The 531,080-nt window shown below is 33.0% G+C and overlaps 66 protein-coding genes, 9 long non-coding RNA genes, 2 other non-coding genes and 1 pseudogene across 170 annotated transcripts; 37 read left to right on the forward strand and 41 right to left on the reverse strand.

Moving 5' to 3' along the window:
• Positions 1-2,531: 2,531 nt before the first annotated feature.
• Positions 2,532-9,999, forward strand: LOC117243210 (sodium-dependent nutrient amino acid transporter 1-like). Its single transcript, XM_033510489.1, has 10 exons — positions 2,532-2,666; positions 2,993-3,079; positions 4,087-4,336; positions 5,292-5,529; positions 5,876-6,250; positions 7,212-7,401; positions 8,462-8,638; positions 8,724-9,000; positions 9,403-9,497; positions 9,825-9,999. The coding sequence occupies exons 1-10, from the start codon at positions 2,568-2,570 to the stop codon at positions 9,996-9,998; spliced, it is 1,962 nt and encodes a 653-aa protein (XP_033366380.1). The 5' UTR covers positions 2,532-2,567; the 3' UTR covers position 9,999.
• Positions 10,000-14,652: 4,653 nt separating this feature from the next.
• On the forward strand, positions 14,653-18,131 carry LOC117242501 (endoplasmic reticulum mannosyl-oligosaccharide 1,2-alpha-mannosidase). Of its 2 annotated transcripts, XM_033509227.1 has the most exons (12): positions 14,653-14,775; positions 14,863-15,048; positions 15,156-15,323; positions 15,399-15,555; positions 15,627-15,812; positions 15,892-16,040; positions 16,127-16,315; positions 16,396-16,583; positions 16,686-16,812; positions 16,885-17,049; positions 17,118-17,267; positions 17,346-17,655. In XM_033509227.1, exons 2-12 carry the CDS (start codon positions 14,950-14,952, stop codon positions 17,562-17,564), a joined length of 1,797 nt encoding a protein of 598 aa, XP_033365118.1. In that variant the 5' UTR covers positions 14,653-14,775; positions 14,863-14,949; the 3' UTR covers positions 17,565-17,655. The 2 variants fall into 2 exon arrangements, with proteins under 2 accessions (XP_033365118.1, XP_033365124.1); XM_033509233.1 differs by having other exon boundaries at positions 14,686-15,048; positions 17,346-18,131.
• A 127-nt stretch (positions 18,132-18,258) lies between these two features.
• On the reverse strand, positions 18,259-30,034 carry LOC117242511. Of its 9 annotated transcripts, none has more exons than XM_033509294.1 (3): positions 29,419-29,548; positions 22,421-22,633; positions 18,259-21,464 (listed from the first exon to the last, which is right to left on the reverse strand). In XM_033509294.1, exons 2-3 carry the CDS (start codon positions 22,498-22,500, stop codon positions 21,125-21,127), a joined length of 420 nt encoding a protein of 139 aa, XP_033365185.1. In that variant the 5' UTR covers positions 22,501-22,633; positions 29,419-29,548; the 3' UTR covers positions 18,259-21,124. The 9 variants fall into 9 exon arrangements, with proteins under 9 accessions (XP_033365185.1, XP_033365179.1, XP_033365160.1 ...); XM_033509288.1 differs by lacking the exon at positions 29,419-29,548 and adding an exon at positions 26,052-26,327; XM_033509269.1 differs by lacking the exon at positions 29,419-29,548 and adding an exon at positions 26,052-26,327 and having other exon boundaries at positions 22,421-22,731.
• Positions 30,035-30,570: 536 nt separating this feature from the next.
• LOC117243030 (probable ATP-dependent RNA helicase DDX17) lies at positions 30,571-36,961 on the forward strand. 2 transcript variants are annotated; one of them, XM_033510175.1, is made up of 8 exons: positions 30,571-30,737; positions 31,214-31,564; positions 31,965-32,618; positions 32,696-32,868; positions 32,942-33,001; positions 36,006-36,248; positions 36,452-36,626; positions 36,727-36,961. In XM_033510175.1, the coding sequence occupies exons 1-7, from the start codon at positions 30,721-30,723 to the stop codon at positions 36,622-36,624; spliced, it is 1,671 nt and encodes a 556-aa protein (XP_033366066.1). In that variant the 5' UTR covers positions 30,571-30,720; the 3' UTR covers positions 36,625-36,626; positions 36,727-36,961. The 2 variants fall into 2 exon arrangements, with proteins under 2 accessions (XP_033366066.1, XP_033366065.1); XM_033510174.1 differs by having other exon boundaries at positions 36,452-36,616; positions 36,727-36,778.
• A 1,644-nt stretch (positions 36,962-38,605) lies between these two features.
• Positions 38,606-40,331, reverse strand: LOC117243424. The gene is made up of 3 exons (XR_004495460.1): positions 39,989-40,331; positions 38,960-39,019; positions 38,606-38,892 (listed from the first exon to the last, which is right to left on the reverse strand). It is a non-coding gene; the product is annotated as an uncharacterized LOC117243424 (long non-coding RNA).
• LOC117243422 lies at positions 39,929-45,762 on the forward strand. 2 transcript variants are annotated; one of them, XM_033510899.1, is made up of 6 exons: positions 40,005-40,032; positions 40,280-40,335; positions 42,726-43,029; positions 44,232-44,518; positions 44,900-45,094; positions 45,628-45,762. In XM_033510899.1, the coding sequence occupies exons 2-6, from the start codon at positions 40,327-40,329 to the stop codon at positions 45,664-45,666; spliced, it is 834 nt and encodes a 277-aa protein (XP_033366790.1). In that variant the 5' UTR covers positions 40,005-40,032; positions 40,280-40,326; the 3' UTR covers positions 45,667-45,762. The 2 variants fall into 2 exon arrangements, with proteins under 2 accessions (XP_033366791.1, XP_033366790.1); XM_033510900.1 differs by lacking the exon at positions 40,280-40,335 and having other exon boundaries at positions 39,929-40,032.
• Positions 45,763-48,920: 3,158 nt separating this feature from the next.
• On the forward strand, positions 48,921-50,831 carry LOC117243421 (rRNA methyltransferase 3, mitochondrial). The gene is made up of 4 exons (XM_033510897.1): positions 48,921-49,494; positions 49,636-49,874; positions 49,966-50,121; positions 50,216-50,831. Exons 1-4 carry the CDS (start codon positions 49,187-49,189, stop codon positions 50,767-50,769), a joined length of 1,257 nt encoding a protein of 418 aa, XP_033366788.1. The 5' UTR covers positions 48,921-49,186; the 3' UTR covers positions 50,770-50,831.
• Positions 50,832-50,840: 9 nt separating this feature from the next.
• LOC117243423 (MAM and LDL-receptor class A domain-containing protein 1-like) lies at positions 50,841-56,607 on the reverse strand. Its single transcript, XM_033510901.1, has 16 exons — positions 56,325-56,607; positions 56,176-56,266; positions 55,851-56,018; positions 55,583-55,743; positions 55,330-55,486; positions 55,042-55,236; positions 53,928-54,334; positions 53,656-53,853; positions 53,233-53,590; positions 52,946-53,122; positions 52,463-52,889; positions 52,017-52,361; positions 51,729-51,950; positions 51,271-51,659; positions 51,041-51,206; positions 50,841-50,972 (listed from the first exon to the last, which is right to left on the reverse strand). The coding sequence occupies exons 1-16, from the start codon at positions 56,381-56,383 to the stop codon at positions 50,932-50,934; spliced, it is 3,561 nt and encodes a 1,186-aa protein (XP_033366792.1). The 5' UTR covers positions 56,384-56,607; the 3' UTR covers positions 50,841-50,931.
• Positions 56,608-56,806: 199 nt separating this feature from the next.
• Positions 56,807-62,124, reverse strand: LOC117243419 (OTU domain-containing protein 5-B). 4 transcript variants are annotated; one of them, XM_033510890.1, is made up of 13 exons: positions 62,016-62,124; positions 61,592-61,934; positions 61,392-61,484; positions 60,532-60,623; positions 60,256-60,389; positions 59,922-60,070; positions 59,686-59,841; positions 59,452-59,608; positions 59,166-59,377; positions 58,952-59,092; positions 58,724-58,879; positions 58,444-58,630; positions 56,807-58,105 (listed from the first exon to the last, which is right to left on the reverse strand). In XM_033510890.1, exons 2-13 carry the CDS (start codon positions 61,727-61,729, stop codon positions 57,960-57,962), a joined length of 1,761 nt encoding a protein of 586 aa, XP_033366781.1. In that variant the 5' UTR covers positions 61,730-61,934; positions 62,016-62,124; the 3' UTR covers positions 56,807-57,959. The 4 variants fall into 4 exon arrangements, with proteins under 4 accessions (XP_033366781.1, XP_033366782.1, XP_033366783.1 ...); XM_033510891.1 differs by lacking the exon at positions 62,016-62,124 and having other exon boundaries at positions 58,952-59,071; positions 61,592-61,729; XM_033510892.1 differs by lacking the exon at positions 58,724-58,879 and having other exon boundaries at positions 61,592-62,082.
• Positions 62,125-62,222: 98 nt separating this feature from the next.
• Positions 62,223-66,558, forward strand: LOC117243418. 3 transcript variants are annotated; one of them, XM_033510887.1, is made up of 6 exons: positions 62,223-62,306; positions 62,410-62,597; positions 62,779-63,072; positions 63,262-65,918; positions 66,001-66,074; positions 66,240-66,361. In XM_033510887.1, exons 3-6 carry the CDS (start codon positions 62,988-62,990, stop codon positions 66,355-66,357), a joined length of 2,934 nt encoding a protein of 977 aa, XP_033366778.1. In that variant the 5' UTR covers positions 62,223-62,306; positions 62,410-62,597; positions 62,779-62,987; the 3' UTR covers positions 66,358-66,361. The 3 variants fall into 3 exon arrangements, with proteins under 3 accessions (XP_033366778.1, XP_033366779.1, XP_033366777.1); XM_033510888.1 differs by having other exon boundaries at positions 62,410-62,479; XM_033510886.1 differs by having other exon boundaries at positions 62,233-62,597; positions 66,240-66,558.
• Positions 64,612-68,922, reverse strand: LOC117243420. Of its 3 annotated transcripts, none has more exons than XM_033510896.1 (5): positions 68,441-68,922; positions 67,813-68,292; positions 67,072-67,744; positions 66,831-66,980; positions 64,612-64,749 (listed from the first exon to the last, which is right to left on the reverse strand). In XM_033510896.1, the coding sequence occupies exons 2-5, from the start codon at positions 68,276-68,278 to the stop codon at positions 64,701-64,703; spliced, it is 1,338 nt and encodes a 445-aa protein (XP_033366787.1). In that variant the 5' UTR covers positions 68,279-68,292; positions 68,441-68,922; the 3' UTR covers positions 64,612-64,700. The 3 variants fall into 3 exon arrangements, with proteins under 3 accessions (XP_033366787.1, XP_033366786.1, XP_033366785.1); XM_033510895.1 differs by having other exon boundaries at positions 64,624-64,749; positions 66,743-66,980; XM_033510894.1 differs by lacking the exon at positions 64,612-64,749 and having other exon boundaries at positions 66,594-66,980.
• Positions 68,923-69,016: 94 nt separating this feature from the next.
• LOC117243083 (glutamate receptor ionotropic, delta-2) lies at positions 69,017-76,191 on the reverse strand. 4 transcript variants are annotated; one of them, XM_033510266.1, is made up of 10 exons: positions 75,970-76,191; positions 71,605-71,975; positions 71,239-71,303; positions 70,983-71,159; positions 70,679-70,905; positions 70,485-70,594; positions 70,222-70,421; positions 70,003-70,108; positions 69,752-69,941; positions 69,017-69,597 (listed from the first exon to the last, which is right to left on the reverse strand). In XM_033510266.1, exons 2-10 carry the CDS (start codon positions 71,678-71,680, stop codon positions 69,105-69,107), a joined length of 1,644 nt encoding a protein of 547 aa, XP_033366157.1. In that variant the 5' UTR covers positions 71,681-71,975; positions 75,970-76,191; the 3' UTR covers positions 69,017-69,104. The 4 variants fall into 4 exon arrangements, with proteins under 4 accessions (XP_033366157.1, XP_033366160.1, XP_033366159.1 ...); XM_033510269.1 differs by having other exon boundaries at positions 69,105-69,597; positions 71,802-71,975; XM_033510268.1 differs by having other exon boundaries at positions 69,105-69,597; positions 70,222-70,337.
• On the forward strand, positions 73,005-76,884 carry LOC117243084 (zinc finger protein GLI4-like). 2 transcript variants are annotated; one of them, XM_033510270.1, is made up of 6 exons: positions 73,005-73,142; positions 73,207-73,408; positions 73,957-74,057; positions 74,138-75,118; positions 75,350-75,478; positions 75,611-76,884. In XM_033510270.1, the coding sequence occupies exons 2-6, from the start codon at positions 73,307-73,309 to the stop codon at positions 75,897-75,899; spliced, it is 1,602 nt and encodes a 533-aa protein (XP_033366161.1). In that variant the 5' UTR covers positions 73,005-73,142; positions 73,207-73,306; the 3' UTR covers positions 75,900-76,884. The 2 variants fall into 2 exon arrangements, with proteins under 2 accessions (XP_033366161.1, XP_033366162.1); XM_033510271.1 differs by having other exon boundaries at positions 73,250-73,408.
• A 737-nt stretch (positions 76,885-77,621) lies between these two features.
• On the forward strand, positions 77,622-80,026 carry LOC117243015 (iduronate 2-sulfatase). 3 transcript variants are annotated; one of them, XM_033510151.1, is made up of 9 exons: positions 77,622-77,867; positions 77,957-78,134; positions 78,212-78,342; positions 78,446-78,617; positions 78,702-78,851; positions 78,934-79,071; positions 79,162-79,469; positions 79,593-79,702; positions 79,795-79,895. In XM_033510151.1, the coding sequence occupies exons 1-9, from the start codon at positions 77,682-77,684 to the stop codon at positions 79,805-79,807; spliced, it is 1,386 nt and encodes a 461-aa protein (XP_033366042.1). In that variant the 5' UTR covers positions 77,622-77,681; the 3' UTR covers positions 79,808-79,895. The 3 variants fall into 3 exon arrangements, with proteins under 3 accessions (XP_033366042.1, XP_033366041.1, XP_033366044.1); XM_033510150.1 differs by having other exon boundaries at positions 79,593-80,026; XM_033510153.1 differs by having other exon boundaries at positions 77,728-77,867; positions 77,943-78,342; positions 79,593-80,026.
• Positions 80,027-80,232: 206 nt separating this feature from the next.
• LOC117243008 (transcriptional regulator ATRX homolog) lies at positions 80,233-88,664 on the reverse strand. Of its 2 annotated transcripts, XM_033510136.1 has the most exons (21): positions 88,579-88,663; positions 88,379-88,509; positions 88,065-88,207; positions 86,733-87,956; positions 85,943-86,687; positions 85,555-85,862; positions 85,332-85,450; positions 85,121-85,266; positions 84,829-85,044; positions 83,860-84,079; positions 83,369-83,778; positions 82,984-83,282; positions 82,604-82,898; positions 82,265-82,545; positions 82,042-82,195; positions 81,617-81,964; positions 81,241-81,538; positions 80,968-81,165; positions 80,772-80,888; positions 80,538-80,678; positions 80,233-80,463 (listed from the first exon to the last, which is right to left on the reverse strand). In XM_033510136.1, the coding sequence occupies exons 2-21, from the start codon at positions 88,393-88,395 to the stop codon at positions 80,416-80,418; spliced, it is 5,727 nt and encodes a 1,908-aa protein (XP_033366027.1). In that variant the 5' UTR covers positions 88,396-88,509; positions 88,579-88,663; the 3' UTR covers positions 80,233-80,415. The 2 variants fall into 2 exon arrangements, with proteins under 2 accessions (XP_033366027.1, XP_033366026.1); XM_033510135.1 differs by having other exon boundaries at positions 85,943-87,956; positions 88,579-88,664.
• A 1,459-nt stretch (positions 88,665-90,123) lies between these two features.
• LOC117243012 lies at positions 90,124-93,153 on the reverse strand. Of its 3 annotated transcripts, XM_033510145.1 has the most exons (5): positions 92,922-93,153; positions 92,730-92,742; positions 92,454-92,624; positions 91,458-92,379; positions 90,124-91,382 (listed from the first exon to the last, which is right to left on the reverse strand). In XM_033510145.1, the coding sequence occupies exons 3-5, from the start codon at positions 92,571-92,573 to the stop codon at positions 90,310-90,312; spliced, it is 2,115 nt and encodes a 704-aa protein (XP_033366036.1). In that variant the 5' UTR covers positions 92,574-92,624; positions 92,730-92,742; positions 92,922-93,153; the 3' UTR covers positions 90,124-90,309. The 3 variants fall into 3 exon arrangements, with proteins under 3 accessions (XP_033366036.1, XP_033366035.1, XP_033366037.1); XM_033510144.1 differs by lacking the exon at positions 92,730-92,742; XM_033510146.1 differs by lacking the exons at positions 92,730-92,742; positions 92,922-93,153 and having other exon boundaries at positions 92,454-92,716.
• On the reverse strand, positions 92,455-96,382 carry LOC117243020 (LIRP-like). Of its 2 annotated transcripts, none has more exons than XM_033510160.1 (6): positions 95,500-96,382; positions 95,243-95,366; positions 94,327-94,985; positions 93,966-94,248; positions 93,160-93,777; positions 92,455-92,512 (listed from the first exon to the last, which is right to left on the reverse strand). In XM_033510160.1, exons 3-5 carry the CDS (start codon positions 94,330-94,332, stop codon positions 93,605-93,607), a joined length of 462 nt encoding a protein of 153 aa, XP_033366051.1. In that variant the 5' UTR covers positions 94,333-94,985; positions 95,243-95,366; positions 95,500-96,382; the 3' UTR covers positions 92,455-92,512; positions 93,160-93,604. The 2 variants fall into 2 exon arrangements, with proteins under 2 accessions (XP_033366051.1, XP_033366053.1); XM_033510162.1 differs by having other exon boundaries at positions 94,767-94,985; positions 95,500-95,968.
• An 11-nt stretch (positions 96,383-96,393) lies between these two features.
• LOC117243021 lies at positions 96,394-98,361 on the forward strand. The gene is made up of 3 exons (XR_004495377.1): positions 96,394-96,857; positions 96,928-96,994; positions 97,112-98,361. It is a non-coding gene; the product is annotated as an uncharacterized LOC117243021 (long non-coding RNA).
• Positions 98,362-98,503: 142 nt separating this feature from the next.
• On the reverse strand, positions 98,504-103,427 carry LOC117243009 (protein O-mannosyl-transferase Tmtc3-like). Of its 2 annotated transcripts, XM_033510137.1 has the most exons (13): positions 103,236-103,427; positions 102,622-102,758; positions 102,328-102,409; positions 102,009-102,108; positions 101,788-101,903; positions 101,541-101,713; positions 101,183-101,438; positions 100,945-101,093; positions 100,546-100,858; positions 100,177-100,467; positions 99,908-100,090; positions 99,536-99,820; positions 98,504-99,448 (listed from the first exon to the last, which is right to left on the reverse strand). In XM_033510137.1, exons 1-13 carry the CDS (start codon positions 103,425-103,427, stop codon positions 98,702-98,704), a joined length of 3,024 nt encoding a protein of 1,007 aa, XP_033366028.1. In that variant the 3' UTR covers positions 98,504-98,701. The 2 variants fall into 2 exon arrangements, with proteins under 2 accessions (XP_033366028.1, XP_033366029.1); XM_033510138.1 differs by lacking the exons at positions 102,622-102,758; positions 103,236-103,427 and having other exon boundaries at positions 102,009-102,237; positions 102,328-102,415.
• A 1,243-nt stretch (positions 103,428-104,670) lies between these two features.
• Positions 104,671-110,923, forward strand: LOC117243011 (neurotactin). Of its 3 annotated transcripts, none has more exons than XM_033510142.1 (7): positions 104,672-104,918; positions 106,930-107,167; positions 108,146-108,340; positions 108,683-108,896; positions 109,022-109,517; positions 109,603-110,271; positions 110,361-110,923. In XM_033510142.1, exons 2-7 carry the CDS (start codon positions 106,955-106,957, stop codon positions 110,746-110,748), a joined length of 2,175 nt encoding a protein of 724 aa, XP_033366033.1. In that variant the 5' UTR covers positions 104,672-104,918; positions 106,930-106,954; the 3' UTR covers positions 110,749-110,923. The 3 variants fall into 3 exon arrangements, with proteins under 3 accessions (XP_033366034.1, XP_033366033.1, XP_033366032.1); XM_033510141.1 differs by having other exon boundaries at positions 104,672-104,916; positions 106,946-107,167; XM_033510143.1 differs by lacking the exon at positions 108,146-108,340 and having other exon boundaries at positions 104,671-104,916; positions 106,946-107,167.
• Positions 110,924-113,160: 2,237 nt separating this feature from the next.
• LOC117243010 lies at positions 113,161-117,616 on the forward strand. Its single transcript, XM_033510140.1, has 10 exons — positions 113,161-113,495; positions 114,008-114,017; positions 114,051-114,365; positions 114,435-114,638; positions 114,715-115,269; positions 115,357-115,532; positions 115,624-115,702; positions 115,777-116,603; positions 116,679-116,899; positions 116,981-117,616. The coding sequence occupies exons 3-10, from the start codon at positions 114,159-114,161 to the stop codon at positions 117,250-117,252; spliced, it is 2,541 nt and encodes an 846-aa protein (XP_033366031.1). The 5' UTR covers positions 113,161-113,495; positions 114,008-114,017; positions 114,051-114,158; the 3' UTR covers positions 117,253-117,616.
• Positions 117,617-117,985: 369 nt separating this feature from the next.
• LOC117243017 (mannose-1-phosphate guanyltransferase alpha-A) lies at positions 117,986-120,052 on the reverse strand. The gene is made up of 5 exons (XM_033510155.1): positions 119,911-120,052; positions 119,171-119,747; positions 118,820-119,096; positions 118,470-118,734; positions 117,986-118,397 (listed from the first exon to the last, which is right to left on the reverse strand). Exons 1-5 carry the CDS (start codon positions 119,951-119,953, stop codon positions 118,297-118,299), a joined length of 1,263 nt encoding a protein of 420 aa, XP_033366046.1. The 5' UTR covers positions 119,954-120,052; the 3' UTR covers positions 117,986-118,296.
• A 399-nt stretch (positions 120,053-120,451) lies between these two features.
• On the reverse strand, positions 120,452-125,772 carry LOC117243018 (congested-like trachea protein). 2 transcript variants are annotated; one of them, XM_033510157.1, is made up of 6 exons: positions 125,545-125,757; positions 125,085-125,173; positions 124,516-124,630; positions 124,093-124,407; positions 120,989-121,162; positions 120,452-120,875 (listed from the first exon to the last, which is right to left on the reverse strand). In XM_033510157.1, exons 3-6 carry the CDS (start codon positions 124,613-124,615, stop codon positions 120,688-120,690), a joined length of 777 nt encoding a protein of 258 aa, XP_033366048.1. In that variant the 5' UTR covers positions 124,616-124,630; positions 125,085-125,173; positions 125,545-125,757; the 3' UTR covers positions 120,452-120,687. The 2 variants fall into 2 exon arrangements, with proteins under 2 accessions (XP_033366048.1, XP_033366047.1); XM_033510156.1 differs by lacking the exon at positions 125,085-125,173 and having other exon boundaries at positions 125,545-125,772.
• LOC117243013 (insulin-like growth factor-binding protein complex acid labile subunit) lies at positions 120,721-124,023 on the forward strand. Of its 3 annotated transcripts, none has more exons than XM_033510148.1 (6): positions 120,721-120,858; positions 121,745-121,876; positions 121,932-122,069; positions 122,135-122,958; positions 123,029-123,578; positions 123,651-124,023. In XM_033510148.1, the coding sequence occupies exons 3-6, from the start codon at positions 121,971-121,973 to the stop codon at positions 123,822-123,824; spliced, it is 1,647 nt and encodes a 548-aa protein (XP_033366039.1). In that variant the 5' UTR covers positions 120,721-120,858; positions 121,745-121,876; positions 121,932-121,970; the 3' UTR covers positions 123,825-124,023. The 3 variants fall into 3 exon arrangements, with proteins under 3 accessions (XP_033366039.1, XP_033366040.1, XP_033366038.1); XM_033510147.1 differs by lacking the exon at positions 120,721-120,858 and adding an exon at positions 121,215-121,574; XM_033510149.1 differs by having other exon boundaries at positions 121,745-122,069.
• A 407-nt stretch (positions 125,773-126,179) lies between the features above and the next one.
• LOC117243016 (5'-AMP-activated protein kinase catalytic subunit alpha-2) lies at positions 126,180-129,236 on the forward strand. The gene is made up of 10 exons (XM_033510154.1): positions 126,180-126,374; positions 126,768-126,881; positions 126,992-127,133; positions 127,205-127,443; positions 127,531-127,737; positions 127,807-127,912; positions 128,018-128,352; positions 128,460-128,623; positions 128,697-128,856; positions 128,938-129,236. The coding sequence occupies exons 2-10, from the start codon at positions 126,779-126,781 to the stop codon at positions 129,027-129,029; spliced, it is 1,548 nt and encodes a 515-aa protein (XP_033366045.1). The 5' UTR covers positions 126,180-126,374; positions 126,768-126,778; the 3' UTR covers positions 129,030-129,236.
• Positions 129,237-129,433: 197 nt separating this feature from the next.
• LOC117243019 (adapter molecule Crk) lies at positions 129,434-132,319 on the forward strand. Of its 2 annotated transcripts, none has more exons than XM_033510158.1 (4): positions 129,434-129,720; positions 129,992-130,172; positions 130,554-130,909; positions 131,087-132,319. In XM_033510158.1, exons 2-4 carry the CDS (start codon positions 130,138-130,140, stop codon positions 131,551-131,553), a joined length of 858 nt encoding a protein of 285 aa, XP_033366049.1. In that variant the 5' UTR covers positions 129,434-129,720; positions 129,992-130,137; the 3' UTR covers positions 131,554-132,319. The 2 variants fall into 2 exon arrangements, with proteins under 2 accessions (XP_033366049.1, XP_033366050.1); XM_033510159.1 differs by lacking the exon at positions 129,434-129,720 and adding an exon at positions 129,758-129,875.
• A 1,396-nt stretch (positions 132,320-133,715) lies between these two features.
• LOC117243127 (E3 ubiquitin-protein ligase UHRF1-like) lies at positions 133,716-137,142 on the forward strand. Its single transcript, XM_033510363.1, has 8 exons — positions 133,716-133,997; positions 134,336-134,937; positions 135,015-135,369; positions 135,439-135,618; positions 135,697-135,853; positions 135,915-136,113; positions 136,187-136,615; positions 136,688-137,142. The coding sequence occupies exons 1-8, from the start codon at positions 133,914-133,916 to the stop codon at positions 136,905-136,907; spliced, it is 2,226 nt and encodes a 741-aa protein (XP_033366254.1). The 5' UTR covers positions 133,716-133,913; the 3' UTR covers positions 136,908-137,142.
• Positions 137,143-137,333: 191 nt separating this feature from the next.
• LOC117243128 (protein CutA homolog) lies at positions 137,334-138,512 on the reverse strand. The gene is made up of 6 exons (XM_033510364.1): positions 138,294-138,512; positions 138,151-138,210; positions 138,021-138,066; positions 137,903-137,952; positions 137,785-137,827; positions 137,334-137,701 (listed from the first exon to the last, which is right to left on the reverse strand). The coding sequence occupies exons 1-6, from the start codon at positions 138,455-138,457 to the stop codon at positions 137,627-137,629; spliced, it is 438 nt and encodes a 145-aa protein (XP_033366255.1). The 5' UTR covers positions 138,458-138,512; the 3' UTR covers positions 137,334-137,626.
• Positions 138,513-139,718: 1,206 nt separating this feature from the next.
• Positions 139,719-142,089, reverse strand: LOC117243280 (protein Fer3-like). Of its 2 annotated transcripts, none has more exons than XM_033510638.1 (4): positions 141,657-142,089; positions 141,138-141,282; positions 140,803-140,962; positions 139,719-140,449 (listed from the first exon to the last, which is right to left on the reverse strand). In XM_033510638.1, exons 2-4 carry the CDS (start codon positions 141,275-141,277, stop codon positions 140,297-140,299), a joined length of 453 nt encoding a protein of 150 aa, XP_033366529.1. In that variant the 5' UTR covers positions 141,278-141,282; positions 141,657-142,089; the 3' UTR covers positions 139,719-140,296. The 2 variants fall into 2 exon arrangements, with proteins under 2 accessions (XP_033366529.1, XP_033366528.1); XM_033510637.1 differs by having other exon boundaries at positions 141,138-141,292; positions 141,657-142,085.
• Positions 142,090-146,622: 4,533 nt separating this feature from the next.
• On the reverse strand, positions 146,623-163,956 carry LOC117243275 (inositol hexakisphosphate and diphosphoinositol-pentakisphosphate kinase 2). Of its 6 annotated transcripts, XM_033510619.1 has the most exons (31): positions 163,793-163,954; positions 163,339-163,437; positions 162,932-163,039; positions 160,355-160,555; positions 160,153-160,293; positions 159,983-160,073; positions 159,758-159,912; positions 159,394-159,686; positions 159,120-159,314; positions 158,944-159,030; positions 158,693-158,881; positions 158,525-158,610; positions 158,330-158,452; positions 157,542-157,571; positions 156,575-156,809; positions 156,297-156,505; positions 156,012-156,238; positions 155,815-155,951; positions 154,539-154,653; positions 154,237-154,476; positions 154,030-154,146; positions 153,806-153,963; positions 153,570-153,718; positions 153,212-153,259; positions 150,879-151,232; positions 149,718-149,939; positions 149,300-149,573; positions 149,049-149,140; positions 148,869-148,980; positions 148,435-148,800; positions 147,904-148,360 (listed from the first exon to the last, which is right to left on the reverse strand). In XM_033510619.1, exons 2-31 carry the CDS (start codon positions 163,369-163,371, stop codon positions 147,904-147,906), a joined length of 5,244 nt encoding a protein of 1,747 aa, XP_033366510.1. In that variant the 5' UTR covers positions 163,372-163,437; positions 163,793-163,954. The 6 variants fall into 6 exon arrangements, with proteins under 6 accessions (XP_033366507.1, XP_033366510.1, XP_033366508.1 ...); XM_033510616.1 differs by having other exon boundaries at positions 146,623-148,360; positions 149,718-151,232; positions 158,315-158,452; positions 163,793-163,956; XM_033510617.1 differs by having other exon boundaries at positions 149,330-149,573; positions 149,718-151,232; positions 158,315-158,452; positions 163,793-163,956.
• A 319-nt stretch (positions 163,957-164,275) lies between these two features.
• Positions 164,276-166,686, reverse strand: LOC117243279 (dolichyldiphosphatase 1-like). The gene is made up of 5 exons (XM_033510636.1): positions 166,450-166,686; positions 165,980-166,080; positions 165,731-165,909; positions 165,425-165,652; positions 164,276-165,357 (listed from the first exon to the last, which is right to left on the reverse strand). The coding sequence occupies exons 1-5, from the start codon at positions 166,559-166,561 to the stop codon at positions 165,228-165,230; spliced, it is 750 nt and encodes a 249-aa protein (XP_033366527.1). The 5' UTR covers positions 166,562-166,686; the 3' UTR covers positions 164,276-165,227.
• A 423-nt stretch (positions 166,687-167,109) lies between these two features.
• LOC117243276 (meiosis regulator and mRNA stability factor 1) lies at positions 167,110-178,316 on the forward strand. Of its 12 annotated transcripts, XM_033510623.1 has the most exons (26): positions 167,110-167,225; positions 167,298-167,408; positions 167,690-168,013; positions 168,115-168,258; positions 168,359-168,640; positions 168,947-169,113; positions 169,866-169,960; positions 170,032-170,227; positions 170,495-170,666; positions 170,743-170,947; positions 171,019-171,098; positions 171,189-171,314; positions 171,398-171,550; positions 171,624-172,022; positions 172,266-172,441; positions 172,529-172,701; positions 172,778-172,989; positions 173,059-173,209; positions 173,281-173,456; positions 173,532-173,915; positions 173,982-174,185; positions 175,196-175,466; positions 175,544-175,917; positions 176,008-176,100; positions 176,179-176,551; positions 176,639-178,316. In XM_033510623.1, exons 3-26 carry the CDS (start codon positions 167,729-167,731, stop codon positions 176,692-176,694), a joined length of 4,947 nt encoding a protein of 1,648 aa, XP_033366514.1. In that variant the 5' UTR covers positions 167,110-167,225; positions 167,298-167,408; positions 167,690-167,728; the 3' UTR covers positions 176,695-178,316. The 12 variants fall into 12 exon arrangements, with proteins under 12 accessions (XP_033366514.1, XP_033366523.1, XP_033366515.1 ...); XM_033510632.1 differs by lacking the exon at positions 167,690-168,013; XM_033510624.1 differs by having other exon boundaries at positions 167,141-167,413.
• Positions 178,317-179,085: 769 nt separating this feature from the next.
• On the reverse strand, positions 179,086-180,111 carry LOC117243281 (NADH dehydrogenase [ubiquinone] 1 beta subcomplex subunit 10). The gene is made up of 4 exons (XM_033510640.1): positions 179,907-180,111; positions 179,606-179,741; positions 179,378-179,517; positions 179,086-179,298 (listed from the first exon to the last, which is right to left on the reverse strand). The coding sequence occupies exons 1-4, from the start codon at positions 179,986-179,988 to the stop codon at positions 179,174-179,176; spliced, it is 483 nt and encodes a 160-aa protein (XP_033366531.1). The 5' UTR covers positions 179,989-180,111; the 3' UTR covers positions 179,086-179,173.
• Positions 180,112-180,495: 384 nt separating this feature from the next.
• LOC117243278 (60S ribosomal protein L3) lies at positions 180,496-184,483 on the forward strand. Its single transcript, XM_033510635.1, has 8 exons — positions 180,496-180,581; positions 180,941-181,133; positions 181,988-182,156; positions 182,417-182,552; positions 182,642-182,828; positions 183,455-183,657; positions 183,890-184,045; positions 184,228-184,483. The coding sequence occupies exons 1-8, from the start codon at positions 180,579-180,581 to the stop codon at positions 184,423-184,425; spliced, it is 1,245 nt and encodes a 414-aa protein (XP_033366526.1). The 5' UTR covers positions 180,496-180,578; the 3' UTR covers positions 184,426-184,483.
• LOC117243457 lies at positions 180,793-180,871 on the forward strand. The gene has a single exon (XR_004495466.1). It is a non-coding gene; the product is annotated as a small nucleolar RNA U43 (small nucleolar RNA).
• Positions 184,484-185,676: 1,193 nt separating the features above from the next.
• Positions 185,677-187,306, reverse strand: LOC117243283 (60S ribosomal protein L23). The gene is made up of 4 exons (XM_033510644.1): positions 187,201-187,306; positions 186,882-186,965; positions 186,239-186,367; positions 185,677-185,929 (listed from the first exon to the last, which is right to left on the reverse strand). Exons 1-4 carry the CDS (start codon positions 187,211-187,213, stop codon positions 185,733-185,735), a joined length of 423 nt encoding a protein of 140 aa, XP_033366535.1. The 5' UTR covers positions 187,214-187,306; the 3' UTR covers positions 185,677-185,732.
• Positions 187,307-187,884: 578 nt separating this feature from the next.
• LOC117243282 (meiosis regulator and mRNA stability factor 1-like) lies at positions 187,885-190,023 on the forward strand. 3 transcript variants are annotated; one of them, XM_033510641.1, is made up of 4 exons: positions 187,885-188,077; positions 189,004-189,327; positions 189,429-189,860; positions 189,932-190,023. In XM_033510641.1, the coding sequence occupies exons 2-3, from the start codon at positions 189,043-189,045 to the stop codon at positions 189,579-189,581; spliced, it is 438 nt and encodes a 145-aa protein (XP_033366532.1). In that variant the 5' UTR covers positions 187,885-188,077; positions 189,004-189,042; the 3' UTR covers positions 189,582-189,860; positions 189,932-190,023. The 3 variants fall into 3 exon arrangements, with proteins under 3 accessions (XP_033366532.1, XP_033366534.1, XP_033366533.1); XM_033510643.1 differs by lacking the exon at positions 187,885-188,077 and adding an exon at positions 188,349-188,484; XM_033510642.1 differs by lacking the exon at positions 187,885-188,077 and adding an exon at positions 188,487-188,569.
• A 43-nt stretch (positions 190,024-190,066) lies between these two features.
• LOC117243284 (60S ribosomal protein L23) lies at positions 190,067-191,636 on the reverse strand. The gene is made up of 4 exons (XM_033510645.1): positions 191,579-191,636; positions 191,260-191,343; positions 190,618-190,746; positions 190,067-190,312 (listed from the first exon to the last, which is right to left on the reverse strand). Exons 1-4 carry the CDS (start codon positions 191,589-191,591, stop codon positions 190,116-190,118), a joined length of 423 nt encoding a protein of 140 aa, XP_033366536.1. The 5' UTR covers positions 191,592-191,636; the 3' UTR covers positions 190,067-190,115.
• Positions 191,637-192,277: 641 nt separating this feature from the next.
• Positions 192,278-195,546, forward strand: LOC117243313 (metaxin-2-like). Its single transcript, XM_033510676.1, has 4 exons — positions 192,278-192,455; positions 192,725-193,304; positions 193,850-193,987; positions 194,488-195,546. Exons 1-4 carry the CDS (start codon positions 192,410-192,412, stop codon positions 194,519-194,521), a joined length of 798 nt encoding a protein of 265 aa, XP_033366567.1. The 5' UTR covers positions 192,278-192,409; the 3' UTR covers positions 194,522-195,546.
• A 2,297-nt stretch (positions 195,547-197,843) lies between these two features.
• Positions 197,844-202,657, reverse strand: LOC117243310 (CTD small phosphatase-like protein 2). Of its 3 annotated transcripts, none has more exons than XM_033510673.1 (8): positions 202,042-202,657; positions 200,110-200,344; positions 199,637-199,777; positions 199,328-199,574; positions 198,686-199,242; positions 198,195-198,551; positions 198,012-198,107; positions 197,844-197,933 (listed from the first exon to the last, which is right to left on the reverse strand). In XM_033510673.1, the coding sequence occupies exons 2-8, from the start codon at positions 200,320-200,322 to the stop codon at positions 197,868-197,870; spliced, it is 1,677 nt and encodes a 558-aa protein (XP_033366564.1). In that variant the 5' UTR covers positions 200,323-200,344; positions 202,042-202,657; the 3' UTR covers positions 197,844-197,867. The 3 variants fall into 3 exon arrangements, with proteins under 3 accessions (XP_033366564.1, XP_033366563.1, XP_033366565.1); XM_033510672.1 differs by lacking the exon at positions 202,042-202,657 and adding an exon at positions 201,763-202,035; XM_033510674.1 differs by lacking the exon at positions 202,042-202,657 and having other exon boundaries at positions 199,637-199,965; positions 200,110-200,250.
• Positions 202,658-203,698: 1,041 nt separating this feature from the next.
• On the reverse strand, positions 203,699-211,594 carry LOC117243308 (protein MON2 homolog). 2 transcript variants are annotated; one of them, XM_033510670.1, is made up of 25 exons: positions 211,475-211,594; positions 211,178-211,309; positions 210,893-211,075; positions 210,573-210,809; positions 210,380-210,505; positions 210,117-210,314; positions 209,792-210,044; positions 209,570-209,723; positions 209,246-209,488; positions 208,866-209,152; positions 208,416-208,786; positions 208,091-208,303; positions 207,842-208,017; positions 207,596-207,758; positions 206,671-206,818; positions 206,339-206,592; positions 206,118-206,252; positions 205,798-206,048; positions 205,549-205,711; positions 205,334-205,477; positions 204,942-205,255; positions 204,668-204,852; positions 204,338-204,581; positions 204,101-204,177; positions 203,699-203,978 (listed from the first exon to the last, which is right to left on the reverse strand). In XM_033510670.1, the coding sequence occupies exons 1-25, from the start codon at positions 211,592-211,594 to the stop codon at positions 203,809-203,811; spliced, it is 4,941 nt and encodes a 1,646-aa protein (XP_033366561.1). In that variant the 3' UTR covers positions 203,699-203,808. The 2 variants fall into 2 exon arrangements, with proteins under 2 accessions (XP_033366561.1, XP_033366560.1); XM_033510669.1 differs by having other exon boundaries at positions 203,809-203,978; positions 204,101-204,183.
• A 652-nt stretch (positions 211,595-212,246) lies between these two features.
• Positions 212,247-215,239, forward strand: LOC117243312 (T-complex protein 1 subunit delta). Its single transcript, XM_033510675.1, has 9 exons — positions 212,247-212,641; positions 212,970-213,022; positions 213,103-213,192; positions 213,275-213,526; positions 213,613-213,708; positions 213,789-213,950; positions 214,036-214,380; positions 214,462-214,713; positions 214,808-215,239. Exons 1-9 carry the CDS (start codon positions 212,533-212,535, stop codon positions 215,051-215,053), a joined length of 1,605 nt encoding a protein of 534 aa, XP_033366566.1. The 5' UTR covers positions 212,247-212,532; the 3' UTR covers positions 215,054-215,239.
• A 130-nt stretch (positions 215,240-215,369) lies between these two features.
• On the reverse strand, positions 215,370-221,490 carry LOC117243309 (folliculin-interacting protein 1). The gene is made up of 12 exons (XM_033510671.1): positions 221,036-221,490; positions 219,865-220,036; positions 219,662-219,751; positions 219,496-219,578; positions 219,329-219,399; positions 219,104-219,223; positions 218,772-219,003; positions 218,358-218,687; positions 218,212-218,296; positions 216,843-218,143; positions 216,308-216,764; positions 215,370-216,189 (listed from the first exon to the last, which is right to left on the reverse strand). Exons 1-12 carry the CDS (start codon positions 221,134-221,136, stop codon positions 215,977-215,979), a joined length of 3,255 nt encoding a protein of 1,084 aa, XP_033366562.1. The 5' UTR covers positions 221,137-221,490; the 3' UTR covers positions 215,370-215,976.
• A 738-nt stretch (positions 221,491-222,228) lies between these two features.
• LOC117241904 (dnaJ homolog subfamily B member 13-like) lies at positions 222,229-225,819 on the reverse strand. The gene is made up of 6 exons (XM_033508179.1): positions 225,183-225,819; positions 224,730-224,951; positions 224,026-224,170; positions 223,571-223,748; positions 223,081-223,252; positions 222,229-222,728 (listed from the first exon to the last, which is right to left on the reverse strand). The coding sequence occupies exons 1-6, from the start codon at positions 225,281-225,283 to the stop codon at positions 222,458-222,460; spliced, it is 1,089 nt and encodes a 362-aa protein (XP_033364070.1). The 5' UTR covers positions 225,284-225,819; the 3' UTR covers positions 222,229-222,457.
• On the forward strand, positions 225,616-226,571 carry LOC117242334. The gene is made up of 2 exons (XM_033508900.1): positions 225,616-225,655; positions 225,917-226,571. Exons 1-2 carry the CDS (start codon positions 225,616-225,618, stop codon positions 226,507-226,509), a joined length of 633 nt encoding a protein of 210 aa, XP_033364791.1. The 3' UTR covers positions 226,510-226,571.
• Positions 226,572-231,951: 5,380 nt separating this feature from the next.
• On the forward strand, positions 231,952-236,912 carry LOC117241887. The gene is made up of 6 exons (XM_033508138.1): positions 231,952-232,132; positions 232,979-233,526; positions 233,864-233,999; positions 234,076-234,254; positions 234,507-234,650; positions 234,868-236,912. Exons 1-6 carry the CDS (start codon positions 231,952-231,954, stop codon positions 235,330-235,332), a joined length of 1,653 nt encoding a protein of 550 aa, XP_033364029.1. The 3' UTR covers positions 235,333-236,912.
• A 3,070-nt stretch (positions 236,913-239,982) lies between these two features.
• Positions 239,983-241,065, forward strand: LOC117241900. Its single transcript, XM_033508166.1, has 2 exons — positions 239,983-240,110; positions 240,606-241,065. Exons 1-2 carry the CDS (start codon positions 240,045-240,047, stop codon positions 240,915-240,917), a joined length of 378 nt encoding a protein of 125 aa, XP_033364057.1. The 5' UTR covers positions 239,983-240,044; the 3' UTR covers positions 240,918-241,065.
• Positions 241,066-244,854: 3,789 nt separating this feature from the next.
• On the forward strand, positions 244,855-249,664 carry LOC117241876 (T-box transcription factor T). Of its 2 annotated transcripts, none has more exons than XM_033508117.1 (6): positions 244,855-245,321; positions 247,144-247,239; positions 247,482-247,725; positions 247,858-248,011; positions 248,130-248,327; positions 248,422-249,664. In XM_033508117.1, the coding sequence occupies exons 1-6, from the start codon at positions 245,014-245,016 to the stop codon at positions 249,243-249,245; spliced, it is 1,824 nt and encodes a 607-aa protein (XP_033364008.1). In that variant the 5' UTR covers positions 244,855-245,013; the 3' UTR covers positions 249,246-249,664. The 2 variants fall into 2 exon arrangements, with proteins under 2 accessions (XP_033364008.1, XP_033364017.1); XM_033508126.1 differs by having other exon boundaries at positions 248,265-248,327.
• A 92-nt stretch (positions 249,665-249,756) lies between these two features.
• On the reverse strand, positions 249,757-252,475 carry LOC117241895 (E3 ubiquitin-protein ligase parkin). The gene is made up of 8 exons (XM_033508151.1): positions 252,034-252,475; positions 251,723-251,924; positions 251,228-251,588; positions 250,955-251,156; positions 250,731-250,886; positions 250,525-250,647; positions 250,367-250,451; positions 249,757-250,290 (listed from the first exon to the last, which is right to left on the reverse strand). The coding sequence occupies exons 1-8, from the start codon at positions 252,289-252,291 to the stop codon at positions 250,181-250,183; spliced, it is 1,497 nt and encodes a 498-aa protein (XP_033364042.1). The 5' UTR covers positions 252,292-252,475; the 3' UTR covers positions 249,757-250,180.
• Positions 252,476-252,898: 423 nt separating this feature from the next.
• LOC117243239 lies at positions 252,899-256,586 on the reverse strand. Of its 5 annotated transcripts, none has more exons than XM_033510540.1 (6): positions 256,382-256,586; positions 256,151-256,250; positions 255,864-256,043; positions 254,678-255,779; positions 254,005-254,253; positions 252,899-253,934 (listed from the first exon to the last, which is right to left on the reverse strand). In XM_033510540.1, exons 4-6 carry the CDS (start codon positions 255,330-255,332, stop codon positions 253,207-253,209), a joined length of 1,632 nt encoding a protein of 543 aa, XP_033366431.1. In that variant the 5' UTR covers positions 255,333-255,779; positions 255,864-256,043; positions 256,151-256,250; positions 256,382-256,586; the 3' UTR covers positions 252,899-253,206. The 5 variants fall into 5 exon arrangements, with proteins under 5 accessions (XP_033366431.1, XP_033366428.1, XP_033366430.1 ...); XM_033510537.1 differs by having other exon boundaries at positions 256,146-256,250; XM_033510539.1 differs by having other exon boundaries at positions 256,130-256,250.
• A 603-nt stretch (positions 256,587-257,189) lies between these two features.
• LOC117243056 (EF-hand domain-containing protein D2 homolog) lies at positions 257,190-280,756 on the forward strand. The gene is made up of 4 exons (XM_033510219.1): positions 257,190-257,655; positions 274,673-274,820; positions 278,256-278,390; positions 278,854-280,756. The coding sequence occupies exons 1-4, from the start codon at positions 257,486-257,488 to the stop codon at positions 278,986-278,988; spliced, it is 588 nt and encodes a 195-aa protein (XP_033366110.1). The 5' UTR covers positions 257,190-257,485; the 3' UTR covers positions 278,989-280,756.
• Positions 280,757-281,219: 463 nt separating this feature from the next.
• LOC117242890 (acylamino-acid-releasing enzyme-like) lies at positions 281,220-284,751 on the forward strand. 2 transcript variants are annotated; one of them, XM_033509949.1, is made up of 14 exons: positions 281,220-281,370; positions 281,460-281,677; positions 281,761-281,924; positions 282,022-282,161; positions 282,234-282,498; positions 282,582-282,730; positions 282,803-282,971; positions 283,052-283,306; positions 283,371-283,508; positions 283,604-283,824; positions 283,898-283,977; positions 284,053-284,085; positions 284,206-284,427; positions 284,497-284,751. In XM_033509949.1, exons 1-14 carry the CDS (start codon positions 281,260-281,262, stop codon positions 284,597-284,599), a joined length of 2,268 nt encoding a protein of 755 aa, XP_033365840.1. In that variant the 5' UTR covers positions 281,220-281,259; the 3' UTR covers positions 284,600-284,751. The 2 variants fall into 2 exon arrangements, with proteins under 2 accessions (XP_033365840.1, XP_033365846.1); XM_033509955.1 differs by lacking the exon at positions 284,053-284,085.
• On the reverse strand, positions 284,684-286,630 carry LOC117242909. 2 transcript variants are annotated; one of them, XM_033509971.1, is made up of 4 exons: positions 286,271-286,630; positions 285,953-286,182; positions 285,645-285,774; positions 284,684-285,575 (listed from the first exon to the last, which is right to left on the reverse strand). In XM_033509971.1, exons 1-4 carry the CDS (start codon positions 286,371-286,373, stop codon positions 285,127-285,129), a joined length of 912 nt encoding a protein of 303 aa, XP_033365862.1. In that variant the 5' UTR covers positions 286,374-286,630; the 3' UTR covers positions 284,684-285,126. The 2 variants fall into 2 exon arrangements, with proteins under 2 accessions (XP_033365862.1, XP_033365851.1); XM_033509960.1 differs by having other exon boundaries at positions 285,645-285,891; positions 286,271-286,373.
• A 95-nt stretch (positions 286,631-286,725) lies between these two features.
• Positions 286,726-293,523, forward strand: LOC117242871 (cilia- and flagella-associated protein 65-like). Of its 4 annotated transcripts, none has more exons than XM_033509920.1 (19): positions 286,726-286,855; positions 288,126-288,345; positions 288,472-288,737; positions 288,844-289,123; positions 289,183-289,371; positions 289,484-289,688; positions 289,770-290,015; positions 290,083-290,314; positions 290,392-290,748; positions 290,824-290,912; positions 290,982-291,255; positions 291,349-291,564; positions 291,658-291,846; positions 291,900-292,153; positions 292,223-292,475; positions 292,536-292,759; positions 292,850-293,015; positions 293,089-293,230; positions 293,321-293,403. In XM_033509920.1, exons 1-19 carry the CDS (start codon positions 286,772-286,774, stop codon positions 293,401-293,403), a joined length of 3,969 nt encoding a protein of 1,322 aa, XP_033365811.1. In that variant the 5' UTR covers positions 286,726-286,771. The 4 variants fall into 4 exon arrangements, with proteins under 4 accessions (XP_033365811.1, XP_033365820.1, XP_033365802.1 ...); XM_033509911.1 differs by lacking the exon at positions 286,726-286,855 and adding an exon at positions 287,088-288,029 and having other exon boundaries at positions 293,321-293,523; XM_033509929.1 differs by lacking the exons at positions 286,726-286,855; positions 293,321-293,403 and adding an exon at positions 287,087-288,029 and having other exon boundaries at positions 292,850-293,011; positions 293,089-293,229.
• On the reverse strand, positions 293,407-294,742 carry LOC117242919 (tRNA (guanine-N(7)-)-methyltransferase). Its single transcript, XM_033509980.1, has 6 exons — positions 294,517-294,742; positions 294,280-294,422; positions 294,027-294,211; positions 293,839-293,952; positions 293,657-293,758; positions 293,407-293,588 (listed from the first exon to the last, which is right to left on the reverse strand). The coding sequence occupies exons 1-6, from the start codon at positions 294,600-294,602 to the stop codon at positions 293,457-293,459; spliced, it is 762 nt and encodes a 253-aa protein (XP_033365871.1). The 5' UTR covers positions 294,603-294,742; the 3' UTR covers positions 293,407-293,456.
• A 1,943-nt stretch (positions 294,743-296,685) lies between these two features.
• LOC117243400 (kinase D-interacting substrate of 220 kDa) lies at positions 296,686-341,048 on the forward strand. 10 transcript variants are annotated; one of them, XM_033510856.1, is made up of 23 exons: positions 296,686-296,893; positions 297,472-297,539; positions 331,208-331,339; positions 331,942-332,040; positions 332,124-332,222; positions 332,915-333,112; positions 333,239-333,337; positions 333,525-333,821; positions 334,000-334,375; positions 334,497-334,661; positions 334,745-334,952; positions 335,027-335,449; positions 335,530-335,752; positions 335,843-336,022; positions 336,109-336,568; positions 336,649-336,814; positions 336,892-337,366; positions 337,450-337,623; positions 337,691-337,844; positions 337,935-338,053; positions 338,163-338,168; positions 338,284-338,398; positions 339,755-341,048. In XM_033510856.1, the coding sequence occupies exons 3-23, from the start codon at positions 331,229-331,231 to the stop codon at positions 340,516-340,518; spliced, it is 4,911 nt and encodes a 1,636-aa protein (XP_033366747.1). In that variant the 5' UTR covers positions 296,686-296,893; positions 297,472-297,539; positions 331,208-331,228; the 3' UTR covers positions 340,519-341,048. The 10 variants fall into 10 exon arrangements, with proteins under 10 accessions (XP_033366747.1, XP_033366745.1, XP_033366739.1 ...); XM_033510854.1 differs by lacking the exons at positions 296,686-296,893; positions 297,472-297,539 and adding exons at positions 306,507-306,660; positions 310,308-310,651; XM_033510848.1 differs by lacking the exons at positions 296,686-296,893; positions 297,472-297,539 and adding exons at positions 310,519-310,651; positions 325,104-326,945.
• Positions 313,389-323,584, reverse strand: LOC117243401. 2 transcript variants are annotated; one of them, XR_004495454.1, is made up of 5 exons: positions 323,150-323,584; positions 320,865-321,035; positions 318,622-318,767; positions 314,290-314,535; positions 313,389-314,195 (listed from the first exon to the last, which is right to left on the reverse strand). It is a non-coding gene; the product is annotated as an uncharacterized LOC117243401 (long non-coding RNA). The 2 variants fall into 2 exon arrangements; XR_004495453.1 differs by having other exon boundaries at positions 313,389-314,535.
• Positions 316,855-317,283, forward strand: LOC117243404. Its single transcript, XR_004495457.1, has 2 exons — positions 316,855-316,902; positions 317,002-317,283. It is a non-coding gene; the product is annotated as an uncharacterized LOC117243404 (long non-coding RNA).
• Positions 338,168-340,457, reverse strand: LOC117243403. Of its 2 annotated transcripts, XR_004495456.1 has the most exons (3): positions 340,232-340,457; positions 339,695-340,139; positions 338,168-338,728 (listed from the first exon to the last, which is right to left on the reverse strand). It is a non-coding gene; the product is annotated as an uncharacterized LOC117243403 (long non-coding RNA). The 2 variants fall into 2 exon arrangements; XR_004495455.1 differs by lacking the exons at positions 338,168-338,728; positions 340,232-340,457 and adding an exon at positions 338,745-338,899 and having other exon boundaries at positions 339,695-339,830.
• Positions 341,049-343,254: 2,206 nt separating the features above from the next.
• Positions 343,255-347,274, reverse strand: LOC117243116 (band 4.1-like protein 4). Of its 2 annotated transcripts, XM_033510325.1 has the most exons (8): positions 347,165-347,274; positions 346,778-347,095; positions 346,232-346,379; positions 345,934-346,110; positions 345,146-345,850; positions 344,619-345,052; positions 343,789-344,211; positions 343,255-343,563 (listed from the first exon to the last, which is right to left on the reverse strand). In XM_033510325.1, the coding sequence occupies exons 2-8, from the start codon at positions 346,940-346,942 to the stop codon at positions 343,432-343,434; spliced, it is 2,184 nt and encodes a 727-aa protein (XP_033366216.1). In that variant the 5' UTR covers positions 346,943-347,095; positions 347,165-347,274; the 3' UTR covers positions 343,255-343,431. The 2 variants fall into 2 exon arrangements, with proteins under 2 accessions (XP_033366216.1, XP_033366217.1); XM_033510326.1 differs by lacking the exon at positions 347,165-347,274 and having other exon boundaries at positions 346,748-346,918.
• A 346-nt stretch (positions 347,275-347,620) lies between these two features.
• On the forward strand, positions 347,621-347,734 carry LOC117243458 (annotated as a pseudogene).
• A 2,065-nt stretch (positions 347,735-349,799) lies between these two features.
• Positions 349,800-352,026, reverse strand: LOC117243134 (40S ribosomal protein SA). Its single transcript, XM_033510370.1, has 6 exons — positions 351,915-352,026; positions 351,302-351,463; positions 351,022-351,227; positions 350,495-350,782; positions 350,044-350,268; positions 349,800-349,956 (listed from the first exon to the last, which is right to left on the reverse strand). Exons 2-6 carry the CDS (start codon positions 351,432-351,434, stop codon positions 349,879-349,881), a joined length of 930 nt encoding a protein of 309 aa, XP_033366261.1. The 5' UTR covers positions 351,435-351,463; positions 351,915-352,026; the 3' UTR covers positions 349,800-349,878.
• A 469-nt stretch (positions 352,027-352,495) lies between these two features.
• Positions 352,496-355,428, forward strand: LOC117243133 (integrator complex subunit 13). The gene is made up of 9 exons (XM_033510368.1): positions 352,496-352,835; positions 352,904-352,978; positions 353,052-353,338; positions 353,417-353,507; positions 353,588-353,795; positions 353,873-354,252; positions 354,342-354,503; positions 354,581-354,912; positions 354,997-355,428. The coding sequence occupies exons 1-9, from the start codon at positions 352,620-352,622 to the stop codon at positions 355,280-355,282; spliced, it is 2,037 nt and encodes a 678-aa protein (XP_033366259.1). The 5' UTR covers positions 352,496-352,619; the 3' UTR covers positions 355,283-355,428.
• Positions 355,429-373,542: 18,114 nt separating this feature from the next.
• Positions 373,543-396,607, reverse strand: LOC117243290. The gene is made up of 4 exons (XM_033510650.1): positions 394,521-396,607; positions 379,327-379,423; positions 377,373-377,688; positions 373,543-375,540 (listed from the first exon to the last, which is right to left on the reverse strand). Exons 1-4 carry the CDS (start codon positions 394,667-394,669, stop codon positions 375,101-375,103), a joined length of 1,002 nt encoding a protein of 333 aa, XP_033366541.1. The 5' UTR covers positions 394,670-396,607; the 3' UTR covers positions 373,543-375,100.
• Positions 396,608-398,697: 2,090 nt separating this feature from the next.
• Positions 398,698-405,929, reverse strand: LOC117243294. Its single transcript, XR_004495429.1, has 4 exons — positions 405,231-405,929; positions 402,195-405,154; positions 401,399-401,769; positions 398,698-401,283 (listed from the first exon to the last, which is right to left on the reverse strand). It is a non-coding gene; the product is annotated as an uncharacterized LOC117243294 (long non-coding RNA).
• A 1,333-nt stretch (positions 405,930-407,262) lies between these two features.
• LOC117243293 lies at positions 407,263-411,261 on the reverse strand. Of its 2 annotated transcripts, none has more exons than XR_004495428.1 (5): positions 410,337-411,261; positions 409,936-410,141; positions 408,612-408,810; positions 408,152-408,428; positions 407,263-408,086 (listed from the first exon to the last, which is right to left on the reverse strand). It is a non-coding gene; the product is annotated as an uncharacterized LOC117243293 (long non-coding RNA). The 2 variants fall into 2 exon arrangements; XR_004495427.1 differs by having other exon boundaries at positions 410,649-411,036.
• Positions 411,262-414,907: 3,646 nt separating this feature from the next.
• LOC117243292 (DNA-directed RNA polymerases I, II, and III subunit RPABC1) lies at positions 414,908-424,714 on the reverse strand. 2 transcript variants are annotated; one of them, XM_033510653.1, is made up of 3 exons: positions 424,251-424,714; positions 423,845-424,175; positions 414,908-414,918 (listed from the first exon to the last, which is right to left on the reverse strand). In XM_033510653.1, the coding sequence occupies exons 1-2, from the start codon at positions 424,550-424,552 to the stop codon at positions 423,845-423,847; spliced, it is 633 nt and encodes a 210-aa protein (XP_033366544.1). In that variant the 5' UTR covers positions 424,553-424,714; the 3' UTR covers positions 414,908-414,918. The 2 variants fall into 2 exon arrangements, with proteins under 2 accessions (XP_033366544.1, XP_033366543.1); XM_033510652.1 differs by lacking the exon at positions 414,908-414,918 and having other exon boundaries at positions 423,135-424,175.
• LOC117243291 (protein enhancer of sevenless 2B) lies at positions 418,235-422,543 on the forward strand. Its single transcript, XM_033510651.1, has 6 exons — positions 418,235-419,017; positions 419,997-420,094; positions 420,185-420,304; positions 420,387-420,552; positions 420,636-420,809; positions 420,890-422,543. Exons 1-5 carry the CDS (start codon positions 418,940-418,942, stop codon positions 420,807-420,809), a joined length of 636 nt encoding a protein of 211 aa, XP_033366542.1. The 5' UTR covers positions 418,235-418,939; the 3' UTR covers positions 420,890-422,543.
• A 5,517-nt stretch (positions 424,715-430,231) lies between the features above and the next one.
• On the reverse strand, positions 430,232-468,594 carry LOC117243437 (glutamate-gated chloride channel). Of its 12 annotated transcripts, none has more exons than XM_033510928.1 (12): positions 468,403-468,594; positions 465,148-465,215; positions 463,892-464,013; positions 447,941-448,008; positions 437,246-437,315; positions 437,012-437,165; positions 436,850-436,932; positions 436,198-436,332; positions 435,935-436,087; positions 434,860-435,140; positions 433,900-433,935; positions 430,232-432,244 (listed from the first exon to the last, which is right to left on the reverse strand). In XM_033510928.1, exons 2-12 carry the CDS (start codon positions 465,204-465,206, stop codon positions 432,011-432,013), a joined length of 1,395 nt encoding a protein of 464 aa, XP_033366819.1. In that variant the 5' UTR covers positions 465,207-465,215; positions 468,403-468,594; the 3' UTR covers positions 430,232-432,010. The 12 variants fall into 12 exon arrangements, with proteins under 12 accessions (XP_033366819.1, XP_033366818.1, XP_033366817.1 ...); XM_033510927.1 differs by lacking the exon at positions 447,941-448,008 and adding an exon at positions 453,418-453,485; XM_033510926.1 differs by lacking the exon at positions 447,941-448,008 and adding an exon at positions 457,943-458,010 and having other exon boundaries at positions 468,403-468,593.
• An 801-nt stretch (positions 468,595-469,395) lies between these two features.
• LOC117243230 (pentatricopeptide repeat-containing protein 2, mitochondrial-like) lies at positions 469,396-471,401 on the reverse strand. Its single transcript, XM_033510516.1, has 5 exons — positions 471,179-471,401; positions 470,472-470,995; positions 470,100-470,396; positions 469,824-469,928; positions 469,396-469,751 (listed from the first exon to the last, which is right to left on the reverse strand). The coding sequence occupies exons 1-5, from the start codon at positions 471,258-471,260 to the stop codon at positions 469,605-469,607; spliced, it is 1,155 nt and encodes a 384-aa protein (XP_033366407.1). The 5' UTR covers positions 471,261-471,401; the 3' UTR covers positions 469,396-469,604.
• Positions 471,402-471,994: 593 nt separating this feature from the next.
• Positions 471,995-472,959, reverse strand: LOC117243145 (protein POLR1D-like). The gene is made up of 2 exons (XM_033510385.1): positions 472,843-472,959; positions 471,995-472,600 (listed from the first exon to the last, which is right to left on the reverse strand). The coding sequence occupies exons 1-2, from the start codon at positions 472,863-472,865 to the stop codon at positions 472,393-472,395; spliced, it is 231 nt and encodes a 76-aa protein (XP_033366276.1). The 5' UTR covers positions 472,866-472,959; the 3' UTR covers positions 471,995-472,392.
• LOC117243144 lies at positions 472,959-474,761 on the forward strand. Of its 2 annotated transcripts, none has more exons than XM_033510384.1 (5): positions 472,959-473,294; positions 473,542-473,664; positions 473,750-473,960; positions 474,037-474,166; positions 474,242-474,761. In XM_033510384.1, exons 2-5 carry the CDS (start codon positions 473,543-473,545, stop codon positions 474,661-474,663), a joined length of 885 nt encoding a protein of 294 aa, XP_033366275.1. In that variant the 5' UTR covers positions 472,959-473,294; position 473,542; the 3' UTR covers positions 474,664-474,761. The 2 variants fall into 2 exon arrangements, with proteins under 2 accessions (XP_033366275.1, XP_033366274.1); XM_033510383.1 differs by having other exon boundaries at positions 472,959-473,300; positions 474,242-474,713.
• A 204-nt stretch (positions 474,762-474,965) lies between these two features.
• Positions 474,966-475,059, forward strand: Trnai-uau. The gene is made up of 2 exons: positions 474,966-475,003; positions 475,024-475,059. It is a non-coding gene; the product is annotated as a tRNA-Ile (tRNA).
• A 217-nt stretch (positions 475,060-475,276) lies between these two features.
• Positions 475,277-476,365, reverse strand: LOC117243240 (probable 28S ribosomal protein S16, mitochondrial). The gene is made up of 2 exons (XM_033510542.1): positions 476,030-476,365; positions 475,277-475,657 (listed from the first exon to the last, which is right to left on the reverse strand). The coding sequence occupies exons 1-2, from the start codon at positions 476,153-476,155 to the stop codon at positions 475,361-475,363; spliced, it is 423 nt and encodes a 140-aa protein (XP_033366433.1). The 5' UTR covers positions 476,156-476,365; the 3' UTR covers positions 475,277-475,360.
• Positions 476,366-477,018: 653 nt separating this feature from the next.
• LOC117243117 lies at positions 477,019-510,798 on the forward strand. The gene is made up of 5 exons (XM_033510327.1): positions 477,019-477,843; positions 478,196-478,243; positions 508,101-508,235; positions 508,860-509,305; positions 509,446-510,798. The coding sequence occupies exons 1-5, from the start codon at positions 477,568-477,570 to the stop codon at positions 510,221-510,223; spliced, it is 1,683 nt and encodes a 560-aa protein (XP_033366218.1). The 5' UTR covers positions 477,019-477,567; the 3' UTR covers positions 510,224-510,798.
• On the reverse strand, positions 508,111-509,012 carry LOC117243118. The gene is made up of 3 exons (XR_004495399.1): positions 508,884-509,012; positions 508,274-508,391; positions 508,111-508,193 (listed from the first exon to the last, which is right to left on the reverse strand). It is a non-coding gene; the product is annotated as an uncharacterized LOC117243118 (long non-coding RNA).
• A 3,338-nt stretch (positions 510,799-514,136) lies between the features above and the next one.
• LOC117243125 lies at positions 514,137-515,815 on the forward strand. Its single transcript, XR_004495401.1, has 3 exons — positions 514,137-514,444; positions 514,532-514,671; positions 515,220-515,815. It is a non-coding gene; the product is annotated as an uncharacterized LOC117243125 (long non-coding RNA).
• Positions 515,816-528,026: 12,211 nt separating this feature from the next.
• LOC117243123 lies at positions 528,027-530,753 on the reverse strand. Its single transcript, XM_033510361.1, has 3 exons — positions 530,479-530,753; positions 529,441-529,885; positions 528,027-528,196 (listed from the first exon to the last, which is right to left on the reverse strand). The coding sequence occupies exons 1-2, from the start codon at positions 530,679-530,681 to the stop codon at positions 529,516-529,518; spliced, it is 573 nt and encodes a 190-aa protein (XP_033366252.1). The 5' UTR covers positions 530,682-530,753; the 3' UTR covers positions 528,027-528,196; positions 529,441-529,515.
• Positions 530,754-531,080: the final 327 nt, after the last annotated feature.

Below are 531,080 nucleotides of genomic sequence, written 5' to 3' on the forward strand. Positions count from 1 at the left end.
AACACAAAAAAGTGGAACCTGGCTAAGAACGAATTTTCCTCTTGAAAGCAACGATTTCACGGCTTGCTATAGCGAAGCAGGAAAATAGTAAAATAATATCTGATAAATTACATTTTTAATCTCTATGAGATTTTGTGGATAAAAAAAATGTATGCATGTTAGAATTGTGTTCGAGAAACGTGTTTTTGACGTTTTAAATTTCGTTGATTTCCATCAGGATGTCTAATTAATTATATTAAATATCATTACAGCTAAAGAATTCTACCAAATGTCCAAATTGGACAAATTGTGAATGTGAAATATTAAATAAAAAAAAGTATATTAAATATCATTATATCGGTAGATTATTGTCGGACTGCGAATATCTATGCAAATTTGTATTTTTATGAAAATGATGAAAAAGGTGGGACTTTAGATGGCAGAGTATTTTTGCATTTTCAAATTTCCCATAAGTGCATAATATATAAATAAATAGCTTTTGGACCTGTTCTATCTATCTCATTTTGTTCAATGAAAAATCCGTGGAATTAATATAATTATTATAATTATATAATTAATATGGTTAATACGGTTTACACTTGCTTTTAAAACTACTCGTCCCAGTTGATAAACATTATTAGAAATTGCTACTTGCAATTTACGGCAATCTCTCTCACTGAACAATTATATTCGTGTAAAAACAAATTTGTTCAATGGATCGATAAATGACGGATGAAAAATAAGATTGTATTTATAAACAACAATTAATTTCATCATTTTAAATAACGTATTTAGGCTTGTTCAAATACTACATAATTTACTTCTCTTTTCTGTCACGAGTTCTAAATAACAAATTCCTCTCTACTTAAATAATTATTTAAATGAAAATCATGAAAATCAAAATCATTTTAAATGACGTACTCAAGCTTGTTCAAATACTAAATAATTTACATCTCTTTTCTGTCACGAGTTCTAAATAACAAATTCCTCTCTACTTAAATAATTATTTAAATGAAAATCATGAAAATCAAAATCATTTTAAATAACGTACTCAAGCTTGTTCAAATACTAAATAATTTACATCTCTTTTCTGTCACGAGTTTTAAATAACTAATTCCTCTCTACTTAAATAATTATTTAAATGAAAATCATGAAAATCAAAATCATTTTAAATAACGTACTCAAGCTTGTTCAAATACTAAATAATTTACATCTCTTTTCTGTCACGAGTTTTAAATAACTAATTCCTCTCTACTTAAATAATTATTTAAATGAAAATTTAGCCAATAAAGACAAACGTTGTTAAATAGAGTAATAGAATTTTTCAATAATTAATTATTATTCATAATTCTCTCAGCACATATTCCTTTGATAGACAAGCGTGTGGCAACACCCCGTTAGAAATCAGTTCGTCATATTATATCGCGATATTTTTTTTTTAACTTTATTAAATAGATCACAACGCGTGATACACTTTATATGCAATATATGATCGTAACTGCACCGTTTGATCGCATACGTTGTCTCCTTCGAAGGATGATTTCTATTCTATAGTTTCGCAGCTGGGTAATGTTTCAAAATACTGTTGGATGATTTCCGAAGTGCATAAAACGTATAGAACGTGGCGTATTACACGTTGATCGAGCGTTGTAGAGGTATGCAGTTCCGACCACAATTATGTTTATCGGTATGATGTCGTGGTATTGCGTGCGCACAATGCCGAGTGGCAATTATGGGAGTAATTGTACGATGTTATGCGTCGCATTCAAAGCTTTTCACTTTCGACGATTCTCTTTGTAGTGGACGACCTGAAGCGGCAAACGATCTAATTTAAAGTTGACACTTACGCTTTTAATTTTATCTTTCGATAATAAAAGCAAAAAGAAGCCCTTCTTTTATCATTGGCCTTGTGTCTATTCGGCATAAAATGTATCGCTAATAGAACTGTTTTTTAAATTCTTTTTTTAAATTGATGTTCGTTTCAAATATAAATGTATTATTATTATTAATATATGAATATCACTTATACTCGGCTTTGTCGACGTGTTTTACAATATCTCATTACAATTTTTTACGTTCTCCTATTTGTTAACAAAAATGCGAAACAAACAAGAAGCTAACTATGTTATTTAGCTAAAACTATGTCTTAAAAATATTCACAGCATATAATGATGCTGAACAAATTGTTTCATTGAAGAGACGACAATTTTTTCTATATTATACTATAAATATTATATTATACTATTATTATATTTATTATCATTATTCTTGTAAAATAACAACAATTTACTAGGCTCTATACAAGTTGAAAGATATTTAAATTGCAACTTGCGTCGCGTGTAGTATTTCAGATTGTGGAAAGTGTCCTTGCGAGGTAGATGGAAATGTCTATACAGGGATATTACATAGTTCTTTTGTGTCATGGTTCTCTCAAGTTACTTTTAACTCTATCGTATGCAGTTCGTTTAAAAAATAATCAATCAAATGCTTTGCGAGTATTTTTTGGGATTGTGAATCTTGGAAATATTTTTCGACCGATACTAGAGATTTAAGTGAACCTTTCAAAGAGTAAGTGTAATCATTTAATAATGTTTTCGTACCAGGGACGACAGAATGTTGCTTTCATTGGAGATGATGGACACACAACTACCAATTTTCAGCGTGCCACGACAGGTGGCAATGGAAAGGTAAATTAATAATTTTAATATTTCTAATAATTATACTCTTACTAAATCACAACTTAATTATTACACAATATGAAAATAAGAAAGTTATTAAGCATTGATAATAATTTTCCAATAGCCCAGTCTTAGATAGTCTTTCTGAAACTGTACAAAGTTCTAGATAATCACAGAATAACAATTGCATAATTCTGATTTTAGTTTCCAACTTTAACTTGACATTTCTGTAGTAGACATAGAAAAAATTGAAATACCAAGGATGACGATCTACAGAGACGAAGGAGAGAAAAATAAAGAGTATCAAAATGCATAGAATCTCATTCTGATTTCAGTTTCAAGATAACAGTTCCTACAGCTTCGCCTATGAATTACAGGAAGATCGTAAATTGCCACTCTCTTTGATGCTTTCTGATGAAACAGTACGTTGATTAAAGCCTTTAGAAATTTAGCCTAGTAAATTAAAAATACTAATTTTTCTAACATTAATATTAACACTATATTCCTTTACTGTATAAAGGCTTATACCTGTTACAATGTCTCTGTACATGTGCACACTTGACACATTTTTTCTCTCTTTTAGTTTATTCTTTAAAGCTAAATCTTAATTCATTACCTGTTTAACTATATCTCTATCTTATTTACTATGCAGATTACTATATGTACATCTTCTGTGTCAGTCTTTGCTATTACTCTATTAGTTCATGCAGAAAGCTCTAAACTTCATGCTTCCTTTTATGAAGTTTGCCAGTTCTCAGATTTGTTTTTCTGTTATTATTGTTACTATTTCTGTCCATTTCTTACTTCCTAGTGTGACTGATCTGATTTATATATATTGTGCAGTCACTTGGTATGTGTTTTCTATTTTTTATTCCTTTGGTGTTGTATAGTTAACATATAATACAGTGATATATTTAAATACAGAGAGTTTATTGCTTCCATTGCTGCTACATATCCTTAATTCTTTTATGTCTCACTGCATATGGAGATTGTTGCTCTGTTTTTGTCATTTTTCCATAGCTTTTGTATATATTTTCTACTATGATTTGTTATGTCTTCTATGTCCTACAATCCTTATTATCATAATTTAATGTAATAATAATAATATACATAATATATACAGACATACATATATATATATACATTTTCTAAAATCCTTGAGTATAGTCTTCAGATATGGCGTTTGTAAGCTCTGTGCTGGATACAGCTGAGCAGAAAATCTTCCCCAATTTCCAACTCCAGATCATTGCAAATCAAACATTGGTTTCGCTGATCCTAAAGAATAATTTAATAAAATTGTAATATATAACATGATTAATCTAATATTATTATCGTAATTTGATACTTAATATAAACATTAATCAGAATGTTTTACAAATACCGAGTCTCTTCTATTTTTTTTAAATCCCCTTTTTTCAAATTTTCATAGATTACAACGGAAAACGAAATGAAGAGAGATACCTGGGGCAATGGATTGGAATTTCTAATGTCCTGCATCGCCATGTCCATAGGTCTGGGCAACGTTTGGCGATTTCCATTCACAGCTTACGAGAATGGCGGTGGGGTATTTCTAATACCTTACATCATCGTCTTGTTCCTCGTTGGGAAACCGTTTTACTATTTGGAGATGATCATGGGACAATTCAGCAGTAGGTCTTCGGTGAAAATGTGGTCAGCAGGTGTGATATGAAACCAATATTTTCTAAATATTTCATCTATTATTATTATTATTTGATACATTCATTCAAATTAATATTCAATTTATTCTTTGATAAATAATATTAAAAGTATAGTTATACGTATAAAAAGAAGCTATTTTTTTATAATACTTGTGGAAACAACTATTCAAAGTGTTTTAGATTACTCATAATTTAACGCTTTCACACCCTTTGTATTTTAACAGATTCTTTACCAACTAAATGGTACATGTGCTTTTATCAAACTGGTGTTCAATTTTGATACATTATACCTTCTTTACAAAATCAGCAGAAGAATTCGTGTTTCGGTTGTTAATAATTTATACGTAAAACGAGAGTTTCCCGCGCAATATTAACAAAATTCTGAAAGAGTTAATTAAATCTTGCAAACTCTCGATCCCATTTCACGACGGGAATTGATACATGATGAACGAAGAATGTAAAAATTTTAGCAGGAAGTGCAACATTGAGGACCGGTTTCGCAAGTTAAAGTCGTTTGTTATATGGATCGTATACCGGTGTATGCTTCGTGTAACAGGTTTAAATTATGGGTTAAATTACGCCCCATAAGTCATTATTGTTTCCACTCGAGTATACTGATCCAGAATTCTCGCATTCTTACCACACGTCAATTGTTATCGAAAGATAAAGAAATCAGTCCTTATTTGAAATATAGATAAACTTTGGAATATGGGTCACTTTAAGAATTTAAATAGCAGAATTCGTATAATTTCAAAAGAAAAGATGTTCGTTAATTTTAATATTTTTACTTGAAATTAGTCTTTTTCGATATTGGGTCTAATTAGAGATCGACTCTGAAATTCGATAGTTATTTCCAAAGAATTGAATTCTTGGAATCTAAACTTGGTTACAATGATAGCAATTAATTTTGAAACATTGCCCACTTTAATTTTATAATTTCGACATTTAATTGCAGTGCCTGGATTTCGAGGTGTTGGCTGGGCGCAAATGTTCTCGATGCTCGCTGTAGGAACATACTATTGTTTTCTGATGTCGATAACCCTTTTTTACCTCATTGCAAGCTTCCAGTCCTCACTGCCTTGGTCCACGTGTTTGGAAGAATGGGGAAATTCTTGCGCCGATTCGGGAAGCTCCTATAACGTCACCAAACGAAACAGTACAAATATGACCAGTTCCGCTGAATTTTTCTTCAGGTAAAACCTTTTTAATCCCAACAACTCGAAAGCAATTAGATTTATCGAATATTTGGAATACTTAGAGTTTGATATATTTGGAAATTGCGATGTTTCGAAATTGGAATATTCTAATATCGCAAATAGAACTTGTTTGAATTTGAAATTTTGAATATATCAAGCACTTGGAATATTTGGAACAAGTATATGGAACGTTTAAAATTCGTAAACAGACATAATTCCATTAAACGAACAATCTACTGCTCCATAAAATTATAAAATAACATTAAAAGATAATAATTCCATTAAGATGACATCATTTCGTATTATAATAACAAATCATTCTTTCTTTCTCTCTTACGATCAGAAAAACTGTACTGAAAGAAAAACATACTATTCAGGATGGCATCGGATTGCCAGATTGGAGTCTGACGATTTGCTTGTTTATTGCGTGGGGCTGCATATTTGCTGTCTTGGCACGTGGCGTGAAGAGCTCAGGGAAAGCGGCCTATTTCCTCGCGATCTTTCCTTACATCATCATGATAAGCTTGCTGGTCAGAGCGGTTACCTTAGACGGTGCTGTGAACGGGATCATTTTCTTTATAAAACCGAACTGGGAGAAGCTGTTCGATGCACACGTCTGGTACGCGGCTGTTACACAGTGTTTCTTTTCACTGTCGGTCTGCTTCGGCGGTGTCGTCATGTACTCGTCGTACAATGACTTCAGGCATAACATATACAGGTTACTTATTACTTTTATTTTTTTCAATTATTTCACTCTTTTCTAGAAAATTCAGGTGTTTAGCGAAACAGGTAGTTCAACAGAATAACTAACAATTCATGCATTGATTGCTTCAGATATGTAGTACAGGTTTTATTTATTGGATAATTCATTGGAACAACTAAAATCTTTTCTATTTTATCCGTATTTTATTATTCTTTCAATTAATGGTCTGCAATTTTGATCTGCTTTTAGTTCCTTTCATTATTTTTATTTTTATCGTCCTTTGTTAAATCGAATGGAAGGAAATTACAGATTACACGTGTCTTAGAAAATATCGACAAGTTCTTAGAATAATTGATATTGATATTATAGTATTTTCTTAATGAACAATTCTAATTTAATGGAAACTTTTGTTCGATAAAATTAAGGAGATAATACTCGTCCAGCTCTAAGATATCGTTCTACTTAAAGGATGACAGGTTACAAATCCGTATTTCATCTGTAAAAATTTTCTTAATACTTTTTAAAAACAATATATCGTAAATAACCATTTGTTTTAATATTAAATATTATAACGAATATTTTACTTTTAGATATATCATATCCTGTGCACTTTTGCTCGTTCAAATTTCTTAAACATGCATCTATTATTCTAAAAAGATAAAAAAACAGCAGTAAAATAGCGTATACATATATGTAAACCAATTTGAAAAAAGTAGTCTTGAATCAAGATTTGCTTTTCAATTACAGTGATATTTTTAAAGTTCTTCCATTGAAACTATGAACTTTAGTAATTTCATTGAAAAAGGACATCATCGCGTAGATTTCTTTTCAAATCATTCTTTCAAAATCAACGATTCTTTCTTATGAACGCTACTACATCTTTTATCAGAGTAACTCGATCTAACTCTCACGTTTGAGGTTCATCGTAGAAACTCAGAGTGAATGACATTTTTTTCTTTTCCTCTTTTTGCTCCAGAGATGTCTTAGTTGTAACGACGTTGGATACGTTCACAAGTTTAATAGCTGGCTTCACCATTTTTGGTATCCTTGGAAATTTAGCTCACGAACTAGGTACCGAAGACATCAGCAACGTTGTTCGTGGTGGAACCGGTCTTGCTTTCGTCTCTTATCCAGATGCCATTGCAAAGTTTAATGTTCTACCGCAAGTAAGGAATCTAGTACACGTTTAGTTGCTATATAACCACTATTTTTCCCTTTGCGCGATAAACGTGATTTCAAGTAAAGAGATAAAAGGATGTGTTCAAACGTAAAAGAGTTCTCCTATTTCATTATCTCTGTTTCCTCTGTAGATGGTTTATATTCCTTTTTTTATTTCTGTTAGGTTGTGATTCACTGAAAAAAGTGAAATATTTCATTATTACTTAGCTATTACCTGTTATGTGTATTTTATTATATTTACGATAACAATAACTTATTTGTACTTTTGTTACGATAAAAAGTTGCTGAGTTCTTATTCTTTGTTTCTTACACTATATTAGATCCCTGCATTGGGTTCTTAGTTGCTATATTGTACAACTGTTTTGTTCTATTATATTACATTACTCTTAACTCTTAATTCTTTCTTAATAATTACCATGTCGTTATATGCATTATATTAGGCTAATATGGTATATCAACATAGTTTAATGTAGCATATATATATATATATATAGATATACAGGGTGGTTGGTACAAGCGGAAAGAATAAACATTTTTTTTTAATTTTCTTAAAAATTTACAGTGAGATCCGTTATAACGAGACATGATAAAGTGCACGCGTACCGAGCGAAAATTCAAAGTCGATTTTCTCGAAAACAAGGCCTCGAACGAAAAATTCTTATTCTATATTTTCGACTTCTTTTTTCGCGTAGAATCGCCCCCTTTCCGCTTGTACCGCCAATTACCAACCACCCTGTATATACACACATATCTCTATAATCCGCTTACAATGACATACAATGATGAGATCAATGATGAGGGTGAATTTGAAGACAGAGTGTTTATTTATATATTTCTATGTTGATATATATATATCAAATAAGCCTCTTATAGTATATTGGATTGTATTATTATTAACTTGCTGTTATTATTGTTATGTTGAAATCTTATTATTTACTTCTCTGTCAGCAAATGAAATTACATAGAAATTAAATTAGATTAAAAGAAAAACGAAACAAAATTTCAAACCAAGTTTTACACATAACTTTTACTTTTCACAATTTTCAGCTCTTCTCGGTACTCTTTTTCTTGATGCTGTACGTCCTCGGGATCGGAAGTGCCATCGCATTGGCCGGTGCTCTTATCACAATTATCAGCGATCAATTTCCAAATTGGAGGTACATATACATAGTGACCGGTACATGCATCATTGGATTTTGCGCTGGAATCATTTATTGCACGCCTGTAAGCAATACGTCAATGATCATTTACATTATCGTCAAAATGAACATAATGAATGTGCATAGTTTTTTTTTTTTAATACGCACAGGGTGGCCAGTTTATACTGGAATTGGTCGATTACTATGCTGGATCCTTTATCGTGTTTATTTTGGCTACTCTTGAGATAACTGGAATTTTCTGGGTATATGGCTTGGAGAATTTTTTGGACGACGTGGAGTACATGTTAAAAAGAAGGCCATCGGTTTACTGGAGACTTTGCTGGACTCTTGTTGTTCCAATATTACTGGCTGTGATCCTAGTGTATACCATAATCAATCTGAAACCTTTGACTTATAGTGGTATCTCTTATCCTGACAGTGCTCATGGTTTGTATTTGCTTTATTATTATTATTAGTTATTATTAACATTTAATTTTAATTAGTACATGGTCAGTAACGTGGTTAACAAACCATTTGAAAAGCTGTTTTAAATTGAAACGTGTCTTTATATTGTCTAATATGACTAATGTTATTTGCATAATACAAAATATATTTTATGAACTAAGTTACGGGAATAAATTAATTCAATTAATTCAATGATCTCTATTATGAATCGTTGAGGCCCAGTTTTTCTGCAGAGGATTAATACGAGTTTGTTATCATTACCTTTTTGCCATTATTATCACTGATGAAACCTTACAATGTTCTGCAAACAAACATAACTCATCATTTTCTATTACATTGCAATTTTCTATTTTCTAACTGTTATATTTACAATTCCAATTACAGCAGCAGGCTGGACAATTTGCACGTTTGGTATTCTGCAAGTTCCTTTCTGGATGATTTACGCTATAATCTCGAAAAGAAATTTATCTCCACTCGAGGTTTGTATGAAAAGAAGATGATTACGTCTAAGTAGAAACTCAAATCCCATAGAAAATTATTTCTATCAGAATTCCATAGAAGATTGTTATATTTGAATCAAAATTTTATAACATAGAAAGTTATCATATTTATATTTCAATTAAAATTACACAACAGGAGATTATAATATTTCAATTAACAACTTTATAATATAGAAAATTATTATATTTAAATTTAAATTTCATCGGAACGCGCCAGGAAATTATTTGGTTTAATTTAAAGTTTCATAAGAAAGCCATTTAAATGACAGTTTCACTAAATAATTACCAAATTTCTAAATCTCACAGATGATCAAGTCGGCGTTTAAACCTTCGTCAGATTGGGGACCGAAGGATTCCAAAGAACTGGATTCTTGGATCGAATTTAAGGAGACCAAAAAGAAAATTCGAGAGAAACGTGAATGTTCTAGAATTAAACAGTTCGTTTATGTAATACTCTGCTGGGAGGATAAGCTCGTGTAAAGATGAAGGAAAACCTTTCACGATAATTAACAATCTTCCTTCCGTCGACTGTTAAAACATTTGTCACGAAAGAGCAACTTCGAAAATGAAATTGTCTGACATAAACTTGGCACACGATAGATTTTGTTGAGAAACGAAGAAGATAATATACAATTACAAAAGTCATACACATATATTATATAAATCGATCTCGAGAAACCGTTTAATACGAAAAACATAACGAAATCACTAAGCACAATAGATACGTTCATTTTCGGAGAATTTCTTTCCATTCAACCTTGCCGTCTTAGAAATAATTCGTATCTGCGTATTTTTTCACTGTAATTAGGTTGTAGACTTGTAGAACAAAACACGATTGAGTTCTTTCTTTTTGTAAAGTAACGACACTCTTTGTTAGTAAGAAAGCTTATTTTTATCACAGATGAACGAGAATTGACGAATATTTAACACTTTCACTGCTGCCAAAGCGACAAGTATTATTTCATAGTATTTCCTTGAATCTGTTAATATGTGTTGTAAATTTTGTTAAAGAAATACGTATGTATTACATTAGATTTCTTCTTCTTTTTTTAACACGGTTTGCTTTAACAATTGACACGATTAACAGTGGACCTGAAACTGAAGAAAAACTGAATTTTTCTCGTAGAAAGTATTTGCGGGTGAAAGGGTTAAAACAACGGTCAAGTAAACATAGAATTATAAAATGACAATTTAATAAATTAAATATACACCTACAAATAATTTGAGTAATAAAACGTTCGTCGTTCTCGAGCGAAACATAGTTCCCTACTGGTGTCATATACATAAATACAGTATTAATTATTATACAAGAGATATAGGACTCGTGCTATAAACTGCATCTAGGAAATATTTAAGCGAACGTAGTTTTATTTATTAACATTCGAATAGGTTTTAATCACAATGTATTTTAAAAATAAATAGAGATTAGCAACAATAAAATCTGTAATTAATAAAATACCATGGCTCTCCTAGGTGTGCATTTAGATGTTTCGTAAAAATACTTATTAATTTAAAACAAATTACTGGTGAAAATTATTACTAGTAAAAGCTGTTTGTGATATAATCTGAGGTGTAGGTGATAGTGATAGTGATAGAAAGAAACACTCGAGTGTATATTTTTTTTTTATATTTATTAAAATTTACAATCAATTCTCGCATTGAGAATTTTCAGTAATTTTTCTGGCGTGGCGCAGTGGCAAGGCTTATTATTTATAATAAGTTAATACTTATTATAGATAAGTATAACTTGTAAGTAAGTATTATAAATAAGTAAATATTACTTAATTTAAACAACTAATTGAATCTAGCGTTTAGGTCCAGCGGGTAGTGTCTCTTCAGCCTGCGGATCTGGTCCGACGTATCAAGTAGTCCAGTGATTAGGGGGTTCCGGTGTTCGTTGACTCCTCTGTTATATCTGTCGCTATATTTTGCTATTTCTGTTGAGATTATTCGATGTGTAAACAAAGAAAACACGTGGATAAATTGTAAGGCAGAAAATATATTTAAATAGAAGTGTAATAAGTAAGAATACAATTTAAGCTGGTCCAGATCCGCACGCTAGCTGCGTTACCCAATAACTGAAAAACCCCGAAGCCAACGTCGCCTGTCTACTGTTTATGACCTGACTTCGTCGCAGTCTTTTGTCTACACACTGTCGATGGCTTCAGTGCTTGAGAAAACTAAAAAGACCAGATGTAGAGTTTTCTTAGAAGTGGTAACCACTTCAACAATTTCCTCTTTGACTGTGGGTATCTTGAGGCCGCGATGTATTGTTTCGTTGGTAACATACCAAGGTGCATCAATTAAGGATCTTAGAGTTTTTAGAGAATACAAAAAAAGAAGTAAAATATTCTATATCATATTTTTCTTTTTCTTTCTATTGAGCATTTGTTTGGAAAATAGTGCTATTTTGAAACTACAGCTTTTTTCTTTTTCGTGGAGGAAACCTTCATAGGCGCCCCGCGCCCTCCGGGGAGAGGGTGCTGGGTAGTGCCGGATTCGTACCGGCTAAAACCTCCACAGTGATCGTCCTGACGATTGGTAGGAAGGCCCCGTCTTTTCGTATTACTGCTGGGGCACTCCTTCGTCTTCTCCCTGATGGTGTAATCGGGAGTCACCCTTGGTTGATTGGGCCGTTAGGAGGGATCACTCCTAACACTAAGCTGCCTGGGCCGTCGTGCAAGTCCGAAGGGGAGACCAGACCCTCTCAGACTCCAAGGTTCGGTAGGGCCGCTCTAACAGCCGCTCTGAGGCCACACCGTATCCTCGGCGGCGAGCTGAATGCGCCACCGTTCCCAAGTCTCGAGCCTTGCCTCTCCCGGACGTCGCGGATCGACGTGCCGGCAGAGGGCGTATTCCCGACCGAGCACAGGCTCTGCAGTTGATGGTACACCCGTCGGAGCGCTAGGGCCTGGAGCTCGAACGGAGGAGACACCGCCATGACAGTCGCCGACGCATACGATATCGTCCGGTATCCCCTTACGATCCTGGTGGCGGTCGTCCTATGTAGCCTCCTCAGCAAGAGTAGACTGCGTCGACTTTTCATCAAATCCTCTGCCCACACCGGAGCCCCGTACACGACCCGAGAACGGATGACTCCCTCATACAGTCGGCGCACTCCGACTTCTGCCCCACCGATATTCTGCAGCAGTCCACATAGAGCGTTGGCTGTCGTCGTCACTTTGGGAACCAGGAGCTTGAAGTGTGGTCCGGAAGTCCATTGACTGTCGATGGTGAGGTCCAAGTATTTCATCTGAGGTCCTACCTCAATCTCCTCTCCGCTTATGTCCAAACACAGGTCGGGCGGAGGAGTCCCCCTACGTCGATAGTCATAAAACCATATGGCATGCGACTTGTTCAAAACTACAACTAACAATTATTTACTTGTCACAGGTAAAAAATATGACATTAATAATAATGAAATATGAAAATATTTATGAATATTTTGTAATAAAACTAATTTCTAAAATTGATATTTTGGATGCCCGTCATTACAATTTCAAGTATATTTTCGTGTTAATACGACATGGCTATTTTTGTCAGTTAAACAAGGCTGCATAATGTTTTAATAATGCGATGCGCAGAACTATCCAAACAAGTCTCTAATTGCGACGTTTATTAGAAAAAGATAAACGACATTATCTTAAGGGCTTCAATATTTAAAAAAAATACATTTTATTTTGCGACTATAACGAATACCTCGAAAACTAAGGCCAGCTGACGGTTACATGTATAGGGAAAAATAGTTCGAAATGTTAGGCTTTATGATATATTGCAAAATCATCGAAATCGAAGAAGACGGAACAATTCTACAAGTTCTTCCAAACTTGTTTCCTATTCGACTTTATTCAACTGTTACACAGAGAATCACACAAAGTGAAGGAAAAAAGTCAAGGGGAGCAAAAGAAGCAAAAAAGAAAAGAATTTCATTCTAATAATATGTGATTTGTACTTCTCGATGTAGATAACTTTCATTGAAAACTAGTAATCGCGTCTATTCATATTGAAAAACGACAAATTGCTACTAAATTGTATTAGATTATGAATATAAAATAAACCGAATTGAGATGTTTACTATTTCGAAGCAATAACTCTGTATTGTATGTAAAATTTTTCACATTTATGACGGGTTCTCTGCAGTTCCTGTCAACTTTCAATTGACACCACGTGAAATGGTCTAATTTCAAATTTGAATTCCTATTTCCGCCACCAGGGCGCAGATGGCTCAGCTACGTATCATCAAAGCACTAAACCACTGAATATAGATAGAATATATATCAGTACATCAGAGACGAATAGACGAATATTTCCCAGAAAAAAGTAATTAGTAATTAACGAATATTCAATAAATTAGATGGAAAAGTATGTCTATCCTTGCCACACACTATTACTCTCCTTATCTAACACCGTCTGAGATATCTTCTTGCTCATTCTATATTCTTGTTAACATTTCTCGATTTTTAGCCAAAGAACACTATATATCAAATAGGAACACTTATTCTGATAATGATTGATAACAAATAAAATACTTACCTTGAATTAAATCTGCGATTGCACTATAAAGGAATGCTCGGGTACCAATGTAATATTAACTGTTATCAATAAGTTATTCCTTACTTTATTAATAATTTATTAGAATCTATCGTTTTAGAAAATCTCAGAAGTTTAGGTAAAAAAAGCACAATTTGCAATCAGTTTTATTAAAATCTTTTATTCAACTTTTTAAATCCAAATACAAATTCATATTTAAATCAGAAACTAAATTCTACACTAAAAATTAAAATCAAGTGGGGATATCAATCTGGCAAGGACATTAACAATGATTAATCAATATTAAGTATAGACTTTCTTTTACTTTATTTTGTATCATTTACAATATACACTCCTTTATCTTAAAAAATAGAACACTGTTTGCAAACATATAGCTATAATTACTTAATATTAAACATTCGTAAATTCTTATTAAGCTATAAATCATTCATAAATCATTAATATTTAATATTATTTAATATTACAATGTAATGTCAATCATTCATTACTCGTATAACTAAGTATCACATTAGTAATTTATTAAATCTACTGATTAGATTATAATGCAATAAAATTTGATTAAACCAACGTACACGCATAAAATACGATAATGTGTATATAATACTCTTTGCTAAAATTATAGCTTACAGTTATCAATATTTGTAATCGTAATCGTAATATAACAGAGTTTGACATCACGGCATCAATGATTCGCGGTATTCGCACGGTGAGTTTATCTTGCTACGGTTTACCGGAAGAATAATTACCAACTATGTTTAACACGAACAATATAAATGAAGACCTTTATAATTAGTGAACAGTCGTGGGATCATTATTTTTTAAAGTGTTCTGGCTCTTATTATCATTGCGTTCGCCAGAACAACATAACCTCTAACAAAATATGTTTCCGTCGAAGGATCTAGGAAAATCGGATTATATCAGTTTAAATATCCAGGATAGTGCAACATTCTCGCGAGGATCATCACGTAGTCTCTGGAGGGTAAGTCATTAAAGTATTCGTTACCTATACAAATACTATAGATTTCTTTAAAATTTTTATTAAAAAATTGCTCTCAGTGTAAAATTAAAAATCTTTTGTTTTTTCAGCAATGGAATCAATTGTCAAGGTTTCAGAGAAATATTCTTTACTTTATAGTCATTACGATCATATTAGTTATATTTTATCTGTTACCTGGCGATAACAAAAATGGAGTTTTAGATGAAAGTGATTACAATAACATAGAGGTAGTGCAAGATACTCCTAAATATGAAAAGGTATGTTTATTTCAATAAACACTATTGTTGTTTAAAAGAATGTCTTTTTATATTCTCAAAAAATATAATTTCTAGCCAGTAGAAGATATTGTAGTAGATAATGTAAATCAGGAACATAAGGGAGGTGGAGAGGTCATTGAGGAACCTGAATTCCAACCAGAAATAAATCAGGTGGATGATGATCAAATTGGAGAACCACCTCAACCTAAGCCGAACACACTCAAATTTAATGGTAACTTTATATCTTTATAACATAATTGTTAAGCTGATTTTGTTAATAACATTATATTTATTTATTTTTAGGGCCACAAAATAATAGACAAAAAGCTGTAGTTGCAGCATTTAAACATTCATGGAATGGATATAAAGAATATGCTTGGGGATATGATAATGTGAAACCAATATCAAGAAAGTACTATGAATGGTTTGGCTTAGGGCTTACTATAGTTGATTCTCTTGATACTATGTACATAATGGGCTTAAATAATGGTAATATTCATGTTCTATATATTCTATATAGAATTGAGAAACATCCATAAAGTTAATAATACTTACCTTTTATCTACAGAATTTTTAGAAGCCAAACTATGGGTTGAGAAAAATTTAGTGTTTACTTCAAACAGAGATGTTAATTTATTTGAAGTTACGATTAGAGTATTAGGAGGTCTATTATCTGCATATCATCTTTCAGGTGACAAGATTTTCTTAAGTAAGGCTGTAAGTTGTCTCTGATTTTTTAAAGTTAAAATGATATATTACTGAAAGAAATTTGGCTATAAAAATTTACATACTATAAATCGTAGACAGCGTTAGGAGAACGTATGATGCCAGCGTTTTCTACTTCATCTGGTGTTCCTTATTCCGACGTAAATCTTGGTACTAAAACTGCACATGGTCCTAAATGGGGTCCTGATAGTAGTACAAGTGAAGTTACTTCCATTCAATTGGAATTTCGTGATTTAAGTCGTAGTACAGGAGACCCTAAATTCGAGGTAATTACGGATAAATATTAGCTTTGAATGCGTTATTATTTGCATTATACGTAAGAAAGTATGCGATTGTTATCCTTCAGGAAGCAGTAGCAAAAGTTTCGGAACATGTACACCAGTTAGAAAAATACGATGGTTTAGTACCCATTTTCATTAACGCTAATACTGGACAATTTAGAGATCATGCAACAATTACGCTTGGCGCTCGTGGTGATAGTTATTACGAGTATTTATTGAAACAGTGGCTTCAAACTGGGAAGACTATTAATTAGTTAGTATTTCATCATCATTATTCATTGGGAATTTGTTTTTCTTGTTCTTGAACTTGTCTCATGAATTTATGATAATCATTTAAATTTGTAAATGCTTTTAGCCTACGAGATGATTATCTGTTAGGTATTGCTGGAACTCAAAAACACTTAGTAAAACGTACAGCAATTAATAAGTATCTTTTCATAGCAGAACTAGTTGGAGCACACAAAGAAATAACACCAAAAATGGTAAAATTTTAAATAATAGCATTTTTAACAGTTTAATATATCATATGTTATTGACAATGGCTGTATTTATAGGATCACCTTACATGTTACTTGGGAGGTACATTAGCTTTAGGAGTACATCATGGTTTATCGTCTGATCATATGGATTTAGCTAATGAAATTGTAAAAACTTGTTATCAAACGTACGCGATTCAACCCACGTTTCTTGCTCCAGAAATCACATACTTCAATACTGAGGTAATTATAATAGTTGTCTACTTGGATAAAGGTTATCATAAAAGGATACGAGGATATTATAATTTTAGAACTCAAATGAAGAAAAATCAATGGATATGTATGTGAAGATGAATGATGCACATAATTTACTCAGACCAGAGTTTATTGAAAGTCTTTTCTACATGTGGTATTTTACTGGTAATAAAACATTTCAAGACTGGGGGTGGCAAATATTCCAAGTAAGTAATTATGTAAAAACTGAAATGTGAAACTTTTATTGTGCTCTCAGTCATACATATATATGTATAATTTAATAGGCTTTTGAAAATTATACGAAAGTGGAAAAGGGGTACACCAGCATTGGTAATGTAAGGATCGTTTATAATACACCACAAAAAGATATGACAGAAAGTTTTTGGTTTGCTGAAACTTTGAAATACTTATACTTGTTGTTCGATGATACAAGGCAATTAATAGATTTGGATAGATGGGTATTCAATTCTGAAGGACATCCATTACCCATATACGAATCATAACCAAGTTTGGTCACAAAATTTCATGTATAAATTTGCACCATTAGAGAAATCTTAAATACCTTTTGAGGCCAGTGAATAGATATCCTGATGTCATACACAGATAAGAAATTAGTCGAATTAATGTACTTTAAAATACGAAATAGATCTTCACTTTAGGCTACAGAATCTTCTAGGAATAGTTCTTAAACATTACATTTTCATAAAAGCATTTTTTGTCCGTTAGTCACAGAACTTATGCATCTGCTAGTGATTAACTGTTTCTACTCAATTTTTTACTGATTTCCCAATTCAAAGGTGTATTTTCGAATTGATCGTTATAATCTATTTCATGACAAGTAACTTAATAAAAACAATACAGAACATATTCCAGATCACACTTTTGATAGTGTATAAGAATTGTTGAGTACAATATTTAAAAAAAAAAGTTGAAAATAATTGTTCTCTTACCTAGCCTGATATACCAAATCCTTCTCTTTTTAAGACAAGTAGAATTACTTCATATATTTACAGAATCATTTAACTACAACATAATAATACAAATCATCTACATTATTTAGTTAAAAAAAAGACAGAAAACTCTGTAATTGAACTCTCTAATTGAACACAAATTTTTAAAGTGATACAACCTTCACATAAGAAAAGTTACTTATACTTTACTCTTAAAAATCCTAGTCAAATTTTTTCTTTCTCCTTCCCTTTTTTTCTTCTTGTTAACAAATGTGCAATATTCTATTTTTTGCATAATCTAATATTTAGTTCTTCTAGTTAAAGTAATTCATTCATAAATATGTATGATACTTGAAAACAAAGATTAATTTATTACTAAGTGATATAAATTGATGATTAGGGTGTTCTATTACTTTTTAGAATTTATTATAGAAATATCTTTATAATAAAATATTCTATACGACATACATGTATATTGTGTACTGAGCAATTTGAATTGTAACTAAAGATTTATAGTAATCTCAACTCATTATTTTTCATCATAATTTAAGTCTTATTTATTGCACATTTTTTGTATAAAATATTAACAAAAAATTTTACATCACTATTACAGATATTATTGAAATAAACAAGAGCAATCAATAAATTAAGATACTAAGAGATATATCATGAAAATATATCACAAAAATATATAACTGCTTCATTTATAAAAAAGTTATTGAGATAGTACTGAACTATCAACATTTAGTGAAGATATTAATGTAGATTTAATTGCATATTATCAGAATAATTATTTTACATTAAAGAGATGAAACTTTCAATTCTGCTTCTAAATTACAAAAAATTACAAAACATTATGGGATAAAAATTTAAACTATTCACATGTATACATCTCACATGATCTTTGAATTTATGTAAATTATGTAAACTAAACTGGATTTGTTAATGATTCATTTTTACTTGTATATAGAATGTTATACAAAATGTGGTATCCTCAAGAAGAAATCTTTTTAAGAAAAATAAAGTTTTCAATTTTTCCATTTAAAAACTTGATTCAATTTTCAGAACCAAGTTAGAATATTATTTTTAGACATGCATACTTGTCCATGCGGTATAAAAATTTAGATAACTTCAATGTTACTAAGCATTTGATAAAATTATCAAAAAGTAGTAATGAACATAAATTTTATCCTTCTAATACATATATATATATATTTGTTTGACGGTCTCATTCTTCAAGTGTACATACTTTCGATTATGCTGTACAATTCAATGTTTGTTCCACTTTACAACAAGCATAATTCATTTCACAGAGAAAATATAAATAGTAGTAACAGTAGTAGTAGTAGTAGTGGTAGTAGTAGTAGTAGTAGTAGTAATAGTAATAAAACTAATTAAGTCAGCTACATATGTTACACTATTGTGGATTATTAAATTGCACTTTGTGTTACTTTTTATTATTTAAATATGTTCTACTTGCAAGACAATCGACGATATGTATTCATATTTTTAGTAATGTTTAAAAAATTTTAATGCCATTGAGAAGTAAACTGTATGAATATACATTTCTTATTTAAAATACAATTATATATAATTTGTTAAATAATTTTACGATTGCGCTATAATCTTTACAATGAAATAATTTCATTATATCTATGTATCTTAATGTTATATATTAATGAAATATAATTTGTTATTATAAAAAGTAGAATTTGGAAATTTTATAATAGTTAAATTTCTTACATTTACTTTTTGTCAATTACTTATACAAATAGCAAGTTTGTATAAATGTGAGTTTTGTAAAGCCTTTTGAACTGATATTAATTGTGAGGCCACAGCAGTGCTTTTCATCTATACAATATCATTTTGGAATATATTTACAAGATATATTATTTTTATTACTTTTTGTTCAAAATAGTTTGATCATATTGTTTTGGTTTATACGATTATTTTCAAAGTATAACAGGTGTTATTATAAGAATGTATCAAATTTGTTCATACTCTCTCTTATTTGTATAAATTGCAACTTTTATGTACAATTTTCTCCTTATGTGATACCTTAAGACTTTATACTATTTATAAATGTAGAATATTATTTTGTAGAATATTGACTTTATTCAAGTAAATTTGTGCTTTTAATCAAATCTCCTACACAATGAAGTTTTAATATTTAAATAAGTTTACGGCACTTAAGCAGTCTTTAAGGATAATTAGCATTATGTCTCTTCATTTTCTTTAATTTTATAATGGAACAATATGTATGGGTAACGAACTTGTACATATTCCAATATTATTTATATATACATATGTATATATATATATAAAATTAGTGGCATTGCATGATTTTTAAGAAGAAAATACTATAAGTTAATAATCTATTTTTGATACAAACTATTATCTTTTAATGCTTTGTTTGGAATAATGTATGAAGCACTTAAAGACTAATATGATATCACTATGTAAAAATAGGAATGCATGGATAACTATCATGCAGAATTTTTCTATAAGATTAAATTAATTGCTTTCAGTTAAGACTTACAGCCAAATAATTTTTCTTTAACATTTACATGACTACGTTTAATTAAAAATATAAATTTTATAAATTGGAATGAAATTTAACAGTCTATGAAATATCAGTGATTAAATTCTTATAATTATAAGATACTTGATCAATTTGTTATATTAAAAATGATGCACATACTTTCTAGATATAATATATACCTTAACTATAAGATTCCAACTTTTTCCGTTTCATGTACTTCATAAATTTTACAGAATAAATAATTATTTTATAAAAATATTGGATTCTTCAAGTATCATATCAAAATTTTATCATTCCCAAAATATGTTCCTAACATATATTTCAGATCTTTCTCTTTTTTTAGTAATATGTAGAAAATTCGAGATGAGCATACATTTCTTAAATGCAATATAGATATTTAATAATATTTAGGAATTAATCATTCGATTGGCAGCCTGAATTATTGGAATTCTATCAAAGCTCAATAATTCGATGGGAAAAGAATTCCATATAATTGACATTCTTTTCGTAACCATGTTAAATCGTGAAATGAATATAAAATGTTTGCTCAACGCGAGAAGAATTCTGGCTGTTAAAGTATTACACACTCGCAACACTGCTGCGTGAAATATATACAATCTACAACGCAGGAGTCGTTTTCGGGTTGAGTGACTGGTTTTGTCGCCTCCGAGTCCATTCCATTCCTCTCAATTTTCGGCTGTGGCTCGGGAACGGGCAATACGGTCTGCGTGATCGGTACTGCATTCTCAATCATCTCCGTATCGATGCCGGCATTCGATAATTTACTCGTTACCGGAGTAGTAGGTGTGGTCGGTGTGATCTTACCAGGACGCGCTTCATCTGGTACATCGTAATCTACCAAAGGTATAGAAGTCTGCAGAGGTGGGGGTGAATCATTGGACATGATGACACTGAAACAAAACTTTCTTTAGATATTTTTTTTTCAATCTCTACTTTAATCTAAATGTTTCATTTTAACTCAGAAATGACACTGATTTTACGTCTACAACAGATATATTTTGGTCATTTAGAGGTGTACATTTAAAATATGTAAACAATTTTGCAAAGATCATAAAAGACCTCAGTGTGCCATTCCAGGGTTAATTCTACTTAAAATCAAACATTTTTCGATGTTTCAAAGAAAAAATGTTTCAAATGGAAAAGTATAAAATTATTTTGCTTATATCTTCATTTTAATAAAATGATTACGATGTAAGAGAATATGGTATAAATTTTAATTTTGATCAAGCTCGTTTTAGTTTGAGAAACGACGCTTCCTTAACGTATGAGGCATGAAGACCTAGGACTGATACTCGTGAAAAGTTCTATAGGAAAACTTAAAAGGTGTATACATTAAAGATTTCTGTAAATTAAATTCAAGTTATACATCGCCCCATTGATGTGGTCAACTGGTGCTCTGTTATTCAGGCTCGTCACGCAGTTGACCCTGGTCTCTTTACTATTCAACTCAAGTTAGTCTTACTCGTGCTTATCGCAATGCACCTAAAAAATCATTATTTAATTCGAAGTACACTGAATACTTGTTTTCTTGAATGAATTGCATCACGATTACTACGTATCTTGCGATTTATTGCGTGACAATAGAATTACTACTACATAGATCTTTACGTATTACTACTACTATACAATCAGCAATTATACAATCAATAGAGAGAAACTCTAGTTTGGGAAATAACCAAAATAAATAATTAAATATTCGGTACAAAAGTATGTAATAATGATGATAATATGGATGAATACACTAAAGGCGTTCTTTCATTTACGTTACAAAGGGTTTCTGTCTTTTTCTCTCCCCCTCTCTTCTCTTTAAGTACTGCATAGAAAGTGTAAAGAAGAGGACACATACCACCTAGCTTTCAAACACGGTTGCATTCTATTCTTTTCTTCAGACGTCAGAGTGGAATAAAAAGATATTTGCTTGGCCATTTTGTGGATATCTCAGATTTCAACTGATTAGAATCATGCCATCTCACGTAAAAATTTGCTGCCTCGAGATTTGTCTTTCGAATCGTTTATCCTTTTCCATCAACGCTGCGAATAGAGCGTCACACCTCTCCTCCTGTTTTATTCCAAGTTCACACATCACTGATCACAGTTTGCGTTATCGATTTTTCGTATATATCAATCGAGCAAAACGACGAAATTTAAATTTTCCTCCTTTTGGCGTTTAAACATGCAGTATTACGGTGGAGAAAACAAATTAGTATGAAAACATATTAAATTTATTGTCCTATATCGAAAATATTTATGAGATTTTGGATTTAACCTCAAAATAGTATCATTGGATTATAGTTGACCATAGCAATTTATAATAGATTACAAAAATTAAATAATCCAACCCTAAATTGTTATAGTCCTCAATGGTCCAACGACAATAGTTAAGAAATATTAATAAATTATATCTTACTTTTATTATTACTATAAATTAAAAAATAGAAGAAAATTATTGTTAAGAGAATAAAAGTAAATAAATTCCTTGATTCTGCTGCAAATAAATTCCTGCAGCTAATCAAGACTAATTATATGACAGTAGCTTTTATTGATTAACTACATGCATTGTCCATTGAAATATATTTGCTTAAAATAAAACGGCTGAGCTCCGGTTTATGCATTCACGTTTATGTGAAACACGGTGGCTTTCACATGCAAAGTATGAAATTGGAAATTTTATAATCGAAATTGTTGAACTATTCGACAATAAATTTTCATTTACTATTAAAATTTCATTGAACAAAAAAATAAAAAATCACGTCCATATACGATAACATTACACACCTGATTTGCAAAATATAACATTTACTCGCGTTTGAAGGTTTACAAGAACAAAGTTCAAAGTTACAAAGAACATTTTCACAAGAAAAAAGCAGGCATAAAAAGACGTTACATCACGAAAAAAACTGATTGTAATGAATAAATAACAGAAATAGCATGTTTTATTAGCATGTTCAAGACAGACAATCTTACTTCACTTTATAAATTATGTATGTATATATTACTTTTTGAGTCATATAGAAATAATCGATAAAAAGATCGACAGAAAATCGCCGTATCATTTTAATTCTACTTACGATAATTCGATAACATCGATAGTTATCTCGATATTCGAATCACTATTGTTCGTTAAACGGAAAGAGAGTTCATTATAAATATAATTTCTGTATTACTGTATAAATTAATTAATCATTTTAATACATTATTTCATCAAACTCTAACAATAAAGCTGAAGAGTAAGGAATAAGGAAAAGGCAAAATTTAATTAAAACCACTTCATTTATGTAAGTGACAAAAATAACTAGGGAAAACAACTATTTTTCAATCCTACACAATTGAATTGTTAGAATATTTAAAAGAACACCAAATAATGTACATAGCAAACTGTGAACCTTTTTCCTCTTTCTCCTTATGTCATTAATAGCCTGTGCAATGGTGATGTAACCATAACAATCAAAGAAGAAATCTATCTTATCTTTATAAAAAATCCAGCATCATAAAAACCACAAAACTTCACATTTATGTCAAAATTCGTCTATACATCCACCAGTCACTAGCGCAAACATTGTTTAATAATTGCATTTACTATTTGCATTAGTACAGTTACTAAAATTTCATTAATATATATTTAGAAAATTATTTGTTGCAAATAAGAAAGATTTTTTTATAGAAATATCCTGTATGCCGCGTAATACGAAGAGCTCCTGCTACGATCGAGAATCCACGTTGAACTATTTGATCTTACTTCTAATGCTCTCCCATCCCGCGTGTATAACAGTAGTGTCTCGTTAAGTGGATAGAATTTTGCTTCGTTAGGTGGCCATTTCTATTCCTACCACTTCTTGAGATATCTGGTGTTACGTCTGTCATATGTGAGTACAATAAACAAATGTGTCAGGTGTCGGTATGTCAGTGTCATTCACTGAAGAAGAGAGATACTCGATATTTGCTAGAAACATACATCCCTCGATAACTAGCTAGTTAGCTTTAGCGAAACACTATTGTGTATATACAGTCAGGTATAAAAGTCTACATTCCATTTTGTATATGTATCCCATTTATTAAAAGAAATTAAAAACGTACCTTTTTTACAGAGTTTACATCTACATATGATACAAAATGACATAGAATTTATTCGATATTATAATTTTCGTTAATTTGTAAATAAAACTCAATTAATCCAAAGAATTGCTGAAGGTGAAATCTATGTTATAATATTCAAAATTTAAGGAATGTAGGAGGACTTTCGTGACTGACTGTACTTTTCACGTGGGCCACAGGGACGTATCCTCCAACGAAAACCACCCCTACTTTTTAATCTAAGATCGGAAGAATGGTTCAGGTATAAAAACTCGAGAGGAACTTTCAGAACATCGTCACAGAATATATGACTGCTCTCTGATAATAAATTATTATAAAATATACGAATTATTGAAAACAAATGCAATTGTAAGAAATTTGGTTACGATAACATTGGTTTGCGATATAAGAAATGTAATGATAAATACTTTATGGATATATTATGTTTGACGAAGTATTTCAAATGAAATCTTCTGATATGCGATACGACATAACAATATCTGTAAAGTAAAAGGATCTTATTGGGGACAACTTAAAAAGAATATTCATCGAATGAAAGTTTCATAAAACCGCAGGCGGGATTAGTATCACTTTTCAGAAATTACATAAGCGAAAAATCTATTATTAGAATTACGAATATAAGGAATAAACAAGTCTTACGAAATTATTCATATACAGGTTTCATCGCATAGTCACATTGAAACTAGTTATCTTTGTAATTTATGTTTACATACAAAATTACCGTAGTACTCCGTCAATAAAAAAGAATTATTTAAATCAAATTAAATCGATTTATATTTAGTATTATTATTATGCTCAAATATTCTCTAGTAGATTAAATACTTGTTATAATCCCTCAAATTTTCGTAATTGCAATTGGAAGTCACTTATCTCATTGCTAACATGAAGGGCAATTCACTTACTGGATTAGTTTTCTCTACAGTTAGCTACAAACGGATGCTAAAATCTCTAATTTTCAATTGAAATTATCTCAGAAACTATAGAATAAAACTAATCAAAATTATCAGTCTTAAAAGAATAAAATTTTTCGAGATGAATAGTATTATGTTCTTAAATTTTGCAAAAGAAAACATATAAGATAACGAGATCGTAATATCATATATAAATATTCTGTACAAATGTTTTTAATAAAATGGGACAATGTAAAGATATTACATATAAATATTCTGTATGAATTATTCTAATAAGTGAGAAAATATAAAAATACATGTAAATGTTCTGTACGCATTTTTCTAACTAAATATAGGGAAGTTTCAAGTAAAATCAATCGAACGGCGAACAAAGAAAGAAACGAGAACCAGAGAATCGAAATTGACCGGGAGGACGAGGGTGAGAAAAGAATGCTTAACCTCGAAATCTGGGAAATCGGCTTTTGCTGAACTTACTCGTAGGAGCCACGCTGTGGCAAAGGATTCTTAAAACGCATAACTTCGTGATCAGTAAGATAATTATTGAAACAAACTGGCTCGATTACGCCTGTTTACGTTCACAAATGACCGTACACGGAACCGAAATTATATAGCATCTCGATTTCAACGAGCGGCGAGCACGCAGACACACGAAAGACTGGCAAGAGACAAGCGAAGTATACACTAAAGGGGGAGCAGGTGAGGTAGAGACGAAGCTTGCCGGGTGAACGGCGCACAGTGGGGTATATATTTTGTAAAATCACGTTTAATTTAAATAAATTATTATTTTGATATAAAATAATTATAGAGGGCTAGTTTTTAATAAGAAATATAGTTTAACAATCGACCTTGCTAATTTTTGTTAGAAAACTATTTTTGCAGTTCTCCAAAGCTAACATTTCCATTTTCTTTTATTCTGGAAATCATACAGGCGTCATATAGTTTAAATTGTAACTTTACATAAAATATTTTATAGCTAAACGCTTAACAAAATGATTTTAAGATTCTGCAACTCTTTTTTTACTGATATTTCACTCTACAATTCCTGTATCAATTTAATTTCAGATGACGCTAGTGGTAAACGAAAAAAAGACGCAAGCAGTTATGGTAAAAAATAGCTGATACAAAAGTAAAAAGCTCGAATAAATATGACACAAACGTACTTCTCAAGATTCATAATCAAAACTTGGCAGTATCATCTAAAAGTTCTCGAGAGTCATTTCAAACTTATGTCATTTCGTAGAAACTGTTGACTTCAAAGTATTGCATTACTTCAAAAAGTCGTTAATTTGTGATTTTGCAAAAAATGTCAATGAAGCAGAATTAGAAAAGTCGATCGCTAACAAGTCACGCAATAATAGCAAACGCGCGGTTAGCAAAACTTTTAATTCTCTCGAACTTTCTTCTCGAACGTGACATAGATCTTTTATAATTTGTCCATAATTGCTAAAAAAATTATCTGGTTTTATTTTCATTTATCTATTCCATTAATATACAACTAAGAAAGATTTATTAGTGATGTTAATCTATTATGATCGAAGCACTAGAGACGAGTATCGTCTAATTATTATGTAATAGGAACATAATAGTTTTATTAAACAAGGTTGTTTACAACGCGGTATACTACTAATGAGATGCGCGCACAGTAGACTTTTGAATCTATCACTTATCTATCATCTATCTATCACAATATACATAATTTCTTTGTTTGTTTGTTTTTTTAATAAATATACATTTTTCATTTCTTTTTACACATTACACGACAGTATAGATTTTCTTTTAGATAATATACTGGTATAATTTAATGATTGAAGATATTTGATTTATGTAGATACAATTTAAAATACAAACGATTGGATACATATTGGTCGAGACCAATGCACCCTTCTTCTTGTTACTATATCCCATTGCTTAATATATTCAAAGGACCGGATGTATTTTTACCATGGCCAACCTTTTCTCTCAGTGTGTGGTTATGAAGTTCCTTTTAACGGTCTATGAAACTTATTAAACAAATATTAAAAGTACTGGAGATAATTATTTAATAAACACAGTAAAAAATAACCTAATCATTTTCTTTTTTTCTTTCTACAACGCATTAATTGTACATAAATTTAAAGTATTCAACGTGTGAATAGTATTTGTGGATTTTTATAAAAGTCAATTTCATCACACTTGTTTGCAAATGTATTGTTCTGCATAAAATATCATTAACCTTTTTAAATCGGTACACATTGAGATTTCGCCGAAGCATATTCTCTTCAGTTTGATTATTCCATCTTTTAATGTACATATAAGCAAGGCAACATAAAACCGGTTTTAAAGCAAGATGGGCACAGAAGAAAAAATGAAACCTTTTGTGTCAATAGCTTTCGAAAAAATTTACTAGACATATTATTAGATAAAACTTAGATAAAATTTCGATCTTGTACAACATGAGTACATACGAATAAATGGTATAATTATTAAATATATCATATGATTAAGAAATTTTCAATCAATTTTTTCTGAAAGTACACTTTTTTAATATACATTGCAAGATGAACATAAAATGTTTATGATTAAATATATTAGTTTTAATCTTTTTTTTCTTTATTAAGTTTGCATCTCTATTAGTAGATTATTCTGCAGTGTTCAGTCTATACATATATCTGTATATGCACAAAATCTAGTTTTTCTTTGTTTTCATAAAAGATAGAAATTATAGAGACGAAAACGAATGTTTATTTTTGAAAGTAGTTTTAACACGTATTACTGGTGCATAAATTGCTCTACATGCTTATTCCGCTTACCTTCAAAGATAACAGATTAAATTACTCCTTTACCTTCGTGGAAGTTACTGGACACCACAAAGAGTCTGACACGAAAAATTAAGATTTGATGAAATGGACAGAAGGTCAAACACAAACATTCCATACAAACATTTTCATAGTTATTATCCATATTAATTACTACAACTATATGACATTAATAAATTATGATTACACTAAAGCAGATATGCAAATCATTCTAAATATACACATGAACATAAAAACTCCTCATTTTCCTATGTTGCTCGATTCGTAACACTCGCACGACCGCCGATCAATCGAATTTGATTAAAAATTCACTAGACACTGAATGTTTATGCAAATTCTCTAAAATATTATACAGGTGCCATGCTTTGAATAATTTAAATTTGGAACATTATACTGGACATTGAACATTAATATTGAACATTATATTGAACATCTTTTTATTTCATATGCATTCTGTGCATTTTGCAAGTTTAAATTTTCCCTAGGCCCAAGCACATCCGCAGTCTATTGATCATATCCCATTAATATTTTCAAAATACGTTAGTCATACGTTAATATCTAATATAGATTAATATGTACAATTACATATTTATATATTAGCTTTGATCTTAGTTTTATATACAAGTGCCAGAAAGAATTCTTAGATTTATTTCTTATAACTAATCAATTAGAATCCAAAAATTATTCCAAGAATTAATCCAAAAACTAAGAAATATCTGTCAGACATATCTCTGAATCCAACAGTAGTATGAACAATAAAAAGATATAAATAAGTATTTATAAACAGTATCTTTTGATAAAAATTCAAAATATTTAAAATTATTTAAAATATTCAAAATTATTGTATAAGATAATTACGTAAATATTCTAATATACAACGTGTGGGTATACAGAGACAGCAGTAACATGAACGGCTGTCCACGTTACTATTTCAATGAAGGTGATACGAATGTTAATGACATGATAAAGTTATAATACCACAAGGCAAAATTAAAAACTGACATACTATTCCCTTAATCACTTTTTTGTAACAATAAAATGTTTACCTGTCAGATGTGCAAGGAATTTCTTCCGCGTAAACATCAGCACGCGTGGTTATCGTCCCGTTTCTCATCGTACTCTAGTTGTCGCATGACAGAAAAAGGAAGTCGATGTTGATCTTGCAAGTCAGTTGTCGTTGACGCCTCAATGATTCCTCATTGCATTCGTTTCATGAAATCATCTCTTTGCTTTGGCTTATTGGATCATGCATAGATATTCGGTTCTGATTACGTGTTCGATATTCAAGGCTCTCGCATGCATTCATTATCACTTTCCCGTCTTACAATTTTTCAATTGTCACAACATTTTCATATATTTCTTTTTTCACTTCAGTTATGTTTCATCGTAATGTATTTTGATTCAAACATCAAGTCACGTACAAAGATGCTAATTTATAAATTGTACTTAATTATCGTTATTACATTTAATTATATAACATAGATCGTTCTAAAAATGTGGAAGATATATTTTAAAATTAAAAAAAAAAAGATAAAAGAATCTTATCGTTATGAAAGCTATAATTCAAAGTTATTTCACTGTTGTATTCTAAAATATTAATGCACAATGACAATGCACGAAGCGAACCCAACCCCACCTATCACTTCGATGGCTCGAAACCGACTAATGCCCAATGGCAAATGTTCTATCCTGTAGTCTTATAGAAGGACCACCATAATCAGTTTAAGAGAGTAGAAACTTGATAGGTTATTTTGTATCACGCAAGAAATAATTCAGACATTAACCAATAATATTCGCTTTTACCTTGCGAAACAAAACTTTGAAAGAAAAGCTAAATAATAATATAAAAGAGGAGAATGAAATCTTGTAAAGTGAAAATAGAAATCCAAATATAGAAAATATACTGAATAAAAATGAGGATCCTTTCGCTAATAACAATTTTTATGCATAGATATTTTTTAATTCTAAAAGTAGTGATTTTACTACACAATTTTCAACGATAAATTTAAGAATGATAATATTTATGTTTTTGCGACAATATTAGTAAATTAGTGGAGTCTTTTTAGTATTCAAATTTTACCCTTTAAAGGGTAAAAGTAAAAATACTAGAATCATTAAAATGAAGATTTTATCGATTGCTGCGCATGCGTAAGAAGCATTACAGTATCGTTACTTCTTGTGATTACGTTGTTTGTGGCTAAAGAACCGCTTTCATTTACTTTACGTCTTTTGATTAGAGTCAAATTTTACAACTTGCTGACATCTTGTGTTTTTTGTATTTAGACAATTATTATTGTTAGTAGAGCTTCGTAGTAAAAAAGAAGAAGGAAACTAAGAAAAAGTTAATCATGGGCCGCTATAGGAGGTAAAGTATACATGCATGTAGATATGTGGAAATATATGTTATCAATATGCTCAATGTTCAGCATTAATAATCGCATATTCGAAATGAATGCACTTGAACTGTAACTGTTTATGCATTAAAGTAGAATAGAATTACATTCAAAATAAGAAGTAGGAAGCAAAAAATAACTATTAAAAAATCCTATGACATTTATGATATTTTTGCGACAATTATAACCTTCTACGTACTTTCAGGGTAAGCTTGGAAGAAATTTGAATTTCTAAGATGCATCGTAAAATTAAGATTTTCTGTCCTGGATTTTATATATTTCAAAAGCAGTATATAGCTTACAAGATAATTAAAAAATAATACAAATATTTTTATTTTTATTTTTATAAATCGAAATAAGTTTTTTGCTTGAAAAATGAATTTTATAACATAGAAATAGTAAGATTTATACTTGAGCATTAATAATACTTGTGTATTTCATTTTTTAGTCGTAGTCGTGACAGAGATAGGAGACGTAGATCTCGCAGTAGATCTCGTAGCAGATCACCAAGAGATAGAAGAAATTGGGGCAGTAGTGGAGGTAGAGATCGGGGTGGTGGCAGAAACAGCCGTGGTCAACCTGGAGCAAATTTAAGAAAACCTAGATGGGATTTAAGTCGATTGGAACCTTTCAAAAAAGATTTTTATGTACCACATGAGGCAGTTCAAAATCGTGATTTACGTATAGTTGAACAGTACAGAAGCGAAAAAGAAATCACTTTAAAGGGGAAAAATATACCTAATCCTGTATTCACATTTGAAGAAACAGGTTTTCCAGACTATGTTCTAAAGGAGATAAAGTAAGCATTTTTTTCAGGTAATAATTTTGTTCAAGACAAAAATGCTCCAAATGTATTAGTAGCTATGAAGTGCAAATATTTTACAATGGTGATATTAGAATTTGTTTCTTAAGTTTAGAACAAGTATCCAGTATGTGATGATATGTTGTACATTGTCAAGAATACTATCAGAACTTAAAACTTGCTTATTCTGGAAACTTTACTTTCATCAAATCAAGTAAGAATGGAGCTGAAATTGTTAGGACTTTAAGATAATAAGAAAAAAATACTAAAGAACTAAAATTAGTTAAAACGATTAAAATAGCTACTGAAAATTTTGAATTAAGATATCACGTGTTACAGAATGTGAGCCATTGATATAACAGATTATAACAGAGATGTTGTTATTTATAATTTTCAGGCGACAAGGTTTTACTGAACCCACATCAATACAAGCACAGGGATGGCCAATTGCTTTAAGTGGAAGAGACATGGTAGGAATTGCATCAACAGGTTCTGGGAAAACATTATCTTATATACTCCCTGCAATTGTTCACATTAATAGTCAACCTAAGTTAGGACGAAAGGATGGACCTATTGCTTTAGTGCTAGCTCCAACGAGAGAACTTGCACAACAAATTCAGCAAGTTGCTGATGATTTTGGTCATTCCTCTGGTATTAGAAACACTTGTCTATATGGTGGAGCACCGAAAGGTGCACAGGCCAGAGATTTAGATGGTGGGGTAGAGATTGTCATAGCTACACCTGGTAGATTATTAGACTTTCTTGAATCAGGGCGTACAAATTTAAAAAGGTGTACCTATTTAGTATTAGATGAAGCAGATAGAATGTTAGATATGGGATTTGAACCTCAAATTAGAAAGATCATAGAACAAATTAGGCCAGATAGACAGACATTAATGTGGTCAGCTACATGGCCCAAGGAAGTAAAAAATTTAGCTGAAGATTTTTTAAAAGATTATGCTCAAATTAATGTTGGATCCCTACAGTTAGCTGCAAATCATAATATATTACAAATTATTGATGTATGTCAAGACTACGAAAAAGAAAATAAGTAAGAAATTAAACATATCTATAAAGCTGTTGGAAAGCTCAATGAGATTTTACTATTAATTTTATTTTCAATTATAGATTAAGCACACTTTTAAAAGAAATAATGGCAGAAAGTGAGAACAAAACTATAGTATTTATTGAGACAAAACGCAGAGTGGATGAAATAACGAGAAAAATGAAGAGAGATGGGTGGCCAGCTGTTTGTATACATGGTGACAAGACACAGCAAGAAAGGGATTGGGTTTTACAAGGTGAACATTGTTAATTGGATACTTACAATGTTTTGAAGTATAGTTGAAACTAAATTTTATGTTTAATTTTTAGATTTTAGATCAGGGAAAGCGCCAATTCTTGTCGCAACAGATGTTGCTGCTCGTGGTCTTGGTAAGTAAACAATTGTTATTATAATATAATAAAATATCAAGTGTCATTGATCATTTTCCTTTGACACGGAGAATGAATTGCTCTAAATCACATTTCTACCAGTGAGCTTAATAATTACTGCAGTATATGAGATATCTTGTTCTGACGTGATATTAAAAATATAATTACTGAACGGAGAATATTATAAACTTGTTAACTGGAATTAAGAAAATTATCCTAAATAAAATGAGGATGTACTTTTTATCATTTTTCATTTTTTTGATATTAATACAGATAACTTTTCATATAATCAGAACAAGGTTTCGTTGATCTTTTGAACCACTTTATGACTGAAAAGAAAATAATTATAAATTTTTTCATTAAAGTATTGATAAGTAAAAGTTAATGAAAATTGTAGGAATTTTTCAAAATTTTAGATATTAAAAAATTTTATTCTTTGAAAATAAATTAAAATTATAGATAATAGATAAGTAGTGTTTTAAATGCATAACGTGGTTCATTCAGCATTTCTAATATTTGTGTTTATTTTGCTTCCTCACTTTTTGCTAAAGGTAATAATTTTTAAATAATACATGAGAGAAAGGTAGTAAAAACAAGTTGCAATTGATTTATAAAGGCAAGCTCTTGATTTATAAAGGTACAGAAGCAATTGATCTAGTTAAAGAGAAAGCAAATGAATTCTAAAATCAGAAACAAGTACTTGTACAGTTCATAGTGGAGATGTAAGGCGTTACTTTCTTAAAGAATTGAATAACTTCATAAAGTGCTGATGCACCATTTTATATTACTATATTTGTAACGTAATTATAACTTGAACTTAAGGTCAATCTAATAAAAATGTTCTATGCTTGCCGTAAGTCACAGATGATCAAATAGAAGTTTAGAGATATTCTTTCCCATAAAATCGCCTTCATTGAGATTATCAGAATTCTGTTAATAATAGTTGATAAAAAGAGATAAGACAAAAAATTCAAAAATAAAATGAAATACTGTAATACAAAATTCATATTGAACACAGGAAGATAATAAGATAAACATGTACCTAACGCGGTTGGATCTTTGTTTGTATTGCAGAGGCACATTGCGCGCAGACCTACGCCGGGTAATGCAAAGCAAATTGGGGGTGCCCGCCGCCTGTTTGTTCGGTGGTGCACTAGTTTGCATTGTCTGCGCTGGCTGCGACGCGTGCCTCTATACGTCAATTCCGTGAAAGGCCAGTCCGGGCCAAATCGGGGTCTACTTTACCTCCTACATACTGGATATCAGTTCTACGCTACGCTGTACGCCATCTGGGCTGGCCAAGTCGTTGTTGCCAGAATAGAATCCCCTGCGCTGGCCGCTCAAGCTAATCAGACCCAACAACGGTCCAATGAGGCGGTGGCATGGTAGCTGATGCCAGAGCCTCTAAGTGTGCCCTGTAGCAACAGAATGGCGGAGGCTGTAGCTGGAGCGAGCGCAAACAGCCAGGCCCTGCCCGTACGTTGCTAGCGACACTCACCCATTGCCTAATTTTAGTATAACAGTAATCTTAAATTAATTGCTATATATATATAGCTGTATAAGCCACCCAGAAAAAAGGTAATTTGACTGTATTAACATTCCCATTCAATGAAATCTCAGATAATTTTTTATTAAAGAGAAACTTCGCTCGATATCTAAATGTTGTGTGATTGTTTATTTGGAAGATATAATTGCCTAATTGTGTAGCTCAATTAAAAATTGTAATTGTATTTGAATTATGTGTATATCTGAAAATTTATCAAAAAAATTCCATTAAGTGTCTTCTAAATTAAGAATTGCCCAACATTTCATTTAATCAAAAATATCTTAGATTTCCTCAAAAAGATGTAGTACAGTTCAAATGCATTTATCTGGGGGTCTCAATATGTACACTTTTTGCATATACATATGTAACAAAATGTTTTGTAAAATCTGACATACTGAAATGTATGAGAAGTTCTTGAATAAAAAACAAGATAATTCTTGATATCTTCTTGTGATCATCATTTACCAACTTTATATAATACAATAAAATTCTCAAAGATTATTTTATACATAAAATTATCTCCTATATATACATTATGTGAGAATTCAAAAAGTTGTTGATTAATGGTCACACAATACTGCCAGGAACTACCTTGTTTTTTTTCAGTTCAAGAATTTTGAATATTTTATAAAACATTCTATATGTGTATGTATATATATTTATGTATATTTCTATATACATACACACATGTATCACTTTTATATCCATTTGAATTTACATTTCCTTTATCTTCCTGAATCCTTCATGATAACTATATCATTACATATTCACATTATACTAACTATCATATCAAATAAGGTTCTATGTATATCAATTCTGGTTTCTTTTTATTTAAATATTCATATTGTTTTTCAATTATGTATACAAATTAAGAATATTTGTATGTATTTCAAATTAAATATATCTTTATGAAATTGAAATATTACTTTTTTAATAGAAATGTATATTAAAATAAATATTATTTTTGTTAGAGAAGGGAACCAGAATTGTTTTCGCGCGGAAATTTATTTCAGCACTTTATACTTTAGTTAAAACGCTCTCTAAAGACATAGTATTCTTTTTTGTTCCTTTGATCTTTATTTCATTTTATTATTTGAACGAAGTTAAGAACAAAAGCAAATATTTGTTCTTAAGAAATCTTGAAATGATACGTTTTACAAGATTTTTTATATGCGTGTGTTTCCTTTTCTTTATATATGTACATATTAAAACTTGCTTACAATACATATAGTCAGATAAATTTATAAGACACTCTTAGTTGAGGTGACATAGGAGAATGACTGTAGTACTACCTTTTGGAGAGCGTATTTTAATCTAAATATTACTTTAAAATAAGTGATTGAGATATTTAATACGATATTTTATATACGTCTTGCCATACTACTATCTTAACTGACGTCTGTCTGGGAGGCGGATGCTTTTGGTGATTAACAGCTAATACATAATGCTTTATTTCAGACGTTGAAGACGTCAAGTTTGTCATCAATTTTGACTATCCCTCCTGTTCGGAAGATTACGTTCATCGAATCGGTCGAACAGGTCGTCGACAGAAAACTGGTACAGCATATACCTTTTTTACACCTAATAATTCGAATAAGGCTAACGACCTAATCCAGGTATTAAAAGAAGCGAACCAAGTTATCAATCCAAAATTACTTGAACTTGCCGATAGTAAGAGTGGTGGATATGGCAGGCATAGAGGTACTCTTATATATCTTTTACCTATTAAAATAATCTCTTCTAACTATCATTTACACTAACTTTTTGTACTTCAAAAATCTCCTATTACCTTGAATATGATGAAATACTTAATTTTTTTCACTTAATATTTCCAGTTTCTTAGTATATTTGTAGTAGTTTCTACGTATTCAGAAAATATTAATTAATTGAGTGGATATTTTTAGGCGGAAGAAATAGATGGCGGTCTCGAGGTGGCCGAAACGGAAAAGATCGTAGTTATTCAAGAAGTAGAAGTCGAAGTCACAGTAGGGAACACAACGGTCGTGGTAATCGTCGTAGTTACAGTCGGAGTTATTCTCGAAGTCGTAGCCCTGTTAGCAATCGTACAGGTAAGTAACGGTATGTTCACACCATGCTAAAGCATTTAATTATACTTCAGTGATATCTGTGAAACATTTTCTCCATTTTATATTGTGTAAAATGACTTGTACGTTTACAGAAGTTATTGGTAAGAGCTACTGGAGTAGCGAGAGATGATCTTCCACGGGCAGTTAAAGACAAAATCAATTGCGTATAATTAATGTTTTTTTACGTCTCTTTTGAAGTACCCACTTGATACATGTCATATAAACCGTAATATTGGTGTTCCACTAACGTAAACATCTAACTTTTTACGGATAATGCTTGTGCATTACAATAGATTATTTTAGAAATATAAGATAAGTGTTTTCAACGAACGAAATAATAAAATAATAAAATGATGCGATTAATTGAACACATTATAAAATATGTTGATTTTAAAAAGCTTCGTGATAAACCATCCAATCTATTGAAGTCAAAAGAACTCTCGAGTAAGGTTATCGTTTCAAAATGCAAATATCGATGTCGATCTTTGTTTATGTTCTAAATTTCAACTGTAATAAATAAACATAGACTAAGAATGTGAAGTTATATCCACATACGTATTGTATTACGTACATATTTTATAATGATCGTTGCAATATTCGACAACATTAGTTAAATTAAGTAAGCGACAATGTGAGTTTAGCTAAATGAAAGATTCTATAAAGCTAATAGCTGGATGATTAATTGTAGATGCATCTAATGTTTATCATCAATTAATTTGTAACCCGTACTCGTGCATTTAAAACTGATGAAATAATGTACAGTATTTAATAAAAATGTAATAAACACATTTTATTAACTATTTGAAAATTTATTTGTTAACTTTCTCTCATTCTTCCCTACTCTTCAAAAGGAAAGATATAAAAATGAACAAAATATTGTATTAGATTAGTTCTTTGAATATTACAAATTCCTGTCTAAAAGGAAATCCTAAATATTTCATTTCAATCATCGCCAAACAAATGTCTATTGAAGGATCTCTTCATCATTCCGACTGTGAACTGATTGGATCCTATATGGGTGAAGCTTATCTATAACACCATTATATTGGCTAGCACCCCACATTTCTTATATCATCAAACAGAAAGTCAAAAAAAGTTGCCTTCGCCAAGCAATCTTCATTCAAATATTGACATAAAACCGCACGATATTAAAACAGAAGTCATTTATCAATTTATTACCACGGAAAGAATATACACGGTATTCTGATATTCCTCGTAACTCAAGCACACGTGTCTTTTTTTCGTTACAGATTTTAATGTTTATAAATCCTACGATAAACAACAACCAGACGTAGAAATATGAAAATATATGCAATAATATACTTTAGACGACCAATAGAGGAAGAAACAAGCTGCAATCCCGAGTGAAAAGCAGCAAAGATTTATGAATGAACTGTAATACAGGTGGATGGGTCGATAGAGCGGCCCCCCGCAAGATCGCACGGCAAGGGCGTAGTAATCGATAGAGTGAGGGTGAAAAGGGATAGAAGCCGGTTCGAAGCAGACGAAGAGCAGCGGAGGCCGTGGAGGGCAGAGTCCATTCAGTAGAAGCAGCAAGGCTGCTATTGATTGCGTGGGTAGTTAGAGGAGAGATGAGTTACCCCCACTTTCGGTCATTCAGCAGCCGCACTGCTGTGACACGGGGTTAGCAGAGGGGAAGGGCCTTGAAAGATCGAGGGGAAAGGTAGAGTGAAGAAGAGGGAACGGTAGCCCGATTACTGGAATGCCGTGGGTGGCTAACAAGAGAGGGGGTTTCACCCCTGTCTTCGATTATACGCACGAATGTAGGCACAACCACTTTGCCCTAAAATTGACATTTACCCCTGTGCTTTTCCAAAAATTCATGCTTTACACGTTTTACGTAAGCTCGTGTCTTTCTGCCACCTCCTTCTCGTAATCGTTATTTCGAAAGATTGATGAATCACGCTAACAACATAAGTACCTACAAAGTTTGAAATTTACTGCTCTGAAAGAAATCGCGGAAATTTCGAAGTTTAATTGTGCCAGCCAAGAAGCCTGTTAATTTGACGTTCGATACCTGTATCAGAGAGTACTGTTGACGTCGTTAGAAGACTAAAAAGGCATTGTTTTGCGTTGATTATTCCATCCCGATAAGACTAGCTCTTCTGGGACAATAATGGTTCTTCATCGAGATATGAAGAAATGAGCGGTGTCGGTGGAGAAATATCGCTAAGTTTCTTTGTCTTCTAGCTTCATTCAATTCTAGATCTTGTTATGTCGTGTAATGAAAAATATATCTATGTGAAAGATAGCGAGGTGTTCATTTCAGTGGAATAGGTATGCATGTTATATGTATACGCATACCTAGTACTGAAGCATTAAGGAGTTTTATCGTACACTAGTCAGCCACGAAGGTCTCCAAGCCTAAAATCATTTTAATTAGTTTCACAAATCTTATAAATAATATTTTTGATCTTAATTAAAATATCTCTGTTTTACATAAATTTAGATATATTTATGAATTTATTGATAAAATCAGAATTTCAAAAGTGAAAAAATTATAAATGAAAGAAATAGAAAAATGAGATATTGATCTTTCATTTAGTTTATCCGAAAGAACATTGGAAAGAGTTCAATGTTAATTTTTTTGTAAATCCGATAGTTCAGTGACGCAACTACTTCTCATTTAGATTGAGGGTACGGGCTACAACGATTTTAAGTCCCAGGGAGAAACTTGTTGCGCAGGCGGACCGGAACTTAGCGTAAGCTTATTCGTGATCTGCCACCCTAGCCGTACGACATCATAACCCTCAGGTCTGGAATACTTACTGGCTCTAACAGAAACATAAGAAATTCAAAGACAATATATATAATGTACCGAAATTAATTTTACCTAGTTGTGATATTGAACAATATAATATTCATGGTATTCAATGAATCATGGAGTGAAAGAAAAAAGAATGAAGTCAAGAAGATACTATACAAAAGTAATCTCCAAAAAACAAAAAAATGGTATAGCTCTTCTATAACCATTAGCATAAATACAGTTCATTTTATATTATTAATCTTATTATGTTCAACAAATATAATGTCAAAAGATTAACTTCAAGAAATTGTAGTCTATAGGAAGGAGGATAAAATTATGCATATCTAAAATAGAGAAATATAGGAGATACTAAGGGAATTCTTAGAAAGGAACTTTTAGAAACAGCCAAACGTCCTGACGAAAAGCTCCTTTTGGAGTATGAAGAAGAGAATAGAGAGAAGAAGGAAGAGAGAAAAGAGAGAGGGGGCTCGACAGAGCCCACGTAGAGGGGGTTGAAACGAACGAAGGGGTGTGCTGTGGAAGAGGGGGCAGCAAAGGAAGGCGAATAGTTGCCTCGATGATACCACCTCTCTCAGTTGTTCCTCGGTTTCCGGACTGCGTGGACTAGCAGGTTAGTGAATCCGACTCTCGTTCATTCACCAGTTTCTCTTCGTTCCACTCTTGACCTCCTTCCTTCCTTGGCACTCTCTCTCTCTTTCTCTCTCTCTCTCTCTCTCTTCCTCTCCCTCCCTCACCCTCGTTTTCCACCCCGTGTGTCCGCTGGTTCCATTCATGCGACTCGTTCTTTGCTCGCTCTCTCGTTCGCTGCTCTCCTTGATTTATCGAAGTTGCCAGTGAAAAACGTTCTTCCTTCGTAGCTCAGCTACTCGACCACCGATATCCTGTCAACGTGTATTAACGATCAATGTTACAGGTATATTTTCACAGTCTTCTTTCTTCATTTTTCACTTGATTTTTTACTGAGAACAAATTATATTTTAAGGGATGAAAAAACAGCTTCTATCGAATTTTCAATAAGCAGTAGGTGAAACTTATTACTTTACACGTATTTTCCTCTTTAATTAGGCACTTTGTAAATTCATTGGCTTCTGGTTTATTTTAAGTTTCTCTGAAGCAAAGAGTTTTTGCCAGAGTGGAATTAGATTTTTCGGACTTTCCATGTTAATTGCAGAATGAGACGGAGGAGGTAATTTTTCATATTTTGCTCAGCCACGTTTGAAATATAATTTGTCATGGGAGAAACGATGAGCAGGGAGGATATATTCGAGAAACAGCTGTTAGAGTTGGTAACGAAAAGCAGCTACGCGATCAGTAATCCTTTTCCTGAGAAAAGAAAAAAATATGTACATAATATACTAATAGTTTCAATGAAAATATATTTTTTGTTACGTACGTACTTTTTAAAATTTGTGAGAAAAATATAGCCACGAAATATGTAAGAGGTAATCAGTTTCTATTTGTTTAAGTTAGTTCCTTTTTTAGTTTACTTTTCTTCCAGCTTTTTACCGTGTAGTTATTAATGTTTCACTTGAATGATTCAATTGTCATATCCTTTAGTTTGAGTTTTTCATAGCATTTATGATGTGTATACCGAAAATGTAAGAAAGAAAGAGCTGAGTGTGTGAAAAACGATCAAAACTGGTTAAAAATAACTCAAATTCTTCTTTTCCTCATATTAAGAATGGGTATTAAATCTAAATATTCTGTTGAATTTCTTCATCTAATCGAGGAGTCATTGTTCTAGATAGCAATTAATTTCATATATTTTTATATTTTATACAAATTATATCTTTATATATATTTTGTACCTCACAACCGAAGCCGAGAAACAGAATGCGAGAAGAAACAGCTATTCTGAATTATAGAATAATGTCGTTCAGATTGTTGCCACTATATATTAAATTGTACAACTGATTAAAGACACAGAGGTAAGATTTATGTTAAAGAAAGAGGGAGCAGCCATAATAATCAGATGACGTAAAGTACCCAATTCCATCAAGAAACAGTCACTGGCTTCATGAAGTAATGATTAATAATAGTAATAATAATAATAATAACAATAATAATAATAATAATAATAACAGCAATGTAAAGAACGAAATAAATTGACAATATATAATAAAAATAATAGTAAAGAATACCAGTGTATAACGAGTTATCCACTTCATAAAGAATTATAGAAAACCCCACGTAAATATGATAAAAAAAGATATACATATAGGTACATATATTTAATCTTTTGACTAATATTAATCTTGCATCTATGTATATTAAAATTAAATTTTACGGTTCTCAATAAATGTTTTAGTATTCATTGTGACTTTTTCCGAGGATTATCTTTTGAAGTCGAAATTGTTAGTTTTTAAAAGAAATCCTAGAGTATTGTTTCAATAGTCAAGCGAGATTAAATTCGGAGAAATAAAGACTGATCCGAGCAGTTGATCTCTCTCCAGTATTCAATTAACAAGTTAAAGCAAGAATACACCATTCTTCATAGAAATTTCATAGCACGAGTGCTGGGAATGATTAAATTTTATGTAGCGCCATACATAAAAAGGAACTCGTAATTGGATAACTATTATCCATTAATCGGAGAAAGTTTAGTAATTCAGTTACTAATGGAAATTAAATTAATTTCGGGAATCCAATACATTCTGGTTGGATGCTATTTCAACATCAATATTAAAATAAATCAATTTCCTCTCATGATTAAATAATATATCAAAAATTACTTTAAACAAATCTATTGCAAAATTTCTTCACTTCACTTCAAGAGATTTCTTCAATTTCTTTAAATCTATTACAAAGTTTGTTCACAAATATACATATTTAATACAGGACTTATTCTTTTGAAAGAAAAGGGATTTGTTTAATACTATATTATATAATTTTTCTGTTTCCATTAATTTTTAAATTTTCCTTTTGCATCATAAATAAATCTTAATCGCTATCGCGCTAATTATCTAATTCAACTAAATTAATTTGTTTCCATCTAAAATTTGATAATCTGTTCAATCAGTTGGAATACTTGATAATAAAAAGAATAGAACAAATAAAAAGAAATATTGTTTAAAATGAGCATCTTAATGTTTTTCAAACACCTCATATGAAAAAGAAACCAGAAGATTATATTCTTCTCATATACTAATTTACAATTTACTCGTAATCCTGATAAGAATTATAATCTTTCTCGATACCAATAAGAAGTTTTTTTTGTATAGATAATAGTACATAAAAAGAAATCACCTTTTCTGTTATTTTGAATTGAATTTTGGATCTTAATTTGGACATTTTATTCCCTAGAAAATGCGTACTGTGGCTGTATGGACCGCTTTTGTATTAACGTTCTCAAGCAGCCCGTTCGTGGCCGGTATACGATACATCGATCCGATCTCGCCGCAATCAGGGAACACCGGCGACATCGCCGAGAAGCGCGTTGACCTGACTGAGCCAACATGCGAGGAATTGAGGGCAATGTGGAGGTACACCAAGCGACAAAGCAGGGCTGCTAAAACCACTACCGGATACTCTCTTTATCCTGATCCATTTTCGTACAACGTCTGGAAGTCTTATCCTGAACGCCCCAAGTCCCTTCACACCCACCGTGGTAAGACGATCTTACAGGAGTTGCGTATAGCATTATGTCCACTCATTCTACTGTTTACATTATCTAAAAAAAGGTATAACGAAATTTTGTTAATAAGAGAATTACAGAAAAACGATTATAAACAAAAAAGAATGCAAAATATTTACTACAGAAAATTTTATATACAAATATCTTTAAATAAACGCATTGTAAAGGTAAGCATAAAATGAGATAGATTGAATAGGGTATACTTAAACTTTAAAAAGAGAGGTATTTTGGGTTTTTATTTTAATTAAGACAGTTTGCAGTGGATGAATTGAATTTGATATATTTGCTTAGCTTTTTCTATGCGGAACAGGGTTGTAAAAAAGTTAATTTTATTGTAAACCGAATGAGAAAATTTAAATTGACAAATACTTGCTTTTTATTTTTTTCTTGTTTTCATTAAACTATTGTAATATTATGTTTTATTTTATTTGCTGTTATATTCATTCTAAGACGGGGAAATTAAATGATTTTGAAGTTACATGTTAATTTGTTACCGTATGGTTTGTTCGCTTAATTAAGGCCTAGCTCTGTGTAGTTCACAATAGAGGCCAAACATAAGCAAAGAAGTAAAATAATCGAATTATTGATGCCTGCCTATACATTACCTTGAGTGCTCTTTGACTTAAACTTGCTGCAGAAAATTCATAATAAAATACGAAGACCTAACTTTATAAAGAACTAAAATAAGTGATACCACTTATTATACAAGAAATATTCGAACGATTTAAAATTAGACTATTTAGAAAGGTAATAGAGTTATTTCCTCCTAATACTTATAACATTTACAAAAATTATTTTCAAATGTTTGTTTACAATTTAAATAATTCGATAGATAAATAAAATCAGTTTTATGTTATAATACCAAGTAATACAGAATAATGTCTGACTTGTCCTCTACTGAGACTACTACAATTCAAAGTGATCAAAGGGGCGCCTATGTTGAAGCAACAATTACAAAGAAAGCGTACAATATATGAAAATAAATTAATAAGGAAGTATACAATATTTAGAACTTCTAATCCCATTACAGAGGTTTAGTTTTAATAAAGGTACTTTGAATTTATGAAACATTTTTCTCATTTTAGTAAAATTATATCTAGAACGAAATTCTTTTATTACTGAATATTATAATCTTTTATTAAATATTGTTCATTCTACCTGGCAATAATGTGCAGGAAGGTATACGGGAAGAGCACGTAACCGTGCAGGAAGTAGTGCCCCAATTTATGGGAGGATGGTACATAAAGCACCAGCAAGCAGCAGATTAAGAAATGGAATGCGACCTCCGGCACGGCCTTTCGACAAACTCCCGCGACTTTTCGGAACAATCAATTCGTATCCGTCGAATCGACATCCAAATATGAAATACCGTACGATTGTTGGTTCCCCTCAGGTTCCTCAGGCGGGCAGTTTTCGGCATTTGAAGGAATTACTCCGCGCTGAACGAGCTCGTGAACTACAGGTTAATAACCAAGTTGAGTCAAATATACTTAAATGTTTGCTAATCGAGTGAATTGCAAAATTAACGAATTCCATTTTAGAAAAATTAATAACATGAAATTGGGAAATAAAATTTGTATCTTTCTAACAATTTTCTAGGAAAAGATTTCTTAAAAATAATATAATATTATCAAACGATTGGCAATATACTAATTATTCATAACATATTGTTTAAACTGATACTTCAAACTTAGAGACAATGAAAATATCTCATAAATTAGCCAAGTTTCTTACTCGTCTCCAGATAATTTCAAACATTAAAGTAGTACAAATTATTATTTTTTTAAATAAGGAATATTTTTCTATGATTTTTCTTTTTCTTTGACTAAATTAAACATTTTAGGAACAACATAAAGCTGAACAACTCGCAGAGAAGACATTTACCTTCAAGGATACCGTTGACAACGAGCACCCTTTTCATATGCAATCTCGGAAGCAATTTCCGAAGCCGACACTACGAATGCCGACGAAAATTAATTATGAATTCGGTCAAGGTCGACATACATCGAACGTGCCAAATATTGGTCAGGCTTGGACGGTGAGTAACAAATGGCAATGGAATCATTCCATTCATTAAAATTAATAGAGAAACGGAAAAAATAATGTTTCTCTAATATTCATAATTAATAATGTGTTAATGAACATATTTAGTTCATATTTTTCCTTTTCCTCCGTTAATTTTATGTCTCCTCCTTAATTGTATGCATAGTACACTCTAAACGCTTTAAATTACTAAACGCTCTAATAGCTTCGTTTCAAACCTATAACAACTCAATGAAATTCCGGCTTCAAATAAATGAAATCTCGCTCCACATTTTTATATCGATAATGATGTCCTTATACTGCGGATCTTTATGTAATTTCATATTTTTATGAATATAAATAAAAAAATAGAGCTTAAATGAGGATTTATTTCAAATATTAGAACGAATACTTAAGATATTTTCTATGATTTTGTATATTATATGAATTCTGTACATTTTTGCATCTCTTAATTTTTTAATAGTATAAATATCCTCAGTCTAGCTATCATATTGTATGTAAATGGATTATAACAACTACCTTTTGCAGAGGAGCGGTCCTCAGTCTCGTGAATACTTGTTGCGTTAGTATCTCGACGGACTGCCGACATCTCCAATACGAAGAAGCTATCCTAATGATCAACGTATGAATTCCTTGAATACGTTCGCACGCGACAAGATGGAAAAGATTCGCATTTGCTTTCTTGGCAATCTCCGATACCCCGAAATTTTCGTAAGCCAAATCCTTGCGTTGATAGCAGTGAGTATCGTCCCACGAAAGGGCTTTTCATTTTCGTTCTTCTTCCTCCGTCGTTATCGAAAATTGTTCTTAAGGATTTCATTGTCCTTCATTGAAATCTCGGACCTCGATCTCTGCGTTATCTCGATTCAATCAACGTGTGTTACCTATGCCCGAATAAATGTAAGTCAATAAATGGAACGAATCGATAGAAAGTCGTAACCGGAAGGAAAGAAGTTTCGATATGTGGCAACGCTACAAAATGTATATTTTCTTAATTCGTTTAAACTCGCACAGATTTAATTACGCGGCCGTACCCGCTGCCTGTGTAGAATCTTCCAGATATATAAATTTAATACTATTTCTGAAAATATGGCTGAGGCGGCAACGTAATCATACCTTTGTGCCGCTGAGCGGAGAAAACACGAGCAAAATGTTGCATTTTCCTTTTTTTTCAATTATACTAATATTAGTTATTAGTATTTTTAATTATGCTAGTATTAGTGATGCCATAATATATAAATACTATACTAATATTATTTCTCCCAAATTGATTGAAGATTTCAAACGAGAAAGAATAATGTTATAGCTTATTTAGTAATTATTGTTTTATCTGGCTATATGATTTTATGACAATACTCTTATTGGCAGCCTCCTGGTTCCTATGGTAGACTCTATTCTTAACGTGGTTAGTCTAAAAAATATTTAGACACTTTTAGATAAGAAAATTCTCTTTTATTTTATTTACAGACATCAATATAGTATCGTTTACAATTATTTGAACAAATATTGGAGATAAGTCGAAGTTGAGGATTATTCGAATTATAAACGATACTTTATGTCTATTACAATTTTATTTATTAACTATATTATTAATTTAAATTTCAATAGAATTAAATAATGATGGTAGTCGTACCTATTCGATGGTTATCTATTATGATATCTATTTCTTCTGTCAGGATCTTGGTTTATGTTCTTCGAATGTGAAACCGTTTAATAATGGCTGCAACGGTAATCGATATAATACTATAATCGATATTCCAATTCAAGATAGAAATTAAACTATTATGCTCTGGTTTTCTCCGCCTTATTTGAACTTGACAATAAAATAGAAAGACTAATATTTTGAAAATTTTGACAATATATATATATATGTATAAATATATATATATATATACATACTTAAGATAAGAGATAAATAAAGCATAATCAACGGAACTATACCGAAGACAATAATTACTGTTAAGAGATATTCTTGTAATCTGTACGTGCAATCGACATGGATGCGATTTCAATTTTGCGATATATGAGATGTAAAGTGTTATTGTGTATTAAAAATTATAATAATTAAATACTTACATATGAAAATGAAATTTTTGAAAAAACAAAAGGAATGAAAACGCATCAGTGGACATCTTGTTCAACATACCTATTTAAACTATATGTGTATCGATTACACGTACAATCAATTTGACTTTCGACCCTTAAGCGCTCGGCCGATTGCCCGCAAAATTTGAAAGTTAGACTATAACTCACGATTGAAATATTTTGATTACTTTTTCAACATAAAGGTTTTTGTTAGACAAACATATCAAGAACAACAGTAATTATGTGAATAGAAAGAAATTTCTTGTTCATGCGAACCAAGAAGACAAAATATTTCAAAAATTAGTTGTTTTTATCGCGTTAATTTATTAGGAATTATGAGACAATAAGTAATAAGGGCTTAAGGGTTCTAATTATATAAAGACAATAAATATAAACGTTTCTTGTAATCGTATAACAGAAAAATAATGAAGTAGGTTAAAGATATTTACGTGGCTTAATCCATATCTCATGCTGAGATTTTAATGACTTTCAGCTCCTATGACAGCGTACAAAAACCAAAAAAAAAAAAAAAAAAAGAAAAGAACTTCTGAATAATTATATGGAACGGTTTGATACCAATCGCGGTTCTAATATTTGACTATAAATACTTTATACTTATATACATCTCTTTGAATACGACATGTGCGTACACTGCATATAATAACACAACAGAAAAATAACACATACACAAATATTACATCTATGGACACACATAAAACTACGCGTACATTACATGCATATCAGAGTACACAAATATATAATAATATATATTTGTTATGCTACTATGACTATTACTATGTTGACTGTATTGATTAAGTTTTAAAGAATGGATCTTTCTGGCCAAGATTCTTCAATAGTGGAATCAGTGCCTGATATCCAAAACTAGAGACTGGTTGAAATCTCTTTGGATACAGATTATGAGCTATATATATTATATATTTTTACCTTATTTTAAACTATTTTAATGTAAGAGATTCTGTTCTTCAAGTGTGTACAGCGATATATAAACATGTATACATGTGAAATTACTAAAAAGAAGAACTATATCTTGGATGATGTTAGAAATAGTATATTTATGTAAACTGAAACGAAATTAATTTAAGATAAAGACATTATTTGGGTCAGAGTATCAAATCTTTTCTAACGTAAATTAATAGGGATCATGTACTATAATAATTTATTTTGTTTACTCTGAATTTTAATGCATGTATTTTGAATTAACATTTGATACTTAGACCCTAAAATTGTCTTTGGCAATTCCAATTAATAAATTAGAGAAAATATGCTTCGAATTTCCTGCCCTATAATTGTTTAATTTGCTCTATATTTTTTCTTATGTTTGAAATATAACTATGATAATATTAGCTATAGCAAATTGAATCCGTGACTTTTTACATTAAATATGTTATCCCAATCATCATACTTATCCTATTCAATTATTTAATCATCATAGAAATAAATGTTAGTAAAAAATTTACGAACAAAAATTGATATTTTTTGGCGGGAATATTTCACTTAAATATTTTATATGATTTGAATCAATTAGCGGATAAATAGAGGACAATTCTTAAAACATTTAGAAATAACTTTTATAATTTCATTGCAGTGTTAATAATTTCATCAATTGTGAATGACACAAATTAATAATTATTCGGTGACCATAACATTTATAAGTTCCAAAGCACAGAACAATGTTTCATTGACACGTGTCGACATCTAGTAGTTTAAATTTTTATAGCAGGAGTTTAACGAGTCTCGTAAGGCCCCGAACTTTCTAACTCACGTTATTGCTGTTTTTAAACTCTGAATAAAACACGCGTGTACATTTTTTTAAAGTTAATTATTAAGTTAATTTGTGTGAATAGTATAATATTTTAGAGAAATGTTTTCATCAAAATATACGTGTTCGGTGCTCTGCACAATTAATAAAGAACTATGCGATGTTTAGAACAAAGGTTATAAGTAATAAAAATAAATATTTTGTATTAAAACGTGGGCAACGATGGTATTTCTAAATATTGCACGTAATACTATTCAACCAATTCGATATGCTAAACAATTAAATACAGTTAATTTGTGTATAATACGGACGTATGCAAGGTGGGTTAGTCGAAGACCGATTGCAATTGTTAACGAAGATGAACTTTTCGAAAGTGAAGATACTACTCAGCCGCAGATTCGCCGAGAAAGGATTTCTGCGAGAAAATCGAGTAAAAAGAAACCCACCCAAGAAAAGAAAAGTGAAAAAACTGAAAACGCTGCAAAAAAGAATTTATTTACAAAACTTAAAGAAAATGAAAAAATTGTATCGTAAGTTGCTTATTTTTGATCTTATTATAATCTTGAATAGAAAGTTATATGTATAAAATATTGAATCTTGAATAGAAAGTTATATGTCAAAGTTATATGTATAAAATAAAAAGAATTATTTGGGAATTTTTATGCTTATAGATCCTTGATGAGTAATTTAAAGTCACGAAAGAGGAGGGAAAAAAATGATGAGATAGTTTTGGAAGGAAAAAGACTAATCATAGATGCTATAAAATCTGGTGCAATACCGCATTCAATAATTTTCAATGATTCATCTGACATAGCTGCATTAAAACTTCCCAATGAAGTTAAATTATACAAAGTTCCATATACTACAATACAGTTGTGGTCTGCTTTAACCACTTCTCCTGGTTTGTTAGGTAATAATATTGTATATTTTAAACATGCAGCTTTTGTATTAAGAAGTTTAATACTTTGATGGTTTTGTCTATATTTCTTTTTGTAATGTAGGAATTTTTAAAACTCCAAATGTACATAAGAATGAACCAGCTGATAATGCATTACCACTTACTATTGTTTGCGATAATATAAGAGAACCAGGGAATTTAGGATCTATTATGAGGGCTGCTGCAGCAGTAGGTTGTGAAAAATTAATCCTAATGAAAGGTATTAGACCATGAATTTATGACATATATATAAATGACATTAGTAATTTTTTAAATAAAGGAATAATCATTAAATTAAGATTCAATATCTTCAGGATGTGTAGATTTGTGGGATCCAAAAGTTCTCAGAAGTGCAGCTGGTACACATTTCCAACTACCTATTCATGCATTTCCAACATGGGATGAGATCCCATTGCTAATTAGTGAAGACAGTAACATTTTTGTAGCAGATAGCACTTTTGGTGATGAGTTTTTGCACAATTATTCAACTGAAATACTTCAAACAAGTTTGCAAATATTTGATATTGATCCAGAAGATTTGAAGTCAAAACTTACAGTGGATACTAATAAGCAATCAAAAGAAGATATGGTACCAAAAAATAAACACCTGATGAGAGATTTCATGTTAAAACTACCTATTCTTCCATACTATTCTGTAGATTATACAAAAAAAGAATCTGTAATTGTTGTAAGTGGAGAAACTGAAGGTTTGAATTTTAATTCCTATAAATTCTTGAAAGAAAAGAACGGTATTCGTATCAATATACCTTTAGTAAAAGGAGTGGATAGTTTGAATGCGGCTGTAGCACTTGGTGTTGTTATCTTTGAAATTAGGAGACAATTTTTCAAGAAAAAGAGCCTCCTTTGATACAGATTTTTTGATAGATGTTACACAATTGTATAAATAAATCCTTGGCTTTTATTTCTGAATGAATTGTGCATTTATTATTTACAGAAACTTACTTCATATAAGTTTTGTAAGAGATGACATAAAAACAATGTAATATAGATCATAATGAATTCTAATAGTTTAATTTCCATTATTAACGGGTTGAGCAGCAGCTGGTCGAACTACAAAATTAGAATATCAAAGTACGGTATGTCTCTTTATTTTATTCATTTGATAAAAAGAATCTTACTTGTACAACTTTGAGGTTGAAACTTTATGTCGTCGATCGCAAAACCTCCATTACTAGCACTTCCTCTTAAGATGAGACGATAAGATGCACGTGCATCTACTGTTACCTGTGCTGCAGTCCATACAGGTCTAGGATTGTTAAATCCTTTTGCTGTTAATGACCATAACTAAAACAAATAAAATATTGATTTTTTAGGATATCCTAGATCTCAAAGAATTATAAATACCTACAGGTTGTTGTTTTCCATCATTCTCTTCATTGTTGCCTACTTCTTCGTCGATATTCATTTTAATAACTTGCAACGTTGTAGATTCTTCAACACCAAAGGCAGCGAACCAAAAAGTGAAACAAACCGATTCTTCGTCGGGTGATGTTTGAATTATGGGAGATCGTAAACGTACATCTGTGGATTGTTTATTTATAGTAAAAATATCAAAGAAAACAAAGTCTCCGGTTGCCCCAAAAGTTTTATCCAATAGCTGAGCTGGACGATGAGCAAGAAACGCACGCTGCCAAGTGACTGTACGTTCGTTCTCAGAAGAAGTAATATTTTCCCAACCACATAACCCTTTCTCAAAGCTACAATCTTCTGATCTCACAGATGCACCGGGTGGTTTCACTACAAACCAGTAATAACATAATTAGTTTGAGGTAGAATTAGAAAAAACAGGATTTATTGAAAGCTTACCAGAACAATTTCCAGTATAGAAAGCAATATCGTCAATGCCAATGCTGCCACTAGCACGATTGGGACCCCAAGTACCCTCAAAAACTACGTTGAAGTTCTTCCTTTCGTTTATATTGATTTGTGCATACCTCCATGTGGGTCCTTGGTTACTATACAGTTGCCAGATTGATCTTGATTCAGTTGATGATTCTTCTGTTGTTTGTATAAATACACGGAGTACACCTTTGAATTTGCATCATTATTATAGGCACATTAGAATAATTAAAGAAAAAAATATAAAATATCTACCTAAGCTTGGTCCGATAGAATCAATGAAAGACTCAAACATAAAGTACCAGAAGGTAACACATAATGGCTCATCACTGCCTTTCATTTCCCGACTAACGAGTTGCGCTGTTCCACCTCCGGATGATCGAGGTCCTCCTCTTGGACGTCCCAGGTTAAGGAAATACTCATTTCTTCGATTAACTGTATATCCATTGCTGTACGATTTTCGTTGGTTCCTGGGATTCAGCACTTGTATAGATACTCTTTCCCACTCCACTCGATCAGGATCTCGAGAATTGATCCAGTCACATTCGTCGACTTCGAAGGTGCAGTCTCGTGGTGTAGGTACGGCAACTTGAGGTAAAGCTGAAAGTGTACATGAATGAATATTCGAAAATCAACAGTGATCTCTATTTCGTTTTCAATCAGATCTCTGTATGTATTAACTATTTTTTATAAATCTTTACCTGGACAAGCACCTTGTGTAAAAGAGATGTCGTCAATGGCAATATCTCCCATCTCAGTGTTACCTACAGATGCTTCGAAAAGGAGTTGAAAATCATCCAGAGAGCTAATTGTAATTTGAGCAACGAACCACGTATTTCCAGCGTTTCCGTTCAGACTCCAAATTTCTCGGAGAGCTGCATCCAAATTACGAAAATGACGAATGAACAGTTTTAAAGAACCGATGCCAGAGCCAAACATGTGGAACCAAAAGTGCATACACATAGGTGTATCGGCACTTGATGCGGGAAAGCTGGTGCTAACGAGCCTGGCTCTGTCTCCTGGTCGACGAGGAAAAGAAGAATCTATATACGCATATCCTCCAGCTGTTGATTGGTCTATTGAACTATCCATTGCGGGTCCAGTTGTGGGATTCCCACTTCCACGACTCTATACACGTATTTATATATATTATAGCGTAATAGTGAAATTGATGATAAACTTACAATTGTCCAATCGAAATCATCCTCTGCGTCATTAGCCCAATCACAAAATCCACCAGCAAAATTGCAGAAACCGATACATGAAGTACCTGGCTGTAAATCTATGTCATCTATGGCTATGTAGCCCCTATATAGACGGGCTGGATCGGTAGAATCCACAGGAATTCCTTCGATGATCAACTAAAAATAAATACCATGTTTCTATATGATAATCATAATGTTCTGAATATGAAAACCATGATGCTTTTCTCAAGGAAAATATTAATTTGGGAAGAAAGTTATCCAATTACCGAATGTAACTCAGGATACGTGTATAGCATTTGAGTTTGCTGCCAAACACCCAGGGTATAATACTGAGCATTCCAAATGACACGTTCGTCAAAAATTTCCAGTGGCTTGCAAGACGGTATAGTCGCATTTTCTGGAGTGATTTCTTCAGTTTGTTCTTTCTTAATAGAATATTCATCTACACCTACATGAAGTAGAACTCTCAGACCAGCGACACTGAGGCCATCCATGCTATACTTAAACATAATACAAGTTCCAACAACTCCTGTACTTCCTAGTTGAGCACTATGCAGCAGTCCTCCTGGAGTTTTTGTTTTACCATCCTTTTGTGGCAGTTGTGATGTTTCAAGGAAGGCATATCTAATTCAAACTTGAGTTACTATACAGACATAGAATTGGAAATAAATATGTATATTGAAGCATACCCTCCTTCCATAGTACCAGTGGTATAATCACTTGGGGGACCACCCATCCAATTGGTACCCATGCCAGTTCCAGCTACCCAGTTTATTACACTATCACCATTTTGCCACTCACAAAGTGTCTGTGCTGGAAATGTTCCAAAGTCACAAAAAACTTCATCTATTGATGCTGTAGATAGTGGTGGTGTGATTGGTGGGTACCTTAAAATGAAAGATACATTTTAAAGTGATTGAACTTTAACAGGTCAATTTTTTTATATCTATAAATTTCTTACCTCTGCGTTGATGAATTTCTTTGGGCAAGAGTAGGCGGATTAAGTGGCTTTCGTGGCAACGGCATCTCTGTGGTTGGAGGAATAATTGTCCGAGTATATACAATATCTGGTCTAACTGGCCAATGCCTGGGTTCGATATGTTCTACCTCGTCCATAAGATCATGATCTCGATCAATGGAATTGAATGGAAATTGCGTCGAGTTGAAAGCATCGTTGGTGACAAAAGTATCAAAGACATCCTTCGTCTCGTCATTTTCCATACTTTTGGTCCAATTGGGAATGAAACTTTCGTTTTCGCCGCCGACGAGATCTATTTGTTCTCCAAGCATCGGATTTAAAGGAATCCATGAAGAAGCACATGTTAGCCAGTAAAGGCAATTACATACTAATAAAATCAACCACATTTTCTTAATATTTTAGACAATTTTTATTTCATGAAAAAAATAAGATCTTAATATTGAGGTATTATATAAAGCATGTTAAGCAGATACACAATCATATGTTTCATCATGGAAACAACTGAGGATCTTTTTCTACCTTATGTATTTTATTATAAATTTTTCTGGAATTTAAAGTATTTTAAATACAAAAATAGGAAATTTTACACTTTAAATTACATAGCAAGAATCTAACACTTAACTTCCAACACGGTTTCCTGATAAACAGAAGTTAGAAGTTATTGCGACGTTTATACACGCAGAAGAATGATAACTAAACTAAATACGAACTGAACGGTTTTCAAAAGGTATGCACGTGATGAAATAAAACGAACATTCCGCAGTTCCGGTCTTCGCTTCCTGTCGTTACGCTTTTGATCCTAGTACAGAGAGTCCGAGTTCGATAACCGTTCCCTGTACAATTTCATTAAACTGACTATCTGCAATAATTATCAGTAATTATTATAAAGTACATTATACTATAATACTTATTATGTACAGAACTATATAATAATTATATGAATATAAATATAAAAAGTGACTACTCTATGAAGAAAATCTATATTTAAATATATAACTTTTAGTGTCTAATTTTTAAACGTTACTTACGATTTTAAAAATTTCAGAAATATTTCCGGATTAAAATTTCCATTATTCTTGTTAGTAATACTCATAACTCGTCCTAAATTTAAATATATCCGAATAATGAAAGATACAAGGTAAGGACAGAGGATCAATTGATCTATTTTCGGCCGACAAAATGGATCTTTTCTCAACATTTTTGATATCAAGCTAACAACAGACGTTGATGTCCCTCGGGGAAGAGGCCGTGGTTTTTCTTCGCAAATCATTTTTATGATTTCTGTTAGACTCTGAAAATTGGGATACATACCATACGTATAAAAAATAGAATAAAGTCAAAAATTACATTGATTAAAATCCGGATTAAATTAATCTAACTTTACCATAGCGGGAAAAGGATGTCTTTTTGAAACCATTTCATAGAGAATGACGCCCATGCTCCATATATCGCATTTGAAATCATAAGATTGGTCCGTTAGCATTTCTGGAGCCATGTAACAAAATGATCCAGCGCGACATATAATTGATGGTTTCGTTAATCTGTACAATAATGATAATACTCCATAAAATTATATAAAAATATTGAACATAAACTATTAATATTTCATAAAGTAACTTTTTCACAATGAATAATACTCTTTAAAATTTTTCGAGACGCCGAAATCTCCGATCTTTACGATGTCACCGCGGCTTCCGGTTAGCATGATGTTTTCCGGTTTCAAATCACGGTGAAGAATCTTTTTGAAATGGATGTGGTGAACTCCAAGAACGACTTGGGAGAATAAATACAGCGCATCCTAAATTAACATATGTATTCATTAGTATTAACATATTAATATTATATCAAATGTTTAAAATATCGTAGACGAAAAATAATGAGATGTAATGTTTCCCAAGTTCTTACTTCCTCTTTAAGTGGTGTCTCATTGTTTTCTAACAAATCTTTCAAAGTGCCTCGCGTTGCATATTCCATAAGAATGTAACTGTGATTGTCTTCTATCCAAGCTCCATAGTAAGCAACTATATTAGTATGTCTCAAAGTGTGCAAACATTTCACTTCTTCTGATATGTTCTGAGCACATTAAATATACATGCAATTAGTTATAGTATATAAAATTAAGCATAGAGACAATCTTTTATGTACAAAAAAAGTTAATTAATAGGTACATCTCCTTGATATGGTGACACAACAATTAATTTGGCCTATTTCAATTAAGAAATTTCCTCACCTTAAAAGGTAGTGCGTTTACATTATCGAGAATTTGTTCCTTAACTACGAATGGTTTAGAGTCTTTCTTTCGTCGTACTAAGTAAACTGATCTAGAAACAATAGACGATGAGGAAAAATAGGAAAATTTAATTTAGCACGAATACATACCCGAAAGACCCCTGTCCTAACAATGTTTCGAATATATAATCATTTATATGCATGGACATTTTTGACAAAAATGATAAAAAACGCGAATAAAATCGAATTATTAATTCACAAAATTAATTTAGCTAAGAGTACTGAACATCAATCGATTTGTTATGGTAGATCAATATAAACAGTTAGTCCAATAAAGTTTGAATTTTTTTCTGGTATGTCAGAAATGTCTATTTCCAATCAGATATTTGAAATTGAATAATATAATTAAATATAATAATTAATTAAATACATTTACTTTTTAAGAAGAGCTATTTTTTCACAAAAAAAAATACAATGATTTTTGATTCGATTAGTTTCGTATTTAATGGCGTACTGTTACAAATTAACAAATAAGATCATATGAAAATCATAAGGAATTCGTTGTTTCTTCATTTATGCTTATAACTTGGAATGCACAAATGAAATCTAATTATATTTCGAGAATATGCATATGACGTGCATAGATTGTGGATTTATTATTATTCATAAAAAGTGTTTACAAAAACGCATTCTTGTTTGCTCACAATTTATAAAGTATTGTTTTAATACTATTTAAAGTCTCTAAGATTCGTTAGCAAACATTCTCTATACATATGTATTAACGAAAGCACATATGCAAAGGTAGGGAAAATTCGGGCATTAAATTACATGTAGTAGTTTTATTCTTCTTTTTTTACAAATAACGCAATAAAGATTTTTTTCCTAAAGCGTTTAGATGTATTATATCATACCACAAAAAAGGATGTAGTGACGCAGTTGACCTGATTGAATTGCATAATTCACAATAGTAAATGCTGCATTCAAGAACACGCAGACAATTTAATATAGATGAACAACGACAAAAATGGGTTATTTTTTAAGACTTGATTGTAAAAAAGTTCCTGTCCATAAGGTGAAACACTGCTGGCAAAACAATATGGCTACTCTAGTTTTTCAAAAAGTGTGCACGTTAACGCGATGTATGTACTCTTTTAGAGTACTCGTGCACACATCAACAATTCTTGAATTGAACGATGCTCACCAAACATTTATTTCCAATGAAAAAAGCAAACCACCTTATACCTTAGTGCAATGCAGAATTAGATGATACTGCAGTATGTACAGAGTATCCCATAAGATGCATTATCAAACTCATACATCAAACCAAACAAACTGAAGAAAACAATTCTTGATGCTTTTACGTGATCATTTCTTTGTTGATTAAATTTCTTGTTATTAATAGAGAAAAGCAGATGCATCCTTAATAAACTTAAACACTTAAACACTTGTGCTAATATTTGGTAAAGTTATAATCCAACCACTTCTTTGGAAACTCGCTATATGCTTCAATTCATATCTGATTTAAAATACACAATAACTTCAGCAGAAATTAATGCGATACGATTTGCAGCCGGTAATTAAGTTTATTAGGCATGCATTCAACATAACTGTCGATGACTCTTAGTGACTAATGACCATGTGATAACACTAAGAATTGCTTCATTTTTTTGATTTAGAACTATCTTATTTTTCGGATATATCACATCCTATGAAAAACGCTGCATACAAATGCATATACTTTTGCTTCAGTATTCTTTTGAACTTTATCAATAACGATTTTAAAAATTAACTATTACTAGAATCTAGTATATTGTTAGTATCATTTCCAGAAGAGGCAGAACTCCGTGATTGTTTCAAGCTGTCTAAATATTCCTGCTGTGATGTAGCCAAAACTTGCGAGAGTATGTCACTGTCTTCCCAATCAGTCAAACCTAGTAAATTACGAACATATTTTTGCATAGCAAAAATTATTCTTCTTGATCAAAATATTTAAAATTAATTATATAGTGTTTCATTTAACTGAAAACAGTAGAATATCTCATGAGAGATTAACGTAACCTAAAAAGTTTGAATAGAAGTTGTTTGGTAAGAGGTATGATGTGATATCCTCCTTCAAATTAAACAACTTTTGTTAAGATATAGCTTTAATCCCTCGTGAAATATCCTACTGTTTTCAGTTAAATGGAACATCCTGTACCTATATTATAATTATATATCATAAGGTAACTTAGTTACTGACATTTAATTTAACTGCTAATACTTGACTTACCAAATACTTCAGGAGGAAGACGATTGAATAACGAGATATCCGGTGAAGCATGAGCCTCTTTACTACTACCTGGTACAGGTTCCTGCGAGATTTTAGATTCAAAATCTGAGGCAAGGTGAGACATGGTAGATCCTTGTGTTGACTGGTGTTGCGGAGACCTTTTATTGTATCTTACCGAATCATTTACCTGAAATTATAAATTAAAACATACAAAACATAATATACAACATAATATATATAGGCTATACTGTCTTAGTAACATTAATAACTAGAAACGGACTTTTGGAGAATTACGCAAATTATCTTGGCTAGTTTGAGTCGTGGTCGGAGAAGAAGTGTGGCTTCGTTGTTGACCACGACCTCCATGAGGGTGAAAATGTGCGTGACTGTGTTGCGCACTTGTTACTGTACTTGTACTGCTGCTGCTCGCTGATCTCTTTATTAAATCACGAGACAATGTTTTACTTTACTCGTCTAAAATAATAGACAAAAATTGCATGGAACTTACAGCTTTTCGCATTTCATTATCCCTTAACCATTGCAAATAACTTTCCCTAGCAACTTGTTCTTCTATGGCTTCGTTTGTTGCTTCCCAGTCAGTTGCTTTTATTTTATCTTCTAGCATCGTCTGTGCACAAAAATAATTGTTCTTTTCATTTATTGTAGAAGTTTAAAGTTTAAAACGATATTAAATAGAACAACTAACTATAGTAATTCTTCACCTGCTCAATGTGTAATTCTTCGCTTTGACGAACTGCATCTGATATAAGTTGTCGATCCGCAGCACCAGGATTGTATGAAGGTAAGCCAAGACCAACACCAATTGTAGCTTTATATGGATCTACTATGCTATTATAATGGCTACCACGTTGATAAGACAATCGTATCGGTTCATTATCACTTTCGACCATTGTATGGAAAATATTAATTGGTTCTGTGTAAAATTACAAAAGCTAATATTAAAAGTACAAAAAGATTAACTTTACCAAAGCGCATATTGACACGGACCAGTACTGTAGCAATATAATTGAATGCTACGATTATACATTTCAGACATAGCTTGCATCTCTATATGATTTCCATGTACATATTCTTGTCGTTTTCTATCTACATATGTGCTAAAATCTTCCGCTACAAAGTGAGAAAAAAATTCTTGATTGGAAGCCTAGAAAATCACACCATATAATTAATAAATTTATTTTTAAATAATGGATTTCTATCAGTTTTGTGTTCAATACTTACAATATAATCCATGCAATGCTTCCGAACTACACCATGCATTTCTTGATCACCATAAACTTGATCTGCAACAGCTCTAAATAGACATGCTCCATCCTCACCCATCTTTTTGACGATAAATCCCATTTTTCGCATTCGTTTCTCAAACCATCTATCTCGCTGTAAAAAAAAAATATAATCAAAAAATTTGACAATAAAAATTATCCATTGTCATAACTATCTATCATTTCATAACTAACCTCTTGCCATTCAGCCAGTGTAAGATTATTTCCAGTTCTGCCAGTATATTCATCACCACTATTATATCCATTAGCTAATTCATGTTCTATATTTGCAGCAGCCCCGACAATAGCCATTCGATTATTGGCTATGACACTACCATCTGTAGCTAAGTAAAGTGTATTATTTATTATTTATTTTACTAAGAAATGTTTTCTTATTTTATATAAAAAAATTTTAATATCACAGAAAAATGTCTTTTTCCAATATAATTTAAGTTGATCTATGCTTGTTTTAATATTAAGTGATAAATTTAATATATGTATGCATAGAAGAAGCATTACAAATATGAACCTTGTAAGCCACTGCTAGATGCAGTGGGAGGTGTAGCTTGTCTTTCACGTTCTCTTTCTCTCTCCCTGTCTCTTTCTCGGCCCCTATCTCTTTCTCTATCACGTTTTGAACGTGAATTTCTTCCAATACAGCCACTGTAAAATAAACACTCGATATAAAATACAAAACAGAACATAAAATTCTGAATACAATATGCTAGACTGAATATATCTAAAATGATAGATAATACAATGATATAAAACAAATTTAGGAATTCTTTGGTCTTTCATACACTACCTATGTGGACTTGCTCGTTGTCTGTGGCGTTTACCATGACTGGGACCACTTCCTTCTTCAAAATGTTTATCTTCTCGACGATCTACACTTGACTTTAATAGAAGAACACATATAAGTGTTGAATACATTATAATATATTTTTATTAACTATAGAGAGTTATTATATACATAGCAAATGACAAATGATATTCCATAAAAAAAGGATAATTTGAAATTAAGAGTATTTATATAAAAATTTAATAATAAAAAAGGAAAGAAAAATACCTAATGTAATGTTAATTCCTTAATTCCCATAGGCACCTATAAATATTACTTTCTTATTTGTTCTATAACATAAGCAAATCAATAGTTTATAGGTTCTAATGCATTCCAGTAAATCTAGTAAGGCTAATAGTCAGTTTAGTATCTATTCCAATATATTAATTCATAATATTGTTGACAGAATTTTGGTTTCATTCATTTTTAACAGTATCTTGAAAAAAAGTATGTTTTGTGTTATTTGGTTTGTTTACTATCATTTGAGATTTTATGTGCATCTGAAATATATGAATATATTCCATACTAATATAATACTCATGTCCAAATTATAACACATTTTTTTTTGTGTAGTAAAATAATGAAATGTATACACCAACAAAAGATGTGCAATTTATAATAAAAATAAAAAAGTAAAGTAAAATATATTTTACATGTATCTCAGAGTAAACTCATAAAACATGTTTTATATCAATAGAGATAGAAATGACAACTGATGACAATGAAAGGACAATGAGCAACTGATGAAATATTTCCAATATTTTCTCATAATGTGACCTATGGGAATTGGGGGTTAAAAAAAAATTAGTTTTTATGTTTCCTACCTCGTACGAGCTCCCTGTAAGAACGATAGAACCAGATCCGTGATCAGTTTGAACCCCGTGTAGATCGACCGCGAAACCGTTCGCTGCACGTACCTGTCACGGTTCGCAAAAGGTTGTTCTAAGGTTCGCTCTTGCAACTATTTACAACTAGAAGTATTTGTGCGAGTAGTATAGTTGCAATAAAGGGATTATTCATTCACCTGATATGGGCTATTAGGTAGTGTGATGGATCCGGAGGTATGCTCGTTTTGCACTCCGTGAACATCGACTTCGGAAGTGCTGCCTCCTTCTCGTCTATCTTTCGAGGCGTTCGTCTTCTTCTTCGACAGAATGGTCATCTTGCGTAATCGATCGTCGGTGGTCGTTCAGACGCGACGCTCGTTTTAACAAGATTTCAAAAGAGAATCTCGCAGGCTTACGCTCACCGCGCCTTCAACCTCGTAACTTCCTTCCTGATCCACAATTGCTCTATCCACTTATTTATTATTATTCCCAATGATGATCTACCAAGTACACCTCGACGTACGTGGATGCGAATCGATCCTTTAGTAATATGTCACTAATTAACTCTTCGGAATTTAAATCAGGACAATATAGCGCTTTGTAAGAAATACAGCATGATACCTTTGATAACCAACTACTACATTAATTCGTGTTATTTCGAATGTTTTGTCAGACAGCCATGACTACACTTGCACACACTACGAGGCTACCTATTGCCAATCTGTCGCGTGGTATTTCCCCTATACCCTACCGTAAAAGTCCCTACGCTAGATATTTATCAGTTGTTTTAAAGAATATGAACTCTATATTGCCTAGGTATATTCGAGGTTTTTTTTCGAATTTTTAATATTAATGAATAAATGTTACATACTTCGATCAGTCAAGTAGAAATTGATAGGGTTAATTTTTCAGGTAAAAGTTTGAAGCGACATTCTCGATAGATTTCTATTATATACAATAGGCAAAATGGAAAACACTGACAAAATTTAACAAATTTCCTTTGCTACACTTTTAGGGAAATAATAATAAAGTTGATTGAATATTTTTACTACAAAGCACACCTGTTGTTACTAAGCTAACTTTACGTATGTATACATATAATACAATACTAATAACATACTTCACATGTGTTGTCACGCTTTCTTGAAAATTTCTACGGTATCATGAGATAACATATGGACAATATAGAAACTGAACTATGATGTATGTATGTGTATATATATATATATATATATATCTGTCACTATGATATCAGATTTGTAATAATGTATGTAAGATAATTGTTGTAAAATGTGCGATAAATTTTCTGTTGTCGATATAATCAGCATCATTGACTGAAATAAAATATTTCGTGGAAAATATAACCTCCATCGTTTGTTTATAGAAAGTTGCATCAACACTTCGAATTTCAACCCTCTGTTCAAAGGGTGGTTTAAAAGAAGTACAAAGCACATGGTCGTCATTTAAATTACAAGTACTATAAGAAGAAACTGATATTAACGATAAAACAGTTTTTTTATTACATATAAAATACAAAAAGTAGGTTTTAAATATTTTACCACTTAATTATACGTTCGAAAACAACTATGGTAAATGAGTGCCTTAAAAGATCAAGATCCCGATTACGGGCCATCCGATGCAAGTGATGAAAAACATCAACGAATTTACGAAGAAAATGGTATATATGAAATTTTTTATCAAATTTACGCGATGTTTCTATTGTATCTAACCTGTTTATACTCCATTTATCTTAATATTAAGAACTATCTTTTTGTAACATCACTAAAAATTGAATGTGTACAATGAATAAAATATACAGAATTAATTGTATTTATTTGCATTCGCTTTTATTGTTATTTCATTTTAGCACGAAGCAGTACAGCAAGAAAAATAACTGCTATTATTGAAAGGGAATTTTCCCAGGAAATTAATACAAAAGAGAAAGAAGTTTTAGAGTTACAAGAAAGATTGCATAGAGCATCAAAAATCCTTCATCTTTTGCGTTATGTTATTGTTGCTGACTTTTATAATCGCAAACAGTGTCAAAATTCACAAAATGGAGAAGCAAAACAAACTCAAATTCATCCTGCAATAAAACAGCTAATTGGTAAATCACCAAAGTTATCCGACAGTTCCATTATTTCTACGTCAACAACATCTAACAAAGACAGTTATTTTACCACATCAGAATCAATTTCGATATACTCATCAAGTACCACTGGTGATGCTGCAGTAAAAATAGAAGAAGCTTCTGAACATTATCGATTAGAGAAAAGAAGGAATGAAACGGACGAAGATCCACGGCCAAAGAAAATTCCACGATATATTCCTCCAAAAAGTGGAGTCCCAGAGTCTCAATGTCCATCGAGAGGTATTAGACACAAAGTGAGGAAACGTATAATTATTGGAAACATTTCAAAATGGATTCCTCCAGAATGGAGAGAAGATGCAGCTAGTCACAAGTGGACAATGTATGTTAGAGGAAATAAAGAAAATCCTGATATTAATGATTTTGTTAGCAAAGTTCGATTCTTTTTACATCCTAGTTATAGACCTAATGATGTTGTTGAAGTTACATCAGCACCATTTTGTCTTTCAAGACGCGGTTGGGGTGAATTCCCGCTAAGAGTACAATTGCATTTTAAAAGTGCTCTCAATAAGCCAATGGACGTAATTCATTATTTGAAATTAGACCGTACTTATACTGGTCTACAAACTTTAGGATCCGAGACACTTGTCGATATATGGATCTATGCAGACTCCCGAAATTCTAAACGAAATACGGGTAAAGTAATTGACGAAGATTTTAATGAGAACGAGCATAATTACGATGTGAAGCTAGAAAATGATAAAGATTCTAATCTCATGTCTGATTTTATAAGTAACAACATAAATAAAACATTAGAATTAGCAGATAAGAGCAGTGAAGTGGTAGTTAAGAAAGAATCCTCAGAAAATATAGAAATTAATGAAGATTTAATAAATGTGAAAAAACTGTTATTTTATGTAGAACTTGATCATGATTATTGTGGTTCCAAGTATTTAAACAATTCTGAAAGAAATTTAACTATTGATCATTCAACAACATTAACTAATTCATTTTTACATAAGATTGTCACAGTAGATAATCAGCAGAAAGAAGATAGAGAAGAGGACACTGAAACTAATAACACAATAACAAGTGAACTTTTAATAAATGGATATTTAACAGACTTAAAGGTACAAGAGGAATTAACAAGCACAAGCATACCTTTGTTAGATGAAGTTAATCGGAAAGTACTTCCTCTAAGTTGCTCCAGAGTTCACTCAAACCTTCGTCCTTTGAAAATTTCTATTCCTCCATTGTTTGAACCATCTGGAAATAGACATGTCTTAGTTCTTCAGAACAATAAAACGATTCCTGTAGATATTGCAGGTATGAATTATGCCCGTAATAATGATTCAACAAAATCGAAGATAAATTTAACTACTTCTCGTGGTATTAGTTTGTTGAAGAAACCTTTAGGTACAGAAACTAAAATCCAAGAACAAGATCCTAATAGAACAAAGGTACAACAAGGATTAAAGCTTCAAGTTTCTAAAAGTATTCTCTTAAATGTAAATTCCAATATACCAGTACTAAAGATAGCTGAGAGAAGAAATTCACCAAATGATCTTTCTTTTAATTTTGAAAAAGAATCAGCTACTGAACAGATGTTAAAAGTGAACAATCAAGAATCGAAGGAATTCAAGTTATCACGCCAGAAAATCACTTTAGGCAAGGATAAGTACAAGCTCCAAAGTAAAAAGGAGTTTTATGACGAAATTATCCGAACAATTGAGGTAGCAAATATTCTGAACGTTCAAGGCCTATTGCGATTCATTGTTAGAAGAATGCCCTTGATAACTCAAAATGCTTCCGACTCCGATTACAGACGACTCCATCCTTATGCCTGCACGAGCGAAGAAGAATTTTTTAGCTATAGTATAGCGAAGCGAAATGCCTGTGAATGGAATCGAGCAAGGATGATACGATATTTTATGAAGAAAAAGCCATTCACGGAGGAAGAATTATGGACCATTAAGGAAATAATGATTTGGGCGAGATTGCACGGTTATACGCCTCTTTGTCCGAATTTGACTATTCGGTCAATAAAACAGCAGAAGAGTTTACCTGTTTCCACAATCGCCAAAAGCATTTCTACATGTACACAGCCTGATACTTTCTGCAAGTGGCTTCAAATTTATCCAGATCAATCGAATGATAATTTGCTTAACTCTAATTTACATCAATCCAACGAATTGGACATTGAGGTTGATGTTGTAAATACTGATGTTGCACTAGAAAGCAAAAAGGGACTAAAAGAAACAAAAGAGCATAAGGAATTTGTAAACACGAAAATTACAGTATTGGAACTTGAAAAGAAATTAGTGCCGTTTTATAATTTTATTTGTGAAACTGCCAGAGAAATTGGTATTAAGCTAATTTCTGAAGAAATTGTACCTACTGTCGTACATGGCGCAGCTGGTCGAATGATAATGCGGGTATGTTTTACATATATATATTTTTACATAATTTACAAATCAATGAAAAATTAAATTTCCTACATATTTTATATTTTACTAGGCTGTTGAATGCCTTGCAGAGGATTTAGTCAGAATGTCTTTGGCGAAAGCTTGGGAAAGATGCAGTGATAATGGGTAAATATACTTTTTCAATCAGGCTACTTGTATGTATATACATATATTTCGTATAAAATTCACAATTTTTTATGATGCAGATGTCAAATATACCTATTACATACATATATGTATGTATATTATTATCGCGGAATTGTGACAGACTTTTTTTTATTTTATTTGTAGATATCCGAAGGTGATCGTTTTGGACGATGTACGTGGAGCCCTTCTAAGTCGTGAAGAATTTGATATTTTTACAAATCACGGATTAGGCTCAAAATATCGGTTAACGGCTACAGATTAGCTTAGAAAAATATAAAATCTAGAGAATTTAATGACTGAAGGAATATTTAATATTAAGGAAATTTAAAAAATTCTGCCGTATTTAACACTTAAATAACATAGGTCTGCTGCAACAATGCGCTCCAATACAGTTCCGATAACGGAAGCCTCGCACATGTACAAATTTATAATTTTGAATAAAGTATATGAAATTTTGTACGAATCAGTAGGTTCAATAAAATTTAAACTAGTTCCTGACCTCTTCTCTGTTATATCTACGTATAATTGAATTAACTTCAATCATGACTCATCTTTTATATTTTCTTCCGAACATGTATATATGTATTTAAAAAAAAATTTAAAAACGAAATCAAATATTAGGTAGCAAATATTAACAGATTTCTCACGAGAATTTGTTTACTGCACAATTGATGTCCTGTCTATCGCATAATAACGTAATCATTTTCTTGTAGAGCCGCTTGCATTTCTACTAACGTGATATCTTTTAATCGAGGTGACATGGGAACGTAATTAGACTCATCTGTTATTCTTTGGAATCCTAAATTATTTTTCTCGATCAGTACAGAGTTTTTGTGAGATGTTAAAGGCAAACTACTAGGTCCAGACGCCCGAATATCTTGCAACCTTAAAAAGACATATATATGTATATAATAAAAATAAATGTAATATTAAACAAGCATAATATTGAATGAAGAAAAACTAAATGAATACAAACCTGCTTCCTTTCATGGACTCCGAAGCGCACCTCTGACGTGGAGGCAAAGGTGGTGGCTCTTCCGACAGTCGATTACAAAAGAGATTCTCCATATAAAAATTTGAGGCAGCCACTGCACTCATGTCGGATTCATCTGGAATTTCTTCATAAATCCCAGAAGTTGCCGAAATATCAGAGTATCTTCTAACATGATAATGGTCATATGGTTCTGGTTGATAAACATCCTCATTTATTTTACCAGACATTCTATAGCTTATTTCTTCATATCTTTCATTAGATTCTCTTCTCTTAGATAATATTTTTAACTCCATTCTTTCAGTTGTTACTGAATAACTTCGCAAACGTTCATCATGGGATATTGCTCTAATATCACCTTCACTTAAGCTTAAAGGTCGTCCATTAGTTTGCTTGTGTCTTGGACCACGGCCCTGAGTTACCAAATCTTGCAACAATTTACCAGCTTCTAAACAAAACAAATGTAGTTCACCAATTCCAGCACGGAATTTTTTTGATGTATGAATCACACAAATACATTTAACGTCATCTGGTCGTCCTGCCGTGATCAAGTGAAACTGATTTAGTTCATCCCACTCAAAATTCTCTAATGTTTCACCAGAATGAATATCCTTTATTATTACTCCTAATGTGCTTGTTATCAAATCACCATACAGCCCTGAAAGAAGTTCTGGTAATTAAACTTCAAAAAGCACAGATTCTTTCTATGAATAATGACTTAAATACCTGTCAATCCTGATGCTTTGGAATGTGGATTGTCAACCATAGATATTTTATAAGATCCTGGTGCAAATTTAAGCTTTCTAGGTCTTAATAGCTGTCTAATATTTGCCATCCACCGCTGTGACTCTGTCTCTGAATTACCAGCTAAATAGAGCAATGGTTTTCTATCTTTGATAGGAAATATACCAAAAGCAAATTGCTTAGATCTAGATTGGGTACGGCAAATAATGGCATCCAATGGTATTACTATGAAATTCTCTTTGTCATTTGATGATGAACTATTATCGTTGCCAATACAATAATCAAGATTTACTCTGACTCCTAATTCAGAATCTAACTTTTGAAAGGAACACCAATGCCTTTTCCAAACTTTCCAAGGGCCCAATGTTCTCTTTTTTACCTTATGAACTTTGGACTTGTTACCACAAAACTTGACATCTAGAAATCCACAGATTTCTTCCTCAGCCATTTCTCTCTCCTTTTCTAGAAGATATTTCATTGTTAATATTTAAAAAACAATGATCATTTTTATTTTGCATGAAAGGAAAATATTTATATAATTTGGAAACTACCTAGTACAAGAATAAGTGATAGAAGATATGGTTAACATATTATTTTGTGAATTAATTACCTTAAGCTTATTATCAGATGCGAAAGAGAAATATTTTTCATAAAACAAAATATAATACAATAAGAAATGTCTTTAATTTTCCACAGAAGAGCCAAATCAAGTAATTGGCTACTTTTGATTTCCAATACTAACTATAAAATTTTATAAATACAGAAGAACATAGATATTTACAAAAACGCCCGGGCAATTCAATCAACAGTATTATTTGTATTGTTTACTAACTTGCTCACTCCCCAATCTTAAACTCAGTACTGCCAACAATGTGAGAAATTGATCAGTCAGTTGTTACGAAAATCAGAATTCCCTAAATAAAATTTCTGCTATAATATGTTCAAATATAAATATTATTAAGCTGTTAATAGTGTAATTTAATATAATATAATAAAAGTTTCCACCAGAAAAAACAGATCGCGAAAGCTTTGTTTAGAAATACAAAACATCATAAAGATTACATTTTTCTTTTTTTGCCATATTCCACAAGGTTCATATAAAAAGGTTCAGTATAAAAAAATTTTGATCTATGTAATCTCACATAAAAAAATTTACATCCAACGTATATTTTATTAATTTTATAAAATTACAATTTTTAAATAATTTTAGCATTTCAATATGTAATGCTACATACAAAAAATATTTTTGTATTTCTTACATATTTTTAATGTGATCAGGCTGCATATTGAAATAAAAAAGCAGAAGGAGTTCTAATAGGAATTAATTTTCGATCACCGTATGGATTAGTAACCACATAATAACTTCTTCCATTAATAAATTGTTGTTTTCTTTTTATCAAAACATTGCCAGGATATTGATAAATCGCTGGAGGACTTCTTTTTAACATCATCATATAATTTTGTGCTGGAAGATTGTTATTTAAAGGATTTTGTGGTTTTTCGTTTGGACCACAACAAGGCAGATAGCAGCATACTTTTCTTTTACCATTTTGTACTCGGTACAATATAAACGCGTAAATAAATTCAAATAAAAAGATAATTGCAGCAATTGTATATCCACCCACGACAACTTTGTATGTTAAAAGAAGATCAGTATTTCGCAATTGTCTCTCGCTTGAACGAAGATCAACTGGACAGATTTCAGCTAATGGCAGATCTTCTTTCTTCGTACGATGTATGATACCAGTCTCTATTAATCTTAACAGCCTGTAATTTAAAACAATAAAACCTATATTCAAAAAGTTTCTATTAAGAACTCATTTCTATTACAATATTCCATTAAAAAAAGATGGGAATGTAAATAACCATCTTTATTTTTAGTAAAACTTAAGTTAGTAGATTGAATCCAATTAAAACTTACAATCTATTGATACGTTTTTCAAAGGTTGAACCATGGGGAAAACCAAAGGCACGGCTGGTTATTAAAATGCTACCAGGCATTATAACATACGTACATCGCGAGTTATGTTGTAAATGATGACGCGTTTTATTCATATAGTCTTTGAATATTAAAGTTTGCAAGTAATGTGCCTCTGCTAGAAAAAGTCTTTCTAAAAGGAGAAAGTATTACGATCATTTCTTTCTATGTATATTAGGATATTTAATACATACTGGTAGTAACTGATTCTAAAATAGCTCTTGAATGCTCATAGTACTTAAAAACGCCTTTTCCTTGCAATTTGCTTACGTTCAATAAACTCAAATCGTTCTCCTGATTCTGAAAACGTAACAAGATTTAATGTATTATTTTTATACGTTAAAATGTTTAATATTATCAAAAAATAATTCAGTTTAGCATTAAAACATTAGGAAGATCGCTTTACATCTTACTTGAGAAAGAAGAAAATCAATCGTTCGTCCCTTATAGGTGATCCAGCTGTATCCCTTGTGAACAATATCTTGTAGGGAACTAATAGAGAGCGTAAATTGAGGCTTTGTAAGAAACGCTGTGAGATTTGCCGTGTAAAAGGATGTCAAAATCAATATAAAAATCCACCATGTAGCGAAAAGCATTCGTGTTGAATCTGCAACTCCAATTACAATTTTTAGAAATTGTAATAACAATGTATTTAAAATTAATCAATATATTTTACCTGTTGTGGCAACAATATTCGTTCCTTGTTTCAACAGAGAACTATAAACGAACCAGAAGCAAGAGGACAAACTGAAGTTTTCAGAACTTGGATCGTGCCATAATTTTGCTCTATATATCAAAAGATTAAATTAAAATTTATATTAATTACTGATTATATTAGTTATAATAATTATTAAAAAGTTTTTCAGAAACCTCATACTGGCGAAAAAATAAATAATTGGCCCCACAAAAATTAATGACATTAATACTAATAGCCAGACAGTTCTTTCGAATGGTGCCAGAAGACCGGAACCTGTAGCTGATTCCTGAGGTCTCTTCATCACAGCAGTTAATTTCGTTTCATCTAGTGGAGCGCTGAACGTACAATATTGTCCGATTTCCGGTAATACGGGAAGGAACGCAACAGCTACGTCTACTTTCTATAAAATGAAATAGATTTCTTTAACAATTAAATCATTGTATTACAATTAAATCAATTATAAAATCTAAATAATACCTTCTCGTAAAGTAAACCAAGAATACCGCTACTTTTATCACCCAAAATATGTTCTTTTGGTGGAATAATGGTATAGGTGAAATTTAATTTTGTACTGAGTAAATCAAAAATGTAAAATGCATATCCTTTACCAACCCACTTTCCATTTTCTTTTACAATTCCTGAGAAAGGCATGTCCTACAAAATAATAAACATGTTGTGCATCTTTATAATTAAAAAAGGTAAAAAATACGCTGAATTTTTGGACCTAACTTACATTCCAAGATGTTACTGTTAGTTGCGACGGTATTTCTTCATTATTTTTATTATTTGCCACATTATCTATTAATAGAAAATAATGTAAAGAATAATTAGAAATATTTTAAAACATTTTTATTTTATGAAGATAATGACGGCTAACATATTAATCGATTCATTTACGTTTCTAACTCAAACATAGAGAATAATTAAATCAATATGCTTTTTGAATTAGTATACTTCATCAATAACATTTAAAAAATAACGTATAAGCTGTTTGATTAAAAGATAAAGAAAAAAATTCTGAAAAAGATGAGAATATAATTTAAAAATTAACATAATTTATTGTATTATTATTAAAAAAGAGTTGGACATATTTACGCACCTTCACCATGAACATACCGAGTATATTCTTGAATGAAAAAAGATGCTATAAGAAGTAACAAATAAACAGTGTGCATCCTTTAATCTAAACTGGAATTACATTGATCTTAATCGATTCTAATTTAATGATCGTATATTATGTTATAGACAATTATCGCTTCCACAATAAAACTAACACCTGTGTAAATCGATACCGACGTGCAGGTCACATCCTAGCTAATAGTGACCCGACCAACGTTTACGTAGTGACTGGTATACGCATTAACGCCTTCGAGTAGTATAAACATGAAAATCGACCCGCTTCTAATAACCTTGCAATCTGCTCATAGTAATCAGTCATTCTTCCGATAAGTTCAATTGTTTCGTACTTTCCTAAAAAGTAATAATGAATTATAAATTATATGTCATATTTTAAAATGAATAGAAAGAAAGAAATATCTATGATCGATAGCGGCATAATTATTTGGAATTGATAACATAAATCATTTTTGTCTTCAAGTTTTTCAAGTCCAAAAAAATTAATTCTAGAGTGGAACGCCGAAATTTTTCACGAACTCAGCAAAATACTTTATTGAAATAAATAAATAGTAATTTAATTTATCCAGTCATATCTACTCTCCAAAAAAATTGTTCGCGTTGAATACATGGTATCTACGAAAACATATATGTACATTTGCTCTATATTTGATTTGAATGTTTTACATAATTTAGATTTTTACAATGGACGAGTAATTACAAGGCAATTTTTAAAATGATTAGCCATGGTTCTCATAACTTCAAAAATGATTAATTGACTATTCTGTACAACTCTTTGAAGTTCAATGAAAATTACCATGGATGCAGATTTTTAATATTCAAGAATTTGAAAAATTACATGCAGCTAAATTACAAAAAAGAAACAAATGCGTACTTTGCTCGTGTATTAGAGATGAAAAAACATACTATTGTATAGAATGCAGTAAATCTATTTGTGAAAATTTTCGGAGCTATATTATTAAAGATTGCCGCCACATATAAGAATTCATCTAAACCACATAGATATTTGAAAGGATATATGTACAATATAGAGTGAAAGTACACTGGAAGTATGTATTTCAATAGATTCTTTTACGTGATTTACGTACATAAGTTACGAAACAGTGCAGCATTTGAAAATCCACAGTAAGATTAAAAAGAATATGTATACGTTTCAAGGATGAATTCAAATAAACCATTGTTTCCTATCAATAACGTTCTATTTATAATTTCACAATCAAAAACTTGCAAGTATCTACTAAAAATCATATTTAAAAAATCGACAAATGTTTACATCGAGTGTAGTCATTATCGATGTGATTATCGATATGTTAATCTTAAACCTATATGAAGGTAGGCGCAATAAAAGTCGAAAGGTGGGCAGAAAGACTATGGTGAATACGTATTCGCGATAGTAGCTTGAGTATATTGAAATGACAACAAATGATTGATATTATTGGGAATGGTATAATATGAGGTGAAAAAGGGAATATATTCCGGCGCGAACGGGAGCGCACTTTGTTGGTAAGTAGCCCGACAAAGCGTCCCGTTCGTGGAAATGATTGTGTATTTGGGACTTTCATTCAAGGTGCTAGAAAAATTCCCTTCTGAATTCCTGTTGGTGAATGCAGGTTATGTGAGCATCGAAACGCGTCGTTATTCACCGTTTTTATTGCATATTGGCCAGGATGGGCCAAGGTACGGATACATGCACAGATAGGCCTGCTGAAGTTAGCGTCATCAGATTCGTATCTAGGAATCGTACTATCGAGGAAATAGCCCCCAAAAAGGTAAAATCACCGGAGGCATTTAATGGGTTCAATGACCCCTAACTCAAAACAAGTCACTCACCATTTACCTTTATTTGTTAACTTACTACTTTATATAGTTAAAGGAATCTTTTTTATTGATGAGATGTAATAATTAGACTGTGGATTTTATGAAAACTAATATTTTTGAGAATATAATTTAAAAAATAGGACTTCTGTGGAACCTCTTTTTCATACTTAAGCATTATAGAAAGAATTATACATTGGATATTTTCTATATTTTCTCATGTTAGGTGCATTTTGTGCAATTTCACATTTCCAAATTTCCTACAAATACATAAAAATCTGCAGTCTAGTTATAATTTAAATGAATGAGATTAGTAAAACAATTTGATTTTGTATTATAATTTGGATATGAAATGTTTGATGATTACGGTTGAGCTATTATCATCAATATTTTAGGAAGTTTTTGCAAAAATTATTATCTTTTTGTTTATTATATAAATGAAATGAAAAGATTATGTATATTCTTAAGTTATTTGTAATAGATACTTAAATTATGTTTTTAGGAAGTATACACTTGTAAACAACGGGGCTGTGGCAAGACATTTACCAATCAAGATGAATACAAAACACATGAAGCTCTCGAGGCTTTAAAAATTAGGTTTATGTAAGCTGGCTTCATTTGTTATAAAAATTGATTATGAAATATTAGGTAATAGTATAGCATATTAATAATTATATTTATAGCTGTCGAGAACCAGGATGTGGAGAAGAACTGTCTGATCCTGGAAGCATGTGGCGCCATTATCAAGAATGGCATAATAATGAAACAAATGTATTTATATGTCCATACACAAATTGTGGATCTTTACATACAACCAGTATCAATCTAGAAGAACATATCGAAAACTGCCATAGACAACCATCAACGTTGCCCACTGAACCAGAAGTAATATGTTTTGAAGATCCTGAAAATGCAATGGATGAGGAAATTGTACAAAGCACAGAGGAATGTTATGAGAAGAGAACAAATGAATCTTTTGGGATAAAAGTATGTCAGTATGATGATAATAATGAGCAAAATCTTCTCAGAAGTGATACTGCACAGCAACAAAAAAATGAGGTTTCTCATGATCAAAATACTGCAAATGATAGTTCAAAAGAAGATTATTCTTCCATTAGTGAATCTTTAAATGAAGCAGGCACATTTTCTATGAATGAAAATTTAATTCTAAATGCAGAGAATTTTCTATCTAAATACGAGAATAACACAAACAAATGTCTAGAACTGCAAAGTGAACATTCCCAAGAAAAAATAAATGTAGTTTATGTAAATGGTGATATTACCATTACGAAAAATACGAAAAATGAAATGTGCAGTATAAATTCTAGAAATCAAGACCATAGAATTGAACTAGATAATCTAGAAAAGATTTTCAGAAATGAACTTGATCGTGATATTTCAAAATCCGAGGAGAATACTATGGAAACAAACAGTAATTGTTCGGATGATGAAGAATACACTCCAAAGAAGCAACGTATGTCTAGGTACAAGCAAGAAATTTATAAATGTGCGGTTAATGGCTGTGGGAGAAAATACAAATACATATCCCATTATCGTCATCACCAAGATAGTCATAAATTAGCTGCCAATACAATTAGTTCAAATTCTAGCAAATCAATACTGAAATTAAAACAAGGGAAAGCCTCAACGGTCAGTTTTTTCTTGTAAGTTTGAAGCTATTAACATCTACAAGTAAAAGCAGTATCTTTTTTAATTCTTTATATGTAAAGACAGATACGTGTTATTCATAATTTTAAATGCTTTGTCAAATTTATCACATGTGATTTTAAATTCTAGTTTTTATATTGTATCTTTTGCATCTCAGGTAATTACTATTAGTATAAATGTTATCAAAAAATTAATTTCTCCATTTAATTTTATTTTATATTAATTAGATGCAAGATCCCTGGCTGTGGAGCTCAGGTGAGCAATGTAACTGGTTTATGGAAACATTACCAGGACAATCATGCTAATTCAAAACTGCCAATAGTACAAGAAACTGCTAAAAGCAATGAAGTATTTCGGTAAGTTATATTGTCACTTGTTTATGCTTCACATATTATAGAACTGTACTTATTTACATTTTTGATTGAGTATTCTTGAATTTACTGCTAGAAATCTGTTTTGATAGATTATTAAAAGAAAACATGTTTCAGTTGTAAAATACCTGGATGTGAATCGGAGTTTAGTACAACACTAATGCTGTACAAACACTTCACTGAAGTGCATTCAAATGGCATTGGCAATAATGCTAGCACAAATACAAAGACTGGGAATGGGAGTAGTTTTCATTATACTGAAATATTTAAAGATGATACTACTAACCCACAAGCAAATTTTAAGACTGACTTTAAAGCAAAGAATAATATTAATGTAAATGACTGTACGATAAGTACTAATGATCAAAGATCATCATCAGTTGTTAAGAAGGAAACACGGGATTGACTTCAGATAAGTTGGTATTACACATAAACGTGAAGATAAATAATTGTAGCGGTGAATTAGAGTACTTTACCGGGGCCGCAGACATTCGAATTATAAAGTAAATTATTTTTCCTCCTTCTTTACAAACAGAGATGCGTCTGTCCTTTATTATCCATCTGTTTAACTAGTCACTTTTTATTACGCTTTTATTACTGATTTTATGGGGGACGGCCCTCGTTAACTACTCAAATCTTCGTAATTATAACTTTGAATTATAGGAATGCTAAATAGAGAGATAACTCTAGGGTTATCAGAGTTGTTTTTCTATGAATTTTAATTATTTCAGTGAAGATATTATATGATAACAATTTCATAGCTTTCGATGTTGAATTAAATTTCCAGATTTGCTTTTATGTAAATATCTAAAAATTACTAAGAACTTTGTAATACCTAAAATTTACTTCTTGTTTACGAAACGGCATTATATTACAAATTTACAATGAAAAAAATTGAAAAGAAGTACATTTTCAATGTTTTCAAATATATTTTACTGTTATTATTGTAATGAAAAACAACATTACAGCTATTATATACAAAGTAAATATTAAATCAACTCATTTGTAATCTCTACATTTTAAAAAAAGATATGAAAAACAACTCGAACAAATTTAAAAAGTTAAAACTTAATATTCAATCAATACAACAGTAAATGCAAAGTAAAGATACAATTCCGTAGATTGATAAGCCTAGTGTGGCAAATTTAAAAATAAAATTCTTGAAACAAAAGACCGTTTATTGCAGTAATTTGTGCGCGTGTTAATATAAAACTCTTGACTTTCCATACTAATTTTTACTATTTTATATTATTGTATCATTTTAATGTAATTTATGTTAGGTCATGTCGTAGTTATTGTAGTAGATATTGTAGGTAAATAAGCATTACGTAGCATTTTCATTTATATGTCTGTACATTGAAAAATAAAGTGCAATAGTAAGTTAAAAAGGAGGTTCCATTAACTATAAAATACTTTATTATTTCGTTAATTGAAATATTTTATTTCTTACACACAAAAGACTGTATATGATATATACATGTCGGAGAAGGAAAGACAGCGGGATTCCCCGTCCGGAATGTTGGAACAAACCCCAATACACTAGTCCAGACTTTTACTATAGCCGCCCTTAAATAATAAAAATAAGAAATAGTCTTAATGTTCCAATCTGACTTTATGACGATGGGTTTGGGCTCGAAGTGACATGGCAGGTCACTGGACGTAGCCACGGTCACGGGAGGGACATGTACCAACGTGCTACTCGATTCGGGTAACTTCCCGATAACTCAATCGGCAATTCGTCCAACGACTCACTAACAAACTAACTAACTCTAACTCTCTCTCTAACTCTGTCAATCCAAAAAAGGCTGCCCTTATATACTCCTGTCCCCGCTTCTCGGGTTAATCTTTGTTTTAAGGAGAGACCTATAATCATTTCATACCTCTATCAGGTACATGTCCCTCCCGTGACCGTGGCTACGTCCGGTAACCTGCCATGTCACTTCGAGCCCAAACCCATCGTCATAAAGTCAGATTGGAACATTAAGACTATTTCTTATTTTTATTACTTAAGGGCAGCTATAGTAAAAGTCTGGACTAGTGTATTGGGGTTTGTCCCAACATTCCGGACGGGAAATCCCGCTGTCTTTCCTTCTCCGACATACATATATTGTATATATATAATCTAATCTCAATTTGAACAAAATTACTCTCCATACTGCTATCATTGTATCTTTTAGTGTGATTTATTATGCTTTTTACGTTATGGTTTATAAATTTAATCGTTTGGTGTACAGCTCAGAAACAAAATTTTCTTTTAATAATCGTCGATGATTTAAGAACTGCTTTAGGATGTTATGGTGACGCTAAAGCGTATACGCCAAATATAGATCGCTTAGCGACAGAAGCTGCCATTTTTTCTCAAGCATTTGCTCAGGTTAGTATTAAGCTAATAGTAAAAAATTAATACCGAAGCTTATACATTAATTAAAAAATGTATATATAGATATAGTAACGTCTTTTTAGCAAGCATTGTGTGCACCAAGTAGGAATTCATTTTTAACAAGCCGAAGACCAGATACACTTCATCTTTATGATTTCTATAACTACTGGCGAAAAGATATTGGCAACTTTACAACATTGCCCCAACACCTAAAAAATAATGGTTATATTACTAAATCAGTGGGAAAAGTTTTTCATCCAGGTTTTTACTTTTTAAGATGCGATATGTGGATATAAATTGTTTTACATCATTTGATATGATTATGGTATGTTTCACAGGAATTAGTTCAAATAATTCTGATGATAGCCCTTATTCATGGTCAGAAACTCCCTTTCATCCATTTACAGAAAGATATAAAGATGCTCCAATGTGTCAAACGAACATGCAGATGTTGCCTGCACAAAATCTTGTAATATTTGTAATATAATGAGCTATTACTTAAAGAGTATTGAGAAGATTGAAAGAGATGATGATATCTAATAACATTATAAATTTTATTTTTCATATTTTAGTTATGTCCAGTTAAAGTTTCATCAATGCCAAATAAAACATTACCAGATATAGAAATATTGAGGGAAGCTAAAACTTTTCTATCTAATCAAGCAGGAAATAGTAGTCCTTTTTTTTTAGCAGTTGGATTTCAGAAACCACACATACCATTTAAATATCCAAAAAAATATTTAAGTATATTTAATTATTATTATTAATTATTATAATCATAAAGATTTCTAATTAAAGAAGTCTTTTTTATAAAAAAATATTTTGCAGAAAACCACCCCTTGCACAAATTTGAAGTACCTAAACCTTACAAATGGTCAAATAATGTTAGTAGTATTGCTTATAATCCTTGGAATGATTTAAGAAAAAGGGAAGATGTTGCTGCTTTGAATCTTAAATTTCCATGGGAAAAAATACCAAGTATAGTTAAAGTGATATGTGAAAATTTATTTTCTTGTGTGTAATGCACAAGGATATATGTTTATTTCTTTTTAATTTTTAGAAAGTTTTGCTCGGTTAATTATTCAATCATATTATGCATCTGTAACATATATTGATGATTTAATTGGTACATTAATAAATCATTTGGAAAGGTTGTCAATTCGAGGAGATACTACTATTATATTAATGTCTGACCATGGTGAGTTGAAAAATCTTCCAATTAACTATTATCTAAATTTTTCTATCTTTTAAATTATTATTCAATTTTTTACAATTAATATTTATGTAGGCTGGTCACTAGGAGAGCATGCGGTATGGGCAAAATATAGCAACTATGATGTTGCTTTAAAAGTACCATTGATAGTATCAATACCTGGGCTTACATATGAAAAACTAAAAGAAAATACGAACGTAAATAATTCGTCAAAAGGGAATCAGATATTTATAGATTCAATAGTAGAATTAGTTGATATTTTTCCAACAATTGCAGATTTAGCAAATATCTCAATACCTATTTGTTCAAATGAAAGTATGCAAATTACCTGCAGCGAAGGAATTACTTTTATACCACTTATAAGAGCTGCTTTAAAAGACGAGGTATTATTAATTTACAAATTTAAGTTTTATAGCTTTAATAATATATAATTGTTGAAACTGTTTATCTTAGACATTTGTAATAATTTATAGTATATAATATTTATAATATAGTATAATTTATAGGTAATATTATGGAAAAAGGCGGCATTTGCACAATATCCAAGACCAAGCATTGAACCTTCGATACATCCAAATAGTGATGAACCACGTTTAAAAGAGATTGAAGCAATGGGGTATACTCTAAGGACAAATACATATCGTTATATAGCATGGTTATCATTTAATCCTGAAACTATGTCACCAAATTGGAACAATATCATTGCAGAGGAATTGTATGATTATAGTTATGACAAGGGTGAAAACCAAAATGTAGCATTTCTTGAAGAATATGCCAAATTAAAGGAAAAATTAAAAATTTTATTGCAACATGGTTGGAGAAATATTTTATCAGCTAAATCTAATTTTTAAATTATAATTATACTTGTTTAATTAATTTATTATCACTTTACATACATTTGCAACTTTCAATCAAATAAACTTCGTATTTTTATACATAATTGCAAGCAATATGAAATTTACTTATTTGTTTAATATAAATTTATCATTAAATTAATGTTAAATAAATTATATAATTCATTAATACTCTATTTAAGTAATCTAAGTCAGTATAAAAGTTTTATGGTTAGTATAAATATACAGTTTATAAACACATATTTGTCTGTATATATATAGTGAAAAGTTTATCAAATAAAAAATGCCAATGTTCAAGTAATAATTTTATGCTAATTACTTATAGCAACAATATTATTCAGTTTCATCAATACTGATACTACCATAATACAAGTATAACATACTAAAAATGTAGATGAAAGTATAAGCGCTTAATATATTGAAGCATTTTTACATTATATAAAACAATATAAAACTTTACATTGTATAATTTTATTCATTCCTCTTGATTTTTATTTTTGTTATTTACTGTGGTTGATATTACCTGAAATTGTATCAAGTAAATTTTACATTTAATAAATATTTAACTTTAATTTCTTGTTAATGTATCCACGTTACCTCTATAACATCATCATCAACATCTCCAGATCTAATATCAGTAATCCTATAATCTTTCTGTTGATTGGTCAAATTTTTAATTCTATTCGGTACTGAATAAGATGTTTGAGCCATATTGGGTACTGAAGTTAAGTTTGGATTCTAGTATTCATAAATCCTCAGTTAAATTTTATACAAAAAACATGTTTTATATTCGAACGTTATCAATGGAAAAATTTTAAGTTATTGAAATACCTGATCGATTATTGAATTTGCGGTATTGTAGAAAGAATGTTGTTCCATGTAATTGTACATATTTGTTAATACATTAGCAGTCATCATTTGTTGGGTTTGTGGTGTTGCATTAGGATACTATAAAATGTAAATTATTATAAGCTAATAAATATGAGCAAACTATTTGAGTTATTGACGAAAAACATCATATTCTTACATCCTTTTGAAGAAGTATTCGAAGTTTTTCATAATCCGTACCAATACCCAATGGTGGCGGTATCTTATATTGATTTAACATCATATTATTTGGGAACGCCATTGAATATGATGGCATTATTGGCGGTTTTCCTTTCTTTTCCTCTTCATATTCTAACCAAGCTTGCTTCCTTTCTTCTTCATTCAGTTCTTCCTCTGCCTATTATTAAACAAGATTATTAAGAATATTTATTTTGAGACAAGCAGATTACTGTATTATGTAGCTACAAGTTACTTTATTTTCCAAAAGAGAATCATGTTCATGATAGTTCTCCACAAAATTTTTATATTTTAAAAATATTTCTGCTAATAATCTATCTTTAGGCAAATTCAGAGTCGGTTTCTCTCTGTTGTTTCGTTCAAATGTGTACAATTCATTTAAATTTTGATTGCTATAATGACGTTCTATTTGTTGCTCATCGACGACTCTACAAGAAAGTGATAGTTTCGTCACTTGTCGATTGTAGATCTTTTCTTCCATCGTTCCAGCTGCTAGAAATCGATAAACGTAACATGGTTTCTTTTGACCAAATCTGTAAATTATATATATTTCAGTAATTATGAAATCTTATTATTATTGATCACGATGACTTAGAATCACAGGCACGAACCTGTATACACGAAATATACTTTGGACATCATGAGAAGGATTCCAACTTGCGTCAAAAATAATAACACGATTGGCAGCGGTTAAATTAATTCCCAGTCCACCTGCTCTGGTTGAGATTAGGAACAATCTTGCTCTTGTATTTGATGGTTCATTAAATATTCTGCACCATGCGTTTCTATTTTCAGCGGATGTTTGACCATCCATCCGAAAGTAGTCCAACCCCAATGACCAACTTCCAGTATGTCCATCTATATATTCCAAATTTTCACCGTTTTGTGTTGTATTATCGATTTTTTCAAGAAACTGCTCGATTAGAGATAATGAATACAACGATTGTGAAAATACCAAGCTAAAATAATTAAGCAATTTTTAAAGATAGTATGTAAATTATTGTAGACTTTTCTAAAAGTAATATAAAAAGCATACACTTTGTCTCCAATTTGTTCACATTCCTTCAGGATTCCAAAAAGAAGTATCAATTTGGAAGAAACTCTCATATCTTCAAAGTGTTCAAGTTTAACAAACTGTAACCACCATTCCTCTTCTTTCTTTTCAGATTCTTCAGGAATTATTTCAGCTTCTACATATAAAATAAGAACAATATATATATATTTTATAACATATTAGTTTAACGTAAATATAATCTTACCTGGTCTATTATTTTTTGAATTAGTTCTTATATTTTTTGTAACATTTGTATCAATGGTTACAATATCATCATCTTCTTCAGTACTCATACTGGTCGTAGTCTCTATTTCGGCATCGTCAATAAAGTCTTTTAAAGAACCCTCCGAATCACTGATTTCGAATTTTTTTTCATTTATCTTTTCTATCTTTTCTGCATTCATTCGCAAAACCAAAGGATGTGTCCATATTCTTTGTAATGATTGAAAATCTGCGAAAAGAGATCCATTGGCATTGCGTATTCGCCTGAAATAGAAAATACATATTAAATTTTGAAATTTCATTAAAAAGTCATTTCACATACCTTGCAAAATTATCCAAATAATATTGATACATATTAATTTGCATTTCAGTTAGACTGACAAAAATTACATATTCCTGTTTCGGTGGTAAAAATGGTGTTAGTACAGAATAATCAAACCTTTGTACACAACCCTTTAACATCTTATGTAAAACGTATGCTCGTTTTTTCATTAATGTAACATCATATTCGGTAGAATCATCAAATTGACCATTAGTTATTGGATTCCCAAATCTGTTTGAAAATTCTTTCTTCGTTCCTAAAAGATTTGGCTTTACAAACTGTACCATACAGTGATCTGTAATATATCAGTTATAAATGTTTAATCAAACGAATACTGAATTATTTATATATATACTTATTTAATATTGTTCAAGTTTTACATTCTATTAAATTATTTTGGAGTGGTGTTCCTGTAAGTACAATTCTCCGTAATGTTTTAATCTGTTTCATTGATTTACTGAGAGCAGTATCCTCATTTTTTAGTAAATGTCCTTCATCGCAAACTACGACATCTGGACCAGGATTTATTAAGTACTGTAAAACTGCTTCTTTGATATTTTTTCTCATTTTATTATTTGTGCCACTTAGATTCCTAAACATTTCATAACCAATAATGAGTACACCACCAGTTCTTTGCCAGCTTTCCAATTGAAACTTTCGTTCTATATTTTTCCTTAATCTTTAACAAATTTATCAACAATTATTATATGACCATTTGTTCATCATTATCTTAAATGTATTTGTAAATATATTTATGGAACTTACTTAGTCATTTCGTAAATCTCGATGTCATGTTCTATATCCTTTAACCAATTCGTAAATTCATTTACCCAATTAAGTACCGTGCTCAAGGGACAAACGATCATAATTGTTTTAACACCAGTTTTTTCATGTGTTAAAAGTGTATGACCCAAGGCAATTACTTGAAGAGTTTTACCTAGACCCATACAATGTGCAATTATACATCCAGACCCGCTAGAAGAATTTACTCTTTCCAATGATTCAAAGCATGCGTCCCACATGAATTTTATTCCTTCAGCTTGATGGGGTTTTAAACGCTTTACTAAATTTTCATGGACAGTCACCAATTCCTCTTTTGTTTCAGGATCAAAATCCAATACCAACTTATCTACTTTTTCTTCGCCAGCCAATCTTGCTTCATACATCTCATTGTACTATAATACAAAATAAAGAAATGCTTTTTCTTCGTTCTTATGGAACAGAAAATTAGTTAAGAATTAATTAAAAATATGTACCAATTTTTGTCTCTCAGCAATACGTTTAAGTCTTTCTTCCTCTTCTTTGGCAGCTTGCTTAGTATCACTTGTAACTTGCTTATCTTTCATTACTTTTCGGATATTTTTACGACCTTTTTTTCCAGGTGTTCCTTGAGAATTCGTAATATCAAGGTCCTTATCGCTATTTTCATCACTATTACTGGACATATTTTTAATGCGTCTTCTCTTTGGTTTGGTTCTAGGAATTTATAAGGAATATATATGTATAGGAATGTAAAAACCAACATAGAAAATTACTATAAATTTTTTTATACGATTTTTTATAGAAATTGATAGCTTCATATAAAAGGAAAGCATTAAAATAAATTATAGAAAAATATACAATAACTTGCGAAAATTTTAAACCACTTATCAGACGAAAATGTTATTTGTTTAAATGTTATTTTATAAATGAATGTAAGAATATATTAAGAATATTATTTTATCTTTGTTGTTATTTCTAAGAAAATATGTAATTGTAGAATTGGCAATTAGTTTAAAAAATATATAAAAATAGTCTTAAATAATTAATATTTGCTCAGCATAATCTTTTGCTCAGTAGCAGTAGTTCTTTTGGATTAATTAATAAAATAAAAAATAATTTTTAATACATTCAGCACTATACTACTTTAGTAGAATAGTACCTCAAAAATTTTTCTTTTTGAATGTTCTTTTTCTCCTTGGGCTGTTCTACATAATCTCATATACATTGTAAAAAATATCTAGACTAGAACATTGAACAATTTTCAAACATTTCTAAATCATGTAAAACTATAAGTGAATAACACAATGAAAGAAATATTTAAAAATTAATTTTCATATAGTAATCTGTGAGCAACCTCTACACATATGTATTTAATTGCTGTTATGAAATCAGTAACACTGATGGTATAAAGCTTTGTATAGTATTGTATATATATATATAAAAGTAGCTATTATAAAAAATACCTTTTCTCTATAATCGAAGAGTCAGAATCAGATGATTTATGTGTCTTGCGTTTACGCAGCTTTTTTGGTTTTCCTACTGAAGAATCACTATCTTCTGACATGGCAGATTTATTTGATTTTGTATCAGAATTTATCACCTGCAGATCTGAATCAGAATCTATAATCTGTCTACGATTTCTTCTTTCACGTTTTGCAACTTTGATAGCTGAATGTTTGCTATTTCAAAAAATACCATGATTTATTTAATATATTACATAGTTTATTTATTAATTAACCATGTTATATAACTCACATATGACTTTCTTCTGCCTTTTCTGTCCCTTTTTGTTTCTTATTCCATTTTTCTCTTGCAACATCAGAATCTGAGTCAGAGGAGAACTTCATTGTTAATAGTTTATTTCGCCTCCATTTATTTTTCTTCCATTTGTCATCATTTTCCTAAGTATAATTGAATTAATCAATATCTTAATCTAAAACAAATTAATTGTCATCTTAATTGTTACCTTATCACTACTCTTTTTTTCAACTTTTTGAGTTGATCGTTTTGAAAGATCCTTTGATTTAGTTTTACTTTTGTCCTCCTCACTGTTACTGTTTTCAGAGGTAGATTCTTTTCGTTCACCTAAAATAAGATATATAAAATTTAATTTTATAAATAAATTTAATATGTAATGCTAATAAATAAGAAATGACATTAAATTTAGAAGAAGCTAGTCTAATATTTACCAATATCTGAGTCGGAAGAATATAAAAGAGCTTTCTTAGTAACTGCATCTGCTTCCAACATTAATTCTCTATTAGTTTGGAAATTAGCTTGTATTTTTGCGATTGAAATATCATTGTTTATATCAGAATCTTCCCCTATATTTTCAATTATATCAGAATTTTCCTCTGCATTTTCGTTTTTCAAATGATTCAATAGGGAATCTTCAATTTCCTTTACTTTAGTCTTTTTTGCTTTTCTAGATAAAGAACTTCGTGTCGAGCCAAAAGTATTTTTACGATTGTTTTGTAACCTATCCAAATCAATTAGACTGCAAAAATAAGTATATATATAAGTAAATATATAAAAATTTTATCCCAAGTAATGAAAAATAATTTTTTTGTTTTGTACCTTCTAAGCTCTTTATTCTCTAAATATTGTCGAGATTTTTCTAACGCATTCTTATACTTTTTAAGAGCATTTTCTGATAATTTTTCAACAACAACTTTACAAAACATTTTTAATTTTTTATCTGACCCAGTATAACTTATTTTAGGTAAACGTGCTGGTTCTCTAGAATCCAATGCTTTTTTGTTTTTTGTAAGATTTTTATCTTCATCTTTATTTTTCTTTGAAGAAGTATTTATTATTAGTGGTTTCAATGTAATCATTTTATCATTATCAGAACTTGAATTTTCACTACTGTCACTGGAATAATGTTTCTTACTTAAACTTTCTTTTTTATCACAAGGACTGATAGAATCATCTGAATTTGACTCAAGAAGTGCACGTTTAGCACAAACTTCTTCATTAATGAGTTCATCAGGTTTGTCTAATAAATTATTTTCTTGAATAGAATTACTTTGTGTCTTATCTTTTTCTTCTTTTTTACCACATTTTATCTTTTTCGATTGCGATACGTCTTTCTCTTCGAAACTATCATTTGTGCTGAAACTTTCAATAAATTTTTCATTCAGAGATTCATCATTTGTGGGTGTTTCTGAGTCCGATTCTAACATTGCCCTCTTAGCTTGTTCTTCGGCATCAATATCATTTAAAACGTCATTTTTCTTTTCTTCAGTTGATTCTACAATTTCATCAGAAAGAACTGATTTAGATTTTGCATTTTCAATTTTCGTAGGGCACGAGTTTTTATCTGTAAGTTTTGTATCTAATTTTTCATTTGTGAAAGAGTTTTTATCTTTATTATCATTATTTTTTTCAAGTTCTTTTAATTGTAAACCATTTTCATTCCTACATTCATCTCTGACTTCTATCAAATCATTAATGTCTATATCTTCAGGTGTATCTTCAAATATATCTTCTATGGATTCGTTCATAGCATGTTCATTTGTAGATGTCTGATATTCTTCAGATGCCTTCTCATTTGCATCAATTACTTTCAAATCATCTCTTGTATAAGTTTTATCTTCCTTTTTGTTGTCTAAGATGGAAGAGATAATTTGATCACTCTTTTCATTGCCACCTATTAATTTTTTTGAAACTTTAGTTAATGTATTGTTTGTTTTGTTTTTATCAACGTTTATTTTCGTATTACTTGTTCCTTCATCAGAAAATATTTCTTCATTATCACATTCAGAAACTGCGCTTGCTGCATTCGAGCTGTTCTCGGATTTATTGGATTCTTCTGTATCCTCTCTCTCTTTTGCTATTTCGTTATCGCTTAAAGAACGAGCTATGTTTTGTACTTTATGACTTTTACTCCATTTTTCATAAAAATTTGTTAATTCTTCTTTTTGTGCATTAAGTTCCATTTTAAGATTGTTGATCACATTTTTTGATTTTTCTATAACATTAAATGCTGATTCTTGGTATGTTAATTCTTTCTTAAAATATTTCCATTTTACATGTTCCATCTGTATTTCATATTCTGAACAAATTACCTTAAATTGATTAAAAATTTTCACAACATGAGACTTGAACTGTAAGCTTTGTTCTTTACTGATTCTAGTCTTTTTTATTAACTGTGATGTGGATTCTTGATTTGACTCAGTGGATATTACTCGATCCTTCCCAGTTTTTTTCATGACACTCAAACCACTAAGAGAAATTTTTGATTTTTGGAATTCTTTGTCAGAACTAGAGTCTGTTTCTTTTTGTTTTGACTTTAATGATGAATGTCTTTTTGTCTTCTTTTCAGCAGATTTCTCATAAATTGCATCATCTGAATCACTAGAAACTGAATTTCTGGTTTTATTCTTTTCTTTTCTTATATTATTAGAATCAACTTTCTTATTTCTCATAATCTTTTTGTGCCCATCATTTTTTAAATGTTTCTTGCCTTTCTTTTGTTTATGATGAGCAGTTTCACTTTCCTCCTCAGAGGATTCTCTTCTAGACCTTCTTGTTTGTTTTGGTCTGTTAATGCCATCTTCATCAGATGACCTTTCAATTGAATTATCACCTAGGAAATAATTAAAGATAATTTTTCTGAATCAGAATTACAATTTTAACTTATTGTAATAAACATTTCTAATTTCCTTCTACAATAGACTTCTTCTATTCATCTTACGTGAATTTCCAAATTTATAAAAGAAAGGTCGTACATCTTCAGGAGTACTGGAATCATTGTCACATAATGACTGTATTGATTTTTTCATTTCTTCCACTCTTGCAAGCCGTTCTTTCATATATACTCTGTTTTTAGTGTCTCTTCTGAAATCAAATATGTGCTTTTAAATTATTATATTATTATTACATTCTGAATATGTTACACAAAAACAGAAATTATATTAATTATACTACATAATTAATTTCACATAATTTCCCACTAAAACTATGCAGAATTAACATATAAGAATTTATTTTTTCTTTGTATATACTTACTTGAACAAAGAAGACATAGTGATTGACAAAATAGTTCTCTATTTCCAAAAGGTCCTTGAATTAAGTATAAAACATTTTTATTTTCCAATTTCAGAACCCAAAATGTCAGATTAAACTTGTTATATATGTTTCTGGAAACATAAATTTCTATTTTAACACTTGTGAATTAAAAGAATTTTTATTAATGTCATATCACCTACACTATTATGTCATATTATCTTATCTATTCTGGTTTTATTAACCATTCAGATTACTTTAACAAATTCACAATCTCCCGCCCATGTATGGGTCATTGTATTTTCCACTCACAAGTCCGTTGACCCATCCATGGGTTAGGAATGTTTAACATTAGAAGTCATATAACTCTTGATAGAGGAATACCTTGTGTTTGAATTTCTGTGTAGATAATTAAATTGTAAATGTTTTACATGCAAGGAATAATTCAAATGAATATTCTAACAAAAATTATTGGGGAAACAAAAATTATTATAACTAATTAATTGTTTTGAAGCAGTTAATGCAAAATGCATGCATATCGCTTTCTTAGATATATGGAGAGGAAGTATATCTTTTAGCATGAGCTGTGAATGTGTTAATCTTTAAACATTCAGAGACATTATCTAATTGCATATTATAGCAATAACAAACAAAGAAGATAAAGTACTTATAACATGTACTTTTTATTTGGTCCTTCTCAAAATTGTATCTGTAAAAAATAGTCATAGAATTAAAATAATAGAAAAATATTAAAAATGCACATTACAAGATCTTTTATTTTATTAATTCATGTATTTTCTCTCTATGTATTCTACTTCTATTCTAAATTCTAACCAATATTACTCTTTAATTAAATATTCAATAATTTTAAAATCAATTAAAGTCATCATACAAATGTTTAGCATATTATCTATAACAAAAATATCGAGCAATCACTTATAAATAAAAGTTGATGTAATTTGCAAGTCTGTTTTTCCACTATGCATATATTAGGTATGTAAAATTGTTTTAATCTCAAAAACGAAAAATTGTTACTGTTTTATTTTTATAACATCGAAAGTAATTACATTTACGACAATATGACTTTTTTGCTCTGCAAATGAATGCATAATCGCTATTGTCATTTTTACACGTTGATTCTTTAAGATTAAAATAAAGTTAAAAATTTGTATATATTAACTATTTATTATTATTTACTTATTAACTATTTCACAGGTTCATATTTACATATGTATAAATTTAAATCATAACAAACTGGTTAAACAACATGGAGAGACCTTTTTCACCTGACATTCTTTTATAAATCATCTCAAACTTTCACATATTATTATATTTAAATTAATAAAAAGTACAATATTTAAATGAAAAAATACACGTAGGAATGTAACAACTCTGACTGAATAAACTCTGACTGAATGGTCTTACTGAATAAACTGCCCTCTGGCAGTAGGACATCAAACTATATTTAAGTATGTCAAATATAAATTAGTTAATTGTTAATTTTTATACATATGTTTTTTATAACAAATATGAAAATACTATTACTTACATATTACAAATAAATAGGATATGAACATATAAGCATGTGGAAAATGGGTTGGAGAATTTCACAACAAAATTCTTTAAAATATCACTTTTATTTACTCATTATTGAAAACATATTATTTAACAATAAATAAATACATAGAATTATATATTTATTTATATATACATATATACACTTATATATATATATATATATATATATATATATATATATATACACATGCAGATAATTTATAATTTAAGTAATTTATTACAGAATAAATCACCTAAGAAGTTAATATTTTTCCTGATGGAGGCCTAATAAATTTTCTGTTGATCCAGGAAATATTATTTTAAATCTTGAACGACCTATATCATTTATTACTAGATATATTTTTATATTTACATGCTTAAGATTCATCAGCAACTGTATCCATTTCTCGATCTTCTGACATCTGTAGAGTATGACTTTGTAAACTGGACAAACTTTTTTCTTTCGGAATATAACATTTTGTATTCAGCACTCGGTTTTCTTCAAGTGCAGGAACATCACAAAAAAGACATCTTGTTTCTTCAAACTCTTTTTCCAAGCATGGATGAAAAATTAAACTGCATATTGGACATGTTCGGTACTGCATGGTAGTTATTTGCAAGAGGGTAATAGGACACCTAGGTAATATATGGCCTTTTGAGCATTTGATAACTTTCCAAGGAAGTTCATTTATAATTTCACCACACAGATTGCAAGTCTCAATATTACTTAAATTGAGTTTGCATGTTTCTTTTAAAACGTCTTTAATATGTTTGTAAAATGGTGTTACTTTTTTATTTTCTTCTCCAGTCAAATATGCTTCTAAATGCATCTTTAATAAACATATGGAAAGCTTTTGCTGTTCTGACAAAGAAGATCTGCTTTCAAGACGCATAAGATAATTGCATGCAGAGTGAACAAAAATTAAGGGTTGTGCTTCTGATATTTCTCCAGCAATACTACCTATTCCCTGAATGACCTTTTTCTTTTCACAAACTTGTATCATAACAGATGTCCACATTACTACTCGTAATTCATGCAAAGATAAAGATTCTAAATTGGATGGTACTTTTGATAAAAGAATCGTCGGATTTAATGCTCTTGTTGCTTTCATCCTAATCGCTTCTAAACAATCCCATAATTGCTCTAATCTCTCATGTTTGTTCTCATTTAAAACAGTTAATGGGTCCCAGTTTTTATGTTTTAAGCAGAACATATGTATTTTGGTCGGTTCCTTCATTACTAAATGGTCGTATATAGTGTTCGGACTAGTTACGTTTATAAAAATTACAACGCTTGGAGAATGTGCGCAACCTAAATATCGAACATGACTTTGCGATAATTTATTGTTTACCTTCTTTTTTAAAAATTGATTTCTTTCCGTATTAACTGAAAACATTAAGCCATTTTCTGTAGTAACTAATGCATAATTTGTGCTTATACAAGTCATTCCTAAAAATTATTAATTTACTTATATTAATATTGTACGTTTTCCTGTAAATTGTATAGTAACACAATTTTATTTACCCGAGATCGTGAAGCCTTCTAATTGCAAATGTTCCATAGTTTTTAGTGTACCATTTTTCTCAATGCAGAATAAAAATAAAAAGGGACCTTTTGCAACCAAGATTTTTATGTTCAAGTCATTTTGAGGAAATATTCTTATAGCGCTAATAGAAATACGATCTTTATAATCGTAATATTTCTCAATAAATTTTAGCTCCATATTCTGATCATGATCTTCAATATTAAGACCATGAATACGTCCATCAATATATCCAACAATAATTAAATGCTTTTTTATGTCAATTGTAACCCAATTTAAAGCACTTATTTTTATATATTCATTTAATCTTATTGTTCCTATAATCTCAGGATTTGATATTTCATTATAGTCGGATATTTTTGGAATTTTATAGATAATTATATCTCCATTGAAATATGCAACAGCAAAATATGCAAAATTTACAAAAAGCTTGCTCCAAGTAAAACAAGAAGCTTGTAATGCTTTTAAACAATTTTTAAATGTTTCAAATAAAGTTGAATTATTTTTAGATTCTTTCAGTTTTGTATTAATTTCTTGCTCTATAAAATTATAGCGTATAGAAGATAAATCATATGCAGGATACCAGTCTTTAGAAATTTTATATGCTATTGTAACAGCACCTGCTGAAGTTAAAATTGCAATAAGACACTTGCTGGGATGTATTAAGTTCTGTGGTGACCAAGTTAAGTCAATTATTTTTGGTACCATTTCTTTTAAATTAGATAATTTTGGAGTTAAACTCTCCTCCATTATAAATGAATAAACTGCTTCACGTTGCATGCCCCAAATTTTAGATTCTATTTTGTTAGATATATTCTCTGTTGGAAGTGTTGAAGGTGCATAAATGAAAGATCTAATAAATTTTATAGTTGAACAAGGAGACATTGGAGAAGGTATGAATTCCTGCAAAAGATAACGTCATTAGGTATATTATATTAATTCCACATATAATATTGATACTATTAGATTAAACTTACGAATATGTGAATTCCTCTTTCAGTAAGAATTGATATATGATTATCTGTAGACCATTGAACTGAAAATTTGGACGTAACTAATGGAAAAATAGTAAGATTATAAATTTCTTCCATCTCCATTGTTTGCTAAATATTTATTCACATAATATGAAGGTTCCGAAAATCTTTCGCCTGAAGAAGTTTCATATTTGATATGAAGAATCTTTTTTAACATTTATACAATTATACGCATACATTTCGTTTCTTTATTTTTTAAATTATTTTGTATGTACTTACATGCATATGTAACCTAAATACAAGGATATATATAAAGTGAATACATAAATTATTATAATTCAATTTACAATTTAAAACAATATATTAAAATTTATAAATATGTATTCATATATTTTATAAATAATTTGTACGTATATATATATGTATATATATACATATATCTTTTAAAAAATTAAATCTATAAAAACTAACCTATTGATTGTTATTATCGTTTTTCTTAATGATTGTGTATTTTTAAATAACGACACATTGGTACATGAAAACATATTTAATAATTAACATTGAATTTAGTCTTACACAATATATGGTTAAGTACAAATGAGATCAGATCTTTCAGTAAATTTTTAAACATTTGAGTCAGTTGAGTCAACGCGATTAAAGCTGACAACAACTCTTAGTAAGTTTTCATCACATATATATAAGTACTTACTAGCTCTTAATTTTTAAAAATGATCATACAACAATTACAATCTCTTATACAATTGATTACAAGCATGTATTATATATCACATATATACTATTCGTTATCACGAATAAGGTATTCACTTTGTTTAAAGCAACATCGTTCGATATTAAAGTCTTTGTATATTTCATATAGTACAATAAGGAATGAATAAGAATTAAGAATAATTGTATAAATTATATTATCACATAAAATTGAGATGAGTAGATCATTTCTGAATAAACTGTTTGAGCTAACAGTTTTAAATAGATCTAAGATTATACAGAATATCATGTTGCTTTTGCTGAATTATTACATTGATTGAAACATAAAAAATGGCTATCGAAAATATGGTATGTTAGTAAATAGGGAAAACATTACATTTAAGCATTTCCTCAATCTTTTGCTTATGTTTTAAAAAATGATTCTCTCATCAACGAGCACCGCAATAGGAGCGCAGCTCTTCGGTCGTACAAGATTTTAAACAACATTCCTCGTGAATTCCCCGTCCATTTCTTCGAAATCTAATCATTTTTTTCGCATTCTTGATAGACTTATAAGGATGCAGATCGTAACTATAGGCCATATAATCATCCATCTCCATTTCTAAAAGAAAAAGAAAGAATATATAATATTTAAATGAAAATATTGAAATTCCTATAATTTTCCTCCATTTGATATCGGTCAGTAGTAGCAACGTTTTTAACTATATTTACATACTTCCCTTTCCTATCTTTTTCTTGCAACAAATGATTTAGGAGCAATATGCTTTTTGCAATGTATGATCTACTTACCTTGATTGCTTTTTTTAAATCGGCTATTGTAAACACTACCGCATATTATCTGTAAAGTACTTGACAAAATTCGGCCACAATATTGGTGCATTTCTGTCATAGATTGATCTCGAGATTGATCTCGAGATTGATCCCTAGATTGTCCCTTTTGACCATACTGAAATACATCCGATCCATGTATGTTCCGCTGCTTGTATGTATCCGATGCATGTTCCGCTACCGGTATTAGGATCACTATCACGAGTATTAAACTCATGAGCGCGTATAATCGATTTGCGTACATCTAGAAGCAAAGAAATATTTTTGCAAATTTTTACATTTAGTAAGATTCTGTAATAATAATAATACTATAGTAGCTTACTCTCATTGAAGAAAATCATTAATCATATTCTATTATTATAATACAGATATTTATGCAAATTTATACTTTCATGAATGCAATTAATGAAATAGCACCTAATATGTTTGTTTTACTTTATATATTTTTGTATATTCAAGTTCTCTATAAATTCATAAACATCTGCAGCTTATACATTATAACAGTATTAGTATCATATAGTACGATACTATTAATATAATATACAGTACTATATAATATAATTAGTATGATATTCAACTACTGATAAATTAAAGGTGTCAAAGAACTGTAACATCTATTCGTAATAGAAAGAATGTCGATTGAATTTTTGTAAATCCAAATGAGCTAAACTTAAAAGCGAACACTTGTACTGGGTGAACTCGAAATTCAAGTATCATAAGTGGATCCTCTCAAGTATGTCTATTTAAATCGCTTTTATTAACTTTTATCAGGACTTATCAATAATGAAGCCCCATGCTGTTGCTGTCGCGTACCAGTCGTCGAGTAACGACCTATTTTTAGATATCATTCGTGCAAATGTGAATCTTGTACTGTAAATGTTTCCGTGTTAAAATCCTGGATCGAATGCTTTTCAAATATCTCAAGAATTCCCCTTATTCATCCACGCGCGAATATTTGAAAAAGATTATCAGGAAGGAAACCTGTGTAAAAGATCGAGCAACATTATATCATCAAAGAATTATTCCTTCACCTTTTCCGTATTATCTACTTTAAAAATTTATTTCAAAAGTTGAAATAATAGCAGTAACATTTTTTTGAGATAAACAATACTAATGGTATTTTATAAAAAGTTGATAAATAATTAAATTTAGATAGAAATAATGGTCATAGGAAATACTGACGATTGTTTTTAAGATATTAATTATCATACTGGAGAATGATTCACGATTCAACGTACCGTGCTGATATAACTTCCTTCAGCAACATAGATATTATTTAACTATTATTTCCCACAGTGTAACATTCTATTCACTCTCACAAATTGTTGCGGTTTTTCTTCTTTTTAATTGGTTAAGAATGAACTATATAACAAAATCGTTTTTAAACCTCCAATCGATGTAAGATAATAATTTGTACATTATCGAAAAATAAATAATGAAAAGATCAAGCTCTATAATAAAAGGGAATATATTTTATTGTAATAGAGTTACTTACTCATACATCGACAAGATAGAGATCAATAAAGTATGTATATATACATATATGTATACATGTATAGGAATATTATATGTGTATATCACGATGTATCACAGGTTGGTAGATTTCTTTTTCTTCACAATCAATTACATTAGTCGAAGGATAGCATTTTGAATAGTCTAAATATATTCTTCGCGGTTGAATTGTGCAGGTTGATAAAGAGCATGAAACATAAATAAAAATTCAATAAGCAGGAATGTATTTTTCTTTGCACGTAATCATACAAGCAAAATACATACATTTCGAGAAGCAACGCGAAATGAAAAATAATACGCGTGATAATTATTGAATGCAAAAATATTCGTTATTGTAAGAGTTCACTTTTTTTCTATTTCGATAAAATTTTAAGTTGTATGTACGTAATGAAAACAAATGTAGATAATATTGTCGCTGAACACACTGATAAGAAATAAACTTAAGGCTTCAATTTAAAAATATCTGTTTCTCCTGCATATTTTTAAATTGCAATATTCTAAATCTAAACTATATATTATAGATTACCGTTTCGTATAAATTATATTCATTACTAATAGGTATAAATAGATTATATCAATTCATATAGATTTTATTGATTGTCTTGCTAATTGACCAATTATTTAGATAATCTGGTCAGTTAATAAGAGAAGATCTATGGCATTAATTCTGTCTCGATGTGAAGTGAATAGAGAAATAGAATAAGACAGTGATATCCGATACTTAACCCAAGTAATACTGAAATTACTCTGAGATACTGAAATTCGAAAATTGATAGTTTATAGTTTATATTACATCGTCAAATCGCTATATAGAAGAGTTACACATTTAAAAAAAAACAGTAAATTTACAAAATTATTTGAATAGGATTTAAGCCTTCATCGTCACATCACATTTCGTATATGATATCATATATTATATATGTTGCATTATTGTGTTATTAAAATATTGATGTAGCAGAAAACTACAAAATATTGTCTTAACAATAATAACTGACGAAATCAGCGTGAATCGATTGCAACGAAAGTTTGAAAATACCATAGACTGTAAAAGGTTAATACTAGAATTAATATTAGAGCTAGAAAATTAGTGATTATTCAACTATTTAACAACGAAGGTATTTTTTATAGTGATCGTCAGTTTGCAAGGCAATACTATGTATCGAATATATCGAATCGATTAATATCGAATATCTCAAGCATGAATCGATAATTTCAATTTTATTTTGCATGCCGTTATATATATGAATGAAAGGAATTAGTTTATATAATTTTGGACAGTTACCTTTCGATTAACTCTAAGGATAAAAAATTTCTTCACAATCTTGAACATTGACATATACAGTAAGTATTTTATTCATATTCTCCTTCCCTTTTCTTAATTGTCTTTTTCTGTAATATCGTAAATTTTCAGAGCGTAGAAATGGAACTGTCTTAATGGTTCTGACAATTGCTTATTAATCTATTGAATTATGTAATCGGTAAGAGATAATCGATTATATTAATTTATCAACATCTTCCAACCACTCTGGTAAGATCGAATTTTCAGCAACGATTTCAAATTAAATTAAAACAAATATTGTAATCGCTTCGTTTAGGTACTTCTCTCATGAAAATGTTCATACTTCCATAATCCGTAACCAAAGATGACACAAATATCCTTTGACCAGATGTCGACGCTTAAAACGAACAGAAATGATCGACGCAAAAGGGTAATTCGTAATAATGCATTGTTCTTTTTTTCCGTTTATTTGTCTTCATTTCATTCGGTTCATCGAAACAATTAAACACCACCGTTTCCGTTCAACAATACCCTTCCATCTTTAAAATTTAAATACACGTTTAAATACTGAACAATTACTATGTACACCTGGCGCGTCTACTTTTTCAGAGAACATCTTTAATACACTGAAGATTTTCCAGATCCACTTGAACACCTTATTTTTCTCTTTGATTTTCTTTAAGCAAGAGTAAGGAAAAAAGGTCTATAAATGGAAGAAGAGAAAAAAGAGAAATATAACATTGAGGATAGAAAGAAGTGAAAGAAGAAGAGGAAAGAGAGGAGGTCGTATTCGATTCTTGATCCACCGATTACTAGTTATTTTACTCTGTTTAAAATCGGCAATCCCAGCAATATGCATATAAGCTCAGTTCCTACTAACACAAGTTGGTGATAGAGATGGTAAACGCGCGAGCAGCCACATATTTCTACTTTGTTCTTGTTTCTTTTTTCATTTTTTAGCCAAGCGTTGTAGTTGTATTCCTGGCTGATTATCGCATTACTTTATTATCTATCACTACTACTTATTACTACTATCGTTATCCACGTTATTGACAAGAAATCCGCTTACAGTGATAGGGACCTAAGTTTAGTTTTAAATCTTGAGAAGAGGTGAACATGAAACTCACTGATCTCAAATTATCTTCTTCTTTGGTTTCTTTTTAAAATTTACCTTTGAAATTAACCTTCTTACTTTTTTAGCGCTAAATATATATTCCGTGTATTATATTTATTTCTCATTTAAATGTAAGTTAATAAAAATACAATATACATATGAAAATGCAAAGTATACGTTAAGGGATGCACTTACCGGCTCGTGAAGAAGCTCGTGATTCACTAAGGAAAAGCAGAAAAAATATGTTAGCAAAAAAGGTTGCTGAGTTCTTTATAAAATTGTAGAAACATCTCTAGTAATATTGAACACATTATCTTTTGTTACATTAAATGAGATAATATGGTATTTTGCTGCATATCAATTTCTCATTTCTCTTTCGAGCACAATCAAACAAAATTTATAAAATGATCTTTAAAAAGAAGATATTGGTATCAAAATATATTTTACAGGAATAAAAAAGATGATATTCAAATACTTCTTTAATTGAAGTTGATAAAAAAAAATAATGTATATAATAAAAAATATATGAATGTTTAAAATATAGAATGAGGAATCATAATTTATGAGCAGAGGTAAAAGCTCTATTCGTATTCGATTATAAAGACAAAACCAAAGGAATGCACATTTTTTAATATATTTTACAAAACGTTCTATTCGTACAGCATATAAAACAATACTCTGTATTTATTTTATATTCACACATTAGCTCTATACGACTGTACCACCATATTCTTTCGTTATATGTAGAATATAACTTTATACAATATTCGGCGCGATTTTCAAATGTCAGTACTATGAAAGTGCGGTATCTTTTTGTCGCGTGGTTCCAGCATGCTTTTCGCCAGTTGAAAATGCCGGTGTAGCGCTATCAAACTTCTCCGAATTACTCATTTTAGTCGTACGTTCCCGATCGATTGTCAATTCCGTTGCATCTGAGCTCACGCTTTTACCAAAAACCTTTCCAGGCGAAAATTCTTGCTGCTCGTTCGAACTTGCACTCGTTTTCAACGATCTGTCGTGATTGATGTGCGTATCTTTCACTTCCTGCTTCACTTCGTTCAATGGAACTCTTGCAGGTTTCGATGAACTCTTCAGATGCACAATATGATTATTCATTGAGTCCGTGCTGCTCTTTTTATGGCCTATATGATTATGGTGATTCGAGAATACAGAATCCGTTTTGCCTAGAAATTGGCTACCGCTATTTTCCATATTGCCGAGACCATTTGCACCACTAGTACTTCCAACACTACTGCTGCTGGAAATATCTCCCATGTTGAAATTTCTTTCCTTGGGACCAGTTTGCCAAAAGGAATCGTCGAACACCTCTGTGTCGTGCTGCTCTGGAGGTAGTCTGCTGATACGAGCCTTGACAATAGCCAGGTGTCTATGCACGTAATCCTGATGAGGTGCCAGGGCTGCAGCTCTTTCCAAACATTGAGCAGCCAAGCCTAACTTACCACGCTCAACCATTACGACACATAAATTGTGAAGGCCTTGAATATTTGTTGGATCCAGTTGCAGTATTCTACGGTAACACTGTAACAATTAAAAAATCCCCATTAGTGTTTCTATGGTGCATAAAATATTTGAAAGAATTTTATGACTTCTATCTCTCTAACTTACATTTTCAGCAGCATCCAAATCCTTTATATTATTTATATAAATATCACCTAGAAGAATTAATCCTTTAACGTGGTCCGGATGAAATCTAACTAGTTGGTTTAAAAATGGAGCAGCTTCAAGGGGGCGTTGTTCATCTGCTAGCAAAAGAGCCAAATTGAATAATGCTGAACGGAAATCCTCTTTAAGAGCAACAGCATTACGAAACCATCGTTCTGCGCTTCCGCTATCATGGTCATCCATAGCCAGCATTCCAAGATTAAAATGAACTCGTTCATTGTTAGAATCCTGAAAGTATCAATACATTTATGATGTGAAGAACTATTTTGAAATATTATCTTTACATTGTGTATGAATAAATGTAGAGCAAAATACTTTTCGTAAAAGTTTCAGAAGTCTTTCTCTAGCTACTTTTCGTAATTCAGCACGTCCTAGCTCTTGGAGTAAAATAGCTGAATTGAGTAACGCTTGTTCGTGTTCTGGATCAAATTCGAGAGCCTTATCAAGATATGCTAGAGCTTGAGATGCTTTCCCTTGTTCAAGAAATACGACCCCAAGCTTTAAAAATTAAAGCATTATTATATTAATAGTTTATTTTTTTAATAAACATTGGTAACATTAATGATTTCATTTTTGATATTTACGTTGTAATAAATGTCTGGATTGTTACTATCGTAAAAAAGGGCCCGTTCATAAACTTCTTGGGCTTCTTTGGTACGATTAAGTTTGATTAAAATATCGCCTCGATTAATATACGCTTGCGTGTAATCGGCGCGCATACTAATGGCTTGTCTATAAAGCAGATCGGCTTCCTCTAACCTAGTTGCATTCTTCGCTATTAGGTTTGCTAAATTTACGAAAACGTTCAAATGATTCGGAGCTATTCGCGCTTGGTACGACTCTCCGGGTTTTGGTTTTGGTAGTAAAGATTTTGCCTGAAAGAAAGTTATCAGATAAACTTAATACTTTATCATTACATTCTAATAAATACATCACTTTAACTATGCATTTACCTTCAGATATGCATCTTCAGCTTCCTTAAACATTTTCAGGTGATTATAGGTTCTACCCACGTTAATGTGTGCACCAATGTCATCGCCTTGAACTTGCACAGCCATATTAAAAAAATTTAATGCTTCCTTGAATCTTCCTTGACTTTCCAAAGCATGCCCCACATTATTGAACAATTTAGCATTGCGAACATTCACTTTTAATCCCGACATGAATATAGAATATTCGTCCAACCAATCGTAATTCCTGATAAAAGTCTTCGTTGTGTGCGCAGCCAAAAGAGTTATTAATAAAAATAGTGTTACTTTCTTAAATCTGCAAATATAAGAAATGAAAATTAGAAATATGTTTTTGAGAAAATTTTGAATACTCAACGATATTTTCTTTTTAGCGAAATTTACTTTTTATCGGATAAAATGCTCCATCCATATCCAATGAGCATACAAAATCCCATAGACGGAGCATACAATACTCTTTCCGCAATGACGAATCCAACTGGGAAGAAGAGATTTGAGGCAGGTAAAAATGGGAGTATCATCATAGCCAAGCTCTATACAAAACATTCGGTTCATATTACTTCTTGGAAATAATACATTTACTTTAAGCGAAAAACGCAGTTAGTCTACATTTGATACTAACCATTATGAGAATAATGGAAGTTTGTCTATTAGGTGTTAAAATTGCTGTTACCAACAATCCTAATATGGTCGTATGAGTTGCTATAGTGGCCAGATTACGAGGATCTGTAAAATTTTCTATTAACGGTATCGTTCCCATAGTCCAATCACAGCATAAATCGCTTGGAAGAAATAGCAGTCTTAGATTAACTGCTGCGAGGTAATTATAGGTAAGCTGCCTTATTGGCGTTGGGGCCACAGATGCGGGATTGTCAAATCTAAAGTGTCATTAAAGAATTATTTTTCTTTGTTTTACTATTAGAACTATTATTTGCAAGAATAAAATTCTTTGATATCTTTTAATTATTATTTATAGATACCTGGTAAATACAGGTAACTTTGAGCCCATTACATGTAGCCGAAGGATAAGTAAACTAAACGTGACAAGCGTAAGGACTGTCAATCGTTTTGTACCTTCACTGGACCAAGCAAGTGATATTTTCTTCCCACCAAAAGCTGCCTTTAACGTTAGGAAAATATCCATTGCTCTTACCTAAGCAGATAATGAAATATACAAGTTGAAATAAATATTTAATATTAATAAATATGGTTTACATATAAATTTACCTTTTGCACAACAAAAATTTCATAGAATACACAAACTGCAGTGGCTGTTATTCCTTGTTCTTTGCACAACATGGCAGTGAAAACAAAAGACATAGATAATATCAAAGATTTCCATCCTAAGAAAAATATAAAAACATTAATATCTACTTGAATGAATAGTAAGTTGTAGTAGTAAATCTATTAGGAAATAAGGATAAAAAGAAACTTTTAAACATTTTTACCTGTAGATCTTCTACTTCTACAGCATTTAGTGTACATGATTAGAGCCGCTAAATAAAATAAAGAGGACAATGTTTCTGCTCTTCCGACCACTCCTGTAACCTTAATACACGATTATCCACTGACAATGCATCTAAACACGAACTAGGAACTACGACGCGATCGATCGCTCGACGTCGACCCTTTGAATCTGGACACATGATAGATTGTCGCCGAAGGGAAGAACAAGGACTAGAAATAATTATCAAATAATATTCTCATATAATTTCAAGGTAACGTCGATCGATTCGATCGATATGGAAAGCAGTCTGAACAACTTACTGCCTCTGTATGTATAGGATGAACCGCAAACAGAAGAGAAGATACAAAAGTTGCAGAATCAGATAGAAACATCAAGCATGTCCTGCAATGGTGATTAAGACACACTTTATACTGATTTGTAACTACTTTATAAAATGAATGAAAACAATTTCAATGATATATAAATAAGTTATTAATGTTGTGTTACATTCCTTCAGTATCTAATTTTTAATTTGCCTACTATTTGTGGAACTAAATCAATTAATTATATAGCAAAGTTAAAAAGGAGAAGTCTTAGTTTAAAAAAACACACACCTGAAATATAATAAGCATACTCCAACATGTAGGATAACATTAAGCAGGTGATATCCCATAGGATCCAACTGGTGAATCAAGTAATTCCATCGGAATGTGAGAACGCACAAAGGTCTATATGATTTGTGCGACTGCTCCTATTTGCAAGAACAGAATTCTTTCAATATTTTGTACATAAGATAATCTTATACAACTACATAAACAATAAAATATTTTAATTATACATTTCATAGGATCATACATAGTGGAACATAGCAAAATAAACAGAAAGTTACTCTAACGTTTTGCGTTTATTATACAATTTTATTTAAGAGCAAAATAAACGAAAAACATTATCTTCGTTGAAACGATCGGCAAGCAACAAAAAAAGCAAACTTCTCTGACCAGAAATAAGGTCGACTGAAAAAAAATATTGATTCTATCCATGTAAGAAACTTAAATAATTCGAAATGAAACTAAAAAATTGACTTGGATAAAACTGATTCGAATCGAACCAAATCGAAAGGGAAGGGAAAGGAGGAGAAGAGTTGAACGGATCAATACACAAGAAGGTAAAGACAAGAGTAAAAGGGGGAAGGGGGAATCAAAACCACCTCTCTATCGTATTCACCCACCTTATGCATCGGAGTACCCCAGAAATCATTGTAAAAAACGTTTTTTAGAGGTGTATGAGGCCTTAAGTCGCGATTATCTTTTATCGCAGAAATGTCATCGAAAACGAAGCCGCAATTAAGGCTATTTAGATAGACAGCGAACGCGCTTATGGCGACAATCGCCGCGAGTGCTCCCCGCGCAGGCACTCCCATCACAAATAAGACATTGATCGGCCGTATTTTTCTCACGATTTTCGACTTAGAAACCCTAATCGGGAACCTCTTTCGATTTCGCTACCGACGTTATCTTTTGTTCGTTATATTTTTCCCCGTTTTCTTTGCTAACTATTTATGTTATCTATCTAACTAGCTATCCTGTCTGTCGAGCCGAGAGTTTAACCCCGCGATGTCCAGAAGAGACGCAGGAATCTTATCTCTAGGCACGTAGACGTTGGTACGTTCCTCTTCGAACACATTATGGACGCTTATGTATCCAGTACTGTGGAATACAAGCGGGTTTCCTCACAGGCCGATCTCCGGAATTCGATGAAAGACATGTCAATGGCAAGCAGGTTCAAACGTTCCTTAAAGGAAAAATTTTCAACACCGAATAGACAAACCGGCGAACCGGAATCGTAGATTACTGTGTGCGCGCGTTAAAATCGAACTGTCAAACAGTAGACGTGTATACGGCTGTACAGCAGTGCACGCTACGTACCGTGAAACGAGTACAACGCAAGTACGATATTACGACGGCGACGACGCGAATTTACTTCAGAAAGAACGCGCATGCGTGTTGCTCGACTAAGCGCGAACTACCACCTTACACATCTTCACTGACATATAATTCAAAATATCCTTATTCTTGAAATATTTTTTCTTTAGGGATATGTATATGATATTTATTATCTTTGCTTGTAGCAAGTGATTGATCCAATAAGTTCAGACATTATGTGATAACATTAGATTAGGTCTTGTAGTAGAAAATTTTATGTTTGGTTAACCTAACATATATACCGGTTATTTAGATTACTGTGCTATAATTGTTAAACTTGTTTAAACATCTATGGAAAATCTGGAAAATATGGAATCTTTTTTCGCAATCCCAACATAAATTCACTAGAATTCGATAATGTGAATTGATTATAAAGAAATCACAAGTGTAATGTTATGTTATTGCACCGTTGGTTCTTAATGGGTTAGTTCTATTCATATGTGTTATATAGCTAATAAATACATCGAATAAAATATTTTTATTTCTATCTTTATTTGTTTTATAAAAATAAGCAAAGTTTCAGTTGTATAACAGTGTTTAATAACAGGTACAAATAAAGAAAAGAGCATATGATATGAAGCATTTAAAACAAAGCGACCGCGCATAGTTAAAATCGACCAATAGGAGCGTCACATCGTATAAAAATCGTGGTGGGGGAAAAGCATCGTAGACGTCTCGTAGGGCGACAGTCGAGGTAGGCATGCCCTAAGTTTCGTTTGTGGTGATATTTGCGCTGTTTGAAATAGTTTTCTCGTAAGGTGCCGAATCAAATTTAAATATCTTCTCACGATCGATGAAGTGATCATTATCGGCAGCATCAACACGATCATCTCGAGATTGCCTGGCAATCCGACAGCTTCTCGACACAGAAAAGAAGCAATCTTTCTGCAAAATTCAGTAGCGTCCTTTCCGAATCTGCCGAAAAGAGTGAGTATTTACAACTTTGTTTCTCTGTTACCTGCGATATCGAAAATGCCATTCACACGATTCGTACAATGAAAGATACGTTGAACTGAATCGTGGATAAAATCAAGTAAATTTGATTAATAAAAGGGAAAACGCGAAGTAAGAATAAACATTGATCGAATTGTTTTTAAATAATAATTCCGAATTATAAATGGCTACTTAATGTGTATAATATAGTAAATAAAGGAGAAAGATAATTGCTTATCTTTAGGAAAAGATAATTGATAAGAAGGAGAAGATAATTGCAGCAGAAACAGTCTTTATGAATATTTTAAATACATTTTATACGAATAATTTATTAAGTTCAGACGAAGGAACGGATAATATTATTGGGGAAAGAAGGTAATTGTATGAATCGTATCCACGAAAGAGAAAGTTCAACGTATTTGTTTCGGAACTGCGCGACAGTGGCGATGCGTGAAACATAATATAAAGGGGCTGCAAGCTAGGGGAGAAGTACAAAGAAAAAAAATCACTTTACTTTTCGACCGGTATTTGTTGGATCAAATTTGTCTGTACACTGACTACCTCCATGTCTTCGTATTTGTAATGTTAAAACTATATTATTGCGTTCATATTTGTAACCTTTCTCGGAATAAAATTAATCATATACGTTTTTGGAGTAAGATTAATCGTTTTTAAACATATATATACGATATATTTGTCATTATTATTTTAACTAACAATGTATAAATTGCAATTTGAAGAAAGAGTGAATAGTGGAAATTCATTAGAAAATATGTCCATATTAAATAATTATTATATAGTACGAAATAAACGTTTTTCTAGTTTTTAATTAAATTCAATATTATTTCTTATTTTACGTTACTTCTTTATATTCTATATATTCTATATATGTATATAAAGTATTTGTCACTTAAGAAAGAGAGTATAGATAAAAAGTGTATAATTCTATGACAGTCCATAACATAACAATCCATGCTACTGAATTAGAATCTTTTAATTTCAGTTCGATGTTTTAAATTTGAAAATTTGAGTTATTAAGATATATTAACATATGATAGAATATTTGCGAATTTTAATCTAATTTAAATTCTAAGTTACCAAAATTATTATTTGTTTCATTTTTATTCTACCAAAAATTAAGTACTTTATTTTCAAATATTTGTAACTCAAATGTTCATGTATTTATATGTATACATTATATTGGTCTATGATGTTTCTATATTGATAATGTAAAATAATTAAAAAATTAATACAATTTGATAGAAGGGTAAAAGCTTCTGTAAAGCTACCGGAAGTTATCGAAAAAATAGAAGTGAAGTAACTATGTATTGCTAGACTCCTCGGGGCAATAGGCTCAGAGAGCAATGCCATCCGATCGATCGGTTTACGTCTGGGCGTCCCGACGCCAGCTGCAATGCTTAATACGTATACAGGGTGTTCACTCCAACGCGACGCACAATTCTTCAACCATTTGCAAACATGTAACATAAAACTATTATTAATCAAAATCTATCTATATTGATGAGATATCTGTTAATTGATGGTACAACTAGAAAAAGATTGATTCTTTATCAGAAAACAAGTTCAAACATAAACTAAATTTGTTTATTACATATTATATTTCTGAAAAAATTGTCTTTAAATATTTTCATGGTATCTGTCAGATTATTGCTCCTTCTTATGTTTGTGTATTGAATTTGAATTGAATTGGAGTAAACACTTTGTATATGGAGTGATACAAATTGTGACGTCCCCACGCGTTTTTCCTTTGATTGCATAAGCTTAAATTTTTCATTATGATATTTCTCCTTCCAATTAAAATTTATATTCTTTCAAATTCATTAAAAAAGGATCCTCTTTTACTTAATAACTAAACATTACTATCAAAAGAATAATTAGATAATTAATAAATTATGTCTGTGGATATGATTTATGTCTATTAAAAAACGTTGCAACGTATTTATATATTAAAAACACCGATCTGTTAATATTTAATTGGTGTTGGATTTAATCCGATTTTTAGGAGTAAAGCATGAGTCAAGAGGATCAGGAGAAAAGCATGGATAAGAAAGAAATTGCAGAGGAAGAGAGAGAGAAAATGTTGAACGCCGAGAACACGAAACATACGGTGGCATCGACCGCTCCAGACGCGGAATCCGAAGACCAGAAACCTAAGAAGAAAATTCCAATTGGCGGTATTAAGATGCCCGGCTTCTGTCGTACAAAGAGCAAGGAGTTGTGTAAAGTAATAGCAAAGGAATTTTCTCTTTAATTCTCTTTAAACTGCCTTTCCTTTTTGTTTCAATAATAGTATATTATCAGGACTGTCTTTTTAAGTGGCCTTATCTCTCTGACAAGATATCTAGGACCTTAAGAGTTTCAGCTTGCTTTAAACCTTACTCCAGAATGCTTTGCAACATGCTTCCTCAAGAAATCCAAGTCTGATAGCTAAATTGCAGATGTTTATGTAAATTCGAATTTTTATGGATAAAAGATAAATGGAAATTTGTTTCATCCTCTAAATATTACGTATTTATATATTTAAATTTCCTATATATACATACACATTCTCAGTCTACTAATAGCATCCTGCATTTTTTCCTCCCTATAGAAGATGTAATGCATAGGGAAAGCGAATGTTACTTACATCCGCAATATTTCATTCATTCTTCAAAATTATGTGAAAATCATTGTAATCGTGTAATCGTTTTGTATGGTGTACGACTGTCGTTGAGATTCATTTATTCTATTTTAAATAGCTCGCTGCACGCGCTGGTAGTCACGCAAACATTGCCGTGGGCGTTTAAATAAATCTCTATAGAACCCGTGTATAATATGATTATACCAATTGCATCGAAACCTTAATTTAAACGGATATAAACATAGATGACACCATGAATATAAATCTTTCTTTGCTCGATTGTCTGTTTACAAAGAAACGATGTCATTCGAAAGAGCACAAGTTCCTGGAGCACCATGGCGTGTTCATGAGGGGTGTTCATAGCCCCGTAATGATTTTTTTTCCAACATTAAACCAATGGATGACGTCAGACGAACAGCACACCTGGCATTATTGATTATGTACCTTTTAAATAATAAATATCGGTACAAAATGATGATGATAATGATGATGATGATTTTTTAATTGAATATTGATGTTATGCAAGAAACATATATTGTATAGAGAACATACACCAAATGCATATATAATTTCTATTGTTAGGAGGATGATTGTAAGCCTACTGAAGTTGGAGAAGGCGATTCAACGGAAAAAACTGTTAAAGAAAGTGATCAAAATGTATCATCAGAGAAAACAAGCACACCGAATAAAGACGCAAAGGAAAAGGAAAGCCGCAAGAGAATTCTCGACACCATAAAGTTACCCTTAGTCTCTGTTTTTCCTAGAAAAAAAAATAAGGTAGTTAATAGTTAATATTTTTTTTATATTAATTTTTCTTTAAATTATTTTTTTTAATAAGATTCTTAAACAAAGTTCCAATATAATATGAAATTTGTGTCAACTATCTATGATAAAAATGAAATATATCGAGCGAAACCCTATACAGTCTTGAAACATAATTTACCACACTCAAGCACGTACTGCCTTTTACCAAGGTGTATGCTTCGCCGTTAATAGCTGCTTTATTCGTTTTAGTCAGTAATATTTCAACATACGAAAATGCAAATATTGTCTTATAAATTTCAATACAAACAAAAATTAATTGTACATTATTTTGTAATGTATTATAAATTATTTTAGGAAGGTGAAGTGGAATTGGGAATTACCGGAGCTGCTGGATTGGCGAGTGTTGAAACTCTTGACGATGTTGTGACGGAGAAAAATCCTATCAGTAACGAAGATGGTATGGAAACTGTTCGACTCGATGGTGATGCTCCAGACGGAATTGAATCTCCTAAACAGCATTTTCTTGTAGCTTGTATATCCGCTGCAAGGAGAAATTTATTTGCGCTAGGTACGAAATTACGACTTGGATTTGAATCTTTTTATTTTAAATTTAAAATGTTGAACAATTTCAATTATGTAAATTTAAATAATGTAGGTAATTAATTTTTTGTGTAATGTATGTGTTAATAATAGTGACAACATTGTGTATCCTGGTATCAGTCGTGATTATCGTCTGTATCGCTTGCATTGGTCCGAGAAAGAATGTTTCACAGTTGATAAAGGATGGGAGCTTTGTCAAAGCAGTAACTTCTTGCGGACCTGTGCAAGGTGTGTCAGAAGATGGTGCATTCGCATTTCGTGGGATCCCATATGCAATCCCACCATTAGAAAATCGTCGTTGGCAACCTGCGGAACCCCTAAGAAAAATTGAATACTGCTGGACGAATACGTATCAAGCACACAATTCCTCGAAAGTTTGTTGGCAACGAGAGGCTTCAGGAAGGATTGTCGGAAGCGAAGATTGCTTATATTTAGATGTTTTCACGCCTGAAGTCAGATATGATTCGCCTTTATCAGTGGTCGTTATGATTGGTGCTGAAACCCTCAGTGGTGGTTCTCCAGGTGTAATGCAGCCTTCTGCAAAACTTGCTCGTGTCCGTGATATGGTGTTTGTTAGACCTAACTTCCGGTTAGTCTTAACTCCTTAACTTGATTTTGGTAACATTGTATAATTTATATAAATATTTTAAGCGTTAAGTTTTATTATATTTCAGGTTAGGAATCTTCGGCTTTTTAGCTGCAGATCAACTTTCAAGAACATCGCATCCTCTCACATCCGGAAATTACGGGTTGTCGGATATCATAGCAGCGCTTCAGTGGGTTCATCTTAACATTGAACATTTCGGAGGAAATAAATCGGCCGTAACTTTATGGGGTCATCGGGCAGGAGGAACGCTTGTCACAACTTTAGTTGGCATTCGGCGAACAAGGGATCTTTTCCAGCGAGTGTGGATTTCCAGCGGTAGTGCGATATTTCCCGGAAGAGAACTAGAAGTTTCCGAAACACTTAATGAACTATTTTTAAATTCTACAAGATGTAATGACGCCGCTTGTTTGCGAAGCAAAAGTGCCGAGGAGATAATGGATTCAGTTCCTGAAACATGGCATTTAGGAAACGTTGGTCTGCCTGAAACCAGAGAAGCGACAACAAGAGATAGGAGACATGAATGGTTGGTGCTCGATCGTGCCATTCTTCAGGAACCCGTAGGTCAAATTTGGGCAAGGGATGAATTTTCGGTGAAAATTGTAATGGGCACTACTGCACATGCTGGAGTCCCTCTTAAGTATCTCACTTCCAACGCTACTCTCAATTCCACACAAGTAGAGAAAATTGTAAAGGAGTCCTTATTAGGAACATCTGGTTTAGCGGACGAAGCTCTCAGGTTAGAATCTTTTATTTATTATATATTTCATTATTAATCAAAGCTAGAGGTTGGAGATCGAGAAATATAAGAAATTGAAATTTCTTTAGACGTTATAATGCAACGTTGAAAGGTTTACTAAGCATGATCTCGGACGTTCGTGTGGTATGTCCATTGCTGACAGTTGCCAGAATGAAGACCAATATTCCATTCTACGTAGCGACGCAGCCACGGGGTCATATTGCAGATCCTGATTGTGATGCTGCAGCAATACTCGGATCATATGCTGCTCGTACTCCTGCTGAAAAAAGACACGTATCTGCTATGCAGCAGCTTTTCAATCACTATGTTTGGCACGGCGAGGTAGCTCAGGCAGATGCTAATGGTATAAAACGAGTCTTAATTGTTGGACAAGATACGCTTCCTGATCGTGACTATCCTAATTGCGACTTCTGGATAGCAAAAGACATAGTTCCATCTTATGGTCGAGTCGATTGAATTCTTTTTTCTCCTTTTTTTTCTTTTGGAATTATATGTTTGGTGGTCATTCCAAGATTTTGACTATACTTGAGATGTGCTGTACTCGAATGATCTTGCTTTACGAGCTTTTTGGAAAGACATATCTCTTCTTGATTTTGAAAAGTGAAAAAATAAAATTTTAAATTGCTATTTTTTATTTATCTCTTTTTTATAATAATTTTTATATAATAAGAAGCGTTATTATGTTTTACGAAAAATTGAACGAAAATCGTTAAGATATTTTATTACAATTTATTGATATAATGATTGAAATACTCAATCATATCATAATAATTTTATAAGATAATAATAGAAGCGTGAAAATAATGCACGTTACTTATTTTTCTTATTAAATTGTAAATGCAAAATAACTGATAGTAATTCAGAGGTCTAGATTCACATCAAAAAAGTATAAAGAAAATTATTCTTTTAGTTCCTTTTTGTTCTTTTTCTTTTTCTTCTTTTTTTTTAAGAATAGCTATTTTTGCGATCAAAACAGCATATTCTGTTTTCCAATTCTATGATTTACATTATCTTTAAAGAAACTAGTATTAGTTATTGTATAAACCAGATGAGTACAGCGTGACATTTTAATTCTGAAATCATAAACCTGTATTTAACCTCATATGTGAGATTTGAGAGTAAAAGATAATTATTTATTACTTTTTTGCCTTTTTTGAGAATATTTTTTTCATAAAGTGCGAACTTTATGAAACCATGGGTTGTCCAAGCATTTTTAGGTATTAAGAAGCACTTCGCATTAATTTACCTGAATGTATTGTTTTTTTAGCACATTCGAGAGAATATGTACTGTCATTTTTTAATAAGCTGCCAGATATTTATACGTATAAAAATTCAAGCATTTCCACGGAGGATACTCGATATTTTCTTCTTTGTACATATATTACTGTTGCTGTTTTCTCTTTTTGTTTCAGTATGCTTAAAGTATTCCTATCTCCGTATGAGTATAGAGAGATATATACATGTATATATATCTTCAATCTGATTTTTGAACTGTAAGACTGATTTTACAAATCGGCATTTCATTTCCGTATGAATGTCTTTTTATGTTAGTTTTAACTGTGAAAATAATTTTATAATGTAAAAGATCTGTTTCTCTAAGCAAAGTTTTTATCATATTGCAAATGAATGAGATGTGCAAGAGATTTTCTTTAAATACGTCGGCATTAATGTATATGTACTTATAGAGTTCACGTTTTTTATAATATTAAATTGCACCGTGGCACATACTTATTCCTTTAACTTGGAAACTTGTATAGATTTAGGAATATTATGTACATCCTGATGACACTACCAATTAAAATATTGTATTCATTTTGTACTAATTTAGAAAAAAGAGCGGTTATAAAAATGTATGGTAAAAATATAAAAATTTTGGATATTCCTAAATCTATTATAACTTTAATGTTTGATATGATTTTTGGATTGTTGTGCGTCCGAATGTTTGTGTGATATTTTGAGAAAAATAAAATGTAATTCGTTTTTCAACCTTTATAGTTAAAAATGGATCATTTATTACGATGGAATATACGTAATAAGCATTATTTATTAATATAATTATTATAACAAAATAACTTTCTATAATTTAATCGTCATCTTTCACTTATTAATTGTAAATTTAATTCAATGAGAAAATAAGAAGTGCGATTTTAAATACAATTATTAATTTACGTAATAGTGAATATTTGACCAAACTAAAAACTTAATGACCTTAGAAAAAGTGGCCTTTTTTAGGGAAGACAATTTTATAAAATTTGATAGTGTATATGTAAAAAAATATGAAATGTAATGGAAGGAAAATTCAATTTCTGGACATTTTTGTATTAGCAATTTTTAATCAATCTCCAAATCATTGGAATCCAATTTACGAGAAAGATCTATTTATATAAAGATCTACAATGACTTAAATAAATAATTATCAATTTCGAAGTTATATAGATAGTTTTTCATTGTATAAAGACACTAGGAGAAATTATTTATACGATTATAGTCACATTCTTCGAAAAATACTAAAAGAAGTCATGGAAATAAATGCGTGTTAACATCAATGTCCATATTTTCCAATATTTTTAAATTTTTAAATATGTACACATAATACTGCCTTAATAGCGGTCTATTTTATACGAAAATAGTTATAAAATCTAGATTATCAGAATTATAAATACATTGTTTATATACATTTTATTTATAATATTATTTTCGTTATATTAACAATATAGTTGCAGAAATGAAATGAAATAATAAAAATATGAGAACCACTGACGAAGAATGTGAGAGATTGATTAATCATTTTACGCGAAGTTGTCGATGAGAACCACTGCTTGGAATTCCTAACTACTTGGTCGACAATCTTGCGTTTTAGAGTTAGTGGAGCAACGATAAGTGCAATGTTACTTTATTACATTGTTATATAGTAATCTATATATAGTTGTCTCTTGAATCAACAGGTAAATTGAACTAAAGTTTGTTTGAAATAAAATAAGCGGCCTTCTTAAATGTGAATCGCCGGAAAATGTACCAACACAATCAAAAAGCAACGCAGATCGTGGATAGTCGGTGAGGAAAAGTTTTATTTTTGAAAGCGTCCGCGAAGTATACAGATAAATTCCTCGCATTCCAACGCTGGTCCAAGCTCTTGCGAGCCCAGCATCTAGATGAGAATGTTACTTTTGTGATTACTCATTCGGTGACATCTGAGGAATGTGGTAAGGCAATTTGCTTCCTCCTACGCTTCACAATATTTTTTAATTTTATATTTTCATTATATTAATATTTTTATTCCAGACTATCGAGATTTCTATTTTCTTTCTTCCTATTAAACAACTGACACATTTTAATCAAACATACCAGTTTGTAAAAAATTGATTTTTCATTTTCCAACTTTTTGAATATTATTGTCAGTTTCTTATTACAATATTTTATTGTCTACTCCAGTTTTTATTTTAAATTTATACTTGTAGTTTTCCGACGTTGTCACATGTGAATAGTTAAAAATGTGATTTGTAATATTATCAATTAGTGATAGACATACAAATTTATTTATTTGAATTCATATGTATCAATTACAGAGCAATATGCTATAAAAATTATTTTTATAGTAAAAATATGTATATAAAGCAATTTTTTAATTTTTAAATAAAATCTTTTTGAATTATATTTGGTATTCTATTAGTTTAAGATTTTTGTGTAATATTCATACATCATATTATATTGAATATTAAAATAAATAGGTAATTTATTAACAATTTGTATTTCAGTTAGCTTTCTTCATCCACTGTATGAGACAATTGTTATATTGTGGAATGTGTGGCATAGGTTGACAAGAAGAAAAGGTGCTGGATAATCCAAATGGATAACAAAAGCCCATTATGGCCCAGCATCTGCAGACACAGCATCAACACGAATTTTTACCATTGTGTGATGTATTATTCAACATAATCTCCCTTGCATCATATTTTTGTGACGTTGTTTTTGACTTTGCAATGGTATATGCTCTTGCCCAACATTCTGTAGCTCCTCCAATTCTCTTTCCCTTAAGTATTGTTCTTATAGCAACTTCATTAATTATTTCTCAGGTCAGTATCCATATAAAGCAATGAAAAATTTCTATTTGTCATAACTAATATATTCTTTGTTAATTTCAGATTATTAGTGTAAGATGGTATTTGTGGGGAGCCAGAGGCAAACTAACTGGTAACAATATAGCAGATTGCAATATCAATGGAAAGAAAGAAAATGGGAATTGGACAATATGGTGTGTTTTATTGCTTCATTCAACTCAAGTTGGAGTATTATGGAGATACTTCAAATTATTTATTCCAGTTAATTTAACTTATGTTAAACATGAGGTGAGGTGCAAGAAAAAAATAGCTTGTGTATATATTTAAAATAATTTATCTGAAATTAATGATTTTACATCATTAGGTTAGAGAACTTTGTGTATTACGCCTTATTCATGCCTTCTGTGAAGCTGCACCAATGTTACTTCTGCAGTTATATCTCTTGTCTATTGGAGTCAATAATGATTCAAATACAGATGTTGGAAAAACAAAGGAAACTGACAGAGACAGTGATAAGTTAGCAAAATTAACTGCAGTATCTGCTGGTCTATCTTTGTGGAGTGTATGTTGGGCAGTTGCTAGTTTTAGCAAAGGTGCAGCACGTCTTCGTAATTTAGAACGTTTGGTATTGACATGGCTAGGTGTGCTGGCACAACTAGCTTGGCGTTTAGGAACTGTAAGCGCTAGAGTAGGAGTATTGGTAGCTTATGCTTCACTTTATGGTGGACAGTGGTTGCTAATTGTCATGGCTCTCCACTGGCTATCAATGTTGATGTGGTTGCTACTCACGCCAGATGGTCTTTTTCACGGTGGCGAACATTTGCCTATTTTAAGAAAAACGTCTTTAGCCTCACTCCTTGCATTTGTTTATATATTTGCGTATGTAAATTTACACGAAACAAATCATCGTCAAAAAATGGTGAGTTGTTGATGTATGTTGCTTCCTTAATACTAATATTTAAAGTTAATTAAATCAAGTGTATTCAATTCATTTATATTCTTTTAGGTAATTTTTTACACAGTAATGTTTTTGGAGAATAGTTTACTCATTGGTGTATGGATAGTTGGTGTTAATAGAACAGATCTTCTCCCACACCAACATCATCCAAACCCTGTAACTTTAGTACTTACACTATTAGCCTTATTTTTTGGTGGTATGTTTTTCATGGGGCTCTATTATAGGTAGGTATAAGTTCAATTTTATCAATTCATTTTGCGAAGATAGATATTATTTAATGATAGTAATTGTTAATGACTTTACATGGAACTATAGATTTTTTCATGTACGAAGATTAAGGTATGAAGCAGGTGGTAGAATGACAGCTTCGAATCTCACAGCTTTGTCAAACCAGGTATTACAAATTAAAACCAAATTTTTAAGGTCAATATAGTAAATATATCTCTAACAAAGGAATTGTGTATGTAGGATAATCTGGAAGAAAAACAAATAGAATATACAGAAGATAAAAAATTAAATATGAATGTAGGAGTAAGGAAAGTTAAGTTGAGTAATGGTGGAATACCAGGAGTATTTAATTGTCGTTTTACAAATCCAGCTGCAGTAAATCCAAATCGAAAAAAGAAAAAACCAACAACATTCGTACCTCCTCCACCACCACAGTCTGAAACTGGAACTGTCACAACTTCCATGAACACAGTGACTGAATCGAAACAATGGCTTGGCGTGAATAATAATTCACGTCAATTAATACCGTTTTGGAAGAAATCTGTGAATTCCGGCATGATACAGAATGATCATTCAAATGAACAAAAAATTGGAATGGATGCTGCAACTGCTGGCTCTCTAAGTGTAAATTTAATAAGAGAGAAACTTCAAGAGAAGAAGCAGCAGCAGTTGCGAGAATTAAGAGCAATTCAAGAAGAAATAAAAGAAGGAAAGTTATTTCCTCCGCCATCAGCTTCAGCATCATCATTTTCATCATCGCCTGCATCAAATCAGCAACCACCTCCTAATACAAAATTACATACTTCCCCCAGTTCTCCTTTATTCACATCTGAGCCATCAGTAGGTGATCAAAATGGAGGACTAGCCTTATCTTCGTGGCCACCAGTGAAAATGCACTGTCTTTTACCTCCACCACCATCATCTTCCTATTACCCAAACATTCATCCTTCGAATTCATGGAGAACAACGCAAAGAGAAAGAGCGGACACTCCAGAAATTTTACTCGCACCGCGCTGTCTTCCTCATCATTATTCCCATTGGACACCATCTACTCATGTTAATCATCGGTAATTAAAGATTAAAATATTATTAAATAGTATATATTAGTTATAACATATATTATAATATATTCTACGTTTCAGTCAAAATGGTGGAGAGGAAAGTTCTAAAGGCGAGGGAGAGGTAGAAGGAGATCTTAGCGATATGGAAGGTAGTCAAGTCTCATTGCCCCGAAGCTATACTCTACCACGCGAATTTAAGTATCATCACCCAAACAATACTGCCAGAGAACGAGAACGACGTGTAGGAAATAACAAAGTTCCAGCCTCACGTTTTTACTTACCTTCTACTAATAGTTCCGATGGTGCGTTCTGCTTAAATTTGTTTGAATTCAGTTTTATGAAATGCATTTACTCTTATGTGTATTTATCTAATATCTTTCCAGGAGATGTAGATAGTGCGGATAATGAAGAAGAGACGGATTCTGAAGTACACTATCGCATGAAAAATAATCATGAGTCCAACAATCATAATGAAACGCAACAGCAGCAACAGCAACGATTTGCGTTTGAGGATAATAATAAAAATGAATTTTTAAATCCAGATTCTTCAGCAACCGTTATCATGTCTGGAAATTCTTATTTAAATAATTCTCAAGGACTACTTCGACCAAGTCAATTGTTCAGAAACAGGGTTAAACATGAAACGAAGCTTTGAAGCTTCTGTTTTTATTCATAGTATTTTAGGAATTGTATAATAGCTAATTGAAGGTTTGAAACAAGAAGACTGTACATGATCTATTTTTATAAAATTATTACTTTCTTATGCGCGTATTTTTTAACATTCTTATGATGTTCAGATTAACATTTCTAAGGGTTAGATGCTAACCATAAGAATTGTACATAAAAGAGGAGTGAATATAGACTTCATAGACTTTTATATACTCTATAAACTTCATAGGCTAATGATGTTACATTTGTTCCTTGTAAATGATGATACAACTATGTACAAAAAAGCATGTCAAACAACCGAGTATGTGTTTATTTTTACGATCTAAGTAAATACATACGATCTGAAAAGTTTTGATATTTTTTACATAACATACAATTTCTTTTTCAATAAATTATTAATTCTCTTGTATTCTGGAAGAAAATATATAGTTTAAACTCTTCATAATGTTAATTACTTTATAAATATGGTACTTTTTGATACAATGGATTATATAAACAGATAAGATATTTGAACTCATTATATTTATTTTATATTAAAAAATAGATAGATATGTATTTAAATTATACAATTATCGTAAACTATTGTTTAAATTATTTCAGCCTTTTTCTTGGTAAAGAACGAATTAACAAAAAATATTCTTCACTAATTATTAACTTATTAGTGATTAAGGTGTTGAGTTTACAAATATAAGTCAGAAATACAAATGGAAAAATGGATATACAAGTGTCGAAAATGTCTATTTTCTTCATATTGTACATGGTATATCGTTATATATATTAATATATAAACTAACAATTGTGTGTAACAAAATCATTAGAAAATATTTATATCCATATAAATACCTTATATAAATCTGTATATTGTGCATCAGTATCAGTTTCTTAGAAAACTGATTTTATATTAAAGTCACTATTTTATAAATTGGCAATTTCAAACATACAATAGAAGTTAACGAAATATTGCACATATAAATTAGTTAACAGAGATATATTTTCTTAAATATTGTGATTTGCATTGTATGCATATACCTTATAGAATAATTTCATTTTTAAAGTTCCTAGTCAGTTCTTTGTGCGGTAAGACAATCGAATTTAACACTATTTTCTCTGCTGCCAAACGTACGCTCGTGCCTAAAATATAAATAGTAAAAATATATACATACTCATCTTCTTGTGTAAATAATCAATGAATAGACTATTTACCGAGGATTGTTATAGAAGGATTCAATTTTCCATTAGTGTTAAACAAGGGCAAGTTTTCCATTTTCGCAAATGGTTTGTCAGGATTAGGATCACATGGTGTTCCTTCTATCCTTGCCCACTCTCCCACATAGCTGCTTTTCCCAACGATACTGTGCAATACAATAGAATGTGCCTGAATATGAGCATTGGCTAATATAATTGACTCCCTTATTCTAACACCACGGGCAATGACAGCATTTGGGCCTATGCTTACATTTGGACCTAACTACAAATCAAATATTTCATGAAATTTATATTTAATTAATATTTTATGATTTTATAAGAACCAAATATCTATAAGAGCTTTTTACCACTGCTGTTTCGTGAACAGTAGCAGAAGGATGAATATAGATATCACCAATAATCTGAAAAGTTCCATTAACTGTAGAAGCAAGACGGTCTGGATGTTTTGCTTTATACAAAGCTAAATAGTGACGATTGGCATATATAGCAGAACCTGCAGTCTTAACTTGTGACCACCATTTTAGAACAGGTAAAGCAAATAAACGACCCGTTCCAGCTAAACGCATTAATATGTCTTGTTCTAGTGATATATGAGCTGGATCTTTACCATTACCATTGAATTGCCTATAAAGTAGCAGTATTTAGTCAAAATTCTTAAATACAAAAAACTTTCCAAAAAATCTTCTGAGGTGTCTTACGTAAAACTTTCCTGATTTTGTCTTGCATAAAAGACATCAGCCATGGTTTGAAAGATATCTAAGGAAGCAAGATAGATTCCACAATTGATTAAAGTGGAAACAAATGTCGATGGCTTCTCTACATAATGAGCAACCTTTCCTTCTTTGTCAAGAACCATACATCCAAAATTCAATGATTGCTGTCTAGTTGCTTCAGTGGCCATGATAGTAAGCAATGCTTGTTTCTCTTTATGATAATCTACTATTTCTTGCAAAGAAAAGTCAGCACATACATCACCATTCATTACAAAAAAATATGTAGGTCCACCAGAACGTATTTGATCACGAAAGTGATATAAGCCACCAGCTGTTCCTAATGGAATGAATTCTTGAAGATACCTAATGCTTATTTTATATATGCTTATCATTTCCTGAATAAATTGAGACAGATCACTTGCAAGGTATGATCCAATTATTAATATTTCACTAAGATTGTCCACTTTAGAACATGCTTCTATATGGTGCTGTATTACTGGTAATCCAGCAACAGGAAATAATGGTTTTGGTATATCTAATGAAAGAGGCCTAAATCTAGTACCTAAAAAATATATTTTTGAATTTAAAATATCCTGTGGATTACTCTCTTTTACTTATTATTTAATTCAATGCTGTAAAAAATGAGTAAAATCATATTTGAGGTTATATTTTTATACTGCTTATAGCAACTATGTTAGAAATATTCATTTATGCGAAACACAGACCTTTTGACGGGCCTCCAATTAATATAACAGATTTTAATATCATCTTTATAAACAATATGAAGCTTTATTACAACTTAAAACAATTCTCTTGCTATAGTGATAAAAAGTTAATGTACTGATAGGTTTAGGAACCCTTCAAAATTTCCAGTTTGTAAATTCCAATTCAATGAGCAGGATAAGATAAGAATTACAATTTTCTGACAAATAATACGGTAGTAAACTTAACTTAAGCAAACATCAAACAGAATTTGTATGATCATTAAATAAACATAAACAATCATTTCTTACTTTACTTAAAGGTGAGAAATTTAAAATCTTACTCAGTAATAGAAAAAATGGTTTACTTCTGCGGATTTTTTAAATTCTTATGAAACGAAACTATTATTTGTAAATTTGTATCTTTAAAATGTAAATAGATTGAAAAGAAGATGATCAAAATTAAAATTGATTCTTCAAGTCCGTTGTTTATTTGCCCTTATAAAAAGATATATTAAACATTACAAAATAGAAATTCAACAATATAAAAAGATGATAAAGATTATTACATTGTGTATAAGCTATATTTAAAAAATAACTTATATAATAGCATTAATGACTAAGATAAAATAGATTAACAGTTCATTGCAAATTCATCATGAAATCATTAAGTGAATGCTATTATAAAAAAATATATTATTGTATCTTTCATTAAAGATAGAATACTTTACGAATATATTATCAATTCAACATATAACAGTGGTAGGAATACTATCTGCAGATATTTTATACAATTTTAAATTATGCATTAGGTAGTAGCCAATTCAAGAACTTTATAGCAACTTCAAACCCAAGGAAACATGCTGCATTTGCCGGAAATGCACGAAGCATCACTGGTACACATCCTTTATACAATGCTTTTGGTCCCTCTTCTTTCATTAAAACTACGAACACGTCCCGAATTCCGTTTTTGTAAGTACCATCTGGGGCTAAATAAAATATGTAAAACTTCAATTAATATCTTCCATAATTTGTTGTTAGTCAGATTTGTGAACATTACTTAGAATTTAATAATAAATTGTAATAAATTTATAATAAATACCACTTTGTAAACGACTTTTTAATACATCAGGTGGCATTCCAACAATCCAATTTGCTATACCAGCAAAACCACCAGCAACAATTGTTTGTAATATTCCTGTTTTGCCGTCTTCAGAGGACATCCACTTTTTGAGACACTCATATGTCATAAAGTACATTCCACTAGCAGGAACATCTAAATGTTAAATTTAAAAAATGATTAAGAAGATATATAAATTACCTGTATGGAAGACTTTATAAGATAAAAGCTTACAGATTCAGACAATTTTACATGTAAACAAGTAATAAATATATTATAAAAGATATTTATGAGATTGAAGGAAGATCAAGTTTCACCTGAATGTATATAATTAAAGCATTATGTGGAAACGTTATTTATAATTATAAAGCAAGAATAGTGTGTGTAGGTTGCTAGATAGGAAACATCCTGTTTGATAGGGCTCATCAAGGCAGATAGATAACAATTAACAAAATTCAGTTTCCTTCAAACCAGCGTACCATCATTGGTTTTAAGATCTGCTTTTCTTCAACACTCAAATTTTATTCTAATTATGATGGTTATTCTAATACTTGTCCTCACTTTGCTGGTATATAACTCTTTTCTTTATTTAATATGAAGAAGTGTAAGAGAAAAAGATTATTTTTCTCATAATATTTTTAAATTTAGTAATTTCTCATTGTAACATAGAGATTCTTAAGAGTGACTTTGCATGTATATTTAGCTGAATGATAAATTAATAAATAAATGTATGTTTAGAATGAGTGCTTTGGACAAATAATCGATATTGGCGATGTTTGGGAGGTAAAATGTCCACCAGGCTGTTCATGTGAGGTACAGAAATTTATTGATTTACCTTTGCATCGATGGATCAAAACGAGTCAAGATCAGGTATGAAAACTAGCTAACTTTCTTTTTGACATTTAATAATCTTTTTTCTCAACAGAACTTGACTAACGAATGCAATTTCGAATTTGGATTGAACATGGACCACTCTATGATACCCGAATTTTTAAATGTTGCAATTTGCGCTGTTGCCGAAGATTATGAAGAACTATTGGATAAACTCCCATCAGACATTCAGGTTGGTGTTACAGAATTGAACAGCGTAATTTTTTGCTATTCGAAAATAACGTATCTTTGTCTTAGGTGTTTACAATTCTTGAATCTGGTATGGGAAACTTCGAGATTCTTCTACAGTCTACAACATTTCAACGTTTTACAGATTTAATATCTTTAGACATTCAAGGAATAGATTATGAATCTGTAAAAAAAAGCTCGAATGTTAAACAAGGAAAACAAGGAGGAATCATTTTATCAGTTGATTCATTGTATCCATTAGGATTAAATCTTCTTTACCTAAATTTAGAACGAGTCAGATTGACAAGCCTGAGTCCAATGAAAAAAAATAAAGCTAATCTTGTGGTTAAACCAATGAATACAGTTACCAATGATGAAAATAATAACAAACAATTACTAAATAACATCAGCCAAAGTACAGGGCACAGATTGATATTTTTAAGTCAACAAAATAGTGGAGAAAGCGATGACAAGGAAATACTTCCTTATGATGTGTACAAACAAGAAATGGAAGGTTATCAAGAAACTGTTGGACTTTTTACTGGTTTAGGAGCTTTAACTCACTTAAGAGTTTATGATTGTGATTTAAAAGATATAACATGGCATATGTTTGATGGTTTGAATAATCTTGTTCATCTCTCACTAGAAAAAAATAGTTTGAAGTTCATTCCAGAATTTTGTTTTTATGGCACCCCAAATTTAAAAGTATTGTCACTTGCAAGTAATCAGTTGTTAACACTTAAGAGTGTAGATTTAGCTGGCTTATTGATGCTAGAAGATCTTGATTTAAGAGGGAATAATCTAACTTTTTTATCAGAACTATCTTTTCCCCCTTTCCCAATGTTGAAGATTGCAGATTTTCGGAAGAATCCTTTGGATTCTATATTCCCAAGGTATTTTAATTACATACATATTTTTATGATAATAAGATGTGAAATTAACATAAATATCTTCTGATTTCAGTACTTTTGAAATCATGAATACAACATTAGAACTTTATTTGGGAGGTGAAGATTCAAAATTATATCTACAAAAAAATTCTTTCTTAGGATTATGTCGGCTTCAAGCCTTATATCTGTATAATTTAGAAATACCAATGTTGGAACGTTTTGTATTTCAAGGAATGCCAGAGCTGTTAAAATTAAGAGCTCGTGGAAATATTTCAAATATCGATCTTGATGCTTTTGTGGATTTAATCAAATTAGTAGATCTTGATTTAAGTTCTTGTCATATTCGTAAAATATCTATGGATGCATTTTATGGTTTGCAAAATGTTAAACGTATAGATCTATCAAATAATGAATTAGAATATATTCCACCTGGTTTATTTGGAGTGCAACAACAGAAGCAACTTAAAGAAATTATCCTTTCAAAGAATAAGCTGACATCACTACCTATAGACTTTTTCAAAATGCTTCGGATTCCAAATAAACCACCACAATTTTCAATTGTAAGATTAGATAGCAATCCATGGGATTGTACTTGTTCGATGATTACATGGAATCCTTACTTGGTAAGTATAAAGAAGCTATTGTTTAAAGCTATTTTTTACCACACAATAATTATAATTTGATTGAAAAAAAAGGTAAACAGGTTACGAGAAATAGCACCAAGATGCTCAACTCCCAAGAAGCTGAAAAATTGGGGAGTTTTTCATGCATTACGCAAAGGTGGTTTGCAATGTAGAACCTTGAGGAGAAGGTATTTAAAGAAGTCTACATTGGGAAGAAATAATTATGAAGATAATATCATCAGTTAGCTAATATATGTTTTTAATTTACAATTAATATATGTGTATAAAAAACAAGGAACAAAATTAGACAGTTCAATTTTTCGTCTTTATAAGATAATTCTGCTTTCTAAATTTATCATAGTTGTATAATAACACTGTGTATAGATATAAGCTAGATATATAAGACTTAAGGAAATTCACAATAAAAAAGAGTAGCAATTGACAATTTCATAGTCTCTATATTTAAATTATTATAAAAATAAAATAAAAAAAGAACATTTTTGATATTACATACCTCTCAAAAGAGTAGCACAGGTACCTTTAAAAATATTCGGAATTCCTCCGTTCTTATAAAGTTGCTTTGTACAATCAATAGGGCCATTATATCTGGGTTTTGCATCACCCTGTTGTATTTGTAAAAGACATTTTATTCTTTCACCAGGAGCCATTATAACAGTTGTAAAGATGCCACTAAAAGCACCAGCATAGAATAGTTGCAAAGGAGACAGTTCAACATTGTCAGATCTCTTTATCAATTGCTTGCCAAGTCCAAATCCATAAAAACTTATGGCAAATATTGGAGCTACACCACATAAAGGTGCACCCATACCTAAAAGAAAAATATTGTAGATAATCTAATGAGCAAATATTTTTTAATAAGAAGAAAGAATTAATAGGATATATTTATACATGTTTAAGGTACAAACTATCTACCAACCCTTGTATAGTCCACGTATTCCTTCTCTCGTGATTGTTTTCTTAGCACAATCAATTGTTCCATTATACAATACTGCTTCATTTGGACCTGGTAGGGGCATAGTTTGAAGGCGGACCTATTAACAATAATGTCCCTTCCAAACACTTACTTTGGTATAGAATATTATTAACAATAATTGAAAGGAAAACAAAAAAATGTCAGTACAAGCAATTTTGATAAATAAAAAGAATGTATGGAAAACATTAATTTCATTAATTATTTATTTTTGGTATAATATAATTGAACCATATACCTTCTCTTTTAATTTAATTATTTTTCATCACAATAAAAAAATTACAATAATTCCCATGGATCCTAATTTTTTTATTATATATGAAAATATTTTATGTCTTTATCAAAATATAAAATATTTAAAATAATGAACCACAATGATAATCATAGATAATTGATTAACATAAAAATTTAAAAGAATAGAAGGACAAAAAATAAAAAGAAGACAATAAAAAAGTAGATTCTTAAATAAAAAGTTATATACAAAATCTAATCAGCACATATTGTGTTTCTTTTACCTAACATATCGAGCCAGTCCTCTTCAGAGAAAAACAGTTTATTCCTAAGTAGGATTTAATAATCCTACTTATAATTAGACTAGGTACAGCTGAAAAATTGGGGGATTATCTTTTACATTTAATTTTATAGAATAACTATTCTACCCCAAATTTCTATTTATACTTTATTATATACAAAAATTTTTAAAATGCATTTTAATTCAATTTTTTAATATTGTAAAAAATATTAGCAGGTTAAAAATGATTTAAGAAATTATACTTTCTACTTGAATGTTTTATATATCAAATTCTGTTACACTTCAACAATGAAAACAAATGTTTGTTTTATTTGTACAAATTATAAAATTTATACTGCTTTGTTTATATACATATTTATTGCTATAATTTGTTATTGTTTATAAACATTGTTGTTGTTATATAAATAATTCATTATTTTTTATATTAATTAATGTAACCTTACTTTTATCGTGTCTAGGGGATGACCCACCACGATGGTGCATATTCCGCCGAATCCTCCACTTAGAAAATATTTAAGAAGGCTTATCTCATTTTCTGACATTTTAATGATAACGTGATTGGTAAATTTTACTTCGAAATAAAATAAAGAGTACAAAGATCAATATTATCTCTTAGGCGGTTCTAAAATCCAACCTCGAGTCTTGTTAAAAAGAGAAACATGATGTTCGAATAAAGTAACAGCATTAATTAATATATTAATTCCTAAAATTGACAACTATAATTGCATAAACAATAATTATTCACAATAATGACTATCTCTATTAAAGTAAATATTAACTTTTATTTTCGATAAATTAATTATAAAATAAAAAAAGAAATATAAAATTAAAGTTTAAAAATAAATGAAATTGAAATGATTTTTTGGTATAATTAAAAAATTAAGAAATATATTTGAAAAATTGTATAATGTTATTCATATGCATATTTAAAAATGAATCAAATTAAAATATCTTTTATGTGGTTAAACAATTGGGTAATAAATTTAAAAAATTATATATATACTCTATATATTTCGTATAACAGATTTGAAAAGAAATTTTATATATGCCGCCAGATTAATTCGTGATAGCGCTATATACGTATACTTACTGAACATAAGATATTTTAGCATTATGAAGGCTCAATTTTCCTATGAATCAAAAATATCAATATAAAATTTATCACTAGCTTTCTAATCTTTGAATTTTGTGATAAATGATTTAACATATCCTGTTAAATGTCTGTGTAGTGGTATCTTCGAAATAATGTGTCAGAACATGTAAATAATATCAGGTGATTAAAGTTAATCATCTAGTTTATAATATTTATGACAGAGTTTATTTTATTATTTTACGTATTTTTATCTTCATATTTCTCAATGTAGCTATTTTATTCCTATCACATCTTAATGCTGGTAATTTAGCATTCTATTTGACCTTGCATTAAATGTTAAACAATTTCTTGGATTTGTGTAATGTAAATAAGCAATTGTAATAAAGTGCCAGTAATTATCGACATTTTAACTTCATTGTTTCTACATAAATTTATATATTTTTGAGCTGCAACTTATGATTGTATTTTGCTTAAAGTTATTGTCATTGTAAGAATTCACATTTAGTCTAACTAATCTAATTTTATTAATATTATATTTTGTATTTGACTGGTGATGTTTGTTACATATTATAGAACTAACAACAATGTCTGAGAAAATTCCATCTAATCAACCACAGCCAATTGTTAAGATTGGCCATTATACACTTGGTCAAACATTAGGTGTTGGGACATTTGGTAAAGTAAAAAGTACGTAAATCTTCTATAAATAAACCTTTATTACTTTTATTGCTTTTATTACTTTTTATATTAAGTAATACCACAGCATACAAAATGCTTATAATTTATGTTTTTCATAGTTGGAGAACATGTCTTAACAAAACATAAAGTTGCTGTGAAAATTTTGAATCGTCAGAAAATTAAAAGTTTAGATGTGGTTGGAAAGATTAGAAGAGAGATACAAAATCTGAAACTTTTCAGACATCCTCACATTATTAAATTGTAAGTAATAGTAGCATGCTCTATAAAATATCAATTAATATAGAATATATCAATTTTTTGTTACAATTTAGATATCAAGTTATAAGCTCACCCACCGATATATTTATGATAATGGAATATGTATCAGGTGGAGAGTTGTTTGACTATATTGTAAAACATGGCAAACTAAAGGAATATGAGGCACGAAGATTCTTCCAACAGATTATTTCTGGTGTTGATTATTGTCACAGGCATATGATAGTTCATCGTGACTTAAAGCCAGAGAATCTATTGTTAGATCACAATCTACATGTAAAAATAGCAGATTTCGGTATTTGGATATAGTCAAGATCTTACTAACAAAGTTTATTGATTGAATGATATTATTCAAATAATCTAATAATTTATCAAATTATAGGTTTGTCAAACATGATGATGGATGGAGAATTTTTACGTACTTCTTGTGGCTCCCCTAATTATGCAGCGCCAGAAGTAATTTCTGGTAAATTATATGCTGGTCCTGAAGTCGATATATGGTCTTGTGGAATAATACTTTATGCTTTACTTTGTGGCACTTTACCATTTGATGATGAACATGTACCAACACTTTTCCGTAAAATTAAATGTAAGTAATAACAATCTGTATAACCTTTGATTTTAATGATTCATATAAAATTTCAAATATTTGTTTCAGCTGGAGTTTTTCCCATCCCAGAGTACCTGAATAAAAGTGTTGTAAGTCTTTTATGTCACATGTTACAAGTGGATCCTATGAAAAGAGCAACCATTGAAGATATCAAGTATATTCAATTTTTATTATATGTATTATGCATTACTTATAAATTTAAAAATTTTAAACATTTCTTTGATACAGTTTGAAATAATTACAAATATTTTTAATTTAGGAAACACGAATGGTTCCAGAAGGATTTACCTTCATATTTATTCCCGTCGCCTGTTGAACAAGACGCTTCTGTAATTGATATAGACGCAGTAAACGAAGTTTGTGAAAAATTCAATGTGAAAGAAGCAGAAGTCCATTCTGCATTATTAGGTGGAGACCCTCACGATCAACTGGCAATTGCCTATCACTTAATAATAGATAATAAAAGAATTGCAGACGAGGCTGCTAAAGCTGAATTAAAAGATTTCTATGTAGCTTCTAGTCCACCCCCTGTTGCTTTTAGCCCCAATGATACCAGTAGCAGTCCTTTGAGACCACATCCAGAGAGAATAGCACGTAAGAAGATAAACTAATGCTGTATCTTTAGAATTTAAAAAATTTGTTATTGTTTTCATCATAGAGTTTATGAAAACGATATTTGATATACTTTTTGTACATGTCAGCGTTTCGAGAAAGACAAAGTTCTCAAGGAAGTACATCGTCCTCGATACAAGGCGCTCGTGGTACGCCAGTAAAACGGGCTAAATGGCATTTAGGAATCCGTTCACAGTCTAAACCAAACGACATTATGAATGAAGTCTATCGAGCTATGAAAGCTCTCAATTTCGTAAGACTTTTCTTATAAACTAATCTATAAAGTAACAAATTTAATATATATAATAATACATATATATTTTTAGGAATGGAAAATCATAAATGCTTACAGCGTTAGAGTACGCCAAAAGAGTGAATTAACAGATAGATATAGTAAGATGTCGTTACAACTTTATCAAGTTGATTACAAAAGTTATTTATTGGATTTTAAATCTTTATCAAATGAAGAAGAAGATATTGGACGAGGTGAAGAATTTGAGTCAACGCTAATGATTTTTAATTGATGATTTATCTCAATATATTTTATTGTAAATATAACTGTTTTAGATCCTACACTTCCACCACCTCAAGCGACAGGTCATCATACAATGGAATTCTTCGAAATGTGTGCAGCATTAATCACGCAGTTAGCTCGATAAATTTGCTGTACAATATGAGTCATCATTTTTCAGAATTATGTTAATAATGCGTTTTACTTCTCGTTGTACTTTACACAACGTGTATCAGTGCAGTTCATAGGATAAAGGGAACATTTAGGAAGGAATATTTTAGGAAAATAATATCAGTTTCATAAAAAAAATTGAATGCAAGGAGGGGAAGAGTGTAATAAATCTGTAGAAAATCAAGTAATATTTCTTTAAACCTAACCATTTTAATATTCTGTAAAAAAAATCAAAGAGAAAGCGGTATTTTTATTTTTAAAAATATATCGATATCTTTGTACATACTATTGGTAAATTGGAAGAAACAAAATACATATATATTTTTTTTAAACGGAAGATTTTAGTTCCTCCATTGAGACGACAGAAAGCGCTAGGGACGAGTTTCTCAAGATTCTCGGAAGTTCCCACTCTACTCGCCACATACTCACAATCCAAGAAACTTCGGCCTGATCATTATTATTTCTGTTTTTATGTCACAGATTTAAGTGGAATATGCTGTTTGTAGCGTTAACGAAGGTGCAAATTCGAAATATTATTCGTCTGCTATTGGTTCGCGCATGAAAGGAAGTTGCACTTTTGCGCAATCTCAGTAGACAAATTGGGCAAAAAGAGTACCACTGACGATATTCGACGTGAGGTGAAGCCTAAGAACACGAAATTAGAAGAAGTAAGGGTTTTACTTCAAACATGTTTGCAGTTGTTGAAACAGATACACAACTTCACACGAGACCCATTGACAAGTGATTCTATTACTCGAGTTCATCGGCGAGGTCGAGAACGAAAGTTTTTCAAATATATTATAATATATCATATATGTTATATGTACGGACGAACTTAAAGGATGTTCTTTTGATTTAGAAACATGGCTTTTTAAATACGCTGCATTGAAAGAGCCTAATGTTTGAAAACACTCTAAGAACAATGTTTTTATATTGCAGGATTTACAGAGAAAGAGAAAGGGAGGACTTGGGGACCTGTATTCAGGGGACTTGAACCCGGGCCTCCTCCGACTCGGACAGGGGCGCTCTTCGTTGCGCCATCAAGGCCCTGTTGCTGGAATTAATACCGATTACTTGCTAAAACAATGGCTGCTGCTTTCAATCAATATGACAAGTACAGGTAAATAAAGAAATGATTTTGGTCTTGCTGTTATGCGTCATGAAATCAATTGACGTCGTCTAATAAAGTAATAAATATGATGTTGCATCAACGATTAACCTTTAAAGTTTTATTTAACTGATGTTGAACAAATTTGTAATAACCTCTTATGAAAATTATATTATAAATAATTTGATGTATTTAAGATAAGCGAATGTTATTTAAAGTAATATTTGTATTTTTTAATATTTTGGTTGTTGATATGTATATTGTATTGTATTCTTATTTACTAATATGTATATGTATGCTTGTTTTTATAAATTTATGATACTTGATGTGCAGAACCTTAAATTTGAATCTTTTGTGGGATTAATTATCTTTTTATTGTGGTGTCTTTTTTAGTTGGTATTTTGGTGCAATGTCACGACAAGATGCCTCGGATTTACTCATGGGTGAAAAAGTAGGCGGCGTATTCTTAGTTCGTGACAGCACATCGATACATGGAGATTTTGTTCTATGTGTACGAGAAGACAACAAGGTTAGCCATTATATTATAAATAAAATTCAGCAGGGTGATCAAATACGTTATCGGATCGGAGATCAAACGTTTCCTGATATTCCCAACCTTTTGGCTTTTTACAAATTACATTATTTGGATACAACACCACTGATCAGGCCTGCATCTAAAAAGACACAGAGGGTAATAGCAAAATATGATTTTGAAGGCAATGATCCTGATGATTTACCGTTTAGGAAAGGTTCGTAGGTTTTAATTTTTATTTTAAATATTTTAAGTATTACTTTGAAAGTGACTGGTTAACATATAATGTCTCTTATATTTTTAGTTGATTGCAATTAATAATTTGATTAAGCAATGCAATTTTTAAAATTGTAAGTTTTTATATTTTGTATAAATTCAATAATGTTATTTTTAGGAGAAATTCTTACAATTATATCAAAAGATGAAGAACAATGGTGGACTGCTAGAAATAGCCTTGGTCAAACTGGTTCAGTTCCAGTACCATATGTTCAGAAGTATGAAGAAGACAATCACTCTGTGATTGAGAATAATTCATGCCCAGAAAGTGGCGGAAGTTCAACTACAAATTCTAATTCGGTTTCTGCTTGTCAAATGTCTTATCCAGAAAGTGGACAAGGGACCACCCGCAGATCAAATATTCAAAGAACATTGCCTGCTTTTGCAAAAGTGAAACAAGCAAGGGTACCAAACGCATATGATAAAACTGCTTTAAAATTAGAAGTTGGAGATGTGATAAAAGTAACAAAGACTAATATAAATGGTCAGTGGGAAGGTGAATTGCATGGCAAGGTTGGCCATTTTCCATTCACACATGTTGAGTTTGTAGATAATGAGACTGGAGAAGACAATCAGGAAATTTAATGGAAGTCTTCCAGGTGTGATGAATAAAAGAAATTGACTTGGAAAGTTCTACATTGGCAGTTTAAGTTTACATTAGCAGCTATTCTGTGTACTGGTACATGAAATCAGTCTATTTTAAAATTCTGTATACAATTTGTAACTTCAAACATAACGTCAATTTTGTGACGTTTTTATTAATTATATAATACTTTAAATATACAAAATTTATGTGAATATTTTTACAACTCGTTTAACTTTTCTAGTCATAAAGTAATAAATAATCATGTACGATTACTGATTAATATCGATTCAAAAGTTATAAAAACATTCTTTTCATTTAAGTTTTGTACCGGTACATACATATTGTGCTGCTTAGCCATAGGTTGTGCCACAGATGGAGCAACATTTTCTACTAGAATATTCTATTTAATGATGGAGCTGTTAACCATATTACAATTGTAATTATATATAAATTACGCTAATTATATATTACTATGTAATTATATAAGTTCTAATTGATTAGTAACTCTTTTAAGAGAGCAGAATCTGTGAATTTACGTTTATACATGAATGGTATTATATTGTCATGATTGTAAGTTATGCAAATTACTTGTTAATATGTAATTATACAAATTGCAAGAACATTTAGTTTTGTAAAAATAGTAGCAACTTTAAAGTTCCGCTTTACGCTATATATACATATACATATTAGTTTTATCGTAACAACAGTCATATATGAGTTATTGTAAATTATATATTAGTATATATAAGTGAAATATGTCCTGAATTTTTGTAAGACTAATAATTTCCTGAATTTATTCGAAAAACTTTTGTTCAATTTTAGAAATTAGTATAGAAATATAGTTATGTATGTATAAATACATTTTAATATATATTTACATATTATATTATATTTGTAAAAATTGTAATTTTATCGTAAACTTCAATCGTTTTCCGATATTTTTATATGAGAAAAAACTGGAAACTTTAGAGTTCTGCTCACAATGATGCGTATTAATCGTGTAATTAATAAATTAATTAAATAAATATAATTAATTAAATATAATTATGTGTAAGTTGTATGTACGTTATGTATAGCTGTGTGAGAACAGGATTGCAATTTTTTGTATTTTCAGAGGTACAATTTACGATTGGAATTGTTTCTTTTTTATGAATCCGAAAAGGTACTTTCATTTTAAATCTTTACTAATGAAGATTTAGTAATTAAGATAGTACAAAAATTGTATAATTTGTATACAACCCTCAGTGTTTATAATTATATCGTATTTTCTAAAAAATCTAATTTGGATTAGAGATTTTATTTACACATAGAAAGCTTGGTATTAATATGTAGTTATATATATTTCTTTATGTATAAAAATTTCTTATCAAATTGATCACCATTGTATATGAATTGTACAAGGAACTGTCTAGGTATACATTTGAAAAGTTAGTTTCAGAATTAGGACTGTGGCTAATTTACCAGTTCCTAAATAATTACAAGCTATTAATTTTCAATTTAACCCTTTTTTTGGTTTTTCGGTTTTTTATAAGATGTACAATTTATTAAATTTCACATAAATAGTACAATTTTAAATTGTTAACAACCAACTGCACGGAAAGAGTATATATTTCAATTAGCTTCGTCAATAGATGTGAATAACGGAGGAATTAAAATATACTTATTCATATAATTGCATGCATATTGATAAAGTAAGCATTAAGACCGTGCAAATTTTTATACTCATATTTGTAACACTTTTATATGATATATATTTTAATTTTTAAAATATGTAGAAACTAAGAGTACAATAAATAAAAAATTAAAAAATAAATGTTTGTATAGATTTATTATGTTAAATATATATTGGACAATTTAATTAATATTTTTACATATTTCTATCATAGATATTCAACAGTATTCATTTTAAACCTATTTATTACTATCTTAATATGGTACACAATATTATTTAAGATTTAGAATTCACAAAATAAAATATAAACAAATATAATAAAATTTTTTACTACTGGACGATAAATTTTATAAAAGCAAGTTGTCTGATTGGCTCATTTTTTTGTTTTAATGGAAATGACCAATGACAACGACGTATATACCTGAATGTGACTGCTTTCTTGTTCTATCTCTTTTTCCGCCATATATACCCACGGTCTGTTCCCGCCAAATTTCTCAGTAGTAAATGCCAACAAGTGTTGAAGTTACTCACGACTGATGACAGTCACTGTTGGTTTATTTGCACTTCTATGAATGTTAATGAAGTGAATTACATTTTTTGGTTTTGCACACGTTGATCGTTGTGTTAAAGAACTAGGCACAAGATAACGCATTTTTTGAAAATTTTTGACTGAATAAACATATTAAAATGTACGTTAAAGTGAGAACAATGGATGGTAAACAGGAGGCAATATTAACCATCTCCAAATTGACGGAAGTGGAAGAGTTTAAGGTAAAATAAATGTAGTATAGGAAGTACTAATTTCAGATAAAAAATACAATTTTTTATCTTTCGTGAAAGTTGTGATTTTATCTCTGATATTTACGTTTAATGCTGACATTCTTGAAGTAAAAAAATCTGACTTTATTAAATATTCCATTATTTTATTAAAAACATTTATTTAATGTTAGTTACAATTATTTAATAATAATAATGTGTGAATAAAAAGAAATTATCTATTTGGAGTATAGTATTTCTATATTTATATAATTCTATCTATTTGAAGTATTCGTATACTTATTTAATAACATTTTGTAAAATCTTTCATTTATAAAAATATTATTTTGCAGCGTGAGATTGAAAAGGAATTGAATATAAAAGTGGATTTACAACGGTTATTTTTCCGTGGGAAACAATTAGAAAATGGTTATAAGCTATATGATTATAATGTTAATTTGAATGATGTAATTCAATTAATGGTTAAAATACAAATCAGTGAAGTAGAAAGCCAAGCTACTTCGAGTACTAAAGTTACTTCTAGTTCTATTATTAAAGAAGAAATTGTAGATAATTCTAGCAAAGAAGAAAAGTTGTCTGAAGCAGAAAGTTTATATTATAAGGTTGGAGATGCGGTAGATTGTCTTGATCAAACTTATGGAGCTTGGTTTGAGGCAATAATATTAAAAATCTTTAAAAGAGATGATAATATTATTTATAATATGCAGTGGGAATTTGATGATAAAGCTCCAGCTTTTAATGTACCTGAGTCATCAGTAAGACCACGTGCAAGGCGTTTATTAAAATTTGATAGCTTAAAAATAGGTCAAAAAGTGATGATCAATCACAATGTTGATGATCCCAAAGTAACAGGATTATGGTATGATTTTACAATATTGAAAATAGATAAAAAGAAGAAGGTACAAGAACTTATTGGGATATTGCATATTGGAAAGTAAGTATTGTATAATTCAAATATTCAGTTTAAGTTGGTATAATGTATGATTAAAATATGTGTATCTATTTAAATAGGGACCAACCACTTGAGAATCGGAAAGTAAATCCTAAAGGAGAGATTTTTGCCATAGAAGAACCAAAATTTCTTACAGATAGAAGTCCTGAAGATGAACAACATATGGTCAGTAGTGGTAAACGAAGACGTGTACAAGCTTATTGTGATGCATGTTTGGACAATCCTAACAAGGAATGCAGAGAATGTGGTTGTAGAGTCTGTGCTGGGAAAGAAGATGAACACAATCTTCTCTTATGCGATGAGTGTAATTCCGCATATCATTTAAGTTGTTTGAATCCTCCATTAACATCTATACCTGAAGAAGATTACTGGTATTGCCCAGAATGTAAAAATGATGAAAATGAAATTGTGAAGGTTAATTACCACTTAATAATATTTTATTTTGTAATATTTATAAAATTTATAAATCATTATTTTTTAAAGGCAGGTGATAAACTTAAACAAACGAAAAAAAAAACGAATGAAAACAATAGTAGTAAGAGAGATTGGGGTAAAGGAATGGCATGTGTAGGAAGGACAAAAGAGTGCAGTATAGTTCCACCTAATCATCGTGGACCTATTCCAGGAGTAGAAGTTGGAATGTGTTGGATGTACAGAGTACAAGTAATTGAAATTTTTAAATAATCTTTAATTTTAATAACTTTTGTGTATATAAATAAATCAAGGATATGTAAATGATAGGTGTCTGAAGTTGGAGTGCATAGACCACATATAGCTGGAATTCATGGGAGAGAAACAGATTGTGCGTATTCTATTGTATTATCTGGAGGTTACGAGGATGATATTGATAACGGTGATGAGTTTATTTATACTGGCTCTGGAGGCAGGGACCTATCAGGTAGAATATTTAATTATAAATAAATTTGTTATGACTCAATTAATTTGTTATATTTATAAAGGAAATAAAAGAACAGCTGAACAAAGTTGCGATCAGATGTTGACTCGAATGAATAAAGCATTGGCTCTAAATTGCAATGCAAAGCTCAATGCGACAACCGGCGCTACAGCTGAAGATTGGAGAGGTGGTATACCTGTAAGAGTTGTCAGAAATTTCAAACTCGCTAAACATAGCAAATATGCACCAGAAGAGGGCAACAGGTATAATAATAATCATTATTGTTGTTTTTATATGTTCTAATATTTAGTTTTTGCAAAAATATTTTTATTTTAGATATGATGGTATATATAAGGTAGTAAAGTATTATCCAGATACAGGCAAAAGCGGATTTCGCGTATGGAGATATTTATTAAGGAGAGATGATCCAGCAGCTGCACCATGGACCGAAGAGGGTAAAGCACGTATAGAGGCTCTTGGTTTAAAACCAATGTATCCAGATGGATACTTGGAAGCAATGGCAAAAAATAAAATAAATAAAACTAATAAGACAAATAAAAAGCGAAATATACTAATGGAAGAAGAAAATTCTACCTCTTCGAAAAAAGAACCACCAAAGAAGAAAAAGAAACTTGAGAGTTATGAATTAGAAAGTGAAGTAATGAAACATATTGAAGAAGATCAAGCAAATATAAAATTATGGGATGAATGTCGTAAGGCTTTACCAGATGGAAAAACTGCATTTTTACAACAAGTTTCAGAAAGGTATGTTACTCATCAAGTTTTTAGTAAATATATTTGTTATATTTTCAAATTTTTATAATTTTTAAATTGCAGATTCACATGTCCCTGTTGCTTGGAACTTGTTTATAATCCTGTCACGATTCCGTGCACACATAATATTTGTCTTAATTGTTTAAAACGTTCTTTTTCGTCGGGTGTCCAATATTGCCCGTCATGTCGTTATTTATTAGACAAAAATTATAAAATGGAAGTTAATCAATGTTTATCATCTGCTCTGTTATCACTTTATCCAGGATATGAGGGTGGCAGATAACATTAATTTTTAGTAAAATAATACTTATATTTCAAATACGAATTTACACACACACCTAGACTCCATTAAATAATATTTTAGATACAATTTATGGTTCACGAATAAAATGTATTAGTGATTTTCTTATAATACATACTTATAGGGTGGACAACACATTCTGATAGTATAAAAAATTTTTGTTAGTATACAAAATTTATTGCCATGATTCACTACAATAACAATTAATTTTATTATTACAACATTTACATTAATAAATATAACAATTAATTTTATTATTATAATATTTGCATTAATAAATTGACTGACAATACTAATAAGATAAAAAAAAGAACGAATTTTCTTTCAGAAAGAGAGAAACGTTCAAGAAATGAAAATATACATAGTTATTGTAGTACTTATTTTTATATTGATTTTTGATTTATACAGTTTCGAGTTTTATATTTGTATGTAGTATAAGATTTATACAATTGACTATACACTATAAATGTTTGATCATTTATTTGTACATCCATGTGTCCAAATTTAAATCAACTATAATGGATCTAGTTTGCATTTTTGTTAATTGTATTGTTTTTTCTAATTAGCATAACATAACTTTTCATGGTAGTGAAAAATTCATAAAACAATTCATGTTATTTTATAACAAAGTAAATAAATGTTTTTATTATAATATATGACATTAGAATCCTTTTAAATATGGATATAGAAGAAAAGTTATTTTATTGCTCTCTTTGATTGATAGGTGGAACTATCTCGCTTATCCATTGGAGATATTTGTGACTTCCATTTTGAATCTATAATAAAACATTGTTCAACTTTCATCTGCATTATATTAGAGTACATATCCTATGTTAAAATATAATTAAACAATACTTACAGGTAATGAGATTACTTCACAAACTTCATATGGATGGTTCTCCCTGTTCAAAGCCAGTTCAAAATTAATTTTAATCGTATGTATATAACAATTCAAAAATATCAAAATATGTACTTACATTACATATTTTGTTAGGGCATTTACAGTATCAGTCCTAGTTTTTATCATCTAAAATAAAGTATATAAAGTGTGTATCAATAACTTTAACCTACTAACATTACTTTTTTGCTTCTTACCAGTAGAAGTTCATTATCTTCATTAATTTCATTTTTCCATTCATATCTATAATATATAAATAATATTTCTAAATGAAATTAAAATATTTTAGTCTGCATGCACAATGAACAGTACATACATTATACTTACACCGATGTAAGCCCTGGTATAATATTAACGCAAGCGGCTAATTTATTCTTCACCAAGCCACTATAAATTAAGTATAGATTAATTAAAGTAATAATTTTTATTTTTTAGAGAATTAATTTTCAATAGGTTATATCGATCCTTACTGAGACAATTTTTTAGCGACTTCTTGTGTTGGAACTGTTACGTATGCAACAGAATGAACTCCAGCGAGATCGCTCATGTTTCTATAAGTAGTAGCAGGAACACCTCTAGCGAAACAAAAGAGCGTAATTATTCCAAAAATCGGTTTGCACAATACAAGTGACATTTGTATCCAATTTTTGTGGAACCGGTACTTTTTTCACTAACTTGAAGATTGCTTCAGAAGTACCAACTTAGGGTACATTCTCGAATCGCTGTTTGAGATCGATTAATCAGTTTTCAGAAATAAATTATTTAAAGAACTAAGGAAATGACGGTTTTTTACCGAAAACATTTATTATTAAAAGGAATCAATTTTTAAATAATCAGGCTTACAAAGATTTAACAAATTAAAATATCATAAAAATCATATGCTACTTTGTAAGTAACTTTATAAGAAATAATGTGTAAAAATTTGAAATTTATCTAATGATTATTCTCGAACATTACTGAGTATCAGATTAAAAAGTATAGTTTCGAAAAAACCGCATTTAACCCTGCTGCGATCCTTTGATTCTTTATATTCTTTCAATTGTGTTTTCGTTTTAATCGAATAGAGGGCTTATAACGTTTTAAGAAATTTTTAGTATGTTGTTACTATTACGTTATTATGTCATTGTTATCATTATTATTATCATGGCATTATGTTATTATTATCATTATTATATCAGTAATGATTCTTTCTTATTTTTCTCAAACTTAAGAAATTTTCTAATAAGAGAGGAATACAATTCAGTAAAAAATAATTCAAAGAATGCAATCAAGTTAAAATTTTATACAAAGAAATTTCTTCAATCTTTTAAAACAGACAAAATGGTGTACTAACGAAAGATACATACTGTGATAGTATTTGTACATCTTATATTTAAATATAATGATAATATGTAATAAGCAGATTTACATAAATTATGGAAGACACGGATTTTTATCTTATTTCGTAAAATCACATAAACATTAAGTGTTAGTTAATGTTTTTTCGAGTGGGTTCTTAACTACGCTTACTGTAATTTACTTAATACTCGAATTGTAACACTTATACGTATATGTGGATACATTAATCTTACTTAATTTCAAACATATACGACATTACGTTCTTAGATGTATTTTGCACTCGATAGTTTTGTTCATATGAATGATTATATTATTTCGACGATTTACTTATCAATAAACTTAAAATATTTGTTGACAATTTTTAGAAGTATTCGAGTATGTGTAAGTTACTTCAATTTATGTAATTATTTTATTAAATATCCTTACAAAATCAAATTTGCGATATGTTTAATTAAAAAATCTTCTTTATGATTTTTCGAAAATAAAGAAATTAGATGATAATCTATAGACTGCGAATATTTATGTAAATTCATATTTTTGTGGAGATAATTAAAAAAATGTAACCTAAGTAGAAGATTATTTTATATACTAAATATTATAACGAATACTATACTGTGGATATTTTATATACATATCTTCGCGTATTATATGCATTTTGTGCACTTCGGCGCAAATTTCCCATAAATGCATAAAAAATCTGTCATCTAATAATGTACTTTGATTTCTGTATGTATTTTGAAACATGTACCGTGAGTTTGAAAAATCGAGTATCTATTAAAATATTAAAGAGAGGATTCGAATGAGTGGAGGTCAATGCCAGATTTGTTAAGGTTGTCATCATATTGTTTTCTTACCAGTAACCAAAGTTATCATTCAACCGCATGTACATACATATGCAATTTTGTTAACTCAATATTTTCCAGGAAATATATCTATTTGAAATAGACCAAATTGAACTTTTTAATATGTAACCAACCGTTTACCATGTTTTCTTACGCATATCACAAGTTATGGTAATTTTATTTCTAAAAATACCAGACTGCTGAAATTGTAAAACGATTTACGTATAAAAAATTGATTTTTGATCAAATTCTTCTGTTTTAGGTTTTCATATGAGTGTTTACGTCTTATAGGTTTAATTTGGCAAGTAGTATTCCCTCGGGATGTATTCTGGTTTTGGGCTACTCGGTTCAATTCCAAGCAGCTCTCCCATAAATGCAATGTAAGTGATGGCCAAGCGCAAAGTCTCGATCCTCGAGAGTCGTTTTTCGTAAGCAAAAGTTGGCACCTGAGGAATAAAGGTCGTAAAATAATTTTAAGCAACATTGGTATATCAATAGAATGCAGATATCTATGGATTTATGAGAAATGTAAAATTGCACAAAATGCACATAATACGCAAAAGTATACAAAATGTTCAAAGTGAAATATTTATTATAATATTCCCTGAATTCCTTTAGTTGTGCTCATTAAAGTATATACTTGGATAAACATTCGCTAATAACTAGTATAAAAATTAATTGTACAAAATTATACAAACGCATAATACAATAGTAGCAAAAGATAATCATTCTTATAGAAGTTAGCAATATTGTTATGAGATTCAAGAATAGAACAAAAATCTATGCATATACAACTCACTTTTCTGCGTAACTTGTCGAAAGCTTCGTTTAAATTGAACATTCTGCGCCTCTCACGGATGTTTGCTGCTCTTCTTTGCGAAACAGTCGCCACGCGACGCCTTGGTTTCTTTGTGGTGGACGATGGGAGATTCGGAGATCTACCATTAGGCGTGTAACGACTGAAATTATTTTATTCATTGACAATTAATTAATAAAACGTCGTTGTAAATAATTCTCATTTCTTTCAAGATTTGAAATCTTCAAAGTTCAGAATTATTTCTTCGATTTATCGCTGCGTAAACTAGAATTGTGACAAGAAATTTAGCTATTGCTATAGCACACAGGGATAATTACCTTTGATGTAATAATGCACAGGGTTGTCTATATAATCCGTGTTCGTTCACATGAGAGTGCGAAGGAGGCGGTGCTTGGTATAAGACAGAACTGTCCCACATCGGGTAGCTTCCGAGTTCGCCGCTGACGTACTGCGACATATCCGCTGTAATCACCTATTTCATTTACTTGCGTTTACTTTTATATGCACGCTATTTCTTATTAATGCAAAAGAAATATCATCATTCGTGCTAATTATTATCTCTCATTATTATACAAACACAAATGAAAAATTAAATATTAATATTATATATTATTGTATTAAATGTCGAAAGAAATATTAGAAAATTGTTAATCAAACTTCTCATTCGTGTTCTATGGATTATCACAATGTAATAATTTTATTTAATCAGTAAATAAGTAGCATTCTGAACAATATTGTAGTAAAAGATGTGTTACAATAATACTAATTTATTGATCTTATTTCTATACTATATACTTTTGTAATTAAGGGATTCACTTTTAATTATTTATACTCACTGGTGCTTGATTTCCATTGATCTCCCACAACGGTTCGGTGTAGCTCATATCCCGGGTTCTATCCAGGAGCAAATGAGTTCAGGAAGTACCACCCTCGTATTTCAATTAAAAAAAAAAATAATGAAAAAGAATGTCGATACACGAGTCAAATAAAACGTTTGTTGCGGTCTGAGTGTCACCTTCAATCTGAGGATTCCACTGATACCCTCATCCAGGGAATCGAACTCCTGGAGCTTGGTACATCTCGAGCCCGCCCCTTTTTCAAAGCAACCCTCTGGAACCACTGTTATTCACTATTCTCGGACGCTTGCGTCGTCATCCCTGTTCCAATTGGAGAATCTCACCCTTAACCAACTTGTGTGAAACACGATCGTTGGACAGGTGGTTGTGAAGGGTGGAGCTTACGGACAATCCTCATGGTTTGCCTTGTTTCGTAGGAGTTGAGGGTTGAACAGTATCGGAATTATCGACCCTGGTATGTTAAAGATGGACAAACTATTTGTTGGAAGCTTTTTTTAGATGTCTACATTTCTTTCGCTTCTTTTAATTTACTTCTTCTCTTTGTAATTGCAAAAGTTTTGTCTACATTCAACACTTCATGAAATAGATATTGATAAGAAATGATGAAATGAAGGGAAAATTATTTAACAATTTATTATTGTTCGAATATTTTTGAATTCAAAACCGATATTTCTTGAACGAACTTATCATTTTATTGATTTTCACAATGAACTTCTTGATATTGTCTGTCACTTTTTATTATGACATGCAAACTTACGTATTAATTTTGAAAAAGCGAATAGCATTGTATATTTTAAAGAACGATTAACAAATTTTCTTTTATCTCCCTTCAGGAATCATAGCATTGCACGTGTGCTAAATGGAGTGTAATCATCTGGTAGAGTTCTTCTGTCAACGTATTAAGCACAATCAAAGTATGAAAATTGATGCTAAAATATTATGTACTACCAAATATTATATTATTGTGATGTTTTTCTTTAGAAGTAGTATGAAAATCCTTTATTTTTCATCTGGACAAGTAAGATTACTTTATTATATATGTAACAAAATTTAAATTAAAATACAATTCATCCACTGATGATTAATGATTAGATTTGTTTTAAAATCACGAAAGACACAATTTTCTGCAAGTTAGGATATTACGATTTCTTTACGATCATTTCGAGACAAATTGCTCCACATATTGAGGTCGTAACAGGATCACTCAAAAGACCATGACAAAGTCTCCTCAGAAGGGTAACATATTGTTAAACCGAGGGTGTGTTCCCCCAAATTAATTAAATAGATATTAGCCGATTCACTTGACACTAAGTTCTCCCTTTGGACGCATATAAACATCCAGTGTGCTATCTGCGTGTCAAATCGCATTGTGTTTGCTTTAAGAGTTCGAGGGTGCATAAAGTTATTAATATTAAGCTACGAGCAAGCAGTCTTATTAAGATCATTCTCTCTTCTTTTTATTCTCTTACTGTCACTTTGTTATTGTTTGCATTTAAAAAAAATAATTTAGTCGCGTTCTTTACTTTTTTTTTTGACAATTTGAGAATTATTATCAAGCATATTTATTCATCTTCTAACACCCTTTTCTATATTTTAAAAATTTTTCCAGAATAATAAACACTTCTTAGAACTTGAACGATGAAAAATATAAAAGAAATTATTTCATAGTACGCTAAAAAGGAAAGGAATTTTATAAAAATTATATCAACTAAACACGATATGAAATATGCATTTTTAAATTTTATTTTGTATTTGTACATGCAGTAAGTATGCTACTTAAGAATGTCTTATAATAAATGCGATAAAATGCGAGAACGAGAAACGTATTAATTTATCTAACATATGATATATATCTTATAGGTTTGTATCCATTAACTGTGTCGGTGGATCTTTAATTCGAGTCTGGTAATATGCACTATATCCATAACTGCAAGCTGACGCTTTGGATCGATGCTCTGAGCGTCGGCGCTGAAATGCTTCATAACTGAATTTCGAAGCTTTTCTAGAATGAAGGATATTCGATATAATGCAAAATGAAAGGCAATTTACCCACCGTAAACACGTATTGGTATAAAATCAGTTAATTCAACAGAAACCATTAAAACAGATTAGTCAGTTACGTATTCTAAAAGTTTTTATTTTTTTATATTTTCATTTTTGATGAGTTCTAGTAAGTATGCAGCAGTTAAATGCTATAAATGATTATTTCTCATATTGAAAATATTAATTTTCTATTTAATCTAATTTAATTTAGTCAAATGTAATATTATTTGTCGAATACACTTAAATAACTCAAATAATTGCATTATTACAAGAATTCTAATAAATTGACGTTTTCCTTTGTTTTTCAACAATTTTTAATGTTTTTAGATTATAACTTATAATATAATTTATAATATAAGACAGTAAATCATCCTAACTTTTCGTATGTTCTGATTTTATAAAAAATAACTGACAGATATGTGGGATGACGTAAAGGGTGTCAAAAATCAGATTTGGGTTCATCCCCTCGTGGTGCACGTGTTCGTTTGTGATCTAATTCTGATGCGATTCGAACAATGGATGCGCCTTCCGCAACAGGGTCACGCCATTGACAGCAATTACGTGATTTCGTTACAGAGATTTCCATCTTCTTGAATAACACGTCGTCATATACCTAATACGGATTTATCACAGGGTTTCACTAAAATAGGGAAAAATTCGAACAAAATCTGTTTCTTTGTGATATGATAAGACTTAGATTTTCAATGGACATGTAGTTACGAAATAAAAATAACAATATATAGATATGAATTTTCATTAAAATACTGCAGCATTCTATGCTGTATTACGCTTTATTTAGGTATATATAAAATTATAAACAAATGCAAACGATTAATTTCAAGAAATATTAAGATAAATATATGACTAATTTAATATAGAAAGCTATTAATTTGCAGCAAAATACTGCAATATGTAGTGTTACAACATTACGCAGGCATTATATCATATTGCATTTTATTTAGATATATATAAATTATAAATAAATTCGATGATTGACTTCGAGAAATAATAAGATAAATAAACGAATAGTTTAATATCATATTTATAGAAATCTTGGAAAAATTCTTAAAAGATTTTTAGAGAAATGTCGAGAAGATGTACACAATATAAAAAGTTAAAATAAAGAGATAAACTAATTTTATTATAAGAATATATAATTTTTTATACATAAAACGTTACATTAAATTATAATATCAAGTTATATAGTTAAAGTAAAAGACGCCTTTTTTTGAATTCTTAAAAATATTTGTATGTCACGTGATCTCTTCTTTGATCAATCATAATCCTTGAGTAACTCCACGTACAATCATCTTTGAATTTTTTTTAAATTAATGTTCCAGTCGTAGTTAAATCACATCATTGTTATCATAATCGAAAATAAATTTGTTCGTACAATCTTTCTTGTATATCGTGCAATATAAAAAGGTACATGTTTAAAAAGGTAATAAATCTATTTTTCACGTTATCCAATTAGAATTTGTCACTTTCTCGGGAAAAGATGTACATAAGTTGAAAGTATCTCTGCTATTTCGCGAGAAATATAGTATAGATTTCTCACATTGAAGTGTATTTTTCTTTTATATATACATTTGCAAAAATTGGAACATAAATACATTTTATAACTTTATTAATTTATTTATTAATAATGCGAAACAAATCACGATCGCCAAACTTTGTTTAGTCAATCATATTTGATCTTTTACTTTTTAATTTCAAATTTCTTTTAGTTAAAAGCGTCTTGTTCGATAAAAAGAAAAGTTGAGATAAATCTATGTTTCGCATCATTTGTTTAAACAAATTAGTAACAGTTATATGGATAGCAAAAAATTGTTAAACTATATTTACCATTCATTCATTTACAGAGAGAATCACCGATTTAAATAACAACGCATTCTTCTTATCTATATGGAATTTGGAAAATATATATTTCTATTCAACATTTAATACATTTTTGCTGAATAAGAAAGTAAGAAAACACGTTAAATTGTAATAAAAATTTGCTAACGTATTTAGTTTTTGATATTTATATCACAAAATTGAATACATACACACATAAGTAAAAATTTTCAATCAATTAAATGATTAAATTTTAATTAAACATTTTATCGCTGTAAATAATGATAAATCATTATCACGAATAATATTATGTCTATTAACATTTACTGATAAGGAGACAAAATCTGATAACATTCTTAATAAAATTAGATAAATTCCATTTTTAACTTTTTTTATTGTAATCTGTCATTTCTTACATATACATTTATGTTTTACATTTCCTTCTTTACAACTATGATGGTGTCAATGAATATGTCATTAATAATTGTATCATTGCACTGGTACTGGTGATAGAGATCACAGGATAAAATATTTAACATTAACTTTTATTTCTTGTATAATAATGAATGCTTTACTTTAGAACATAATTTTTTATATATCGAAAGAAAATTATATATGTTAAGCAGAAGGTACAAATATCCTACCACAACTATTTCTTTACAACATCTTGCAAATTCTCTACAAATTAGTGAATGCTTAATTCTGTAACTGTATCTATCTACTAAAACATATTTATATATATAGAAACGTTTCTTCACTAAAGTACATTTTGCACAATATGGTTTCTAAAATGTCATAAAATGAATCACATCTACAAAAATCAGCTAATTTATATTTGCAAGAATCACAAAGTATAAGCCTTTTAACTTTATCACTATAAATAATATTGTTACAAGAATATTAAACATGATTTCATATATTCTTCCTAAAAGATTTTGAATTTAATTCACTTATTGGTAAATTAGAAATATTATCTACTGCAAAGGCAGAAAAAATTGAAGAAATAAAGAATAAATTCCTATTCTTTCCAGGATGAAATAAATAGTTTATGTGATAAACTAGTATATCCTCTATAGCCATATGTGTGATGGTTTTATTCCTAATGTTAGAACTATAAAATCAGTTAGGAACATAATAAGATTGATTGAAAATAGCACCTTGCATATTTGGAATTGATATAAAACCACATTTATATTTATATAACTTTAGCTTGTATAGCTTTTTAATAAGAAACATTCTAAAACCACTTATAAGAAAGGTAGCATATATCCTCTATCAGATTAATCTGTAAGGCATTTACATCAATTCTTGAAATGAGCATATTTTGTTATAGAGCAATTATTGTTTAATTATTGTAATTTGAGTTAATGTTTGATAATTCATAGCATTTGTATATTCATAGAAATTTTCTGATAATAATTTTATATTATATCCCCGTAAAATAAAAGAAAATTAATATTAAAGTCTAATAGTGGTACTTTTGAATAAATATATAAGGTACTTGTTCTTGAGTCTAAAGAAACAATTTCATGAGAAGTACATGTCATGTGTTATTTGTATTAGTAATACTATGTTTATAAGATCAAAGAAGAATAATACCATTTAATATGAAAGGAAATTTTAAACCTTTTTCCTCTCATGTATTTAGTTTAGCAAATGAGGTATATTTTGAACTTGTTGAGTCATAGGAAATCTACATATGTTTCATATTCGATTATTAAAAATCTCGTAATTTGTATATGACAAATATTTTCTTGAGGCAAATTTCTAATGCTTTTCTCTTTTTGACTCAAATTCATTTTGCCTTATATTCTAATACATTATTAACATTGGACATATATTATCTACAAAAATACTATTATACCATTACATACAAGCGTCAATTCAAAAATAATTTAATATAGATACAATCTGGTAAGTACATTATTAACATAGAGAAATGTTATTAACGTTGCTTTAACTTTAATAATATTTCCTCTTAATAAGCAATTCTTAACTCGTCTTTTTAAAATAATGCTCCGGTATGTTCACATATTGGAAAAATTTCTTAATGTTTGCACCTTTATCATGTTATGCACGCCTTAAGTATTCCTAACAATCTTAACGAATGTAAAAAAAAAATACCAAAAAATGTATACAATTTTGTGCCAGAAAACAAAATGCAAAAAATTTTCTCTTCATAAAATTTTATCAACATAGCCAGTATTTAACTCATGCAATACCAATTTTGATTTGCTCATAACAATAAACGTTTCAACAATTTCATATGCAGTATCTTATTCGTTATATTAAGGAAATGGACTTAATAAATAAAATAACTCTGGTAATCTTTGAAAAAGTAATACTCTTAAAGGTCAGGTTCTTCTTTTTTTTCACCTTGAACATTAAAACCTATTGTCACGCTAGAGTTACCTGTCATGCTACTTGCTACAGTCAGAATTGGCTCCTCTGCCTTCATTTCTATGGAGCAAGGATCTTTTGATTCCATCATGCTCTGCTTCCAATTCTCCAAATCTTTATCTGACATATTTGAAAGAGAGCTTATCTTTGAAGTACATTTGTAGCTGTAATTTGATTCTTGCTTCTGTGTAGGAGTTTTTGGCATAGAAACACTCTGAGATCGAGAAAAATTCTTCTTCTTCTGTTGCTCTTGCATAACATCAGTACCATCTTTACTTTTTTGTATTTTTTCTATATTAAAAGATTCAGTTTTCATAGAAGCAGGTGATTTTGTCTTGTCTATATTATCTGCTTCTTTAATCCTGACGTCTTCATCTGATATTTCCATGCTTTCAACAAGGAATCTATTGTAGAAGAGATAGTAAAGTAGAATAATCAACTTCATTCATTTTTTTTTAATTTTAAAACAAAAACTTACCTTCCAATTTTCTTGTAGCCACTACTAGATTTTGTGCTTGGATATTCTTTCTGTTCAAATATTTGTTTCACATCTTGCTTTTTTTGCTCTTCAGTTTGTTTTAAAGTTATGGTATGGTCCTCATCATCATCCATATTGTCAACCGGAAGATCATCAGTACGCATGATCTTTTGTAAATTAGAATTGAAGCCTGCTCCAAAACTACAGTTTCGTATTTGACCATCTTCATTGCTATAATAATCTGTATATGATACACTACCACGACCCTCTCTGTGCTCTTGATCAATATTTATACAAAATTCGTTAAAATCCACATCCAAGCAGGGAGTTGTAGAAAATTTAGGACCCACATTAAACGATTGAGCTCTATAAAAAAACAAAAGAATATAATTCTTAAATATAATACAATCTTTTTAATATTAAATATTAATTACCCGTCATTGCTGATTAAGCTTATAGACATACTGCATTCTCCTGTTGAAGTCGGTGCAGGAGATGAGGGTTCAGAAGAGAGAAATGATTGTGGTTCACTGCTCCATCCAGTACCTAAATTACACGTTAATTCATTATTAAAGAACAAAATTAAAATAATAATATGAATAAGCGACACTCACTATTAGGGCTGGTTGGCGACAATTGATTTCTTATATCACAAGATTCTCCATCGTTCGAAGGTTTATACTGTATGGGTGTTGGCGTGATGTACCTAAGAAGAGAATCAATGTCTGCATCTCTAACGAAAAGTATGCAATCGTCGTAATTAGAAAGAACGAGAAACAAGGTACCAGAGAAGTCAGTGCAACTCTCCTTAGTAAAAACACTTTGATATATATGAGAAAAAAAAAGAAAAGAACTCAATACTCACAAGGATGGTTTACTTAATTTCTTACGGTACCTGACAGCTTCCAGGTCGGAAGAGTGGTACTCGCGACTGACTCCTCCAATATTGATATTTTGGTTAACCGATTCGTGTGTTGATCCACCAGGTGAAGGATACTTTGGAGGCGAAGAAGCGGGTGTTCGAAACAGAGGTGCACTGGTCATCATTTCCAAAAAGGAATCCAATTGACGTAACGACAATGCATTGTGAAGAGTTTCCAAAGGTCTTATTGGCGGTACACCACCAAAACCTTCTATTGCTAATAAGCACAAAATTGAATTAGTTCCACGAATAAAAATACTGTTATATATGCTAACGATAAATGCCAAAAGAAGTAAAAACCTAAGACATATTTTATGGCAAAAGGCAATAATGAAGAAGAAGAAAAGAAATTGAGGCTCACCAGCAACAGCAGAGGCATGAGGTGGTACCATATCCTTGAGATTTGGCGCACTGGAGGATCCACTGATAACAGCTGTGCTGAACAAACTGTTTGCTGATCCAGTCAACTTCTTGTTGACGTTGTAGCCCAACAGCTTGAAATAACTCATCTGTCCGGAGATACTGTGACGGTGGCGCCTTGCTGTGCAGGTAGGGTCAGGTTGAATGATCGAAGGTCGTGTGTCTGGAGATGAGAAGGATCGTTGAGGCTGGAGTCGGGAGAACGGTTCACGTGGACTCTTGGAGCGATAGTAATACTTGCGAGGAATCTCGTGATCGTCGTGAACATCATTACCGTGCGCAGGGGACATATGATAAAGCATACTACTATGATTTGGTATATGTACCAGGCTATCGTGCCACTGGAAATTCACATTGGGACAAGACCAGCATCTGCACATTTTTGAACAATCGGTAACTTCACCATTTTCGTCTGAACAAACGGAATCAACACAAGAAAAGTCACCAGGTCTCACATTGGGACAGGATAACTTCCTGAATGGTACACGTGTATTCCCAATTACACTATCACTATTCAATTTTCGTCTCATTATATTCTTATCAAACCTCCACTTTTCTTTTTCCTTAAACAGCATCCATTCACTGCGATCGTGACCCCTTGACTGATGTTTGTATATGACACAATGATCGACCTTTGACTCTAAACAAGGAGCAGCACTCTGTCTCTCAGGAAACACAAGAAGCCTATTCTTTAGATATACAAAGGGTAAATCAGGATGATCTAGTCCGGTGATTCCTCTGTGACACCCATAGCTATCATTGAAAGAAACACTACGAGGAAAACGACTGGGTACATCCTGGAGGCTCGAGTAACAAGAACAATTGAAAAACTTATGTGAGAGCGAGCGTGCAAAGTAGATATCAAAGTTGAAACGCTCGACAGGCGGTAGATCTCTGCTTCTCAGAATCAGCTCCGAGACATTACAATTATAACAAAGACATTTAGGTACGTAAGGTGACAATGAACGAGAACGTTTGTCTAGTTTGATCCGTCCCGCGGATGTCACTGTCTTTGGGGTTCTTTCGTGCAAGGATAACGAAAAAAGGGATCGCTTTAACCACGGATAGCTTAGTGGCGGTTTCGAGGAATCGATCAACTCACCGCTACGCTCAATCCCAGGAAGAATCGTCTCTGAATTAGAACGTCCGTATTTCTTACTCTGAGTAGGTGGATCGAAATCGTAAGACTGTTCGAGATCGATATTGAAAAACGAAGAACGAATCGTGGGGATTGGTAACACTATATCCGTCACATCACAGCTCCGGCTGTTCGGTGAGATTAGAGGAGATGTGTGCAAAGTCACCAAGGGTGTCGATCTCAAAGTGGAGGTTTTTATCGAAGGAACTGGAAACTCCGGTGAACTAAAGGAGTGTGGCAGGCTGAATTTTTCCGTTGGCACGTTCAACAAAACCTGGCCAGATCTCTCTAAGTAGCGTTGCTCTGTTACATGCTTCTCTGTGTAGGGTGTTGCATGCGTAATTTCGTGAATGATTCAAAAGAGAGAATGGTGCAGTTAAAATGAACGTATGATAACGATGTAATAGTGGGATCAGGGTACAAAGGAGGGAAAGAAAAGAAAAGAAATAGACGATTAAATAAACCCATCACCGAAAAAATCAAAGTAACATTGGTAAGAACCTTTGGTCACGTCGTCGATGCTTGAAATTAAAACATGTCGAAGTCGTTTTATCGTCACTGTATAATAAAAGAATTGATACTTGGGATTTGCAAAAATTGTATATTCAAACAACAATTTTTAAATGAGTACTTTAAAGATAATAGTGAAATATGAGAAACTTTTAAATAGTTCACATTGTAATAGCCTATGGACTTAGAATCAGAGATGTTAATGCAATTGGATTTCGTTGAAGACGACGTTACCAATGAAGGAATAAAATAACTGAAATACACAGGAAAAAGACGACATATACTTCAATTTACATGTGTTTAGAAGGCGCGAATTTGGTTAATGTTACACACCCATGGCACACGATAGCCATGCAACCAGTAAGCCAACCAAACAACAATTTAAGTTTATGAACATTTTATTGATAGTTAGTTAATATGATTATGGTTTTATGCAATAACAACGAAAGATTGTAAAAAATTTAGTAGTAGTTGTTGTATTTCATACATAAAACTGGTATTCAAACATGCAATTGATAATTATAAAATTTTTAATTTCTATTAGAAATTGATTTGTTTAAATAGAAATATGAAAATTAAATTTTATTTGCTTGTATGTGCTTAGAATTTCTAACATCAATGGGTCGGTAAAGTAACATTTTAATGGTGACAAAAAAAAGAAAAAAAATAATAAAAATCATCGTACTAAGAAATACAAATATTTAATTATCTTTGTAAAACAGAAACTAATACCAAATCAAAAACCTCTCTTTTTTTAATTTGTATGTTGGTATGAAAGTATTACATACATGTGATCCATATTCATTCATATAAAAATTATATTTCTAAAAATGCAATATGAATAGTAAATAAAGCATAAAAATGAATGATAAAGAACAAAAATGTAATGTAATCACATATTAATGGATATGAATGAAACGGCTGCAGTATGATTTTAGAAAATAACTAAGCACTAGTAAATTGTGAATCTTAATGGAACAATGACTTAGGAATGAAGGAATTAGGATAACGACTGAATAAGTTACACCATTTGTTAATATGTAACCCAAGCAGTCGTCCATAAAAATTAGTTGGCTTCCACGCGCACAACTATCGCAGAGCAAAGAGTTATTTCAACTGAATTTTCCTATTTCCATCTAACATCGTGTCCGTTTGTTAAATTCCATTAGCTAAGCTCTCATTTGTACAATGTGGTTTTAATTGGATATTTATCCAACATCTATTTATCCATTGAGGTATCAAAATTTAATCTTTGGTAAGAATTTTACAGTGTTACAATACTTACAACAAAAAGTAAACTTCGCTTGTAGGCTCTATTGCACACAAAACTGAATATAATACAAAAGAAGATGGTACATGTAGTATCACAGAAAATAATGCAACATTAAGGATTAGACATGATACTGAAGACTATTCTACGGAAAATTATGCGTGTTTACTATTGATAGTAACTATAAGATAATGCTTTCTATAGAAGTATTGCAATACCAAGAAATATAAAGAATGCTTTATATTTTATGAAAGAATTAAAAGATGCAAATCACAGTGATCAGCAGCTACAAAAATTACTATCTCAAAAGCGAAGAATAATTTGAATGGTCAACTAAATAGTTAACATTTCTATGAAGATAACTAAATAAAAAAAGAAAAGAAAAAATTGTAAATCCTGATTGTATCAGGGTAATACAATATATTGAAAGTTTAAATGCTATGGAAAACCTGTAATGATCACCTATGATAAGACAATGCATTATAACCTGCTGACGTTATTATAGGAACTAACATACCTTCTTTGTTGACAGCGTCCAAGCTCTGATACTGCAGCTTGTCCGCAGCTATAAAAAAAGACACGAAAAACACCAGCCTTTCTGATAAAATCTGACTGTTAATATTAACCATATGTACCCAAGAAGAAAGATGTTATTAATGAAATTAAGTGTTTACAATGTTCTTACAATACATTACTGTACTTTTAACAACATATTGTCAAGCTATCGTAACGTTTTACGACATTAATATTTACAAATGTCCTGTGTAACCTTTTTGTTAGAATTCACTTGCATGCATAATCAGAGAATATTACTATGGGCCTGTTATTATATATCAAACATGTACTATAATATTAAAGACCTAGGCGTTACTTACCTTTCTCGGGCTTGTCCTGTCTTTGGTGATCATAACTGCGAGCACGTGGTTCAACAATTGTGCCTCTTTCTGCATCACGTCGCTGACGTTGACTTGCAGCTAATTGACTACCAAGTCTCGCTGCTTCATGACCGGCTACGGTTCTAGCACTAAATGTTGTACAATATTTTATAAAAGATCATCGATAGTTAGTTAATTTATAAAAAAAGATTCATTGAAAGTTTCATACTACATACCTTATTGGAATGGGCGCAGAACTCTGCAAAAAGCCACTATCAAATGGTTCATCCATCATGTTAGGATGTAAGTCCATCATATCAACTCCTCTACTGGTTGTTGGACTATCCATCATTGCATCTACAGTATCTGTTTCCATTGTTCGTGGAGGTGTTTCCTAAGTATTAAATAAAAAATGCTAATTTATTTATACTCTCTTTTGATTAAAAACATTTATACATACAGATTGCAATGGTGGATTCATAAAATCGTCTTCCAAAATTCCCAACTCTACATCTTCTTCCTCTATTCGAGTGCTACATTGTGAAATGGTATCTTGAGCAGAACCACCACTTTCACCCTGAAAATATAAAGTATGTATAGCTTTGTATTTCAAAATATTTCTTTGATCATGGGTAAAATAGAAGTATTAGCTATAAGATTTACTTACTACATTATGGCTACTCTCATTGCGTGAATGGGGTCTAAAACCTGGTCCTGGTGGTAAATTCTTTTGCACACAACAATTTACACCAGGACTGAAATGCAATTCAACGTGAAAACGTTCTTCGCTGCTAGGATCTTTAGTTGGATCTTCGTACAACATAACTACAATTTGAGACATGTAATTTAATTCCGAAACCATACTAACGTACTCCATAGCTCGACGCCATTGTTCATCTTTCATTACCTGTGTAATTAAAACATTAAAATGTGTTATACATTGCGTAAAATAAATATGTAGATACATACATCAAGTAAACCACCATAACGTAAAACAGTCAACAAAGAATGTACGTGGCTTTCACTTGTAAAGTAAAGTCTTGTGCGTACATGCCGACCAGGACTAGAAACTCCATGGGAGTATCTAAAATTATAACAATTATCCATTACATTTTACCTTACATATATATATACCTTATATATATATATATATATATGTCGGAGATGAAAGGACATCGGAACCTTCCCTTTGGAATTTTGGGAAAATCCCTTAACACTTTAATCTAGATTCTACCATAGTCGTAATTAAGCAATTGTCGTCATTCAATCCGATTGTATTTGTTCGAGACTTGTGATAATGAGCTTGGGCTCGAGGCGACAACCAGTCGCCAAGCGTAGCCGCGGTCAAGGGATGAACGTTTTGTCTAACAAAGATATGGAGTAATAGTATAGCTCTCCTTAAAAAGAAATAGTTGTAGCGGCACTCGACAGTAAACATTCCAACGGTTTCTGTCCCGTGGCTCGCCACACGCAAACCCTATTCTTAGGGTAAGATGATTACCAGATGTCGACGCATCTCCACAGTACATGTTCAGTTAGCCTGAGGACCCGTTACAAATCTTAAGATTTAGTTAACTAAAGTCCTTCAAACAGACAAACAGTCTTTGTCTCAACTACGGGAAGATAGGGGAAATCTATTTTTCTCACGAGCGACGCTTCCCGCTAGCAACTTTCCCTCAAGGGCGGTTAGCATCCTTCTCTAACCACCAACATGGAAATTGACCAATTAACAGTAACGTCAACTTCCCTCACTTTCCGAACGAAGGCATCTCTCCACGAATCCGATAATCTCGTGTCCCTAGACACACCCCACCATAGTTTTCCTCTGCAGCATCATCGTGACGGAAAGTCATTCTCTCGTGAGGTCGCATTAGCGAGTTACATAGCGTCTTTGCGCTCGGTGGATATTCTATGTTTTAACAAAGAGTTAGTTCAGTAATACTTGTACCGTAGACAAGAAAATTGGGTACAACTTGGACTTTGGAAGAAAGTGCATTTTGTTATCCCGTTGACCGCGGATTCGTTATTGAACCTAGGATCATTGTCATTAGGCATCTCGAGTATCTAATTATCAATATCTTCTCAATATCGTCAATATCTTCTCTATTGCATAACAACAATGTCTAATCCAAACGAAGATTCGTTTCACGTCCCTAACCCTAATCATAATGTGAACCCGACATATATATATCATATATTGCACACATTATACCTCATATATGACACACACAAATGTTTAATTTACCTCGGATTGAGTCTATTAACTGTTTCTTCTCCAGTTTCTTCGATATTTCTCTGCAAATCTGCTCTTATCTTTTTTAAAAGAGGAGTGCAAATACCTTGGCCTATGGTGAGCTTCTCTTGCACTGTTAATCCATATTCCTATAAAAATTTTTAATTAAAGTACTTTTTTAAAGAGATAAAATTTATTGAAATTCTCACCTGTGGTATCACTATATCTGCCAGATACTTAGAATAAATGTACAATTCCTCCGCGTGTTCGAATTGCAACGTATGGTTGTTATGTTGTAAATCATACTTTATACAATCATAAATATCCGGGATTTTCGATATGTCGAACCTCTTATTTTTGGTACAGAAATCCTTCTCAATCTTTCCCCATCGACGACCCATTAATTCCCACGTTTCACCATGATAAAGAATTGCATCTAAATATATTAGATAGATAAATATAATTTCACAATAAGATTATATATCACATCATACCTTTGGTTTTAGGATCATCTTTCTTAATACGAACAATGTCCATTAATTTTTGAATCAAAGTATGAACATGCTGGCAGCAACGAACAGGATTTTTAACAAAATCCATGGCTGCGTTAATGCTCAGTGCGTTACCAGGATTTATCTGTTCCCTGTCTTCACACGTAAATTCTCGATCTTGTTGTAATAATTCATGAAGTCGTGTTTTTACCCTATAAAAATATATCGTTAGAATTTACTCAAAATTCTACAACAATTCTTTTGTAAATTGCCTTACATACATATTTTGGTATTTACTGCTATCGCAATCATTGTCCAATAGACCATTAGTATTAGCACTCTTCACCATCTGCACTAATATTGGCGTTAATTCACCCTCTAATGCGAGTAAACCTTTTGCAAAGGCTGCTGCTGTCATTTGAACTCTTCCTTCATCGCTTGCATAGATCTTTAAGTCATGTCGAAATGTTGAATGAAGTCTAAGTAACCCTAAACCTTGTGCACCAGCATAGTCACCTATATATGTATAAAAATACTTCAGAAAAACAAAATGTAATAAATACAAAATATATCTTTCATTTTCAATAAACATAAAGTACATATGAGATTTCATTGAATGATCTATGTTCTGGTAAAAGGATCATGAAAGATTGGTACAAAAATCGCTGATCGTACATCAATGTACTTACATCTAGAAAAGTCTAATTAAATGTATATACATGATTTTTTTGAGATGTTACATATTATTCATGTTACTGTTCTTTTAAATAATGCCATCAAAATTATTCTATATTAATATTTATCTTTGATTTTCTTAAAGTGAAAATGTAGTTAAAACTACAATAGAAAATGAAGCAATATATATAAATTTGCAACATATATGTATGTGTGCATAAGTGTATGTATATGTCTTTTAGGCATTACTGCATGGATGACAAGATGTATGAAACCTATTGAAAAAAAAAGATAGAACATATAAACATTTAAGGCCACAAACTAAATAAAAGCAACTATCCTTAAACTGTCAAGTGTTTCATTGCAATAAAGTGGAACACACTGAATTAGCATAGAAACAGCATTTTCTTTTACGTTTAACAATTTTTGTACGATCTTCGCACAAAAATCTGCAAAATAGCAAGAATTTTCTAACAAGAACATATTGATAGAATTTCTAAATTACTATTTCTATGCATCTATAACACTACACATAGAACTACAAAAAAGCATTGATTCAGAATAAAAAGTTACCGTGGTTTGGTAACATCTCTGAGTCTTCCTCTGAAATAATATTTGGAATTATCCATGAATCAAAGATTTTCGTAAAGGTATAAGATATTTGCTATCCTTTAACCAAAACGAAATCATCGATAGTTTAATTAAAAGCTTGAAATTTAACATTTGCTTTTACGCTCTTATTTTTAAATAAAAAACAAGTTACATGTTAACATATCCAACTGCCTAATGCATACATACGAGTTTTATTTCGGTTAAATTGTCTGAAATGCGTATATATATATACATATACAGGGTCATTGGTAACTGGTGGTACAAGCGGAAAGGGGGTGATTCTACGCGAAAAAAGAAGTCAAAAATATAGAATAAAAATTTTTTTTTTTAATTTTTCCATCGAGATAACGATCTACAGTGAGATCCGTTATAACGAGACGTGATAAAGTGCACGCGTACCGGGCGAAAATTCAAAGTCGATTTTCTCGAAAACAAAGCCTCAAACGAAAAATTTTTATTCTATATTTTCAACTTCTTTTTTCGCGTAGAATCACCCCCTTTCCGCTTGTACCACCAGTTACCAATGACCCTGTATACATACATATGTATATGTACTGTGCAAGATAAATAGCAATATTTGTATTATGCATACGCTCAATTGAGCAGTCCAGATAAATGATAGGTCCAGCCGGAGTTCAGCCAACATAAGAGACTTATTAAATAAAAAATCTTATTATAAAGTATAAATTAACTCAAGAGTGAGCATGATAAGCGTATGAACATAAGATACGAACCACTAAGGTGTCTACCTTGACCACCAGGATACATGCAGCGAAATATTCTTCCTAACTCCTCTGCCTGAATACGGCCGGCTGGTGTTAGTTCTCCACCCCATTTTAATATCAATACAAGGGAAGGTTCTCCAAGTCGATCTAATAAAAATATGTGATTTACAAATAATAGACATCTATATTACATGGATATAATATTCTATGCTTTGATACCATCATCTGATGAACTTCCTCTTGGTCGGCCTCTTGGTTGATATTTCATTTGTACCTTGCGATTTATCCCTGAGAAATGACCGTACCTGAAAAATATGTTACATATAGTCAAAGTTAATATTCGTAATTAAATAAAAGATTATATATAAAAAAACATTGTTTACACACATTTCTAAGACGCTTTTCAATTGTTCTAATTTTCCTTGTTTTTCTTCCAATTCAGGTCCAGCAGCACGATGTTGTATTTCAGCTAATAAACTACGTGCGGTATCCAATATTTCTTGCAATTGCTTAGGCCTCTTTAATTTAATATGACCATGCTTGTAGCCGTCGTATTTTGCGAATATCTCGAAAAATCTGTATGGAATAGAATATGTGAGATATTGTTCTTCATATATACCTTCAAGAAATACACTTACTTCGGGTGACGAACTTCTACTTTCATTTTCTGTTTTGGCGTTCGATCTCCATGCCTTATAACAGCAACTACACATCGTAATTCCATCCTAAAGTAAATATAGAAGCATTGATATAATTATGATATTTAAAAATAATCTGAATATATTAGCATAATAAGAAAGTAAAATTTATTTACATTTTCCCAAATGTAGTAGGCACAATAGGCGGATCGTCCAATTGAAAAGGTACGCTCCATGGTATATGTAAAGTGGGTGCCAATTCTCTTAAAATCATATTTCCCAAAATCTTTGCGCAGTCATCATAATATTTGTTAGAATTCTTTACAAAACTAAACCCATTTACGTCACACACAAATGACTGCCCGTTTGCTCTAAAATATTACACATGATTAGTATAATAAAGAATGGATTACTTCTTTTAATCTCACTATATTTAAAATTTCAATATACCTAAGTAAATCAAAACCACAAACTGTTTGTTTAAAAGCTAAGCACACTTTTCTACTAATTAGCTTTTCAGCATTACTTAGTATAACCGGATAGCGAATTTCTTTCCCTTCTGAATCTCTTTCGACTTTACCATCCAATGCAGGGCTTTTTCTTGCCTCTGCGTGAGCATAATCTGGACCCACGGTATAAACCTTAACGTCTGTACCGTCGGTTGGCATAAAATCTTCGTATATGTAAGAACCTGTTTTACGAACTCGAGATTCTGGTGAATATACACTACTACGACTTCCAATCTGTAATATTATGAATTGAAATTTAACTATGCCAAGTAAAAAAAATTATTTTTGTTGAATTTACTATATACCTTCCTAAATAATCTTTGACTGCCTCCACCTGCAGATGTAGGATAATAAATGTAAATATTATGATCCTCTGCAGACACTGGTTTTTCCACAAACGGTTTGTTGAATGTAACACCATTAACTTCGACATGATCTTCTGATTCTACTAGTTCATGATCTGAAATGGATTTTCTGTCATAAATCTCCAATATAAAATTGGATCAATATAAATGATAAGCATCACATACGTTTTGGATCAGACGAGTCTCTATCCAGGACAGCATATCTTGGGATTTCAATACCTTCACTCTCTAAGATAGCATAGACTCTCCTACGATCCTATTAAATTGGTGTCATATAAAAAATAATATGTTTCATCACTCAGAATATTTGACAATATTTATCACGAATTACATACCTGAATATCATATTGCATGGGTAAATTATTGATGATAAACGGATTTCTAAGATTAGCATAATTTATAGCTTTATCAAGGGGAAAGCCTTTACTATGGAAGCTTATTAAACAATCAACAATTGGCCAATCTTCTACAGACTCCTGTAAATACATATTTTCATACATTATAATTGAAACATTAAATATTTTCTACTGCCATTACCTTCAAAATAACTTCTTCAGGAAATACTACTATTTTAATGTACTCAAATTCTTCCAATCTTGTTAAAATTTCCTTCATTGGTTTACTTTGTGATTTTTTTGCCATCGCACAGATTCCAACCAAAACTTGCTTCCCTTCTCCTTCCAAATCGCTTCCACCCATGCATCCATCATCATTGCTGCACCCGTCCGACAGTTCGGCCTAAGTGAAAGTTTATATTAATTGAAATTTGTTTTCTGACTTGATTATTATTCTTTTTGAATTGTTTTTGCTTTAATCTTACTATCTTTGTACTCACCTAATATCACATGAATTTAAAAGGAACTAATAATAATATACAAAATAAAACTAAAAAATGTATTAAATTTTTACTTATATGCAAAAATTTATAAAATGTTTATTAATAATTGTGTTAAATATTGCTCATCCAGTACATCTTTAAGCAGGATAAAAATCCAGTTTTGTCAGGAGTTTGTTTAGAATAGTTTTCAAACAATCTCGATCTATTATTCATTTCTAGATGATTACAATAAAATGTAAAAAAGACACATGCATTACTTGCCTACATAAAAAAGGAAATATAAATTGAATACTAAATATAGTACTTTTACAAATGTATTGTATGTCTGGGTGATAAAAAAGTAGTAAAAGTTATTAGAATATCAAATGATTTGTCATTCTACATTTTTCAATAAGTTCAACTATCAATGACTGAAAATTATATAAACTTAATTATTACAATGATACATTTCTAAAACTGTCTAACAAAATTGTATTATTAATAAAGAGACTCAGCAAATTTTAATCATGTGTTAATAATTACATACAAAACAATCATCACAGTAGCACTCCATATCCAGATGTATATCTTCCATCTTAAAGGTAGATATAGAATTGATTTTTATCATTACGATAATACCATTTTTCAAGAAGCCACTAGTCTTTTAATTATATGCACTTCATACAATAGTAATTTTTTTCTTACATCACATTTTACAGATCAACACTCATTATAATATTATTTTTTACAGATAAATACAAATTGTATTCCCTATAATTTAATTTTTTGATATATTTTAAATTAAATGTTAGATTTATATTGCATCTTATCTTTTAAAATTGTGATAAGGAAGAAATTAACTTAAAATACTTTAACAATTAAGTATAAAATATTTTATCAGACCACTTATTAAGAGTTGATTAGAACATAATGAAAAGAAGCGTCTACTAGCTTGGAACTAGTTTGCAATTTGTTTAATATTAACATTACTGAGCAATTGTGTGCTGAACTGAAAATAAATGGAAGCAAACTAATAAAGTACTCTTTGTTTAAAGATAAGAAAGAACTATATCTCTGGAAGAGATATATTTCATAAATCTATCTTGAAACAAGAAAATTTTTTCTGCATAAAGAGTAAGTGCTACAATGATCATATATAGACTTCAGCAAATAAAAACAATATGAAGACAATTTTTTATTCTGTTATATTAAATATTATGAATCTACTAACAGATAATAACTAAGAAATTAATTAGAAGAAACTCTACCATTATTTGCCAATATGGTTCTGCTTCATTATCACAATCGAAGATGTAAACATCAGGAATCGTGGTAGATGACAAAGGATTTGCATTTTCCATTACAAATTTAATTTCGAAGTACCATAAGCTAATAGCATAATTATATATAATGATAGCCTTAAAAAATTTGCACTAATATTAACATTAACATTAAATACTGAATCTTAGTTCAATAATTGAATATTTCACTATATAATATGTTTAATTCAGTTAATAATGATTAAACACTAAATACACTAAACAATATTAAATCAGATATTCCTCTTTAGACCATTATATTGTAGAACATCAATTGTTTAAATTACTTTACTAATTATAACAAACATACAGCTTATGCATTGTATATGCAACTATACAGCCAAGTACTAAGTCTTCTACCAATTTATTTTTAGACTATTAGAGTACCAAAGACTTTGTGAGTCATCAAGTTATTTAAAAGTAATTGAAACACTAATAAGTAATTAATGAATTCATTAATTTACACTTAGTGAAATATGTTTGTATGTACTGTTGAAAATAAACAAAATTATTAAAAATTCTAATTTCATATAAAATATGTCTTCCAAATATATATATATATATATATATATATATATATATATATGATACATGCAGATGCTGTATAGTATTGTATAAAACAATACTTTTTTTTAAACAAAACAGTTTTCTAACCTTTCTCACATATTGTTTACTAATTTAAAGTAAAATAGAGTTGGTATGCAAACATACAATATAGTTCTTAATTCACAATATCTGTTTCTGCTTGTCTCTACATCTTATTCTTTTATTGTCAAGTTAAATTAAATGAAATAAATAAATTCTAAAAAATCTTAGTACATAATCAGTCTTATGCGAATTATGATGTAGATCAAAATCAAAATGTAAATTTATATTTTAATATTACTGATAAAACTTATAATCTACTTAGGATTATCATTTTGATATTTTTTTGTTCTTTATATATGATATATTGCACATGGAAAAAGTATAACTTACTCTTTTTGATGAACGATATATAGAAGAAGCTACAGGACCCACAAGGGTTGGTTGTACAGTATTTAAATCCCCTACATAGAAAATTGGTCGGCTGGCACTCCGTAGACCCTATTGATTAATTATTATCCATCAAAAATTTATATTTCTGATATTTGATTACATAAAGAATTTATGATATACTATAAAACTTTAACAGTATATTTATTGTTTTAGATTAGTTTATAAGATTATGTGATCATTATTTTCCTAAAGCAAAATAAATTTAAAATTAAATAAAACAAATTTGACGTTAAATTTCTTCTAAAAGAATCTAGTTTATAATTGTTTCTTCTATTTTAGTAAAATATTAAAAGTTATAAAATTGTTAAAAATAATATCACAGAAATAAAAACTATTTCTCTGTTTACCTGATAACCATGTTCCAATTCAGTGTAAGACATGACAGAACAGGTTTCATTGAGGAAAATGAAACGGTTTCAGCTTGGACTTAGAGAATTCGCTGTGCCCTAAAAGGATTGTTATTAAACATAAACCAAAGATTCAAACGAATGTCATTATTCAAAAACTTGAACAATTATTTTCATATAATAATTAAAAAACAACGTAACAAACTATTATAATTATTGTAATTAATATTTTGTGTATGCATAATTGTCACACTAAGAAAAAGTAACCTTGACGATCAAATATTTCTATATTTTTTACAATAATTCAAATTTAATCAATTTACAATAAAATTAAACCAATACAATCATGACTTAAAATAAATAAAGCTAAGTATGATTTAATTCTAGACAATATTACGACTTATTTTGTTTCCTTCTTTTTCAATGTAACATCGATGATTTCAATTAAACTCACTAATATTAATTTCGAATGGATCTAAAGATTCGACGATAAAGACAACAATGCAGATTTAATAAACAATATTGGATCTCTAGGTAATTAAAAATTTCCACTTTAATATCCTTCAATTTTCGGACATCTTGTCAAACTTAAATCTCGATCTCTCGTATCGTTCAGAAATCGCTCATCCGGTTAACTATACGTATGTATAAATCGATCGATATTACCAGATATTACGTCTCGTTGCATGTAAACATGTAAACAAAATATTTTTAAAAACAAGGTATTGAGTAAAAGCACAAATTGAGTTATTAGAACAGAAAAATCTTTTGCAAACACATATTTATAAAGTTTAAGATATATATAACAATAATACTAATAGTAATAATAATTTTATTTCTTCTTTCATACTTTATAATACAAATTTTTGACTTTTTAACGGCCATTTGTATACTATTTCATTTAGTTTATCACTTTAAGAGATATATAAAACGCAGATATTTTTTGCACTGTGCATCACTTTTATTTAAATTTTAGTTATAAAATGTTATTGCGTATTTACATCATAATAATTTCGACCCAGGAATTGCAATTTTTGCTTATTTCTCGGTACCAAATTTTGTATTTGTTACAATGTAATCGTTATAACGATATTTAGTTGAGCAACATAATGAAGATATAATTCTAACATTTTGTTTTTTTTCGTATATTCAATATAAAACAAAATTAATATACATTGTGTACAAGCATAAATAAACAATTTATCATTCTTCTAGAAACTATCTCACTTAGAAATCAACAGCTAAAATAATCACTGACTAATTTTTGTTTTTGATTTCGCGCATTTAATTGAAATACTAACTTCTCAATTCAACTGCTCACTAATTCTTATTTTATATCTTTTCACTTGCAACTGTTTTAATATCGAGATAAATATGCAGACTCTAATATTATTTACTTAAATATACTGCATTAAAAAATCTTTTACCCCTCCATCTTTTTTTTAGAAATAAAATATAGACGTACTATGACATGATTAGAAAGTGTATAAATTCCCATCCTAGATTTATCTTTCATTTAAATTAAAAATTGATCAACTTTCAAAGCTAGAGAGAACATTTTGTCTTTATGAAATAGAATGAAATATAAAAATTAACAAAGGGCAATGACGTTTATCAAATACGCGTTATAAATAATTTATGCGAAATTATAAAAACTTAATTGAAAAAACGTACACGACCTAAAGCTATTAACATGAAAATTCATATGCAAAATTTGTACTAATATCTTATGTATTTAAATATTATCAGTGGCAAAGTTCAGTGCCATTGAATCTTAATTTAAATGAATCTTTAATTTTTGTATTTCATCTGACTGAATTTATCCACTTGATGTTAGAATGATTTTTTATATCCTATTTGTTGTCAGCCCATTGGCCAGACATTAGGCGTCATTGCGATTTCATTGATACTAGTTTTCTTGAACGTGCTCGCGCCTCTGTACGAATATTTGTATATTCAAACCAAAGAATATTAGGAATTAATGTTGTATCGCGTAATAACAAATATTCTGATATCCGCCTGAAAATGATATCACATGTAATACTATTTTTCATGAGATTAGGAAGCTTTTTTAACAATAACTTACCATGATACAATTACAGGAAAAATTGGTGTAAGGACTACATATGTGATTGTAAACCATACTGTCCCTAATATGATACCTATGAATGTACCCCACAGAACCTGAGATTTGCTGTGGTATAATAAATAAACTCTACTGTATGTGACTAAAATAGCAACAATTATACAAGCAGCTATTATAGTGATCCTCCAGAACTTTTCTGAGATGCTGCTGTTATTATTGTGATGTAACCTACAAATATATACATATATTTATAAATATAGATAAAAGATATAATATAATTACCTTTGGAAAATAGAAGTAAATTACCTGATACATATAAAAAGTATGGTATATGTAGCAAAAAACCACATGAACTGTGCATGCATCGATGGCATACCATATTCAACATAAACAGCATCACGTCTCATTGGCCTTGCTTCACAAATTGTGTGTTTTAAAATAAAATTTATCCATTCATTAAATATAACACCGCTAAAAAAGGTAATCTGAAAAAAGAATCAATCTTAGATATTAAAACCATAAGCATATTGAATTACCTATAAAAGTTGTACTTACTGTGTGTAAATCTCTTCTAAAGAGAATCAATGTTATAAAACCAATTATAATAACAAATGGTACTAAACTTATCAGAGCTAAAAACTTTCCAAATAAATCACCTGCAAATTAAAGAAAATTTAAATAAATATATCTTTAATAATCTAGATAAACTAAATTTAGGTATGAGTACATAATATTCCTAAACATCAAGTCTCATATTTTTTAATGAAATGTATTGTTGAAATACATGTTCTTGTTAAACATATGCAAAAAGTTGAAGTAAACAAAAATTATTCGGCACATGGGAAAACACGCTAACTAAAAATTCTGACTGAAAAATATATACAAAATTGGATTGAAAATATTTAATTTAAAGATACAACATTTTTCAAAAAAACACCAAGCATATTTATGAGACAAGAAATTTTTACATAATCACACAATGAAAAAAACAATTAAATTATACTGAAAAATTTTGAGATACTCGCCTTGTGGATATTCAACTAAGGTAAGGGACAAAGGGACCCATTCTGATTTTTGGACAGTATCGACGAAACGCGATTTAATTTCATAAAACGAGTCGTCGTCTGACGATGCCATGTTATCGAAATATTTGAAGTGACCATAACTCGGACAACTCACCGCGCAGCAACGATCATGGAATTCGAAGGATAGTGGGAGAAACCTGACAGAATAATTTCAATGTGCATATAATTTAACAGAGATCCGGCAAGAAAAAGTAATTTTCGTTATTTCTTCTAGTATGTACTTATTTGTTCAATCATATTCTATATTATTTATACTCATTACAAATTTGATCAATTATGCGATTCCATTTAACATTATAGGAAATATGTTAAAAAGAATTGAAATCACGCACAATTAAGAATTCGTGAAAATAAGAATAATTAAGAAGTACATTTTCTACTCCAAAAATATTGTATTACATTCATCTTGAACGTATTAGTAATACATATTTTTAAATTGTATGAATAGTAGAAATATAGAATACGTATAATGAATAACGTATAATATAACATTTTTAACAATTTCATATTATTTAATTATTTAATAATGTTTCTTAATGTATAGAAAATAAATATATAGAATGCGAAATTGAATTATGCAAATTCAACTAGTGTCTTAAAAACGTAAAGTTACTATCTGAGCTTGCAAGATGCATTGTGCAATGCGTAAGAAGCGGGAGAGGTAGTGAATTGGATAGTTGCATGTTACTTTGATCGATGTTTGCTTCATGTTTGTGGTACTAATTTTATTCAAGAGTCGATACGATGTATGTGTTGTTTGTGATTTTAATTTGCCGATTGTTTTGTAGTTTTTCTAGAACTTTTTAAGAAATTTCGTTTATCTTACGTTTGGCCACGTCCTGTATGCCCGTACAAGCCGACAACAATTTTTTAAACTATGTGATGGATTAATGTTTTAGGTAACGTTCGATTTTTTGTATATTATATCATATATTGAATATTATCTGTGCAATTTTTTAATATTATTTGATGATGTTCATAATAATAATACTAATACATTATTAACAACACAAAATATAGTAGTGATATTTATCAATTTTGTTAATATTAATTTTCTCTTCATTCTCTTGTCATTATTAGGCTTTATTTCCCTATTGCACGTAATTATATATTAATAAAATATTGCTTCTATTTATTCCCATTGAATATATATTTATTATACGCATTATTTTGATCGTAGATTTTGTATTGGAATGTTACATGACATTCTTTAAACCACATGGCAGACCAAGATAATGCAGATTACTATGCACTTTGTACAAATGACCAAAATAAGACAGAAGGTCTAAATGAAAGGCTAATAGAAACGAGCATATCTCAATCATTATGTGACCTAAATAGTAGGAATAATAGCGTTACAGTTGAAAATGCAGCATCTGTTTCTCCATTACTAAGTCACTATAAATATCATCGTTTCTCGCATCATGATAGTCCAGTTAATTTTTCATCTCTACCAACGTATCTTCCACCCATTGGTGTATTTTGGGATATAGAAAATTGCCATGTTAGTATTAAATCTTATAATTTTATATTACTGAAATGTATTACATAATACTATAGTTAAATATATTTGAAGATATAAAATATTTCTTATGATTATTACAGGTACCAAAAGGAAGGTCTGCCATGGCTGCAACCCAAGTAATTAGAGAAAAATTTTTTGGTGGTTATAGGGAAGCAGAATTTATTGTAGTTTGTGATGTATTAAGAGAAAATAATCGGGTTATGAAAGAATTGAATAATGCTCAGGTAAGTTAATCTGTGTATCTTTTAAAATTATAAATTATTTAATAGCAGTATTATTTTTTTTATACTATAATGTTGCATTTATAAATCTTGTGTTTCTCAGGTTAATTTAATACATGTTGCTAGAGAGTGTAAAAATGCTGCTGATGAAAAACTCAAACAATCTATTAGAAGATTTGCTGATATTCATGGAAGTCCAGCAGCTGTGATTTTAATATCTGGTGATATTAATTTTGCTCCTGATCTCAGTGATTTGCGTTATAGGAAGAAAATTCATGTGATACTTTTACACATGAAAAATACATCTGAAGCATTGATACTGTGTGCTAATGAGCACTATGATTTTTCAGAACTTATGGAATCGCTGCCATCTACAACAATACAGGTAAATATTAATTAATTTTTAATTTCATATGACATTTTTCTAATTTTTTCTTAATAAAAAATGAAACACAACTAGTATTTGTAATTGAAGCTTTGTACAATAAGTTATTTCATTATAATAGCTTTTTTATTCTATATAAATATGTATATTAATTTGTCTGTTAATATTAAAATATTTTTGAGTTTGTAGTATGTAAATTAGGTTAAAATATGTACTATCTTTATAAATGTAAAATATGAAAATGTTAATTATCTCCATATATGTGTGTATGTTTTGTAGTATTTTGTTAAGTTATATACCTTCCAGGTTACTGCATATTGCGATCTCCTAGTTAATAACCTTCCCGAAGATCAGGATATTATGTCTATTAAATGTTATCTTAAACAAATGTTCGAAAGCTGTGGTGGTCAAGTGATGGAAATTCAGTCAAATACTGCAATTGTACGCTTTACTTCAAAACCTTCTGCAGACAGGTATTATATATATGTATATTTGTTGTCTTCTTACTATTTCGTAAATTTTGTTTAATTGTATACAAAATAATAATTGTATGTCTCAAAATATAGTATAGTGTGTATTCATAATTTAATTATACTATAAGTAATATATGATATCAGATGTAGCTTTATGTTTGAATAACCCGCCTATTAAGTGACCAATGATTTACTCCTGTGTACAAACATTCTATTGGTCTGTTTAGCATTAACAAAAAAGAGCTGTATTTAAAGTATGTAGTAGGGATAGATACATAAATAAGGTAGAGTTCAAATAGTGTACAACAATGTAACGAACCTAATGGCACTGTAAGAAGATTATAATTTTGATTTGTATAACATACCTAGTTCATATATGTGTATAGTAGTAATTAAGTGTTGAAAAATTGTTATTTTCTGATATATTGTTATTATTTATCGTTTTATTTATCCATATTACAATGTTGACACAAACTGATAATTTTATTTATATATAAGGTAAGATAAATAATATAGCTGCTAGTAAAAAATTATTACTGTGAAAAATACAAGCATTTAGGGAATTATATATACTAATTAAAATGCATCGAATTTCTCTGAGAAATAAATGGACATTATAATTTGTATTATACATGTGTTTATTAAAATCTTCAAGGTCATTTATAGACAGAATTGATTATCTTGTGTACTGGCCCTTTGTAATCACAGTTAACCGACTTTGCTTAATAACAATGTGACTTTTTTTTTTATAGGGCTCAGAAGCGTATGGATGGAAAGATTATTCTTGGTTCGAAAATTTCCGTAAAATTTCAAAAAGAGAAAACAAGTAACTTTCAGCAAATTCGAGGTAATGTTGTTATTTATATAACGTAATATGTATGTATGTATTATTTTTTAACAATATTCTTACATTTTTAGCAAATTCTATAAATAGAAACGGTACTGTAAGTGAATCAGAAATTGTTACCAGTTCTCCAAGGCAAATGTACAGTGCAAGTGCTTCGTTAACGGGTGGAAGAGCCCTTCAGATTCCACATTATCAGCCATCGTCGCCGGTTATTGGAACATATTCTGGATGGAATGCTCATTGTGCTTCTGCTTCAGCACCAGTAGGGTAATTGTAAATTACATTTAGTGTCCTTTATCCATATGTATCAATAATCGTAAGAATGATGAACATCCGAGAAAGAGTCTTCGAGTCGCAAGGAGACATTGCCTTTGCTTGATTCGGATTTTGGAGTCGCGAATAGACATTGTTCTTGCTTGATTCAGGCAATGAAATTAGAAAAACTTTGATCTTATCTGATAGAATATGGAACAAAGTAATGACAATTGCTATAAATATTTCAAACATTAAGATCGTTATATTTATTTTTTACAGGATGGTTCAACCATCATCCGTTTTTGTTGGCAGATCATATCCAAATAATAGTAATAATAATAATGTAACTTTTAATAGAACTTATAACGAACTTGCAAGGGCCCAATCTCCATTGTTTTGGCAAGTTTCTGGTCCCCAACAATTTGGTCATGTATGGGAAGAACAATATAAGGTATGTAATTTCATTGAAAGTTCGTTTGTGAACTATATTGTGTATAATTTTGATTTATTATTTATAATAATTTAAGGTGGAAAAAACGAAAGTACTTAGTAGAAGAATTCATATTCCGCAGGCTCGGGAAAATGGAGTTGTAAATAATAATACTTCTCGAAATTCTGAGGGTTTAAGACGTATTAGAGGTACGCAAACTTCGTTTGTTCAACCTCCAGAATGGACTGGTCCAAGGCAACAATATCCTCCATTGAATGTTCCTGCGAGTTTGAATGGAACTGGTATGTAGATCATTTCCTCTTTTTTTCTAAAAAATCTTAAATTGTAATTAATAAATTTTTAATGCGTGTAGCTCAATCAAATTTTAAACGCCGAAGTCCATCTCCTATGTATGACTTGCAATCACGAGAGAGAAATCAGTGGAATGGACAGGTATAAATTAATTTAAAATGTAAATTAACAAAATTGAAATGGATTTACTTCTTTCTTACTTCTTTAATACTTCTTTCCTTTAAAAATTAACAGAATGCGTCTGTACGTAGTACTAGGACACCATCGCCTTACGAAAATACAGTACAAACGGTAAGCCAACAAAGTAATCATACCTCACCTTATCATCCAAGTGATACGGAAAACGAAGAAGTTGAGGTACTTTTATCTTTTTCTACTCTCTATGTGTTCGCGCTTCTTTATTCTTTTCTATATTGATAATTTGTTTTTCAATACATTAGAATTTTTTCAATCCAATAAATAATCATAATGGAATATCAACGAATAATGAAACGTGCACGCCAATTGAACTGCAAGTAACTAATTTAGACCAAAGTATTAATCCAAAAAAAATGAGACATATGCTTGTCTCTATTTTTATGGAACATGTGATGGTAAATATTTAATATTACAATTGCATTATTTTAATTTTAAGTAACTTTCACTCATTTTTAATTAACATTTTAGGTGTTAAATGTTTCTATTTTTACACAGTCTGATGGTAACTTTGCGGCAAGTGTCAAAGTACCTTCTTTATCAGACGCACAATACGCGATTTCTCAGTTACATCGTCGTAAAGTAGGGTATAAACGTATTTTAATATCGTACGCCCATAGTGGTAGAGCAAGTCCTCAGGTTGTACGAGCGCAAATTGTGATGCTACTGCAAGAAGTACCTGGTCATAAACTCCCTCTTTTTAAGTTTCGAGAAATGTACGAGAGTCGTTTCATGATTTCCATCAGCGTTTCCGAGTTGTACAAAATGAAAGATGTTTGTATTATTACGGAAGATCCTGGTGGTAGAATGGTTTCTCTTAATCCAGATCATAGAAATACTCCATCGCCATGTTTTAATAATACAAATCAGGTACCTTAGATCTTATATATCGTATACTATTATAAGTAAATTCTAGGTTCACGATGATGTATATCAAGCCGAGTTTAAGCTTTTCCGATAAGAGTAGAGTTATATTAATTCCTCTTATCGTTGAGGAGCGATGACGATTATCTAAAAGCGATTAAAGATTATTCTGAAATAATGTAAAGAATATTTAATACGTAAATATGTAAATTACATATGAAATATAAACGAGTAAGTGTAATGTTTTAGGAGGAACAAGTAGAGTTACCATATTGTACTATTCATACGTTAAAACCATGGTCTGATAAAGGATGGGCTGAACAAAAAGTAGCATCACTCCCTAATGTAAAAATTTCTTTAAAGGTTCTCGATCCACGTATACACCAATTACTAACGACGCATAACGGAAGTTTACCATTGCCCAGGTATATTGCTATATCGTAATTTTCAAATAAAACTTAATTTTGTTTCTTTTTTGTTTAATAATTTTCTTCGTGAAAAATTAATTTTAGTTTGCCAAATTGTTATGAAGCTGAATTTAAAGAAAAATTACAAGTAGTTGAAAATGGAGTACCCTTAGAACATCTGGTATCTTGCTTATCCTGTGTCGAATTGAAACAGGGTATTGGTAGTGTAAAGTATCTTATATGGACAGGAAATAAAATTCATGAAAATAATCAGGAAGGTAAGGTTCTTTAATAGTGATTGTTAAATTAATCAATGATTGATCAACATTAATATAATTTTCTTTTTCTTCTTAGAGAATAAATGTGTGACTTCTCCACTTGCAAATCAATTAGCACTTTTCAGTCGTGAATTAGTTGATCTTCTGAAAACTGCTCCACACTGCCAGTTACCATTTAACCGCTTTATACCCGCATATCACCATCATTTTGGAAGACAATGTAGGGTCGCCGATTACGGATTCACCAAACTAATTGATTTGTTAGAAGCACTTACTCATACCGTACAAGTACGTAAGAAAATTCAATTAATTTAAGATAAATTATTTCATTAATGAAATATTAATTATGCAATTTAGGTAATGGGTGAAGGAAACAATCGTGTGGTCACATTATCTCATCGTGCACAAGTACGTCGTTTCACGTCTGATCTTTTAAGAGTCTTAAAGTCAAAAGCCAGTAAACAAGTAGCACTTTCAGAATTTCCAAGTGTTTATGCTAGAGTAATAGGTAAGGATCTTTTATGATATTAAATAATTGAAAAATACAATGCATATATAAGAGAAAAACATTTTTTCTAGCTAAACCATGGGATATTGTGGATTATGGAGTATGTGAAATCGAAGACATTCTCAGTGAAGTATCAGAAAATACTGTGGTTGTCACTGTGATTAATGGAGGAGATAAGATGATAGCTATTCCCAAACGAGAACAAACTGCAGAAGAGATAGAACGAACAAAACAATTTGCTGTCGAAGTATGATATAAACAAAATCAAAAATGTAAGAAGCTAATTATGTATTTATGTATAAATATATTTATACCCTTTTAGGTTGTCGAGTTGTTACGACACGCGCCTCAGTGCAGAATGCAATTTAATAAGTTTGTGCCATCGTATCATCATCACTTTGGTCATCAATGTCGAGTATCAGATTACGGCTTTACGAAATTAATTGAATTATTTGAAGCTATACCGGAGATAGTTAAAATAGAAGACGATAATTCCGGAGAAAGACAAATTTCTTTAACAGAAAAGGAAGGTCTTCTTGTACTTTCTGAGCAAATATCCAAATTAATTACTCGGTCAAAAGGTTGTCTTAGTGTTTCTAACATTGCACAAAACTTTCTACGTCAATTTGGCTATGCGTTAAAACCAGAATTATTCGGTTGCATCTCCGTGTTGCAACTTATGCAGAAACTTGGGGACACTGTGAAGGTATTAAAAAAGAACATTGAAATTATTTTCATATATATTCAATATTTTAATTTATTAATTTTTCAGATTGTATATTTGCCAAGTAGACCTGTAGTTATGATGGTAGATAAGTCTCACGTGCAGCAATTGATCTTACAATGCCGTCGATTACTCATGGATAAACCACAACATAGAATGTCACTTCAAGAGTTCCAACACTTATACGCTCAATATTATTTAAAATCGTGTAACATAGACGAACTAAAGCAAAATTTATCCAATGTAGTTCGAGTAAGTTTTAATTCTATTAAATGAACATATCTTTATAGAAAACTTGTAAAGCTATATATATATGTCGGAGATGAAAGAACACCGGAGTCTGTAATTGAACAATTGTAGTTATTCAATCCGATTGTAATTGTTCGAGAGTTGTGATAATGAGCTTGGGCTCGAGGCGACAGCCAGTCGCCGAACGTAGCCGCGGTCACGGGATGAACGCCTTGTCTAACAAAGGCATGGAATAATTCTATAGCTCTCCTTGAAAAGGAAATAGTTGTAACACTCGACAGTAAACATTCCAACGGTCTCTGTCCCGTAGCTCGCCACACGCAGACCCTATTCTTCGAGTAAGATGATTGCCAGATGTCGATGCGTCTCCGCAGTACATGTTCGGCTAGCTCGAGGGCCCGTTATAAATCTTAAGATTTAGTCAACTAAAGTCCTTCAAATAGACAAACAGTCTTTGTCCCAACTACGGGAAAATAGGGGAGACTTATTTTTCAACGAGCGGCGTCTCCCACTAGCAACTTTCCCTCGAGGGCGGCTAGCATCTTTTTCTAACCACCGATATGGAGATTGACCAATTAGCAGCAACGCCAATTTCCCTTACTTTCTGAATGAAGGCTTTTCTCGACGAATCCGATGATCTCGTGTCCTTAGACACACCCCATTATAGTTTTCCTCCGTGGCATCATCGGGACGGGAAAGACATTCTTTCTCGCGATCTCATTGATGAAAGGAGTAACTCTTTACGACCAGTGAATATTACGCGTCCGACTTAGATTTTGTGAGTACTTTCATCTATCATCCCGTCGACCGCGGATTCGTTATTGAACCTAGGATCATTGTCATTAGTTTCTCAAGCACCTAACTACCGCGGTTACTTGTCCGGTTCTATAATAATCGTATTTGCACTAGTCAATGTCTTCTCTATTGCATAACGACAACGTGTAACCCAAACGAATATTCATTTCACGCCCCTAACCCTAATTCTAATGTAAACCCGACATATATAATTTCAGTTTACAACACTAAAGGATGAACAGTTCATAGAACTTACTCCATTACATTGTTTTGCTTGTAATGTATATCGTGTAATGATGAATTATGGTGGAGCACTAAAACTTTCGCAGTTCGAGGCGGCATATTTATCTACTATAGGTTCCGTTTGTAACCCTGTAGACTATGGATTTCCAACACTTTTTGCACTTTTGCAAGCATTACCTTGTACTGTAACAATAAAATTATCACGGCGCAAGAAAAACATCATATATTTAAATAAAAAGATTACTGGTAGGTAGAAGTAGTTATTCACAACTGTTTAGGAATATCTATTATAAAAATCGTATAATTCAATTTACTTCTATAAATAGCTGTAGGTATAGCATTACCGCCAACATATGCATCAGGATCATCGTATTGTGATACAGATTCCAGTAATGAATCGTTTGAAAGCGATTCATCCTCTCGTGTCAATGTTTCAAATAATTCAACTATACCAGAGCAAACAAAGTGGGTAGAGCAAGTTTCTGAAAATCAGGATTCCTGGAAACAAACAGATACAGACAATCTGTGGTTAAAAGACTCTAACAAATCTTGGATGACTTCAAATTCGGAAGATAGATTGGTTAATTGGTCGTTACAAGAAAATGGAAGCGAAAGCTTTCTCAAAAACCTAATACAAACACCAATTATGCTACATGGTTTTCCACCTGCACCTCCAAAACCAGATTCTCCACCTGAGGTACTTTCTTTATAAACTCTATTATGTGTCTTTTATTTAATAATATAATATAATATAGCATAATGGTAAATTTTATCTTTTAAATTACAGGAAGATCTAGATAAGGATCAATGGGAATCATCAGTTTGGACGACACCAACGAAATTTGCATATCTACGGGACGAACATACTACTAATGTACATGTAAGTATTACCTGCATATGAGTACATTTAATTATTTTTGTAGTACAACTTATTAGTATACTTTCTTTATATTAATAGGTTCCTCCATTTACTTTACCTCTTTCTTGGAATCACATCACATCCTGCGATAGTAACTTACTATCACCAACAAAGAATTTATTAACTGCTGCAGCCAATCCTTTAAATCCACGTACTTCACCTTTCTTCTCTTCTAAACGTAATTTGGTTGTTGCCCCTCATCCTTCTGAATTACCGCTTCCATCGTTATCATTAACTCCCAAAAAGAACGTGTCTTCGGAAAATATTATAATTGCTGAGAGTTTTACAAATAAGCAAGAAAAAATTGTTAATAGTTCTCTGGAAGACATAAATCTTAAAAATAATGAAAATGATAGCAGTAACATGGAAGGCAATGATACTAAAGAGAAACACAGTACTCCTACACAACAATGTAAATAATGTACTTCTCTTAATAATTAATTATTATTTCATTTAAATTGTAGCATATCATATATTGAATAATATGTTTTTTTTACAGTATTTACAAGCAAACGTCGTTTAGCTGCTCAATTCAATCGACCTATTGAGTCATGAATTCAGTGTGAGGACTAAGAACGTATTTACATACACTGCAGAAGCAAAGAAGCTGATATCTGAACACATTTTGTACCCATATGATGTGTTAATGATGTTAATAAGGAAAGGAACTGTATTAGCATGTCGGTAGGCTGTCACACAGTGGGTTCAAATACCTATATGCCATTTTCTAAATGATGGTAGGTACCCTCCCCTCATTTATATAAGAATTAATTATGGTAACAATATATCAATTTGATACATACGGAATAAAAAACAGAATTTATTTTCAAAAGGTATGAAAATATACACGTACATAAATATCTATATACTAAGTACCTATAATTTTTGGTTTAAAAATTATGAATAAGTGTGCGGCGTTTATACCGAGTGATCTGTACTGATTGTATTGCGTGTCAAATTCATGTAGCATTTTTCATACTGTGATATAGAATAGAAAAAGAGGAAAATGAATGCAAATGATAGTGCATAAGGATGAATAAAAAGTGGGCAATAATTGTACAAATCGTATAGGATTGGGCCAAGATCCTATATTGAAAGCTACTATTTGTTATAATAAAATTATACCTTAGTAAAATTTTATGTAAAGCGAAAATTAAAATCGAATTTTTTGTTCATTAATAATGTAATTGCTAAGCATTCTTTTTTTAGCTTTATTAAATGAACTGTTTTCTATGATGGAGATTTTATTGGCTCAACCCTATCAATTATTGTAAATTATTCTCATAAAAAATGAATTGTACTAGAAAGATCAACATATAAACCGTTAAATTATTGTTGCTCAACAATAATCTTATTCTCAATTATGAAATCCAATACAATTCATTTTTATAATTTAACGTTAACTTTATCTTCCATTCGTACAATTACTTTTCTCATTCGTGTCAGAGAATTCCTTTTATTAATATCTGTTCATTTTTTATTGCGTATACGATAATACTTTGTAATTCTATTACGAATGAATGCGTTTTGAGAATTCTAATGGTAATTGAAGTGCAATGTATGGTATTTGGAGCTGTCATATTACTTTTTTGTATAAATGAAATGTTTTTAATTAAGGAATTATTAAGTTTAATGTTAGTAGTCAATATTGAGTAACTCAAACTTGCAAGAATGGATGAAACAAACATGATATACGAAATGAAATTTTACGAATTCCATTTAAATTCATTAAAGGGATTGTTGAATAGTGATAGGCAATAAATATTTTATCGAAAATGAGACAAATAAGAAGTACACCTTTGTATCGATCAGGTTTCATACTTTAATGTTACTTTTAGTAATGACAATATTATTCTACGAGATTTTGTTTTCAGCGTCAAATGAGAACAAAGAGAGAAAAAAAGATATTGATCATTATCTACAAAAAATATGATTAATACATTTAATATGTGATATGAATGAATGGTAAGAAATTGCTCTCTTTGAATTATATGTGAATGATCTTGTTGATCTCATATTTTATTTTATTATTAAGAAGTATTTTATATTAAAAATAAAATATGTATACAATTTCGCGAACAGAGGGGAGCCTGGATCAAAAACATTATTATGAATTGTTAAATGAGTTGCCACTGAAAAGATTCTACTGCAGGTTCGCTACATTGCTTGAGGTATTATTAAAAAATGAAAGAATCATGAATCGACTTAATCGTACTAAAATTTATGATTTGTTATACAACAGTCATATGTATTAATATTTTTACCATGTTTTCTAAATCTAATTTGTATTAATTTATTCAGATCAAATGAGATAGCTTTGTTACATGTTGTATATTTATTATGTAGGCATGTGGGTTCTATCGTATTTTATATCTATGTGAAAAGAGTGATAATTTTTACTTTATTTTTTAAATTGTACGAATTCGTCATTTTTGATTTTCTATTAGTCATTACAAGATTTCTTTTTATATTTTAAGAAACTTTTATTATTTGTGAATCTAAAATATTTAACATTATGCACTTATATTTTTCGTAAATATTGATTGTTTAAAACATTATTTATAGTAAATTTTATTTAGAATGGTTCTTAGTAACGTTCTGACTAATAGAGAATTAAATTGGTCTTTATGCAAAAAAATGTCAAAACGTGTGAAATACTGTAATAATTGCATAAGAAAGTTTTATTGTAATAACAAATACAAAGAAAATTATCAAGTATAAATAATCAATGGAATCTTCTAAACAAGTATTGAATAAGATAATTTGTTATACAATAGATTACAAATTTTCATAAATACTGTTGTTATAAGCGATAAAAATGAATCAGTGTATGAAATTTGAAAATTAAATTTGTGAGGTACAAATTTTAAGTATTAGTTGTGCAATCATTTATATTTTTATTCATTGTACAATAGTTCATAATATAATACATTAATTTATTTTATCATCTTTTATAGAGTATGTATTCATGTAATGATACAAACTCAGCTATAATTTCAAACTGAGATGTGTAGTATGAACGTGAATTAATATTTTATATCATGTATTTTTTATTAGTCATGCCACTACCGACTGGACCATGACGCCGTTCCCAAACCATGCGATGTTTTTGTTTCATGAGTGCCTCAACTACAAATTGCTGTCCACCTAGGTCTCCATCTGTATTTCATTGATACATTAGAATTAAAAATAAAACTTAGAATAAAGTAAGAATGATAATTTAAAAAATGTTATATACATTTTGTAAACCAAGCACCAGATGCATCTATATAAGCATTATAGTAGTCAGTACAAAATTTATCTTTGTCTTCCCCATAGTACCACCCACAATCTTCGTATCGTTGTCTTAGTATACTAAGAATTTCATCATCAACCATCCTAATTTTGATCAAATATTCAAGTATTAGTGCATTTAGTCGATAATGTAAAAACATATAACATTATATTAGCATTTAACGAGATGTACTTATCACGATCAAATTGATATTGCGCTTCTGTAATACAAACAATGTCATGTTGGTAACATTCATCGATTGTTGGAACTCGGCGAAATTTTTGATGATACCATGGATATTTCTTCTGATTTGGTACAACGATTTTTTCTGTTAAAACAAATCATGTATATATATATGATTTGATATATGATATGATATATATATATATATATATATATATATGATTTGTTTTAATGTTAATATATAAAAATATACACATACACCGTCGTTGATTTCTATAATGACATAACCAAATAACTGATTAGATAATACCTCGAAAATATTCGACCGGTGCGTCCCATAAATAAAATATTTTGTTCATTATTCGATAGAAGGTATTTTGTTCCGGATCCATTTTTTTTATATTAACACAATATATACAAACTAAAAATTATTTAATTTGTTGAAAACCTGTACATACGAAATTGCAAGATCAACTCATACAAGGATCATACAAAGAACTACACACTGGCAACGAGAGAAAATAAACTATATAGCTATATATGTATTATCTAGTGATCATTAATTACATATAGTACCTTCTAATAATTTTATATTTTTAAACAATATGCAATATTAATCTTGCCTATTTCCTCCAATCAATTGTTATATTATCATATTTTTTAAATAAAACGTATTACAAATAAACCCTAAATTTAACCGTGTAATAACATCATACTTGAGTGTTTCTTTTTTTTTGTATAAAAAAATCTTACTATATACATAAAGAAATTTGATAAAAAAATATCACAAAACATCATAAAAAGAATACTTCAAATCTGCTAGTATAATACAGGTAAATAAATTATTTGATATTCCTAGTTTTTAAACACTTCCACATCTAGTTACCCTTTTATTGAAAATGTTGGTACAGCTTATTTGTCCTAGAAGTATAAAACTAAAATTTTAGGAAGTGGCTCTTCCATTTTCATCGTTGCAGTCAAGATGGTAAGTTTGTACGTTTATTATCCTTCGTAAAAGGTAAGCAGATTTGTGCATTATGTTTTACATTAATGTAAGAAACAATTATTTTATCATAAAATATCTTAACAATGGCATTGTTACATTTTTCGCAATAAAAGTTAGTTAAAATGTTTTATAAAATAATCAGAGTAAGTTTCTCATACATCGGCCACGTGTTTCACTTTAATTACATTTCATGATGATCATATTTTTTAAATGTTTATGGTTATTAAACTGAAAAATTTTGAGGATAAACTCTAGGGCGGTCTGATATATAAATTAATTGTATTTTTTTTTTACTTATATGTATCGTTCAATTAACATGAAAAATATGCCTTTTATAGTCGCACAGAAAATTCAGCGCACCCCGCCATGGATCTATGGGATTCTATCCCAAAAAAAGATCTCAACGGCATCGTGGTAAAGTTAAGGCTTTCCCCAAAGATGATCCGAGCAAACCTGTACATTTAACGGCTTTTGTTGGTTACAAAGCTGGTATGACTCACGTAGTCAGGGAAGCTGATCGTCCTGGATCAAGTAAGTAATATTTTCTACTATAATTTATTTGTTTCTTTAAATACAATAGATTAAAACTATACATAATATCTATTACCCCTGTTAATTGGTTGGGAATTTGCTATACTAAGAAGCGATCACGATTTCCACCATTTTGTTGCTCAGTAGAGACAAAATTTTGTCGCGTATTTCAATAGTCTACAGGATTACGTAAAAAAATACAAACAAGCATATTCATAGAAATATTACATGTACTTTGTATATGTTGTACATATTTATATAAATATGTACATGATTATTGCATATATAGCCATAAACCATAAAAAAGGGTGTAGCAGCATGCGAGAAGAAATCGCTTGTCTTTATGAAGTCTTAATAATGCCTTTGTGCAATGGAAATTTGGCTTTATGTATATTTCTTTCAATATTCATGCCTCAGATATCCAATTTTAATTAGTTTTCTGTCTTTTTTCGACTGTTAATGCTAGTTTCTTCAATTAAATATTTGGTTTTTCTTGCTCTGTGTCCAATCAAATCTAATTTTGCTCTGCAGTCAGCTAGCAAAGCAGTACTGCATGTCCGACACTATGGCCTTAGTTTGATAAATGCAGAAATGTGTTGGTCAACTTTGGTTGCGGTAAAAGAGCTGCTTGATATTGTGCAGTATGGTCTGGACCGCAGTGTCGAAAAACAACTCTATGCCCTGCGAATGCAGAGAGCAGGGAGGCACGGCATATTCCATAACCTCTTTGGAACCCATTGGGTGATGATCATTGAGACAAACCATGCCTGGCACAGTTCTATTATATTACTATAACTTTTTATGGTACCTGTATGAATACACATCTAATTTTATATTTTGCTTTCTTTATTTAGAGGTAAATAAGAAAGAAATTGTGGAAGCAGTTACCATTTTAGAAGCACCACCTATGATTGTAGTTGGTGTAGTTGGGTATATTGAAACTCCACATGGATTACGTGCCCTGACTACAGTATGGGCGGAACATTTGTCGGAAGATTGTCGTAGAAGATTTTATAAAAACTGGTAATGCTTTTATGTTAACATATATTAAACATCTGTTACGTAGTGTTATGGAGCATATTAAAATCAATCTGAAATCAGCTCTCCGCTCATTTCGATGAGAGTATTTATTTGGATTTAACCTCGAAATGAAAAAATCTTTTGGTAAGGTTGATCCAAAGTGTGTGCAGTCTCCGCTCATTATGATGAGGCTGGCACGTTACAGATGCGGTTACTTGTAACTTGTTAGCAAAAATACAGCCATTATAGTTATTTTTGTGTAGGTATAAGAGCAAAAAGAAGGCATTTACAAAGGCTTCCAAGAAATGGCAAGATGATCTTGGCCGTAAATCTATTGAAAGTGACTTTGCAAAGATTATTAAGTACTGCAAAGTTGTGCGAATTATTGCTCACACACAGGTAATTCTATTATATAAAATGTATTGTTTATTTATAATATATTATAAAATATTCATTTAGATATTATTTATTGAAATTGTTAATTATAGATGAAATTGTTGAGGCAACGTCAAAAGAAAGCTCATATAATGGAAATTCAGCTAAATGGTGGAACTATTGTAGACAAAGTTCAATGGGCTCGTGAACATTTGGAAAAACCGGTCCCTGTCAATAACGTCTTTGCTCCAGACGAAATGATAGATGTAATTGGCGTCACTAAAGGAAAAGGATACAAAGGTATGTCTAATATAGATCATTTCTCTATATGATTTTTAACCCTTTGTGGACGGGACGATTCGAAGTCAACCGTACCCGTGAAGACCGAGCTGCTGCCGCGATAGTCATTTAAAATTGCCAGTGCACCTTTCTGCTTAGACGTGCTTTTTGTTCATAAATGTCAAATTCTACACATGTACATGCACAGATTCTCCACAGGATAAATAAACTGACATATTTATGAGTCTTTTGCATATACGCATACATGAGATATCAGTTTTTCGACCATAGCGACAAGTTTAAGTGGGACACATATGAATCTTTCGGCTCTATCAGTTGTCTTTGCCAAACGCATATATGAGTTCCTCGGCCAGATTGGTGGTTTACGCAGAACGCATATATGCGGCGGTAGTCCGCAAAGGGTTAAAAATTATGTACGTAGTTTAAAGAACATGGACTAAATGATGACAAAACATGATAAGATTTATCTGATTGTTTTGAAGATATTTCATGCTGCCTTCCTACTGAAGTCCTTACTAATATTAAAAGTTATCCTTCTAATACTAAAAGTTACGCTTCTATTCTTTTGAAGCTTGTTCTTAATGAACATAGCATGTAATATACGTATGTATGTACAATCTTTACAGGTGTTACATCGCGTTGGCATACGAAAAAGTTGCCACGTAAGACTCACAAAGGTCTAAGAAAAGTTGCTTGTATTGGAGCATGGCATCCAAGCCGTGTCTCTTTCACTGTTGCCCGTGCTGGTCAAAAGGGTTACCATCATCGTACAGAAATGAACAAAAAAATCTACAGAATTGGGCAAGGAATTCACACTAAGGATGGCAAGGTACGTGTCTACTTTTTATGATGAATAGTGCCTCTTCCCTATGTTATTTTCTTTTTCTACGAAGGTAACTTTATGAGAGGCGTACATGAATAACTTGTAGTCATAGTATCTAAAAGCCGTCGATCATGATACTTTAGATCTCCAAAGCAAGTAACATGTATTATATATTAATTTATTATAAATTTCTATTGTTTGTCATGGAAAACTTAAATAAATTTTCAATATTTTTCAGATCGTGAAGAACAACGCATCTACAGAATACGATCTTACTGAAAAAACTATCACTCCTATGGGAGGTTTCCCTCACTATGGTGAAGTGAATAATGACTTCATTATGATCAAAGGTTGTTGTATGGGACCAAAAAAGCGTGTAATAACATTGCGCAAGGTAATACGCTATGACTGGCTTTTTTTAGTAATTTTACTAGTATTTTCGTGATGAAATTCATAGAGCCGTTACTGTTATGAAATTAAAGTGATATTTAATGATAGGACTGATATGTAATCAGAATTATAATTATCTTATATCAAATTGATGTAATTATAATACAAACATGTATTTCTTTATAGTCTTTACTGGTACACACCAAACGTTCAGCGTTGGAAAAGATCAATCTTAAATTCATCGATACCAGCTCCAAATTTGGACATGGTCGTTTCCAGACCGCTGCTGATAAGGCTTCGTTTATGGGTCAACTTAAAAAAGACCGCATTCGCGAGGAACAGGCACAAGCTACTACCTCGGCACCAACAGCTACAAGTGCTTAATGGAGCACGTTGCATACTCAAATCTGTACGCAGTGGGAAAATAAAAAATTGTATGAGACTTCACCGACTTTTAATTTTGTTGTAATTGAAAAATCATATTTTCTTATCATATTCCTTTTAGAATTTTTGAAGTGTTATAACCAAATGTACAAAATATTTTTTATACATATGTGTTATGTATTGTTTAATTCTATTGTATTAAATTGCATATAATTGTATTTGTATATAGGGTTATGAAATTGTGGTACATTTCTAAAAAGCTAACTTTGATGCAAGACAATACAAATACAATTCATTCTATTATAAAAATTTTGATATATGCGGTATTAAATTATTTACCTGAGTGGAGATTTAAATCATTTACTTAATATAAATTATCGAAGACGGATCAGTTCCACCGTTACCAGATCGTGAGAATTTTAACCTTTTGCAGACGGAGAAGTTCAAAGTCAACCATGAACGTGAGGCCAAGCTACTACCACGATAATCACTTAAAATTACCTGCACACATTCCTGCGTAGATGCGCTTTTCGATCATAGATGTGAAATTCTAGACACGTACATGCACAGATCCTCTACAAGATAAATAAAATGACACATGTCTCTTGGTAGTATTAGTTGGTTTCGCCCAAAACATATATGAGTTTCTCAGCCAAATTGATGGCTTACGCAGAACGTATATATGTATGGTAGTCAGCAAAGTTTCACTCTGCAGAGATGAAAGTGAATCTGATGGAATCAAACACAATCAATTGGAACTAATCGCAAATTGAATAATGCTCAGATAAGTTAATCTGTGTATCTTTTAAAATTATAAATTATTTAATAGTAGCATTATTTCTTTAAATACTATAATGTTGCATTTATAAATCTTGTGTTTCTCGCGTTAATTTAATACATGTTGCTAGAAAGTGCAAAATTGCTCCTAATGAAAAACTCAAACAATCTATTAGAAGATTTGCTGATATACATAGAAGCCCAGCAGCTATGATTTTAATACCTTTCTTCCTTGGTTCGAAAATTTCCGTAAAATTTCAAAAAGAGAAAGCAAGTAACTTTCAGCAAATTCGAGGTAATGATGTTATTTATATAACGTAATATATGTGCATGTATTATATATTAACAATATTCTTACATTTTTAGCAAATTCTATAAATAGTAATAGTTCTGTAATTGAATCAGAAATTGTTACCAGTTCTACCAAGGCAAATGTACAGGGTATAACACGGTTGTATACAGTACAACACAATATGACAAGAAAATACTCAAATTTATTTTATTAAGGGGCAATAATTTCTACAGAATGTTTACGCGATACTGCTGGCGTTGGATGCTATTCTCGGCCACAAATCTGCACATTCTTTTGCAACGGGTCCTGTAATAGCTGACCCTTTCATTTCTCCCTTATTATTGACAATGACTCCTGCATTGTCTTCAAAATATATAAAAACACCGTCTTTCCTTCTAAACGGTTTTCGTTGCCGTATTATGACTGCAGGCATAACTACAAAAAAGCAGTTTAAAAACGTTATCAATATTGTTACTTGTCTCTATTTAATCATACAAATTATATACTTTCTCTTAATCAACGCAAAAGAAGTATAGAATGACCATGTTTGTATCTCTTGATAATTGTATAAATTAATTAATAATTAAATAATAAAAAACAAGAATTCTATATAATTAATTTTGAGAAGTTCTTTCTACAGAAAAAAGTTACTACTTTAACATTAAATGAATAATAAAAATAATAGAGATACTAGTGTATACATGCTTTGAGATGAATACTGAATTACAAAATGGTTCCAATTACCCTTTTTCCTAAGTTCAGGTTTTCCCTTTTTGACAGTAGCAACTATCATATCGCCTGATCCTGCAGCTGGCAAACGATTTAGCCTGCCTTTAATACCTTGAACTGCGATGACATACAAATTTTTGGCACCTATAAAAAAAACGTTTATATTACAAATTCAATCTAATAAAATTCAGAAGCTTTTATGGAAAAACTTGAATTTAATCAAATAGCAAGGGTGAACGATATATTGGTTGAAATTGCATAAATGGATAATTCATATTTCATAGATACGTTGGCCTTCTCCATTTATGATCATTTCAATTTAACACACTTCTGTTAATGGTATTAAATAATAACTACATAGTTTTAATAACACTTTTTTGCTTGAATAAGCAATTTAGTTACTAATATTTATTCATATAATGATATGTGATAATGTTCATTTCAAGTAAAATTTCAGAAATTTATTTACGAAACTATTATACTAAAGAGCTTTAGTACTACTAAATTAACTGTTTATCATATTCCAGGTAAAATTAAATCTATGAGAAATAATCAAGAAATGTCAGTAACAACCGTCAGCCACGTGTTATTTTTGTTCATAAAATAGCCAGTTTTTTTAGGTTAAGCTTTATTGTTATAACATTTTCTAAATACTTACCAGTATTATCGGCGCAATTTATGACTGCCCCAACTGGTAAGCCCAGTGATATCCTAAATTTTGCTCCGGCAGAACCACCACGTCCTTGAAAAGTAATAATTCCACATTAGTCCTTCCTATTAATGTGCATGTCTAACGGGGTATTTTTCTCCAATACAATCATCGATTTATCCAGGTTCTGTTGCTATTAGTGAAAAATTATTTTTCCAACTGTATATTGCAAGCATTCGTTTGACATTTGTCTATTTCTTTTTGAATTGATGGCTAATACTTTAATGGATTTCGTTGCATTTTCGTAGGATTTGGAAAAATAACATACCTCTCTTCGACATCTTGCTGTGTTTAAAAGGGAAAGAAACTGCTGTTTATCGCGCATTTACTTTCGCGCAATCACGAATCGCTTCCGACGCGGGGTATTTGCAGTGTTCAAATTTCAAATCAATTCTTTGTCAAGAAATTATGGTAATTAATTTGACACAGCTAAAAAAGTACAATTCTAGTATTCTCCTTCCATCGTGTTATTAATGAATTTTTTATAATATATTTAATTTACTATATATACTTGTATAAAATTATCTCTACTATAAATTGTTTAGTTCTCATTTAAGAAAATGAGGAATATTTTATTTTAAATATATGTATACATTTTCATCCAAGTAGTAGTAGTATTTCAATTAATTAAGTATCATTAATCTATATATATTTAATACTATATACATTTTTGTTTTGAACTATGTTACAAATTAGTCAATCTTATTTGTATATATGTAATTATAATTATTATTATAGATTTACAATTACTTGTTTTTGCCGTTATATAAGAATGTTAATAAACATATAATGTATAACAATTAATTAAATATTTAATATCTCAAATTAAAAATTAATAAGCATTAAAGTAAACATATAATGTAATTACATAAATATTTAATACATATACTTTATTTAATGGCTATTTAATTATAATGTAATTGCTTTAAGAAGAATACAATATTATATTATAACAATTTCACTGCATTAATTTTTATTATAAAAAAGAATCGATATTCCCTTATAACCGATTTTCCTTGTTCTGTCATTTGATGTAGCTCAGAGTAGAGCAAAGTAATTAAATTCCACGTTGTTATTAGTATTACACTTACCAGATAAAATGCCTTGTCCCCTGTTAGCAGATTCTATCACTCTAGAATTGGAAGGTAACTATTAAAACTTTATTTCAATACATACTTTGCGTCCAAGTTCTGACTGCCATGAAACTTAACCTTGTCTCTCAAATTTACGTTATTTATTCACTTTTTTTATGCGTCCTTAAATAATGGCTAAAATTTCACATAAAAGATACTATATTTCTTTTGTAAAGTTTTTTTTAGTTTCATCATTTGTCTTTTATCTCATGTTTTTCTCATAATTATGCAAAACCTTAGTATTATTGTTTAGAAACCCTAACTAATACTCTTTTCTTTGGCACAAGAGTCATGGCCTCAGCCAATTACTTTGTATCAACCATATGTTATATCGGACAAATTCAATTAATGACTTAGAAACATAAAGCTATTATCTGAGCTTGCAAAATGCATTGTGCATTGCTTAAGATGCGGAACAGGTAGCGAATTGGATAGTTGCATGTTACTTTGATCGATGTTTGCTTCCTGTTTGTGGTACTAATTTTATGGAGGGGTCGATACAATGTATGTGTCGTTTGTGATTTTAATTTACCGATTGTTTTGTAGTTTTTCTGGTACTTTTTAAGAAATTTCGTTTATCTTACGTTTGGTCAAGTCCTGTATGCCTGTACAAGCCGACAACAATTTTTTAAACTATGTGATGTATTAATGTTTTATATAACGTACGATTTTTTGTATATTATATCATGTATTGAATATTATCTGTGCAATTTTTTAATATTATTTGATGATGTTCATAATAATAATACTAATACATTATTAACAACACAAAATATAGTAGTGATATTTATCAATTTTGTTAATATTAATTTTCTCTTCATTCTCTTGTCATTACTAGGCTTTATTTCCCTATTGCACATAATTATATATTAATAAAATATTGCTTCTATTTATTCCCATTGAATATATATTTATTATACGCATTATTTTGATCATAGATTTTGTATTGGAATGTTACATGACATTCTTTGAACCACATGGCAGACCAAGATAATGCAGATTACTATGCACTTTGTACAAATGACCAAAATAAGACAGAAAGTCTAAATGAAAGGCTAATAGAAAGGAGCATATCTCAATCATTATGTGACCTAAATAGTAGGAATAATAGCGTTACAGTTGAAAATGCAGCATCTGTTTCCCTATTATTAAGTCACTATAAATATCATCGTTCCTCACATCATGATAGACCAATTAATTTTTCATCTTTACCAATGTATCTTCCACCCATTAGAGTATTTTGGGATATAGAAAATTGCCATGTAAGTATTAAATCTTATAATTTTATATTACTGAAATGTATTACACAATACTATAGTTAAATATATTTGAAAATATAAAATATTTCTTATGATTATTACAGGTACCAAAAGGAGGATTTGCCATGGCTGCAACCCATGTAATTAGAGAAAAATTTTTTGGTGGTTGTAGGGAAGCAGAATTTATTGTAGTTTGTGATGTCTTAAGAGAAAATAATCAGGTTATAAAAGAATTGAATAATGCTCAGATAAGTTAATCTGTGTATCTTTTAAAATTATAAATTATTTAATAGTAGCATTATTTCTTTAAATACTATAATGTTGCATTTATAAATCTTGTGTTTCTCGCGTTAATTTAATACATGTTGCTAGAAAGTGCAAAATTGCTCCTAATGAAAAACTCAAACAATCTATTAGAAGATTTGCTGATATACATAGAAGCCCAGCAGCTATGATTTTAATACCTTTCTTCCTTGGTTCGAAAATTTCCGTAAAATTTCAAAAAGAGAAAGCAAGTAACTTTCAGCAAATTCGAGGTAATGATGTTATTTATATAACGTAATATATGTGCATGTATTATATATTAACAATATTCTTACATTTTTAGCAAATTCTATAAATAGTAATAGTTCTGTAATTGAATCAGAAATTGTTACCAGTTCTACCAAGGCAAATGTACAGTGCGAGCGCTTCGTTAACGGGGTATAACACGGTTGTATACAGTACAACACAATATGACAAGAAAATACTCAAATTTATTTTATTAAGGGGCAATAATTTCTACAGATTGTTTACGCGATGCTGCTGGCGTTGGATGCTATTCTCGGCCACAAATCTGCACATTCTTTTGCAACGGGTCCTGTAATAGCTGACCCTTTCATTTCTCCCTTATTATTGACAATGACTCCTGCATTGTCTTCAAAATATATAAAAACACCGTCCTTCCTTCTAAACGGTTTTCGTTGCCGTATTATGACTGCAGGCATAACTACAAAAAAGCAGTTTAAAAACGTCATCAATATTGTTACTTGTCTCTATTCAATCATACAAATTATATACTTTCTCTTGATCATCGCAAAAGAAGTATAGAATGACCATGTTTGTATCTCTTGATAATTGTATAAATTAATAATTAAATAATAAAAAACAAGAATTCTATATAATTAATTTTGAGAAGTTCTTTCTACAGAAAAAAGTTACTACTTTAACATTAAATGAATAATAAAAATAATAGAGATACTAGTGTATACATGCTTTGAGATAAATACTGAATTATAAAATGGTTTCAATTACCCTTTTTCCTAAGTTCAGGTTTTCCCTTTTTGACAGTAGCAACTATCATATCGCCTGATCCTGCAGCTGGCAAACGATTTAGCCTGCCTTTAATACCTTGAACTGCGATGACATACAAATTTTTGGCACCTATAAAAAAAACGTTTATATTACAAATTCAATCTAATAAAATTCAGAAGCTTTTATGGAAAAACTTGAATTTAATCAAATAGCAAGGGTGAACGATATATTGGTTGAAATTGCATAAATGGATAATTCATATTTCATAGATTCGTTGGCCTTCTCCATTTATGATCATTTCAGTTTAACACATTTCTGTTAATGGTATTAAATAATAACTACATAGTTTTAATAACACTTTTTTGCTTGAATAAGCAATTTAGTTACTAATATTTATTCATATAATGATATGTGATAATGTTCATTTCAAGTAAAATTTCAGAAATTTATTTACGAAACTATTATACTAAAGAGCTTTAGTACTACTAAATAACTGTTTATCATATTCGAGGTAAAATTAAATCTATGAGAAATAATCAAGAAATGTCAGTAACAACCGTCAACCACGTGTTGTTTTTGTTCATAAAATAGCCAGTTTTTTTAGGTTAAGCTTTATTTTTATAGCATTTTCTAAATACTTACCAGTATTATCGGCGCAATTTATGACTGCCCCAACTGGTAAGCCCAGTGATATTCTAAATTTTGCTCCGGCAGAACCACCACGTCCTTGAAAAATAATAATTCCACATTAGTCCTTCCTATTAATGTGCATGTCTAACGGGGTATTTTTCTCCAATGCAATCATCGATTTATCCAGGTTCTGTTGCTATTAGTGAAAAATTATTTTTCCAACTGTATATTACAAGCATTCGTTTGACATTTGTCCATTTCTTTTTCAATTGATGGCTAACACTTTAATGGATTTCGTTGCATTTTCGTTGGATTTGGAGAAACAACTTACCTCTCTTCGACATCTTGCTGTGTTTAAAAGGAAGAGAAACTGCTGTTTATCGCGCATTAACTTTCGCGCAATCACGAATCGCTTCCGACGCGGGGTATTTGCAGTGTTCAAATTTCAAATCAATTCTTTGTCAAGAAATTATGGTAATTAATTTGACACAGCTAAAAAAGTACAATTCTAGTATTCTCCTTCCATCGTGTTATTAATGAATTTTTTATAATATATTTAATTTACTATATATACTTGTATAAAATTATCTCTACTATAAATTGTTTAGTTCTCATTTAAGAAAATGAGGAATATTTTATTTTAAATATATGTATACATTTTCATCCAAGTAGTAGTAGTATTTCAATTAATTAAGTATCATTAATCTATATATATTTAATACTATATACATTTTTGTTTTGAACTATGTTACAAATTAGTCAATCTTATTTGTATATATGTAATTATAATTATTATTATAGATTTACAATTACTTGTTTTTGCCGTTATATAAGAATGTTAATAAACATATAATGTATAACAATTAATTAAATATTTAATATCTCAAATTAAAAATTAATAAGCATTAAAGTAAACATATAATGTAATTACATAAATATTTAATACATATACTTTATTTAATGGCTATTTAATTATAATGTAATTGCTTTAAGAAGAATACAATATTATATTATAACAATTTCACTGCATTAATTTTTATTATAAAAAAGAATCGATATTCCCTTATAACCGATTTTCCTTGTTCTGTCATTTGATGTAGCTCAGAGTAGAGCAAAGTAATTAAATTCCACGTTGTTATTAGTATTACACTTACCAGATAAAATGCCTTGTCCCCTGTTAGCAGATTCTATCACTCTAGAATTGGAAGGTAACTATTAAAACTTTATTTCGATACATACTTTGCGTCCAAGTTCTGACTGCCATGAAACTTAACCTTGTCTCTCAAATTTACGTTATTTATTCACTTTTTTTATGCGTCCTTAAATAATGGCTAAAATTTCACATAAAAGATACTATATTTCTTTTGTAAAGCTTTTTTTAGTTTCACCATTTTTCTTTTATCTCATGTTTTTCTCCTAATTATGCAGAACCTTATTATTATTGTTTAGAAACCCTAATTAATACTCTTTTCTTTAGCACAAGAGCCATGGCCACAGCCAATTACTTTGTATCAACCATATGAAGTTGAACAAATATTATTACCTGACAATGCAAATTGTTTAGCTGTACAAGCTTTCCTTAAAATGTGTGGCCTTGATTTTCAAATAGAACCAAGAAGCAATGCAGAATATATGTCCCCATCTGGCCGCGTACCATTTATTAAATGTGGGGCATTTTTAATATCTGAATTTGACAATATCGTATCATTCATAGGGAATAAAGGCAGAAGTTTGTCAGATCATTTATCTGCAACTTGCAAAGCAGACATGAGGGCTTATATGTCATTAGTGAATAATGTTTTTGTAAATGCTGAGCTATATATCTGTTGGGTTGATGAACCAACTTTGAATGAAGTAACTAAAGTAAGGCATGGTAGTGTATATCCATGGCCATTAAATCACTTTTTAAATTGGCAAAAAAGAAAGGAAGTGATAAAGAAACTCAATGTACTTGGCTGGTATAGTAAAACTATAGAAGAAGTATGTAAGGAGGTTCAAAATTGCTGTACAGCATTGTCTGAAAGATTGGAGGGTAGTGATTATTTTTCTGGAGAGAAGTAAGTATAAGTTATTAATTTAGATTGCTATAAATGCTTTATTTCTTTTTGTTAATTAAAATTAAACATAACAAATATCTTATATCCATTTGAAATTTTTTCATTGACAAAAGTGTACTGTGTTTTTTGTTTAATATCACTGATATTTTGATTTTTGAAAAGACCTACTGAAGTAGATGCTCTTGTATGTGGTCACATATATTCCTTGTCTTCAATCACTCCTTCTCTCCCACCTACTGTTCGAGAGATTGCTGCAGCTATACAAGATTTTCCTAAACTTCTTGAACATGCATCAAGAATTGGACGAAATTACCTGAATAACTGTTTGCTTGAACCTCCTGTTTATGATTTTGAAATCTGTGCATCTTCTTCCAAAGAAACTCTATGGAATTATTCTGAATCAATTGAAGCGTTACCACCACTTTCAGAAGATTCTTTCGAAATTCTCCTTTTAAATCCCTGAATCCTTGTAACAGTGCATTTGTTGCCATAGTTTAAATACATGAAATTTATATTTGACAATATTTTTATTTAATTATATTTAGGACACCTAATGAATTGGATGCCCTAGTTTTTGGACATATTTTTACGATAGTCACAACACCGCTACCTGGTAACAAACTAGCAAATATTGTCCAGAGCTATCCACTGCTAGTGCATCTCTGCAAACGCATTGAAACTAGGTATTTCCAGCGTTCAGAAGATTAGGAGGAATTTCCCTCGGGCTCTAGATACGTCGAAATTATGTACTCTGATGGTACTGATATGAAGTTTCTGTGCTATGCACGCACTCTTGATAAAGATCAAAGTAAAAAAGTAAAGCCAAAATTATGTAGTATCTTATAAACAACTGTCTAAAGAAAGATAAATTCCTTACACTATTCAAAATGATATACAAACTGTGGTTTTAAATAATTTTATTAAGGTATTATGTTATGTAACACATGAGGCACATATATTGTATATCATAAATATGATACAAGTTACAGTAAATAAACAAACGTTCAATGTATCTGAAGCCCGAGTCCGAGAACTAGTAAGAAATAGTAAACTTTATAGAAAATAAAGAAAAGTATTGATAGTTGTTGTAGCTATTAAATATGAAAATTATATTAGCGTTGAACATGAAGTATCGTTGAATGTATTATTCTAAATATATAATATTACACGTGACATTTTTCAGCATTTTTTCTCCTCAAGAGATACGGGTGAAATAAAGTAACAAAATGTTGGAGGCGAGAATTAAGTAATACGACTTTGGAGATTTCTAAATATATGTTCTTGGAAAACGACAGGAATGCATAACCGATAAAAGGTATCTGTAAATTAGGCGTTTTACAAAAATATTTGTCAGATATTGTTAGAAACGATAATGTTAAATCATTGTTTATTTCTCCAATGACAATTGTTTTCAATGTATTTTTGTCAGCATTTATTTTTAACTTAAATCATTGAAGAGAATTATGTACAATAACAACCATTCTGATATTAAGTATAACTATATATGTGTTAATTGACAATAAGTATCTTTTTATCATAAAAATTGCATATATTTAACTAATAATATTTGTTATTTTGTGTGCATTTTAAATAACTTATTCACATTTTGTTTTAATTTTATTTTAATTGAAAGTTTATATTAGCTACATGAACTAATTTATACTTATGTGTAAAAAGTATTTATGTCATTACTAATGTGCATTGTTTTCAATGTACATCTGTATTACATAGATATCTTTTACACGTTATAATAAAACTCTACTTGTCTAGTCAGTTCATTATAGCATACTTTTCTGTGTGAAATTGTAAAACATTCTTAGATATCATATGTAAAATAATATAATTATGTATAATAAGAGCTAAATTAAATCTAAGTTATTGGAATAATGTTCGAATTATTTTTTTTTCATATTCTTAATTGAATTGGAAGATGAATATTTAATACTAATTACGCAATTATGAGTTATCTCGTATAAATATTAAAATATGTCTGTTACATATTTCTTGTCTCCAGCGTTTAGTTACAATAAATACTAATTATATTCACCTTCAAATTTTTTATTAAAATTTGTATACTTAATAGAGAGAATGTAAATTTTTTGATTTCTTTCAAAATATTGTTTACAGTTCAATGCTTTCACATATAGGAATATCGTTAAATAAACACTGTTTATCTCCTTATTGCAACAATTTATATCTGAATATATTCATTTTTTAGTGATAAATAAAAGAATAAATAATATAAAGACTTTCTTCATACATAACAAGCATGTATTTTCCTCCCTACTGTTATTATTTTTATTTCTTAATAGTATCTTTCAATAACAAATACTATGTAAGAGCTACTATTATAATATGCATGAGAATACAATTTGATTATTCTAAAGAAAACATAAGCAGTTTGCAATTTGTTATTCATTGAAATTATAAAAAGATATTATGTAGAAAAAGAAAAATACATACAGCGATTTACAATGATAAAATTAAATTAGTGAAGTCATTTCCAATATTGCACGATGTGATTCGTAGAAAATTATAATGATTATCTTGATTGAGGCTTGTTAGATAATGATCTAATCATTATCTTATGCTTCAAAGGAACTCAAAAAATTAATAGAAGAAGCAAAAAAATTTATCCAATACAGGACAATTGAAGTTTTACATCTTTTATAATAAAGATTGATATTACACATCTGTAAATTCGTGATGTGAAGTGTGCATACAATCTTGAAGTATAGTAAACACTACAAGATGTAACAAGTTTACAGTTTTACTAAATTGTGGCGTTTTGATATAAATTTCTGGCTATGAATTACACGCAATTCTTTAATTCTATTAGACATAGCAGGATATAGCGATATAATTGTCTCACGCACGTTTATACAGATACATACACATCACATGTACTCGTAATTAAAAAATTATGAATATATGTATATATGTATGCACTTAAAGAACTTGTAATCTACACTGATTTATACTTGCAGTGCTCAACTGAAAAGTTTAAACATTCATACTTTCAATATATTGATTAAAAATAATCAGATTGAGATCATATTTATTTATAACTAAACTTAAATATAGAAGACATTACATCTTTCCAGAAGACTAATTGTATATATATATAGCTATATAGCAAAAAATATTATAAATTTAACAATAATTATTTGCAAAATGACAACTATAGACAATAATAATCATTTGTCGTATGTTTAAAATTTATAGAATATCATTTTATGTAACTAAAAACAGAATTACTTGTGCGAAAATATTTAATCAAACACAATAAGTCTGAAGTTGTTAATTATAATTTTGATTAATGCAAAAAGTAGTTTTATTCTGAAAGTATAAGTTTAATATTCCTATTTTCTTTCTTTTTCTTTTTTACTTTGTTAATAGGTACGACTTCTGCTATGTGTGGACTATGCTCAGAAATAAAAACTAGCGATAACGGAAGTTATTCGAAAATGGAAGTTTGTATTTTATTCATTTATGTTTATCCTATCAGTATATTTTGTTTCTATTCAATGAACTTACTATCTCTTGGAACAAATAATTGAATTAACTATTGCAATAATTTCATCTCATAGATGATATTAGATTTTTACTTAACTTACTTTATAATTGGATAAATATATTGAATGCTTTGCATATTTTTGCATACAATGAATAATATGATTAACTTCATGAAGTAAATAGTATCACTTCCAAAAAAGAAGAAAAAGAAAACTCGAATGCGATCGATCTTAATTTCTTAAATAAAATTTTAATATCTAGTATTTGATTATTTTGACATCTCTCAATTTAACATTATGCATATTTTATATATATTTTGTTTAATTACATTTTATTCATTTTCTCTACAACTAAGAATATGAAGAATATTTAAATTGAGAGATATCTATAATTTGCTATAATGTATCTACTAGAGCAATTTAATAACAAGTGTATAACCTCATTTTTTAATAATTTAGATTAGAATATTATTTATGAAATTTTCTCACAATAACACATAAGCCCTGGCAGTCACTGGTATCAAATCTTGATTTGTCTTTATGTGATTCGTAAAGAGAGAGTTTCATTATTTATTTATTGATTGGTACCTGCCCAAATATTTGATAAATATAGATTCTAGTAACTACTATGTTGTGATATTTCTTAACAATATTATGTTAAGATGTTAATTTTTCAAATGTATTTTTTACACTAATCTTTTTAACAAGATTGATTTAAGTTCCTTACAAATAAGTACAAAATTTATTATATTTAAATAATAAATTACCTTTTTTTTGAAATTTTATAAAAATCATAGCGCAAGAATTATCTCAACTTTTATCGATATAACTATATTTTGGTTTTTAATAATTTCAACGATGCCGTATCGAATATTATTAACAAAACATTATTGCAAATTATAGAATTTTCTTTTGGCGTGTGCTATTGCACGCTTTGTATGATATCTTACATTTATCTGCTGAATATATCCGTAAGATATACTATACATGTACGTACTTATATAGGCTAACAGCTTTTGAAATGTTAATCTTGTGTTTATGAAATGAATTAATCTGGTGGTAAAAAACTGAAGAGTCGAAATTGTTCTCTAATACGTGGTCTAACATCTCCACCCTAAAATGTTAATTAACGTTTATTTTATTATCAATGTTTGTTGCAAATCACCTAACATAAACTTTATTAAATACTTACCCAATTTACTAAATTTTCTAAGAAAGGTAACAATTTCATTAATTCATTATCTGAACGATCGGCAAACCAACTTTCTATAGGAATACCATTTTCTAACTGTAAAAGAAATATTTTATTAAAATCAGAAAATATATAACTGTTCTTTTTTTCAATATTTTAAATATGACAAAGCCATATTCTTACTTGGTATCCAAATGCTTGTGGACTATTATCGATAATAACAGTTTTAGATAAATCTCTACCGAGTATAGATAGATCCTTAATATAATTTCCATTTACGCAAACACAGTGTTCTCTGAACAGACGATACTTAATCAATTTTCGTGTTGGATCTAATAGATTCATTAATTTGTTTGCATAAACTCGTTTACTTGCAGTAAAAAGGATCACTTCATACAATGACGAGACATGTTCTAAAAATTCGCGAAAATAGGGTCTTGTTCTGACGAACACCGTGTATGTTACATCTTGAAAGACGACTGGAAAGCGGAATGCTGCATCCGAAAGTTCTTGCAAGCTACAGTGAACTAATGTTTCATCCTGTATAAAAAAAAAATCTTTTTATATCCCTTCGTTCATTTTCTGTAATATTTTTAGATTTTATTAAAGAATTATTTTGTTACTGTATTAATTTTTATTATGCATTTTTTTATGATAATTCAAAATATTCGTACCAAATCTAATACGAGACTAAATTCTGGACTACTGCGTGTTTTAAGAGGAAGAGCAGGACACCTGGCTCTCATCGCTGGAGTCAAAGGTGGTAAGTGTTTAATGAAGACATAAGGATCAAATGGTTCCCAATCTTCTTGAACATGAGTAACCATATTTTCCATATCACAACTTTCTACTATTTCCTCACTTCCAACTTCCATATATTCAACGTCATGGTAATCGTTCTCAATATCATCGGAATCATATTTTTGAGTAACATTCCCGTTTGTATCTGGCGAATGATGATGGCTTAGATTATACATGGTTGTAGTACCATACTTTGTAGTAGTAAAGTTTGATTCATATTTTGACAAATGGGTGTCAACAGAACATTGAGTTTTTGACGAATTACTATTGTTCGCATTATTATTGCTAAATGTGTACTTTCCATTTGGAAAATACTTTTCTGATGAATAAGAACGAGTTCCATACATGGATGTAGAATGCATTAATCTATAGCATTCTTCAGATGCTTCTGTTTGTGTGCAATGTGCGGAATAATACAGCGAACTAGTATCTGTAACAAAAGGAATGTATTAGTTGCATATGTGTTACACAAAGCCAAATAAATTATTATAAGCTATATTTGTAAATATGCATACCAATACTTTTGCTTTCTTCATCATCCAATACATATGAAAGGTTTGAATTTGAACCTATAGATGCAGGAGGCATTAGATTTGATAGTGGTGATACACTCGGAACTGAAGATTTGATGTCATTTACACTGGTTATGGAAGAACAACATGAGTCTGTGTTTAATATAGATGAGTACAAAGATAAACTAGTTGTATTCCAGTTTTCCTTAGATTCTTCAGAAACTTTTGATACTGTTGCACATTTTTCTGGCTAAAAAATTTATATTTTTTACTATTAGTTATTCAAAAACAAACTAGTTCAAAATAACTTACAATAACTGCATCTTTTGTAGAAGATCGGTGTAAAGGAGTTGAAGTAACCATTGATCGTTTTATGCATTTTCTTCTACGAGGCCCTCTCTCTCGTCTATTAGGTGTAGATTTTACGAAACGTAAAACATTTTCTTTACAAGCCTACGAAGATAATAATCTTTTTAACAAAACTGAAGTGAAGTCTTTACATTAACCAAATGACTTCGATTGTAGTTCTAAGAAATCTAAGTGTATAACATCCTTGAGAGTTAGTCAGTCACTCATTAACCGCTGATTAGTTAGAAAGTATTTCTTTTTAAGGAATAGTGAAGTTTGTTTTAATAAATGACCTGCAAAGATCATTTACATAAGCTAATAATAATAATGTAGTTTGAAATATCATAATTGAATATCAATGTTTTAGATAGCAACACAAAAAGATACAACAGATGTGAGAAGTTAGGGTCAAAGGAAAAATAGATACTAATGCATACCTCTTTTAAGAAATGAGTACATCTATGTTTCCATCGTGTCAGTCTACCACATTTGTTTGGTGTGTTAATGCGATAATTATTATTATTTACAGATGGAAGTTTTCGTAAGCTGCTAACTTGTACCCGATGGTGAGATGTTTTAGTTCTGGATACACAACTTACGTTTAAACGACCACGTAGTCTTCTACTAACATGCTCACTTCGTAACCACATTTCAGAGAAGTATCTAAATGGCCTAAAACAACATGTAACCATAGAATATTATTGTACTATTTAAAAATATTAAAATTATACAACTGTTATATTAATCAAAATCAATAAGTAGCATGAATCAATTTCTTGTTAATCAACAGAAGGAAGGTAAATAAATATATACGCATAATATAATGTATACTTATAGAAATTATTAGAGATTTATTTATTAATATTATTATATCTATATATATATATATCCATTTCTTTTGTAGATACATTTTTTTATAAAGAATGATCTAATAATACCCTATTGTAACAAATAAATTTAAATATAAAACAAAATTTATTTTTATATATTTTAATTATATTTAATTTTTCTTTTTTGTTTTCAAGCAATTAATCAAAATACATTTTCTTAACAACTATTTTAAATACAAGTTTCATTGTAACAACTGACATAAAAAATTCTATTTAAATTCAATGGGTATTTTCAACAAAATTATACATTTACAACATCCGAGATACATATTTCTTAACTTTTTACATAAATAATTTATCTCTCCTAGATTAGGCTGAGGTATATGAAAAACAGTGGTTTGAACTAAACATAAAATTTCATGAAGGACAAAATTTTTCTAAAGAAATAATAAAATCTAAATCGTAATCTAAAAAGAAAAATCAGTTCATACATCAAACAAAGAGAGATCAGAAGATCAGAAGATCAGAAGATCAGAAGATCAGAAGATCAGAAGATCAGAAGATCAGAAGATCAGAAGATCAGAAGATCAGAAGATCAGAAGATCAGAAGATCAGAAGATCAGAAGATCAGAAGATCAGAAGATCAGAAGATCAGAAGATCAGAAGATCAGAAGATCAGAAGATCAGAAGATCAGAAGATCAGAAGATCAGAAGATCAGAAGATCAGAAGATCAGAAGATCAGAAGATCAGAAGATCAGAAGATCAGAAGATCAGAAGATCAAAAGATCAAAAGATCAAAAGATCAAAAGATCAAAGATCAAAAGATCAAAAGAAAGATCAAAAGATCAAAAGAAAGATCAAAAGATCAAAAGATCAAAAGAAAGATCAAAAGATCAAAAGATCAAAAGATCAAAAGATCAAGAGATCAAAAGATCAAAAGATCAAAAGATCAAAAGATCAAAAGATCAAAAGATCAAAAGATCAAAAGATCAAAAGATCAAAAGATCAAAAGATCAAAAAGCTATCAATTATTAATGTTTGATCGTGTCTTAGAAATTGCGCGGGAAAGAAATTCGATCATATCGTAAAAAAGGGGCGTTCCTGATCCACGGTTTCTTGTAGTGGTTCTATATACGTATACATATACTCGTATAAGCGTCACACTACGCACGCACGCACACAAACACGCGCATACAAATACACATAGATGCACACTTAGAAGTATATATCGATTTATATGCAGTGTGATACTTGGTTACATTTTCTAGTATCTTCACAGAAATAGTGTAGATTTGTGTGCACAACCGAATAATCGGCGAGATGTGAAATGAAATTTATATTACATGATAAACCGTGCACGATGCTCATCTTACTCGATGGTACTGTATATCGGACATAAATCGATCGAAAGTTTGAAAGTGCAATGTTGTGCCGCGGAAGCGGCGGCACCCAACAATTGTAACGCCTGAAAATTCCCGCGAAAACTATCCCGCGTGAATAAATGCTTAACTCATGTTTCAACTTATGATACCGCTTACCATATCTCTTAATTAACAGACACACTTATTAAATACAGAAATAAGTTGGTATGTGTTGTGGTCACACGCGTTTCATTCAAATCGGTAGCTCGCATTCACTTTTCATCCCCCGAAACTAAACAATCATGGCTGCGGCGTCACTCGAAAATACATCATGAATCAAATTCAACACTACTTCGTTAACACATATCGTTTCTCACAAATATGAATCAAATTTTTCAATTCATTTTTTAAATCAAAGTCATGTGAAAAATAATATAGTAAAAATATATCCTACAACTATATTTTTTATTGAAATTTGATTAATTCTACAAGTTTTCCGGTTACAAATGCGACATCTATGTTTTAAAGACACTTCTTTTTAAGGCGCTTGTTCATTAAAAGAAATCGAACCAAGTACTTACTGTTTAGCCAAAATTAATTAATTGTCCAAATATTTATAATTTATACGTAGATAAAATTCATATCAAACCTTAGTATGTGCCATAAAACAAATTTAGAACGTCAAGATGTTGTTATATGTAGATAATCCTCTCCTATATACTGTTCTATATACATACACCATGAATATACATTTGTATTACACAAAATTAAATGTTTTGGATAAAATGAAATAATATGACGAATAATTATATAAAGAATAGAAATAATTTATGTATATGTTAATTAAATAATAAAAAAATATATTTTCAAAGATAGACTTTACTGGTTTTGATTCTATTAAAAAATGTTTTCAAGAACTTAATATAAAAAACTGTTGTGCTATATTACAAAAAATATTAAAAAGTACAAAGCCTAAAAATATATGAAGGCACAATTTCTATACAAAAATAGCAATAAATATTTCAGACTTTTATTGAATTTTTGTATGGCTATTTACATCATTATATCATAGTTTATCAATATTGTATCATTGTAAGAATAGCGAATAGTAATTTTATATTATTTATAAAATCGTACTATATGCTCTAATCGCAGTTAATTCAATATTTACATTATGTATTAGAAAAGCCAAGTCGTACATAAACTATGTACAGCAGCATGGCATATGTGTATAATTTGTAGTCAACCAATTTGCGCTTAAACAAATACATATTTAACATAACTTTTGTATACTTGCTTCGACTTCCTAAGTCTACATGTTTTTATGCGTTATTTCACTCAAATATAAGACACCATGTTATATTACTTTTGTTTTTGCTCATTATAGACAATATTACTAATTAAACCAAAAATTATATGCAGCCATTTATAAATATTACGCTATATATAGCAGTTCTCTGTTACTTTAAAATCTTACGATAATAAACTGTATAAAAAAGGAAAAAATTTTATAATCATATTTGTAGAAATCAAAATATTTGAAAGAATGGAAGTTCTTAAATTGTCAAATAAATATTTAAGTGATTATTACTAACACTTCAAGTGTTAACATGCTAATTGAATACATTATTCTATAAAAACCTATTGCAATTTACACAATTAAAATATTTATATCATAAAGATAAAGATAAACATGAATGTTTTTTTACCTTTGTTATATAGTAATGAAGAACTTCTAAGATTTGTATGGTAAACTTTTCGGCAGATACATAAATTAAAGATTTTCAAAGATACTTCACCTTAGATTCTTTACCTTGTAACGTGTATGCGGAAGTAAAAATTTTATGACAAAATTTATTGCACACGTAACCAGTTATAGAAAGTTTACTACTTGGTTGCGTAGCAAACATTATTATCTTGAGTTAAGAGCAAAGAATGCAATGGTCAAACACCATTAGATGTTGTGGAACTATGAAGCGGTGGTCTCAATAGATCATGATATTGTAGTAAAGCTTCCCGTAAAGATCTTGATACTTGACCTGACGCTGTAGCTATTGTACATTCTACTAGACAAGGATATAGTCCAATCAGTTGTTCCCAAACTGATCTTTCAACTAAAAATAAAATTTGTATTCCATTGTCTTTCTTTGCATAACGTTGTTTATAAATAAAAGATAGGAAGTTATGTATGTTGTTATAAAAATTAAAATCAAATATATCAATTAATAAAGATTACCTTTGTTAGGTGGTGCTTTTTTCAGAGAAACCACAAGTGTTGCAACAGCTTTCAAAACAAAAGAAATTTCTGATAATCTGTACCTAGAAAAGGTTTATATAATAAGTACTTAAAAATTAATATATGTATATATTACATTTATCTCCAATGGGATTGTACAATGTATTTTACTAATATAATAAAATGAAATCAAGTGAAAGAAGAGCTAAAAAAATTTTGTTTGAACAAAACCATTACCTAGGTAGCGGACATTTTCCACTTCGCCTCTCATTTTCAATATATCGTCGTAAAACTTCTTGAAACCTATGAAGGAGCGCAGTGACTGCTAACCGTCCAGCAACACCTCCTTCATCGTTTTCAGGACTTTTGGTTGTGTCATGATCTGATTCATTATTTAATCCATCCAATAGAGAAAACTGAAGTAATGTTTCAAAACACGTTTTTGCGAATTCCTCTCTTAACTTAGTTTCGCCGCTATTTTCTACAATAATAAAAGGTAATTTTACAGCAATGAAAAATAATTTTATATTTAAAATTTTTCCTTCAATGAACATAAAAGAGATTTACCAATATTTGTTGTAGTCGCTGAGTGTATGGAGCCTTTGTTTAATAACATAACTACTCGCAAAATAAACTGATGAGGTATGTATTGAGAATGTGGTAAAACCTCATCTCGTAAAAGTTCCATAACTTGACAATCTACAGCTTCATCCGCTTGAATTTCTTCGACACCTCGTTCTATATTTAATATACTGTAGTAGAACACCAAAATGTTAATTTTAACAATCAATGGTTACAAAACAACAAAATACAAGTTTATTGCTATGCTATATCGAACTACCTTTTCGGAAATAGGAAATCATCTAATGTATTCGCTAGTTCCGGCCACATATTTTGAAATTGTTCTGGATATTTCCTGGCTAAAGGTAAGCCAGTATGTAAAACGGCAAGCAAACTAGTAACAGCCAATTTCCAAGTTGTTGGTGACGGGCAAGCATACTTCATTGACAAAGGTACATGCAACGCTTCTATAATATGCTTTAAAACTTGTCCATCTATAACTGCCATTTCAGGTGCTGTCTTTTGATATAATGTTACAACCATTGATAAAGCTTTCTCTCCAAAAGGAACATAATTCATAGTCACCCAATCAGCCTAAATAAATAAAAGAGCTAAATAATATTTCATTAAAAATAATGTCATGGTTAAATACAAAAACTAAAAAATACGCACAGATACGCCTCTAATTTGAGAGATGTGTTTCGTTGGGATTTTACCATAGGTGGGAGCTTCACAAGCCAGCTTTGAAAAACTCAAAAGCTGAAGAAATATTAAAACAATCATTGTTCGCAAATTATCGGGTCCATTTAATGCTTCCTATTAAAAGAAAAATTAAATTAATGTTGAATAGAGAAAGAATGATTTTAATAATGAAATAAATTACATACCTTTTGTAAAAGCTCCATTGAATGAAGTACACCATCTTGTAAATGAGTGAGAACTACATCTGGCATTGTAGGCAAAATATATGGCGTTGATTCACCATGTACTGGAACTGCAACTGCATTTTTTAACACAATGCAAAGTTTTTGCAAATCTGGGCCAGTGAATCTGAGAAATAAAAAAAAAGGGATATACACTTTCTTTTTTAAAATAAAAATTTAATTACATGAAAAAATTATTAAGTATAAATATACTTGTTTCTGATGTGTTGGAAAACAGCTGGAAATATATGAACCAATGCTGTTAAAAATGCTTGTGATGGTACATAAGGTTCCGTTTCCCCTTCTTGAGGGGGTGTTGTACTTTCCATTCCAATATTCAACCACACACGCCATGCAACGATCCATAATGCTTCGGAATCATTTGACTGAATCACTTCGTTATTGTCACTTCCTTTTTGGAGATATAAAATCTCTTGAAATGATTTTAAAGCTGCCAATGATACCTAACAATTATAAATACAAAATTTAAAAAAGTAATTTTTTATAATTACATATATTGTATACATACACACCTCGTTATTTTTACTAAGTGCAGAATTTTCTATAAATTCTAATAAAAGAGACCAAGCTCTAGGAAAATCGCCCAACATTTGCAACAACTGCCGCTTGGTATTAAATACTCTGCCAACACCACTCAAAGTCAATACCTATAGAATAATAATTAAACAGATTAATTTTATTAATACATATATTAGTAATATATTAATGTAAGTATTAAATAAATATATATTACCTGCGTTTCCGCCCACTGTTTCTGTGCTGTATTTCTGCTGTGATGAATAAGTATGTTTCCACTAGTATCTACCTTCTCACTACTGGCGGAGTTAGATAAACTTCTTACTTTATCTAGCAATGGAAAAAGAACCTGCCAAAGTACAGCTTGCCATGTCGGCTGATGTAACAAACTACCATGTGCAGATATTGTAGAAAACAGAGTTTGACTAGCTGATTTGCGCACGGCGGGCCGAGGATCCACACATAAGTCACCTTACAAATATAAATGCAATAGTAATATTTCAGAAATGTTCTATCTCCTATATAAAGTTTTATAATAAAATATATTACCTAATCTTGCATATAAACACATCCAAAGTTTGTCAAAAGGTGGCATATTTGTTGTACCAGGAAAGTCTGGAAACACCGACGATGAATCTCCTTTCAGAGATACACAAAGCTTCTCTTGGTTTTGATAAAAATAATCGCTTATATTCCACTGGAAAAACAATATATAAATATAAATACATTAAACTGACTATATTTTATAAGACCTATAAAATCTACTGAATTGACCTATCAATCTACTTTTTATGTGATATAAAAAAGTATTGTAATAATACATCTAAAATAAACTTGATTTGCCTGATTGTCTTGATTTTAATTTTTTTCATTCAAGACATTTGCACTTCAATTTTAACAATTTTAAATGCTCCTAATTTCTTCTACAACTTAATGTATGTTCATCTTTTAATTATGAGTTCCTGCTCTGATGTACTTGTAAGGAATTCCATAATCTGCAATCGAAAGTTTCAACCAAAAGTTCCGAATTCGCGTAACATGTTAGGTACCAGGTCCTTCTCAAATTAACACCTTGCCATACTTTTATGAGTCTGAGTTATGCTGAGAATTTTGAGCCAAACCTGAATACCACGAGTCAGGCCCGTGGTCTAATTTCATGTCAAACGTGAATATCACGAGTCTCACTCGTAGCTTAATCTCAGGCCAAGTATGAATGTATCGAAAGGTGTCTTTTTTCTAAACACGGGCGCGGCTATCTACGTACTCAGTCGCACGATCTCATGTTTCAAGTTCCGACACTCTGTCTTCGTCGCTTCGGCTCTTTTCCTGACCATTCGGGTGCAACGTTTGGGCCCGGATTCTTCCGAGTTAAATGGTATGGCAAGGGGTTAAGAAAAGAAAAGAAAAACATATAACAATACTAAGATTAAGAATAAAACGAACGTATAAAACATTTTTGGTCGTTCATTCTTACCATTAATCCGACAGCAGTTAATGAAATATTTAATTCTTGCGTCTGAGAACCGAATTTTGCGGCTGTGTCAACACAAAGTGGAAGACATCGCCAAGGCATTACTGGTAGGAAATCAGTTACTACCAATTGTAAACATTGAAATGCTATACGAACTAAAGCTTCTCTGTAAAATACATTAATATACAATTAAAATAAATGATACTTTTTTATTAGATTGGGCTTTTATTACTATATAAGGATATTTACCCGTGATGATCAGATACTGCTCCAATAATACCAAGTACCAAAGGCCAGCCATGATATAGTGTTTCTCCTGCTCCATGTAATACTTGTAAAACGCACTCTAGCTGTCGTTGTCTTACATCTCCATGGCGAACTGATGATAATTCTGATAATGGTCCTAAAAGTAAAGTCTGCAATTTCTGTAATGAAAAAAAAATAAATTACATTTTCCATATTCAATTTATTTTCTTTTAATCAAAAAGTTTAACATACTTGATTATCGCGCAAAGGTTGTGGATATTTGTGCTGAAGTGCCATTTTTACAAGATATGTAATAGCTTCGACCCCCCATTCTCGCATACGAATATGCGGATGTTGACAAACTTCCAGCAAGTGATTTGTTAATGGTCTCCATAAAACTTCTACCCGTGGTAAGTTTACCAAACCAGTTTCTAAAAGTTTAGCCACAGCAAACAGGGAGGGTTCCTAACAGAGACGTTGCAATGTGACTGCACTTTATATTTAAGACTTAAATGTTAAAGCTTTAAATGTTAAAGTAAATCTGACGCTTTCAATTGAAAATCAAATTCACACTCACTCTATTAGAGTAAGCTAATTCCATAGCTTCGTGGCTCAACTTGCAAAGTGCGTCTATCAAGTGATGTAAAGCTACATCATCAAGATGTTGACTACTTTCGAATAGCCTGCTAAGCATGGCGCTAAGTACAGGCAAATCTGCCATAACTGCGTTTGTAAGTACTGCATTTGGATCGGCAGCGGTTCTTCCTGCTTTTAAGGATCCTCCAGTAGAAGGCTTCAAACCAAGTATCCAGACAAGATGTTGTAGTGTTGTAAGTACCAAATGCCATGCACCACCAAGTATGCTTCCATGGCAATGTGCAAGTGATAATAATGCACGCATACATTGTAAATTTTTTGCCGTTAACATAACTGGACCTTGATGTGCACCTACATTGGCGCAAATAGTTTTTCATTTTATTCAGCTATAAGCAGTTTCATTCAGCAATTTCAAATCATTGTTACACACCAACTGGTAGAGACGCAGTGGGTAGAGGAGTACCAACAGCTACAACCTGTTGTCTATAATCTGGTTCACCAATAGTCACATTGTACTGAGTGGATTCTTGTTGTCTTGCACTCGGTATACCTTGAGGAGCATTGTATAACACAGTCAATGCGTAATGAGGAGGCAATGATGCTTTACATATTGCAGTAATGAAAGCATCACGCGGAGCCTGCAACTCTAATTGTCCACACAGCGATGCAAAAGTTTGAATAGCTTTTAACACATTTTCTGTTGCAGATTCATCGGTGCTAGGAATTCCAGAGAAAAAAAAGATTTTTATACACAAAAAATAAATTTTAATACTATATGGGTAAAATAATCAATAGCTTAATCTTTCTTACCTTGCATCTATAAGAGGACTTAATGCTGCTAGCAGGCCACACCAACTAGAATTAATGAGCTGAGTATGAAGTTTCCGTTCAAATTCATTAGGTTTGTACAATTGATTTCCAGTTACAACTTCATTAGTACCATTGATTGCGAGAGCTATGGATCGTATAATATCTAATAAGCATGCATATGCTACACTTATTCCATAACCGATAGGAATCTGTGGCGGTTCGACCTTATCAAGCATGTCCAGACTAAAAGTTAATTAAATCACTTGTATTAATTTTTTACAAAAGAATTATGCTATAAACAACAAAAAAGGTTCTAGTATTTACTAGGTTGATTTAGCTTGACCACTTGTAAATGTCGCAACTACCGGCAACCAAATGCCGCGTGAATAAAAACCAGGTTGAGGTGAAACACCAGGACCTATAGGCATTCCCGTAAATAACGGAGAAGCCGTACTTTGTGGAATCGTTGTACTTGTCGCTAATATTAAAAAGATATTGACATTATTAATATTTTATTGCTATTATAGTAAATTTTTTAAAACTTACTTATATTGGTTTGGTTCATCATTTGGGGATTAACAAAAAGACTATGTACATAGGCACCTAAACTATTGACAATATCTTGAAAAATGTTGGTTGCATGAGGTTTTAAGTCATAACATTCACAGAAATTTGTAAGAAGATCAGATTGTACTGTCATTTTATGTAAAACTTCTAAAGCTAAGGCTCTTTGCCATGTTGGTTTATCAGGATCCAAAAATTTAACAATTAGGGACAAAAATATCTCACATTCTGTCACCTGAAAAATTCAAGGCTGTATTATAATATTTTTATTAAGTTTAAAAGTTTTTGAAGTTTATAGAATATATACCAAAAGAGAATGATATTTTTGTATCAAAATAGAAACAACTCGAAGGAGCCGCATGCTAATAGGAAAATAAGGTTTATCTAAAGGTGTAGCTTGTTGTAGTGATGCTGGTACCGAATTGCGATATTTGATATTAGGGGAAAATAATTTAATTACAAGGGCACACACTCTCTCCTTTAGTAGAAAGCTAAATTCTGGATGCTGAAAAAAACGAAAAATTAAATAATTATAATTTATATGTGAACTCATCACTTATGATTAAATACCTTGAAAAATACTGATGAAAAATTTGTTAGAACAGATTCTAGCAATTCTAGTCCAAAGGTACGTGTCATTTCTGTAATCCCAATTAACCAGTAAGGTTGATCTGCATTTACTAATTGTACTAAGTCCTAAAAAAATTTTATTCAGTAATTAAATTTTATTAAACAATGTAATAACTAATATAAATAAACTTACTTGAAACATTAAATATGCATCAGCAGCACATGGTCCTAAACTTTTAGGTGCCTGATTAGTAGGAATTTTTAATTCCTCCAAATTTATTTCATCTGAATCTTCTTGATCAGGACTTTGTTCATCTTCTGCAACTACACGCTCAAATACTAATGACACTAACTGTCTTACTGTGGCTCCTGCTGTGTTAATTGTTGTAGAATCTTTCGTAAAATGTAAGCGAAAACACAGAACTAAATTCTGAAAATAACATTATTTTTTTCAAATTACTCAAGATGTTAATGACATAAATTTTTTATTCTATAAGTAATATAAATTATTACTCTTGCAAGTGTTTCTCCATGAACCACAGTGTTGCTAGTTAGTAAAAGAGTTACAGTTTGTAAAACTTTAACTTCTTCCGTTCCAGATTCCATTAACATCCATAACGTATCTGTGATATAACGGGCACCTTTTTGATCAATAGCTTGTTGTGTAATTAATTTTTGCATCATAGTTAAACAAAACTAAAATAAGTAATATGACAGAAAATTATTATATTGTTTAAATATAAAATATTATATATTTAAAAAATAAAATACTAAAGAATATATCTGTTTCTTACATACCTTTATAATTTTTACATCTTTACTCTCACAACCTTGAACCAAAGGATATAAGATTTGATTAACGATATAATAAATTGGAGCACCCGAAGTATTCGAAGCTGTCCTTATTTTTGCAATTCCTTCTTCGCACGACTGTAATAAAATGCACTATTCAAACATTGTTTCCAATAATTTTGTACTAATCTTCATGGGAAAAAATAAAGCACTTTAAATTAAAAAACTAACCTAACTCTATTTAATATTACATAATAACGTGTAATATATTACTAAATATTAAAGTCAATAATAATAACATACTTCCTTGATTTGTGGATATTTCTTCTTCGTCTCAGAGGCGAGAACTTTCAAGTCAGTTTGTAACGATTCCAAAAATTTTGAAGTATTTTCCGAATTAGTTCCGATAGCTGAACTCGCCATCGCGTATCAAATTCTCTTTTTTATAACGTTATCATAAAAATCTATATCATCGTAAGTTATAAACAGTTTCTCGAGGCATGCATATTGCCATATGAATATTCGTATCTATCTAACAGTAGGTGAGTTGGCACATCCCATACCGATTATCAGAAATGACAACGGGCAGGTGACAATTTAGTGGGTTTGTCTTCACGCATTTTTAACCTTACGTCATTTCAACGACTCTATCAATCACTTAGAGCTTTTAGCAGAATTTCGATTAAACTTCCTTAAAAACCGTGTATTTTTACGATTATTAACTATTCGCATCTTAATCGTAACACGTTCATGTAAATAATAAACTGTAGCTTGCAATGGCGACAATAACTCGTATGTATATGTATTGCAATTTACCATCGACCTCGAATCAATTTATAAACTAGGGTGGAAGCTCGTACTATAATCAAACGATATACCATTTGAGATTACGCTTATACATTTTTATAAATTTTAGGTTATGTTATATACTTTAATTAGCCATACATCGTTATAACTTAAATTAAAATAAAATGACTTTATCTATATTAGTTTCTAGAATATTGTATAAGATCTTAAAATAAGAACTTGTAAAAGTTTCTTCGATGAGCCACTACGTGGTGCTGAACAACGTTTTTGACATGTCTTTGCCACTATAGATCCATGGTTCTTATTACCAATGAATAGTGTTACCCGGCACCCATTCTTACGAATTTATAATCTAAGGTTTCCAGTCGTTTCTTGAGCGTAGCGTGTTTTAACTCATTGAGAGAATTAACTATTTCCTATAAGAGTTTAAAATATTGTAAAGAAAAGTGTCGCGAGAAATCATCTCCAATACTCAGAGGAACGAAGTTCCTTACAAACTCGCGTACAAACTTCGTAATCAACCCGACCTAAAAAACGTGACCAACTTGTCGAGAATGACGGCAATAACGGCAAGCGGCGATGGACGAAGCGCCCATGGACAGGCCTATAAAGATAAAAGTAAACCAACAGATATTCGTAGCAGCAATATCAATGCTGCGAAAGGTGAATAAATAATGCTACTGATATATTTTTGAAGTATTTCAATTCTTATTAATTATTTCTTAGGCCAACAAAAATCTTACCTTATATAGTCATGTTCAATACACCGTAACCGAATTATTTTGTCATCGTTAATCTGAAGAAAAAGTTAAAATTTATCACTATATAGCTTACAGAGTGCAGTTTTAATTATTTAAAAACACTTTAAATATATCTAAGTAAAATTGTAGGCTATGGATGTAGGTCCAATTTTACATTTTATTAACATAAAATATCCTTTGTTTCGCCCATTTTTGTGAATGGGAGTTTCATATTAATATCAATATTTCAGCTGTCAGTGATGCAATTCGTACCAGTCTTGGTCCTAGAGGAATGGATAAAATGGTAAAATTCATACATTAGAATTAAGTTTATTGACTTAATTTGTTTATACATAATTGAAATATTTCATTTTGTATGTTAAGATTCAAGCTGGGAACGGAGAAGTTACAATTACAAATGATGGTGCAACAATCTTAAAAGAAATGAATGTTGTACATCCTGCAGCAAAAATGGTAATCTTTTTATTAATATCGGAAGCATTAAGAATTTTCTAAATAATTTTTATGCGTTTTTCATTTGTTTTGATGTTTTCAGTTAGTTGAATTATCAAAGGCACAAGATATTGAAGCTGGAGATGGTACTACAAGTGTTGTTGTTATGGCTGGTTCTCTTCTAGAAGCTGCAGAGCGTTTGTTGCAAAAGGGAATACATCCTACTTTAATCAGCGATGCTTTCCAAAAAGCTGCAGTTAAAGCTGTAGAAATATTGATAAATATGTCTATTCCTGTTGATTTAAAAGACAAACAATCACTGATTAGAGCTGCAGCAACCTCTTTAAACTCAAAGGTATATCTTAAGATGTATATATTAATTATAAACTGTAATTCAAATACTATTATGAAATTGAAATTATGCAATTCTTTTCTTTTAAGGTTGTCTTTCAACAATCAAGCCTTTTAGCACCACTTGCTGTAGATGCAGTATTAAAAGTTACCGAAGAAGGGAAAGAAATTGCTGTAGATCTTAATGTAAGAAAATCAGTATACAAGTTAAATTACTACAGTAAATGTATTAAGTTTATATCTTAATAACACTATTACATTTATAGAACATAAAAGTAATCAAGAAGTTAGGAGGTACAGTTGAAGACACCGAACTTGTAGAAGGATTAATATTTACACAAAAATCTTGCAATGTTAATGGACCGAAACGCATTGAAAAAGCAAAAATAGGTTTAATTCAATTCTGCATTTCTCCACCTAAAACGGACGTAAGTAATTTGAAATAAAGAAATATGTACATGAATTTAAGAAGCTTTATACATAAGTATAAGTAAAATTCTTTTATTGCTTCAGATGGATCATAATGTAATCGTATCCGATTACGCTGCAATGGATCGTGTTTTGAAGGAAGAAAGAACTTACATATTAAATATCGTGAAGCAAATTAAAAAAGCTGGTTGCAATGTACTCTTAGTACAGAAATCCATTCTTCGCGACGCTGTCAGTGATTTAGCTATACACTTTTTAGATAAAATCAAAGTTATGGTGATTAAAGACATTGAACGTGAGGATATTTCATTCGTATGTAAAACGTTAGGTTGTAGACCAATCGCGTCATTAGATCATTTTGTCGCTGATAATCTTGTTAATGCAGAATTATGTGAAGAAGTACAGACTGGAAACTCTAAGTTTGTTAAGGTTAATGGATTAAAACATGACTATTTTTAAAAATACTAATGTCTTCTTTTATAAATATTTATTTGTTTCTTTTTGTTACAGATCACTAAAATACAAAATCCTGGACCAACAGTGACAGTTCTTGTACGAGGTAGTAATAAATTGGTCTTAGAAGAAGCGGAACGTTCATTGCACGACGCATTATGTGTAGTACGCTGTTTAGTGAAACAAAAAGCTCTAATTGCTGGAGGAGGAGCACCTGAGATAGAGCTTGCACTAAAATTAGGAGCATATGCACAAACTTTATCGGGCGTTGATGCTTATTGTATTAAAGCTTTTGCAAATGCATTCGAGGTGAGTTATATCATTTTTATAATTTGTATTTGCTACTAAATATACGTGCAAATTTTTAACATATTTTTCAAATATATGTTTGTGAATATTATAGACAATTCCATCGACCCTAGCGGAAAACGCCGGATTGAATCCTATTGCAACTGTAACGGAACTTCGAAACCGACACGCTAAGGGTGAACATACTACTGGTATTAATGTGCGAAAAGGTTCAATTACTAATATCTTGGAAGAAAATGTGATTCAACCACTTTTAGTTTCTATAAGCGCCATTACACTAGCTTCGGAAACTGTCCGCAGCATATTAAAGATTGATGATATCGTGAATACAAACCAGTAATTTATAGAGAATATGAATTTTACATCTAAATTGCACTGCAAATATTTTCTCCATTAAGAAATGCTGCTGAAACTATGTTGACTTTATAATCTACAATTTGTTAAATTAATGAAATCAAATTGCTTATTAACGTTCTCAATTTCTTTTATTTCTTTCAAAATAAAGTCAATCTGCTTCTAAAAAAAACTGTCCTATATTGCTCTCCTTAATATAGTGCTTACTAGAAAATATATGAAATTATGACGACTAGAAATAATTTCTTTGAAGATCTGAAAATCAATGATGAAAAAAAGATTACAATGTTTTGAACAGGACATATGGAAGTATAAAAATTAAGTTTTATTATCCATTCTTACAGGGTGTATAAATCAAAATTCTTTTATATGGTGTAAAAAAACAAGTATAGTTCCCATATATATAGCTATTTTACAATAATATTAAACATATAATTCCGCAATTATTCTAAAAAAAGACTATATTTTGCTTTTTTTGTACATTAAATATCATGTTACTTCTTTATTACTGAACCGTGTGTTATCCGTCCTTCGAATATTAATATATTGATAATTTAAATAATTTTTAAACATTCTCTAAAATCTTTTTATTATAAAATATATATTCAAATATTAACATTTAAATGCAAAAATTAGATGATTTTACATATTGCACAATAAATTAAAACATTTTAAAACATATACAAACATTTGATCTTAATGTAGTTAAAAAAGTTGTTTGAACATTCATATATCTTTTTCACCTAGAGAACGGACCATGGTTTATTGGGATATATTACCCAATACAACAATAACAATCTACAACCATATTTTATAAAGAAATAGTGAAATACTTTACAGCTTTTGCTATATTGGACAGAAAAGGATTTTATACCCTAAAGTAAAAATCATGATAAAAATAAGATACAGTCAAGTAAGTGTAAGACCAAACCTCTGGCCTATCTCAGGAGAGTGGGAAGTTGCAACTGCGAGCAAAAGTGGTATATCTGCTGCATCGAGATCGAGAGCGTGTGTCAAACTTGCAACATTGGCATCGCATACTTCTGTTGCTAATAACATCTCAGCCAATGTTTCACTTTTTAGCCACATTTCTCTTAGTTTTGCTTCCAATATGCCTATACACTATAATTTAAGGAAAAATAGTAAAAGATGAATAGAGTACACATCGTGTTACAGCATCATCTTTACGAGTAAAGCATTTTTTATATAAACTAATAATCGAAGTCAAACAATTTCTTACTTGTGAAGCTGAATGATATTTCCGCCATAAATAAGCAAAGCCTTCCAGCATATTGGCAACGAGCCTTGACATCCCAACTGGTAACGGTGCAGTATGTGAAGGCATATTATTGGATATGATTCCAACATGCCAAGTATCTAAATCCGCTAAAATACAAAGTGATTCGGCAATTGGTTGATCAATAGTCGGAAAACGTACACTGGCAAGACATTCTTCACGTATGCAGTACCACAATTCTTTATCTATTTCATAGTCATTCCTATTTGCTTCTTGTTGGACAACTTTCTTTCTTCTCCTCTTTTTCTTCTTTGGCAAACCTTGTAGAACTAAACCCCATGTATAGGATGGTTCAGAATTATTTAATCCCTGTGACTCTGTGGGTTTTATTGTGTTTTGTAAGAGTGTCTTTGTAAAGCCTGTGTCCTGGTGTGAACCAGTCTTCTTCATTTTTTTTGTCCTGTAATTACAAATTTTTGATCTTCAGTTAATCTCATTTACTGCTATGTAAATGCTTATTGTAGTCCATGACACAAACCGCGGCATTGGCAATTCGACGACACTGTTAGCTTCCATCAAAGCTTCTAGACTGTTTGATCTAGATAATCCAACACTTCCATCACCCACGGTACTACCGCAAGTACGTAACACTTCTGTTGCGTTAGTAGGGGTTTCTAGAACTTGTTTGCAACTATCATAATTTTGTGGAGGTACGTAACCTTGCCCATTACACCTTTGACAAAATCCCAGAGATCTTGATACTGCTCCTGGTGGATGAATACTCTTGGATGATTCAGGGAAGTTCCTTTGAATAATTTTTCTCAATACATCTTCCGGCAACTGTGCAGACGTGCTCGGTACTCGTGTGAACATATATGAACACTGACAATTGTATCCAAGTCGCGGTCGTGATAATGTTTTCACAGATTTTTCTTCATCACCTAGACTGAAGAAAACATGGGAATTTTTCATCTCGTTATCTGTACTTTGACCAGTTTCAAATTCTGGTCTGCTAGAGTATAATTTCAATGTATCAACACATGTATCGTCAAAATCTTGAAAAACATCTATCTTAGAATTCGTATATGCTTCATCCAAGTCGTTATCTTCCACCTTCTTTTCAAAATTACGTAGCGAAAATTCAGGACACTGTTGCATACCAGTCTTACTCAAGTCGACATCTTGTGGTGCAATTTCGCTCACTACTATTTTAACTTTGCTTGATGTACAAGTTCTTTCGTTGACGGTGCTCTTTTCATAGCCATCATCATCGCGAGGAAGTTTCTTCGAAATGAATTTCGTGTCTGTTTCAGGTTCAAATGTTTTCAGCATAAATGAATCAAGATTTGATTCCATCGTGATGCTACGTTTAAGAGAGCTAATAGATCCTTCTACTCTTAATCTTCCCTCATTGTATTCAGGATATGAGCGTTGCATAATAGCGTTATCATCTTCTGCATCATACGAAATCTCTTGTACGGCAATTTTTTTTCGAGCAGATGTGCATAACACACGTCGGGAAATCATAGACTCTCGATCGTTAGTTGTTGCTTTCGTAGTGAATAAATGTGGACGTTTTATTCTCGCTTGTTCTAAAAGACTTGCAGCTTCTTGAATGTCTTCTTCAGTAACGTTACAATATTCTTGTCGTTTCTGTACTACTCCACTACGGATGAAGTACGACAAGAAGGATAAAACAGAATTAATCAAATCGACCTTTTGAGGATCGCCTGCAACGACTGTATGCGCTACCCTGATGGGATTACTTAGCGCACCATATAAATCACCTAATTGAACCCATAGTGGATTACAAGGATACCAGGTGCCTAATTTTTCCATCTAAAAATAAATATGTAATTGATGTATTTTATATAATTCAATTTAAAAAAAAGGCCCAAATTGCTTACCAATTGTCGATCATGGATTGGCAGTGTAGTATATATCCAACCAAGATGATATGTTAGAACAGCAGTGACGACAGTACTTAAAAAACTAAAATATATAAATGTTAATTTAGATTCGAAAGTGTGATATCTTTCCTTGAAATACTTACAAGTTACTCGATTTTGTATCGATATTATCCAACAATTGACACATTTGTTCTAAACTACGATGCAGCGCACTTATCTTATGCTCTACTTTCACTGAATTAAGTAGCACATCATGCCATAGCAAGGGTGTGCGAGAGTTTAAATCTGCATCAATATTTGTAAGTAAACGCAATAACGAAACAATGAATTGCGAAGATCTATAAAGCCGTTCAGGAAGCTGCATTCCTTTATTTTGAGCACTGATACTAGCCGATTCAATACAGAAATATCGTAAACGATCCAGCATTCCTTCCAATAGAGCCATGTGCTCTAACAGACAGGTCTCTATTCTTCTGTAATGCAAACCAGAGAAATCCAAGATGAATGAAATTAATAATTAAAACATTCATTATAATAATCTCTAACTAAATTTCAACCTCTCATGGCCTTCGGCTAGTTGGACCAACATCGTTAATCCGAGTCTCGTTTTATGACGTTTAGTATGAATCTCTTTATTATCATTTCCATTCTCGGTCCAGTACTGCATTCCAAATGTATCATCAGAATCTAATCGGGTTAAAGAAGTGGAAGCAGCTCTTAACCACCTTCGACGTAAACTCGAAAGGCTACCGATACCAGAGGATCCATTGCTCTCCAACGACTGTGAACCTGAATTAATATCGTATTACATTCCGAACAATAAACATAAAGATGATGGATCGCTTCTACTTCGGCTCAAATCGATATATTTGGCTTGAATTGAACTTACTCCCTGTCGGTGGTGGTATGTCTATATTCCACCCACTACCGGTGCTAGAGCAAGTAGAATTTTTTCTGACACCAGTGTTTAATTCGGATCCTGATAGATTTCCAGAACTTGGTCGGGATACTGGAAAATGAAGTTTTTACATATGTACATCAAATCCTAGTTTCAATTGGATCGAATTTAATCCACAGTGATATTAATTCTCAGTGATATTAGCTTGCTACCTACAAAGTGTTCGCATACTGGGGTTAGAATCCAAGTTCATGGAACGACCCAATCCTTCGTCCGAGACTTTCTCGCTGAAACACGATTGAGTAATAAATCAAATATTCGTATCAATATATCAATCGTAACATGAAATCGATAACTGTCTTATTACGAACGCATATGCTTACGTCTGCTGTTTGCATATGTTGTGTTCTGTAGCAGGGAAGACTTTTGTGCACATGATGCAAGATGATGAATTCATTGAATGGATCTTAAAGATAAACATAAAAATTAAAGTACTTAAAATGTTGATGGCACACATTTTATATTGTTAATATTAATATATTATTTTACCTTAAATGATGATCCTCTGTACGTCATCGCCACAGTACCGAATACCATTTCGCTCAATAAGCTTACGTCGTCTTCGGCCATTCTTTCTTGCTAGAAATTTACAACTATGCATATTAAGCGTATAATACATCATATATTTAATTATAAAGTATTTAAAACCTGACTAAAAATTGTGTTTCTCTTTTTCAATTATTATTTGTTACCTCGAACATCGAATTGCCGGTATTCTTTTTAAGATTAATCGTGGCTGTTTTATTTTTACACCATCTTTTCTCCAAGGAAAGAGAATCAAAAAGGAGTTTTCTCCCGCGCCATTCACACTCTCGGAATAGTAAGATCCGAACTTGACCTGCCCCAATGTATAACGCGGAGTTTCTGCAAATATTCAAAATCACACGATAATGTGTATTTTACACAATAATGTAAATAAGTAGAGAATTAGTTTATAATTCATAAAAGAGATATGGTAACAAACAGTACAAAAATAATATATTTTTATATCGAATTATAAGTATAGTTAAACAATATTATTGCTTCATATATGACTATACATTTAAGAAATTGGAGAATGACTTAACAAACAATATCTTAATCTTAACTTGTGATCTTCTAATATTATACTGAAATAATATAGTTAGTTTTTCTTATATAACTTTTTAATCTATAGCAGGTGTTAATTTTAAATGTTATAACAATCTCATGATTGTTTGCCAAAAACAATTTTCTTATTGTACATACAAGATCCAAATAATATTTAATACATAATCTATTTTTGTTATATTTTTGTTTAATATCCATCATAAACCATACATATACATATGTAGTAGGATACATCTCAACAAAGATATAATTTCTGTTTTATTACAACATAATATAAAAAAATAATTCAAATGCGTGTGTAAATGTTTAAATAAATGAAGGATGTTCACAAGAAATATTCGTAAAGATATATATAATACAGAGGTCAATTTCATGGTTCGATATATAAGCCAAGTCACGAGTATGTCAGCGACAAGATTATGTCTCCCGCCAACGGTCAAATAGAAATGGACCTAACGGAAAATAGGTTAAGTTAGATTAGAAACATAATCCTTACAAAATTTTGCGACCAAAATATTTCTTGTTTCTCTTTTCAATAAAAATCAATCATCTCGTGACAAAAGTCGCACGAAATAACTGTAAGGACAATACAGAAGGCAACCAAGAGATAGATGATCGATATACGCTATGTCACTAATAGATATCGATGCAGTGAATAAGATCGATAAATATAGAGAAATGACGATGTACAGAGGCCCAAACGAGCAAAATGAATGAAGACAAATAACGACGTATACCTGAAAATGAAAAAGAAAGAAAATGGGCTGTTCTTACCTATCATTTTCTTCTGTTTCGACGTTCGATGCTACGATGGTTTGTACTTTATTCCTGAAATTCTTCCTCGAAGGAAACAGCTTATCAAACAAAGGCATCATAAACCAACGACCGTTTATAGCTACCGCATTGCTCGTTAACTTTGTTTCGTTTTCGGTCTATCATGTCACAGGGAACTGCACCATACATGTTCGCGAGTATCAGTCAACTGTAAATAAAGTCACGTGCGGAGGAGTCATATGATTGCTCGAGATTATCGTGTATCGTTTGGTCGACATCCGAATGGAATGTTTTCCCGGCTGTTCCCGTCCTCCGCTAACACAATTCATTGGACGAATTGCGGCTCATGAAACCGGTTTGTTGGAATGTCGACAAAAATACCGATAAAGTGATAAGCATGGGAGAAAAAGCGAATTTGTGAAATAGGGACCCGATTACTGACTGCGCACGATATACTTTACTATGATAGAAGTTATATATTGCACCGCGAGAGCGCAGTACTAAGGCAATTAACAAAGTTCTGTTGCGGCTACGTTTGAGGATAAGGATTGCAATGATACGTAATTTTTTTCTTTTTGGATTATCAAATGATATTTTTAGGTCCTTTAAGTACAGTGTGAATATCGCGAAGTTAAATCATGTAAAAGATTTGGGAAAAGTTTATTGAAAAGTTCCAGATAGCTGATTTAAAATAATTAGCTATTCAAAAAAGGAGTTAAAAATGTTTAATATTTACAATTATTATTGCGAGATATAGTAACAAAAGTTGGTATTTTGTACCATCGTAAGTACAAGTAAATTTGTTGTAATCTATATAAAACTATAACGGCTTTTTATTTTCTTTATGTGAACCAAATTCGCATGTTTTTTTAAATTCAATTATATGTTACTTTTCAGATTCTAAGACTCTTTAATTGATCTTTGAAGAGATGTGAAAGGTAATTAATAATTCGTTTCCAGAATTGAAATTTAAAATAAAATTATTAAGCTTATACGTATATTTTTCAAGTCAAAATTTATTTATTTATTTATATGTACAGAGAATTTTATTGAAATCAAAAAACCCTGATATGCCATTGTATAATGGATTAAATATTTGAAGCAAGTTTACAAGAAAAATTATATAAAGAAATTTTGATAAAAGAGTAAAAAGATGTGGGAAAACTAATTTTGTAAACAAAAACAAAGACTTTAAAGTTACACAATGTTTTGCATAATTATTGCGTAGATATCTATTCATAATAGGAAACGCATTCAAATGATATAGTAAATTTATTTCTAATAATGTAAATTGCATATACATCCAAAATCAAATTTCATTTGAGATTTCAATATTCCTAAAAAAATTAATACTTCAAATCGACGAGTTAAATTATTTGAATGAAAAGAATAGAGAAATTAAGTATTGTATATAACGTCTAATTATTTTGCCTCGTAATCGTCGGTATATCGACGTATAGGAACATCAAAATCTACGTTTCTACGCATTTTATTGGCCAATATAAGACGGTGAACGTATTCCGTATCTTTGATATCTGCGGACGTATCAAACGCTCGTTTAATGTAATTTTTATTTGATACCGGCAAATATACCGGATATTCAATATTAAACGATATGATTAGACTTCCTCTTTTCTTCGGACTTTCCGGCAGCGGCAATCCTTGGCCAGGTACGTGTTTCTTGTAATCTGGTCTAATAAGAAAAAAGAAATGTTATGTATTATTTTTATAACCCGTAGCTCGTTTGTTATGTTATATTTTTATAATCATCAAAATATTTATAAAACATGAAGCAATTAAAAAATAAAAAATGTGGAATAACGAATGATTAATCCTTAAATTTTAATTGTTTTCCAATTTCTATACAGTAATTGACGAATATTACTTGTAATTATTTTCATGATTTTTCTTTTCAAAATGAGTTTTAACAATTACATTTATTTGTAGGATCGATTCTGTGAAACGTAAAATAATTATTCAGTGAATGAAACAAAGAGGAGAAATAGAGAAAGACTGGATCAGGGGAGGAGACGGTAGACACGTACGTGATGACAGACGTTAGTGGTATTCGAAGGGTTCTGTCGTCGAGCGTGTTGACGGTGACCACTGTTCCGGTCAGTGCCTCTCGCAGAAAGATATCGACCGTCATGTGCAAGTCAGAGCCCTCTCTTCGGAAGGTCTCGTGAGGCCGGTCCTCCGTGATGAAGATTACATCCGCTACGCTGACGTGCTTTGGACTGAGTAAAGATATTATGCGAGCTACTACGATTAACCCATTTCTGTCCGATATGAAATGTACGATGCATTTTAAATGTATCCTTTGCGATATCCGAATCGACATAAGCTAAAAGGTTATAACGAACTTTCGTGAAGAAAGAAGAAATTAGCGATAATTCCATACAATTCGATTCTACTTCTGAGTATATTTCGAAAGGAAATGAAAATCTTCATTTAACCAGACAGAAATGTTCGAATTATATCTTGTTTATGAAATAAAAACAAAGTTATTTTTTCTTTTAATTATTATAAATTTACCAGGAATTTTTGTGGGTCCTTGATCACCTTCCTCTGGGAACACTATCCTCGTTCCCGTTGGAATGCCTGGTTTAATGGGTATCGTTAAAATTTTTTCCTTCGTCACTGTCTTAGTCTTATCGTCCCCTACCAATACTAATCTTTGTATCTTCATTTTCTTTATCCCTCCAAGAAAGACCTATTTATATAAATCAATGAATTTATAGATCTTTCAGAACTAAAGTGGCGGATCATTTAGTTTGATGAGTGTATTTGGCCAAATATATGTGTAAGCAAGAAAATTAATAAGAAAAGTGTTTAGCATAATAACGAATAGTAAACTATTAATGATGGATACAATGGATTTATGAAAATATGTAAGTAAAATAGAATACTGCGACGAGTCGCACGTTGTCTACTCGGCGATAAACATTGAGAGAAGAAAATTATAAATAAATAGAACGTCGATATGATACCTCCAGTAGGGTTAGGTACAAGGTTTTTATCAGAGGTTCTTCCTTGCGCTTTATACCCCGCCCCTCGGGAAATTCGAGCAGAGACGAAGACTGCGTTAGTACGTAGAGTAGATCAGCATAAGGACTTTCGGTACCGAAGAACTCCCTGCAGAGATACTCACGATGAGAAAGATGTGGATAGATCGGATCGTAAATATTCAAAGTTTTCAAGTGCTTGTTAAGTTTAACTGTACACAATTTTAAGTCGTTGGATAAAGTAAAGGATTATCATAATTGATAGCAACATTAAGTATAAGAAAATAGGGGAAACGTAGAGTACATGCAAGCAATATACAAAAAAGCATATGTCTTTGTTGTAATACTTACATTAATTCAATATAATATTTATGTAATGCAATTTTGATGCGTTATCACTAGAAATACCAACAGTTAAGACGAAGTTATTTTTTAGGTATTAAAAAATACCTAATAATAGAATATTTTTATATTTATTCATTCATTACTTTATTACAAAAGGAATTCCATGTTATGTAGTACATTTTTGGTATTATTAATCCATCTGGGACCATGGTCCCTAAATGAGGATTGGCACATTTATAAAATCGTAGAAACAGTCATTTTGACTGTTATGATAGTTCTAGTGTTATTTGTTATATATAGTGTATATAATGTTATAATAAAAAGTAATTATTTGATTAATGTACCTATAGGTTCTCATCGGTTCTCCGTGATAAGTATACGGTTGAATAAATCCTTCGGCTCCAGGCACGCCATTTTTAAGACCTTCCTCGCCGAATTGATCGTATATGGTTCTTTTAAGGGGATCTGAAAGCACATCGTATGCTTCGGCTACTAAGGCGAAAATAGTACATAAACATTCATCTTTCGCTCTTTTAGCGTTATATCGTAGCGCTAAGCGTCGAAATCTGAAAATAATAGTAAGATATTTATATTAGCCAATTACAAAATTAATTATGCATGTATTGAAATACAATTTTTACTTTCATACTAAAAAAAATAATTACGGAATAATTTAATTGATTAATATTTTTCAGCCAAAAGTTTGTTAATATTTTACAACACGGAAATATCAATGGATTAATTGACGAAGAAGACGGGGAAAAATATACATCATAAAGTAATAAGCTCTTACTCACGCAGCTTTGATCTCCAAATCGTCGCAGTCTTTTTTCAACGATAGTACGCCGTAGTAATCTATACCACGTTTATTACACGAACAAGCTTCATCGCATGACATGATATTCCTTATTTTTTATTTCTATCAATACTTTCAAAATTATCCCATTTAAAATTAAAACAAACACTTACACGACTATCTTCTGTTATGAATTCATGGCTGATGTCAAGTAAGAAGGCCGAAAAAATAGAAGGGAGAAAAACGTATCGTTTCGCAACGATTTTTCAAGTGTTTTCAACAACCAACGCGCCCCTCTCGACAACGGAGTACAATCTGCACTCGTGTGTTAGCTTTTGTAATTATTAAACGTCTCACGACCGACATTTATTGTTGAACACAGAACCATTATTTAATAACTATTCATTGGTACTCCATATGAAAGGAAAGGCACCATGGATGCTTCTGAATTGATTTTGAACCTCGTGCAGAAAGGTGAGATTCAAAATAAGGATTTCTTTTACGAATTTGATTCTCGTCATTGTTGCCACAATTTTTATTAACGTATAAAAATACAATTAGACATAATACTTATGTAATTTACTTTCAAATAGCCGCCATTACAACTTTTCACAATTTCTTTTTCTGTTTAATTCAACTTGATAAATGATTTCTAATTTTATAAATAAAAATTGTGCGAAAAATATCGATTTTATTAACAAATATCGAAATATTAACAAAACGAAATATTTCTAGCTGCGATTAAAACGGCAGTTAAGGAAAAGAATTTAAGCGACTGCGAACTTTTTTCCAATCGTGAGGATAGTTCATCTTCCGGTCAACATGTAATGAAGAAAAATTCCTTTTCCGGTGGTGTATCCGAAAAATCGTGCGGGGATTGTAAAAAGGAAAAACCTGACGAAGGGATGTTCAAGGTTTCCTTGACGACGAACGATGAAGATTTGGAGAACGATAAGGAGAACGTGTCAAGGAAGAAGATACGCGTGGAGGCGAGGCAGATTTGCAGCAATCGCGAAAATAGCGACGAGGAGAAAATCTTCGTGCTGCAGCAACTCGGTCGATCGCAGATACGTCCAGAAGGATTCCCGGCATTTCTATGCATCGACGGGAGGATTGCCAGTTCAAATGGAGTTAAACGAAAAATCCCACGACCAGCTAACGCTTTTATGCTGTTCGCCAACGAATGGCGTAAAAAGCTCGCTGCGGAGAATCCTCGGGAGTCTAATAAGGACATTAGCGTTAGGCTAGTTTCCCTACATCCAGTTTTACATTTGCATCTAGTAATGGAACAAGTTCTTTTGTATGAAACATTTTTTCTTCTTCATTAATACACTTGCTTATTTAAACATTTTAACATTTTTAATAATTTAAAAACACAAAGTATACTGTAAATTAGAACATTTTATATCGTGCAGATTAGGCATCCTTTGGAAGAACATGGCGAAAGACGTGAAGGAAAAATACTTTGCCCTGGCCCGGGAAGTGGACGCGGAGCATAAGAGGAAGTATCCCGGTACGCTTTATACCTATAGTCTCTTTTCAAACCAATATGACCTCGTTTTCGCGTTTGTAGCGGCTCGTCGAAGTTTATCGATACGACTGAATGTTCGTGCCCCGCGTTCGGTAGGTACATGATAGTTCCTTGTATCCTTACAAGCACGAAAAGAAAGGGTAACATCAAGGGTAAACTTATCTATGAAATGAGGTAGATGCATGCGCCATACAAAATCAGGTCTGATGATAAACTTGCTAAATATTTCTAAATCCTACAAAAAAAAAAAAGAAAAAACTAAATCTGTCCTAAATTTGCCAATCAATTTTTGACGTTCCACTTTTCTTAAAAGCTTCCTTTTTGCCATAAACCTTCAATTTATTTTTATTTTCAGCATCAACCGAGTTCCATATTTTTCCAAGCTTTCCTGGTAATTTTGGCTCGTCCAATATTTTCCGCGAAAAAAGATCGCGCTGGGTTTGCAAAGAGAGAAAATACGAAGCTGCGAATGTGTTAATGATCGACGTTAAGTATTTAAGGAGTTGGCACTGATTTTGCAGTGGGGGACCGCGTGCAGCTAGGCCGCGGAGGACATTTAGTCGCGTGAATGCTCAGTAACGCGAGATATGTGAGGAATAATCGCGCTTGTCGGTGGGTGTAGGTAGTAGGTAGGTAGGTAGAGCGCGGTCGTGTATCGGGCAGGTTCCTAGAGTCGCGTCGCAATCAATACCTCCGGTCTCTACTGTTCCCTCCCGCCCGTTCCCCGTCACTCACCCGAGAATATTTCTCCGCCTGCCACCCTGTGCCCTGTACCTCGACCCGCAAAACTCGTATCGCTCTGCTATCCCACCCACAAATCGACGAGCTATAATCGCATTTTAGCTCCCCCGCGATCGTTCGCTCTCCTCTCTGCTGGCTAATCACAGTATTCAGGACGAAAAAGTGCAAGAGCGCATATACGTTCGTTCATCATGAGGACGATAACTTGTAGGAAGAATAAAAATCGGACGAATTATTGCCTATGGCTTAAATATTTTGACAGAAACAGAATTTTGAAATATTCAGAGACAACTCATTTTCTTTTATCTATTTACATTAAAAACGTAGCTTTTTAAAATAGCAAAAGTTGCGCTTTTTTAAAGGTATATCGTTTCTTATAATTGTTTAGATTATGGATGATTTATATTGATATTCCCATACTTTGTAAAGTCCAAATTTGTACCCATTTATTTTAATTTTGGTAACATGGTATCGAAATCAATTGATTCAGTCTAACTATTGATCATTGATTACGCTGTTTCTACGATTCAGTGCATTGGTATCAGTTTAGTTGCACGAATTGAGTGACATTAGATCGGCTTCGTAGGTATCACAGGATACGAGAGCGTGCATATTCAACTATTGTAACTGTTTTAATTAATAATCCATAAATGCTGTAGATGAACCAATACACTGGGCGCAAATAGTAATTGCATATTAGACAGATCGATCGTTTGAACCGATACCCGTTTTACTCTTAACATAATCGCATTCTCTTTCCCATTGTCGTAAATCCACCGCAGAAATTAAAATTCAACGATTGAATGAGAACTCTTCTTGTGAATAAATGCAAGTTCCAATAGCGTTATATATATATATAAAAAAAAAATTAAAGTTTAAGCCTCTCCATAGCATGTGAGAAGAAATGCCTCAACATGTGAAGTGTAACGACTATACGTACAATTGAACAATTGAAAAATAAAATTTACAAACCACAAGAAAACGATCAAAGAAGAGTTTTAAATTATTCAATTGCATATTAAGGTATGAAAAATGTCTACCTTCAAACAAAAAATTTAATATGTATACATAATATTTTCTATTCTATCTATATTATCTTCCGTTTAATACTCCAATTCTATCTAAAAAATATTTCACAAACAAAGTTTTTATACTATAAAAATTGTAAAAGATCTCGATATTAAAAATTTCTACTCTTTTCAGAATCGAAATTTAACGTGGAAATCCCAGGCATCAGGACTGGTGACCAAATCAAAGAGAAAAGAGGATCAGGCGTTCTCAGTAAAGGTTCTGCTAACGATAGCCAGCTGCAGCTTGAAAACGCCGAAGGGGTGCAAAGAAGGCTAAATTCACCGCTAAACGGTAGTCGCGCAATCGACGGCGGGCCAACGCGTAGCGAACAAGCCGAGTGGTCAATTAAGATCACCGGAAAGTGTCGATATGTTCTGCGCGAGCGTCCGAGGACGCGGGCAAGCGGACTAGCGTGCATCTGCGCGACTGCATCGTACGCGTGACAAGGAAAAAGAGGGGTGACGCACGGTCGCTCCAAGGGAAGCCGTCAAAATGTCGAGGCTTGTGCATCCAGCGGGCATATCGAGCCAAAGACACGCGGGGGAGGAGTGTCCCCCCTCTCTCTCTTTCTCTCTTCTCTCTGTGTGTAGTGTGTAACGATCGTCGGTCATCGATCCGCCATAGCATCGACGCGATGCTCGGTTGCTCGAGAAAACGAGAGCCTCCCGTCGTTGTGAACATCACGCGAATTTTCCTTGAAAAGTACGCTTAGGATCGATCAAATGGTGTCTGTCTTATGTTTGATTATGGCTGGAATTTTACAATTAATGACCAGACAGCAGTTAACGATGAAAGTAGACTGAATTAAAATATATGCTTTTAACAGATTAACTCCATCGAGTCTAATCATTATTTTTTAAATCGTATATTCTAATACTAAAATTGGAAATTTTAGAAAGCGAAATTGATCAATTTAGTTTTTCAGCGGTTAATATAAAATAAGTTAGGATAGTTATGATCTAAGAGGAGGATAGGACGTGAATAAGAATTCTGAGATTTAGGAAGAGATTATTGCGGCAGAATTTGTAGGGTGACTTCGTAAAGCTTCTCCCAAAACTGTTTGGTATATAACTCCCAAAGAGTACAATAAGTGCTCGTATAGCGCGATAAAAAAATTACCGCAGACCCCGTATAACAAGGAGGAAGAATTGCTGCAGTTCTCGTAACGGGGTAGATAAATTTCAAAATGCAGCAAAATGCAGGGATCTCCACTTGTGCACGAATTCTCCGGTGGTTAAGTATTTTATAATAAAAAATTCCACACTCCATAAAAAGATACTCTATTTTCCATTTCTAATAACTTTTTAAATTCCAGCTTATGAATTGTAAATATGTCGTCAGCATTTTTCGAACGAAGGAAGAAGAACCAAACAAAATCTGCATTTTAAAGATACCATATCCATTTAACAAATAGTGCATCCGTGGAATTACGTTTCAATCTAAAAAAAAAAAAAAAAAAAAAAAAAGAAGAAGAGAAAGGAAAAAGAGGCGATATGGACCAGCATACAGCAGCCGGAGCAAACGATCCATTTAAAAGGCGAGTTCAAACTCTGGGTAATCGATGATAGTCGCCGAGTGGAGGGATGGTAGCAAGAATAACACGACACCTCGATCAACTGTTCTTTCCTGAACAAAAACACGTTCAATTTCAAGTGAGACGGATCCTCTGACGAACGATTAACGAGAGGAAGCTTGTGCGAATCGATAGGCGGCGAAAAGGGGGTTTCTTGGGATATTTTGCGCACACCGCAGAGACGTTGGAGGCCGGAACTCTTTTCGTTCACCTCGTGGTTCGAACGCTCCTCGCCTCTCCGGGGTAGGGAAAAAGCCACCCTCTTGTTAGACCGAGCCCTCCCCTCTATCCCTCTGGAGCTCCGTCGGATTCGTCGATGACGAAACGCACACGTAAATTCGTGGACGTGCACGGTGCTGCCGCTCGCAAAATCAGTGCGACCCAAGTGCACCGCGAGGCAGGAACGCGGGTCTCCCGTGCGCGGCCTGTCGTTCCCGCTTGCGGCACGCGCGCCTCTTCCACAGGAGCATCAGTCAGATAGCGAGAGACACTCGCGTAAATAGGTCGTTGGATACCGCCGTTGATTCGACAGTAAATAGCCAAGCGAAATTAACGGATAGTGGTCGACGTCTCGAGAGAAGTGACAATGGAAAACGTCAATCGAAAATAAAAGAAGCATATAGTCGATACGAACGTGTAATAGATGCTGACAACTGACTAGAGTGACTAACGTTTAGATTTAGTCGAGGTGACTAAACAAACGTCGTGAAAGAGGAAATGATTGGAATGGAAAAACGATCAGTGCGTTAAACATCGCAGTTTTGCATTGGAGATTAGATGTACGTTGTTGTTTTCTCTTTTTCTGGTGAATCAATCAGTGATGTTGAGTAAATAAAATGTGGATGGATGGAAGAGACTGATTTGTTTAAATGGAAATGAATCTTACATACGACTGTCATCAGGATTGATTAAACGAAGAAAAAATAAATAAATAAATAAAAATTATGAAAAACAGAAGGAGAAGTTGAAACATAGTATGATGGAAGAAATAAAATTGCAGAATATAGATACAGACTTTCCCGTTCAACAGAACTAACTTGATTTCGAAAATAACTTTGGATTGAATTGTCTACGATAAGCACGGAAATAAACCACTGATATCGATTGTCGACAGAGAAACGTGAATTGGAGATGCGTGGCGGTCGAACGAACTAGAAGAGAAAAACGGGCGTGCGGGAGGTGTTGAAAGAAGAGAAAAAGCTTTGAGCATCGATCTTGCGGCTGATGCAGCTACTATGACGCGGGTTGTCCGATACATTCAACTGTATCCAGTGTGGAATCGACGGGTCGCGTGGCCCACGAGACGGGATCTACGGGGCTATAGTTAGTAAGCTAGGCCAGTCTTCGCGAATTGGATCAGTGGCTACGGTCGGTGTAAACGATGACGGCGAGGAGGACGAGGACAACGTCGGCGGGTACGACAATGACGCCACGCGCGACGAGACTAAAAACGCTGGGTCTTCCCGACGGAATGCAGGAGGCCGATCGAACGCCTCCCGATGTACCCTCTTTTTACGTGGTCTTCCCACGTAAACTCTATTCGGTGACGTGTATCATGAAAGAATAAAATTCAAGAAAGATCCAACGAAATTACAAGAAAGGGGAAAAAAGAAGAAAAAAAGGGGCCAATTTTCCGATTCTTCCAAATAATAAAGAAAAAGGAAACAAACAAAAGAAAATAGAAAAGAGACTAAATTCGAAACTCGGTTCGAAGCTTCCGTGGAAAATGTAAATTCGCCTCTGGTTATGTGTTCAAGGCTTACTTGGTAGGATTTAATGTGCAATCGTGGCTGATAAGCTTCGGGAAGTAAAGTCGTTCATTGCGGCGCGATAAGGACCACATTGGTCGCAAAGATGGACTGCTGCAACTACGTCGAGGCTTACGCGGCAGGGAGCCACTTTTATCAACAACAACATTACTTTTGCTATGATAACGCGAACACCGATTACGGTGGCTATGAACCGCCGCCGATTTCCAGCGCGATCGAAACTACTGCGCGATACAACGGGACTGTACCGCCTGCGTATCCGACAGGTAGATGTTTTAGAAATTTTCAACAAGCACGGCCAATTTTATTCTTCGTTTAAAACATTCGTTATATCTCTTTAGACTTGACAATTGTTTTAACACTTATCATATTTCTTTAGAGCTGTGGATTATTTCAAGTGGCTCTTGTATGTATAGATTGTCTTTTGGAGAAGAATTATGTCAGTATGAATGCGTCATTAAAATTGTAATAGTACTGATAGAAATTGATAAGATTAAATTCAATTTAGGTGTATCGTGTTTTAAATTTGAAGTTGAGAATGTTAGAAAATACAGTAATAATAAGATCTAGCGCGCCTGCGTGGAAACTACGACAATAAGTATTATGGAAACATTGCTTTATATGCTACTGTCTTCAAATATCTTATATTTCTACATAGTTAAAAGTATTTTATATTCTTTTATAGCAAAGTAACTGAAAATATGATGGTATCAATGTCAAAGGAGTAGTATTTTTATAACACAAAGTTCTATAGTAGTGAATTATTGAAAATTCCAACAGTAGTAATTTAAATAAAAATGAAGAACCTGCATTTATTCAGGGAGAGGTTAAATCTTGTATGATTTGCATTTCTTATCTAGTTCTTCGGGTGGCAAGGATATACAGAGTGACTCAAAAGTATTCATTCATTATCATTACTATTTCATCATTTCACATGGGATATTGTATATATCTATACTCGATACTTTTCATATAATTTCATATTTATACTTACAAAAAATAACTGCCCATGTGAATTAAAATTTATATATAATAAAATTTATTTATGTGAAATAAAATAAAATTATAATTTCTGTAATAAATAAAATTGAATACATTCACCTGTTTGACAGATTACGTGTATAATCCGAAGGAGGCGAGGCTGCGGAAGGCGATGCGCGAACAGAGTCGCGAGCTATCCAGGCGATCGATCTTGCAGAGCGCGATCGCTCGAGCGGGCGTGATCGCTGGTCCAGTCACATCCGGCGGTTTCCTAGATCATCAGCATCGTTTTGGTTGCGTGTCCACAGTCAACTTGCCTATGAATTCATCCGTGGAATCGGATCGAGCCACGGAACCGTGGTTCCAGTCGACGTCTCGTCCAAAGCCGATCCATTCGCCCCGAATGACCGATTGGTACGGCAACGTGACTGATCCTATCGAAAGACTGCAAGTAATGGGTGCGATGCATCAGCGTGGCCTCGATAAATGCAAAGACGTGATGAGGAATCAGGCTGCGGCCAGCGTAACCAATACCGTGGCCGCTGAATGCGGTGCTACATTTTCAAATAACGGATATCCGGTTGATTTCACCGATGTTAGTCGGGAAAGGGACTTACGCCGCCAAGAGAATATGGAGTACAGCGAATTTCCTGATAGTCAAAAGTGGCATCCTTATCAGGTGAGGATTGTTTCCGGAATCATCTGGAAAGAAAGTTATGTAATTTTAAAGTTTGTCAGGAGTTAGAAGTTTTTAATATTTGGTAGCTTCGCAGAATTTTAATTGATAAAATACATTAATGTTATTTGTCTTCTCGCAGAAATCTGTGAAGTATAAAATGATTTTAGAATTCTTCTACCTCTTAAAAGCTATTTTTTATATCTAAAATCAAAATATATTGATATACTTCTTTTGTTTCTTCTCTCGTAGAAATCTAGAAAAAATCTTCTACATAGATTTCTCAATCCTTCTTTTTAAATGATATATTTTCTTCAAGAGTTTCTACAAATCATTGCAGAATGGCGAAGGTGCTCATCAACATCCCAGAACTTCTCATCCTTCTCAGATGAGCAACATTCTTCACCCAAACATTCAGAGTCCAGGTTCACACGGACACGAACCATGGGGTCAATTTTGTCATGGCGTGCTGCCACGTAAGTAAAGATAAAATCCAATAGAACGGTTAGAAAACTGCCGGAGAATGTATTATTTTCTAACGTAATTTTATAGACACTCCGCCTATGCCTCGAAACGTTGGAGTCCGTGGGCCGCGACACACTCTGCTGTTACAGGATCGTATGCCCCCTAGACACTGTGAGTTTTCCGAGGAAGCACCGCGAATGATGTATCATCCAACTAAGCTCGATATCGAGAACGTACGAGCATCGTACACGCCCTCTGAGCACCAGGTTTCTCCTTTTTCTAATTTATATGTACAATATAATACGAGCTGCTCGGAAAACAAACTTTAACTAGAGACCAAAGCTAAAAATTTTACATTATACTACTGTAAATTAAAGAACGTAAAGAAATTTGTTTTGTCTCATTGACACACAGAAATGCAGTAATTTCTAGATTTTTACAGAGGACTGTTTCATTCTGTTATACACAGGAATTTTCATCTAAACCTAATACGTAATAACAATAGAAATATTTTCTAGATGCCGAGATTACTTGAAACCTCAGTAAATTCTATCGTGGATTCTGCGTCCACAATAAGGATTCGTCGTGAGGATGATGGCCCCAGGTGGGAGCCAAGCACTATGAATAACAGAATGTCTATGGATAATCTAGTTCCAACAACGGTATAACATTCATTCCACTAAATTAATATTAACCCCTCAGTCTTTATAAGTGAGCCTCTCAAAAGTCAAACTGATTAATTCTATTGTCTGTCAATATTTTAACTTTATTAAGTCGATATTCAAGAAACAAATTACTACTCACTTCCACGAGCGAGAGACCATTGAGAGGCTCAAATACTATATAATTCAATAATTACTAAATATTTTGAACCATCAGGAATCTAGTATATCACGCGATAAAGAACACGAATCTCGTCGATCAGCTGAAAGATTCGAGCCAAAGAAGAAGAGCGTCAGTAAGCAACCGTTGCCTGGTTTTCACCAAGCATTCGGTTCGACGGAGATTGGCAGGTTCTCCAGATCGGAGTTTTTCGTGAACATGGTGGGCGAGAGCGGCGGAAACATGGAAGTCGCCGACACGGAAAGTATTACCGTAAGTACGGATCGTATGTCAGAGGTAAACGGATCGACAGTGACCACTGCGACGCACGGTACGTCGGTAATTACTACGACCGCGACGACGACCGTTAGGTCTTTCGACGGCGATGAAAGCGAGGAGGCGAGTTTCGACGAGTCGAACAACGACCTCGTCGCTCCGACGTCGATGGGTATGTATTGCAGCCAACCAAGTATTCCTCGTTGGCATAGACCTCACATAGGCGCTATAGGTAGCGAAATTTAAAGCAAATCATCAATTCTTTCGCGGGCTAACGTGTTTCCCAATTGAAAGTCTGATGGAAGGGAACTATGTAATTCTAATCATTTTCAAAAGTGCGAGTATGCCACTGGAGCATTTTCTCTCGCAATTTTCTTTCTGGATACAGTGGTTTATGAAAGAATTTTGAACTGTTGCGTCCAAAAGAACGAAGGAAGAGCGACTGAACAAATCTCTACATTATGTGATGTATACGTAGATATTTGCAAAACTTGATCAAACGTATTTTCAACCTTGTGTGTATGATTCAATTATGAATGGAGTTGCTCTTTGCCATGGAATTTTTTTACGAGTCTACGAATGCTGCGTTTATTTATAGATTCTAATTAGCCCCCGAAAGGAATTAGCAATTCATCAAGGACGCGAATTGCGTCCAGTTGTCTGTAGGATTAAATTATTCCCTCCGATGTTCAAGTTACCCGATAATATTCTGTACGTGGAGAGAGAATCGTCTGTTATTCGTAATTGATAACTCTCAGCTAACTTGTTCGAATCGATTTCGCGAGTAAGACAAATTTCTCCAATTTGTACAAACATTACGCGTTAGACTTTGACTCGCCGGGGAATATAAATGGCGTACGAAACATCCCGGCAAACTGCACACACGTTTGTCGAGATTGTGCCTTTAAGAGATCTGTGGAGCTATTAAAGGTCTTCAAAATTTTTGATCGAATCAAAAATATAAAATCAAAAGCAGCACGATATTCGCGGGTCTCGTACGTCAACTATTAAGTTGAGCAACTTACATCGATGTATTATATTGAAAGGCTAGAAATTTTGGCGAAAGAGATATCTCATATCATCTTTAAAAACAAACGACCTTTTTCTTCGACGCGAAAAGTATTTCAAAAATACTAAATATTGTTTAAAGTATTTTTTTTAATAGCAAATTTATTCTGATAACACAAAGACGTTGTAAAATATAAAGAATTTTGTGGGTTGCTCAAACTTGGTAAAGAAATATAATCAAAATGTGTCGATGGAAGTATTTAATCGGCACCTTCCATCAAGTTGTTAGATATCGCCGATGATACACTGAGATTAGTGTACCGACGATGAATTATATGATTATATTAAATATATATTTAAAAAAGTAAATATATATATATATACATGTATATATACATGTATATACATGTATATATATATATATTGTACTTATATGTATAATGGAGGAACGAAAACGCGCGACGAAAAGGTATTTAAGTTATTTAGTAGAATATTTAGACGACACGTATTGCTGCGCGGAGAAACGTATGAATAAAAGTGAACATTAATATCGCGAACGTAGGAAGTCGAAAAACCGACGAAATACACACCGTTCCGCTCCTGAAAAATATGTTTTTCCTGAGGGGGATGCACGGTATTTTTGCATTTGGAACTCCTTTTATTTCTTCACTGCAAAATAATATGAAATATTTCAAAAATACAAGAAGACAAATATCGCAACTTCAGTATGTTAATGCATTAAAAGATAAGGAAAAAGGTTGGATTGTATAAGAGAAGTTTGTAAGTTAAGACTGTAGACAGTAAGACTGTAGTTATAATGTAAACTCAAAAATATGGCATGTAATTTATTGAAACTTTTTTATATATCCATTTTAACGTACGTTTAATATTCGATTTATTATAGTAACTTTGGGACCTTTGGAAAATATACCTAGAAAGAAAAAATGTTTTTAGAATCTGCGCATTAACGTTCTGACAAGTGCGATATTGTATGGAAAAATGCAAAGTTCACCTTATTAATTATGTTCTTCTTATATGTGACATTCATACTTTTGCTATTCAATTTCTATTTCATTAGAACTTATGTTTCATTAAATTTAAAAATTGTTCTCATGTAAGAAACGATCTTCGATATTGTCTTGAGTGAGAATGAAATATTTTTTATTATTTCTATTTTTCTTATTTCTATTTTCTTTTTAATCGAGTTCTGAGTCCCGTGCAGGCACCTATGACTCGTGTTGATTGATCTATCGGTACATCGACTTAACATAATTCGTGCCAGCTACCCTGTACCTATAATGGGACCAAATTAAAAGAGAAGCTTTTATTTCGCGTTCACCGTCGCGCTTACGTCCCGCGTATTTTATCGTGTATGAAAACCTTCCCCCGTTCCGTTCGATCGATTGCCTCGAACAAGAGGCAAAAATTTGTATTGAAACGTGAAATGTTCTTTAACACGTTCGATGTTATTTCAAGCAAATGGTTATTAACGATCTACTTAAAAATTGCACTGAATTGCGTTCAATTATATTTCAGTCTTTTATCTTCAATTGTACCGAAATCAATGATAGAAATTAGAATTTTTAATGTAATGAAGATAACTTTAAATGTAGAAATGTTTAATTTTTTCTTTGCCTCGAATTCTGTAAATTCTTTTCTAATGCTATTTTAAATTGATTTGCGTACTAAGATGATTCATTTACCATGACATGGAGCGTGTTAATTGAAAATCCACGTGAAAGTAAACGAATTCACGAGGAACGTGTTGTGCTGTTTAGCAAGATGAATTAGTGTTCCATCGATCAAATACATTGTTTAAATATCGTGTGATCATCGTTTATAATGAATATCGTTCGAGCGTAATAGAAATACTTAACGATGGTAATTCAACATTCGACTTTTTTGTTCTTGGACGTATAGGAACGTTCAAGAAGCATGGAATGATGTAAATGCTGTGATTTGTTTTAAAATTAAACGAGCGTAGTTTATAGTGGTACACAGTGGGGGAACGCTGAATATCGTCGCGACGTGAGGAAAGGCGAGTTGTGATAAAAAGAGAAAAAAATTCTGTAAGAAATTTTGACGATACACGTAATTGTCTGTCTAGTACGATCGATCATCGGGGCCCTCTTGCACAATGAAACTAATGTTATTAGCGGAATTTTACAAGTTATCGGTGTGGATAAATTCTTTAACACAGTAGCAACAAGATTTGTGTTAAAACGAGTAAAGTGTCAATTTTGCAAATTGTAAGCCAATCAATTGCCCTACTTGATGTAATGCTACAAAAGTATGCAACAAAAGTTTTTAATCTTTACAACCTATCACTTGTAAGTTCGCTAATGTTATTAATTAGATTATCGTGCATGAGAGCTCAGTTGTTTTAACTTTTGGATTATTAGTAAGAGCACAAACCACTCCAACGAGGTCCAATCTTTCGAAACGTTTTGTCATTAAAGAAATTTAGGGATAGTCGAAGAAAAATCCTTTCGCTGTGCGGTGTATACTTCCATAATTTATTTCACATTTTAACTCTTCAAATTTTATTAACATAAGATATTTATATTTATTAGTATAAATATGACTACGAAGAAATGCAGCGATAGTAGGGGGAGGGGAGGAGGAAATCTTTCACTATATTATTATACGTCTGTATAATGAACTTCAAGTTCGAACAGCGATAAAAGATGGACCTAATACAGCAGGAAATTGCCAGCATCTCGTGGATGGAACAAAAGTTAAGACAACCGAGGAAGTTTCTTGGATTCTATCACGCCAACCTCGTCGTCTCCAAAACGTGAATCCTATGACGAAATTTTAGCGATGCGTTAATTACTTGGAAATTTTAATAATTTTGTTACTTTATTGACTTGTCTTGTTGGCGATGCAGACTGTAACATAGAATTATGACTTACACGTCTTACGATTAAGGACGAATAAACCATAATCCACGTTTCATTATTGGCAACGATATTAAACGTAGAGGTAGAACTGGTAAAAAAGAAGGAGAGGAAGAGGAAAACAAAAAAAAAATGTTCAGTCAGTGATAGAAGAACAAAAAGAAAGGAAAGAACAACGTGAAAATGATTGCGACTAACAGGAAAACGTAACCCGTATTATAACTCGTAAACGACTTTCTGTCTAATTATTAGCTAATTATTATCATTCTAACCGGTAGGAAACCGTACTAAGGGATTGAAATGTACAGAAAAACGATTATGAACCACCGTACATCTCTTAAATCCTACAAGTGCCAAGTTGGTGAGAAAAGTCCTTACAAAGGCTCGTGTTATTAAGTATCAAATTCGAACGCAAAAAGGAAAGAAGTATATTTCGCGAACATTTAACTCTATCAGTTTTCATGTAATTAGATTAGAGTTCAATTCAGGTTCTTGTATTATCAGATTGATGAACGTCGGTGGCTCGTTGGTATTCACGATGTGAGATATAAAATTCGAGATACATTTCATTTAACATTGATTCGAAATGAAATTTATTAAAGAATAGAACTGATAGAGTTAACGCAGACAGAATGGAACTTAATGATGACGAACATGCTTTTATTCGCGTACAATTATGTACATGGAACTATAACAATACCGGTATTATTGAGCTTAAATTCACTTTTAATTCGAACACGTTACCAGCTTAAGGAACGAAGTTCTTTAATGAGATTCGACAGAAAAATAATGAAAATGTTTAAATGAAGATCGAGCGTAAGCAGTGTAACGAAAATAAATGGACGTCTATACGACAGTATAGAAGTAAAAAAAAGGCAAAAAAAGAAAATTATGAAATTATGAAGTCTGTTTTATTTTCCTCAGTTACTCCCGAAGACTTACCTCTCCACTCCTGTTGCCTTTCCTTTTTCATCGAGATCCTGTGGGATCCTGGGTACCTCGGCTGCTATTCATAGAATCACGGAAAGCAGAGAAATTTTGTCGCGAATCATGCAGGAGGAATGCTGCTGGTTCGCCACTCAATCCAGATGTTCCAGGATTTCGGATGACGTCGTGGTAAGTATGATTCGATGAGCTGAAACTTGAATCGACAAAATAAAATAAGTCAGATTTGCGAAATAAAAGTTCTCTTTAATGCGAAAAATATTTTGCAGACAAATGAGACACGTAGAAGATAAATTGGTCAACTTCATTCAAAGTAATCGTTCAATCTTTGCATAATTAAACTAATCACATACATACATTCTGGAACTAATACAGAGAATCTTTTGAGATGTAATAGTTGATCATTGGCTTCTTAGTGACTCAAATATCAGATATATATAGTATTTATACAAAATGAAATTAATAGACAAATATCAAACATTTATATAAAATGTTAATTTAGTGGACTCATTAATTTTGTCACGCACTTTGGTCTTTACCTATAAAACTTGCTAACAAGATGCTTATAAAGAGAGACCTAAGTCTTCCTAATTTAGTATAATCAATACAATTTTAGTACAAATTAAAAATGTTACTACAAAAAAATCATTTCACCTAAAACCATAGAATTGCACGGCTTTTCTGGATTGCTCTCATCACGCAAGAAATAAAGAGTGGTACTGTCAAAACAAAACGATGACCCATCCGTCGGAAGTGCTACGTCAACGAGAGAATTACGACTCTTTTGTCAACGAAAGAGGTGATGGAGGCTACGTAATAATCGGCACATCTGCCGATGGAAATCGAAACAACAGCAGTAGTACGGAGGACGATGAATATGCTAACGAAACTCGTAAGCAAATGACTTTGAAGCTGGAGAACACTGGTACTCCGAAACGTTCGAGCTTTACTTCCGAGAAGGACGATGGAAACGTTTGACAAGATTACTTCAGAGGTCATAACGTTTTATAAAGAAATATCAATCTTTATTGGTAAGAGTGACATTTCTCGAAAAATATAGAATTTTTGGAAAATACAGGAAGACAGTGAACAAGTGGTTAGAAGGATACTGTTTAGTTCCTGGCTATTAAGGAATTATAAAATCGTTTCTTTTAATACGTTCTACTCTTAAATAACTTTCAGTATATTAATAATTTGGAAATATTAAAAACAATACGTGTACCATGTTCTCTTGTACATTCGTCTTAAGTTGGCAAAAATATATTGTTCGTAAATTGAAAGAGCGTCATAGAGTATCATTCTTCGATTGTACTATGGAAGCGTAATTAATTAATCTTTGCAGGAAATATAATATGAAGCTTTCGCAAACAAATCCAGTCAGATCCACATTTTGTCAATTCTCTAATTTCATTAAGTATATAAGTACAGCATTAATGTTCAATTCTGAAGAAAAAAATGTCAAAATAAACTTAAGAAATAGTTTTCGCAACATTGTCACCTTTTCTAGGCTTCAATTTATGAAGTTGATCAATGTGGCTTCTGAACAGCTCGTATAATGAATTACTATACCGTTGTGAATAAATTCTTTTACAAATAGTTAATTTAATACTCGACAATCGTACGTGTGCATATTACTTATCTTAAAATAAAAAATAATTACTTTTCTCTTAGATATCTTCGTCCCTTGACTAAAACTAGCGAGATGGTTTAAACGTGTAAGTTGTTTGATAAGAAACGAGTGGATGAATTTGTAATAGTCGGTGTATTAAAATTCGTATAAGTAGAAGAGATAGTGTGCGTCAGTTGTAATCGTCGCTCGCTCAATACTCTTATGCCGATCGCAGAAAGGATAACAATTCGCCTGTCCTAGGGAGCACGTTCATACATTTATATCGATGGACGTTACCACAAAAAATTAAAAGTTACAGTTCCTATGACTAGACTTTGTAAAACAATCGTTAGGATTCAAAGGCACTGTAATATGGGTCTCTCCCAGATTCGAATTTACCGTTGACTTTTTCTACGCTCATGTGCCGCTACACTAGGATTAAGATTAATTCCACTATGTATTTTAGAATGAATTCATCCTCGAATTTTATTCGTCAAACGAAAGAAAAGGAAAAGCGTTGTTTGAAGCTGTCGGTGGCCGGTAAAAGGAATTGATCGCTTCCGTTTGCGTGTAAGAATTCGGTAGAATGCAATTTGTAAATAAAGGAACAAAGACCCATCCGTGGATGGTTTATCACGGTGATCGTAATCGTGGATGTTTGTTGTAGATGAGCCAGGAGAAGGCGGCATTCTTCAAAAGCGATGGACGAACATCGTGGACCTCCCAATCCGTCAGGTGAGCTACCTAACCGGCAGGTAGTGACGGACAGGATATCCATATCGTAAACGAGTCGTACAGACGTTGAACATCTTGTAAAATTTTCGAGATAAAGCGTCTCTTTTTTTTTTATTGCCACCATTGATGCATCTGAAACCCGGAATTGCAACTGTGAGATGTAGTATCGGTAACTTTTCTGTTGTTTAATTAGACATAAGGCGTAATAAAGCTATAAAACGATTATAAATAGGAATTAGTAACGCAGAAATGCGTCATACTGGACGTTTTAGCAAATACTTAATTATTTACAAATTTTTTAGTCTTTCCAGACTTTTACGTTTGAAAATAATTCTTGGGATCCTGGACTGAAAATGGAAGATTTCTTCTTTAATTTTTGGTATGATTATTTTACCCATAGTAATTGGTCTTGTGCGCTCTAATTTCAAGGAATATCGAAATTATTCGCCGCTTCTTTAGCGCGTGTAAATATCAATTTTACAAACCGAAGAAAGATTTCTTCTTTAATTTTTGGTATAAGAATCATCTTCATTTCTGACCAAGGATCCACTGGAATTATTCATAAATTTTCTTATTTATGCACTCAAATTGTTCAATTATTATTCAAGTTTCTCAGTAGTTGAAATAATTTATCATTCTAGGTAGGAAAATGGAATATTTCTTTGAACTTTGGTACAGAAATCATCTATCTTACGTGTTCCAATAATCCAAAGATCTTCGATAATTTTAGAAATATTAAAAATGTTCAAAATGGCAAAACTGCAAATGGAATATCCGTTCCTCGCCTCTGTTTGAAAGTCGGCGTCACATGGCATCGATTTTGCTAATAACCGAAGTGCACAGGCAACCGTTGAACAAATTAAGGATCGACGATGGCTAGATGGTGTTCGTTTAACAGAGATAACTTCTCCGTTACGTATTTGGTGGCTTCGCTGCGCCGATATCGCGACTTTTCCCTCCACAAAATTACTAGGACAAATATCAGTCAGGGCTGAATGGTTACTTTACCAGCCAAAACCGCGCACGATAGCAAACAAGAAACGGTCCTGCTCAAATATCTACTCGCGATACATAGGCCAGTCGGACGTAACTTGCTGTTGATTTTTGTCATTTGACTCGAAATGGTCAGTCAGACTGTCTGTCCGTCGAAATGGTTAACTGTTTCGCCTTGCAGCTACGTTCCTCTGACATTTTCCAGAAACGAATAATTCTCAACAAAAACAGCTGCGCTTATTAGTAGATAAGCCCCATTTAAAAAGACAAGAAAATATTTAAAAGTAATATTTCTTTTGTAAAATGGAAATGAACAAGCTGACATGTACTACACTGATGATTCAACGAATGGTAACTACATTTTGTTTAACAACCTTCCAATTATTCTAAAACATAATTACCATTATGTAGCTTATCTTATTTCTTCTTTTCTTCAAACAAATTGTCGACGATGTTGTTCAGATAAGTGTCGCCGAACGTCACAATCTCGAGTAACACATTGATATTGTAACACGTTGGAAACCCGGAAGACAAATACCACGATGTTCTTCAAATCCGATTATCATCTTCGGACTCCTGGTCGATGATTCTTGATTGATCTATTTAATCGGCGCTTATTTTTCCGGCTGCACTTGGATCATAGAATTTCAAGAAAATATCGGCAGACACCTCGTGAAACCCGTGAACCATCGCACGATGAACGAGCAAACAAATCTTACGATGAAGAAAGAGAGACCGATGCGTGGATCGCAAGCTCCAGGTGATCGGAACGCGCGTACCAGCGAAGACGACTGTCGACGACTGTCGCGTGGGCGGACTGGCAAGCCTCGTGCTTTCGAGAGGATCGACCAACCGTTGTGGAATCGTAAAATGGTCCCGTGCATGGATTGGCTGAGGAAACGTAGGAAAGGCGGCAACCAATGTCCTCTATCTTCGAAAAGAATCTAACCGCCAGTGAAATCGCTCTGACGAAGCATGGATCCTGGTGGCCAATCGACGATTTCGCCTTGGAGGTATCGAGGGTCCGCCATGCTGCCCCGGAGCTTTCCTAATTTAGAGTTTAATTAGCACCCAAGGAACAGGAGAACCGTGCACAGGCATCGATTGGACGGTTACCATCGTGGCAACAGAGAGGAAAAAGACGTGGAACAGAGACGATGATATGTCAGCAGTCAGTGTTCGGCTCGTCTTCGCCGACTAGTGTGAAATATCGCGCCCAAGTGTTACGAGCACGGCCACGCGGCCGCGGGACCGAATAGTCTCGTCGAGAAATAGATTTTCCATCCTTGTTCACAACCTTCTTTCGACGCTTTGTCTCTTCTTCCGCCCTCGACTTCTATTCTTCTTCTTCTTTCATCCTTGACGATCGTTAATTCGGAAAATCGAACTGGATTATATAGTTTCAAGGAAAGAACAGTTTCGCTTGTATTCTATTACCACTGATCTTCCGTTTTCGTCTTTCATCTTGTGTCTTCGTCAAATCTGGCAATAGTGACTTGATTGATTTAGAAAGTAGTGTTTGATAATAATAAACGTTTAAACATATATACATACATATATATATATATGTATCGGATCGAAGAATAACTGACATTGTACGTTTTGTCTTTTGAAAACTGAATTGTGAAGTAAAAAAGGAAAAAGCTCGAGAGAAGTGTTTTTGGTGAACCTCTCCCGAGTCGCAGCTCGGGTCACAGAGGTCGAGGAACGAGCTCTGGGCGTCAAAGAAACGGGAAGATGCAGCCAGCACCGGCTACACCTGGTTCTCCAACACGGTCATCCTGTTGTGAACGAGATCGCGAGAGGGAAGTGCACGAAGATCGTGGAAGGGAACGGAACAGCGCTGGAAGACAAAGTCGGACGACCGCCGAGGAGGACCACGAAGAGAGAAGCAACGAGAGGACGGTGATTTCGGGACAGAACCTTGGTACCATGACTGTCAGCGGAAATCAGGGATTGCCTCTTTCTTTGTCTCTCGAGGACAGAGATTTGTGGACCAAGTTCCAGTGTTTGACCAATGAAATGATTGTTACGAAAAATGGAAGGTGAGTGGATGGTCTGTGAAACTTCTAGGAATCCTATTAAGATATTCATGTATAAAATTAGTAGAAGTAAACTTAGTAAACTTAGCGAAGGAAGTAGTGATTTCACCGCGAACGTTTCTCTTCTCTTGCAACGGAGATTATTGTTTGATGCCGTGGTTTTTTCAAATTCTGTTTTGTAATGAAATTATGGCAACTGTCAACTGGAAAAAAACATTGATGCATTAAGTATAAACGATTTGCTGATGAGTCACTTGCACGTTTAAAATAGCATATCATAGGTTTCGCATTTGAGGAGCTCGAAGGATCCGCTGGCTGAAAGATCCGAAGCAAAGATGGCTCTCCGTCGTGCGTAAAAATGTATTAATTAGAGTGTCGGTGCGAACAAGCTGGAAGGTAAAAATAATAGTTCATATACACCGGGGTAAAAGGAGAGAAAAAAAAATGCCGCTTGTGGAATGGAAAAAAGGATCATTGCAAGATGCTACGAAGATGTAGATGATTCACGCGAATGAATATTCTATGTTTGCCTCGAGAACAGGATAACAGTCTTCCCTTTCAATTCAACAAACTGCTCTTAGTCTCTTTCGCGAATGCAAATTGATAAGGAAAACTTGATCGATAACAAATATTTTTTCCCGATTCTTTACACATCTTCGTTTTTTTCTTTTTCGTCGATTCTAAGATTCGATTAAGATCAATTGGAAGACTGAGAATCATAATGGTGTAAATCAGTTCATTACCATTTTTTACGAAATAATATCCCGCGTTGGTTGTTGTAAAAAGTTAGTTAGATCTTTTCAAGTCATGAAAATGTATCGCGACTGAGAATAAAGCGAAGTAAAACTTGATCGATTCTGAAACTGGACTTTGAAGAGTTGAAATACGTGACTAGATCGAAATTCTTAAAATGTTGATCTCGATTTGATTTTCACCTTTGCCACCAATTCTAAGAATTAATAAATCTGGATAACTAGAATATTTAGTTTTCTGAGACGCCGTAAAATCGAAGTTAGAACTAGGAGATTATACAAATATTATCGATAATCAAATATATGTGTCATATAATTAAACCGCAAAATATTATGCAAATTCATATCTTTACGAACAAATAAAAAAAAAACAATACCTAAATAGAAATTTATTTCATCTTGGAAGCGTTATAACGAGCAATTTACTATGAATACCTTGTAGATTTTTACATATTATATCCATTTGGTATTTAAACTTTAAACACTTTTGCATTTAAATATTTCCCATAAATGCATAAGAATCCACGGTTTAATCACGATACGCAACATTCTTCCTACCAAAAAAAAAAAAAAAGAAAAAAATATTCGAATCGCACAAGTGAAAAATGAGGTGAGCACAAATTTGAGTAGAGGAAGTAGCTTCGATGCTTTTTCGGTCGGTAGATCAAAAGATATTCGCCACGACGTGTCCTGGCCGGCTACTTTTATGATTCGTATATTATTAAAAACGCTTACAGTTTGTCGACCGCGTTTTTCGTGCGCGGGCATCAGTGTTCCCAGGTACACCAGCAGAAATGGGAGAATGTTTTACGTAGGATTGTGGCCATCGTAAAATTTTATTGCCGGCGGCTCGATTCTTCTGCTGTCCGCCGCCTTCAGTGTTACTTTCATTAGTGTTTATAAAATTTCTGCTTTTCTTTTAGATGTCTTCTTCCGTTATCGCTTTACAAAACGTCTTATGGTAGCTAGTACCATTAAGAATTAAATTTAGTTAAAGATAAAGGGAACACGCAGCTAATAAAAATCCTTCATGGAACTATGATCTTTATCCGCGTCTTCGATTTTACTTTCAGACGCATGTTTCCTGTAGTTAAAGTGGTTGCAAGGGGGTTGGAGCCGAAAGCTATGTACACTCTTCTTCTCGAATTCGTTCAAGTGGATCCACACAGGTAACAAAGTGCAGAATCGAACTCTGTTGTGTCCTTTTCCTTTGGATCATTTTAGACTCAATCATGCTTTTGTGTCGTTAATAAATTTCTCAAGTTTGAGGAAAGAATCGTTGTTAATATGCATAATTTCTAGTTTCAAGCGTACGCTGAAATATTTCTTAAAATATTAAAAATCTTATTACTTGTTTCTCGCCTCTTGAATTGCTTGTATTGTTTAAAAATGTTCAAAATTCTACTGATAGATGGAAATATGTTAACGGAGAATGGGTCCCAGGCGGAAAAGCGGAAGTCGCCCCACCAAATCCGATTTACATCCATCCTGAGAGTCCAAATTTTGGATCTCATTGGATGAAAGAAGCGGTATCGTTCGCTAAAGTGAAGCTGACAAACAAATCCAATGGAAACGGTCAAATTATGCTAAACTCCCTACACAAATATGAACCTCGAGTTCATCTAGTTCGTGTAGACGCGGTGGAGGAAAGAACGGTACTAATATTCCATACATTTCTTCAGTTTGTAATATATTATAATACTAATTATAAAAATGATATGTAAAGAAAATTTGGAATTATGATGGACTGTCATTTGGAGATATTTTAATATGGAAATGATATTTAGGTGTTGACTTACCGTTATCCTGAGACGCAATTCATAGCGGTGACAGCTTACCAGAACGAAGAAGTCACAAATTTGAAAATTAAATACAATCCTTTCGCGAAAGCGTTCCTCGATGCTAAAGAAAGACCTGCCGATCCGCAAACCTATCCGCAATGTAAGTTAGTTGATTATGAATTATTAATATTATCTAAAATTTTAATTAAATACATGATAATTGATAAAGTATTATAATTGATGAAATATTTAAGAGAGTATCGAATTATGAATTACAGACACCGGCGCTTGGTTTTTGCCACAACCTACTATGGGATACGAATATAACACAGCCACGGCCATTGCGGCCGCACAAAATCAAGCGTCAGTGACGGTCAATAACCATCTCCCTAATTCTTGTACCGTTTCTACAGCTGCCCATAGGAATACCTGCAGATCGGCGCCTTACGCTCTTAGACATAAATACATTCAAGATGGTGAGTTCTTAACTCAGTTATTAATTTTATATTTTTTTTATTTTTAGAAGAAGTATGTAATACTCATATTATTGGAAATTAATAATCATTACAGAACAACGCACAGATCCATACGGCTCAGTACAACTGTTGCATTCCACAGCGTATGTAGCAGCACCAGGTTGGTCACCACGCAGTCCAGAATCCCTGCAGAACCTAAATCCAGCTTGCCTACCGCCCACGCAGGAATGGCCCACGTCTCCTTCACCGTCACCAACCTCATCCTCTCACGCGGTATTCAGTAGAGGCGTTGTTGGAACTGCGTCTCCAACCACCGCTACAGGATGTACTCTATATGTACCATCAAACTTATCTTCTGTCCCTCAAGAGCATAGTCATTGCACCGATACTTCAGCTTGGATTCATCCTACAACTTTGTCAGAGCAACAACAGCAGCAACAACAATCTTACTTGAACTTAAACTTACATTTACATCACCAGATGTCATCTTATACATCAGTTCCTCACACAGGGTTACATCATTCTCTACACCCAAATGGAACAGATGCTGTTCCTTCTGTCGACGAGTATGTTCACGAATATCATGCCTCTCCAGTTCAATCTACGACGCCTGATCGTCACTCACAGCATCACCATTCTCAAATGTTACACATGCAACCAATTCAACAAACTGGAACAGTATCACCTGTTAGTGTCGAATATGATACTCCTTCTAAGGAACATCATATATCTGTTAGTTATTCTGAACAAAACACGGATACGTTGAATGATGTACAGGCAGATGAAAACAGGAGATATTTGACAACGGTGATCGATAGACATCACCGGCAAGATTCGGATATTGCGAATAACGAACATCAAGCTGCAGCGTGGACTCCACTGACACCACCGCCTGCACCACAAACTACAGCAATTTGATTTCTGTATGTGATACAAATAATTTTATTTAAGATATGGAGTTGCTACTTGATAATTTCTATACTTGTTTTAATAGTTAGGTGACTAAGTATGAACAAGTCGTATTAAATCACAGTATCCTGTTGTATGCAATACGAATGAGATATATATGATTGAAATTATTGATAGGTATATAGAAATTAGATACAAAGAGAAACATCGAAATAAATATTGCGAACACACAAATAAAAATATCGGAATAACCAGACTAATTAATCTGATAGATTGTCAAATTAGTTACTTACTTACATACTTTGTAATTATCTAATCAAATTTAATGTCAATTTCTGAAAAATGAATCCGTCCTAAAATCGTGTCTTGATGTTTTTAGATAATATGTATTAAAGATAACATAATCGTTATAATAAAATACAGTAAACGTATATATACCATTTTACATACCTTCCTTGGTATTAAAAAGAGTATTCTGAAGTTGTGAGATGATTTGTTCATGTTGTGATATATGATAATCTATTCATAAACAAATGCTCATGTATATACATTTCTTAAATAGAATGAAGAGAAGGCACTTTTACATTTTGTTCGTAACAACTCGTTAAAATTTATATACAAATTTATAATTGTTATATATACATACAATGATTAATTAGACTCATACACAGCAAAGTTTTTACAGAGCAAACAAGATTTTAATAAATTCATAATTTATATAATTACAAAATAGTACAATGATAAAAGGACCAAAATGTTATTTCTCACTTCAAAAGATACCAATAATCCTATAAAATTTGTTTCCACATACTACCTTGAATTGACTAGTATAATTGACTAGTATAATTCACGATAGTAATAATGATTGTATTTCTAATTCTTCTACTTTATTTATATTTATACGAAATAATATTCTATATCTTTATGATATAAATAATTATAAATTATCCAAACCAATGATTGCCCATGCAATCTCTTGTCCATTCCGTTTGACATACCCAGCACCAATGGTAATTACATCCAGCTCTAGTACAAACCATGTGCATGCATCCTCCTAGAAAATAATATGTGAGTATTAAATAGAAAATTTATTAAACATCTTAATTTCTTTTTTCAACATTTTAAGGTACCATCTCTTTCGGTTGGTGTTCTACACTTTGGACAAGGTTTTGTTAAAATTCTAATAGTTTTATTGCTGGCTTCATCCCATTTTGCCTAAACGAAAAATCATAAATATGACATTTTTGATTAACGAATAAATATAATATAAGGAGAATATTTTGCATACATCGTTAGCTCTCCGTGGATCAACTGAATACCCAGATCTATGTATTGTATTCAAAGACTCAGATGATTGTAATTCACATTCTCCTAAATGGTAGCCTTGTAAACATCGTCTACAAAAAACGTACTAAACATAAAAGTATATTATTAATATTTTGATTTATTTAAAATTTTTGTACTTTATAAAATATTTTATCTATACATAATTACCCCACAACCACCAATACATTGAATCTTTCTACATTCTTCACTATTATCATCTGGTGATTCTGGTATAATGCCCATGCCACAATCTGGTCTTGGACATAAAACTCCACCAGCACGTAAAACATATTCTTCTGTACTAAATCTCTGATACTGTTCGTACTATATCATATATAAATAATTAATATTTAAAGACTTTTTGAAACTTGTATATTTATTATATAAGGTACCTGCTCAGAGGTAAGAAGATGAAAATGATGTACTTCTGGAATGAAAGAATTTTGACATCCTGTTGGGCATGGAAGCGTATAGTATCCTTTAATGTCATCAAATTGAAATTGACGTTCTCTTAGACGAATTGAACAATAGTCTTTGAAACAATCAAGGCAAGTTACATGGCCAGCTTCACATGGGAAGACCAAGACCATATCCCTATAAATAACCTATGTTTGAAAATGTTATTAATTATTTTTTGCTGATATCAAGGTCAACAAATTATTCACCTAACATCTGTACAGGCAAGGCAAGGTATTCTTCTTAAATTTGGTTTTATAAGATACAGAGGAACAGCCTCGTCTCCTTCTCCTAAACTAGCATGTTTCCCACATTTGAAATAAAAACGTGCATATAAAACTTGGGATTCAGTGTCACTGGATACAAATGTGGGTGCTGGACAAAAATCATTTTCACAATGAACTGTTATTCTTTTTGGTTGTAATACATCTGGCCAACACTGAGGATCTCTATCTACCGTAACTGCTCCGCTATTACAGGTTGCACATCTGACTCTTAATTTACCAACTGTGACAGCTTTGCATGGTGTTGAACAATATACAAAAAAATGTGCTGGATTTTCATGTTTCTCTATAAAAATATATAAAAATAAATAATATATTATTTATATAAAATCATAATTACTCATCTTATGCTAGTCATATTTATTTAGTATTTGCTTTAACCACTTGTGTTTACCCTTTAAAAGACTACGATTATTCTACCTTCCATGGTTAAATTTTCTTGTGGATCTGACTCATCTAATGGTAAATCGGTAAGAGTTTCATTCATTGGCTTTCCTCCGCTATCATTTAATTCAGATATTTCTAAAGACTCATCAATGGTGTTAGTACCTTTATTTTTATTTAACCTCTGTGATGAAGTTCGAATTGCATGTAATATACTTTGTTGACCCAAATCGCATTCCTACGACAAAAGCTTTGATTAAGGGGTGAGGTTATCATACTTGTAACTGCACTGTACTTTAAAAATACGTATTGGGAATAAGTTATCTTCGAAAATATAGGAGGCTTACTTCTATTATCGTTGAATTATGCAGCTCTTTCCCTGCAAATATTATTTTTATGTCCTCAGGTGATATTCCCATTTGAAATGCCACTACCTCTTTTACGTTCTTTATATCCCATTTTGGGTCCAAATCAACGGGGAATGTATTTCCAGTATTTGTTTTCACGTATATACTCAATGAATTTGTTAATTTTCGTTTACTAAACCAAATTAGTTGCAACATCTTAAGAAACACACTCCGTATGAAGCCAAAGAAGAAACTCATACCGTCAATGCGAACTTCTTTTATTTTGATGTTCTTTAAAGAAGAAAAAGGATGGAGTGCGTCAGCGAAAACATACTATGAAATCTAAATCAAGTATTTTCACGAGATGATCAAAGTGTTGTAATTTATAGCATAATTTAGACGTGGACCGAAATGAAATGACAATAAAATGAATCCTGCGACATCTTCAACGATATGGATAACTAAGAAATTCTATGAAATTCAATCGTCAAGATTTATAAGAAATTTTCAAGTGCGTCATACATATGTTTGTGATTTAACCTCTTTCGCAGCATCTATTATCTGCTACTACCTTATGCATTTGTATATGCATTGTATATATATATATATATATATATATATATATGTATTTTATAACCAATTTAATACAATTTTAAAGAATATATTTCTCTCATTGTAAAAAATAGAAAAATCGAATTAGTTTACAATTACTTCTGAGTGAATAATACAATTTACTTGATTATGCAAATAACTGTAAGAAAATTTTCAAAATAATAGTTAATAATAGAAAATAACAGATAAATAATTCTAAAATAAATTTGGGAAATCATTAAAATAGGAATTAGGATAGGAATCATTAAAAATCATTTTTCTGTATACGAGAATGAATACTATATTTTCTTTGAATCGAACGCGTAGATACTTATTATACATACGTACATATAATTTACACAACACAAATTCGATATCAAAAAGATAGTTCATAATTTACAAAAAAGATCGAGCAAAAGTTTCACGATTTTCGCAATTTTCATAACATTGACAAAATATCACAAATTATAAATTATTCAATATTCTATAATATTGAATCTTCTTCAAGTATAAATATATAATTGTATAAATAAATAAATTTATAGTTTGTACGTAGTATTTAAATACAAATTATGAGATTCACTACTTTCGTTCGGCCAGTTTATATTTTTTTACACCGTTTAATATTTCTATCGATTTAATCGTAGGTTTATCTTTCATTTTGATCAGCCTTAGTCTTTTTTTATCTTTTTCTCTGTCATCCAATTCATTTTTACTCACTCTTTTCAGTGAACGTATTCTACAATCAGAATTAGTATCTTTTGAAGTTGAAGGCATTTCGTTGTCAACCATCATTCTCTTTTTCTTTAATCGTAATGCGAATCGACGTATTTGATTTATCCTTTGCAGTTCCAAGTTTGATACATTCGCCATTGTTGTTCTGGATCTCTTCGATTCGAAATCATCAAGAAAACTTTTTGTTCTTTTTCTCTTGTTATTCGAATTACTTTTTAAATCTTTGACATTTTTTTTAGTATTCTGCAAATATATTAAAGGAGAACTAGGATAGGAACTAAAAGGCGATCTAGAATGAGAACTAGGAGGAGAACTAGAAAAAGATTCTGATTCATCTACTTGTTCTTTTTGATCCCTGCACTTTTGAAGAAATTGATTTAGAGTCATCCCTCCAAAATTATCTTCTTTATTATTAAGAAAATTGTACGCGTCGGGTCTATAGCGAACTCGAACCCATTTTTGCGAAGATTTATCCCAATATCCACGCACAATATCCATATCTTCAGGCAACTCTGATTTAACCTCTTTAAAAATAGATCTTTCTTCATGATCATTTTGGATTATAGAATATTCATCTGGTTTTATTAATTTATGTGGGCATTAATATTTAGGCAGAATAGAATTTAGAGGTTAATATTTTAATACCTTTTTCATTCCTGTTGCTCGTTTGCCTATATTTCTTTATTCGTGATTTTTGTGTGTTACTAGTTGGTACAAGATACCTGCTGATATCTTTACAATTATTTTTAACAAATTCATTCCAGAGAATATCACTTGATGTTGTTGGAGCTGATACATTGATCAACCACTGCTTGCATTTTTCAATTCTTATATCATTTTTGTTCTTTGCTCTGTTTCCGAGACCTAGATACGTATTAACTATATTTTCTTTTCCTAAAAAACGTTATAATATACCATTAATACACATATCTTAGGAGAAACAGTTGTTTTCTTAAATAATTGGGGAGCTTTTAAGTTTAATCAAGTGCAGGTCTTTTATTAAATAGTTGAATTGTTACTTATCAATTTTTCTTTAATTTATAAACATTAAAGGAATGAAGTTCTTTAAATTATAAGTATCAATTTATACATATGAAACTTCTAGTGCAATTTACTCAATTTACTATTTTTTTTATTAACTCTTTTCCTAGAAAGTTTCCCAACTTTAATATTACTAGACTCTGGTATTATCAAATGAAACATATCAATAGTTGATAAAAGATTCTTATGGACCCTTTTTCCAAAAAGCTTCCCAATTTTTACATTAGTAAATTCTAATATTAAATAAAAGATATCAATATTAATATAAAATAATTACTTAGACATAATGCATCCTCCTCGTCATCAGAATCATCGAATAGACGAGAAAAAGGTAAATCTTTCACAGGAAGTTTACCTTCATTCTCTTTAAAATCAAGTCTTTCTGGACTTTCCCATGCACGCGGTAGCAAAATCGGTGACTGTAAACGATCTTCGACAAAACAAGGAGCTTCCCGAATCCTTTCTGGCGATCTTAAGTCTTTAAACAAGACACTACTGTCAGATTCAGAAGTAGCTTTTTGGGAAAATTTCTCTGTTGATTTGTTAATTGGAGGTAGACGGGAATCTTCGTTACACGTTTCCCAATCTGTATTAGGATTTACCTTTACAATCGATTTCTTTGTGTTGCATTTCTTTTTTCTTGTTTCTTTCTTCTTTTCTTTCCCACGATTACCTCTCAGAGTTCCTTTTAATTTCGATGTCTTTTGCTGTAATTTCCTTTGTTTCCTCTTTTGCTTGCCATCGGAAATTCTAACTAAAATTTGGTTTTTACTTTGTTCTTTTGCCGAGGAAGGATTGGAATCAACTCCAGATATGCTTATGCTACTTGGCCGCTTAGGTTTCCCTTTTAATGGTGTACTACAAAAATTCCAACTTCTTTTGCAGGTACTTACAGTGTGTCTTCTATGTGGCTTCTCAGACGAAGAAGACATTTTATTTCTTTTATGTTTATGATGATATATCGTTTGATATGTTGAATATTTGATTCATGAGTATATCACTTATTTCGTTTGAACAGAGCTCATTGATAGCTTCCGATATCATTCGGAAGTGTTGCTATAGCTTTGAAGAGAGGGTTGTATATGAGATACCTGTGTGATTCACCTTCGAAGGGGTTCTCTGATATCGTGTTTCTTCTTCCGTTTTATTTGCACGGGAATAAAGGATTCTTGTTGTCGTGCTTTTAAAGAGGCGAGAAAACAATTAGATATTTGAATATCTCAATTAGTTAATTTTTAGGCTTTCTTGAAAATTTTAATGGAGTATTTAAGGTACTTTGAATCTTGTTTAAATTTTGTGATTTCATTGAAAGTTTGATAATTCAGTGATTTCTAATTATGTGATTTGACACAAAACAAAGTTTGTTAATATGGTGAGTTCTGTAATCAAAGATCACTGTATTCTGTGATTTCCCAAAAATTAAAGATTTCCGAATTTGATGATTCTCTACAAACGAAACTTACCAAACTTACAGACTGTCACAACTCAAAATTGTCGTATTTTATAATTCTTCACTGCACAAAATTAATATTATATTCAGTGGTTTTTCGGAGTTCATGATTTTTAAATTTGATTTCTTCGCTATCCAAAATTTCAAAATTTCGCAATTTTCACAATTCAATATTTCCGTGTTTATTAATCTCCTGCAAATGAAGATTTGTATATTCGTTAAACTTTTTCAAGTATGATACTTTACCAAATTTCAAAAACTAAAATTTTACTATCTAACAGTAAAAAACACGAACGTTACAAAATTTGCGCTTTTAGAGTCGTGAATGCTAATTGTTTCCGGCCTTAATGTCTGCAAACGACTGGGGACTATTACCAGTGTAAAGTCTTTCAAATTTGACCTGTAAATATGTATTAGATATAAGAAACGTATAGGAAACTGTTTCTGTATTTAAGTATGACAGAGTTAAATGATTATGTTTGAAATAGAACACTTATTTTTATGACTGTGAATAACGTATTTACTTTTTACCTGGGAAATGCTAAGAGACAATGTTTATGTATAAATTACTAAAGAAGAGCGATAACTAAAATATTCGCGTGGATATGTGACAATTTTCGCGATTTTCAGAATGATTCATCGCGGATAAACTGTTCGCAAGATTATTGCAGAAATTCTTCGGAGGTTAATCTATCGATGCATCGAATTGATATGGTCCAACTTCCGTGGAAGGAAAATTCGCAATACGTGAAAGTAATATGAATGAAATCTGGGGAAAAAATTAAATTAGAAAATTTTTTAGATGAAACTATTATAAGTTCATTATTGATTTCATCTTTGAAATTTAAGCTTATATAAAAAATAAGTCCTCTAACTTCAGTGACATGATTTGTAGCAAATGTTTTGATTATTGAGAACAAAATTTAATAATATTGCGCTGTAAAATTCAAACTTTAAGTAAACAATCTTCATATCGTATACAAGAGTAATATGTATTATTAACAATAAAATTGTAGAAGCGTTGAATCCTGCAAAGTTGTGATACATAGTGTTATTAATTTGTCAGTATAAGTCACGGCTTGTAAAAAAGTACTTGTTAAGTCGCTGAATCCTGAAAAGTTGATAAATATTATGTTATTAATTTGCCAATATAAGTCATTGATTTGTACAGTATAACATAACCTTATTTAATTGTTCTTAAGCATTTTTAATTTAAATAATATCCTCCAAAATGGAACTGGCGAAGGATAATTCCCCAGAGCACCCCGCGTGACACTATTTCGCTATATCCTACATACGTCCCTGGTCTCTGAAGGTACCTATACTAGCCGAGCTACCCAGCACACCGTCAGTGCACGCTGGCTCACCGCGCCAGTAGGACTACTCTATTCTTTTCCTTAAGCTCCAATCTGACAGCTATAAAACCTCTCCTCTAATATTCGTCACCATTTTGCTCCACACTAATCGTCCTTCTCTACAAAACATTCTCTTATAATACAATCTCATCCATATACATCTTCAAATCGACAGTCACATAAGATCGATAGTCGCGCGTATCGTGAACTCGAACTTGAAATCGAAATCGATATCGTATAGGTTAACAGTAGTAGATCGAAGGGTTTTCACACGATCAGGATGCCGGCAGACGCTGAGCTCAGTAATCTGCTTAGCAGGAGGCAAAGGATCAACGAGGAGCTGGAGGAAGGAAAAGAAGTGAAAAAGCAATACAAATTCGTGAACGTTTACACGGAGTTCCACGAGCTGTCCCGTCGCGAGATCAAGCAGTATGAGCAGACCTTCAACAGGTGAGGACCTTCCCCATTTCTTTCTTCTCCTTTACCGCTTATGATTTTTACTGGGAATTCGTGAATAGAAAACGCCGGAAAAATTTTGTCGTACATTGTTAGTTTGAATGGAGGTTCTTGGAATGAACGCGTGGACTTAAATATTTCCCTTAGTAAAGGTCCTATTTCCATGGTATTTCTTTGTCCGTAGAAAAGTTTGAATAGCATTGTTCGATCTGTCGGTTAGTAATGTAAAGCCTGCTGCTATAGCTATTCATCTATATTAGGCATATTTTATTTTATAATTTAATATGTAATTATAATATATAATATAAAATTAAATATATAATTCTATCAGGAGTTTTATCGTGAAGTTATCGTACCATATAACTCATTTTATTTTATTATTAGGAAATGATACTCATTTTATCAATTTAAAATTAAATCAATATTCAGTACGAAGAAGAAGAATTTTGTAAAAAGTTTTAAAAACGTTCGTAATAATTTTCTTATTAAATTTTGTTAATTTACCAACTGAAAAACGAATTATTACATCGAATACAATACAGCTAATAAGAATGAAGAAATTGGTATAAAGAATTTCAAATTAATAGTATTCTCGTAAAGACCGGTGTAAAGATATATCGATTAGTGCATGTAAGAACATCGATTAAAGTTATTAGAATTGACAATTACGATAAATAGTTTATTTTCTTCCGCCATATTCGATTTCCTATTGTTTGAATCTTTTGAATCAATAATCGATACCTTTAATCGAATAAATTAGTATCGAAATAAAGCTTTATTATCAAGTGAGCAATTTGTCAGACGTATTTGTTCTTTACCAAAAATTCTTTCGTTGTTTTTCGCTGCGAACAAGGAATCGCGAGATAAAACGCAAGGAAATCGAGAGTGAATCGCGGCTCCTGTCGCGTTCGCTGCGGTTTTCCTACTTGTTTACGTTTACTTGCTCGAGTTTACGTTTCTCCCCACGAACAGATCATGTTCCACTGGTCAGATACTTTTTATACGTGTGAGAATACACGAAATAACACTGGGGATTGGTTGAAATGTAATACCTCTTATTTTATTACTTGTGCTGTTCCGGTCTTAGGTGTAACTAATTGTTAAAGTACTATCCTATTTATTAAATCCAACATATGATTTATGTTTAGCGTATTCTACAATATACCTATTTGTTTAAATTTTGAAGAAAATTTTTAAGTGAGTTAGATATTTTACTTCGACGAATACTTAAGTCTTGTAAGTAGAATTTTTGTATGTTTATAAAAGAGCAAGATTCTAGTAGACCACGGTTTATTAGTCTAACCTAAAATCTAGGAATTTAGTTGGTACCCGTATATCAGTATACTGGGAAGCAAGTGGAATAAAATTTAAGAAGCACAGATATATATAACTGTGAAATTACATAGTGTTGTAAATGAATCAAGAGTCTAGTAAGATTGAAGATTTTGAATATTTTGGATATTCTGATCGACTTGAAATATTTGAATTTTTTTGAAAATGGAGTAAGATCTAACGTAGGATAACGTTCACAAAATACAGATGTTCATGATTTTCACGACACGTGACACTATAAAAATTTTACGATTAAAAACTCAAAAAATCAATAATCACATATCTTACGAACATTGAAGTCTACGAAGTCGACACAAAGTGCAACGTGCTATTAAAAACACGATCGAAAGTCGAAAAAGCCATAAATATGTGACCTAATAATCATCATAGAAGTTTTGAAATCTAACGCTATTAGTGATTTCGAGAAATATCCCAAGACGACTGGAACATCCCCGGACGATTGCTTATCCAGAAATAAACTGGAACCTACGCGCAAGCGTGTCCAGAAAGTTTCTACGGTCACCTTGCCAGATTCTCGCAAACGTGGAAAGAGGAAGAAAATGGAAAAGTCACGCGAGCATCGTTACGAAACCGCAGATGGTAGAATTGATGACGTAGTTATTTTGTAGCATGCCAGAGGAAAGAGTGTTCACTGTGAACGCGTGTATAGCCCGTGTTGGAGGCCAGGACAGACGACCTCGAGGTCTGTCCTCCATCTCTCTTGTTCTTCTTGTAGGTATTTCGGAGTCAACCGGACAGCAGGTTTGACAAGGCAGAAGCAGGGTGGACGGCCGGCCACTTGTGCTGCATCTTCCAAACCTGTGTGAACGCTTATTTCGTTATCTAACTATACGGCAAATATATATAGAAATTTTAGCTGTATCTGCAATTCGATTAGTATTCCTGGTATTTCTTCGCGATCATTTGCATTAAATCAGGCAAGAACGAATTTCTTCTTATTTTTGTTATAAGAATGAACGTTAATACCATTAAACTGTTAATTGAAAGTATGAGATAATTTGGCAGTAGAATTATATTATATCTTAAAGAAGGTTTGGATTATGTTTGTGCATGTGGAACTTAGTTCCATTCTCTTCCGAGAAAGAATTTTAATAGGTAGGCGTGTATTTCTAACACTCATTAATTGCCATCACTTTTCAGTGCATAAATTATTTGAAACGAAACTGTGAGTGAAAAAATTGTACAAGTTCCATTTCAAGAATTTTTGAATTCTATTATAGAACTGATCATTTTCTGAATTAATTAATCTTTGAGATATCCTTTAGTTCAACTAGACAATTTTTCAATGCATAAATTGTTCTAAAAAAGAATACCGTAACATGTAACTGTTACTGTAGAATGTTCTTTCAAAACATGTTTCTTGGACCGTAGAACCGATAATTTTTCTAGATCTAAACAACCAAATTAATTAAATCAATACGAAAGTGCACTAAATCATCCAATAACGACCAGAAAGATCAAGGCACATTTTTCTTAAGAAAACCACGGATAAATTATTTATACGAGTGAACGAAAGGAGGTAGCTTGATAAATCTGGGAAAGTTTCACCACAAAACCAAGCACGTGGACAAAGTACATATCGTGCACGATGGATGATACCTTAGCTGGAAAGACACTTGGTACACTGTCCAACGAGTTCTTCTTGTTAGAGAAATCAGTTATCCACTTTTCTGTGGATAGTCATTCAGTGTCTCATTACAGTTCTAATGAAATTTCAAAATATTTTACATTGCACGTACAATATGTAGGCAAAAGTTTTCAATGGTAAGTGTTCAAACGTTTTTGTGAGCCAGTGCATTTGCTAAATGAATTGTGCAACAGATCTCCATGTTTAATTAACATGTATTATTACTTATTTTTCAATAATAGATGCTGACTTCCATCTATATATACGTACAGTATATGATTACGTTGTTTCTCTTGTGATAATTTTGAAAGATGTTCATGATTTTATAAAGGAAAAATAATTGGTGCGACTACGTGTCTCTCTTTCTCTTGATGGTATATGCGACACTCAACGTGTTAAAGTCACTTTATGATCATAATGTCACAGGTCGTTCAACTCCTTTTGATATTGCGTTGGATAATTTCATTATTTGTTGTTTAGTTACTCTTTTATATACATGTATTACTTATTGCTTAATTATAAAAAACTGATACGTCAATGTAAAGAAGTCATGTTGTAGCGATCTTTAATATAACTTTGAAGTAATTGATTTTTGAAACAATATGAAAATCACTGTTACTTTTAATTAAGAATCAAAATTGGTATCGATATTCGTTATAGATATTATTTCAAATATTTCATTGATCAAAAATTGCAAACATAAACGTTCGAATACTTTCTGGCTCATTGTCTATGTTACACGTGTAGTAAACAAGATATTACGTATCTGTTATACATTATACAGAAACTTTAATAGCCGCTCCTATTGTGTTTCGATTATCTTAGACATAAAATATTTGGACAGATAGTAAATATTTCAATATTTTTCCAGAAATAAGCGTGATGAGTAATGTTCCAAAAGAAAGGCAATCCAATCCGAAAATTTGCTAAAGATAATTCATTTACGGAAAAAGGGCATCGTCTACAGGGAAAGAGATACGTTTATCGCAAACTAATCTGGAATTTTTGGTATCGTTAAAATTTCAACGTTTCCCTCGATAACATTCGTTGATAAAAAAGCTTCAGTGTACCGAAAAAGAAGGGAAGAAATTTATCACAACACGTTTGTGAAAAGAAATCGATAAGAAATTTATTAATCAAGTCGAGGAAGTATTCAACAAAATGTGAAAGGAAACTCGACGAAATGAGAAAAATGTCAGAATATGTAAAAACATAATTAAAAATTCTTAAAGTTTTATAGAATTAATTTAAGAAACTAAGATAAGTATCGTCTAATATTTTTAATCTACGACATGCCTTAAATTTCATAAATAAATATTAGAAATCTTTCAGAACTTTAAATTACGTTTTTATACATATATTTTTAGAAACAATAAAATATTAATCCATTTTTGGAATAATGCAGACTGGAATTAGACTGCGGCTATTTATTAAAAGTCATATTTCTATGAATATAATAAAAAAAACTGGAATTCTGGTAAAAAATTACCATATCAGATATTATAACGACTGCTATATTTCGGATATTTTATATACTTCTCCATATTATGTGTATTATTTAAATATTCAGATATTCAAATATTCCATGAATGCATAAAAATCTTTAATCCAATATTAAACTGATTATCATGCGTTTCTTTGAAAATGTTGTTCTAATCCTATGTATTTTATGTTTGGAAGAATTCGAGTCGTCAAGGCGATGTAAGCACTGCTCACCTTACCATCCCACACATGGATGCAATTTAATCTCATAACCGTAAATATTCTTAAAAGAAGTAGCAATCGTAAACTGCTTAATAGCCACTCCAACTACTTAAGAAGGTAATATTATGGCAACTTTTTGTCTTAAAATTAGTTAGGTGATGACGTCAAATACGTGTATTAAAAGCATTGAAGAATGTTTTTCTTCTCCTTTTTTTTCTCTCAGTTTTAAATAGCGTTAGATTGTCGAAAGTAATTAAAAAATTACGTATACAAGTAAGTTTATGACTCATTAAAGTGTCAGTAGTAAACAGTGATAGTTATACATATAGACATTTGTTGGGTCTGATTCATTAAGAGAATGCAGATGATAATTTTATCTTACAGTTAAATTGTCAACGAAGAGTAGCTGTTATATGATACGGTAAATCTGCGTATGTTCATTATGCAGATATAAATGTGTATCATATACACTGATTCATAAAAGTATTTACGTAGTACATACCTCAGAGAAATTGTGGATATAGTAAACAATGGTTATAAAAAATATTGGCACGAATCTTTGTTGTCTAATCAAGCGTTTCTTTTATTAGGTTTTATACATGTATGTATTTCATTTTCATAATGTCAAATTTTTATAGTCATATTAGTATATATATTTTTATAGTCATATTAGAGAGTGATCAAAAATTCAATATATGTACTTAAATTAATTAGCTTAATTGGCTTAATTAATTAGCATGTAAATGCTATAATTAGGCTGTGAATTTGTACGTAAATTTATATTTTTCTAAACGCAAATAAGAAATGAAACCCAAGCAGAGATCTCGTTTATCCCAAAAATGTAACAACAAGTACCTTACTTTAGATATTTCATATGTTTTTGCGTATTATGTACATTTTGTACATTTTTGCACTTTTAAATCTCCCATGAATGCATAATCCGCAGTCTAACTATGATAAATATAACAGTGTGTTAACACTTTTTGTACCCACTGTATGCATTATACAAAAGCTTTTTAAACTTCATTAGTACTAAAGTGGAAAACGAATATTACAATTATGTCGGTAAAATTTTATCTACATTAGAAAATTGTTTGGTGAATGTTCCAAGTATTTTACGTGTATCAAGGGAGGACCGATTTTTAGTTTAGTTTATTTAATCATTTTGTTTATAATATTACAGCTGTCGTATTACGTGGAACGAACGACTTTGTTTTAGAGCTGACCGCAGGGTAAAGGGTTAGAAAAGAAACTTTTACGCGTAGAAAACCGAAAAAATCTGTTTAAACCGCAATCGAGCTGGATAAGAGGCAGCTCCGCGGTTTCTTTGTCGCGTAAAAGTAAAAGGTCAGTCGGTATCGGTGAATTTCACAACGCGATTTCTAGCTGTTTTAGATAGCGTTACACAAAACCATTCTATCCACTTGGGTATAATTTTACATCTGTCAGTCTAACTATTTCTAACGACGAAAATTTCACAAAAAGGTATCTTTTCCAAGATACGTATCGTCATAAATTTTAACGAGTCTGCTGGGCTAATCGTGTCTTCCAAGTAAGATCTGAGCGATTTTAAATGTACGTTAATGTGAATGAAAATTAGAGAGTTCGTAAATAAATATTAATAGCTAATAATAGTCATTAATAGTTGAAAGACTCTAGGACATCTTTTTGTTTCTCATTTTTATTGCTCCGATACTACGAGCATTCGTTCTTAGTTGCAATATTACATATAAGCGGAAAATGATTAAAAAATATGAATTTAGCGATGATTAAATAAAGTTATGAATTTCGCTATGAATGGTGATTAAAAATAGCATAGTAAATTCCATAATTCAGGTGAAGCACTCGTTGACAATAAGCAGCATTCGCTCTTGATTACAATATCGTAGATGGAAAATGATTGAAAAAGATTAACTTAATGGCGAATAATTGCATTGAACGTAGAGTAAATTCCATTTAGTGAATTTACAATTATACACTTTAATGAATTTTAATCATTTTAATTACTGAAGAACTAATCTTCTGGTCGTGAATATTTATAATATTGTGAAAGTTACCTTTCTAACCCAGAAAATGTATTATTTTTTATTTTATTTCAAGGCTCGTATTAATTTGAAAGTAGAGTGGGGTGAGACGACTATAGAAACCGGAAGTGGTGTGTAGATAAAAGCAACCTACATTGCTGCATCCAACAGCAAGTGACAAACTTCTACATTTACTATCAAATGTCAGCGAACCTGTATATCAAAGCACGGTACAAAAGAGAGATATATATTTATAAAGTTAGTCAACCGTATTAAGTACATATTTAGTCGGTTATCGGTACATTGGTTTTTCCAACACTCTGTCGTTGTCTTCTTATTATTTCCTGCTTGATACCTGGGAAAAAAATTTCTTTCACCATGTTGCTACATCCTATTTTCTCTGGCTAGTGGATTCATTTTCATAATAGGTACGTATAGAGACTCACGAAGATATCCGAACACTTTCATATACCTTTTATGAATATATTATATTAGTATTCGAATAGGTTTAGAAATTCTATAAATAGATCTACAGAGATTTTGTAACATATATTATACAATACTGTTATAATTGTTATGTACATTAGCTTATAGAAATTCTATAATAGATTGTTCAGGTATGTAACATTTTGAAATTTAATTAACACTGTTATGAGACTGTACTGTTAGGATGATACTGATAATGATTGGAGGAAATCTGGAAATATATGAAACTATATAATAAATTAAAAAATATCTAGTACAAGTACCTATACGCGTATTTCACAGAGATCAAAAAGTTATTTAAGCAGTCAGTTACCCATTATATATTAGCCATTTGTATCACTTACTATATATGCTTCATACAACTACTCTCCAATGCTATTAATTCCTTCTTGTAATGCTATCTTTTTTCCCCCTCGCGATCGTTCCAAGGGAAGTCCTAATGTATTCAGGCGTAAGATCGATATAGCAATTGCTACGTAATCAATCATTCCCACGTAGAAAATATAAATTATAGCAGCGTTCACTGGTCACACATTGCTCATGATATTATTGTATATTAGCGTCATGAAACAATGATACAACATATCAGAATAAATTATACTTCCGCCTTTAGATTATGATCATCGTGGCTGGTTGTGTGGTTGTATGGCAGCTGATTAATCTCGTGTCTCTAATACATCATTATTTATCATTTATAATATTTGGTTTGGTCTATTTTATAGCGGCTCGTTTCTGTCGAATCAACGACGTCCTTTCGTCTTAAGAAAATCATTAGCTGACAAATTAAAGAAATTTGTTAACGATAGAAAAAAAGAGATTCGGTTGAAAGCGGCTCAAAGGATGCAGATGGATTAAAATATCGCGTCCTCTAGCCAAAGAAAAGCCCCTATAATAATTTCGCATGCAGAAAGGCTAATAAATCGATGATCTAACGAGTGAGTGGCGTGCTAAAGTAGTTGAAACTGTACGTAATAAATTACAGATTGCCAAGCAAACACTCGGGAGCCGTGCAAGAGACGCTGAAGGTCTATTGGATGTTCGTTGCCACTAAATTACACGCGTCCGAGGTAGAAATTCTGGCTGCGTACGATATGACGATCGTGTGTACAGCTGTACTCGTGAACATCGGTCTAAAACATGATATAACGTATTCGTTACATTGTCACAACCTATGCGTACATACGGTACACGTGGGAATTATTTTTCATGGGGGACACGTTCGAATGTCTGGCCTTTTCCAAATTTCATATGCGACAGAGGGTTCGGCCGCGCGGTACCGGAAGTCATCAGACTGCGCGCTCGATGAATTCGTTCCCGTGACTAACCGTAGGTACACGTAACGCTTTGATTCACACGCGTCTATATACATAGACTATCTAATGTAAATATAAAACTTACAACGAGTGTAGTGATTCACTCGTCACGTTGCAAACGCTCGTTGTTAATTCCACCGATAAATTTCCAAATGAAACGTGTGATTGAATTGAACACGGTGTAACATTACACCGGCACAATTGAATAGCCGCTCTCGATTCTGAAACGCGAATGAAAGTTATCAACGAGACCTGATTTCTTTCTCTGCGTATGCAGAGGAATCTTGAGAAATTGTTTGTTTTGTTTCCAGGATGTATCAATAGGATTAGTAATTTATTGGTATTTCCATTTTGAAGCTTTAATGGTACAATTGATTAGCAATTGGCAGAACTTTAGCATTCGCTTTTAGAATGTTCTCTTATGAAACGTGGAGCTTTCTGAGAAAAGAGAAGAATCGTGTTTGTAAATTTTGTTTATGTGATAGTCTCTTTCCAAATCGATGAATCAGTGTTTCTTGTTAAAAAAGTAAAGTTAAGTAAAGTTAAGTAAAAGTAAAGTTAACAAATTAAAGAACATTCACAATGTTGAAAGAATTTATAGATTAGTTTTAACTCTTTAGGGACTGAATCTTTTTACTCTATGAGAAAAATTGTATTTTCATTAATCATTAATAGTAGTATATCAAAAAAAGAATATTTATATATATATATATATTATTTCAAACAATTTTTGTATTATCTACATATTTTCAGTGACACTAAAAGGTATATTGTGAAGATATAGACACATGATCATACTACTTTCAAGTTATATACTGACTTTATAAATGATTAAAACTAAATGCATGTTGAGTCTGCTGATATGTAAGTGTCTCAAAAGCCAAACTCAACAAAGGCTTAGTCAACTGCAGATTCTTTTCTCGACTTCTTTACCCCCATGATTGACGTTCAACTTTCCCCTAAAAACAAATTCTCGAGCTTATTTATTGTAAGAAACCGACAACAATCTTGAAAATTCAAAAACTAAATTCAAAAAAATAATTCTTACAAAATCACCAATTTCTGCCTACTTTTCAATTTACATCTTTACACGAAGCCAATCGCCATAACTTCTGAAACATAAACAACAATTGTAAGTTGAAAAAATAATCCTCACAAAATCATCGGTATTCTCCACTCTTGACTCCTATCAGAGGGACGAAGAATCCCAGGAACATGAGTCACACGAGTCCAATCAGTATGGTTTTTGAGCCTCTCACGTTACGATATTTGGCAACGAGAAAACTACTACTACTTTCGTACGTACGTACAGCACGTGAAGTATATTACGAAAGAAGTGATCGCAAAGGAAAACGATAGAACTTTCCATGGGACCTGATACATTGTTCGTTATGGATGAAATAAATGAAAGCTTAATTATACCGCGTATCCGCTTCACTTTCTCGCAGAATGCATAATCGATCGGTGGTTTTCAAGCCGCGGAAAAGTGGGATTCGGTGTTATCAGAAGAAATAGGTTCGCTCGGAATGCGGCTCCAAGTTTGGCGGACTTGTACAACGACGACGGGCAAACCGTTATTTCAAAACCATTCGCGAGAATCACGCGTTCTGAATACGTAAACGGTGTTAGAATTTATTCGACTGGTAGAACAGTGTCGTGACGATATTTCATATCGATCAGGTTCGATGCTTTTATGGATGGAACAATGTATAATGTAGGGTATTCCAGTCGAAGATGGAATTGTTCTTCAACCTAATTCTTTTAACTTCGCTGTGTGCTACATGTTAGCTTGCTGAGAAATCTGTATTCAGCTTGCATTCAAATTTGCAATCTTTAAGAGATTCTCCTGTGTCAATAATTAAAGCAAGCGATTTATATGAATTTTTTCGTAGACTGGCTACTAGTTAAACGGGACTAGACCTTTCTGGGATGTAAATATAGCCTTCAAGTACAAATGCAATCTTTTTTATTTGAATTCTTCTTATCGTTTGGTAACTTTTGAAACTGACCTGCGCAATAACTGGATAAACTGATTAATTAATCAATTTCGGACAAAGCTCGTTCACTTTGTTATAAATTTTATCAAGCATTGAACCATACATCTTTATCCGATTATTTATTATCCTCAATTTATTATTAAACTCAATTTATCTGGCGAGAAAAGTAAATGTTCCTTCCAAACGCTAGAACCTTCCAATTACTCATGTTTTCCTCTGAAGAATAGGTCCGATCACAGCGTAAAGGATCTAACTTTAAGAAAATCTTTAGACTTTTCTAATGATCGTGACAGATGCTATATTGCATGCCAACAATGGTTACATTGGCAAATTTAATTAACCATAAGACTTGTATGATATACGATAAACAGTAAGAAGAACTGAAATAAAAATATTACTTTTGTACTTCAATACTATCTATCTATATTCTGAAAATGTCCAGTCCCATGTAACCAGTGGTTAGTCTAAAAAAAATTCACAAAAATCACTTTCTTCCAATGTTGTTACACGAGAATCTTTCTTTAACTCGCTCCAGATTCGAATGAAAGAAAATTTATTCCATTTCCTTTTTTTAAAAACTTATTGGTAAAATAATTTGACCTATTTCTGACAAAATCGTTATGCCTTTGGATTAACAGATGTTTTAAAACTTCAATTGTCAGGACTTTTGTAGTATGTTTTCCTTCAAGTTTCAAGATGTAACGGTACGAAGCATGATTTTGGCTTTCTTATATTGAAAAAGGAATTGTGATAATTTAAAGATTTTGGAGTAGAGTATCCATATAGAGATTTTTACATTATTACATCCTTCGATACAGATTTACAAACACTACTTATTAGCGATTTATTTGATAACATACTTCATAAAGTAAATGATAAGGATTGACTAAGCTTGAGATAACATTCCTCCTTTTTCTTTCTGCTAGTAATTTTACATTCAAACTTAGACATTTTTCATTATTTACCATTATCTTTCGAATATTTTAATCTTTATTTCCCTATATTACATTCTGATATCTCAAGTTTATAAACAAATATCTATCAGTGGAACAAACGCTAAACAAACGTAACGTTTCCAAATTGTATAATTGTCAAGGTTCACACAGGCAATTTATTTATCTATTCTATAATGGTTGGAGGATTGAATTACAAGGAAAATTGGCGATGCACCATGCCTCTCTAGTCTTGTTTCGTATTATCTTCACGTGGCTTCGAAGCCTGCACCGAGTCCATTGAATAGTACTCATTATCGTACACTGTTCAGCCGGGTTTAAAGGTGTCCCGCGACTCAGCGGAAATCAAGTGCATCTGCAACACACGAGCGTGTACCCATCGTATTAAGGATCGTGCACAATAAAACCGTTTCGTCGACTTTTTTCATTCCTATTCAACAGTCACGCTCGATTGCACTTTTCTTTGTATCGTTCCTCTTTTGTTGCACTCCTGGCTGAATCATTTTCCTCGTGTTCCACGTTGACGCATGTTTTACATGCTTAACACCTTGTTTAACTAAATCTTTGTTGGCTAAGCCTGAACTGTTCGAGTCGTGAAATCATTGCAACGAAATGCAAATAAATAATACAAATAAGTGGATAGAATCTTTCATGTTGCTCCTTTCGACGTTTTAATTGCCTCTTTGAATGCTTTGATCGACGTGATCACGTTCTCCGGGATATAAATTCTTACGACGTTGTTAGTATTCGCTGAATGATGCGAGAGATTAAAAGTAATGGCACCATGAATGAAAATTGACCCCAGGGAAATTTAATTTTCAATGTTCAATTTCACTCGTTAAATTCTCCCGTATTCGACGTTTTTCTGTCGGTAAACGCACGTTTCGAAGGAAATCGTATAGTTATTGCTTTGTTACGACCAATTATAAAAGCAATTATTCAATCTTTAATATCACAATTTCTAGTTTAAAACATAAAATCTTCTTTTATATAAAATATAATTAGCTGCACAAAAATATAAAATATCGCCTGTAAACAAAGAAGAAAGTAAATTACAAACAATTCTAAAATTTAGATTTTAGACGTAATTTTGAAACTTTTAAATCTAATTGACAACTATCGCAAGTAAAGTATAACTTTGTTACGATACTTGGTAGGAACAGTGGGAATCAAACAGCTGGAAAAGAACGTTGTAACCTTAGCGCCACAGAACGGCGATGACGTCCTTCCGAATACAAAAGAAAGATCTACGCTGCATCGATCTTGGAAAGAATGGTAGTAGAAGGGTGAGAGGAATATATCAGGCGAAGTACCAGCAGTCACCTTGACCCAGTTCCCTCTGGATAGTCTTGGGAAACGACGAGGAACGAATCAAGCGCGACCAATAATACAAGAATTGATTTTGCGATAACAATACCCGGTTGCCCTGTATAGTCGTGTAATAGCTTAGATGGCCTGGTTTTAAACGATCCCGTTACAGTAATTTTCATCAATTTTTTCGTTTAAAATTATCTTTTGTAACCCTTTTGTAATATGCAGTAGAAAGTATTAAAATGTGAGTAATATGAAAATTGAAATTTTCTCGACATTTTTCTATCTTTCTTCTTTTCTTTTTCTTTCGTGGAGAAATGTGATGAAATTGAAATAAATGTCGTGTCAATGAAAGAGAGATAGAGAGAGAGAGAGAGAGATAAAATGGATCGAAAGGTCAAATGTGGAGTAGAAGTCAGAAGTTGGAGATTGTTTCATCTGAATTGTGGAATCCAGATTCTGAATTTAGTTGTTGGTTCGATATTTTGATTAATGTGGATCTTTTTGAAGTATACATTATTTTATATTCATTTATAGTTTATAATTTATTTATGATTGTATATTATATCGGTGATTACTCGAAAATCGTTCCTTAGGAAAAACTGTGTTAAGGTAATAAGATCTCACAGAGTTTGATAGAAGACTTAGAAGGAAATTATATTATAATGGATCTTGATATTGTAGTTACATAATAGTTCTTAAGAACTAGTGTCAATAAGAATTGTTACAGAAAAATCTTTTATCTATATAGTTAACAAATAATTATTTATTTTGCACGGATTATCATTTAAGGAATATTAAAGTAGGGAAATGAGAATAACTCCAAAAGTATCATTCGCTTTATTAAATATATCTGATTTGCTAAAAATGTTACTTCTCGAAATCGGAAATAGGTATCATTAAGAATAGAATTTACACATAACGATGATCGACCTTAGCGTTTATTATTGTTCAAGTAATTATGGATAATTCCGTAGACTATATCGCGAGCCAAATATCAAATGATTGAAAGGAAACATTTGTACCATAACGAATCTGAGACAATATACCAACACATAGATTAAACAAGCTTATCAATTGAATATTCAAATTGGCTGTGAAACCGCGAATGAATCACGCATATGGGGAGAGATAGCTGGAGTCCAGCAGATATACCATCTACGGTTCTCTCTCACTCATATTGATCAGAGCTGTTTGGCCGTGCTCATAAACGTGTAACCTCGACCTTCGAACGATTCTTGCTCTCCACTTCGACCAAAAGGAGCTTCTTCAACTTTATGCGATTCGATTACTGGTTTATGGATACAGGGTGTTCAACAAAGATTGTGCCAAATTCAAAGATAATACTTCTTAAAGTAAATACAACGGAACAAAGTGAAAATATACAAGGATAAATAAAAAATGGAATTAAAGATAGAAAATTCGAATTTTTCGATTACGAAAGAATTTATGATAGATATATACTTCTTAAAATGAATGGAAATATATAAAAATAAGATAAACACAAGAGCAAAAAAATATTACAGATAAAAATAAATAAGTACAAAGGAAGAAAGTATATAAAAATAGAATCGGAATGGAATTACAATAGATAAAAAAAATTTTCAACTAATAGAGATATATTGTTCGACAGAGGAAATACAAAAAGAAGAAATGAGGAAGACAGAAAACTTAAAATTCAGAGCAATCTTGTCTACATTACTCTCAATAACGAACTGTAGGTTATCGTTCAAGCAAGTGGAAATTGTTTTTCCTACATATCATCCGGACTGGAAATTAAATGTTAATCACACGCAATTACCAACCGTGTCTATTATCAAGTAAAGTGATTCGAGAAATACAAGAAAAATTTGAAGAGGAATAGGAAGCCGTGAATCATCGGGCGTGCGTATAACAGTGATTACGCAATATAATTCACGTTACACGTGACTATTGCATATTTTCTTTTTTTTTTCTTTTTTAAGAGCAGAGCAGTTGATCACGATAATTAGAGCTGGTTGAACCACATTTTCAGTTGTTTTTATCTCGCTGAGACTTCATACATCGCTCGGTCCAATTACTCTGGCGCGTTGATTAAATAAAAAAAAGAAGAAAAAAGACGCGAGATTATTTAATCACGTATCGTTATCTGATAAAACCGTTATCACGGCTGGTTGTAAACTAGAGAAGCACATATCCCGCTCGAGTAGGCCCGATTTTATGGCTGAAAGTTTAGAGCATAGGGAATTTAAAATATGGAGAAACTTTGTGTTTTATGCAAATTATATACTAGCTGAAAGGAAGTGGATATCGCAAAAAATTTGGTATAATATGTAAAAAGTTGTATGAAAAATTGGGCAGAATTAAAATCGTAGTATTTAATTTATAATAATAATATATATTTAAAATATATAATTATTGTAGTATTTATAATTGTAGATGGATAGAATATGAGAGGTGAAAAGTTGCATGAAAAATTTGCAGAGTTATAAAATATTTTAGTATAAAGTATAGGAAGCTGTACGAAAAATTGTGGAAAACTGTAAAGAATATTATGATAAATGGATATGATGTATGGAGAATATGATATGTACCTAGGTTAATGGAAAATACTTCACTTTTTAGAAGATCTATGAGAAATTTTAAATCATCCCCTATGAAGAGTAAATATTTGGCTGTTCTCGGGCTATCAATATGTATTGTCAATGCAGTATTGTCGATATTTATTGATAAATTGAATTTTCGTTTAGAGTTTCGTTGAGAATTGTTGAAATATAGACCGTTCGATTGCCGATTTATTTCAATTCTAACAAAACTCGTTGATAGAAAGGAAATTCAATGCTAATCATAAAAATTAAATCTTGAGAACATTAGAAGAATACCTGAATAAAAAATATGGAAATCTCTATGACCGAAAAATTAAGAAAAGGAATTATATTTCTAGATAACAATAGACGTCGAAGACCGATTCATAAAAATTTCGATTTAGATATCCATTACGAACGGAACATCCAATTTATATTTCTTTACGTTCATCGAATTTCTTTAAACATTTCGTCATATTTAAATGAAATATTTCTTCTCGGAACATTTTTTCTACCTGAATTACAATTCTCACATGAAAGAACGTGTTCTAAAAAGAGAACAACCATGAAACGCATTTCTAGTCGGTGGAGGTTTTCAGAGTCGGATCAGATCCGATCTTATCGACCGATGTGCTTGGTTGAATCGACAGGCAACAACAGCGTGGTGTACACGCGTGGTAACTCCCTTGGAAAGCTATTTACGAGTAGCTATCGGAATCGTTTACACGGAAAGTCGATTTCACGAGCTTCCGGCTCGTGGACAACCCGTAACGAACGCCTCAACCCGTTGACATTCTCTTGTTCTCCCGCTTTCGAAATCGGTACACACCACCGATTGTCGATCGTTCTCACGTCCTGCCTTCTTCGATATAATTGCGTTACAACGTTAATTAAAGTAACGAGTTACGAGATTCGAGTCAGGCAAACGCTTTCGTTTGCATTCATTCAACTCGAGATACTTGGGAAAAATGCGGTCAGACATTCGTTTGGGAAGCTTCACCGTAAAACCAACTTGCTAATAGGATGTTTTGTAGAATTCTTTAATTCGAATGTTTTTTTTACCAGCAATGTGTATGGAGTGTAACTAGTGGTAGGTAAAATAAATTGAAAATATAGAATACAACTTTTGTTGACCTTCGAAATAGTTGATCTTAAATAGGTGTACATTTAAACATGTCTTGATTTGAGAGTAGAACTAGAACCGATGGAAATAAGTAGATATGTGTAATCATAATTCTCTCATAATCCAAGTCAACGTTAATTGCGACAAAAGTATTTTTCCATATATTTGATAACTTTTTGGTTAAAATGTTTAAAATCTATCGTTTCAATGATAGTTAAATATGTTACTCCCTCTAGTTATGTTTGCATTTAATGCACCAGATATCAACGGATGAATCAGAACATTCAATGAAACAGATTTCATTCAGGAAGAAGGTCATAGGAAAAGAGATAAAGCGACGTATATCTAATTTTGAAAATAATTTCGAAACGGAATAAATAGAAGAAATTGAGAAACCTAAATAACTAGAAATTAGGAATTGAATTTAAAAATTGTTTTTCCATAAAAGATGGAGAATAGAAAGTAATATGTTTTCTGCAATGTTTGTACTAATAAGTCACGTATTAAATTATATACGTATATTAATTTATAACTAACATATTTTATTTACTTTCAGGTTCGACGCGGGTCACGATGGATTCTTGGATTTATCCGAGTTGAAACGCATGATGGAGGTTTTAGGAGCGCCGCAGACCCACCTGGGTTTGAAGGCAATGATACAGGAAGTGGACGAGGATGGCGATGGACGGATTTCCTTCCGCGAGGTTCGCCATTTCACCCGTTGATTGCCGTTCATTTTTGAAAATTTCGCTGCACACGCTCCTTCCTCTATAATAAAATATGTAACGCAGCAAATAAAAAGGCGGAAGTAACTCTATTTACGTAACAGGTTCATTTTACAAGGGAATCAGTGCATTCGCGAATACTTTCAAACGAATTATCTTCCTAAGTTTAGATTTCGCTATTGTTATTACAGACTGCGGACTTTTATGTATTTATAGGAAATTGAAATGTGCAAAAATGTAGAGAATGCAGGCGACACGCGAAATTATTCGAAGTAAATAACTTTATAAAATATTTAGAGGTAAAACAAATTTTTATGTATATATGTTTTCTTATGTTTTATCTTGATATGCAGAGGAAAATTTTAATTTAGATTTTGAGATTCTGTTTATAAAAATATAGATTTGCACAGACATTCACAGTTTAGTTATTATCTTTAATAGATATATCTTTAATAATATGAAATTCTTTGATCCGAATTTCACTTTGTAACGTTGAAATCGTTTTATTTCTTGGTGATGAAGATTGCGTTTAATGCGTGGCCGCACGTGTCATATACACTTCATAAAAATAGTCCCGCCCCATGGGGTGTTGGACGCGTTGCTCTTTCACCGTGGCCACAGTGTTTGTTCTCCATGTGTGGCCCTGGCACATTTGTGGGGCTCAAGCTGTTCTATTTCAGTGAAGTACACTGGTTTTAGACGGTTGTTTGAAGTACATACATGTTGTGATAAAACATTATGATAAAATTGTTAGTTTATTGTAGAGCTCAAGCTCAACTCCAATCTTCTGTTGCTTGGTCTATGTTCTCTAACCAACTATGTGTTATTACTGTATTTTAGAATTTTGAACTAGAATTGTTAAAGTAAGACGATTTTTGCAAATTGATCTTTTTATAGGAAGCACTTCTATGAATGTTTATTTATTCAAAATAGCATGAAGCATATTATAATGATTCTGATAAACCAATCTTTCTATAACAAAGACTTTTATGAATTTTTATTCATTCAAAGAGCTATGAGTCATATCAGAGAGGTTCTTCTAAATCGATCTTCTGATATACAACATTTATGAATTTCTATGCGTTCATAAGACTATGAGTCACGCAAAAAAAATTCTTCTGAATCCATCCTCTAATATTGTGTGGAAACTCTTTTACGAAACTTTCTAAATTGCTGAATACATGAGGAATATTTTACATTACAATATCAACGTTATTTTCTAACAGAAAATACTTTTTATCAATTTTTCGTAGTTTTTAAATGCATCATTTTAATATTTCAGACTATGATATTACACGAGACATTCTATCTACCTATTTCACCTTTTTGATTTCACAACGGTCGTTGAAAAAAAATATCGAAATGCGCGGTGAAGTATGATACATGTGAAAGATGTACAAAAATGTTAGGAATAAACGTTAGGACCATCTGGCACTCAAACTAGCGAAAAGTCTTAATAAACATAGAAGCATGGGTTCAAAAACTATATTAGTATGGAAGTAGTATGGAAGTTGGGAGATTCAGTTTATAAAAATATAGTGTATATCCAGAAGTCCGTTGTGGAAAAAAAGCTTCTCGAAAATGGGGAGAGGTTTTTAGTGGGTATGGCGCAACCCATCTTGCCGATTCCCACATAACCCAGTGGCACGGGCCATTGGGTATGCGTAATGCATTTTCCCCTCCTCGAGCAAAAAAGAAAAATGGTACCTGCACTGTGCAGCGGTCAATTAATTAACAAAAAGTCCTTTAAGGGCATGGATCTTGGTTATAGCGGAGGCATAAGACGGTGGTCAGTTAACAAGGCGGGAAGTAGCTCTCTGCTGCATCGTTTTGTACTTTTTGAATTTCGCTCCTCCCTTTTCTTCCTTGTAGATTACACAGATAAGAAGTTACGCATTTTGAATAGCATATGACTTTAGCTAGTGTAATTGGTAGACTGAAAAAAACGGCAGGGAAATAACTGAAGTAAAATAATTGGAAATTAAAAAATTTTACATCAGCCGTTTAAAAAAAATATTGAGATGTCCGGCGAAGTGTTATGGATATAGAGAATGCACAAAAATGTTAGGGATGAACGTTAGAACCATCTGGCACTCAAACATACGTAAAGTGTTAATGAACATAGAAACATGGGTTCAAAAGAATGCTTTCAAAATGGTTTCACTAGACTTTGGAGATCTAATCGAAACCCAAATTATCTACGCGTGTTGTAAAAAACTATTAGTTAAGGTGTTTTTGTCATTAAGACCTTAACTTTACAACATATGTTCAAGATAATATAAGAATTTATATAAAGTTAGATGGCCAAAAGAAATAACAACGTACTATTTTAATTAAATTTTCCAACCAGTCGTTTGACTCGCAACTCTGAAACTATTACGTTTTGAAGCCATGTTTATTAAGACTTTATTTAGTTTTTATAAATCCCACATACTGCCAAAGTTTGTCTCCAGCTTTTTTTTTTCTTTTTATACATTTGCATTACGTTATAAGAAATTTCTCAAGGAAAGTAATGGTTTGGCGTTGGTATTGCACTAGGAAGGATAAATCGTGAATGCTAAGCCATGCGTACACGTCGAAGGAAAGTTCTCCTGACCGGTGCTAATGCATACCTGGACGTTTCTACGTGACGTTTCGCAGTCCTCGAACAAAGCGTTCGATCTGCATACACGCGATCGGTTGTCGGATTCATAGATTACCGTGAATCACGCGCGTCACCGACGTCATTGAACTCGGACACATTGACCAATCTTCCACCTTCCTCTTTTACTCATCGCTTCCTCGATGTAGATCGCGAAACGATATACCGCGGCTGCCAAATGATAATACCTTCCGGCGTATAAATGATAATACATATGTATTGTTTAAATTTAAAAAATACATTAAATTTCTCTCATGCTTTAGAAATAATACTCTGATTAAGATAATTACAGAATCATCTTCCATGTCGCTTTCATTGATTCTACAATGCTTTGCTATCTAGAAATAATACACTGATCAAGATAATTAAAGGACCATCTTTTGTATAATCGAATGAAAGAAATTCTGAAAGTTATATACATCGTTTTTCATCCAATTTTTGGTAATTTGGACATTTGGTATTAACAATAGAATTACCTAGGAGATATTTAAAATCCATGAAAATAAAGAAATTTGTATAGGAACAGTGAGAGTAACTTTGAATACATGAAAAATCTATAAAAATATATAGATTGGTATAAAAACACTATTCAGTTCGGTAAGAGTTCAATTGAATGCTGCCGCAAAGTATCAAGTGCCTGAGCTACAATTTGTCACGTTCTATCAAATTCCGTTGAAAATAAGAAAATGATCGGCGATCGTGATAAAATAGTCCCGTGATACTCGGCAATTTGATTTTATCTGTAAACACATATGGCTTATAACTTGTTACAGTTTCTACTAATCTACCGCAAAGCACGTGCCGGTGAATTAGAACAGGACTCTGGGTTGGGCCAGCTTGCACGTCTTACAGAGGTCGACGTGGATGAAGTAGGAGTAACAGGGGCTAAACACTTCTTCGAGGCCAAGGTATAAATACTTTTTTTAATCATATACAGAGACTTACAAAAGTTCTCCAATACTTATAGACGATACAATGAAGACAATATTATTCTCTTTATTCTCCATGAAATTTAATCAGCGGTAGTTAACGAAATTAATTAACTCTCTTCATGTGATATCAATAATCCTTATTTTATCTTTCACAAAAATTTTCATTAATAAAAGTTGAGATAATAATACAGTAATAAAGTATCTGCCTCTCCATCATTTTTATTTAAATAGAATTTAATTAAGAAGAGTTAATGAAATATCTTACTCCCCGTAAAATCTTATAGTTCTCAATAAACTTAATGATCTTAATTCCTCTGCATACCTCGTTAATGGAAGGAGAACAATGATAGACGAATCACAGTGATGACAAATTCAGAATTCAGGAAAGTGTGTCCGTGTTAATTAACGTTACCCGGTGTATGAATTACCATGTTCCCAGATCGAGCAGTTACGGAAGGCGAGCAAATTCGAGGATGAGATCCGCATGGAGCAAGAGGAACGAAAGCGGGAAGAGGAGGAAAAAGCGGCGAGACGAGCGCAATTCAGGCAGAAGGCGGCTCTGTTTGGCAATTGAAAGGGAAATTCGTGAATCGAAAGTGTGCTCCTTCTGTACCTTAGCGGAATTACAAACGATTACTTAAATTCGATTCACTCTAGTTTCGTATAGAAATTCGCCGACCGATATAATTGCGTATATCGACTATGGTTTTGTAATTGTGTGGTGTTGAAATCGGCGAAAAAGTTTTTTACTCTTATTTCAAGACTCTGAATAAAAAAATATGATAAGTCGTATTATATGATTTTTACACGGAAGCCATTTTAAAACTTGTTATATCGACAGTTAATACTTTTTCATTTTATTTTGAGATTAAGTGTGTATTTTTGACATCCTCTTGAGTATTTAAGAAATATTAAAAACATTAATCATGCAGACTAGTAATAATGAAAGCTAATTAAATTAACATTATTTCTTTCTTACAGAATATTGTCGATTAATCACTTATTTTCAAAAGACTTATAACTATTAAGTTATTCTTCTTCTCTCAACTGTCTAATGTTAAAATACCTCGTTTTAGTTATCGAGTGGTATAAAAGTCAGAAAATGAATAAAAATAGACTTATCATATTTTTGTAGTCTCTGTCTGTTTTAAGTTTGCGGAGGATTTTTAATCAACTGATATAGCGACGCTATTTTTAAGACAATTTTAACGTTTGCACATCGCCAATACCAATAATCACACTTATATTTCACTAAAAAAAATTTCGAAACAATCTTTATAAGAGTAAATATCGTAGAGATTAATATGAAATTTGGAAATGAAATTCATTTAGCGATGTTGTAGCATCAAATTTTAGAAAATGAAATATTAAATGTGAATCGTCCTCGAATGGTTTGGCACTGTGTTAAAGCTTCGAATTCTGGAGATGACCTTTTTAATTATTTTACTATATACGAGAAGTATTAACTGTAAAAATTAAAAGCACTTGTTATAGGTATGATTTACATTTTATACTCAAAATACCACGCACTTGAAATCGTTAAATAAATTAGGAAGATCAAAGGAAATGCTTTTATTGGAAAGTTTGTTAGGTTTGATCAGTTTAGACTATTCTCGATAAAGCGAGCTATAAATAATTTTTAACGAATGCACGACTGATATTGGTATAAGTATAACGAAATATTATATGTATATGTATGTACATTAATTTATATGATAACCTGATCTTATGTGAAGTTGAGACACTCTTCGAGAAAGAAACATTTCGCAACATGCGTTTGATCGAGAAATCTCTTTTGATTCTTTCGAAATCTACGAAATCTAATTTTATGGAAAATTTTATGAAATATATTTTATGAATTAATTAATTAATTTTATGAATTTTGGTCGTGAGATGTCAAACTATCCATATATTTCTACGAATATTTAGCTTAGTCGAAATATCAAAGAGAGGACATTTTTTTATCGATCTAAGTGGTCTTAATAATTATGCAATAGTATATACTTTTATAATATTTTGTTTCAAATTGATCAAAAATATAAGGCGATTCCAAATTATTTTTATACGATTTTTATAAATGTGTTTCAGAAACAAATTATTGAGATCATGTATAATTGTTGCGAATTGTACATACGAAGTATATAGTTTAAATAAGTTTGTAAAATTATAAATTGTAAATAAACTTTTTGTTCTAATAAACTTTTTTTATATACTTTGATTAATCGCTACGCAATAATAATTGTTATAGTGTTTTATCGATATTGTGATTTGTGCAAATTGCATTAATCTTGCGGTATGTTAGCATATTGCAAATTGATGTAAAATAAAAATACTAATTTACAGGAAATCGATATTAAAAATTTTTATTGCAATAACACGAATTTCTCTTTGTCGTTTAAATATTAACAAATCATTCTTTTGATTCAGATAATTTTAAAACTGGCGCCATTGCTACCCATATTTTCTTTTTCTAGTGCTACCAACTTCAGAATCAAACCTATTATTTGTGTACAAAAGTAATAAACATTGCTGAATAAAAAGCACGTAGTAAATTTCATTTTTGAAAATTAATTACAAATGTATATTTTAATATATTAAAACAAAATATATATTACATCGTCTATCACATTGAAATAACATTAATATCTTCTATATTCAATATTTAATATTCAATAATTACTAATATTCTTTATATACATTATAATATAATAAATTTAAAACATTAAAAGACTAATAAAATAATCTTACTCTAATTTTAACACAGTTACATTGTTCATTTCTTAGTAGTAATTATCTTGCAACATTAACTTGCTAATGTTTTATATACATAATTAATTGTTTATACATGTTATCTATGTCTGATATCTTATCAACGTTTGGCTGTCTTTATATAACATATGATAATAGATTTAAAACAGAATTTGTGGATAAGTTTGTAATAATGGCAACAAGTCAGGTATGTTACAGTTCAAAATTAAAAATATTAAATCAATGTTTGCAAAAAAATTTCCTTGGAAAATTAATAAAATATTTAATATTTTGTAGGCCAAAAAAATTGTCAATTTGTACAAAACATTAGTACGAAATCCTTCTTTAACGGATGCAAAGATTTTTGAGCTAAGTGAAAATGAAATATCGATTTTAAGCTCATGGTCCCAAAGAAATTTAGAGAGAAAGACAAATCAAAAATTTGGCCAAACTCACATTTTAAATTCAAAGTTACAAATACAATCTCAAAGCTTCCCCTTTGATACTACAACAGAGTATGATACATATTTGTTATAAAAATATAATTAGTTATATCTTTAAGATATACATCTAAAAGAAAGCTTTCTTTTCATTGTAGACTTTTATCTGATTTCACTGAGGATAAACAATATAAAGCGATATTAAGGCAGGCTACAATTGAGAATACTACAAAACAGTTTATTGAAATCTGGGATAAACAGAGGCTTGTGAAAAATTATGATTTAAATGCTTTGGATGTGCATGGAGATGTATACACAGATTGTAGTTATTAATCAAAAATTATATACATTCACTACACAATATGTATGTAATATAACATCTAACAAGAATTAAAAGTTTTTGTTCTTCCCGTTTCTAGCTGAATTTTCTTCTTTTCAATGGTCTCCAGACAAAAAGAAAGTATTATATATTGCTGAAAAAAAGCAACCAGAATCTGAACCCTTTTATAAGCAGAAACGTATGGATAAAAATAAAAAAGATGAGCATGAAGTAACAGTGGTAAATTGCTTCATTTTTTAATTATACATATAAAGTAAAAGTAAACTTTGATTAATAAAACATTTGATATAGGGTAATGAATATATTTACAAGCCTCATTGGGGAGAACAATTGGTAGGTAAACACCATCCAGTTGTTGCTGTCCTTGATACGACAACAGACACAATTTCAGCTCTCTCAGGTATACCAAATGATCTCTCACCTGCTCAAGTACTATGGACTGCAGATAGTCAAGGTGTTGTTGGTGTAGCATGGAAACATGAGCCAAGACATTTAGGTCTTATTGCTTGTACTAATAGACTCTCTTGGATATTTTTATTAAAAGATGGAGAGTACAGTAAGAAATATCCCATGTCACTCCATTGGCTTATAAATTAAGGTCATATAACTATGTATATACATTGTATATATATTTTTTAGAAAAGCTCTCAAGCGATGGATGTGCTGTCCATAGCCCAAGATTTAGTCCTGATAAAAAATATCTTATCTGGTTAGAAAGAGAAGCAGGTGGTCCACATCATAATGCTCACAGACTTATGCATCTTGAATTTGCTTCTGAAAATTCAAAGGTATTTGTATATTGGAATATGCTTAGTTTACTGTTCATTTTATTTAAATTTATATCAATGTATTTTCTTTAGGCTGATATACTTGTAGACATTGTAAATTCGAGCATACCTATTCAAAATGCTGAAAAGTTTTATGGCTTGTATGGTCGTTTACCACGCCAATGCTGGAGCACTGATTCACAGTATATATTCTTGAGTACAGCACAACAGAATAATACACGTTCTTACATCATTAATAGAAGTAAAAATTCAAACTATGTCTCACGTTTTACTAATTCTTTCCTTTGTTTAAATCATTAATAACAAAAATATTATTTACAGAAACAAAAGCTATAACTGAGATCCAAAATGATAAAAGCAGCCTTGCTATTTTGGACGTAAAAGATGATATTATTGCATTTTCGGAAACATCTCTTTTAGAGCCATCTATGCTTACAGTAGGAAGATTTGACTCAAAAACAATTAGTAATGGTCGCATTAAAAGAAATAAAATTTCTATTCCCGACAAAATTCCTGGCACTGAAAATTTAATGTATGAGCCTTCTGAATATGATTACAATAACGATGAAGAAATAAGTAAGTAATTTGTCATTTCAAGGATTGAAAGATATAGACTAAATGTTTTTTAACGATTTTACAGAACACTTCAACTTCATTTATTTTGGACCAAAAAGAGGAAATGACAAATCTGTACCTTTAATAATCATACCACATGGTGGACCTCATTCTAACTATGCAAATTCTTTTATACTTGATTATTTCTTGCTTGTTTTATCAGGTAAACTTTTGGTTTGCAGTAATTTATATTCAACAATCTGTCTTAATTATTCATAAAGATTTTAAACTTTCCCTAAAAAATTATTTTTATTTAAGGTTTCGCTGTGGTACAAGTTAACTATCGTGGTTCTACCGGAATGGGATCAAAGAATGTTGAATATCTTCAAGGAAAAGTTGGAGATGTCGATGTAAAGGACTGTGTGACTGCTACAGAAGAAGCTTTACGAAAATACTCATGGTTAAATCCAAACAAATTAGGAATTATTGGTGGTTCACATGGAGGATTTTTAGTTACTCATTTAAGTGGTCAATATCCAGTAAGTTCATAAACTATTCATAAACTTAAAAAAATTATAAAATTCAGTAATATGCAACAATTTATTCTTGTAGGACTTATATAAAGCTGTTGTTGCAAGAAATCCTGTAATCGACATTGCTGCTATGTTCACTATATCAGATATTCCAGACTGGTAAAATATTAATGTATTATTGAAGATTTTTCGTAGGTTCATAGTCATTTTTCATGAATTACAATTATATTGCAGTCGCAATGCGCTGAGTAAAGAAGAAAGAATTATGTAAGATCAGTTGTAGAATAATGTACAATGAAAATAACAAAATAACATAATAATACAAAGATTAGATATGATATAGAATTCTTATTTCAATTATTGTTTTCATGATACATCTAATTTTAGGTGTACTGCCGAAATCGATTATGCCTTTGATGAAAGTGCACCAATGTCGGAATCGGATCGAATTGAGATGTTTGTGAAGATGTTTAAGTGTTCCCCGATTATTCACGTTAATAATGTGAAAGCTCCAACCTTGTTATGTATAGGTTCGAGCGATTTACGAGTACCCCCGTCTCAAGGAAAACTGTGGTTTCAACGTCTTAAAGCGAATGATGTTAGAACAAAGTAAGAGTTTTATAAGTACAAATTAAAAATTATGGTCACCATAAAATCTTTATTAAATTTTTATTACAGGATGCTAGTTTATAACGATAATCATCCTTTAGCATCAGGAGCTGCAGAAATTGATAACGCTATCAATGCTTGTTTATGGTTACAGGAATATGTTGGGGTATAAATGGAAATAACATAATGAATAATTTTGTAACTGAATACGTGTTAATTAACCAATGAACACTTTAATAATAATTGAAAGACAATCTTGTATAAATATTATATTTATTAAATACTGTATTTTTCCAACATTAAAAGCGACTTATAAACTATGAACAGGTTTTTGTTCTAAAATAGTACTTTTCGTTGCTGAATAATTGACCATACATAGTGGCTATTTATATTTTATACATTACGGATCTTGTACTTATATCTCAATATAGTTTTGTAGAACAAGTTATATAAAATACAAAAATATTCAGTATTATAAATGCTAGTGTATACAACATTGACAAAATAGTTGGTATAAAATACTAAAAAGAAATTCGGTATTCTTATCGATCACTTGTATGTGATTATATCTGTTTCATTCAAAAAGGCACTCATTCATACCATATATCTGAAGACTGCATTGTGTACAATAATATCTAATTAAAACATTAGATAACAAGTCAGTACAAATTAATTACATATAATAACTTGCATTTACAATTATGATCTAGCAGGATTACTTTGTTCTGGAAACAGGGAATCATAACTAGGTGGTAAATCTTTATCAGCAACCGATGAAGGAACTGCGACTTCTAACATCGGTGCTGAGGGAACTGATGGATTTACAGATCCCTCTGTATCACGTGATAATGGTTCTGGTCTCGAACACACGTTTGAATCAGCGCAATCAATAGACCAACATAATTTTTGTGACCTTTTACATATCCATAAACACACAATGAATATGATAAAGCATAAAATCAGGGAACTCACTGCACCTATTGTTACATTTGTACCAGTACCAGAGCTAGTAATTTCATTATTACAATTATCCTCATCAGAACAAATACCTGGTATACAATTGTAAACGCCATCGCAAAAGTATTCATTTAGCAGACAGGTATCATGACCAATTAGTTTGTATCTCTTGTAGCCCACATTACTGCAATCTATGATATTAAATGTTACATGAAAAGTATAATTTATAATTATAAAATTTTAAAATCAACCTAACTTACTTCCGAATGTTGTATAAGCAATGCGAATAGCAAGAAACTCTCCTTCTTCTAACTTCTCTTTTGATATAAATATTTCAGTTTCTAATTCTGCATTAGATTTATGATTGCTTGGATCATATTCAGCATAAATCTCTGATAATGATTGTGATTCAGTACGATCTTCTGACTCATGAATTGCATACTTCATATTACTGCGATCAACTAAACCACAAAACTTCTCGGTCTTATGAAAATCTTTTCTTTTAAACTAAAACAGATTAAAAAATTATTTATGATTTTATCTAAAGCAATAACAAATTATTACTTACTTGTACATAATCCAGACACTGTGTTCCGTTTTTTCTGAAAGACATTTTTTGAATGACTCCAAATAATCCATAACCTTTGGCCGTAATAAATTTAAATTTACAATGAACATTAGCACGAACATTCCATCGGTCCAGCATGTACTTCGGCCGTACAATCGCCGCACCGACTTTAATGTCTATAGTTGACACTTTACCAAGTATATGACACAACTTCTCCGACTCCAATCCATCTAGAAGAAGAAATCACACGTTAAATATCCTTACCAATAATATCAAAAAGTTAAAAAAGGATGATATTATTGTTTCAAAAAGACTTACATTCTTCGTAATAATTATTATAAAACGTACACAAACTATAATCCATACAATTGTTTGCGAAATATAATAAGCATAGAAAACTTAAGACACTCCGACGAGCCATTTTTTACAGGTACTGTCAAAAAGCCATAAAGAATATGGGTAACGTCACTATTACCAGTCGGTGATGTGTATATCTAAATCCTTAAAGGAATATCTATATGAAATAAGGAATTCCAAGAATTATCGTTAAATGTTTTCCACAAAATCGTTTGGATTTACTGTCCTCACGGATACGTCATTCCCATATCAAAACAAAACGAATGTGTTCCTGTGCATTCGAGAGAAATCATGAGATCCGAGTTCGAGATCGCGATCGAGATTGACAATCTCGATCTGATACATTTCAAATGAAAATATATGCATCGTTGGGCAAATATCATTTTTGTGTTTGCAACTGAGAGGAATAAATTTTTGAGGATTCTTCACGGTAGATAACGATTATTGTAAAATAAGAATAAAATGAAAATAATTAAACTTGATTATGGAGACGTGGAAATTGGTAAAACGGCAATAAAGACGATAGAGATATGGAATGAATCTTACGTAAGTATGTTTGGTATCTAATTATTAAGCAGACTTTTAGGCAATTATGTGAAATTTGAAGCTGCATAAATGCACAGAATACGTTTAGTATGCAAAAATATGTAAAGTATTCAAAGTAAAATACCTGTTATAATATTTAATAAATAAAACATCCTTACTTTTATTCCATTTTTTTAGTTTATAAAATAATGAATAAAATAAAAATTTGAATTTGCATAAATATTTGTAGTTTAATAATTAATAGATTGCGAATTTTCATACATGTATGCGAAATTTAAAGTTGCATAAATGCACAAAATACATTTAATGTGCAAAAAATGTATAAAATATTCAAAGTTATAGTTAGTGTTGTTATTATAGTGTTATAGTTATTATAATCTGTGATAATGCTATAATCTGTAATTATAAATGATAATTATAAGGTAGTCTATCTATCTCTTATAAATTTCGATGATCTTTGGATGGCTTGTCAAGGTCAATATCTCAAATAACTTTATCTATGCATATGTATAACTGTCGTTTGACTGTATTTTCTGACTTATGCAGACGAAAATGTTTCTAATATTATACATAATATTTTTAAGGTTTAGAATAAATTTGAGATCTATAATTTAATCCAAACTTAACCTATACTTATATGTACATATATTATGTTATTCGAAAAATTCGTAACAAAGGTTAAGATTTAATTAAAATTACTTACTACTATACTAATACTTATGATTTTACGAGACTTTTCTTAATTTTTTCGTCTTTGTCGGACAATTCCTTCAAATAATCTCTACAAGCATTTAAAGTATTTAATTTCGTGCCTGAACTTTCCGAATAAGTTTTGTAAAGATCCAAATAAATAATAACGAAACACGAATATTCGATGCGTGGGATAAATACAAGTGAATACAACTAAAATTTAAAACTTCTTGGATATATGAGGTTCAACATTATCTCACTGAAAAAAGAAACCTGTTTTATTAACGAATTTAAATGTTTCTCCTTAGTCCTCTTTAGTATCCAATTAAGAATCATATTTGCTCCAACATTTCATTATTTTATAGAAATTTATAATAAAAATGCAAGACATTTTTTGAACAACCCAATAATAAAAATTATTCAATACATTCACCTTGACAGCATATATTTCAAGGTCATTGAAATCGATGAAGTGGATTGCTTTGTAAATAATTATTATAAGTTATTCATTTTATTCTTCTTTATATCTTTATGAAATTTTCTACATACTGACTATTTTTACTTAATTTATTCATTACAGAAGGAACAAGTATATCAAGTCCAAAGAGATCCGATTACGAATCCTTTAGATCATGTATTTCATTTACGTTCTTATACTTGGACTCTAGCCTCCGATGAAAAATATATATGCGAGATACGTTATCAGCCACTTGTTGCATTTTCTAAAAATGTTGATTATTTCGTAATTATAGATACTAGTATGGAATGTACGAAAATTATTACTTATGGATGTAGTATCGGTATTTACCTTAAAATATGCATTTTGTAATGTATTATGAAATTTTATCTTATCTTACGGTTCTTTGTCTGTTTTTATATACATATTTCATTTCTATATTATAACTTCCGTTTATATATTTGAGCAGGCCCTGAAGTAACTTGTTCAACAACGAAGATCTTTATGAATTGCACAATACAGAAACCAGAAGTTAAAAGGCGAATTAGATTAACAAATAATTCTAAAGTTGCTGCGACCTTTATGTTCAATATAGATGAAAAATGTAAGCCTTTCCAGATAGACGCAAAATACGGCATTATTAATCCTTGTTCTCGTAAATATATTACAATTACGTTTACATCGACAAGGGAGGGAAGATACACTTATTACTTGGTTGCTCTAATTTTATATCAAGTAAATTTAAATGAAACCATTGATAATATGTAATTTTTATGAAGAATTATTTTTTAGAATTATTTCTGAGAATTACTTTTTATTGAAAAATTTATTTAAAATATAGGAACCAATTATTATAGAATTATATGGCTCGTGTAGTGCATTATCTTTTAAGACAGATTCTGATGTTATTACCTATCCTTTGAAAAGTAAAGGTGGTTTCAAGGGATATATGGGAGATGGTACTGATACATTAGGAGATATTCCTCCAATATCTTTATCAAAGCATTATTTCAATCTTGGACAAACTGATGTGGATGTAGAAAATCTTATTCAGACAATACCTCATTCAATATGTCTCACAAATCATAATCATTCCAATTTATTAATTACCTGGGAGAAAGGTAATTTATATATAGTTCATTGTGTTAAATATCTTTTTAATTCATTTGTTGTATTGTAGATACAGATGAAATTTTTAATATAACACCTTCTGAGATGTTAGTTTGTGCACATCAGTCTGCTTTATTTGAACTTACATTTAATCCTAATACAAAAAGTAATCTTTATGGAAGAAAGATCATTTGTTCTGTTCTTTTGGAACATAAAAAGCACTCTACTTTCCCATTTGTTACATCTGTGACAGTGATAGGTATAATACTATGTTGTGCAAAAGTTATGATAGAGCCAGTCATGATAAATATTTTGGATGAATTTACATGAAGATGGACAATGAAATATTTAAAAATTAAAATATATCTTAGGTCACTCCTTTCCTGTCATATCGAATGGATGGATTCCACAGTATGAAATACCTCAAACTGTAATAATGCCACCATGTATGCCATCATATCCAGTTTATACCACTTTCCTGATTAAAAGATTTGGACATTTACCTCTCATGTTTCAATTTGTTTCACCATCAGCAAGTCATTTTCTTGTAAAACCAATGCTTGGTGTAATTTATCAGTATGATATACAATCTGTAAATCCATTTGTGAATTCAACTTTGCTGATAACTTTGCTAATAGCTGAATTATTTAATTGCAGGGATTATGAAATAATTGTAGTTGAAATGACACCTAAACCCCAAGATGAACAGATTTATATAGAAAGATGGACAGTATACTTTAATGGGAATATGAAAAATGAATATTACATAGATTTTAAAGGATATGCAGAGAATGCAAATGTTGTTTTTGACAATAATAATGTTTTAAGTTTTCCACCAGTTATGCTAGGTTGTCAACAGTTTCTACAACTTGCAATGCGAAATGTAACGCGTCATACAATAAAGTAAGCTAATTTCTCTCCTAAACAAAATCTATAAAATATACTTTAACATTTAGTTATTTATCTATAGGTATCAATTTTACCAGTTGCCACCTGAACTTAATATACAGTACATAAGCGGAGAAATCGATGCAAATGATACTTTATATCAAGAATGTTCCTTTTCTCCAGATGAACCAAATATAGACTATGATTTTGAGGTACAATGTATTTTAAATATTGTAAAAAAGGGAGTACCTATTGGGTCAAAATATAGTGTAATTCTATGTGTTCGTGGAAGTAGCAAAATTGGGTCATTAAAGGTAAAATTTATGCAACATGACTTTATTACTTAATATGAAGTAAAAATTAAAGATTTCTCTTTTATTCATTTCTTTAGGCAACTCCGAACGAATTATATTTCAAAGAATTAGAATATAACAATACCAAGACATTACATTTTGATCTTATTAATTCTAGTTTAGTAGATATTTATTATAAATTAATTTGTACACATCGTAATTGGCCACTTGGAAATATTGAGGAAGATGTTAAATTACATCCAGCATCAGAAACGATTTTCTCAGGATCACATAAAAGGATTACAGTTTCTATCACTCCACATACAGCAGTATATTATGAATTTGCAATTCGATATTTGATAAGAGTTAATTTTCGATCAGATGCATTAATAGCTAGACAAAAACCAGTGTGGATTTGCAATGTATACTGCATGTGTATTTTGCCTACGTTAAAAGTAAAATTATAATTCATTTGACCATTAGAATTCGGATTTATAAAATAATGTTTATATATGCAATATCTGCATTAGGTGCAGAATATATGTGCTTTTGGATATAATCAGCATTGTACAATTCATATAAGCAAACAATTTTTATGGAAGAGACTGCATGTAAATAGGTATATTTCTTTTCTATTTGTGTTATATAATCGATATTATGTATTACATGATTATTAGTTCTTTTTTAGATTAAACAAAATCTTGGAAAACATATTACCAAAAGAAAGAAAATCCATAAATATTGATCTTTTTCCAATGTTCCAATGCAATAAAGGAGTAATATTGATAGAATGGATTATGATAAATCCTTCATCATTTCCTATTACACTGGCTTTAAAAAGAATCAAAAACTGTTCTTGTAAACCTGTTATAAAGAAATTTGGTTATTTGCTTCAGCATACGGAAACTGACTGTATACATACAAATCTTTGTACAGTAAACATGAGATCTAAAACACTACGTGTACGACTTTTTTTATGTCAACTAGCTATTTATACAAGGTGCATTACTAAATTGAATGTATATAAAAGAGTAATATTAATTGATATTTTACAGCCAAAAGAAGAAACTGTGATTGGTATGAAGATACATTATACGTTAATCGGGAAAACGGCAATATGTTGGGAATTAGATATTGGACATGATCGTTATGTTATGTTAAACGTAGTCATTAATTGTTTAGCCGAGTCTCAGTCACAAGATAATTTCTTAAGCACTGCATCCGTAAATTTCGGACGAACTTATTTTGGAAACAAAGGGATAATGTATAGGGTATAATGTCATTTATAATATATATTACAATAGTGTTCATAAGATATAGTACTTTGTATCAACATAAAAATCATTAGTATAATGAAATTCTAGGTAAATTGGATATACAATATTACAAATAATGATTTACCGTATTCGATAGATATTAATAACATCTGCAAAGTGAATAAAGATTATCATTATGAAGTATTTTCATGTTTAACACAATGTGGTGTTATAAAGACTGGAACAGCTATACCTCTTCTTTTGAAGTTCCAACCAAGAATGTTTGGTAGATATAAGGTATTATAAATTTAATAATTAGAAAATTAAGAAATTAATATTATACCTTTTAGGTAATAGTTCCAATAACTATGGGTGATAAAACAGAAGAATTGACAATGGAAGGAGAGTCAACTTTTGATTTTAGATTAGCCAGTTATGCGAGAACTATACCATCTTATTGTGCTTGTAAAACTTCACTATTTCCTGCATATTTCAGTATTGACTGCATCGATGTGTGGTTTCTACCTATGCATAATGTTATTGTCAGAATGCTTTTAGTTTATAACAATTTAGATTTCGATGCACTCGCTTACGAGTGGATATGGTACTCTTAAAAAATTTTAATGTTTTAAAATCTTCTATCATATTCCTTTAAAATGTTAAATGTCTCTAGTCAAGACATACCAGAGATACTGTACATCGACATATTTCCTCGGAAGGGTATACTGCATCCAAAGGCAGTGCAGAGTTTTAGAATAAAAATCTACACTAAAGGATATCCTTGTCGAATCGATGTTCATATACCTTGTATATTTTTTAACGCTAGTAAAAGGCGAATATATCAAAGAAGCATTATCAAACATGCTATTCTAAGTCAAGAATTAGCAGGACAATTTACCATTACAGAAAAAGGCACTTATGTCCCAGTAAGTAAATAAGTAATATTTTGCAATAAACCAATTATGTTATAAGTTGATTTTACATAGAAACCGTGGATAAAAATACTCAATAAACCTGATGTATACTACAAAACATTGAGTTTACGTTGTAGTGTATGTACTGTAGAAGATGAATCTACAAAAGTCAGTTTATTAAACGAATTAAAAGCTTCTCCAGCAAATGTAATTTATTTTGATGATAGTAAAAAATGCAATGTTATAGACGAGAAAGAGCTTTGTATAGTGAAATTTATTTTAGAAGGCTTACTATGGTAAATGTTGCTTTTCTGCATTTCATTTTTATAAATAATTAATAATGTAATTATTATCGAAATTGGTAAACTATTAGAGTTAATTTTTAGGGATATTGTCAATAGTAAAAGATTTAAAAAAACAGTTGACAGTCTAATTCCTGACAGAAATTTGTATTATACCCAATTTATGATGGATATTTCGGAGCGAAAGAGATTAATACGGAGGTCATATATATCACCGCCATTAACGTTTATTGATTCATTACTAGAGCAAGTAAAAAGAAATAATTTTTATGTATCATGTTAATTTTCTATCGAAAAATAACTTAGTTTCTTTTTTTTATTAGATGTTATTTTCTATAATACACGATGAATTTTCCTTGAAAACTACGCATTTGATTCCCAATGAAGATATACGGCATCGTAACTATCTTAAAATGTTACCCAAACAAAAAAGAACTGATTTGGAAAATGAGTTAGAAGAAGATAGTAATCTATCAATTTCGATTTTTAAAGATAAATTTTTTATTAATCTTTTTTAAAACTAAAGTAACATTTATTTAAATGATCCTTTTTTAGGACATGATGAATCTAATGATGAAGATAATAACGATGCGGACTACCAATATTTGAGGACTGGATTTAGGGTATCTTTTGTATAATGATTACAAAAAAAATATCTCCATTTATATACAAGTACATAAAGTATTTGGCATCAACTAATTTTGTTCTCAAATGGATCTGGAATGCGTTTAAATACAGCCAAAAATTTATCTCCTTTATTTCTTGTTACCTTTTGACCTTCTTCTGTGCTTTCATACAATTTTTCAACAATAGGATCTTTATCCTTTATAAAAAAAATTTGTAAGATAATGGCTGACTTAATCTTTTAAGAAATAAGTAGCAAAAACTTACCAATTCTTCTTTAGAAACATCGTCAAACAATGGATGTTCACGGAAATGTTTCACTATCCATTCATGTAAGTCTTTAACATCCGTCACTGTATATACAATGGCCTTTAAATGATATTCATAGTTACTTATTTATGTAAAAAGAATATAGAAACATTTAAGTAATATTTTAGAAAATACATTACTCCTTCAGTTAACACATAAGCATATTCTGCCAAAAGTGTCTTATTTATAATCCTCCATTTATGCTTGGACTTTTTAAAATGTGGATCTGGATATAAGAAAAACATCTTCTTCAACTACAAAAATAAAAATTAATATTTATAAAAGTACAGAATTATAAGTTTAAATATATGACTATACCTTATTATACCTGGCCTTTGTGAAAGTAATTTGGTAGATACTTCATTGCATTAGTCCTCAGACATGCAATGTTTTGGTATTGTCCTGGATTTTGTGATCTTAATGCAGCTATACGATCCATAACATAGTCAGACACTTTTACTCTAATCTCCATTCCAAGAATTAAATTTTCAGGAAACATTAATGACAATGTAACTATTGCAGAAAATATTCTGTTAATACGTTAAGAAACAATGTAATATAAAATTAAAATAATTTTATACCTAATAGTCCTCCATAGCCACAACCAATATCTACAAACTCAACACATTTCTGTGAAAGATTCTGTTCTTTGGACTCTCCTTCATTAGTTACAAAATAAAACGGATATAATGAACCCCAATTCATTAAATCCGGTTTGATAGGACTGAAATTGTATTCAAGAAAAGAATGAAAAATGTTTATAAATAGACCAATCTTTTTAAGTAATTTTATATTTTTTATGGAAAATAATTACATACTATTCTAAGCAGTGATCCGCTATGGGATTGGAGTGTGCACGTTGTCTGTAATATTTTTTTTGTGGCAATGGTAGTAGTTCTGACATGTTAATTGTCAAGAAGCAGTCCACGTGGATAATACAATAACTTAACCTAATCTGACAAAAATCTAACCTAATATGAACCGTAAAAAGATATATCTACGAAATTTCAAATTGCATTTGTCAAGATGTTATCTATAAATCTTGCAAAATACAATATACATATATAAAGATGAAATAATTATAAAAAAAAAATATATATATATATACAGGGTGGTTGGTAACTGGTGGTACAAGCGGAAAGGGGATGATTCTACGCGAAAAAAGAAGTCGAAAATATAGAATAAAAATTTTTCGTTTGAGGCTTTGTTTTCGAGAAAATCGACTTTGAATTTTCGCTCGGTACACGTGCGGTACGTTATAACGGATCTCACTATAGATCGTTGTCTCGATGGAAAAATTTAAAAAAGAAAAAAAAATTAAAAAGAAAGTTTTTATTCTATATTTCCGACTTATGTTTTCGCGTAAAATCACTCCCTTTCCGCTTGTACCACCAGTTACCAACCACCCTGTATATTATATGTACATACATTAAATTAATATCGAAATTGAAATTAAATTGATAATATAAAATATAAAATTTCTACTTATTAATTGTTACTTAATCATCAGAGAGGAATTTCTTTCTTTGCTATCATTAAAACTAATAAATAACTAAAATGTATATACATTGCCATAGTATTTTAATAAATTAATTTATATATAATACTTCAAGATAAAATAGGCGCTTAGAGGAAAAATAATAGATATTTATTATATCCTTTATTCATAAATTTTGAATTTTATATTGAAGATATGTAAATACGATATATTGATTCTGACTGCGAATCGGATCAAAACCTGACCTAAAATACAATAGATCATTTACTTTTAGATATCGTTTTTTGAATATAAAGTGAGAAATCCATCTGGCGAGAAATTTTTGCACATCATCAAATCATTGTATATCATTGAAATTTCGCTTCACGAAAGGGTTTCAAAAAATGGTAGGAATAGTACCGGTCATGATACAAGACAGAATTCTCGGTCACAAGTGGCAACAAAACTTACAAGACAAGTCATAATGCATATTTACATATGTATTATTAATTCTCTAATTCCGTCAATCTTTCCGTATATTTTTGGTCAAGACCATCCTCTTCTAACAGGATCACAGAATAAGTATAGAGTTTTCTGTATACGAAAGAATATTATAAGTTACTAACTTCATTTTATAATTGGATTTGTTTCTAATCCTTTTATTTAGTACAATTTTAACAAGAACATAAAATGATAGTGGAAGTCATTGACAAGGAGCTAGGATTATAGAATAAGGACAAAAATGGTACTGCTATCTTTGTGTCTATTTTATATTTCAATTTGCTTTTAGTATGTTTGTTCTAATGACAACAGGAGCATAGAACTATAGTAGAGGTATTGGACGAGGAGTGGTGATTAGGGAAGAAAGACAGAACATATGATTTTGACTTTAATTTCCTTGAACTTCATAAACTTGTAGGATCTGAATAGGAAAAAGATAATAACGAAAAAAATATTGGAGAAATTCTTCCAGATTTTCATTTTTTTTTTCTTTCGAATTTTTTCATTTTCATAATAGCAATGTACATTTGATGGAATTCATTAATGTAAATCTAAAAAGAAATTACAAATGAAATGCTGCGTTAACGCAACTACGGTTTCGTAATAAGTTGTTAAATGAAATTACTTTGGGCAGTGGATTCGTATTCTTTATATATCAAAAGAATTAATTATGTATTCTTACTGAAATTTGAAGATGTAAAGATATACAGAATTCACATGAAATGCAAAAATATATGAAACATCCAAGCTACAGTACGCGTTATAATATTCAACAAGTGAAATAAATCTTTGCTTAGATTAGGTTACTTTTAGATCACTTTTTAATTTATGTTTATAAAAATATGAATTTGCTTAAAAATCCGCAGTCTACTTATGAGAATATACATTTTAATTTTCAGATGTTTCGTTTGCGAGAACGATACTATAATATAACTATAGCCTTAACATGGCCATGGCGCACGTGCATGAGAAATCAGCTGTTCGACATTCGGAGCGCCGCCTGGTGGATGACGCTACGTACATCGAATGAAAGACAGCGGAGTAACATTTTCCAGTTCATGATTTTACCGTGTGATTGAACGATTTCCTAGAGTCGTTTAATAGACGCAATGTGAACAACAATTTGATATATAACGTCGTTTGTAATTGACGACGGTGCGGTCCACGTTGTCCAGTAGTAGGATTCGGCTACCTTGGAAGTTATCGTACTCTCTCAGGTGAGGTTAGAATCCTCTCGATAAAAATGCTTTTCATTACTCTCGTACAGTTCGAGATCGCTTCGAAGAAATCGAAACGTGTTAGAAAGCTACAAAAAACAAATCATTCTATCTTTTCTATTTGATGTGCGTTTACAACAACCTGTACTTTGTATATATTCTTGGAATTTAAGTGTACTTCGTCTTTTGGATCGTTCTCGACTTAATCGCCAATTTTCCTAACATTAAAACATTTCAAAAGTTGTAGCTCAATTTATTTTCTAAAACTAACTAAAATTTCATTAATACGTATAATTTGTCTTCAAGCTTTATGCAAAAGTTATTTTTAAAAGTCATTTAACTAAGAGTGTTTTTCTTTGTTAAAACGAGAGTAAGATTGGAATATAAAGATTCGAAGACAGGATTATCTCTTTCTTTTTTTATATTACTGTTTTGGATGCATGTACAGCAATTCTTACGTTTATGTATTGGTACTTAGAACGAATATGAATCTTTTTTGTGGAATTAATTCTTTGATTTCAAGTTCAATTTTTATCGATATGTTTAAAATGATCGATCTTTTATACGATTGCTCCTAGGTTGAGCAACTGCGATTTTATCATACATGACAACGGATATCCGGGAGAATCAATCTTTTGTTTAATTGGTGAGTCTGATCAATAAACTAAGATCATTGTCTGATTGTTGATACCATTAGTACTAATAAGCGTAGCGTAATTACTATAGTAGCATACCTAGCGTAGCGTTTCATGTTATTATTGTAGTCTTAATTCAATGATTCATGTTATTATACTCTGTTGTATAGTCTTCTATGTACAATTGCTTTACTACGCGAAATTATTAATGATTACAGATATTTATGCAGTTTCATATTTTATAAGAATAACAAAATAAAATTTAATATTCTATTTTGCATATTATATACATTAAATTTCTCATAAATGCTCATAGTTATGATGCTGTATAGTACGATCGGTGTACGATGATTTCAAGTTGTTTTTATTTGCATTTTTATTAGCGATGTGCAGTTCTTTAGGAACGCTAAATTTTCCGAAAAGGAATTAATTAAATAAAATGTTGTTTAGTCTCGGAACGAAAATTTTTTTAATTGAAGATAAATTCCAAGCGTTTGGATGAACGTTACAGAAGTCGTAATAACATGAAAAAGGTTACTGATAGCTAATCATTTAAGCTAGTAGACAGAGATTTGATAAGGTTGTAATTCCTTGGCAGTTTTATTTCTTAAACAATATTAACAATGTATAGGAACTTAAACTCACTTATACATATTATATTTCAACATTCCTTGTATAATCTTTAAAAATGTACGGTGATCGATATTCACACGGAACAAAAATATCATATCATTCACACTTAATCCATATAGATCAATTGTATCCGTATCATTATATGGGATCATTGTTTCATACGTTCTTAGTTGGTCTATTTAGTTTCGTTATGGAAGACTATCAGATTCCATCGATTTTTATTGCATTACTGTACTATGAATCATATATTTACACTAACACGTATAAACCGTGCATTAATATTTATTAATTAACTCTGCTGTTCTCGTTTTTTCTTCGCGTTTGTATCTTTTCAGGTATTTTCCCCGTGTAATAGAAATTTGAAATTTTATTTACGAAACGCAAGAAATACACAGAAGCTAGTAAAATTATATTGTATACTAAAATTAAATATTCAAAAATTATCTATATTTTAATAATATAATAGATTATAAATTAATAATATAAATTGGAATAGAAAATAAAAGAATATAAATTAATAATAATAATAATAATAGAAACCGCAGGATTAAATCATATACAGGGTATCCCAGAGTTCAACAACCAAACTTCATCAATATATATATTCTATGGCTGTAATGAAACAAAAAATATTATATAAATATGGGCTTTTTAAAGCTTTATTAACAGGAGAAGAAGTACGATCTTATTTCCTTTATCTTTTACGCGAAAGCAATTTTAAAATTTAAATTTTAATTTAAGTTTTAGAAATATTGTTCAATATAATATTAAAATATTGCTCGTTTTAATAATTATATCTTTGGTTTTCATAAAAGTTTGCCAACTTATGAACTATGTATTTTCAAGAAGTATACATTTTTAGACCTAACAGGTTCCTATATTTCATTATGTTATATTAACATATATATTATTCTTTAATCATAAAATTAAGAATCAAAAGATCGTGTTCTTCTCCTGTAGCTTTCATATACATATATATTTATAAAATCAAATATGCACTTCAAATTCCATTTGAAAAACACGAACCCCACGGGTTAATCATCGGAAACATAGTGAAGAGGGAGTACAATGGGCATTGTGTTGTATATTCACGGAAGAACAAAATCGTTGTCGCGAAATCGAAGTCTTATTGCAAACGTCTATTTATTTTCCAATAGGAAGATTAGGTTTCCTCTTGGCAGTTGTGGATCGGATTAGCTCGCTTTCTCATGTAAACATAACTGAATGTAATCCTTCTGTGTCGGGAACGACACTTTCATTACGCGAAAGAGTGTGGCGTCGTCGTGAACATTATCTGGTGTCAACAAGTCTGTCGTTGGTGTTAAATGTTTTTTAATTTAAACTTAACGCGTCATTCAACAATATGAACGCGTGGCTGCCAGATCCACGAATGTGGTTGACATTCGAGTCGGATTCAAGTTGGGTAAATAATAATTTTCGTAGCTAGTTTTAAACACGTGAAGTAATATTATGCGCATGCGCAGTCGACATCATTGCGCGACAATGTAACCGAAATAACTAATTTTTCATTAGCATTATATTATTATATATTAGTTAGAAATTTTTAAACACTTGTAAAATACGACGTACATATTGTTTGGAGCAAAATTTTACAACATTTTAGTAATGGCATAATAGGATACGATAGTATACTATCTCAACAAAATGTGTTTATGCGTAAAATGATGACGGAAGTCGTTTAATTGGAGGGAGACGTATCTAGGTTAGTTTGTATACATAATTTATATTTTTTTAATCAACTTAATGCGTTGAATTTTCAGTGAAATATTAAACGGTGCATAATAAATGAATTTAATTTTATTTCTACAATTACACACCATAAACCGATAAGTAGACAACCATAAACCATTTTCGACACTGATATTGGTTAATCAGTAACCAACAAATATTCTGACCGTCGATAATGATTATTTGTAACCAAAAACACTTTCAGGTCTTCTATAATGATTGTTTCTGAACCATTTAAACTAATTGTAAGATACTTATAATTCCGATACTATCACTCTTTTAATTTAGATTATAACTGTTGTTATCTCTGAATCAAATATATTTTAGTGAACTATTGGACTTAATTGAATAATTACTGTATATTGTCTGAGATGTAGTGGCTCACGAAGATATTATACACTTGAATATATTATATGCAATATATGAAATTTCTCAAAACTTCATTAACACCATAGTGAGACACGAATATCGTGACCATAATAATGTCTGAAACCAATCGGAAAATATATATGGCAGTTACAAGACACTCAGATACACTTAGTGAAAAATTAGTATGAATATTAATCTTAAACAGACAGTTAGTGTTATAGACTCGCAGTAAATATTGTGGCTTATTACTATAATGAGTATGTAATTGACCGCTCAAATGTTTTGGTGATCTTTGCGAAATACGCTTTCATTGAATATTTTGCAATTTATATATGTGTTTTCAGACTCGTTTCCAATTTTACCAATTTAATGACGATGGTCGTATCTCGTTACAATGTTAATGAGATTTCAAATTGATTTGTATAATGTATACATAAAAAGATTCTAAGATTGTCGAATACTTTCGTAAGTCATTGTAAATCATGTTACTGGACAATTTATACGAATATTGTCGTAGTTGTGTTTCATTGACGCAAATTAATGTCTCGACGTTTCGTAGGGAAATAATTCGGGATGCATATATCATGGGACGATCTTCAGAATTTTGTGTACTCAGTCGATTCACAGAACCGTGAAAAATGCAAGAGTATAGCGAGGACTTGGCACGAATTTGCCACGGAACGCCGTAGTATGCGCGACGTACAGTCTTGTTTCATCTGTTGTTATCTGAAAATCCTCTCTGTCCTACTTATTTATATTTATGCATTTGAAACGGCGATCAGGCGAAAGATACGAAGTATCGCTAACGTGACCGAGTTTCGCCTCGAATTTTCAGAGATTCATTGTGATCTTGTTACGTTCTTTCCGTCTCGCCGTTAATTTCCTTTACCTCCCTGAAAAATCGCCGAGAGATCCTATATTCGATAAACAACCAACGAGGAAAAAGTTTATCAATAATAGGTAGTTCTTAAAGAGGATGATGTAGGATTCTCTAGGGATTCTTTAAGGAGGAAATGATAGATGCAATCTTTTAAACCAAGGGTTTTTAGATACAAATTCTGATATTTTCTTACTTAGAATGTTCTGGATAGTCGTATAAGTAGAAGAAAAATGCGTTTCTACTTAAAAGGATTGCATCTACATTTTTTGAGTGCATCATAATATGATTTGAATTTATGAAAACACAGATTTTTCTAATTCGTTCGACTTCCTCTATCTTTAACTAGAAGAGAGATATACTTTGTTGTTGTTATACGAACCACTGTGTATAATAATTGCTGGAATTAGAGCCAGTCGACACATATTTTACTTATTTTAGCGAACACTATATGCTGATACATTTAAAGCTAATCTATAATAGTTTGTAAATGGATATGAATCTCTTATAATCCATTAATGAAATCCAGAGTACATAGTGTAGAATGACGAATGCGAAAAACGTGAAGTATTGAATATACAGAATATTGAAAAGAGAAATTCTGAGGATATTAAATATTTTTTCGCCATGTCTCTTTGTTGAAAATATTAAATATTTTTTTCATGGATTGATGATAGGGGATGAAACAAAGTAAAAAAGTTATAATTATATCTTGGTAAATGAATAATTTATAAATATGTTTGCATTGAAAAGAAAATGTTTGTTTAGATCTACGATACTGATTTACCGTTCGAATGGTTATAGACACTGATTTATGAAAACGTGTCAGTGACGTAGCGTATTACGAACAAAGAAGACTCGCGAGAATGACTCGTTGAAGTTGAAACCCATTGTTAATGGGACAGAAAATTCTGGAAGCATTTTTTGGGTCGATCAAGTAAATATGTAAAAGCTTGCAGATAGTTCTTCGATAAGATGAAACTTCGTTCTCAAGTGGGTATCTGTCCATATATTTTTCTTCCTCTTTATTGATAAAGCACGAACTTGAGAAGAATGTAGCAGCCTACAATTTCGAGAAGTTTCCTCACTAGTCATTTTCCATAATACATAATACGTTCATGCTATGAATGAAAAATTAAACATTATCCGGGTTTGTATTCTGAGAATCTCTGAAAAATTTAAAATTATCTGAACGCACTAAGAAAATATGTCTATTTATTTATACAAGTTTCTAAGCATTTTCCTTTTTTAACATCAATATTTTACAATTTAAATTTAATTAGATCCAAAGTCCAGAATTAAAATTAATTAATTCTGTTACAGAGGTCCCTAATTAACATCGAAAACGTTGGTCGTTGTTAGGACACGGCGACGAAGATAATTTAATATTGTCTGCTCTCTGTTCTAGGAAGCTAATGCCGCTTTATTCTATGTATTTCTCTTTTTCCGTTACTCTTCTCACTTTCCATTAGTGTTGAGGAGTAAATAGGGCGAGTCTATTGAGTCGCCCACTCTTATTGGATCGTCCTATCAAATCTTCCTTGAACAATTGCTTTCGTATCACCAACAACGCCTATAGATCTGTCCTTGCAGAAGACAAGTGACGGTACAATAGGAAACAGAAAAATCTAATACATACTTCATGGTATATGAACATCAGAAGAACACATTAAACAGTATATTAGAATAGGATAAGGTCGGTTTATTTAGGTCAAGACACTTGAGTCAATTTGAGTCAAGCTAAGAATTGTAATTCGACAAATTTGGTTATGAATAGACTTTGAAGCGATCTACATTTGAAAACAGATTACATATTTAACTCGTTATTAGCGGTGTGATAAATAGCGAAATATATTGTATACATTAATAGCTCTATGACCATAACTTTCTATGAGAATATAACTTGTACGTAACAAAGGGGAAATTTAATTAACGTTAATATTCGCTGTTACATAATGATTATCATAATTGTGTAGCATGTGTACATAACTATATTTCTGCAAGTAACTTTATCGTTCATTTTACTAGTTTTTACATAATACTTCCTTGTTGATGGAAATAAGATAAATTCAAGATTTAATTTGAAGATGTTGGAGCTTAAGTGATTTAAATAACTCTATCTCATTATGTTATTGAATGTCTCGAAAATCTACTTCATCGGCACCTGCACAGTATATTCAAAGCCACGAAATCTTGGAATTTTCTTTGGAGAGCATCCAGCTTGAAATGACATTGACTTCTACACCATACGCTGCGCAAAATCTGTTATATAATCATAAATAAATGAAGAGATGATTTCACATAGGGATATGCATCATAAATGCGAAGTAAATTTTTGTACAAAGGTCAAGGTTGAAATTACATTGTAATTTAGTCAATCATTTCAGAAACTCAAGAATTGTGGGATAAAAAAACTTTTCAGATGAAAAAAACATTCTATAACGTCTGATAATTATCGAAAACAGTTATAAGGTTATTTTATTTCATTTTCTTGTTATATATATTACCTTTTGACAACTTGTACAGATTATTTTCTGTGTTATATTAACATAAATGGAAGATTTAAAACTGGAATAGTTTATGAAGTAATTAGCACATCCACCCATTAAAAAGTTTCTAGAAGTTTATACAGATCACAGAAGATTAAAATATTTTCACTGAAAAAAATATGGTTATGGACTTCGTTGGACGTGCTCAGGCATTCTATAGTAATGGAATTTTCGCTGTGAGTGTTCCTAGGCCAAGAGAAAGGATTTTTCCTATAGCCCATTACATAACAAGCAGTGAAATAATGTGTAAAGTTACGTAAACGTACCATTATTGAAAAATGCAGATAACGTACTTATGTGCTGCTTTGTCAAAGTACAAAGCTTACGAAGTTCATAAAAGATATATATATATATATCAATTAAACTTTACAAAATATCAGAATCTAGCTGAAAGAAGAAATGAGCTTTTCAGAAGCCAAGCTTCTGTCGATTCTAGGTTTTGTTAATTGCTCAATTTCACGATTAACCTTCAATTTTTAAAAGAACAAATGATTTATTCCCGTAAGATTGTTTATCGCAAAAGATGGTATAAACTACAGCAAATTTCAAAGAAAATTAAAAAGAATGTTACTCGTAATATTATCAGTTTCCTTTATTTTCATTTTTGGAGTTAACGTGGCTTCTGAGAGACTCAAATAGCGATGAATTCCCTATCGTATCCATAATATTAAGAAACAGAATCTAACAGCCTATATTAATTAAACAGAACTGTAGGTGAGATGTTATGTTAATACAAGTTCGGCCCTTAATGGATCACTGCAATAATCCAGAAGAAAAATGGGGAGGGGGTTTAAATAAACTTTTACGTAGTTTTCTTATTTACGATATTCTAATTAAATCATTTTCCAGAAATAGGCAAGTATCTACATTGGATTGTTATTGCGTCTCTGGCCGGTAGAGACCTTAAGAATCTATTAAAGAGCAGACAACGATGACATTAGCCGCAGTTGAGTTAGCTGATTCAACAAAGTTACCGTTAACAACTGTGGTCAAACGCAGGGACGAGGACTCTTCCAATTTTAGACGAGCGTATAAATTGCGATATCCATCCCGTCGTCCCACTCTTTGTGTTTCCTCGAGCAGAGCTGGCGCACGATAGTAAGAGGATGATCCATCCACGTGGATCGCCCACATGAGTCAGGTATCGTGGCCCGTGGTTAATTGTTCCCGCGTCTCAGTACGCGAAGGATGTTAGCACGATCGAGTTCTGCGTTAGCACTGTCTCCTCTCTGCCCCTCGCAACCTACTTTTTCTACAGTTTCTCTATCATTACGTTTCCTTGTGGATTTCTTTCGCTCCAGTTCGATATTTCCAAAAGTGAACAAGTTGTCGTGAAACTTTTATTATTTAGTCGGTTGCAAAGGAATCGGAGGTGTTATTGTAAAGTGGAGGTCATTTAATTTATTGTGAAAGTAGCTTAAATAATATTTTCTTCGCTTTGATGCGGGTATTTTAAACGTGCTTGACATTTTCGAAAGTAAATGAGCGTGTAATTTGGTCATTTAGTTGACTGTAAAGTGGGATCATTTAGATTATCGTACAAGAAATTTGAATTATCTATTCTTCATTTTAATATGCTTGTTTTAACCACGTTGGCTAGTTCTAAAAGTGAACGAGCTTTTTGCGTAACTTCGTTTAATTGCATTTCTTTTAATAGTGATTTAAATCACGTGTTCCTCGTTTGAAGGTGTTTGATATTTCCAAAAGTGAATGAGCTGATCATAAAAGTGGTTTCGTGTGTTTCGATTTTGATTGTCGTTTATATACGTGACGGTGGTGCTTTTGCGTAATTCCTTATCACATGGATCTAGTTTTATTGTATATTATCGATCTATCTATCGAATTTTCCTGTGATTACATAAAAGTGCTTTTATTTCTTGCGTCATAAGTTTGGATTTATGCATCATTTTAACAAAGTTGTTTGATAAGTATGTTACACTTGTTATCGAGGCATAGTAAAAGCGCGTGTTTCAGTGATTATTCGCTAATCGGGAAAGATTAGTCAGTTGTTCGAGCTGTTGATAGCTTCGACGTAATCATTTATTTATCTGGAGATCCTCTGCTTTTTCGCCGACTCCTTTCATTTGTATTGCTTCGTCATTGTATTAGAGTAAATTAGTTCCGTATTACCACTGCTACTTTTTTATTTAACTTAGGCGTTAAACACGTGCCCTTGTTATCTTTATTTCGTATCTCTATTTTTGGATATCTTAAAAATATTCACTTGTCATAAATAGACCGCTGATATTTATGCAAATTCATATCTTTATGAACATGCTCGAAAAGATAGATACTATATATAAAATTGTGTTACCTATTAAATATTAGATAAAACACTATACTCTGTATATTTTATATATTTTTTCATTTCATGCGCGTTCTGTGTTCTTTTGCACCTTTACATTTCCCACAAATGTCCGAAAATCCCCACTTTTCACTTATATGTTTTTCCCATATATTTACCTAATTAGTATAATAGATTTTGATCATGTTCCTACTATTTCCAAGCAACTTTCAAGTAAGCAGTGCTCGATGGCCGATCGCTTGGTTCACTATGACGACTTTTCGCCTTGTGGATGCTAATAAATCGCGATCCAACGACGAATAATTCAGTGTGCGTTCGACTGTCGTCACAGTTCACTTGAAGCGAAGGTGCTCCGAAGGTTTTTGAAAATCGGCCGTGTAAAATCTTTTATCGATCGTCTCTCATCACGGAGTGAAATATTTCACTGAACGGAATATCGCTCGTTACGGAACCTTTGAACGATCGTGGACTACGTTTTTGAAGAATTTGCAAAATCGAGCTAAACATTGCACGAAAGTTATTGAAGAACGTTGAACAATTGTTGTATCATGGATGGTGCGGTCACTGGAAAATCAATCGGTGGAAAATTATCATTGAAAAGAGAAAACGTTTTTAAGACTCTTTTAAACGTTTCGAGTTTTGGCATTAAGGTGACGAAAATGCTACGCGCGTTTATTTATAGCGAACATCGATTCATCGTTTGTGGTGTTTGAGTTTGCAAGTGGATAGACGTTGCATTGGTGGAAAATGAATGATCCATTGATATTCGCATTCGGATCAAAAACGATCGATCGAAATACACGCGTGTTCGCGTTCTATGTACGCACGTTTTGAAAGCTTCGATAATCGTCGTATTCATAGCGAAGCTCTTTTATCTGCGAAGATTGTCAGAGCGTTCGAGGGAATTTTTATTCTATAATTCACGAAAGAAATTAATTTAACAAACGGTGCGGAAGAAACGCGTATTTTAATTCGATCGGCTTTGATGCGGGAAATAATTTTGTAAAGTATTTTATTATCCTCTGTTCGTTATTTACTCGCTTGCAAGCAAAATTTGTATTACATTATTTAAAAAAAGATTGATAACGCAAGTGAGAGTTTTCGAGTTCTTGGATATAATACTGCTTTGAAACTCAATAAAGCAAAATTGATTTAAAAATTTTCAAACTGACGAGTTCAAGTATATTCAAGTAAAGGATTAACCAGATAAAGGAAGGAGGATCTTCCTCTGAAAGCAAAATTTTTCTCAGAGGTTTCGCGATCCTCTGTATATAGTGGCTAGAAAATATTTGCACACACCCTCATTTTCCAACGAAATTCTATACATTTAATTTTCACTATTGAGTTTTAGTACTAAGTTTTTGTAATTGTATGAAAGTATACTCTTAAACTATTAATTTATTGATTAATAATTAATTAGTATCCAAATGCTATAATATATATAATGTTGAGCAAATACTTTTTGTAGTCATTGTATAAATATTGAAGCGTAATCGACAATTCTTATCACGGCGAGATATAATAAATCCAAGAATGTCTCAATACATCATTCATTTTTCAACCACCGAGTAAACCTCGATTGCTTATTTGGGAAGGAAGTTTTACAGCGCCCCTGGCCAATATTGTCGAGCCTAATTATTCAAAATGGAAGAATACTAAGTACAGATAATTGTCCTTGAGACTCGCTATATAGCGAAGATTATAAAAGTTGCTATTAACATGTTTTCGAAGAGCGTAGAGCGTTTGTTACCTTGACTCGAATCGTAATTCAGTGCTCGAAACGACCGATGATTCAGAGATACAGTTAATAGGAAACGATAGCGAACATGTTTATCCATAGTGGTTTTTAAACCGTGCAGTTAACGAAGATAATCGACACTTTTGCATTTACAGAAATAGAGAACACACGGATGAAGTACGATCGATAGACAAAGATAAAGTTTCTGTCTATTATGTTTAATATTTTATTGGGAAACATTTAAATTATTTTCTTCTAGAAAAATATCTATCAATTTTACGTTGTTAATACGAGTGTACAAGTTACTCTTTTCTGTACGTAGTTTATTTTTGTTTAGCATTATTTTAAATGCAACTGAAAGGTATTTATTAAGGTTAAAGAGGATAATTATTTTTCAGTTTTATTTGGCTGAGATATGTTCGTAATGATTAAATGAAACAAATAACGTAAGAAATTATTACTATGAAAGAATATTATGAAATATTTGAGGCAAGCACTATGTACGTAACTGTGCTATCTTTATACCTTTTGAAATTATATTTGTATTAAATAGGAAGTAAATATGTGCACATACATACTTACTTATACATACGTACGTGCTAGTATCTCTTAAACGATAAATATAGAAAAAATTATCGAGGAAGATATAGCCATGTAAACAAGTAAATGAAAATCATAAAAAGTCAATAAAGAAATAAGTTCGCTTCGTTCAGGGGAAAATTAATTTTACAATTATGGAGGAAAGTCACGTAGCCATCTAGAAAAGTATAAATCATAAAAAAGTAAGGATTAATGAAAGGACCAATCTATCGTAATTTTGCATTTTTTCGTGTACGCAAAGAAATTTTCCCTCGTAAAACGTAAATGAAATAAGTCGAAACAGATTGCAAGAATAGGCTTCACGTTGAGCCAATAGTGTTACGTTCCCTTATATCTTTATTTATATTTCTGTTTTATCAAACACTCGAAAGAAGAGTATGATCGCGAGATAATTGGAAAATTATCCGATAACGGTAGATTATATTATCGATGAAATCGAGGCTCGCGTATCGTTTGCACTCTCTTTTCTCTCTGTAAGAAGATATTTTAGTGAAAGTGCAGGACTTGATCGCGTATCCGATCAGCTGACCCATTGATTTCCTCTAGAGCGTTCCACGGTTTATTATTACGCTATTCGGTATCGCAATCTCCTCTTTTGATAAGTGCGCGTGGTAAAAGATGTAAAAGATAGAAGTGACTTTCTAAATCCTGCTGTTAATTCGAATATGTATTACCGAGATAAAAACAAAAATACCTGAAATTATTTGGGATGATCTGATGATCGACGACAATTTTATTTGATGTTCTATTCTTAGAAGTCTTTTATTGACAATTTTTATAGGGCGAGAACAAAATTTTGCAAATATAGTCGTGCGAAATCGAAGTTAAATTAACTCCATTGAGGATAGCTGATTGGTTTCTGAGAAATTAATTAAAGATAGAAGAAAAGCTGTGCATCTTTCCTGTTATTTGTAAATTTGATTTACCGACCAAGGGGTAATTAAATGTTCGACGAGGTATTGAAGATAAAGCAAAATGATGTCTGGTAACTTTGTAGCGTTTGTGGACAGAAATTTGTATCTTTATGATTACACTCGGCAGAGAAATTCCTTAGAGATATTCTTAAATGTGGAACACGTTTCTTGACTTGAATTACGAATTCGTGTTAATAACTTAATTGGACAAATTTGTATATATAATCACGTTAAAACTATAATAAACTAGTTCTAGCAAATGTAAGTACGATATAACGATGCATCGAAGAGTAAGAAATCTGTGAAAAGATGAATTATTACGTCGAAAACATCAGCAATTCCTTGATTAATAAATTGAAAAAGTACTTTGGATACGAATTTCTCATCCAAATGTTGGTTCGACGTTTCGCATATATTCGTCAAAGTACCCATTGCATGTGAAATTATTACGTAACAAACAGGAAAGAGAAAGAAAGCTAGTCATTCTATTTAATAAAACTGCTTGTCCGTGAAGCGTGTTATCCAACAACGAAACACTTCTCCCGTTCTTAGTTCATTAACTGGATCGTTTCTCAAGCAGAAACTCGCTTCCTTCAAAGAGTTAGACAATTTAAACATGATTGCCTATATTTGTGATATCGACTTAATTGTAAAAATTAAAAACGGTAAATTTCATGCGAAGTTTAAGAAAAGGACAATTTTTATAACAATTTATATGGAAAATCGCACGCTCTAGAAATAGTTTCGCTCTAATAATTTCTATTGCAGTAGAACCTCGTTTATTGGAACGAAATTTTAATTACTATCCGATTAAGTAAATTACAGCTAATTGATTCCATTTAATTTCACCTTGAATTTCTGTTACACGAACGAAAAATCATAGATAGCGAGGAAGATCGCTGAATTTCTGTTGTATGAACTCTCTTTGTTCCTCGATAGATTCAAATAAACTGAGTTCTGCTGTATAATAATCTCTAGTATGGTAACGATAATTTTCTATAAAAATGATGGATTAGCACGTAACAATATCTTTCCCAATTAACAGATTAAATAAAAGTTATGCGAAGCTATTGACAGTAACAATGTCTCTTTTATCGTCTCGAATATAAGCTTTGAACAGTTATTTGATAGCACGCGAAGCTTCTGTGATTAAAAATTCGCGAGTGATACCAAGGAATCTATTCAATGAACGATCAGTTAACAACAAGGACTCGTATCGATAAGTTCGGGTAAAGGAAAGTGAAAATGTCACACCTTCGATTGAAAAGTCGGAAAAGTTCGAATGAATCACCGCCGAATAAGAGCTCGAAGCTGGTGTCGTCCCATGGAGAGTATCGAAGGCTTCAGTTCACTTTACTGAAGGGTCATTTGGAACATCGTTTCCACGAGGTAATGAAACTCCAGAAAAAGGGACTTCAAAGATATTTATGAGATACGTTAGAATAAATTATTGACTGCGGAGTGTCTTCAGTAATTTACAGGAAGAGATTTATTATTTACTTTATACAATCGAAGTGATAAAGAAGACTCGATGGATTTTTTTGTTCCTCCGATTTTCTCCGAGATTTTGAACAGAAAAATTTACGAGAAAAATTTGTTACAACTATTACGGATTTTCTATGAAACGCTGGTGATACTGTAATTTGAATTCATTTAAGGTAGAATCGTTTATAGAGAGAAAAATTCCTCGTTTTGTAATTTTCAAAGAAATTCGAAAAATATCTATAGAAAATAATATATAGAATGATATATTTAGGAATTAGTGAAATAGAAGTCTGCAAAGAATTTTGATCCAAGAATTAATTTAAAGATGTTTCAATATCTGTATGCAGTCATTCTTCTTTTTCTGAGAAACTTCTATTTGTTCGGGAAGTCGAATAATTAAGATCAATTCGAGGCATTATTGCTCTATATAGTTTGATAATGGGGAGTTTGGTGCCTCTTGAAATAGCCACTTCATTATAAAGCGAGCCACCCTGAGACGTTGAGATTTTTTGAGCGCGGGCGACATGGCCAGAAATACATTTGGCCGCTTTGCCTCCTTTCTTGCTGTCCTCTTCGTGGCTTACGTTGTCTAATTAAGCTCCTGAATTCGCGAGAACCTTCTGTTCGATTTTGCAATTCCATCGAAAATCATCTTCATTCACGATCCCGAATCTTTCTAAGAAATTCAATTGAGAGATACAGTGGCTACAAAAGTATCGGTATATCCTTTATTTCCCAATGAAACATTTTTTTGTCACATTCTATATTTTGTTTCTGTAATATCAAATTTTTATAGTCATAGAAAGATACTTGAAAATTTAATATACCTAATTAATTGATCCTCATTAATTAATGTGTAGATGTTATGCTACGACCTTATAGCGTGCAAATACTTTTTGTAGCCACTATATATCCATAAATATGTTTTTATCATTCAAATCTTACAAATTTATTGCTATACTAATATTACAATAAATACGGTTTTAATCTATCGTTCTATTTCTTAATAGAGAAATTGTGATTATAATATGGAGACAACGGTCGTATTTCACTCTGTTACAGCTATATAAATATTTAAATGTTACCTGACAATCAGTCATTCTGAGATATTCAATTCCGAGATCGATACATTTTCGTTTAAATTTCCCGAATCTTATATATGAATGTCCAATGATATAAACAGGATACGTCAAACGTATACGCAAATAATAATCAAGAGCGTACGACTAAGCATGGATTTTCACAGCATATGACACGCTTGTGTCATACGTTTGACAAGTGGACTAGAATTCGATCAATACCACCCGATGCTGTGGATATTCCGTGACTTAGAACAGTGGTTTTTAGAATAGATCGTCATGCATCAGTCTACGTTCCAAGGAATTCTTGGAACTTATGATTGGAAAATATTTATAGTTTTCTTGTACGTTGTTCTTATTTAATTTATCTTAGATCCATGTTAAAAAAGTTCTACGTAATTATAGTCTCAAGTCAGATAGTTTTCAATGAACAGGTGTAGACTATGAAAATAACAAAGATCTGTCAGAAAGATATTAGTTTAAGTTTTTTATAGTATTTGTGTGTGTGGTTACAATCTAATCTAAGTGTCTCAGCCATCCACATAGATGAAAAAGGAACACCACATATAGCAACACTAACCCACACCGCATAAACCCAACAGCTTATTTTACACCAATCAAATTTCCCCACGTGGTCTTTGTTCTACGTTATACGTAATCCTGACGAATCCAAATAACCATTCAGAAATAGCTTAAATATAGAGCAGATTTAATCATATGCCACTTCCTGTGTCTTACTAATTTACCCTGCTATTTGTCTATCTCAATTACTCAATCCTGTCCAATTCTAACCGTGGGCCAATGTTCTAACATTTCAATCAAATCTAAGTCAATTTACAAGAATTTATAAATGTGTAGCATTTACAGTGGCTCATGCGATTACTTGAATACTTATTATAGGAAATTTATATATATGTGTACAGTGTTGCGAATAATTATATACTCAAACACTGAATTATTTCTTCAGTATCTCTAAGAAATCGCTGATCATGTCTGGATATATTAAGTGAAATTATTTTTGTAAAGGATAAATTGAACGCCGTAGGATATCAGGAAATGTTACATGGTGAATTATTGCCTTTTATAACTGAAATCTTTCAACGAGACAACGTTGTTGTTCATACAGCCACCACTAGAAAAAAGTGCTTTTAAGATTATAGGATTGTTAGCATGGCCAGCGTTGAGTCCTGATCCGAATCCGATCGAGAAGCTATGGGGAATTTTAAGAAGAAAAATTTGCGATCAGGAGAAGCCTTCTATAGAAAATATCATTGGACTTAAAAAAAGAATAAAATTCGTGAGGGCGGATACTCAAAGCGAAACTTTAAATAAGTTAATAGATATTGCATCTAACAGAATAATAGAAGTAATAAAAAATTAAGACCAACCTACTTAGTACTGAACAAAAACGTAACTAAATTAACATTGAATTTATATTTTTTCGCAGCCGAAAACACAATTTTAAGAGAAAATCTCATTTTTCCAGACTGCGAGAGAAGGAAATATTTACTTGTTGTATCTTGAGTTTTGTTTTATTTTATAATATGAAATTATATAAACGATTCTGTCAATTGTTGTTTTAATATCATGAAAAATGTATAAATAGAGTTAAGTGTTTATTATTATTCATGGCACTGTACATCGTATGTGTTATATAAAACATTTTTGAAATTCCATCAGCATTGTAATGAGACTGTCACGATTGATGTATTGATATTGATTGATGTGAATGGTATTTACTGTAAACATATATTTAGTGAAAAATTAATATACAGTAGGAGAAGCCACCTTGAGCATAATAATAACTTGATAATAAATTAAATATCATTTTATTGAAATTTACTGATATAATACATAACTTATTCTTTAAATTCTGATGCTTGTTACGCCTTTTCTAGTCTGTACGAAATATATAATCAAACATCTTGTATTTTCTACGTATATTTTCAAACAGGTTCCAAACATTACCAATATAATCATGATAGTCGAGTCTCATTACAGTGTTAGTGAAATTTCAAAATATTCCAAATAACACATCTAATACATTCGTCATAATATATTCGTATTAATAATGAGGTGTCTACAAATATTCGAATACTTTCACCTTCGAATTTTCTTTCTTGATCAATCATCATCATTTCATTCTTCAATATCGTCTACAGGCGATCAAATACTTTCATCATCTTGTATATAGCTTCGAATCTTCCTTCGAGATCAATCATCATCATTCCTTTCTTCGACAACGATTCAATATCGTCTACAGACGGTCAAATACTTTCATGATCTTGTATACAGCTATCTTCTCGATCCAACCATCATCATTGCTTTCCTGAACAACAATTCGATATCGTCGAACATCTTCCTATGTGCTAGAATTTTACACGTTAGAGGGGCACGACTATTTTCGTTTACCTTCGACAGTGTGCCAATACACGAAGAACACTGGGTGCGACAGTGATTTACCGTCTCGATTCCCTCGAAGATTGAATCGTGTGCCAGAAGAGTCGAACTTTAACTTCCTCTTTGTAGCACAAAGGGGGTGTGAAGTCGCTGCCAGAGGGAAGATTCACGGTCGACGTGTTCGTTGATTATCGTACGATTAATCTCAACGCAGAATGCCGTCTGTCATTCACGTGTCAAAGCTCCAAGGATTCCCTCGAGTAATTTTTTTCACGATCAATTTAACGCTTTCGTGGATAACTCGAAATTCTAGGAAGAATTAAAAATTACGTTCGTAATTATGTTGCCACTATGATACTATAGTTTATATTCTACCTTGTAGATGTTTATACTAGTAAACAATCTTGTTGATATTTATAGATATAATCGTGTGTGTTTTTAATAAATAGCAAGCTCTTCTTATTGCTCCAGTGGATGTCAAAGAAAATGATGGACATCGGTCATCATTTATATGTCAGTGTTTAGTTGGTTTTGCTCGTAACCGAATCGGTCTTTTCATTTTTAGTGTTGCAAAATGGTCTATTGTATAAATAGTGTATGGTGAATCATTAACGATAATCGTTTAACGATTAGCGAACGATAATAAACGAGTGGTCATAGCATAGCAATATGATGCCAAAAATGCTTTTACGAGATACCTATCGGTTGTGAATGTCATTGGGTGCCAGGACGAATTATTTTACCCAACCTGATCTCAAGCAGCTGTCTTTATAGCTATTATGAAATGTACAATCTTTCTCCAAAGTCTAATTTTGATTAAATGCCTCTGTAGGACGATGAATCTCATTTATCAAGTTTGTAGTTTAGGATCAGATGATATCAGGACACCATAATATTATTGAAGATATGTAACACATTAAAAACATTTACATAAATCCTATACATCAGAGAAATATTTAGAATTTAATGCTGGAAATTGTAATACGAAATGCATGATCAAATCATGGATATGTAACATTCATATTCATAGACAGAAGTTTTTAAAATTTAATACTGAAAACTGTAACACAACATTTATGATCAATCACAAACATGAGACATTCATATTCACGGATAGAATTATATCACTGTCGCGCTTACTCTTTCATTCGATATTCCACGAATCAATTTCCTTTGGATATCCGTTATTTTTTTATTCGATATCATATCTATTACGAACGACCACATTTTTATCGCGGAATTATCAGTAACAGCTGCCACAAGGTAGCGATAATTGACCATTTATTTGATTCACTTCGGTTTTTAAAATTATTTTTCAGTAAGCGATAAGATGCGATGCTCTTGCATTGTGCCAAGTAAAATTTCTATTTACTGTAATTCGCCTGCGGGTTTTTATGTGTTCACGCGGATTTTAAACAACGTAAATCTGTACATAATCTGCAGAAATACATAAAATATCCAGAAATTAGAACCCGTTATAATATTTATGTTTGTCGATGTTATATTATATGTGATATATGTTATATTTGGATGAAACAATTTTTTATATAGGTCTTATAGCTTTAATTATATTTGTAGAAATATCAGTTTGCATAAACATCCGCATGTTTCGCTCTATGAATATAAATTTCCTAAAATACTTAGCTCTTTAAATATAAATTAAATTAATTGACGGCGTCGAGTCGTTGTTATTGTTATCATATCCAATCGTTATTTACTCAATCTTACAACGAAAGATTGCACGAAAAGAATCTTTTTCTGTCGAAGAATTGTGAAAAAATAAGAAACAGAAAAATATTTTCCCTTAGGATGAATTTGAAAATATGATATCGACGAGTGGAAGATTTTTTAATTGAGAAAAAAATACCAATAGCATGATTTGTTTCATATTACGAAATACTGGTACAACACGTTGTCGATAAGATAAGATCAATAATTGTCTCTGTTTATACGTATAGAACAGTATGATAAGTGTCGTGCAGAGTGTACAAGGTATGAAATATTGTTGTACCTCGTGAAAACAATATTAAATGGTCAGTTCGATCGGTGATTAATCGCGATCAATCGAGCTAACCCGTGGCTCCAGTTTGAGCGATTAAAGATTCTTTTAAGTGCTCGAAAAACGAATGACGATCGGTGAAAACTAGTGAATTACGCGTCGAAGTAATAAACCACATGTTAGCTTCAATTTTCTGCTGGAAAACACCGGTAACTCCATTAAGTTTGTGTAACGAGTAACAGAGGCAACGATCCAACAACTCGTGTACAGCGATCGGTCAAACAAAATCTAAGTTGAATGTAATGGGAGCAGAACATGGATATGAGAACACATCAACGATATAATGAGAAAAATATCACGCTGTAGTTCACTGATTTGTATTAAATTTAGAATTATAATGTTTTTCACCAGAGAAGTCAGTGTCGATTAATTAAAATAGAAGAATATTAAAATTTAGAAGGAAAGAGAATCATTACGTTCCTTTATAACAAGAACAATTTTTATATTAAATCTTTTATAAGAAGAAAAAAGACATTTTTTTATCAAAACCAAAGTCAAATGCTTTCTACCAAAATTCCATAAAATAAAATTGATTTCTGTGGATAACAGAGATCATAAAACCAGCAAATAGCATAAAACAAGAATTTTCCATAAGAAGGAGAAAATTTAAACGAATCGTAAGTGAAACAAGAAATTTTATATCACTTTCAAATTCTAATATCTCTCAACCAAATGTTCGATAGCCAATTTCTACAAAATAATACCAATTTCTCTAGATAGTACAGAAAGCAAAATTACCAAATAGGAAAAAGAATCCTCACATCAAGGAATCAAAGATCTTTGAAAAAAGCTTATATAAGAAGATAAGTGAATCTTACCTCAACATTCTATGTCCAATTTTCACTAAAATAATACAGAATTCTTACAGAAAATACAGAAGACAATTTTCTCGAACAACTATACACATTTTAAAACGCAGCTAAGGATCAACATACTTTCTCGAAGATTTAATTTCTTACAGAATTCTTACAGAAAATATAGGGAGCTATTATCTCGAACAATTAAACACACTTTTAAAACGCAATTGAAGATCAACATTTCCCCTCGAAGATTCGATTCGCTGTGTATCTCCGGCGTTATTTGTTCTATTTGCTTCTCGAATACTTTTCATAGATACGAAGAACGAAATGATGAGGGGCAATGAACGTCTACTCGAGCAGAGCTTTCGTTTGGTATCGTTGCTTCCAGATACATTCCTTAGGAGCTGTCTCGATAAGATCATCTGAAAATTGGCTGAAATTAGACTGTTCAGATAAAACGAAGATTATGGTATAAATATTGGCACTTATCGCTGCAAGTTAACTGGCTGACTCTTAATTAACCAACATACTTTGGATCAATTCGTGTTGATTTGTGCACCAGCTTGGCCTATATAAGAATATCGTGGAATAAACTGTGAATTCTTGTAAAAACTTTTATTAAAACACGAAGTTTTTCCAACAGTGGCAACTTGAAATTGAAACTTTGACTTTTTGATTTTTATTTGGAATCTCCCAAAAATTCCCTCTAGAAATAAACTTCATTTTCTGTTTTGCTTTTTATCGGTGATTGATTGCAATAAAATAGAGTGAATTTGTTGCGTAAAAGTATTTTTACCATTGACGTAAGTACGTTTAGCTTTTTGCTGCTCCGTTGGAAGACGTGATAAATTGTGCTAACGAGAAATAAATCACTGGAATTGTGTAATTCGCGACACGTGCGAAACATTCCGTAAACGTAAACGTCGGATTCGTGACTAATTTTCTTGTTTGTGAAAGAATGCACGTGATCCGAGTGTCACGCGAAAGGTATTATTGGTTTTTCGTTGGTTCTAAAGGAGGACTTGAAAAAGACAAATTTTTATAGGAACCTTCGGCAGTGAAAATGCCAGAAGAAATTGTTTTTTAACGAATCATACAGGAAGACTTAAAAGAGAATATTTTTTATAAAATTCTTCTATGACAGAAGTATCTGAATAAAACCGGACTTTTGTTAAGTGTAGAGGAAAACTTTGAGAGGAGAATATTTCTAATGGAAAGTTTTGGTGGTATCAGAATAAAGTTGGTTTTTTTAAATGGAAAACTTTGATGATATCAGAATTAGGTCAATGGAGAACCAGAACAGAATGACAAAATACAGAAACACTTAAAAATTATCAAATTATCTAAAATTAAAATTAAAGGAGAAGAAGCAGAATTTGGAGAAAATGGAAATAAATTTTGCAGAGTGGATCGAGCTACAAAATTAAAAGCGTACAATAGCACGAAACGACGAGTGCATCAATGTTTCAATAATGACTTCATCAACCTAGTATTGATTATTATTGTTAGAATATGAGAGTATTTCTCGATATTGACCTGGTTTCGATGGAATACGTAAATGAGAGGAGTAACTTATTGGGTTCTAATCGAGAAAATGTATCATCCTTTCCATCTCTGGTGCCACAGGGATTGGCTCACAGTTACGGATCTCTTTCATCTTGCCAACAAGTGATACATTCGATCTGGAACAGAAGCAAACAGGTACAGACAGAACTCGGATAAAATGCAATTTAATTAACAAATAAATAGCGTTAATTGTTTCGTTAACTTTATCGATCTTTCAAAGAAAATACTGTTCTTTCTATATTATAATATATGTACTACATCAATATAAAATTAATACTATATATAATATAAATTTGCTATAATAAAAATTTACTATAATATTTACTATATTAAAAATTTCTAGTTGCAAGATGTGTTCTTGGAAAAATATTAACAAACGCAGAATATTTATATTGAAATTTCTCGTTAAAAAAATTATTATTTTATTACAACACATTAATCACCTTTTTGTCAAATAATTTAATTTACATTTTGAGAACTAAATATTTTGAAAAATGTATATTTCCAAGATCGAGTATTTTAGGAAATTTATATTTAAGGAGGAAACAATGCGGTCGTTTATACAAATTCACATTTTTGCAGCAGGGACAAGAAAATTTTGTAAAGATGAAATAAAAAATGATCGAATTGTGTTTTATATTTAATGAAATATAAAATACTAGATATTGGCTGGCAGTTGCATTAATAATTTATCAATCAGAAATTGAGGTCTAAAATTCAGTTTTGGCTAACTTTTACTGATATTTAACAGGCAAATTTCAATCAATTCTAACCAAGAAGATTTCGAAGATTGTCTGCGATCTCTGCCAAAATTTTAAGAGATAAATATCGTATTTTATGTCCTTTATTTATATCCACTTTATAGGTTGAATATTATGCTTGCTTCATAACTGTGAGAAACCCACAGGTGGGTTAGATTGAATTAAATGAAAGTATTTTGTCGGTTTGTTCGTTTGCCTGGTTATCGTGCCAACATTTTTCAACGTGACTCGAGAGATAAATGATACATGCAACAGAGTCTTTAAAGATATGTTTTCCTTACACTTTGGATCGCATTTGGTCACTTCAATGAACATAATATATTCGTCGATGAATTTAGAACGACTAATTGCAGGATATAATACCTGTCGAAGTTGTATTAAATTGCAGCTATACAAATTTTCACGAACTGCTGGTAGTTTGTAAAGTAAACTAAAATAACTGATTACATAATGAATAGATAAACGAATAATGAGGATTAAAGTAGTTTGAGGATTACGTATGCTCTCGTATCTAAATGTTTGCAGCTGTATGTTCTATTATTCCGATAAACGCTACCAAGTATTTATCCTCATGGCTCACCACCAGTCGATGACGTTCGAATATTTTAGTTCTTCGTAACTTCTAGAGTTCTTCTAGTCGATTCACAATCGATTAGAGGAAACGGGAATAAATAATTTATCTATGGCATCTGCTACTAGACATGTATACGTCAAATCGATCGTATATTTGTTAAAATAGATGGCAATAGCCACTTTTTTCTTTAACTAAATTACTTTAACTTAGTGTGGATTATCTGAAAGTTATATAAATCAAAGAATTTAATAGATATAGTAGTATATTTAGTAATATATAATTTCAGTGTACTTATAGACATTCTTTTATCTTAATTAAAACTCCAGTTATCATTAAGTATTACGTAATTGCGTGCAAGTTTTAATATAAGTAATTAGTGGTATTAAGTAGAACGTAGACCGGCACTGTCTGACTAACTACTGTCTGACACTACTTCTCACTCTGCTATCCATTATACTATAATTCGTATTTCAATCGTATTATTATCCATCGTCGGTTTTCATATTTTTCTTCTTTTTCTCTTAAAAGAGGTTAGTTAAAATTTGTACAGTATACTCGAACCTTTCATAGCAATCAATTCATTTATAACTGTATTCTTCAAAAGAATATGGAACAGTAAAATCAGTAGAACAGTAAAATCCGACCAATCAAACTTTAATGACCGTAACATTTATATACTCTTAAGCTCTTCATAGCAAGGATTTACATATTTATAATTTTATTTATCAAAAGAATAAACAAAAAACAAAACGTATGGAAGACCTGAATACTAGAAATCGATCATCTAATCATCTAGTCGAATGTAGCGACTTAAAAATATTTTTCAAAATTCTTCCATATATTAAGAATGAAATAATAAAATGTCTCTGTTGTCATACCATGTTCAAGGAAGAAGATCGTCGACGAAACGATCGTAGCTCGTTTTCTCCGCTTCTTTTTATAAGCCCTTGCAAACAACTTGTCGGTACACAATTGATTAATCTCTTGAATGCTTTAATTGGCCCAAGTGCCGCGAGTAGCGCAAGGACGCGCGGTCTTCTCGCCTAGCTCTATCGAGTAAAAATAATTTTCTAGTTAGAAGTCTGCGAAAGTATAATTATTAGCGATCTAAAAATTAACCGATTTTAATTTCTAATCATCTTTTTTTTCGCAGCTTACATCGTCGGCATACATTAAAGAAAAAAGGCAGTGTGTAATAGTTGCTGCACCTATCGCGAAATGCAAACGAATAAAAGATTGTTTGTCGAATTTATGCATTGTTAACAGTGCATCGTCATTATTTAAGCGCGTAAGGCTATACCTTATCGCGAAGTAATAAATTGCACACGGAGATCCATATTGTTTAATTTGTTGCATTGATCCACCTTTTAATTCTTTTATGTATTTTATGCGTATTTTATTTCTGATTCGTTCTTTCATCTAAAGGCATTCGTTTATTAATAAAATATAAAGCAATTAATTTTTTTCTTTACAATATAAATTCTTTGAAGATTTACATTATTATAATTGCGTTATAATTTACATTATTATAATAATATTATAGTGCTATTATTATAATGGCACTAAGAATTTGAGAAGAAGTTGTCTCCTAATTACTTATTGTGTAACATGTTTAATCTGCTTTTTAAATTTTTATTATCTATTATAAAATCTATTTGAAAATTTTATTTCAATGTTTATCATTAAATCCGGTTTCACAATTCTTAACGCGTTAACGTATAATTCCATAATTTCTCCAAATACAGTAAACAATTTTGAAGTTTTCGATTCACATGGCGCAAAATTATAGAGAAGCAGCTCAAAAATCTACCTGATGATTTTCTGTGTATCTTTTTATTTGAGAAGAGATTGTAACATACGAAAAACGTATAAACAGGTCTCAGACTAATTTATCGCGAAAGTACAATAAACAGCTTAGCTTGCTGATCGTTTAGTACCATTTTTAAAACACTATAAAGCGATAACATATTCTAAATATAAAAGAAGACACGGCAATAAGACATTCCGGAAGATAATAAAATAAGAAAATAATTTATTTGTGACGCATCATTTACTCATTTATGCCGATACTCAATATGTACCTTGATAGTATAACTACATTTGAACAAACCGTACAACACGTGTCCTATACAAATACAAACACCATGCTATTAAATGACGACATTATGCGTTGAAGAATTAAAAAATTCTCTTATGACGAATTATCTAGCAATTGCCAACTTATTCTTTTTCTCGCAAAAATACGATAATTTCTATAATTATATAGCTTTTATATACACAATAATTGATTTTATATATATATACAGAGTCCGATCGAATCACATGTAAAAGCGGACACGACGTGACTCATTGCGGATGAATAAGAAAAAAATATAGAATAAAATCTTTTTATTCTCGACTTAGTTATCGAGAAAGTGGAGTTTGAAAATTTTTTCAAGTGTACTTAATCATCACTGATTCTGGACTGGGCAGAACTAAATAATCGACAGGAGATTATTCTACATGCAAAAAAAAAGGTCGAAAATGTAGAATAAAATCTTTCCGTCTAAGGACTTTATTTCCAAGAAAATAGAGTTTAAACATGTTTAGTTAAGAATCGGCCTAATACGCGCGTATGATAAATTTCCAAATTTAATTTTCTCTGAAACAAAGCGACTTGTGAAAAAATTTGATTCTACATTTTCGACTTTCTTTTACAGATCTTTTACAGGTTATTCGATCAGTTCCTGTATATTTCTAACGTATTGGAAGTCGATTAAAAATTTACAGGGTCAGACAAAACATCTATCGGAAGTCTATCGGATCTTTTGAAGATCATAATCTATAAAATTTAGCTAGCTATGAAATTTACAGACAATATTCTTTCTATGATATCTAAATAGGATTAATCTCGATGCCCGTGAACATACACAACTCTTCAGTCGTTAACAACTCTAACCAATATCAACCAATATGTAAATATTAACTCGGAGAAGCTAATTTACAATTAATATTACCCTAGATTGCACCAAATATTAATCAGAAAGTGCCAAACACAAAATCTCCTCATCAGGAATCAAGACCTTCGTTATCAGTTTAAACATCAACCTTCCGTTTATCGTAACATAATCAATTGAAATTTACGACGGCCAGTCGTAAGTCGTAAGCCACTAAATCAACTTACCAGTTACGTCATAGTGATGTCTTGTGTCCTCAACCCAACGATCATGCGTCATAGTACTCTTCCAACAGACTTGGCGATCGTTCCTCCTGGATGTTCTTCTCCAATTACGAGTTCCTCCTTGCTTCGTTTCGCGATAATATCTAATAAACGAGCTATTCACAGGTCGAAATGGATTATCTTTACATTTCGAAAATTTTAGTACCAAAGCACTCGATTGATATAATTTTATCAATTTCCTTTACTTTTTGTTCCACGGTGTCAATTTGGCTCAAATAAACGGCTCAAATATTTGCGAGCTCGTGACGCACGAACCATAGAAATTCGTGAGATCCCTTGGGAACATAAAAATCGGCAAAAGTCGGTTTTGCTTCAAACGGCACGGATTTTATTCATGCTTTTTCGAGAGCAAATAGCAAGAATAACGATTTCAATGAAACACAACTGTGGAGAGAGCACACAGTGTTACACACGATCTCGCACGACTGTGTACCCGACTTTAAAGATCCCACGTCGGATATATAAATGTCGCACGATTTGCCAGACGATGGTCTTAAACGATCTGCTGGCGTCGCAGATCGCACGCGTTCCGCTAGATCTGGCTAGATCCGCGTGCATTAGATATACTTATACATAAAGAGAGAGATAAACGCGTTTGTCATTGGTTCCGAGAGCCCTTGGTGCTGGACGAGGTGAAGAAAAGGAAGAGGCAGGAAGAAAGGGATGACTACGAAAAATTTGGAAAGGATGCTCAGGCTCGCTAACTTGTCGCGGGTCGGTTTTTTACGGTATTGAATGTGGTTTTAAGTGGATCGAGTGGAGAATAGTTGTCGAATTCTAACTATTCTGAGGATAGTTTATGAATTCTTCCTTCTCCATTTTATTTAGAATTATATAGAATTTAAGTTGCAGTTGATGAAATGGAAGATAATTCGTCCCATTTCTGTTCTAATCTAGTCTATTTTGAATTTTCTAGAATCTGAATTGTAGTTGGTGAAATGCAAGATATGTAATTCCTTTTATTTTGGATACTGTAGAGTTTTACCAAAGTTAATGAGATTGGGTATATTTTATTGCATCGTGAATTCTGTAGGGTTTTATTTTTATTCGTTGATGTCGATGAGATAGAGCATATTTTATTGTATTTTTGTGATGTTATAAAATGTGTCCTTTATGATTTAACGTGGATGAAACGGAAGCTACTTTATTCTGCTTTGGATTCTACAGAATCTAACTTTCATAATTTAAAATTGAGGATATTTCATCGTATATTGAATTCTGCAGGGTTCGTCTTTTATAATATATGGTAGATTATAAATTTTGATAGAATTGTAGAGATTGATAAAATGTAGAGTACTTGATCGTATTAAACTTTCCTTCATTGTCCTTGAAACAGCGACTCATTTTACGACCTTATTTCTCGGCCGATTTTATGATACTTCGTCATTTCAACGAAATAGTTTCATAAAGTAGGATCTTATAAAAATTTACGACTCATCTCGATAATATAAATCGTTAGAATTCTTATTCCCAGAATGCATATCTCTAATAACTGTCTTGCAGCGACATCAGCAACGTCATACGAAGCAAAAGTTCTTAGAACGTAGGACATCAATTATTTAATATTTTTCAAAATCAAAATCTCCCAATGACTTTCCGTCCGAACTGTTTGTTTCTATTGTTCTCTTATTTTTATTTTTACTTCGTATCTTTATTATCGAGCGCGCTGCAATCGTGATAATTTCTATCCACACGACACTCCAATATTTTTAAAAATATTCACGCTTTCTCTTATCAACGCGATTCGATAAAAGAAGAATTATAGGTCAAAGACATCATACCAATATTTGAACAAATGGCCAAATGTTTAAAAATATCAATATCTCAAACAGCCACAGTGTTTGTTTTCGAAAAGAAAGAAAGGAATCTCGTAAATTTTCCACGTATTTATCCATAGTAAGCTTTATCTTGGAGTATCGTCGAAGCACGTTGAGGAAAGAATGCAATGCGGAAGGCCAAAGACGATCGTGTCAAGATCGCGACACATCATTTTCGAATCAGCATCGAGGAAGAAGGGGACGAAGAGAACAAAGAAGCGGAAGATGCAGCTAGAGAAACCGATAGAAGATTCTCCATTACGATTGAAGCGGATTCTGGTATAGTAGTTGCGTCGCAAGAATCACAAGCGCAAGATCTTGCAATCAACAGAGAAGAACGTTCGTTTGCAAACGACCAAACAGCCAATGAAATTTTATCAGAAGAATTTGTAGAAAGAACTTGGAACGAGCAGGAAAAGAAAGCACAAAGCTTCGGATTTAAGTCGTCAAAAAATTCTGGTGACTCAAAGGGACGATCTTCAAAAGGATCAGTCGGCCAACAACAAATTTTGTTAGAGAAATTTGTCGATAGAACATTGAACGAACAGGGAAGAGAAGTACGAGGCTTCGAGTTCAAAACTTCTTCCGATGGATCAGATAGTGGACCTTCCCAAGAAATTGATTCGAGAGAATCGATTAGCCAGAAGAAGAGGATCGATAAATTCGCAAACGGTGAAAATTTGTCGGGTGATTCGCAAAATTGCGGGAAGATTGAAAAGACGCAAAGCGATAATTGGGAAAGTGAAACACGATTTTCGGTTGCTTCCAGCGAAATTCCTAACGAAAATTATGAAATCTCCGCTTCCGGAAGCTCGCCACGATCGATCAGTGCGGACCAAAACTTCGGCGTTCTCTGCTCGAAGTTTAAGTATATCATCAACGAAAGTTCCTACGAGAATGTAGATTTGACAAAGAAATTGGAGCGCGGCTCGACCTCGAGTTTTCTTCCTTTCGAAACATCGAATCCTTCAGAACTTAAACGCCATAGATCTCTTTCTTCGTACGAAACCTACAAATCTTCCAATTTAAATACTTCCATGCAACGCAAGAGAAGTCTTCAAGATCCTACAGGCGTAACATTACAAAATTTACGATTACTCGATCAACCAAGAGAAAAAGCACAATCGGTGACAGCTGCAGAAATTCAGGAGACTTCGCAGATTCTTACTCATCCAAATATCGAATCCATTAAAGCAGTTCCTCCGTCGGCAGTCTCTGTCTCTCCTCTTCTAATCAGACGTTATTACAAAGTCATGTCCGCGTTTTCCAATAATTCCTCCAGTCTGGAAAACACCTATCCATCCAAAATATTAGAAGATCCTCTTCAAACTCGACAAGACTCCATCAAGACTCCGAAAAATGATGTAAATTGTACAAATTCAGAAGAAGGAGGCAATCAGAGGAGTACGCAAAGAAGATTGACATTGCCTGCTATAAACATAGATCTAGATTCGGGAGAAAAATCAGGAACTGCCAACTATCAAAATGTTTTATCAGGAACCAGCGTTAATCCTATTAGAAGGTCCAGCATAGCAAATGCTGCGATTTGTTCGAGTTTAGCTCCCAGCTTAGCCAGCGCTTATCCAGGTGTTCCAAACTGTTTATTGCCCACGTCGAATGGAAACGAACTGTCGAACATTTCGTCTATCAGCGAGCAGATACCAGAAAGAAGCGGAGTAACCGGGTTGAAGATGAAGTTACCATTCCTTCGACTTCATATACCTGGGTCGCAACCAATTTCAGGCGAGGAAGAAGGCGAAGAGGAGGATCCGAACCATCATTCGCATCATCATCATCATCACCATCATCATCACCACGTGTTCCCGTATTTTCATGTACCCACATTCACGTTCACCGCGCCAGCCACCGATGGTGAACCTGGCCGGAAGTTCAACTTTGGAATTCGCAGACACTCGCAAACGGTTAGTCGCTGTCCTAGATCGCCGTTTTACTCTGGTTTTCTTTTCGAGTGTTTTTACTAGGAAAGAGGAACCGCTTCCATTAATAAGAAGCTGTGTGATCGTAGACTTTTTCAAGATTAGATCAGCCGGTTTTACTTTTTGAATGTTTTTATCAAGCAAGAGGAACCGCTTTCATTAATAAGAAGCTGTTTCAGCACTTTCTTGATGTTTTAACATTTACGCTTACTACTGTGTATGACATTAATCCACCTTATTTGAAAATCTAGTTTGTTTAGAAGGAGGAAAGGTTTTTAACGATTTTAAATCAATGCCACAAATGGAAATACGACACGAACGTTTGAAAAGGAGATGCCAGGATGGATTCGTCGTTAAGTAATGTTTGAAAGAAGAATTACAATAGTCACAAGCTTTCTCAGGATCGTCTTATTGTTTTAACATTTCCACTTATTACTGTGTGTGAGTTTAATCTAATTTTGGCGTCTAATTTTATTTTGAGAAAGTTTTTTAATAATTTTAAAGTAATGATGGGAATAGAAATGTGACACGAATGCTTTAAGAGCAGATACTAGGATGAATAATTCGTTGTTGAACAATGTCTGAAAGAGGGTTTACAGTGTTTGTTGTGTCTCTGTTATCTGTGTATATCCTTATAGAATTATATGTTCTACGTCTTTTACGGTGAATGAAGATATCAAGGACAGATACTTGGATATTTTTTTATAAATATTTAATGTAAAAGATTTAACGGAACATCGTGCTTGATCGAGTCAATCGTTTTTTGGATTTAGATGTTTCTTATATTTCTTTTTTTGCCAATTATTTTGTTTTTCTTTTTTGACACTTCTTTTTAATTAAATTCAGAAGAAATATTTAATCGTTGGCTACAGATTATCTGAAGCATTCGTTGAAATAAAATAATTGAACAGGAATAAAATATTCCAGTGGCAATGATGCTCATGTTAGATCGTGAAATTTCAAGGAAGGATACTTTAACAATGTCACGGTCAATGGTCATTAATCATCGTTCCTGGTAGTAGTTTTGGTATCTTTGAATGGCTTGTAATCTCGTTAATTCTATTACTCGTCGCTGTATCGCTCATTTCAAACTTTTGGCACAGTAATGAACATAAATTTCTTGTAACGTCTTTGATGAAGTGATAAGTAATGACTATCGCATGATTCCAGTTTGTGTTCTATTTTATCGAAACTTTTCAAACGTTCTCGTTACGTTTAACCAGTTCAACAGCATTTATTTGAAAATTTTGCGATTTATGCTTGCCACAAGCTTCACTATGTATGTCATAGTAATTAAGAATTTAAAGAAAGATTACAATTTTGAAATCTTCGCATCTACTTAAGAAATTCTTTGGTTAAAAATTTCATCGAAGTAAAGAACACTACTATTCATATTTGTAGGATTAATTTTAGATTAATTATAAAATTAATAGGTGATTCAATATAAGCACAAGTGGAGAAGTAATTCCACGCTTTTGTACTGTATATATTTACAAGATTTCGTTGAATGTATTATCCTTGCTCGTTTAATTTATTATAGCCAATTCAGATAAAACGCAAGGTCTGAATTACTATAAAGATTTAGGTAGCAACTACGATAGAACTTCATTTATTGCAGTGAAATTTTAGTTAGTACTCGATTAACTGAATTTCTGCTAGTTAAATTTATTTATCCGAACGTACTCCTATTATGTGAACGAAAAATAATATTTGTCCTCCGAAAAATTCACATAAATGGAATTCTACTGTATCGTAGAACTAATATATTAACCAAGATCTCAAACTTCTCAAGTTTTTGGACAGTAAAAGAGTAAATATTTCGGAGGTAACGTTTCTTTATTTTTAATTTTTTTTTTGTTTTTTAATGATGCGAATAGATATTTGATTGAATAGCACGCAAGTTATAAAACGTAAGTTGTATAATAGGATTTCGTTGAACTCGGTTAAAATTGATCTCGCCGGTACTTATTCATAACGATATCGCATTCGTCCGTGAGTAAACGGAATTAACATTGAGAACATGATGTAAAACACGAGTCACGGTGTTTTATCAGGCTAGATGGATCCAATACTGGTCTACGTTCCAACGATTAAGGTGATTCGCATGGATTGATCAAACTTATGTGTGAATGGAAATGTATATGTACGTATCTTACCAAAGCCGCATTAACAGCTTATTATTTTTACTATCTTAAAAAAGTTAAACAATTTTTTAAGGTCCCGGCTTTTAAGGTGTTGTTATATAAATTTTCTTTTCACCACCATTTCACGACTATTAACATTCGACTGTTGCGAAATAATAATTACTTCGAATCTATTTTCGATCAGAAAGCAATCATCGTTGATAATATTATTAATCGTATCAAGGCTTGAAGTGTTAATTTCATGGCGTATTAATAGCGCGATTAACAGCCTTGCAAACAAGCTCCAGGTGTGATGTATGTATCTACTATGTTTTTCGCACGCAGAAGATGCTAATTTTCTGCAAAAATACAATTTGTGCGCTTCGAGTTTTGAAAATGTTATTGCTAGATAAATATTTAACATAAAATATATAAATAAACCTAAATGAATAGGTATATGTATCAGGATATTTTTAGGATATTTTTGTTGAAATTTTATTTCTATCCCGGAGCAAAGATTTGAGATTTTACATGATTGTCGTCTAATATTAGGTTGTCCGAAAAGTTTCTTTCGTTTATAAGATGATAATAGATGAACAGCAATTTCTGTTTTATATTATTTTATTGAATTAGGTATGATCCATTTCGTTATATTTCTATTATTATATTCGCGCATGATTCAATAAACTAATATGATACAAAAATCATTGTGCGTCTATTATTTCCTTATAAAACGAAAGAAACTTTTCGGACAACCTAATACTATTGTGCAACGACGTTCGTGGTTCCATTTGTATCTTATCCTTTCTACTTGCGTTTCAATTTCTACCGGTTCTGATTCATTCGTTATCGCTGACCCATATTCTATTGTGCTCCTCTGAAATATGTACAAGCTCTACGTATACCTGCCGCGCCCATGCATCGTGAAAATTATTTACAACCGCATGTTTTCTCCAGTCGGATAACGGAAACATTTTCCACGATTCCTGCTCTAAATAAAAGTAGCCCTAATTGGCCTAAAAACTTCTCAATTTGTGTGATTTTCTTTCTTGGCATAGAAAGACCGAAAAATTAGGAAGTTTGAATATACATGTTATATAATTTACTATAGAAATATACTAAAGCTATTTATGTTAAAAATACTAAATTATAATATCTAAAATACTAAATTGTATTATTTCTACTTGGGGCTTCAAAGAGATGTTCCCGATAAATCTTTACTCTGGTAATTGATTTGGTCGAACCATTACTTCTATTTACTTCTTAAAAAACCACGTTAACTGTGTCGTGTAAACTATTATGTATTTAGCATTTGATCTCGTGTCAAGTGCTAATTGTTCCGTGTATTGCGCAATTTAAGGCAAATTAGTACAATTAAGAAATTCGCAAGACACGCTATATTTTTGTGACAACAGTTTGGATCAGAATATTTAACATTGATTTATTGAAAATTAATTTAAATATTTTAAACTTGAGATTTTTATGAGCATCTATAAATCAGCATTATTGATTAAGGATTAATATTAAATTTAAGGAATAGAGTAGATATAACATTTAAATATCAAGTATTTAATTTTCTATATTTTTAGAAGAAGTAGAAAGGCAGTAAATATATTATACTGGGTTGTTGGTAACTGGTGGTACAAGCGGAAAGGGGGTGATTCTACGCGAAAAAAGAAGTCGAAAATATAGAATAAAAATTTTTTTTTAATTTTTGTTTTTTTTTTTTTTTTAATTTTTCCATCGAGACAACGATCTACAGTGAGATCCGTTATAACGAGACGTGATAAAGTGCACGCGTACCGAGCGAAAATTCAAAGTCGATTTTCACGAAAACAAAGCCTCGAACGAAAAATTTTTATTCTATATTTTCGACTTCTTTTATCGCGTAGAATCACCCCCTTTCCGCTTGTACCACCAGTTACCAACCACCCTGTATATTAAATTTAAATATCACACGCAAGTTATCCAAGTATCGATTTCTGCCGACTGTTTCCTCATTTACTACTTATGCAGCAATTAATTCGCTATGCTCTGAGGCTTTCTATTGTCGAATAAAAACGTGACAGTTCAGTCTCAAATAATCGTTTGCTCATTTTTAACGAGTTGATATTTTTTTCACAGACCTTGCATCGGACTGACTCGATGGTATCACTCTGCTACCGATCTCTCGCCAGCTATATCACAGACGATAATCTCGCTGGTCTTCAAAGTTTCCTCGAAAACAAACGAGTACTGATCGATGACCGAGACGAGGTAACATTAAAATAACCACTTCCATTTGGATTAAGATATTTTTTAATTCCATCAGCTTTTATTTCATGGAGAAATGTACCCCCACCCCCCCTCTGTCGGAAATATTATATTTAAAATGTTTATAAATTAAAGATATCTCCTTTGAAATTGTCATTCTTTATAAATATACAATTCCATTTTAAAAAATGATTTAAATTTGAAGGAAAAATCGTCGGGAGGAAAATTTGTCGTACTTTATTTTATCCGTGTGTCTAGACAGTTTAACTCTGTCTTGAATTATTTTTCCACGAATTTATGAGAATCGAAGAAAACACAAATGATCTTGAAACCTCAAGGAAAATTCCTTTTGTGTTGTTTTATGCGCGTGTTCGTATAGTTCGACTCTGTTCTGAATTTGTTTTTCCGTATTTCTGTGAAGATTAAGATCTCGTTAAAAGTAATCGTGGTCGAAACTTTCTTAATACCATGCTTTTCATCCCTTTGAATGATTTAACTCTTCCTTTAATTATGCTAATTTTGAAAGATTTTTAATAATTTTTTAATAGATTTGGCTTTGTCTATAATCAGATACTAAATAGTTGATTTCGTTGTTCTTACAATAGAATGGTAGTACAGCCCTCATCCTTGCAGCAACTAAGGGAAAGATACACTTTGTACGAGAGCTTATCAATCATGGAGCAGATGTTAATGCAGAGGACGCAGTTAGTATTATGTGTTATATGATCTGTTGAATTTTATATATGTCTTTTTCCTGCCTATTGTATAAACAATTTAATTTTTTCAGGATAATTGGACGGCGTTATTGTGTGCGGCCAAGGAAGGGCACACAGATGTGTGCCTTGAATTACTCGAACATGGCGCTGATTTGGAACACAGAGACATGGTAAGGTCTCTAATTCTTTAATATATTTTTATTAGTTATAAAGTGAGAGCAATTTCTCAATATCTAGCGAGCTAAAGATAGCGAACAAAGCTTATTTAAAATTTTTAGAAATTAAAATATTTATTTTACATTTTTAGAAACTAAACGTTTCTTTTAGATTTTTGAAAGATAAAAGAGATTTATTCTAAACGAGTCGTTTAATGTAAAAGTGGTGTAAGTCAATCCTTTGTCTATTTGGTTGAATAGCATATCTCGAAAGCAAAACCTCTATTCTGTTTTGTGCAGAAGTTGTATAAATCTTCATCAGTTTCTCGGTGAATAGCAGAATAAGTGAATTTTTTTGTCCTTATCCGGTAATCAACTTTTTGGCTTACACCACTTTAGCTTTAGCACAAACTTTTGTAAATTGAAAAATTTTTTTCTTTTTAAGATTTTCCCTTTGAAGATATTCCTTTCTAAGTACTTTAAGTACACGGATCCCTTTCTTATTCATCTATTAATTTCCTATTAATTTTCCTACTTCGCTATTTTATTTTCACACTTTACGACATTTTTCTGTCATTAATTATATCTATATATTCTAATTTCATGTTTTAAAGTTTCTCTAAAGTTTCATTTCGTTACGAATGAAATATTTAATAATCATAAAGAAATCGGACAAATAGTAATAAGAAGGAATAATCTATTTTTAGGGAGGGTGGACTGCACTTATGTGGGCGACGTATAAAGGTAGGTCGCCGACGGTGATGATGCTACTAGGACGAGAAGCTGACGTCAATGCACATGGAAATTTTCACATATCTTCGTTGTTATGGGCCGCAGGCAGGGGTTACCCCGATATTGTTAAGGATCTTATTGCTCATGGTGCTAAAGTCAATGTCGGTGACAAGGTAATCTATATTTACCATCTTTTAAGTTCACGTGCGATGTATTAACTAGAGACAGAAAAATCCATACTGCGACTTACCATACATTGTCGGAGAAGTCTGTGTTAATGCATTTTTTTCAATTTTTAGTATGGTACTACAGCGTTGGTGTGGGCGTCGCGTAAAGGCCACGTAGAAATTGTAGATACTCTTCTAAAAGCTGGTGCTAATGTCGATACTGCTGGCATGGTAAGACTTTAGTTTTATATAAATGATAATTAGACTACAGATTTTTATGCACTTGCAAAGAAAAGATGACAGATCAGTTATATGAACTTGTGGTTGTTTCACATCTCTAAAGTAATCTCTCCGTGTCTTTCTCTCTCTCCCTCTCTCAATGAAATCTTCAGATAATTAATAAAACTTTGTACTGCAGTACTCGTGGACAGCTCTTCTAGTGGCCACTCTTGGGAATCACTTGGAGGTGGTACTACTTCTTTTAGAACATAAACCAAACGTGAACGCGTTAGATAAAGATGGATGCACAGCTCTGGCAATAGCTTGCCGAGAGGGGCATCACGAAATAGCAAATGCTCTTTTGAATGCTGGTGCTTATGTGAACATTCAAGATAGGGCTGGTGATACAAATTTAATTCATGCTGTGAAAGGCGGTCATAGAGGAGTGGTTGAATCTCTTTTAAAAAAGTATGCTGATGTCGACATTGCCGGCAAGGTACAAATATCAATCATATATTACTTTATGTATTTCATTTTTACACAAATAAAATTACTTACCTTTAAGTGTAAAATACTTTTCGTTTATCTTTGTGTCCAAAATGACTCCATTATTTTTGGCGATGTATTTTAATCAGTATCTCAGGACAACCATTCAAATTTTATAAATATTTTAGGATAAGAAAACTGCAACCTACATAGCAGTCGAAAAAGGCAATATTTCAATATTGAAACTGTTATTAAATGCAAACCCAGATTTAGAAATTGCGACAAAAGATGGTGATACTCCATTATTACGGGCAGTTCGATCGCGAAACGCTGAAATTGTGCAGATATTGCTAGACAAAAAAGCTAAAGTATCAGCCACCGATAAAAAAGGTGATACTGTGCTACATATAGCTATGCGAGCTAGATCGAAAGCCATCGTTGAGATACTATTGAGAAATCCAAAAAATAGTCAACTACTGTACCGTCCAAATAGACAAGGAGAGACTCCTTATAATATCGACATCAATCATCCAAAGACCATTCTTGGACAAATATTTGGTGCACGTAAGTCATTAATCAATAAGATTAAATAAAGCCAATAGTACATAATATAGTTCCTCTTTTCTTTCTTTCTTCCTTTTTGTTTTTTTTCTATCAACTGAATATAACTGAATGTTCATTTTAGGGCGTCTTAATACCAATGAAGATAATGAAAATATGCTTGGTTACGACTTGTACAGTAGTGCGTTAGCGGATATCCTCAGTGAACCATCTCTTTCAACGCCTATAACTGTTGGCCTTTACGCGAAGTGGGGTTCAGGAAAATCATTTTTGTTAAATAAATTAAGAGGTAATATTTGCAATGGTTTACAAATGCAACAACTAAATTAAAAATTGCATAAAATACTCATATACTGGTAATAATTTTTTCAGAGGAAATGAAAAATTTTGCTCGCCAATGGATGGACCCAGTATTCCAATTTTCTGTCTTATTATTCTTAGTAGTAACTCATGTATCTTTGTTAGTGGGTATCACAATAGGTCTTGCCCTCCAATCATGGATTGTTGGGCTTGCGTGTGGTATAAGTCTTATTTTTTTTACGTACACTTTTTTGATACTTGTCTGGTATGCTAACAAAAGGTAAGATTGCAAGATTGAAAGTATATACTTTATGTATTTTCATAGTATTTAATTATGAAATATTTAAATCGTAGATATGATTGGTATTGGCCATACAATTTCACGGTAGCTCTGACTACAAAATTAAATTCATTGAAACTGCTTTTACAAGTAATTTTTTGTCACCCTCCTGGTGGTCGAGTTCACGATGATATCACTGTTCAACCCATAAAGTTTTATTTTACTGACCAAACCCGAGTCGGCACAACTGCTGCCGGAGAGAACGCAGTAGTACAAATGGTAGGATCGCTTTATGATTCCATTGAGAATGAGTTTGGTTCCTTATCCACGCGACTCTACAGAGCATTCAGACCAAAACCAGATAAATCAACGACAACATGGAAATGGAGACATCTTTGTTGTTTACCATATATAGTTATATTTGAATTCTGCTTTTGCAGTTTACTCGTTGGTATTTCCGTACTTACGGTCTATCTCATCGATATTTCTAGCAGCGAGTTAGTATACAATTTCTCAGAAAAACTATAAAATCAAAATTGTTATAATTAATTATTTCTTTCGATTTTTAATATCGCAGGCCAACAATAGAAAGAGTTACATCACACATTATTATGATAACCGTTGCCTTAATACTAGCTGTTAGCGTAATAGCAAACTTATATACATGGAGTCGAACGTTGCAAGCACTTGTTTTCTCTCAAAGACGGCACCTACAGCGCAGCATTTCTAAGTTAGAGACTTTAAAAAGCGAAGGTTTTATACAGACGCTAAGAAGCGAAGTCAGTTTAATGACCGAGATGGTATATTACATATTAATTGAATAATTGAATAATGTATTTTCATTAAACTGTTCTTTATACTTAACAAAATTTTTGTAAAAAATAAAACAGGTTAAATGCCTAGATAGTTTTATGGCACAACAAAGCAGATTAGTAATAATTGTGGATGGTCTGGATAGTTGTGAACAAGATAAAGTGTTGTTAGTTTTAGATGCTATACAAGCATTATTCAGTGATAACGGTTATCCATTTGTTGTTATATTAGCGATCGATCCACATATTATTGCCAAGGTATCTCAAAATGTTTCATTATCTTTTCATGAAACGTGATATGTGTAGTTTTTTACATGATATAAAATTTTGTTTCTTACATTCAGGCAGTGGAAGTCAATAGTAGAAGATTATTCACAGAGTCTAATATCGGAGGACACGATTACTTACGTAATATGGTGCATCTTCCATTTTATTTGCAAAACAGTGGTTTGCGAAAGGTAAAAGTAGCTCAACAAACTGCCCAACATAGTAGAAAAACTACGTGGACCGAAGCCGAGGAAAGTGTAAATTACACCGCGACTAGTACAATGCATCACTCTGTTTCTAACAGAAGACTTAGCACGGAGTCTGCTATAATGAACAGCAATGAAAAGTTGAAACCGCAAAGCAGAAAAGGCAGTAGAAAATTACGATTAAGCGAGTCAATCGCAAGTAGCATCGGTAGCAATTTAAATCGATTGGGCGGTGCACAAGATCTCAATAAAATGCTTCTCACTGACGATTACTTTAGTGATGTGAATCCTCGTAGTATGAGAAGATTAATGAATGTTGTTTATGTCACTGGTAATAAAAACAACTAATCTCTGAGGGACTCATTTCTATGTGTCCTGCTTGTTTCTAATATATTATATGCCTCTTTTTAGGAAGATTATTAAAAGCATTCCAAATTGATTTCAACTGGTATCATTTAGCTAGTTGGATCAATATTACTGAACAATGGCCATTTAGGACGTCTTGGTTGATTCTTCATTACGATATGTATGAAGATAGTTTAGATGATTCCATGTCGTTGAAAAGTCTTTATGATAAGTATGTCTTTTCCGAATAAATGCTTCGTAACATTTTAATAACCGGTTTGTATTTAATGCTTCTTTTCAAATCATTAGGATACGACCCCAAATCCCAGTACTTAAAGAAGTTCAACCTCTGTTAGAAATGGATAGAGATGAACGGAAACTAGATATTTTCCTGACGTTTCATCGTTCGAGTTTACTTGTTAGCGATATGAAAATATTCTTACCATTCACAATAAATCTCGATCCTTATATTAAGAAAAAAATAAAAGAGGAGCAACAGAGTATGGAAGAAGAATCAGGACTACTTGGTCCATATAAACAGTATAGTCCTTGGACTTTACCTAGTAATACACATGAATCATGGAGTGTAAATAAAAATGGTTTATCAAATCGAACAATGAAACTTGTTAAAACACCAAGTCTACAAGGACATGTACCGGTACCATCAACATCATGGGTACAACCGTGTATGCAGCCAACATTCGATTGGCAGACTACTCCATCGTGGCAAGTACTTCCCATGGAACCAGCGGTTAAACCACTCTCTGCAACTACAACATTACCGGTATATATACATATAACATGATATTATAATGATACTATGACTATTATTATTACAATATTGTTATATAATTTTCTTTTTCTTAGTCCGAGATTTTGGAGATAAGACTATCATCTTTAACAGTAAATGGAATTTGCGACCTTATTGATAGGATCGACAGTATAAGTCCTAATCAAGCACCACAGTACAAACAAGTTATTAAAGAGAATAACATTAATGGTAGAGTTTTATTGCATTGTGATTTACAGGAGTTGAAAAAAGTAAGCTTTACTTCCATGATTTTAACTGACAGGTATTATGCAGTCAATAATAATTCTTTATTTGTAGGTTCTTAAAATGGCTTTTGGAGATTGGGAATTGTTTCGTATGGTGATTGTGTCGCTTAGAGAATTGGAAGTTTCATCATTTAGCACACAAGAAGAAGGTTCACGAAGTGTTCGATTCACCGTAGGATCGGAACAAATTCAACGAAAAGGAGGAGGTACGTATACCGATTATTTATATAAATAGTAATATATTATAAAAGTATAAAATATCAAATGTATATAAAAATTGTCTCTTATTATTTAAGATCATGCTTTACAAAATACTTCGATACGTGTGCCAACACATGTAGATAAAGACAAGGGAACATCAAGAACCGATGGTCCTAGACGAGATCAAACTAAACAATCTATTATGGAAAAACAAGTAAGCTTCTTTACTCTATATGAATAAAATCATAGAAGTATGTTTATTCTAACAATTAATTAATAAATTAATTAAGTATTGTTCTCATTACAATCGTGCTCGGTTTTAGTTCCAGGTGAGCAAAATCGTATTTAACATTTCATATTAATTCCTTTATAAAACACATGAATAACTATTATAAATTTAATACTAAAACATCAAATAGGGAAACAAGTAATTAAATTTTTCAGGTAACTTTAGAAGAACAGATGATATGTGGTGCATTACAAACTTTAAATGAAGAAGCGTGTGAAGATGTATTAGATGTACCATCTTCTGCAGTGGTACCATCAGACTCACTTGCAGGTGAGCCCTCTCCCCTACCACTTTCACTGCCTCTGGTTATAGTTCAAGAACCACCACAACCAGACCAAAAGTGTGACACCGTACTAGAATATAGTACAAATTTTTAATGAATTTAAATCAGATATAGCTGTGTAATTCGATCATGTATCATGTGTGTACAGCATCAATATGACCTCACTGCATTCGAAGATGGTTATTCAAAACTTATCATCCACAATGTTTCAGTTCCGCCGGAAAATTTGGTCAATATAACTGTTGTTTAAATGTTTCTTACCACCCATATTCATGCGTAGATGAAATCGTAGCAGTATTATGAACAGATAGGTGTACCTACATACAACGGACAGTCAATAAAAATCTAATTTATTTATATACATATATATTTTAAGTATAATATATATGATAGAAATTAAAAGAATTATTATCACCTTCATCCTACTATTGACTCTACATGTGTCAAATTTTTGAAAATGTGCCAACGCGTTACGAGAGACTGGGTTACTATAATTAAATGATATAAACGAATGTCTGTGTTAAAAAAAGAAAAATGTCATTCATTGTAATATATTATTATTATTATTATTACGGTAGTGATTTGGATGTATGTGTTATCATAGATATAGTAAAAATATCATTTTCGTATAGTAGTTTAAGTACATTAATGGTATAGCTTGCGAAAAAGAAAACTGTGTCATTTTGTATTCCTAAAATTCTGGAAAATACTCTAGGTATTCCTGTCGCAAATAATATAATGCTAATGCTTAATAGTCATACATTCAGAAATACTGTATTTTTCCATAATGAACACATTTGTGAAACAGGCTGTGATAATTAGTTGTTACTGTCATTGAATGTTATACAAATATACTTCTTTTTGGGATGTTTATGCTGATAGATCTTGTATATTTAGAAAGATAAGCTTCTATAAGAAAACATTTTATATACCAAAGTAAAGACTATCATTATATTTTCTTCTTTATTCGTGTGTTCTTTGGTACTGTATGTACAATTGTCCTAACTGAATTGTTGGATAATTATATTATAAATGCGAATGGCAATAAAACTCTGTTGGAAACTTGAAGTGATATTATCTTTCTTAGACTAGATCTATAAGCTTATCGAGTGCTTTAATTTTATATCGTTATTCAAAATCACAACAATATTACAAACAATTAAATCATCTCATAAAAAAAAAAAAAATTAATTTAATAACTAATCGTGTTTCATTTAGGAATCCTCTTCTATAATGCTTAATGTTTTATCATTCACCGCTTAACGGATGAGCTTTCAACTTACATTTAATGCATCTCGTGCGACCAAAAAGGAAAAACTGGATAATATGAAGATTTGTTTTAGGATCCATTTCGATGGCCCCTCAAGATACAGATTACGTGATTCTTCAATCTAATCCACTTCTACACTGGGTACCAGTCAACGATGAACCAGAGACGTCAGACGACAGCTCGTTCGAGTCGACAGTACATCTTCAACGTACGAACTCTCAACGTAGTATTACATCTCAACTTAGCACCAGATCGGCTTGTTCGTTCGGACGTAAAGAGCTAAGAAAGAGTGGAGGCAATTCTATCAGTAGTAGACCAGCGTCGCTTTTTGTGTCTCCTCCGCCTTCTCCCAGACCCGCCTTCAGATCCAAATCAACAGATGAATACTATGTAGCTAATAATATACCCATGAAATCGGCTATCTCTACACCTATGAAGAAACGATGTTCGACTTCGACCTTAAATGATGAGTTAATTTTATCGGTCTCTGTTCCAAACTCCAGCTTGGAAAAGTTAAGCAAACTGAAAGACCGTCTTATGGGGACGTTACCTGTCTCGCCTGCTCCAGGAGAGAGCGAGGATGAGTCCACGCCGTTAGTTTCCGAATTATCTACTCCAACTCACTCGCAATCTGATAGCGTGTTTAAACACGACTGCAGCGAGGAGAACAGTAGCTCGATTTCCTCGAATAAAAGTTTACCACGTGATGGAGAACGATCCATCGATGTTGTTGATTATTCCGACACTGTTAGTTTAATGGTACGAGAAGCTTCGCAAGTGCGGTTCTTATCGCGTCAAGACGCCGAGGAATGGGACAATCCCGAAACACCTGTTTGATGTCATCTGCTACACAGTTGTTAGCCAGTTTCCTTAATATGCAATAACGCATGACAAAAAAACTTTAAATGAAATGGTACTTAAATCGGGGCTTGTGATATATATTTTCAAAGAGAAAGATAGTCAGAACAGCAAATTGAAAATTCACACATTTGTACATAGTAAATAGAAGATATCGAACTTTTTAGATAAAGCGTTCGAAGCTGTTCATGCATCAGAGCGATAATATTAGACAAAGAGAGAATGCCTTTTATGCAATATATGTACAGTATGTTTGAGTTCATTGTTGCAGAAGATACATCTGATAATCGCACTCTAACATTCCTTGATACTAATTTTAATGCATTTAACGAGACGCCAGCGTATCAACTGTTTCTTTTCAAAGAAGTGAAACAGAAAACATTTCTTTTATCATATTGTAAACATATGCTGAATGATTAATTCAAGTCAATTCATGAAAGCAGTAATGAAACTCGACAAATTATATGTACAAAAAAATAAATTATATTTAATAAATCCTAATTCTCATACCGGATGGTATTGATTTTAAATATTAGTATTAAATATCAAATATATTATAACAAATAAATAAATGTTACTAATTTATACGACAATGGATGTCATAAAATTAACAAGATATTTCATGATAGCAAATATCTATGTTTTCACATTGCTTTCATTATCGCGCATTTAAACATAAAATTATAGAGTAGATCTTTGAAACTAGGTAACAAAAAATTGATGATTATCATTCTCTAATTTCTAAAAGACTATTGGTACTGTATCATATGTATATGTATATGTATATCAGGGACAATATTTAACACCGTAAGTTTTATTATTTCAGTACTTAAAATTTTACTGAAAATATTTTTGTGAAGTTCTACTAGACGTTACGTAGGTTGTCACAATCTTAATGAATTTTTATTGTAAACTTCATCTTGCAAAGTTACGAAGAGGATACTATTATTTTAACATTCTGTTTAATAATGTTTCAATGCCTAATTTATAAAATACATAGAAAATGAATAAATACATCTTTAAGGAATTTACAACACAACTTTTTAATAATACTTTTTTATTACAAAGCAAAAAATTATACATATGTATATAACAGTGTATGTATATGTATATATATATAATACTTTAGGACGGAATACATTAGGGTTATTGGTTAATAATAGCATTGTAAACACAAGTAATATATATATTAGATTTTCAAATAATAGTATTATATGTACTTTGCTTATTACTATTAAATATAGTATATTTAAATACATAGAACATCGAACAGCGCCTTATTCTACTTTCATAAATGCTCATATATGGAATATAATAAGTACTTTAACAGCCTTTTGCGTAATTCAAAACGTGTCCTATTTTTCATAACTTATGTTCTGATAAACATAATGTTTCATAGCTGCCTTTTAAATGCATTATGCATAACAACTTTCGTAATACAATAAACTATCAGATCTCAATGTATGAAATAATATTTACCATTAATCTAGTCATAGATTGTTCTTTTCACTCTAGAAAAATTTGTACGCTACTTGCTCTTTCAAAAATCATAAATTTGTTTAGTTTATTGCATTACATATTTAAAAGAAGCAATTTTTTATAAAATACTGATATGTTAGTTACAAATATTACAATTACAAAAACAATAAAAACTATGAGAGGAAGAGAAAACATTTTGGCGGTACAACATAATATGGTAAAAAGTAAGGTATCGTAGATATCGATACATAGATATAAATTATAAATCTTTTCTATGAAAAATGAACTGTATTATTGTTTTCTCGTAATTTTTTGTAAAAGTAAATCGATAAAAAAAGATCACCTCTTATGAAATAATTATATCTATAACAATGTACATATGTTCGTGAATAAAGGTATTTTCAACAATAAAACGTTTTATAGTAAATAAAAATAAATTGATAGGAATGAGCATAAATTTTAATAAAGATATCTTCCTTTATTATTGTTATCAAAGGCACTATGGCAAATGGAAAATATCTAACCAGTATTGAAATACTTCTAGTAGACTATCACCTGGGCACTCAGATTTCATTTATAAATTCTAAGTAATAAAATATTTTCAATTATATATAAATATACAATTAGACGAGAAATAAGTCAATTCAATAAATTTAATTTTTAGTAGGAGCTCCATATATTACCTCTTTTTAATGTACGTGTGTGTTCTTATTGTATAATAAGATATAAGGACACTTAACTCTTTGTAAAAATTGACTATGTTATACAACAATAAATATAGAACACACATAAATAATTTGCATGACAGAACTGAATTGATAATGTATTAAAGTAAAACAATTATTGATAAAAAGCAGATATAAAAATATGGAAAAAATATTAACTTTTTTATGACATAGGTACTGTACTTAAATCTGTACTGTAAATCTGATTTCTATGCATGATTTCTCTTGCATTAAAGAGTACTAATGCAGTTGTCAAATGGTATATTACTCGAAGCACAAACTTAAAACATCAATCTCGTATAAAAAATACGTCAAGTAAAAAAAAATTTTTAATTAGGAATTATATTTATACAATTCATATTTCTTGAAATTGTAAAAATTAATACAATTTTTCAAATTAAGTACTTATATGAATTAAAATTATATAAAATTAAATACTTACATAAATGCAAATTATTCGTAATTTGCAAAAAATATAAATGCTGACTGGTCCCACTGATATAATATGTCAAATTATTCTTTCATTTTATTGTATTACTTCTTTTCCTACTTAGGCAACATTGTACTCCTATAGGCACTTTAAGCAAGTCAGTACATATTATAAGGAAGACCAAATTTGATAAATAGTTTTCTTTTTGTTTTTAGAATTGTAATCTGTTTTTATATATTTCGTTGATTACTTAATACTTCAAAGTTGCGTTGTGATTACAGTCTTCCTCGTAATTACTGTATGTTTAATTGGAGTTTGATCTGCCGTCGTTGTTTGTGATGGATCGGCTACTAGCCAAGGACTGATATCGGAAACAGCCGAATTATCATCCTAGAACAGAAGAAAAATATGCAGAATATTAAATATTCAGATGCATTGTAATTTCGATATAAAATTTTTACGATTTATTAATATTTTACAGATGTTTAAAAAAAGGTAAAAAAAACAAGCACATATTTGCATACAATTTGCACAAGCTAAAGCATTTTTAGACGAATACAAGGACTACGTGTGTTACAATAATTAACTGACAAACATTTAAAAAATGAGCCACACCTTGTGAGTAAGAGTCGTAGTAGTTGTTTGTATTTCTTCAGTTTTCACGACTCTCGCTCCGTTTTTCTCTGTTTCCACTTCAGTTTTCTTTTCAACCGTGGGCTGTATTTCTTTAAAAGGATTAAGCAAACCCAAAAACGGATTCGAATCTATAAACGGGTTTGTATTCGCTTTCTTTTCCTCTTCCGTTTTTGTATCGTCCTCGGTATTTTCAGAGACAGTAGTAACTTCGTTGTTATTATCGCTAGTGAAGGGATTGAACGGATTTTGAGATTGATTTGAAACTTTAGGATTCAATTGTGTTGTTTTTTGTTCAATTTGTCCCCAACTGTCTAGAGAAAAATGCGTTACTGTAACGTTGTCATCCGCTGATGGATTTGTCATCATAGCACCACTTACTGACAGTGTCAATTTATCTCCACCCTAAATAAGAGGTAACGCAAAAAAGCAAACGAATCACATCTAAAGCTTAGAAGCACAAAACGATAAAACAAATATTGGAAAAAGATGAAACAAGATATAAAAAAGAAAAATTCAAGACATGTTTGAGTCCATAAAATGAAAGAATATTCGCGTATATACAAATTTTTCAAGTCTATTATAAACTTTTGTTTGTAATGTCTGCGTTTAATTGCTACAATTGTACTAATTCAAATACCAAATACTATTTTTCTGAATGCATTTATTTAAAAAATGTAAGGTAATTCAATTAATCAATAGCATTCTAAAAAAAACAGAACAACTTTCTACTGTATAAATTACCCGTATTTATGTCAATATGTTGCATAATGAATAATATCAACAATATTAAAGAATTTTAGTTTTCTTACCACCGATACAATTGTTGCTGCATCAGAATGCTGATTGTTCTTAGTAATAACTGGAGATGCATCCATAGACGTGATGGAAACCAAATTTGAATTTTTTCCTTGCTCTAGAGACTTTGCTTTCAGTATATTGCACTTTAATGATTCTGGCGGAATAGGCGTACGTGGGGGCAGTGAAGAGGTACCACCAACTTGATTATTTGGCACTAACGATGTTTGATTAGTCATATTTTCGATGATTAAACTCGTTTTCACAGGCTCTGTTTCTTTTTCAGTCTTAGCAACTGCTGTTTGATTTCTAGGCTCTAAAGGCTGCTGATCCTTGGCCAGTGATTTCAGTAAAGAATCTACCAAAGGTGAAGACGTAGCATGTACGCTGGAGTCTGACGATTTTGTACTACATTGACTCGGCTGACGTTGCAAAGACTCTTCTTCGTCTATAAAGAAAAATACTTATCAAGATTAGAAAACTCATTATACAGCAACTTTATATCTTTTCTGGCAAAAAGAAGATACTTTTTTATACTTACTGTTAACTACTGGAGCTGGTGGTTGCGGTTGTTCCACTTGCTGACGTTGACGTTCCCTTAAAACATGGCTTTGACGACGCGCGTATCTTTGACTTGGTCGTCTTTCAAATTGTACTGTTCTGCGTGCTCTATTCAGCTGAGTGGTTTGAAATTCGGTTTTACCGCTGTAACGAAAACGTGAACCCATACGAAAGAAATTTTGGCGTCCACTAGCACCTTTAACGGGTGCACGTAATCGAAAGAAAGCATGATGCTCTACAGCGCACTTCCATAAATGTTTGCAAGCCTTTTCATTGACAAGTCTGAACACAAACGTATGTTCTTGTTCTCCTCTCCCTTCATCATCCTCTTCCACCACAACTAATGTTAGTTTCTTCTTTTTAAAGTCTAGCCGACCAATCTTGGGCCAAAAGAACAAGCCTATTTTTTGTGTGCCTTCGAAGACCAAGATTCCCGTTGGCGTTAATCCCAAAGAGTATTCACATGCATCTTTACCGAGAACGGTATGCATATCTACACCATACATATCTAACCATTTAGCTTTACTGAGATAAGCTGATTCAGCTTGTGCTGGACTAAGACCAGAACACTTGGCGTATTCTTCAAGTATTTCAAGCTCCATTTGCTCTGTTTGGCCTGGTACAAATCTAAATTCTGATACTGTTGCTGCACTATGTATAGCAGGATCGTAATCACCAAGTTCAGCTAAAAGTACAAATAAATTTATATCAAATATAATTACAATTCACATTATTTCTTAACTTATTCATTCTTTTTTAGATACTTACATTGAAGAGATAAAGCAGCCAATTGCACAGCAACTTGATGAGGACAATGAAGTTTTCCTTCCAAAACATCTTGCTTTAATTGCAAGAAAAACTGGTATCTTGTTAATTCTTCGCGCAATGTATTAGGTTCTGATGAATAAAACTTTACCTTGAGCCGTAAAGTATATGGTGGTCCAACTACATAAAATATCATTTGTTAATAATAAAACAACGAATTTTGGAAACAGAAGGAAAAGTGATGCATTAATTTCAATGAACAAAAGGAAATTTGTTTAATGCATAGAAAAAACAAACATACTTTTTACTTGTTTCTTTATTGGCTTAGTGGGATCGAGCCAATGCTGAACATTATTGCTATCGGTATATTGCAATCCAAAATAATCTTTCTCTATTAAATCTAAACTATAAAACACTTGTTCATATAAGTCGCTAGCTAATGCTTTTTTCTGTAACACAAAAATAATTCACAAAAATATAAAAATCTGTGTACCAAGAATATAAAAGAGGATAATAATATGTAGGACAGACATGGGTGGTATTTATAGAAAGAAACAATTTGATAGAATCAAGGAAAATATTAAGTGCAACACAGATATATAAAAATTAAGGAGATAGAAAATAGAACTAAAAAATACAAATGAAGATTATAGGAGAAGAACATAATCAATCAAATTTCTTACAAAGAAACAGGTTTAATATTCAGTATGTTATCAATCAATTCCATCGCTCCTTCCTATTTACATTAACCAAACATTGGCATAAAAATTGAATAGCAAGTATTATTTATTAGATAAGAAATATTTTCAATAATTACCATTGATTTTTAATAGATTATTCTACTCACTGACAATTCTATTGGTAGATCCGTGCCATCAAGCAAAACGACCCTACATTGAACAACATTCTTATTGCTGAGCAATCGTTGATTTTTTATTTGGGACGACGTAGTCTGTCCGCTGACACTACGAGCCCTACGTCGTGACAAAAATCTTAACATTTTATTTGACATACGTCGAAGCAAATTTGCTGTCGTTCAACAAACGATATATTGACCCAAAACGCTACATTCCTTCTTTTGCGCGGATATTATACTTTTCCGCGATACGTCGCGTCGGTTAATACGCCCACTTGTACACGTAAAACACGCGTAATCACGTCGAAGCTACGAGGAAAAGAATAATTATTAAACGTACATGTTAGAAATCGGATTAGAAAAGAGATTTTATGTTACTTTTATGTTTGTTGACTAGACATAATAAATCTCGAAATCCAAACCTATCCGGAGAAGATACACATCTCTTGGTACTGGTCCCACTGATACTGAACGCTACGAATATTTTTTATGTTGATAAGCAGATGGCGCTAGTATCGGCGAACATTTAGTTTTAGTTAGAATTGTTTAACGTTGTTTAAGGTGTCATTTGAACTGTAGATTTTGTTTTTGTCAAAAGTACATTACTCCTAATCTCAGTTAAACGTTCTTTTGAATGAAATTCATAAAATAATATATGTTATTTGTTTTTAAAGATGTTTGTACGGCAAAGAATTTGGTCGGTGTCTAATTAAATATTGAAGAAGATTAAAGAAGATTAGAGGAAAGAAATTAACTATCATCTTAATAATGAGCAACAACTTTTCATCCAAGGCAAAGAACAAAGTAAAAGAGTCTACATCCTCTACTGTATGTGTCAACACCCAAACCGCGTTGAAATCACTCGTTCTCGTCCGAGCACGAAAGCAGCGTTGGACACGGATAGTACTTAGATGGTTGACCGCTTGGGAACTCCGTGTGGTGTTGGCACTTCTGTAATTTTCTTTTTCACATAATTTAATTTCTATTTCGCACAAATAGCTAGAAAGAAAGAAAGAGCTAGAAAGAAAGCTAGAAAGAAAAGTCTTTTAATTACAAAGGTTTCTTCTACGTAAAGGAAAAGAAAAAATGTAAATAATCTATTTTTACATAGATATTGTACACATACACTATATATATATATATATATATATAGTGTATATGTATATCTATGTAAAAATAGATTATTATTCTTTATATTTATATATTTATATATATTTATATATTTAAATATTTATATTTTTATTTATATTTATATATATATATATATATATATAGTGTATGTGTACAATATATATATATATATATATATATGTCGGGTTAACATTAGAATTTAAGGCGCGTAACGATTCTTCGTTTGAATTAGCCATCGTTTTACAAAACAGAATTATATTTACGCGTATATACAAGATTTTACAAAATATTATGAATATTGAGTTTAATGAATAGTAAGATTAACAAACAATAAGTTTAACTAATGATCAGATTAACGAATAATAAGTTTAACGAATAATACGATTAACGAATAATATGTTTTACGAATAATAAGTTTAACGAATAATGAGTTTAATAAACGCTATTAACAATGTTCTTGGGTTCAAACGAATCCACGGTCAACGGGATAACTCTTTACTATGCGTAGAATAATTTTAGACATAAAATACGATTGCTGAGACGCTCGGTAAACTGCTCAATGTATCACTTTCCAAGGCGATCACACGAATGATGATCTGATGAAAATCTTTCTTGCTGTACGACTGCATTTGTTTGTTATATGCTCGCTGGAAGTATCGAGAAGGTTCCAATCGCCGTTGCTAGGCAGTTTCTGTCTGGAGTTTGATTCTTAATACAATGTGTGTCCCATTATATCGACATCCCCAAAGTACAATTCTATGTGGCCAAGCCCGTTCTTGAAGCCGTATACCTCCACAACCACATTTCTAGGGAGAACTATACAACCGATCCACACCTTCGTCATGCAAAACGTTTATCCCGTGACTGTGGTTACGTTCGGCGACCAGTTGTCACCTCAAACCCAATTTCGCTATCACAAATCTCGAACAATTACAATCAGATCGAATGATAACAATTGCTTAATTACAGCTATGATAAAATCTAAGCTAAAGCATTAGAGGACTTTTCTCAAAATTGCAAAGGGAAGGCTCCGGTTTTCCCTTCATCTCCGACATATATATATATATCCATAATATACACCATCCACATTGTAATTTAGAATGAAGATAAAATTTAAAGTTTATATACGAATTAAATAGAGTTTATAAGAATATTACAAGACCTGCATTATTAATTCTATAAGTAAATTACAAAATGAAACATATAAACCAAATTATAAGGATACCATATCATAGTCGATTGTACGGTTCTTATTCCACGTTATCTCTGTCCTTATCTTACAGTAGATATACTATCCTCGTCACACTATATAGTCATCTTCTTCTAACACAAGATGTATATCTATCTTTGTTACACTGTAATGTTCTCCTTTTCTATGAACAACCCACATACTGCCAAAGAGAGGAACAGAAATTTGGACTGTTCATGAATAGATGGCAGAACATGGTTTGTCCGACACGCCTTTCAGGACAAGAAGCTTAATTTTTGTCTTCCGACAAGTCCCACGCGGCCATCTATTCATAAATGGTCAAAGTTTCAGTTCCTCTCCTTTCTAATAGATGGCAGCACACGGTTTGGCTGACAGACCCTTCAAAACATGAAACTTAATTCCTGTCTTCGGACACGTCTTATGCTGCCATCTATCCATAAATGGATTAAGTTTCAGTTCCTTTCCTATATAATAAATGGTAGCAAATGGCTTGTTTGTAGACTGGAAAGGCACTAATGTACAATAAAATTATATTCATTGGTATAAGGTAATGTTTCGTAATAAATTCATTAAATATGTTATTGGAAAGATTAATTTATGTACCTTTATTATTGGATCATTTTAATTAAATCCCTATTTTTGTCGGTCTATGATGTAAATAATAAAAATATGTTGAAATTTTTATATATTTATTTTTCTTCATACACTGTACGAAGTTTGTCAGTGTAAAAAATTATCAAAGAGAATGATATTACCACTTCTCTGTTGTGGCACCTCCCCAACTTTGTCCTGCGGCAGATGGTGTTGTAGTGGACCATTCGTCCGAAGCCTGCTTAGTAGGAAATAATAAATAACAATGTTTTGCTTTATTTCTAATATTGTTATTTTACAAAAAATAAGAAAATTTCATTATTACCTGAGCAGCCCAGTCTCCACTAGCTGGGAATGCTTGTGCAGCTCCTGCAGTCGGAATTGCTGCTGCGGTTGGAGTTGCTACGTCGTCTGCCCAATTTTCAGGAGCTACTGTACCAGTGTCAACTTCATTGACCCACCCAGGTTCAGCAGCAGTTGTAACTTCAACCGTTCCTGCAAACTCTTTAGCAGGTGCAATTTCCTTGGCAGCTTGTTCTTCCTTCTCAGCCTGTAGAAACATTATTTCGACAATTTATTTACTAGTCATTTACATTAAAATACGTATAAGCTCCAGAAATATATTCAGCAAAGATTAAGCCATATTCTATAAGGTCAACAACTGTATTTCTGAATATTATTTTTTCATCATTTAGCAAGTATAAGTATAGATAGAAACTATATACAAGTATTAAACAAAACGAAGTAAATGTTATTAGAATCATATAAATATTAACCTCCTCTGGATCTCTGTAAAAGAACAAATCGACGACAACATCCCACTTGGTTTCACGAGCAATAGAGCCTCTTAATCTCAGTACCTCTCTTGCCAACAACCACCACATAAGACCGACACAATGGAGACTCTTTGTATTACAGGGAATTGCAATATCGACGAAACGAAGAGGTGAGTCGGTGTTACAGAAAGCAATTACTGGGATATTCACGTAACTGGCCTCGGTAATCGGCTGATGATCGGTAGATGGATCAGTAACGATCAACAGACGTGGTTCACGGAAGGCAGACTGAAAATAATTGATAACATTATTATGTCGTAATTTGATAATACCACAATATTCATACTTTAAATAAAATCAGAAAAGATTAAGCCAAATTAAACCAACAGAGACAAATTATGGAAAATGAATGTCCATCATTTAAAATAATATAATAAATATAAAATAAATAATATATACAATTTTAAGTTAAATTTTGAAACCGGTCATTTGACCAGACAGGGTAAGGTTAGCATTAAGTAACTAACTTGAATTTGATTAGTGAAAGCGCCAGGAGTAAAACGTCCAGCAATAGGAGTAGCTCCAGTATGCTGCGCAAATTTCAGAACAGCTCTTTGCCCGGTTTGGCGGCAACTGATGACAAACACTTCACTAGGATGTTCAATAGCAACAATGGCACGTGCTGCTAATAGCAATTTCTCCCAAGTGTGACGTAGATTAATAATGCTAATACCTATATTTTAAAATAATATATTGACCATTTTAATTAACAATCAGAGTATTGTATTGCATATGAAACAAACATACCATCGCTCTTCTTCTTGTACACATATTGCTCCATTTGGAAGTTCACATTTTCAGCACCTAGGTGCGTATATGCAGCTAACATTTTAGTAACATCATCCTCTTTAAGAGACAATACGTCTAAACCTCCTGACATCTTAACGTTGTGGTTGAATTACGAGTAACCTAAACATATACATTGTTAACCTAATTTAATATACACCATTATTGAATTGATCTAAACAAATAATTATTAATGACGTTCTTCATTTATTTTCCTACTATCTATTTATACATAACCTTATTTCATAATGTGAAATAAATTATTTGTGTAATATATTAAATTAATATATTAATATATTAAATTAATGTACTATTTGAATATAGAAATTTTAACAAAAAACGAAAATTTATAACACCAGAAAATGTAAATATTATTAAAAATTTATTTGAATGATACTCCACGTGTATCAGCCCACAGGGTTATAATATAAATTTATTGTAACCACTTGTTATTAATATAAATTTTTACATGAAATTTAATCCCTATACAATTTTTACTATTTAACTAACAATTTTTTTATACTTCACATAAAATAAACGCTATAAATAAAGAAAAAGATTTCAATACACTCACGTTATCAATGCCACTAGGAGACTTCCAATTGGAAAGGAAGTTGTATGTTTTAATTCCTGTTAAGAGAAAAGAAGGGGAGAAAAGATTTACTTTTTCTCATATAGTATTCCATATTATTATAAAAATTATAAGATAATTTTACATTCTAAGTCAACTGTCTGAAAAAAGTAGCATTTGAATTTTTCATAAATATATGGAATTGTAATTGAAGAGAGAATAAAACGGAAATGCATTGAGCTTCACCGGGAAATTTTAAATGTTAATACATTACAAGACGAATTTTACAAATAAAATTTGTTATAATACTACAGCAATTTACCAAAGCTATTCATTTAACCCATCAACTGTATAATATTTTATTTTCTAAATAGTGTACACGATTAATTTGTATTCTGCGAAAACAATTATGTTGTATTTGTATTTATAAAACAATATCTTTTTAAATAAAATAAATAAAAATAATTATAGTGTTGTAATATGATTATAAAGTTTTTTAGATATATATATATATATATATTATGTAATTACTCTATTATGTTCTTATGATAATAAAAACATGTAATTTTAACATCTTTAGAATATTTTGTACTCTAACCTATAATATGGTATATTCTCGAGGCATTATCCCCTTTCTATAAATGTGTATCTAACGAACTGTCACGCGTTGTATGTGAAAAAAGCAGTTTATTAAAATGTTGTAGAAGAATGTATCCGGCAAATCATAAAACTATTTTTGTTTTGGATCACACGCCATATTTTGGTATATCTACTGAAGCTCCAATAGAATTTGATTTTCTGAAGAGTCGCGGTCAAAACTTAATTCCTTTGGCACCTGTTTGTAAATCTCTATGGACCAGCAGTGTAGAAGCTTCACTTGAATATTGTAGAATAGTGTGGGATCTCTTCCCAACTGGAAAATTGGTATATTATTTTATTTAATTATTATTGTCAAGTAAAATCTGTATATTTTGATTTTTTATCCTTTACAGATAAGATTTGTTGTAACCGATCGTGCAGCATATGTATTGAACTCATGGAGTCCATCGCAACAAAATTTAAATCATGTAAGTAATATTGAATGTGTAATGTATTTGTATTTAAAAGTAATATGTCTAATTATGATCGTTATGATTACAGATAATGAATGGTACAGCCATTCTAGGAATACCAACGAAGATGCCAAAACCTGGAGAAGATTATTCAGTTATACATGGTTTGAGAGTAGCGATTGAAACGCTTAACGAATGCTCAGAAATTCAACATGACAAGAGAACATCATTAAATGAGAATACTAGTACGCTTGTTAATAGAGGAAGAGTGATATGTATTACTAGTGCACGAGATAATAGCAACATGAAAAACTTGGAAAATATATTTTTGAATGAGTTAACGCAAGAAAATAAATCTGCTTTAGCTTCAGATCAGTTAGTATCTAAATCAATAATACATAGCATTGTGTATATGTATAATTTTATAACATGATTGCTGTGTTTGTATTTCAGTTTAATACCAGTAGATTATTGCCATTTAGTTATACTGAACATCTTCCCTAATAATATTGAGTCACAAGTTACTAGTCAGGGACCAAGAGAGGTATTTTATTTATTTCACCATTCATATGTAAATTTTCAATTGTATATGAATAGAATTATTCAAAAAAAATTTTGTTTTAGGTTTCGCCTATGTTAACAGTAGAAGTACATTCTATCAAGGCACCCGCATTACATTCAAAATTGTCTCACTTAATTTTATCTCACTATGATTTAGCTAGTACAACAGTAACCGGTATACCAATGAAAGAAGAACAGAATGCTAGTTCTTCTGCAAATTATGACGTCGAGATATTTCATTCTTCAGCTGCCCATTCAGCAATTTTAAAAGGTTGTAACTATTAACTGTAAAATATAAATTATTCAATATGATATATGCATGAAAACATTACACGAATATCTTTATAGGAAATCCACAAGATTCTGCTTTAATTAAAACATTTAGAAGATTCGAAGAAGGATCAGAATATGAAACAGTAACTTTGAAGTGGTGCACACCACGAGGGTGCAGTGCAGCAGAAATGCAAAACTGCACAGCCATGCATAGAATCACACCTGTAGATGTAAATAGTAGACCTTCCTCTTGTTTGATCAACTTTTTGCTGAATGGTAGATCAGTAATGTTGGAAATGGCCAGGAAGAGTGGTGGAAAAACTATTTCTCATTTACTCGCTGCACATGGTGGAGAAATTTTTATACATACATTATCAACTGCTAGAAGCGTATTAGAAGATCCACCTTCTATTAGCGAAGGCTGTGGTGGCCGTGTCACTGATTATAGAATAACTGTAAATATATACATTCTAAACATTTCCTTTGAAAAAAATCTTCATTTCTCCAGGATATCTTTCTATAAATGATATATTATTTGTGATAGGATTTTGGAAGATTGATGCGGAATAATGTATTGGTGCCTTTAAAAAGAAGTACAAACTGTAATACCGAAGGTCCAGCAGAAAAGATGAGATCTAGATTAGAACGACATACGAAATATTGGCCAATTACTATTTCTAGTACGCTTATGTTCAATCTGAAACAGGTACATATTTCAAATAAAATTTAGTTGATAAATCCTAGTGCAACTTCAGTATGTAATAGTATTCATGTGAATTGTAGTTAATAGATCCATTGCCAGATTTAATGGTAAAGGAAGAACTTACTGCAGAGGAGGTTGTACAGTGCAAACAGGTGATCTTCAGTTTATTGCAATTAGAAGCAAAACACGAAACCTTACCACTACCAAGTATAGGAGGTGGCCGTGGTGGGAAAGGTGGTGTACGCAGGGAAGAACACTACAGGCTGCTGTGGGGAGAATTAGAAACATTCTTAAAGCACCACTCGAATAATTCTGCTGCGCATTCTGAAGTTCTAACTTGTCTCCTCGAAGTGCGAAGCAAAGACGACAAAGATAAAGTCGAATTGGATCAGGCGTTGCGCGAATTAGATGGGTAGGAATAATTTCTTGCAACATTTCTTTTGTTTTTCATTCAAAAAATATTCTAAGACAATTAACCTTTTACATTATTTCTTAGATTTGGCAAAGAAGATGTAACTGCTCGAGCTAGCGTAATAAGAGCAACAACCGATTCACCGATGTCGCCACCGGCAAGTACATCAATGTCACTCGGGAAACAACTCCACAAGGGTAGTCTCCATGCGCCTAAAAGTTTGTTAGATATTTGGTTGCAAAGAAGTGGACCTAAGGAGAAGAAACCTGATTTCCATGGAAGAGTGAATAGTGATGGTCCCAAGGCAAAACTATATCCCAACTTAAAAGAGACTGGGCGAGAGCCACGCGAGCCTATCTTGGAAGGCTAACGATTTGTCTCGAGAAATTTTAATGAACCATACGCGTATAAAATATTAGTTACAATAATTATTATTTGTTACCTACCATTGATCGTAATGGATAATGCGTTACAATACTTTTGACCAGAAACAAATAACAATTTCTTAAGCTATAACTGGTCTACTAGTTTCCTTATACCTAGAACATCAACTATCCTACATCATCATGTTCCAGAGTGCTACTCATTCCGCATACTGATTCGCCAATAGATATAAGTGTACCTAGAAGGAACGTTTAGTGCGCTTCAAGGAGTGGAGCAAATTCGACGAGATTCTCGGTACAGGAGCACAAAGACACAGTTGCAAGGGTTGCAACGTGACCGATGCTATCCAACGGAAAGAGATACGCGAGGCGATGCACCTGCGCCCGAAGATATGTGCGAGTAACAGCGCGAAAGTGTATCAGTGGTACAACGAAAGCGATCCACTCCGACTCTCATCCCCGCGTCCTTCGTCCCTCGGCGTTTTACAGCGGCAGACACGTCTGCCGGGTGTCTGAGCCACTGCGATACGTTGACCTCCATCGAAACTATAGCTCTCTATCGTCTCTCCCTCCCCGGCTGGAATTCCGCCGCTAATCGATGGAAGGAAGGAGGAAGGTATGCTTGCTGCTGCACATAATATAATGCGAGCACGAGAGGACGGGGGAAAAGAGAGACGGAGACAGAATCGACGGATGAGGAGAAGCACACAGAGGGAAAGAGAGGCGGAAGGGGATCGGAGAGTACAAGTGCGTGACGTAATGGTTCATTCATCCCGAGACAGACGATATCCCGGTCAATGGTGTACATATATACATATACATATACATATATATATGTATATATATACTTGTATATACACATATACGCATCTCTATGTATGATTCGTTTCGATACATACGTGCATGTGTATATGTGTGCTACACCTACGTACCTAGGAATCTGCGTGTGTATGTGTCACGTGAAATGCACACGTGCACGTGCTGTTCTGCTCGTTCGTCTCGCTTTGATTTGCTCGTTCCTCGCTTCGGCCAGTTACAGCCGTATCCCCGGCTTTCCTTTCCTCCGTCGTGTTTCGGATAAATCAGTCGCGGGGACGTCATCTGCGTGAACTGACCTTGGCACGTCGGTCCGCCCGTGGATATGGATTTTTCTTATCGACGCTGCTTGTTACGACTCATCTTACGCAATTATTATGGTACCTATTGTGAGAAGTTGAATAATCGAGACACGATACGTGAAACAATTAAAACGCTACCCTCGTGTTTAATGCGACAACGGTACAAGTGTTAGGATTGAAAGAATAGATTGCATAATGCGATACCAATTGTCATTGTGATTGATAATATCGGGCTTATTGAAAGGAGATTGTTCCTTTATCCTTCTTTAATAAAATGTCTCTCTATGAAGGATTTGTTGGTCAAATAATTGATTAAGAATTTATTAATTACTTAATTTTGTAAATAATGAATAATATTAAAACTAGTTGATAGTCGATTAATTACTTGTTACTAAGAAGAAAGAAAGGACGGAAGTAACTTGCATCCTAAATTTCTATTTTATTCGAGAATTGGATATTTTATTAGCGATTAGAGGATGATTCGGTTAGTTGAAATTATTCTATCGCGATGCGTTTGATATTCTCGCCGGGAAATTCGCGCCGCGACGCAGCCGGAAAAATAAATTAGATAGAATTATTGATCCAGAGCTTACACACAGCTGTGTGCAGGTGGTAGCGTGAAGAAGAGTCCGCCGTTTATAATTTACCTCGCCTATCTACCCCAAATATCGATCCTGACAAAGGGTCACTGAACGAACAACGGTGAAAAGAGAAACATGCCGCGTAGTCTGGCTAATAATCATCAATGTCACTCGCTAATTACCGATGCTAACATCGTAAAACATCAAAGAAAAAGTTTCGCTAGAAATTCGGTAAAAAATGATCCAAACGCCGATTCGATGACCGCTTAACTTCAGCTTTTAATAAATAGAATAAGCGTCCCTTAGTCAACGTAATTAAAAAATATCACATATTTTTCGAAGATTATTGCATTGCTACTACTAGGCCATTTCGTAAGTAATGTAATTTAACATTTTATTTTGATGTACTGTAAATCATGATTAAACGAGATCGTAATTTGAAATATAGAGTGGAGACGTAGGCTGACGTCTTAAGGCTGTAGGTACAGTTACGATCTTGCTATGTATAATTATATATAATAATAATTATACATTGTGTGTCTCATTTTATGAGAGAGAGAAAATGTAATATAAATATACACCGTTTTTTTTAATATTCTCCGGAAACATAAATGATATGCATTGATATACATTTCTTCGCATGACCTTCGTTTGCGATCCTTACGTGTCCATGATTACTTTGTCTTAATCAAAGGACGCATAGTTGTAAATTTATAATGAGAGGTTTTGCCTTATCCACCACCTCTCATTTTTTTATCGCTTAAGAAAATGATATTTAGGGTACCTACTGCAGGAAACCTTGAATGACAGACCATACAAAATTACTAACCAACTACTTTACGAACAAAATAACTAATGTCGCTATGTGAAGATAACTTACAGTGATATAATGATACATTTTCCTTAACTGTTACTGATTGTAAGTATTCTATTTCCCTCCCACGAAATTCCCGCTCTGCCAGTTTGCCGTGTTTCTTTTTTTTGAAACTACTGGATCCACACAGCACGTCTGCACGATAGAGTGTGGAAAACGGCTTATCTGTTTCTACCTTTTGGCAAATAGGATACGAGCTTCGGGGCACGTCGGACGTCCTACCGGAAGACCCATCGATAATGCATGGCGTTATCGATTCTTGGTATACATTGGCAAGTTCGTGGAGTGGATATCGATCTGTGCCAGAGAAGCGACGTGCTCCGTTTGCTGGGCCTCTATAATTCATCGTCGCTTCGCTTCCTAGTCTTTGTGCCTTCCGGACGGGGTCGAAGCTTTCTCGAGTATTGGAGTTGAGCGTCTTTGGAACGTCACCGTGTCCGAATGGAATGCTCGTCTCGAAATGCATCAGTCATTGTCACAGTCCAGTCCAGTGAATGAATCAGCGAAATAAACCTTAACGCAATATTAACGAGCTTTGCCCGAAAAAGAACCTCTGTTTGTAGAATACGACGATTAATCGTTAGACGTCGAGGAAGAGTATACGTGGTTCTGTTTATAGCGAAGTTGGCTAGTACACGGCTACTGCAACTGTCAGTGGAAGCCAGCTGATCGATTTCGAAGGAAACACTACAGTTTGGCCAGACTTGAACTAGTTTCCTGAGCTGGTCCTATCAACGTGCATTAGATTGCTGCATACGGATCCCTCCAGTATCTGAAGTTAATGAGATTTTGATGGGATGTCGATTGTTATTGATTACGTTAAAGAAGAAGAAATTTTATTTACAATGTATATGTTTATCGAATGGTAATGAGATCGATAATACAAGTATTAGGAAGTTATTATCGTTGTGAATGACCAGAATTATTCCTGAGATTTTCTAACGTGAATTTAGAGAAGATTGTATTAGGATACTTTGATCGCGATTGATGGAATTTGGAGTTGATTGGACTGTGGACTATGCGCTTGTGGAAAATTTATAGATGTGGAGATACATGGAACGTAATCAAAATATACATGTAATATATCCAAAGTAAAATACTCGTTGCAATATTCAATAAATCAAATTCCTAAAATCCATTTCCTTGCCACAGCCACAGGAATTCGCAAATCAAAATTTATAGCGACAATTATCGATCACCGAAACCTCCAATCTTATCGCAATACCAACAACGACGCCAAATTCAAAACCCGCTTATCATAATCCCAAGAAACCGAACTCGATCATACATATCAAGGACAGAGGTAAAGATCGTCGAAGAAGGACGAAATCGTTGGGATAAAGTCGACTAGGGGTTAGGGTAGAAGTTTCTACGCGTCTAGGAAACGTATTCCAGGCTCGCAATATTCCTTCTAGTTCTCGTTGGCGGAAATGCCAGGTCAGAAAGAAAGAACGAGAGAGAAGAGTGAGAGAAGGTAGGAGGGTGACGAGGGAAAAATAATCTCCCAGCGGGATTTTCGACCCTCGTCGCGTGTTCGTATCGGGGATAGGAAGAGACCCGGTGATCGTTAGCACGGAAGGGGACTTTGAAAAACGTCTCTTCGTGAGAGAGGCAGCTGCTGCTACTGAGCTGGAGCCAGGCAAGCAGGCAGCATTGAAAAGGGGGCGACAAAGGGACGCACTGACCCTCGGGGAGTGTAGCGGGAAAACGAGTCCTGCACGCTTTCGTCTGCCTCAATGGAATACGTTACGATATAGCTTGAAAAATTCAGAGAGCCGAATCTCTTCGTACCGGAAGGAAAGGTTTCTCTTTTTATCTGTTTTGCGCTTTTAAAGAATTCAAACTACTGTTTCGTATCATTTTGTCGGATGATCTCCGACTGTTCTTTCTTGTGGGTAGGAAACTAATTTGTGTTGTCATCTATGGTCCATGTACATATACTAGGTGTCTTTTAATTCGGGTAAAGATTGTAACATTTGTTGGACAAATATGTCTGTGGATGTGAAGAAGCTAACGATGATACATAAAACCCGAATAACTTCGATATCTTAAAACAAAGGAGAATGAACTTGCACCCTCAAAATGAACGATCCACGAAAAAAAAACAGATATTTCTTAAATCATGAGTTTATTTTTTCACCCTCTTAGCAAAATTATGTTTCTCACGCGTTATAGTCTCTGATATGAGACACCAGGGCGTGATTTTACACAAGGGGATCAAACGTTTCAATAAGTCCCTAATGAATTCCTAATGTTCAGATTTAGCTCCTTTACTCGCGAATCTTTACGAACGGAGGTGTATATCCCGGAAGGACAGCTGCTCGGGATCAAAAGCCTCGAGCGTGTCGTGTTTCCCTAGGACGTACAAGCACAAGTAACAAACAGAATGCTGAAGTGTAATTGCGTTTATAAAGCGTGTCATGATATCGTCGGCACTTTGCTACTGGACTCGTATTGTATTATTCAAAGGGTTATTACGCCGGACTCTAAGAGTTGCTTCCACCGTCCGCCAAGCGAAGGATCTTCGATCCGAGTTGAACGTACAGAACTCCACGACTTTCATCGAACAACGCGTCTGTGGATTAACGTTGCCTAATGATAGGACGTGACAAAATCGGCAGGCGGAAGGCGGACCATTAACGATAAGATCAAATCATTTCAGATATTTTGTGCTGTATACCTTATATTTGGTATATATAAACGAATTATAGAAAATTTCGTTTCTTTCTAATATACTTCCCGAACTACCCGTCATTTGACAAAATTTTCTAAAATCCACCACTTTGATGTACTTCTTATTGTTTCACAGAAAGTTTCTTCTATATTAGTCGTTCAGCCTTGAGCTTCGATTCCTCGAGCTGCAGCCTTAGTTGAAACTCAACATTTTGAGTTACATAACGGAGTAAGCGTCTTAAGACAGCCCTTGAATCATCTTACGCTAAAGCTAACACACCTTAGTAAATCGGATTAATGAACTCTATTCGAGTTCCCTCATTTTTGCGACACTTTTTTGACAGAGAAGACACACTTTCTCCAATCGGTACTTTCATCGTATCGGTCAAAACCATCCATAACGAACTACGAAGAGGCTGACGGAACTGAGTCGCGGCTGATACGTAAAGTTCGAAGATCTCTGCTCTCTAGAGAGTCGAAGGTAGAACGAAAGAGGATCCAGCCGATAGATCTTGCACGAGGGAAAGAGAAACAATGCGTGGCAGGAGAAAGGAGAAGAAAAGTCCTGATGCGATGGTAGGAGGAGTCGAAAGTAGAAGGAAGAGAGTATGAAGAGAGAGCGGTTACGAAGAGCGGTCGTGAAGAGAGGGTGGCGGAGAGGGTGTCCCTCAAATCGCCCCCGCCATGGTAACGTCGTCGTAGCACGTGCTTGCTACGTCACCGGCCGTGTTTACAGAGAGATACCTATAGCCGTACTCGTGACCTTGTGTTTTGTATATATCATCCTCCCTCCTGACGGCCGCGGGATTCCCCTCGCGGTCCCGCGGACCTGGGAATACCCCCATCCGGTATCGTCTCTCCTCTCCTCTCCCTTTCGACCTTCCGCCGCGTGGCTTTGGTACACGAGAGAGCTCCTCAAACTCCCCATGAGGCAACCAGTTGTTCCGTCTGTGACGTAACGGGGTATCACACGACCTGTCGGTGCTTTGTTGCATCCTATCCTGCTCCACCCTTCGCGGCAGCCACCTCTTTCGCTCGCAGCCGACCTACCACCAGACACGCTCTTTCTTTCTCCTTCTGTCTTCTCTCTTTTCACGTTCACACGTACTTCGTCCACCCAATGGTATATATGTATACGGTTCGTCTTTTGCCCTTTCCCTCGTCTCCTTCGTCGCGATGCCCTCCATACCGCGGTTAATTCTCTGTGCTCTCTCTCTCTTTCTCTTTCTCCTTCTCTCTCTCTCTCTCTCTCACCGTCCATATGTATGCCGGTTCTGTGTATATTTGGCCATGTGCATCTGTACGAAGAGAGGCGATGCGGGTTTATGTGTACAAGCTTGCGATCCGAGAGAGTGAAAGTGAGAGAGAATATCGGGAGAGAGGACGGGAGAGGATGCTTTAAATGGGTGAACACATCGCCTCGAAGGTCGTGCCAGACCTTACTGGGTCACTGGAACGATGGTGATGACCCCGCGCTCCTTTTCCTCCGGCTTCCTTCTAGTTCGACGGATCGAGCATCAAAGCGTCGTTTTATCGGAGGAATGTGAATGGCGTTGACAGTGCATGTATGTTGTGTTTCTGGTATGGTTAGGCTTCTGCAATTTTTATGAGGCGGTGTAGAATTGACTGTGGTGGTTTACGTGTTTTATGGAGTTTGAATGGGTGATACGATAGAAATTGGAGGAAAGGTGAAGATTGGTGGAGGCATTGTTCGAAGATATGGACGTGGACTGCAGACGATAACCCGTGGTTTAAGTATTTTGTATTTGTTACTTCTTCTGAAGCCTTTGGAAACTTGGGTACTGATACAGAAAATTGATTGATCTTAAAATAAAGTTATCCTTTCTATGCTGTTTCATTTTATGAAAATAACAAAGTAATTTGAAATAATTTGTTGTAATTGTAATAAGTTTGCTATGATACAATGATACGTTCTAGTGTGAATACCAAGCGTCATAAATTTTGTTCCAATTTTTTTTGGGGGGACACGAACGTGACCTGAGTGAGACGCATCAGCCTGTGACTCGTGAGCTGGTCACGTAAGAGATTAAATAAATCGTAAAATCGACCAGACGTTACAGTTTATATGGTGAATGTCCGTGGATGAAAGAATTGACAGAAGTTTCAGGAGATAAGAGCTAGAAACCTCAATCAGGATCGTAAAAATAAATAGCTATATCCTGTTGCTAGCTCTGATTCGAACCTTATTGACAAAACTGGAATGTTACAATGCGTGTGTATTGTCAAGTAAAATGTATATCACATAGCATCAATTGGTGCCATTACTTGATGCTTTAATTTAAGACCCCAATGACTTCACGTCATGGAAGTTCCTCTGTAATCTGGGAGAAGTCTTTGTGCATTGCACTTGGAGCATAATCTCTTTGATGATTTTCAATGGAGTTGCCATTCTATTCAACGGGGTGATCTTTTACAAATCTGTTATATCATCAAAATTACTAGAGCCACGTCATTTTGCACGATTCAAGTAATATTATTAGCGAAATTATACAAATCAGATGATCGTCCTATCCGATCCGAATTGTAAAATTTTAAAAAACACAAGTCTTTCGCAGAAAACGAATCGTCCATTTGATAGAAAATTGTTGTGTAAAAAGACTAACTATATCATTCGTAGTATGGGCGATTTTTCCTTGATGAATTTCTCGTATTCGTTTGACTTCCCATCAGGATTCGGAGGAAATTTAGGTTGGTAGCTACAAGCAGACGTTCCTGGCAACGAACCACGCCGCAAGGTTGCTTCTGTCCTTAATTTTAGAAGCGCCGGAAAGGAACGCTTGGAGATGGTCGTCGCGACGAAAATAATAACGCATACCAGGCGAAAATAAAAACTTCCTTACCACGCACTTGGATTTTATTTCAGTTCCATCCTTCGAATTCTCGTTTAAATTAATCGGGACGATTCGTTAAACTAAGCGAGGATATCTATGTTTTGCTCTAAAAATTCTATTACAAATCATTTTATGCATCTGGAGATACACTCTTATACTTTTCGAAGGTAACAAAAAGCAAATAAAAAGAAAGAAACGAAAAGAAATGCAGAGATTTATGGCGACTGCTGGTCGAGTTTCATCGTGGAATCATGGAACGAGCACTGGGAGAAAGTTGTGTAGAGATTGGAGAGCGTTTCACTTTCACTTTGTCCGACCCGTGACTAACATGGATTCAGGCTCCTCCAGACTTGTAAAACAAGTGTTTCTTTCTCTGATCGATTTATACTCTGCGTATAAACGATAGTTATTACGGCCATCCCCAGAAATTATGTTTAAAATTCAAAGAAACTTCGGTATCGATAAGGATTTAAAATAAAGATCATTTATTGAGTTGATTTACGTCTTATTATTCCTTTTGTTCATGCTAACGCAATTTTTATTGCGATAATGAGACACGGATAAAGAAAAAAATTGCTGCTTTTATTAAATGGTACTGCATTCTCATAATGTATAATTTGATAGAAACGGACATGATTAATTGCGATGTCATCACATTCAGTTTTATTTAATCATTTAGCTTTTATTATGAAATTCGTTTATTTAATCTATTCATTCGTTAGGTCTAATTATTTGGTCTGTGTAATTAAATTATATTATTGATTGTTATAATTCAATTAATCTATCATTTAGTAATATCATTTGCTTATTTATTTTACCGATAGCCATATTCATGTACGGTTATCATGTTGTAGGTATTATAATAGGTGATATTATATTCAAACACGTTTATTGTTCCTAACAGAAACAGATACATTGCATTGATAACTCGATAATCCAATTCTATAACTATGTCTAATGAGAATTTTCAACAGGCAGATTGTTCAAGAAATAATAATTGTCAACTGTTCAACGCATAATCATCAGCGACTAGAGACAGTATTTTGACTTAAAATGCAATTATTATTTTAAAATTGTATCTCTTACATAATAATTTTCAAAATTCCTCTATTTCGACGTTCTATTTTATCCTCTAACGATTCAGCTATCCGAATTAACAATCACCGTAATGAATTTTCAAGCCAGAATCAACGATTATTTAGTGCGTCTCGTCTATGTCAATGCTCGAGAAGCCAAGTATCATCGTCGTCGTCATCGCGATCATTATCACCCTCGTCGGATAACGATCGTCATCGACATCGGGAATATCGTCATGGGGATCGGTTAACGATCCCCATATACGTATCAACGGACGAAGTAATGGCTGTGTTTCTTTTCTAATCAGCGACAGCACAATTATCTCGTAAATTCGGCTTGTCCCAATTGAACCATTGGCTTCCAATCTCCCTCGTGATCATCGGCGGTTCTCACCGAGGCAAGAAACTTAATTGCTCCTTTTAGGTACGATTAATTTCGAATCAATTACCCGTTTGTTTGCGCACCATTCGCTACAGCGTACGGTTAATGGACGTGTAATTACAACCGGTGTATCGTGTATTACGTTGCCATTAACCCTACATCTACGAATGCCATCAAATTCCTTCTTTCTTCTTCAAGATTATCTGGTTCATTTGCTTTATGTGAAATATTGTTTCTTCTCTTTAGATTAATTTAAAAAGCGATTCTATCGCGAGTAGTCTCTTTCAGATATTGTATATAATATTAGTTGATTAAAAGTTGTCCAGAAGGCTGGACCATTGTTGTTACGAGCGTACGATGTTTTCTTTTATTTTATAATGATAAAACGAACATTCGATTACGTAGGAGGTTTTTTTTTCATGACAACTCTATGCGATAGAAAAATCCACATAGAAAATAAAATTGTCCATATAGTTCGATAAAATAATATTACGTGATTCTATTTTCGAAAGAAATGCCCATAACGTACCTGCGTGAGTCAGAATTGACCCAGCCCTCACCATCCGAATTATTCTAACAATTCGTTATTTTAGGTTCTTAATTCTTTCCTATATAATTCTATCGTTCTCTGTAGTTAGTCTGTAAGAAGTAATTTTTCTTACAGTTACTGTGGCTATTCTTCAGAGAGGTCAGTATAAAATTAATAACCTTGTTTGGAAAGTGAACCGTGGGGAAAAAAGGGAACGAAAAGAATCAGCCACGCCTACTCTGTGTTTATGCACATTATACTGATGGTAATATAAAAAAAAGCACAAAATGTTGGTATTTTTTATTTTTTACCTCATGTTCACCTTTATAGCGACATAAACATAGTAACGGGAGAAAACGTGGACGATGGAGTTTTTTTTTTTATAGAAAGAGGAAAAGGGGAAAAGTCGATGTTTTTTTCCTTGTTCGTAATCGAACCGGAAAATGGAAGTGATCGATCCCCCTTTTGCGTCGAGAGCTTTTGCTCGTTTTCGCGTGCATGAAAGTTTACCGAGTTAATTAGTCGCTTCTTCGCGATAAATTTTACGCGAAGTTGCCGGAATAGACTTCTGTACAAGTTTACAGACGCTGTTTTATAATTTCAAACATTTGACTTCATTCTTTGTTTTTAATAGGAAATTAAATGCCCTATGCTCGAAAATTCCTTTGGGACCCTTATTTGTTTTTATTAGCGTCGAGGAAAATTTTATTCGAATAAAGGATAACGAATAAAAATAAAAAAACAAATATTATTCGACACTGATGAATAAATATCCAACGGACTGAGTATTTATTTGGATAAGAATTTATTCGAATAAGAAGTTATTGCGTGTACATCCTTTTTGAAATTTTAACCAAAGCGTTATTTTATTGGGATGACATGCATAGTATGTCACATGGTTATTCGATATCAAAATTATTACAGATGACTGATGACATACCGTGTATATCATGACGTATTTTTAAATAAAAATTGTCTGAAACGTGTTTTTTTTTATTCCCTATATTGATTAGTTCCACTTATTTTTTTATTACAAATGTAAAGGAGTTTTTGGTCATTCGGAGGAGTTTTGTTCAAAGTGACCTTTCTTGAATTGTGATAATCCGCGACTATTTCTTTCATTATCACGTTTCCATAAAAAATAGGTACATTTCTAATAAAGAAGTCACAAAAACATATTAAAATTCGCCATAAAAAATTTGTTGGCAAGGATTTTGAAAATTATTTTCAAGAATCATTCACACTAGACTATAGATGTTTATTAAAGACTTCAAGATTTTTAAGTAAAACCTAAGTAAACATCCGTATCATTCGTTAAATTTGAATACCATAACCAGCAATTTACTTTGGCAATTTCGTATATTTTTGCATATTATTTCTGATTATTACCAAAATAACTTATTATTTGCGAAGACGAGTCGTTTTAATTCACAGATCAATTCCTTTAGCGTTGACTAGGTGCCTCGAGAGACGAGTTCATTGCTTCGTGCATATTAACGAACGTTGCAACGTGTCTTTTTGCGTAATGGGACCTGTATGACTCTTGTGAATCTATTGATGCATCAGACAGCCCAGTACGTCGTTTCAGTTGACTGGCAAATTTCTCAATTACGTTGTTTGACGTTGGAAGTAATGCGAAATACGGTTCAACGATTTCAAGAACAAATTAATAATCACTTCGTTAAATAAATGTACCAATATTTGTAGCACTTGATTCATAAATATATTAAAAATATATTGGGTCGTTTCGTAAATAATGCGGTTTTTCTAAGAGTTAAGTTCGAAACAACGGGAGTTGTTACTATCAGAGTTCTAAAACATTGAAATAGAAAACTTCATAGAAGAAGACAGTGAACTATAAAATATACGAGAAAATGTATCACTGATCAATTACCAAAAGGTAATTGTTTACTTTGATCTAGTAATACGAAAGCCAAAATATTACTTATGGGATGGGCCAATATTTATCGAGGTACACTCGATTAAGTAATTTTAAAATGATTTTTAATTTTATCCTCGTAAAAAGATATGTATTAAAGAAATGATGGATATCTTGGAAAATTCGGAAAAAAGAAGAGATAATAACTGTCCTGTAATAATCTTAATCCTTTCAATGGCATAATTTTACTATTTCTCTACTAAATATCGAGAATTAAAGCTTCACACTATGTTACTATTATAAGTACATAGTTGCCGTCTTTTGTCTTTGTTTCATTTCTTGAAATTCTCAAAAGACTTGACAAATTTTCCATCAACTTTATACGATACTTTAAAACGTCTGAGAAAAATTGTACGATGTTTTCACTCACACAGTGTGTCCAGTTTCTGGTTAAGCAGAAACACCAACAAGAAACGTTTTCAAATAATTTATTTAACCTCGTACTTCGTAATGACATCACGTTACTTTACAATTAATCCAAGAATTACACGTTACTCTAACTTTAAAAGGAAACAAAAATCGTGATCGGTCGCAGAAGCGCACTATACAAATGTAGTCGAAACTCATCGGGCACCGGGGTTTGGAGCGATGGTAGTGAAGGGGTTGAAATTCGAAAAGTGTCGCGCGGCCTTCGTTTTTTCTTTTTTTTTTTTTTTTCATTTCTTGTTCTCTCAAAAGAGACGCGAGAAAAATTGGTAAATGGACATCACGAACGATCGCTAAAGATCGACTGGTGCTTGTCGAAGGCAAGGCAAAATGTGATTTTCTTCTTTTTTTTTTCTTATTTTTCTCCTTTTTCGTCTGTTGGCGATTTGTTGACTCGCGAAAAAGAATGTTATGGCGTTTATAGAGTTACAGACATTGTCTGCAGACGTGTGTCCGCATACAAATTTCTATAAAATATATAGAACTTCTAATAATGTGTAATAAATACAGGACGTTTTGTATAGAACGACCCAAATGAGTAACTGATGTCGTGACAATGGATGAATATTCCAAAAGGATGATGAAAATTCCTATTCAATTTTGAAAGCGAAATAAAAAAACAGTTTCGGGATTGGCGTGTATTGAATGTTACCCTCTCGAGGAATGCTGGTACATATGTGTACGTTTAGTTTCTCTTTAATTCAAGTATGATTGCAAAAGATACAAAGATACAATCGTCACATATGTATACATTATTTTTCTCGTTTGAGATGTTCGTAAATATATATTTTAAATAAATAATCTAGCCTGAAAAGACGCAAGATAAAGCAAGTGAAAATTGCTCCTTTGCAAAGAAAAGGAGAAAAAAAAGATAGAAACATGACTTATCATAATTTTCCCCTGTGATCTTCCTATAGAAGTCAATATGTGTACACTTCTCGCGATTTGTTATATCGTGTGTCGTATATTACAATACTTTGCGTGTCCACGTCTTTTATCCAGAACTGCGAAAAATGCGTGAGATCCAGAGACATCCAGAAATCTTGTGGGAAGACACACATCTACAGACAACGTCTGCGAGTCTGAATATACGCGATTTTAGACACGATACAGAGAATAATAGCACATGGTGTGTCCGTTGATTCATTACGATCGCTTAATTAGTAACGTTAAATGGCAGTTTGTTAAGGTGATCGAACTGATCACCGGATCTTGAACCTCTTGTGAAACCTGAGATACGCGAACGTCGACATCGATCGATCAGCAAAGATCGTGGTTCGTTTTCGCCGTCGCTAGCTTTGTTCTCGTCAAAAGATGTTAACCGATTTGCGAAAAGTCGCGTTTAAGTTATTGGAAACAGTACAACGCGTCGCTGTATCGATTTCTTTTTCATTGCTCGAGGTGCACTGGCAGGGAAGGTCTTCTTTAAATTCCCTGGATGATCTTGCTTAACGATCAAACGTTGATTTATACATCTGTTGAGCTTGAAAGGATCACGTTGTCGAAGCTTGAGACGAGTGTTTCGTTGCATCAGTCATTTACGGCGAAAATCCTGAGTGTGCGAGTGTCGATATAATCCTCTATATCTTTGGTTAAAAATTTAGGTACAGTGGCAATTACATTATAGAAATGTAATAAGAAAAAAGAAGACTCTCTTCTTTGAAAACAATCGTTAAAAATCACAATGCAAAATTTTCCAAATGCCTCGAGCTGACAAGATATCCACTTAATATCTTATTAAATAAATCTGAGCCAGTGGTAAAAATAAGTATCGATATTTCGCTCGCCAGACAAACAGAACCAAAGATACAGTTCAGTAATAATAAAGTAGAAATAGAGTAGATTAGATTAAGTACATGAGCGATTAGTTAACTAAAGAGAGATATTAGGGCAAATACGACAAATATTGAAGGACAAATGAGAGGAATTGTAAGCCAAATCTGTTTTTAAACTAACGAGCCCGAAAATATAGAAATAAAAAATACTTTGCTCGTCTTAAATAGTAAGAACCCTTGAACGAAGACGGAATTAGTTGAAAGGCAGTTTATCGTAAAAAAGATACATAAATTTTAAAAATTAAGAAAATCATTTTTATTTAAAAATGTACTAAAAAAGGAGGTAATTTTCTGAACCATGTACCGTTAAGTAATTGAATGTAATAATACTATACAGGGAAACCTGTATATATTATCTGTATCGCTCAATTGTTGAACTGATATTACTAAAACTCATATTACTAGAAACTTGGTAGGATCATATTAATTCAGTTTCAAAGTTTTCACAATTTTAACACTTTCAAACACTCTGTAATTGATGAGATAAATCTTGGATTCATGATTTGAGTCAAATGTTCTTTCACTTTTAACTTGTAATCGGTAGAGAATTTCCTTCCTTGTCTTCGTTAGGAATTTCTGTATCGAAAAAATTCATTCAAGAGAACAAAAGAGATGTTAGCCAAATGGAGGATGTATCGTAAATGCATAATGAGTCCGCCAGGTACTTATTTTTAGTAATATGAGTTCAACAATTGAGTAATATCCTATCATGTGATTACCACGTGTGCTCGACATATACAGATTTCCCTGTATACTATTATTACATTCAATTACTTAACGGTACATGGTTCAGAAAATTACCTCCTTTTTTTAGTACATTTTTAAATAAAAATGATTTTCTTAATTTTTAAAATTTATATATATCCTTTTTTATTTTTCTTTAAAAATGTGCAAGTGGATGAAATGTTGCTTTCAAAATTCCACCAAGACAGACAAATAGACACAAAAGCAAGCTAAATAAAAGCCATTAAGAATTGTAAACGAATGTTTAGCAAGCATTTGCTGAACCATCGATGACAATCATTTAAGTACGATAGTATCTCAAGTAGTATAGTAATCGTTCCAAGCTCAGCTCTTCTGTATAAACGAATCTTAATTTGCGGAGACCGAAGAATCGTTGAATCGTTATAATATTCCAAAGTCAATATTATCAATACAAACACGATAACACATGACAAATATGATTCGAGTTGCCATTGACTACCAAATTCGATTTAACTCCATCCAACAATCACAAAGCATAAAAATCGATCGGATTACTCCAAGTCATGAACCTTGGTCTCGTGGAAACGATCCTACAAATCTTCAATCCTTACTGTCCCTTTTCAGCCCCTCGAGAAATGAACGATAAATTTCAGCGAATATCTTCTTTGTTTCACTCGTGAATAATTTTTCTCGTGGCTCCAGGAAGATCCAAGAGGAAAGCGACACAAGAGGACGATGTACTTAATTCCCTCTTGGAAGGATCTGACCCTTCTCGGCGAGTCCCCTCATCGATCACGCGACTTATCCCTGGGTCAGGCCAGCTTCCATCGTTCATTCGTCTATCGAAATTCGCGGTACCGCACGCAATCGTGAAGAAATCGGTCTTCTTTAAAAAGATCTACGCTCTGTTAAGGATTAAGGCAGAGACAAAGATAAGATATCGTGGGTCTTTCTAGATTCGAGTCTATAAAATCGATAAATCGGGAGGAAAGTAAGAAAGAGAGAGAGAGATAGATAGATAAATAGATAGAGAGAGAGAGAGAGAGAAAGTTTTTATAGCACGCGTGGTACACGTGGGAAGCAGAAATAGTGCTTTGACGGAATGACGTTGTCGTTGGTTGTGTTGCGTGGGACGTGGAACTTCGTCGCGAGATCATCGTTTCTTCACAGTGTATCGGTTCATAAGTGCTTTTACTTCCGCGATTCTCTCTCGGTTATTCCGTGTTCTTTCGTTCCCGACGTAAAAGAGAACAAACGAGAGGAGAGAAGAAGAAAGAATGAGAGAAATAGAAAAAATAGCGATGATAAAAAGAGAGAAACAACACAGAACAAGAAGAAATCAGTGTGGAATGTCTCGTATAATTACGTGCGAGAATAATAATTTATCAGGCGTTTAGAAAAAAAAAAAGAAAGAAAAAAAAAGCAAACAACTCCGCTACATTAATCCGTTTACGTTTATAAGACAATAAAAACTGTGCTCGCAGTCATTCGTAATAGCAGTAATAGCAGCAATAATATAATAATGATCGTAATTATAATCATAACCATAACTGTCTTCTTCATCGTCATCATCATCACCATCATCATTATCATCATCATCGTCGTCGGCATCATCATTATCATCATCCTCATCCTCATCCTCATCATCATCATCATCATCATCATCATCATCATCATCATCATCATCATCATAGTATTATAATCAATCGCCATTTCGTACTTCACAAATATGTATATTATAGCAATCTTAAAGTCATCACCGTCAATTTAATCACTACTTAAGAGTTACTTTCTAATTATCGCAAGAGAAAAAAAGGACAAAAAAATATACGTTCATACATTTTTTCTGTATTCCCCCAGCTTTTCCTTTTCTTTTAATTCCGAAATACTTAGGAGGGGGTGGGGGGAGGGGGGGGGGACTTCTCACGCATACGTGTCTATGTATTCATATATATATATATATATATATAAATATATCATCATATTATTTTTATATATCTTCTTTCCTTGCCAACGAAACGATCGATACGGAATAAATTAGGCGCTAAATAAATAGAACGGATCACTACGGTTTTTCTCTCTTCGTTAAAGTAGATTCATACTTGCTGCATTCTTCCTTTCTTTTCTTCCTATTCACCACGTCCCTCTTTGTTTCTCATTTACCGTCGCGTTCATTCGCAGAAGTTCACTTACGTGTTAGCCGGCGAATTAGTTCGTAAGATCGCTTCACGATGTAAAAATCGTTCCCGTTGTCACTACTAACGATGCTGACACGTCGAGAGTGACATTGTTTACTCCGCGCCGCATCAAGCCGGATTTGTCGCAACGATTTGTCACACCGATTTGCTTCGTATGAAACACCCGTCTTAACGCGTTCTGTACTAAGGTAAAAATTCACCAGGAATAATAATAATAATAATCATCATCGACAATACAGCAGAAATTCGAACTGTTCGCGCGAAGGGGTGGATTTCTCACTGTCGGTGTGTCCCTTGCGTCAGTTGCTTCACTTCCTCCATTTCTCCTTCTTCTTTTTTTCTTTATTCTAGTGCAGCCAAACAAGTGCATAGCTGCCACAATGGCGTGTGTATCGTTTAATAATAGGGTCAGTATCTAAAGTAGCCTGACCACGCTGTTCTAAATTACAAATATATATTATATAATATATATACAATATATATATATATTATACAATATATGCATATTATATATATATATAAAATTTGAATGAACGTTCTTGATCAAGCTATAGTGGTTTACTTTATTCTTCTGTTCCTCTCTCGCTCTCTTTCTCTCGCTATCACTCTCGCAATCTTGCACTCGTTCTTTAAACACTTTCACTCTCTCCTCAGTTCCTCCAAAGTTCGTCATTATACTTCTATTATCTTGCCTAATCGTTTCTCTTTCCTGTCTTAGGTTTGTTACTGATATATATTGTTCGTTTGTCAACCGTCCAATAACCGTCATCGTCGTCATTCACCCCTTCTTCCTCGGTTCGCATTCGTCGTCGCGGCTCCGTCTTCCCTCGGACAATTAATAATCCTTAATAATGCAAAAATACTAGTTAAATCCCTGTACATGAAAACCTTGATGTGGTATACGTGTGGTGTCTTTGTCCCTTCATTCTATTAGTCTTCAAACTTGCTATCATGGCCGCATTCTATACAGGTATTCGTGTACGGTTTTGCGCGCGCGAATCAGTGTGTGGTTATGTGTATGTGTGTGCAGGTCCGACCGCCCACTCGTTCTCGTATTTCTTTTTCTTGGTGGACTCAAAAAAGCGTTACTTTTATTTGTTTCTAAAGTATCTTTTTACTTACAAGGTATTTGGTTTGCTCCATGCATCACTCTGACATGCAGTTTTTTTTCTTGTTTAGATATATAAATTATGGTAATGATTCGGTATTATAATTATAATAATAATTATTATTAATAGTAATATTATCATTGTGATCGGTGTGTGTAGTACCGCCGTTTTTCTCATTTATCATTATTATTATTATTATTTTGTTTCTTTTTTGCTGGTCACGGAATCAGTTACTCGATATCTCTCTCACACCCGGTTTTATACGTTCTCGCTCATCCTTTCTCTCCCACTCTCTCTTTCCCTTCGCTTTTCCCATTCGCTATGCACACCTCATTCACGGTATTTTTTCGATTTTTCCCTTTTTTTTTTTACATTTTCTCATTTTTTTTGACAAAAAGAACAAAGGAGAAGATAAAAACATGCGTCAACGCCGTTTCGTATCGCCCTTTGTAATTCGGTGGCCTTCAAAAACGCCGGTACAAATCATGGTAAAAAGGAATGATGTCTTGGCTCTTGAATTAAACGCTACGTCGTTTTGCTATCGCGCAACAAGCGGAATCGGGGGGAGGGGGAGCGTGTGTTTGTTCAAAAGGCAGTAACCGCGTGGAATTACTTCGTTTCGATCTCCATGAAAAAAGAAAGAAAAAAGAGAAATATTCAGAGTCCCTAAAAACTACGACGCGCAGCAGAAGAAGGAAGAAAGCTCTGTCATCTCGAGGTTTCCTTCGCGTAGAGTCGAAAGAAAGTAGCTATCACTATTATCACATGGTATAAAAGTTACGTGAAATGTCGCGAATAACGCTAATCGTACGATCATCCCAAAGAACCTGTTCAGAATCGGTCGATATGATAAAACGAACGCGAAGAAGAACAGAGAGGAAGTCACTAAAATATAAAGAAAAACGATGAGAATGAAGAAGGAAATCTTCGAAATATCGAGCTTTTTACCTCTTCTTTCTGCCTCCGATCTAGCGCGATGGATATCTAAAGACCAGCAAGATGCTTATACACAACTTCCACTTTCATCATATATGCAGTAACACTATTTTACAACGAGGTCTCGTGATATATTTCTACAAACAATAGCAAAAAGAAGGCGAAACAAGACCAAAGATACTGGATGTAGTGAAGAGAAGGAACGAGGAGATAAAAAGGGGAACCTTACGAATTTAATGAATCTAGGATAAATAATTCACGGCGAGGAGAAAGGAACGGAAGAAAGAAGGCAAAGAAAAATAAAAAAAGAAATGGACAAGGTACATAGTTGGAGAGTTAAAGAGGAAGAGAGGAATGAGAGAGAGAGAGAGAGAGAGAGAGCAGGAGCGAAGGAGAATCATCAAAACGATCGTGATGGTGCGATGGTAGGCTACAGGTCTACTATCCGCGACCCTGATCGGTGACCCTGACGGTTTTTAGAAGCGCCTCGCTGCGATCAGCGTTAGATTAGCGGCCGACACGAGGGTGCTGACGTTGTTGCTCGTATTCGTGGCTCCCTGGCTGGCGGTGGGTCACTTCTTACTCTTCTTGGTGGGCGGCTCCTGTACGTCCTGCGAGTCTTCGGTGTCCTCGCTGTCTGTCGGTCGAGGCGTGTTGTTGCTGTCGTCGTTGTCGTTTGTGGCGAGTGAATCGTTCGTGTCTTCGCTGGCAACGGCCGCTGTAATCGGCGTAGCGGGTTTATCCATCGAGTCTTCGGTGAAGGACGTGGTCATGCTGTTCTCGTCGATGGCCGCCGGATCAATACTGCCTAGTTCCTTACCGTTCACTGCCACTTCCTGATTGCTGTCGTCCGATGGTTCTGTCGCCTCGCCGTTGCTGGGCGGATGAGAATTCCCGTTCTCTGTGGAGCCTGGAATGCCGTCCAGCAGCTCTGGCTTCAACTCGGACGCCACGTAGTGGGTCCACAGGGCGAGTTCCACCCTGTGGGGACTCCAGGTTTTGCCGTTCGACGCTGCAATGAAAAAAAAAGAACCAAACGTCTGTTAAATATTTAATCGTTAGGCGATAAGGATCGTCGAGACTGCGGATCTTTATGCATTTATGGGAATTTTCAATGAAGAAACGTACATGCAGTGACTAGGAAAAGTACTGGCGCATGATCATATTTTCCAATGAAGTATTTCTTTTTATCAAATTCTGCATTCCATTTTCCTAGGATCGAATCTTTGTAGTTGTATGAAGGTAATAATGCTTAATAATAAGTTATATTATAGGGTATATTATTGAAAGTATTATTAAATAAAATTTAGTATGTTTAAGCCTAATTAAGTAGTCTACAAACACTATTAAAGATAAATTACTATACTAATACTTTTTGTAGCCATGATAATATACGAAAACATACAAAATATCCAAAATAAGGTACAATAGAAATCCGTTTATACAAACTTGTTGGAAGACAGATAGTTTATGTAATTAGTATCTATTTATTTTCTTCACCACCTATGATTTTTCCTTCATATACTAAGAGTTGACATTCAGATAAACGGATTGAATAGACAGGAGTTTATTTAATCGGATATTAACGAAAGTTTCGTTCAAACAAACGAGATACTGCTGTACTTGTTATAATATACAAAAGGTGAAATCAATACCGATTTGGGTTCTGTCTCTTAGATTCTGTTCATAAAAATATAAATTTTCATAAATATCCGCAGTCTGATCGTCGAAATACTATCTTAATGTTTCGTTTCGAGTTATATATTTAATCGATACAGTGATATACAATTTGATTTAATTGGGAAACAAGAGTGATAGTGAGATCTTGATATAATAGTGATAGGGGATCAAGTAAATTCAGATTAATCGAATTATGCGAATTCAAGTAGTTTCGAGTGGAGAAGTATATCTATCTGAATCCATTGGGGGTCAAACAATTCGTATAATACTTCATCGATTCCTCGTTGCTTGTGCTTTATTGTCTAAATAATAGGAATTCGTGTTAAGATAAGTGGACTTAATCGGTTCAATAAGAAGTTCAGATAAACGAAGTTCCATGTGGTTAGTACAAGTTTCTGTTCATACAAAATAAATTATTCATTTTTGTTCGTACAAATCATAGATAAAGTAGCTTCGAATTATGTATTTCAGATTAAAGCAACTGCCAGTCGACGTGATAACGAACAGAAAATTAGAAACTCTAAAGAGTATTTTTAATCCGCAATAGGATCCTGTTGCTAATCATCTCGATTTAATTGAAATCAAATAACTTAACTAATCTCAATTACACACATAAACCAATATATACATTTTAATAGTAGAAGGGCTGGATAAAAAATTGCTTATTTTTCTTCCAATATAGTGATTTCATCATGACAAACAGGAAGTTCTTAGAAGAAAAGGAAATGTGTTTAGAAATGAATAATCAATATGTACATATAGGTACATACTGAAGTGATAAAATAGTTTTACAAATATTTGTGAAACTTGTTTCCAAATTGTCCTGACGCTAGAACTATCGACGACCAAGATATAAAGCTTCTTTCAAAAAAATCAAAATGAGGGATACATGAAAAAATAAGCCTTTATCAAGAATCATTTAAATCTCGAGATATTGTGAATGCATAAAGTTCGTGTGAAGAATTATGAATTGGACGTTTCGATTACACTGATATTTCTGTTAATTCCGATACGAAAGATCGCGAGAAAACTTGTTGAACGATTCGATATTTGCTCCATGTATCGCTCTTCTCTTTTTCCCTTTTTTAAATTTAACTAATGACACTGCGTTCGATAATTAATCGACGATAAATGAGTTAAACGTATATTAACAGAGACACTTACTTTGTTTGTTCAGCCTCTCGACGGTATTTTGAATGTGCTGAACAAAGTTGAGGTACTCCTTAGTAGTATAATCGATGCCCTCGATTTCCGGTATTGCCATCAGACATTCGTCCGCCATAAAGGGTGCATTCTCCGGTGATGCTGCTGCCAATAGGGCTGACGCCATCGTGGTGCCTACTCCTTTCAAATTCGAGAGGGCAGTAATCGCCTGTTCAAGGTTTGGAAGCTTTTTGAACGCCTTCTTCGTTTCAGCCATCACAGCACGAGGTGTGTTCACTTTTACTAAATAGGACAATTGAGGATAGAACTTCCCACGCTGCAAATAATAAAAAAAAAAGATCCAACGTTTAAAGGAAACATCACGATTTGCTAGACTACTGACTCGAAAGCCACGTGAACGTTACTTCTCGTATTCGTTTCCTGTTTCGTCGACTCTTTCAGCGCGTATGAAATAAATTATGACGTATACTACTATCGCACATGGTGATGATACACGAGTTTTAGAAATACTTTTTCAAGATAGTAGGTACCACCATATGTCGAAATCTCCAAGTTGTGTTCGATAAATTATAGAATTAGTTCTTGAATTTTAATTAACAGTTTTTAACTTGCTAATTACAGGAAATGTCTTAAGTCGAATTGTTAATCTTTTGCGCGTGATAGTGTCGACATTTGAAAATCTTCTACTGTTCTACATATCGCTTCGTTTCTATTAAAGATAGATTACATTCGTAGGTACATTTACAAGGACTAAGATCGATCTAACGAAGGTTTATTTGTCTTTATTCATTTTTAATTCCACGGCTGTAGAAGTTTCCGATTAAAAATTTGTTGATTAAGAATTAACAAGTTGATATGTACGTACGAAAAATATATTTCCTGAAAGAAAGTTAAAATGACAGTATTGAAGTACAAGTTGAATCTTGTTATCGGAATTCAGCTGTTCACAGTTGGATTAAATTTCGAAGAGACATCGAAAGAACAAGTTTAATCCTTCGTATATATGTTTTTGTATTATCAATCTGCTTTTCCTTTTTGTATCTTCAGTAAATTATTTTCGTCGGGATACTAAAATTTATAATCAAAGTGAAACGTGTGCCGCGATTAAAACCCGTTTGGAATCTTCGTGCCGTGCGCGACATATATACTGTTCAAATGAACTTTGAAACTTGTAAAACTTCGATTGAGTCTACAAGCTACCCACGAGTCTAATTCGCATTTTAGCGAAGAACCATGAACTTGGTGTATACCGCTATCTTTAAGTTGCGTAATCGAACAACTTATTTACAGTTGGAAAAGCATATTTACATTGAGGTTTGACTATTTCAGAGTGTCAATTTTAATTTAATCATTTGGAAGAGCTAATTCCTCTTCTTGTAATTACATTCAACCCTGTATAACTCCACGTGACCTGAATGATGAATCTTTTAGTCCATTGTCAGACAGAATCAATTACATTCAAATCTAATCCGTTTTATCGCAGATTGAATATCTCGTAACATTAAATATTTCATCGCGAGCAATTAACTTTAGGCTTGCTTAGACTGTTAGATCTGTAATTAAACAAAATTTCAAATCTTAAATTCTATACATTTTTTAAAGCTATATACCCGCTGGTATAACAAGAGGGTTAACACCCAATGTTAAACTACTGTAAAGCAGTAGAAAGTTCTTGAATAATTCGACTGTTTAATGCTTTATACAGTGTGTTTCAAGGTAATGATTCTCTAAGAGCGGATAAGTTGAAAAAACAAAGAATACAAATTTTCCTGAATATTACGAATTTTTCTCTATAGCACCACCACACTACCGCTTCTTTCCTCAAAGAAATCGAACTAAGCGATTAACGAAAGACTGAGATCTGCTATTAACTTTGAACAAAAGAATTGAGTTATAGAGAGTTAGAAAACGAAAATATAACAGAGAATAATATCGAACAAAAATATCGACTCACTATTTGTTTCCATTTCATCGTTTGTACGAGCTCTTCGTGATTGAGATGCGCGTCCTTACCGCGTGACTTGATCTTCTTTGGAAGCTCATTCTGATACCTGCGAACAGAAAACGTCACCGAATGGTCAGTAAACGAAGACAGTCGTGAATGGAACGTCAGAGTATGCAAGATCACGGTTACAGGGGAACGATTACGTAACCAGCAGTATCGTGGAACATAGAAATCGTGGAATACTGATTAAAAATGCAGCCGCAAGAAGCGGTTTTCCACCTACTGACGCTCACGTGGTCTGGCAGACATCGGCGATGGAATACGAGCCAAATCGAGGACACGTTCTCCACGTCGGATTTTCCGATATTCCATCAAACATCTTTCTACTTTATTTCTATATTTTCCCTATTCTCTAAAACCTTCCAATTTTATTTCAACCTATCATTCTCTTTTAATCCATTTAATCCCTCTTTAATTCAACTGATAATTTTTGTTTCCTTTTTTTTTCAGGATCACTATAGAATTTTGATTTCCATTTCTTAATGATGTCCTTTAGCGAACTTTATATATTTTTGAAATATTAAATAAATCATTTTTTAATTTGAGGAGAAAGATTCCTCACTATGAAAGTTAGGTGATTCTTTTTACGAGTCTCGAGTACAGATCATAGAAGTTTTGACTCATTTGTTTTACAAATTATCGAGGCATCATTATATTATTCAAAACTTTTTTCTCCCTTTCTATATTCGTACTGCTAACTTATATTAGTGTCTGTATCAGCGTACGTGTAAAATAAATATATTACTCAATGTTCAGGCAGAAAATTCGAATTAGAATTTAAGCACTTCTACACTTCAAACGTTTCGAATCCAAATGTTTACAACTGATCACATCCACCTTCGACCTCCATCTTCACTCTTTGCGTTTCTTAATTTAATACTTACGTAATTTTCGCTGACCACACAGATAAACACATGTTAGTTTAATTACATAAATTTGAATGCATTTAAATACCAACATCGTAACAAGAAATCGCTTTTAAGTTGAACGATTTCCACTAGAAAACGTGTGCTCCTCCGATTCAACGCGTATACAATGCAAGAAAATTTAGGGAAAAATTAATCCCTAATTTCCTCTACGCCTATTTCTGTCATCTATATATTTTCTTACACTCTCAATTTCGATAAAAGCGAAATTACAAAATTTTTATTTCGAGTAACGGTTACGAACTAAATTAAATTAAATTTAATTTAATATAAGGAATTTTCCCATTTAAACGCTACCCACTATATTCCATGCATATTTCATAATAAATTATAAATCCGACAGATACCGTAACAAACATTTGAAAACCAATTACGTTCATTCCGGCTATCCTCATTATACATACAGAGTAATCCAAATGTTCAATGCTAAAGTCTCAGTATTTGACTCAGCCATTGCCTATCACCATTCGTATTCTAATATACCGAGCAGTACTTTTTCTCTTCATATTATTTTATGCCGTTTTCTGAAGAATCTGGTTTCATTTAGCGGCGAACGTCCCGGTTCAGGTAACGTTTCCTCTTTTTCCCAGCGAACTCTTTCTTCGTCCCCATTATTCGGGTCATCGACACCGAGAGACAAGTTCTCTGTTCTTCGGAGGCTGCATCCGTGAACACGGCCGTGCAACGGGAGAGACAGAGACAGATACGGAGAGCACTCTCTCGCGTGGTTTTATTGTAGGTACTTTCGGAGGTCGGCTGAGATCAGCTGTTTGGCTGAACGGCTAAACTTAGTTACGGATAGTTTGTATTTCATTCATATAATGTGACACTTGGACGCGTGTTTCCTTGAATTACGGCTGCTAGGCGGTTCACTGTCTGAAAGAGAGCACGTGAAGCACCGTGGAGGTGGTAATTAACGTATTACGTTGATTGCAGTGGCCGATAGTAGAACGGATACGTTCGATTGATTCCCAATCACGTTCGATGTACTTAGCTCGATCTTCTCATTTGTTTACTCGCATGTGTTGTGGTTGTTTACTTATTCGCGAGTATAAATTTGCGATATGTAAATCACAGTATGTGATTCATAGTACGTAACCGTATAGTTGTGCACGAGTAGTATTCTTGATAATTAGCTTATTTGCGCTGCTGAGGTTGCTTTCCAGTGACTAATAAGAATATAGGGAATTCGAGTTATTATCGTCGAATTAAAATTTTTAATAATTCAGGGTCGAAGGTAAAGTTTTTATTTCGGAAGTCTGGTAGATTCATTGCTCGAATCCTTTTTTTAAACTCTGTTTTTATCGATCGATAAGAGAAACGCATCTCTTCTCAAGTTTTTAATAACACAACTTTAATTTCTTTTCCCCCCTGTCAGCTAGAATCCTGAATGAAAAGAAAGAAAACTAATAATTCTCCATCGAGGTAACATTCTTGCTTTTTTTTTCGAAAGTAAAATTTAAAAGACCGCTGTTATTTTCATAGAACGTTGCAGAAAGGATACCAGAATGTTTCCAATTACGCGCCGTATAAGAGCGATGGAACGGTTTGAAGATTAGGATTTTTGGTTTGCGGTGAAACTTGGACGATAATGAACAGTATTATCGTGGAAGAAGGGGAAAGACCACCGAGGAAACCGTAGAGCGGTTAGTTTGTCTCGCAGCCAAAAGTAATTTCTCAAACGAGAGTTCAACTGTCGTTGCTCTACGGCTCTTTTTTCTTTTTCTTCCCTCTTTTTTTTTTTGGTATTTTTGTTGCCTTCTTTTCGCAATAAAGCGGAGATAAGAATACAATGAGTTCTTTTGCGGGTAAAATAAACCTTGCACGATATCCTGACGATAATTCACCAAAACCCACGGCGACCAGAACTTGTAAAAAGCAGATGAATTTTAATTTTTATTGAAATAAATGTGGAAAATCATACGAATAAAAAAGAAAGAATAAACTGAAATCTGTTGAGAATTGGATAAACCTTAATGCATACGTAATTAAATGTGTAATTATGTAATATGATTTATTATTAACGTTGGTTAGTATTTCTTAGGTCGCTTTAAATTAAATTTACAAACAACAAGAATTTGAGTGATATTAAAGACTGTGAAAGGAATAACAGAAATCTGTTAAGAATTGGATAAACCTTGATATGTATATATGATTATGCCATATTATTTATTCTTATTGTTGGTTGGTATTTATTAAATCTTTTAAATTAAATTTATTTTATCCGCTTCCTTTTTTCCTGCATCGAATTTCCTATTATTTTTATTATATTATGCATTGGGTTGCTTCTCTTGAATAAATAAATATTTATTATCGACTAGTTGATAAAGATAGAAAGTTTCTATGATTTTCTTAGAAAAAAGTAACGAGATATTGGATTGGTTCTTTTCCACTGGCTTCGACAGCGGAAGAGTATAAGAAAAAAGAAGCCTCAAAAATGAGTTCCATTCGTTTGATTCTCGTCGATCGTTGAATTAATACCAAACGTGGGCATTCCTCCGCGAGATTTCAAAGTGAAATTTCACATGTCTTTACGTGGATGAAAATACTTCGTTAAAAGGAACGCACGCCGAGTATTCGTTTAATTGTTAATTGGCTTCATCCAATTTGCTGATAAACCAAGTACATTCCAAAATCTTACAAACTCGTAACGTATACGTAACTATTACTGTATATTACACGGGTTCCTATAGATACAGTCTAATTTTCTTAAACATATTCATACAGCATATACTTTCGATTATAATATTTCGGTTATTTCCATAAAAAATCATAGATATCATGTATTTATATTATACGTTTCGCAATATTATTTATTAGACGTCGAAAAACTTGGATCTGTTTCTACAGTGAAACTGGTAAACACGTAGTACCCTTATGAGCGTAATTAAAAAGTAGGATCAAAGTAAGGCAAAGATTTGTCTCGCAAAGCAAGAGTTATGACGAGAACTCTACCTTACTTTATTAAAATATTCTATTCAGAGTTTATTCATTTTTCAAGATGTATTAAAATGCTTCAAGTTCCGCGAGTTTTTTACCTTTGGAGTAAAATTCCATCGTAAAAATTGTTACAAAATAATGATTAAATAATTTTTAATAAAATAGAGAAGACCACGGACAAACAGCAGGAAGAAAATGGCAAAACTTCAGTTTCAAAATGGTAAGTATAATTAATACCATATCTGTTTCTTTTTTGGAAAATTGAATCAAACCCGGTATTGAGTTCCCAAACAATTATATACACAGACAATTTCAAATTCTATCTAGAAATAGCTAGTTATATTTGTACACGTCAATGCCAATAAACTTTCTGCAAAAGGTTCGAAGTCGACATAAAAAACACAAATAGTATAAGCTTCGACTCTGCTTTTTTCTACCAGAAAAAAACTTGAAACAGCAGAAACTACCGTGTGACAAACTATTTGAACACGAATTTTTTAAGGTACCTTTAAGCGCTAATATCTCAACGTATAAATACTGACATTGCCACTGCTTGCACCAAGTTACAGATATATACTCTGCACATACGTGAATCTTCAAATTTCCCATAAATGCACGGAAAAATCTTCGATCTATCAATGAGAAACCGTAAACAAAAAAAAAAAAAATACCAATAAACAAGATCAAACGATCTAAATATCAAAGTAGCAAGAAATTGCAATTACCATGCGTGTGATTGCGATTATTCGCATGGTTATTCATTGTCGATCGTCCAGGTCTAGAAAGTCGAAGAAAGAAAACAATCGAGTAAAGTGTCGTAACGGAGCATTTCTTTGGTGTAGACGGTTCTTTTGAGACATAGCTGGAAACCTTTTCAGGACGTCGGCCGCGCAACCATTTTGAGAGGCTCTCGCGCGCCACGCCACAGAACGCCACGCAACGCTAAAACAACCTTGACACAATCGCCGTGCTTTAAAACGCCGAGGAGGAGGATTGTGCCTCGCGAGAACTCTACAAGCCTTATTTTTCCAGCTCGCTTTTACGACGATCCTTCGCCTCTTTTATTTCCGCCCCCCCTCGCGCGCGCACCTACCCGTAATCCGCGGGAATATTTCGCGAATTCCAAGGTGGAACAAGCCTGGAAAGCACGCGCATCCACGGGACTGTTCCTCTTTCACGGCGGGCCATTTTCACCGCGTTTTGAAACACCACGTTGCCCAATAGTCGCGGCACCAATCGTTTTCACGACCGTTTCTCATCGCTATAAACGTGCCCATTAATATATTATTAGCGCCAAATCGTTCCCAATACAATTTTACGTAAAATTACGATGCTATATTACCTATATTACTTTTAGAACTGCGGAGATCTTCGTTGCCTCTCATTTATGCGGATGGCTCAAGCGCAAAGTATCTGTTACTGGATCAAGTGAATTTTTAAATAGCTACTTTAGATGGTCTTTCGTGTTCCTGATATTGTAATTTGTAAATGAGAATTGCAAAGAGTCAGTTGATATATTTTTTGAATGACAACTTTCAAAGATGAAGATTTATATAAATTTGCAAAGTTTCAAGAGGTTCAAGTATTTATGATACTTCTAAAATCGTGGCCGTTCCTTGTGCTCCGGATGTTTGTTTTGATTGCTCAAGGTGTTTGTGCAAAGTATCTAGTAGTGGAAGAAGTGAATTCTAAATATCTTTGATACTTCGCATTTTGGAATCCACTGGACTTTTGTAACTTAGTATTTTTGGCAAATTGAATTTCTCAAAGACTCTAGTAACTGTACGGCTGAAGAGGTAAGACATTTAAGATGCGAAGATATCTTAGTCATTCGCTAGATATTCCAACCAATATCCGTGCAAAGAAACCTATGAATCGGACAGGAGACTCATGAATCACAACGAGATCTTAAAAAGCAACTTTAACGCGATCAGATGTATCCTTTTTGCTCCTTCTTCGGAATTCTTCTATCATTAGCCCATTAAGCACCGAACTCAAATGCAACGTTACCGAAAATCGCCTAACTTCTTTTGTATATCCTTGTATTACCGTTTATTATTCGCTTATTATCCCAACTATCGCTAGAAGAGTAACGCGAAACCTTCAGCGGTGCTGTAGAAAGTCACCAAATAGGAAGAAAAATGATCCTTCCAAGTAGATACACGGATACAATTGACTCAATTAAAAATATTCGCAATTAGAATTATATCATAAACGTACATTTTAATCTGCCAACTAAGAGTTCAATAAAATAATATTTCCAAAAACCACGATAAAACGAGAAATGTCACGAGAACCGGTCTGAGCACCTGCAGCATCTTAATTTTACAAAGATTATCCTGCGATAGTCTTCTTCTTCCGAATGAATAACAGACACGCCTATCATTGTCAAAGTTTTATATATAAATTTTCTGCCAGCTAAAATTCCAACAAGATTAAAATTATTTCCGTAAACACGATGAAATAAAAACCACGATAAAGTAAGGAGTCTTACGAGAAAACAAGGTTGAGAACCACTGTAACCGTAACTTCAGAACAAAAATCGGCGACCGAACTGTCGAAACTCGCCCATTCCCATAGTTCACGATTGACGAAATCGACGGAACCGTAGAAACTCCGTGAAGACGACGAAACAGATATTTATTAGAATTACAAGCACAAAAGGAATCGAGCAGCGATGACCACATCGACTACAGCTCGACGTTCGATCGCTAACCGTTTGACCCCAATGTTTTCATCGCTTTGACGAACGAGTGAATCAGCGAAAATATTTCTACGAAGCGAACTTGTGTATCACCTAACGGAAAACCCGATGATATAGGAAAATGTAGGCGAATAGATCGCGATGATCATTCTGCGCGTGTTTCCCTCGCCACATCGTGAAAGGTTCTCCCTGCTTCTTCACCTGAGTATCCTGTTGCCCTCGGGTTTCTTCAAACTGCAAACCGGAAAAGCGTAATTTGACCGTAGCAAAAAGTTGCGGTCTCTCAACCTCGCGAACGTTGCTTTTCACCTGTCCCTTCTTCAAGAAAGAATTCTAATTACCAGAGGTGCAAGAGTCGATATACTTATGGTGATTATTTTACCTGCTTTTGTAACTACAATGCGTAATTTAATCTCCGTGAATAGAATTTTTTCTATCCCGATTAGCGAGATATTCCCCTGAGACTCTTCCTTTAGTAACTTCGACACTGGATCAGTTAAGTAAAAAACTAAAGGTTACTTTTCTTCTAAATTGCCATAGGTTTTTAAGGTAAATTAATTGTTCGATAAATTTCTTTTTTATGAAATAACACAGCAAGTTGGTAAGTTGGTTAACGTTTTAAATTGACTGAACTGCTTTTAAAATTAACTTCTTATTCTGTGACTTATTCTTTAAATTAAACGGGACAAAAGAATTAATCATTTGACATAAAACAATTTTTCCCAGGACCACCGAAGAGACAAAGAGGCTTGTTATTTTTATTCTACAAAACTCACTCCAAAGATTCTTTCTTCCATTGCATATCCAGTGCAAGACATATATTGTACACAGTCGTATATCGATAATAATCATCTGTTCGCATTGGATTATCTAATTAAATACATAAGCATAAGTGGAACAACTACGTCCATAAAATTTTATAGGTATATAGCAGTAAACACTGTAAGTGCCAGAGTAAGTTGTTTTAGCTTTCAGAACAATTTCAAAATAGAGCTAACCGGAGTGCCAAAATGTACAAGCACATGGCATTTGTTTACACATAAGATCTTCGTTTTGGCACTCGCATCATTTGTCAGTGATCCTATGGGATTCAAAGCTATAGTATCTCCCTTTAACTCTTTGATTTATAGATGACTATCGCAGTTCGATTTAGATTTTACTTTATCCTGTATTCTTTATTTTACACAACGAAGGTCATTAATAATTTTTACCACGTAAAATATAAGATACAAAAATACTGAAATACTTTATTGATATGAAACACTTTAATCCTTTCGCTACATTCACGAGACAACTGAGTCATGAGACTATATTTTATGTTGGTGTAAACATATTGCGTAAGAATGCAAATTGAGCAAAAGAAAGCAAATGAGAAAATAGCATACTATGCTGTGTTCAACCAGAGTTGTTAACTTATCTTTCAAGATGTCGTATAAGTGTCTTCGTTCATAATCATCCTGTTATATTTTACTATGGAAAGAGTTCAACTTCGTGTAACTATATTCATACGTGGTTATAACGAGCGTTCAATGTTAGTCGATTATAGTCATCTTTAACATATAGTGAACACTCGTTGAATAGTTGTAGTTATCTTTAGTTTACCACGAGCTCGCTATTCTCTAACTATACGTAGTCACCTTTAATAGCAAGTAGAAAGGATTAAATATAACATAACCTTATTCAAAGTGTAATAGTCACTTACGAAGCAACGATGCTATCTGTAAATGAAAAAGATATATAGTTACATTTAATGTACGACGAGACTCACGTTTCATGACAATAGTCACCTTTAGTGCCGAAAGGGTTAAACCTAATTAGGTTAGGATCCAATTCAATAATAACTCAATTCGAACAGTTGCAATCACCTATGACTCAACGATAGTAGGTATAAATTAGAACGATACATGCAGTTATCTTTTTTAGTATAGGATAATTTTGGCGTTTAACGAGAATAGTCACCTGTAATAGCGAAAGACATAGACTAACGTAAATCAGATTATTATTATAGTAATACTCGTAATATTGTCGTATTACCTAAAAATAATCTAAATCGAACTATTACTGTCGTAACACTTGTATTACTGTCGTACAGCTCAAGGAAAACGTATTTCCCTATACTTTCACTTCATCCACCTGATCATCCAGCGGCGCATAGAATAACTTTAAAAACTGTTCCCGGTAATCTTTAACCGAATGTAAAAGAGCTAGGAAAATTCAAGCACCTCGAGTTGGTATTCAGTTGGCGAGTGACACTGGCGAGCCGTGTCCGCAATCCTTGTAAGTTTATCTTCTTAAGAAGCTACTTGGCGGTGTACTTCTATGCGACTCTCGGCTGATACAAAAGGAAAGAGTATCAATGAAGAGAAAGCCGACTTTGAAAATACAACCGTCTGTGACCTGCATCGTTGGGGCTCTTTGCCATGAAGCACACGTGGTGTTACGCAACTGTTCCTTACAGCGTTAGAAAAACAAACGATGAAAAGAGAAATAATCGCTAGGACACATAGGAGGGAACGTTTGAAAAACTTGTGGACCCGGTGTTAGGTTTACATGCGGCATTATTGAGTCTAAAAGTATAATAAACAATATGAAGCGAGTTTGAATAAAGATGAAGCAATTTGATACAAATAGTACTGAACATTGCATATTGAAAATATGTATTTGATTATTAAGGCTCTAATTTCGGGTACACTAAGCGTATTGTAGGATATTTACAACAGTGAGATATTTAAAGAAAGTTAGAACTTAGGAGTATTCGATTATTAACGACGATCTACATTTTAAATATATCAAGTAATTTAGAATAATGAAATACTAAATTGAAACTATGACTTCACACTGACTAGGACTTTAATATATTACATTAGTTAGAGCTATTGAATGAGTAAAAGTGCTCCAAATTTTGGCCATGTGTCTACAAATATGTAGAGTAATTCAATAAAGAAGAAGTATTTAAGAAACTTGAAAATTCGGTCGCTAGATATACAGCAAGTTTTAGATATAATATATCAACTACGTAATAATAACTCTTCAAAATAAATTCTTCAAAATTTAGTATTTCAAGAATGTCGAACGAGTCTCTATGTTAAGTATTCAAGTTCACTATGGTGAGTGTGCACATACTTTCGTGAACCACTATAAGTAACCCTGAAGTAAGCCAATTAATAAGCCAATTAACGAGCCACCATAAGTTGCACTTCTTCCAAAATATCTCATCTCCCAGAGCAATTCCCACTTGACGCACAATTCGTTTACCATGCTTCGCTCACTGAACATGATTCGAGGAAGTCAGATACATCGCGTAACGATGACAAGGCATCGGTGGACGCCGTAGAAAAGTAGCCTTGACGTAAACAAGCTTTGCCAGCAATGAAAACAACGGTACCATTCCCCTCCGCCTTTCAGCTAGAAGAGGACTGCAAGCAAAGCCTCTTCACTTCCACATCGATCGCGAAGTTGCAAATTTCCAGTTAACTATCAATAAGAAAAACCACATAGAAAATTATTCTCTTACATGTATTAAATAATAGTAACAATAAATGGTTCAGTAAATTCGTCTACCGCTGTATCCATCCAATGACTTCCGTTGGAACATGTATGCTCAATGGATTCCTTGTTTCAGCTCTTCTAGATACAATCAGATGTATTTCTCTGAAGTCAACAATTAAATTTATCGTAATCAGTCGTTTCCTTAGCGTGAAGTAAAGTAAAGGCACAGAACTCGACTTGTAAATTTAAGAATCGCAATCCCCAAGTGGGACGTTTCTTCTAGATGAAATTATTTTTATAGGAAATTTTGTCACGAGAAATTCTCAACGCTTATTAATTATACGGTGGTTGTTTTGAAAGATTTCTATAGGTTTTTGCTAAATAAAAAGAAGTGGCTAAAATCTATAACATGTTTAGAGATACTGAAGACCACTTTGTTCATATATACTCTTCGCCGACAAACATAATTTTCCATACTTCATACACAAACTGCGTGCAAACCTAATTTTCTTATTACTCCAGACTGTCCAGAAGTCTGATAAAATTCTGGGATGCTTATAAATGTCTGTGCTACAGTAAATAAATGTGAAACCCCGGAATAAAAGATCCAAGGATAAAATTTCTTGGATCATCAACGATCCTATTTGTTTATAGAGTGTTAACGTCCCCTTAAGTTTCTTTCGCCCTATTAAAAATATTTCTTTATGAAAACATTCTAAAGAGAAAATCACAGATTTATTTAGCTATGATAAATAGCAAAGTACCGAGAAATACCGTTCTTGGACTTTTCATCCCCTTTCAGGCACAAAGAAGACGCGTTTTCCCAAAGCCAACAATTCAATTTCTCGTAATCGCTCGTTTAACTGGCACGGATAAGTTTTCCAAGGTGTGTATAGATTGTTAAAAAAAAAAAAGGAAGAAAAAATGAAGAGGAAAAAGAGCGAACGATTGGTCAAAGGGGATGTGCAGAGAAACGAAGAAAGATTGACGCTAGTTTGATCTATGCGGAATTAACAAAAACAAAGGGAAATTGGTGGGGAAGGGTGGAAAGAGAGGGCACTATCGAACAGAGAATGAATAATTAAACGGCGGAACGCGGGACGATCGTGGATGGTAAAGATTCCATTATTATTGCCCGATTCCCGGTCGTCGTAGGAAAGACTAAAAAGTCGTAACGTGGAATTTAACGAGTCTCGAACCTGCCTTTAATTAATTAAGCCAGACGTGACGCCAGTGGAATTGAAGCACGCGCCGTGGAAACCTCGTTGTCGCTCGCGGACGCCTCGTCAACGGCAACTGTCCCGGTTCCGAGCATTTCGCTCCGAATTTCAGTCGAGTTTACATCGAGCTGCGTTCTATAATTTCGCAGTAGAACCAGACAAATCGGATTCCCCTTGATAAATCCTCGTTTTTATCGTCTCCACGCTCCAAATTCCGCGCGTCGGTCTTGATAAACGAGCTTTATCCAACGCCTTGTCTTTGGTAATTTGTGTAACGAGAGAGGATTGATTCTTAAGGGGCTGCTGCTGACGCTTTGTAAGCCGAGTCGGTAATTTTCTTCGGAGGTAAAATATTCGGTATACGAACGAAGCTCTTGAATGAAAAATGATACAATTTTTAATTTTATGAAAATCATTCAACTTTGATATATGTACACGTTGAATGCTACGTGAAGTTTGTGTGTCCTCAATAGCGACGTAGTGATATCATTTTTCAGCACGATACGTAATTGGTATTTAATTAGTAGAAATATTAGTACTTAATAATAAGGTTCACAATTTTCAAGCAATTAATCTTCGTTATAATAATTATAAGTTATATCGTGTACCACATATGACAAATGTTTCTGAGTTAAATGTTGAATAACCCATACTAAACGTTAATTGAGATATTCAAACTAAATAAACAGTTACGTTTGTAAAATTGTCAATAATTTGAATACTAACAATGTGAAATACTAAATAAGTCAAAAAGCATTCGAACAATTTTAACTTTTTAATAACTGTTTATTTAATGCAAATGTTTCGACCAATTTCAAAAATCATTCTCTAATAATAGTTACGAATGACCACCATTAACCAGCAATGTGTTAATAGAGAAATATATATGTGTGTATTATCTCATTAAGAGCAAACATTGTGTTAACGTTTCATTTGCTACTTTTTCTGGTCTATTCCCATTATTAAATTTTGCTTGCCAACAATGTGATTATAAAACGAATTCCAAGGATTTGCTCTTTCCATTCAGATCCCAGAATTTTACGGAATATGAAGAAATTGAAGTAGTCTTTCTTCAATTTTAGGAATATTTATTACATATCCTATCTTTTGACAATTAACTATTTACATTTGTAACTTGACAAAATATTACATGTTACATTATTTATGTCCTTCGATAACGTGTTTTTCTGCATCATATCACGTGACCATAAATTACTGCTCTTGTTAACCTTAAACACAATGTTCATCGAAATTCTTTTCAATATAGTAAAAGTTAATAGACGTTAACTTTACTATTTACTTGGTAATTACAGAACTTACATATTTCCATACGCGATAAGTAATATATCAATTTGTAGACGAATAAATTCGTATCCAAATTCTCGACAAATATAAATTTCCTATATCATGCAGTATTTCTGAAAAAAGAAAAATAGTCTTGCATTGATTTTCTATGGAATCCCGCAACTCTAACCTAAAAATATTTTATCAAATTACACGAGTTTCGTTGAACGTAATAACGAATTAAAGTACGTTTGTCACGTGTAACAAACCTTTAGATCTCCATGCGTGAAATTAAACCGTGAATGAATAAAATAAAACAAAGTTGGACAATATTGACATAACCTTACTTCACAATTTACAGAGCTCTGTTATATTTGATACTGGAGGACTATTCTTTCATTTAGAATTTACACTTTATCCAGCAAGCATATCTAATGATAAGAATCTACACTAATAAACAATTGCCAATTAATTATTATCAAAAATATTATCGACACTGTTTAACATAAAAAGAACATTACGACATAAAACCAATTGACGGCTGTCAACAATGGACACTGTTTAGTTTTTAATTACGGACCTAAAAATACACACATATATTTTAACCTCAAATAGCTGTGTTGATTCATGGAAAACTATGATAATTTATGTTACATTACTAAAATTTCGGGTATTTTATCTTATTTTGTACTTCACATTCTCCATGATGAAGATCGGTATAATAGAATTAGATTAAGTTAAAAAGTCAAAAAATTAAGTAATCTAACCTTAAATTGTTATAGTCTCGAATGACTCAATGATACCAGTTTACGAGTTAACCTAGTTGAATTCGCAATCATGATCACGCAATGACACATATTAAAATTTTGTATGTAAATACATAAATAAATAGTGATTCCTTTTATAAGCTTTTGTAAAATTGCCTTTATGCGAAAAATATTACACTAACCTATATAACTTACGAAAGCATGGTAAGAAAATATAAGTTGTATTTTAAACAGAAAGAAGTATAGGTCAGAGCAGGATACACAAAAGACTTCAGTTTGTGGAACAAAAAGCTTATTTGACATGACAAAAGATGTGAGAAAACGATTTCCGCAGGGAGAATATACATTGGTTTCGGATTTAGCAATGTCATTTGATTCGAATATTATATATAATTTAAAATTTGGCAAAGGATGAATAAATAGAAGAAAATTCTGAAAATGTTTAGTGATAGCGCTTCTAGTTTCAAAAAAGGGTAATCAATTGTCTTGTACGACTTTTGGAATATCAATAGATATTATACAATAGATTTTAAATATTCACGAATCTGAAAGGCAACAAATTATTGATAAAGAACATACGAATTCTATTCACGTAGAAAAAATAAACGTACGCATTTTATACATAGCAGTAAGTCAATTTATGAATATTATCGAAAATACATTTGTAAAGAATGCCACCACCTAAAATTTGCTAAAAAACCTGGCTGATTAAATACAATTTTGCGAAACAGTTGCAAGTATAGAATTTCTGAAATTTTTTGTTTGAATGTCTAATATTATGATCCTGAATTAGATATTTGAAAATATTTAAATGAACATCTTAGGATATTTCACATAGTGTAAACATGCGAAAATCGTACTGAATATAAAAGATGCAAGAGTGTATCATTGGTGCTAAAGAAAACAGTCTATAGGGTTAACTGCAAAGTTGCGTATCGTAATATTTCAAAGAGTTAATCATTTGATTTGGAAAAGAAATGAGGATATAGGCTAGATGAACCAACCATTGAAAAAAAGAATTGCGAAAACAAGAGTGGAGAAAGGTTCGTTAATCGTGTCCGAACGAGTCAAGGTAGTTGTGTGACGCCGTGAAAGCGACGCCGGCGAGTCGCCTCTTTCACTGGCATCGTTGCCAGCGCGACGCTTGCTCGAAAATCCATTTAACATTCATAGAAATACAGAAAAATATTTAGAAAAAATTGTATCGTATTTTTTCGTGCATCGTAACATTCTTTCTAAAATTTTTAAACACGCTGTCACACGAAACAACACCAAATACAATAGCAGAGCATGAGATCGTAATGGCAACGTCGAAACTTCCTCGATGAGGTGGCACAAAATTCCCACGAAAATTCCTAGGTCAATATTATCGTGGCGAAAATCCATATTAAATATCCAATTACTACTATTAAAACTAACCAAAATATCATACTGTATTATTGTCAAAGAAAAAGGAAGTAAAGAGGAAAAAAGTGAGTTAATAGAATCACCACGTGACAACACGAGTATGTATCCTTTCTACGACTAGTTAAAAGGCGATCTAGCGGCCACCGTGTTTCGAAGCCGCCGCTCCGGCGATCGTCGTCGATCATGGGAATAGGAGAGAGTAAATATACTATCTGAAATTGCAGCTAGGTCCGACGAGGGGGCCATACGGGTAACACACACAACATGCGGTATGTGGTGGCAACTGGCGCGCCACGGGTTCATTGTCCCGTGTGTGCCCGTGGTGGAAGCCCCTCGTTGAAAAGGAGGGCCCGTGTGTATCGGGCGTAATATGTCGACGAAATATCAGACGTTATATCGAACTTACCAGTTGTCCAACTTGATCAGCTCCTCGGGCTTTTTCGTCTTCCGATCGGCCTTGAGTCTGAGGGCCTGCGGATAAAGCTTCAAGACGTGTTCGAACTGACTCGCTGTGCCCTCCGCGAAGAAAGTTGCTGTGTCTTTCACGGAAGCCATTGTGATAACTGAGTTTCGACGAACGGCCGTTGGGGCGCAGCACCGACGCCTCTGTGCACTATACACGTCTTCGTCGCTCCCCTCGACACTCTCTGTCCCTCCTTCTCCCTCTTCTTCCTTTTCTATCCTCGTCGAGCGATATCTCGCTTTCTTTCCTTCTCCCTCTCTCACTTCTTCGTGCACCCCTCTCCGCGCGTGCCACGGGAGAGGACCGACCACGCGAGAAATCCTATTTTACCCTCTGACTCGTTCGAATTCTCTTGGTTTCACCGGCGGCGGTGATACGCGACACACGCGTGGGACGCGTTCACGATCGGCGCACACACAGAGTTGATCGCGTTCCGAGAGAGAGAATTATCGACGATAGCACGCGTGTAAAGCGGACTTCACTACCAGTGTCTCTCTCTCTCCGTCTGTCTCTTTCTCCTTCTAGCTGTTTTTCGATTTCCTCCGAAAGATATTTCTTCACTGTATTTCCCAGGATTGACGTTTCTAGTTTAATACTAGACCACCGATATATATCGTTAAGTCGAGAGATGTTTACGCGGAACGCGTGATGTGCTCCAGAGCTACGAGGTCTCGTGCGTACACTCTCGTAAGGGAAAATCACCGTAGTTACACGCCGAGAACTCGCCTTCGGACCTCGTTCGACTGTCCCGGGTGGGGAGCGCGACTCGACGTCGCCAATAGAGAGCAGCACTGCTCGGCGTGTTTCTCACTTCTCTCTTTCCCCCTTGATCCCTCACTCTACCTCTCTCTCTCTCGCCGTCACGTCCTTCCACCTCTTTTCCACCACCCTTATTATTTGTACCGAAAATTTCAACCGTTGCGTGCGGGCACGCACACACGAGGATCAACGATACGAGGATTACGATAAATAACAGAATTCTCTAATATTCTATACCACGTCTATGAAAAGCAATGATATATATCTGGCTCGGTCTAAGCTGGACAAAAAGGAGAACGTGTAAGATACGCGAGCAATCGGAACGCAAAGAACCTCCTTTCTCCTCTCTGAAGTCTCTTCGTCGAGCACTCGAGAGAGCACCCGTGTCTTTCCCTCGGCGCCAGCAGATCCTTCCTCTTTTTTTCCCTCGCTCTCTCAGAGAGCTTCGTACGAATACATGCGGTTTCCCCGCCGGATGTCCGCGAAGTATAGAGTCTATCTGCCCCCACCTCTCTCAGTAGTCCTCGTACACGCACGTATGCACCGATATACGGAGGAACTCTCGGAATACACACGACGGTTCTCCCGTACTTCAATCGTCCGTCGCGCGGATGATACTATACACGCGCGTTCCGCAAGGGTACGTGCCACCCCCTTCTTTCTCGCTCTATTTACTCACGATCGTCTTTGATCCTCCCGTTTGTCAGAACTGGTTGTTGTACGGACTGTTCCCATGTAACTGTTCGTGTATCTTCGTATCGAGCAGAAAAAGTTTACGCTGAAGCGTTGATGACGAAAACCCGTTGACGATCTCATCGACGGCAACGATGTGACGTTGATGACCAGAAGATAAGAAGGACAACGCCGTGTCTTTTTCCCTCGCAAGAAACGGCCTCGGTTTTTAGCTCTATCGCACGTCCGCCTCCGTACGAATCACCACGTTCGATGGCTGTGTACGCGCGCCTGTCTCTGCACGACTCCTCAACACTCTGTATCTGTCTTTCTCTCTCTATCCTCTCTGTCTGTCTCTATTTGGATGAGCGCGTGTGTGTACGCGCGCGCACACACACTCACAATCACACCGACCAACCGACCGACCGACCGACCGAGCGAAAGAGCGGGCAGAACGAAGCTCGAAGCCTTCACTCGAAAAACGGGAACACACAGAGTGTAGTGCGCGCTTAGGCAAAGACTACGTATAGTCAATCGCTTGCTCTACTCTGTGTATGCTGACTGTAGTGAAGCGGCCGACCGACTGAGGGCAGCGCCTTCGCTACCTTCTGCCTGTCCCCTTTTCCTCTTGCCTCTCGGGACTCTACACTACTACTAAATCGCCCGACCCTATCTCCCCTCTACGTAGATCCGCTCCCACTCGCTCTGCCCCTCTCTCTTTCCTATCCTTCCTAATACGTAAAGCAAAGGAATAGAAGCGATGGATTGCGTTTTATCATATATAATGCTTTACGCAGAAATTCGTCGGTCGCTTCGACGATAAACTGTATTATTTCTCTTGCGACCCCTCTTCGCGGACTCCCACGAGCGGCGGACGCGCTCGATATGTACCTCCTCGTGAAGGCGCGTACCGTTCGCTCGATCGCGCTGGGTCGTCCGACTGGAAATCGATGCTAAAGCCGGGGTAGAGGCGCGCCAGTGGTGCCGTAGCACGGCTGGCACACACCGTGTGCTCCAACACAACGCTCGATAACGTTGTGTGTGTCCCTTTACGTGCGTACACACCGTCACGCTCTATACCAAGCGAGATTAAATCGTGTAGGTAGACGGGGTCTCGCATACACAGGACGGTGCTTGTGTGCAACGCGTCACGGTCTACGGATATACGTGTACGCCAGAAGTGGCTCGAACACGCACAAAAGGGCATATGCAGGAAAGGAGACTCTTGCAACCCTTGTGGGATACGAACATTTTCAAAAAGTCTCCGTGTGCTTTGAACAGTCCCAAATGCTCGACGATTGGTCGCTTGCAAAACGTAGAGGGGGTAAACGTGTTTTTTTATGCTTGCGGAGGAAGATCACGAGACGGATGCCGCAGCCGTTGGGAAACGAGCGATTTCACAATTTTGTAAACGCGACGACACGCGCGCTGTACTTCCGTGCTTACGAGCTTAATGACGTTCGTTCTGCGAATCGACGAGTTGAAACTCAATTAAGAGAACGTGCTATAAAATTGCACCTTCTTTTTTGTAAGTTTCATTCTAAAATATTTTCTAGCATTTCTTGTATTTTGCTTCGCCTGTAAAATTCGTCAAATATTTTAGTAATTAAAATAATTTAAAAAATCGGGTTTGTCCAATTTTAGTTACTCTCTCCTTTGTTCTCGCAATCCGTTAATTTTGCATTCCACTACTTCTTTGTTACTAGTGTCCGTGACCGTCGTGCAAAATTGCAAGCAACAGAGAAACTTATGGCCGTTTCTTCAAAACTTTTCCTATATATGTGTATCTCGCGTAAGGGTTTGTCCCTGCTATGTTGAATATACGTATATACGTAAGTGAACGAACGTTCATTGTATCTAGCATATCCCTTATACCGTCATATACCACATGCTACGCCGTGCGATAGTGTGCTGCCGTATAATCATTCGGCAAGCTGGTGTTGGTCGACGATACCGATGTGTTCGTTGTGAGATCTCGCTTCACCGCCAGCCCATGCCCATGAGTACCATAGCAAACGGCTCACTACCAATGTCAGCAGCACTACCACCAATGCATTGTATGGCTGCTACGGTCGGTTGAGTGTACTGGTGGAAAGTGCCGAGCGAGCGCTTGCGCTTCGGTAACTTTCCATTGTCGGTGCTTCTGCACAGCAAGAACGAAGAAACTTACCGAGAATCTTTCGAAACTTTACAATCACAAATTGCTATTCTAAACTCAAAGCATTTAAAAATTATAAAATTTGAACAATTAAATTTTGTTCGGTCATATTCTTCTCATTTTGAAGTTTTAAAAAACGGTATTAGCAAGGGTATAATACTTAAAATTATATAGATCCGTTTTCTGTAAACTAAGTTTCAGACAGTACCGTACACATAATTCTTTTGTTTCGTATAATATATTGGAAATTTTAATGGAAATAGGTCCTCGAATTTTCTGAGTTGCTTTGTACTATTTTCGGGATACATCATAAAAACGACAAGGTCAGCACTTTTAAAACCTGTAAGGCTTACGGCAGGTAAAGATTTTAAAGTTTAGGTATGCGCGCATGAACAATAGTACGGATACTCGGTATTTACTGTCGGGGGTTGTACGAAAGATTAACCCGTCTTCAATAGTAGGTAACTCATTTTCGCAGATTACTGAACTCTCAGCTTACCAAGTATATATTTAGAAAAATGTTTGCCATAAATTATCCAACAGTAAGAATTAAAAACTAAAACCTAATATTTCATACAAAAATTATCAAATTCAAATCTAAGAACAATTTCCTTTAATGAAAAAGATCATTTAATTTAAAAGATCGAACTGAAAATATTAAGACACTCATTCCTTTATGCTTCCACTACTCAAAAGGTATTTAAGATTTAAAAATCGGAAAATGTCTCCCTAAATTAAAACTCTATCGTTTAGCGATTTCAATCTTCGCTCGCATGTGCGCGAATTTGCCGTTTACGTATTTTAAATGGTCATGGGGAAAACGGAATCTGGTAATTAATACGCGGGGGAATATTCGGGTGGTGAGAAACGAGCGATTATTGGGACTCAACCCCGTAGGCCTAGAGCGAGTTGTATGTAATTTTTCGGGGAAAGAGGGGGCGGGCCGAGGAGGAAGCCGAAGAGAAAGGTTGGTTTTCTTTTGAAGCGCGTTTTAACAGACAACAGAACCAGGCAGCCGGCCATAAGCCCCGCATCATGGCCGTCGACTCACCGTTATGTGCCGAGCATCGGTGAAGCCCTCGTGCCCCCTATACAAAAGAGAGAGACCCGACCCCCTCTGTCCCTCGGGCGCTTGAAATTCAACCCCGGCACTGCTGGCCGCTCCAGGGTTGCCAGATCGTGTTGCTACAGCCGCGAGGTTGCAGCGCGCCGTTATCGTCGTTATCGATGCTTACCGCACACCCGGACAATCACCTAACCTCAAATTCAGCTATAGAACGAGTGTAGCTTGGTTCTGTTATCAGCACCGTCGAACCTCGGAACATCCCTGTCCAAATCGAATGAATAGTTTTTGAAAGCATTACGAATTGTCTATCTCACGATACGTTTTCTCTTTGTGTTTTCATACTCGAGTATTTGTCATTTGTGTCATTGAAATCTTTTTGTATTATTTGTTAACTTGTTACGTTTTTTAAATCTTTACGTAGCAATTTTGTTATCGTTTAAATGAATGAAAAAATATTTGATGTTTTAAGAAAAACTGTAATATAACGTTAAAATAAAAAATCACGGATATTAATCAATGATTTTTTTATAAAACTTAAAGAACGTAGCAGGATTAATAGAAATCTCGCAAACGAATGATGTTAATAGAATGTAAATAATTTTATAATGGACTTAAGCTGCATTGAAGCCTACGCCATTGTTTGTAAGATCCTACATTGCGTATACATTATTACGGAACATACGCCCCATAGATTCTACGCCTTTCTGTTGGTGTTTCTAAAGAGCGACCTGTAACTCGCCAATTATTTGTCGTCAGCAACAGGTCACACTCTCTTTCCGTGTCTATGGTTTACCCGGAAGTCAGTATACGTGCTTCATAGAATAATAATAACATCACGTATGCAATATATCGTATATTCCCTGAACGGGCTAAAATGATACTACCTCCGAAATATCTTTCTTTTTATTACACAGATTATTTTTACTGTAATTTATATTTCTCAGAAATACCTAATTATAATATGTAACTTAAAGAAAATAGGTAACTTTATTCATAAAAAGAATCAACTTCCATAAAATACTCTACTTTAAAACCAAAATGCAAAAGTAGCAAAGATTTAAAAAATCGATGATTGAAAGGGATCGAAAGTGTTCCGTGAGATTTAAAGAGAAAAACGTTCCAAGAAACGACAGAGCGTGAGTGAAACGAGAACACAGAATTTTGATCGCGATTAATGCGAAATTGCGATTGTGACTAATGAAACAGAACAATGGGGAAAAAGATCGAAAGGTGTAGACGTGACTATATAGGAACGTATCGCGGCTGAAAATACGACTCGCATGCGGAGTGACTATTGCTGCGTTCGATCGAACACGTGTACCCGATGCGGCTGGTATACGACATTGTCGCGAAGTGACATGTGGGCCACGGCACGGCAGAATGTGTGCGAACGAAGCATAAGGCCGGGCAGCCGAGGGACGGGTACGGAGCTGCGCTTTATCGTGGGCCAATCCAAGCGCTGTGACCTTGAGTAACTCTAGAGAGAGAGATATATTTAGCTGTGAGCGGTTCGAGCTGCTGGTACTGCTGCTCTCTCTACCTATAGCTCTGCCTTGCACTCTAAAGTCTCTCTTTAGTTAGAGTAGAGGCTCGCAGCGGCGGATAATAACGAGGGAGTCTCGTCAAGGGAAACTCTTGGACACAAAGTTGTCCCTTCGTTGAAATCTTGCAGTCAGATTAGAGTCCAGGATTGTCGTAGCCATGGTTCAACTAGAGGGATATTTTAATCTTGGAATTATCCGACTTTGAATTATTTTTCTTCTTTCTTCAAGTACTGGAGTCACTTTTTCTTCAACTTCTGATGCCACGAAGCATTTTGATTTTCCAGAAATATTTAACTTCTCATGTAGTCGTTTGGAATATCGTAAGTGGATAAACGTTCGCAAACGTTTGCCATATTTTTATAGCACCGCTGGACGTTGCTGCAATTTCTTTCGCAAGAAGAATTTGAAGTGTCTTGAAGTTTCCGTAGGCTGCATTTATTATAGGATTATCTACTAACAAGAATGTTTCGCGTGAGTAACTTCAAGAAGGGTAATGAAAGTAGGTCTCTGTAACAATATTCATCGTTTTTAAATATTATTTTAAGACACCATTCACTTCTTAGCTAATATAATGGTTCGCGTGACGATATTTATAATATTTAAAACGTTTTCTTTCTCTTACTTTATATGTACGAGTCAATATAACTCTCCTCGCGGTCAATTCTTCACTGAAGAATTTTCGAAATACCTCTAGGCTTTGAAACAGCTTCAAGCAATATTATTGAATTCGGCAGTGTTTTGCTGTTTTCAGGGACATTTGATTATTCTGTTTTTTATTTTGGAATGCCGTATCGTGAACAGCTAGGTGACTATGATGAGTTGAAACCAGTTCTCCTTGGGTGCTTCGAGCCGAGAACTTCACGAGATATTCAGGGTTACTCGCCCCTATTTCCGTGAACCTTCAGAGCGTTACGGGACAATTGTGCATTCCCAAATTATAGCTGGTATTTCCGGTTGCTATCTTCGTTGTTCATCTTCATAAAACGAACCCTTCTGTAATTCGGAAATCATTCTATGTGAAAAAGAACCTCGTAAAATAAATGGTCTGTGGCAGACCATTCGTTACAATGAAACTATGAAACATTATTATTATTACAATATACGTACATATGTTTTAAAATGTAATTTGTATTAGAGGGAAAATAGAGAGAAAAAGATTATCATAGTACAATAGATTAATCAGTTGAATGAGATGTTCCAGAGTCAGAAACGTCTGGCGCGAAATTTAAAATTACTAAGGACGAATTAATCTTAGTAAATGTGAATATAACTAAATGAGTATATGTGTCAAATCAGTCCAAGACGAAATTAAAAAGCTACCATTGTGACTTATCATGGACCAGTCTAGCAATAAGAAAGAACCTTTTAATAAATAAGTTATTAAGTTGAAAATGTTACAAAGTTGCATGATGAATTACCTCGTTTTCTTGACTTAATACATTAAGAATCCTGTAATTATATGGATAATAAATTGCATGGGGTCCTGTTATATGCCTTCATCGCTATACTTTAATTATACATGTACTTTAAAACGAACACGCACATCGCCTGAAACTGTCATAACGCAGTACCAACGATATCTTGTTGAATCTACACTTGTTTTCCTCGCAGAATTCGTTTATCAGCCAGCGATACGATCTTGCTTTAGATAGCTCGCTTCGTTATCGTATCAGTCTTGCGGATTCTACTAACAATTTTTCATCCTCTGCAATATCAAACTTCTCATTTATCCTCGAAAGAAGCAGCCACCGCTTCGCCCCAACACCTACGAGCAGAGAAACGTTTCAGTAACTATTCTCCAACTGCTTCCTATTCCTCGACTTACTCGATCATCATCGGATAGTACAAGCAAACGATAACGTTTATTCAAACGGATGTACATACTCTCTGATGCCAATTCAAACACCGGACCGTGACATTTGTAAAATCTGGCACGATGTGCAACAAGTTCTTCGGTGCGAGATCGATCCCTCCGATCGATCAGGCCGGCGCAATGCGGCAATGCTACTTCGAATTTCCACGGGATCTATTTACACGGAACCAACCAATAGTTCGATGCAACAGGCGAACCGAGATTTCACTCTCTTACAAGAGAGTACGACACATATACATACAGAGGCAGGCATATATATACATACATAGACACAGAGAGAAAGAGAGAGAGAGAGAGAGTGTGAAGGGAGAAAGGGAGGTGGGCGCCAGGGAACGAGAGAACAGGTTGGAAAAAGAAGCGAGACAGGAGAGGCGAGAGTGATAGGAGCGAAAAGAGAGCGAGAGGGAGTGCTTCGGGAATGGTAGAACGAGACAGGACATATACAACAGAAAGACGGAGGGAGAGGGAAAATCGCAAGAGCAGGAGATCGACAAGAGAGACAAAGAAGACATGGGACGGTTAGAGGGAGTGAGATAGGGGGGAAAGAGAGTGAGAAAGGCTACAAGTCTGTGCGGTATTCCTTTCAGTGTGATTGTCATTCATGCATTGTGAATCAGGGACTTTATTTTTAGAAGCGACTGAATGAAAGTGGAGTACCCCGTAGTAGTAGTATAATGTCAGTGGTAGGAGGAAGAGGTGGTGAAGGAGGAGAAGGCGGAGGAGGAGGAAGAGGTGGAGGAGGAGGAACGACGAAGAGGAGGAGAATGAGGAAGAGAAGTACGCGATAGGGGGAAGGGGTGGAAGAGAAAGAAAGACAGCTCATCGACGAGAAAGAGGGCGAGGGAGGGAACGAGGAAGACGTTCCACCGATCTGCGAGTAAATCGTACTACGTCCTCACACGTGCTTGCTCTCCCTCCTCCGTCACCCTTTTCCCCCTTTTCGCCACTACCATCACACGACCACCACCACCCTCAGTCAACGACACAAACTACGGGACACGCGAACGCAGAGGCACACGCACGTGCCCACTCGGACGCGGATGTCGTTTACCTATACCCCTATGAATCGTGACGGAGAATCGGTCGAGATGGAGACGTGGAGAGTAGTCACAGGGAACGAAACTCGTACAGTCGCTGCATGGAATCTAACGGCAGTTGCAAAGTCACCAGAGGCTGTTCGCGCAATTTATATCATGGTCATCGAGACTTTCAGTGTCAGAGAAGATATCTGGAGGATTCACGAGGAGAAGAGATGACTTTGTTCACGTTTCATTGTTCCTAAGTGTTCTTCGAGTTTTTGAAAGATAGAGGCTGAAGAGATTTGAGAAACGTATACTTCATGGTATTCCATTGAAGGAGAAGAGAAGAGTATTTAAGTGTGAAAACACTTGAGTACACGTACATTCCAAAACCAATCTGTTTGAATCTGTACCAACCTGTAATAACGATACGATATAACAACCATACATCATAATCCACAGACAGCTGGTACAAATTTTCAGGCTCCTATCATACATAAGTATCATATCAATCGAGAATCAAAGCCAAATTCCTGTTCATGCCGTGTCATTCACCGCACAACATCTGAATGAAAGATTTCGAAAATCGGGTCTCGCAAGGAGATTCAGAAGATAAAGAGGTAGACAGACGAAATAACCTTCGAGGTCACGACTGACAAAAGCGAGACGAGGAAGGAGAGATGCCCGCACACGTACAGCCGGACGTGTACACGTACATATCCACAGACATGTGACGCCGTGCGTAAGCAACGATCCAATAAATAGTAGGATCATTGACACTGTCCGCGTGGCTGGTCTTCAACCGTCGGTTGTACTACGATGTTTACAGTTTAATTCGAGATACTCGAAATGTCACGTGCGCACGTTAGGCGTACTATTCACGATAAACGTGAGTCTTTCCGTTTGAAGGAGAGGGAACGAGGGCGGGTCTCTCGGGGGAGAGAAGGGGCAGATGATTTGACAAATTGCTCGCGAAATGAGTCATCGAGACTCGCCTTGCCTTGCGCTGCCTCGTGTGTATTCTCTTCGGATGTTTCTCTTTCTCGCGTAGACCGTCGTTATATGTATATATATATGTATGTATGTACTCAAGGTCCAGCAAACTCTATGCACGTTCCCGTTATCTGAATTGGATTATCAAACTGCGTGCAGCCTTGACCCAGGACAAACTCTTATCTCGTACGTAAACAGAACCGCGTGCATTCGATTTGCGTCATATATCCTGCACTGTGACTCGAAGCTCGCTTGTATTCCAGTGCACGTGAGTCGATTCGACGATGCTCCTGCTTAGTTTCTTTCGATGACCGTTTCTTCCATGAGATTTGTGGATGAAAGAAATGTTTGTGGATTAACTGGTGAAATGAATTCGAATGGATTTGTTATGATGTTGAAGAAATGACGATGTTATACCTTCTGTTTGGTTTTTATGGTTTCCTTACTGCCGTCATTTTTTAGTCAATTAAAGGTGTTGTAACATGGTAGTTTTCTATGGTGGAAGTCTGGATTAGAGGACTGATTATAGATTAACAGGAATTTGTTAAAAAATGAATATGTCGTTATACCTTCAGTTTAGTTCCTATGGTTTTCTTCTTGTTATTTTAGAGAGATTGAAGCGAATGCGTTGATTTTTGTTAATTCACAGCAATTCGTGGTAATAAAATTGGAGTCCTTGGTATCTTGGACAAAAATTGGAAGAAGATGAAATATAAAATAGTGGGGTTTGTAAAATTGATATGGTCCTTTTTTCAACGGAAAGATGTCAGCGATAAATTCAACCTGTTCCGCGAACGTGTGAATGAAACGGGGTTGGTAATCTATGGCTATGTATACGCAGATAAGAGTTTTCATGAATGAACGCTTATTTTTTTCCTTTCCGTAATGCCACCGAGCTTACGTGAATGGATGCGATGTTAATTGTCGGACTCCATGCATTTTCACGAGATGAAACTCCGGGAATCCCTTCATGAATAGGCAAGAATTCAATAGCGCGCTAAAAAAGCAAAGAAAAAGATAAAACAACTTAAAAGTACTCGTAACATTTTTTAAAAATAGCAAAAAATGACATTCTCTCTCTAAATCCCAGGAATTAAAAATTAAATACCTTTTAGTTGTTAATAGAAATAATTTAACAAATAGAATTTGAATTAAAAAATTATACGAAGAAAGAAAATAATACAAGGAATAAAACAGCGTTTAAAGTATAGTACAGCACTGTAATCATGACTGTTTAAACCGCAACTATTACTATTATTATCTAATCGTGAGATTTATCCTTCGCTTGAATGTCCACGTAATCGTTACTTAATTCTGTTAAACATTTTTCGAACGTAGAACATCGATTATTAACTCTCGCCTGCGATATCATCGTCGTCATCGTTCCAAGAAAATTCTTCGCAGTAAAGGTCAGAAGCACTTATGAAATCTCAGCATAATTCATGGCAAACAGTGTGCCACGATAGCGGCATCGAGACCTCGGTATGTATTTTCTTTCTTCAAAAATTTGATTTCATCGCGATAGTTTTGAACGAAGAGAAATTTTTGAACGAAGTTCAATATTTGCAAAGATTTTTTAAAATCTTTAAAGCAAGCTATCGCTTCTTCTTCATTTACATAGTTACGATGTGAGATTTTACAAATCTTCTGTAATACAGCGATGAATACAAACACTTTCCTTCGTTTCATTTGAAAACGTTTGTTCGTCATTTCAAATCGAAAGCATAAATTCTCTATACTTTAATTTTTGGTCGCTTGTGAGAACAAAAGTTGCGATTGACTACAATATTTTCTATTAATTCTACTACTCATAAATATGCAAAATAAAAGTTACGCATACATAATATCACAAAGAGTACGATTTCCATAGTTTAATCTACTTGAAAATGTTTTTATAATCCAAAACAGTGATAATAGTAAATACCAACGTTCTTAAATTCAAATACGTATTGCGAACGTAATGCGATTTATAGATGAACGTAACGTGATACCAAGTCTCAAGAGAGTCTTAACTAGAATTACAAGTTATCGATTAATAATTAATCATACGTAATGTAAAAATATAGAGCCAAACGCGGCGTATACGATGTCCAGATCAACGAGTCTAGAGGACTTGTTCGGCGAGATTACAAGATTGCTAAGAAGCGGTGTTTGATCGGAAGGGAGACTGAAATCGAGATGAGCGCAAGATCGAGTTGCATGTCTCGTATTCCGGATTCTGATTTCTCCACACCGAGCGAGCAGGATCTCAAATAGAATCTCATTGGCCACGAGGCGAAATGTTATCTCTTGTATACTAGAGCACGCATTTGGATGGAGAAGTTGGGCTGTTGGCTGATGATAAGATAACGCGTTCTCGATTGGCCAGTTACTATTCCGCAGCGTATATTCCAAAAATCTTTAATAATATCTGTTTTAGCCACGGAAATAATTTACCGCTGCTAGTGGATGACTTTAACCAATTTTAGCGATAATTAATATTCGTGAGTACGTATATTTTTGAGTTCTTTCAAGAAAAATAATCGTCTTATCGACAAGCTCGCTATCATTGCAGACTATTTTTAGATAGTCCATAATTTATTATTTAATAACTATTTTTTAATAGTCCATAATTTAAGCTTTGTATTTTAAATTATTATATCTCCCGGTATTTAGATTGTCACTTCAAAAGTAAACTATTTTTTTGTGCGTGAATATTGTATACGGTATTAATTTAACTCTTCAGAGGTGTACTCTTCAACTTTGAGGTGTATTGTTTAAATGTTAGTTTGTTATTATTAAACTATTAAATTTTTAAGCAATCACTACGCTTGTTTCTCCACAATCAAACAAAATTTTGGTCATTAAACATTGCTTAATGGTCAAAAAATGCACATTCCAAGGACTACTTTAATATTCACTAACTTTCTACTTATTTCAAGCAACACGCCATTAATTATTAAGGAGGATTCAAATAATTAGCGCAAAGAACTACTAAACATTCTATGTATAGATTTTTCTCGATACTTTTCTAGTTTGTCGGCGTTCAAAACGCGACAGTTCAATTGCAATCCGAGCACTCAATCTTAACGACGTATTAAAAGCTGGACATCGACCGTTACCCGCAGGCGCGTGGAGATGAATTGATTTTTAAAATCGGCTCGCTCGGCATTACGATGGCTCGTCCGTGAAGATATTGCGTACACGCTGATCACGAGTCGCCAATAACATTCGTCAGCGATAAATCGTTGTTGTGCAACCATAGCGTTCGTGCATCATGAAAACAAATCGCTGACGTTTGACACTGAACTCTTTCGACGTTGACGACGATAATACATGCTGGTGCAGTGGCAGGTTCTTTCGTGATGCACACCTTCGGCTCGTATGTTGCCCAGACAGTCGAAATGAAATTAACCCCTTGAGGGATGCGGTGTTCGGTGAGGCCACTGAAAGAGTTCACCGTGAAAAGGGGGTTGAGCAAACAGAGTTAAGCGCAACAAAGGAAACGCACACGGAGATTCACGGACATGAAGGTTCTATTAAAATCTTAATTGCATAACAGTGGCGCACTTTCTTTCGAGGCCGAAAATTGTACTGCTTGCCACAGCTTATAGAATACTTTTTCGTGGTAATTTCTATTCAGTTGAGATTGGAAATTGAGACTTGATGTTCAAGACTTTTTTAGAAGTTAATTTGGCTTAATTCTTGTAGTACAATATAGAAGTATTTAAGATCTTTTAAACTCGTAGTTTCTTTACCAGAAATATAATTGCAGGCAGAAGCAGTACCTAAAAAGTGAACGTGATAAATTTTATAAAAGTATTTAAGCTTTATATTAATTATCATATTCATAAAGTAAATGTAAAATATTCTATAGTAAATGAGGTCTTCAAGAAATATAACAAAGTTAGAATAAAATCGATTCATTAAATTGTTTGATAAAAGAACTTTCCTTTCATCAACACACATACCTCATTCTTTGCAAATTGCAACATGCACAAGGCAAGATGTATATAATTGCTGAATTTTGTGTTTATACTGCACATACTACGCTTATTTCATTCATTTGCCATTTGATCCTCTAATAAGAAAGGAAATTGGTAAAGTACGATTTAAGTGACTGGTGCTCCGTTAAGCAGTTCTCCACTAATTGGATTTTCGAGATGACTTCTGAAAGTAGCATGTTATTTTCTGATCCAATATAGTATCTCACTAAGAAATAACGGAAAGTCTGAATGACGTTATCGTCCGAAACAGTTACGATATTGACCTGTTAACTGGGTCACTTCTTAGTTAGAAACACCTTTAGCCACCGAATTAAAAATTAAATACTATAAATCAATTTTATTCCTCGTAGAAAATAAATAGATACAACATAATGTATTTGAATTAGAAATATAATAATTTTAAATAAACGCGTTAAATAGTAAAATATGCAAATTTTATGTTTTTTAGAATTACAACTTTTTGGATTAAAATTCAAATGGATAAAAAGGGAAGAAAACTCTTAAGATAAAAATTCCGTAGTTTACCAATAAGGAAGGCAGTCTCAAGTTATCAATGATTAAATAACCTGCTTTCGAAAGAAAGCCTTAATTGTATGCGTTTTAAGTAGTCAATAACGATTACGGTCAGTTTTTTCACATAATCCTTACACGCCAATTGACGTCATTTTACGCAACGCTGGATGCGAAACACTATCGATTCATATACAAGATACACACATGCTGTGTGTCATACCAAATTGTACTTTGTTCACAAATTCCTTGATATAGATGTTTTTCTAATTTCTGGAAAGTATTCAACTATATTGCCTAAAGTAATTGAAAGTTTACCGTAAAAACAATATATACAATACACATAATTGATATATAGAACCTTTCTTGTAAGGTGGTTTCTTTCTGATACTTGATACAATTTTAAGAAACTGAATTCAATTTGCAAAGAGCTATGAAGAGGAAAATAAGTAGGAAATCATAAAGAATATCTCTGTATCGTGCCATAACGCAATTCATAAAATAATGTTAGCATTACCAAAATTGAAAGAAGATGAACTGCAGTATTAACATATCGATCGACGTATTTTAAAATAGAAGAGGTCATGCACAAGATGTAAAAATAAGGTGTTATGTAGCAATAACTGCGATGCAGATTAAATGGAGTTTCAAAGAGAAGATCGACACGGTAATTGGCGAATGGCCGAATGAATAAGCCTAAGTCATTTCTCTTTTGCGTACAAATTGCAAACTTTATCATATGCGAATGATCTACGGCTGTAGATCGGCCGAATACTACCTTGGATACTGGCGCATTCTCGGTCGGTAATTACGAAAGTCAATTTCGCAGGTTCACTCTTCTCTTATCTACCCGACCTCTTCGAGTGGAAGTCAAGTATGTATATTATCTCTCCTTATTGCTGCGTTTCGCTGCAGCACTGAACAACCGGAGGACTACATGTCGATAATTCAAAAACCAAACGCTTTTCGAAAAGTAATTTACTCCTGTAACAATTACAGTAGCATGTATTAAATATTTAAAAATAGAAGAAAATATAGGAACGTCAACGACGTATATTAATATATTCTACTGATGGTATAAATTAATACATAGTGATTATTAATTGAAACATTTACTGTGAAATATTCAATAATAATAATAAATATATTTAATTCCGATAATCAACCGAATCTTTGTACCGTGTAATAATAACAGTGACTCTGCATTACTGCGCATGCGTAACACAATGCAACGAACAATTTTTGAAATGAATTCTACTTGTATTAACCTATATAAAACATTGTATCTAATCCTTTTTCACTCTCGTGTTCTTTTGTCTCTCTGTAATTAATGTAAAATTATGCTTAAAATACATAAACGTATTAGATGAAATAGATCTGAAAACTTTCCGTGATCGTAAATGTTTTATCGTTTTACTATCCTTTAGTCAGTAAGTCTAGTGGAATGTCGGAGTTCTGTGCCAACGCAGCGCACGTTTTAAAGGTACGTACTGTGGATACACCGAGATCAGACTATGGATTATAACCTCGCTCTCTCTACAAGGATGCCATGCTCCGCGGTTTGCGCTAATGAACCAGCAAGCCTTTATGGTGGTTTTATTCTCTTACGTCACCAAATTCATCGGCACGGCCTCGGTTCGCACGTAACGCCGGACCTCTGGCGGTTTGTTCTGGAAGCAGGCCAGCTAGGCCGCGCCAAGCTAACGAGTTTTTTTCCGGCGATAAAGGCTGACGCAAAAGTTACCCGGGAAACGGCAGGAAAATCGCCGCGTTCTATACCAGAAGGCTCGCTTTAAACATTTAAACCTCCGCGCTTTGAGCCATACCGCTTTCTTTTTTTAATGCTTTTCCTAGAAATACAATACCTACTTATAAAGTATACTTATAAAATATAACATCTACTTATAAAGTATACTAATCAACTATCACAGAAAGAAAATTATTCATGTTTTATTACTAAATTCTTAAAACTAAAACATATATGAATGTGCCATGAAAATCAAATATTTCAAAAAGTATAGTAAAAAGTTAATATTGGTTATTTGACATATTCTAAATTAACTCGAAAGATTAATAAAGTATATCATCCAACTATCATAAACAGAAAATTGTTCTTTTTTATTAACAAGTATAGATATTTGAGAAGGTATAGTAAAAGAATAATAATGATTATTTACAAAATTAAGTTGAAAGAATAATAAATTATCAGATTCCAAATATTCCACTTTTATCAAAATTTTGTTAAATTCTAATTCAATTTTATAGCAAAAGGGACAATCTACGGACTTACCCGTTCAACGAGGATTGCATAAAGTTCTTCGGGGTTTCCCGTATCCTTTTTGCACCTGCCGGATCTGTTCTGGCTCCGCAGGTGCTTAGGAAAGTACAGGACGTGATCACTCACACTCTTACGCTCGCAGCTCCTTCTCTATGCTTGAATATTATCTTCTTATTATGTATGTACTTGTACGTCTGCAGGAAGCACACCTGCCTACTTTACCTCGATATTTCTGAAAACCAGTAATTTTACACCCTTTCTAAATTTTTGTCTCTTCAGAGATTCTATATCAACATATTTTTACACAATGATCATCCTAATGCAAATTATCAGATCAACAAAAATTTCGAGCCTTGGTTTCGTTTGGTTCTAAAAGATAATCTATTCATAAGAACGAAGTGGAAGTTGTGGTTTAGCTGATTTTCCTCAAAACTTCAAATCAACGACCAGTTTGAAGCATTTTCTACTCTCTAATACAAGTCTCAATGCTACGAGAACTGAATCAAAGAATAATTTTATTTAGATTTGATTCTATTCTTATGGATTAAATATATTAAAACATATTTTAATCATAATTTCTTTACACCTGTTTCTAAGTTATGTGATAATCTTTGTTGTGACCCAATGTTTCTTTATTTTCTACTATAATTGTATTGAAAAAACGTGTTTATTTCTTCATAAAAGTAGTAACAACTAAGTAGAAATTTACCAGTTTCCTGGGTACAATTTTGGCAACGAAAAGACAATGTCTGGTGTCGAAGATAGAAATCACTGATGTGCAACCAGCAGTCTGAACTCCCCTCCAGAAATAAGAACACCTGTTACAGAGTCCGCAAACACGAGATGTTCTATTCATTCTCATGTAGAATCTAAGTTATTGCTCACTATGACGTACAGTTCTCTGCCTTACCAGAAGCATCAACCAATTGCGAAGATGGCAGCACGTATCGAAACTACCATTTTCCTGTAACATCTATTACATGATTGATAATCAAATTCCTGTACACTCTTATTCAGTTTAATTGGATTTTATTATCTTTTATCACTAATTAATATATGGTTGCAATTTTAATTATAGTTAATAATTATTAAATAAATTAATTTCTTTGAACGTCAAACATAATTTAAATACAATAACTTATAATCACCTTTCACCTTTCCTATATATTTTATGAATCATAATTTGATATTTTGATAATTTGAAATTTTATATTACCGAAGTTAATTTTATATTAAAGAAAGTCACTGCGAAAGTTACTGCCATATTGAACTTCTTTTTTTTAAATTATATCAATTTTTTTTATATACATTTTTTTTATATGTCAAGTATTTCATAACGTTAGAATTACACGTAATTAAAAAATGTGAAGGAATTGAGAAATTGTAAAACAAATGTTTCATCTGACTTTAGATTTTTTGTTGACCTTTAACATTTTCTTTGACTCGATAATCGATTTTTTTATTTGTAGGTTGTAAACTGAATAATTGGTGATGTGATAATTAGAATCTGACGAATATTGACGTTTGAAAAACGATAACAGTATTGGCAATAGAAAATATACATTTTCGAACGTTCGCTGAACAATGCAGAGTATGTCAGATGATGGTGCGTCAGAGAATGACGTCAGCTCTGATCTTGACGCAGATTTACAGTAACATTTCCATCGACTGGATTTGTATCTCTCTGTCTCTCTTTTTCTTTCTTTTTCCATCTCTTTCTACTGCCGTGACGTATACGTAGTACACTGTATACTGCACACGTGCTTTCATCGTATTTCTAGAGAGAATTGATGGATTCATTTAAGCGCATGCATTTTCAAAAAAAGGACTACATTTCTCTCTACCTTTTTAATCTGTTAACGTACTCTGTTATCGACTGTTTTCTGTTTCATTTTTAATTGAATTACGATGTCTCGCTGATTCGAGCGTAATGTTTTTACGTTGCTCGTTTAAAGCTTCCTTCTAAAAAAAAAAAAAAATAAATTAACTTGTTGCAACATACTTTCAATAAATATAAATAATAAAATATATTAAATATTCTTGAAAAAGTAAAACTTCACACTTGTTAACGACCTTCTTGCTATTCTCGATCCTTGATTTAAAAGCATGGCTAAAAAGACGGGACCTCGAATATCAAAATCACGATGAACATACAAATGCCTTATTATGTCTGGTTCGCGCCTACAGCTACGCTATCGAATATGTGACTGGGTTCCATAAACTTCTTCCTAATCCTTTACTTTATTTTTAAGAATATTACCAACTGGAATTAATAAGATATCATATAATCATTTATATCTAATAGCATTAAATAGATGAAATGAGTTTGTTATTTAAGGACACCTCAAAGTGCTCACTACCTAATCTTACTGATTTCCAAGAAGGCAGTATGAAACTTTGAATGTTCTCCATCAAGATATGCAACAATGTAAAATGAGGCACGTGCATTATCGATACTCTCCCTCTCACTCTCGTGGCAATCGGTCAGAAACGCTGAATCATTGGCAGTGCTCTCAAACATCTCGTAGAAAATTCATCGTACACCTTGTTCCAGTTCTCTCGTCGCCGAAGATGGCTCTCTGGCGAGATGTCGCTGGTCGAAGAGCGCGTTCACCTCGTCGACGAGGATGCAAAATGAACCAATGTAAATTTAGAACCGCCTTCTTTCTTCGTTTCGTAATCGGTTAAAAGAGGAAACGCTTCTCTCTGTGAGTAATACGCTGACGTTTTTCCTCCATTTCCTAGACACATAGAAAATTCCCCGTGGAATCTGCTAGACTCTAAACGATTAGCTTTATAATATGCGGAAACTTGAATTTTCTGGTATTTTCAAATTTGTTTGAGAAAATTCTAGATGATTGGAAAATCGAAACAATCGTGATATTTATCCAAATCGGATGAAATGGGAATAAGTTGACAGGCCGGTTGAAATCACACGACTGGTCCTCCGAGGCCTGGACGTCGAGCTTGAAAACCTTGGAGCTCAGGGCCATTGTCGGGTGGGGCCTTTACCTCTCTTCCCTTTCCCTTTGATAGCCACGGGAGCCTTTCATCTCCTGGAACATGCCAGAGAGAAGAACTTCTGTGTGCACGAGAGGCTGTGCCTTCAACAATGTTGAAGGAGGTACGGACGCCAGGAAGATGAGCCATGGTAGCTACGTCGTCTCCAGACAAGAACCGAAATTGCATTTTCACCGAGGGTCGCCCTCAGACACGAGCAGAGCCCTCTTCTTACTCCTCATTTTTTTCACTTATTTTTCATCTCTTCTTACGTTTCTTCTTTCATTCCATTTCTCTATCCCCCTTTTTTACCGTGCTTGTCTTTAACCTTGTTTTCGAACACTCCTTTTCTTCTCCTAATACCTTTCGTTCTCTTGTTTGCGGCTTGTATTCTTCGAGGATCAGCCGGGATATTGCGGACGATTTTGGGTTCAAGGTTAATCCGGTAATTTTAAGAACCACTGCTCTTGGTGAAATATTGAACAGTATGACTGAAATAAAATTTCCAAATGGAATCAAAAATTTGTTTGCCGATCTTCCAAAGCCCTATATTTACTTAGTTAGTTAATAGTCAATTTTACAAGGCTTTTCCTGTATGTATTGAGATCATAACAGCCAATAACAGATAATGAGATCATTAAAATTCAATGACAACATTTTGCACACAGTTAACTTAATTGCTCCCTGTTAATGACTGTCTCACCTGTGTAACAGTGTCGGTCTTGGTAAAATTGCAATAACGTAACGCTTATGATAATGAAAACGGCAGTGTTAAAGGTATGTGCGAAGTCACGGGAAACCTTAATAAAGGCTGAATATCATTTAAATTCGATTAACTGGATTTTAACGCGTGTGCAGTTTATATTTCCCGCAATCGAAACCTTTCCTGTGCGGGATTTTAATTCGACGTGACATTTTATATCACAAAAATCGCTACTTTAAATTCAAATAATTACTATGCCGGTAATATAACGCAATTAACTACGTTATGTTTCTTACTTTGAATTTACATAAATTCTCTTTAATACGCCGTTCGACATTTGATCTTTTGAACTTTTCTACTTTACTTTGCAGGAGAGCGCATTATCAAAGAAACGAGCAACACGGAATCACGTTTGTTATTGGAAATGAAGGCTAGAGTTAGAGCTTCATTAAATGGCGTGCGAATGTCTTGGAAACTTTCATTGAATGTGGGCGGAAGCGTGCATTTGTGATGCCCGTAAATCTTGAACAGGAAGCGAACGCGCGCGTATTCATGAATTCGGCACTGCCTTTCCATAAAAATTCTGATCACGGTCCTACAACCCGTTTCGTCCAAGATTCGACTGAACAAATATAATTTTATGCCAGCCGTCTTTTCATCCCCTGGCCACAAAGTTTTTCTTTCCACCCACGATTCTTTCCTCCGACCAAACGCTGACTTACTTTAAATTGCAAACAAGTTTTCAGAGAACATCCTAATGGGACTCTTAAACTCCCATCATCTCGTCGCTCCGTTAGTTAACGAACTAATCCCTCCAAATTAATCTCGATCAACGTATTTGTGATTGAAAGCGAATATCCTTTCTTTACTGTACTAAAATGAAGAAAAAAGGAAGAAATAAAAATTAACCCCTTCAGTACATGTGTTACATCGTGCTTCTCAATTACTTCTTAAATTATTAATATCTCATTGATAATATGTATCAGCCTTATTAATCCTTGATTAATTATTGACAATCATCAGATGCTTCCAATTTTTTAAACGAGCAATATATGATCAATGAAGCATCCCATTTGGAACAAAACCAATGGGAACGTTACCATCGAGATCCTTTGACGTGTAAATTGTACTTCGTAGCTACGTTTAATTGGAAGACCGTTTGCAAGATGGTACAATCCGGCCTCGCTTTCATCGCTGCAGTCGCACAAAGGTAATTCAATTTCCGCGCTAACGCGCACAATCGTGTGTATCGTTGCGCATGGATCTCGTGTTGCTTTCCTAAAAACATCGGCCCCTACAAACAACTAAGCAATAACCCAAATAAACAAATGCATTCGCATGACGAGCCTTACATAAGAGTTTGGTATACAGTGGCGAGCCGACATCGTTCGCGTGACGAGCCGCTCTCAAACACGATGACAAGAATTCACAAGAATTTTTAACCCGGTTACACTGACCAGCTTCATTTCGACAATAAAAGCTTTATTACTTGCTTACCTTTTATTTACAAATGTCGTCCAAAGATTTTATAAACCGTTGTGAAATTTTTCTGATGATTTCATAATTTGAAATGTTCATAATCTTTGACATGATTTATTATTCTTTTTTAAATAATTTCTTTTGTGGTCTTGCTAAAAAAGAAACCAAGGCAACGAGAACGCTTTGCGATAGAGACCTTCATAACACTTCTTTTATAACGTTAATAACGTACGCTTTATTAAACCACTTAATAACATCTATATATAGTAAGAAATTATTAATCAATATAGTTAATTTAAACAAATTGTTCCTCGCATTAATCACTTCTACTCTAATAAGCAATCGAACTGATCGAATAGTCTTGGAGAATATGGTGTTTACATACTTTCAAAACGAACGCGCAGTCTGCGAAGCTAACAATAGTTGGATGCATTGATCCGTTGCTTGAAACGATTGATTGTAGATAAAGTGAAAATGTAGCTAGAGGTACATATATACTCTATAAGCCAAATGCTAACTTTCGGTGTGTTGATTCTCTGTCAAAAATACCAAATTACTTCCCGTACAACGTAATCCGATCACTGAGTTATCATTTTTCTACCAGTACGTTTCATCTATAACAGTAAAGAAATTTTTAACATTGGCCAAACTGATCTAGCCTGCTTTCACTGTACGATTGTTTATAATTCACGTGATCATTCGACAATAACGATCACGCCGCGAAATGTTTATTCATTGCACGACCGATGCTCTGTTTCTAACAAATATCAGTTTGTATGCAAACGTTTGAACTATGTTAACAAAAGCATTACAATTACGATATTTTTTACTCCTCTTCTTTTTTTATTAATATGTATATATATGTATATATATTTATATATTATGAACATTTAATCTATTGTGAACTTCACTTTGGCGATACGAATAAATCCTTATTAAGAGAATTTTACTGCATGTTTTTTAGTATTCGATTACTGATAGTCATTTGAATAGTAGAATCGATTTTTACTTTTCTTTTCTACCTCTGAAACTGCATACGTGATACGAGCACGGTATAATAGGTACAGTAATTGTGCGAAAAATACAGGTTTTATTCAGCAATTATTAGATGCTCGATGTCCATTATTCAATCGCAATTTGCTGTATAGAGCAGGAAATGACGGAAAATGGAAAATGCGCAATACCTCAATACTCGTCATCCTCTCTGTTCCTATGATAATATCCGTGAAAAGTCATATTGTTCCTGAAAAATCTCCAACAATATTAAGAACGGAAATTATTTTCAAACGTACACATATATCATTATTTAAAAACATTTCATGTTGATATATCGCATATTACCCTTTTTCAGATTGTAACTATTCATTCGTATTCCTATCGTGGGATAAAATTATACGAACAACATCTAACCTAGTTCTAATTGAAAAATGAAAGGATAAAAATATATTGGTAAAAAGACGAAAATGGTACGTAAAATGTAAAACACCTTTGCAAAGTCATAACATGGGTATGTATTCTGACGATCTCATAAAGTATAAAATGGTGGTGGAGCAGTCGACGCAGCATTATGGAAGCGCGCATGCGCGCGCCTGCGCCACAGAAAAGTAGTACGCTAGGCTTTTCGTTTCGAAGAATCGTACACGTCTTTCTATGGCATACAAAATCTCGCGACGATCGTGGACGGGTCGTTTAACTCGAATCTCCGACTCGTAATTATTCGATCGGTATCCGGATAGATTGACCTGACATTTGTATATTTGGACGAGAGAATTCAGACGTCAGGGTGCGCAGTGGTCAGTGCGCATTGTTGAACCGAAACACAGTGAGCGGATCAGTGGGAGAGTCGAGTGTAATGTCTGATAAGACGAGCGATGGACAGCCGTGAGAGTGGATGATCGTATTTTAAGTTTTGACAGTTCAACGTACAAGTGACTGAAAATAAACCGGTATACATGAAAACCATCGTAATCGCGTGTAATATGTATGGTTCAACGTGGCATTAATCGGGGTGGTCTAACGAAGGACTAATTCAAAAAATCGCACGGACAGAAAAAAAGCACAAGTGGTCGGTGTGTGTGCGCGTTGTATCGTGGGCATTACGTGTCTTTCGACGGATAGACACCCAACCATAACGAACGAGTTTGTCTTTCATTGAAAAGAAAAGAATAAAATTCATACAAAACGCTAAACATCTATCTTCAGTTCCTTTTTCCCCATTAACAGACAAAGGCTGATTTTGGTATTGCCTTTGAGGACTAGATATAGCACTGCCTCTCTTTTTCCCTCTCTTTCAATCTTATTCTCGAGGGACGAGGAAGAAGAATGGAGGCGATAGCAAAGCACGATTTCACGGCGACGGCTGAGGATGAGCTTAGTTTTCGCAGAAGCCAAATTCTAAAGGTTCGTATCCGTTAATCAGATTATCTAACAATTACATATATGGAAACGATGAAAATGCTGGGAGATAACTTTGTATTGCTGGTTTTTATTAGAGAGAGCTTACCGATCCCGAACTTTCCGAACTGCTTTCGTTCCGATTGGATATAGTGCGCCGCTTAAGGATATTTACGATAATTCATGCATTTTATATATTAATAACTGCTATTGCCTTACTTTCTCTTTTTATTGGTTCTAAAAAGGAACCTGTTTATATTTTATCTTGATTATAGGATGCTTTATCTCCATAAGGATATTTACGATAATGCATGTATTTTATATGCTAATACTAGGATTACCGACGATTAAAATATAAAAGCTTGTATCAAAGAAATTAAAATGAAAATATAATATAAAGAAAAAAAAGAAACTTTGCCCATGTATTCAACCTTTTATAAAAAATGGACTGTTTTAAAACTACTTTGATAGTCTAGTGTCTCGCTTTCTTTTATTATTAGTTTTAAAAAAACCGTTTTACCTTTGTTATTAACTACTTAGCATATTTGATGAGATATTTAATATAAAGTCTTCTTTTGTATGCTTATTTCAAAATGTGTGACAGACAATTTACAAGTTTATATTCCTCTGATAATAAATTCTTTCTTCTTATTTATCTGATGATTCACACCAAAAGCTGTCATTTGAACATTACATGTATAAATTACTTTTTCATGTTATCTACAATTTTTAGAATATATTTGTTGTATAGATAGAATGATTTTCAGATTATTAAGTATTCATTAATTTATGTCCAAGATTTCATGAAATTAATTGTAATAATTTTGGTTCTTATACTTTTTATTGAAACTAAAGATTATAATTGAAGTAAAAAAATAAATGTATGTCATAATTAGATCTTTTAATATTTTCTGCATGTGGAAATATTTTATTAAGAAATGGTATTTGTAACAAATCGGGCATACCTGTAATGATCTTTTTACAGATCTTAAATATGGAGGATGACATGAATTGGTACAGAGCTGAATTAGACTCCAGAGAAGGACTCATTCCAAGTAATTACATAGAGATGAAAAATCATGAGTGAGTGTCCTTATAAATTTCTTTTATTAGATATTAATGCATTCTTTGGAGAAATCTAACTGTATCTTATATCTTATTTGCTTTATTCAGCTGGTACTATGGAAGGATAACCAGAGCAGATGCAGAAAGATTACTAATGAACAAACATGAAGGCGCCTTTCTTATTAGAATCAGTGAAAGTTCTCCTGGTGATTTCTCCTTGTCTGTAAAGTTAGTAAAATGTTCTTAAGAAAAATGTTGATATGGTGATATAAAGTAATTACTTGAATAACTACTTAATAATTTTTTGTAGATGTTCAGATGGTGTTCAACATTTCAAAGTATTAAGAGATGCTCAAGGTAAATTCTTCCTCTGGGTGGTCAAGTTTAACAGTCTTAATGAATTAGTGGAATATCATCGTACAGCATCTGTATCTCGTTCACAAGATGTTAAATTAAGGGATATGGTGCCAGAAGAAGTAATTATCTCTTATATAACAATTAAACTATTAAGTAACATAGAGATATTGATTTTGCAATATAAGAATGCACATTGTTTCAGTGTTTAGTCCAAGCATTATATGACTTTCAACCTCAAGAACCTGGTGAACTTGAATTCAAACGAGGTGATGTAATAACTGTTACTGATCGTACAGACCAACACTGGTGGCATGGAGAAATTGGTAACAGACGAGGCCTGTTTCCTTCTACATATGTTACTCCGTATCACTCCTAGGTAAATATCATTTGGATTTCTGATTAGTTATTTTTATTGTTCTTTTGTAAATTTTGTTAAAAGGGAATAATTTATTCTAGGCCTCATGTTGTGCACACAGAGGCCAAAGGCATCGGCCGCATTATCCCACCACTATCACGTACAGGATCAGACTTACTGCAGAACTAATCAACAACATTTTGCAAACTCCGCCTATCGAATGGGCTACCAGGATGTATTGGTGGTCTAGACGTAGAGTTGTTTAAATGGACTCGATATTATTGCTAATACTTTTTATTGGTCTCACTGAAAAACATTCTCAGTGTCTAGTAATTTATATAAACAAATGTAGAGTTCCTGATATAGCATATAACAGGGTAGCATGTCTTTTTTTGTTATTGGGTCTATAAAGAAAATTTTTCACTGGGACTGATATTACTAGCCAACGTTTCCGATAGACAATTGTGTTATACAATAGGCACCTGGTTTGGTTACCTTAAATTTCATTTTTGTGAATACTCTAGTAGAAAATAGATGTGGAAGTAAATTTACAGTATTTATATATGACAAATGAAATTTTAAATGGTGTTTCGTATATCTTGGTAGTCCATTGATGGAGTATGTGTATGAAAATATATAACATTAACTATATACATCAGTGATGACAAATATCGGTCATATTAAAGAGGAAAATGCCTATTGTTTCGAAAAACAGGTTTATAAGCGGGCTGGTATAAACATTGTATTTTTTAATACGAATTTGTTGTTCGAGAAACGGGGACCTTGGTGATAAAGAGCCTAAGTAAGCTATCCATATACGAGATACGAGAACTTTATATAGATATAGCATTAAAACGCGTCGCCATTTGGCATAAAATGCACACCATTTTGCCTCTATGTTGTGAATATTTTTACAAATGTTTGGGGAAGAGAGTATTCTTCCAGCGGTTAAGATACATCTGATATCATGACATCAGATATACTTGCTGTGTATCATATATAGACTTGTATTATTCAGACTGTATGTGAAATAATCATTCTTGCATCTTTCGAAGTAAATTTTCTGAAGTATTAGCAAAAGAATAGTAGCAGCCAAAGTTAGCTGTTTTGCCTTTTAATTTTTTCCAATCGAATGCAAATGATTGGGAAATTTGATTTTTACCATTGTCAACTATGCTATGAAACATAGTTTCTTGGGATATTGTGTTTTCTCTTTTGGAGATTTTGTGATGAAGAAAAGGGAACGAGAACACAAGTTTTTTTACACAAACGTCGTACATACGTATTCATATTGAGACTCAAACACAACGACTGATTTATCCTTTGTAATTTAAGAAATATTAATAATGGAAAGAACGTAGAGAATTAGAATAAATGTATAAATTTTTGCATGAGAAATTCATTTGATTCCGCATTATTTACTGTCTTCGCAACGAAAATTTATGTTCCGTAATGCATTTCACTAACATGCCAAAAAGCGATATACGTATATACGATTAATATAAAATCGGCCGTGCGAGATAGACTTGACTTTTGAGCGAATGGTATGTATAACGTTTTTGTTTCAAAATCTATTAATTTTAAAAGAGTGAAAGTTCGTGTATATTTTTTAAATACTTCTTTTTATCTAATTATTTCGACAATGTTGCTTTCTTATTTCCGTGTAAACAATAAAGATCTGTAGTCTTATTGTGTAATTATTATTATTCGTTATGTTTACATTTTATTGATAACAATATATTATATTAATTACTCTTGCATGCATTATTTACTTATGCCCATCTACCATAATTATTTTTTAAAATTACAACTTTATATGACTAAAGTGATATTTTAGCTCATCTAACTGCTTTGCAAAATATCATATAAATAAGTAATCTTATATGCTTATGCATGCACTATATTCCAAATAAGTGAAAAAAGAAAGCAAATACTAAAAGGAATAAATTTTCTTATTATGAAAAATGAAAAGAAAAAACATGTTTGTTGTTAAATTGTGTTCCACTAATATATCGAAACATTTTTTTATTATTAATAGTTTTTTAAATTAGTTACTATATTTTATATAGTTCCTGGAGAAAAGTGACTCTTACATTAATGAAATTGAAAATTTGTAACAGGATACAAATAATATACTAATGTTCACTTTTTATAAAGTTTAAATTTGAAGAAACATAGCGATTAATTATATTATTTAAGTTTGAAATGTTTAAAACGCAAATTTATGTACTTTATTCTAACTTTATGGTTAATGTTACTGAGAGTATAAATATAGTATAGTTGAATCTTGTCAAGGGCTTCTTAAAGTGAGTAGCTTAGATTATAAGCATATAACATTAGATTCACTTGCCTTCTGTACTTAAAAGGAATTTATTGTTACAAATATTCGTTGTGCACAATTTATTATCCTTACTGTTTCAGTTTTTTATTGCAATTACTTTATTGACATGTGTGATCTATATTTGTTCTTTTAATTACCATATATTAAATGTTAAAACAAAGTCTTTAAGACAGCAACAAATAAAGCAATATACAAATATAGTTGTTATAAATATTGCTTTGAAACTATATGTGTACAATTGCTTAAATGAATTTGGAATTGAGTTGTCTTATGACAACGGTATACCATGACACATTTGGACCAAGAAATGTATAATAATGAAATGTAATAAAAAATATGTTTGAACAAAGTTTATTTCGTTGAATTTTATTTTATTCGTTACTGTTAAAGATGTATAAAATTACACTGCTTATACCTTTTTTTTACGGCTAATAAGCCAATTAAGATAAATTTACAATATGAAGAAAATGTATTGTTGCAAAATTAATGCCAAGCATTATTAACTGCCTGATGTATAGTTAATAGATAACCACCAATTATGTAATTATGAAATGCAACTAAAGTATAATAAAGTATCATGTGACAGATATGGACTTTTATCTTCTTTTAAAATTTAATGAAGTATATTTTAACAAGATCTTATTTTTTCTTTATCTTACATAATAATTATAAAAATTACATAGTCTAGTTTACTCTTAAAATAATGCACAATATATCAACATACAAGTCTGTAAGAAATATATCTGCCAGCAGTTTCCGAAGGCCTAATAATTTTTACAACTTGACCACGTTTTAAACCAAAGTAACGTGCCACTGGATCACCAACTTGTATACGCATTAATTGATTTTCCTTTAGTTTGTACCTGGTAAGTAATTCTTCTTTTTCGTCTGGTGTAAGTACAATATGTTCAGGTACCAGTTCATGTTCTGTGATATTAATAAGCAATTCAGATTCTAAAAATTGTTCTAATATATATTTTGGTGCCATGTCCACCAACGATTGTTTTGCCGATGGTGTCATTCCTTGTTGCACAACAATAATAGCCCTGTGGAAAAGCAAGACAGAAACTCAAAATTATTACGTCCCAATTCTATAAATTATTACACAATTATCAAGTTACCTGTGAATTTTCTCTTCCTGCATACGTTGACAGTAGGTTTTAATAGTTTTGATACCAATTTTTGGTTCATCTGGGAAAAATACAAAAAGTTGATCTGTCGGATCATCATTATGAGCAACCAAAACTATAAGATCGCTGCGTGCTGGTCTTTTTTCACTTGGTTTGTCCCCGAATTGTTCTTTAAATTGTTCCAAAGTTTGATCCAATTCATCTTGTGTGACTAGATAACCTCGATCGTGACACAATTGCATTACCGTTTTTCTTATACGCCATAATTTGTATGTTTCAGCTTCGTCATCCATTTTTCGAAAAAATTAGAACTAACTCTAAGCAAAAATTACTTAAATACTCCAAACTTTTCTTTCGTTTGTTGCTATTTAACAAACAAAAAACTTTGCAAACGATTGTATTTCTGTTGATACAAATAACCTCACTTATTTATACCGCGTGAACAACGTACGCATGCGTATTAAGAAAATGCAAGCTTTACATTTCAAAACGCAGTTTATGTAAGTACATATTATTTTATATTTTCTTTATATGCTGATATTTACATATAATACAATTTACATATATCTATTATACTCTTTCTAGAAAACACATAGGAAAAGGTACCTATGGAAAGGTTTAAAAGAAACATTTAGATTTATGATAGATAGGATTATAAGATTCCAAACAATAAACTTCTGGTAGTTGGGCCCAATGAAAATGTTTTTAATCTCGTTTGAATTAATTTAAATTTAAGTTTGTTTCAGATATCTCAACAGTATTGATGAAAAGGGATATACCAAGTATTTCAAGATGCGTAAGTACATAGAAGATATTCAAGGTCTTGAAAAAATCATTGCAGATATTTGTATATAGATAGGGCTCATGAGAACCTTCAGAGTTTTACAAAATAGGTTAAATTATAAATTCCGAATTAGGTAGATCTTCTCTAAAAATTAATAAGTGTCTTTAACATATGTAGGAGTACTTAATAGGAGAACATTGGTTAATACTGCTAAAACATATATATGTGTAATGTATAAAATATATAGGAGTGTTAATCTGTGCTTTAGTATCTAAATATGAGTAGTAGTAATTAAGTGCATGCATAATTATGGATGATGTTTAGTAGATAGTAGCATAATGTGGATAAATAATATAATCCTTAATGAAACGCGTTTCACATTTTTAGATATGTTCTTTATATATCCTTTAACTATTAATTATTCTACTTTTTCGTACTAATGATAGCGTAAAATATTGATGTAAGTACGAAATATCGTTTCATATAGAGCTATGATATAGTTTTGCATATAATGTAGGATTTAATCTAACTTTTACCTTTATACTTAGTTTCTCACGTCGGTTTTCCTAAAATCTACTTTTGTTGCTTGTTTTACGAAAAGACCGGAGGGTTTTGTAAACTTATATCAAAAGCAGAATTTGTTCAGTCTTTTAAGTATAAAATCAGTATATTATTGCGTAAACGAAGGATGTGGATAGGAACGCGGATCATGCGCACTTTCATGTGGTAAGACCTGACATTGTATTTTTCGATATATAATTATTAATTATATCATTCATCAGAGCTATCATTAGAGTCACGTATGCGTGACATAGTTATTAATTATATAACGAATAATATGAGCTAATTGGCTGCGATCGCCAACACGTTTTTATATAGTAATTGAAAGATTAAATTGAACGTAAGAATAAGTTACTAAAATTTTATTTAGAGTAGTTTAGAACGCAATAGATAAACTAGGACGTAATGGCACATCTGCACAATAATTGACTAATTAATAATATTTCTAAATTGACTATTTACGGACTATAAATTATAAATTTCTCTTTTACAATTTTATAATTTTGCATCGAGCAGGATGACTTGCAATTTTGTAAAATGTGGTTACAAAACTTGGTTTGATTTAATAATTAATTTGATTTAATAATTTAATAACCAATCTTGATATTGTTGACTTTATAAATTATAATACGTGTATAATTTCATGCACAGTAATAATTCAACCGTGCAAGAATATGAAGACGACAGTTATGTCTGCGTAAAGTCAAATTTGTAGTTAATTAACTTACTGAAGGGACGATGTATTTTGATAAACAACTGGGCCACAACATATATACAGGGGATGATATAGAAAACTTGGAAAAATTATCATTTTCTTTTTTGATTCAAGAATCTCTTATTCATCAAATATACATCAAATGGTGCATTATGCATTAGGGAGTCGCTGAGTAATAACATAAATCAACTATTCATTCGATTTCACTTTATACTGCACTTGTTCTTTTTTTTCTTTTTTTGTTTTTAAAATAATCAACACTCGTGATTCTCTGATAGATATATTCCTTTCTTGTTTCAACTTATTACATATCTTAAACTACATAGAGAAACGTTTTTTTGTACTTATAATAATATTACATAGTAAACGCACTAAAACAATAAAAATTAGATCCTTAGGTGTGTACTTTGAAATTTAAAATAGGTACCTTATCTTTTTCTCCCGACAATGTTGCGATTTTGAAGTTACAGGGCAGACTTTTCTTATCTATATTATTCTCATATATACGTATACATATTTTATTTTATTCCTCAAATAAAATCGTTTCGAGTTTAATTTAATTTACCTTATCAAAATTCCCCCATAGTGTTCGCATACGTAGTTTGTACGATTCGCTATATACGATTTTTCTATAGATAAGTATAGTCAAACACACGAAATAAACAGAAGGTTGATGAGACTCGCTTGTAAATATAAAACGGTATTTATCATTAACGACTTGGAATTCTGGAAGAGATAAAACTTAACAATCCCATTTACATTTTAAGACGTTTTCACTTAACGTTAGATACTTATTAAAGACTCCTACGACACTTGTACGATAAATCTGCGGTTTAAGAGTAGAAAAAACAAATCGATAAAATAGAGATTCTCTTTCGATCGTGTCATAACAAATCAAAGTTTCTCGATTAAGATTATAATTAGGACAAACTTAATCGAATCTGTATTAGAGTAACAGGAATTATAGATGTAGATTTTGTTAGCTCGATTAATTACCCTGATGAAATTTGATGTATATGGGGGCGAGTTACGCTGTGTAAAATTACAGCCAATAGCTGTTGGGCAAATTTGATTATTCATATCGAAGTATTTATACTCTTTAAATTATCCTCTTATGATCTCGTATCAACTAAATCTAAATTATCCTCATTTTCATTGTACTTTTTCTCCTGCCTTCAACTATTGGCCACTGGCAAAGAACACAGAAACTTAAAGACTAGCTGAAGAACGAAACATTCCCCTCTGCCCATTCATTTGTTATATCTTACACTTCAAAATCGCCGCTCGATTTGTTCTTCTCTTTTTTTTCTCGATAATATCGTGAAAAATAAATACGTCGCGTTCCGCAAGATGATCGCTCGCTTTTCTTTCTTCTTCGTCTTTCTTTTTTCTTCTTCACTTTTCCAAACAAAATCCCGAATCGAAATGAAAAAACCTCATCTTCGATTTATCGATTTCTCTCGTATATTTTCATCTTTCTATCTTTTTCTTTTTTCTCGTTTGGCTACTAATTTTGAAAGGTGACAACGATAAGATCAACACCGTACCAGCCGTTTCTCAGCGTGTGACTCTTCTCTCTTTTTTTTTTTCTTTTTTTTTATCTATTTGTTTCTTTATTTTTTACGAAATAAACGAACGAGAAACGCGGACTCGACGCGACGTCACGAAGAAAAGAAAGATCGTATCCTATCGTTTCTTTCGCTCTTCTTCGCAATCTCGCATGGCTGTCGCTTTCTCGATCGTTCCCACGAGTTGTCTCCTTTTTTTTTTCTTTTTTTACGTTTTTCTCTTGTTCCTTTATGATTTTGAAACACGCCTGGAACGATGCAGTCTGACAAAATGGTGTACTCGTATCGTACCGATAATATAAAACATGAACGTGATTGCCGGGTTTTGAATTACGAAGAATGAAACGTGATACGCGTTAGTCGCGCAATTACGATTTACCATATTTATTTTGTGACCAGTCCGGCGATTCGTTCACCCATCCACCGTAATCATGCAGAATGTAGACAGTGACCAACGATGATTTCGGAGTCAGTTTCTCTACGCTCGTCATTTCTTCTTTCCGCTTTTCTCTTTATTCCTTTTCTTCTTCTTAACGTCTTCCTTCTTCTTTTTTCTCTCTTTTTAATAATTATAATACTGTTCGGAGAGAACTCTCGACGATTAAACAATTTACCATACGTTGTTCTTATTTTTGTTCTTCTCAGTTTCGTTCTCTCGCCATCTCTCGCTCAATTATTCGTTAATTTGCGGCCACGAGTCGCACGGCGCGTTCGATAAAATCGAAATTTCAGTTTAAAATTCGGGAATTCATTCATTCGCGTTACACCTCGTTAGTCACGATAAGAATACGTATATACAATTAATCATCATAATTGGTTTTTATGTCAGTCGTTATTGAGCAGGACGTTATACTGATCCGACATTGTGCTATGATAAACGGACAAATCAAGGAGAATGAGCAAAACGGAAGGACAGCGTGAAACGACGATAAAATCAGCACAACGCTCTTTTCCCATTCTTTTTACTTTCTCTTCCCTTCCTCATCTTCTTCTTCTTCTTCTTCTTCTTCTTCTTCCTCGCTTGCGCACCATATCATACTCATCCTCTCAGTCTTTTCTTTCGCTCTCTTCTTTCCTCTGTTTATTCTGTTCTTCCTTAAGCTTTCTTACTTTTCATCATTTTTTTGTTTCTTTTCCTTTTAAATATCGGTGTTATTTACCTTCCTCTGATCCTTCCTAAAGCTTCCCTTTACGATCGAAGCATCGAACTATTTCAACGACGAATCGATATGGCGACGATCAGACAAACGAACAACGATAGGGAAAACTGAGACGCCAAAGGATTCGTTCGAAAAACTTTCCTCTATGAGCCTGCTGTCGAAAGGAAATCTAATGTGCCTTAGAGATTAGTTGGCGAGAAACGAATATTTCGTCGCATGCAATGAACGAAAGGAATACGAACGGACAGAACGCTTGTTAGATCTACTATAAAATATACGCGTATATTACTATAGAGACCCGCTTCGATGCAGGAAATTTGTTCGACGTGTCTCGGAACGGCGGTCCATTCGAGTCGACAATTAAAACGAAGCACGCGCACAGTAAATTAAAATCGCTTTAATCTCATCCCCGCTTCTTTCCACCCCTTCGTATTCTCCTTTCCTTCCGTATTACTTTGCAACACAATCTTATCTAGATCTTTTTTCGTCTTTTTTTTGCTTGGTTTTTTTTCTCATTTTTTTTTTTTTTAATTCTTTCCCCCTTACGGATAATCGACAAACGTTCTTTGCGGTACGTTTGCCGGGAAATAAAGTTTTCTACGCTCCTTATCCGACGATGAACCGTGTCTCGCTCGATTCATTCGATTTCAGTCCGTTTTTTCATATATGTATATATATATATTTATATATACCTTTTTTTCGATTTTTTTTTCAATTTTTTTTCTTTTTACGGTTTTTTCTTTCCACCTATATATTTTTCACATTGAACAATATCCTCAGTCTCGACTGGTCAATGAGCAATACTTTAGAGATCCCGAGATCTCGAAAAAGTTCAACGGAGAGCAACGTTTTATTTCGTGTGTGTGTGTGTCTGTGTGCGTGACGTGTATGCGTGTGTGCGTGTGAAAAAGAGAGAGAAGAAGAAGAGAGGAAGGGAGAGAGAGAGAGAGAGAGAGAAAGAGAAAGAGAGAGTCGTCTGTCGCGTGTCCGTGTGTAATACTACCGCCTCGATCGATAATTAATATCTAAATGGTATAATCCTTCGTGATAATGCGATTTTTTTCTCGTAATATCAGCTAATTGTCCTCTCGAGAACGTTACTTTTCTCTTTTACTCTTTTTTTTTTCGCTTTTTTTTTTCTTCTATCCTTTTAATCGTTTTCTCTTTCACGTCTTTGTCTTCTCTTTTGGTTCGCATTCGAATCAATGTTAATCATCGGGTTATTTAAATAATATGCTTAACATTGACTCGTTAATTCCGTTTAGACTGAGGATTTTCTTTTTATACACAGGAATCATTGTTGCATTTAACGACTTTTTTTCTTTTTTACTTGTCAATTATAATTACGTTATATTATTTATAAATTTATTCGCAAGTAGTTCGTTAACAGGCCGTGGCTATACAGGGCCCACTACGTTGATTAATCATCCTGTGGCACGCGGTCTTCCGAATATGTTACAGAGGAGTGTTTATATGTGTATAATTAATATGTATACGGTCTCATAAGAGCTTATAATTCTTACACCACGTTCGTTTCCCGTTTTCGCGTCTCGTTATGTAATATATACATATATAATACACATACATATTACATATTATATAACATATAATATATATAATTATATATGTATATATTATCATTTATATATAATATAATATCTCGTCGACTACTCCCTACCGTACCAAACGTTGCGTATTTCGTTGCGCTTACCTTGGTCTTTAAAATATGGTCATCGAACTTCAGGCACGGATTATTAAAAAGTCTTCTGTCGGAATACGCTCTGCCTCCCGATATTTTCGCTCTCTCTCTCTACGGTTATCCTTTCCTCGTCGAAACGAGCATCGAGCGAATCTTTGTCCCCTGTATCGTCTTTTAGTGTATCGAAGATAATATTACTAGAACGTCTGATGTAACGTTACACGCTCTTTCACACCCTCTCGCTCTCGATAAGAACATTGACACATTGGATGACGCATATCGTAGGAAAATTCGCCGCGATACAGGGAACAGGATTCTTGGAGGCAGCAGTTACAGACAGACTTTGAAGCACGGCATACGACGTGGTCTTGACGTCGCTCGCACATTCACCTTTTCCTCTCGTTCGTCCGATCCGTTGATGACAGGCGTGAAACAGATGTCAGAATTCGAATTTACTTATGCATGTAATCGCCTTCGTCACCTTGGAACAGATAGGTGGACCAGTAGCCCAGATTAAACAGGATGAACATGAGAGGGAAAGCGATACGCGAGACAAAGTCAATCCCTGCAGTACCTTTCGCTCGACAGGTGAACCAACGTCGCGGTAGAAGACCCCAACAGCACCGCTCGGTACGGGGAAGCGGATGTCGTTGGAAACGGCGGATATCTTGGGGCGGGATTGTTCGAACAGTCGCCGCGGGCGGTGACGGTGTCACTCTGCGAGACGTAGTGGGCGACGGGGAGGGTGTGGGCGAGGGCGAGGGCGAGGGCGAGGGCGAAGGCGAGGATCTCGCAGGGCTTTTCAACGAATACCGCGAACCCCTCGGTAACGACGAACATCTACTGCTACCTTCGACCACGTTGTGTAACGACGAGAACGACGCGGATCTCGGCTGATGCGGTTGATAAAGATAATAACGTGGATGGTGTTTGTGTCTATGGTTCGAGGGTAACGTTTGATATTGTGTCGGTGGAGCCGGAGGTGGTGGCGGCGGCTGCTGCTGCTGCTGCTGCTGATGATGATGATGATGATGATGCTGCTGCAGATGTTGTTGCGGCTGTTGTTGCTGGATGTTACTGCGTTGGGGATAATGCCGATGCAGGCGACAGTCATGGGGCGGTTGACGAGGTTGCTGATGGTCTGGATGTAGTCGACGAGAACGCGAACGATGATAAGGTTTACCGGTGGTGGTGGTTGTGGTGTAAGTATACTGGGAATGGCCGCGAGCCACGTCCCTTGATCCGAGCGCTTCCTCGTCGACATTTACTCGTCTTGTTCTTCCTTCCGAAACAGGTACGCGGACCAGTACGCGAGATTGAAGAAAGCGAATACGATGGGGAAGAAGATCCGTGAGATGACGTCGATGCGCTTGGACCTCGTCGGGAACTTGGACAGCCACGACCTGCAGCAGTTTTTTTTTCGTGGTTGCATATGTAATTCGCAGTGCTCCATCCTATCCATCGACATAGTGTCCTCCGGTTGTCGAACCAGAGGTTTCTGGAAAAATTACCACCACGTCCAGGCATTAGTCGCGCGTTACTTCTCTCATATCTAATTTCGTTTCTTTTCTTTTTCTATCTTGCTTACGGTAGGCGATAATTTTCAGTGTATGTAATATGTACTGTAAATAGACAGAGACGATCTACTAGTTGTTTTACAGCGATTCGTTGATACATTAAGTGGCCAATTCTTAACGTACGAGGCGTCCAATTTTCTTCCATCTATTTTAAAAATCTTTCATTCTCCGGAGAATCTTTTATGTTTGTAGATGTATCGTTATATCTGAGAATTCGATTTCTCCTTTTTAAGATTTACGTATGTGAATGTTCTTCTTCTACACGGATAGTATCTATATATGCGAGACGACTGTTTATTATATAATATTTTATATTATATAATAAAATATATTAATTAGAATTATTTGTTATATCTATTATGATATATTAATATCGTATCTATATATGCGAGGCGACTGTTTATTATATAATATTTTATATTATATAATAAAATATATTAATTAGAATTATTTGTTATATCTATTATGATATATTAATATCGTATCTATATATGCGAGGCGACTGTTTATTATATAATATTTTATATTATATAATAAAATATATTAATTAGAATTATTTGTTATATCTATTATGATATATTAATATCGTATCTATATATGCGAGGCGACTGTTTATTATATAATATTTTATATTATATAATAAAATATATTAATTAGAATTATTTGTTATATCTATTATGATATATTAATATCGTATCTATATATGCGAGCCGACTGTTTATTATATAATATTTTATATTATATAATAAAATATATTAATTAGAATTATTTGTTATATCTATTATGATATATTAATATCGTATGATATTTTCCATCGCGCTAACGAGCCGCTGTAATTGTGTAAGAATAGTGGAAAAATCGTATTCGATTATCGAGGAGATTGGTTCGCAAACACGATAATGGATGGAACATTTAACACGAAAAGCTAACTGCGATGCGAGTTTTTGTAAAAGTGTTGGTGATTTTCTTCTGTACTTTCCTCTCAACTTACACGTACATGCACTTGAACTGTTCGATCTTCATGGAATATCTCGCGATGAAACGTCGGTAAAAGAGATCAGGAGAACGACGTAACTTAACGAGCAGAAAATATTTCCTTTATGGATTCGTTTTCTCATCGAACGATCTAAGATTGTATAAGTATCATGCAGTATGGTAATTCTGGTGGTGCCAAAAATGGTCTACACACACATCCAGCTTTGATCAACGATAATTGAAAAAGTTCGTCTGTATGGAAATGTTGGATACGTGTAAAATCGTAATAAGTTTATGCATATTCATTCTCGTTTGTTAAATAAACTACCAGGTTTATATCCTCTTTTATTTTTACGAGTGTAGAAAAGTATCTGTCTCTTGTAGAATGGATAAGAAATTTACTACGAAATGTAGGATATTTTCTTCTATCTATAATAGCAGGCATTTGTTATAAAAATATAACGTTCATTACCAGTAAACTATAGCACATTGTCATTATCTCTAGAATGATCAATTATTTAGCAAAATGTCGAAAGTCATATTGCTGAATGTAAAAGTCAAGTTATAATATAAAGTACTAGACTTTAAAGGGATTATTTACCTGTAGAGAATGTTGAAGTGGTCCATCATATCCGGTCTAGCAGTTTATAATAATAAAAGTAAAATAATAGAATGAATGTACGTTATGATAGCTAGATTCAGAATTTTTTTTTTCAATGTTATACGCTTCAGGCAACTATATTGTTAAGAAGAAAAAAAGAAAAGACAAAAAAAAAAAAAAGAAAGATATCGATATCTTACGATTAACGCTCTATGCTTTATAAAATATCTTGCGAATAGCTAATAAAGTCTAGAATAATTACTAAAGGAACGAAAAGAAGCTTGAAACTGAAGAGTTTCTCGGTTTTTCTAACGTTTCCCGATGATTTTCATATCATCGAAATAACCGAAAACTCAGTTTTTTTTTTTTTTTTATCACTGACCAAAGATGAATGTTGCCAGGAGATCTTTTTTTTTTCTCTTATTTTACGATTGCGCTATGCTATAGAAAATCATAATTAGGGTTAGAGGTGGTGTTACAGCGAACTGGACGGAAATAAGAGAGAATAAAAAATAAAGGAGACCCAACGAAATTCCAATCCACAACAGCACGTACAATTATATAAAGACAGAGGTCGAAAGAAAAATCGCATTTAAAATATACTCTAGTCGAGAAGCTCGTCTTTAAACGATAAAAAAAGCTATGGCAAAGGCAGTGACACAATGTAGGACTCAATTATAAATTACCAATTATTTTCATCTGGTTTAAAATCAAAATTACAATTATATTATATACGAACGAATCAAGGTGTGTCGGTAATATGGGATTCTACATATCAGACATTTACATATCATAAAGAAGGAAAAAGGAAGACACAGAACACTGAAGATACGATAAACAGCATTATGCCTCGATTGAATAAACGAGAAAGGAAAAGGAAGGTAAAGAAAGATGTGGCATAGAGAAGCGCTTAAGATTTAATTGAACATTAAACAGCTTTTAATATCGTTGTATACTGACCATAGCGAAATTTGACGAATTATCTGGTTCGACTTGATCAGAGGGTAAATCCATCGACGTGGATTGTTCGGTTTCAGACGGTGGATACTTTTTCTCTATGTTATCGCTGTGCATATCGCTCCGCGACGCGTAATTTACTAGGGCAAATTCGAGGAGAGCGCCGAATACGAAAGTCAAGCATACGCCTGTCCAAATATCGATAGCCTTTGTATAAGAGACCGGTGGCAGTGAGGCATTTATTCCTGACGTCTGCGTAGCCATCGTCAACAAGGTAGTAACACCTGGTTTTAACGATAATTCACGAAAGTTTATTTATGATAAAGCGAGTTGATATTAAATCAACGACTCTAATTTAAGCCATTAAGGGCCAACGTCGTGTCAACGCAACGAGATATGAAGAAATTAAATGTAATTGTAACATTATGACAAATCATTGGTTGGTCCTTAATGAATTAATTAATGACTCTGTATAGTTACGAGTTATAAACAAGGAATATTTTCACCGCTGAATGGAATTAATTGCACCTTGGAAAGTTTCATTTTTACCTTTTTCCTATAATATAGGATCTAAAGATACACTTCTTTTACTCTGATGCCATTTATACTATGAATATCGGATGGTTTTCATATTTTTATTGCAAGTGAAGTACAGCGGATACAAAAAGTATTGGTACGCCGTTGTATTTATTATAACACCTACATGGTAATTAATCAGGTCCAAGTGTATCAAGTTTATCATCGATACTATGGAAATAAAGTATAGAAGTTGATGAAGAAACGATTCATTGATGAAATAAGGATATTGCCAATACCTTTTGCTAAGTACTAGTCACTATACTTCACCGTACAAGAATTACTTTTATTTATGAGTTCGTCACTATACAGAGCATCATAAAAGAAAAGTGTAAAAGTTTGTGAGCTTATAGCATTCACTAGGAGGAATAAAATATGAAAGAATAGTAGAATGAAAGAAAATGCAAGGATATCTTAAAATCTGTTAGTATGGCACAAATAAAGTAGTTGAATGTAGTGGTGAATGGATAAAATGAACTGCTGATTTCAATTGAAACGTTACCAAGTGAAACTCGAGCTGGTACAGCACTTTGATCGAGCCAGAACGATACCCAGGATACAATTACAAGCATACAGCAGGGGATGTAGATTTGAATAAGATAGTAACTGAATTCTCTCTTGAACAGCAAGTCAACTTTCAGGCAGCTGTATTCTCCTGCAAGTAGACCGAATATTTAATTAGACTTTATACGTATATTTTAGCAACCCATTTCTTGAATAACGGAGATGAAATAAGAAAGGAAAGAAGGAAGGTAATTTACTGACCAGTATTCGTCTTGCTATTACAATAATCGGTATAAAATTTCTCCAACGTGAACCGAGGCAGGTGTAGGTTTTTAACAACTTGGACAGGATCTCCTTCTTTCCACAGGAAAACCAAATCATCGGTTGTCCAACCATCTGGAAAACGAATATCGATTAGTCAACTTTCAATGAAATTGATAACCAACTATAAATTTTTAAGCAAACTTGTAAAAGGGAAGAAAGAGAAATTCAGTGATTTACAGTGGCATGTAAACGTTTCTGGGCAGGAAGATTTTTCACTTTACGTTTCAAAATTTTATGGAATATTGTCTATAATAGTATTATAAATTGATACTTATAAAATGTTATTATTTTTGTATTTTATAGAATTTGAAGTAATATATATGTATATATAACAAACATATAACAGCGTTTGTGTATATTGTACTATCTTTTACTTATACGCTTATATTCAATATTGAAGTGACTGCATAGTGTTAGATATTTTAAAGCTGCGCTTTTTATCTTCAAAATCTGGTGCAATAGCAAAGTAGATATCTGATGGTGTTTTGCTAGTGTTGTTATAATGTTAAAGTTTCATTCTGGCTGGAAATTTTTGCACTCCACTGTAACTGGTAATATTAATTTTAATTGCTCAAAGTCTGGTACTCACAACTTGCCATACGCAACGAGCAAACTTGTCGATCCAAGGGGTATAATTTTAAATTCATCGGGCATGATAATGTTAGGGATATTCTGAAACATAAGAATATTTTCAGACTATAGGAAACAGCAAATAGAAATTCATTCTTTAAATATATTAATTCTAATTTACCGTATACTGTATAGAACGAAACCATTGGGAAAAATACGAATGTACACATTCGGCATAATAATGTTGTGAAAATGTCCTTCTTTCTCGTTCGAAAAGAACAGATCTGGCATCCAAACGCGACTTGCATCCGTCAATGTCAAATATTTTAGACGACCTGCAATTTTATGACGAAACACATATGATGAGATTCAGCTGTAAAATATGCCGGACAATAAAGTCAATGATTCTTCATACCTTTAAAATCACTAAATCTTAATCGTTCATCCAGCCATTGTTCCCGGAATGTTAACTGTACAGAGTACTCCTGCAGAGGAAAGAAACGGGAATGATTTAATCGAGTGAACTCTTGCTCGCACCAAACTCAATAGCAAATATGTAATTTATGCTCGAAATGATCGTTTGGAATTTCTATAATGACGAAACGGACATATGGAAAGTTCGTTTGTAAATCGAAGTGACAAACGGAACAGCTACAGAAATTTCAAAGCAGTCGTCAGAAGGAAGATACTTTGTATGTTAAAAGTTGATTGAAAATGTTGGACTAATATTGTGAATTAATTTTATTCGATCAGTACTTGGTTATACAGGGTGGTTGGTAACTGGCGGTACGAGCGGAAAGGGGGTGATTCTACGCGAAAAAAAAGTCGAAAATATAGAATAAAAATTTTTTTTAATTTTTGTTTTCTTTTTTTAATTTTTCCATCGAGACAACGATCTACAGTGAGATCCGTTATAACGAGACGCGATAAAGTGCACGCGTACCGAGCGAAAATTCAAAGTCGATTTTCACGAAAACAAAGCCTCAAATGAAAAATTTTTATTCTATATTTTCGACTTCTTTTTTCGCCTAGAATCACCCCCTTTCCGCTCGTACCACCAGTTACCAACCACCCTGTATATTTCGAATTATTCCTTGGGACGTCAGCTTCGAAACTTCTGCGCTCCTCCCTAATCGTGAAATCAATCTACGGAAAACAAACAGGGTGAAATCAATGGAATCGATACAGCGATAAAAAACAAATTTTTGTACACAATTAATTAATTGGAAGAACAAACACATATGTAACGTAGAATTGTCATAATTCGACAGGAAAATAATTGTTATCCTTTCGTCGTGCAATATCACCGAGTCTATGAGCAATTGCTTCGAGTGCTTGACGATTGTTTTACTGACCTGGTTGACGTTATGAAAAAAAGCAAGCGAAGTACTATGGTAATAGAGTGGCGAGCCAAACTGAGATACTTTCCATTTTGAATTCCACAATTATCGTACCACATCTATTCGAAGTCGCCTTCCATCCGTTTTTAAACAAAGTACTTGTAACTGGTGGATAATGTCTAATTTTTTTTTTTGAGCAGATCATTTAAGAGAAAAGAAATAAGCTAAATCTTTCTAAATATGGAATTTGTCTGACGCGTGAGTAATGTTCGCACATCTGGCATTGTTACGTTGAAGACGAATAGAAACGGTCTGAGACTTCAAAGAAGAAACGAGGGGACAGTGGGCTGCATCAATAAACGTGAACGAGGTCAGTAATTGCGTAACATCAGCACCTTAAAGTCACCGAAAGATCTTCTAAAAATGACATTTTCAAAGTAGCCATCGTTGAAACTTAACGAAACCCGTACAAATGATACTAATAATCCGCTGGATACTAAAAGGTTCAAATATCCTTGCAGACTCGATCAGCGGCAAGTCCGATCGACTGCGGCAACGAATAAATATACAAATTACAAACTCATAAGGGAGAAAGGAACAAGATACGAAAAAAATGGAGATAAAATGTCACTATATATATATATATATATAGAACAAAGGAACTAGAGACACCCTTGTATCTCGAATAATTTCATCAACGATGTTTCGAACATCCTGCCTACTTTATATCTCGTATATCAGCCCAATCGAACGAAAGTATCGTGTTCTAAAATATTTCGTTCGACTCTCGTAACGCTCCGTGAAAAAGAAGAACAAAACAGTCAATTGGAAATTCGATTTTTCGTTACCACTGTGTCGCTATGTCTTTTCAACGACACGTCCAATTTGAAAACTGTTCGTCTTTTCTTTCCAGGCCGGAAGCGTAAGGGCCCGCGAAAGGCGTTCTCTCGCGGGGAAAGAACAGGGCGAAGAAGAAGAGGAAGCGAAAAAAGAGGCGGAACAAGAAAAAAGATTAACCCTGTACGGTTTTAGAGGTCGTTTCAACGGCAGAGAGCACTTCTGCTCCGACGACGAAAGGTCGTGGTAAATTTTCCTCTTTCTCCGCCCTCTCCTTCCTCTCTGCTACACTTCTTCTTCTTTTTTTGGCCACGGAGCGTTAAAGAATCAAGGCTGCGTGGATATCTTGCTGGAATGAAAAATCTCGTCGCCGAGAAAAATGGGGTAAAGAGGGGGTCGGGCCAAAGGCGGTGGTGGACGAACAAACAATGATGTTCAAGTATAGTTGTATACATCGCGTTGAAGCAAATGTAAGAGGCATGCAACGAAGCAACATCGAAACTAACTACCTAACTACCAGTGGGACCAGCTAGAAACAGAGAGTAACTACATATGCTATGTAATACATATACGTATATATATATATATGTTTCTGTCTCGAAATTATTGATAGAATAGAGGAATATATATGTATGTATATATATATATAGACGTATATGTACGTGTTTGTATTATATGTACATTGCAAGTGAACAACGCATGCATCTTGGCTCACAGTTTAACTTTTTCCCGGCTGGACCTGTCCACGTCGACGGCGTCCTGTCTTTCTTTTCTATCTTTTTTTTTTTTTTTTAGTTTTGACTTTTTTTTTGTTTGCAAAGGGAGTTACAGAAGACTTCCAAAATATTCTGTGTGGTTATTTTGGTCATTCTTCTTTTCTTTGGTTTCTACTTTGTTTCCCTCGATCGTTGGCAAGTTGAATATAAATTAAAACCTAGATGTGATCCTTTCTCCTTTACGATCCTGTTTCGTTCGATCTTTCTCCTCCTTCCCTTCTATCTCTTTTCATTTGTTTCTTTTTCTCTGTTTCTTTGTTTTCGTGTTGGTTTCGCTTGCTCGTTTCGCTCGTTCGTTTAATATCAGGCAATTTCTTTTACCTTTCTCGCTGGTTAATTCCTGGTTGCGAACACTTACCATTATTCCGCTAGTTTCTGAAAATTGAGCAACATGTCGCAAAGGAGGATCTACACAGCCTCCCGACGTTTGTATTTTCGCCTCGTATTTCTCTCTTATTTGATCGCTCGTGGCGCGTTTGCTCGAACCTCGGTATAGGGAGTCGCATGGTTTCTCTTATTTATTTTTTCTTTTTTTTATATACGTGTCGGTGAGTTGGGAAAAACCGTTCAAAATCGAGCGTAGAACACGCGCGAGCTCGCTGAAACTCCGCGACAAAAAGTATTGAGCGCTGTGCGCTGTTGAAAAATAATCTCCTTTGTAAGTTACTTTTAAAGACAGTTTAGAATCGTTTTATTTCGGTGGAAAATCCGTTTACACAGAGCGCTGCGTAAGGAAGTAATCGTCGAAAAATGAAAAAAAAAAAAAAACGACGATTTTACTTATGGAACTCCTGTTTAAATATTCATAGTATATCGTATACGCTGTTAAAATAACCCATCCGAACTTGCCCATAAAAATCAAATTTCCTTAGCTCATTGAATAGACGATGATTAAAAAGAACATTGATAACCAATAGTCAAGCGAAGAATTTGTGTATTTAACAAAATTTTAATTCAGATATGGATTGTTATTTTTTTTTTCTTTTTTATCGTTTGCTTATATTTATCTCTTCGTCATTTAAAACACGTAAGTCGTAATCGCTCTTTACAATGATTATCGTTGTACCATGTATTCGCGCGAAAGGTAAACGATACAATTCCTCATTCACAGGCGATATTTAATTATTCAACATACTTTCGATCGATCTGACGTTGCAAAAGTGATACATCTCGACGGTTCATTCAGCCCATTCACTTTCACTTTCATGAATATATTACACGCAAGTAGTACGAGTCAGCTAATAGTTGGACTCTGTCGTACGGATCGCAAATTTCAGCGTGTCAAAAGTAACTCTATCGTCGGCATTTTATTATCCTCGCATCTTCTTACCTTTCGGTATCAAAGTCTGAGAACAGCTCGTTCTTTCCGAACCGATTAAAAATTATATAAAATTCAATTATCAGCCAATAATTTCTTATTCTTCTAAAGATTCCTAATTCCTCTAAAGACGCGCTGCATCTCAATTTCTTTTTGATATTAGACCATGATTTTAACCATAACTAATCGTTACTTTATAGCAAATTATATTCACTTTAATAAAGACGAATATTTGACGCTGCGAAACTGCCATTCACTCGATATCGATCTCTTAACGTAACCGCATTTCAGAAGCTTTTCTATCGCATCACCGTCGTAACGATGTATCGGACGCAAAATTTTGCGACATTATGTAAACCCTATACTCGTTAATCCTCAGTTCGAAAGACAGATATCGATGTCGGAGTTGAAATGAAACTTTTATTGCGAACGAACCGTATCTTTGAATCGAAATTAAAGTTCGTTCGACAAGCGTATTGTACGACAACAGACGCGAGCAATTAATATTTGTTAACAAATATCAGCGAAATACAAAAGAAGAAAGATCGTCGTTCGCAGGTAGAAAATCGCATTTTTCAATGCCCGCTTCGAGCAAGTGGCGAATGCAACTCGCAAACGCCAATTTAGCCCAATACACAACGTGCTATCTTCGAACCCAATACCTTTCTATATCGTGATTTCGCTATCATAGGCTGGAAGATGTTTTTCGTAGCTGAATTAAATGATCGTATGCGTGACAGAGAAAATATTGAACTCAGAGAAAGAGCGAAGAAAGAGAAAGGAAAGAACGAATGAAAGAAGAAAAAAAAAATAATACGAAAAAAAGTAGATGAAACGAAGATGAGAGAATAAAAGGGAGAAGATCGTTCCATTGAAACGAACGGTACATACCATGTCGTCCTTTTAAACGTTTCCCTTTAAGGAAAACCATAGGAGATGTTGCTGCATGGAAAAAGTGATTTTTTTTCTATACATAATCGCAGTCAAGCCTTCTAGAGCGACGAGCTAAAAGCATATTTGCACGATTTTCCTTCGAATGCCCTTTCTATCCCTTCTTTCTTTAAGAGAAACAACGATATAACTCGCTGGAGAAAATTCGCTTAAGCGCGTTGATTAAAAAGATTTTATTATCGTAAGCTTCATCGCGTTCCTTGATTCGAGATAGGAATTTAATGTAGATTGAATATCTTCTAGTTCCAGTTTTTTCTTTATAGAAAATGGTTCCGATGAACGATATCAATTATTGTCGACGATCGATTCTTGTTTTTACCGATTGTGTTTTCGGATAAGTGCGAAGTCAGTGAAATTATATTCGCAGCTTCTATTACTATACCGTTGACGATATTGCGGGATATACGTGCGAAGAATATTTCTCGAGGATTATCGACATCGCGCCAAACTAATCTTGAGAATATTATTATTCCCCAGGAAACGTATTTCGCAGATTATTCTCTGGACGATGTTAATTCTCCTTCGGGAGCCCTTCACGGGACGTAACAGCTGCGCGGAAAATCTTTGAAATACATGTTTCACATAACGATAGAACGTAACAAATGTATCAAAGTGTATTAGAAAAGGAGAATATTCTGCAAAATGGGTGTAACTGAATTTCAAAACATCGATTCTTTAACATTCTGACATTCGCCGTGTACTTGTCCGAGCGAACATTTTCAGAAAATAGGAAAACAAGAATAGACTTTCCACTTTCAATATTATTCCTTATCGATCGAATGATCCAAATTATGTTCCTCGGATGTTGTACAAGATGTATCGTACCATAAAATGTGTTACGATGTCTGATAAGAATGACTCGTTGAAGCATAATACATGTCATAAGCGACAGAAGATTGATCAGCAGTGAACGTGTTAATCTTCTTCACGATGGCCTTTGCATCGAGTCTTTCCTTTGTTCGACGTTATCTTTCCTCGAGATCCCACAATATTTCGCGTCGATTATCGCGCAGATGCGCCACTTCGACGATTCTCAAGCGACAAGCTCGTGATTTTCGAACGGATATGAAGGTTGACCTATGCATGGCTGTTGGACTGATCGATGGGTCGATGAAGTTCGACTCGGCCGGGGTTTTTCCAGCGACGTTTTTCGCGAAATATCTTACGATCCGGTGATGAATGGACGACAACGATACAGACAGACAGAGAAAAAAAGATAGCTAGGAAAAGATAGATGAGTCGGACGTGAATAGACACGAATGGACTAGGACGAGGATGGGCTAGACTCTTGGAGTACGCAATCCTGTTCATTAATATTAGGACACTCGTGGAAAATAGGGCATGAATTTATAAAATTATCAGGGACTCGTGAAAACTTGCGTTATAAATAATTAATACAGTCACAGTTATCAGAAAATTACGCGTCGACATACGTGTACTATGACGTCTTCGAAATCATAGCGCAATAAGTCGAGTGATGATTCTACATGGAAAATGTAGAATCTTCGTTTTCGAGAAAAATGAGTTTGACGATTCGTCGGGTAGGCGTGCTTTAATTGTAAGTTTCGAGGTATTCGGCATTTTTTTTTTGCTCGTGTACTGTTTGTACTATGATTTCGGAGATACTTCGTATAAATAATGTAATATATGTACAATATCGTATTGTAATAAAAATTCCTGTTGATTCTGAATTTAAGAAATCTTCTTTTAATGTCTATTTTGGCTGGTAGATTGACCGCCCCTTTAAAAACTAGATAATAACTTGTGGAATAAAAAGATTGAAGTAGTACACCCTATATCTAATTTGGATTCCAAAAATAAAGATAGGGCGATATTATTGAAATTTTCAAGAAGTAGGTTAGACTATCTAGGTCAATGTTCGAGACTAGAGAAGTACATACGTGAATCTTTATTTTGGAAGGCAAATTTCCGAGGCTGGGTAATTTAAATATTCAAAAATTCTTAACCTATTCGTGGTCAGTACCTAGAAGAGCAAATTTGTTCAAACATTCAACGATAATTTCGAAGAAGTTACCGCATATACTTGTGCTTCAGTCTGACTGCATAATAATCGTCGTGCTAATCTGAATGGATCGTGAGGTTTGGAACGAGACCAGCAGGTGTTCTAATATTTATGAGCTGGGATGTACATATACATACATCACCGACGGAAAGTTTGGAAGCAGAGAATCGTTCTGAAAGCTGTACAAATTCCTTGAATTCAGTTCAATTTCAAATAAAATGTCAGATTTATTCGCACGACAACGACTTACTTACAGAAGCAAAGAACAGTTATGGAATCATGTACGAATTACTTCGAACTCGTCGTCATTCGATTATTTAGAAAACCACGTGGAAGGAATGTCGATGGTTTCTAACATCTATAGAAAACGTTATTTGTCTTAAGCAAAAAAAAAAAAAAAAAGACACGTTATATTTAAAAAATCTCTTACGACGATACTTCCAAACTTTGTGTCGACAGTGTACAATAGAACATGCAATCTTAGAATTAAAAAAAGAGGGTGAAAAAAAGGAAACGATAGAGACAAGTATGCACGGTTCGTGACGTAATTAATCGCAATAACTTGTTCCCATTTCAATAAATATGTACCGACAATGACGGCCGTGGCCGCTGAAATATCACCGTTCTATCATGCTCAGCGACGATTAGAGAAGCTGGAGGCCGGAAGATTGAATCAGCTTTTGAAAAAAAAAAAAAAAGAAAAGAAAAAAAGGAAAAAAGACCACTCTAGGACTTGCATGATGAAGTCGATTTTTATCGTTTCGTTTCATCGTCACCTTTAGACTCAACCGCGCGTGTTTGCGATGTTTGAGGAGCAGTTTGCAGGCTGACAGATGTTATCGAAAGCTTCCTCTTCGGAGTCGAAAGTCATTAAATCTTTTTGCACGCCCGGCCCTACGTACGAAACAGTCGTGTAGGAGTTTAGTCCGCGTTTCGTATTTACAAGGCATTAAAGCGGATTAAATAACGCGACTGTGTTATTTGTCTGCGATCGACGCCGGAGCAGAATGAAAGAACGCGACGTTGTACAAGTCTGAGGAACGTAGATGGTATGAATATCGACGATGGAATATGCGCAGGGCATTCTTACGGACTGATTTTGCGAATGATCGTCGAGCGAATGGGTGGAATAAAAATTGCGAGAAGAATATCGGCGAGGTAAACGAAATTCGTGGAACGGATAACATTTGCATATGTCCTTGAGAAGTGTTGGCGAAGCGAATCTGCAAGCGTTCGTGAGAATAATATTCGCGAAGAGTATTTACGAGAATAATATGTATAATATTCGCGAGTTTAATATTCGTGAACGATATTCGTGAGAATAATATTGGCGAACAAGCGGCTCGTGATGAAATATGCAAATTTCGTTCGAAAGAGATACTTACAAAATACGAGCGTAAGTAAAACTCCCAAATATTTGTAAAGCGCGGTATGTTGAAAATCAAAAGTCATCTCTCTGTGCATCGTTCAATTTCAACTCCCAATATGCTTTTATATATTTTCTTCTAGCAACGATGCAAGTATAGAGATGAGATAATAGTTAGAGACATAGTAACGAATATGCTAACGGTAGACAATGTTATCGCGTGACCATTGGTTATCAATTTAAGTTTTCTTAATTTTTCTTTCTTTCCCTCTTAACCGTGCTGCTTTCTTCGGATCATTTTGCACCCGATCGTGTTCTTTATTCTTAATAAATTGTTGCTGTTGTAATCCGCTGTAGAGTTTCTCTTGGGACACGACAAATCTGTTTTCGCTTGTTCAAATAAGAACTAGAATGAAATAAAAATAGAATAAAAACAAGAATCCAAAGATTGCAGCAAGGTTAAACTATCTCTTAAAATCCCTTAAAATCTCTTACGTTGCTTATCTCAATTTCGTCGGCCGTAAAACGTCGATGTAACCCGCAAATGCAGAAGCAACACACGGCAGAACAGTGTACAATACGTATATGTTACCGTAAAAGTCGGAATACGGGAAGATATTAGGATTTACCCGGACATTTTTACGGTAACACGTACATCGCGAACATCACTAGAGCTGGATTAAAGACGATCGTTCGAAACCATCGCCACTGTCGTCTTCGTCGTCTGATCGAGCGCGATAACCAAATGCAAATACGCTTGTCGATATTTCGAACTTGTTAGCGACGAGATACAAGATCGACGCTAGGTTTGAGAAATCGGATGGGCAAAATGACAGGTGCAGATCATGACAATTCCAAGTGTTCCGCGACGATTGCTCTGTCCAGGCTCTAGTAATCACGCAGCAAAAGGAGAAATTAAGACTGAGAAGAGAAAAAGAAAAAGAAGAGAATATGGCGCGTAAAAGAGGAGTGATTAAAGGAGCTTCGACTTTTGACTTTCGACTTCGACTGCCTGCGTACGAAGGATCGTATTTTTCTTTTCTTCTTTTCTCGGTGAGAAGTGGACCAACCATTTTCGTAAACGTAACTTTCCAGATTTCGTAGAGTCGATGTTTTTAGAGATGAAGGATGAAAAGAATAGAATGAAGGGTTTAGGAAGATGGAACTTTGACCGATGGAATTCGTCTTTAAGATAATACAGCCCATTGAACAATATGTAGCTTCGAGTGTAAGTCGATTTTTCCAACTTTTCACGTATTGTGATAAAAGTGTCTTTTGCGTGATATATATCTATAGTAACATTTCAAAAGAAAACGTGGTTCTCCACGTAATCGATAAAGGTGTGTTTTACGTGAAAGAGGCTGGGTTGACGCAATGCTGGTGAACCTTGAAACGAAACTCCGCATACGCACGCTTAACTTGCATATTAGCCGAGCCGAATGATAACACTCCTGTTACTGAAACAAATTCACTCAGCACACGTTTAGCAAGGGGACTCACGGCAATCACCGATTCGAAGACACCAGACAATCCTCAACAGACATTCATCTGCAAGACCAAATATATCGTCCTTTCTGGGCCAATATTATCTCGACCGAATTGCATTTTGGATAGGAAAATTTAATTGAACAACTTATATCGAGAATAAAAATAAAATTCTCACGGAAAGAGGGAGTTAAGCGAAAAGAAAAAAGAGAGAAAGAGAGAGAGAGAGAGAGAGAAGAAAGAGAGAACTCATATAGAAAAATATGATAGGAGAATGGGGGATGGGTCAGGATCGACACGATCGCTCGCACGCATGATCGAAAGGAATAATAAAGAAAAAACGTGGAACAAGAAAGCAATCCACGGGTCGAGTCTATATGTTTTATGCATCGTCTCGTATATTTCTCATTATCCGTCGCGCCTCTTTTTTCTTGAGTTCTCTAGCAAAAAGATTCCAACAAGGCACAGACTTGGTTGCAACGACCAGCACAATCAAAAAATCGAACGTTCCGACAATCAAATATATATGTATATATACACGTATATATATATATGAATGTACGTATATATCGTGTAGATAACTGAACCATATAACGTTCGTTATACGGATATACACGTATATTCATACATGTATACATATGTATGAAATAGTAAATATATATATATATTCATATATATATATATATATATAGATATGTAAATCAACATGACAGTCAACGACATCGAGAAAAATCAACGAGGTGCGACTGATAGCACACATCCAACTGTTAGCGCGGCTTATCCACCATGTATATATTTATATATGTATGTATCCTCGTTTGCGAAGCTGCCCCTCACATACGTATAAATATATACACATCACATGTAATACAAATACAAGTACAGACAAGTGCAAGTCTTACGGCATCATATACACGTGACGTTTAAATATTAATAGATATACACAATGTGTGGATATACAGATTGGTATATATAGGCCTTTTGTTTGAGATGATTGACTTAGATTGCACTCACCATGTTATAATCATCTATTTTGCTGATAGAGCGGAGAAAGATGTTGACGTTCACATTTGTCGGCCCATCTAACACGTCGACCGGAACAGAACAAAACAAATCGATTAATTAAAAAATCAGTTACCGTGGCACCGAGATTTACATGGATTTTTTATTTATTTATTTATTTCTTATTCTTTTCTTTAATTCTTTGGCTTTAGCTCTTTCCGCTCGTTACTCGGCCGCTTCCTTCCGGCATAATTTTCCTTCCTTTTTGTTTCACTTTCGAAACAGCTGTACATATGAATGAAGAAGGAAATGGTTGTCTTTTGGATCATGACTAGGAGGAACTTTTCGTTTCGCGTCGTTTTCTTTCGTTTTCAAAGGAAATTCTGAAATGGTTCGCGGTTCTCGGAATTTTGATCGATCTCGCTAAAAAAAAAAAAAAAAAGATAGAGCATTTCTTTCTGTCTTTTTTTGTTTTTTTGTTTTTCTTAGCTACTTTTCTACGTGATACTTGCTTGCCTGTAAATCGTCGTTCCTCCGGTAATATAGGACAGGCGGATGACTATGAGATGTCATGGAGGTATGATCTGTACGCATGAGAACATCCAAGCTAGCTAATGTTCCACGATGAAATGTTTCACGATGCGAGCCTCGGCAATTGAATTGCAAAGTAAACGAGCGGTCGGATTAGTTTATGCGACGATTCGGCGCCGTTTCGCGCCGATTGCTACGAATTATGGTGGCTTCCGTGTGTTCGATCCTCGAGATATCACAGCTCGACGAATGTTGCGAATTTTTAACATCTTCCCAAGCTTCGCCTTTCTTTTTCCCCTTTTTTCTTTCAGCAATTTTTCTATTTGCTCCATGTAATAGTCGTTCGAATCTGAAGAAACTTATTAATAGATAAAGAGAGGCTGAAGAGTTTGGAAAAATGATAAAAAATTCGCAAGTCACTAGTGTCCATTCTATATGAATGCTAATGGTTTCAATGGAATGATCGAGTGCACTTTGTTTTAGTTCGATCCCTCTTTTTAAATCGTTCACGCTTCTGTGCGAAAGAACGTTGACTCGTTTAACGTAGTCGCGTCAACGATGTGGATCCTTCTTGAAAAGGTGGTCCCACTTTAGACTACAATATGTGAATTGGTCGAGTTAGTATATCGTTTAAATCTTTCGAACATATTTCTTTCTCCTGCAATAGAAATAGCAACAATTAAAATGACGATTTCTTTTTCTTTTTTACAGCTATCGAGTCTTACGCTACGAGTTAGGACGGTTTTCTTTTCGACGATATTTAATTAGATCAAGTGTTGTACAATTTATTTTTACCATTTACGTAGCGATTGAAAGGAGCACTTTGAACGTTTCGTAAAAAGCGTGTTCAGTTTAAAGCTGAATCACGACGAAGGATGAAAACGTACGATTACAGTCACATATTTCAAGACGAGGAGATGCCTGATTAGATGCAACGATAATCGAATAGGTAGCGAGCGAGGCATCCCAAAATTTGACAGCACAACCTCTGTAAAAATAATATCGTTGAAGCTATACTATTTTCTATGACAGCGAAGAAACAAAAATTACGTTGGAGCTTGTAAGCGTCGTAACTTCTCTCAGCGACGATACGCAACTTGTTCGAAAGAGGATTAAACGAGAGTCGAAGTCGAAACAAAAGGGGGAAAAGATCTCTTGACAATGGATGATGGACTGAACGTCTCGTGAAGGTATTCGAACGTGTAACTCGTGAGGAATGAGATGAACGATGATATCGTTTCGTTTTTTAAGCAGCTTCCAGACGATGATAGCGAACGATTCTTGCCTCGTTTCTGTTTGCATGTTACACAGAGAAACGAAGGAGAACTATTGGAATCGTCGGAGATACCGCGTTTCTCGAAACCTGTTGTTCCTTTTTTCCTTCGAGAAATCTCGATCGAATGCATCCTTTGAGGAAAAGGATCTACGAAGAAGGATAAATAGAAAAGCTCGCATACATGTGTATATATACATAGAATGTTTGTTAAGCGTCGTACAAATTGAAAAACAAAGGAAACACGAAAAACATAGAGAAAAAGAGATTGGAAAATATAATAAGACAAAGTATCTTGAAAAATATTCGAAAATTATTCGATAGGCTAACGTTGAAGTTTCATCGAACTTCCAAAGATCTGCTTGTTCACGATGATGAACTGGTTATTGACAAAACCAGATCTCCGTTACGATTTCGTTTTATTAACTACAATTTCACGTAATTTTCCGTAGTCGTGGTCGTTTTTGCATCGAACAACTTCGAAACTTTATAGACGCCATCACGCAGAAATCGATAGTTTTAATTAGAATTGTACCGAACGAACCGCTGATTTTCGACGATTTGTCGTTTCTCAAATGATTGAAAATTGCACACATCTGTACAACATGCTGTGCATGCCCCGCCATCGTTTAATCCCTTACTGCACTCCACTTTCTTCTTCCCTTTTATCTTTCTTTATTCTTTTCGTATTTTCTTTTTTTTTTTTTTGCAAAATATTTTAAATATTTTCGTTCAACTCTAATTTACATTGAAGGACAGATCGACCGACGAACATACGCGTTCCTTGCTGCTACGTCGCTACCACCTCGAACGAGGAAATCGAATATGTCTCGAGTGAACCGAGGTTTAATAATTATTACCTTCTATCTCTGTAATATTAAACAAAAGTGGAATTACGAGAAAATTGCGTTGAAAGTTGATGAGAAATACGCGAAGCCACGGAATATGAAACGTTTGATAATTACGACTTCGGCATTAAACATATTTACAGTATCGATTGGCGATTAAATAATTTCTTCTACGTCGACTGAATTAACCGACTGAAAATAATAAACGAAGCTTCGTAAATGCTACAAAATTCGTAAGATGGATGGAAAAATTGTTTACCTGTGCTATTTTACGGATAAGAAAAAAAGGACAAAGAGTTACTGCGTTCGTTAAATAGGTAGAATAAAATACGAAAGAAAGAGAATAAATAAAAGGAGCTAGTCTTTCTACGCAGACAAATCGAGAGAAAGAACACATGCGAGAAATAAAAAAGGGAATAACTCACCAGTTGAACGGATCTCGCAGTTTGAAGGAAAAGTATTCAGCTCTACTGCTATAGCACGTAGAAGACGAAATTCAGAGCAAAAACTACAAAATATCTGTCGAAACAATTACGATTATTTTAAAGAAAGTAAAATGTAGCTAAAAATTGTCCGATCTAATCGTGATAGCTGTAATTGTGGAAATTAAAAAAGCGGCGAAAGCCAGCTGAAAAGTATGTCGTTTAACATTCGAGAAACACCTGGCGAGGAGCGAAATGTCTTACAAAATTCTACGAAAATTCCTCAAAATCCCATTCTGTGCACGCTAGTTTCGCCAGTTTATCGATTAACACCTTTAAGGGCTGATTTTTTCAAGGAATCCTGAAGATACGACAATTTTGTTTTTGCCCCTAAAAGAGTTAACGAATCACCAAACGGAAGCGAAACGTTTAAAAAATATCTAAATATTGGGAATATTCTTTGAACTTTCTCTTAAGACAGATCTAAGACAGAAGAGATAGAAACGATATTAAAGGATATTTTTTGGAAATAGAGTGGCGTTAATGTGAACGCCACAGTTAACGTTTTCGTTGAAAGAAAATACCCCATATTATAGATAGCACCCACTTTCTTCTCTTTTTTTTTTATTTTTGCAATTTGCAGCAAATACAAAGCCGCGTTAGTGTGCGGGAAAACGAAGTATTCTTTTTAGCGGAACTCTGAATAAAAAAAAAAAAACTATAGCAGCACGAAACACACCGAGTCTAGTTGACATTATGCAATAAGGGATTAAATAGAAAAATCGTTAGCGGATGTTACTTGAAATATAATCGTATGTGCGATATAAAACAACAAAGGAGGATAATAATATAATAAAACGAGTAAGGAAACGAACAAGAAATTCGAACAGGGTGTATATATTCTTGATACTGCGTGTATATCGCGCCATTAGGCGAACGGCAATTTTGTCAGCATCTCAACGATTCACACGTGATACAATACTTGATAGGAAGAACAAAAAAAAAAAAAAAAAAAAGAAAGAATAGAAAAACCAAAACAGAGAATGCGTATGTTAAAAAAACAACAAACTCCATTAAATCATCTACGACACAATAGCGTGTGAGCGACAGTATATATGGTGTATTCTTTTTTTTTTTTTTTAATTACGCGCAGCACGACGCTATTTTAACGAATTATCTGGAATGAGATTCTGATACTTTGCCGAACATTTTTAATATCTCTAATATTTTTGATCGTTATCTAAAAATATTAAAAATATCAAAAATACGAGAGATACCGTATTTTTAGAATTCGTACTTTTCCCTCGCGAGCGGAGAAAAATTTCTGGTCGTGCTATTCGTAACAGTTCGAGTTTCTCTTATGCATACAAAACATATGCTTGCTTAATATAACATACGAGATAATATAATAGTGGAATTAAAAAAGTTTATGATAGTGGGCCTTAAATACGCACGAGAGAGCCTGGTATAAAAGGGAGAGACAACACAAAGAGGTAAAGAGGAAACGTGTAACGTGTACGTGTGTTTCTTCTTCTTCTTCGTTTTTCTTTCTCTTTCTAGATTTGTATATATATATATATATTGCGAGACAAAGAGCAGCTTTATATATTATAAGAATACTACGTAGAGAATTAGCAGTGAAATACGTGTGCATATGTATAATACGTTGATTAATATGTATGTATTATCATACAAACACATAGTAAATGATATTCATTGCACGTCTAGCTACTATTCTTTGGTCAACTATAATCGAAATCTTCTCGTCTTCTAGACGTTCTAAACGTTCAAATGTCTATTCACATTCCTCGAGAGAACGACTTTCAAGGGGTTTTCAACTATAAGACTGCGGAAACATCAGTGCCAGACCGTGCTATGGTATACTAGAAGGATCGAAAAATTTTGTCTATCGTAAGTTACGCTTCGATCGTAGAAAGAACTTTTTTTTTTGTTATGGTCGATCGACTAAGTATACTAGGAATCTCGTAGATTTGCCATCGATTTTGTTAAACACGCGGGACACGAGACAAAGTTTTCTCTGTTCATATTTTTCGTACGAGTGCTTCTTCGGAGAAAGGAACCGATATACGTCAAGTTCGTTCTTACAATTGGAAGAAAAGTGAGTCTACTAATCGGAAATCGTGCGAATATTTGGAAAAAAACGACGAACAATTATATAACAATTCCATAGTTGCTGGGATAATCTAGCTAATCGGAGAACGACTTCTATGTGTATAATAGCATAATATATATATATCGATCTCTGTATTTATAATACATACAGATTGTACAGTCAACATTTAGTAGTACAACACTTAGTAGTATGTATATATAATATAATAGAGGTACGTGTAGGCGTGTGTTTGTGATTTTTTAGGGCATTTGATATTTTTTTTTTTTTTTTATTTAACTTACCATCGTAACGTCATCTATTTTTGAGATACTTCGAACAAATATGTTGACGCGGACAACCGCGGGCCCATCTAACATAGCAAACAGAATAAATAAAATTAATCAATCGTTGAGTAATATCAGTCGCATCGAAGGGATGTAATGAAAAAAGAAAGAAACGCTTCTCGAGCTTTCTACGCTTTCTGCGCTTCCTGCAATCAAACGGGCAAACTTTTGGAAGTTACATATTCTTTTCGTCGTTAATTTATTATTAGTATTTCTCTGTACTTTATTCAATATTATTACGAATATTTCTTTTTCTTCGCTTTAAGAGATTAGATTTCCTCGAAAAAGTAGTGGTGAATCGTTGATTCGAGTGATTCGTATTATTCGATTTTTAAAAATCATCGAACTATCTTTAAGTTTCGTATGGCTGGTTATACATATACATATCGTAGTAAAAAATGAACGATAACTTTGGTGGGGAGAAACAGATCGAACTAATCAATCGTAAAGCAAACTAGTGGAAATACAGATTATTAACGAAAAGCATCAAAGAGAAGAAAAGAAGATAGATACTAAAAAAAAAAAAAAAAAAGAAGTGGAAAGAATGAGTTAAGGAACCATTTACTTGATGAATATAACATATAAGTATATCGAGAGTCTAAGAATTTTACAAGCGTTTATAAGAACTTTTCATTCGTGTATACACAGTGTTCAAGTTATTAGCTCCGAGCGTTATTTTTTTTTTTTTTTTTTTGTGAGAAAAATAAAAGAAGACGATCATTGACTTATAAATAAATAAAAGGAGACTTGTCATTGTATGTGTTTCTCACAAAGAAATGCTGACAATTAATAACGTGAACATCTTGTATATTATTTACGGATCCTTAAGAACATGGTTTTACCATTTAAAAAAACGAAGCAGTGGCAGAATTGCCGTACTTAATTTTCAAGTTCAGTGGATCGAGAATAGCTGCAGGAAATTATAGTTTTCTCCTGGTTTGGATCTTCGTATATATTGAACAAGCATACGTGTAATACTGCCGTCTTCCTTATTAATTTCGTGTATATAATTCTTGGTAACAAGATAAAGTAACTTCTCGCGCGTACAAGCGTTAAACGAAGAAGAGACCGATTAGTTTTTCGCTTCTATTCGCAAATATTCTTGACAAATATTTGAACGACTTGTAAATGAAATCTGAATTCACAGAAAATCTCAATCATTTCGCGTAATTGATGAGCATTCTCAATAAATATCTAGGAAATATTACGACTTTTGAAATATTCAAGCGAGTATAGACACAAGTAAAAATCGAATCGTCTTGTGCGGGTAATTCATAGAAATTTCCATAAATTCGTATTTGTATTGTTTCGTGTAATACGTGGATATCTTTGTGAGACAATTTGAAAAACTGAATTACGTTAGATGCTTCTGATATAACTGAGTGCGATTGTTATATCGTGGGCAATCTCAACAAGTTGTTTAAGAGTTAATTTGTTGGTTGGACGAGCCAGGCGTATCGTCCTGAGCCATACAGAGTGTTTGCGTAACATTCCGCCCTACATGAACCAGGACAAGACGTCGGACACGTTGTTCCTGTAGTCAGTGTCGAGCATTCACTAATCCTTAATTTACATAATTTGCGTCAATGCTACTATTCTCAGATTAAGAAAGCATTAAGAAAAAAAAAAAAAAAGGATGAAACAAATAAATGCGTCTTACTCGATCTTGCATTTTAAAGCGAAACGCAGAGCTACTGAAATGATTCTTCAAATCTTCGAATGTCTCTTTCGAGTTTTGAAAATCATTCTATAGCGCGCGTGTAAGAAGCGGCTTAGCCTTGTATTTAGCAATATGGAAATTCGACAGGAGGTTTACGTGAGCACAAAAGACTCTCGTGTTCCGGTATCCGGAAAATTTGAAACAAACTCTGTGCATTACTTCTGGATAGCTTTCTCTTCTGAATCGTTGTCTCTATCGAATGCATTTTGTAAAACAGAGATCGTCGACACAGTGAATCAAAAACATTCTCGTTGCTCGACGCTCTTCGAATAAATCTTTTTGACTCACTTTCCACGTACTGTTAGTTTCATTAAATTTCAATACTTCGGTTGGACGCGTTATAGTCCTGTGTCTTTACACGTGTACATTCTATTAATTCATTTTTCTATCGTTGAATCTCGATCATAGTCCAGACAGATTATGATAAATTTCAAATTACGATCCTTCTCCGACTTCTCAATATCCTGACGCAGGTTGCAACTGGCGCGAAATGCATGCAGAAAATTCGCAGAACGTCGCAACCTCGTCTCAAGTATATTCGTCACGAAGCTACGTGAAACGTGTGATTTCGCCTATCGTAGAACCACTTGTCAGGACCGCCTCTGATCGGAAAATAATTCACGAATCACGCATAATTGTATCGATCCTCTGTGTGTACTCACATCGTGTGACACGTTGAAAAGGTAGAACAAGTAAAACCGGACGTATCTGATTGTTCGTGAACGCAATTAAACGTAGCAAAACGTAATTACTAAGTCATCAAGCACTATGAGGAACTACGAAAAACGGGGATGAAAAAGTTGGAGGGAACCTATGAGACCAAACACTCTGCCAATATAATCCTTTTCCATTTCTTTTCTCTTATCTTTCCCTCTCTCTCTCTCTCTTTCTCTCTCTCTCTCTCTCCTCCCGTTTCTCTTTTCTCGCTTTCCTATCCCTCTCCTCCTTTATCTTTCCGTTTCGTCTCTTTTTCTCCCTTCACCTTTCATTTTTCTCTCTTCGTCTCTCCCACTGCAACAACGTCTGTGCTCCTATGTATAGCGTATAAACTGTGTATGTACATACGTGAACATCGAAGCTAGAATGCCACATGCCTGTATCTATGCTAGAGATGCTAATTGGTTTTGTGTGTGATCAGTCATTCTAAATTAAAGGGGAGAATCAATATTGTACACAGATGGAAAATAAAGGCAACAGATATTGATTAATATGTATATCTGGCTGTGTGAGAGAACGGGTGTGAGGGGGAGGCGGCAGGTGATAATCAACAAAGTGATAGACGAGATCGATGGGAGCAGACAAGACTTTTAATCAGAATCTACGAAGGGGTCTATGGCGAGCGTCGCGCGACAGTGCTCCCAGATCGAAGAATTTATTTCGGGAAGGACACCCTCCGTGCCTAGAATCGTATATTTGTATGATTGATAATCGTGAAAATTCCTTCGTGGCCATTTGCCGAATACTTCTGAAGAACTATTTTTGAATAGAATTATTCGATCGAAAATGAAATACCGTTGATCGAGATAATGTCTTGTACCGTCAGGCTGGTACTGGCAAGAAATATTTTATTGGTTTTGGCTTCGCTCCTGGTCGCCAACGATTATCAACATTTACGTACGGCGATACAAGACGTAAGCTCGGCCAACAACGTTTCGTTAAAGATCGAGTAATTCTGTGGCAGAAATGTCTATTCGTGTACACACGGTAAGGTAAATTACATCAAGACTAGGCGATTCTTCACATACATGAAATGACTGAATTTCCGGACAATGTTCGTACGTATGACTGTAACCACAGAGCATCAGGAAAGATTGCTGTCCCAATTATTACAGAAAAAGAAAGAAAGATCTTTCCTAATGTTCCGATTAATGCAAACTTCCTTTTGCGATCGGTTAGACGTAATGCGATTCTAGCAGGAGGGTAAACCCGACAGAGGTCTCGTGCGAATTTCTAACGACTGTTCCTACGTACCATTAGCAATTCGTATATCGTACTGGAATCTTATTCAGTGGCGTATATAAATGGAAGATTTCCACACGACTGTAGAATTCGATTCCAATCGAAATTTCATCGAGCGAATTTACCATTTCAATTCGAATAGGTCGTACGATAGAATTTTCACATCGTTCTCTATGAAATTAAAAAGATTTCCTCTATTCGAATTGTAATCAGTTGCATGAAAAACTTATCGGATGATGATTCATTTGTTTCAATCGAGACAAATTTTCGCATAATTCTCTGTCGAATTAAAAGATCCTGTTTGAATGAAAAAAAAGACCTATTCGAATTATGATATTGTATTGGAGTCGTAAGAAATCGCACGCAAGATCAACAATTAGGATTTCTTATCGGATTTTCTCTGTCGAATTAACACGCAATTCCCAGAAAAATTCTTATAAAATCTGGCATCACTGGCAAGAAACGGATAGTGTAGACATAATAATGAATGGTAACGGAGAAGGGACAAGATGCTGGCCTGCTGCCATTGTTATGGTCGCCGTTCGCGTAAATGCTGAGGCCTTGTTCAACAATCTTTTCTTCTTTTCTTTTGTACGTTCTTTACTTTTTTCTTTTCTTTTTTTTTTTTTTTTTTTTGGGTTCTCGTTTTGCTTCTGAAATTGATTATCGAGACTCTAAGACCTACATTGCGCCTACTTTTAATCATTGCAAGCAACAGAAAAATAAGGAAACAGTACCCGCCAAGAGAGAAATGGCATTGCACCGCGTTGTAAAGAGTTTTGGATTGGTTTAATGTATACTTACCATCTTGATGTCACTAATTGTCGCAATGCTTCGCACAAACAGGTTTACCCGGACAATGGCCGGCCCATCTAAGGGCAAAAACAATAGAGCCCCCTTTTAGTCAGTCAATTTTTTTTTTTTTTCGTGTCTTACAATACTCTACTGGAATAGTTTTGTCTTTTTATTTGTTTCGTTTTTTTTTTTGTGATTTACTTTCGTTTACCAAAAATTTGTTCGTTTCCTTGAGTGTTCTTTTCGTTTCTCTTTTTTTTCCAAATTTCCTACGAGTGGCCGTGTTACTTTCTTTCGTAAGGGTTGTCGAGGTAAAGGGGACAGAGTAGGGGGAAAATTAGACGAAAATCCTCAATCGTTTTTTCGAACCATCTCCTCGTGTAGACTTCTTGTAAGTTGTCCTAATCGCTGGGATTGTAGTCATTTCGTATGTGCCATACATTGTGGCTAGATACACACATATACGGGAACGTTGTACCAAAGTAGGCTTGTTTCATTTTTATCGAGAATTCGGATGTGCTCGTGTAACAAGTAGAAAAAGTACACGGTGTGTAGGTCTCTACTACGGATTAGGGGATTAAATGTCTAGAACGTTCGGAAGCTACGGGCAAAGTGCTGTGACACAGATACCGAAACAGATTGGTAATCGGACTCTCACATTAAGAATAGATCTTCATGTATACAGGCTGTTTCATGAGATTTCCAAAGAACTTTCAATGGTATTTACTTAGAGAAATATTATCAAAGTTCTTGCAATATCAGCGGCAATATCGTAAAACTATTATATTATTAAGATAACAAAGGCTGATTGTCAAAATAAAAGTCCATCGCTCTTACATTGGGTGTAGTAAAAGTACGCTTGTTCGCTGTGCATTCTCGATGATTTATAATCGAAAGAAATTATGAATTTTCCTTAAAAATTCCATACGTTTGAAGGTATTTTATTATATATTGTTTCGCAATGGTAAACATTTATTAGAATTATCGAAATTTTATTCACGCTGCATGAAACACCCTGCCAGTACATATAACTACGATAAATTATAAACGTGTAATTATCTGTCCCAATTTACTTGGAACGTTTTATCTATTTAGACGCATTAACTGTTTTATCTATCCCTCGTGTTTAATTATACAACCGTATCAGCATATACACGGAACGTACTCCGCTGTTAAAACATTTCGGTTATTCTTCTGGATTAATTGTTTCATCGTAAGTTACTCGATCCATCGTAAGAATATAGATAGAATTGCTATCTTACCTTCGCTTGCCATTTGAGTAAACCCGATAAACTGTTCCCATTTCGTTCTGTTTTCCTTTGCTCGAGTACGGTACAAGAAGCAATCGTGTAACAATGATTAACAAGCAGACGGTTGTGTTTCTCAGTCATAGCTACCAGCTGCAACGAAATCTTTCCCTGTTTCTAATTAGAAACTCGTCTGTGGCTGTAAATTGGTGTGGCCGCAAAAAGAAAAAAAAAAAAAAAAAAAGAAAAGAGAAAAAAGAAAGAGAAACAGGAAAAAAGGGAAAACCGCTGCTCTTTAAATATGCTGTCTGATGGTAAAGAGAAAAGAAAGGGCAACGAGTAGTACATCTGGAAATGGTAGAGAAAGAAGAAAAAAAAAGAAACCCTCGTGACACAACATGAACCTCGAGGCGGTACGAAGTCGACTGTAATTATCGACGATATACTATACTTTCTCTGACCTATCGAACAATAGGAATTCGCGGTCCAATTTTCCGAGGCGTTCAATGCCATTGTCTGAAATTCTACACGGTGTTTTGTACAGAGCAGACAGTTACGCGAGATGGAATATGTTCCGGGCGCATAATTAGGACTAATCGAACTTAGCTCGCAACGTGATTCGCTGGTAGGAATTTAGAACGTTGGAAATTCCAGCGAGGAAGAAAATTGCGGCTAATAGAGAGACTGTGAAGAGTAATCGAAAAATTTCCCACAACCTGGATACCGATACCTGTTAACCCTATTACGTCAATTTTTGTCCAATTGTAGTTTTCTATCGTCGAACGACTATTTCATTTCGAGGAAAATATGAAAGAATCGTCGTTGTGCTTCTCGTTTCGGTTTCGAAGCGTTTAAAATTTCTATTCTTTTATTTTGCTGAGACGAGAGATAAAAATTCGTATATCATAGTAGGATCGTAATTTCATTCTCACAAAGTAATCGTATGAAATAGAGTGTTATTCTCGTCAGACTGTAATGATAGAATTCCAAATAAGCTTTATGCCAAATATTTGTGCAAATCGCTTGTTTCTATGGATAGAAATATTGCAGAGATACGTTCATAGGCTGTTACGTAATTTGGAGATGAAAGGGTTGACAAGTATCTGCTTCAATTAAATTAAATAAATCCGTAAAGATTTGCTACGAATGTAACAAAAGAATCACGCAGAGTGCTATTCAATAAACGTAGATTTTAACCAATCAGTCAAAATTTCAACTAACCTTAGAAAAAAAGTTATGTTCAAGGGGAGTAGGACAACTTTCATTAGTTTGACGTAGTCAACGTTTGTACCAGTATTAAAATGGTTAAAAGCTTCACTGCAACTGAGAGGGCAAATTTCTTTAGCAGGAAACTCATAGTAGAATTTGTAGAAGTATTAAAAAGATAAAAAGGAAACTAAAATGGAAACTAATGATAAAGACACAACAAGCGACTCTTTTTCAGATACTATCGTGTATGCATGTCGTGTATACATATGAATAGAGGTATCTTGTCTACATTTCCATCCACTTCATTCGCATAAGAAAGACAAAATATAAACAGAAAAAAATATGTAAATAATAAACCTTCGCTTGCTCAAGTATCATCATCCCTTTTTTCCTAGCAAGGCAGCATCATCCCCCTGTCCATCTCTCCTCTCCTCCTTCACTCCATCATTATCTCCATTTTTAATATCTTCACGATATGGAAATTTGGCAGATTACCACCGTACACTACTTTGCATTCAAATTTCTTTGGAAAAAAAAAAAATAAATGAATATATAAACATATTGATCTCCTGTCTTGTTCTGTCAGATAAGCGAAAGGCTACGTGAAATACGTCATGCTGCGACTGCCATCTCACACAGAAGCAAAATTGATCCCTGTGTTCTCCTCACGTTGTTTCCTTAACGTGACTTGTACATTTTCGATAAATCCTGGTGCAACACGATAGATATTTTATTTATCGTTATCAAAAGTTTCACCATTTTAAATTACCGCTTTTGAAATATTGTGTTGAAATTTTGACGAGTTGCAAGTATTCTTATTTTCCAGAAATATACTGAGACAATGTCAGCGTTATAGACATAGCGTTTTAATATTACTAGTTAGGAAAGTATACATTTTAGTCTAATAAACGTATCGTCGTTTCTCTTTTACTTTTAAGGAACAAAGCCTGAGTCCTTCGGTTTTAGATTTCAGGAATTTTCCAGTAAGAAATTGTAACAAATATTTAATAATAATTATTAAACGTTGTTACATAAAAAGTGAAACAGAAACGAATGTAAATCGATTAGACCAAAAATGTATCTTCTATTCTTCTGTACTTTCCTAATCTGTGATTTTCAAACACTCTGTATTGAGAATACGAGTATCAGTGTCTGAAAATATACTCTTCATGAAATTACTTACAACGATTATCAAAACGATCTTCCAAAGGGATAAAGTTACATGAAAGTATCTCGAATGTTACCAATAGAAATCTAAATTTTCGTTCTTATTTTCTGACAGACGTGGGTGTCCTACCAGCTACGTTTACCTAAAACATTTTCCTTATTTCAAATAATACATGAACATATTACTTGTGAGAGTTATAAGATTGAAGAAGAAACATACTGACGGCAATCGTTTCTTTACAGATGACGTAAAGCGGATCCGGAGAAAAATCTTGATTTTTTAAATGCAACAGTAACAGTATCACATGTGTGTGTTCCCATAGAAAATGTGGCAGATTTTAAAAAGCAAACTCTCAAAAGAAGATTGCTAACAACTCCAGTATCTTCGTTCGTCTCGTTATTTGGAAATTCTGAAAGCATTCATCCTACGCTACATTCGTCCCAGAATTCATATAAAATTTATTTTAAGAAAGAAAATTGACCTTCGGATTTATAAAAAAAGGAAAAGCCAATTGCCACTGGTATCATGTATTTTGTTCGACCATATAACTTTGAAACATGGCATGTTCCCCTATTATTTGAAGCAATGTAGATATTAAATTAACGAGGTTGTTAGCTCATCAAGAATAAAATAGGTCACTTATGCCAATTATTCGAGAAATTTCATTGCTCTATTACAAGAAGATGTTCCTAGAAGCTTGATAGTATTTCCACATGTGCATTCTCTACTACATAGAAGCCAGCGTCCGTATGTGTATGAACACGATTCGTTTACGTGATCTGGTACTCGCTGTCACGGAATGACAGCGGATCGTGTGCCAGTTCGTCGTTGACCATTGCTACCGGTATCGATTCCAACAAAAGTCGTGTTCGTGGACGCATTTTGTTTCCCCGATCCGCTGCAAAACTCGTCACGCCTGCAATTTGTCGGCACACTGCCAACGGGGATGTTACCTCGAATACAGTAGCTTGTTCCTCTTTGACACGTTTACTTCTTAAAACGTTTTACGTGCTTCGCCGGGTGTAAAGCCTATAACGACCCCCATGAATACGTGTCCTCGGCTGCGAATGCGTTTTCATTCGATCTTTCATTCGATCTTTCCCTCTTTTTCATATCGTTGTATATATATATATATTATCAATTTTTTTCTTTGAGTAGTGACAACTATGCCTGTTAGTAAGAATTGTGCAAATCAACGGCAGGTTGTAGTTAAACACGAAATTTTGCGGAATATCGTTGGTTTGCTAGACGAGTGACACAGCTAATTGGGAGAAAAATAAATTTTGGAACGGTTGAGATAAAAAGTTTCAAGTAGAAAATGATTAATTTACGAGAAAAGCCAATTACTTTGCAATGAAAACATTTATCAGCCTCCAGTAAAGTATTATTTATCTATATCGCTCGCTGAAGAAAGGATTAAAAGCTTATTTTATGAAATATGATATCCTTGTTAAATGGTATATTGATCGGATAATTGTGGCACTTCCAGTTTAGTAAATAGTTCAATTTTACAATTAATTCTCACGGATAGGAATCTCAAATGCGTCGCTCTACTGGCAAACCGACAACATCGCTTTAGATTATTCAGAATCGCTAACAAGTGCCTCACAGTGAAGCTCGAGTATTGATTAGTTTGAAAAATTCTCTCTCTCTATATATATGTGTGTGTGTATATATATATATATATATATATATATATATAGGAATATATATATACGTAGGAAACGAGAACTAAATGAAACTTTAGTTTGAGGAAAGAAATTAACATTGAGATTGCACAAATTTAGAATATGCAGAATTTTGAAGGCGTCTCGATAAAAAAAATGTTTCACAAAAATAATAAGATTCATATACATTATAATTCGAAACTCTCTGTTCGCTAGTCCTATTAAAGTAACAGAGTATCTATTAAAGTAATATACGCGTTGGAATATACGTAAGAATGTTTCAAACACTTGTTCTAACTTTTCAAATCATTTGCAAGTTGCTCTACAAAAACGTGGACTATTTAATGACGACTAGAATAGCGCATTAATTAATCCGTGATTTCGTTGACAAAATATCAGCTAGATAACCAGTTGCAGGGCTCTTGATCAGATTACAGTATCATAGAATTTCATTTAGAGCTGTTGTAAGCGGTACAGCTGACAAAACGAATTACCCTTTTATCCGAGGCTTATTCAAGCTAAACTTTTAGGCTTCATTGTCTTCTTAATCGTATCCGACTTCTTTATGACAATGTTGGTATAATTGGTCGATTTTTCTCTTTTTTTCTTTTGGTAAGGAAGACTGGAAGGAATAATGGACGTAAAAAAAGAACATTCATATATTCACCTGTTCCATTTTCTCCACTGGGCCGGATACGCGCGTCGTACCGTCCTGGTCCTAGAATGTCGTCTAACACTTCCTTCTCCTTTTCCCGGAAATTCACCACCTTTTTCTGCATCTGCGCACATCTGCAATCATAACAAGAAATATATAAATAACATCTTTTTTACACTCTATCGTCTTGTTGCTTGTTTTTAATTCCTTTGTTCTTCTAGACATCAAATTAATCTATAACTTATACGTAGAATGCCCATTTTGATGCGTCTTTTATACTTTTATGAACATAATGAAAGAAGCGGAATGTAAACAGAAATTTTCTTCGTGTATTAAATACTATAATAAATACACTACTTCGATTATCTTGTATATTTTATATGATATGTCTGAGGTGGATTAAACGTGTATGTGTATTTAATAATGCAACGAGTGGATGAAATTGTAATAGTTGGTTACATTAAAATCAGTGTGAGCACAAGTACAGAGTACAAGTACAAGTAGAGATCGCAGAAAGGATAACAATTCAACTATGTTCTAGGGAATACGTTCATATATATGTATTCACGGACTTATTACAAGAAGTTCAAAGTTATATTTGTTATGTAACTCCAGTTGAAGATTACCAGTAATCTTAGTAACAATCTGTCCGGAGCTCGTTTGCCTTTAGACCTTGGTACAACTTGGTACAATAATATGAGTCTCTCTAAATTCGAATTTTCTGTTGGCTCATGTGCCACTACATATCTATCTTATATATTTTTGCATATTATATGCATTGTGTGCATTCTTATACCTTCAAATTTCCCACAAGTGCTTAAAACTCTACAATCTATTTATATATGAAAACTTGAAATTTATAATTATAGATTATAGTGTTGATTGATCTATTCAGAATTTTGTTCATTTCTCTAGACACCAAATTGATGCAAAATTTATATTTCAAACCTTGGAAGTAACAGATTTAATTGATTGCATAATCTTATCTTCGTTCAGACTTCTGTTGTTTTTCTGGACCTCGAATTGATAATAAATTTTAAATTTGAGCAGCTGGAATTTGTCATTAAAAGTTGAAAATTTGATTCTGATCGCGAATAGCTTAAACGTTGCTCGCTGGAACTTCCTGCACAATAATTTATTAACCAATAACATTATTAAATTAACGGATTACAGTTATTTTTCCAAAGTATTTAGTTTGTTTATTAAATGCAAGATATCGATTCCTGCAATTAGAAGCTTGAATGACAAAGAATGGATGAGAAACGTACCTTGATAGATGTAGCAAGAATGTTAGTAACACCAATAACTTCAATACTCCAGGCCACATTGCGGCAGCCTGTAATGCAGAAATAAATCATTGTTTAATGCTACAAGAGAATTTAATTCGTTAATGAAAGTCGACGTTTACGTTTTCATTCGTGATTGAAGTATGGTCTAGTAGGTTAAATAGCAATAAATATTTGAAATAAAAGAAATATTTGAATCGATAAAATAATTCCTATGCATGTTTTCTACTTTTGGACCCCCTTAGAAAAGACTTATTAAAACGAAGAAAAAGTTTTATATTATCTTCAATTCGATCAGAAAATATAAATATTTCGATTTCTAACTTTTATTAGGAATTTATACGAGCCACGTAAAAGTCAAATTGGCTGACTCTATCAAAGTTAATCATTTAGTTTCTGAAAAATTAAACATACGTATGTCTATTCTAATGCCGGAATTGGGAAATTTTCTGTAAATGCGACTGTCTAGTTTGGCTTCTAATTACCTCGTATAAACTTAATCGGGAATGTTTTGAGCTCGGTTTTAACGAGAATTTTAAATTAAATTCGTCTTAAAATATTCAACAAAATTTAATATATGCATCGGTTCGAACACGGTTCACGCGCAATAAAAGTATACATCAACGGGTTATCAGCTGTATGCCACAAATACGCAGAGTCATGAATATATTATTATATTTATAAATATCCGTAATTTAGTTCTATGAGCACGCTAAAATTTATTATATCCCGGTGGAGCAAGTAAAAATCAAACAAATTTCCAGAAGATAGACGCGATGAAATTTGCCTATTTAAAGCGAAGCCAAGTTATACAGACGTATGTACGTGTAGCTGTAAACATGATAAACGACCGTCGGACAGGAATTACGATACTATGTTGGAAGCTTTTAACAGAGATTGGATCAGAAAATCTCAGAAAATGTGTATTGCAACCGATTAACTATCCAACGTCTGACTGTTGCTCGACGCTTGAGAATCAATTTTTATTTCCTGAAATTATCACACTATTGAAGTTTCAATGTTCAATTAATCAGGGCTTTGAATATTTTTTTAAAACACCATAAAACGATTGACCGAACAAATCAGGCATTGTCTTGGAATCACACGATACACATAGGACGCTCTAACTTTGTTTAAACACTTAAAAATCCTGCGACTGTATTTCACAGCAATTTAATAGGATTATCAATTTATAAGGATGTTTTCTCCAAGAAGAGTGGAGATTATTTGAAAATCAGGGAAGAGAACAGAAACTCGTATATTTTTGAAGAACTGAACATTGCCTGATTTTGCGCGGACCGATTCTACTGGGCGAGTGTCTGACCGAACACTGACTTACTACACTGCCAGACACCGTAAGTGACCATACAGTTAAGGCAGCTTTGTTTTTCAAACGTGCCACCCCGCCTGTGTATACGTTGTTTTCCTTGATCGATGTTTTCCTCGCCGCTCAAACACGCATAAAATCGCAACGGCGTTGATCACCGTCGAATGTAAACGGCTCGATAACTCGAGGAGAAAACAACGACGAACTTTCGAAAACAGGCACGTATCGTTAATCAGTAAACAGCCTCCAAAAAAAAAAAAAAAAAACGAACATGCCTATAGATTTCTCATGAAATAAAGAACCTCCTTCTCGATCATCGAAACCGCTTTGAAACTGCATTCCATGAAAATCGCTTAATTAATAATTAGCTTCGGCGATAAATAAGGTGAGAGGGAAAGCAGGTGATTTTATTAACTGAAAATCGGTTAATTAGTAATTAGTCTTTGCAGTAAACGTCGGATGAGAGAAAGTGACAAAGGTTGGTTTGACCGAGCACGAAAAATGGATTTTCATTAAGAGAATCGACGAAACTATGAATTATCCGGCTTGTAATTAACGTTATCTTGGAAATTGGACGAATTCGTGAATTCCATGTAATTTATTATATATCGTCGAGCTCTCTTGTTCTTGGAAAAAGAGTAAATGGAACGGGTCGATTGAATAATGCGATGCATCGCGCGTTCCATTTAATTACGCAAATCGCGCGAGAAGCTGAAAGTTGAAAGCGACAACAGGATACACGAAAGGCAAATGATTGCTGCGAACGGTACTCCATACGAATTAGGTCAGCATCGGATGTGTATATAGTATACGTGAGTTGTGTATATATACATATACATATACGTAAGCGTTTGTATATATATATATATATATACACATATATGTACATACATGTATACGTGTGTGTATGTGTGTACACGTATGCGCGGAACGTGTTTGTATTGCTGCTTCTCGAGAGCGCTTAAGCAAGAGTGTGAATAAATTTCTTTATCAAACAAATCCTGGATACATGGACGTGTTTTTAAGTAATTGCTTTCCCTCCGTTGCTAAACACCTCCATCTGGCGTTAATTTTAATCAAGTAAAATACACTCGACTTGTTCCGCTCGACACATTTCATCTCACTATACGAGCTTTACAAAACCGTCGTGTAAAAGAGTGGTGAAAAAAATGTTGTGCCATTTCATACGGGAAATATCTCATATAGAAAGTAGTTGATCTCCTATTCCTTCTTTTTCTTGTTTCTCGGTTACGCGTCTTTTCAAGTTGCACGTAATAGCCAGGGATGAAACGTGTAACGAGGCATCCCCAGTGACGCCACCGAGAGAGGGTGTACGGTAACGAGTTAGTCATTAGTTCGCGATAACAAAGCAAGCCTATGTTTTTCCTAGCGACTAGACAACCAACATTCATACAGAAGTCGAGGGATCCATATCTGTGTTACGCACAATCCCCACCACGAGCTCCATCTCGTTTCGCTATTCTATCTAAGCCTGTCTATATTCCGCTGTCTTCCTTGTCAATCTTTCTATTGACCTATACTACGACCTCGATTGACCACCAGACCAGATTGAACTCTGCTCGCCGATTTTTCTATCAATTTCGTTTGTTCTGGCTTCGACTCGTTCCCTTTCACGAAAAAGGTTGATCAAGCAGAAATTTCAACGTTCACATTGGTCCAGCCACAGCCAATCGTAAAATAAATTAATACGGTAGTACATGGTGATTAACGAAGATAATCGGTTGAAATGCATTTGAGGGAGACGTTTGGAATGTTTGGCCGTGGGTGGTGGCCCCGAATCGTTGCTGCACACAACACTCTGGATGCGTTTGCAAATTGTCATTACCCGGTATTAATTTAGGGTCTAAACGAAGCGATACGATATGAGAAAAGAGAAAAGTCGTAGTTACCTGGAGAAGCTGATAATCCTAGGCAATGAGGGCTCCGTGATGCAGTGATACTGGCATGGCGCTTTCTGGTACGACACTGGAACTGTACTCGACTCGTGAAATGTCCTACCTCGAAAGGTTCGTCTCCTGGACTGCCACCGTTCAGAAACCTACATACACTCACACCTACTACCTGGTTGCTGGCACGCTATTGATCCTGGCCCAGACACCCGTCGACCCACGCAGACGCTTAGCGTTGCCGCGTCGCTTTAGCAACATGACGTCATTCGACTCCCCAAACCCCGTACCGCAACGGAGCTAGTATGATGCATCGTCCTTTTCTTCCTTCGTTTCGTACGGTTACCATCACGAGCGCTACTAATTCTCGCCTAACATGTCCCACCTACCGTTCGTCTGACACTCGTACCTCTTCTACCTCCAAATATCATGATTTTCAACATGACCGCATCAATTGACATGTTCACACGTACCGATAGAATCATATATATTACCGTAAACAAAGGTTTCCATATTCTTTTCCCGAATGTTTCCTGATCATTTCCAAAGTGCACGTTATCGACGATCAGACCTATTCGGCAGAATTTCATGAAAAGAATACTTTCGTTCGATTAATATCGGAACGATATCGAAATTTCCGAAAGCTAAATCAAATTCGATCGTTTATATCGATTGATCGCACCGATGTATCTTATATAGAACGCTTTAATTATCGATTATTCTAATGATTTTTCGAGAGAAATGCACCTTGAATCATTAAAAATAATTTTTCGATTATCGCAGATTCTAGTAAGACAAATAGAATAGTAGATCATGGAAACTACGTATATGTCTATAAATTCATCTTATGTAAACGTATTATCACGTAGAACATCAGCATCATAAACATCATAAAATGCAATTTTAAGAGCAAGATATACTTTATTGTGACCTACAAAAAAGTTTGCTAGCAATTTCATAAACACATGCATAAGGAAGAAACAACACGTATTTCAGTCTTTTACATTTTTCTGAATTTATTTTATTTACTTCATAGAATTACATTCTATACAGTAACTACACCTACAAAATACGGATAAAACATATTACTTATCGATCAAGGATACAATTTGACTGCGGAATCCATTGATAGAAAAGATTCTTCATCAATTAAGTTGATAAAATCATACGTAATTAATTTTTGATGAAGAAATTAAGAAAATGCATTAGAAATAATTTTTTAATTCAGTTTTCTCTTGTGATTGGTATTGCTGACGATTTCTAAACCTCCTTTTGTCATCCGTATTTTCTGAGGCTCCTCTGTCTCGGTTTGTAAAAATTACTGGCCTTAGTATAAATTCTTCCAAAGTATACTTAAAAAAATAAAAATTATACATTAATTACAAAGTATAATTATAAATTTCTACAAAATTGCTGTAACTTACATTGGTTTGAATAAAATCATGCTTTCTTGCTTGTTCTATTAAATTAAGTAGTTGTTTGCTTTCTTCTACATTTTCTGCCTTCAATTTTTCTTCTAGTTCATACATCTGTAAAGCGAATATAAAGCAATATAAGGAAGAATGTAGAGAAACCCATACTATAATTATTACGTAAGGCCTGATTTAATCAAAACTAATAATTAACAGGACAAATTAAACAATGCACATAAATACCGATATTGAATTAACTTTACAGCAATAAACTTTAATTTTACATACCACATCAGCAAAAAAATAGTGAGATTTAACACGAACATTATCTTCTTCTAATCCACGTTTCAAGATAGGAATTATTTGTATATATCGTCCCAAATGCAGATATGCCAACATTTTAAGACTTCTAACACTCATAATTCTATCTAGTGATATTGTACTTAATATGTCCAGAGCTATTTCAGGTTTATTATTTTTAATCGCTAAACACGATAACAATGAACAACTTCTTATAGAAGGCTTCATTTTATCATACTGCTGTTTCCAATGACCTAATGCGTATTCTAGTGCCTCTGGAGTATTCTAAATAAAAAATGTGATTAATTAAAAACCTAAAATATTAATTAATATAATATAGAATTACTAATTAAAAAGTACCTCCTTCAGACATCCTGCATACATTAAGACGTTACAGCTCCTAATGTAATCCATACCATTCTTATCCAAAACTTTCTGGTATACCTCTCTCATTTCTTTGTACATATTATTTTTATATAACAAACACATTAAAATACGGAAAGATGTGCGGTAATCAAAGCTTTCTTTCAATGCATTATTATCAAATGCCTCTAAGGCATATTCTGGTTGATTCAAATGATAATACATTCTCATTACAACTGGTCCAAATATGTATTTACCAAACTTCTTTTCTTCTTGTTTCTGAATATACTTCTCTAACATATTATTTAACAGTTGCATATCACTTTCATTAGCTTGTGCCAAATGTATCATTGCTTTTAAATCTTCTGTATATACCACTCCATTCTGATCCTGACATATTTCCTGCATTTTTTCACGAAATGTATTTTCTATCGTCATAAACTGATTGCGAAATACGTATCTCGTATTCTCATACGATGATACGCCTAAGTCTCGTTCCGTATACATGCACCGAACCCCAACTACAAACAAAAAAAAGTACTATTAAAAATCAACCGGAAATCTTTTATTTATTTTAGAATCAATATTAATATTAATATTTGAAACCATTCTTCTCTCATATTATTTGCGTTATGGTCATTTTTGAACTCGTTATTCTAATTTAAGTCCATGTAGTACAGGTTTAGGTTAAGAATCTAACGTACCATTTATAAAATTATACTTGAAAAATGCATTATTTGCCAGAGAAATATTTAATCTACAAAGTCCTCGAAGATTGGTCGCCATGGTTTAACGAACAAATAATATTTTATATTTAATATCAGTTATATCAGTATAGTAACAAGACCGGACGAACGAACTTTCGACTACTCCTCACGCTTCAAACACGTAAAAGACCCATGTTCTCTACTAGAACGGAAATGATAGTAGAGAAAATCACGTAGTTTCCGATTTTATGGACAACTATGATCAATAGTACAATTGAGGTATAATTGATGCTCTGTTATCACAATTATATCACTTTTTAATGTAATAAAACGATTATTTTATCTGTTTTAAGCAGTTTCTGAAAAGTAAAATCAAATTCATAAATAAATAAAATATTTTTACCGGATGAACTTATATCTTGCTTGGACTATAATTTGTTTTAAAATATGTTATATTTTTGTAAAATATAAAATAATTCTCTATTTCTAAAATAAATTGGTCCTAATTAGTCGATCATTTACTTCATGTTGCATTCAATTAGAATCAATACTTTTTATGTAATACGATACATATAACACGTGAAAATTAAGATAATTTTCATAAAAATAACTTTTGCCCACTAACTTAGCATTTCTAAACATTTTTAAACGAGACAGCTAAATTGATTAATTAATCAGTAGTTAAAACTTTATAGTTTTCTGAAATAAGTAATTACATTTTCTAGCATTGTTTTTTATTTCATTCTTCTTTCTTAACATTTATTCTATCTTATTAATCTATGCTGTATATTTTTATAAAGTTAATGCAAGGAATATATTGTAATTTATTTATTCAGTCCTTATTGCTACTTTACATTGTACATTACATTACATCACATTTTGCTATATTATGTAATACTTTCATGCTTAAAATTCTCTTTCGATTACTTGTATTTATCAAATTTTGTATTAGTTACAATTTTCAGCATCTTTAAATCTGTATCAATTTATTCCATCACTTTAACTATCGTTGGTGACTAATTTTTTTTCATTATATTTAAGTGAATGCCTTTTATATTACACTTATTCAGCTTAAAATGAAACTTACAATTACTTAATAGGTACTAAATGACATAGATTTTCATGATACTGAATGATTTAATTCTAAATTAATAGGACAGTAAAGAATGTTGCAAAGAACTAATACTTATACTAAGAGCAAAAAATAAAAATTACTTTAATGTACTGTCAGATATATGCAATTTTTTCTCACTTCTTCTTTTTAATTGATATTTGTTTGAAAGAACAACATTACGTAATGTTGAATGAAGAAATCTTTTATTAATAGATTCCTTTGGTTTTATCCATCCACTGGGTCCCATTATTTCTGCTCTTTTTGCCCCAATCTTAGCTTCTTCTAATAATGCCTCAACTGCGAGTCTAAAAATCAAAATAAAAAATTCTATATTATATCCTAAATTAGTTCAACAAACAGACTATAGCAAGTATTCTGAAATATAATAATTTTATTAATTCTCAACAAACCGATTATGTCAGGTTTTACATTATTGTCATTATTTTATGATCTTGAAAGCGTCTTATTATCTCTGATGAAATACATATGCAAATAATACAAGTTAACCTTTGTATTGAAGCATGAACAAAGTGAAGCCTAAACTCACCTGTTTAATGTTTCATCATCCATTTTCTCAATATTTTATAATTTTCTCAACCCTTGCACGCAAAACATGAGAACTTTCTCGTTAATTTATATCTTTCACAGACGAACGAAATTGTTCCTTAACAAACAATGAATTTTATTGTTCGTTACAGACAGTAGAAAGATTTTTAATATTCTTCTTGTTACATACTAAATAAACAAATAGTTATCACGTAAATTTATAATAAGAATAAAATTATACTACCTTTATGTACATTATTCCCGTGTTGACATAAACAACAGATGTTCGTATAAATTAAGGTTAAGTTTATGTCACAAATTAAGTTATGTGCGCTTACGAATACCTCCTATATTTATATATTTTCATTCGTGATATTTAATTTATAATATTTTAATAACTTGAATACAAAAATATTAGATTGATACTATTTACAATCTGCAAGATATCATTTGGTAATGGTAAATTATATTCTAGCATACTTTTAATGCATTTCTTAAATTTTACATCTAAGTAATTTTAATAGTTGAAAATAAAGTACATGAATTTGATAAATTATAAGTATGTAATTGTATTAGAGAATATTGCATGTAATTGTTTTAAATGCACATTATTTTAAAAATATATCAAATAAAATTATCTATTTATTATACAAATTCAAATATTCAGTTAATTAATAATTTAAATCTAATTCTATTTTAGGATGATGGAAGATCCTGAATTGATTGAGTTAAATAAATTAAAAAATGAACTTGTTGCAAAAGCAAATCACTTAGTTGAAAAATTAAAAGAACAGGAAAATCAGCAAGAAGTTGTTATGTTAAAGTTGTATTATATTTATCCTTAAATTTATCCTTCTATATCAAATCTATTATATCCTTGATATTAATTTTTATTATTTCTAAATCAGTTTGCCAAGAACTGCAGAATCTGGTAATAACACAAAAGAAAAATTACAAGGACAATATACACATATATTATGTAATGTTTCTTGCGGAGTCTCTGGTATAACATTTAAAGATACAGATAAGAAATGGTTGCATGATAATGTCTATAAATATACAACTTGTTTAAAAACGAAAGCTTTAAATTTATATGTAGAGTTAACAGTACAATTGGAGGTATATAACACAAAATAACACTACCTCTATAATAAAATACATTGTTTTGATGTATTATTTTTCCGCTATATTTTAGGATGAAAAAGAATTTGAAATTTGCGATATAACATGTCATTTTATAAATATTAATAAATGTTATATGTTGGAGATTGAATCTTGGGTACAAAATATGACTAGAATGAAAAATTTTTCACTTCTTACATCTGGTAATTTACAAGTTATATAATTTTATGTGTAACACGAGAAAGTAGTACTTAAACATTAAAGATTTGTTCTTCTAGCAATTTCACAATACAGTGAGGAAAACATGGTAAGAAAAAGGATACTTGCTAAGTTGAATGATGGGAAGTATGTAAGTTGTAAACAGTGTAAAGAAGAAAATGGTGGATTTTTAGTATATATACATTCAACTGAAAACGTAAAGCATGTGTATTTAATACTTCAATGGTCAGTATTGTTTTCGGAGCGGTATTGGAAAATGGAGCATCATTTTGTCATAAATCCTGAAAAAACTGATAATATATGTAATCAGCACTTTCCTCTTACTGCAAAGTTTGCACAAGAAAATCAATCTTTGCTGCAAAATTTTTGCAAACCAAACCTTACAAAAGAAAATGTCATTGACTTATGGGATGATCTATGTTCTGTTATTGACATGTATGAAGATAGTAATCAGTCGGAAATTAATGATGATATGGAGTAATATTTTTTTAAACTTAAACTATTATAAACGTTACTGAATAAACTATCGTCGGATAATGTATGATAATAAAGAATCAATAAATATTTATTTCAAATATATTTGGTGCATTATAATTTTAACATTTTCATATTTTCATATACAGGTTATGTTAAGAAGTATGGAATTAGTGAAATTGTTCTTTTTTGTGACATAACATCTTTTTAATACTCGTATTAAGATGTATTTAACAATTATTGTCTATTTTGATCAATATTTTTGATTAATGTCTTTATATACGTAAATAAGAAATTGCAAAGTACAACTCCCCAGTGGCGCAATCGGTTAGCGCACGGTACTTATATGACAGTAAATTTGTGAGCAATGCCGGGGTTGTGAGTTCGAGCCTCACCTGGGGAAATTTTTTTTTATGTTTAAGTTCATAATATTTGAATTTAAAACATGTAAAACATATCTTACATCTTCTATGTTTGATTATTACATACAACTAATTATCGTATTAAACATGTTTTAAGACAGAAATCTAATAAGTATATTTATTTGTACTGTTCATACATTATTGGATACTTTATCCTTTATTAAGCTCTTATAAATGTATTATTAAACCAATTTAACATTTTATTTTTAGTAACAATTTTATTCAAATGCATACATTGTTTACATACTAAATATATAATATAAATAAAATAACTAAAATATGTTAGCCCGTAGCCACTGTTTCTGTTCGCGATTCTGATTCTCCACTTTTATTTCTTTCAATTTCTTCTGCAGCTTTTCTTCGATTTCTCCATGCTCTCATATATGTTTTTGGATGTATTGGAAAGAAACCACAAAGTCCTAACAATATTGCTACTGGTTTTGATACTGTTACATTTTGTCCCAACCAATATTGTATCCGTTCAAAATTTAAAGCAATTAATTTTTCATTGTATTTGTTTGGCATAGGGTCATAGGTACCTAGTTGTTCTATCGGGGGTTTATGTTGTCCACTTTTAGTCTGAAATGAAATTAGTTCACACCGTACTTATAGATTTATATTAGTGAGTTTATCAAGAAGTTTCATTGTAAGAATTTTATTTATAGAAATGTAAACAACCAAGTCTGTGTAATTTATTGTATTAGAAACAACGTTATATACAATGTAAATAACTATGTTATTTACTTGGTAACTTATATGTATTAAAAAAGAAATCATAATAAAATTCAATTATAGCAAAAAAATGCGACTGACAAATAGAAAAATTAAAATTAAATATCGAAAAGTTATATGTTTATATAGATGAATAAACGGACATAAAATAATGTTTTTTTTTTTATTAAAAAGTAGTATGGTTGTAGTTTTAATTAAAAATCATTTGTGAATACTTACAGGCATAACAACAATGTGATAAAAAGGTCTGTTAGCACATCCATAACGAACAAATCGTATCGATCTAGGATAGAAAGCATTCACAACACCAATCCCCGATGAGGGATGCAATGGTAAACGTGGCATTTCGTTAAATATTTATCAGTTCAAGTTATATTACAACACAAAATTACAACTCTGTCACGTAAAAGACTTCAGCTCATCATTGGAGGTTATGTTAGGTGCGATTAGTTGGACAACCTATTAAGATATGAATTTGGCATCAACAATTTGGAATCTATGTATAGTAGAATATTACCTGATATTACATTTAATTAATCATTACGATAGTCAATATTACTTCAAGTAAAAGAAATTAATATTCAAAACGAGAGTTATTTAAGTTAATTTTAATAAATATTCATCTATTTACAAAAGTATTTAATGGAAATTAATAAATAAGTACAGTATATATATTTTAAATACAATATTTTAATGATTAGTATCCCTATACAGAAATAAAAAAAATATTAATATTTTTTTATAATTAAATTAATTAATAACCATAAAAAATATTTAATGTAGAGAGGGGAGTCTTAATGAAGATTAGTGTCTTAGCGCTACCTGGCGCTAAGATATTTGTATTAACTAAAACAATTGATATAATAAATATTATAACAAAGATCAGTCTTAGTGCTACCTGGCGCTAACGTATTTGTATTAACTGAAACAATTGATATAATAAATATTATATTATATTTCATATTTCAAAAAATTTGCATGAATTTCTAGCTATTCATAAAATAATTCAAAAGAGATTTCAACATATTTCATAAATAGAATTTACTATAAACGAATTTACGAATGAATCTTAATCATTATAAAAATCATAATAATGCTGTTATTCATATTTACAACTTGTATTTAATTATATCGAAGAGATTTTGTTTATAAAATTTCCGTATAAAATTTAGGTAGAAGGATAATTTATACGATGAATCGAATGGTGTACAGTTTTTGGGTCAGCGCATGTGCAACACGTGAATCCCTACAGATGCTTCCAATGTTTGGAATAGAGGGGTGAGGTTAGGACTTGAATCCGTTCAACCGAATGGTTTCGTTGTCAGTTTGACATGCACAGGCGTTCTGTGTGCATCGGTAGTGTGAGGTGTTACAAGTTTCTCTATAATCATATATCCTTCCTTGCATACAATAATCTTGAATTAATCAATGAATTCACATTTAGTATTCCTGTCAATATAATTTTCAATTTTCGCGTAACAAAGTAACAAATTATTGATGTTTATATATAAAACGACGTGGCCGCGGAAAACAAGTGAAAACCGGCAAGATAATTAGGAGTCTAGAATTATTAATTATAATCAACGGTTAACGGTGGTGTTCGTCGATATTCGCGGGATGCGCTACGAGACCGTCTTTTCTTGTAGTCATTTTGCATCCAGGTTATATCTCGAAAGGGAATAACCTCGATTTCAGGGAGAGCAGGTTGATTTTTTTTTTATTGTTAACGATCGCGAGATTTGTTAAAATCCGGAATCATGAATTCCAATACACCGAAAGTGAGATTCGCACTTGGAAGTGAAGTGTCGTCGAACCACTTCAAAAGTAACTTTGCGCGTTCTTTTGTGACCAATTGTCGTGAATCTAAATCGCTGGATTACGAGCTCCTTAACAACACGACTAATGAAGATGATACACAGACCAATGGCAACAACAATAATTTCACCTCCCTCCTCAATTTCGGAAGTGACATAACGACCGTCGTGGATAATAACGCCTTTAAGGACTCTCCAAACCTTTGGAAAACGAATGAGGTAAATATTCTCTTTCTTTTTTTAATTTTTATTAAACCTCTCATTAACCAAGTTGTTTATGTCATGTATTTTCGTCATAAGTAGATATATTTTCTTGAACGGAAATGGAGTATGGATTGCGTTAAATATAAATTACTTGTTATGTACAATAAGGCGTTATGTGAAGCATCGAGTTCTAGTATAGAGATATTGTTTTTTATTAGTTACATAAATCTTCCCTTGTATCGATTGTTAGAAGCCCGTCGTGCATATTACACCAGAGATAAATTCATTAAAATTACTTATGAATTAATTTAGTAATTGTTTTTTTTATCTATGTTTGTGTTTTAACGTTATGTTTCCTGTTTTATAGCCTGTTCAATCCTCGGCGGATATCAGCGAACTGAAGACACTGAAAGCTGTAAGTTTATTTCATTACATCTATTCTTATAGCATAATTTTATGCGTTGTGTTATAAAAAGGTGTTTTACAGAGAAAAAGTTTCGATGCTACTGTATTTCTTCTAAAGTTATGGTTTTCACTTTATCGCATCTTATTTAAAAAATAATACTCTTCATAGATTGTGACTACCAATAATATCAATACTTTACGAAAGTCACTTAGTAATAAAGATTGTTTCGCGCGTCGGTTCTCTATCTTCTACTAAATACATATACTTTACCATGACGATAATAAGCAGATTATAGTAATTGGTGTTTTACGATTATCTCTCTACAAATTTATACGCCAATAAGTACATATTAGGCCTGAAACATCTATTCATTTGTAATATATTTGCATAAAAATAGCATAGGAATATTTAAGAAATAGAGAGTCTCGCATTGCGCATGCGCATCAAATTACTTTGGTATTAGCTTTGCAATTTGGCAGCACTGTGACCGGGTTTTTCTAACCTGAAAGAGCAACTTTTTGCCCGGTTCGACCGATGTCGTTCCGTTTCGATTGTTTCTGCGAAACAATTCGAAAAGCGTGAATCGTTTTGCCGGCTCGAAAATAGAGGGTTGCCCAACTGGAAACGATACCGCGGCAATACTGAAAATAAACCGGCTCGCCGCCTGAATGTTTCGCGACCAACCGGTAGTCAGGTCAGTTCAGTTATTTTGACATTTCTGTTTTGTACCGTTGTCCGCATCTTCCGAGAATTGTCGCTTTCGCGTTCCCGGTTATTATCGTCTTTTGAGCTTATATAAGAGCTTATAATATTTTAGATTTTGCCCTAACAACCATCGACTGTTCGAAGTCAATTCGGAAATAGGTATAGTGACTCGCGAAAAGATGCGAGCAGTTATAGAAAATTATTGTTAGAAGATTAAAGACCGACATTTAGATTTATAGTACATTTATAGGGGAGTATACTGTATCTTTTATATTTTTATCCAGTTAATCGAAATATGTATAATACATATCATCCATTCTTGTTCTCGCGTCTTTTCACCGTTCTAATTTATTTATGTTTCATTTCGTGTTTATTTTTCGATTGGAAAGTATTCGTAGATCTAGTGAATCGTAGATCACGTAGATCACGAAAGTATTTGAACATTGATAGACATTTTTGGTGAATATATATTATGTGCGTAATAGGAAAGATTTTTGAATCTCATTAGCACTGTATTGGGATACGATTGTCATGATTATATTGGCAAAAGTTGAAATCAATCTGAAAATCTAGCAATTACAAGATATTCATCGTATAGACTTCGCAAAAATCATGAAAATATTCCACCAGTTAGTTATCCGTTACATTAGTAAGCCAGCATTGGCTTATTAAATAACCCATTGAATTTTTAAATTGTTTTCGCGTTTTTCACCCGATAATCTTCATTTTTTCCAGTGAAATTTTTGCCATTTTCAGTCTAACGCTACAGTTTCAAATTCTTAATCCACTTGCAAATTGTTTATAGGAAGTGATTAAAACCTAAGACTATAGAAATTGGCTAGGAATTATGAAAAAAGAAACAGTAAGAATATTTATTATATTTTTATAATATCCTCGTAGCGCTGCCCCTTCGATCGGAATTTTGCCAACGATTACAATATTTGGTCTCGTTGCAAGATTTAATTAAACGCTTGAATAATGCAAGTAGCAAACCTAGTTAGACCAGTTTGATCGATGAAAATGGCTTGAGCTAGTTTCACACGGTCAATGTCGCGCAGAATGTAAAACTTCCGGTACAATTCAATTATAGGGAAAGAACGATCGGATTAATTATTCCATTTTGCCTGCGCTTTAAGTATAAAATCGCGATGCATGCTTTCCCGGTTAATGAAAGTTCTATTACTGTTAAATATCATGGACTTCCGGTGATTCATGCGCCATTCATGTTCATCGTAACGCGGCTCGTCGATTCCGTGTTCCAATCATTTTGTACTATATCTAATGTAATTAACAACATTTCTAACGTAATTAAAAAAGTAGATTTATTATCGGAAAAAGTAAGGAATCCTGGCTTTTTTCTAATGCAAGTTTCATCTTCGAAGATATAACTTTCAGTATCGGCGCAACGCATTATGCTATTATTATTTATTGCTCGAATTTTAATTGTAATAATTTTATTTCTCGTCTTCCACTTTCCTACGGAATTCTACTTGTCGCGGGCATGCAGATTTTTAGCCAATGTTTGTTGGGTTTAGTCTGAAAAAGTAGGCTATCGTTCCGGAGAACGTAACTTACCAATATACATACAGCGAAGGTGCAGGAGATTTCAAGGTCATGCTCGTTCTTTCAGAACGACACGCCGTACTTTTTCATCTTCTCTGGGGTATTAACTGTACAGGTGGATTTAATTAGTCGCAGCGAGTCATCTCTCATAAGATGGAAAATTGCTCGAATAGTAATTTCTATTGTCGTAAGAAACGTTTTCAAGTAACGACTGGTTGTACTGTTCATTGATGGTATACGAATGTTTTTATTAGAGATATGGTTATCAGATTTACTAGAAAGCTGTCCCAGTCGTGTACGGTTTATAGTTGCAGAATCGTCGGATAATCGTCGAGTACGATTGTCACAAGAACCTAAGAGGTCTTACCTGTCCTAGTAGGATTGCTTAGAAATATGGTTGTTATATTGTTATACACAGGTTGTTATATTCTCAAGGATATGCACAGGTTTAGGAAATTATACCTGTTGCAGTCGTAAAAACCTGCCAACATTTGCAGGGCCGTAATAGTAAATTTCTCGTTTCTCGTATATTGCCGCTGTAATATTAAAAGTTATGTTCATTGCAGATATAAAAAGGAAAGTATCAGCAATAAACAGCTGTAGTTACAATAGCAACCTGTAGAAGTACCACCGTAATATATTTTGGATGTACAACTTGACAGTTTTCGTTGCATAGTTACCTGGATGATCGATGATTTTAACGCTCGGTACATGGTAATCCGTACCGGTTTCGAGGAAAGCTTTATGCTTTCGTTCAGGTAGAAGCTTTTATACGCAAGTACATCGGTCGAGGCGTTTGCGTTGTCGAGATCGGGTAGCTTTTATTGAGCGGAAGTTCGCTCGAGCCCCTTCCGTAATTATCAGTCGAGATATACACCACTCGTTGGTAGCTTTGTACGTTTGTCCACAAGTGTACGCCCGTGAAATCGTGGTTTTCGTTGCACGTGTATATACGTATTCAGACAACGATGACCCGTACACGCGTTGCTTCCTTTTCTGTGACGTCACCATCCTGCTCTTTTTCGATGCCGTGACCACCAGGATGTAGGTGCACGCACGTACACACGTCTACCAAAATTACCCGTTCATTTCCTTTCCCGTGAAATCCTCTTTTTTAACAGCTGTACAAAGCCGGTTCGTTTGTTTCTTTTTCCTTTCTCTCTCTCTCTCTCTCTCTCTCTCTTTATATCTTTTTAAAAACGTAAACGTATCCTTGCTTCCAGAAGGAACAACCTCGTGAATTGTTCTATCGCGTTCTACATCTGATTAAGTAATATGCAAATGACAGAGGAAATTTTGCAGAAAACGGTACCGAGATATTTGCCTAATATGGAGCATGAATCATACAAGATGTAACGTCGAATGTGACTAGGATTGCTAAGGGTAGGATATTAAGATTTCAGGAGTAATGAAATCTTTGACGATGTAAATCGGTAACGTTCGTGGCAAGAAGCTGGCGGAAATGTTCGACGATTTTCTAGTGGGAACTTTAAGCACAAAGATCTGGACTGTGAAAGTTCCAAGGATCTCGTTATTCGATGTCAGAGCACTCGTAGAAAGTTCACATTTCCCAAGCGATATTCCCGACGGTTCAAAGTGCAACGCGCGTAATTTTTCTTTCCGGTACAGATATTTCCTTGACGTGTGTTCTTCTCGTTTGTCATTTTGCATTCGTCACTGTCAAAGAGCTTGAATAAATGTCCAAAAAATCGGTGTGATTTTGCACGTCACGATATAACACCGAGAAACGTTCTATTTTATCGAAAGATGAGCCAAACATTTGATTCAACGACTCTATCGTACAACTATCTATCTCTGTTGTATGATCTATCAGAGACTAAAAGCCCAGGACTGCAGAAGGATTAATTTCGTGCATAAGCGATTCAACTTGCTAAAAGCGGAGAAATACGCTTGGAAAATATCTGGTAACATCTAAAAAAATGTCCACTTCGTTTTGCACCCTATGCTATTAAGAAGATCCGTATAAATACGTAATAGTTTGCTTCAACAAATCTGTCGTATAATTTACCCATCCGGGGCTAAAAAAGTCTAGGACTGTAAAAAGGGAGTTAGTTCTGCGCATAAACAGCTGAACTTACGGAATATAAAATGATATGTTTGCCTCGAAAGCACCGAACGATACTTCAAAAACTTGGATTTCATTGCGCATCCAACGGTGTCGTATATTTAAAAAATCCGTATGAATACGGTATGCTGCTAGGTATAATGATATAACAGGGAACGAAAATTCCCAAGATTACACGCAGCTGGCAAACTGGACCTTTGGAAAAACAAGATTTCTTGCGTATCAGCTTAATATTGGAGCACTGGTACGTAACGCAAGATAGGAAGGCAGAGCTGGAGCCAAGCGGATTACGGGAATTTTCTCAGCAGGAACACTGTGGATTGTAGACGAAGCGAAAGCGTGGCTCTGTTGGTTGGCTGATAGAGTTGGTCGACGAGAAAGGAACGGGGAGTAGTATCGTTCTATAATGGATAGTCCGTATGCACGCATTTTCTAATGAAGTAGCCGTGCACAGGGCACGAGTTAGGTATCGTTGTCGCGTACACGATAATTTGTCCCGACTCGCCGTCCTTCCAGGATGATCATTATTCCAGAGCCGTGGACAACTAGGTAGCCTTTCCCGCTACCTCTTCTATCTGCGCCGCTCGTTAATGAACAAACCATTAATCAAACTCTTCCGGTCGTTGCCGGCTGATGATTCCAAGCGACATCTATTTGCCACTGATTTTTCTCTCATTTTGCCTACAATTTACAATCTTTGCCGTTCGTTCTCTGTTGCATTGCATTTTGTTACGCTTCTAGGCAGAGAAGCTTGGATTTATTGCTTAGTGATTGGAGATTCGGGTACTATGGATGCACTGGAAGGTTAAGAAAGTGGAGGTTTGTGGATTGGAGAACGCACGGTTTCACGAAGTTTGTTTCGGTTTGAGCAGACGGTAGTAGAGATATTTCGATTGCTATATATTCGTCGAGCGAGTGGCTTTAGAGTATCGTGGATGATCGGAAGGACGTGGTTTGTCACAGTTTGTTTTGGTTCTAGTAGAAGCTAGTAGAGAGGTAGCGTTTCAGCTTCCTAGATTTGACGTTCGAATGGAATTAAAACAATTAAGTTGATTATGTGAATTTAATTGCAATCGAATCCATTAGAACGATTTCTTAGTAGATTTATTGTTAGCATCAGAAGTTATTAGGAATTTTGTTATTCAGCTATCAGGCACACCGATGAGTAGTATATTTCGTCCAAATTGAAAAATCCATTCAATTTCATCTCGTTGGCTGAGAGTTGGTTATCCATCACCTCAGTTTCGATAATCCTCAGCTTGTCTTTACTGCAATACTCGAAACGTTTGAATAGTCCAACCATGTTATACCTGTGCACACTTATTGCCCTGTCACTGTCACGTTGGGATAGCTGCATCCGAATGAAACTGGTCTGAGATAACGTAGAGCCTCGTTCACAAACCATTTGTACGAGTCGATGAATTGCAGAGGCTTCGACCGTTGTTCTTTGATCCTTTCTATGGATCTGGTGGGGATTAGGTCGTGTCCAAGCGTTTGCCAATAGACGGTTCTTCGTTCAAACGGTACAGCTTTGTGCAAAAGTTTAAGGACAGTGTTCGGTTAATTGCCGCTTCCAGGATTGATTGGCAATTTCAAAGGAAATTACTGGAGAGTCACCGTCATTAAGTACAAGTTACCGATGGTCCGGAAATTTCGGAAATAGCTTTAGAGGGTTTAGGCTATTTCGTTTATTACTTGTTTACTTAGGTATTTATGCTTGAACGTGACGGTTACCAGGTGTTCCAGGTACTGCGATTGGTCATGGAAATGTCGTCGTAAATATGTCGTTTTTTATGTTAGAACCGTGTTAAACCTTGTTGAAACATTAAGTTTCGTATTTCGTTGTTTTTGCGACCGGTTAAAAATGTGCAGGAATTTTTGATAAAAATGTACCTGTTTTCATGTATATGTTTAGGTACACACATTGGAGGAGTCTGATAGTCTTAACGTTAGTTTCCTCGGGCCTGTTAATTAGCTGTTTCGTATTTTTATTTCTTATTTCTCATTTTTATTTCATCTTTACAAATGTGTACGGTGCTCTGAGGATGCGAAGGAAGCGATTAGAATTCCTAACAGGAGGTGCTTCTAATCTATGATCGATCTCTTTAGCGCAGATTTAATTACTATGCTCCAGTAATTAGAATTTACTTCCGAGCATGCCGCCTCGTACGCCTGGTATTCGGCATATTTTTTAGAAGATAACACGCATATTCTACCTGCTAACAGAGTAACCAAAGTGAAAGGGATATGATGAAAGTTTAGAACAGCCAATATCGTAGGGTAATGGAAACAGTATCAAAATTAGCAAAACTGTCTTTGAGATAATTGGCCAACATCTTGTTTCTCTTTCGGTCTATCGTTTATTTGCTTGGCGTAGGATAAGCCAAGTGAAAAAAGGCTTTTATGTTTTATGTATAATTCTATATAATCTTCTCGATCCAGTTACGATCTTGTTGCTCGTATTTTACTCGAAACGATTATTAGACATCGTATTATTATACGTAGATCGGGCAACTTCCTCCATTTGAAAACGGAGTGAAGCTTTTAAAAAAAGAGCACTACGCTTCTAATCAGTTTACAATGTTGGAATATGAAATTACGGTAATGTCTTGAGATTAGAATAACGTCGTGCAATAATGTTCTTCAAGTTACATTAACTGCTCTATTTAAACATCTTCTGCTTTTAACCTGTTGCCTTTCATTGCTATTAAACATATATTATATTTACATTTGCATGGATTCAGATCAATCGAACCGATGTTGATGTTTAATTAACTGCTTCTGTGATTACAGAAATTCCTATTAAGAGATCTGGTTATCAAATTAGCTTCTTGCCTTCCATTTTTCAAATCTTTCACACTTATAAATCGTTACTAAAGGACGATGTATTTTACCAAATAATTTAACGCAAGTATAGACTTTGATTTGTTCGATTCGCTGAGAGACGAAGTTGTTCTCCCAGTACGAGCATTCGAGTTCAAGCTCCTGAAACCGCCTCTGCGTTCTCGATGGATCGCGCTGAATAGAATTGTTCGGCTGACAATTGTAGTCAGCAAATTGTTCTCTAATCACTCAGCCTGCAATGCTGTGGCGGGTAAGGAGAATCGTATCATACAGAGAAGCTTGAAACGCGATCGTTTCACAACGCGGAAATCATCTTTTAGAATAGCACTTTCGGAATTTCGAAACACCCTTCAAACAAGCTCGTCCATTTTCCATTTTCCTGTATTTCAGGAAGCTGAAGGAGCATTAATATTCGCGGAGAAGTAAGAAAAGCCAGAGACGAGCATTAGGAACGATGAATTATCGGCGAACACTGAACGGTTGGATGGCCGTGTTCCGCAATTAAAACGAAAACGTAAAACTCCTAACTATCATTTCAAAAACGAAGAAAATTGAAGTCTTATCATCTGTGCCATCTTTGTTTTTCTTCACTCAATTTAAAACATTGTTTCGCAACAGTCATTATTTCGTAACGGCTTGTATAATATAACATTACTTAAAATGTGAAACGCGCGGAGCACTTCGAACGTTTCAACATAGGATACGTATCTCGAAAAATGAAAAAAAAAAAAAAAAAATGTCAAACGTGCTACTTTAATTAAGGAGAGCGGTGATAATCGCCTCTCGGCACGGCGAAGGGTTAGACCGTGTTCAAACTGGCTGGTGTTCTCGATAGAAGCGTCCTTATCATTTCGTAATTCTAGTTTCGCAGGTGTTTCGCTTATTATCATTTTCATTGTTCGAATCGCGAATTATCTTCCTCGTTTCTAATGATTCCTCGATTTTATCCTACTGGAATAAAGCTTATGGTAGAATGATAACCGGCAAATTATCGCTCAGAAATGCGCTGTGCGCTTTAAAGTGCAGGTTTCCCAAACAAACCTGCAATTTCTTTCGTAAGATTTTATTTCCAATTTCGTATGGCTCGAAGCTGGCTAAAAATAATATGAAAAAGCGGAGCGTCGTTAAAAATGATAAAAAAAAAAAGTGCGTGCATTTGTAGAGATATTTGTAGAAATATGAGTTTAACGTTGCTGCTGAGTATATTCAACCGTGTTAACGAAAGGGTTGAACGAAGTTGTTGAGCTTGGCTGGCTTTTTCAGACTACTTATGCGGCTGTGGAGCGAGGTGAACTCGCGGAGGTCGTTTTCTCACGCTCTTCGTCGAAGCTTGGCTGCCGATCTGCTTAGCTTCTGTCCCTCTTGCTCCCGCAATTTCTCTCTCTCTCTTTCTCTCTCCATTTCCATCTGTCGGCTGTAAAAAGGTGACTGGAATTTCGCGCCGCCCGTGATTCTAATTCTTCGCCCGTCTATATACCTTTCGCCATCGTGCCATTATGATACCCCGGCTTCCAACACGGCCCACGCGTACTCCTTTCACGTTCTTTATACACGGTGGCTCTTTCTGTCATATTATGTTGGGAAAATTTGCAGCTAGATTTTTGAAATTTAACGCTGCAACCTATATTCAACGTTCTATCGTTATTCGCTTCATAGTCGTCAGTAGATTACATTCAAAGACTGTTCATGATCATAGTTGAATAACAACTACAAAGTAGTTGTTATTATTGTTGTTGTTATTACTAATATTATTATTTTTATTGTTGTTATAGTTCATAAAGCTGGGCTTTCGGCCTAGTTGTTATTGTTGTTACTAATATTATTATTTTTATTGTTGTTGTAGTTCATAAAGTTTGGCTTTCGGCTTAGTTGTTATTGTTATTGTTGTTGTTGTTGTTGTTGTTATTACTAATATTATTATTTTTATTGTTGTTGTAGCTCATAAAGTTTGGCTCCCGGCTTAGTTGTTATTATTGTTGTTGTTGTTGTTATTACTAATATTATTATTTTTATCGTTGGTATAGTTCATAAAGCTTGGCTTTCGGCTTAGTTGTTATTGTTATTGTTGTTGTTGGTATTACTAATATTATTATTTTTATCGTTGTTATAGTTCAGAAAGTTTGGCTTTCGGCCTAGTTGTTATTGTTGTTGTTGTTGTTACTAATATTATTATTTTTATTGTTGTTGTAGTTCAGAAAGCTTGGCTTTCAGCTTAGTTGTTATTGTTGTCGTTGTTATTACTAATATTATTATTTTTATTGTTGGTATAGTTCATAAAGCTTGGCTTTCGGCTTAGTTGTTATTGTTGTTGTTACTAATACTATTATTTTTATTGTTGGTATAGTTCATAAAGCTTGGCTTTCGGCTTAGTTGTTATTGTTGTTGTTACTAATACTATTATTTTTATTGTTGTTATAGTTCATAAAGCTTGGCTTTCGGCTTAGTTGTTATTGTTGTCGTTGTTATTACTAATATTATTATTCTTATTGTTGGTATAGTTCATAAAGCTTGGCTTTCGGCTTAGTTGTTATTATTGTTGTTGTTGTTATTACTAATATTATTATTTTTATCGTTGTTATAGTTCAGAAAGTTTGGCTTTCGGCCTAGTTATTATTGTTGTTACTAATACTATTATTTTTATTGTTGTTGTAGTTCATAAAGCTTGGCTTTCGTCTTAGTTGTTATTGTTGTTGTTGTTGTTACTAATATTATTATTTTTATTGTTGTAGTTCAGAAAGCTTGGCTTTCGGCTTAGTTGTTATTGTTGTCGTTGTTATTACTAACATTATTATTTTTATTGTTGTTGTAGTTCAGAAAGCTTGGCTTTCGGCTCAGAATAGCCTACAGTTCCTCGTATTTTCGTATTTCTCAAAGCTGTATCGTAAATCAATCTCTTAGCAGGGATTCTTGTGTAATATAGCAATAAAAGTAGGTAATATCTATGAATATTTTATAGACTAAACATTGGTTATATGGAACTAGACGCGTTTGTTAATCAATTAATTAATTAAATTAAATAATTAAAGTAATTTTGTTTATTTTAGTTCTTCTTATTGTTCGTCATATATTATACGAATGTCCTGATTAAATTTGGCAATGTAACCATTGTTGACACTCGCGGTAATAGTATTTGTCACGGTCGTCAGAATGTGAAAGTTAAGGAATTTTCTCAAAGTTGGAAGTTTCTTATCTTTGAAAGAAAAACATGAAAATTTGGAGAGCTGTAGCGTTTAGAAGAAATAAAATGTACTTCCTTCGCCGGATACATTGAGTTTGTATAGTTTCAAAAGATATTATAAAGGAACAATGGAATGAAAATCTCAGGTCCATTCCCTGGAGAAATTTGTAAAAGTGAGTAAACCTTGTTCGAAATTGATGAACCAACTAGTTTCTCGTGCGCCACAGTTCGAAAAGTATTGAAAGTGGCAGTTTAAAAAGCTAATAAACAACAATGAGAATTGAAGTAAAAAAATTACATTTGCACTTCAAGGCTACATTTACATCCCAAAAAGATTTAGATACAGTGTAATTAGTATCTGGTGTAAAAAAATTTATAAAAATCACTTGCTTTTATCGTTTTTACACGAAAATCCTTCTGTACTAGAAAATTCTCTCCTTTTGTATTAGAAAAAAATTTCCAAACAGCAGAAACTTCTGTATCAGAGATTATTTGAACGTGAATTCTTTAACGTATCCTTAAGTCCTAACATCTCAACTTTATAAATGCTGACATTGGTATTTCTTGCATCAAGCCGCAGATACATTTTACGCAGATACACATATTTAAGTGTATATCATATTCAGTCTCTTTAAATTCCAAGCAGAGTATTGTCCAACAAAATTTTCATTGTTACATATGTACGCAATTTAAATACACTATTCTCTGTTTTCTTTCGAACTACTTAGTTTTTCGGCTATCGAGCACACCAGTTTAAAAAGTTACTAAACGTGGTAGTTCGAAGAGTTAATAAACGATAAGTGGTTATTGAAGTAAGAAAAATTACGTTTGCACTTCAAAACCAACGCAAATCTTTCGTATAGATATTTCTATCGAATTAAATTTTCAATTGCGTTAGAAATAAAAGAAATGCAGGGAGGACACGTTAGCAAATAATAAGCATACAATAAGTTTAACAACTGCTTTATAGCAGTACTAGCTTTTATTTTTATTTTTTCTCGCTTTGTGGTTTCGAAAAAGGTTCTAATTACAGAGAAAGAGTTCAAGTAAACGTTATAATCGACCCGAGGAAGCGCGATAAAAGAGACAACAAGGAGCGTTCGACGTTTTCTATAAAAATAAAAAATGCCGGCAGAGAAATTCAAGGATGAATTCTCGTTCAGTCGGATCATCGATGACCCAGTTTGCTTGCTGAGGGTAAATCCAAGTGTCTGGACTATCGATCCGGTCGTTCCTCTATTCTTCGACACAACAGCTGTCGTTTCCCGATCCCTGGCGACCCAAAATTAATCTAAAAATTACGCAAGCTGTTTAGAAGAGACGGAAGAAGAATCTGTTGGAAGCGTGTTGCGTTCTAATCTTCTTCTGAACGGTTTAACGCGCGTGGGTCATCGCGAGGCGACCCACGTGCTGCGAGCGGAATGCCATGCGAAATCAGCGTGACACCAAATTGCCTGTTAAATCGCGAAGGAACAAGAGGCAGAGAGAGAGAGAGAGAGAGAGAGAGAACGCGAACGAGCAGAGGAAAGCAAGAAAAGAGATAAAAGAGAAAAAACGTTGTTGCACTTGAGTCGATAGAAAAGTTGTTGCACTGGCGGAATTTTGTTCGGCGGGATATTCGTCGAAATGGAAAGAAACTGGTTAATCGGGCTGTGCAGAATGACGGAATGAAATTGAAGGACAGAAAATAGCGATTCTAGCTCTGGGTGAAGGAAGTATAAAAGTGGAGAGGAGTAGTGGCGCGTTTAAGGCTTTCGAAGCAAAGGAACGTGGAATGTTAGGGATGGAGAGGAAGATGCTCAAGGCCGAGCAGCTAGGGACAGAATTAGATTCCACAGCCGTGTTTCTCTCTATCTTCTTTGTCAGTTTGTTGATTCGTCCGTGGCCAAACCTATCAATCGAAGTCGGCCAATAAGATGATCCATTCGGTGTTTGAAAGATTTCTGAAAAAAGGTCTTCTTTGATGTCGAAACACTTCGAGTGCGGCTTAGATTCGTTGTCGACCATTCTAATTCGAACTTCGTGAAGTCGTTGATGTCTAAGTTTAGACGGTACATCACCGAGTTTAGAAGGAATCTAACGTCATTTCTGGAGCAATTGAAAAGAGTACACGGGGAATGGCGCGATTTCCATGTTATTTGTTCTTTGAAGGGAATTTTACGTAAAAACACATCGGGCTTGGGAATGAATATCGACAGCAATTCTCTCAGATTATAATTGACGATTGTACGTAAACGTTCGAACGTTGGCCTGAATTTTCTTTGTAGGATATTGATCCTCTGAAAACAGGTACGATCGATCTCATAGATGATAATGTCTCGAATATGTTCGACATGGGACGAGAAAAATGATTTAATTTATTTATTTTTTTTTTTCGAATTCAAAAACGAAAGACGTACATACGAATACACCAAATGCTCGTACTCGATTGTCGAGCTGACAAATTTCTACACGAAAATCGGTTCCAGTCTGTTTCCATTTCTAAAATTTATGTTCCATAGTTTTCCCGAATTCTCGTAATCGACGGCCAGGGTGTCGACAAATTGGTACACTAACAACAACAACAACAACATAATCGCGTTTGCAAAAACAGATATTAACTTAGTTTCGACTGTAACGTTGTAGGAATTCTACGGATGTGATTCTCAGGCACATTGTTCTGCATGTCGCTGTATTATCGAATTGTCAACGAAAATTAGCAGAAAAACTTGGATCCGGAATAAGGAGCCTGGTTCGGGCACTTTTTCCCCGACGCGGAATAGTTAATGGCCCGTGATAACAGGAAGCGTTGCACGAGGGCATAAACGGAATCGGTAAAGTCATCGAGGAAATTGTAGAACGTGCGAACGGGTGTTGAATGATACGGCATAACTGTAAAGTTCGAAGTCGTTCGATGTTTTCCGATCTCACGAGGATGAGATCGCTTAGCAGTTAGCACATAGTCCAAGTCACGCAGATATACGAGCACAACTGTATGTAATATCACACTGCAAGAACCTCCACGGTCCAATGATATTAATATTAAATATCAGATCATAAAGTACGTGTTCGACTGGCAATAATATCGCGTGGAATCGGGCACAAGGCAGATCCTCGCTGTCAACAGACACAGAGAGAACGTTCGATAGTCAACCGAACGCTTGAGAATCTAGAAGTAAGAGTTTGCAACTGTTTGTAGTATAAAATCATGAAATTAGTATAATATAATAAATCAGTGATTTAGGTACTGCATCGATATTGTCCATCTTTTGGCGTTTTTCACGAAAAACAGCTTCAAGAGTTTTTAATGTTGTAGAAGCAAGAGTTTGCAACTGTTTGTAGTATAAAATCATGAAATTAGTATAATAAATCAGTGATTTAGGTACTGCATCGATATTGTCCATCTTTTGGCGTTTTTCACGAAAAACAGCTTCAAGAGTTTTTAATGTTGTAGAAGCAAGAGTTTGCAACTGTTTGTAGTATAAAATCATGAAATTAGTATAATAAATCAGTGATTTAGGTACTGCATCGATATTGTCCATCTTTTGGCGTTTTTCACGAAAAACAGCTTCAAGAGTTTTTAATGTTGTAGAAGCAAGAGTTTGCAACTGTTTGTAGTATAAAATCATGAAATTAGTATAATAAATCAGTGATTTAGGTACTGCATCGATATTGTCCATCTTTTGGCGTTTTTCACGAAAAACAGCTTCAAGAGTTTTTAATGTTGTAGAAGCAAGAGTTTGCAACTGTTTGTAGTATAAAATCATGAAATTAGTATAATAAATCAGTGATTTAGGTACTGCATCGATATTGTCCATCTTTTGGCGTTTTTCACGAAAAACAGCTTCAAGAGTTTTTAATGTTGTAGAAGCAAGAGTTTGCAACTGTTTGTAGTATAAAATCATGAAATTAGTATAATAAATCAGTGATTTAGGTACTGCATCGATATTGTCCATCTTTTGGCGTTTTTCACGAAAAACAGCTTCAAGAGTTTTTAATGTTGTAGAAGCAAGAGTTTGCAACTGTTTGTAGTATAAAATCATGAAATTAGTATAATAAATCAGTGATTTAGGTACTGCATCGATATTGTCCATCTTTTGGCGTTTTTCACGAAAAACAGCTTTAAGAGTTTTCAGTGTTGTTTGTTCTAATTTTTCAGTGTTCTATTTGGAATTGAATTCCACACATTGCTTCCGTTCTACTTGATTCTAATTAATCGGTGACTTAGGTACTGCATCGATATTGTCCATTTTTTAGCGTTTCCGAGAAAAACAGCTTGAAAAATTCGGCGGTGAAAAGGTAAACGTTTGGAGCTATTTATAGTTTCAACGATCTAAGCTTTTCAATCAAATTTAGAACTGGATTTGACATTTCGTTTGTTTGGATTCTTTTTAGTTTTAATAAATCAATGGCTTACTGTTCTAATATTGTACGTTCGCTTTTAGCTTTTTTGAGAAAAAAAAAGGAAAAAAGAGCAGCTTTATTAACACGATGGTGAAAAAGTAAAAGTTCTCATAGTTTTTAGTATTTATAGTTTCAGCGATTTAATCTTTTCAATCCGATGTAGTACCGGATTTGACATTTTGTTTCTTTCGATTCTGTTTGGTTTTGATAAATCAATGGCTTACTGTTCTAACATCGTACGTTCATTCTTAGCGTTTTTGAGAGAAGCAGCATTAAAAATTCGACGATGAAAAAGCAAAAGTTTGGAACTATTTATAGTTCCAACGATTAACCCTTCTCAATCCTCTTTAGAATTGGATTTACTATATAAATAGCATATTTATTATTTATAACAAAAAAAAACAAACAAACAGCAACCAAAGCTCTATTAATTAAGCACAACATGTAGAATACCAAAGTGAACGAGTAACATAATCTATAATCGTTTACGAGACGATTCATCAGGATATTCAAAATATTATTTCATACTAGGTACACTATACTACACGCTGTTTGGCTACTTTTCTCTATAAAATTTGTTCAATTTTTCGCTTCCAACGAATCGCTAACTCATGGAGGTTCGACAATTTGCAACGTTGAGCCATTCGAATGTTTCTTTTCGAGGATTCATGGATCATGTTCGAAAGGACGTTTTCACTGCCATGGAAAAGACAAAACTGATACGATCGTTGGGGATTTTATCGCGAAGAGCCCGTCCATGGAAATCGTACATAGTACGCGTAAGACTCATCTGAAAGAAGGTTTTCTTTTTTTTACGTTAGAAGCGGTGGTCGATGCATGGAGGAAAGTTCGCCGACTGCAATTTCCTTGGCAGACGAACGTATTTTCCGCACCACTGAATTCCTCGTTCTCTCGTTCCGCGGCCAATTCCACGTTTCACGATCCTTCCGTTCGCGATAGAAGAAAACGTTTGGTAGCCTGTAAAGCCGCGTTTTCAGCGTCCGCCAGGAAAAAAGGGGTATCCGTATCGAATTTCTATGGAGCGAAAAGTGCGAGACGGCAGAGTCGAGTCGTCTGATCGCGTTCCAAAGACGGAACGCGCCATTCAAGGGAACAGGTTCATTCAAAGTCACCGGAGATCCTCTGCTATTCGTCTTTAATCTACTCGGTTTCAGAATTAAACTTTCAACAAGTTTTAACAGAGTGCGGATATTTTGTGGTCGAATTAAGGAAAGTCTCGTCTCTTTTCGCTAGCCAAATTTCAAATCTACGGAGCTTCGAATTTGCTCGAATTTCTTTCCCGAATCGAAGGATTTTTGGGATATTTGGAATTTTCAAATATTCAAACGTTCGTAGATCGAAAGTTGTACTTGAAACTCTCACAATTTTTAATATCGAAGCTTTCGAATTTTCAACATTATCAACTTTCAAATCTGCCAATATCGATAGGTTGGAATATCGAAATATTCGAATCTTCAAATATGCAACTTTTCGGCTCTTCAAGTTTTCAATTTTTTAAATCCTTGCATATGCCCAGTAAATAGATCGCGTTGCTACACTCCGCTGAATTCGCCTGAAATTTTTAATCTAATCAGTTTTGATTGCATAAAACTCATGCCTGAGGCAACTTGTTAATTAATCGAATACTTTTCACCTGTGTATGCCTCCAATTCACCTGAAATTATTGCTAAAAAATTGTGTACATTTGTTGCGAATATATTCATCCATGCTTTATTCACTTTTTCGAAACAGTTCCTATCCGCTTTCTTTTAACGATTCAGAAGCTGTTCCGATCGATTTCTTCACCGCTAATTAACTAATCAGCGAGTAACGAATAAATTGCACCTTAATTAGCCGCAGGTGACGGGATTCTATTTACGCGCCAGCCAGATAAGATACGACAGTGTCACTGAAAATCATTCTCACGGTTTACATTCCGCGATCTTCTTAGCCCAGTATACTTTTAATAATTCTCTGTTGCTCGATTTTCGCACTATTACTTCCGTCCATTTTTTTCTCTCGTCTTCGCGGTTTTATCTTCCCATTTGATATACATTTTTACGCTCTTATCATATTCCTACGATAACTTTCACCTGGCAGTGGAATTTCTGATAGTGGTACTCCTCGCATTGAATGTTTTAATCTTAGAAATTGTGAAACATTTTAATCTTAGATCTTAGATCCTCAAGATATTCGAATTTAAAACATTTAAACTGCCAAATTTTAAAGCTTTCGAATTTGTGAATTTTCACGTCTCGAAGAGCCCTGGAATTTCTAAGTCTTCAAATCTGGGATCTTCCAGATTTGCAAATCTTTCAGTCATTTAACCGATCTCAGTGATTTAACTGATTTAACAAATCTCAAGGTCTCGTAATTTCTAAATTCCCAAATTTCAAAGCCGCGAAATTTGTAAATATTTTAGAATAATTTAGAATACAAATTCTAGAGCTTGCAAGTTTGTAAAGTTTTGCAACTATTAAACGATTAAGCGATTTCAAAAATGTTTCGATCATTAAATTTCCCGACCGTTCGGATCTTCAAAATTCAAGTCCTTCGAAACGTCAAACATCCAAGTTTTCAAATTTCCAAAATTCTATATTTCCAATTTCGCAAATTTTCCAATTTTCCAATTTCCGATCTTCCAAGCCCATAACGAATACACTGAGACACAACTATTTTCGTCTTGTTTCACTCTCGTTTCGCTCTTTAAAGAAAAGAAAAAAGAAAGAGAGGGAAAAGAAAATTTCAATGGGAAGTGTAGAATTCATCGATCGTGGCCAGAGGAAAGCAGCGATTTTCTGATTCATCGTCCTCTTTATTTGTATTCGACGTCCGCGTTGTCGCTACATCTTATTGTCCGCGGAAATTACATTTTACGCGAGTATCATACCGATGTGCAAATTCGACGATTTGATGCTCGATGAATACGAGCTCGTTCCGTATGCAAAACCCGTAATTACACGCTTTAATTCGAACATCGTACTTTGTTCCTTCATCGGAAATCCAAGAATTATTCCAACAGGATATCCAAGATAAAATACTTCTAACTTATTACGTTATATATTATACGAAACTACTCGTTACCATATAATTATAAATATGCGTTAAAAACAGGACGAACTTACTTTATGATCTTCTTGCGATTTGATTTACAATTTAGGTGTAGAACTCGACGTTTCAATTCCAACATCGTACTTTGTTCTTCCATAGGAAATCCAAAGATTATTCTAAGGGGATAATCCAAGATAAAATACGTGTAATTCATTATATAATAGAAAACTATTTGTTACGATATACCAATGGATACATAAAAAGACAAGACGAATTTACATTACAATTTTGCTGCATTTTCATTTACAACTTTGTTACAATTTTACTTGCGTACGATTTTAGTTACAACTAATGTTACAATTACACTTGTAGCTTGCTCCTTCGTCGAAAATCCAGGGTTCGTTCCAACAGGCAGATATCCAAGGCAAAATATATATGTAATTTATTACATCATACGTTACATAAAACTATTTATTACGATATAGCTGTAGGTATGTACGAAGACTGTACGAATTTATGTTACAACCTTCCGTAAGAAATTGTTCTTTTTCCTTTTCATTCCTGTTGTGGGTACGGTGTCGTAAACGTAAAGATTTTAATCTCCTCGTACAGAGTTTGTACAAATTTCTCAGAAATCTCATCAAATGATCGATCATAGAATCTGAAATGTCTTCTAAAATTACAAAATCACCGAGACATTGATATAACGCTGCCGAACCCTTCGATTTACCAAGAAGCCGATGTTAACAACCCCGTGAAGACTCTCGAACTTCCTACAAACACGCTAACACATATCCACGACGTGAGGTTGCCAGCTAATTAACCGTCGTTCTCATTGAAATACAAATTTTTCCTCGTAACGGTAAAATTAATCGTCGTACCTGTTGTTTCCATCGGTGGTTGCATCGTTTTATCGTGAAAAATCTGCGCGTCGGAAGGAACGAACGTTACCAGCCGGTGTTATTTGTTTTAATAATTAAGCGACGATAAAAGGCGAGAAAACGGACACACGGCTGGCCGTCGTTCCGTTGCAGCCACGTCGACGGAAAAAAGGAACGTTCGAGCGATGGATTCGCGGCGTTGGAGTATGCAGCGGTAACCGCTGCAGCGGAAATGGAAAGAGAGCATGGCGAGGGACGAGAAAAAGAGAGAGGAGAAAAAAATAATTCGAGTATTCCAACAAGAGGAACAGAGCGGATCTTCCTAGCGAAACATCGTCTGCGTGTTGGCGCGGGGTACTCGTTCCCTCTCTCTTTCTCTTTCTCTGTTTCTCTTTCGGTTCGTTTGACTGGAATGCACCAAAAATAAATTCAGCCGACGGAGACCACCGCCATTTTCGAGATCACACCCCTTAATGCATTTGTCTTTCCCCCTTTTCGCTCTTTTCTTATTCTCGCATCTCCGGACTCGTTCTGTCACATATTTTCTAGATCGTATCGCGTTTCTGATCCCCCTAATCGCGCGTTTGCGCCTGTTGCATCGAGTTTGATTCTTAGTTACAGTCCCTTGATCAGCGTGAACTTTACTGTGGCGAGCTTTGAGAAACATCGAATATTTCGGCCTTTCGATAGATTTCGATAGGAAAGTTTGATTTCTGGTTAAATTCGAGAAATAAGCAGGGGTATACAGAGTGTTTCATTTTGTTTGATTCTTAGTTACAGTCCCTTGGCCAGCGTGAACTTTACTGTGGCGAGCTTTGAGAAACATCGAATATTTCGGCCTTTCGATAGATTTCGACAGGAAAGTTTGATTTTTGGTTAAATTCGAGAAATAAGCAGGGGTATACAGAGTGTTTCATTTTGTTTGATTCTTAGTTACAGTCTCTTGGCCAGCGTGAACTTTACTGTGGCGAGGTTTGAGAAACATCGAATATTTCGGCCTTTTGATAGATTTCGACAGGAAAGTTTGATTTTTGGTTAAATTCGACAAATAAGCAGGGGTATACAGAGTGTTTCATTTTGTTTGATTCTTAGTTACAGTCCCTTGATCAACGTGAACTTTACTGTGACGAGCTTTGAGAAACATCGAATATTTCGGCCTTTCGATAGATTTCGTCAGGAAAGTTTAATTTTTGGTTAAATGTGACAAATAATCGGGGGTATACAGAGTGTTTCATTTTGTTTGATTCTTAGTTACAGTCTCTTGGCCAGCGTGAACTTTACTGTGGCGAGCTTTGAGAAACATCGAATATTTCGGCTTTTCGATAGATTTCGACAGGAAAGTTTGATTTTTGGTTAAATTCGACAAATAAGCAGGGGTATACAGAGTGTTTCATTTTCATTCCGCCAAAGGAGAGAGATGTGCGAACATAGGACATAGGCGTTTTTTTTTTAATTTCCGAGCGTTTGAATTATTGTATTTGTAATATTTCTTTCTTATTTTCAATCACAGAATATACTCACACCGTTTGACAGGATAAGAATAAAACAGCCTATATACTATTAAACGATACTTAATTAGATATCTATTTAGATTAAGGATTTCTACGCGGAATCACATTTTCGAGAATGTAATTAAAAATGTAGAACCTCGGTAGAATACTGTTTTGCCCGCTAAGTACAATAAGAAAGCACGACATATACATACTTTGGATGTCTTATATATATTTTCGCATGATGCACATTTTGTGCAATGTTGCACTTTCAAAGTTCCTGTAAATGAATAGAAATCCGCAGTATACTTTTACTATATTAATTTTTATTATATATACTATATATAATTATTATATTAATTTGCGTATAACGCGGTGATTCGATAAAGAGTATTAATCGTGCGACGTTAAAGATTGTACGTTTATGACAATGGCAGAAACATGGACATATGTATAGTTAAAAATTCCTATAATTATAACCAATCGTTAAAAGTATTATAGTTAAAAATTATCACATTTCTTCATCGCGTATTTCATCCTTTTATAATTTATTCTTATCATTATCTCTTCTAATTTGTAATTAATATTCATCGATGTTTGACTCGTAAATGAAATACCGTTAGTTAGTTAGTTAGTTGTAAATGAACATGTATCATTCTTTATTTGACGTATTTTATTGCCAGCAATCCTCGAATAGGATCATACGTGTAACCCTAAGCGAGAATAATTCAGTCCTCGTTAAATGCTCTTCGTCCAATTTATTACCTGGCTATATTTTGATCGCTACTGTAATGCACAGGAATACAATCTTTAAAAGTAGTCTTCCGATCGTAAACTTTTCTTGTTAAAACTCGCCACAGGCTCTCGATCAGTTTCAAATGAGGACACAATGCTGGCCATGCTAATGATTTTATTCCGAAATCTTGGAACCACGTTTCTGTAGTGGCAACTGTACAAAGAGGAGCGTCGTCTCGTTGAAAAATTGTCTTTCTGTCTTTTATTTCTGTCTTTTAGTTCAGTTTTTAATTCACCATGCAAAATCTCCTGATACTCTATCGTACAATTTATCCTTTAGAAACACAACTTCGCTTAACATATCCAGACACGGTCGATGGTTTCTTAGAAATTTTTTTTTTTTTATTACTTATTAAAATTACAATCAATTCTCGCGTTGAGAATTTTCAGTAATTGTTTCTTAGAAATGTTGAAGAAATAATGCAGAAAATGCGATTATTCGCAGCACTGTACCTGATATTTAACAGGAAGGGAAATTTGGAAATTTCGACTAATATAAGCGTAGGTATAGTCTTCTTGCAGAAGAACAAACGTTTCTTTTCTGTGTTTCGTTTCACGATGCTTCTTATTTCATGGATGGTGGATCATAAAAGGAATTATCGCGTAAAAGGAGTTGTACGATCGAAGACAAAAAATATCACTGAATATTCTTTCATGCAACAGCAAGGGAAGAGTTTGCTGTAACGTTCCTTTTCTTTCATATTAATTCCAACACGTAAATATTTGTTTGTTTCGTAATCCTAATCGCGTTAAATATCGTCCAATCGTGGCTCACGTGATTCCGAGCAATAGATATTTTTCCGCTGGTAAATCGTTATATCGTTATGTTATTGTATATTGTTAACCGTCTGAGTCCCAAACAGTATCCTTATCCTTCGCATTATTATTCGATCGCACTGTATCCTTATCCTTATCTTATCCTATATGCTTATAATTTTGTAGAATCTTCAAGCTGAAAATGTCGCTTGAAAATAGGAAACGAAGAGCAATTGGAAAACACTACCACGCTATGAGTGTGAAAATTGTGACGTGGGTCTATGTGTCGTACCGTGCTTTAAAATATATCACACTCAATTGTGTTATCAGTTATTAAAGTAACTTATTTAATAATTACTTATATTATAATTATATTATATTTATAATTACTTATATAATTAACTTATTTAATATTGCATCATATCTTTAAGGAAAATTATAATTTAATTATCAAAAACTTCATTGCAATGTGCTTGCCTGGAGAACATCATTATCCTTCACAACAGTATCTAAGAGATTAAATACACAGTAAAGCCATGATCATTGGCAAGGTTAATGGTAAACGACAGGCGTGAGAATAGCCTGAAAAGTCCTTTGTTATCAACGCGGCTAATGTATTACTTACTTCGTATCTGGTGATCGCAGAAGGACAAATTCTTAACACTAAACCTACCAGCAGCGGTCAAATTGACCGCTCTCGAACTTCTACACAAAGTTAACTATACGTAAACTTTATCATATCGCTCCATAATTTCTGACTTTTCCCAAAACATACATACAATATATTTTTCGGTATTTACTTTTAGTTTGCTCTTTTATTTTCTGAGAAAGATTTGTACTCTGCCTTGCGTACCGTGACGGGTCACTTTGACCGTCCGATACATACAATAAAATAAATACAATCAGTAGAAAGAAATCTCATGGTCAAATGACAAACAAGATGAGTAATAACAAGTAATAACAGCTGTTACACCCGTAATCTTGTCATAAAACATAATCCATCCCTCGATCAGGATGGCCACCAGCTATCAAGACGTATCAACTCAGACCCATAATAATCCTAAGGAACTGCCATAAAGTTTAGCATTTTTTACAGCCCATTGTTATAAACATTTTAAAAGTCGAGAAGTTTCTTAAGGTTATTGCTCATTGCGATAAAACACGGGAAAAGCTTTCACAACTCCACCCTCGAGTAACCGTTGGTGGAGAAAACAGCCAATACTCATCAATATTTTTGTATAAATATCGCCGTCACGGGCCATATTCTTAATTACTATTGTCCTTTCGACTAGAATATCTCTTAGTTTGTTAGTCAATTAGTCGACATCTAAACTTGTTATCTCTAAAACTCAGACAGAAAGCATCGCAGAGCCTTTTGCGTAAAGCATATCAAATTTGACAATAATTTTGTACTCCGTACGTGGTATTATTCTGTGATAAATATTTACTCTAGAAATGTCAAGACTTTAAAAAAAAATTAGAAAAAAAAATTTACGGACATAGAAAAAGACTGTTCAGTGTGCGATGAACAAGAAACTTCAGCAACTGAAAACGGCATGGAAACACATGGAAAGCTATTTACAACCGAATCAGAGTTGAATATTATAAATAAGTCCAGGGCAAAAAGGAAAGAAATTATCGTTGACAGTAAAGGGTGAGACTGTAGAGGGTAGAGAACCCGATGGGACAGTTTGGAGAGAAATAGATGCAAGTCCTAAACCTGGCAGGACATCAGTCCATAATATTTTTAGGGATATGCTAAAGGACAAGTAAAGACGGCATTTTATCATTGATCGTATAAGGGATCATGTAATAAAATGTACGGAGGAAGAAGAATTTAGAGTATTGGGGACTAAGAGGGAACTAAATGCAACAAAACTAGGTGCATTTATTGCCCTGCTATATGCTATATGCTATATAAAAAATTTACATGTTTCATATTTGTGGAATAAAATTTGGAGACCTGCATTTTTTTCAAAAACAATGAGCAGAAATGACTTTGCTGAAATTATTTGGTAAGAAGATAAATAAATAATTGCAATAAATTTGCAATGGTATCTACAGTATGGGTCCAATTTACAGAGAATTCACAAAATTGTTATAAACCTGGTGCACACATTGCTTTTATATAAAGAATCACGGGGAAAAAACCATGCAATAAAACTACCGACAAGTTCAGATTCGAAATTATACTTATCTATAATAAGTATTAACTTATTATAAATAATCAGCCATGTCACTGCGCCACGCCAGAAAAATTACTGAAAATTCTCAACGCGAGAATTGATAGTAATTTTAATAAATAAATAAAAAAAGTTCAGATTCGTCACTACAAAAAACTTGTCAAGTAAAAAGTTGTAGAGGTTACAAAATTACGAAAATTTGTTTAAGACGCGGAAAATATTTATGCGGCAAATGTGCACTTGATAATAAGATAATTTGTAAAAAATGCAGCAAACTTGAATAACATATATCTCTATATATAAAGATAATAAGATATATCTCTATAAATAAAAGTGTAATTCTATTCAAGCCTATAATTGAAATTAAAGGAAAGTAAACTTGGACGAAATTTTATGGAACTTCGTCATTTTATATACATTTAGTTCTAAATTAACCATTATCTAAGTTAAATCATAAAAATTGTTACTTCTTTAATCACCGGTCATTTTGACCGCACACAGTAAGAGTAAGTATACACAAAGTGTCGGCAGGTTTAGTGTTAAACGTGAAATCGAGCGGACGCATTCAAGGCTGATTAGAAGGATGATAGTTTCGACTAAGGCGATGCTCAATAGTCTGTAAAGCTAGATTTTGCAATTACTCGAAGGACAGGGATTCCTTTGTCCCGATGTATGTACAGTTAGTCAGTTTGTTTCGGAGTTATCAGCTGCTTCAAAGGATAACACGCTGACTCGCGAAAGTATTGGGGATATTTATGCAAATATATAGTTTTGTAAAAGGACGAAATCTAAAAAAAAAAAAAAAAATTTGTTTCAGCTATTCTGGATATTTTAAGTGTCTTCGCGTGTTATGTGCATTCTATGCATCTTGAGATATTTTTGCAAATAAAAAGAAAGTACTTATACTAAATAGCTTGCAATTTCTATATACATTTTCATATCTGTTTCAAATTTTACCGATGTAGTAATCATGATAATCGAGTCTCGCAATGCTATTGAAATTTCAAAATGTTTCATAGTACGCAGATAATATATGTTCATAGAAGACGTCTACTTTCGCACGCCTGTGTACGTTTCCTTTGACGCGTTCATAAGTCGTATCGAATAAAAGTTTACCCAGATACGCTCGATGCGTGCTGATTTTTGTTATTATGAATTTTGAATGAACGACTCCTTAGAAAGTATAATTAGCTTTTTCTTTTCCTAGCGTTCCGTATATTTTAATATCACAGCTATTTCCTCTGGACACGAAGAAGTTCGAAATTCTTTTCAAATGGTTAAAGCGCTTCTTTCGTCATTTTTTATTTAAATCGTTTCTTTAAATATCCGACGAATACACGCGTTTCTGCTTCAGAGTGTAAAGTAGGCTATCGCATAAAAATCTTACGGCATTAAATGTAAGATATTCAGGCTTGATTCGCGTCCTAGAATTTTATTTTATATTATATTTCCGTGTTTTATTATGTTGATCGTTTCTGTGCTGTGTCATGCACGTTCGAATGGTACCCGTACTCTCTGCAGAAATCCATTAGTCACACTAATACTGGTTCGAAACGAAAAACTTGTATGATTTATACTGTAAGAAATATTCTTCAAATAACGCCAGTCTTTCGGTAATTACTCGCTGTTCAACTGAATTAGGTCGCAAAAAGTTGATTCTCCCATTCGAAGAAATTATCGTCACCGTGTTATGTCTTCTAACGATCGTACGAATTTTCTACGCAATATTTTCGCTTGTTGCTTGAAGTAATGGATATATTTAGGATGGACAGTCTCGACCGAGACAACTCTGTTATTTCGAATGATTTTTTCATAATCTTGTATATTCGAATATGCAGACAACCTATATACGATAATGATAAAATTGAAGGAAGTTTACATAGAATTGTTCAGCGCTATCTTTTTAATTTCTTCAGGCTTTTTCTACGGATAGATTGAATCTTAATTAGAATTTTGAGAAATCATACCCTTTGCTGTTTGCATTGTCGATTACGTGACACCTTGTATATAATACTGTTAATAAGATCGACAATTCTATTGAGCGAAGCGAACGTAGAATTTTTTAAATAACAACGTGACTTGGTAAAAATTTCTTTCTACCCTGATAGATCCTTTATATCTGTCCCCTTGCTAATAAGATCAATTTTATCGAGGAAAATGAACATGGAATTCTTGAAATGACAACATGATTTGGTAAAACTTTCCTATGATTCTTCCTACTTTGATAAATTCATCTTTAGATCTGTCAGAATGTAAAAAGACCATCTCCCTTGCTCATCAAGAAAGATAAACGTAGAATTTTTGAAATAACAACGTGACTTGGTAAAAATGTCCTGTGGTTGTTTCTACCTTGATAGATCCATCTTTATATTTGCCAAAATTAAAAAAGAAATCGGCTGATTGCGCTCGTTCAGTTTGAGGTGTGCCCTTAAAAAATGAACTGGAATGTCGAGGAAACGTGGGAACAAAGTGCAACTATTAATTGCTATCAGAGACGGTATCGGAGGCGAGATATACCAATATGATTATGAATATATCGTGGAATCATCGAATAAACATCGTAAAAGTTTAAAATATAGAATTTGCATTATCAGTTACGTGGCACTATGTACGTTATCTTGTTTGAGTCGCGACGACTATTAGATACAAAGAGGTATAGTCAGTGTGTACAAGTAGAAACGAAGAAATACTGAATAATTCAGGCAGTGACCGTAGCGAGTGACGTCATGATAGTATTCCACCGGTGGACGGTTCAAGCTGAGCGACCATGCGGAACCCCATCCGCTTAGGTCCCCGCTGAAAAATTTCAGCTTTCCGTACAAATTCCCTTATGTGAACGGGACACTGAAAGAAACCCTTGCCGGCTCATCGTGAAAGAAACCATAGGCAAAACTCGTCGTCTTATCCTTCCATCATAGTGCCGTAAAAGCGATACCGAGTTTTCTTCGCGCTCCTTGTGATACGGTGAAACCATCGGTGAAACCAACCTGGGACTTTGTATTCTTTCACCGTGTGTTACGAACCTTTTAATAATTTATGATATGTAACATACATGTAATTTATGATACATTTGTTCTACATTTATTGGTGATGAGAGATGGATGTTTTATTAGAGAAATAAAGAACATCATCGGAGTTCGTGGCTGTGAAAGCGAGTGTCAAGAATTCGTAATTGCTAATTCTTCATTTATTCCAGTGCAATTAATTATCCCAGATGCAGTTTCCTCTGGTTTTCTAATATTCTACGACGTTTTCAGCCGCTTCGTGTGATAACACGTCTCGTTTTCTGTTGGCTAAACTTCATATTTAAATATGATAAATAAAATGTATATTACATAAGACATATATTAAATAAACCTTCTTAATTGGTTTTAAGATCGTCCAGAGAGAATTCACATTTTATTGAAGTAAGTGGTTTTCCACTTTAAATCCAAACAGATATAACACTTAAATACATGAAAAGGATACTTTCAAAGAAAGATCAGCAGGAAGAGGAAGAGGTAGAGGTAGTAGCGATTCCTGTCCGGGACCCTTGTTGTATTCTTCAATGATTTCTTAATCGATAATACGCGCAGCAGAAGATGAAAACACTTTAGACAGAAAAGGAACGACTTTTGTTGTCATCTTCTCATTTCTCTTTCTATCCATCCTTGGTGGACCTACAGCTTTATATGGTTTCCACCGTAATAACCAGAGAGCGCGGTGAAATAAACACACGCGACTACGAATAAATCCGAGTTTCAGAGGTGCTGGCTGGAAATTCGACTATTAGGATGTAGGAAATATTGAGTTTCGATAATCAAGGGTCGAAGCGCCAGCCGACCGAGCCAACGCGGTTCTTTCTTAGTCAATAATATAATAATCGATAATTAGCAAGTTTACGTTTAAATAATACAAGTTACAGTTTGAAAACATTCCTCAAAAAATTGTCTTTCCATCCTTTCGAACGAACGAAGAAGAATACAGATTTCTATCGTACAAACAGTTCTTACAATTTGACTTTGCACAGAACGATTTATTAATTTAATTATTAAGTATCTATTATACAGGGTGGTTGGTAACTGGCGGTACGAGCGGAAAGGGGGTGATTCTACACGAAGAAAGAAGTCGAAAATATAGAATACAAATTTTTCGTTCGAGGCTTTGTTTTCGAGAAAATCGACATTGAATTTTCGCTCGGTACGAGTGCACTTTTAGATAGATCGTTGGTAGATCGTTGTCTCGATGGAAAAATTAAAAAAAAAAAAAATTAAAGAAAAAAATTTTTACCAACCACCCTGTATAAAATATTACTTAATATTATTATAGAAACGTGTTACTATTATAGCAGAGGATCTACGTAAGAGGATTGTCATAAAGAAATTGGCCAATAGTATCATTTGAATTGCATGAGGCGGCCCAAGAGAGTCGGAGCGTTGAAAAGAGCAAAGATTCAAGGTTTTCGAAATATCGTGTATTTTTCTGCCACTGGCTGAGAGCAAATCTCCGCTGATGATTCTAATAACAGTGATAGTTGAACGCGTGGCGACCGAACGATGAACGCATGATTCTTTCAACATCTCGCGCGTCCTGGCTTCGTTATCAGGCATGGCCCATCGCCGGATATCTCGCAACTCGTACCGTATTTTTCCCGCCATTGTATGGAAATGTCAGAAACCTCGTGTTTCTTCGAACTTCTTTTATTCCCGGTGTCCGCGACTCGGCCACCGAAAAGAAAGAAATATGCAAATGTTAAAGGGCCTATCCGTTCGAATGGCGGTGCATCATCGATGCTCGAACCTTTTCAAGTTGTCCGAAGTAACTGTTCGCCGATGTCTAATTGTTTGCTCAATGACGACTTCGTGACTGGACTCGCGGAAAACTCCAGTCCTCTTTGTGCGTTTTCTATTCGACTTCTATTAGAATTCTGTTGGGGTGTATTAGATGGCGTTTTAAAAGACTTCCGAGGATGTTAGTCGAATAGGATCATTAATGTTGGGTCGTTTAATTATTTTCAGTGTGGTAAAGATTTCTATTCTTGGGGGAAAATTTGTTATCGATCCGTTATTGGATGTTTCTTGACGATACGAGTTCAGCCGGAGATTTTTGAAATATTTATCACGGATATGTTAAATATTTGTTGATATTGGCTGTAATTCTAGCGAAAATCCTAAAATGTTGTTTCAGGATGTGAATAAGTTCTTTAGGATAATAGTCAGAAATCTAGCAGATATTTTAGAAGGTTGATTAGATCTAAAGGAAATTTTGGAATATCGTGATGATGAATTTGCTGGAAATTCTGTAGAATATTATTTTATAAAATAATAGCTCTAGAATATCAATTAGAAACCTGGTAGTAATATTAATAAGCATATAATACATTTAATACAAATCCCGGAATATCTCTTCATTAATTTATTTATCTTTTATTATTTATTATACGGTTGTATACATTTGTATTTCATAGATTTATGCAATATTATACCTGGAATATTATTTTATAAAATGAAGGCGTTAGATTATTAATTGGAAAATCGACATAAAGTTTAAGGTAATTAATGATACAAATATTTAACGTTTCCTTTACGTTTAACGATGATTAGAGCAATGTATTATTTTAAATAAAATATACCGCTATTGATAAAGCAATGTCTGTACAATAAACAGGCGTACGCTCTGCTAACGTCGAATCGTGTTCACTCCACCGTGTGAAAATCTCCTACGCAAGGTGAAACCTTGTATTAACGCGTGTATATACGTCGTACCACGTCGCTTCTTTCTTCTTTTGAAACGATTATTACGTTCAGGAAAGTCGTTCGAGAGCTGGACACTTTCCTCGTTAAACTTAAAGTGCGACAAAAGTAAGAAATTGAATTTAAAAAGAAAACACCAATAATTATTACTGATAATTATTGGTGTGATAATTATTACTGACCGTTAACTGATTTCGTCATTTTTGTTTTTTGTTTCAGCAATACCGATCGTTGATAGAAGAGAACCGAAGACTTCAGGAAGTTTTAGCGAACACTCAAATACCTCACGTACGAGTAGTCGACAATATTTTCCTGCAAACACAAGTTGAAACATTGCAATGGCAACTGAAACAGGTCTCTATTTAACCATAAACCACGATCGTTTAACATACCTGATTTACAAGAGGAAATTGTTGATGTCCTCGACCAGATTACCTTATCTCCATTCCTTGAATACTTCACCGTCTGTCCCCGAATAATATTCCACTGCCATTTTTAACGCTTTAGTACCTGTACAAATATTAAGAATTAAAAGTATGCAAAGAAGTGAAACACTTTGGCAATTTTAAAACAGTACAGCTTCAACTTTAGACAGAGGCAACTATTTCTACATCTCTTTTGACAAAGTTTTTTATAGTTTAATAAAAATACCACAAAATCCCCATTCCTTAAATATTAAAGTTTCAAATTTATTGTACTTGTGCACTTATTGAATAACCACAGAATTATTGTTGCCCACACAATAGTTACATACGATGTTATATATAAATAACTATTCTGTATGCAACAAAAATGCTGTGGTCATCCAGTAAATGTGTGTGTACGTTTGAAGCTTTTAATACTCCAAACCTGTGCACAAATCTTTATATGAAACTATAATATGTTAATAATACAATATGATTGAAACGTAATATAAATCTATTATAGAAACGAAACAGTGTAAATTGCATGAATATTTATTTATAAAAAATTTTACAGATGGAAGCAAATAGACAGATGTACCGTGCCCTGATGGAGCAGGTGCTGCGCTTCCTGGACCGTGCCCACAAAAGCTTGGATATTCTTCACGAGAAGAATAATCCTAAGGATAAGAAGTCAACGGGACGGTTTCCACGTAGCTATAGCGTTCACACTGTGCATGCAGATTCCCCGTCGAATCATGTTTCCTTAGTACCATCGTCTTCAACTTCCTCTCGTTTCATGAAGTCGAAATCGGTCACACAGATCTCACCGTGCACTACCAACTACCGCGAAGTCACTTGGTCGATGCTTCGTAGAAACGATCCAGCGCATTGTACTTCTCCACTTAATAAATCTCAGGGTCTCAATAAAACTCATGACGGTGTTGTTTATAAAAGCCCTACGCAACCCAAGCTGGACCCGAATGATATACCGCCCCAGAAACTATCCCAAGAAGCATTTAGGTACGTACCTAGATACCTAAGTGATTAAAATAATTGTTTTGTAGTGTTTAGTTACTAATAAGTAACTTTAAATATCTCTTTATTTAAAATATTTGAAGATAGTAAACTATTTTTAACTAATTGTAAATAAATTGTTTCAGATTAATGAGAACAGTTCAGTCGTTGCTCTTAATGAGAGAACCGGATCTGACCAGAATCTCGTCGACAGAAAATAACGGATCCTCCCCATCGCCCATAGAGGATCATCGTTACAATAATCATAACAACGAGGTATCAGTGACCTTGCAGGATGGTAGTTACGTAAATCCAACGTGCTTGCAGGGAGCTATCGGGTATTCCAGTTACGACCATGGGACCGAATCAAGTAGCACCGATAACGACAGTAGGAGTTTCGTAAAAACATCGTCAAACATTGTTGAGGTCAGTCAAAGTTTGCATGATCTTCTCCCTGGTATAAGAAGATCTCTTGACACCACCTCACTCAACTCAGGAAGCAGCAAAACTACTGAAGAAGAGGATCTACTTCCAAATAATAACTGTTTAAACGTATCCATATCGAATCACAAACATATTTACGTATGTACGCCGACATCTACGCCAAATAGGCGTGTTAGAAAAGTAGAGAAAAAGGAAAAATCTTCGAAATCAAAGCCAACTGACAGTGTGAGTAGCGTCGAGGATGAGAGTGGTTTTTCTTCTATGAGTTCTTTTCAAGAAATTGGTTTACCTAACATTCTGCCAATTTCTCCTATAAGAGGTTGTCATCAAGAGGTGGGTTTACCGGTAGTACCATTGGAAAAATCTAGACGTCGTAGATGGTCTTCCACTCCTGCTGAAATTCGAGCTTTCTTTAATAAACATCGTAGTAGCTTCACCGCCTCTCAAACTACCACTGAATCTTTAAGTGTCTGGGTTTGAATGATTTTACTAGCAATATACATAAACTACTTTCTAAACGAAATGACTCTGATGAATGCACTTGATATATTCAAGCGTAAACAAATGACCGAACATAGAAGGCACAGTCGATTATTGATACAGTAATTTCTATTATAAATACTCCTGTCTGAATATTTCTAGATCAGTTTTACATTTTATGTGTTCTTGTTCGGGAAAGTTTTATTCTTTAAGAAACGTTTAAGACAGTTTAGGGACAAACGTAATGCGAATAATTGATACGTTAATTTAAAATTTCTTTTTGTTTCTCACTTATTTGACTTTAGTTTTATGAATGACTTGATGCATTACTACAGAATATAAACTTGTTCAGAGTTTGATTAGAAGGTTAATATGTATACAAGTATAGTTAGTACTTTTATATGTATTAGGAAAACATAATTCTTAATAGTTGTATGCAAAAGATTTTGTAAAAGTTGTCTCCAGCATTTGTATTGACAAAAGTAATCGACAATCATATACATCTCTTAGATGTATACCAATATTGTAATTGAGCATTTTGCCTTTTTACTGATATTTTAAAATATTTTAAACAATTTCAACTTCCATTTTGAAACAGTGTTCAATTTGTACTTACAAGTATTACTATACAACACAAGTCATTAAAGCTGTACTCTGCTTTATCTTTCATGAATTTGTACATAAATAATGATATATAAAGTATTTGAATATTCAATATAGTAGAAGTTTTTTCACTTAAAATATAATTACTTCTAATAATATAATTAATTATAAGATTTCCTATATACTAATATCTAAAATACTTTGATAACATTTGTTTACATTATAACATTTTATCCTTTTTAGACTTAAACAAATATATGCATCTTAATTTATTTTTATACTTGTAATCACATGATTACCATGGAATCACATGAATACACCAATGATTGATTATGTGATATACGATACTTTTATTAGTCTAATAACTTTACATTTTTTATACAGCTTTTACATACTTTTTTTCATCGATTCACTGTTTTAGATTGTACGGTTGTAAGTAGACTGAACATGTTTATGCAAATCTGTATTTTTATGAAATACAGTTAACAAAATAGGATCTCTTAAATATTAGAAATATAGATATTTTGTACATTTTTGTACACTTGAATTTACATAATAAGCATCTGAAATCTAGTTATAAGCTATTGAAAATTAACATTATAACACCCATTATAAATAACTATAGCATATAGGAAGTAACAAAAATATTATGCATAACATTAAAAATAACAAAAATGTCTATACATTTGTAGAAAGGAGCAAACGTCAGCGCTTTCAACTTCGAAACGCACACAAAGCACTGAACTTATCGAACGCAAGCTAGAAATTTAAAAAGATTTGAGCGAGGAAAACACTTGATCATTAAATGGGGAAAAATAACGTGAAATAAAGAAAAAGGAAAGAGATATCGTGAGCGAAGATTTAACGAAACGAAAACTGCTGATCATGGCTGAGAAACGTTCGTGGATGGGCGGTGTGGGAGGTCGGGGGACGGATGCGCGCGCATCGCGATAAGGCAAAAGTAGAGACACTGTTCGTTATCAGTACGGCAGGCGTCGTTCACTTGTTCGCGAGTCGGTCCAGAGGTTAGCCAGGAGATTGCGCCACCAGCCGATCCACTTTTAGATTGATTTTCAAGAGCACCGTGCACTGGGTATAGCGCTCCGCGTTTATTTTAACGTGGCCAGAGTGTTCGAACGGGCCGCGACCGTCTCGGGTGATAGTAGAAACATCGTGACGAGGTGAGAGGTTCGGGTGCGGGCGCCTTTTCTCTCTGCCGGTCTGGAAGAACGTCGTTTAATCGTGTCCCACGGGAGGCACATTCGTTTCTCGTTGGCCTGCGTGCTCGTTGTTATTACTACACACCGTTACGTTCGTGTGTCTGTGTGTGCTGTTTCTCCTACGCGTACACACTTGCAGTTTGTATAGTCCCGTGTGTACACACATAGAAAGTCTATCTATATCTGCCGTTCGTTCTTTCGTGCGGTGTTCCGTGTACTGAACGGATTGTGGTGTGCGTGTGTAACCCTCAGAACGTGCGGCTTCGTGGCGCAGTGCGTGAAATGAGTGACAAGGATCGTTCCTCTCCCACTCTTGTTGAAAACAGTCTTAAGTCGCTGCTCGATCAACCTAGTATTTTTCCATTGATTGGTAAGTATCCGCTGTAATACTATTTAATTTCAGATAAATATAACGATATATCTTTTTAGCGTATCTTTTCTGTACGAGCTCGATAATCTCCCCTCCTATCCGTAGCTTGTTCTCTGCCTTGTTAGAACGCGCATTTTTCCTTTTCTTCGAAATTCGCGCACAATACTACTTCAGCGCTGACTGGCGGCGATTCGACGAATGCCAAACACGTTTTTCTCTCGTGTTTTCATTGACGAATCGCTGTGTCGCGTCGTCGATATTTTTCTTTGAACATGGAGGGGTTCTGTGACGTTTAAATTTTTATGCTAATCATTTACTTTTCTTCCTCTCGTTCATTGGTATCGAGCAGCAACGTATAAAGGAAATGAAAAAAAGACAAGGTTATTTGAGGGATTTCGTTGAAGTAAGATAGGAAAAAAGGAATAGGGAATAGTAAGCACGCATTTTATGTTCATTGGTTGCGCCGGCGCTCGCTTCTTGGTCTCTCGATTAACCTCGTTTGGACCCCGTGGTGCACCACGTGATGTTACCAACCTAACCTCACTTTCACTTGCTCAACCTATATGTTCGGTTCTGTTCGGCTCAATACGACTATTTTACTAAGCGATTTTAACTAACCTTCCCGATTTGATCATGGGAGGAATGCTTTTAATGCCATGTGATAAATTTCAATACAAAGTGACAATTTCGTGGTAAAACTATTGACTTATATTTATTGAATGTCAATTGTCTATAGAATTATATTCTTTTCTGCATCACTATTTACAACAATGCCTTATTATTCTTTGGTTTTCTATTTTCGATTGCTTTGAATTTAAAAAATGCGTGTTCTTTCAAGTTTATTGACACATTCCGTACTAGACATACAAAATCATGAAATAGTTTCTGAACACTAGAATATATCAATATTTTATAAATTAGGTCATTTTCAATAATAATTGTGTAATTATGAAATATAATTTATTTAACAAGTATAATGAACACACGTGGGCACATGGATCATCGATGTTCCACGCGGTTTGTACAAATCGTATAAAGTTGGTGTACATGGAATGTGTTAAAAGAAACAGAGTGGGGGAGTAATAAAGAAGGGAGAATGAAATAAAATGTTGGTTGCGTATGTGTTTACTTAGCTTGCTATTCGACCATATCTATCTTAACTGACGTTCATGGTTCTACGTCAGCTTCACAAATGGAATTACATTTGTATGGAGTTTAGAAATTATTTAGCTTTTATATACTGCGCCCTTTAACACGTTTGTTCCAATATTATTAGCAAAATTGTATAAGTTAGAAATTAGAAGTTACCAGTATCTCTTCTTATGCGAATTTTATAAATTACAAGGACTGTCCTGTTCGATATAAGACTGCAAGATTATAAGAATCATTTATACAATACAAATCTACATGTATGATTTATGATTTGTCACTTGTTAATGTACACTAACAGCAGTTAATAAATTATTGTGTAAAAGACTTCTGGCGTAATAATCGACTGAGGCTCCATTTCAAACCTATCATTGTTTCTTCTCTGAAGACACGCTTTTTCGCTAGGTTAATTTACATAGCACTTTACATGGTGCGACGCGTAAAATGTAAGTAACGATCCAAAGTGCGTCTCTCAAGCTATATATGTATATCGAGAGGCAATAATCCGACTTTCATGAGAGCTGCATTATCTATGGAACAAGGTTCGAGTCCACCTCAGGTAATTGTGTTTTGCGCAATCGCGGCATTCGTTCAACTTTTGTCTATCGGTAACGACAAAACAGAAATAAAGAAAGTGAAGCAAAAAGTAAAATGCGTTGTACACTACGTAGAGAAAAAAAAGAGTGAAACCGTGGTAATCCAGTGGAAGTTAATTATCTTAACGGCGTTGTACCAATAATTCGAAACATAGAGCCAGTAAATTAAGGACAGTTCCCTGATTCAACGTAATGGCTTACTTCCCATTCGGCTTTGCAACCAGTTTCATATGCTATTTGCGATGAAATTGGTTTCATTGTAAGGTGACATGAGGCGATTAGAGTGAGTAATCATAAAAATCATTAGAAATATTTGAAAATCATTATGTTGTTGCTATTTAGTAATTTAGCCGATCTGTATTTGTTTTAGGTTCTAGCTATTTGTTTCAGGTTTTAAGTAGTTATAATGTGGATAGAAGTTCGCTGGTTAGATTGGTATTTGACGAGTAAGGTTTTCAACCAAAGAAGGTTCACAAGTTCTTCTGAAAAATGTTTATTTACTTTTAAGAGGTTAGTTTGCCCTGAGCACGTGGGAGTCATGGGTAACTTGAACAGTCTTTAAGGGGAAAATTATGAAGTAAATCGAAAATCTGTTTGGCATAAGCGTAAATTTTTTTAATGAAAAAAAATGCTTATCATTTTTACAAAAATCAATATTTTACATATGTACATATATACATACCTTTCTGCGCATTTAAGACGATTAATCTGTATTTATTTTTTAGTGGTATTTTGGTTGTCGATATTGCGCCGTGTGAGTCAGACAGATTTTTAAGTTAACCATACAGAAAATCAACATCTACTATCGTTATCTATATTTTCACACTTGAGTTTTTACGCTACAGACGTTTAATTTTTAAATCGATTTTGATTAAATATCATTAGACTATTGTCCCGACGATCTTGGTATAGTTATCGTGTCTAACTTATCTTTGATCCACGGTTTATAACTTTGATAAGATGGCATTCTTTATTCAATTACGTTTCATTATATGTATATATTTATATCATTAGTTTCCTAAAAAAAGTAACAGTAATAAGAAAAGTAAATTTTTCAGGAAACACTAAGTTCACTACTATTTCGCAACGAAAGTATTTTTTTCTTTACTACTAAAAAAGGCGTAAGTTAAATTACTAATAAAAAGAAAGGTAATATTGTCGTTATTACTGCTATTATTTCTGTAACATAATTTTATGGCTAGTTATGAGGTAATTATTTCCCATCTTAGCAGATGATGATTACTTCTTTATTTAAATTCTTGCTTATTTTTGCAAATATCTCAGAAATGAGGATTCAGCAAAACCAACGGTATTTCCACAAATTAAGAGACGACAGGGATAACAGTCGTTTTATCGAATATTAAAATAACACGTGGACTTGGTAAGAGAATTTATATTTAAAAGCGATTACTTAGTGTTAGATGTGTAAGCGAGGCAGATTTATGATGGCGATTAAGTAGCACAAAAGAGACATTTTTTGGTGCATATTCAATGACCAGGCAGTTTACTGTTCGTAATTATCGTGTACGACACTTTCACGCGATGTAGTTGGACATTAATTTCAAGATTGACACTGAGATAACACGTTACGTCATGACTTCGCTCAAGGACCGACGTTTGTCATTGCAGAAATAGAAGTAAATTGCGAATTTACGGGTATCTGAAAAAAGTAGCCGTGGGTGGAAACGAACACACCACGTGTTTTGCTCTAACAATCCATCCCACTCGTTTCAGCAACTAATTGGCAATGTATTTAAAATAGCCAGATTTTAATATTTTGATGTCTGTAAATATTAAATAAATCGCGATACAGTTCGATATTCTAATTTTTATTTCAAGTGTTTACGATAAGTTTTCGATATTTGCCTAGATTATCCGTTACGCCGATTAATCAGTACTTATTATAATTATCTGTTAGATGCGCGATCTTTGCATGTAGAATATTAAATACTTCAACAGTTGATGGCATTGTCGAGGATAAATCTTGAAGTACTCCTCGATGTACTCCTTCTTGTATGTGTTTCATATATTTTAAGTAAGTTAATCTTTCAAGCGAAATTTGTCTTTCGAATCGGTAGTTTTATCCAACAAGTTTTAAAAAGCTCGACTTAACGATAGATCTTATAACGCATTGTAAAAACATCGGTAAGTGTCCCAGAATCTTTTAAAAAAAGTTTATGAAGTTTTTTTCTATAGGAAAAGAGACTCTCACGTCATAACAGGCACGTTTCTGTCCTAAAAACGTTCATGTTATGAAGACATCGATGGAATACTAACGCTGGACATTATTAAACGATTCCTCTACAATGACAAACAAATTTCCAGGACGTTCTTATTTTTCCCGTCTTCTGTGAAACAAATAAAGATCCACGAGGAGAACGCTGCATAACGTTGGTATAATATAGGAGTGTCTCCGGATACAAAGTTATCAGGACGACGAAGAAGAAAACGAGTTAACTGGTGTTAGTCGGTTGAAAGGTCAACGGATGATTAAAATTCCCGAAGGGTAATTCGGTGATAATCTCGAGAGACTGATATCACCCAGTGGCGGTTCGATTTCTTCCTCGAGCAACGTCACTCCTACGTTCTTATTATTTTATTTATTTAAACTCATATTCACCTCTGAGCGACTGTTGTAGTATACAGATATATTACATAGGCTTGTACAATACTATATTAGACCAGTCTGTTATTAAGTAATTACCGACATTGCATGTTATAACAAATGTTATGTCCATTATACAATATTTACATTGTATGATGGGCATATTATGTATAACAGATGTCAATTACGGTGTATGCTGTTGTTGCCTCACTGCAGCCACGTTAGTTGGACAAGGATTACGTCGCTTAGGAATTTCTAGAGATGTTTCACCACTCCCATCTTGTCATGCTGCTGCTTTTTCGGGAGACAACCGTGTGATGAGCTGCACTTTTGCGTCAACGTCCGATGAACATTGCAGTTTACTTCTCGACGACAGACCTGAATGTTTGGGGAACGTTGGCGTGAAGGTGCAGCCTACCACACGGTTGTCTCCTGAAAATTCAAAATCCGTGACAAAACGAAAGTAGCGAATCGCCGATCATCGTCAAAGTTTAAAGTTAATCGAAATCTAAAATTCACTTCCTTCTAATTTACGCTCGATTTAACCAGTTACCTGTTTCTGACGAATATACTCGTCAGGAAGAAACGACAGTAATTTGCGTTATCACGAGCCTTGTCAGTAACAAAATTAAAAAATAAAACAATCATTTCGTTACAACTTAATTCTCCATTATGACAGCCACTCATACTCTGTGTTTGACGAGTATACTCGTCATCGTTTACCTTTTGCCACGCATTTCAGGTGCACACTTTGCAAAGAGATCGCAACAGCTAACTGGTTAAAAGACGTTTGGAGCGCTATATCCTCTATATTCGTTTCGATACTTTTGCAAATCGATAATTACGTGCTTCGCAGTCTTCTTGCACGTTATAGACGGACATGGTCTATGGTCTTCTGGCTGGTTTCTTTTTACTCGTCTGTTTTTTTTTCTTTTTTTTTCGTGAGGCCTAACGGACGTTGGGATCGACGAGGCCGCTCGCCTCTGGCCTGGCGTGGCCTCCAACCGAGTACCGCTCTTTTGGCAACCGGCCAGAGCTTATGCCAGGTTTCAACATACCGGTCGACATGGATATTTTCGGGTTTGCGGTGAAACGACAAGCTCTGCCTTCTCTTTCTTTGCTTCGATGACCTCGTCGCGTCGTGAAACACCATCCCTGATGTCTCGTCCCCATCCCGATCTTCTGATTGACTCCAGCCCCTGCACCCTTTTCGCCAGATATCAACGTCGAACCGTCCCATGAACGATGCCTGCTTCCGTTTTATCGATCAGAGCGTGCCAGCCGAACGCCAAGGTCTGCCCCCTTGTGCGTTGAATCACGTGCAACTTTTCTGATCCATTAACGCGTTAATTGCTGCACCAAATTTTATATATTTTCCCTATGGACCGCAATCAGCCGATTTTTTAATATGCTTCAAGTTAGAATGTTTTTCGGGACTGGTTTGGTCATGTGATGATGGTTAGAGTATGAGATCATTGTCGTTGTATAGGAGGAGGAGGCTCGAAAGCAAAATATATTGGTAATTTATTGGCAAGTTTATTGGATTATCTTTGGTGAGGGGAATTGGTTGGTTCTTAGCGGCTGTACTGCGGATATTTCTGTATTTATGGGGAATTTTATGACACGGTAGGCTAGACATCGTCGTTTCGGTTTGGGAAAGAACATATTAAGAACACATTTGAGGAGACAGTGTTTGGCCAGATATACAGAAACGAAATTCTGCCGCTAACTGTTTCTTTAAAAGTTCGAGAAATTGTTTGTAAAATACACACGATATACGTACAAGAGTGAAATTCAGACATTATTTCACGCGAAGTGAACAAGAAAGACAATAGAGAATAGTGTATTTAAATTGCGTACATATGTAACAATGAAAATTTTGTTGGACAGTAATCTGCTTGGAATTTAAAGAAACTGAATATGATATACACTTAAATATGTGTATCTGCGTAAAATGTATCTGCGGCTTGATGCAAGAAGTACCAATGTCAGCATTTATAAAGTTGAGATGTTAGGACTTAAGGATACGTTAAAGAATTCACGTTCAAATAATCTCTGATACAGAAGTTTCTGCTGTTTGGAAATTTTTTTCTAATACAAAAGGAGAGAATTTTCTAGTACAGAAGGATTTTCGTGTAAAAACGATAAAAGCAAGTGATTATTATAAATTTTTTTACACCAGATACTAATTACACTGTATCTAAATCTTTTTGGGATGTAAATGTAGCCTTGAAGTGCAAATGTAATTTTTTTACTTCAATTCTCATTGTTGTTTATTAGCTTTTTAAACTGCCACTTTCAATACTTTTCGAACTGTGGCGCACGAGAAACTAGTTGATTCATCAATTTCGAACAAGGTTTACTCACTTTTTACAAATTTCTCCGGGAAATGAACCTGAAATTTGTATTCCATTGTTTCTTTATAATATCCTTTGAAACGATACAAACTCAATTTATCCGGCGAAGGAAGTACATTTTTCTTCTAAATTTTTACGTTTTTCTTTCAAGCATAGATTCAATTTCAGTGCAAAGTATCCAACTTTAAGAAAATTCCTTAACATTCGCATTGTGACGACCGTGACAAATACTATTACCTATTGTAAACAATGATTACATTGCCAAATTTAATCACGAGACTCGTATAATAAGAAGAATTGAAATAAACAAAATTATATGTACTTCAAGATTATCCACTTACGTCCCAGAAAGTTCAAATATCACAATATAACTGATCTAAAAATGAATCCTTAAAAATGACCTGCTTTTTTCGTTGTCATTACAAGAAATCCTCCACTTTAAAGTTTACGTTGTTCGTGTATTTCACGTTCACTTTGGTATATTTTGCAAAAAGTTTATATTATCAAAAATTTCGACATTGCCATATATAAATGCCATTTATAATCGTTTCCAGATAAAATTTGAAATTGCCTTTTTTTCGTATTGAACATATGGTTGTTTACTTAAACTTAAAGTACCAGGTTTAATCCTTTCTTGCAAACATACGACGTTTCACGTATCTCGAACCATGTTGCAGATATAAAAATGAAATTCAATCGTCGTTGCAGCGCAGTTTTAAAAGAGAAAATCCATTCACGGTGTTCGAATGTAAAATACGTACAAATAAAATTTAGACACCTGGAACCAAGGGAATTAGAGTATGGTAGGTGTAAAATAGCGGTGTTGCGGAAGAAGGAAAGAAATGATGTTAGTCGAAGGAAGGTTTTCTTGCTACTTGTTAACATCCTCGAGCTATGGTAATAAGTTGCAAGACGAAGCTTATCTGCTTCCAACTTGCTTACTCATTATTGTGTTGGTTTTGAGTAATTTACAGCGACGACGCGGGCAGGCACGTGGCCGTTTCTCCCGAGCTCTGTACAACTCTCGTATTTATGATCCTGCAAAAGAGACTGCACGATAAGATAGTGGTGATGGTAATTTAGAGTCGTTCGGATGATCGCAAGTAAAAGCGAGGCCATCGGAAGATCTATAGGTCGAACGATCTCTCTCTTTCTCTCTCTTTTTCAAACACGTTACTTTAGCGAGATTTTGGCTTTAAAACATTCTGCGACAATTTTTAGAAAAATCAGGAATTTTAAATAGGAAAATTTTAGATGGATCTTCAGGAAGCTAAGAATAGTATAGCGAAGACCAGGAAACTATAGATTCGAACGCTACGAAATAAATCTTATTGAATATCCTGCTTCCATTGAATTTGATAGATCTTTGTTTTTCACATTTTTCTCTCTCACACGAGTTACCTTTCAGCGATATTTTGATTCTAGAAGAAGATAATAGGTTTTCGATAGGTCCTTCTCTTATTCTTAGAAAACTAATAATAGCAATACAGTGAGAAGGAAAAAGTGGTTGAGCAACCGTCTCTATTCATAGAAAATTTTCCATTCGATCACTTTCCCCCTGTTTCCCAGCCTCAATCTCTCATTTTCGTGTCCTCTCCCTTTTCTGTGTCACGGTTTAAACACAGGGAGTTAATATAATTGAACGAATCGTACAAGTGTACGGTGACACGAAGCCTTTATGTTATGTGTCTCGATGTAAAATACGGCTTCCGCGACAAGGTTGTCGCAAATGCGGCACAAAGTCGTGCAGAATTTTTTGAACCTGCGATCCTGTTTCTCTGCTTGTTACTTGCATCCTCGAGCTCATCGATTTGTCAGCCGCAAGATGGATTGAGATTGCACCAAGTTCAAGGAGCGTACGTAACCGTACTAATTCAAGTTGTTATCGATTTGTTCCGATTAAGCCTTTTTCTCAGCCGACTCAGCGTCTCGCTCTTATTGTAAACAGCGATAGACCAATGGCTCGTGATATTTTTTATATACACGTTCGCAACTGCTGCTACAATTGGGTACAGGCTGATTCTACGTGAAAAAATGTGTCGAAAATATTGAAGAAAGTTTGTTCGTTGGACGACTTGTTTCTGAGAAAATGGAGTTTGAAAATTTTAGATATCAAGTATACTTAAACCTGATATTTAAAATTAGGAGGTTGTTATACAGGCGAAAATAAGTGAAAAATGTAAAATAACATTGTTCCGTTTAAGGTCCGATTTCGAAGCAAATGAATAATACGTTTGTATAGGTTTAGTCAAGAACTGCTTTGATACGCGCGATACATTTTCAAATTTATTGTTCTGGAAAACAAAGCATCTTGTGAAAAAGTGTCATTCTACGTTTTTGGCTTATTTTCTCACGTAGTTTAACTTCTTTTGATTATTTACTTTTGCCCAGTTCGGTTTAAGTATATTCGTCAAAGTTTTAAGCTGGATTTTCTCAGGAACTATCTTACACAATAATCTATTAATTCAGAATGTGATTTTTTCTTTTTCTTTAGCAAATTGTTCTTCTTTATACCTACGTTTTCAACGCAATCGTCTCTTTCTACCGTTAGATTTTGCTAAAATTGCTTCAAGTCGATATTCACCTGATGTTAGCCAACTTATATCGCTATTGCTGTATTTTAATCTTTAATTTTTCATTGAATTTTCATATACTCTTGTTACACGTATACGTATGTACTGCAATTTGCTATTATTTCGTTCGTTCTACTAGCGCGACGTAAAGCTTGCTTGCTCTTCGATGAAACAAGGAAACACGAGGGAAAAATTTGTGGTTTGCAATAAAAATAATAAAAAATAATATTTCACCTGTACTCCAAGGCAAACTATATCAACAGTGAAATAGATTCGCGAAATTCTCCATATTTCGTCGCAATATGAGCTACGCGAATGAGAAGATCAAAGCTGTTTGACGAAGTTGCTATTCGAACTATTTCGAAGGACCTCGTGCTTACAAAGTTGCATCACGCGACAGAATACGTTCGAAACTATAGATAGACAAACGAGGATTCGCGGATGTATGTATTCGCCGATTCCTCTGCGCCTTAAGATAACGTGCGAAATAGAAATGTGCGTTGAGCTACGCATAGACACGTGACAGGCAAACAGAAGCACACCACGTGCCTCCTCTTTCGCGTATTTCGTATGGTAAGGCGAATATGCAGGTGAAATAGTAGGTGCCGATGCACATACCAGAAATCTGCATTTTGACGTTGGCCAGCCTCCAAATAGAATATTATTCCCGCCAAGTTGCACACAACCGACGACCAAAAGCTGCGACTCGGTTTGTTTTCTATTCGAAGTCATCGTACTCCGCATTTTTCGCGGGAACAATCGCGAATAAACCATCGGTTTTTCAACATTTTTCTATATTTTTTTTTTCATTTTTTTTTCCATCCAAGCAAACCCAGCTCCCCTCTTTTCTTACATTTTTTTTTTTAGTTCACATTTTTTGTAGATCTGGCTGTCTCCGTATATAATCGAGGTAATATTATTAGTGAAATTGAAGAAATCGGTATTAATAGCTTCTTGCTCGAACGTTTCGACGATTCTCCATCGGTTTTAGATTAAATAAATCGCGTCTATTTCCGTTTAGCTGGTGAATTTCTCTTTTGATTTTGTACTTCTTTGGAAGTCTATTTTTCTTCTTGTAATCTGATAACAAGATTTCGGGTGAAAATAAACCAATGTGCCGGGTCTGTACTTAGTCAATCGCAGCAGTTATTATGTCAGTAATCACTTGAGAGGTGTGAAAGGTTACAGGCGGTTCTTGAATGAGAAGGTATAGCGGCTTCTATGTAGAGGGATCGTAAAATCGGTCAAGCATAAAAGTTAACGTGTTGGAGGAATTGATAGGAAGCTGAAGAGATAAGGATCTGAAGTTTCAATGCAGGCTATATATCTCGGCTGCAATTTTTTAACTGCCGTTCTCATTGCTGATATTTATTTTCTTGTTCTCATACTGCATGCATTATACGTATGTTACTTTGATTACGTTCTTACGATTTTTCTGGCATCCTCGATTGAATCGTTACAATCATTTTAACACTATCAACCGATACATAGGATCTTGTCGTAAAGGAGACAATTCCATTTTAGAAATTGTAACTTCTTCGAACTTGAGTGTATCGTAATTTACACTATTTCATGTAATTACTAATTTAGAAAAATCTGTACTAATTTAACAATAAACATGACCATCGTCATTGTCGCGTGATGTATGATATACATAGTATATATTATCATCATCACACGAGAATAATCATGTTTATCGTTAAAAGAAAATTTCTTCTATTCTAACACAGAAATTATTTCATCTGCGATATTTATAATTATTGTTTACTTAATTTCATCAATCATTATTTACTTATAATTATTCAAACACCAGTAGTCTGCAGACTATTTCTTGAATAATTTAAATTTAACACACCTGGAATTTCTACCCTTACAACTTCTATATATAACGATGTTTCACTGAAAAATCTCACACGTTAACATTGCCAATGTAACCTTCTCACTTATCTTTTATAGCAGAAGCGAAGAGCAGTAGTGTTGAGGTTGACTGATGAATTTTTAATAGAAAAATATATTGAAACAAATATAGGTATCAGTACAAGTACAGGTATAGTATATGCTGATCCAGATCCTTACAGTGTTACAATACAATAGAAGAAAGGCTATGATAGCTAGCACGTTCATATATTTATAGCAAAGAGCATTACCAAAAAGTTAACCTTGGTGTGTAGCTCTAACTGAAGGCTACAAGAAACAGCAATAGAAATCTACTTATAGCTCTTTTGTTTCTAGACTTTGTGATCCAAAACAAAATTTATATTGAAGTGCACAACAATATGGACCTCTCCTTATTTTGAATCTTTTTGTGTCACTAAATTCTATTCTCTTCGTAACAGCGATCTGCGAGTCACGGATATACAAAAGAAAAAGTGTAGAGCTTTTCTTGAAGTAATTACTTCAACAAGTGGAAAACCATTTACCTAAACTCTGTTTATTAGAACGAAATATCGTCCGGTGTCTACTAAATGAACCGCTGTCCATTCACTCTAACTCAATGCGAACACCTATTATATGGATGAAAATCTTTACCTGTTACCTATTCACACCGGTTATCTCAATGTGAACGCCTATTATACGGATGAAAATCGTTACCTGCCCATTCACTCTGTTTACCTCAACGTGAACGCCTATTATATGAATGAAAAACTGCAGGTAATGAGGGAAATCAATGGATTCCTATTACTATACGAACTCTATGTATAATAGTTGCATGATCTATTTTTCTCCCTTACTTATCTGTTACTGTAAAAACGAAGCGCGATAGAGCACCATTTACTTGAACTCTGTTTATTTAGGAATTAGAAACGAAATTTTGTTTAGCGTCCATTAAACGAACCGTTGCCCATTCATTCTACTTGTCTCGATGTGAATGAAATTGATATACCTGTTATATGAATGAAAACCATAAGTAATGGTGAAACTCGATGAATTCTTATTGCTATACGAGCTTGTTATAATCACGTAAACTGTTTACGCTCCGATTGAGTTCAGATACATTGCCGGTCATAAATAGATACTAATTGTATTAGAGACACCTGACGATTATTAGACTATGGATTCTTACGCAATTTCATATTTTTATGACGAGAGCTGAAGCAACGATACGTACGTAGTAATTCATGTCGTCTATTAAAAATTACGACGTGTACTGGACATACTGGATATTTTCTATATTTCCGTATGTTGTACGCATTTTATGGATTGCAGTGTTTTTAAATTTCTCATAAATACGTAAACACTCGCTGGCTACCGATGTTTAGCGAAGCTCGATTGCTTCTCGCTGCTTTCATTCCTCAATTATTTTCTCGTAAAGTTTTTATTTCACTTGTATCGCGTTGCCTTGCAATGTAAAATACTCAGCAAAGATGATTTTAATAGACTTTTCCAGTAAACGTGACGAACGCCTAATTTTGACGGCGCGCAGTATAAATCCAGTTCTACCGTGAAAATAACATAGAACCTGTATCGTTTGAATAATTATCCGCAGTGCATATGAAGTACATATGAAGATATTTAGAATTGAAGGGATTAAATAAAATACCGATCCACGTACGGAACCATTCTGCATATCGTTGCATATCGTTGTATATCGAAACAAAGGGATCGACTACGAAGGAGATAGCATCGTGTTTCCCTGCGAGTTATCCAAATGCTCTAACACGATCGTAAATCACGGTTCGTCTCACAATAGCGTGTGCTGGTCTAGCGTTACCTGCTCGTTACGTTTCTTAACAAGCTGCCTTATCTCGGCTGCCTTCTCGAGTAATTATGCGACTGACGATTTCATTCGAGATATTGTTATCGGCGTATGTATGATTATTCGTTTTTTGTTGCTCGCGACAGACCTCTATAGCAGATAGTAAAATTTATGTTCATCCGTCGTTCGATCACTTGGCAAAAAATGCAAGTAAATCTATCTCTCCCTGCTTCTTTTTTTCATTCTCACGGTTACTTGAAAGTTGTTCGAAGCGGTCACATAAAAATCCGCGGAATATTCTCGTTCGTTTGAGATAATAAATATTTCGCAATCTGTAAGTATAACATAATTGGAATTTTATGAAGACTGAAGTGACTTTTTCATTTGGCAGAGTGGTATAGCCAGTTTCGGATAATTAAGAGATAGTTGGAGGAAGATTAGGAAATAATAAGCCGTCTAAATATCTCACAAGACTCTGGTAACTCTGTAAGTGACCTTACGTCGAACGAAAGATGCCCTATTTCTTGGCGTTTCTTTTTTTGTACGTGGAGAAATCCTCATGGATACTCCGCTGTTCTAATAATCGCGTACTCCACGATGACCATCCTACGCGTTTGACAGGAGTGCTCCAGGAACCTCTTATGAATTAACTTCTGTTGCACCCCCTTCCCGCGTCCTCTTGTTCGAGTTCTAATAATTCCTGAGTTAGGGGGGGGGGGCATTGTCCCTAGCGCTATCGCTTCTTCTAGTCGTGGGTCCGTTGGGACGACGATGAATTTTCTTTTTTTTCTTTTTTTACGTGGAGGAAATCTTCATAGACACTTTACCACCCTTGTGCAGGCGGGCAAGAGGGTAGTGCCGGATTCTTACCGGCTAAAACCTCCACAGACGGAACGGTAGACTAGTGCGAGTTGATTGTCAGGCCCCTGTGTGCTTAACACCAAGCACCTTTAAACGAGCACACTCCCAGAAAGTACACCCACAACACACGCAAGGGAGGGGCTGGCCGCTTGCCTGTAGTATATTACTTTTAAGGGAAATTTTGATTTTTCCGTCCTCTTTTCGAAATACTCCACATGCCGAGGATTCGAACTCGCGACGCGTCGTCTTCAGTTCTGGGCCTTAACGAGCGTAGCTGACTGTCCCGCCTGCCCTATTTCTTGGCTGTAGAAATTAATTAAGGCTTAATTGGCCTTCCTTGTTTATCAGTTCGATCAGTTTCAGAAGAATTTTTTATGATCTTTGCAAGTTACTCAGCGCAATAGCATGCTCCAAATAGTTTCTAAATAAACAAAGGAGTTAAAGAACACCGTCGTTCGTTTCGAACCAGACAGATACACTTGCTCGTGGGTATAACGTAACCGAAAGTTTAAAACTGTTACTCGGTAGAAATGACTATCGACTGGTTCGTGATTTACTGGCAATTAAATTTCATACCGTGAACGCTTCACGAGATCCTGCATCGAACAAAAGGTACTTAACTTCTTGGCCAGCGGATCCACGCGCTCGATTTAATTTCCCAACGAATGAATGAGCAACACGTTTCTCGTGTTCGTTCCGTTCGAACGTAGGAAATTCGCGTGTTATAGAACACTGCAATTTTCACTTTCCACCTTTAACTGTTCGCACAGGATACAAGGATCTGCAATTCAAATAACTTTTCGCTGTTGATACCATTAGCATAAAACATCGTAATAAATATAATGTTAAATAGCGAAAAACGTTTAACGTTGAAGCAAACGACTCGCGCGTTTAAACTCTCTCCAACGTAAATAAGGTTGCGCCTGATGTTTGCAGTTTGGCCGGCATTATTTAATCGTCACACAGGATATTGTGTATAGATTTATTGTCAAAGTGTTTCTGGGCTGAACGGTGCCTAGCCATAGAGCTGCTGGGTGAAATAGTCACGCGTCACGACTACACGTGTGCGTGTGCGTGTGCGAACGCATCATTAGCAAGACTATCATTAGCCAACAAGGCCGTGGACAGGGCCGTCATTGCTGAGAAACGGCCACTGCTTTTAACGCAGCTCGTTTTTCCGGCATTTTCAATACTAAAATTCATACATTTCAATAACGAGAACTTATGAAGAAAAGAATGAAATTATTACCTGGACCCTGTTGTACGATTGAATTGACAATATTAGGGAAATTAGAGTCACAAATAATTAGTATAAATAAATGATTAGTATCTTGCGTTACTTTGTTGAGAGGAAGTTTTGGAAGTAAATTGTAAGGATGACAATTTATTTACGTAATTGTTCTATTTGACGTAGAAATCGACGCAAAAAATTGTCCATTCATTAAGATTAATAACGATGTTACTGGTTGGAAAATTATTGTGCGAGAAGGCCCTGATAATGTTTTATTCTTTCCAATGACGTCCTTATGACGTTCTTCTCGTGTGAGTATTTCGTACATTTATTTTTAGCCGGTATATCGTGTATTTAGGTGACATAACGTGATTTTTGGAAATTGAAGATTCGCCTGTGATTCGGTATTTCCGGAACAGTGCACGATTTTTCAAATATTTTCAATGTATTGTGATCTCTAAGGTGTTCGGAATGTGTTACATGTTACTCGCGGCAGAGATAGATTTTTAGAAAAAGAATTATTCCAAAACAGTAAAAGCACAGGTACAAATACAACAGATTAGAAAAGAGGAAAGGTAGAATAACGATAAAATAAAACATTTATCAAAACGTATGTATATCCATGACTGGCGGTCGGTCTTCTTAGAATTTCTTTCAATCTCGTCCTCTTTGTTTTTCCTTAATATGTAAATTTCGAGTGCCTCGAGGAAACTGCAAAAGAAAATCTGACGTTAGCAAAGGTTACATTCAAAGGTTACATTATGAGCATTATGGAAATTTTCAAAGAGAACTATAAACAAGATTACAATGATGATAAACCAGATTCGTACAAAATGCTGTACCAGACTGTAAAACACGCGATTCTTTGTAAACCGTTGTTTTCAAATGTCAAATTTAAACATACCATCATTTATTGCCATTAAGCAGATATATAATAAAAAATAGATAATAAAAGATATATATGGGACTGTCTGTAGTAAAATATAAGATTTCTATTATTGTAAAATCGATCACTGGTGGAATCGTTTTGGAATAGATACGGCAAGATATTTCGATTTCTAATAAGAAGATAACTTATTACTTACAAGAGATTTTTCGCTAAGTACCAATTCAGAGAAAGCTTTTATTAAATCTGGGTACTTAAATAGAATATTACTTCTATATATCTTGTTTAAATTAAATTTGGTTCGTTGATTTTATGATATTCGTCGGATTCAATCACTCCGACTGGCATAAATCGTTTGCTGAGAACTAAAATCGGTGTCTCATATTTGAAGAGTGCTTGTAGAAAACACTGTAAGTGTCAAGAAAAGAAAGAAAGAAAAACGAAACAAGTTTTTCAAGAGGGAAGGAAGCATTACGCAAATCTAGTTCAAATTCACAAAGAAGAAAATTGTATCTGTAGGAAAGCCTGTATGTGCCAGATGCTAGTCATAAAGAAAATTCAATGTTCCATCTACTTAGATAGATGGCATAGACAAAAGCCAAGAGACAACTAACTAATGTTTATTCGCACCTATATTTTTCTCTGTAGAAGCGACGTTGTGACATCATTTTCTAGCGTTATTAATAACTATTTAGAGAGGGAAATCACACTGCAACTGTACCATTATGGCACTCTTATTGCTACGTAGAAGATTTTCCAATAAAAAAAAAAAATTTTTTTCAACTTTGACATTTACAGCGTCATCTATAAGCAAATTCTGTTCGATTGTTTCCGATCCTTGCAACTTACAATCTACGAAACAGGCCAGGCGAAAAATCGTGCTCTTTACAAATTTACACAAGATTTTCCAAGAAAGGCTGATCTGTGTCGATGCTTTTGCTCATCGCGGCATATCCTACGTATGTATCTATCTATCCATAAAGCAAGAAAAATACTCGAATAAAAAAGTGTTTAAAAAGGGAAATGCATTCGAATGGATTCAGGCAAATAGCGTGTGCATTTCACTTGCATCTGTATTCTTGTTCTTGAGTCAATCTTTGCTTCTTGAGTCGATCGTAAAAGCGAAGGATATCCGTTTGGATGGTTACTCTTGCTTCTCTTCGGAGTTTCCAGAGATGGTAGAATGATTGCTTCGTGGACCATCCTTCGGTAAGAGGTTGCTGCTTTTCGACGATTGTTTGGTCACGGTGGTCATCTTTAGCGCGTCGATTTCCTTTGGAAATTCTTCCCTCCGCCTTCGTCTCCTCGACGATTTTCTTCGTCTTCCTCGCGATCTCCTTCTACGGGATCTACGTCGAGATCCACGACTCTTGTACCTCCTTCTACCGTGTCTCCTCGAGCTTCTTCTCCGGCTAGATCGTCTTTTTCGTCTGCAACGAATGTCGACAGCAGTGGCGTCGCCGCTGTTCATGCATTGATTGTACATGTAGTCGTGATTGTACGTGTAGCATCCGCTGAAAACAAGGAGACTGTTGTAATGTATTTAGACACACGTAGCATCTGATCTGTCACATAAGAAATTTATTTCTAACGGGGTACGTTACTCTGGAAGTTTCAGGAAATAGAATTTTCCATTACTAATTTGTAACATTCTCAAGGTTTCAAGTTTTAGAATATTTTGTTCGTGTGGTTTATTGAGCCGAAGCTCGAGCAGATTTTATCTCAAAACTTTGATACGTACGTTTTCTGACCTGGTTCTTTGCAATTCGATTTCCTTCAAACTTTGAAGTAATATTCTATAGTACTTCATAGTAATATTAGTATGATGTAGCCTTGAGTTTTTTTTTAATTTTGTAACGCTATTTGAATTCTTTTCTTTTTTTTTTTTTTTATTATATTATATAGTTACATCCGGGCTGCTTTTAGAACTGATCTTTTTGGCAAAATGATTGCGTTCCTTTTCAAATTACTATCATTTACTACAATTCAATTTTTTGTAAAATTCTAGATTAAGATAATAGATTGTAGTTTGTGAATCGTTTAAAAAATGCAGCTATTGATGTAGGAAGGCTGCTTGTAGAAATTAATCCTGTTTTCTTGCATTTACCCCTTCAAACGCTGAAGAATACCATAAGTCACGCCACGCCTGAGGGCAAGTTGAACGTGACGCCTAATCTCAGAGCCAGGAATATTATATTCTTGAGCAATGTAATTACTGATTTCCTGTGGAGTTGATCCTTGAATGGCCTGCAGCCTACGAATTGCTTCTACGACCTGGGCCTCGATTTTTGGAGATTTTTGCGCTGCCATTGTAGCATTTGCTGCTATGGATCGCCGAAGACGATTTAATCTACACAAAATACTTTGACATTCAATTTAGATATTCGCACAAAATAAAAGCTACTTTTGTATTAATATTTACTAAAAAATGTCCTGTAACTAATACCTATAATTATTTCCCTTGACTATTAATAATCGATAGATTATAACTAATAATTTCTCACTGAATGTTTTTTTCTCTTCGACATTGGACGAGTATGGTTCTGATCAGGCTACCAAGCAATATTTACGATACTTTCGAAAAAACATAATTTACCATAAAAGATACGATTGTACATAATTTTTCAGCGCTGACATTTTGTTTGACAATCCATTGATCACAAATTTCACTCGGTTGAATATTAAACAACCGCGTTTCCAAGAGACAAT

This window comes from Bombus vosnesenskii, unplaced genomic scaffold, assembly GCF_011952255.1.
Source record: "Bombus vosnesenskii isolate JDL3184/JDL3185 unplaced genomic scaffold, Bvos_JDL3184-5_v1.1 scf7180000013265, whole genome shotgun sequence".
Taxonomy (NCBI): domain Eukaryota; kingdom Metazoa; phylum Arthropoda; class Insecta; order Hymenoptera; family Apidae; genus Bombus; species Bombus vosnesenskii.

Bases quoted from the DNA above. Each gene is read 5' to 3' on its own strand.
- LOC117243144 (XM_033510384.1), top strand. From the start codon at position 473,543: ATGATGGAAGATCCTGAATTGATTGAGTTAAATAAATTAAAAAATGAA. The intron at 473,665-473,749 runs GTTGTATTATAT...TTTCTAAATCAG, and splicing joins CAAGAAGTTGTTATGTTAAA to TTTGCCAAGAACTGCAGAAT. The intron at 474,167-474,241 runs GTAATTTACAAG...TTGTTCTTCTAG, and splicing joins TTTTTCACTTCTTACATCTG to CAATTTCACAATACAGTGAG.
- LOC117243017 (XM_033510155.1), bottom strand. From the start codon at position 119,953: ATGATATTAAAATCTGTTATATTAATTGGAGGCCCGTCAAAAG. The intron at 119,748-119,910 runs GTCTGTGTTTCG...TATATTTTTTAG, and splicing joins AATTGGAGGCCCGTCAAAAG to GTACTAGATTTAGGCCTCTT. The intron at 118,735-118,819 runs GTAAAAAGCTCT...TTTGATTTGTAG, and splicing joins CTGTTCACGAAACAGCAGTG to TTAGGTCCAAATGTAAGCAT.
- LOC117243239 (XM_033510540.1), bottom strand. From the start codon at position 255,332: ATGTCTTCTTCGTCTGAGAAGCCACATAGAAGACACACTGTAAGTACC. The intron at 254,254-254,677 runs GTAATTATTTTA...AACGTTTTTTAG, and splicing joins GGAGGATGCATTATGTCTAA to GAAAAGAAAATATAGTTAAT. The intron at 253,935-254,004 runs GTATTAAAATAT...TAATAAAACCAG, and splicing joins GAGCAACAGGAATGAAAAAG to ATGAATATTCTATAATCCAA.
- LOC117242919 (XM_033509980.1), bottom strand. From the start codon at position 294,602: ATGTCAGAACTACTACCATTGCCACAAAAAAAATATTACAGACAACGT. The intron at 294,423-294,516 runs GTATGTAATTAT...ATACAATTTCAG, and splicing joins GCGGATCACTGCTTAGAATA to TCCTATCAAACCGGATTTAA. The intron at 293,759-293,838 runs GTAATGTATTTT...TATCATTTAAAG, and splicing joins CTTATGTGTTAACTGAAGGA to GCCATTGTATATACAGTGAC.
- LOC117243030 (XM_033510174.1), top strand. The intron at 32,619-32,695 runs GTAAGAAATTAA...TTTCAATTATAG, and splicing joins GACTACGAAAAAGAAAATAA to ATTAAGCACACTTTTAAAAG. The intron at 36,249-36,451 runs GTACTCTTATAT...GGATATTTTTAG, and splicing joins TGGATATGGCAGGCATAGAG to GCGGAAGAAATAGATGGCGG.
- LOC117243084 (XM_033510270.1), top strand. From the start codon at position 73,307: ATGGGCCAAGGTACGGATACATGCACAGATAGGCCTGCTGAAGTTAGC. The intron at 75,119-75,349 runs GTAAGTTTGAAG...TATATTAATTAG, and splicing joins TCAACGGTCAGTTTTTTCTT to ATGCAAGATCCCTGGCTGTG. The intron at 75,479-75,610 runs GTAAGTTATATT...AACATGTTTCAG, and splicing joins AAAAGCAATGAAGTATTTCG to TTGTAAAATACCTGGATGTG.
- LOC117243292 (XM_033510653.1), bottom strand. From the start codon at position 424,552: ATGGATGACGAAGCTGAAACATACAAATTATGGCGTATAAGAAAAACG. The intron at 424,176-424,250 runs GTAACTTGATAA...GCTTTTCCACAG, and splicing joins CAGGAAGAGAAAATTCACAG to GGCTATTATTGTTGTGCAAC.
- LOC117243400 (XM_033510848.1), top strand. From the start codon at position 325,152: ATGCGGAAGGCCAAAGACGATCGTGTCAAGATCGCGACACATCATTTT. The intron at 337,624-337,690 runs GTAAGCTTTACT...CTTTATTTGTAG, and splicing joins ATTTACAGGAGTTGAAAAAA to GTTCTTAAAATGGCTTTTGG. The intron at 338,399-339,754 runs GTGAGCCCTCTC...GATTTGTTTTAG, and splicing joins ACCATCAGACTCACTTGCAG to GATCCATTTCGATGGCCCCT.
- LOC117243276 (XM_033510623.1), top strand. From the start codon at position 167,729: ATGGCAGACCAAGATAATGCAGATTACTATGCACTTTGTACAAATGAC. The intron at 173,457-173,531 runs GTATGATATAAA...ATACCCTTTTAG, and splicing joins CAAAACAATTTGCTGTCGAA to GTTGTCGAGTTGTTACGACA. The intron at 176,552-176,638 runs GTAAATAATGTA...TTTTTTTTACAG, and splicing joins CAGTACTCCTACACAACAAT to TATTTACAAGCAAACGTCGT.
- LOC117243016 (XM_033510154.1), top strand. From the start codon at position 126,779: ATGTCTGAGAAAATTCCATCTAATCAACCACAGCCAATTGTTAAGATT. The intron at 128,353-128,459 runs GTAAGAAGATAA...TGTACATGTCAG, and splicing joins ACATCCAGAGAGAATAGCAC to CGTTTCGAGAAAGACAAAGT. The intron at 128,624-128,696 runs GTAAGACTTTTC...ATATATTTTTAG, and splicing joins CTATGAAAGCTCTCAATTTC to GAATGGAAAATCATAAATGC.
- LOC117243419 (XM_033510890.1), bottom strand. From the start codon at position 61,729: ATGACCATTCTGTCGAAGAAGAAGACGAACGCCTCGAAAGATAGACGA. The intron at 59,609-59,685 runs GTAAGTATTGAA...GTGATTTTCTAG, and splicing joins AGCATTGCATGGATTATATT to GCTTCCAATCAAGAATTTTT. The intron at 59,378-59,451 runs GTCCGTGTCAAT...AATTTTACACAG, and splicing joins ATTATATTGCTACAGTACTG to AACCAATTAATATTTTCCAT.
- LOC117243009 (XM_033510137.1), bottom strand. From the start codon at position 103,427: ATGGGAGTGCCTGCGCGGGGAGCACTCGCGGCGATTGTCGCCATAAGC. The intron at 101,094-101,182 runs GTTAGTATCAAA...TGTTTTGTATAG, and splicing joins CTTCCATTATTCTCATAATG to AGCTTGGCTATGATGATACT. The intron at 100,468-100,545 runs GTAAATGCATAG...ACTTTCTTTCAG, and splicing joins CTGAAGATGCATATCTGAAG to GCAAAATCTTTACTACCAAA.
- LOC117243019 (XM_033510158.1), top strand. From the start codon at position 130,138: ATGGCTGCTGCTTTCAATCAATATGACAAGTACAG. The intron at 130,173-130,553 runs GTAAATAAAGAA...TGTCTTTTTTAG, and splicing joins AATCAATATGACAAGTACAG to TTGGTATTTTGGTGCAATGT. The intron at 130,910-131,086 runs GTTCGTAGGTTT...TGTTATTTTTAG, and splicing joins TGATTTACCGTTTAGGAAAG to GAGAAATTCTTACAATTATA.
- LOC117243284 (XM_033510645.1), bottom strand. The intron at 190,747-191,259 runs GTAAGTATTTAG...TTTTTTTTATAG, and splicing joins AAATTGCGCCGATAATACTG to GTGCCAAAAATTTGTATGTC. The intron at 190,313-190,617 runs GTAATTGAAACC...GCTTTTTTGTAG, and splicing joins ACCTGAACTTAGGAAAAAGG to TTATGCCTGCAGTCATAATA.
- LOC117243127 (XM_033510363.1), top strand. From the start codon at position 133,914: ATGTACGTTAAAGTGAGAACAATGGATGGTAAACAGGAGGCAATATTA. The intron at 133,998-134,335 runs GTAAAATAAATG...ATTATTTTGCAG, and splicing joins CGGAAGTGGAAGAGTTTAAG to CGTGAGATTGAAAAGGAATT. The intron at 135,619-135,696 runs GTAATTGAAATT...TGTAAATGATAG, and splicing joins GTTGGATGTACAGAGTACAA to GTGTCTGAAGTTGGAGTGCA.
- LOC117243230 (XM_033510516.1), bottom strand. From the start codon at position 471,260: ATGGCGACCAATCTTCGAGGACTTTGTAGATTAAATATTTCTCTGGCA. The intron at 469,929-470,099 runs GTATGTAAAATT...TTCGCTTTACAG, and splicing joins ACTATTTTTTTGCTGATGTG to ATGTATGAACTAGAAGAAAA. The intron at 469,752-469,823 runs GTAAGTTACAGC...TATTTTTTTAAG, and splicing joins ATGATTTTATTCAAACCAAT to TATACTTTGGAAGAATTTAT.
- LOC117243291 (XM_033510651.1), top strand. From the start codon at position 418,940: ATGGAGGCGATAGCAAAGCACGATTTCACGGCGACGGCTGAGGATGAG. The intron at 420,095-420,184 runs GTGAGTGTCCTT...TGCTTTATTCAG, and splicing joins ATAGAGATGAAAAATCATGA to CTGGTACTATGGAAGGATAA. The intron at 420,553-420,635 runs GTAATTATCTCT...ACATTGTTTCAG, and splicing joins GGGATATGGTGCCAGAAGAA to TGTTTAGTCCAAGCATTATA.
- LOC117243420 (XM_033510895.1), bottom strand. From the start codon at position 68,278: ATGGCTGAGGAAGAAATCTGTGGATTTCTAGATGTCAAGTTTTGTGGT. The intron at 67,745-67,812 runs GTATTTAAGTCA...AACTTCTTTCAG, and splicing joins CAAAGCATCAGGATTGACAG to GGCTGTATGGTGATTTGATA. The intron at 66,981-67,071 runs GTTTGTATTCAT...TGTCTTTTTAAG, and splicing joins GAGTCCATGAAAGGAAGCAG to GTTGCAAGATATTCGGGCGT.
- LOC117243437 (XM_033510928.1), bottom strand. From the start codon at position 465,206: ATGTGGCCTGGAGTATTGAAGTTATTGGTGTTACTAACATTCTTGCTA. The intron at 437,316-447,940 runs GTGAGTGCAATC...TTTCCTCTGCAG, and splicing joins AAATAGATGATTATAACATG to GAGTACTCTGTACAGTTAAC. The intron at 433,936-434,859 runs GTCAGTATACAA...ATAAACTGCTAG, and splicing joins ATTCGTCAAATTTCGCTATG to ACCGGATATGATGGACCACT.
- LOC117242909 (XM_033509960.1), bottom strand. From the start codon at position 286,373: ATGGCTCGTCGGAGTGTCTTAAGTTTTCTATGCTTATTATATTTCGCA. The intron at 286,183-286,270 runs GTAAGTCTTTTT...TTCTTCTTCTAG, and splicing joins TAATAATTATTACGAAGAAT to ATGGATTGGAGTCGGAGAAG. The intron at 285,892-285,952 runs GTAAGTAATAAT...AATCTGTTTTAG, and splicing joins AGTGTCTGGATTATGTACAA to TTTAAAAGAAAAGATTTTCA.
- LOC117241904 (XM_033508179.1), bottom strand. From the start codon at position 225,283: ATGTCATGCGATGAAGCTTGTTCGTGTAATAAACGTGGTATAGATTAC. The intron at 224,171-224,729 runs GTACATTAATCA...GTATCTCTGCAG, and splicing joins GAACCGATGAGAACCTATAG to GGAGTTCTTCGGTACCGAAA. The intron at 222,729-223,080 runs GTACGTGTCTAC...TTTTCTTATTAG, and splicing joins CCACTAACGTCTGTCATCAC to ACCAGATTACAAGAAACACG.
- LOC117241887 (XM_033508138.1), top strand. From the start codon at position 231,952: ATGGACTGCTGCAACTACGTCGAGGCTTACGCGGCAGGGAGCCACTTT. The intron at 233,527-233,863 runs GTGAGGATTGTT...AAATCATTGCAG, and splicing joins AAAAGTGGCATCCTTATCAG to AATGGCGAAGGTGCTCATCA. The intron at 234,651-234,867 runs GTATAACATTCA...TTGAACCATCAG, and splicing joins ATAATCTAGTTCCAACAACG to GAATCTAGTATATCACGCGA.
- LOC117243145 (XM_033510385.1), bottom strand. From the start codon at position 472,865: ATGGATGATGAAACATTAAACAG. The intron at 472,601-472,842 runs GTGAGTTTAGGC...TTTGATTTTTAG, and splicing joins GATGATGAAACATTAAACAG to ACTCGCAGTTGAGGCATTAT.
- LOC117243010 (XM_033510140.1), top strand. From the start codon at position 114,159: ATGGCCCAGCATCTGCAGACACAGCATCAACACGAATTTTTACCATTG. The intron at 114,639-114,714 runs GTGAGGTGCAAG...TTACATCATTAG, and splicing joins TAACTTATGTTAAACATGAG to GTTAGAGAACTTTGTGTATT. The intron at 115,270-115,356 runs GTGAGTTGTTGA...ATATTCTTTTAG, and splicing joins CAAATCATCGTCAAAAAATG to GTAATTTTTTACACAGTAAT.
- LOC117243133 (XM_033510368.1), top strand. From the start codon at position 352,620: ATGTATCCGGCAAATCATAAAACTATTTTTGTTTTGGATCACACGCCA. The intron at 353,339-353,416 runs GTTAGTATCTAA...TTTGTATTTCAG, and splicing joins TCTGCTTTAGCTTCAGATCA to TTTAATACCAGTAGATTATT. The intron at 354,253-354,341 runs GTAAATATATAC...TATTTGTGATAG, and splicing joins TCACTGATTATAGAATAACT to GATTTTGGAAGATTGATGCG.
- LOC117243116 (XM_033510325.1), bottom strand. From the start codon at position 346,942: ATGTCAAATAAAATGTTAAGATTTTTGTCACGACGTAGGGCTCGTAGT. The intron at 346,380-346,777 runs GTGAGTAGAATA...TTTGTGTTACAG, and splicing joins ATCTACCAATAGAATTGTCA to AAAAAAGCATTAGCTAGCGA. The intron at 343,564-343,788 runs GTGTGGCTCATT...CTTCTGTTCTAG, and splicing joins CTACGACTCTTACTCACAAG to GATGATAATTCGGCTGTTTC.
- LOC117243279 (XM_033510636.1), bottom strand. From the start codon at position 166,561: ATGGCATCGTCAGACGACGACTCGTTTTATGAAATTAAATCGCGTTTC. The intron at 165,653-165,730 runs GTAATTTACTTC...ATATATTTGTAG, and splicing joins ATACTTTTTATATGTATCAG to GTTACATCACAATAATAACA. The intron at 165,358-165,424 runs GTAAGTTATTGT...TATCATTTTCAG, and splicing joins TTTCCTGTAATTGTATCATG to GCGGATATCAGAATATTTGT.
- LOC117243313 (XM_033510676.1), top strand. From the start codon at position 192,410: ATGCCTTGTCCCCTGTTAGCAGATTCTATCACTCTAGAATTGGAAG. The intron at 192,456-192,724 runs GTAACTATTAAA...TCTTTTCTTTAG, and splicing joins TATCACTCTAGAATTGGAAG to CACAAGAGCCATGGCCACAG. The intron at 193,305-193,849 runs GTAAGTATAAGT...AATTATATTTAG, and splicing joins GATTATTTTTCTGGAGAGAA to GACACCTAATGAATTGGATG.
- LOC117243117 (XM_033510327.1), top strand. From the start codon at position 477,568: ATGAATTCCAATACACCGAAAGTGAGATTCGCACTTGGAAGTGAAGTG. The intron at 478,244-508,100 runs GTAAGTTTATTT...TTTTTGTTTCAG, and splicing joins AACTGAAGACACTGAAAGCT to CAATACCGATCGTTGATAGA. The intron at 509,306-509,445 runs GTACGTACCTAG...AAATTGTTTCAG, and splicing joins CTATCCCAAGAAGCATTTAG to ATTAATGAGAACAGTTCAGT.
- LOC117243123 (XM_033510361.1), bottom strand. From the start codon at position 530,681: ATGGCAGCGCAAAAATCTCCAAAAATCGAGGCCCAGGTCGTAGAAGCA. The intron at 529,886-530,478 runs GTAAATGCAAGA...CCTTGTTTTCAG, and splicing joins ATTCTTCAGCGTTTGAAGGG to CGGATGCTACACGTACAATC.
- LOC117243312 (XM_033510675.1), top strand. From the start codon at position 212,533: ATGACGGCAATAACGGCAAGCGGCGATGGACGAAGCGCCCATGGACAG. The intron at 213,527-213,612 runs GTATATCTTAAG...TTTTCTTTTAAG, and splicing joins CAACCTCTTTAAACTCAAAG to GTTGTCTTTCAACAATCAAG. The intron at 213,951-214,035 runs GTAAGTAATTTG...TTATTGCTTCAG, and splicing joins TTTCTCCACCTAAAACGGAC to ATGGATCATAATGTAATCGT.
- LOC117242501 (XM_033509227.1), top strand. From the start codon at position 14,950: ATGTTTCCGTCGAAGGATCTAGGAAAATCGGATTATATCAGTTTAAAT. The intron at 15,813-15,891 runs GTAATATTCATG...TTTTATCTACAG, and splicing joins CATAATGGGCTTAAATAATG to AATTTTTAGAAGCCAAACTA. The intron at 17,268-17,345 runs GTAAGTAATTAT...ATAATTTAATAG, and splicing joins GGGGGTGGCAAATATTCCAA to GCTTTTGAAAATTATACGAA.
- LOC117243011 (XM_033510142.1), top strand. From the start codon at position 106,955: ATGAGTCAAGAGGATCAGGAGAAAAGCATGGATAAGAAAGAAATTGCA. The intron at 108,897-109,021 runs GTACGAAATTAC...TGTTAATAATAG, and splicing joins GAGAAATTTATTTGCGCTAG to TGACAACATTGTGTATCCTG. The intron at 109,518-109,602 runs GTTAGTCTTAAC...ATTATATTTCAG, and splicing joins TTTGTTAGACCTAACTTCCG to GTTAGGAATCTTCGGCTTTT.
- LOC117241895 (XM_033508151.1), bottom strand. From the start codon at position 252,291: ATGAGTTTCTTCTTTGGCTTCATACGGAGTGTGTTTCTTAAGATGTTG. The intron at 251,157-251,227 runs GTGAATAATTTG...GGTTATTTATAG, and splicing joins CTTGCCTGTACAGATGTTAG to GGATATGGTCTTGGTCTTCC. The intron at 250,291-250,366 runs GTACCTTAAAAT...ATTATTTTCTAG, and splicing joins AACACCAACCGAAAGAGATG to GAGGATGCATGCACATGGTT.
- LOC117243012 (XM_033510144.1), bottom strand. From the start codon at position 92,573: ATGGAGATGGAAGAAATTTATAATCTTACTATTTTTCCATTAGTTACG. The intron at 92,380-92,453 runs GTAAGTTTAATC...TATCTTTTGCAG, and splicing joins AAAGAGGAATTCACATATTC to GAATTCATACCTTCTCCAAT. The intron at 91,383-91,457 runs GTAAATAAAATT...AATAATTTTTAG, and splicing joins AGAAGGCTTCACGATCTCGG to GAATGACTTGTATAAGCACA.
- LOC117243240 (XM_033510542.1), bottom strand. From the start codon at position 476,155: ATGCCACGTTTACCATTGCATCCCTCATCGGGGATTGGTGTTGTGAAT. The intron at 475,658-476,029 runs GTAAGTATTCAC...ATTTCATTTCAG, and splicing joins ATCACATTGTTGTTATGCCT to ACTAAAAGTGGACAACATAA.
- LOC117243280 (XM_033510637.1), bottom strand. From the start codon at position 141,704: ATGAGCTACACCGAACCGTTGTGGGAGATCAATGGAAATCAAGCACCA. The intron at 141,293-141,656 runs GTGAGTATAAAT...TAAATGAAATAG, and splicing joins TCAATGGAAATCAAGCACCA to GTGATTACAGCGGATATGTC. The intron at 140,450-140,802 runs GTGAGTTGTATA...TTTATTCCTCAG, and splicing joins TCGACAAGTTACGCAGAAAA to GTGCCAACTTTTGCTTACGA.
- LOC117241876 (XM_033508117.1), top strand. From the start codon at position 245,014: ATGCAGCCAGCACCGGCTACACCTGGTTCTCCAACACGGTCATCCTGT. The intron at 247,240-247,481 runs GTAACAAAGTGC...TTCTACTGATAG, and splicing joins GTTCAAGTGGATCCACACAG to ATGGAAATATGTTAACGGAG. The intron at 248,012-248,129 runs GTAAGTTAGTTG...TATGAATTACAG, and splicing joins TCCGCAAACCTATCCGCAAT to ACACCGGCGCTTGGTTTTTG.
- LOC117243278 (XM_033510635.1), top strand. The intron at 182,157-182,416 runs GTAATGCTTTTA...ATTTTTGTGTAG, and splicing joins AGAAGATTTTATAAAAACTG to GTATAAGAGCAAAAAGAAGG. The intron at 182,829-183,454 runs GTATGTCTAATA...CAATCTTTACAG, and splicing joins TAAAGGAAAAGGATACAAAG to GTGTTACATCGCGTTGGCAT.
- LOC117243283 (XM_033510644.1), bottom strand. The intron at 186,368-186,881 runs GTAAGTATTTAG...TTTTTTTTATAG, and splicing joins AAATTGCGCCGATAATACTG to GTGCCAAAAATTTGTATGTC. The intron at 185,930-186,238 runs GTAATTGGAACC...GCTTTTTTGTAG, and splicing joins ACCTGAACTTAGGAAAAAGG to TTATGCCTGCAGTCATAATA.
- LOC117243128 (XM_033510364.1), bottom strand. From the start codon at position 138,457: ATGTCACTTGTATTGTGCAAACCGATTTTTGGAATAATTACGCTCTTT. The intron at 138,067-138,150 runs GTAAGTATAATG...TATATATTATAG, and splicing joins ATACCAGGGCTTACATCGGT to ATATGAATGGAAAAATGAAA. The intron at 137,828-137,902 runs GTAAGTACATAT...GGCTTTGAACAG, and splicing joins GCCCTAACAAAATATGTAAT to GGAGAACCATCCATATGAAG.
- LOC117243421 (XM_033510897.1), top strand. From the start codon at position 49,187: ATGGTATTTCTAAATATTGCACGTAATACTATTCAACCAATTCGATAT. The intron at 49,875-49,965 runs GTAATAATATTG...TTTGTAATGTAG, and splicing joins CACTTCTCCTGGTTTGTTAG to GAATTTTTAAAACTCCAAAT. The intron at 50,122-50,215 runs GTATTAGACCAT...CAATATCTTCAG, and splicing joins AAAATTAATCCTAATGAAAG to GATGTGTAGATTTGTGGGAT.
- LOC117241900 (XM_033508166.1), top strand. From the start codon at position 240,045: ATGCAGGAGGAATGCTGCTGGTTCGCCACTCAATCCAGATGTTCCAGG. The intron at 240,111-240,605 runs GTAAGTATGATT...CTAAAACCATAG, and splicing joins GGATTTCGGATGACGTCGTG to AATTGCACGGCTTTTCTGGA.
- LOC117243309 (XM_033510671.1), bottom strand. From the start codon at position 221,136: ATGATGCCTTTGTTTGATAAGCTGTTTCCTTCGAGGAAGAATTTCAGG. The intron at 220,037-221,035 runs GTAAGAACAGCC...GAATATTTGCAG, and splicing joins GAAACAGAAGAAAATGATAG to AAACTCCGCGTTATACATTG. The intron at 219,004-219,103 runs GTAAGTTCAATT...ATATTAATTCAG, and splicing joins CATACCACCACCGACAGGGA to GTTCACAGTCGTTGGAGAGC.
- LOC117243018 (XM_033510156.1), bottom strand. From the start codon at position 125,643: ATGTCAGAAAATGAGATAAGCCTTCTTAAATATTTTCTAAGTGGAGGA. The intron at 121,163-124,092 runs GTATGTAATATC...TTTAACATTTAG, and splicing joins CTGTGCTACTCTTTTGAGAG to ATGTTCCTGCTAGTGGAATG. The intron at 120,876-120,988 runs GTATTTATTATA...TATTTTATTTAG, and splicing joins AAAAAGTCGTTTACAAAGTG to CCCCAGATGGTACTTACAAA.
- LOC117243015 (XM_033510150.1), top strand. From the start codon at position 77,682: ATGCTTTTTACGTTATGGTTTATAAATTTAATCGTTTGGTGTACAGCT. The intron at 78,135-78,211 runs GTTTTTACTTTT...TATGTTTCACAG, and splicing joins GGGAAAAGTTTTTCATCCAG to GAATTAGTTCAAATAATTCT. The intron at 79,470-79,592 runs GTATTATTAATT...TATAATTTATAG, and splicing joins GAGCTGCTTTAAAAGACGAG to GTAATATTATGGAAAAAGGC.
- LOC117242890 (XM_033509949.1), top strand. From the start codon at position 281,260: ATGTTATCTATGTCTGATATCTTATCAACGTTTGGCTGTCTTTATATA. The intron at 282,499-282,581 runs GTAAGAAATATC...TATATTTTTTAG, and splicing joins ATTAAAAGATGGAGAGTACA to AAAAGCTCTCAAGCGATGGA. The intron at 282,731-282,802 runs GTATTTGTATAT...TATTTTCTTTAG, and splicing joins TTGCTTCTGAAAATTCAAAG to GCTGATATACTTGTAGACAT.
- LOC117243020 (XM_033510160.1), bottom strand. The intron at 93,778-93,965 runs GTAAGTAGATCA...TTTTTCTTTTAG, and splicing joins ATTTAAAAAAAGCAATCAAG to AAATGGAGATGGATGATTAT.
- LOC117243210 (XM_033510489.1), top strand. From the start codon at position 2,568: ATGTTTTCGTACCAGGGACGACAGAATGTTGCTTTCATTGGAGATGAT. The intron at 4,337-5,291 runs GTGTGATATGAA...ATTTAATTGCAG, and splicing joins GGTGAAAATGTGGTCAGCAG to TGCCTGGATTTCGAGGTGTT. The intron at 9,498-9,824 runs GTTTGTATGAAA...TAAATCTCACAG, and splicing joins GAAATTTATCTCCACTCGAG to ATGATCAAGTCGGCGTTTAA.
- LOC117243422 (XM_033510899.1), top strand. The intron at 43,030-44,231 runs GTAAGACGATCT...AATAATGTGCAG, and splicing joins GTCCCTTCACACCCACCGTG to GAAGGTATACGGGAAGAGCA. The intron at 45,095-45,627 runs GTGAGTAACAAA...TACCTTTTGCAG, and splicing joins ATATTGGTCAGGCTTGGACG to AGGAGCGGTCCTCAGTCTCG.
- LOC117243308 (XM_033510669.1), bottom strand. From the start codon at position 211,594: ATGGCGAGTTCAGCTATCGGAACTAATTCGGAAAATACTTCAAAATTT. The intron at 208,018-208,090 runs GTATGTTAAACT...TTTTCATTACAG, and splicing joins AACCTTTGCGCGATAATCAA to AAATTGCAGACTTTACTTTT. The intron at 205,478-205,548 runs GTATGTAATTTA...TTCTTTTAATAG, and splicing joins CAATGGAGCTTTTACAAAAG to GAAGCATTAAATGGACCCGA.
- LOC117243310 (XM_033510672.1), bottom strand. The intron at 198,552-198,685 runs GTACGAATATTT...TTTTTTATACAG, and splicing joins TTAGTCTCGTATTAGATTTG to GATGAAACATTAGTTCACTG. The intron at 197,934-198,011 runs GTAAGTATTTAA...TTAACATTTTAG, and splicing joins TAGAAAATTTAGTAAATTGG to GGTGGAGATGTTAGACCACG.
- LOC117243056 (XM_033510219.1), top strand. From the start codon at position 257,486: ATGCCGGCAGACGCTGAGCTCAGTAATCTGCTTAGCAGGAGGCAAAGG. The intron at 274,821-278,255 runs GTTCGCCATTTC...AACTTGTTACAG, and splicing joins GACGGATTTCCTTCCGCGAG to TTTCTACTAATCTACCGCAA. The intron at 278,391-278,853 runs GTATAAATACTT...CCATGTTCCCAG, and splicing joins AACACTTCTTCGAGGCCAAG to ATCGAGCAGTTACGGAAGGC.
- LOC117242871 (XM_033509911.1), top strand. From the start codon at position 287,784: ATGAGGTTCAACATTATCTCACTGAAAAAAGAAACCTGTTTTATTAAC. The intron at 289,372-289,483 runs GTATAATACTAT...AATATATCTTAG, and splicing joins TACATCTGTGACAGTGATAG to GTCACTCCTTTCCTGTCATA. The intron at 289,689-289,769 runs GTATGATATACA...ATTTAATTGCAG, and splicing joins ATGCTTGGTGTAATTTATCA to GGATTATGAAATAATTGTAG.
- LOC117243083 (XM_033510266.1), bottom strand. From the start codon at position 71,680: ATGCACACTGTTTATTTGTTACTTCTTATAGCATCTTTTTTCATTCAA. The intron at 70,906-70,982 runs GTATTATTTAGA...TTCATTTTATAG, and splicing joins TTGGTTTACTTTACGAGAAG to AAAGTAGACGTAGCTGTTGC. The intron at 70,109-70,221 runs GTAAGATGTAAA...TTACGTTTTCAG, and splicing joins TTGATTTTCTTCTTTCTCAA to AATCAGGAGAACGATTTGAG.
- LOC117242511 (XM_033509294.1), bottom strand. From the start codon at position 22,500: ATGGCCAAGCAAATATCTTTTTATTCCACTCTGACGTCTGAAGAAAAG. The intron at 21,465-22,420 runs GTATGTGTCCTC...GTTTTGTTTCAG, and splicing joins CCGTGTTTGAAAGCTAGGTG to TGTCATCATGTCCAATGATT.
- LOC117243282 (XM_033510641.1), top strand. From the start codon at position 189,043: ATGGCAGACCAAGATAATGCAGATTACTATGCACTTTGTACAAATGAC. The intron at 189,328-189,428 runs GTAAGTATTAAA...TGATTATTACAG, and splicing joins GGGATATAGAAAATTGCCAT to GTACCAAAAGGAGGATTTGC.
- LOC117243418 (XM_033510887.1), top strand. From the start codon at position 62,988: ATGAGTGCCTTAAAAGATCAAGATCCCGATTACGGGCCATCCGATGCA. The intron at 65,919-66,000 runs GTATGTTTTACA...ATATTTTACTAG, and splicing joins CTGGTCGAATGATAATGCGG to GCTGTTGAATGCCTTGCAGA. The intron at 66,075-66,239 runs GTAAATATACTT...TTTTATTTGTAG, and splicing joins GAAAGATGCAGTGATAATGG to ATATCCGAAGGTGATCGTTT.
- LOC117243008 (XM_033510135.1), bottom strand. The intron at 82,899-82,983 runs GTAAAACTTGAA...GATATATTACAG, and splicing joins CCAAAATAATTTAATAGAAT to ATCACTGTATGGTACAGTTT. The intron at 81,539-81,616 runs GTTCGTGCCTGT...TATAATTTACAG, and splicing joins AGTATATTTCGTGTATACAG to ATTTGGTCAAAAGAAACCAT.
- LOC117243013 (XM_033510147.1), top strand. From the start codon at position 121,539: ATGATGGTTATTCTAATACTTGTCCTCACTTTGCTG. The intron at 122,070-122,134 runs GTTGGTGTTACA...TCTTTGTCTTAG, and splicing joins AACTCCCATCAGACATTCAG to GTGTTTACAATTCTTGAATC. The intron at 123,579-123,650 runs GTAAGTATAAAG...TTGAAAAAAAAG, and splicing joins TTACATGGAATCCTTACTTG to GTAAACAGGTTACGAGAAAT.
- LOC117243290 (XM_033510650.1), bottom strand. From the start codon at position 394,669: ATGGCTTCCGTGAAAGACACAGCAACTTTCTTCGCGGAGGGCACAGCG. The intron at 379,424-394,520 runs GTAAGTTCGATA...TTCTGTTCGCAG, and splicing joins CTGATCAAGTTGGACAACTG to GTATCAGAATGAGCTTCCAA. The intron at 375,541-377,372 runs GTAAGTGTCTCT...TTTTCATTGCAG, and splicing joins CGAGAGGCTGAACAAACAAA to CGTCGAACGGCAAAACCTGG.
- LOC117243134 (XM_033510370.1), bottom strand. From the start codon at position 351,434: ATGTCAGGAGGTTTAGACGTATTGTCTCTTAAAGAGGATGATGTTACT. The intron at 350,783-351,021 runs GTTAGTTACTTA...AATTATTTTCAG, and splicing joins CTTTCACTAATCAAATTCAA to TCTGCCTTCCGTGAACCACG. The intron at 349,957-350,043 runs GTAATAATGAAA...CCTACTAAGCAG, and splicing joins GTGGAGACTGGGCTGCTCAG to GCTTCGGACGAATGGTCCAC.
- LOC117243423 (XM_033510901.1), bottom strand. From the start codon at position 56,383: ATGTCCATGCATATAAATGATTATATATTCGAAACATTGTTAGGACAG. The intron at 56,019-56,175 runs GTGAGGAAATTT...TAATGTGCTCAG, and splicing joins TAAACGCACTACCTTTTAAG to AACATATCAGAAGAAGTGAA. The intron at 50,973-51,040 runs GTAAGATTCTTT...CTAATTTTGTAG, and splicing joins TCAACCTCAAAGTTGTACAA to TTCGACCAGCTGCTGCTCAA.
- LOC117243275 (XM_033510616.1), bottom strand. From the start codon at position 163,371: ATGTCTTACACTGAATTGGAACATGGTTATCAG. The intron at 149,574-149,717 runs GTGAGCCTCAAT...TGTGCTTATTAG, and splicing joins TCATGCCTCTGCTGTTGCTG to CAATAGAAGGTTTTGGTGGT. The intron at 149,141-149,299 runs GTGAGTATTGAG...TTCTCTTCTTAG, and splicing joins AAATTAAGTAAACCATCCTT to GTACATCACGCCAACACCCA.
- LOC117243281 (XM_033510640.1), bottom strand. From the start codon at position 179,988: ATGGATCCGGAACAAAATACCTTCTATCGAATAATGAACAAAATATTT. The intron at 179,742-179,906 runs GTATTATCTAAT...TTGTTTTAACAG, and splicing joins ACCGGTCGAATATTTTCGAG to AAAAAATCGTTGTACCAAAT. The intron at 179,518-179,605 runs GTACATCTCGTT...GATCAAAATTAG, and splicing joins TATCAATTTGATCGTGATAA to GATGGTTGATGATGAAATTC.
- LOC117242334 (XM_033508900.1), top strand. From the start codon at position 225,616: ATGGATGCTTCTGAATTGATTTTGAACCTCGTGCAGAAAG. The intron at 225,656-225,916 runs GTGAGATTCAAA...AAATATTTCTAG, and splicing joins TTTGAACCTCGTGCAGAAAG to CTGCGATTAAAACGGCAGTT.